Source organism: Manis pentadactyla, chromosome 4, assembly GCF_030020395.1.
Source record: "Manis pentadactyla isolate mManPen7 chromosome 4, mManPen7.hap1, whole genome shotgun sequence".
NCBI lineage: Eukaryota > Metazoa > Chordata > Mammalia > Pholidota > Manidae > Manis > Manis pentadactyla.
Window position 1 is genome coordinate 94,933,203 of NC_080022.1, and position 493,707 is coordinate 95,426,909.

General features: G+C 38.0%; 8 protein-coding genes and 1 pseudogene across 26 annotated transcripts; 5 read left to right on the forward strand and 4 right to left on the reverse strand.

The window, feature by feature from the left end:
- Positions 1-82,820: 82,820 nt before the first annotated feature.
- On the forward strand, positions 82,821-130,352 carry TSPAN2 (tetraspanin 2). 5 transcript variants are annotated; one of them, XM_036923347.2, is made up of 9 exons: positions 82,963-83,099; positions 83,244-83,422; positions 98,604-98,706; positions 109,439-109,536; positions 110,846-110,920; positions 112,190-112,288; positions 113,510-113,581; positions 126,865-126,948; positions 129,498-130,352. In XM_036923347.2, exons 3-9 carry the CDS (start codon positions 98,658-98,660, stop codon positions 129,561-129,563), a joined length of 543 nt encoding a protein of 180 aa, XP_036779242.1. In that variant the 5' UTR covers positions 82,963-83,099; positions 83,244-83,422; positions 98,604-98,657; the 3' UTR covers positions 129,564-130,352. The 5 variants fall into 5 exon arrangements, with proteins under 5 accessions (XP_036779241.1, XP_057356488.1, XP_036779242.1 ...); XM_036923346.2 differs by lacking the exon at positions 83,244-83,422 and having other exon boundaries at positions 82,821-82,968; XM_036923350.2 differs by lacking the exon at positions 83,244-83,422 and having other exon boundaries at positions 82,976-83,099.
- Positions 130,353-130,970: 618 nt separating this feature from the next.
- TSHB (thyroid stimulating hormone subunit beta) lies at positions 130,971-173,146 on the reverse strand. Of its 2 annotated transcripts, none has more exons than XM_036923352.2 (3): positions 173,072-173,146; positions 136,392-136,554; positions 130,971-135,950 (listed from the first exon to the last, which is right to left on the reverse strand). In XM_036923352.2, exons 2-3 carry the CDS (start codon positions 136,551-136,553, stop codon positions 135,687-135,689), a joined length of 426 nt encoding a protein of 141 aa, XP_036779247.1. In that variant the 5' UTR covers position 136,554; positions 173,072-173,146; the 3' UTR covers positions 130,971-135,686. The 2 variants fall into 2 exon arrangements, with proteins under 2 accessions (XP_036779247.1, XP_057356489.1); XM_057500506.1 differs by lacking the exon at positions 173,072-173,146 and adding an exon at positions 140,227-144,266.
- SYCP1 (synaptonemal complex protein 1) lies at positions 172,482-303,492 on the reverse strand. Of its 7 annotated transcripts, XM_057500504.1 has the most exons (33): positions 302,470-303,491; positions 301,842-301,973; positions 300,797-300,881; positions 300,574-300,617; positions 300,344-300,400; positions 299,063-299,227; positions 298,295-298,362; positions 294,584-294,657; positions 287,767-287,825; positions 286,471-286,540; positions 285,814-285,887; positions 283,278-283,386; positions 275,055-275,149; positions 274,385-274,569; positions 273,061-273,128; positions 253,683-253,744; positions 232,094-232,198; positions 231,174-231,277; positions 229,711-229,828; positions 228,855-228,925; positions 226,571-226,652; positions 223,824-223,886; positions 221,189-221,251; positions 220,973-221,035; positions 215,181-215,297; positions 214,491-214,601; positions 212,948-213,040; positions 212,279-212,353; positions 204,757-204,816; positions 202,424-202,597; positions 181,539-181,682; positions 173,072-173,161; positions 172,483-172,968 (listed from the first exon to the last, which is right to left on the reverse strand). In XM_057500504.1, exons 2-33 carry the CDS (start codon positions 301,947-301,949, stop codon positions 172,831-172,833), a joined length of 2,994 nt encoding a protein of 997 aa, XP_057356487.1. In that variant the 5' UTR covers positions 301,950-301,973; positions 302,470-303,491; the 3' UTR covers positions 172,483-172,830. The 7 variants fall into 7 exon arrangements, with proteins under 7 accessions (XP_057356485.1, XP_057356487.1, XP_057356481.1 ...); XM_057500498.1 differs by lacking the exons at positions 228,855-228,925; positions 229,711-229,828 and having other exon boundaries at positions 302,470-303,490; XM_057500499.1 differs by lacking the exons at positions 228,855-228,925; positions 229,711-229,828 and having other exon boundaries at positions 302,290-303,490.
- Positions 303,493-303,590: 98 nt separating this feature from the next.
- LOC118931166 (bile acid receptor-like) lies at positions 303,591-340,285 on the reverse strand. Of its 2 annotated transcripts, none has more exons than XM_036923356.2 (11): positions 340,051-340,285; positions 326,795-326,903; positions 324,871-325,233; positions 323,046-323,186; positions 309,269-309,408; positions 309,071-309,175; positions 308,839-308,938; positions 308,080-308,202; positions 307,565-307,687; positions 307,292-307,405; positions 303,591-305,230 (listed from the first exon to the last, which is right to left on the reverse strand). In XM_036923356.2, exons 2-11 carry the CDS (start codon positions 326,856-326,858, stop codon positions 304,983-304,985), a joined length of 1,521 nt encoding a protein of 506 aa, XP_036779251.1. In that variant the 5' UTR covers positions 326,859-326,903; positions 340,051-340,285; the 3' UTR covers positions 303,591-304,982. The 2 variants fall into 2 exon arrangements, with proteins under 2 accessions (XP_036779251.1, XP_036779252.1); XM_036923357.2 differs by having other exon boundaries at positions 303,592-304,917; positions 340,051-340,283.
- On the forward strand, positions 317,968-319,810 carry LOC118908912 (serine/arginine-rich splicing factor 10-like). Its single transcript, XM_036878935.2, has one exon. It carries the CDS (start codon positions 318,043-318,045, stop codon positions 318,592-318,594), a length of 552 nt encoding a protein of 183 aa, XP_036734830.2. The 5' UTR covers positions 317,968-318,042; the 3' UTR covers positions 318,595-319,810.
- A 62,047-nt stretch (positions 340,286-402,332) lies between the features above and the next one.
- Positions 402,333-414,638, reverse strand: LOC118931197 (microtubule-associated proteins 1A/1B light chain 3B-like; annotated as a pseudogene).
- Positions 414,639-414,674: 36 nt separating this feature from the next.
- SIKE1 (suppressor of IKBKE 1) lies at positions 414,675-423,891 on the forward strand. Of its 2 annotated transcripts, none has more exons than XM_057500507.1 (5): positions 414,675-414,916; positions 415,149-415,254; positions 416,471-416,613; positions 417,766-417,879; positions 422,587-423,891. In XM_057500507.1, exons 1-5 carry the CDS (start codon positions 414,758-414,760, stop codon positions 422,821-422,823), a joined length of 759 nt encoding a protein of 252 aa, XP_057356490.1. In that variant the 5' UTR covers positions 414,675-414,757; the 3' UTR covers positions 422,824-423,891. The 2 variants fall into 2 exon arrangements, with proteins under 2 accessions (XP_057356490.1, XP_036779253.1); XM_036923358.2 differs by having other exon boundaries at positions 414,676-414,916; positions 419,454-422,726.
- A 10,883-nt stretch (positions 423,892-434,774) lies between these two features.
- On the forward strand, positions 434,775-470,780 carry CSDE1 (cold shock domain containing E1). 4 transcript variants are annotated; one of them, XM_036923361.2, is made up of 22 exons: positions 434,804-434,907; positions 435,920-436,023; positions 442,468-442,855; positions 449,263-449,409; positions 451,073-451,271; positions 452,274-452,383; positions 452,784-452,876; positions 453,502-453,599; positions 455,736-455,817; positions 456,153-456,281; positions 456,398-456,523; positions 457,027-457,239; positions 458,869-459,009; positions 459,096-459,260; positions 461,882-461,989; positions 462,583-462,758; positions 463,352-463,464; positions 464,564-464,683; positions 467,051-467,229; positions 468,088-468,251; positions 469,009-469,141; positions 469,497-470,780. In XM_036923361.2, exons 4-22 carry the CDS (start codon positions 449,272-449,274, stop codon positions 469,542-469,544), a joined length of 2,535 nt encoding a protein of 844 aa, XP_036779256.1. In that variant the 5' UTR covers positions 434,804-434,907; positions 435,920-436,023; positions 442,468-442,855; positions 449,263-449,271; the 3' UTR covers positions 469,545-470,780. The 4 variants fall into 4 exon arrangements, with proteins under 4 accessions (XP_036779255.1, XP_036779256.1, XP_057356491.1 ...); XM_036923360.2 differs by lacking the exon at positions 435,920-436,023 and having other exon boundaries at positions 434,775-434,907; XM_057500508.1 differs by lacking the exon at positions 452,784-452,876 and having other exon boundaries at positions 434,806-434,907.
- A 118-nt stretch (positions 470,781-470,898) lies between these two features.
- On the forward strand, positions 470,899-480,397 carry NRAS (NRAS proto-oncogene, GTPase). Of its 3 annotated transcripts, XM_057500510.1 has the most exons (7): positions 470,899-471,035; positions 471,531-471,658; positions 473,678-473,856; positions 475,748-475,907; positions 476,351-476,474; positions 476,816-476,857; positions 476,966-480,397. In XM_057500510.1, exons 2-5 carry the CDS (start codon positions 471,548-471,550, stop codon positions 476,468-476,470), a joined length of 570 nt encoding a protein of 189 aa, XP_057356493.1. In that variant the 5' UTR covers positions 470,899-471,035; positions 471,531-471,547; the 3' UTR covers positions 476,471-476,474; positions 476,816-476,857; positions 476,966-480,397. The 3 variants fall into 3 exon arrangements, with proteins under 3 accessions (XP_057356493.1, XP_057356494.1, XP_057356496.1); XM_057500511.1 differs by lacking the exon at positions 476,816-476,857; XM_057500513.1 differs by lacking the exon at positions 476,816-476,857 and having other exon boundaries at positions 479,460-480,397.
- Positions 480,398-493,707: the final 13,310 nt, after the last annotated feature.

Genomic DNA, 493,707 nt, shown 5'->3' on the forward strand with positions numbered 1-493,707 from the left:
CACAGGGTGGCCTCTGCAGTTCCAACTTATGAACTGTGATTGATGGAAGCCCAACTACTCACTCACTGCACAGCCTGAAGGCTGGAGGCACCTGGGCGAGTGCGGTCAAAGCCTGTGACTCAGGAAAAGTGATGGAGGGTCTCCTTCATTGGTCTAGATCGCCACTGTCCAACAGAAATGTAAATTGAGCCACATATGTCGTTTTACATTTTCTAATGGCCACACTTTAAAAAGTAAAAAGAGAGGTGAAATTAATGTTGAGAATATATTTTGTTTAACCCAGTATAGCCAAAATATTATCATTTCAACATGTAATCAGCATAAAAGTTCATTGGGTTCTTTTGCATTCTATCTTTTCACACTAAGTCTTTGAAATCTGCTGTGTGTTTTACTTAGAGCACACCTCAATTCAGAGGCTGCAGTTCAAGTGCTCAGTAGCAATCAGCATGAACCAAGGGCTCACATATGTATTGTGGCTGCTGAATTGGACCACACAGGCCTTGCTGATGGAGGACACACACATGTGTGTACACAGTCATACCAGAGCAGCGCAAATGACAAGGGACTTTATCAAACCCCTGCAGCATCAGGACCAGCAGGGAGCATAAGCTACAGCCCTGCACCCAGGCATCTGGGTGCAGCACTGGGACAAGACAGAAGCCTGAGGGAAATGGATACCAGCCTGAACTCATCCCCACAGAGTGCAGACCAATGAGTGGAGTCAGCCCCTTGCTGGGGTAAGACAACATCTGGCTCGCTATCCTTTGAAATTCACCTTGCAAGAGTAGCAAGAGTAGCAAGAAAGAATACTGCCTTTAAGCAGCTGAGGCAAGAGGTCAGAGTTCTTTGAGAAATGAGTTTCATATGAGATTCTGGAGAGAGGGGAAAATTATCAAAAATTCATAAAGTTAACAATTTGTGTATTTAAATGGTGTCAAACCACAGGAGCCTAGAGTCCTAATACATTAATGAAAGCCTCAGTCCCAAGCTCATTGAAACTGAATTAAGTGCTGCTTGAAACAGATCCACAGAAGCAAGGGATAGCAGAGAAGATGTGTGTTTTTCAAAACTGAAGGACTTGGAGACTGCTGGAGGGATTGTGGTTTTTCCAGGAATGGGATGGATTGAAATGGATTTTAAAAAAAGGAAAGAAAACATTTCCAACTCCCCTTTGTAGCTCTGCCACACCAACCAAACATGCAAAGCAAAGGGAGGGTGACTTTTCTGCCACCGGAGAACGTGCTTCCCTCCCTGACAGGTACCTCTCAGTGCAGACATTCCCGGACCCTCCCCCTCTAGGGAGTGAACCGTATGGGCCAAGCTTCAGAACTACCTTGGGGAGTGTTCCTTGTTGCATTTGAGAGGTTGAGATGGGAGCCACATGGAAGGCAGATGGGGAAAACGTTCTGTAATAATCTATGTTTATAATTTCTGATAGAAGGATGGCAGAGTAGAGGATGGGATTCATCGAGTTCCAAATCCATTTCCTGGAGTTAAATTTAAAGAGAGATGTTCAGGGCAAAATCTCTAACAATGTGGGTACATCGTAACAAGTTACAAGTTTATTTCTACTGGTGTTTGTACAGTTTTTTAAATCTGTTGCTCGTTTCTCACATGTACTAGCCCAGGCCCGCCAAAGTTTACAGAAGTCTGAAAACTGCCTCCTGTGATATGTTCATATCAAATTCAGAAAATCTGATTTTCTAAGAGTTCATTTACAGGACAATGGTCCCCTTTTGCTGTGATGCCTTTATCATTTTTTTTTGTTATTGTTCAGATTTTAAGTGTTACCGTCTAAAAATCTTGTCCATTTTCAGTGATGTTAAATATCCATTCAATCATAGTATTTCCAGATTTCTTCCTGGACAACCAAAGCTTACAGTGTGTCTGTTCCCATTCCCTGGCGCATCCATGCAAGAAGACATTTTAAGGCCTGAGGAGTCTCTTCAAAGCCTCTTGTCTGAGCTGGCCACTCGCCTGGAGCCTCCTCTGAGTCACTGCTTCCCATTGTCTCTCTCAATTAGGATAGAATGTTTTACAGCTCTTGCTGGGAAGTAGGTTTTCTGGGCTCTCTAGCATGGCATTTAAGTTCAAGTCACATGCCTCAGGTAGGAAAGCTGTGAGGTAATGAGGAAAAACAGGTGAGCTGGAAAACTAGCTGTAAGAATGACTAAGAGTAATTGCTACCATCAGCCCAGCACCTCACAGTTTACGGAATGATTCTGTGCACAATACCTCACTTAACCTCACAATCACCCTGTGAGACAGATTTAACCTTCTTTTTATAATGAGGAAACTGAGGCTGCGTTGCTGGCACACCTCACCTCAGGTCACACATGGAGCCCAGGGTGGAGCTAGGAATTGGAGTGGCTCTTCAGACATGAAACCAGCCAGCCCCATGCACGTATCATTTTCTACAGACATCGGCAAATCATCCCAGATGGCAGAGATGTTTCTGTAGCCTCTCTCAGTGAGAACTTGAGTATGTGAGAAGTGCTTAATCACAAATGAACATGTCTCTTCTACCTAACACATTTCTAAGTCTCTTCCTTCTTTAAGTAAACAATTCCAATGTTCATCCAAAATGAATATAATGGAAGGAAAAACAGCACATTTCAACCCAATACTCACTGAGGGTCTATGTGAGAAAAAACATGATGCTTACTCTCAAGACACCCATGTTGTTTGAGTAGAAAAGTCACAGGTTGTTGAGAGGCAGGTATCAAGGGGCACCAACACAAGCGCTGTCACCATTGTCAAGGCGGGAGCCGCCCCTGGGCTGGGGAAGAGCCACGGACACTTGGTGCAGGAGGCTCGGGAGCAAGTCCCTGGCGGACTGGCCCCCAACCGCCCTAAAGACGAGGCAGCAGGAGGGCCTGTTAAAACCATGGATTCCTGGACTTCAATCCTGAATCATGATTTCCAAAGGAAGGAATGGAAAACTAAGCATTGCGCCTGCGCCCCAGGTAATCCTTTTCGTAAGGAAGGCTGGGAGCAGTGGGGAGCATGAGTCAGCTCCCGAGGCCCGGACAGTCAGCTGTGGAGAGTTTCTGTGTGCTGGGGGAGATGGGGGCCAAGGGCGGGACATGTGGTGAAAGAGACGAGGGCAGTCAGACTTACAAACTAACACAAACACCAAAAGGGGCCTGAATTCCAAAATAAGTGCAGGGACAGTAAGAAGTCAGCAAGCTGCAGAACAGATGGAGGGAAGGCTCAGGAAAGGGCTCCTGGCTCACATGTCCCCACCCTGGAAATGCCAGAGGACATACACGGCAGTGGGCAGTGAGGCAGGGCCCCAACTTCAGGGCATCACCTGCCGGGCAGCGCCCACCTGTGCCTGGGAACCACGCCAGTCCTTGTTCTGTTTTCAGCTGAGGGTCGGGCAAGGCAGCAAAGAGACCTGAGTTGCTAAATGAATTTACATTTTTACTCAATACCTGAACTCCTTTTTCTTTTTCACCCGGATGTTTCCAGGGTAATTTTGTCCTGAAGGAAGCCTCTAGCAGCCATGGTGCAAGTGGAAAGGTTCTGGGTTCAAACCCCAGTTCCACAAAAAACTCACCATACAAACCTATGCCTTTGGTCCTTCCTTTCTTCCTCAAGTAAGTGGTTACACCACCTCCCCTCACATCGTACTACTTACTACATGCCCAGCATTGTTCTCTATATTTTTTTTATTCCCACAACAACCATGTAAGGAGGGTTCTGTTATTGTCCCCAATGTACAGATCAGAAAATAAGTAGCTGACAGGGGCAAGGGTCAAACCCAGGAGTCTGGCTCCAGAGCCCGCACACTCAACACTGTCACTTACCTGCCCTCTAAGAATAGTATCTGGCCAGCACAGAAAGGACAGGTGTGTGTATATGTGACAGCGCCGGTGTGTATGGTGGAGGTAATCTACTTCAGTGAAATGAGAGACGTCATGGTGAACGGTAGGATGATAGATCTGACAGACAATGGTTCTGGGCTAGGGAGGGTTAGGAAGCCTTCATGAAGAAGCCCTCCACCTGACTGGGAGAAAGGGGATTTTCTGAAAATGCTTAGCACCCAGTGTATTCATTCATTCAGTTTAACAGTTGTTAAGTGAGTACCTGCTGCAGCCAGGCCCCACTGGGACACCAGAGAAACAGTGACGAGCACACAGACAACCTCCCTGCCTTCGCAGACCTTACAATCTAGCAGGGAAGATGGACAAAAATGAAAGCCAACAAATGAATGAAACCAGGAGAAAAGTGACAAGTTGCATGAGGGAAACATCTGGAGAATAACACTTGGGTGACTGTTTTAGCCAGGCGATAAGCCTGTCCAAAGAGAGATCATCTCAGCTGAGAGCTGAAAGAGCACGGTGGGTGCACGAAAGGAGAGCCAGTGCTCTTAGGGAGCAGAGGTTGAGGCAGAGGTGAAAGACGGCAAGGGCGGGACAGGCCGCGCCCCTCCAGGCCACCAGCAGGAGGCTGCCGTGCAGCATGGGGGAAGGCATTGACGGGCACCTCCAGTTTAGGTTTTAAGAAAAAATTCTCTGGCTGACTGTGAGAATAGCTTACAGGGACCCAATTAGGAGGGTGTTGCTCTGGTCCAGGCAGGAGAGGGTAGTGGCCCAACAGGTGGTGGCCATGGGAGTGGAGAGGAGCATGACCTCAAGTGTGTGTTAGAGGTAGAGTCGATAAGTGCCCATGACTTCCTTCCCACCACCATCAAAGCCCAAGATGCAGAGACAGCGGCAGGATTTAGACCTCAGGTGGACACTATTTGCCAAGCATAAAACCCAAGGAAGAGGACAAGAAAGACCATGGATTGCACAGCTTGTGCCAGTAGGAAGGGCAGATGGACACAAAGAGATGCTCTGTCTTGGGAGAAGTGGTTTCATGCTGCCCTCCAGGTATATAAAATTCTGAAAGGCCAAAGTGAGAGCCAGATTCTTTCAAATGCTTTCAAATGAACCCAAATTTAGGGCAATGATCCAACAGGAAAAACAGATGTTCTGTGGAGTGCCGACCCTATCCCCACATTTGGTGCTCACAGTCAGACAGAAAGCTGCCCGGACTGAGGGTGTCATGCTTGGAGACCCTGTAGTAGCACACAGACTCACAGGGCTTGGGTGAAGAGGTGGCCCACAGGGACAACTCAGCCCCTGAGAGCATGCACAAGGGACAAGCACTTGGGGTGCAGAGGGGGAAGGGAACCCAAGTCAGGGAACCCAGGGGGGCGTCTCAGTGTCTGTGGCCAGGGACCGATAGCCAGGGACAGGGTATGCTGGAAGTTGAGTTAAACTGCCGCTGGACTTAGACGTCTTAGTACATTATTTCATTTTTTTATATACTTTTTGCTTTAAATAAAACCAGTAGCATCCTAGTAAATTATTCTGCTAGCTTCCTAATCCTACTCCTACATTTATGTATTAAATACATGACTACTGACACACTATTCTAGACCAGGGCTTCTGCACCTTTAACATGCACATGCATCACCTGAGCATCTGGTTAAAGTGCAGATTCTGGTTCCACAAGTCTGGGGTCTATGTTTTTTATTAGTTCCCCTGTGATGATGATGCTGCTGGTCCTGGAGCCATACTTTGAGTGGGGAGACTCTAGACCAGTTACATGCTTCATTCTCCTGCCCTTTGGTCCATTTCTCACTCCACTTTGACTTTAAAATAAAATTCATTCACTATTTATTAGAGTACATGCTACATACAAAGCAATGGATTGGGTGTTCAGGGAGATACAGAAATAAATATGATACCATGTTCCCTTTTATCTGCAATCTGGCTGGGTGGAGAGATGAATACTAACAGAGAATATAAGGCCTGCCTTGGGCCAGGCCTCCTAGTACATTGGAATTATAACATATTGCCCACTTAACCCCCACTACATCCTGGAATAAGGATTATCTATCTTGCAGAGAAGGAAAACCAGGCTAGCAAAAGTGAAGCAGGTATTTCAAGCTTACACAGCCTCCAAAAAGTTAGATTTTTATTTAAACCTGGGTTTTTCTGGCCCTAAAGTTCAAACTCATTCCATTAAGCCATTCTGAGGACGTAGATCTATGTATAAATACCCCCAAACACTGGGCCTTATGTAATGTGTACAAGATGAAAAGTATACACAGCTTGTTGGAGGAGTTCAGCAGGAGGGGTGGTAGGTAACAGACACATGGAACTATAGTATACTTACTACATTTGATAGGTTAACTAGAAAATAGCAGCCACAAGGACTTTATGTTAAAAACATTTTTTTCATATTGCAGAAAAGAGACCAGTTTCTTTGTTTGTTCATAAATTCTCCTTTTATGGACTGCAGTTCCAAAATTTAGGAAGCCACTTACCCAGCCAAGAGAGGGTGGCATCTCAGGTTCATGGATCCAGATGGTAACAGACATTTTGTCTGCAAACACCCAGAATGAGGGCTTCCCATCCCAGGAGCAATCTTCTATTTCATATCTGCCTCAGTCTGAACAGAAAGCAGAGCTCAGCCTAGAAGTCCAGGATGAGAGCATGCTTATTATCTGGCATTATTTGGCCAAATCCACACCCCTGTCACAGTGAGGTTTTCTTCCATTTCACTTTTGGGAGCCCCTTGCTTTGAGTTTTGCCCTCCCGCTGACACACAGATGGCTCGCTCTCCACTCCTGCCAGCTACTGCCTGGACTGACCACTAACAAGAAGCCCCCGGGGCAGCATGTCTGGGATTCAGAAATGACTCCACTTTCTCTGCCGCTGAGTCATTGTTATTGGGACTTAGACAGGAAGACCAAAACTTAAGAAAGTGCCAGTCTCCGTCACCAGGGCCACTCCTTCCACTGCCACACTCAGGCCACCTGAGCCCAGTGTTCCACTTCAGATCTGGAACAGAAAGGACAAAGTGAGCTGAGACAGTCTGTCACTAAGCACCAAAATACCTGGACGTCAGCCCCCAACCCCGAGACCTATGAGAAGATTTTAGTCACATTCTCTATTTAACGCAGGCTTTCTATTTTCTGCATAGGACACAGTAAATTGAAACACATTATTTAGGGAAAGGTTCCCTCCAAACACTGCCAGACAGGCAACACTTCCCAAAAGCACAGACCTGTCCTATTTCTGATTCCATTCACTTCTGGAGACAGAAACTGCACCAGATCACGATGCAAAGTGCAGCTTGTATGGAGTGTTCCCACATGCTGGGTCCGCCTTGACCCCAAATAAGGGCCTCACGCAGACACCCAGGTGACAGCAGTGTCTTCTGTCATTAAGTAGACATGGGAGGGACCTGAAGGCACCAACATTTCTTTTGCCAAAAATCATGGAGACAGTTTCTGGAATCACTGAAATCCCATTTCTTTCCACCAGCCACTGACTACAGGGGCAGCATTCAGTGGCCAGGGATGACACTTTAATACAAACTAAGCCCCTTCCATAATGAAATGAGCTGGATTTAGGGGTGATTTGTTTAAAAGCCACATCATAAATCAGCTGTCAGTTCTTCTTTATCCCAGGCCTGGCAGGCTCACCTTTACATAGAATTAATCGCATCTGAAACTTGACCCCTTAGCCCCAGAGCCTGCTGGAAACAACATGTACTCAATGACTTCCAGTCAAAGCAGCAAGAACTTAAGTTGTTCCACATTTTTAATAAATGAGCCAGGAACCCATGGGGTGGCTCCCATTGACCTGGGTGCAGAGCATATTGATCAGATGAAGAGGATAGAGACAGGTTTGCAATGCTCAGACTGGGGAGAAGACTTACTAAGGTTGGCAGACCAAGCCCAGACAATACCAGTTCATGTACTTAAGTACAACCAAAAAGAGTGTCAGTTGAAGAAAAGCCCAGAAACATTACAGTAATTGCCAATAACAGCTCAGCTGGGTAGGGCTGAGGGGGTGAGTGAAGTGAGGAGAGAAGGGAGAGGCACATGGGACCACCTGCCAGGAAGGGTGGAGGGAGCTGAGGCTTTCTGTAAGGAGCTGAGCTGCAGGCCTCCTTCTGGCTTCTTGGTTCTCTGATGCTAAAAAGAAATCTGTTTACTCAGGAAAAAGTAGCTCTGGCTCTCTCTGGGAGAGGCCTGGGATGCTATAACTCAGCCTTGATGAGAAGCTCCTGGGAGCTCCTGGGAATTAGGCTCTCTCCTCAAGGAGTTCACCTTCCGTACTGGGACACAAACATGGAAACTGATCTGATGGTAAGAGGATGAACAACTACTCTAGGCCGGTACTAGTTCAGGCTCACAATAAGGAGAAGACATACAGCCCCCAGATGCACCCAGTCTAGTGGGGGAGACAGGTACGGAAGCAGAAAGAAGCCACTCAGTGTGATGAGGACCGTGAGAAGGAGTCACACATGCAGACGCCCATGGGAGGACCGCCCAGGATGGGCACTCAGGGACCTCTTTCCAGGGAGATGACGCTGCCCTAGGGCCTGAGGACCGGGTTGGGGAGCCAAGGAAGGGGACAGAGGGGAGGGGCGTGCAGTGCCGCATGGCAGGGTGGGTGGGAGGGGGGACGGGGGCCAGGTCATGTGAAAGCTCTGGAGTGAGAGTGGGCATAGCAGGCTGGGAGCCTGAGGGACACAGCAAGGCTCCAGTCTGAGGGGCCAGGCTGGGGCAGGTGAGGGATAAAGCCGGATAGCAGGCAGGGCCTCGGCATATGGCAAACAGCAGGCCTAAAGGAGGCATGACAGGAGGGCTCGAGGCGCACAGAGAGGGGAGAACCATGGAATTTGCTGAGGATGGCTGAAGGAGGCTTTGCAAAAACAAAGAAAAAAAAAAGGAGCCTCCTAAGGGGTGACTCGGCATTTACCAGAAGAAATGGGAAGACCACTGCGGGCAGAGGGAACAGAGTGGGCAAGGGCATTTTGGCACTTTGAAAATTAATCCTAGTTTCTTCCCCCCAGTCCCAGGTGGTGTCCGAGATGAACAACTCACCAGTTATCAAATTCTGTAGGGTCATATCAGGGTCAACAATATGAAGACTCCAGCTCCAGAAAATTAGAAGGAACTGGCAGTAAGTAATATTTGCCTCCATAGGCCAGACCCCTTTTGCCCAGGGACCCTCTTACTGAGAACCTACATTTCCAAAATCAGAAACAAAGCCCAGCCAATTGGAAAACTTCAGGAGAGAATTTCAGGGAAAAAGTTCGGGAAGAATCACCTCTTTGAGGAAGAAATTAATGCTCATGAAATCAAAAACTACCCTCAAAACAAGGACCCTCAGAAGTTATGCCAATTTAATAAGCAACATTTTCTACGTGCCAGGCATTGTGCTAAATGCACCATAAGTGTCATCTCATTTAATCCTCTGATCAGTCCAGGGAAGTGTAAGTGTTCCTATTACTCTACAATGAGAAAAGTAAAGTTTAATAAGTCTCAGGATGGTTGGTAAATGCCTGACACGGGAAGGATGAGGACAGTCTGGGCCGCATCCCCGCCACTTTGCCCTGCTGCTTCCTTCCCATGGACAGTCACAGCACACCAGGCCATCTCCCCGTCCTGCCGCCAGAGAAGACAGCAGAGACCAGCAAGACAAAGATTGTTTCACAAATGTGTTGTACCAACAACAGCCCTGTGGCACGTACCTGCAGGTAATGCCTTTTTCCCCTCTCAGGCAATAACTATCAGCCAGCTTCCCTCAACCTAATAAAGGTAAAGCTGCCTCTTCCACAAGGCATCAGGGCTGTCTCCCATGCAAGACCCTTTCATTCACCTTTCCTCGTGTGGTCCTCAACATGCCCATTTTACAGGAAGGGAAATCAAGATTCAGAGCTGTTGTTTTGTTTCCAAGGTCTCACTGCTACTGAAGTGCTCAAGCCAGAACTCCAACCAGGTTGTGTTTGACTTCAGGAACTAAGCTTTTCCATAACACCACCACATCATGACAGACTAAAAAGGATCCATGGATCATCCCAGCAAAAGATTCCTCGAGGCCAGAGAAAGCAAGCTGAAGACCCACTGGGCAAGACCTTTCACGAAGAAAACATGGGCTTTACAAAGATGCTGACATGTCTATTCTGGCAAACACAGGTTCTTCAGTAAAAGGAAAGAAAAAAGACAAAATGAAGTCAGCTATCAGTGCCAAAAGAGAAAGAGAGAAACCTCTGCAGATGAAAACAATGCCTGCTCCTCCAGCCAAACTGATGGTTAAACTTTCCACTCTCGGATGCCATTGTTGGAAAGGGACTCATAAGGCTGCAGATCTTCATAACAGAAGACAATGTAAATAAAGTATGAGGGAGGATGTGCCCCAGGGGGTCTGGGGGAAAGGAGCGGGACAGGTCTCTTGGGGAGGGGAGGCCTGCTGAAGGAGGAGGACATCTGTATAGGCTTGTACGGATGAAAGCTTCAGTGTATCTCATGCCCAAATGCACAGACTCCAGAGCTGCCTTTCATCTTGTCAGAGTGCTGAAAGCTGACGTCAGACAGAAAGCACTAGACAGCAAGGAGACCTGGGTTTAAGTCCCAGCCTCACCACCATTCCAGAAGTCACGAAAGTGCATCTGTCTCTTACTTTCTTTGTAACATGAAGAAACTGGACTAAGTGGTCTCTGACACCTCCTCTAGCTCAGAAGTATGTGTTCATGATGCAAGCACCTTTCTCTTCACATTCCTGACTGGCCCACAGAGGTAGGGCCAACCAGAGAGGGTAGCCTACCTCACTAGGACTGTGAGAAGAGGGTGCAGCCTGAAGGTGAGCTCTGTCCACACCACAGCCTTGCCCAACAGCACTCGACAGTCCTGTCACAAGCCCTCGCACCAGACTCGCCAACTCTGGAATCCCCACTCTCTTTGTATCTATACCCACCTACTGTCACCTACATCCTGTCCCTTTCTTCTACTACCCACCGGTGCCTGCTGGGCCAATAGGAGCAGGACATTCAGAGAAGCCAGAAGACGAATCTCAAGATGAAGGTGCACCTGAGAAGGCAGAGGATTCACCCTGGGGTTGAGACAACGTGGGTGGCCATCAAGAACAGCAGGCTCCGGGTGAATGAGGCCTGTGTCTTACAAGCTGTGTGGCCTGAGGGGCTCCAGTTCTCTGAGCCCAGGCTTTCTGACATGTAAAATAATGATGACGATGCGACTTATGGCAAACTGCCTGTCTCATAGAGTCGTGATTATCAAATTACATATAAAACCCTAAAGCTCAGTAAACGAACCAAGTGCTGCTCCCAGAGCAAGTTCTCCAGCCACGGTCGGGAGTCTAGGAGCAGGGCTAGAGGCTATTGTATGTGGGAAGCTCAGGACACACTCAACTGGCCCTTAGCCTACAGTCCAAACTGCTACACACTTGGAGGAAGGAGAAGAAATCACTGTCTTCAGGTGGCAGGAGATATGAAATAGGTACACAGGGAAGGAGCCAGCCACTCTGGCCAGACTAGGGAACCCGCCGGGCACCACCCAGAATCATGAGTCCATGGGGCCATCAGGAGAGAGGAATGTGAGAGGCATCTCTCCTGACTGGACCAACTTCTATGGAAAGTGAGACAGGACGGTCCCCAAGAGGAGACTGCAGCTTGCCTCTGGATCCTGAGCACAGATCATGGGGCCACACGCTGTGTACGCTTATGAAATATTTATTGACTGGATGAATGTTTAGAAATGGAGAGGCTGATGGAACAGAAATCCCAGTGGGCAAATGAAGTAGGGGACTGAGGATCTAATGCGGCTGGATTGGCCCCCAGATCAGGGCTGTCCTAGAGGTTGGGGTGACCTGGAGAACTAAGGATAGCACTTGGAAAAAGCAGACCAGAGAGATGGTCAGTCTGTGAGTCACCTGTCCTTCAAACCCAGGACCTGTCTGAGGAGGGAGCCGAGGAATATAAAACCGTGAGTCAGCGGGTTATCTCTGCCGCTACCTTCTGAGTCATGCCTGACCACCTGTGGGCATTCTGTGTCAGGGGTGGGGGAGGGTGTGCGGCTGTGTGTTTATATCTATACCCTCATTCAGCAGACACCACCAGCCAGGATGAGTCAAGGGTTTTGCTCACGTTTTATTTCAGCTATGTCACTGGGCTGTCCTGTCAGTGACTCACTGCTTACTTGCCCTCCCCCAGGAGAAATGCCTTCCAACAGAGCAGAAACTTGGTGTGCCTCACAGTGTGTCAGGGACCATGAGATTTGCTTATTAGCCAGGTTCTGTCTGTCTTCAGGAGCCACATGTTTCCAGCCTCTCTGTGAGCACCCCGTGAGATAATGCCCAGGCCTAAGACCGAGCCTGGCACCTTACCCCAAGCTCCACCAAGACCTCTCTCCCTCTCCTCCAAAAGCCCTCCAGTCTGCCCCTCTTTTCCCCTTACTGCTTCTCTATCAGCTTTTAGAGATGATTACAGAGACAGCAGCTCTCCAGATAGTAACGACACTTACCATGGTGAGCATTTAATGTGTATAATCAATGTATCACTAAGTGGTTCATCTGAAATCAATATAGTATTTCATACACACTACCTTGCAATTTAAAAAGTGTAAAAATAAATAAATAAATAAGGAAAAAGAAAAAGACAAGGCAGCTCCCTTCCTGGCTATTGCAATCTGTTATTAGAAAACTCCTGAGGCCCTAAAGCCTCCCCAGTTCCCCTCCCTGACCCTGCTTAAAGAATTTCTAGTAAATCATTCTTCTTGTCTCTGAAATCATTCCTGACACCAGATTAACCTTCCTCAGACGTAGATCAGTGCTCAACAACTCCCATCTCATGCAAAAAACAGTAAAAACATCTCAGCCAGCCCTGTATACCCAGTCTGTTGCCAGGCACATGTAGGGTGACAGGGAGGAGCTCCAGGCAGCCATGTTTGCACCACGTGGCCTTTGCTGTGGCTGAGTGTCCAGGGGTGAGTCCCTGACTTTACCTGGGCCAGTCTGATCTCTTGCTAGGAATCTGAGTCTGAATAGAGACTCAGAGTTTAGTCTGGACCAAAAGCTCAAAATATAAACACTCAGGAGAGGTGGGGGTCATTTTTCCCACGGTGTGACCAGAGAAGCTTAGACAGCAGGTCCACAGTGAGAGCGGGGTGAAGCAGACACCCAGGGGGGCCAGGATGGGAGGGCAGCATGGCCAGGGCCCCTCAGCCCCCAGCTCCCAGGGCCCAGGGAGACCCAAAAAGGACTTTCCCCACTTATAATACATAAACATGAAGGGCAGCAGATAAAATAGTTAAAAGTACACTTACAATAGAAAATTTAATTAGAAAAATATTTAAAATTACATCATATATAAAATATTTTATAAAATTTTTTCCACATGAAAGAAAGAGAGAGACAGAGAAAGAAAGAGACAAAGAGAAAGAGAGGAAGAGAGAGAGAGAGAAAAAGATAAAGGGAAAAGGAAGCTATTTCTAGTATAAGAAATCGTATGTTTTCCATTCTTCTCATAGATGATTATTCATGATCTAAAAATGATCTTCAAAGGGCTTATTTACAATTACACCATCACTTGCAAGTGGAAAGCCCTGTTTCCAGGAAGAATCACTTAATCTCTATTGAATGTATCTGCCTCCTTTTCCCTTTAATTTCTATCTAAATAACTCTAAAGAATCTCCAAAGGGCATTCATTAAAACTGTTTCAGGCGGGGCCTTAACCAAACATTACCCTATTGTTCAAAACAAAGTAATTGAGAGAGTTCCCTGTAATAGGAGAGCCTTTGAGTGGCCTCAAATACAAGGTTGCTCCCATGGAATCATTTCGATAAATCCTCTCATATATTCAGGCCTATCCATAACATCACCTTATTTAAACTTCACAAGTTAAATAGGTTGAGTATGATTATCTTCATTCTATAGATAGGGTGATGCTGGTGCTCATGGGTCAGAAAGGCTACCCAGTACACAGTAAAGCTAGTTTAGGAGTCAGGGTCTACTCTAGCTGGGAGGAGAAGAGGGCGGGCTCTGTATCTAAGTTTGGGGGGCCTTCTCTCACACCTCTAAATCAGGCCACCTGGGCAGTCACATGCTAACTTTATTGCTAGTCCTGAGCACATCACCTCACATGCAGAAGAAAGAAGATTGTTAGCAGACCTGATAAGTTGCCTTTAACTTGAATCAAACTATTCAACACTCAGTTGATGTAATTTTCCTAAGCACCTGGGCCAAGAGTCCTGCTTCGTTTTATCATTACAATGTCCAAAATCAGGTAGGCATGAACCACATGTGAAGAACAAACTTGAACTATCAGACAGGCTGGACATCTGGGCCTTAGGAAGGAGACGGGGGAGACAGTGTGGGGAGGGAGATGAATATGTAGCCTCCTGCCATAGCTTCTTGAGGAAAAGGCAGGAACTGGTAGGCACATTAACCTACTCAGTGCATTTAACTCTACCCGGGAAACTTAATAGCAGTTAATAATTTTTTCTTTAATTGAAATTTAAATTTTTACATAGGTATTTTATGCCTCAGAGCATGAGTGACCCCAAAACTGTTTTACTACAGACAAATAAGCTCCCAGCCATGGTGAGAAGCTCTCTCAAAGAATCCGTAGTTTCTCAATCTCTCTCTCTCTCAGTCTCTCTCTCTGTCTCCCTCTGTCTCTCTCACTTTTGGTTCCTAGACGTGGAATCCTAGAATGAAAGGGAAGTAGGGGAAGGCAAGAGAAGGGTAAGAGGGGAAAATGGGCATTCTTTGTAAAGTGCTTTTACAATAGCAATTTAAAAGCTAGCATTTATTGAGCATTTCCTATAGGCCAGTCATTGAGCTAGTGCTTTACGAAAGTTAACTCATGTAATTCTCACAGACAGCCTAAAAGATGGGTATTATCCTCACACATCCACAGAGGAAGAAGCTGGGGTCCAAGGTCACTCAGCTAGTAAGTTCAGAGTCACCAGGTTCAGAGCCTGGCCCTTAATCTCCAACACACTGACTGCAGAGCCTGTCTGGATGTTGGTACTCAGCTGAGCTGTGACCAAATCATCTGGCCTGCACCCACGAGCCAATCCAAAATCCAGGCCCGGTACTGGGGAAGTACTAAGAATCACTGTGATTCAAGATGAAGAGAAAGCACCATCCCCCGGGACTAGAGGTGTAAGGGTTCCAACTTTAAGCACTTGCCACCACCATTTTGATTCAGGCACTGAGTAGGCCAGCCTCCTCTGACCGGGGTCCTGGACTCTGAGTTCTCAGGAAGGTTCCAAAGGAAAAAGGAGCCGTCAACCAGGTGAGTTCTTCAAAAACCTTGGCCTAAACATAAATGGCTTAAATTGCTCTTGAAAGGTCAGAAACCAAAGAGGCAGGGCCCTCTCAACCTTCTGTTCCCAGAGGCCCCTTAATATCCCCAGAGGGACAAAAAGGAGCCACTGCACTGAAGCATCTTGTTTTGATTGCATTGGAAACCTCTCCAGTCACAGCACAGACCCCATGAAGACGGACAGGAGCATTCTGCACTCTGCAGGCCGGACGCCCAGAGCTGTAGGGAAAGCCTTCCTGCTCTCTGCACCCGAGGGTATGACAGCCAAGAATGCTTTCATAGTTGCGCTTTGCTGCTTGATTCCTTCTGGAATGCATGGACTTTGTCCCTTTGATCTTTAATATGGCTGCTCAGAGAGGCCAGGATCCCAGCATTTGCAGCTAGTTCTGTCTTCATTTTCTACCCATTTTCACTCCACCCCAAATCTTGGACACAGTTCTGCAACTCTGCGTTCAGAAGTCCCTCTTCCTTCCCTCTCATCTCACCCCACTCCTGAGAGCATGCCCTCAGCTCCCAACCCTTAGCCCCCTGCCTCCCTGCAAGGGGCGACCTTGCCACTATGAGCTTCCTCAGTTGAGCCGGAGTGAAGGGAAATGTGTTCCTCCTCTTCTCAAGACAACCTCCTCACTCTTTCCTGCACCCCACAAAACAAGGACCAAACATCTAGATGCTTAGAAGCAAGCATCTGGTTATAGGCTAGGGGTTTGGGGGTTGTTTTTTGCTTTCGTTCAGATGCTAGTGTTATACAGACCCTGCCCAGACATCCTGCAGCCACAAGTAGAAGCTGTGTTTTCTATTACAGTTCAGAGTAACCCATAACAACTAAAGAAGTGAGGTGCTGTTTGTCCTTTTCAGCACCATAGCGGCCCAAGAGCAGGACCTGGGGATCTTAATCTGCTCCAAGAAATATAGCTGCAGACATACTACTCTTTTTAAAGGAGCAAAAGAGTAGGGGGACAGGGAATAAAGACGTGAAAACAAGATTCTGGAGTCTGCTTACAGAGGGCTGAATGGTGGCCCCAGAGATACTGGGTCCTCATCTTGAACCTCTAACATTACCTTATTTGGAAAAAGTGTCTTTGCAAGTGTGAATAAATTAAAGATCTTGAGACAGAAATGACATCCTGGATTATCCAAGTGGGCCCCAAGTGCCACCACATCTATCCTTATAAAAAAGAGGCAGAGAGAGATGTGACACACACGGAGGAGGAAAAGTCCATGCGAAGGTGGAGGCAGAGTTCGGAATGATGCAGGGGCCGCCAGAAGCTGGGGAGGCAGGGACGGAGCCTCCAGATGGAGCACGGCCCTCTTAACTTGCTTTTAGGCTTCTGGCTTCTCCAACCATGAGAGAATAAGTTTCTGTAGTTTTAATCCACCAACTCTGTGGTAATTTGTTACAGCAATCATGGAATACTGATGCAGTGCTTATTTCCAAGAGCCACTGCAGACAAGCCGGGAAATGGGGGTGAAACAGGGAACAATTAGCACTAATAAACTGTAAGAGCTTCTACGTGTGGGAGGCCTCATCGGTGACTGCGGTTTCCATCTGTCCGGGGACATTCAGATTAAAGAGCTACTGCAGAGCAGAGGGGGAAAAACACCTTCAAAGAGGAGGAATCGGGGTGGGGAGGGGCTCTTAGTTGGGGTCCTGTCAATGGGCCAGCAGTGCTCAAGATCTGCTTTAACTCAGCCAGCCCTCCTCCCTGTGAGTTCCCAAGAGAGCTGGGAGGACAAGGAAAAATAGCAAATATAAAACCAACATGCCTCTGTCTACCCATCTGATTTGGTCTGGGCCTGAAACTCCGCTACAAAGCTTCCGGGTAAGCTGGGCTGACACAAGTCCCAGGCTAATGACTGAAGGATCTTACCACCTCCCTGCCAGCAATAGAAGACCAAATGGATGAGCTCCCACAGACTTGTGTGGGCTGGTCACATACCAGTCCATTGTCCTTCTAATCCTACTCCCTAGTAAGTATAGCTCTATGTCTTGGATTGTGACTAATCTAATTAACAATTTATCCTTCCTGTCAGACACAAGAAGGGAAGTGGGAATAGAACTAAGCTCCTCCCTCTCCTACAAATAGGAACAATTTGGGAACCACAACCTCCCCAAGACTCTTGATTACAATCTCCATTTGGGAACATAGATGATGCGAGTGAATCACACCTTCTGCACATTTCAGTTTCCTTCTCTCCTCTCCACCAGGCAAAAGAGACATTGAGCCAACTTTCCCTGGGTACAGCTGTGCACTGTTCTAGGCACTGGGGTAGAGCATTAACGAGACAAACATGGTCCCTGAAGGGCCCCCACCCATAAGATGGTGAACTTCCTGCTTCTCTTCCGGGTCCTCGATTCCCGCTGGCGCCACCTGAAGCCCAATCACCCCTCGCCCCCCTCCCAATCCCAGCACCTAGCCAATAGCCACCAGCCCCATAGAAGTGAGGCCTCAATCAGCTCATGCCCCTTCCTATATAACCCAGCACCTTTCCCTAATAAAGCGGAATTCTCCGGTGAATTGCTGCTGTGTGTCACTCCTTTCCTTTCAGTCCCTGCCTCCACAAAGGACCATAAATTCTCTCCTGGGCCCTACGAGGCCTTCACTCTGAAACTCAGTCCAAGGAAGGTCACCCCAAGCTTAGTCCCCCCCCCAGCCACACCTAGTACCCTGTAGTCACACTTCCCACCCAGGGCTTGTCTGAAACCTGAGAACTACAATTATTGAAAAACACATGTCTTAAGAGTATGAGAGTCAGATGAAATAAACTTCTTTGAAGAGAATGAAACACTGTAAAAATATAAGACATTTTTAATTGTAATCTATAATCAGTTTTAGGTCAGAGAATCAGAAAATTGTGCCACAGAGTTCAATACTTTGTGGTCTCACTGACTGCATTTGTTTTCATTTATGCCCTGGACTTAAACCTCAAACAGCAGATTAAGACCAACAGAAATCAGATGACTCCCATCTATTCTCTCTGAGGATCAGCCAATAGCAGTAGCTTCCTTTACAGAGGATGACATGTTATTTTTGAAACATGAAGAAAGAACAGAAAAAAGATATTTTGCAAGGGCCAGGAATATCTAAGTCCACAAATAAGCAAGCTACATATCTAGAGGTGAAGAAGGAGGGGGAGGAAGAGGGGCAGGAAGAGGAGATGAAGATGGAGGAGGAGGAGCAGAGGGAGGAGAAAGAGAATATTTCCAAATGTGCAAATGTTTGTCATGATGTAGAGACGCGAACTCTGTGAGTGACCATTAAAGAAGACTTTGCTCTTTATTTGATAACTATATCCATGAGCTAACACTAAAACTCAAGCTAATGGAAACCAAAACAATAATTCCAAAATGATGAAATTGGGTAATTAAGTCTAATTGTTTAATGCTTGTAAAAACAAGTCCGTTTTGACTAATTCCATGGGAAGTAGCACAGGCTTTCCCGTCCAGGATCTGTGGTTACCTGGTGGCACACATCCAGAACCAACTGTCTTTGTTCTCCTGTGTCTTCAGTCCCAGCTCATACACAGGAAATTTCCCACTAGACCACAACACATTAGGAGGAATAACTATTGTTTGGGTCAAGTTGAGTAGAAAGTGCACCACAATAGAAGAAACAATAATAGAGAGAAAAAGAGAAGGAAAGAAGAGGAAGTGACAAAAATAAAAACAGAGCAGGAACATGTAATTTGAAGAAGAAAGTGGGAACATGCCACTTCAAAGGTTTCGTTGAACTCAATGAACTGAAGACAAAGTCCAGTAAAATGTTTCCATTACCCTTGGCTTCAACTGGGCCAGTTGTGCTCTTATAGAGCAGCCCATCCAAGAGTTCACTTTGGTATTTCACAAACATTCACTCATTTGCTCCCGCATTCAACAATTACTTGTGAAATGTGCAGGGCCTTGGGCTTGGTCCGAGGAGGCAGAAAGGTGAGCATAAACCTGAGGGTAGAATCTGGTAGACACGAGACAAAACTGTAAAGGTGCACAATGCTAGTGTGACCTTTGCACAGGAAGAATAGAGCTTGGAGTGTGCATTTTTTAAAACAAACTTTTATAGTATTTTTTTTAGATTTACAGAAAAATTGTGAATAGAGCACAGAGTTCCCATACAACCCGCCTCCAAGTTTCCCATTTGTAACATCTACATTAGTGTGGCACATTTGTCACAATTAATGAACCAATACTGAGTAAGTATTGGTAACTAAAACTCATTCTTTATTCAGATTTCCTTAGGTTTTACCTAATGTCTTTGTACTGTCCCAGGACCCGTCTATGATACCACACTGCATTTAGTCACCACGTCTCCTTAAGCTCCTCACAACTACGACAGGTGAGCACATGCATTTTTATAGCAACTTTATTTTTTCTTCTACTGTCTCTCCATACAGGCTTATTGGACCAGTCATTTCTCTGTCTTTAGATGAAATTTGGAGCTGGTCCCAAAACTTTTTCAGTCTCATGTCTTTTTCAAACACAAAATTACTATGTCCACTATATTGTACTGACTGATCAAAATTGAGGGCAGGAGTCAGTAGAGGAATAAACAGAGAAGAAATAAGCAGAAAAGCTTGAGGACGCAGGAAAGTAAGAGTATGATGGAGGCCAAGAAGGAGAGCATCCTAAGAAAGGAGCAATCAGGTGCTGAAGACAGGAGGAGAAACGGATTCAGCCATCTGGAGTTCCTTTAGAACCTTCAGGAAAACCGTTGCATAGAGTGGTGACAGTGGGAGCCACAGTGGAATAGGGTAAGGAGGGAATATGTGGCCAGAAAACGAAGTCCACAAATACACACTTCTCTCCTGAGAAGAATGTAAATGTATGGGAAAAAATAGGTTGGCACCTTAAATGGGTAGCAGCAGGTTTGAGAGAAAAGGTTTGGGGTTGGGGTATATGGTAGCCAACTTCTAAAAGGTTCCTAAAAATCTGTCCCCCAACCCACAATATTCACATCCTTGTTTAATCCTTCCCCCTTGTGTGTGGGCAGGACTAATCACTCATTCATTACGAGAGAATACAGTAAATGTGATGGGAGGTCATGTCTGAGATTAGGATGTAAATGACGATGACTTTATCTTACTTGCGCACTGTCATTCTCTGGCTTTTCTTGGTTAGTTCATGCTGGTGAAGCAAGCTTCCATGCTGTGGGCTACCCTGTGGTGGAGCCCACATGGCAAGGAACTGAGGGTGGCCTCCAGCCAACAGCCAGCAAGACCAACAGGCCTCAGACCAACAGCAGTGGGGAACTGAGGACTGCTAAGAATCACACCAATACACTTGAAAGCAGATCCATCCCCGACGGAGCCTTGATATGGACAGCAGCCTCCGAAAACACTTGGCAGTATGTCAGACACCCTGAAGCAGAGGCCTCAGCTCAGCCATGTCCTGATTCCTGACCTACAGAAAACGGTGAGATGAGGAATGCTGTTTTAAGCCCCTGAATTTTGGGATAATTTGTTACACATCAATAGGTAGATAACACAGGATAGTTATTTTTGACGAGCGAGACCTGTCCATGATTCTAGTTTGAAAATGTATTGTCCTTAAGAATTATCTTGGAGTGTGCCAAAATGCATGCTCTGGACACCAGGCCTGAAGGGTTTTGTTTAGGCACTGGGGATACAGCACTAACTGGACTACACTCCAGGAAAAAAGAGACAAGAAATTGCATTTCTGAAATACTTTAAATGATTCTGATGCAGATGAGGGAGGAAAACTTGTGTCCAGTGAAAAGGAAATACCAAAAGATGCAACTCAGAGATGTGGGTGTTGAAGTCCTAGAGCAGACGGATGGGACAAGAACCCAGGGGCCATGGGGAAGCTGGCCTGGAAGTTTTGACTTCTTTCTCTGAAATAGCAGGGAAGAACAAAACCATGGGGAAAGATACATAGGAATCATGAAATAGGAAGAAGGAAAATCCTCGGTCCTCCCTGAAAGGAGGCTACGTACAAAGCCCTAGGGGGCAGCACTATTGTTCAAGATTTAAAGAGTAAAAAAAAGGATTTGGAAGAAACAGACTTCTTGAAGAAGCTTTGGTGAATCAGCAAGAATTTTTAAAATAATGGTTAAATGACTGAAAGAGCCAGAGAATGACTAATGAGCATAATTTGGAAGAGAATGAAGGCGCCCACTCTCCTCACCCTCTGCCCTCCTGTGCCGTTGGGAGTGGGAGAAGTCTCTATTGGAGAAAATTTCAGGGTCAGCATCTGGGAAAAAGGCAAGTTTCTGTTGTTGATAAGGAGGCATGTCGCATAAGGAAAGGTGAAGGAGTCTGTTCTCGACACAAGGGTCTTACTGGGCCCAGTGGGAGAGTCCCGTAGAGGGGAAGCAAAGCGTCCTGGTGGAGGTGGGCCTGAACTGGGTAGAGAGACAAGAGGGCAGGACTAGATCCCAGTGGGAAGGAGGCAGGGCCAGAGGGAGCTGAAAGTTGAGGATGTGATATAGATTCCTGATCTTTAATGGGAGGACAAAGCAGATACCAGTTAACTTCATTGAACAGACTAGCCCCCCAAAATTCAAGTTAAACACTGATCTGCCATCAACATCATCTACAGCTCCTCTAAGAGCAGGTCCAAAATGAGGTCTCACGGTGCAAGCTCCTACAGGGCTGCCTCTGAGAGCTGGTACTGAGTGAAGGTCAGGTCTCAGAAAACTTTAAAGTCCTATCATTGTCCTTTACTACTTCTCCACTCATCTATTTCAGGAGTTTGCCTTTGGCTAACTTGACATAGAGGAAAATTCCCCAGGCTAAGAGTTTGGAGACCTGGGTCCTTGTTCCAGCTCAACCCCAACACTATGTGACCTCAAAAAGCCATTAACTTCTCTGACACCATTTGTAAAGTGAGGGGGCTGAACCAGATGTTCCCTCAAATCCCTTCCAGCTCCAACATTCTAAAAGCCTGAAAACATGCAACCCTACACCACCAAGTCTAGGGATCATGTCATTCAGTTCTTTGGTATTTGGCTTCAAAAAAAGAAGGAAAGAATTCCAGCCCTTATCTGTAACCTTCTGGAGACTTCCTACCCATTGATAGGATTTCCCTGTGGGAAATGTTTTGAAATAGTGGACATTCCATGAAATGAAATTCTGGGGTTTAATATGCAATAAGGGCTGAACATTTTCTGAGTGATTTTTCCCAAATGTATGAGAAACCTTTATCCAATTGGATGTGGGGCAGATTCTTTTCTGAAGCATCCTGTTTGCATTCTCAAGGCAGGGTTTGGTAGGAAAAAGTGCTTAGGCCCAGATATCTTGCCACTTACTCATAAAGATGTTAGAGAAGATGCGCTGACAGCAACTGGTGAATCATGTCTAGGTCATTTCATGTCTAAGTTTTTAAACTATATCCAAGTATTGCCACACACACACACATCCGCATATACCTCACCACCAGAGCCCTGAGGTAGGTTGTGTAAGAACTTCAGGCACATGAGTGAAGTGAAAGTGGGACTTTCTCCTGGCTCCCAGCATCTCTGAGGAATACTCTCTCTCACCACCACTCACTTCCCTATGGGAATCCCTGATGTCATTTAGTCCTATCTTACATCTTGGAAACTCAGGATAACCTAACAGATGTCTCAATGTGCATGCCCAAACTTTACATGAAAGAGAAGGGATGAAAAACAGACATGGAAACTCCTTTTGATTTCCAAATGCAGGAATTCTGATCCCCCTGGCCAGGCACTTGAGGTCTCTGCTTACTTTTTCACTACATGTTGCCAGTAAAAATAAAAACCCTCTTAATAGTGGCACACTGTTTTAAATATTTCATATTTTCTTTTCAATCATTCAACAAATGTGTATTTAGCACTGTGCTAGGTGCTTGGAGGGAACTCAATATCTAAGCCATGAATTAACTACAATGCAAAGAAATAAATTCTATGAAGTGACATATCAACAGGGGGATGTAATTAATTCTGCCTTAGGGTAGGAAAGTTGAAGAAGATGAGTCTTAAATGATGCGTAAGAGTTTGAAGATGAGTAAGAGGTAGCCAGGTGATGATGAGATTTGAAGACCATTCAAGGCAAAAGGAACAGGGGAGAAAAAATTACAGAAATGTGAGACCACAAGGGTATTTGGTGATATGCCAGCAGTTTAATGTGGCTAAAGTCTAGGGTCCTAAATTGGAAAACAAAGGGATGGAGAGGTGGAGAAGCAGACTTGGGCCAGCTTGTGAAGGAATAGATTGAGGACAATGGTCTTCATTTTGTAGGCAACAAGAAGACAAAGATGATCGTGGTGATTATCAGATCTATATTTTAGAAAGGTAATTCTGATAGCAATGAAGACAATGAATCAAGAAGAGAAGAAAGGCAGAGAGAGGTCAAGATCTATTGTAATAGCTAGGAGAAGAAATTGATACATGTAAAACATAGCACATTTTACAGGCATTCTTTGTCTTTGTCTCCTTTCCCACCCCCCACATACAGATAAGACGTGGACAGGTACCATGTCTTGTTCATCTTTGTAGCCCAGCACAAAGCAGAATGACTGACCTAGTGTAGGCATGCAGTAAATGCCATTCATAGGTGAATGAATGAGGACTTCAGTAGGGCAGTAGCAATGGGGATGTAGAGAAAAGGGCATATTCAAGAACTATTTCCCGGGTTGAATTCTCAAGAATTTGGTCTGAGGAAAATGGAAAACTCCAAAGTTTCCATGCTAAGTAACTAATAAGGTTTTTAACTAAGACTTTTAAATATAGAAAATAAGGAGACCAAGCAGGTTGAGGAAAAAAGGTAACAAGTTGAGTCAGGAACATGTTGAGTTGGAGGTATCTGTGTGGCCAGTTGACAGCTGGAAATATGCATCAGGACCTCAGAAGAATTCACAGCTGATTGTTACTCATGACCATTCATAGATGCAGGTGAACCAAATTATTCAAAATCTGGCTTTTTTAACATGTGCTGAAAATCTTATTTCCAAAGAAAAAAGTAACCAAGGGAATGAAAACTGTCTTCAAGGATCCCTGCTTCATCACTCCAGAAACAAAACCAAAGATGAGAGAAAAAGCCAGGGATAATCTTCTGCTCTTTGATTTCTGAATTTGTCACAGTGAAGTCTTCATATCTTCAGAATCCCAATGGAAAGTTCCCATAAATGGTATTAGTTGTCCAAACATCTGTTAGGTGAATTACTGCAGAACAGAAAAACAATATTCTAGCAGAAAATCCTAAGATTCTTCTCTTTGTTTTCTTCTCACACACCACCGCTGAGAATTCTCAGGTAAGAGATGCTTTCTTAGAGCAATGGAACATAACGGGAAACTGAGGCTATATGGTATCTGGAAATCACAGTGGATTAAGAGTTAGGAAAACTGGTTTCAGTCTTTTCTCTACCACTAATTGGCCATGTGACCTTAGGCAAGTCAATTTGCTGTTCTGAATCACAGCTTCCTGTAGAATAAGGTCAGTCTAGATTTTCTGTGTGTGTGTGTGTGTGTGTGTGTGTGTGTGTGTGTTTCCTTAAACATTTAGCATTGGTATAGATTCTTCCATATGCGGTAATCATTAATCTTCATTATGTTACAGCAGAAATTTTAGCAACACTCTTTACTGCAGTAATGTGAAAGGTAGAAAATATATCTAACGTACTGGGTAATTTGGCCAAGAAGTTTTCCAGCCAGAGCACTGAAGATGCCACCTCCTTTCTCGTTCTTGCTTATATTAAAACTGTGAGAGGAGACAAATACGCTAAAGCAAGGAAGGACTGTTAAACCAAAAGAATATGGGGCTTGCTGGTTTTGAAGATTCTGAGGCTCCCCGGAAAGTAAACAATACTAAACTTAAGAAATTGCTCCCATGCAAAGACCAAATCCAGGAGACACTCTCAGGAAACAATGTTCTAAAGGTGAAGCCAAGGGTGTAATTATAAAACCCTTTGTTAAGACCTCAGAAAGTTAAAATGTGGCTCATCAGAGTACACTCAGTCAGACAAAATGCCCTCTAAGAGTTTATAAGTTTGCTTCACACACCTATAAATAAAATAATGGGGGTACTAAGAAGCTTTAGGGATTTTTCCCTCAGCTCTCTTAGCAGAAGCCCAATGCAGAAAGGATTTATCTCAAAGAGAATTGTAGGTATGAATATGTCTAATGGAGCAAGCCCCAGTGAGATTCAGAGGAGGGCTACAAAGTTTGAGAGAATTATATGACCAGAAATATCGCAGCTTAGACTGAAAGTGAGAGAAACAGGATAAAATGAAAAGAAGCCAATGAACCTCCTAACTTCTACCACGAAGAAGCAAACTGAGAAAACCACTCAGCTGCAAACACATGATACCTTTCATGAAAAAGGAGGGGTGATTCCAAAGGTGGGCTAAGATCCCAGAGGACAGAACAAAGAATTATGGAAAGTCATTTCCAGGCCGTGGTAGGACTGCATCTGAATCAAGGAACTTCCGACATTTGTCTGGCTGAATTTCAGGATTGCTATGAACCAGTGGCTCTTCTGTGACTCCGTTTCTCCCTTTTTGAGCAGGAATATCTGTATGGGTTACTTCCTGCCAATATCACACATTGTGCAGGCAGGAGACAGATAACTTGTTTCCTTAGTTCATATGTCTACAAATTGAAAGAAACTGTATTTATGGAGCTGTACTCAAGGATCTATACTGAGAACCTGGATCTGTTTTAGAAGATTAGACGCTGAACTTGGAGTTGATGCTGTAATGGGACAAAACTTTTTGGGCCTTGGAAGGGAATGAGTATATTTTCCATGAATAGGGCATATGAATTATCAAGGGCTAGAGGACAGACTGTGGTAGTAAGACTCCAAAATGTTCCTAAATTATTTGCACTTCCTGGTATTGACATCCTGTCCCTTTACACACTGTGCAAAGGTTTATCTGTATGACCAAGAGCCTATGGCAGAAGTGATAGTACACCACTTTTGAGATTAAGTTAAACTGAAACTTCTGTCTTGAACACTCTATCTCGCTCTCATATCATTCACTCCATCTGCCATGTCATGCATAACTTTGTAGAGGGGCCTGTGTGATAAAGAACTGAAGCCTCCTGCCAACAGCCACATGAGTGACTTTGGAAGATCATCTAGCCCCAGTTGAAACTATGGATGACTGCAGCTTTGGCCAACAGCTGACCACAACTCATGAGAGACTCTGAGCCAGAATTACCCAATTAAGTCATTCCTGGATGCCTGACCTTCAGAAACAGTGAAATTATAAAATGCTTCTTTTTTTAAGCTGCATTTATAATTTTGGGTTAATCTGCTACACAACAAAATAAGTAATGAATAAGGTCAATATATAAAAATCTGTTGTATTTCTATATTGTGGCAAAACAAATGGAAAATGAAATTCTAAAATATGATTTACAATAGCATCAAGAAACATAACTTGGGCAAATTGGAAGACATACAGATTATACATTGCTAAAAGAAAGTAATAAATATTTAATAAATGAGGGGATATACATATTCACAGTTGGGAAGACAGTATTAAGATGTCAATTTTTCTCAAGTTAATCTATATATTCAACAAATCTCAAACAAAATCCTTGAAGACATTTTGTAGAAATTGAAAAATTGATATGGAAACAAATAATAAAACATTTGAAGTGAATAAACCTGGAGAACTTGCTCTACCTGATTTCAAGACTTATTATAAAGCCTCTGTAATCAAGACCATGTGGTAGTGGCATAAACTGACAAATAGATCAAAAGAATAAACAGAGTCCAAAAGCAGACCCATACTATATGGTCTAATATTTTACCAAGGTGCCAAATCAGATGAATGGGAAGAGGAAAATCTTTTTTTTTAATGATGCTGTAAAAACTGCCTCATCAATGTTTGAGTAAAACCCTCCACCTATACATAAAAATTAATTATAGATGGATCATATACCTAAGTGTAAAATAAAGCTATAAAAATTTTGAAGAACAAGATAGGAAAAGATCTCTACAAGGTAGATAACAGTTTCTAAGGAGCTATAAATCAGTAACCCTAAAAGACAAAAATAATAGATGAATTTTAGGAAAATTTTTAACTTTTTTACTTGTCAAAAGTCACTACTAAGAAAATGAAAAATAAGATATAAACTGGAAGAAAATTTCCTAATGCATGTATCTGACAAAGGTCTTATATCAAGAATATATAAGAATTTATTTTCAACACACTTACAATTCAATAATAAAAGTATAATCGATTTTTCTTTAAATGAGCAAGAGACTTGATAAATGGTGATATATAAATTGGCCAGCAAGTTCATGAAAACATGCTCAAGATAATTAGTTATCAGAGAAATAAAACTAAAACCATAACAAAATACCAATACATCTGCTGGAATAATTAAAATTAAAAAGAATGGCAATACCAAATATTGGTGAGGATGTGTAGCAAGTGGAACTTCAAACATCACTGATGGGACTATCATATGTCACATCCTTGTTGGAACTAAATCTGATAGTTTCACATAAAGTTAAACATACACCTGTGCTATGATCCAGCCATTTCACTTCTAGGTGTTTCCCCAAGAGAAATCAAAACATATACTCACACAAAGACTTATAGAAGAATTTTCAGAACAGCTTTATTCATAATAGCCAAACAGTAGAAATAGCCCAAACTTTCATCAACAGAAAAATGGAAAACTGAATTGTGTTATATCCATTCAATTGACTGCTATTATGCAATATGTGAACTACTGGACATGCAACAATACAAGTGAGCCTGAAAATATATGCTGAGTTAAAAGAAGCCAGATACAATGGAATACATTCTCTGCTATATCCTGTGACATTTTGAACAGGCAAAACTAATCTATGGTGAAAGAAATCGGGACAATAGAATAGAGGTCACCTCTGGTGGGGAAGAGTGATTGACTCAAAAGGAGAAAGGGGATCATCAGGGGTGATGGAAATGATCTGTATCTTGGGATAGATGGGTGTACACAATTGTCAGAATTCATCTAACTGTACACTTAAGATCTATGCAATTTACTATTTATAAATTAAATCTCACCTTTAAAAGGGCGATGTCATTTATAGAACCATTAAAAATATCAGATACTTAGGAATCATTCTAATGAAAATATGTGAACCTTTCAAAGAGAAAAATACATAAATCATCACTGAGATAAAACAGAAGAACACCTAAATAAATGAAAGAGTAGTCTGTGTTCGTGGCTTAGAAGAACAAGTATTATAAAGTTATCAATTCTCTGTAACTGTACTATAAATTCAACACAGTTTCAGTAAAAATTCCAGTAGGCTTTTTTGGACAGAGGGTCAGGGTAAGTTTAATAAGCTAATTTAAAATATGTATGGGACCATGAAGGCCAAAGATAGCCTAGACACTCTTGACAAAGAAGTTTTTTTCCATATGTCAAACTTATCCTAAAACCACAAAAATTAAGAGAGTGTGCAAGGATAAACAGACCAATGGAATAAAATAGCAGTTTCAAAACTGCTACATGCATGACCATACATATATGGTCACAAAGATGGCACTGCAGAGAAATGGGAAAAGTATGATTAGTTTTTATAAGTAGTACTCAGTTGATTGGATATCCATATGAGAAAAAGAATAAACTGAACTCTTATCTCACACCATACACAAATGTCAATTCCAAGAGGAATGTAGCTTTAAATGTGAAAGGCAAAATAAAGATTATAGACATTAATATAGAGAATATTTTCACAGCTGTAAGGAAGGATACATTTCTTATATAGGAGGTAAAAGTGCATCAATTATAAACAAAAGGATTGATAAAATGGAACACATCAATATTAAGAATATTAAGGATATTAATGTTCACCAAAAGACACAATTAAGAGAGTGTGAAGGCAAATCACAAAATAGAAGAAGGTATTGGCAATTTATGTAATTGACAAATGGCTTGCATTCAGAAAATATAAAGAATTCCTATAAATTAATGAGAAAAATATATAAAACACAATAGAAAACTGTGAAAGAGATTTGAAAAGGCATTTTACAAAGGATAATACACAAATAGCCAGTAATAGGAAAAGTTGTTCAACCTCATTAGTCATCAAAAAAATGCAAAATAAAACCACAATAAGGTAGTTCTACATTTCCACCAGCATGGCTAAAATTTTTTGAACTAAAAATAATTACTGCTGGTAAGGATTTGGAGCAACAGAATTTCTCATACTGTTGGTGGTTGCATAAACTGGTACAGTTACTCTGGAAAACAGTTGAACATTCAGTATTAAAGATAAAGTACTCATATCCTGTAATCCAACAGAAATGCATGCATATGGGCATCAAGAAACATGGTCAAGAATATTCATAGCAACTTTCTTTGCAATAGCCAAAACTGAAAATAACCCAGATGTCCATCAGCAGTAAAAATGTATAAATAAATTATAGTGTATGTATACAATGTAACACCATACAGCAATAAAATTTATAAACTCCAGGAACATTTAACATGAATAAGCCACAGAAAACAGACACAAAAGAAAAATTACTATATAGTTCTAGTCAGACAACCTTCAAAACAGGCAAAACTGAACTATAGCATTAAAAGTCAAATAACAGTTAACTTTGAGGAAGTTGCTGGTGTGGAGACAGAAGACTGGGTGTGAAAGAAATGGTGACAGTGGAAGAGAGGATTCAGGATGGTGGCATGAGAGGTGAAACAGAGAACTCCTCCCAAAACCACATATAACATGAAAATATAGTTAATACAACAAATCCTTAAAAAAGCAACAGGAAAGAAGCCTGCACCAGACTGCATACAACTGGAGAACAGAGCAGAGCTCACAAAACAGGGTAATGTACCAAAACCTTGATCCAGTGGGACCCAAGCCCTTCCCCCACCCCAGGTCACTGGCGGAAAGAAGAGAAAGGGGCAGGGAGGGGGTGGAAGCCTAGGACTGCTGAACACCCAGCTCTGGAGATCTGCTTTGGGAGCACAAACCTACATTGCATGGTGCTCTGGAGATAAGTGGGGGTTGGAAAGCTAAAACAGGCAGAATACTTGGAGAGATTGAGATTGCAGCCATTTGTGGAGGAGAGGGATCCACATCCGGCTGCTCTGGGACAAAGGAAAGGAGGGCAGTCTGAGAGGCTTCCTAGAAGGTGAGAGGGCTGCTGAAGGGGTGGGGATTGCATGGAGCTTGCTGCGTGAGAGAAGGGATAGGAGGACAAGGTTGGCTTGACATGCTCTGCACAGCAGGTTGGGAACTTTGAGGAGATTCAGGCGCTCCATCTCTCTGGCTGGCTACTCAGCTCCGAGGCCCCCCACTGTGATATGCAGCCTGCTGTGTATTCCTTGTGGCCTGCCAGAACCGGCTCACAAACTGGCAGTCCCTGCCCTGGTGTCAGGCCAGGGATGCCCCACCTACAGCAGCTGCAGACGCAAAGCACAGAGACTTACACCTATGTGCTCAGCCCACTGGTTCTGACAGTAGAGACAGGCACTACAGCTGGGAAGCAGGAAACAGCACTTTCCTCCCCTGCCAGGCACCAGTGCTGCTCCCCTGCAACCCCTGACATCACTCCAGGGGCTGAGCAGCTCCAGAGACTAGAGCTTCTGGGCACTAGAGGGCACCACATACAAATATGAAATGTCAAAGGAACCTGGTTCAGACCAAAATCTCACAAACACCAGAAAAAGGCCCAAGTGAAACTGAACTCACCAATATTTCTGAAAGAGTTCAAAATAAAAATCATAAACATGCTCATGGAGGTACAGAAAAATATTCAAGAACTCAGAGACAAACTTAGGATGGAGATTCAATCATTAAGAAATTCCATATCTGAAATGCAACATACAATGGAGGGATTTAAAAGCAGATTCGATGTATTAGAAGAGACGGTAAATGGAATAGAAATTAGAGAAGAGTAATACAAAAAAAGCTGAGGTACAGAGAGAAAAAAGATCTCTAGGAATGAAAGAATATTGAGAGAACTGTGTGACCAATCCAAATGGAACAATATTCACATTATAGGGGTACCAGAAGAAGAAGAGAGAGAGAAAGGGATAGAAAGTGTCTTTGAGGAGGCAATTGCTGAAAAGTTCCCCAATCTGGGGAAGAAGATTCTCTCTCAGGCCATGGAGGTACACAGATCTCCCAACACAAGGGACCCAAGGAAGACAACACCAAGACTTATAATAATTAAAATGTCAAAGATCAAGGATAAGGACAGACCTTTAAAAGCAGCTAAAGAGAGAAAAAAGATCACCTAAAAAGGAAAACCCATCAGGCTATCATCAGACTTCTCAACAGAAATCTTACAGGCCAGAAGGGAGGGGCATGATGCATTTAATGCAATGAAACAGAAGGACTTCAAACCAAGAATACTCTATCCAGAAAGATGATCATTTAAATTTGAAGGAAGGATTAAACAATTTTCAGATAAGCAAAAGCTGAGAGAATTTACCTCCCACAAATCACCTCTACAGTGCATTTTGGAGGGACTGCTATAGATAGAAGTGCTCCTAAGGCTAAATAGCTGTCACCAGGGGAAATAAAACCACAGTAAAGAAAGTAGAACAATTAATTTAAGCAGATGCAAAATCAAATCAACTACTCCCAAAGTCAATCAAGGGATAGACAAAGAGTACAGAATATGATACCTAAGATATAAAGAATGGAGGAGGAAGAAAAAGTAGGAAAAAAAAAAAGAACCTTTAGGTTGTGTTTGTAATAGCATACTAAAGTGTATATCAATGATTCCTTAATAAAAAAATTTTCAAAATAAAAAATTAAATGGTGACAGTGTTCTTTTTTTTTAACCTGGGTCAGGGCTACACAGGTATTTGCTTTGTTATAATTCACTGAGCACATTTAGCTTGTGTGTGTGTGTGTGTGCATCTGTATGTGCTATGTTTCTTAATTTTAAAAAGTTAAAGATGAGCAAATTAATTAAAAGTGCCTATTTTGTAGTAAGCACTCAGAAAATAGTTCCCACCATTATCCTCTCAGCATCCCTCTCACCCCTGAGCACATACATCAGACTTTCTTCTCCCAAAGGGCTCGTCAAGGAAAATTGCAAGCTGTCACAGGCAAATGTTGACCGTCCTCTCCCTCTCCCTTTGGGACCAGATTATAGATAGGAAGGGACCCAGAAGTAGAGTCCTTCATTGCTCTGCCAGACCCAGACTAAGGCAAGACTCTTGTGATCTTCTCTCATGCCCTGCCTTCTGCTCCACCACTTTGTAAACTGGTGCAGCCAGTTTGGAGGATAATAGCACTGCTAGTGAAGTCAAAGGTGCATGTTTCCCATGCACAGTTCCACTTTAAAATATATTATTCAGAGCTGCTCTTGCACAGGCACAAAGGTGTTTAATGTAGCATTATATGTAACAGTAAAGAAAGAAAAAAGAGAAGGAAAGAAAAAAACCTAGAACAACCTAAATATCCATCAATATAGGCTTGGAAAAATAAGTGATGGAGGAGTCACACAATGAGTTGTTACAACGAATGAACTAGATCTAATTTGTTAACATGGACAAATCTCAAAAATACACAGATGCACAAAAAAACAAAAGTTGTAAAAGATACGCACTGAGGATGCCATTTAAATACATTTATGCATACAAGACAACATATGTTGCTTATGAATGTGTAACAAAATTATGGAGTGAAGACATGCTTCTGGAAAGTGGTTACTTATGAGAAGGGAGTGGAATGGGATTTGGGGGAGATATCTATAGCTGAATCTCTATATTTTATTTCCTGAAATAAGTACCTGAAACAAATACGGTGAAATATTAACAATCTCTTAAATCTGGTGGTGGGAACATCGGGTGTCTTCTACACTACTATTGTGCTTTTTTGTCTTTGAAATATTGTCCAGCAAAAAAAAATTATGGCTATGAATTACCTCCCTTAAAACATTCTCCAGGCTCTTGCCTCTCTTACAAAGGATAAATTGTCTAATCCTGCCAGATTTTCCTCCTTCTTTGAGATGCAAATGGAAATTTATGATTAAAAAAAAAAAGCTGTCCCTAGGGTCACCAGCTCTCCTACAGGCCGCCCCTGCACAGCAACCTCTGAGGGCGGCAGAGCCCAGCACCCGGCCCTGTGCCCCGGGAAGCTGCCCTTCAAGGGCAACAGGCTCCTTGCCTTCTGGCATCTGATGGAGTTTAGCAAATGGGAGGCAGATGCAGAGATGGCTGGACAGGAAGTTAGCAAGGAGTGGGTATTTGTCCCTGGGCTTCCTCCCTGCTGGCCTGCGGGTTAGAAATGGCTGCATTTCTCCACTCCCTCTAAATGCCAGCCTCCCCGGGTTTCCCTGGGACTCTCTGTGGGTTGCAGCCAGTCCCCTCTTCCAGCTGCTTCTTCAGGCCTAGGGGCGGGTAAGGTCTCCCTGCTGTCACTGGGCCCCGGTGCCTCAATGTCCCTTCTGGTTCCCCTCATTCTGACCCCATCTTTGTTGACAGCACCCTTGTCAAGCGTTCCTTAATTTCCCCACTAAGTGGCGCCATCTACTTCCTCCTGGTATCCTGACCTTGTGGAGCACAAGGGCAGAGCCTGGAGCACATGAAATGCCACTATAGGAGGCCAAGCAGTCAGAGAAAGCGGCAGAACAAAGCCCATCGCTGAGCAAAGCCTTGAAAGAGGAATAGAAGGTTGTCACCTGCTCAAGGGTTATGATGGGGGCATGTAGGGAGGTGACAAGAGGGGCAAGACTGAGGTAGCAGCTTCAACAAAGCCTTTTGTTTTAGGTTGACCAGATGAAATTGCCAGGTTTAGACCATTTTTTGACATACAAAAAAAAAAGACAATTTCATGTTTCAAGCTAATAATGACCTTAATGACGAGGAGGCCCACAGGGGCAGGAAGAATGAAAAATGGCCCTGTCACTACAGGGCAGATGTCAGGAAGGGTGGAGATAACATTAATCTGAAGAGGAGGAAAATCAGCTTTGCAGAGAGGGATGAAATGGGTTTTCTACATTTTATTTCTATTCAAACAGAACCACAGATCTCTTTCTGTTCTCCTTATATCTCAATCTGCAATCTAGTTCTTACAAAGCAGATAAACGCACACAGTTCTCCACAACTTGAGACATAGCATTTAGAGCGAGACAGATTCTTAACATTCTACCCTCTCATTTCCAATATTAAAAAGTAATGAGGCACAGGAGTTAAGAGTATTACCCACTTTCACACAACTATATGATCTTCCAATTGGATATCTTGATAACAGAAAACTTCTAGAAGGAATGAGCTTAAGAGGATTCCAATGACACAATTCTGTGGCGAGGGGTGAAGTTCACTACAAGGAAGAATCAAATCCTATTAGGCAAAGGAGTAAAAATTGCATGAGAAAGAGGAGGCTGAGCACAAATTGGCTTGACTGGAAGAGCAATGAATGCATATAGTGAATGATTTCCCTTTATTAATCTTATTCTTGGCCCCAAATTAATCTTTTCCTACACTTGTTAGGCTCACCAAATTTATTATCCTTTATAAGCCTTCCCAGGTTTTGGAGAATTGAAAGATGTATGATATGTTTTTCCTGAGATCATTCCCAGGCCCATAGTGCTATTCCTCAAAACTAATATTTTGGCATTCAATAAGCCAGGGAAATTAGGCCATGTACTTGACATTAGCCTATTTTTAAAGAAGCTAAGGAATATTTAAAGTTGGACTTGTTTTGATCTCATAATTTCTATCCTGACATTTGAATTAATATATACTCTGGAACCAGACTTTCAGAAGCCTGTGTTGGGAGGGTAGCCTCCTCACCTCCCACAGAGTTTGGTGAGCTTATCTAAGATCCCAAGCTCTATCTGATGGTCCAGGGTGGTGTCAGCCATGGGCCTTTTGAAGTGCTGCTCAGAAGATTATAAACAAAGAGTGGAGTGGAACTTTGGGCTTTGAGTAAAGCAAAAGGTGAACTTGCATGAACAGGGGATGGGGGTACAGGGGGCAGCTAAGTCCTGCTCCAGGCTGGGGAACATGCAGACACACTCATCTTGGTGGACAGCCACTGTCATCAGCATCATTCCGAGCTAGGGAGAACGGCGATGCAGATTGAAGTCCTCCAGGAGCACGTAACTCATGTGTCTCTGTCTGTTGGCTTAGCAGAAATTAGCAGGCCTGTAACAGTGTTTATTGTCTCAAGGACCCATATTTACAAATAAATTATGGAATTACTTATTTCAGAACTAAATTATCAATCATCAACCCAACTCTAAGCCCTTGGGCCAAGCTGGAAAATGACCAAAAGTCAACAAAACAATCAAAGAATTGTTGTCCCCTAGAAGGGATTTGGGGTGGTAACCTAGACAAAGGCCAAGAGGTAGCTAATGGGCTGCCCAATGTCCCATAACTACTAAGCACAGTATTGCATTGATCACAAGTCCCTCACCGACTGGCACTAACCCCTGACCTTCCCACAGTGATAGTCCACTGCCTCATACTGCCTGGAAAACTCTTCTCCATCCTCTTCTTCTACACAAACATTTTCCTCCCCTTTGATCAGTTATTTCTGTTTTATGCCTTTGTTGTCTTGAAAGAGATGTATGCATCTTAAAAGTATTTCAATCTGGTGTATTGAATGCTTCACTGGGGGTCTGTAAGCACTAGGCCTTGTGCACATACTCAGCACTCAGTTGATATGCAGTAACTGGACTATAACTGGCAGGTCGTTTGAGCAACGGCCCATGGGAGAAGAGTGAAAGGGGGGAAGGGTGATGGGAAATATGGCTGTGCTAGGGCACTAGTCATGACACAATACGGTCCTAGAAGAGGATGTGGTGGTAGTAACAGGAATGAAAATCATAGGGAAAAAATGTGGAATGCATTTCAGAGTAGAATTGAATGTCAGGAGGGGGGAAAAGAGAGCAATGATAAGAAAATTTTATTTTACATATTTCAAATGTGAGATACCAATTGGAGGAGTCCAACAAACAAGGTAAAATGCATAGGTGGGACTCAGGTGGGAGTCAAGATCAGACTCTGTAGAGAGGAGATGGTGTAGGTTGTGTAGGCAATTATTGTCTTTCTAGAAGGAAGCAACCTCTTTGCTAAAATTTTCCTACTACCTTGGGATATTTGGACTAGACCAAGGACTGGTAAAAATAGCAAAAACAGAAAAAGTGAACAGGACAAGACCAGAAGCCCACACAGGCCACCCCAGGGACAAGGCCAGCCCTTGCCCTTCTGCTAAGCTAGCATTCTTTCTATCCATCATTCCAAAGGCCCCTCCTGTTTTGCTAAGATGAGAAAAACTAGCTTACCTGCCTCTTCTCCCCAATTTGGGCGTATCAGTCATCCCTGTTTCTTCGTGGTGTACATGGGTGCTTAATGCTAATTGCTTTCTGATGGTACTGCCAGTTGCTGTGTCATCCATCTGAACATCTCCCCTCCATTGGTGCCCATTTTCCCATTGCTGCCCCCTCCTTCAACCCTCACTCTCAATACCCCTCCCCTCCAGGCCTCTCTGATCTACCTACCATACCCTTACAGGTTCCAGCAAAAACTTGAATTCTGTAAAACAAAATTTAAAAAATTGATCCATGTCACAAAGGGGAAGCCTGTTTAAAATAGACTTTGGCTTTGTATTCTGCGTATGTTAGAACTACTCGCAAAATGCTGAAAAGATCTCTACTTGATAAATCTCTAATGCCATCTCATTATAAACATTTGTAAAATTTCCACCAGAACATGCAACCGTGACTGGTGGCAATGGGGAATCAAAATAGAAGCAGAGAAATTGGATAAGAGCAGCAGACCACTAAGGCCACCCAGTGAGGAAGCCAAGCCACAGAGGAGCAGGGAAGTCCGGGGCAGAGCCCTCTGGGAAAACCTTCAGCTTCCGCTTTTCCAGAACAAAAATGTAGTCATACAGTGATTTACCTGATCATGAAATGGGTCCCCAGCTCAAATACTGGAAAGACAGGGGCTTCATACACTGCACCCCCAGAGCACCACCGTTTGCCACAAACAGCAGTGGGACTCACCATCCATAGCCTTCCAGAATACCCAAACCTGCAGTAATGTCACCACTCTTGTTCTATCACTGGTGCCAGAAAAGTGAGGGCCTTCTGAGGATGAACTTGAAATCTGAATCTCATGGCCCATGACTTGAGTAGGTTTCCTTGTGTGTGCTTAGCATTTCCCCTTGGAGCCATCACACCTTCTGTGTAAAAGGCTGAAATGAGCAATTTAAGCCATTTCAACCATTTTTGGCTTGGAGTTTACATGAAGATAAGGAAAAATTCCCTAAAGAACATTTCCTGCCATGCAGCTAACAATAGCATCTTGTCTCTTAAGGCAGCCCCTCTAGTGAGAGCCCAGGCCAGACCCCACCACACCCAGGAATGGGAACTGTGCTGACAAATGGTTCTCATCTGAACCCAATCAGTTTATAGGGCAGTATACAGAGCTACGAATGTCTTCCATATGGGCTCCATCTCTGGGACTGAGGCCTCAGCCCCAAACCAAAGTCAAATTACTACTATTGTTGTTATTTAACATTTGTTCTTTTTACAAGTGCAAACTAAAGCACAATCATTTTATTGGTACCCTGTCGCCTGGAGCCCAGCCCCTGTTTGCTGCAGAGACTAGCAGGAGAGGTGAGTTGGAAAAATACATTGGCATTGTTGTGGCCCATGAACCCATCCACCTATTCTTACCATCTAAAGGAAGGGATAGGCTGGAGGTCAACACAATACACTGTTAATAGAGTTGTCCTTGTGGTTAACAGCGCAGCAGAAGGGAGAGAGCTCTGAGCCTTCTGAACGCTGCGGGAATCAGTGGTGGTCAGGAGGCCCTAGTGAGGAATGATAACAGGAAGATGTACCAGAGCACTCTCATTCTAGCTGGAGGAAAATGTTTGCAAGTTGGGGGAAATGATGCTCTGTGAGTGTGTGCCTATCCCCACCTATTTCTAAAATTCCAGGCAAATAGCACCTTCTCCACCCCACCCTTCTCTAGCACACTCAGGTCGGGTTCATAAGCCCATCATTGCACTTAAGCATTCCAGTTTGGTAGGAGCCTAATCTAAAAGGACATGGGAGATTCATTTCATGCCTGTAAAATGGTAGGCAATGTCTTTCAGAGCTCAAAAGACTAGAGGCATACTTGGGGCTGAGCCATCCCCCCCACCACCTACATCCACCATTCATAAGGTGATGTGCCTCAGTACTAATCAGACTGATGTTTCAGTGGAGGCTACCACACTGGGGCATGCTTAGGGAGTGCAGTGCTCAAATCATGTATTAGCAGCTTTCCCAATGCACTGAAAAAATGTCAACAAATAGACTTTTCTCAATTGTAGACATTTCTCCCATAAATTTTTGTTTGGCCCTCAGTGCCTGTTACCACTTGCCTGTTAGCCAGAAGGAGCATAAGACAAAATGAATAAATGAGTAGAAACTATTAACAAACCTCAGGAACAAACATATAGGCATCCTTCAAAGGCTTGCTTCTTGTGGCCCAGGCTGTTCATGTTTGTGGGTTTAATCAGATCATTTGTTTGCTGCGGAAATCATTCCTTGCTCATTTGAGGGAATTCAATAGATCATATTTTATGGTATTTGTAAAAGCCTTCACAATTCTCAAGGCCCCTGCCTGGGTGGACTCTATGACTAGGCACTGTGAAAAGGGAATCTGAGCCAGGTCGGGTTCCCACCCCTGAGCAAGTTCTTAAATTGACCTGACCTCCCCAACCTCCAGTTTCTACATCAGTAAAATGAAAATAACAGTAAGCACTCCATGAAGGAGCATTCTGACAACTAAACATGATCATGTATGTAAAGTGCCTGGCATGAGGTGGGCACTCAGGACATAGTAGTGATTGTTATTTCCAGGGCTAAATGCACATACGCTTTAAACGTGCTTAGCTCAGTTCCTCACAGTTGCAAGGTGGCCCACAAATGCCTCACCTTTTCCTTCACCTGCAGTCACTCTCTGATTTCAGCCTCCCAGAGAGCTGTTACTCCACAACTGCTCTGCCCTAAGACCTCACTGAGCCCTAGGAATTGGCTTCTGCCCCTGCTTCACACCGCTTCGCTTCAAGGTCATGTGTTATCTCCTGCTCAGAGTCACCAGCTGACACCAGCCACAAACAGCCCCCAGGAAGCCCCTGGAAGCTGAGGTTCAGGCAAACACAAAGCCAGAGAGCAAGAAGGAATCTGCACCTGCAACCAAAGAGGGTCTCTCCTGCCCAAGTCAACCACTGCTGTTTCCTCAAAAGAGAGCCCAGAGCTCTCTACGTGTGGCCCACCCAGGCCCCAGGTTCACCCTCTCACAGCTTTGCCTGGACCAGGACCAGGAGTTTTAATCAGATGCAAAGCATTGTAAACGGTTCTCCTTTAAACAAAGAATGAGTTGTTTCTGTCAGAACCGCGAACCCCTTGGAGATGCACAACCTGGTCCCCCATCACGAGGTGATAATCAGTTGGCAGAAGAGCATGGATGTGAAAGAAAAGCTGGCTGGGCAGGAGTGTTGGCCCAGCCCCCTCCCCAAAGTCGTTCTATTTTTTTGGCTTCCTTAAGATGAATCTAATGATTTAAACAAGATTAAACAAGCATGGAATTTGAGAGGGAGAAGGAAGAAATTTTTTAAAAAGCAAGAGAATTTTTCTTCCCAAAAGACCCAAAACAAATCTTAACTGTAAGAACAGCTTTAGCTCTTAGTGGCTTAAAAAAAAAACCTTTCCAGGCTGAAAGTGTCCAAGGAAAATTAATTTCCTGGGGGTCAATGTAATACAGATGAACTATAAAGGAACAATGAGCCCAGACTCACCACCTCCACTTTGCTTTAGAAAAAAAAGCAGAGAAAGCTTTCCAGCCTTAGTGCACTTAGAGCACCGGCATCAGCCACTATAAAATAAGATGACCATGTGCTCTGTTAGAGCCCTGAAAGCCCACCACACACCCACACAGAAGGATGCAAGGTCAGACGCCTGGTTCATACATTCATCAATTTAGTCATTCAACAAACATTTTGTGGACATCTCCTTCATTCTGGGTACCATGTTAGGCATGCGAGCTACAACCAGGAACCAGAGCGCAATTATGCCTTCCTTCAAGGAGCTTGGAGACTCTTGGGGCAGGAGCCTTGCAAACCTGCCATACGAGATGTTTCGCAACCATGGAGGAAATACAATCGGTCCTGCCCAGAGGGGTCACTGAGGTAACAAACTGCATCAACTGTGAGGTGACATTCGCTCTGGACCTTTAAGAAGTAGGAGTGCTTTAAGAAGAGAATCAGGAGCTTTTAAGCAAGGCACAGAAGTGTCCCCAGGCATGCCGTGTGCTGGAGAGCCCCCTGGGAGGGAAAGGCAGCTGAGAAGACTGCCAAAGTATTATTTACCATTCTCCAGAGCGCCGACATTGCCCTGTGGGTACTGGAGTTTCTAATACAGAATGACGTCATGAAGAGAGCACTGGATCAGGAGCCAATAAACCAAGGGATCTGCCATTTCCTAGCTGCATGACCTTTTGCAAGGAGCTCATTCAGCACCTGTTTCCTTCTCTGTCAAGTGAGAGAATTGAGCCAAATGGTTTTTTTATTACAGGAGAGGCAAGAAAGACAATCTGAAGATACAAGCATGGTTTAGAAGCAGATTGAAAGGCTGTCTGCCGAGGAAGACCCCCCCATATGCCTGGGCCTTCCAATTAACTTCATCTGGATCACATACACCAGTATATGTGCATTCACATGAGTAGACATTCAGTATCGCCCCTCCAATCCATCCTCTCTTTGCTCACCAGAAGGTGCTTGGATTAAAATTCTTCTGGAATCCAAAGTTCCTATAGAACAAAGCTAAAGCAGCTTGGCATGGAGGAGGAAGACCTTCCTAACTCCGCAGTCTCCTATCACGAACTCCACCCAGGGCTTTGGCCATGCCACTGCCTCCCTGGCCCCAGCACCCCTAATGCACCATGTGACCTTACAGATTAGCTCTTTGGCCCCTGGGGCTTCTGCTTAGAATGGCCTTTGCCCTCTTGCTCCCTTGGTAAACCTCTGTTCACTCTTTAAATCTTGCTCAAAACTGACCTCCTCCACAAAGCTTTTCCTTATCTTCCATCATCCTCCTCATTCATATGTTTATCCATGACTGGGACACTTGATATATAGCCTTTGGCTTACCCATCTCTCCCAACACAAGATGAACTCCTCAAGACCAAGGACTGTGTCTCAGTGACACTTGCACCCCCAACTCCTAGGACTGTCCCTGAACATAGAATGCCTGTGGCAGGCATTTGCAGAGTTGACCACTTGCATTTTTATTTAACAGTTCTTATCATATGCACAGTAATACAGGATAACCCTTCAGTGGTTCTTTGGAACCAGGGCCCCCTAGAGCTAAATTAGCTGCCAGAAAAGAATTGTCCAACATTAGTTGGAGGTTCATCATCTCCATATATATCCTCAACTTTTCATCAACTCCACATCAAATTATGAGAGGAGAGGTGGGGGAGGAGGCCTCAAACTTGACTAAAAATTTGTCATCTTCAGGTTATAGATTCTCAGAATTGAAAGGAATCCTAGAAGCCATTGCAACCTTCCACCCAAGGCAGAACCCACTTTACACAGCACAGCCAACTGTTGCTCACCCAAACTCAGCAGGTCTCCGCACATCGTGAGGGAGAGGATCCTGTTCTTGATGGCTTATCAGAAAATCCTTCCTCATTTAACCCAGATAATCTTAGAGTTCCTTGTGCTCCTGTCTCAGTAACATCTCTTTCAGAGAATAGGTGGAGATGCAATTCAAAAATGTCCTGGAATCTCTCAAAGATTATTAAGAGGCAATAAAATAACAAACTACCAGCAATTTCTCACAATTCTTTCTCCATTTATCTCCTTTGATCTCCTACTCAGTGCAGAGACCCCAAAACCCCCTTTAACCATTCCCAACCAAACCTGCAAGTAGACTGCAGCCACTTTCCTCAGAGCCCCATCCTCACTTGCCCTCTGATTGTACAACTATCATGGATAATCTTGGCCTCTCTAGCTTTTTAATTTTCTGTTGTTTTCTCTCTTACTCCACTCCCAATCTCTGCACTACAAAAGAAGGCCCAGGAGCTTCCTTGGTATTGAAAACATTTCCTTTTTTATTCCTCTATTATATGTTGCTGGAAACAGAAGCATCCGTGTGACATGAAGTCACCACAGGCCCCCTACACCTTTTCTCCTCCAGTCTGCAGAGCCCTGACTTCATCTGACCCTCAGGGTACAGTTCCCAGAGCCTCCACCATACTGGTCACCCTCCTGCCATTATCCTTGCGTACTTCCCATTGTCTTTAGAAAGAGGTGTTCATAACTGAAGACAGTAATTCAAGCATGGTTTTTCAACACAGACAGCCCTCTGGAACTTTCCACAAAGAGAAACCTCATTAATGAAGCTAAAGAATGTATTACTTTCACAACAACACAAAAGTACGACCTTGTTCGAAACTGAACACTAACTTTCAAGGCAGCCGCTGCCCACCGTCCGTGAGGTGCGTTGTGAGTGATGCTCTGACGGATGTGAGCCTTCGCCCATCAGTGGGAGCTGAGCGCGCACAGGCAGGCCACGTGTGAAGGGACCTGAGGGGCTCTGAGGGCATCCCCAACCCTCAGACCAAAATATGCCCACCATCAAGACACATAGCATGTTCCTCAAAGGCATCAAAGGCAATTGTTAAGATGAAACTATGTCAATAGGAGGACAACACCCTCAGAAATTGTTATAATTAGTGTCTTAGCTCAAGTAATTTAAAACGTTATTGACTACCACGAAAGGAAGGAAGAAAGGTCTGAATTTGCCACCATTGAAAGTGGTGCACACTGGGGTTAGGGGGAATGTGCATATTATGCATAAGGCGAGGGAGGGGTAATGAGAGAAATAAAGGATACACATAATGGGACTGACAGGAGCCTTGCAGGGGATGGCTCGAGACAAAGGGCCTCTGGGCAGCACATCACCCAGCGCTTAGTCAGGCCCCTCCAGCTAACAGGAACGGCGCTCACGCGGAGAGCTTGTCCGAGGCAGAGCCATACTGTGCTCGGCCGCCAGTGAAGCACACAGCGAGAGTGCCCTCTAGCGGGAGGAACGGCGCGCACCACGCCTCCGGTCTGCGAAGAGCAGCATGGTTTCAAATGTTCTGTTACCTGTCGTCATTATTCAACCGACATATTCCCACTACGTGCTAAACACCATAATAGACGCTATGGAGACATGTGAGTAAGACTTGCTCACTCTCTCAAGACGGTTTCAGCCTGGTTGAGGAAACCGGGCGAATCTCAATAGATGTGCGTGTCAAGGGCACGTGGGTTCACAGAGGTGGAAGTGGTGGGTCAGGCAGGTCTTCCCGGGAGAGGGGACCCTGGAGCTGAGATGTTTGCGAGCAGTGGGAGACAGGCCCTCCAAACAGGGCCCTACAAATCAGAGGAGAGGTGTCCTAGTCCCATATGAGGACGAAAGAAGGTGCGGTTCATGGCCAGAGAGGAAGCTGGAGAGGGGTAAACTGGGTCAGCTCGTGGAGGGCTGGGCCTTCAGCCTCAAGGTGATAGAAGTCAGAGAGGCATAAATCAATATTACATATTTAAAAGGATTTCTCTGGTAAAGGGAGCAGAAGCGGGACTAAAAGCAAAAAACAGGGGCCTCAACTGAGGATCAAGACGGCAAGGAGGCAGAGATGTGAAGGGAAGAGGATCTACAGGCTTCGTTACAGATTGGGTGTGGAGGATTAGGAAGCAGAGGAGTCCAGACTAATTCCAAGCTCCTGGCTTGGGAGGACAGATTGATAGTAATGGCATTCATCAAACCAGAAATAAAGAGAAGGAGCAGATGAGCTCAATTCTGAGCATGTAAAATTGGTTGTACCTGAAGGACATCCAAGAAGAAATTCTGGGAGGTGGCAGATGGTCGGCTATTTAGCTCTGGGAACTGGTTTGGGGTTGGGAGTGATCTTTGGCATTGGAAGGGAAAATGTCTTTTAAGGTGCAAGGTCAATGTGAAGAGAGAAAGAGCAGAGGACAAACCCTTAGGGAAAGCTACTGCTTAAGGGACAGGTGGAAAAAGAGCTGCCCCCAGGCCCAGGAAGGCTAAGTGGAAAGACTGGGATGGAAGGAAAGCCAAAATAGAACTGAAAGCACAGAAGGAGAGCTTCAAGAAGGGGGTGATGCTGTTACAGATGCTCAGCCTTATGTTCTCCTCAACTTGGATTCTGACAATACCAGTCTTGTTTCCTTCTACCATTCAGCGTCCAGGACCACCCAGGTAAGTAATTCCTTAGGGAGTCTCAATGGTTCTCCATGATGAGCAGCAAGTAAATAAAAGCTCAGCTTCACTGATAAACCTCCAAGAGGAAAGAAGGTAGGCCAATTGGCCACGTTGCAACTAAATTCTCCTGGGATCTATGAATCATCCTGTGGATCACAGGACCTGAGTTATTTACTCTGCTCTCACCTCTACTTTATCCCTTCTTCTGATTTTCATCTAGCCCCAAGTCCAAGTTCTGAATCCAAATGAAGAAGCTGGGGACATCTTTATTGGATACAGTGTAAAGCAATCTCTTTATGAGTTTCCTCTGACACCTCACACCTGAAGTTTATCCCTCTCATATTTACTTCCTCACTCCCACAAAGTCCGTCCTTTCCACTCTCCCAACCTAGCTGTCCCTTGCCTTCCTCCCACTCTACCATCTACACACACACACACACACACACACACACACACACACACACACCTCTGGCCATACCAAGGTGTCAAAAGGCATGAACCACCCTAAAAGTAGCTCAGCACCTCAGCCTGCAGAAGTGACACTCATGCACCTGGAATGTCCCCTGGCCACCTCTTCCATAAGCCCATCCCTTCCTCCCGGCTACTTGCTGCTGAAAAACCCGCTTCCTCTGGAAGTTCTTCATAGATTAATCACGTAAAACCAATTTCCCCTGCCCAACCTTGCTTCAATTTGTACCTTAAAGCTGTTCCTACAGTTCCTACATCAATTATTCATTCATTGCTTTTTCTAACCTTTATGTATAACCGATGTCTATTCTCTACTGGCAAGTTTCATGACTTCCAGATGCCTTCCTGCGGCCACGTGTGTGTCCATGCTTATCTGTCAGCATTGCAGAGGGGTGGGTTCTCTGTGCAGTGCCAGAGAGGCATTAACGAGGAATTTCTGAAGGGGAAAGCAGTGATGATCACACTCAACAGGTATTTACTGAGCTGCTCCTATTTGCCAATCAGTGTGCTAATTTCTATGGGGTTTGGTTGTGAGGGAACAGTAAAGACTATAAGCACAGCCCTTGCAAGGAGAACATGATACCAATTCCTCCCTTAGCACCATAATTCACTTTATAAAGCTCTCTCGAATGTTGGCGTTTGGTCCCTGTCCCTTTAGGGTAAGCTGAATGCATGTCAATGCCCCCATTTTACAGATGAACAAACAGAGGCTCATCGATGTTCCTGGTTTGTCAACAGTCACACAGCGCAGGTGCCAGAGCAGGAACTCCTGACCCTGATACAGGGTTCAGGGCAGCAAAGGGAGCAACACAGCCCCAGCACAAATGCAAACCTCTTGAGGGCAAGAAATGAAACTATAGGTGATGGGCGCCGAAAGGATACTGACAGCGGACACATGTGAAAGGTATTCAAAGAATAAGGGTGAAGAAGAGTCAGCTTCTATGGCAGGTCTTGGGCAGACAAGGTTAACACCACGCAGAAATGGCCTCTGGGGACTGCTCCGGCTGCCTGCCCTTCTGGCCACACGTCCTCTGCTCTGGGCCCACAGCATGCTGCCCACGTCTGACACAGAGAAAAGCTTTAGTACTCTCCAATAAATCATTTTCTGGGCACAAATATTAGGAAATAGTTCGACTTTAAATGACGTCTACATCCTGAAGGAAACTAAAATTAGCAGTTTTCTACTGCCATGACCCATTAGCTCTTCCAACTGGACTATCCGGAGGAGAGGCGTTGCCTTCCTCGCTGATCAGGCCCACGTCCCATCACTTGGTACTCCTGCAGTCCTGCTGCTCCACACTCACAGAGCTTCTGTACTGCAACTGTCTGCAAATACATTTAACTAAGTTGCACATGTGTGTGCACATGAGGTAGGTGTGTGCATGCACATGCCAATGTTCTGCTGATCTGTATGCTCCAGGTCTAACTAAAAAGTTATTTAGGTTAATATATCTTTTGTTTGCATGAGACTGAAACTGGCAAATGTTTCCTCTTGTCAGGGGGGTTCCCTGACAGACACATGGATGCAGGAACCCAGGGAAGCCAGGCGACCTGGCACCAAGGGCGGGAGTAGCAACTGGAGGTTGATCCTGGATGCGCAGCAGCCCTGGGGTCCTCAGCTGTGGAGGGGGTTCGTACCTCTGACAGCTACCGTTCAACTATTTATGTGGTCTGGCTTCCTTCTGTGCCTTTCTCTCATTTCTCACCACTGAGTGGCTCTCTGATCTTCTCTGCTCTTTATAGCTTTCCCCCACCTCACAGCTTCTGCTCATCAGAGCACCTGCTCCTCTCAAATGCTGGTTTGCACGTGCCCAAGGCCAACCCCACTCCCATGCTGTGATGTTGCAGCCTCAGCTCCCACAGCTATCTCCTTCTCTCACCATTTCCAGTTCAGACCAGTTAGAGGGGAATCTCACTGGACTGGTTGGACTGGCTCAACCTTTCAAACAAGTCAAGTCACTAGGGGCCTACAGGTGAGCAACACTGAGTGCTGGTTCCTAACTGATCAGGGCCAGCCTTGTGCAAAAATGAAAGCCTTGGGCTATTCTCCAGAGAAAGGAGCTGCGTGGGAAGCTGGGCAGACAACACAGTGACTGCCATGCTCAGGGCACTCAGAGTCACCCCACCTGTCCTTTACACAGGTGGCCTGAGGCCAGGCCTTTTCTGCCTCACAGCTGGGACTCCGCAGCAGCCTCTCAGCTGAACCCCCGCTTCCCATACTGGGCTGGGAGTTACACCCTGGTTTTGCCGTGTGTTTTTTTCTCTCTCTCCGCCTTTAGATTATTCTCTGGTGTTTGCATTTGTCTACTTCGATCACCTAGTTGATTCATCAACCAGACTGCAAAATCCTTGAGGCCAGGGAGGATCTCACCTTGCCTCTATATGACAAAGCACTGAGGATAATATGCCACACAGGCCAGAGGCATGAATGAACAAACACATTAATTTATTTAGGGAGAAATATGACTGGCCAGCTAATTATCCCAGTCTAAAAGCAGTTAGCCCATAGATGCCTGGACAAATGGCCATGCTCTCTGCCTGGCCTCAGCACCCACTGCTCTGGCCACAGGTGATAGGGCACTGAGCTACCCTGGACACCAGGCCTGGGGGCATGGAGGAAAAGGCTTCCTTGTCTTTTATATTATGTTGCTTACAGCCTACATGGAAACTTAGCCATCTAATTTGGCTACTGGAACTCAAACCAGGTCCAGAAAAAAGGGGTTCGAGACATTAAGAAAAGACTTCTGGGAACAGGTTAGGAGAAGCCAAAGAGAAGGCCATCCTGGGAAGGCTTCAGCGTCATCCACAAGCTGGGTCTGCCTTCTAGGCCTGGTCCTTTCGCTGTCCCAGCTGCATGCCCATGGACAGTCTCTCATCAACTGCGGCTGTTCACCTCATTAGTCCCTCCTACCTTCCAGGTCAAGTCAAATGCAGTCATAGGAAGTCAAGGCAGATAACTGTGCCCAGTGAGGCCTGACTCCCTCAGGGCTCTGCCATCTAGGACACACTCACCCAGATGTACATGTCAGAAACAGACAGTGGGAAGAAATCAAAGCAAAATCCAAACACTAACATGTGTGCAATATGACGTATCAAATGAAGCTAAGTGGCTGTTTGTTTTAAAATACAGGATTTTTCACACTGGGAAGCTCATACCCTGAGCACACAGTTGACTTGAAATGAAGAGGGGGGATAACAGTAAGTCACCGTCCAAGTTCCAGGTGCCCCATGTGCAGTTTTCCATTTATTCCTCAGAGCAGCCTTGACATTATCTTTTTTGCAGGAAGGAAACCAAGTGTGTGGGGGAATTGAGGCTTAAACCCAGGTCTGTTGGACTCCAAAGCTAATACCTGTCCACTCCAACCGGTTTCCCCCTAGAACCTTAGGTCAGGAAGCTCAGAGATGGTCCAGGCCAGCAACCCTTCAGAGCAGTCTGTGAAAACCACAGCGGGTTTCTCTGGTGACGGGCAGCTCGCTGCATCCTGGAACAGCACAGACCATGCTCTTGGACACTTGGGCCATTAGAAAGGTGGCTGTCCCCCAGCACTGTGGAGGGGACATGCTCAGCCTGGAAAGTGACAGGCCACAGGCTTCCACCGCCCCTTGAAGAATGGGACACATGGCAGTCCCCAGAGAAACCTTAACAAACTGATTTTCTCAATTGTCACTCAGATACCAAAAGAACATAGTGTTTTATGAATATCCCTGTGTTTTAAAAAATAAGAACACCAGCAATATAAATGCTTAAACAAAAGCACATGGGGAAGTAGCGACCCAACACCACAGGACCTACTAATCTCACAAACAGCCAAAAGGAGTTTGGTGACTTGTTTATGTTCATAAACTGAGCTTCTGGCCCATTTTGAAGGCCCTAGAGCCAAACCCTGCTCTTGTCCCACATTTAATCAAGCACCCTGGGGTGGGAATGTGAGCCCAGTGGTGAGGATGGTGTAAAGTGGGAGCCCAGGAGGATGTTGGAAAAGCCAGACAAAGGAACTTCTAAGGGGCAGCTGGTGGCACTTCATGCAGGGGCCAAAGGACTCTTGATGCAGACGTGGCCCTGTATGTTGTGTGTTCCTGCTGTTTATAATCAGCAAATCCATTTTTGTGGGGTTGGCTTGTTTTTGCTCAGTGAACCAGCACCTCATGCTTTTCAAATATGTGGAAAATAATGCAAATGGCTTAACAATAACTGGGGTGACTTTTTCACCACAATTTCTGCTGAGATATTTGTAACCCACAGAGGATGGTCAGATAGGAATCAAGTGGGGGCCCGTCAGGACCACGCTGCAAGATGGCCCATCCCTTCCAAGAATCTGCAAGGCCCACTTGGGCCCCCAGCCTGCTCCCCTGGAGTGACCCAGGCACAGGAACTTTCCGTTAAGACAGAGCCTGACTCAACCTCTCCCAAGCAAACCAGACACCCAACTGCCAGCACAAGAGTTTCCATAATGAGAAGCTTCCAGGAAAGCCCCATAAAAGCTTTACTGTAAATTCAATAAACTAGATTTCAAACATGGTGGCTGGGCTGGGAAAGCCTGGAGCCGCACCGCCACCCTCCACCCCTCTCTGACATCTCTGCACACACAGAAGTTGGCCGTCCCAGCCCAGACAGAACTGTAGCCCCAGCCTCATCCCAGTGCCAGACCTCCCCGTTCCCCAAGTCAGCTTCGACATGCTCCCCCGACACCACCCTCACCACCAGCCCAGCTGAGGCCAAGCTGCAGAGGAGCCATGTCAGCAGAACCTCAGACACTCAGCCACCCTCAGGGTGTGAAAATCAAGCCCTCGGATGCTCTTGGGTCCAAGCATACCTGGGAACTTTAGCGACTTAGCCTCCTGACACTTGCCAGAGCCCCTCATCTGCCTTTTCCATGCCCTGTGCCATTGGCCCAATGAAGACCGTAAAGATCCCCAGCCATCTAAGACCATAAAAAGGAAATAGACCCCTGAATTGTTCAGTCTAGATTCAGAATCACCACAGTTCCCTGTCCTGGCCAAAAAAACTCACCCTGTCTCCCTGATCTTCACAGTCCTGCCCCCAACACTGAGACCTGATTTTCCTTCCCATGCAACTTTCCCCCATGCCTTTCACTCTTACCCAAACGCCAGCCTCACTCTGCCCTCCAAGGCTGGGCAGGGAATCAAAGATGCTTGCACAGAGTTTGATGTGGGCAAGCCAGCCTGGGCTCAGCGTGGAAATGCGGAGTTGCATTGGGATTCCAGATTCTGTGCTCGGCCCACTTCACCAGGGCAAGGAAGGTTATCAGGAAAGTCACGGGAGAGAATCCACACTGGGATCAGTGGCTGAATGGACTGGGAGAAGGGGACAGCTGCTTTGGCAGGGACTTGGAAATTTGGGTTTGGTCAGAAAGCATAGCCCTTCAAAACTTTGGAACGGGAAGGGGCACTGACCAGGGGTTATCCAACTCTACACTTGGATTGTGCAGATGAGGAAACTGAGGCAGAGAGGTGAAGTGATTTGCCCAAGGCCATGCATTCATCCTTTCCCACAATCAATAAGCCACCTATAAGCCAGGCACAGTGCCACAAAGATCGGGCTCCTGACTCCAGGACACTGACTCCCCAGCACTCCTGCTCTGGAGACCCACAGAGCATCTAAGACACAGGCTGTAGGGCAAGCCATGGTCTAGCAGTAAGGACACCAGATTCACAGAAGGTTGGGGTCGACATTGTCCTGGAAAGATGACTTCCCTCCCTGAACCCGGGTTTCCTTTTTTGTACAATGAGCCCTGTAATATCTACCTTCTATACCTCACTTCCTCATTTGCTCATATGAGATCATACATAAAACCATGAATCACTCTGTGAGTGGAAAGTGAGGGACAGCAGGTTAGTAGTAATAAAGTTACTAAGAAGTTAATAGATGTAATAGAGAGTCAGTTAGTGCTGGGAGGCTCGGGCAACCCCAGCATCCATGAGAAAATGAATGCGTGTTCCAGGTCCCCATGAGCACCTGTAGGGTCAGACCAGCGTCCTGACTCTCCCACCCACGGAACCACTGCCCTGTGAGGCCACCTGTCAGGAAGCTGAGACTTCTCAGGATGAGCCATGTCACAGATCCCTTCCCAGAGTGGGCAGAAAGTAAAAAGCATGCTCTACTGTGCCTTTCTCCCCTGGGCGACAGGGGTTCACATCCCTTCCCTGCCTCTTTGCAAGAGGACCACAGAATGTTCGGCTGCAATGTGGTCCCCGAGACTTCCTGCCCCCACTCTGTGCTGACACACACATTGTGGATATTTTCCACGTTTTCTTAAACAGCTTTATTGGGAAACTATTTTCCTCTAGCCCTGGACCAAAGACAAACAAGTCAGCGCTTGCAGTTGTGAGTCCAGAGGGCAGCCAGGCATTTGCCTGCAGGCTTGTGGGGCACCAGCACTGCCTGTACTTTTCCATGAATGGCAGGGTGGGGAAGGTTGGCCAGCAGGGCTGGCTTCCCTGGGAATGCTGCCTGGTGGCCTAGCAGCCCGGGTATTTTCCCAGTTGGCTTTGGGGAACTTACTTCAACTTGATCCAGCTGTGGTGCAGGCCCCAGTGGGTGTGAGGCTTCAACCCTGACAGTAGAATAGGAGGTGGTCCTGGCTCCCCCAAACCTGCTTCCTCTTTCTACTGGCTCTGCATGGAAGTTCTGTGCCTTAGGTTTCTGGTATTGGCTCTTGCCCTCCAAGCACCTACCCATATTTGTGTATCTTACATAACCCTGGCTTCAGGGCTGGTTGCCCTCACTTCCCCAAGTCAGATGGAGAATCCTTGACTCACCGTCTCCAACAAAAGCAGAATGATGAGAGAGTGTTTTGAGGGGACAGAGGCTGTATGAAGATGTTAAACACAAACAATTTGGGGTCTGACACACTTAAGTTCAACTAACTGGCTCTGCCATTTTCTAGCTGTTGTCACTTCTCTGAGCTTCAATCTCCTCCCCTCCCTGTAAAAGGACCAATAGGACTTACCTCAGAGAATTGTAAGTAAATTAAAATGATGGTCATAAAAAGTACTTTTTGCTGTACCTGATGCCAAATTGGGGGGTGTATACTAATTATGAACAGGTAGGGTAGGCTGAAGCATGCAACCAACCCAACTTCTCATGCCAGAATTATGATACGGGGGAGGCAGAAAGGAAGATGAGGAGGAGAGAGGCCAATGGGACAGCACAGAGGGCTAGTCTCTACACATTATGAGTTGCACAAGATAGCTGCTTTTTTGTGGCAAAGGCCTCCAGGGGAAGAAGAAGTGTTGGCTCCAGTCTGTTCCTTGGAGAACTCGGAGAAACTGATGTCTTCAGAGAGCTCATATGTGGCTCAAAAGCATCCTTCCAAAGTGACAACTAAACCTATGCCCCAGAAAGGACCCATCTTCCTGCTGCGCTAATTCCCTGGAACACAGAAGGCTTCTTTTATTTTATTTTATTTTTTTTTATTAAGGTATTATTGATATACACTCTTATGAAGGTTTCACATGAAAAAACAATGTGGTTACTACATTTACCCATATTATCAAGTCCCCACCCATACCCCAGTGCAGTCACTGTCCATCAGTGCAGTAAGATGCCACAGATTCACTATTTGCCTCACAGAAGGCTTCTTTCCAATCCTTCTCCCACCCCCTGATCCCCACTCCTCAAGTCTATTTCTTCTTGCAAAACCTTGGAACAAAACTACCATGTGACACTATATATTTTTTTTAAGTACTGGTTAACAAAACAATATTCTAGAACAATCATTCCAATTACACTATTACAAAGCTATATGCCAAGATCACTATATTCCAAGGTTAACAGTGATACCTATTGTCTGCAGGCAGCAGGATTAGAAGTGATTTTTATTTTCTGCTCCATGCTTCTCTGTGTTTTCTAAATGAACATGTAAGTTTTATACTCATAAAATGTAATTATTTTATTTTTAAAAATAAGTTCATCACAGGCTTTTTTATAAGCACATTAAATCATATACTATCCTGCTTAAATCCTTTTGATAGTTTCTCATGGCAGAGAGAATAGAATTCACACTCCTTGCCATGGCGTACAAGGTTGGACGTGACCCAGACCCTCTTCATGGCACCAGGGCCATCTCTTGCCATCCTTGTCCTCATCCTCCCATTCCAACCTCAATGGCCTCCTCCTGGCAGAGAATCACAGCTCTCCCATTTATTAGCTGGGTGACCTCGGAGAGCTCATTTAACCTTTCTATGCCTTGGTTTCCAATTCTGAAAGAAAAAAATAAAACATAATAAAGGATATAATACCTCACAGCATTGTGAGGATTGATTTTAAGAATGCCTGGCATTTAGTGAGCACCATGTTCTTGTTATTATCATCTTCTCCGCTGCAGCTGTGCACATGCCCTTCCCTCCGCCTGGAATGCACTCATTCCGTCTTCACCTGGCTGAGTTCTTCACCATCCTGGTCTTGGTTTACTTGCCTCTTCCTATGAGAGGCCTTACCAATCACCTACTCTCAACTCTGCCCACCTTGCTATGCCCTTTTCTTTCAGCACGCTTACCAGAATTTATAATTACATATTTATATGTTGGCCAATATAGGTTACTGCTTGCCTCTCACCAGATTATAAGCTTTCATGAGGGTTGGTATCAGGCAGGTTTGCCCACCTATGAATAACGGGGACTTAGAAAAGCCTAGCACACAGCAGGAACTCAGTAGATTCTAGCTGAAAGAATGAATGAGTGCATTCAGACTTCCCCGATGGGCTTCAAATGTTCACTTTTCTATTTAGAAACTCATCAGCATGTTGGTGTTCACTTTTAAATCTGCATGTTGAAACATGGTTATGGAAAGGCATTCTTCAGTCACGGTATGAGTTCTCTTTAACCTTGTGGTGGCAAGTGACAGAAACCCAGCTGAAACTAGGCCAGGCCAAAAGAGAAAGTTTTTGAAGGGATGCTGGGATCACGTTAAGCAAAGGAAGGTTGTACACCACACTGAGGAAGGGCAAGAGTAGCTGGACTGAAATGCCACCAGCTCATCACTCATGTTCTCCTTTCCTCTGCCTGCCATTTTGTTCTATTCTGCTGACCAGCCATGTCCTTAGTGGTTGTGTGGCAGCTGAGGGCCTCAGAGCCTCAAAGCCTTTGGTTCCTACTGATAGAGAAAGGCTGTATCTCTATTCTCTATTACAGCTTAGAAAAATTCTGAGGAATAACAGGCCTGACTTGGTCAGATGATCACCCTGGATCAGGGCTAGGGTGTTCTCTGATCAACCCAGGTGGGTCTGGTATGGACTTCCAGGTCAGCCAGCCCGATGAGGGGCCATGAAGCACACAGGGCCACCCAGAACCCCCTCCTGCTGGTATCTGGAAAAGGAAGAATAGCTATGAATCGAGCAGCCCTGTCTTGCCAATGGGTTTCAGTCCCAGGCAAGTTCACTATAGATTCAGTGAGACCAAAGAAATGACAGTAGAACATTCTCGGGGTGAAAGGGTTATACCCAACTTCATTTCCACAGTGGCAGGTCAATCACTAGAATCCTGTCCACTCAGAGCGAGTCTGCATGCAGCAAGCCGGTCTCTGCCTCTGTGCCTCTCTACCCCTGCAGCCATCTCAATCTCTGTCCTTGCGCTGCCACCACTCCAGCCTCTGCTCTGCTCTCCTGCAGCCTTGCAGCCCTGCCACCCTGTCGCCCAGAGCACTGGGTGGAGCTCTTTATATAGTGGCAATAACAACCTATTGCCCACACGTGTGTAGTGAGCTAGCCAAGAGGGCCAGGTGAGAACCCTGGCCCTCGAAACCTTCACTTTATCCACAAGCACTCTGGTAAATCTATTCACCAGAATCTATTCACAATGAGGCATTAATTTCTCTAAAGGAAGCCCTTATATCACAGGACTGCTCTAGGAAGTGGCTCTTGGTTGCCCCCAAAATGCCACTATCTGACTGACTAAAACTTAGACTATTCTTTTCCTCTTTTATGTATTTACCTTTCCCTTTTATATTCTCTACTTCTTATTTTTAATACAATAAATTATAATGAACATTGTAAGCCCACCCACAGTTGCCACATTGCACAACCCTGGGAATACCACACATTGTAATTTGTAATGCCTTCTGGAGTTGTTCAGTGTCCAGCCTGTGTGTCTGTACCAGATGACCCTGCTCACCATCCATCCCAAAAACTAGAACATTAAGCAAAACACAAACATGTGCTCCTTCCTCTCCCACCCTTCTGCCTCTTCTTTCCTAAAGTTAACCATAACCTTCTTTTGTAATATAGTTTAATATATGTTTGCTGTAACAGATTGTATTTTCCAAAGAAAACCTCAACAATATTTCTCACTTACAACCTCGTCCTACAAAATGACTTTGATACTTCTCCTGCCAAATTGGGAGGGCTGTGCCCTCTCTTTGAACCTGCAATCTTTGTGGCTGCCTCAATCAGTAGTGTATAATGGAAGTTACATAGATTTCCCAGGCTAAGACAAAAACTACTGTGCATTCCATCTTGCTTTCCTGGGATGACTGCTCTGGGGGAAGGATGCTGTCTAAGCAGTCTAGCTGCCTGAGGCAGCCATACTACAGGTAAGCCCAAATGAAGCCAAGCTGAGTGACCACATGGAGAGTTCTTAAAACCATGTGAAGAAAGTAAGATGCTCAGCTGCTTCAAATTCCTCCCATTCCTGCTCCAGCCACCCTGGCAACCGGAGGAGGGACCCTGAGCCGGAGCTGTCAAGCTGAGCCCTCTCTGAGTCCACGAGAGAGAGAAATGATTGTCATCGCTTTAAGGCACCAAGTTTGAGGGTAATTTGCTACACAGCAATAGATAACCAGAACAAAATGTGGTGCTTAGAAATGGTGTGCTACCTTACCAAAGACAAAAACATTTGGCGTTGGCTTTGTAACCAGGAGGTGGCCAGCAGTTGGAAGGACTTTGAAGAGAATGTTCACAGAAGCCTAATTACCTTGAGGATTCTGTCAGTGAGGATTTAAAGGAAAATATTATTGGAAGCTGGAGGAAAGAGCACTCTTTTTATGCCGTGGCAGAAACATTAGCAATACTCTCACCACCGGTAGCATGGAAACTAGGACATGTACCTAACTCTCACTTGATGACCCTAGATTTCCAGGCAGAATATTGACAGCGCCACCTGGCTGCTGCTGCTTCTACATCACACCTGAGAGGAGAGGAATGAACTAAGGGATGAACTATTAAATATAACAGAGCATTTGAAAATAAAACTTTCTCATTCTCAACCTCTCCAGAGTTGACAATTCTCATATTAAGAAATGCATCAGATCCAGATGGGGCTGTAAGATCCTTTGTTAAAACTGCAGGAAGATCGGAGATAGTGCCTCTAAACCCATTGTTCTCCACTGGGGGCTCTTTTGTCCCCCAGGGAACATGTGGCAATGTTCAGAGACATTTTCGGTTGTCACAACTGGGGAATGCTACTGGCGTCTAGCAGGCAAAGATATCACTAAACCTCCTGGGACACATAGGACAGCCCACAATGATAAAGAATTATTTAGCCCAAAGCATCAGTAAGTGCTAAGATTAAGAAACCCAGTTTTAGACAAACAAAAGGCCTTATAAGGGTATCTTTTTCATCCCACATACCTTTGCTCCACCCCCGCACATGCTGAACACTTTAGTAGGCACGGGAGATGTAAGAGTGAACATAAACAGTCCCTTCCCTCAGAAGACTCAGACTCTAGTTGGGTAAAAAAAGCTATAGGAGAAGAAAAGTAATATTGGTATAGTGATGATGGTTTGACCTCATCTATCTTGAAATGTGTTAAATTGTGCTGATGTGAAGATGAAAAAGGAAAAGCAGGTCACTTGACAGAATCAACCCAGACCATGAATTTATGTGATATGACAAGCACCAAACCTGGGTCACTACTCCTAGAGAAAATGACTTGCCTATACACTTCACATTTAACTTAGTGCATTCCAGTTTGAATTCATCCTGATTTCCTTTTTTATATAATTTGATTGAGATATAAGCTATATACCATGAAATCCACCCTTTTAAAGCACATAATTCAATGTTTTTTAATCTATTCATAAGGTTGTGCAACCATCACCACTATCTAATTTTGTCACATTTTCATTACCCCAAAATGAACCCCCATTCCCACCAGCAGTCATACCCAATCTCCCCCTCCCTCCAGCCCTGGCAACCACTAATCTACTTTCTGTCCCTATGCATTTGCCTATAGTGGACATTTCACATAAATGGAATCATACAATATGTGGGGTTTTTTTCATGACTGGCTTCTTTCACTTAACATAATGTTTTCTAGGTCTGTACATATTGCAGCATGTATCAGTACTTTATTCCTTTTTATTTGTTTAATAACGTTTCATTGTATGGATATGCTACATTTTATTTATCCATCCACCAGTTGATAGACATTTGTGTTGTTCCAATTTTAGGGCTACTATGAATAGTACTGTTATGAACATTCATATGCAAGTTTTTGTGTGGACATATATTTTCAGTTCTCTAGGATATATACCTGGGGGTGGAATTGATTAGTCATACAGTAACTTCCAAACTGTTTTCCAAAGTGGCTGCACCATTTTATGTTCCTAACAATGTATGAGGGTTCTAGTTTCTCCACATCCTCACCAGCACTTGTTATTGTCTGTCTTATTTTTAACCATTCTAGTGGGCATGAAATGGTATTGCATTGTACTGTGATTTACATATCCCTGATGACTAATGATTTTGAGCATCTTTTCATATGCATATTGGCCATCTACATTTATTCTTGGGAGAAATATATATTCAAATCTTTTGGCCATTTTTAAAAATGGGTTGTCTTTATATTGTTGAATTGTAGGTGTTCTTTACAATATAATTCAGACTTTTATCTTTTATCTTTATCTTGCCTAATTGTCCTGGCTAAAACCTCCAGTACAATATTAAATAGAAGTGGAAAGAGTGGAGATCATTGTCTTGTTTCTGATCCTAAGAGGAATGCTTTTAGTCTTTCACTATTAAGTATCATGTTAGCTGTGGTTTGTATTTTTTTTATCATGAAAAGGTGTTCAGTTTTGTGAAATGTTTTTCTATATCTATTAAGATGTTCATGTGATCTTTGCCCTTTAGTCTATTAATATGTTATACTACATTGATTAGTTTTCATATGTTGAAGCAACCTTGAATTCCTGGGATAAATCTACTTGGTCATGGTGTATAATCTTTTTTGTATGTTTCTAGGTTCTGTTTGCTAGGGTTTTGTTGAGTATTTTTGTACACATATATTCACAAAGGATTATTGGTCTGTTATTTCCTTTTCTGGTAATGCCTTTCTCTGGTTTTAATATCAGGGTAATACTGTCCTCATAATATGAGTTGGGTAATGTTCCTTTTTTTCCTTTCTTTTTAATAATTTGTAAAGTAGTAATATTAATTCTTCCTTAAATGTTAGTAGACTTCACCAGTTAAGCCATCTGGGTCTAGCATTTTCTTTGTGAGATGCTTTTAAACTACTAATTCACCTCTTACCTGTTAAAGACTTATTCAGATTTTATGTTTATTTTTTAGTCAGTTTCAGCATATTGTCTTTCTAGGAATTTTTCCATTTCATCTGTTATCTAATTTAATGGCAGACATCTGTTCACAGTATTCCATAATAATCCTTTTTATTTCTGTAAGATCAGTAGTGATGTCTCCTCTTTCATTTCTGACTTTAGAAATTTGAGTCTTATTTTTATTCCCTTATTGATCTATTAAAACAACCAACTTTGGATTTCATTGGTTTTCTCTGTTGTTCCATTCCCTATTTCATTTATTTCCACTTTAATATTTATTTTTTCATTCTTTCTGTCATCTTTGGGTTTAGATTGCTCTTCTTTTTCCAGTTTCTTTAGGTGGAAGTATACGTTACTGATCTGGGATCTTTATTCTTTTTAATATAATGTTTACAGCTAGAAATGTCCTTATAACTAGTGCTTTCACTGTAACTCATAAGTTTGGGTATGTTGTTTTCATTTCATTTATCTCAAAGCATTTTCTAATTTCTCTGTGATTTCTCCTTTGATCCATTGGTTATTTAATAGCGTGTTGTTTGATTTACATATATTTCTAAACTGCCCAAATTTGCTTTTGTTATTGACGTCTAATTTAATACCATGGTGATCAGGCAAAAATTTTATATTTCAATCTTACTGAGTTTTTTGAGGTTTGTTTTATGATCTATCACAGAGAATGTACCAGGCACACTGGAGAAGAATGTGTATTTCGATTTTGTTAGGTGAAATGTTCTATGGATGTCTGTCAGGTTAAGTTGGTTTATAGTCTTGCTCAAGTTTTCTTTTTCCTTGTAACTCTTCTGCCCAATTGTTGTATCCATTATTGAAAGTACAGTACTGAAGTCTCCAACTATTGTTGAGTTATTGATTTCTCCCTTTAATTTTTTCAGTTTTTCCTTCATGTAGATGAATATGTTTGTAATTGTTATCTTTTCATGATGGATTGATTCTTATATTATTATAAAATGTCTTCCTTTCTCTCTAGTAACAATTTTTTCTTAGTCTATTTTGTCTGATATTAGCATAGCTACTCCAGCTCTCTTTAGCTTACTGTTTGCATGGTATATTTTTTCCACCTTTTACTTTCAACCTCTTTGTGTCATTGAATCTAAAGTTTGTCTATTGTGGACAGTATGTACTTAGATCATGCTTTTTATCTATCTGTTAGCCTCTGCCTTTTGGTTAGAGAATCCATTTATGTTTAATGTAATTATTTATAAGGTAGAATTTACATGGGCCATTTTGCTGTTTTCTATGTTCTACATTTTTTGCCTCTATGACGGTGTCACTGCTGTCTTTTATATTTTATGAAAATATCAAATAGATATTTTCTAGTGTACTATTTTAATTCCCTTGTTTCCTTTACTATTTTTTAGTTATTTTATTAGTGGTTCCCTTGAAGATCATAATTACATCTTAAGTAAAACAATCTCATTGGCATTAATACCAACTTAATTTCAATAGTATAAAACTTTGTTCTAATAGAGTTTTATTCACTTCCACCTCCTTTGTGCTATTATTGCCATATAAATTACATCTTTATACATTGTAAACCCATCAAAACAATTTTATAATGATTATGTTTTTTATTTAAAATCAATAAGAGTTACAAAAATATAGTGTCTGTTATTTTTATCTATGTAGTTACATTTAACAATACTCTTTATTTCTTAATATGGATTCAAATTACTTCTGAGTTTCCTTTCATTTCAGCCTGAATGACTCCCTTTAGTATTTTCTCCTAATGAGAAAATTTTTTATTTTGTAATCTTAGAATGTCATTGTTTCTCCTTGATTTTTGAAGGACAGTAGGGAAAATGGAAGTTCCTATGGCCAGGACCCTCACCTGATCCTAATCTACTTGATGATATAATCAGCCTACTGCTAGGCTAATGCTTATACACCTGTTGGCAATAAGCCATTATTGCCTGTGTTGATATAAAGAGCTCCACCCAGTGCTTGGAGCAGAGCAGAGCCTGTAGAAGAGGCAGAGGCTGGAGTAGAAGCAAAGATGGAGACAGGCTTGCTTCATGCAGATGTGCCAGATGCAGATGTGATTCTAGCACTGTCTTGCCAATGAGTTTCAGCCCCAGGCAAGTTCACTATGGATTCAATGAGACTGAAAAATTATAATGGAACATTCTTGGGGTGAAAGGGTTTATAACGAACTTTATTCCTATGGTGACAGGTCAATCACTAGAATCCTGTCCACTCAGAGCAAGTCTGCATGCAGCAAGCCAGTCTCTGCCTCTGGGCCTCTCTGCTCCTGTAGCTGTCTCAGTCTCTGTCCTCAGTGCTGCCACCACTCCAGTCTCTGCTCTCCTGCAGCTGTGCAGCCATGACACTGTGTTGCCCAGAGCACTGGGTGGAGCTCTTTCATGGAGTCAATAATGATGTATTGCCCACACGTGTGTAGTGAGCTAGCCGACCAGGGCCAGGTGAGAATCCTGGCCATAGGAACCTTCACTTTATCCACAAGCACTAAACCTGCAATCATGAGAATAAAGCTTGGTATAAACCCTTTTACCCCTCAATGTTCTGTTGCTGTATTTTGGTCTCACCAAACCCAGAGTGAACTTGCCTAGAGCTAGGAACCCCCTCCAGCCTGCACCTACAATAGTTTTGCTCAATATGAAATTCTTGGTTAACACTCTTACTCTCTCAGTACTTTGGTATGTTATCTCACTGATTTCTGACCTCCAAGGTTTCTCATGTGAGGTCAGCAATTAATCTTTGTAAGTCCGGGGAGAGGAAATCCTGGGGCAAAATACCTCTAAAAACCAAAATCAGTCAAAGGGAGAAATAAAGTTTAAAACCCGTTTATTGCTTACAGACTGCAGTCCAGGACCGTCTCTCTCCTCTGCTCCAGAAGAAGCAAGCAAGCCCCTCCCCTTAACCTCTCAGGTTCAGACACGCCCTCGGTTGCCCAGGTAATTACCCATTGACATGGAGATGAACTTCTCTCCACCTTTGAGGATATGCAAATGATCAAAGCTGGGTGAGATATTCTGGAAATGTTACAATTTTACCTACAATCTTATTGAGGAACACTTGTAATGATGAGTTTTTCTCTTATTCTAACATTCTCTCTTATTCTGCTGGTGTCAATGATTGTGAGGTTGCTGTTTTCACAAATACTGTAATTCCAAGGCTGTTGAATTTCAAAGCTACCACAGAGCTTGGAATGAAATAGGGAAAGCTAAAACACCACAAAAGCGCACTGTAATTGCCAAGATGTCTTCTTGAATAAACACTCCTCTAATTGTCACAAGCTTTTTGTTAATTTCCAGAATTCTGTAAAACTGATTATAGCAATTTTTTCCAGTGTTCTAGTTCCTTTTGTAGAGCAGTTGGTTTTCAGAGGTTCCTACTCTGCCATTCCAAATGCTTCCTGCCTTATAAGGATTTTAAAGGTTAGATCTTGCAGATCCTCTCTGTTAAAGAATAGAGCTTCTTAAAAACTTTAAAGGCATTGCTCCACAATAATCTCACTGGGAACCCAAGGTAGAGTAGTCTTTATCTTGAAGATCACTGTGGATGTCACTTTTCATTAATGGAGTGGATTATAATTGATACATAAAAATCTCACAGTGATTTTAAAGGAGTATGCCAGTGTGGATTGAGAGGAATAGACACTACAAAATGAAGGGGCCTTCTACAAACTTACACAAGCAGAGGGTAGTCTTGGAAAATCAATCAGCTGTAAACATAAACTATTTTATATGTAAAAAGAAGAATGATTCAGAAAGTAAAACCAAAGTCCCAAGATCTCAGAGGAAAGAGCCAAGAGACACACAGAACAACTCTCAGAGAGTAGAACTGAGCCCTAATCATGGAATATGAGTCCACACAGATTTCAGAATTACTATAGATCATTGACTGCTAGATGCCTCCTATTTTCCTCTTTATGAACCGAAGAATCTAAGATTTATGCCTAAACCACCATTGTATGTTGGTTATGTGGGGAACAGAAAACTTATCTCTTTAGTTCACAGTCCTTCAGATCAAGAGCTATATACTCAAGTTGATCTTTGAGGACCATACCTGCATAGCCTCACTCACATTTGAGCCTGATTTAAATTATGAGATCCTGGACTTCAAGCTGATGCCATAAGACTGTAAGTCTTGGGGGAAGGGGTGAGTATATTTTGCATTTGAGAGGAATGTGAATTGTTGCAGCCAGAGGGTGGACTGTGGTAGATTGCATTTTTCAAAGAAAGTCACAATAGTATTTCCCATTCCACATGCTTTTCTTACAATGTTACCTTGATATTCTTCCCATTGAGTCGTGTTGTCTATGTCCTTTCCCCTTGAACCTAAGTGGACTTCTGTGTCTGCCTCCACCAATACAGTGAGACAGAACTGACACTGTAATTTTCAAGGTTAAATCATAAAAATTCCATGCACTGCTGCCTTTGCTCTTCAGAGGCACACTCTCTTGGAACCTAGACACCATTCCATGAGAAAGTACGAACTATTCCTCATGGAGAGACCACATGGAGAGGCCATATGTAGGTTTTCTGGCCAATAGCCCAACTGTGATCTTAGCCAAAAACCCGACATTAACCACAAACTATGTGACTCCAGACATCTCCAGATAATTCTGGACCCCAGCTCTGGAGTCAACCCCAATCTTCAAGTCTTCCCAGCTGAGTCCCCAGATATTGTGAAGAGTCATCCTTTCTATGACCTGTCCAAATTTCTGACCCACAAAAACCATAAAAGATGATAAAGTGATTCTCATTGTTTTAAGCCACTAAGATTAGGAATGACTTATTATATAGCAAAAGATAACTGGAACATATGCCTAGACAATATGGTTTAAAACGTATGTCTGGACACATCTGAGTTATTTATTTATTTGTTTGTTTTGCTCATATGAACATTCTTACACGTTTTCCCTAGTGCAATCTTAAAAAGTGCACTTTGTGTGTACTTAGATGCAGAATTGCTATTCAAATTTACGGGATAATGCAAAACAGTTTTTCAAAAAGGTTGTACTAAGTTACATTCAATCAACAAGGAATAAGAACCCTGTTGATTTATCACTTCAGGGCTCTTACATGGCTGCCTGGAGTGCTCTCCCCCAGGCATCTCATGTCCTTCAAATCTTTCTCAAATGTCACTTTCTCAATGATGTACACCCTGCCTTATTCCATTTAAACTGAAAATTATCCCACCATCACACTCAATTGTCCCTACCCACCTCTATATTTCCCTTCCTAGCATATTATATAACTTTCCAATTATTGCATTTATTGTTTATTGTCCATCTCCTCCCAGAAGAATATAAGCCACAAAAAAGAACTGGCATTTCTGTCTTTTTACTCACTGCTAAACCCTGAGAACCTAAAAGATCACCTAGTGCAAAGTAGGACTGGATGAATTTTTACTGAATAAATTAACAAATGTCTATATCCTTCCCAATTTCTTATATTAACAGACTCCATAATTTTTGCCAAACAGATAAATATATCAATATTGTCTTAATTTATTTTTCCTTGATAACTAAAAAAGTTGAATACTTCTTCATGTGCTTATTAGCTGTATGTATTTCTTCTTCTGTGAAACCCCTGTTTATGCCATGTATTCATTTTTCTATTAAGTTATTTGATCTTTTTATTGAATTGGAGGAGTTCTGTATGAATAATCTTGACACTGATCCTTTTCAAGTTATATGCATCTCAAATATCTTCTTCTAGTATGCAACTTGTCTTTGGATGTATAATAAACAGAAATTCTTTATTTTAATATAATCATGTTATGGTAAATTCTTTGTATGTCTTGTTTAAGAGCAAACTATTCTTTTCACAGCAGAGCGTGACTGCTGGGGGCCAGTCCTCTCTAAAACTTTAATTTTAACCAAAAACTTACTTTATTGACCACAGAGGGGTCCATGCATGAAATTCAAGGTATTACAGAGGACCTCTGGGCCCCACCAAAGAGACAAGCATACCCACCCCCAGACCCAAGCCTCTGCTCTTTTCCCAGCCTCTTCACCTTCTCCCCTCCAGCAACGTGATGAAAAACAACACCATTAATCACTCCCTAAGGATTGCCAGGTGGGCAAGAGGTGGGGGACAGTGGAAAAAAGCCCAAGGGAAGGGGCTGCAGTTTAGAAATACCACCCGACAGGAGCAGCCGTCCCCCTGTCAGAGGAAGTGGGCAAGTCCTGGCAGGATTCTAAGGGGCACTTAGGGATTTGACATGCAGCAAAAAGGATGATACAATGGGGGCTGGGGGTAATGTACTAAGGAGGTATCAGGCTCAAGTAGAAGAGGCCTTATTTTTAAAGAAAGAAATATCCTTTCAGAGGGACCCCATCAAGGCAGGGGATGGTGGGGTGACCTCTGAGAACCACATTGGTGTGATCTGCACATTGGCACAGGAACTGGAAATGAGGACATCAAAGCGCAAGGAAGGGAGAAGAGAAAGGGGTTGTTTGAACCAAAAGGCTATCTGTCAACAGTGTTCAGACCTTGACCTTGTCACACACTGATCACAGGCTTCCAGAGGGCCCTTCAGCTTCACAACCCAATGATAAAACATATTTTTCCTGTATGGAGGAGAAAAGAGGAAGTTCCAAAACATGATACCCGAAGACACCCCTGTCCTCCCTCCTAAGATTCGGCGGCTATCAGTGTACAGCTGCAGGGATTCTCGGAGTCCTGAGTAGCCCACTACCAGGTGAGTCACTGAATCTTATTTGAAGTGTTCAGACTTTGCCTCCAGTGAGTATTTGGCCTTGACACCTTCTGTCATCTCTGCTGAGGAAAGAAACAATAACCAGTTGTAGCTGCTGCAGCTCAGGGCTTAGGTGAACCTCCTGCCTTGAGTCACCCTCCTCTGTCCTCATCCTCCCTAGCACCACAGACAGCCAGCCTCATGCTGAGCACCGAGAGCTGACAGAGCCAGAAGATGCTGGTCAAATTATTTCCTCCCACCTACATAACAAAGGAATGAGCACCCTGTTTTGAGATGAAACACAAGCCAGGAAATTGAAAGGCCATCAGGCAGAGAACGAAGGCCAGGCCTGACCTTTATCCTACACTACATGCTGCAGGAAAGTATTAAATGAACTTCCGCATCCTGCGAAAGGCACCCAGAGGAAGCCCACGGTGTTCAGGGCCAATCCCCCAGCCCCACAGACCTCACCAGACCTCTGATGGTGGGAATTTCCCCTTCAGGTTTCCTTGCTGCTCACCTGCCCACCGCCATTTCAGGTAACCTCAAGCAGGCAGGATACATGTCAGCTTAGCCCTGATGGGCAACTCTTCAGGAAAGGGAGCCCCCACCAAAGCAGTTCACAGCTGCCAGCCCGCAGGCCCTGGCTCAAGACCCTGCGCACACAGCAGGGCTTACCCAGAGCATCTGAAGTGGGAGCACAAGAGGAGAGATTGAGTCCTGCCTTCAAAAACTCCTAGTCTTAAGGAAGAAATCATCAATTACAGTTCTCCTGATCTAAAGGGTGGGGCCCAGTCCCTGCTGTTGGGAAAGGAGCCTCCTGAGAAAGTTTCCTGAGCTCAGAGAGGCCCCTAATGGGGAAGCCCAGCATAGGGCTGCAGGATTTAGCAAATAAAAAACACAGGCATCCAGTTAAACTTCAATTTCATGTAAATAAGGAGTCTTCCTTTAGTATAAGCATTCTATGCAACATATGAGCCAAACTAAAAAATGATTCCTTGTCTATCTGAAATTTATATTGAACTGGATAGTTTGTGTTTTCTCTGGCAATCCTAGAACTGGACAAAAGCACAAGGCCCAAACCTAAGTCCACGTATGTGGCAACATGTGAGTAGGTAAAAATTAAAAAGTCACGGATTATAATCATAATGCTAAAGAGACAGGAAATAAAGGGTGGCTCAGAGGCAGCAGGGTGCTGCCAGATCTGTGGGCTGCCCGGGGATGCCCAGGTCCCCTGGAATGCCTCAGACTCTGACCCATCCTCACAGGCTGCTGCCAGCTGCTCCTCTGTGTGGTGGACAGTGAGGGAAGCAGAGAAGGGAGCCCAGGAGCTTGGCAGCCAGCTGCACCCACTAAGCCAGAGCTGAGGCAAAGCTAACTGGGAGGGAAAGGATCACAGGCAGGCCCAGGGGGAAGGCGGTGCCAAGATCTAGGGGAATGCGGACGGTGCCTAAGGGGCAGTGTGCGCTTTCAAAATGAAGAGTGATGAGACACCTTCTCTCTCGTCAGGAGAGAAACCTCCACAAGATCCCTGCTGCGAGTGAGGCTGGTGCCATGGGAACCGGAGAGCTGAGAGACTGAACACAGGAATGGCCCCTCCTAGAGCTGAAGGTCCAGGCAACTGAGGCCCAGAGCCAGGCAGCCCCCAGGCAGGCTTCCATCCCACACCCACGACTCCCTAGCACCCACTCCACGAGGCCCGCCCAGCGAGGCCAAAACACAGTTCACAAAGGCAAGGACTACTGCAACGTATCTAACCACTGTCCTCCATTAGACCCGTTCAGTCAGAGCACCTCCGTCACAGGGTGCGCAGGGGTTTCATCTTGTAAGAGTTGACCAAGATGCAACCTTCAGAAAGGCAGATTTTTAAGGGCAATTTCAGCAACCTCAGTTCCCACGGGTCTGAGGCCTGAGAATTGCCACTAACCAGATAACACACCGCAGGCTGCAGTTTTGGAACCAGCTCCTGGTCCTGGGTATCCTCCTGTGAGGAGGGCTGAGAACGTCTGAAGTCAGGATTCAGGGCAGCTGCCACCACAGCCGAGGTAACACCAGTGCTGCATGCTCCGAGGAGCTTTGAGGAGGATCTGGGGCAGCCTCGACAATGAGGGCCACTGCTACTTTACTATGGCCAAGCACTGTGTCCCAGGCAACATTAAGAACCTCACACACTGCCTCAGGTCATGCACAAATAGCCTGTTGGCGTGGTCACCGTTGACTCCATCTTACAGGTGTGGACCCAACAGCCACAGGCATCACCAACCCAGAGAGTTAACACTCGCAGGCAGAGGAGACCAGTGAGACAAAATGTCAGGCTTTGGAACTGCCCATCGGGATGAAATCCCTGATTGTTGGGGGAACAGTTTCAGGACAGTAGATGCTAAGGACAGGCTCCACTTGCTCGCAGAGCCGCTCTCCCACAGCAGAGGGCACCAGTGTCTGTGAAAAGGTGCTTGCTGCAGAAAATCTAGACGCAGCTGGTACAGAGGAATGCAGATGCCAAGAGGAAAAAGAAGTGGAAAGGCTCCCTCAGGCCCCATGGGCCACAGGAAAGTCAAAACAAAACAGCCTGTGACACAGGAAGCTCAGGCCCAGATTTAGCGAGAGTTACATCCTCAGTTCCTGAGCCTTCTAATCAGCTTCCCCAGAGCTCAGCGAACGTGCGTTGACGAAAACCAGCCTTGCCTTTAGAGCTCTTCTGTTTGCCCATCTCCTGTGCCAGGCCCTCAAGATAGCCACCACCCCTGCGGTTTCCCTTCCCCTCCGTGGAGCGTGTGTACTCAGAGCAAGTCCAAGTGCTCAGAACAGGGACATGCACCCGGGGAAGAAAATAAGTAGGGATCTGCAGCCTATAGACGGCTCCAGGAAAGGCTCTTCCCTCTCTGGTTCAGTTCCCCTCTGTCTTGTCAGTGGGTTTCAGCCCCAGGCAAGTTCACTGTGGATTTAGTGTGACCAAAGAAATGACAGTAGAATGTTCTTGGGGTGAAAGGGTTATACCCAGCTTTATTTCCATGGTGGCAGGTCAATCACTAAAATCTCCACTCAGAGCAAGTCTGCATTCAGCAAGCCAGTCTCTGCCTCTGGGCCTCTCTGCCCGCACAGCCATCCTCTGGGCCTCTGTCCTCTGTTCTGCTCTGCTGCAGCCTTGCAGCCGTTCCACCCTGTCACCCAGAGCACTGGGTGGAGCTCTTTATATAGAACCAATAGCAAGGTATTGCCCACTTGTGTAGTGAGCTAGCCAACCAGGGCCAGGTGAGAATCCCAGCCACAGGATCTCTCACTTTATCCACACCCTCCCAGTCATGGCTTCCCCTGCTCGCCATTATCTTTCAATAAGAAAGTTGTACAATTCTTCCAGTTTTCTTCTAGTTGTTGCATTATTGCGGTAGTAACAGTAGTGATGACCTGCTGCATCTTTCTACATCCTACCCAGCAGCCAAAGCCAGGTTCCCTGTCCAGCCTTCTGCTTCCTTGTCTGTGAGGCGATGACAGTGTGAACACTAAATGAAAGGAAGTATGTCAGCTGCCAACACAGTGCCCAGCACATGCGAGGCCCCCAGGAGAGCCCTGGGGTTGGCCACCTAAGGGAATTCTGCAGTGGGGACGGCCCTGTGGGTCCTGGCAGAGAGCCCTGTCCTTGGACTCAGTGAGCTCAGATCTGCATCCCAGCTGTCCGATTTGTAAGCCAGGTGAATTTGAAAAAGTTGCTTAACCTCTCCTAACCTCAGTTTTGTTCTCAAATGAGGAAAACTAACGTCCCTCCCATCATCTTGTGGGATTTTAATGAGATACATATGTGAAGCCCTTTGGCAGGTACTCAGTGGTAAGTGGTGGTACATCTTATTTCACTTTCTAAATGAAACAAGAGCAGGTAGATAAAGGCATTATAGTGTATGGAAAGTGCCCATAAAGACCAGATATAGTGCAGACCAGAAAAGTATATGCTAATGATAAATATTTCTAATACTATATTCATTTAGCAAGTTTCCCAAGTGTTTTGACATTCATTCTCCAGCCTTATCATCCCAGGTGTTATGTAGTGGAACAGCTAGTATCCTAATTTTAAAGATGAGGAAACTATGGTTCAGTGCGATTCACTGAGTTAGCTAATGCCCACTGGAAGCAGAACCAGGCATGCTGCCAGAATACTCTTCACACCCCTGGTTCCTGCCTTCAAGAATATAACAATCTCACCATGAAATGGGCCCCCATAGGAGAATATAATCAGGTGGTATAAGGTAAACATTGGGCAGGGATACGATATAACATCAGAAAAAGGAGAGCATGGGAAAGCCTGTTAGTGAAGACTATGTTTATGTGCTTGATTAAACCACTCCAGCGGTCGTTGCCCAGTGCAGACCACAGAAGGGAGCAGATGAAGCTCAGAAATCCTGATGGGAGGAAGACTGCAAGCACAGTTCATATCTCAGGGATTCTGACAAAGCCTGATTGCAAGCTTTTTTATATACGCATTCCACAAAAAGGTTTTGAACTCAGTGCTATGTAGATGCTAGAATGTAGTCTAGGACAAAAACACAGTTCCTATTCTCATGAACTTATTGGCTAGTGAAAGAGACAAACAATGATCAAATAAGCCATAAAAATATATAATTACAAATTGAGATAAGTGTTATGATGAGAAAATACCATGAGTGTTAAGAGAGCCCCTAAGTAATAAACCCAGCCATGGGTTGGAAGGGCATGGAAAGGCCAACTCCAAGAGCCACGCAAGCAGAGGACAGCATGTGTGACATCCCCACACCAGAATGCACAAAACGCTCAAGGAAGAGAAAGGAGAGTGAGGGGGAAGACACAGTGCTGGAGAAGGTGGGGCGGAGAGGCCACCAGGGCTGGAGGGCTGGCCTTGGTCTTCCTGGATGGAACTGTGACACCACTACAGAGCCACACAGGGGAGGAACTTGAAGAACCCTGAGAAAAGGGAGCATGGGGTGGCCTTTTTGGGGTTCTTTGATCATAAGCCACAGTAACAGTCTGAATACTTCAGAAAAAACTATTTTATTGGAAGCAGATGTTGTAACATCAGAAGAAAGGCCTTAAAAAGAATAGGAACAAAGCAAGTGCCACAGAGCCCGGCCAAGGGGATTAGCAGCATCAGGCCATCAAAAGGCATCTGCCACACCACTTTCCAGTACTTGTGTTACTCCTCAGGGATTCTGAGTCCCCAGAAGCAGGCTCTGATGGGCTCCCCCTGGGTCACATGCTCCTTCTCGGCCACAAGACAACATACCTGGACTGACAGCCTCAATAGGTAGAGGAGGCCTCCCCAAAGGAAAATCACAGAGTTTGGGGTGACATTTCCAAAGAAGTGGGAAGGGATTCTGGACACGCACACACAAAAATCAAGCACCTACTGCAGATTCTGAAAGGAAAGCTGGAGCATCATTAAGGACCAACTGAATTTTCCTGTGGTTTTGCCTAGGAAAACAATCTCAGGCAGTATCGTGTCAAGGGCATCAGCCATATAGGAGATTTGGGAGGCAGAAATAGAGAAAGAATCTACCTGATGGCACCTCATATCAAGTCACACGTCATGTAACCCTCCCCCAGGCATAATTCTCTGACTTATCTGTAGCATTCAGAGAGATGAGGTAACCTCTGAATGAATAAGCTGCCAAGCATAATGAGAAAGGCAGAGGAAACTGAGAAGGCATTTATTCCACCAGCAATCCTGTACACACACTCTCTTCCAGGGATGAAGGCTGACTCTGAAGTGCTCCCGGCTTTGGGAGAATAAAGCAAGGGCCAAGTGTTACTGTAGATGAGATTCTGGATGTGCGGAACAAAAGGCCAGAGAATAAGTCATTAAGTCGTGGGATCTGCTGACAGATTTGAAGGCTGGAAGTACTGAGACTGCCAGAGCCATTTCTCCTGCTCCTGAAGATCTATCCATTAGAGTAATAATACTGCAGTTTCCTTCCTGGATAGGTAAACTTTGCTCAAACTATGCTAATTCAATGCATAACTTCTCACAGGAAGAACATTTCAAATGTGGGTTGCAGTATCTTAAGAAATCCACAATGCTTCAAAGAAAGTATATATTGCAAAAGGACTGAAGACAAAAATTGCACAAGAGTTGGACACTGGGCTGGGCTGGGAAGCCTTTGCTTGCCTCTGTGCTATCTTGTTTCATTGGAATAGAGCTCAAGGTCCTTTGTGCCATGTCAAGCCTCTGAGAATCTTGTTTTCCCTGCCTTTTCATGGCAGACTCTTCCACTGCATTTAGAGGTAACTTTTTGGTGCAAAAGAGTGGCATTGATTCTAGGGAAAGGAGCTCGAGATGGAACAGTGATGTGTAATGTGTCAGATATTTGAACCACCGCTGCCCAAACCAAGAGAACTCTGCTTTGCAGAAAGGCGCCAGGAGAGATTGTGGCCACGTATGACAGTATGTGTCACTTCCATGTGAAGCAAGCTGATGGATTTACAATAAGAACTTGAACAAATGTAGGAATGTGTGAAGGAAAAGCAGCACAGGTTCCTTAAAGAAGAAAGTCATACTGTATTACAATAGCTTCCTTACTGGTCTCTCCAGCTCAGATCTTCTTCCAGTTTAATCCACTACACCAGCTCTCAGATTGCTCTTTCCACTGAAGCACCACACTAAACCCAGTGTGTCTACCCTTCTCCATCATTCTAAACTTAGCCTAATTTTAGTTATTGGCATATTTCCTTGATGATTTTTACCATCCAGTATTATTCCTGAATATTGATTGAAATGCCTCATTTTCTTTACTTTACCTCATTGTAAGCAATATTATCATTGTTTAAATATTTTCAATGTACATGAATATAAACACCTAACTGATAAATGTTAAAATGTCCATTGCACACCACCAAAAATCATCTCATGCATCCACACTGGCGCTGCATTTTGGGAAACAGGCTTCAAGGCCTGCCCTTGGCCCCTGCTAAGTGCCCTTCATACACCCTGAACTCAGGTCAAAGTAGATAATTCACACATACCACTCGCTCTCATGTTTCTCCCACATCAAATCTGCCTTTCAAATCAACTAATCACTTATGACCCAGCCCTCCAATGCCACCCCCTCCTGAAGCTTTCCCAGACTGCCCCCAGCCTGAAGGAAGCTCGCCTCCCTAAACACTCACCGCACTTGGAGCACTTGGGACTTCTCACCTAGGACTCGACATTGGCCTTCTACAAATACAAGCTGTTGGTAGACACTTTCTTCTCTTTCAGAACATCTACAGGCTTCCAGAGACCAAAGGTCATATCTGGTTGTTTTGCTCAATTAATGTTTGTTAAATGAACGTGTCCTCCATACTGTCCAGCACTCTTTCTGATAAACACAGATCTGATTCTCCTGCTCCCCACAAAATAAAGTTCCAATAACTTAGCAGACATAGAGACAAGGTCCTTCACAATTTGGTCCCAAATGCCATTTTATCCATCTTCCATCTTTCCACTCTTCTCCTAGCTACCCCTCAACACACACACCCAACTCCTAGGCAGTCCCCAAATAGGACAGGCTTTCTCTTGGGCTAGTTCCCTTCCAGCATCCCATTAAACACACTCCCCTCTCTGCCTGTCAAACTACAAGTCATTCCTTAAGTATTAGCTAAAATGACATCTCTCCTTGAAGCCTTTCCTAGCTCTCCTAGGTCGCTCCCTCACCCATATTCCCACATCATTTTATACATCTTTTATTGAAGTACTTGTCAATGATATCATAATTTCTTGTCTGAATGACTGTCACTTCCAGTAGCCCATACACTCCCCATGAGCAGATCTCTTAATTCAATATCCTCAGTGCCTAGCAGTGCCTGGCACATAGTAGGTATTCAATATTTGCACTGGTGGGTGACCAGTGCAGGGTTAAGAATGTAGGCTGTCTAGCCAGACCTCCAGATTTTGAAACCAGGTATTGTCACTGTTTATCTGGACAGGTCACTTAACTCCTCTGTGTCTCAGTTTCTTCACTTCTCAAGTGGTAATAACTCATAGGGCTGTTTTGAGGATTAAAGTAGTTAATAACTCTAATGAGCTTAGAATAGATCATTGAATGTTAAACTCTCAGTAAGGTTTATAATTTACATTATTCGCATCAAAAAGGTACTCATTTCTTTTGACCTTCTTTCATCTTTGGCCTATAATGACTCTTGTGATGGCCCAGGCAAAAGATAATGAGGTGGAGATGGAAAGAGTGGTGTGAAGAAGAGAAAGGTGATAGACATCAGACAGAATCCCCGTGCTTCGCAGTTGAAGGGAGGTGGTGCAGTGGGGGTAAAGAAAGAAAGTCAGGGACTATCCAACCCTTGTGTGGGAACTGGAGAGGTCACAGCAGGGACCAAGACCATGGCCAAAGCATGCTCCAAACTGCACCAGGAATTAAGGAGCTGCTGTAGCTGTGTTCAAAACTCAGGAGAGGGAACTGATTACCCAGGAGAGTGGGAGCAAGAACAAATGAAAAGAATTCAACCCTGGTCAAATATAAGGGACACTTTAAAACTATCAGGAGCTGAGATGGATGAACAACATCAAAAACTGACAGGTTGGGTCTCACTTACACAAGTGACCTGGAAATGGAGGGCCCAGTGAATTCTCCAAACTTTTAAATGACAGTGAATTGTTGAGCTGAACTCCTAAGAGGTCTTTGGAAGCTGGGTGAGGAAGAAGAAATACGGCTGGATGAGATTCAGTGTGAGTTCTTGAAAACAAACTCACTTGAAAACAAAGTATTTCGATAAACATGCCTAAGATGATGAGTTTCTATAAGTCGTAAGCACCATAATGAGAAATCTGGGCAGCTGGGACCTGGCCCTGCCTTTATACTACCAACCAGCCATATGAAATTCCTGGGCCTCGGTTTCCCTAGTTGTACCATGAGGAAATTAGAATGATTGATCTTTGGGGTCCCCTCCAGTCCTATGTTCTCCTTAAGAGGGTCTTAACAGGCTTTCCAGTTAGTATGCTCAAAGCTTATCCCTAAAGTTCACTAAATATCATAAGTGCAAGATAAGTGTCATTTTCCTCAGATTACCCCCATCAAACTTCTCCTTAATATTATTTTTAAACTGGTTAAGCTTCCATTCCATGTTTAATGGGAAAACCTGTGATTGACTAATTATCTAGGTACATGAATGTATTTTCTGTTTTCTTTGCTCTTCATTTCTTCAAGCATCCCTGACAGTCCACCTGGGATCATTTTCCTTCTGCCTGAAATACATTTTTTAGTATTTGCTTTAATATAGGTATTTTGGTGGCAAACACTGTTTTTACTGATCTGAAAATATTTTTTTACTTGTATTCTTCAAGGATATTTTTGCTGGGCACAAATTTCTAGAATGGCAGTTGTCATTTTTTTTTAAGGATATTGAAGATACCACTCCACACTCAGAGGGGAGCAAACAAGCAACTTTGTTCTTTCTCCACTCACCCAAGAAATTTTCTCTGCAGCCCTCATCTTCACCATTCCTGGATGAAATCTCCAGCAATTCCCACAGCTTTTCTGGTCCCTTTCAGTTAATAAGAATCCCAGTCCAGAATAATTCAAAGATCTAGATTCTCATTCCATTTAAGACTCCTCACAGTTCTCACCTTGGGCTTGTCTGAGGCTAAGAAGCCTGAGAGAGTAAGAGACTGTGGTAAGTTCCTCATTTCTATACTCCATGCTCTCCCCACTCATTAGCTGCTGTTTTAGGCCTCTCCAGAGTCAAGTACCCAAAGCAAGCAGAAGAAGATCTTACTTGACCTTTAAATGCATATACCCATGGTAATCATTTTCTCTCAAGGGTCACCTTGTACGGTCTCTGGTGCCTCTCCCCATCTTTAGATCTCTTGATTTGGGGATGCCCTTTACAGGCAGGTAATCATGACTCTCCCTCAAATCCCTTGCTTCCAACAGGCACCAAAAGGTGCTGGGAACACTTCTTGAACAGGTGTCCCAGGTCCCTCCAAAGGGCCCATGTCAGGTCCATAGAAAACTGTTGTGTCATTGACTTGCCATTCCCACTGTAGCCGTATCTGTACTCTGCTGTCAGGCAGGGATAGTAACAAACATGAGTCAAGTACCAATTCCCCTGTTCCCCAAACTCCAGGGGACTCATATCAAGCCCTCAAAGGGTTTTCCTGAAGCCTCTCTCAGCTGGCTTGAAGTTGGGGAAAGGAAGCATCCCCTCCCTCATCCCTGTCCCTGGTGGGATGAGACTGACCTCTATCTTCAATTTGTCACTTTACCCTTAGCCTTCTTGCACAAAACCAAGGTGATAGGGGTTGCCTTGGCTGGCAGAGCCAGATTTAGTGTGATCCCTTTGCAAGTCCTATGCAGACAGTGTAATGGTTAATTTTATGTGCCAACTTGACTGGGCCACAGAGTGCCTAGACATTTGGCCAAACACTATTCTGGGTGTGTCTGTGAGGGTGTTTTTAGATGAGGTTAACATTGAATTGGTAGACTGAATAAAGCAGATTGCCCTCCCTAAGGTTGGTGGGCCTCATCCAATCAGTAGAAGATCTGAAGGCCATTAAAAAGGCTGCATAAAAAGGACATCCTCCTACCTGCCTGCCTTGATCTGAGACATCGGTCTCTTTCTGCCTTCAGATTCCAATTGAAAAAGCAGCTCTTCTTGGAGGTCTCATTCTTTGCACATTCTTTGGGGTCTCTGTTGAAATTTAGAAACAAGAAAAGTCACATTAAAATTATGCCAGATTATTAGTCTGTAATTTTTTTAAGTCTTTCCTAATTCAGATGATTCAAATGGGGATCATCTCTTAAGACAACAAATATTCAGACTTAGAATTTAGACCTGAATGGGTTATGTTCCTCTCCTAACACCCAAACCTGTAAAAGTGAAAAAAATGAGTAAGTTATTCCCATAGAGTCCTCTGGGAACAATCAATTATCCATTGAGTTTGTTCCCCTCTCCTGTTTCCTAGTCACTTCTCTTGCTTCATACATGTCTGCACAAGCAGGTATACACTCCTTGCTCCCACCAGAAGCTGAAACACGATGAAAGGAAGCAATTGCTGCCTGAATGCTGCTAAGAAAACATTAAAAGAGGAGAGCCCAGCAACCTGTGACCATGGAGATGGTTTATAATCAGCAAACGAAGGCCCTCGCCTTCTTTCCTTCTCTGGGCATCCAAGAAATGGTTAGAAACCCCGAGCCCACAGACTATTTTCCAGCAACAACTGCGTAGCAACAGGCTTAATATGCTTTCAAACCCAGTGGTCAAAAAACTGCTCATGTCTCATCAAAACCAAAAGTTGCTTATCAAAACCAAACTTATGCAAGCAGGCACACCAGGTTTCTTTTTCCAGCAGTAGGGTAGACTTGATATCCTGAGCTACCTTCTCCTTTGAAACTAAAACACTGAATAAAATGTATAAGCATCTTTTTAAAAACACATTGCTTAGCTAGCACAAAAGGAAAAGAATACACAGAGGCCAAAATGAAACAGAAGCAAGAACCCAGGGAAGTAAGCAGGTGCCAAGGCCACCTTTCACCCTGAGTTTCTGTTTCAACAACTTCAAAGGATTGGGGTTCATGAAGTAAAGCCTGAAATCCCACTAAGCTAGGGAGTCCATTAGGAGACCCCACCCAAACCTGGTGCCCTCTCCAAAGGGCTACACTGTCAAAGTAGGAGCAGTCAGGAAATAAACCCATCATGTCAAAGGGGACAACAAGGAAATGTATGTTTTGATCTTGGGGTTGAGGGGGAATCTCCCCTGAGAACCCGTAAAGCCAGCCTTTAAAATTCTGTTGTCCTATTTAATACTCTGTGTAGTATTTGAGGTGATTTGCAGAAGTCAAAATAAATCCTCTCTAGAGAAACAAAAGTCCTCAACTGAGGTCTTAAAGAATTTCCACAATTTTCCAAAGAAAATGAGCAGCTTATAGTAAGAAAAAAAAACAGAGAGAGAAATCACACAATACTCAAGGCAACAAACAAGACACTAAAATCAACAGGCAGAAAATTCCCCAGGCAGCAAATCAGATCACAGAGAATTCAGATATTGAGCTGATTGATAAAGAATACAAAATTTTTCTACATCTCCATCCCTGCCTATTTTATCCTGTCTCCAAATGTAAATCCTCACCAGTGTTCTGGCTCTCAGCCCCTTTCTATCTCTTCAGAGACTCTGCTCTTCCTTTTCTTCTTCAGCCTTTTTTTCTCCACAGGTACCTCCCCCAAGGACTACAAACACGCCCAAATCTTCCCGTTAAGGAAGGGAGGAAAGAGAAAAGAAAACTTGCTTCCTATCTTGCTTCTCCATTCTTACAGCTAAGATTCTTGAAAGAGCAATTGCTGTGACCTCCCCACTACCCATTCACTCCTAAAGTGCAGCCTAGCTTCAACACACCTTCCCATCACTCTTCTGAAATAGCCCTTACCCAGGTCATCAGTGCCCTAAATTACCCTGTGACCAAAGCCAATGAACTATTATCTCACCTGTTATTACTGAGGTATGAGCACCATGGCCATTCCTTCCATTCAGAAACTTTTTCCACTGTCAGCCTCTGTGACATCAGCTTCTTCTGAGTTTTCTCTTACCTCTCTGGTCATTTCTTCCCAGTCTCTTTTGAGTATTATACACCCTCTGCTCACTTCTTAAAATGTTGTTGTCTAAAGTTTTTGTCCTCAACACTTTCACATTCTTCCTGGCCGTAGCATCCATTCTCATGTTTACACCAGCTCTGTATCTGTGGGGTGTGCATATCCTGGCAATGTAAAAAATCTTACCAGAGGGTACTCCGGCATGAATAGCTTTTGTTTTTTCCAACATGAATAGTTTTAAGAGAATCAGTTTCCAGATCCTCAGTCCCATGTGTAGTCCTTCCTAGAATCAATCAACCTGAGAGTGTGCTAGGATCAAGGTGTCTTCCTTCACAAGCTACCTCTCACTCATTCTAATTCTGATATGAGACATTTCTCCAGAGTTTACATAAAAGTCTCTGGGCCAGCAACTTGAAAAATTGCTGTGGGTGCTGAGACTACCTACAGTGACTATAATATGGGTAATAACTGCTCTTGTAAGAAAGGGTCCCAATGTTCTAATAAAATTGAAGAAAGTCCAAATGGAGTTGTCCACTGATTGCTCATTAGAAATGGTTTTTGATGCTAGATCAGTATGTGAGTTGGGGCATATAATTCAGAAGGGTTTTAAAGAATTGACTGGCATTGCTAGAAATACTTCTTCCATCCTCATCTACTTACTTGTCTAAATAAAGTTTCTCAGCATTAGTATCAAAGCAATGAAAAATGTTATGAGAATTTTTGCTGAGCCCTGTTGTTCTAGCAGTAAGGAATATTCATTTGTGGATGTCTGAACTAGTAGAAAAAAATCCCAATCCCACTAATGTATTTCCAGTAATATTTTACTGGAATAACTCTTGTATACTCTTATGTTTATAACATAAACTCTCATGTGTGATGACTGTTTATTTAAACTGCATTTGTTTTTTTAATCAATTGTGTACTAAGAATAATCTTACTGATAATTTAATTAACACTTAGAACCTTATGGTCTCAGGAGGAAATGTTTAATTTCTTTTAATAAACATACAGTGACATTTGTTCAGACAAGTATGAAAGGACATTTAAGAAAAATCTTTCAAGCATAAAAATGCATTGCTTTAGGATTACATTTCATGGAAAAAGCGGAATGGAATACAAATTCAAGGAGTAAAAGGAAAGACAAAACTGCCACCCTGTTCATGTATTTTTTAAATGGATGATGAATATATACAAAATCAAATAATTATATTGTACATCTGAAACTAACATAATCTATGTCAATTATAGTTCAATAAAAATTTTTAAATTGTTTCTCATCAATAAGAAGTATTTAAAAACAGAAGAGATCATCATCTCCAAGTCTTGATCAAAAATTTCATGTAGTCACTTCAAGCATTAAGCCTGGTTTTAAAAAAAAGATAATGGTAGGTAGCAGATCAGATTGGCACTTAGTTTCTATTGATGTATTCAAATGAGGGATGTGATCATTTTCTTTTAAAATGTCAATATCTAAAATACATCAGGAATGATTGATGTTTACAAATACTCTAACTTATAAAATAGATTTTTTTATGTCAACTTAAATACGTGGGAGGGTAAATTCCATTTACATGACATTATAGAACAGACAAAATTAATCTAGAGTTAAAAAAAAATCAGAACAGTGGTTGCCTCTAGAAGGGGTGGGAGTGTAGACTGACTAGGAAAGGGTACAAGAGAACTTTCTGTGGTGATAGGTTCTATGCCTTAACAGGGTTTGGGTTTAGAAAGGCAAAAGCATTTGTCAAAAATCATCAAACTCTACTTAAAATGTATACGTTTCATTGAGGTAAATATTATCTCAAAAAGAAAAACTAAATGAATATTTGAACTCTAGTTAATGTTATATGCATGCTGAAGAGTTTAGGGGTGAAATGTATTGATGTCTAAAATTTATTTGGAAATGCATAAAAAATAAATCCCTTCTAAATTATATGCCCCAACTCACATGACAAATGGACAGATGTAGACATAAGTAATGTAACTAAAGTAAAATGTCTTTTAAAGAGTACAATTTAGGTGGTGACTATATGGTGTTCACTGCTCAATTATTTTAACTTTTCTGTAGGTTTGAAAATATCCACAATAAAATATTGGGGAAAATGTAAAAAGAATTTTTTCATAATTCTTTTAGGGAATGTATAGGCAAAGGTTTGAAGACCACTGATTTCTATTATCACTGTTTGTGATGAATCTTTAACCTAAACTTACAGGCCAAATGTCTCTCCAGAATCTCAATCGTATTTCCATCTGTCTCCTGGACTTCTCCATCTGGATTTCCCAATAGGCCTCAAACTCAGTAGAATATGAATTTATTTTGTTAGATAGAAGTTAGAAGTATCATCAGTTACAAGTAACAGGATATAAGAATTTCTGTTAGAAGTATCTTTCTGAGTTAGAAGTACCATCAGTTACAAGTAACAGGATATAAGAATTAAAATAAGGGCTATTTTTCCTACATAACAAGAAATCTGGAGGTAGGTGACTGCTGGTGTTGGTTCACAAGTTCAACAATCTCCTGGCTGGCAGTTCTGCAATTCTCTTGGCTTTTCCTCATAGTCACAAAATGTACTACAGCTCTGAGCATCATGTCTGAGTTCAAGACAGGAGAAAAGAGATGGGAAAAATGCCAAATAAACCTTTTATCAAGACAATTTCAGATTTTCCAGAAACCTCCCAGCCGACTTCTATATAAATCCCATTAATCAGAACTGTACTATAGGCCATCCCTAGCTGCAAAGAAAATCGGAAAGCAAGTACTTAACTTTCTTATCCTCCAAGTTGAATGTAAGATTGAGTGACAGGTGAGACCATCTACAATATCTGTAACATTCTCTCCAAAATCTGCTCCACCTTCTACACCCCCTATCTCTGTTAATGGTTCCATGATATGCCTAGTTACTCAAGGAAGAAACCCAGCAGTCTTTCTTTCCTCTCCTTTCCCTTATATTCCTCATATCCACTGTCTTGCTCTTTTATCAGTCTTTGGATAGCTCTCACATCTGAGCCTATACCCACCGCCACACTCTTGGTTCAGGTGCTCATTTCTTACCTGAACCGCTATAACAGTCTCTTAATAAGTCTCAAGTCTTAACTTCAAACCATCCTCCATAAGTCCCCAGCTTGACCATTCTAAAAATAGAAATCTAACCGTCTTATCCCCTGCTTATGTCCTATGTCTTTGCATAACATCCAATGTAAAGTCTAACTTCCTTATTATGTCACTTAATGTGGCCCCCACTTGAAATTGTGTTATCAGTTAGGATGTCCTAGTCCTATCAAGAGTCAGCTCTCACAAGACATAACTTTATAGAGGGGAAGCTGGAGAAGTCTCTACTCAAAATCTAAATGTTATGCCAGGCAGGCAACCATCTGTCCCCAATCCATGTGTGCTAGAACTTGTAATGAAAAAACAAGACTTGTATGTTACAGTAAGGGCTCTGTTCCTAAAGAGTAGACAATATATCATGTCTAAATGTATTTTGTCGTAAAGACATAAAATTCAACAATATACAATTTAAAGTATATCATTTTTCATTCAGTTCAGGGATTTATCAAATGCCTTCTATGTAGTAGACACTACTCTTTAATTTAGTTCTTTTCCTTTATAATAGAACAAAGATGACAGGTATGAAACAATGTGTTTGACTGAAGCTGAAGATGTGCCTTTCTACATACCTAATGACTCATCCTTGTCTCTATCACACTGTTTGAAACCTATGCCTATTACCAGAATGGGCACGTTCATTTTTCTGTCCTCTACTCATTTTCATAAATAAAATTCACAAGATACTCAAATGACCAAAGACACAGATGTAGGCAAAGATGACTGGTTGACTGACAGAGGTGCAATATGACAATAGCTAACCCTTATATAGTACTTACTCTCTGCCAGGCACTGTCCTAGGCACTTTACAAATACTAACTCATCACACTTCATGACTCTTTGAAATGGATGGGTACTATTATCTCCACATTGCAGATGAGGAAACCGAGATCTCAGGATGGTTTTGCACTTTCATCAGCTGACTGAAAGCTGTGTCTTAGCACCTTCTGGACTTACCTCCCACTCTGTGGGCTAACAACAGCTCTCCCAGTTCCCCGGGAGGCCTTCCTCTCCAGCCCTGTGCTCTTGCAGCAGCTGCCCCATCTAAGACTGCTCTTCCTCCCTGCCCAGACTCATTCTTCAAGACCAGATCAGGCCTTCTCTCATCAGCAAAGCCTTGTCCGCCGTTGCTGTGAGGCCAGCAGTCCAGGCCAGCACCTTGCTCAACCTCCTCAACTTGCTATAATTATTTGCTTACCCATTTATCTCTACCACGAGAGATGGTGCGACTCGGTCTGGCTGTTTCCCCTCTGTTGAGTCTCTGGGGCTTGCTACTCTGCCTGGCCTACATTAGGCACGTAAAGTTTTGCTGAATTAAAGCATAGGCTCCCTGGATTTTACACTTTCTTGTCGCCCCCGTACTATCTGGCACCACATACTGTAGACATTTAGTCCATGGGAGTGGGAGCCTTGTTTCCCCTCCAGCAGCAGAACTTCATAAAACAAAGCAAAACAAAACCCGCCTCCTTTTCTCCCATCTCCACAACACAATTAATCCCTGAGGATTTGGATTCCTTTCCAAGCCCTCCTCCTATCAGTGGAACTCAGCATAACCAGGGAGTTTGACTCCCCCTCCGCCGGCCAGCTGGCCAAGCAGAGTAGGGTGGGGAGCAGCCTCGGTGCACAGGGCAGCCGCGTCCCGCGCCTTCTCCCAGCTCTTGCCTATTAAGGTAAGAATCTCCGGAGGAGCGCGGGAGGGGCCGAGGGAGGATCCCCGAGAAGCGGCCTCGGCGGCCAGTGCGCGCTCGCACCGCGGCGCGGGAACACCACGGCGCCGGACCAGATGCCCCGGGCCGGGTGCCCCGCTTCGGGTACTGCCAGCTTCAGGGCGGCCTCGGGTTCTACTTATCTCTTCCACCCGAGACCACCTTCCTAGGTTTCCATAGCCGCCAGGACCGCGTGTCCTTACTCCCAACCATTTTAGCAGGCCTCAAATGAGTCTCTGCACAGGGCGCTGATTAAATGGGTCTCGGGTCCCCAGTGGACACTCCTTCCTCCCAGATGCTGCGACAACCAACGGGAGCCGAGCGTCTGCGGGTCTGGTCGCCCCGCGCGGGGAGGGAAGGAGGCGGACCGCTGGATCTCCACCCTCTCCGCGCCCACTTCACTCGCCAGCCTCCGGATCGGGTCCTCTGGGCGCTCTCGCCCCCTGCCCGCTCCCACCCGGCCCCGCCCTTCGCCCCGCCCCTCCTGCCACGCCCACGGCCTTTCGCGCCCCGCCCCGCAGCCTCCCACCGCTCCCGGCGCTCTAAGCGCGGGCCTGGGGACTCGGGATCCCGCGCCGGGTCCGCAGCATGGGGCGCTTCCGCGGGGGTCTGCGGTGCATCAAGTACCTGCTGCTCGGCTTCAACCTGCTCTTCTGGGTGAGACCCGGAACCGAGAGGGCCGGGCTGGGGAGGGCCTGGGCGGGGGCGCAGGGCCGGGGGCTCCTGGTTGCTGACCGCTGCGGCGTCCCAGCCGCGCTCCAGAAGGCAGGGCGCTCACAAGGGTGGAGGTGAGAATAAGGCGGACAAAGAGGGAGGGGAGCGGTGGAGGGCGAGAGAACGGAGAGACTGAGAACGAGAAACGGTGGGAAGAGGGGAGACGCCGTGTGGCTCTTCCCTTTGAGGAACCCACCGCCTTGGTTTTCATCTCGCAGCGGGTGGTTCCAGGTGCGGGGACGCCAGACCCTTACGTCCTGAGGGCTCAGCTTCCCTGCAGCCTCCGCGCACACACCCCCTTCTTCGCTCTGCCTTTCCTCTGGAGCCTGGGCCTGGCAGGGCTCTGGGACAGAGACCCTGGCCGGGACTGCCGAGGGTGTTTCCCCAGCCGGAGTGGGTGGGTACACCACCACCCGGCTGTGATGGTTTGTTTAGGAAATTGGGGGCAGCAGGGAAAATGGCATGGGGGCGGGCGTGGTCGTCCTTTTCTGGGTATTAGGGGAGGGTACCAGCTGGATGGGAGGAGGTGACAGTGCTTTTCTCTGAAGGGGGTGGGCGGAAGCAAGTGGCTTCTGAGGGGCAACACCTCCCCACACACCCCAGCCCGCGGCCTCTGCTAAATACTGATGCTCCCAGAGATGATGATCTCATTGAACTTTGCATTGATCGAACATCCTGGGACTAGTGGTTCGCAGAGAGAGAGAGATCCATGACTCTTGTCTCCTATATTACTGGGACAAGGTTAGGACTACACCATCCCTAGGTCCCCGGATACCCTGTCTCAGGCCCTGGAGAAGTGTGAGACAAGGTCTGAAAATTGACTTGTCTGCACATTCCCTCTTGGGCTTTCTCAAGAGAATGTCAGCCAGCCCAATTGCTCAGACAGACGCTGACGGAAAATGTGGATCTTGCTTTGGGTGAAGAGATTCTTAGAGCTGGGAGGGAGCAGCATGGGCCTGGGTGCTTTGAAACTAGGATGAAGGAGGGTGGTGTTGTCCTTTGTGCTCTGAGGAGTTAGTCTTCCCCGGACTGCAGCTAATTAATTATTGAATGATGGGTTTCACTTGTCTCTGCCAATCCATTAGCCCAGATGCCTGGGTGGCTCCAGCAAACTCCCAGCTCTCAGGGGCCAAGTTGCCATCTTCAGCAGCCTATAGGACAGGAAGGTGTGAAGGGGGTACCCAGAAAGACAACCCCTGAATTTTAAAAATACATATGGTTTTTGTACACCTGGGCATTTACAGCCAGCATCCTATTGGGGGGACCATTTCTAAAGGCCCCAGAAAGACAACCCCTGAATTTTAAAAATACATATGGTTTTTGTACACCTGGGCATTTACAGCCAGCATCCTATTGGGGAGACCATTTCTAAAGGCCCCTGTACTGTGCTTTCTAATAATCTGACTTAATTTCAAAAGCTGCTAATTATAGATGTTATGCTGCAATGGCACCCTTCACTCTCACTGCTTAAAGATTCAAAAGTAGTTTTCTATCCATCTGAAAAGGAATCTGCGGCTGGGCTCAGTGCTTCTGTACTGCCTGGTATTGTGCCAGCCTTTCCAGGGAAGATAGCAGCATTTATTGAATGTTTTCAATGTCAGGGACGATGCTAAGCACATTGCATTCATTATTACACTTAATCTTCATAACAGTCCTGATGTGCAGACTGTTATCCCCATTTTTACAGATACAAAAACAGAGGCTCAAACAGGTTGACTTGCCCAAGATCACACAGCTAGTGAGGTGACAGAGATGGGACTCAGACTCAGCCTACATGCTTCTAGGTACTGTGGTACATTACACGTCTACCCAGTGGTTCTCAAAGTGAGGTTCCTGGGCCAGCAACCTCAGCATTTCCTGGGAACTTGTCAGAAATGCACATTCTCAGTCCCATTCCAGGCCTGCTGAGTCAGAAATTCTGGGGACCTACCCAGCAATCTATTTTAGCAAATCCTACTGGTAATTCTGATGCATACTCAAGTTTGAGAAACACTCCACTAGGCAATTATTAAACACATATTATAAAGATGACTTACAAATATACAAATATAATTTGTAAATATAAAATGCTGTTCCCTAAGCTGATGATCTTGTTGGAGAAATGAGTGCAATGCATACAGAACAACAACAAATAAGACAGCATATAACCAAGTGACAAACTTTACACTTCTGACCATAAACATAGTAAGAAGGGAAGTAGAAACAAAGCGGTATTTGAGTGTCTACCATGTGTGAGCCGCTGGGGTTAGATGTGAACTTTTTTATATATGATCTAATTAAGGAGTTGGGAGAAAGCTTCCCAGCAGTCATGAGGAGTCAGAACAGTTCTGGAAAGGGGGGTGTTTAAGCTGAACCTCAAAGGACTGGTAGAATGGAGGTGGACAAGGTGAGGGGGTGACCCACTGCCCACCTGCAGAGGCCCAGAACAAGGGCGTGATGAAGGGAGCAGAGATCCCAAGCAGGTGTCCCAAGCAAGTTACTCTTGCTTCCAGGCCTGTGTTTTATCATGGTACGACTGGAGTAATAGAGATGTTGAGAGGATTAAAAGGACCTTTTTAATATGTCCTTTTTTTATATGACCTCATCTTCCTATAAGCCTAGAACATAATAAGTGCTCAAAAAAGTTATTATTAAGTGCCTGGCTCATAGAAAGCATTCAAGCCCTCTTTCTTGAGTCCCTTAACATTGGGGAATAGAGTGGATGTTTGCCAAGAGACTTGCAGCTTGTCTTCATTTTTGGACAACTACACATTATCTTCTCAGTTTGTACTTGTGGGTCTTCCCCAGTATAACTTGGAATACTCTGAGAGCAGGAATTTTTCCCTGTTTCGTTCATATCTGTATCTCCAGTGCCTTGAACAGTGCCCAGCTCATAGGTGGCACTCAGTGAATACCTGTAGAATGAATTAATGAATCTGCAGGTCAGAGAACTTGGTCCAAATGGCCTTCCCTAATTGCACAGATAATCAGTTATCAACTTTATCAGGACAACTGAGCCTATCTCTGCCTACTCCTTACCTATTGACTTGTTCTTTGTTTGCACAGATTGAGCCCAGGAGAGGAATATCGGGCCTTCTTCTCTCCCAATTCCATGGCGGGTAGGGACCAAGGGTCTTGGAAACAGCAGCAGTTAGTTACAGGCAGCCTTCCTTCTACTTATACAACCAAAGGGAAAGGGACAAACTGAAAGAGGTTCCTAATGATTTAGGGGAAAGTGATTCTTTGGGATAAATTTTCTAGATATTTACCTTCACTGTAAGCCCCACCCTAGTTGTTTTTTCCCTTGTTGGAGGGGTTTGTGGGAAGTTGCAGGAGGCAGGGGACAGTTTTCCTGGAAGGATAGGCTTTAACAACTTGAAGTGTAATATTGACACACACCCTTAGATGCTTGCATGCCTGTCCTTCTGAGGTATACAGTCTCCCTCGGTGACAACACTTCCTTTCCTGTCAGGAACTCACCAGAAGGCAGACACAGAGGTGGGGGCTGGGTATGTTTTGTGATCTGCAATTTGACAAATCGATTTGCAACCTCGTTCTGGCAACTTAGTTTAAGTTTCCCTAGACTGTGCTTCTGATTTTATAAACATTCAGCTAGATCCTGCCAGAGCCGGCACAGCACTCCGTGGTCCAGGGCCGCTGACTAAATACACCACTGCATTTTAAAAACAAAAGTAAAGCCTGGCCGTGAACCCCACTAAATTAATTTTTGTTATCATGGTTGATGTCCAACACAAAACCCCTCCCGACATCTGTCATGTCTAAATCGGATACTACAATCAGATAGCACAGCATAGTCCCATGCTTTCACTGAAATCACCTTTACATTTTTTTCACTGTTGCATAGCAATAAAAACAAAACACCACAGTCCACCAAGCCACGTATGTTGATTTAAAGCAAAACCTGGACGCTGTTGATTCCTTGATTTGCCATTGCACACTCAGTGTGTTCCTATCATTGTGCTGCACTGAGCAGCTCAGTGTCACCGACCAACAGGAAGCAGGACTGTTCATTGTGGAAAGTCAGATGCCATATATGGCTTGTTTGAAGTTGCTTGCCTTTCCTTCTTGCCACTATTAATGCAGCTTTGGGTTTCAGTCAGTGATGCCTATCTAGTGCGTTTAGAAAAGACCATGTCCCACGACTTGAGAGTGAAAGAGGTTTTGCCTCATGAGCTTACGGAGTTGCCTTCTGCTCCTTCCCAAACTTATTTCAAATAGCTTCAGAGCTACCATCTACCAGAGGCTGATTTTGAAAAAATACCTGAAGAAAGTATTCTTTGGGGTCCACTCAAAAGCTAGACCACCCCAGAGGGCAGGTAGGAATTTCTTCAGACTTCTTGCAGACAGTGTTCATTTCTGACTCCCATCAAGGTGGGAAGAGAGCAGCAGTGGCCAGCCGCCCCTGCCGTGGATGAGAGGGGCATAGCATTGCTGGGGGTGAGGGGAGGGGGCAGGCAGTCTACGAGGGGGTCCAGAGGCTAGAAACGCAGCTCCAGGAGTCTGTTCCACCAGACCCCAGACAGGTCTAGGCAGCAGGGCAATTCAAATCCAGGAATTCAAAGCACGGAAGGCCAATACTGGCATCACACTGCCTGGGTTTGTTCCTGGCTATACTGTTTACTAACTAGGGAAACTTGGGCAAGTTGTTTAGTCTCTTTGAATCTGTTCTCATCTGTAAAATGAGCATAATCAAATACCAGTATCAGTCTATGATCTTTGTGTATATAAAACGAATTAATGTATATCTAAAGCGTTCATAAAGACAAAGAGAAGTGGGAAATGGGTGTCCTAGGCCCAACCAACCAAGCGAAGTGGCAGTCTTGTAGCCTATCAAAGGGCATGGAGTCAAAAGGAGAGATTCCTTCCTCTGCAGTCAATCAGTCAGGAAACATGTGCTGAACACCTACTATGTGCCTGAACCCCACCATGTGCTGAGCATTCACAGATGACTATGACAGTCAGTCCTTGCTATTGAGGCACTCATGCCTGTATTTAGTGGGCCGTTTTGCCTTTGATTGTACCTTATTCCCTCTCTAGTGTCTTGGCTCCGTGAGGGCAGGGTGTCATGCTGGAAGCCTCCTTCCCTCCCTCAGCACCTAGAGAGGTCCAGCCGTCAGTGCTATCACCCCAGCTAACAGCATTGTGTGTCCTGACCCTGGCACAGGAGCACTTTTTTTTGTTCCCTGCCCTGCCTCTGTGCTACCCAAGGGAAGCCAGTGGGTGGCAACAGTGAAACTTCTGTGATCTCTGCCTCTCAAACTTTCATGTGCATACAAATCATCTGGGGATCTTTTTCAGATATATATTCTAATTCACTGAGTCTGCGTTGCTAACAAGCCTCCCAGGTGGTGCAAACGCTGTCGGCCTAGGGAATCACATGGAGAACTTGGAGAACCGCTGGTTTAGATGTGGCCTGAAAAGGACAAAGACCCACTGGTAGTTCTCATTTCCCAGTGGGACAGGGAGCACCTTTTTTCCTGGCCTGCTCACCTGGCTTCCTTGTTGTAGCTCTCTTAATTCCAGTTACCATCTTATTGTTTTAAGACTCTTTTTTTTTACATTAAGACTTCATGGTTTTTAGAATTACAGACAGCCACCTGTCCATTGTCCATTACATTGCCTTGTGTTATTCTACATCTGTGCAGTATCTTTGGGTGTCCAACCATGTGTGACTTAAAAGAGAACATAACCCCCATCCCCTACCTTAGTATTAATGGTTAATATCCCAACAGAGCTGGTCTCCTAAAGCAAGTGATGCTATACTGACCCTGAGACAAATCATGTCCTGGTCGCTAAGGAATTACAAAAAAGGAATTGAGAAAGAGACCAATAAGATGAAATTGTCAAATGGGCTGAGTGCACATCTTACAGATGAGCAAGGGTTACCTTGGCCTGCCTTTTTCATCCTCTATGGATTTAATTGGGAACAAAAATAGTAATGCTAATTACCATTCATATGCTGTTTTAGTTTTCATAATGCTTTCACGTGCATTATCCCACTTGATCATGAATCACAACAATCCCATGAAATAATGTAATCCCCATTTTACAGAGGTGGAAGCTGAAAGTCATTCGTAATAGGCGGAATGTCTAATATCAAAGAGGGAGGAGCAAAGCCAGGATTCATATCCAGGTCTTCTGATTTTAAGCCCTGTTTTCTTTTCACTGTATTAACTTACTAGAGCATGTGAAATATAAGAGAAATGCTGCCAGCTTGGAAAATGTGAAATTGGTGACCAGGGAGATTATATCTACTGATGGGTTTAATCTTGATGCATTCCAGACACACAGGTGCAAGGAGATGCATAAAACACCCCAGTATATAGGAGAAGTTGGAGAGAGGTTGAGAACACTACCGATCAGTTTAAGGCAGAGGAAAAGCAAGATGGAAAATGAGAAAGGATATATATCAAGAGACAGTTTTTAAAGTTAATTTGTAGCAAAAACTTGGAAAATAGCAAGCGTGATGTAAATGTACACTGCCTTCCTAAGTATGTTTGTATATTAACTCCTTTAATCCTCACAGTGGCCCACTGAAACAGCAGCTGTTGTCACCCGTAGTTCTCCTGTGAGGAGACAGGTACAGAGCAGTTAGGAGACTGGCCTGGGGACTCTGAGCTAGCTGGTTGCAGAGCTGGGTTTCTGTGTGCAGCCCTGGAATCTATGCTCTAACCTCTCCAGGTCTGCTGACCAACAGGGAGAGAAGGTTCAAGGTGGGATGAACATGTGAATTAAGAAAAAGGAATTAAGGGAAAAAAACCCTTCACTCTCCAATATGGTGGCTATGCTGCTAATCACATGTGGCTATTACTTACTCTTAAGAGAGATTTAATATTCAGCTCCTAAGTCACTCCAGCCACATTTCAAGTGCTCAGTAACCACAGATGGCCAGTGGCTACAATATTGGACAACACAGAGAACATTTATGCTTACATTATTGCAGTAAGTTCTGTTCCTAGGACTTTCTGTCTACAGATAGCTCTAGCCAAAGAAGAGTTATTCTTTTGTAAATCATCTTTCCCTATTGGGTCTTTTAAGAACTAAAATAGAGAGGGAGAACGTAGTTTCTGGAAAGGGCACTGACATATCTAGTATAAAAGATTTTAAAAACTCAAGGGAATCCCAGCTGTCATGGAAAGAGTGTAGAGCTAAAATAAAAATGAGCAGGGGGGAGCAGCAGAGGACTAGGTTACTGGTGCCATGGGAGTGGTGTTCCCTACCTTGAGTAGGATTAAGTTTTCAGTTTGAATGTAACATTAGAGAGTCTCCCAGCATAATAACACTAAATGCCGGACACTCACTGTTCTAAGTATGAAATGTGAACCCATTCTTACTGTTACCTGCACTTTGTAGATGAGGAAGTTGTGGGTTAGGGAGGTCAAGTGACTTGCCTAATATCACAGACTAGTAAGTGGCAGAGCCCGATTCAAATCCAGGATGCCTACAACCCCAGTTTATCCGCTACAACTCCTGAACACCATAGTGCTATACATGCGGATGTTTTTGTTATTATCCTAAGTGCATTGTTATTCAGCCAGAATATTAAGAAGAGGTAAAATTTTCTAAAAGAGTGGTTGGCAAATGTCCCAAAGTGTGTGCCAAGCCCTGTCCTCCACACTGTAATGTCATTGGGAAAGAGTCGGCTGATAAACTGGGGCTAGGGAACTGGACAGGGATGGCAGCCCCCCAGGGGGGCAGGGACGAGTGCCTTGGAAGCTGCTGCCACTCATCTAGGAAGCCCACGTGGTCTCTGTCTTGCCAGTGGGTTTCAGCCCCAGACAAGTTCACTATGGATTCAATGAGACCAAAAAATGACAATGGAATGTTCTTGGGGTGAAAAGCATTTATACCCAACTTTATTCCCATGGTGGCAGGTCAGTCACTAGAATCCCATCTACTCAGAGCGAGTCCTCATGCAGCAAGCTGGTCTCTGCCTCTGGGCCTCTCTGGCCCTGCAGCCGTCTCAGTCTCTGTCCTCAGTGCTGCCACCACTCCAGTTCCTGCTCTCCTGCAGCCATGTAGCAGCCCAGAGCACTGGGCAGAGCTCTTTATATAGAGTCAATAACAATGTATTGCCCACACATGTACAGCAACCTTCACTTTATCCACAGTCTCCCTGAGGCTCCACTCGGCCTAGTCCCCTGTAAATGGCCCAGTGCTGCCTGCCTTCATGACCACAAATGGCTACTGGTAAAATTGTTAAGAGAACACCAAGCTAGACTTGTATGATTTCTATCTGATTCCATCCAAGATGACTTTATTTTTAAAAAAGGCATTTAGGCTTGTTCCAGTCTAACCTGAAGTCTACATGAAACATTTTTTTCTCCCATTGTTTCTCTGTAACAACTAAAATTGGGTGAAAATCATTATTAGTGATTGATATTTAGGAATCCCGTTTATCTCCTCAAGAGTAGTTCTCTCAAACTACCTTGAAAATTATTAGGCTGTAAAATAAATACTGTCTAATGTCCTTCCTATCTTTGCTGACATAAAGCTTGCTATACATGAGACGTCACAGTAGCCATTGTAGCACTCAAGGTAACTGTTTACTCAGAGAGCAGGCCTGGGGTAAGCGCCAGCTGGTTGCTGCAAGGAGGAAAGCAGAGAATGTAGAAAAGACCATTATTGTCCTCCTGGAAATCATCTGCCAGGTGAAGTAAGGCAGACAGGAATTTAACTCACTCTGGTGGACTGAATTTTAACTCACTCTGTGGACTAGACTTTAGTTCTGTATGTCTTGTATTTGGTCTTCACTTGATAAAGCCATCTGCTCACTGGAATCATTAGCCAGTCGGCTGTGACATTTGTTTCTCTGCCAAAGAAGACTATACAGCCATCATCTTTCCCCTAATTCTTGCTGAGCTTTCCTCTCCTGCTGCTTTTCCCTGTATTTCTTTAGAGAGATGGCATTATGTATGCCCACTCAATAAATACCACACACTTTCCATTCTGTATATTACATCTGCTTTGTCACTGCAGCAAGCTTTCTATCCCAGGTTAGTTTCTGGGCTTAGTGTCCCCCCACCACTTCTATACTGCCTCCCAGGATCGTTGGTCCACTCAAGTTAACTTTACAGCAATCTAAACAAACAGAAGAAGATCTGTCTGGGACAAATATATAGCCCAGTGTTCGTTCCAGAGATGACTAGAATACTGATTCTGTCATGGTTTTCATCTGTGCAAAGAATTAAGCATTGATTGATCTTAAAATATATCCTTACCTGAAGGAAGTCTTTCAGGAATTTCTTAGCATGAGCTTGTTCTTATGAAATCATTATGAGGAAAATAATAGGGGAAATCAGAAACATTGGTTCCTTTCCAAACTAACAGGCATCTCATCATACACTGCCATGGTCTTCCTTCCAACTCCACCACACCCGGTCCTGATGTCAAGGAAGGGCAGAGAGGTTCCTTGGAGGTGGCTTTGCATGGATGTCATGGCATTTGGCTCTTGTATTTCTTCTGACAAAATCTTTGATTTTGAGAAAGTGCCATCTGAATCCTTATTTTTCTTTCACTGCATAATAGGATGAAAATCTTGGGAGCTGGCTTTCCTCTGAGAAAATTAGTATCATCTTCCAGAGCAAATGCACTTCTGACTCTTACCCGCTGAAGGATGAAACTCCATTACTCTTATGGTCTTGTAATGTGATTTGCAATCATATCAAGAATTGTGAGTGCTCATTACGTGTTTCCATCTGGGATGAGAATTGCCACCAAGAGCAGATATTAGTTTAAAAGCTTTTAATGAAAACTCTAGGGTTGAAAGTGCCATTTCCAACTTTGTGTGACTTCAACCCAAAGAAAAGAACTGCAAATGAGTTGGTTTGTGTGAAAACATGGTATTCACTCTGGAGAAGAAAGAATGCAGAATTGATCTTGTTCACCTTTCATTCGAGTGTGGGGAGTGTGTGTGTGTGTGTGTGTGTGTGTGTGTGTATGTTGCTATCATTATATTAAGTGATCATATGCTCCTGCCTGTAAAAGGCATGTATATAGATTTATTTTTGTGTCCTTGCACAGTGCATAACATGTACTCCTGTAGGCTTTGAAAAACACGGAATGGATACTATGTGCACTAGCTTTGTTTTGTTTCTCTATGTGAAAGTGTTTTGCTGAGCATATTCAGCAGTGTTTACACAGTGCCTTCCCTGGTATCTGCAGTGTCTCCAGGTGCTGGTGGATTCGAAAATGCTATTTTGTGATGTATTCCTTGGAGGGCATTCACTCTGTCAGTCTGTCTTAGGCCAGGTTGTCTTAACAAATACCATAGACTGGGTGGCTAAAACAACAGGAATTTATTTCTTGCAGTTTTGGAGCCTGGAAAGACAAGAATAAGGTGTCAGCCAACTAAATTCCTGGTGAAAGCTTCCTTCCTGGCTTGAAGACAGCTGCCTTCTGTGTCCTCACATGGCAGAGAGATGGAGACAGAGAGCCCGAGCACTGTCAAAGGTCTCTTATGAGGGAATTCCATCATGAGGACCCCACTCTCATGACCTCATCTAAACCTAATCACCTCCCAAAGGCCCCACCTGCAAATACTATTCTGTTGGGGATTAGGGCTTCAGCGTGTGAGTGGGGTCGGGGCAGCACAGTTCCATCCAAAGCACAGCCTAAATGGTACCTTTGTGAAGGTCCTCCACTCTTTCACTCAACAACTGTCTGTTGGACACCTGCACAGCAAGGCAGAGGGGTAGGTGCTTGGGCACAGCAGCATAGACTCTGTCCCTGCCTTCACACAGCTCAGGTCTTAATTTTTTTTTTAATTACAGAATTATTTAAGTGTAAATGCTCTTACGAGACATGAAGGAAGGTACATACCTGGTCCAGGATAGACTTCCCAGAAGTAACGTCAGTGCTAACAGCTGGGTATCAGTGTGGGCTGGTGGGGGGCAGGGAAGCACCATCTAAGCTAAGGAAATAGCCAGAGCAGAGGGCCCCCAGTGGTAGAAGGACCTGAAACTGTGGCTAGAGTGTCTGAGGACAATGAACTTGCCTTCCATCTAGGTAAAAGCACATGTGCTATCTGAGAACTTCCCCAAGTGAGGTCTTTTACCCAAAAGGGGGGCTTTTGCTGGGGATATTCACCAGAGGCCAGAGTAGCATAGACTTGCTCTTTGTGATCTGGGTAAGCTAGCCTCCTGGGGGTGGGGTGGGGGTGAGGGGAAGCTGGCAGCCTCAAGGACCCGGGTCTGGGATTGAGTTTGGCCTTTTTGCACCTCAGAACATTGCTCTCCCTCTGACTTAATGCCTTCCGAAGAACTATGTTTGTGATTCATGAAACATTTTTTTAAGTGAAAAAAAGTTGTTCTCAAGATAGAACATTTAATCAGCAATTCCAAGAAAGTGGAAATAAATACAGTAAAATAAATCGAAACCATTAACAAGTTCTACTTGATGCCAGGTGACTTGTTCTACTGGTTGATAGCCCTCACTTAAAGGAGGGCTTTGTCCATACACTTTGTTTTACATGCTTTCTAATCAGATCTGCCATCCTCTCTTCTGCTACTTCAGTTTTGAAACACAAATTAAAGACATTCTCTAAAGACAGGCTTACCATTTGCAACTTTGTGTCCTGCAAACTCTCTGGAATATGGTTAAGTCCTGAAATGACGGGCCCATGCAAATGCATAATATAATTGTATCTGGTGATCCCTTATTTAATGACATGGATTTATATGTTATTAAATATATTTATAGTCTGTTCCTTTCACTGCTATCTTTTTTTTCCTATTTTGCTTCTCTCTTCTTTTTAAATAGTGGGCATACTTTTGCCCTCAAAGTCCTGTTTCATCACATTCCCAGAGTGCCTAATGCATAATTGGTACTCAGAAAATAAACGGCAAACAAAGAATGATATCTGGCATCTCCTGGTAGGCTGGTTCTATGATTGAATTCTTGCATGCAGGGTTAGTGTTCCTCCTGAACCACCCAGGGGGGACTCAGCTTCTCCGTGAGTCCTTGAGATACTCAAGGAGGAACTGGATCTTCCTTTTCTGTGAATCCTTGGCTCCTGGCTCACAATAGATGCTCAGTAAATGTTTATTAAATTATTAACATCAAAGCCCAATTCATGCTGTTGTATGAAAAAGCCCATTCCTGGAAAAACGATGATACTTCTAATGATAATTATTCCAAAAGCATGGGGATTGGTACTACTCCTGGGACCAGGGGAGCCATCTGCAGAGCTCTTAGTTGGTGGTGTGGTCCTCACAGTTCACCACCTCCACTCCCTAGTGTCCCTGATCTGGCCTTCAGCTGCTCGACTCTTTATCTCAGGCTCCTCACTGGCTGGCATCAGGCAGCATTGAAGTTCCTGATTGTTCCCATCAGAATGAATAGCTCCCATCTCCCCTTCCCTGTGGGCCCTGCGTGGTAGCAAGATAAGTAGAAGCTGTGAGCCACAGTCTGCCCCAGCTTGCCTTTCAAGTCCCAGACTCAAACAGCCTTCAGACCCTCCTCTCCCCAACACAGCGTTCCAGGTAAGGAAGCAAAGCCTGGTCCACACTGTCCCCTCTGCCTGGCTTTTGCCCCTCCCTCCAGCCCTTCCTTGCTCTTGACTCGTCAGTCATTCTTTGAGATGTAAATCACAACAGGATGTCGTCAACTGAACCCCAGCTGTCACACTTTGCCTTGATCCCTAGGCTTTGTGATGTTCCTTCGCTGAGCACACTTCCTGCATTATACTGCATCTGTTGGTTTACAGGTCATTTTCCATGTTAGACTGGGAGTTGTGTCTTTTTCATTCTTGTTTCCCTAAAGTGTGACACATGGACTGTCAATTCCCTGAAAGCCAGGGAGGAAGGGAAAAAGAGTGTGGGCACAAGAGAAGGAAAGGAACAAAAAAAGGCAGCATCTTGATCCTTATTCTGACTTGGGCTGAGGTGCAGTGTTTGTCTGAATGCAAAAGAGTGGCTGAGATTAAAAGGAGGCAGAAGAATGGGACCCTGGGGCTGTTTTGGTCTGGAAGGGTTAAAATTTAGGATTAGAAGGGCCTGAAGGCTTCCCCCAGTTTATTCATGTCTCTTCCCAGTAGGGAACAGTAAAGAGAGGTGGGATTTAATAGCACTAGACTTGCCCACTTTGTTCCTGACTGGACTGAAATTGGTGTGAACTTTTTTCCAAGCAATTTCTAGTGTGCGGTAGATCAAAGTCAGGGTGAACACAGGGTATTTCAAGAGCCTTACAGGAATTGAGTTAGAAGAACCAAAAGGCTATGTGGTCTCCGTTGATGCCACTTTCCAAAGTGGTGATCACTCGTCACAAGCCACCCCAGGCCTGACCAGGTCCTCACCCACAGTATTCCCAGCACAGCGAGTGGCTGCATGCTGGGAGGATTCCCTCCACACAGTGATGCCATTCAGCTAAGCCACAGTTTCCTTGACCCAGGAGGAAACCCGTGTGGTTTGAGTTTGGGGGGCATGGATGAGCAAGCTTGGATTTTTTTTCTCATTGCCCCCAGGGCTTTAAATTGCAACCTCTCTTTTAATTTTCCATTATGCATCAAACACATCTGTGCCACAAGTGGACAAATGTATTCCGTCTGGGAGGATGATCCCAGCCAGACAGCTATAAATTAGAGTTTGTGCACAGACATGCCAAAAATGTGGCTGCGTGGTAGGGTGTCCCTGACACCAGTCACCTCCTCCACAGTCGGCTCGGTGGCTGCAGACCTTGGCCTTATGCTTCTGTCAGTAGATATTGCTTTGTATTTGGAAACTGTCTTTCCACCTGGTTGCCACAGAGGCAGCGTGGGCAGGGTTGCCCGGGAGGCTTTGCTAGGCACCTCTGTCCGAGGCAGCTCTGGGGTGCTTCTAGGATCACGCTTTCCTAAGGGCAGCACCCTCTTTCCTTCATCAGAAACAGCAATGACCTCGAAGCCAGTTTCCTCCCAGACCAAACGATGGTGCAAGAAAATCGTCCCTGCTTTTTCAGATAAACTACTACATAATGCATTAAAAAAAAACATGTTTTTAAACTTTCAAGAATAATATGTGCTTAATGCAGAAAACTTAGAACATATAGTGAAAAGAAAAAGTCACTAATCCCAACCCTTCAAAGATAAATATTGCTAATGTGTTAGCATGACTTCTGTCAATATTTCTTCATGCTGTGTAAGCCTTTTGAAAAATGCAAAAATGTTTTAAGGCTGACTGAGCCCAATTGCTTTAACTGTCCCTCACATTATCCAATTAGTGCTTTCCTCTGAGTACTGGAAACGTTGAAGTTTTCCACATTAGAGGGTCCAGCTGGTAGAACTCTGTTCCTCTAACTCCTCCTCATTGAAGTCATGCTGCTCCTCTGAAGAAGCTGGCCAGAGGCATAGAGAGTGAAGGACAAGGTGCTCACATAGACCCAGCTAGGTAGTCCCAAGGGGTAGCACCAGGTTCTTTACCAATAGCCCCACAGATGAAGGATCCTGTATACAAAGGGCTCTGGTCTGACCATGACTTTGAAACCATTTTTCCTTATTAAACCTCTCCATCTCTGGCTGCAGCCTCTGTGCTCCTGTTGCCAGTATCTATGTCTGCTCTTCCCCGCTGGGGTCAGGGGCAGCCTCTGAACTGCTCATCTGATGAGAGGCGAGGGCATCCTAACACTAACTGGGCCGGTTGGCCGACCAGGAGGTTGTTTGCACCTCTCTGCATACTTTCCCACAGCGCCTTCGGCTCAGAAGGTGCCCAGTGAACATCTGTTGATTGACTGATAACAGTGAAATTCGAGAAGGGTGTTTGTAGAGAGGATTCCACGGCTGGACTGGCAGGTGGTCATGACAGTCCTTCAATGGCAGAAAGGCTTCCAGCTTTGTAGCCTTACAGAAGCCCTCAGAGCGGCCGAGAGGAAGCTGGCGATGACTCTACCAGCCGCCAGCCTGCCCCGCCTGCCTGTGCTGGTCAGTCAGCCTCTCCACGAGCCGCACGGCACACAGACCATGCTTTTTCAGAAAATTATTTTTTCCTTTCACACTTTCCATGGAAACTCAAAATAGCAACCAAAAAAAAAAAAAAAAATGGCCGAGCTCCCTCTCTGCCTGCAAAGCCATCCCCAGGCAGTGCTGTGACTGTGGTGGCTTGGAGGATAAAGAGTTCTAGACGCCTCCAAAACAGCTTTCCAGCTGGGTACTGTTCACTCATGAGGGTGGGAAGGATCTGTTTTCTTCCAATTCAGAAAGGTAAGTTTCCTCTCGGGTCTTGGAGTTCATCTTGCACTTGGTGACCCAGCAACTGAAACACAGTCCCCTCCCACTGTCATGTTGGTGAGGAGGTCCAAGCAAGGGGCAAGAAGGCAGGGGGCAGCTGCCTTCCAGGGGCACATTTCACATGTGCCCCATAACTGCAGGGTAGCCGGGCAGAATGGGAAAAACTTCATGTTAGAATCAGGAAGCCCCAGTTCTAACATCTGCCAAGGACAGGCAGGCTTTGAACACACCATTTCACTACCGGCATGAAACAGAGAGTCGGTGAGCTGTAAAGGGCTGCCCCCTTCCAGCCTGCATTCTGTGCCCACAGCCTGCTCCTGGGTTGTGCACACACTTCCCCCTTCCATCCGTTATAAAAGCAGTGTTGTTTGCCTTTCAGCTGGCAGGGTCAGCTGTCATCGCTTTTGGACTATGGTTTCGGTTTGGAGGCACCATGAAGGACCTTTCATCTGAGGACAAGTCCCCAGAGTATTTCTATATAGGTGAGTGACCTCAGCTTCCCTAAGCTTTAACTACTGTAGAACCTACACCTGGACTTCTGAGGGAGGGGAAGGGACAGAGGGAAAGAAAGAAGGCAAAACCTGGCCCCTGCGAACTCCACCTGGCCCTGGGGGTAGGAAAGTATGAGTCAAGGTGGGAGAGAGCCCTGCCGCCCCCCACCTGCCTGCCCCTCACATGGTCATCCCTCAGCTCTCTGAAATCATGGAAGATCAGTATGGAAAGATGGACCCATTGTACTTCTTTCAGCCACAGTCCATTTTCAAAGCATTGCAAACTCCCTTTTGCCCCTTGTGAATACCACAAAGTCCATATACCACACGTCAGTGATTCACCCGCCCATCAGGGGTAAGAGAGGCTCCTGCCAAGTCAGGCTTTTATTTTGTGAGGTTGTGTTTAAATTTTCTACAAGAGAAACCTAATTCTAAATGAAGAGACATGTCAAGGTTTAGAGGTACCAATCTTAGTCCCCCCCTGCAGTAGGGATGGCAGAGGGCAGGGCTGCCCTGGGGATGAGGCCTCCGTGGGGGAGGGTGACTGCCTCCCCGGCTGTAGGAGAGGCATGAGTGTGGGGCAGGGTGTAGCCTCCAGTTCTGAGACAATGCAGTCAGCTGGGGCCGAGCCTTCTTCCCCGGGATTTAGTTCCTCTCACCTACTTCTTCTGCAGCCCTTTCTCATTCTCCAGCCAAGTGCACCTAGACTTCAGATTTCGAAAAGCCCAAGACCACTGTCACTACAGGCAATAGCCCTATGTGGCTGGCAGCTTTAAGGTCCGTCCCAGTCACAGAGTGCTCCTCAGTTGCTTGGGGCTCTCTGTGCTCAGGGAGAAGCAGGATCTTATGCAGGTTAGTTGCTTCAAATCCCAAGAAGAGCAGAGCCTCTTTACTGGGAAGGAATCCAGAGTCCAGGCCCCACCCAGAGCCAGGGACATCCTCATGCAGGGCTGCTCACAGCTGTGTTACCTTCTCTTCCAAATGCCATCCCCACACTGCTCCTTCCTGGGAGGATCACAGCCATATCGGTGAGGATACTTTTAGAGGAAAGTAAAGAAAACCTTCTAAAAAATGGATAATAAGGACATTCCACATTTCATCAAATCACAGATGCAGTCTTTTGTAAAACACACAATTATTATAAGTTCCACTAAGAAAAGAAATGCTGCAAATTTAACTATGACATACCATAAAAAAAAGCATCCTAATCTCAGAAAAGTTACAAAGATATTATATGTCTCAAAGTTGATGAAATGTTGATGAAAGGTGAGGAATCTCCAGAATTAGTTCAGGGCTTGACAAAGTTATCAAGGACCCAGGTTTTTCCCATTTTTTTTACTTCCCTTCCTCAGAATAACCTCAGACATATCCCCTTATGATTATAGTATAGCTGCAAGTGGCTTCAAGCATCATATCCTCATACAACAACATCCAAAGAATAAACAATGTGGCCTTTTTCAAGAATGAATAAAACTTTGTCAGAAGTTTCCCACCTGACTTCCCCTTGCAGCTTACTGGCCAGAACTGCACTGTATGTTCACACCTAAACCAATCACAGCCAAGAACAGAATTACTATGACTAGCTCTCCTACTAATAAAGAATAACCCTGGCCCTGGAAGTTAGCCCAGGCTCCCCAGAGGCTCTCTGACACCTGGACAAAATTGTAGTTTTGTTACGAGAAAGAAGCAGAGAAACCTGCCATCATACTTAACACTGAAATGCTCTTTTCCACCCACACAGTTTCCAGGTGATACATACCCTTTTATCCAAAGCTAACACAAATTTAGCATTTTCTTCCTTGAGAAGCTCCTGGCTCTGAAAACCTAAGTAGCATTCTCCATCCCAGAGCAGACCTGAGTGTTCCAGGACAAAGCCTAGCCTATCCTTGTCCTGTCCCACCTCTTTTGCAGGCTGCAAACCCACCCCAGGGAATGCACGGGAATAGTCAAGGGAGGGTAGGAAAAGAAATGCATTGTCCTGTATTTGCTGATATTCCAGACACTGCTTATTTTGTAACTCTTCCCTGTAATTTCTAAATCCATTTCATGAAGTCACAAGGGGCACAACATTATGCCCACTAGCTTAACCACAGCAGAGGTTCAGTCCTGTATTAATGGGATCCTTGTCGCTCCAGACATATACAGTAATAAAAAGCAGATAACGATCATAATAACTGAAGTGCTAATAGGTGGTACAGACATAATCACAGAATTAAGAAGTGAGCAAGGACCCTGTGGGCTGGCGGGGCAAGCCTCAAGGTAGAGGGGTGCGTGGTTGGGGCCTTGGAGGGTGGGTAGGCTTCAGATAGACTGAGTTAAGGAGAGCCTTATTCATGACTGAATTAGCATTGGTAAATACATGGCAGGCAGGTACCATCCTCTCTCTTGTCTGTGGCAGTTATAGCTAATCATTCAGGACACTCTTAGGGGAGCCTTCTTAACCTCGCCCCTCCAACCATTCACAACTGATGCCCAGGGTGAACATGATTTTCTCTCCCTACTCTGAATTCAGTAATGACTTGATGTCCTGACATGAGGCCAGTCCCAGTAAAACAGTGGAAATCTTTTGCTCCTGAAATGTTATCCTGAAATTCAAGCAGGATAACATTCATTCTACTTTCCACATGCTATTGGTTTGCACTGGACTCCCATCTCATCTTCTCCAGGTGTGACTCTCAGGACATTCCATCTAAAGCTGCCTTTGTGACCTCAGGTGGGGAAGAATCCGACCTTAGTTAGAACCAAAACACAGGAAAACATCAACCAGTTCAGTTACAGTCAGACATTCTTCCTCCAAGTTGTTCAGCAATAACTAACTTCCTAAAACCCAGCCCCCCACCCTCTTTACCACCAAGTCTGAACAGTTTAAATTTCTATGTTATTTTTTAGCTTAAACTAGAAATTTTCAGCAATGGTAAAGAAAAATCAATTTAAAAAACCGTGAAGACTTGGAGTCTGTGAAGAACTCCCTTTCGATGATAACAAATAACTAAATATATAATAAACAGTGTTTAATTATTTCAATATTTAATTATAAATAATTAAATATCTAATAAGTACCTAAAAATCTCTTCATGGTTATTTTAATTTTTGGATTTCACCAAATACTTGGTTTTAGGCATAGTTGTGCATTTGAACAGGGGTGCCTGTATGCTTCCCCTTTTTTTGTAGGTTCCTTCATTTGGGAAAAAATATAATCTGTCCAGGGTACATCAGCCAGCATCTGTAGTCCTGGACTCTGTGGTCACACAAAAAAGTATGAGAATGCTGTGCTTGCCCCCATGTCACCTGCAATCTATTTGAAAAGACTCTGAGTTAACAGTCTGTTATAATAGAAAGTAGTGTGTAAGTAAGTGCCATCCAAGTAGTATTTGCAGTGGGTACATCAGGGGTCATTCTAAACTGATGAGAAAAGACGGATTTGAGTTAGGTTTGAAAGACCAGACTAATCAATGGAGAGAAGGCGGAATGGGGACTGTAAAGGTTGTAGGGCAAGACTACCCGACAGTGGTGAGCCAGGATGGACAGAGGACTCTTCTTGGAATGTGAAGGACTGGGGCATGTTGGAAAGGAGGAAGGATTGGGGAGAGGGGCAGGACAACTATAGAGGGCTTTGAAACTCAGTTAATCTGATAAGCAATAGTAGGCTAATGTATGGCTTGGGCAAGATTATTCTGGCAGCAGTCAAATGGGAGGGGAGTCACAGGACAGAAAAAAATATGCTAGATTATTGATAATGATAATGCTAGATTATACAATACACTAGACTTAAGGGCATAACGGTGGGTGCAGTAGGAAAAGGGACAGAAAGACAAGAAACATTAAACATTACTGAGCATTACTAAATATTATTAAATTCAGAGGCAAGCACAAAATGACAAAGGAGTTCAGTGATGGAGTCAAGCCTGAATAATTGATGATTTTCAGATGGAAACCTCAGTTGCAGAAGTAAGGGGTCCTGCTCAGTCAGAGAAAGGGGCAGGAATGTGGAACTGAGGAGGGAAGCCAGTCTGGGCCACAGCCTCTGTCTGCACTGACCCCAGAAATAAACCACTGATAGCAATTTCACAGGTGTAGATTTGGGTCCAACATAAGAAAACCTTTTTAATGATTAAATAAATCAAAGAAGCTGAGCAGACTTTCACAAAGTAAATTATCCTCTACATCAGTATTAACCACTAATGTGGCAAAAATCAGAATGGGGTGCTTATCAATTCAGGACATTCCTCTGTATAGTAGGAGGGTGAACTAGCTCTATACAAACATTCCTGATTCTCTGATTCTACTTTCTAATCTAAACTAAAACAATATGAACTCCCCAAGATGCAAGAAATGTCATAATCTTTCTGGGCATATCTGTCAGGACTCTTAATTGCAAATCACAGAAACTTGACTTGAACTATCTTGAGCAAAATAGAAATTTCTTGACTCACATAACTGAAAAGTTGAGGATTTAGTACTTGTGTCAGGGATATAAGTGATGTGATCCAAATCCTGTCTGGAGTATCTCTTACTCTGCTTTCCTTTGGCTCCATTTCTGGGCAGGTTTCCTCTAGACACAGAAAAGTGGCTGCCCGCAGCCACAGGGGCCATCTTCTGAGTAACCCTGGCAGCAGAAGTAACATGCCTCTTTGCTTCCAACAGATCCAGCCAAAGTCACTGTGGCCAGCTGCTCGGGCTCATTGGCTTCAGCCTGGGCTTCTCACCCATGTTAAAGCTTGAGGGGCGTGAGCACTCAGACCACAGGCACCCGGAGTGGAGGAGGGTCATTTCTCTGGGAGAGGAAGAGGAAGTGGATTCTGGGTAGGGAAACCAATGGTCCACACAACAGGGCCTGAGTCCTTGCTTGCTTGCGGCCCAGGGCCTGGATGTGGGTTTGCCACCCTTAGTTCTTCTTCCTGAGCCACAGCTCCCCAAGTCAGCCCCTGAGTAGCTGATGGTGAAGATGCTCATACTCTGGGCTCTAAATTTAGGAAGTAGGTTATTGTAGAATCTTAGCGCTAGACAGAATACAGAAACTAAGGACCAGAAGTGAAGCAGTGAGGCCGGCAGTTAGCCGTGCTTTTCCAGCTCTTCATGGCGGAGCTCAGCCCACAATCCAGGTCTGCTGACACCCACGCCTGTGCTCGCTCTGCTTCGCATGCTGCCTCTCTGGACAGAGCAACAAAAAAAAGAATTTGTGGAGTCATTTTCTCCACTGCAAGTATTTCTTACAATACAAATGGAAAGAGCAATATACATGTTCATAGAAATTGATATTTCTTTCCTCACTATATAATTTTATAGGAAATAGGAAATACTTGTAGAAATAGGAAAGATACCTGCACTCTAGCAATAACAGAAGAAGAAAAATACACCAGGATACCATTTATGGACTTGCATAGCTAACAATGTGAGGCAATAGGACTTTAAAAAAGAAGTAGGCCCAGGTTTTGGAAAACCTCACTTCATTCATGGGGTACCACACACAGATCTGTGTATTTTGTTTTCAGAATAGGTTCCAGAGCTATAGGCCCATTAAACTCATCACTCCTTTGCTAAAGGGCATTGGTGGATAGGCTTGACACATTCAAGTGACTCTTAAGAAAATACAGCCTCACAACCTGGAGTCCAGCCTCTGAGAGGGACCTCAGGAGGACACGTGGTCTGGCTCCCTGCTTCTGCACAGATGACTGCCACACTTTGCAGGAGAAATTCTTCCACCTTTGGGGGTGAGGGGATGGTGCTTTCCTTTCTGGGATCCCAGTTCTTTCTCCTGTGATAAAGATCTGCTTCACAGCCAGGGAACAGGGTGGAGAAGATCCAGCCATGAGGGGAGTTGGGAATGAGGAAGGGAGTGGGGGTGGTCAGGCTGAGTGCCTCCTGCTGCTGCCTCTCAAGGGCCTCTGAGGCCAGGCTGACACAGATCTGTGTCCACTGGTTGCCAATGTGGAGACAGGAGAGCCTGGCCAGGGTGGAGCTGGCAGCAGGAAAATCTTGGGTAACTTGGGTGTTTCCTAGACCATATCCACTTTAGTATCTTTCAGGGAATTCTTGGGAGAAGCCCTGTGTCTTCCACTGCCAACCAATCTGTCCCTCCAACTTCCAGCTGCGGTCTGTCTCTGGGGCTGCTCCTAAAGGAACAAACACCACAGGGGTCTTCTTTCCAGGTGCACTGAGTGGGAGCAACCCTCCTTGCCCTTGGAAGGCTGGACAGCTGGTGTGTGCTCGAGCGCATCGAGTCATGTCTGTGAGCGGAGGACATGAGCAGGTTTTCTCCGGGAAGGGGTTGCCCGCATAAACAGCAGCCGCTTGGCTCTTGAGGATCACAGACTGACTGTAGCTGCCTGTTGAATTCAGTCACAGAGCCTGGTTGTGATTGTGACTGGATACTGTGTCTCCTTACATTTTCCTAAATGTTCCAGAGCCAAATGTTGAAGGGCTGGCTAGCCTTTTTCAAAACTCTGATTCACTCCGGTAATATTGTTTTACTTCTTGGTTTTCAGTGTACCTGAGAGTCATGGTAGCTGCCAAACAGAGACGTGCTATAGCATTTCCACAACAAATTAGAGAAGATAATATTATTTCCATCTTACAGATAACAAAACTGAGGAATAAGAGGATTTACCTAAAACCATGGCTGGCAGGCCTAGATGTGTGGCTCCCAGCCCTATATAAACCCCTCAAGCACTTTTCTCAAGGAAGAAGACCCCTCCTGCCAATTACAAATTGCAAAATTAACAGACTTCTAACTAAGAGAGTCAGCCTTCTTCTGAGTGCCTACTGAAAGGGCAGCAGATGAGTTAGGGTGTGCACTTTTGAGTCGACCCCCTAGTTCAGTTTCAGTCTTAGGTAAATGATTTAATATCTCTGTGTCTCGTATTCCTCAGCAGTGCAGTATGAATACTGATTCCACATACCTCATAGGATTGATGTATAAGATGATTTAGCATAGGAATGTACTTAAGCCAGTACATGTTGTGTGGTGACTCTCAATAAATATTAACTGTTTTTCTTAATGTACTGAGGGCGTGCTAAAGAAGGAGTCAGCCTGCAGGAGGCATGATGACATGGGAGAGTATGAGAAGGAAGGGTAAAGAAGTGGCTTAGTGCCGTGTAGTCAGAATGAGAGAATGGTTGGTAGCACTGAGCCTTTGCAGGTGGCAGGATCCTGAGGTGATGCCGCCAAGGGCATAGCACAGAGCAGGCTGAGGCACCGGAAGTGGGGAATGGCTCCGGGACTAATACCTGTGAAGCGCTTAGAACCATATTCAGTCAGTAACTGATGACCATTGTTCCTGAGAGAGAAATGCAAGTCTTCACCTTCCCCACACACTAAGTCTCATCTAATATTTTTGATACCTATATAATTATATGCATTCCGGGCAAGCTGGGAAGGAGGGCATAGTTGCACAGAAGAAGAGAAAAATATCTTTAGATGAAAAATGGTCATTAGCCAGGTCTGTAAAACCGTCTGCTGCCAAAAAGCCACTAAAATTGGTGACATGCCATTATCCACTCCCTAAAAGGGGGGGCCATTTTTAAATGACTTGATGCAGACAAGGCTTTAGGAGATTGCTGTCTCTTTTCTGTGTTAACTAAATGATGCTTCTAGCTTAAAAAGAACAATTTGAAACCTAATAAACAAGTGGTGGAATTGTCAGGGAATTAGTGGTAACATGCTGCCCAGAGATCACTGGCATCAGAAGGCATGGCTATTAATGATGTAAATGCAACTTCAAAGTGTTTTCTCTTTTCAAGTCAAGGGAAACAGGACTTGGAAAACATGGTGGATTTGGGAAATAGGTAGTATACTTATCACACAAGAGGGCTGTGGGAGGAAGAGGGCTCTACAGAAACCATCTTCAATTAAAATGTGACTGCCAATTAGTTCATTCAACAGCTATTTTTAAGGCCCAAATCAGAAAAAGGATAAGGTATCCCTGAAAGCCATAGGTGGCCTTATGGTATGCAAAGTATTACAACTGCTTTGTGACTAAGTTCAGCAGGCCGTGGAATTGGTACACCTACCCGGTTCCTTCTGATTCTGCCTTCAGCTCCAACCAGCAGGCCCACTCGGCATTGGGCTGAGTCATGGTGCCCACACGCACACAGACTGAAGTTCACCGGGAAGAGAACGCAGGCACTGGAGCCACTGGGGCAGTTTCAGTGTATTTCCGCTGTGAGCTCTAGGATTCTAATAGCCTAAGAATGGAATACTGTACAAACAAACAAATTGTTATGGGGAGCTCATTATTCCAGAAGGACAAGCACTGTTGCCTGAAGGACTGTTTGCCATGCAGAGTAACTCTGTCCACCTGGGGTCCTTTGCCTCCATCCACCACACCCTGACCTCTTCAGGAGCACCCCCTCTTTTCTATACTCCAGACTGTCAGGAGCCCTTCCTCACGGTGTGCAGTTCCACCCTCATCTGCCTGACCCTGGGAGAGCCCAGCCCTGTGTGGCTGGCTTCATGGATGTTGAGTGAGAACTACTCCCAGCTTGTATCTTTAGAAACTCAAAGATGGGCAATGGCAGCCCATCGAGAACTTGATTTGATTTTATCTTTTATCATCCATTCATCCAACAAACAGTATTCAAGAATTCTGTCTGTGTTGGACATAGTCCAGGTAGGATGAATAAGGTTTGTTTGTGGACTTAACATCTACAGAGAGAGATAAATGTGAGAACCTGCAAAGGCACAAAATGGAAAAGAGCAGGCTGGGTCAGACCACAGTGAATTCCCATGTGGCCAGATTGTAGGATGGATAAGGATCCGGGGGGCCAGTCCCTAGGCTGTGTCTTCCAGCAGAACCTGTAGACTGTATCATGTAGCAGTGGGGAAGCAATGAGCATTTTAAGCAGGAAGTCAATACAATAAGATGTCCATTGGTGAGACATTCTGCGAGGAAGCTGAATAAGGTGTGGTGGCTGCTGTCCTGTAGCCTGTTTCACTAGGATGAGAACTGGGGCTCCCGGAGCTATCTTGCCTTTCTGACTCCCATTAGTAAAACAGAAATGTAACACTTGTCTTACCTAAGGGGGTTGTTTTGAGGAGCCAATGAGATCGTGGAAATGGAAGTTTGAAAAATAAAGAAAAATTTTAAAACCTTAAGTTTTTTAGGTAGCAGGGCCAACAATAGTATTATTTTTAATATGGTATCCTTATCATTTTTCTCATTACTGCATCCATTCCACATGAATTTATTCTTTTAAAGAAAAGGAAAAGGGAGGAAGTGGCAGACCCAGTATAGCAGGAAATAAATACCTGCCTCAGGGCTGCGGAATAGCAGGGCTTCCCCGTCCCTGAAAGGCCCTGAGACCAGCCTGGGTGGCGGGGGAAGCAGAGCAGGCTGGCCGGCAGCTCTGTCAGTGTCAGGGAACAGACAGATCTGCCTTCCCGCAGCACAGAGAGGGGCCCTCAGGCAGGCCAGGCTCAGGGCCTCCCCACCGAGGTGGGACGCCAGCTCTCCACCCTCTCCGCAAACAGGAGTGGTTTCCAGGTGACTCATGCGAATAGCATGCCAAAAAATAAAATAGAGGCGATTAGCACTATTCTAAGCAAGTGGAGTGCCAGGCTCCGCATTGTGTTCTAACTTATCTCAGGATCAGAAAAGGAAGTAAGAAAAGGCTTGGCCATATTTCTCTCAGAACAAGAACATTTCTGCCCTTTTCTTTCTGTGTGAGAACTGTTCTGTGACTTGACTCAGGTAGTAAGTGAAATTACCACCCAGGTTAAGCTGCTCTTACTGTGACAGGGCAATGGTGAGGAGCTGGCTTTGAAGGCAGATGGATATTTTTATCCCTGCTCGATGATCTTGGGCAACCTTTTGGGGCCCAGTTCCTCTGTCTAAAACATGGAGATAGTAATAGCACCAGCCTCATGAATATTAAATTCGTATATCTGAGCCACATGCTTAGAACAGTGCCTGGAGAATATAAACCCTTAATAAATATAGCTAATATTGTATTAATAATAACATTATTTAGTGTATAGTACTTTATCACCTCCCTTGATTGGCTACTATTTTCTTGTGATGTTACATTGTCCAGTGTATATGGTGCTGCCTCTGAAATTGGTAGGTCACACAAAACCCTACTGCCTTATCACTGTGTCCTCTGCTCTTCTCCTTAACTTAACGGCCCCTTTCTGCCCCACCCTTCCTCTGCTTCCCCATCTGTGCCTGGGAAGATTGTCAGCCCCTTTCCCTTCCAGACACTTTGCCCTCATATTTCAATAGATGCAGGCAGCCACTGATTCCAGAGAGCCATGAGAGCTCAAGGGGCTCCTAGGAAGGTGGGGTGTGTGCCCTGGTCTGGCACTGGCTCTGTACTCAATCTCATCAATTTTATGTGAATGGTAGTAATTGCCCACCTTACAGGGGTGGTGGAAATCTGAAAGGTAAGGTGCCTGCATATAGGAGGCATGTGGATGATTGAGAGTCCGAGCTGAGGGAGTTAGACAGACATGGTTTCAATCCTTGCTGGCCCTGTGACTGTGAGTGGTTCCCTTCACCTCTGTGCGCAGTGCTTGCCTTGTTCACCTGGGGTAACAGTATATCCTACCTCCTAGGATCCTGGTACAGGTTGTCAGGTGTCTGAAGCACTCAGCAAGCACTCATCAAGTGTTACCCCTGTTATTAACAGCTGAATGCTCTGCCTGTGGGAAACTTGGGGTGGCGCTGGTGCTCCGGAAGCGTGTGGCTCGGAGTGGTCAACATCTCCCCGGACCTCTTCCCCACAGGGCTCTATGTGCTGGTTGGAGCAGGGGCCCTGATGATGGCCGTGGGCTTCTTCGGGTGCTGCGGAGCAATGCGGGAATCACAGTGTGTGCTTGGATCTGTAAGTGGGGCGTAGGGGGAGGGAATCCGTCCGAAGGGAGCCAGAAGCCTGGCCTCCAGTGCCAGGTCCTCCTCAGGCCCACTGAGACTTGGTGCTCACTCCCTCTCTAAGTCTGGGTTTCTCCATTTCTTGCATAATAATAATATTATCTTTGTCCCTACCTCAGATGGAATGTATGAAAAAAATTGGGTCATTAGTGTGATGTTTTAGGAGGTAAACTGCATAATAATTGTGAGGGATAATTTTGATTGTTCTCTAAAATTTAATATTTCACAGAGTGTGAGACAGCTAAAAGATTCCTATAGCAGAGAAGTGCTGGCTGTTATCTACAAGAAAAGCATTGCTTTCCAGAGCAGTAACTTAACAAAACATCCCTCTTGTGGCTTCTTTTAACAAACAGCATCTATTTAAAAAAACACGAAAGAAAAAATTTCACTTAACTGTGCTGTACATGAATGCCAGTGCGACCTGAGGAAAACAAGAAGGAAGCAGAGGGGCAAGAAGACAGAAAACGGGGGGGTCAGGAACAGCAACTTTATTAGACAGCCCCTCCTTCCTCATTGCAAATTTGACTTTTTGACTGTGGCTGCTGCTTTCTGATCTCTTGCTATGCTATGTAAAGTTCTAACCCATTTCCTCAGTGCCATCCCCCGGCCCCCTGTTCTCTCATTCCCCCAGTTGCTGAACATCTGCCCCTCTGGTGCATCACTGAACTTGGTTTGATCTGAGCAGACCCAAGACCAGAACAGAAATCTGCCCAGCAGGGCAGCCCTACTGCCACTCCCACCCCCCAAGAGAAGCCTTTCCAGACTACACAGTGTCAAGGCACACCTTCCCCGAGCCCAGCACCGGCCACCCCACTCTCCATCTCCTGGCCTAAAGCTGTATCTTTATAGAACCTCTTTTGCTCATCAAATATTCATTGATCACATTGGTGTCCGACACCGTTCTAGGTGATGAGATTTCTATGTCACCATCTGAAATTATCTTTTTTATTGCTTTACTCATTTATCATATCTTCCCCTTCTCATAAGAGGCCATGACAGTAGAGACACTGGGATCTCATCTTATTCACACTGTATACCCAGCCCCATGGACAGTACCTGGTGCATGACAGATGCTCAATAAACAATGGCTGAATTAATGAGTGAATGAGCAAACTACAAGGGGACTGATGAGGCAAGGGCTTCCCACCAGATCAATTCAAGCTAACAGCCTTGCCTAGTGTTTTTCAAATGGAAGTAGAATCAGAGGCCAAATAAATTGAGAAGGTATTGAATTAATGCAGTTAGTATTTTCTCCCCTCTAGTTTTTCACCTGCCTGCTGGTGATATTTGCTGCTGAAGTAACCACTGGAGTATTTGCTTTTATAGGCAAGGATGTAGTAAGTAAAAATTACTTACAATTTCTTTTACTGATGGTTAAAGTGTTCTCTCTATGGCAAAGGACATGGGAATAGCCACAGTGACACTGCGATACCAGATAGCCCCACAGTTATCATTTGAACAGAACTTTTTAACCCAGAAGAATTATACGGAACTGAGCGTAAGTAGGAATGAGTGTGCATGCCTATACGTGCACACATTTTTCTCGGGAGATTGTTCAGGGCTTTCATTTAATTTATAAAAGGGGCCTATGATTTTCTTTTTTGAAAAGGATCTCCAGTTTAATATTATCCCATTTGAAATGGGGTAGGTTTGATTGAAGACATGAGAAAGGAGGAGGGGGAAGAACATACATTCTTACCTTGTTGGGCTGTCATTTGTCCTTAAGACTTGGCCTGAGCAGAGGCTATGTCATCATCACAGACTAAAGCCTGACCTGTGTGCTGAGAAGCCAGTTTATTTAGATCTGTGCTCAAACTGTAGTGTCCAAAATAGGTCATCAGGAGAACCCACAGAGAATGTGGCCTTTTTAGAAGGTTAAAACACACTGTGGCAGAGAGAGGAGTGAAAAAGAAAAGGAGGAAGAATGAAGTCTTAAGTTTACTATATTTCACATAAATTCATGTGCTGTCAATAATTGTGTCTATAAAGCTATTTTTAGATTTTTTAAAATGCTAAATGTGTAAAATAAGTAAATTTCAGCTCCTTTGGAATTTTTTCTAAAGAAGCTGGTAATATTTGTAGGTTAGAGGATTGGATCTTATGACTTTGGGAGAGCTGTATGGATTTGGATCATATGCCTTTATGCTAGAAAAAGCATTCTCTAAGTTTTATGATATTTGAATGCCAAAACAATTTGTTTTGGTTGTGAACACCTTTTAAACCATGTCATGAAGAGACTTGAGGACTTTTAATGAGTGGGGTAACAAGAATCCTGGCTGTGCCTCAGGATCACCTGGCTGAACCCAGGAGTCTGGGGTCCAGTTGATGCTGATGTCCATTCAGGTTTGAGAACTGCTATTCTAAGAAGTCTTTCTAGTCTATGAATATTTTTCTTCGTTAGTCTATCCTTATGTCTTTAAAAGTTATCTTAGAAACTGCAGAATCTATAATCTGTCCCATATATGCAGAATCATCTTAAAAGGCAGAAAAACATAGGGAAAGGCCATATTTTTGAAGGGTAAGGAAGAGGGGGTTTTCCTTAATGAAAGGAGAATATTTGAAACTTCCCATTCACTGCCCCCTTGGTTTTCCTGGTATTTTTTCAGGCTATACGACATGTTCAGACCATGTATGAAGAGGCATATAATGATTACCTTAGAGACAGAGAAAAGGGAAATGGGACTCTCAGTACCTTCCACTCAACAGTAAGTAACATTATTTCTTCCTTAAAATCCTATCTTCTAAAGATTACCCATGAGCCAGGTCTCTCTAATCACCTGAATTGAAAATAAGAATAAATCCAGCAAAGCCAGGAAGCAGTGCTGTATTTCAGCCTTCACTGGAGCCATAGTCTGCATTATGTGTAGAACTTGGAGGAGAAAGAGGCCTGACACACTGAGTTCGCAGGAGGCAATCAGGACATGGGTCTGAAAGAGACACAAAGACCACATACAAGAACACCAACAAAGCAGCCCAAACAAATACCACGTTCTCCCAAAGGGTGGGGCTGGGTGTAACAGAAACTACTGTGACCTTCAAGTCAGTAAAGGTCATTTCTAGCTGCAGCTCTACCACTGAACAGCTTTGTGACCTTGAGCAAATTCCTCACCTCCCTGAAACTCACTCAGCTCCCTGATTTATAAAATGAAAGAGCCTGTGAGGTAGCTACACACTCTCTTTCTGGAGAGACCTGTGGGAGTGTGCTGTCGGTGCTGTGCTGAGAGCTACATGCAGTTCACATGCGGTGAACATACAGTGTAGCCACAGGGAGGACATGGGCTGGAGCCATCCTGAGTTCTTAACCACTATGATACGGAGAAGTAGCTCTGAACTCCTGGGCCAGGTGTTTTCAGGTAACCCAGTTCTTGACTGCCACAGGAATGTCCTGAAAGGTGCCAGCCATTTATCCTGTTCAGCTTCAGCTGCCCCAAGGATGTCAGCAGCACACAGGTTCCTTTGTCTTTGAAGGGCCAGTCCTAAGGCAGGACTCTGGTCTTTTAGCCCCTGGGGTTTACTGTCACCAGTTCTCTCTATCCCAGACTGTCACAGTTAATGAGCCCTTCCTGAAGCTCATAAAACTTCAGCAGGCTAAATTAATCCCAGGCTGAAAGAATCTAAAGGCCCAACTCCTGCCTAAAAAACAGCAATTTACACAGACACTGTCAGTTTGCTTCTTGCCTTGTTTGGGTTGCCTTGAGTCACTTCCTATCATAAAACTGAGACAGCTTTAGAGAAGTCACATTCTTGTTTTGCTAGCACAATTATGTCACTCTTCGGTCTCTTTCCAGAAATGACAGTTTGGGCCGCAGTGACCAGGCCTCATAGCTGCCTCGCTGCCTCAGCACCCCCGGTCCTAACAGCTTGCCCAGATTTGCAGCTGCTGCTTCTCCCTCATGTGTCCTAAAAGCTCTTTTCTGACTCTCTAGTTTCAGTGCTGTGGAAAGGAAAGTTCTGAACTGGTCCAACCCACATGCCCAAAGGAGCTTCTAGGACACAAGGTAAGCTTCTCCACCAGGGTTCCTGTCCTACCTGAGCGTAAGGTGGTTTTTACCCTCGGGGGGAGGGTGTGATTCTAGGAGGCTCTCTCCTAGTAGCTTCTGTGCCTCAACTTTATTCTATGTAAAATAAGTGAAGCAATGCCAAGTCTCAGTCTCCTTGTACCCTGGCTGATGATGCAAAGGCTATGTCATTATTAAGCTCACTGGGGCCAGAGGTGTGCACCCTGAGAATGCTGCCACACACTTCTCCAGGGGAGCCACCCCAATAACGTTGCCTTATGCTTCTCCATGGAAGTCACAGCACTTGATAAACACTTCATGTATCTGCTGTGGGTCAGGCCAGGTTCTGAAACATCTGAGATAAAAAACTCATGGTCCCTTCCTTGGTGGCCTCACAGATTAGTCAAGGGAGGTGGTGCTATGCCTCAATTCTGTACAGGGTACAGTGAAGACACTGGGGTTAGGAAAGCTTCTCAAAGGACGGGATCCTTGAGCTGAGTCTTAACAAAAGAAGGTCATTCCAGGCCCAGAAAGCAGCAGGAACAGAGGCATGGCAGGCTGAAACTCCAGGACTGCAGGAGAAGAGGGAGTTCAGAGGGAATGCTAAGGGACGTTTTTGGAGAGGCAGGCAAAAGCATGGATTTACACCTGGAAGTTTGGGTTAGCCCTTGCTTTTAGGATCAAGATAATCAGTTTTGCATTATAGAAAGAATACTTAGACTGCTGGATGTGATGGATAGAAATAGGTTGGAGACTAATGGAGTTAGGCCACTTAGGTGGCACTTGTAAGATAGGATAAGGGGCTAAAGCAAGTTACAAAGAGTGGGGAGGGACAGGAAGCAACTGATTCAGAGATGTTCAGGGGTAGAACCAACATACCTGGAAGATGTTTTGGGTGTGAGTGGGGAATGAAAGGGAGAAAGCCTTAAGACTTCAAACATTGGCTCAGGCAGAGTGGGTGGGTAGTGGCTCCCCTTGCAGAGAGAAATGAATGAAGAGGAAGGAGCAGATCCTGGGGGCAGATGATGGCTTCAGTCTTGGTCAAGTTTGCCCTTTAGGTGCCCATGGGACTTACAGATAGTCTGAGCTGGAGACACATGTGTAGGGATCCCAGCATATTGATAGAAGCTGAAGCTGTAGGCATGGATGGGAATACCCAGGGAGAGTGTGTAGAATAAGGAAAGAGGTAGGCTGAAAATACTGTCATTTAAGGGGTAGGCTGAGGACAAGAAGCCAGAACAAAACTGTGAAAGAGGTGGTGCTTGAAGAAGAGTCCAAAGACAGTGGTGTCTGGGAAGCAAGGGAGGAGATAGTTTGTCCATAAAACCAAGTGCTGGGAAGAGGACAAGGAAATGAAGGCTCAGAATCGTTTGTTGGATTTGGTACTTAGGAGACCACTAATGGTATCTGCCATGCAGTGTCAGTGAAGCAGTTGGGCAAAGTGCAAGTACAATTATGGGAAATGAGGGAAATATGAGAGGGGGGACAATGATACCCATGTTTCTAGGCACTCAGCTGAGAGGATGGATGTGATTTTAGTCCCAGCTTGTGTCAGGAATCACCCATTGAATACTTTTTGAGTCCTTCTAAGTTGGGTGAAATGAGTAAGATGCAGCCACTGCCCTCAAACTGCTCACCATCTGGCTGGGGAGGCCAGCAGGGGAGCCGTGACCACCATGTGGCAGTACATGACTGAAGGCCACCAGAGAGGGAGCACAGCAGGCCCAGCCAGGGGCATGGCAACTGTGGGGTCACAGGAGGCTCCCTGATGTGATTCTTTGCATGAAATTTGAAGGATGAATAGCAGTTCGGAAAACTAACAAAAAGCATGGGTATTCCAAGTAGAGGGGATAGGACAAAGGCATGGATGCAAGAGAAAGTGTCCAGGAAATTGCCAGCAGTGGGGAGTGACTGGAAGCCCTAGTGCCCATGGAAATGAGTCCTTTGAAGAGGAGGGACCTGTTCTTGAAGGGTCTTGAATATTCTTGTGAAGCCTGAAGTTTAGACCTCACACCATGTGCTTACGAAAGCACTGAAAGTAGAATCTGGGATGGTATTTGAGTTTTCCTGAGTTTGCTGTAATGGCAGTATAGAGGACTGATTGGAAATGAATGAACTGAAGCAGAGGAGACCAGATGGGAAGGCTGCCATCCTCACTGACAGCCAAGAGATATTAACTAGTAACAGTTAATATCTCTTAAAAAGGTGGACTGAGGGGCAGGAATAAAGAGGAGGCCATTTAGAAAGTAAAATCTACAGAACCTGGTGACTGGTTAGGTATGAGGAAGAGAGAGGAATCCACTGCTGGGTTCCTGGCTTTACCATCTTGATAGATGATGGTATCATTTATTGAACTGAGGGACAGAGAAGAAGAAGCACATTTTGGAGAAAAGAAAGTGAATATTAACATGGTGATTTTGAGGAGCCAGTGGAACTTGCAAGTGAAACGTCCTATAGGCAGTTGGAAAATCTGGTTTGTGGCTCAGGAGAGAGGTTTGGGCATAAGTACTTTATGGAAATATTAAAGCTGTAGATATGAGATATGAATTTGATCCATTAGTTTTGGACAAAAGGACAACACGGATAGAGCTCTGGGGAAATACATTTGGGAATGGGCAGAGGAAGAGTTGCCAAATAAGAAAAGTAGGAAAAGTAGCCAGACACAAGTGAGGAGGCCCACAGCAGGGAGGAGGGCATGGTCACCAGGGCCAGGTGCTGCCGTTGAAATCAGCTCAACATTTGTTGACTACCTTCCTTATGCTGGCACTGCAGATACAAAGATGAATGACACAAACTCGTACTCTCAAGGGACTTGCAGTCTAATAAAAGAGATGGACACAGATAAGGTGCAGAATACAGATATGTACAGAGTGTGCAAGGTGCCATGACACCACAAGGGGGCACTTAGGTGAGGCCACAGGCTGGAAGGATTGGGAACCCTGCCTGGAGTAAAGATGTCTCAGCTGAGTCTTCAAATGTGAGAAGTAATTATGCAAGCTTTGGGCAGGAAAGGGTAGGACACCAGCCTACAGAGGGAAGAGCATAAGCAATGGCACAGAAGCAGAAAATGTGATAGTTTATATGGGGAACTGGAAGTCTAAGAAACTCCAATAAGATAGCTACTAAAGAGTTGACAGATTAAACATTTTAAAAAGTAATTGATGGAGTAGGGGATTAAAGATGGCAGCATGAGAGGTAAGACAGAGACATCCTTCTAAAACCACATATAATACGAAAATATAATTAATACAACTAATCCTGAAAGAGCAACAGTAAAGAAGACTGTGCCAGACTGCATAACCTGGTTCAAGCCAAAATCCCACAAACACCAGAAAAAGCATCAAGTGAGACTGAACTAATCAATCTTTCTGAAAGATATTTCAAAATAAAAATCATAAACATGCTCCTGGAGTTATAGAAAAATATTCAAGAACTCAGTAGCAAACTTAGATGTAAATCCAATCATTAAGGCACACAATGGAGGATTTTAAAAGCAGATTATATACGGTGGAGGAGATGATAAATGAAATAGAAATTAGAGAAGAGGAATACAAAGAAGCTGAGGCTCAGAGAGAAAAAAGGATCTCTAGGAATGAAAGAATATTGAGAGAACTGTGTGACCAATCCAAATGGAACAATATTTGCATTATACAGGTACCAGAAGAAGAAGAGAGAGAGAAAGGGATAGAAAGTGTCTTTGAGGAGGCAACTGCTGAAAAGTTTCCCAATCTGGGGAAGGAGATAGTCTCTCAGGCCATGGAGGTGCACAGATCTCCCAACACAAGCTTGGCCAATTTCACATATTAAAAAATGACATCTCTTTAATTTGCTTTATTATTTAACATTACTATTAAAGGGACCCAAGGAAGACAACACCAAGACATATAATAATTAAAATGGCAAAGATCAAGGATAAGGACAGGCTATTAAAAGCAGCCAGAGAGAGAAAAAAGATCACATACAAAGGAAAATACATCAGGCTATCATCAGACTTCTCAGCAGAAACCTTACAGGCCAGAAAGGAGTGGCATGATGGATTTAATGCAATGAAGTAGAAGGGCCTTGAACCAAGATTACTCTATCCAGCAAGATTATCATTTAAATTTGAAGGAGGGATTAAACAATTTCCAGATAAGCAAAAGCTGAGAGAATTCATCTCCCACAAACTGTCTCTACAGTGTATTTTGGAGGGACTACTATAGATGGAAGTGTTCCTAAGGCTAAATAGCTGTCACCAGGGGAAATAAAACCACAGTAAAGCAAGTAGAACAGTTAAATACTAAGTAAATGCAAAATTAAATCAACTGTCCCCCAAAGTCACTCAAGGGATAGACAAAGAATACAGAATATGATCCCTAATATATAAAAAATGGAGGAGGAAAAAAAAAAGAACCTTTAGATTGTGTTTGTAATAGCATACTAAGTGAGTTCAATAATACCTTAATAAAAAAAAAGTAACTGATGACTTGTTATTGGGGCAGAGGGCACTCGCATGCTGACTGAAAATGAGTAGTAAGGAGGGAGGGTGTCCTTTCAATTAGTTTGGCTTTGGACAAAGAACAGGAATAGAGAATCCAGAAAAGATGAAGTCTAAATTACCATTCAACACATAAAAAGTGTATACAGTTAATAGTAATGTTAAATAATAATAGCAAATTAAAGAGATGTCATTTTTTAATATATGAAATTGGCCAAGCTTTTTTTTTTCTTAGTAATATACAGTGTTGGCAAAAATGATATGAAATGAGCATTTTCAGAGAAATCAGTACAAGATTTTTAGAGATCAGTTTGACATCATAACACTAATGGATTAAGTATGTTCAAGCCCTTTGATCCAGAAATTCCACTTCTCAAATTTATTTTAAGGAAAGAAATCAGAAATGTGGACAGAGATTTTTGTGCAGTGGAATTTTTGCAGTGTTATTCATAAGAACAAAATATTGAATAGGCCATTAATATGTAAAGGATAGGTAATTATATGGATATATAATTATAAACTATGTACCATCATATGATGAAATGTTTTACAACCATTAAAAGTAACAATTTAAAAGTATTCTTAATGAAGGAGATATTTTTGTAGTTGTAATATTAAGTTTAAAAACCACAGTTGTATATAAAGAATGAACTGAGAGAGTATGTTTGCATTCAAGAATACAAACAATTTTAGTGATTATCTTTAGTGATAGGAATATAAATGTTCCCTATTTTCTTTTTTTTTAACATCTACAGTAGGCCCCCCTCCTATGAAGGAGCTACATTCCAGAACCCCCAGGGTATGCCTGAAACCATAGACAGTACCCAGTCCTGTATATGCTATGTTTTTTCCTGTACATACCTATGATAAAACCTAACTTGTAAATTAGGCACAGTAAGAGACAGAAATAATAACTAATAATAAAATAGAATAATTAAGACAATATATTGTAATAAAAGTTATGTGCATATGGTGTCTCTCTGAAAATACCTTCCTGTACTGTACTCACCCTTCTTGTGACGATGTGAAGTGAGGAAATATCTGTGTGGTGAAATGAAGTGAGGGGGATGACGTAGGCACTGTGATGTAACATTAGGCTACTACTGACCTTCTCACGAGAAGTCAGGAGGAGGATCATGAGCTTCTTCTGGACCACAGTTGTCCACAGTTAACTGAAACCACAGAAAGAAAACTGGATAAGGGGGACTACAGTATTTTCCAATTTCAACAAGAAGTACATATTCCTTTTATATTTGAGTAGCCAATATATGTTTTGTTAGTTTGTTTTTCACAAAAAGAAGCCAACTATAAAAGAAAGGAAGGGATATGGATGGAACTAGAAGAGGACAGTATTGAGGGGATTTTGTTTTGTTTTAGACTGAAGACTGTAAGCCTGGTGTTTTATGATGAGTGGAGGAGTTGTCAATAGAGAAGGAGAGATTGAATGCATAGGAAGCAAAAAAAGACAGCTGACAACACAGGCTTCCTGGGAGCTGAAAGGGAATGAGATCAGAGCCAGTAAAGGGGATAACTTTCACCGAGAAGGGTACTTTTTGGCTTTGGTGAGAGAGAAAGAAGAAAAAAGTGTGCTTGTCTTGCTCACTTTGCAGGCTCACTACCTACAGCACTGAATAATGGGGCATATAAGCTAATAGGTGAAAGAGAGGCAGGTTGGAAGAATTTCTATAGGTTGATTCCCATTTTCTGCAGTAAGTAAAAGAGTCAGTATTAGAGCAGTTCTCAAACTTCTACAAGAATGTATTGTAATTATTCAGCGGGGGTGGGTGGGTCTGTGTCGTTTTCTAAACTGTGAGCCCCCTGAGGGCAGAAGAAACTATGTCTTCTTATCTCTGTGTCCACCATACTATTCCAATAACTGATGCAAGATAGATGCTCAAGACATGTTTGCTGACAGAATGCAGTATGGTAGGAGACATGAGGATAGTGGTAAGGGTTTCCTTTATCTTTTGTGGGTATCTGAGGGGGCTGACCACAGACAAGTAAAAGGACCTGGGGCAGCCTAAAGACAAAATTAATTTGAGAACATACATCTATACTTAAGAGGACTTCAAATAGAAGCTGGAGAAATGAATTACATTATAATTGATCTGTTCTGCTCCCTGTCCAGTTTTCCCCATCCATAAAGTTACATTGAACCTGCCCTGCACAGGTCTCTGTGGGGCACAGATGAAAGGATAGGAACCCACCCAGGCCAGCCACCAGAGAAGAGAATAGTCCTCCAATTCCTAACATGCAGCTTCTTTCCTTTGTTTAATTGAATCTGTGCAGATGTTTTAGCTCCTTATTAGGTAATGCCTACCTTTTTGTGTGTGTGTGTCTGTGTGTGTGTGTATGTGTTTAATTTTTTTATTTTGTTATCATTAATCTACAATTACATGGAGAACATTATGTTTACTAGGCTCTCCCCTACCCCAAGTCCCCCCCCACAAACCCCATTACAGTCACTGTCCATCAGCATAGTAAGATGTTGTAGAATCACTACTTGTTTTCTCTGTGTTGCACAGCCCTCCCCTTTCCCCCACCCCCCACATTATACATGCTAATCATAATACCCCCTTTCTTCATCCCCACCCTTATCCCTCCCTACCCTCCCATTCTCTCCAGTCTCTTTCCCTTTGGTAACTGTTAGTCCATTCTTGGGTTCTGTGATTCTGCTGCTGTTTTGTTCTTTCAGTTTTTCCTTTGTTCTTATACTCCACAGATGAGTGAAATCATTTGGTATTTCTCTTTCTCCACTTGGCTTATTTCACTGAGCATAATACCCTCTAGCTCCATCCATGTTGTTGCTAATGGTAGGATCTGTTTTTTTCTTATGTCTGAGTAATATTCCATTGTGTATATGTACCACATCTTCTTTATCCATTCATCTACTGATGGATATTTAGGTTGCTTCCATATCTTGGTTAATGTAAATAGTGCAGCGATAAACATAGGGGTCCATCTGTCTTTTTCAAACACTGGAGTGCTGCATTCTTAGGGTAAATTCCTAGAAGTGGAATTCCTGGGTCAAATGGTATTTCTATTTTGAGCATTCTGAGGAACCTCCATACTGCTTCCCACAATGGTTGAACTAATTTACATTCCCATCAGCAGTGTAGGAGGGTTCCCCTTTCTCCACAACCTCGCCAACATTTGTTGTTATTTGTCTTTTGGATGGTAGCCATCCTTACTGGTGTGAGGTGATATCTCATTGTGGTTTTAATTTGCATTTCTCTGATAACTAGTGATGTGGAGCATCTTTTCATATGTCTGTTGGCCATCAGAGTTTCTTCTTTGGAGAACTGTCCATTCAGCTCCTCTGCCCATTTTTTAATTGGATTATTTGCTTTTTGTTTGTTGAGGTGCATGAGCTCTTTATATATTTTGGATGTCAAGCCTTTATCAGATCTGTCATTTATGAATATATTCTCCTATACTGTAGGGTACCTTTTTGTTCTATTGATGGTGTCCTTTGCTGTACAGAAGCTTTTCAGCTTGATATAGTCCCACTTGTTCATTTTTGATTTTGTTTTCCTTGCCCAGGGAGATATGTTCGTGAAGAAGTCACTAATGTTTATGTCCAAGAGATTTTTGCGTATGATTTTTTTAAGAGTTTTATAGTTTCATGACTTACATTCAGGTCTTTGATCCATTTCGAATTTACTTTTGTGTATGGGTTTAGACAGTGATCCAGTCTCATTCTCTTACATGTAGCTGTCCAGTTTTGCCAGCACCATCTGTTGAAGAGACTGTCATTTCCCCATTGTATGTCCATGGCTCCTTTATTGAATATTAATTGACCATATATGTTTGGGTTAATGTCTGGAGTCTCTAGTCTGTTCCACTGGTCTGTGGCTCTGTTCTTGTGCCAGTACCAAATTATCTTGATTACTATTCCTTTGTATTAGATTGCTTTGTATTAGATTTTGATTGCTTTGTAGTAGAGCTTGAAGTTGGGGAGTGAGATATGCCCCACTTTATTCTTCTTTCTCAGGATTGCTTTGGCTATTTGGGGTCTTTGGTGTTTCCATATGAATTTTTGAACTATTTGTTCCAGTTCGTTGAAGAATGTTGTTGGTAATTTGATAGGGATTGCATCAAATCTGTATATTGCTTTGGGCAGGATGGCCATTTTGACAATATTAATTCTTCCTAGCCATGAGCATGGGATGAGTTTCCATTTGTTAGTGTCCTCTTTAGTTTCTCTTAAGAGTGTCTTGTAGTTTTCAGGGTATAGGTCTTTCACTTATTTGGTTAGGTTTATTCCTAGGTATTTTATTCTTTTTGATGCAATTTTGAATGGAATTGTTTTCCTGATTTCTCTTTCTATTGATTCATTGTTCGTGTATAGGAAAGCCACAGATTTCTGTGTGTTAATTTTGTATCCTGCAACTTTGCTGTATTCCGATATCAGTTCTAGTAGTTTTGGAGTGGAGTCTTTAGGGTTTTATGTACAATATCATGTCATCTGCAAATAGTGACAGTTTAACGTCTTCCTTAACCAATCTGGATTCCTTGTATTTTTTTGTTTTGTCTAATTGCCATGGCTAGGACCTCCAATACTATGTTAAATAACAGTGGGGAGAGTGGGCATCCCTGTCTTGTTCCCGATCTCAGAGGAAAAGCTTTCAGCTTCTCGCTGTTCAGTTTGATGTTGGCTGTGGGTTTATCATATATGGCCTTTATTATGTTGAGGTACTTGCCCTCTATTCCCATTTTGCTGAGAGTTTTTATCATGAATGGATGTTGAATTTTGTTGAATGCTTTTTCAGCATCTATCGAGATGATCATGTGGTTTTTGTCTTTCTTTTTGTTTATGTGGTAGATGATGTTTATGGATTTTCGAATGTTGTACCATCCTTGCATCCCTGGGATGAATCCCACTTGGTCGTGGTGTATTGATCCTTTTGATATATTTTTGAATTCGGTTTGCTAATATTTTATTGAGTATTTTTGCATCTACGTTCATCAGGGATATTGTTCTGTAATTTTCTTTTTTGGTGGGGTCTTTGCCTGGTTTTGGTATTAGGGTGATGTTGGCTGCATAGAATGAGTTTGGGAGTATCCCCTCTTCTTCTATTTTTTGGAAAACTTTAAGGAGAATGGGTATTATATCTTCTCTGTATGTCTGATAATATTCTGAGGTAAATCCATCTGGCCTGGGGTTTTTTTTCTTGGGTAGTTTTTTGATTACCATTTCAAATTTCTTTGCTGGTAATTGGTTTGTTTAGATTTTGTGTTTCTTCCTTGGTCGGTCTTGGAAGGTTGTATTTTTCTAGGAAGTTGTCCGTTTCTTCTAGGTTTTCCAGCTTATTAGCATATAGGTTTTCATAGTAGTCTCTAATCATTCTTTGTATTTCTGATGGGCCAATAGTGATGTTTCCTTTCTCATTTCTGATTCTGTTGATGTGTGTTGATTCTCTTTTTCTCTTAATAAGTCTGGCTAGTGGCTTATCTATTTTGTTTATTTTCTCAAAGAACCAGCTCTTGGTTTCATTGATTTTTTTCTGTTGTTTTATTCTTCTCAATTTTGTTTATTTCTTCTCTGATCTTTATTACGTCCCTCCTTCTGCTGACTTTAGGCCTCATTTGTTCTTCTTGTTCCAATTTTGATAATTGTGATGTTAGACTATTCATTTGGGAGTGTTCGTCCTTCTTTAAATATTCATGGATTGCTATATACTTTCCTCTTAAGACTGCTTTCGCTGCATCCCACAGAAGCTGGGGCTTTATGTTGTTGTTGTCATTTATTTCCATATATTGCTGGATCTCCATTTTAATTTCATCGTTGACTTATTTACTATTTCGAAGCATGTTGTTAAGCCTCCATGTGTTTGTGAGCCTTTTTCCTTTCTTTGTACAATTTATTTCTAGTTTTATACCTTTGTGGTCTGAAAAGTTGGTTGGTAGAATTTGAATCTTTTTGAATTTGAATACTGAGGCTCTTTTTGGGGCCTAGTATGTGGTCTGTTCTAGAGAATGTTCCATGTGCACTTGAGAAGAATGTGTATCCTGTTGCTTTTGGGTGTAGAGTTCTATAGATGTCTATTAGGTCTATCTGTTCTAGTGTGTTGTTCAGTGACTCTGTGTCCTTACTTATTTTCTGTCTGGTGGATCTGTCCTTTGGAGTGAATGGTGTGTTGAAGTCTCCTAAAATGAATGCATTGCATTCTATTTCCTCCTTTAGTTCTGTTAGTATTTGTTTCACATATGCTGGTGCTCCTGTATTGGGTACATAGATATTTATAATGGTTATATCCTCTTGTTGGACTGAGCTGTTTATCATTATGTAATGTCCTTCATTATCTCTTGTTACTTTCTTTGTTTTGAAGTCTATTTTGTCTCATACGAGTACTGCAACACCTGCTTTTTTCTCCCTATTGTTTGCATGAAATATCTTTTTCCATCCCTTGATTTTTAATCTGTGCATGTCTTTGGGTTTGAGGTGAGTCTCTTGTAAGCAGCATATAGATGGGTCTTGTTTTTTTATCCATTCAATGACTCTTTGTCTTTTGATTGATGCATTCAGTCCATTTACATTTGGGGTGATTATCGATAGGTATGTACTTATTGCCATTTCAGGCTTTAGATTCGTGGTTACCAAAGGTTCCAGGTTACTTTCCTTACTATCTAAGAGTCTAACTTAACTCACTTAGTGTGCTGTTACAAACACAATCTAAAGGTTCTTTTCTATTTCTCCTCCTTTTTCTTCCTCCTTCATTCTTTATATATTAGGTATCAAATTCTGTACTTTTTGTCTATCCCTTGATTGACTTTGGGGATAGTCAATTTAATTTTGCATTTGCCTCACAATCAGCTGCTCCACCCTCCCTACCATGGTTTTACTACCTCTGGTGACAGCTGTGCAACCATAGGAACACTTCCATCTATAGCAGTCCCTCCAAAATAGACTGCAGAGATGGTTTGTGGGAGGTAAATTCTCTCAGCTTTTGCTCATCTGGAAATTGTTTAATCCCTCCTTCAAATTTAAATGATAATCTCACCAGATAAAGTAATCTTGGTTCCAGGCCCTTCTGCTTCATGGCATTTAATACATCATGCCACTCCCTTCTGGCCTGTAAGGTTTCTGCTGAGAAGTCTGAAGTTAGCCTGATGGGCTTTCCGTTGTATGTGATCTTATTTCTGTCTCTGGCTGCTTTTAACAGTCTGTCCTTATCCTTGATCTTTCCCATTTTAATTACTATGTGTCTTGGTGTTGTCTTCCTTGGGTCCCTTGTGTTGGGAGATCTGTGGATCTCCATGGCCTGAGAGACTGTGTCCTTCCCCAGACTGGGGAAGTTTTCAGCAACTACCTCCTCAAAGCCACTTTCTATCCCTTCCTCTCTCTCTTCTTCTTCTGGTATCCCTATAATGCGAATATTGTTCTGCTTGGATTGGTCACACAGTTCTCTCAATATTCTTTCATTTTTAGAGATCCTTTTTTCTCTCTGTGCCTCAGCTTCTTTGTATTCCTCTTCTCTAGTTTCTATTTCATTTATTGTCTCCTCCACCGTATCCAACCTGCTTTTAATACCCTCCATCGTGCTCTTCAACGATTGGATCTCTGACCTGAATTCATTCCTGAGTTCTTGGATGTCTTTCTGTACCTCCATTAGAATGTTGATGATTTTTATTTTGAACTCTCTTTCAGGAAGAGTTATGAGGTCCATATCATTTAAATCTTTCTCGGGAGTTGTATTAATAATTTTACTCTGGAAAAGGTGTCTTTGGTGTTTTATGGTGCCCTCTAGTATCCAGAAGCTCTATTCTGGAGCTGCTGAACCCCTGCAGCAATGTTGGGGGTCACAGGGGAGCGGTACTGGTACCTGGGGGTAGGAAAGAGCTGTTCCCCACCTCCTGGCTGCTGTGCCTGCCTCCACTGCCTGAGCCAGTGGGCCAAGCACACAGGTATAAGGTTTTGTCGCAGAGCAGCTGGATATGGATCCCTGCTTTGCACAAGCGGCTGGAATCCCAGTCTCCCCTGTATTAATCCCAGGAACTCTGCCTGTATTAAGTTTCCAACCCAGTAGTCATGCGAGTCTCATGAAAGCATCATGAAATGTAGGTTTGTGCTCCCAGCGCAGATCTCCAGAGCTAGGTATTCAGCAGTTCCAAGCCTTCCACTCCCTCCCTGCTCTGTTTGTCTTCCTCCCGCCGGTGAGCTGGGGTGGGGGAGGGGCTCGGGTCCTGCGGAGCCACAGTTCTGGTACGTTACCCCGATCTGTGAGGTCTGCTCTTTTCTCCAGGTGTGTGCAGTCTGACGCCATCTTCTTTCCTGTTGCTCTCTTAGGATTAGTTGCACCAATTAAATTTTCTAGTTGTATCCAGTTTTAGGAGGAAGCCTCTGTCTCTCCTCTCATGCTGCCATCTTTCAGTAATGCCTATCTTGCACAGCAAATTGGATCAACTTTTTAGAAAGTCTTTTAAGCTATTAATGATAATACAAAAGCAAGGGACTATTATTTGGGGGGGGGGGGTATTTTACTTTTTCTTATTTATTGAAAGTAAAAAAAAGGCCCTAAATTTTTAAATGCCTCAGATCCCATAATGGCTTCTTCTAGCCAGGTTTCAGGGCTCTGAAGCAGCCACTGACCTAAATATGAAAACTCCACCAAAAGGAAAGGATTTATATTCTTCCCCAAACTGTGTTTTTGCTTTAAGATTACCATAATTGATGCTGTCTAAGAGGACTGGTTTTAAATATGAGCAGAAGCTAACATGGATTCACTCTTACAGAATGATCTATAGAGAAGGAAAGGACATCTATCTTTAGTTGTTATTCCTGACTTCTTTTTTTCCAACACAGAATTGCATTGATGAAATTGAGACTATAATCAGTGATAAGCTCCAGCTCATTGGAATTGTCGGTATTGGAATTGCAGGTCTTACGGTGAGAAATTCCAGAACTTATCTTTTTTGCTTTCTGAGAAGCATTGAACTTTGCATCTTATTTCTCTTCAAATGTGATATGGCAGTATCTTAGGAGAGATTTATCATAAAACACAAAAACATTTGTTGACAGGACAGCATCTAAGAGCAAAGCTCATTAGATACTTCAACAGCTAAAATATGTTCTCTAAAATAGTACACAAAATTTCAACTCTAACCTAATTATGACCTTGAGTTTATCATCACAATAGCCTCCCATTTTAAGACCACCAAGCTTAAATTTGACAAGTGATTTTCAATTCTGGGTCTCTTCTTACTGTTAATGATTGAAAATAATCTATCAGGTTAATCTCTCTCACCTATGATTTGCAGAGGCAGTATAGTGTAGTGACTAATAGTGCAAGTTTCTGACACCACACTGTCTGGATTCAACTCCTCACTGCATTACTTAAAAGCCCTGGGATCTTGGGAATTTTCTTAATTTCTCTCTCCCTCAATTCCCTCATCTACTAAATGAGGATTTTAATGTACCAACCTCATAAGATTATTGTGAGAATAAATGGAATAACATATAACAATGTATTACTAGGAATTGTTACATATAAAGTATTTAGAACATAGCTCTCAATAAATGCTAGCTCTCTATATAATCTGAGTGTTCCCAATCCCAGAATCTAGCCAAAGAGAATAGCATGTGCAAAAGTGTAAAACATAGTGCATTCAGGCACCTGCAAGTGGCTCAGTACTTCTAAAGAAAAAAAGAAGAGTGTTCAAGAATTGATAGGGGCAGAAGGGTATGGTAGGAGTAGCAAGAGATAACACAGGAGAGAATGTGAGGGTCCACATCATTGAGGTCTTTGTGCCCTTTTGAGAGGCTGGACTTTCATTCTTAAGACAGAGGGGAGCCACCGAGGGTTGTTAGAAAGGCTCTCTGTGGTGCAGTGTGGGGTTAAAGTTGGTGGAGGGAAGCAAGAGTTGTCAAGTATACCAGTAAAGAGGTGATTTCCATTATCCAGAGGTTGAATGATAATAGCTAATGCTAAGATAATGATTACCTTTATCCCTCAGTGTACATTAATGTATGACCTAAGCTAAAGCAGGAGCAATGGGAATTACAGGGAAATCAATGAACTGGCAGTTGTCAGGGGACACACAAGCATCCTTCCTCTTTTCTGTATTCAGAACACAGAGGGGTGGGACAATGGGTGGAAATACTATGCTGAGGACCTCCCAAACCAGAGACATCTATCTCTCAGGCACTCCCCACTTGCTCTGGGGCTAGCCTGACTGCCATTCTGCAGCTTCCCAAGGATAATTCTGAGGCACATTGAAAACATTCTGCATAGTACAGGTATCAAATGGACCCTCCTAACAACTGCCTCATGACAATGGCAGGATGAAGCTGAAAAAGTCTTTCTGGGGGGATCCAATTAGAGAATGAGGTGGCATCCAACCTTACAATCATGGTAAAGGGGAATGCCCTCTGTTGGCCATCTTTAATCAGCACCCTAGAGTTACTTCTTTTCATTATTTTCTTCTTAAGGTAAAAGTTGCATACAGTGTAATCATGTAATCAGTTAACTATATGTCCATTAGGTGTCTCCCCTGCCACACACTGGTACTGAGTTCTGTCAGCCAGAAGCTTGGAGCTTGCTTCTGGCTCTTCCCTTATCTAAATCTATTCCTTCCCTTCCAAAATAACTGATTATACACTCCTTTTTCAATTTAGCACTTACAGATCCTAGTCTGATATAAGATGTCATTGAGGAGAGAACCAGAGAGTTGTAGTACCAATTTCTTTAAACAAACATTGACAGTAGTTTATAAACTTTTCACCCACAGATTGTATTCCACAGGCTGCAGAATTGTAGGGGAGAAGATTGAGGACAAAAAGGATCTTTTGGCATCCTCCTATTCAAACGATATAAGTGGCTATTGATTTTGCCAAGTATTTGGCTTCTCAGAGTATTCAAGAGGTAGAAGGCATCAGTAATACCATAGCTCAAACACCTCAATATGTGCTTTGGTAAAACTATTGATTTAAATAGTGAAGCATCATTTGTACTTAAAAATGGACCTGGAATTAGCAGATGCTCTGCTTTTTAATATGTTGTCAGTGTTGCAAAAATTCAAAGCTTTTCCAACAATAGAAAACTACTCGACCACAAGTGTATTTAAACAACTAGTGGTTATTAATTTATTTTTCAAAGTAAATAATATGTAAAATAGATCTAGGTTTAACCTGATATATAAAATTCTAAAACCAGTAGTAATTAGTCTTTCATAACTATTAAGAACTGTTCTATGAACTAGAAATAGAGTCCTTTTCTTGTTTTTCAGCATTAATAAAATAGGAATGCATTTTAAGCAGAGTAAGTCTTTAACCAGTACAGCCATAATTAAGTAGCATATATTAAAATGTTGTTTATAACCAATAATTATTGGTTATAATTACTTATTAAATTGAGTCAGATGCTCAGGCAGTTTGCTGACCTTCCTATCAGTATTTGTCATTTGAAAGTCATTAACAATTGGTTGTTTCTGTTTCAGGTCTTTGGCATGGTATTCAGCATGGTCCTTTGCTGTGCAATACGAAACTCACGAGATGTGATGTAAGCTGCTTCTACATGGAAATTACAGTCTAGAGCTTTCATACAGATATCTCAGGAGCTGTCTCCTGGCTCATTTTTAATATTCAAAGAACATTAGGAGGATCTAAAATAATTTGCTGTTAATTGTACATTTGCACATGTATGTGTGTTTGGCTCAGCACTGGTTTACTGCTTGAGTGAATACCTACGTATGTTGACTGAGAACATATTCATGTGTGATCTGTGTGTTTCTGGTATATGCATTATACATAATGAAATCTACTTGCTGGAAATTTCTGATTCTTGTTATGTCAGAGGAACAGTTTATTTAAATCTCAAAAAAAGATCCAAAACCTTTGATAAACTTTAAAAACTTGTCTATTCAGAAAAAGTGATAATGGGTCAGTTTCTCAGACTCTAGCCATAGAAAGTTAGATACAGAGGATTCAGGGATTTTTAGTTCGCAAAAGCAATAAGCTACAGGAATTGAGAGATCATGGTGCAGTGTTAAAATGGACTGCGTCTGAGTGGGGTGTAAGGATTTCCTGGGAGTATTTTTGTATACATACTCTCTCCAGAATACAGAAAACCACAGTTTTAGAACTAAACACATCTGTAAAACTAAATATAGCATGGAAAATCTAATTTGAACAAGTCATAGTTTCCTAGTATTTAAAAGCAAAAAACCTCTCTCTGGAAAGAGTGCTCAGACAATCATGCCCTATAAGAGTGAATGTTTTTAGGACTTAAAAAAAAAACTTTAAGCAAATTTAAGGAAATATTTTTGTTCTTATATAAAGACATTTAAATATTGCTTTATTGCTTTCCTTTTATGACTCTGCTCTGAACTACTGCAACCCTCACATCCACAAAAGGGCTTTTATCTGAAACTTTTCTGAATTTTATCTGAAATTTTGGGTTTCTCCAAAAATATAATGATAGAAAGACTAAAACAAGAGATCTGGCAGTTTCAAATTACTGGCACTGTATCTTTGAAATACCTCATAACTTGAGTTTACATATTTTCCTAATTTTTTATATTTTTCTTATTTATGCACCTAGAGCATTCGTCTTCATAGATTAAGAGCTTCAGTTTTCAGCACTTAAATAAAACAAATTCCTTCATAATTCATGAGCATTCTTGACCAAAATAAAGTATACACAGGAAAGCATCTTCTCTTAGTTATGAGCACAAAACAAAAACAAGCTAAAGAAACAAAAATACTTACATACAACAGAAATATGTTCATTCTTGCAGATTCCCCATAAAAAATAAAATCATGTTCTTTTATGGTCTTGATGTTTCATTTTAGGTATGTAAACCCAAATTCAGGATCTAAATTGACATATTTGTCAATTTTTAACAACTTGGTACATTTAGTAGGTCATGGTTTTCTTTTTTCATTACATTTTAGAAGGCCACACAAAAACAAAAGTATGGTGGGCTCTGGAAACCCCGAGTGAGTTTGTACACAGCTAAGAACACAAGTCTTTGGGTGTGCATTGAAGGAAAGTGTGCACTCCCCAGGAAGTCTTACAAAACATTTCGCTGAAAAGACTTACCCATTTGAAACAGTCTCACTCCTGCACAGAGCCACAGTTCTCCTTCTGCCCTACTTGCTTCAGCTGGCTTTGGAGAGAGCTTTTCTTTTTAAAAAAAAAAAAGCTAGATTGGAAATAAGCTAAAAATTTAATTTTACACAGCAACTTTACTGCATCTTTAGCTAATGAAAGATTATTTTAAGAAAGTCACTTCATGAAATAGTACCCCATGTACCCTGGTAGTTTGGAAATAAAACCTTTTAAGCAAAGAACAAACAGTCCATCTCGCTCAGTGGCTTTCGTTCATCTATCTGCCTGAAGACAGGAAACCAGCCCAAGTGCTTACTGAGGTTTCCTCTAGCTCAGACTCATCTCTGATGCAACAAAAGTGAGTTTTCATTCCATATCTGAATTAACAACCTTAAAGAAGACTACCATAGTTAAAACTGGAAGACTAGAGATCTGTTCCATATATGATTAATGTGCACCTTTGGAGAGTAAATATTTTCCAAAATTTGTGCTGAGTATAATTAGAGAATTCCACCTCTAAGTGAGGGTATATTTGTATATATCTTGAATATATGTATATATAACTTAAATGTATGTATATATGTATATGTATACACACACACACACACACATATATAAATCTTTGTTATGTCTGTTTACCTGAACTAATTTGATATCAGACTCAAATGTTTTCTAGAACACTGTATATATGTACCATATTTTCTTTACCATTCAGCCATTGGTGGACACTTAGGTTGTTTCCATATGTTGGCTATTGTAAATAATGCTGCAGTGAACAACATAGGGATGCATATATCTCTTCAAATTGGTGTTTCATTTTCTTCAGATAAATACCCAGGAGTGAAATTGCTGGATGATATGATAGTTCTGTATTTAATTTTTTGAGAAACCTCCATATTGTTTTTCATAGTGGCTGCACCAATTTACATTCCCACCAACAGTGTATGAGGATTCCCTTTTCTCCATATCTTCACCAACACTTGTTATTTTTTTGTCTTTTTGATAATAACCAGTCTGAAAGGTGTGGGGTGATGTCTCATTGTGAATTGCTTTTATTCCCCTTATGATTAGTAATCTTTTCAGTATATCTTCTTTAGAGAAATGTCTGTTTAGATTCTCTGCCCATTTTTTAATCAGATTGTTTGGTCTTTTGCTATTGAGTTTTATAAATTCTTTATATTTTGGGGATTGGGGATTGACCCCTTATCAGATAGATGATTTGCAAATATTTTCACCCATTCAGCAGGTTGCCTTTTCATTTTGTTGATGGTTTCCTTTGCTGTACAGAAGCTTTCTGGTTTGATGTAGTCCTACTTGTCTATTTTTGCTTTTGTTGTCTTTGTTTTTGGTGTCAAATCCAAAAAGTCATTGCCAAGACCATTATCAATGAACTGAATGTTTATGTTTTCATTAAGAGTTTTATGGTTTCAGGTCTTACATTCAAGTCTTTAATCCATTTTAAGTTTATTTTTGTAGATGGTGTAAGAAAGTGGCCAAGTTTCATTCTTTGACTTGACACCATTTACTGGAGAGACTGTCTTTTTCCCATTATATATACTTGCCTCCTTTGTCTTATACTAATTGACCATAAGTGTAGGTTTATTCTTGGTCTTTCTACTCTGTTCCATTGATCTGTGTCTGCTTTTTTGCCAGCACCATACTGTTTTGATTACTATAGGTTTATAATACAGTTTGATATGAGTAAGTGTGATGCTTCCACCTCTGTTCTTTTATTTTCAATATTGCTTTGGCTATTCAGGGTCTTTGTGGTTCCACACAAATTTTAGAATTGTTTGTTCTAGTTCTGTGCAAATGCTATTGGAACTTTGATAGGGATTGCATTAAATCTGTAGATTGGGATAGTATGGACATTTTAATAGTATTAATTCTTCCAATCCATAAGCATGGAATATCCCTCCATTTATTTGTGTCTTTTTCAGTTTCTTTCATCAATGTCTTATAGTTTTCAGTGTGTAAGTCTTTCATTTCTTTGTTAAATTTATTCCTAGGTATTTCCTTTGGTGCAGTGGTAAATGGGAGGGTTTTCTTAATTTCTCTTTCTGACTGTTTGTTATATGTGTATAGAAATGCAACAAATTTCTGTATATTGATTTTTGTATACTGCAATTTTACTGAATTATTTTACTCTAAGAGCTTTTGGTGGAGTCTTTGGGTGGAATATATAGTATCATGTTGTCTTCAAATAGCAAGTTTTACTTTTTCCTTTCCAATTTGGATGCCTTTTATTTCTTTTCTTACTCCTAAAGGGTCTGGCCATTAGAGAAGCAGAGATTGCGGCTGCACTGATCACAAATCCATTTAGTTACAAAAGAACTGGCAGACTATTTCATAGTCAAATAAGGAACAAGAGGGACTTTTTTTTAAAGCACTGAGTCTCAAACTTCCTCTGCCAAGAACTGACTCCTTGAAACTTAAGGTTGAATTTAAGACCACTATGGAAGATGTTCCAAAGTTTCTATCTTACTCTTATTACACAAACACTTTCCTTTTTTTAAGTTCTCTGTTCATTCTCCTTCTCTTAGAGAAATAAACCTCAAGAACACTGATACCCTCCAAACAGCATTTCCATATACCCAAGTTTCTGGATCCAGTTGAGGCAAATATTTGGTTATGCTCTAATAACCTAATCACTAAGCTCTCTCCTAAGGACTCTTTGTCTTGGACAACTCCACCTTCAAGAATAGTTTAATATAATTTATGTATATATTCCAAATGGATTGCCTTCAGAAGGAGGAAATAAGTCATCTCTGATGTATCTCTTCTAGGGTTCTGTGGCACGTGATGGTACAGGACCGTGACTTCCATGTCCAGGCCCAGCCTCCTCTCTGCAGGTTGCGGAAGCCAATTTAAGTAATGCTTTCTGAGCTGGACTATTTATAAGGGGCCTCCCTAAACCTCTCAGCCTTTTCAAAATTCAAGTCCTTGGAAAATATGTTTCAGATTCCATGAAAGGGATATGTGATTAATGCCAGTTAGGTCTGCACAACAGACTTTTTACTCATTACTCAAAAATGTATATTTGATATACAGCTTCTATAGGGGGTGTTATAAACCTGCAGCTTTAGGGTCCATGTTACCAAGTGATATGTGAACCCAAAGCCCCAGATTAATATTTGGAGACTATGCTAATACGAACTTCAGATTTTAAGGTAAGGAAAATGTGGTTTCCTGACTTTTTATATAAATGTATAACTATTCTCGCCCCATGGTCTTGGTACACTCCCTCTATGCCTCACCTTCCCCCGTATACTGTCAGCATATAAGCATTGACAGGATGCTCAGCTGAAGCAACAGTGACTGTGGAATACAGCAAAACCAACAGGCCCTGCTGACCTGTTTAGGAAGGCCCCTTATAAATAGTCCAGCTCAGAAAGCATTACTTAAATTGGCTTCCGCAACCTGCAGAGAGGAGGCTGGGCCTGGACATGGAAGTCACGGTCCTGTACCATCACGTGCCACAGAACCCTAGAGGAGATACATCAGAGATGACTTATTTCCTCCTTCTGAAGGCAATCCATTTGGATATAACTGATTTATATCCTGATGGTAGCAGTTTGGTTGGAAATAAATGGATAAATTCAGGATAAATTGTCTTTTTTAGGTCAAATCTGCAGAGCACTAGATCTGTCTCACTTCCCACATCTGTTGAAATCAAACTCTTGAAAGAGTGCCTAAGGAAGGAAAAGAAAAACAAACATCAACTAATCAAGCACATTTACTGGAAAACAATATCTCAATATTGGTGAAGTTTTAGATTAGAATTTAGGATGATTCTGTGCTATTAAACCCCTTAGCACTCTCCCCCGTCCCTAAAATCATAACCATACTAGATTTTCATGACATCAAAAGCCAAAAGAGCACAAGTTGCTTTTTGTACAAATGTTGGGAAATGTCTCCTATTACTTGAAAGACTACAAAGGATTTAGAGTTCTGCATGTAAAATGATCATGGCCTCTTTTCTAGGCTTTTGGGGTATAACTTTCCTAAGTCAGTTGGCCCATCAGAGTAATTAAAGGGAAAGATTATTAGAATAGACTATACTATTTACTGAGTTTTGGTGAAGTTTTATCCTGTACATTTGAATGGCTGGAATAAACTACTCTATGGCAGATTTCACATACTCTTTAATTTCTGCCTCCACTACGGTCCTGCTTCTAGCCTTTTGAAGGTAGGTATCTATAATACCCTGATGCCATATGCTTCTTCAGCTTCTGATCACCTTACTCTTCCCTTTTGGCTCTGTAACATTCCCACATTTATTTTCTATGTCAAGACAAACGTCATGGTCCTCTGTTAAGAGAGCTTACTCAAGGCTAGCTTTCGTTAGTATTTCATGTCCATATTCTCCATTTTACTTGCACTCTGCCCTTTCATGTGGAAAACATAAGAGCTCAAAAGGCTTTTCTCGCCTTTTCTTCTAAAGCTCTTATGCCTGTACTGATATGGGTTTGGATGAAATCATACTCAAAATGCACACAAGATATTGTGAAATATATTGATATTTTATTAGTTTTATTCCAGGTAAACACATTTAACTGAATTGCAAATTACATTGTTATTGAAGTTGGAGAGAAAATCCTACCACATAGGAATTCTGAGGTTTGATACAATAGTTTGTCTTGATGGCCTCATGTATGCAGTCACTATAGTCAGTATTGCATTTGCCACACTTACAGCTTACAGCTACAGGGTAGGAGAAATAAGGAGGAACATGAGGTGGGCATCCTGGTATTTCTACAGTCTTGTACATGAAGTCTCTATATGTACAAACATCCTGGGACAGAGCGTATTTGGGAAGAAACAGCTTGCCATTGATATCCTGAGGAAAGAACAAAAAAAGGAGCTTAATGTGACAGGACCTTACAAACATATAGGTAATGGAAACATACAAATTAATTCATTTATATTCTTCATCACAAATAGCACTGGAGGATTCCTTAGCCCCATTCACCAACACCAACTCAACATATCCACACTAAATCACATCAAGACAAAAGAGACAGTACCCCCCTTTTATTCTTGATCATGAAAATAGGATAGAGTTTCAATAATTTTTGGAAATAAAATTATAAAATTATCTGTATCCACTGTGTTAAGCAGATCCACATAATATTGCAACCTATTCACTGTACCCCTAAGAAGCCAATAATCATTAAATTTGGGAAATGAAGTGATTTATCTAATTTCCTTTCTAGAAAGAAATGAACCAAGTCTAGGTTTCCCTAATTTACTACTAAAGGAAGTGAGATTAACAACATACCCGTGTCATACAATATCCAGCACAGATGGTGGTGTTGATGGTTAGGCAATAAGCACATTCTTTCCTTTCAACATGCATCGTATATTCAGTTGGAATACAAAAAGACATTGCTTGCCCACATGCAAGGCCAAAAAGCATGGACATCAGGTAGATAGCAGTCATGCTAAATCAAAGATAATATTAAAGAATCTGTTACATGTATCCTTTATGACATTAAGAAAAGACATTTGGAAAGAGCTAAAAAATATAATATAAACATACATACATACATATATGTGTGTATAACTATATATATTTATTGAATGCCTACTTTGTCCTTAGCCGTATATTAGATGTTTTTACATAGTACTCTTAAAAACTTTCTTTATGCACTTATATGTGGCCATGATCCACATACTTCCTAATGTAAGAGCTCACATAGTGAAGGTCCTGCTTACAAATGCAACTTATCTCCACTGGGCAGTAAAATGGCAAGCCTGAAATACCACAACAGAAAAGTGGCAGAGACACATATGTCAACCAAATTTTAAACAATTCATTAAATGGAAACAATCCAAACACCTTTCTCTATGATTATGAGAAATCAGTTAACAGGCCTCAGTAACAGTTTCCCCAAAACTAGCTTTCTAAAAACTTTGGTACAATAGCTTAAAAGGCCAACAAGATGGTCATAATCAGAAAAGGCAAACAAAGAAAATGAATAATCAAACTTCAGTACCATCTCAATGCAAATAAATCTTGAATATAATTCTACCCATTGCCTGTCAAGGAAAACAAGGTGGAACTAGAGAAAATACAGAAGAGGTCAACTAAATTTACCACTGGTGTTAGGGGGCTAACCTGGAAATCTAGAAACCCACCCTCTCAATCCTTTGAATATTCCTTTAAGGTTGAAAGATCTAGAATTAGACAAATAAAAAAAATTATTTTACTCAGATAATGTATGGAACTCATCTTAAAAAGACTAAGGAGACAAAAAAAATATAGGTTGACACAATGCAAGTAATACAATCAAGAACAGATCCATTGTAGCTTAGCCAGGAAAGTAAAATAAATTTTGGTTGCATGGAAGTCCACTGTGTCTCAGACAGAAGTAAAATATGTATTTCTATAGAGTCTGTATGATGGAGAGTTTGTTCAGTATCAATTGGACATTGTAATGAGCTAGACAATGTTATAATTATTTCAACTGAGAGGGTGATCAAATTTCAGACTTTTGAATAGAAGTTGATCACTTCAAAGATTAAGATTTTTTCACCTTAACAAATATTGTACAGTTAGATAGGTATATCTGGATTTTTTTCCTTTTCAAGTACCACTGTCGGAAAAGAAAACACACTACTAAAAGTAGTATTGTTATCTTTTAGCACAAACTTGTTTGCTTATTATATAACCATCAAAAATATATCAAGATCTCAATCTGTCAATTACATCCTAATAACATCTTTAAGCTACCTACACTAAAACCTCTATAAACTGAAATGTCTTAGACTCTGCCTCAGTTAACCAGATTTTTGTCCTCATCAACTTGCAAGAAAACTGAAAACCACATTCAACAAACTACCAGGGATTTATTTTAGATGTGAACTTCCAGAGATTCTTGGTCATTCCAACCAGTCTCCTATTCCTGGAATAATTGCAGATAAATTAGATAAACATATACTGAGCATTTGAATCAGGCACAAGATGCAAAATGGATAAGCTATGGTCACTTTTCTCAAAGGCTGACAGTCTAGTGGAGGAGATAAATATGAACAGTATTAAATAAAACATATTGTTCTAAGTTGTCTGAAAGAGTCCAAATTATGACTGTGAAACCCACAATTATCAATTATTTCTCCCATATAGCAAGGAACTGAAATAACCCACTAAGAATGGTTTTCTGATAAACTCTTACATAAAATGTTTCATGTTCAAGTATTCCTTGGAGGTTTTTTTGGTATTTCAATTAGGGAGCAAAAATGTAATTCCTCACTATTTGAGTCTTGTTTACTCAGGTGCTACACAAATACATGAGATCCCTCTATGATACAAAGTTGGTTCCATTATTTCAGAGCCACAGAATTAGAGGATCCTTTGTAGGGTCTTAAAAGTATCCACTTAATAAATGATAAAAAAAAATACTCACCTGTCATGATCATATGGTTCTTGCCTTTCTAGCTAGCCAGCTACTAAGCTTTTCCATAGGAAATAATTAACTTCACATATTTTAACTTTTAGCTCTGTGTTTCTACATGCAATATTTGTGTGGTGACCTAGTGGTGAGAACATAGGTCCTGGAGTTAAGGAACAGAATTTTATTTCAGTATCTCCCATGGATCTATGAGAAATTAATTAAAATATTTAATCTACCTGGGCCTTATTTTTCCATCTGTGAAACAGACAAGTATGACTGACCTTTTTATAAATTGTAAGATGAAACAGTTTTGGAACTTTTACCCATTGTTGTCATATTCATTTTGGACATTATGTTTTTTGAAGTTCCTCTTACAAAACTCTTAACAAAAGGAAAAAGGGAAAGTACTAAATTATCAGCATTAAAATCTGTATAACTGTGTGGATGTAAAGAAAGTTAAGAATTGTTTTTCTCCTTTATTGCCAATAGTAAACATCACACATAGAATCTTTCTGGGCCTCAATTTCCTCATCTATAAAAGTAAGGCTTAGAAACAGAAAATGATACAGAAGTTCTTTTCAGCATGAATAGACTGTGATTCTATGTGACAACTTAGTGTCAGAATCTAGAATTCTGCTTCCAGATTTCATTACAATTATGTGTAACTGAGTAATTTAATATCTTTCTGCCTTTTTCTATGTGCTGCCTTCTAAAATCATAAAAAGAATAAAACAATACATGTGGGGCACACTTGGAATGCTACAGAAGAAAGACTATGTAACTATATAACACTATCTAAATCAGTGTTAATAACTCCCAATGTGATCTGCCACAGTTTCTCCTTTATTCTCCTAGATTCTCATCTCTGAAACTTAGTTTCCTCTTTAAAATCATCATAAATGATTTACTGAGCACCTAAACACAGAGGGCATGGTTTCAGATCCTTAATAATGAGCACCTTTTTCAGTGACATAACCATCTGTGATCTGTGTCTATACTTTCAACAGTTTTTCTTATTCCAAGATACATTCTTTCCTTTGCCCCTTACTCTACCTTTTCTTTTTTTGCTTTCACTACCAGCATTAATAATGAACATATGTCTATCTGCTCTGCTAATTCCTTTGCCAACCTTTTCTCTCCAAATCCCTTACTGCACTATGAAAAGAATCAATTGCTTACCCTATGAACTATCCAGGAACTTCACAAAAACAATATATTTTTCTAAAGAGCAAAATATACTATAAGGCATGTGTGAGTTGGACCCTATCCAAGAGGGAGTAGATATTAAATAATTAAAATTATACAGAGTAATTACCCCTGCAGGTACTCAAAAATGAATTTACTGCAAGTTTTCCCAGAAGTATATTATCAGCAAAGATAACCATTAGTAACTGACAGGATTTAATACACAGATTACTCAACTGATAAAGGATTTTAATCAAAATGTAAATAGGAAGAGAAAGCCTTCATACCAATCAGCCTTCATTAGGGAATTGACCAGCTGTTCCTTTAAGTCAATGGAATTTTTTCTTATGTATGTAGCTCACTCACCTTTACTTACCACTGAACAATTTTGAAGCAATAATTAGAATTTTGAGAGCCAATTGAAGCAAACTATTACTCAGCATTTGCCATCTTTAAATAAAGGATAAAATGGTGAAAATTTTTGAAAAACAAAATAACATTTCATTTCACAAAGCTTTAGGTGTTGACACCTACCTTACTTTGCATTGGTGAGCTGATGGTGTAATGACCCAAACTAAAAGCTCTTGGTTCATTTTATATCCTTCAGGGTAATTCCTCTCTGATCTTCTTGTTTATATAATTGCATTTGAATTACTGCCTTCTTATCTAGAAAACATCTATTGAAAATTCATACTGAACCCCAAATAAAATGTGTTTAGACAAACAATTTCAAAACATCTTCCTCTGGAAACTCTGGTATTATTGCAGCATAAATTTTCCTCTCCCCTATTTCAAAACAAAAGTATCCTTTTAAATATATATCCATTATTAATATTTATTAATGTTAATAAAGGATATACATAGAAGGTGAAATGAAAATACCCCTTAACACCATCTAAATAAATGTTAGGAATGAAAATTTATTTGGGGCTTCAATATCCCAAATTCTACCTACATGCTCATTTAGAGACATAGAAAATTAATGCTCATCTACAAAGCAAAGACAACTTCTTTATGGAAATCCGGGGCAGTTGGCATATATGTTACTGATTAAAACTTTAAAATATTTAATTAGTTCAAAATATTTTATTCCTTTTTCTTTGGATTTAAAAAAATAATAAAATTTACATGTGTGAAACAGTAATTTAAGTAAAGAGCCAAATCTGGCAGGATGTCAGACTGACTGAGATCAAATCCTAGCTCTGCTATTTACCAGCTATATGACATTAGTATAATTGAGCTCTCTTTACTTCAGTTTCTTCACCTACTTAAAGGTAATATCAGTGCTTATGCAAAGCACTTAACACAGTGTCTAGCATATAATAAGTGCTCAATAAATGATAGCTAAGTTATAATAATTCAACATTTATTTAATATTTAGTCACAGTGCCCAGTTAATAGTAGGCAGTCATTTTATTTGTTGAATATAAATGACTGAGCGAGTGCATAAATAATTATTGAATTTTTGGAACCAACATATATTTTTCTCCATCTCAATAGCTATAACAGTTTTACCCCTTTCAATCCACTTGTCTCACTATAAGAAAGGTAATATGCCAAAAGTTCAATGAGAATTTTCCATTGCTCTCAGAAAAAATATCATTTACAAGTCCATCAGTCTATTTTTCTCTCTCTAGTTTCATCTCTTATCATCTCTCACCTTCCCCTGATCTTCCTCATTCTTTCTCCACTTTCTGTTTTTCAGCCAAACTGAACTGTGTTCCTCAAACTAGTCACATGCTTTCTCGCCTCCAAGTTCTATCTTATTCCGTTCCTTCTGTCTGGAACATCTACCTGATCTACTCCATGCCTCCTATCACCTAACTCCTATTCATCCTTCATAATAACTGAGAAAGCATTCCTTCTGCAAAGCCTTCTCTGATTCCCTAAGTTCTTCCTCATAGTAGTTTTAAGAGAATTAAAGAAAATATACAGAACATCTGGCATATGGTAGATGCTGAATAAATCATAAATATTATTATAGATTATTGCATATCCCATTAGTTTCATTTATCTTAGTCTTTATTGTTAATGAAAGTTAGTGAAAAAAGTGAGATCTGGTACAGAGAGCCTCCCTGGAGGGGGGACGGAGAGGTCAAGACAGAATCTGGGATATATACAAGGAATAGCCATACCTGGGGCCTTCACATCTTGGAAATTTGCCCTACTATGTAGTAAGAAAAGAATTCTGAAAACAGGAAAAATGGAAATGAGGATACCAAACAGTCTCAGATGAATATGGGCAAGATGTTAAGACAAGAGTACAGTAACTGTGGGAATGTTAGATATTTGTTCCAAATGGAAAGAGTGCCTCTGTTGATTCAGAAACTCAGTTTCCTAGCAGATTTATACACATATTCCTGGGAAATATATGTATACATAATAGGTAACTGATATACATCTTGCCTATTAATAGAACTATAAAATTTTTCACACATTTAGGTAATGATTTTCTTTTCAAAGGGGCTCTCATGTATATGATCTCATATTGTTAAAAGAATCCAGGCATTTGAACTTTCACTTCTAACCTGGATTTACTCTCCCACCTAAAATAACTATAAACCAAACAAAATATATGAAACAATTGTTTCATACACATTGGATATTAGGCAAAAAAGTAAAATGACCCCAGAAAGATAGGAAACAAACAATGGAACTTCAGCTTACTGGAAAAAGCTTTTGGCCAATGGTACAGGGAGAGTATCAAGGCAGAAGCCAAAAGTGTCCCCAGATTAAGGAGATAGTCCTGGGAATCCATGGAGCCCACGGCATCTGGAATTCACAGGGTAGAGTATTGGTGAGGAGAGAACTGCACAGAGAGAGAATTCTGGAAATTTGTAGAGGATCTGAGTATTCAGCTGAAAATAGATAACCTCATGCATGTGAGGAAACTAGATGAGGATGGGGAAATAAATAACCTGAAAGGATTGAAGAGAATAGTCCTGGCACTCACACAAGGATTGACATAGTGCTTGTCTCAAACAGCAACCATGGAAAGTCTCCTAATTCACTGAAAATCAAGTAGTATACTTCGAAGGGTTTTGCCTCAATTGTGAGGAAAAATGAGACCTAACAAAGGTTAAAATAAGACCCAAAAGGATTAACTGTTTGCAAATAATATAATTGAGTCAAAGAACAAAGCTGAAAAATATTTGTAGATATACAACAATATCTGATACCAACAAAGTATAATCTACAGTATGTGGCATTCAATAAAAAATTACTAGATATTTAAAGAAGCAGGAAAACACAATTCATAATGAAGAGAAATTAGTTTAATCAATTGAAACTGATTCAGAAATGATACAGATAATAAAATTAGTAGACAAAGGACATCAAAACATGACACACAGGGAACACAATAATTTTTCAGTAGCTGGCCCCACATAAATACCTGAAAAAGAACTCAAAATAATTATTTTCAAGAAGCTCAACAAGATTCTAGGAAACATAGACAACTCAATGAACTCAAGGAAACAATAAAAAAGCAAGAAGTTCAACAAAGGGATAGAAATCATAAAAGAGAATCAAACAAATTCAGGAGCTAAAGAATATGTAAATCATAGTGTGTAAGTTAAAAGACAGAAATGTTGAAAATAACCATAGTTACTGGATACACAATATAAAAAGATGTAAATTGGGACACCAAAAATGTAAAATGGGGGTGCAAGTAAATGTGTGGAACTTTTTATGCAAATGAAGTAAAGTTGTTATCAGCTTAAAATAGACTCTTATAAATATGAGGTGTTTTATATAAATCTCATGTAATCACAAAAAGAAACCTATAATAGATATGCAAGTGATAAATAGAAAAGAAAATATACCACAATTTAAAAATAATCAATTCACAAAGACAGAAAGAAAAAAACTACAAAAAATCAGAAAACAACAAAACTGTAATAGTAAGTCCTTATGTACCCAATAATTACTTTAAATGTAAATGATTTAAATTCTCCAGTTGAGTAACTGGAAAAAAAAAGACTCAATGATATGCTGCCTACAAGAGACTCACTTAAGCTCCAAGGACATTCATAAGCTAAACATGAAGTGATGGAAAAAGATATTCCACACAAATGGAAACCAAAAGAGAGCAGAAATAATTGTATGCTCATATCAAACAAAATATACTTTAAGTATAAAACTGTATTAAGAGACAAAGAAGGTCTTTATATAATGACAAATCAACTCATCAAGAGGATGTAACAATTACAAATATATATGCATCCAATATCAGGGAACTTAAGTACATTAAACAATAATTCACATTTCTGAAAGTAGAAATAAACAGCAATGCAATAATAATAGAGGACTTAAATATCCCCACTCTAAACAATAGATCATCCAGACCAAAATCAATACAGAAATAATGGACTTGAACTATACTTTGGATCAAACAGACCTCACAGACACACACAGCACTACATCCAATGGCAGCCGAATACACTTTCTTCTCAAGCACAAGGGAAACATTCTCCAGGATAAATATGTTAGGGCACAAAACAGTTAACTAATTTAAGAAAACAATATCAAGCCTCTTTTCTATACACAGTGGTATGAAACTAGAAATCAATAATAGGAGAAAAGCTGGAAAATTCACAAATATGTAGAAATTAAACAACACAATCCTGAACCACTAATGGGTCAAAGAAGAAATGAAAACTATCTTGAAACAAATAAAAATGGAAACACAACATACCAAAACTTATAGGATATGACAAAAGCAGATCTAAGAGGAAAGTTTATAGTGATAAATGCCTACATTAAGAAAAATATATCAAATAACCTACAACTGAACCTTCAGGAACTAGAAAAAGAATAAGCTAGGCCCAAAGTTAGTAGAGGAAAGAAAATAATAAAGAATAGAGCATAAATAAGTGAAATAGAAACTAGAAATACAAATCAATGAAACTAAGAATCTGTTTTCTGAAATCATAAACAAAATTGGCAAACCCTTAGCTACACCAAGGAAAAAAGAGAAATGACTCAAATAAAACTATAAATGAAAGAGGAGACATTATAACTGATAACAAATATACAAAGGATCATAAGAGACTACTTTGAACAATCATGTACCAACAAATTAGAAGAACTGGATAAATTCTAATTTATCTAGTACCAGAAGAAATGGATAAATTCCTAGAAACATATGATCTAACAATCAGTAATTTAAAATCTCCCAATACTAAATGCCCAGGATCTGATGGCTTCACTGTCAAATCATACCAAACATTTCAATTATACCAAATATTAAATGATACCAATCTACCTCAAACTCTTCCCAAATAATTGAAGAGGAAAGAACACTTCTACATTCATTTTTTGAAGCCAGGGTTACCCCCCAAAAAAAGCCAAAAAAAAAGGACATGACAAGACAAGAAATATTTCTGATGAATACAGATGCAAAAATTCTCAACAAATTACTAGCAAACAAAATTCAAGAGCAAATTAAAATAATCAACTGGAATTTATCCTTGGGAAGTAAGGATAGTTCAACATATGCAATCAATATGATACACCACATTTACAAAATGAAAGATAAAAATTACATGATCATCTCAATAGAAGCAAAAAAGGCATTCAACAATATTCAACATCTTTTCATGATACACACTCTCAACAAATTAGGTATAAGAGTAATGTACTTCAACAAGATAAAAGCCATATATGACAAGCCTACAGCTAACATCATCCTAAATGGTTAAAAAGTTAAAGTCTTTCCTCTAAGATCAGGAACAAGAAGACATGGGTGTCCCCTCTTGCCACTTCAATCAACATAGTACTGGAAGTCCTAGCCACTGAAATTCAGCAAATCAGTGAAGTCATCCAAATCAAAATTAAGTTAGAAATCAATAATAAAAAGTTATTAAGAATACCCTCAAATATTTACAAATACAAGATAACCCATGGGTTGAAAACAAATTCACATGGAAAATTAGAAAGTATTTTAAATTGAATGAAAATTAATATTCAACATATAAAAATTTGGGATACATAACTAAAGCAGTATCCAAAGGGAAATTTATACCATTACGTGCCTCAGAAGAGAATGCCTTAGAACAGAATAAAGGTCTCAAATCAATGACCTCAACTTCCACTTTTAGAAACTAGAAGAACAGCAAAGTAAACCCAAAATAAGCAAAGGAAAGGAAATAGTGGTAAAAAAAAAAAAAGGGTGGGGGGAAGGTAGGAAAAAATCAATGGAGCCAAAAGCTAATTCTCTGAGAAGATTAATAAGATCAATAAGCCTCCGACCATACTAATAAAGAACAAGATAAGGCACATATTACTAAGATTGGGAATGAGAGAAGTAACATCACTACAGATCCTACAGATATTAAAAAGTAAGGGGGAGGCGGAAGATGGCGGCGTGAGTACAGCAGCGGAAATCTCCTCCCAAAACCACATATATCTATGAAAATATAACAAAGACAACCCTTCCTAGAATAAAGACCAGAGGACACAGGACAATATCCAGACCACATCCGCACCTGAGAGAACCCAGCACCTCGCGAAGGGGGTAAGATACAAGCCCCGGCCCAGCGGGAGCCGAGCGCCCATCACCCCAACTCGCGGTGGGAGGAGAATAGGCAGAGCAGGAGGGAGATGGAGCACAGGACTGCCGAACACCCAGCCCCAGCCATCCGGGCTAGAGTGCAGGGCCCTGGATACTAGGAAAACAGGGCAGCAATAACACTGAGCGGGCACCGGAGGCCGGGGGCCGGAGGACATAAGAAAAGCGAGCAACCAAATTTTTTTTTTGTTTTGGCGAGTGCTTTTTGGAAGTCTTAAAGGGATAGGGCCCCCAATATTAGGGAAACAGGGCAGCAAGAACAGTGAGCGGACACCAGTGGCCTGGCGCCGGAGGACAAAAGAAAAGCGAGTGACCTTTTTTTTTTTTTTTTGCTGTTTTGTTTTGGCGAGTGCTTTTTGGAAGCCTTAAAGGGATAGGGACACCAATACCAGGGAAACAGGGCAGCAAGAACGGTGAGCAGATGCCTGAGGCTGTCGCCGGAGAATAAAGAAAAACGAGTGGCCACCTTTTTTTTTTTAATTAAAAAAAATTTTTTTTTTTTAATTTTTTAATTTTTATTTTTTGTGGTCGTTTTGTTTTGGCGGGTGCTTTTTGGAAGTCTTAAAGGGGCAGGGCGGGACACTTAATCCAGAGGTATGGAATCCGGGGATCTCTGGGCACCCTAACCCCTGGGCTGCAGGGAGCAGGGAGGCCCCTTACAGAGATAAATAGCCTCCAGGCTGCTCCACCCTCCAACGCCACTCCACCACTTTGGAGCAGAGGCCCGAACCAGGTCACGCCCACAGCAACAGTGGAGATAAACTCCATAGCAGTCGGGCAGGAAGCAGAAACTCTGTCAGCGCGCAGCTGCCCAGCACAAGCCACTAGAGGTCGCTGTTCTCCCAGGAGAGGAGGGCAACAAACCAACAAGAAGGGAAGTTCTTCCAGCCGTCATTCGTCCCAGCTCTGCAAACTATTCCTATCACCATGAAAAGGCAAAGCTACAGGCAGACAAAGATCACAGAGACAACACCAGAGAAGGAGACAGACCTAGTCAGTCTCCCTGAAAAAGAATTCAAAATAAGAATCATAAACATGCTGACAGAGATGCAGAGAAATACGCAAGAGAAATGGGATAAAGTCCGGAAGGAGAGCACAGATGCCAGAAAGGAGATTGCAGAAATGAAACAAACTCTGGAAGGGTTTATAAGCAGAATGGATAGGATGCAAGAGACCATTTATGGAATTGAAACCAGAGAACAGGAACGCATAGAAGCTGACATAGAGAGAGATAAAAGGATCTCCAGGAATGAAACAATGTTAAGAGAACTGTGTGACCAATCAAAAAGGAACAATATCTGTTTTATAGGGGTTCCAGAAGAAGAAGAGAGAGGAAAAGAGATAGAAAGTATCTTAGAAGAAATAATTGCTGAAAGCTTCCCCAAACTGGGGGAGGAAATAATCGAACAGACCACAGAAATACAGAGAACCCCCAACAGAAAGGATCCAAGGAGGACAACACCAAGACACATAATAATTAAAATGGCAAAGATCAAGGACAAAGAAAGAGTTTTAAAGGCAGCTAGAGAGAAAAAGGTCACCTGTAAAGGAAAACCCATCAAGCTAACATCAGACTTCTCGACAGAAACCCTACAGGCCAGAAGAGAAAGGCATGATATATTTAATACAATGAAACAGAAGGGCCTTGAACTAAGGATACTGTATCCAGCACGACTATCATTCAAATATGACAGTGGGATTAAACAATTCCCAGACAAACAAAAGCTGAGGGAATTTGCTTCCCACAAACCACCTCTACAGAACATCTTACAGGGACTGCTCTAGATGGGAGCACTCCTAGAAAGAGCACAGCACAAAACACCCAACATAAGAAGAATCGAGGAGGAGGAATAAGAAGGGAGAAGAAAAGAATCTCCAGACAATGTATATAACAGCTCAATAAGCGAGCTAAGTTAGGCAGTAAGATTCTAAAGAGGCTAACCTTGAACCTTTGGTAACCACGAATTTAAAACCTGCAATGGCAAAAAGTACATATCTTTCAATACTCACCCTAAATGTTAATGGGCTGAATGCACCAATCAAAAGACATAGAGTAATAGAATGGATAAAAAAGCAAGACCCATCTATCTGCTGCTTACAAGAAACTCACCTCAAACCCAAAGACATGTACAGACTAAAAGTCAAGGGATGGAAAAACATATTTCAAGCTAACAACAGCGAGAAGAAAGCAGGGGTTGCAGTACTAATATCAGACAAAATAGACTTCAAAACAAAGACAGTAACAAGAGATAAAGAAGGACACTACATAATGATAAAGGGCTCAGTCCAACAAGAGGATATAACCATACTAAATACATATGCACCCAACACAGGAGCACCAGCATATGTGAAACAAATACTAACAGAACTAAAGGGGGAAATAGACTGCAATGCATTCATTCTAGGAGACTTCAACACACCACTCACCTCAAAGGATAGATCCACCGGGCAGAAAATAAGTAAGGACACGGAAGCACTGAACAACACAGTAGAGTAGATGGACCTAATAGACATCTATAGAACTCTACATCCAAAAGCAAAAGAATATACATTCTTCTCAAGTGCACATGGAACATTCTCCAGAATAGACCACATACTAGGCCACAAAAAAAGCCTCAAAAAATTCCAAAAGATTGAAATCCTACCAACCAACTTTTCAGACCACAAAGGCATAAAACTAGAAATAAACTGTACAAAGAAAGCAAAGAGGCTCACAAACACATGGAGGCTTAACAACACGCTCCTAAATAATCAATGGATCAATGACCAAATCAAAATGAAGATCCAGCAATATATGGAAACAAATGACAACAACAACACTAAGCCCCAACTTCTGTGGGACGCAGCAAAAGCAGTCTTAAGAGGAAAGTATATAGCAATCCAAGCATATTTTAAAAAGGAAGAACAATCCCAAGTGAATGGTCTAATGTCACAATTATCGAAATTGGAAAAAGATGAATAAATGAGGCCTAAGGTTAGCAGAAGGAGGGACATAATAAAGATCAGAGAAGAAATAAATAAAATTGAGAAGAATAAAACAATAGCAAAAATCAATGAAACCAAGAGCTGGTTCTTTGAGAAAATAAATAAAATAGATAAACCTCTAGCCAGACTTATTAAGAAGAAAAGAGAGTCAACACAAATCAACAGTATCAGAAACGAGAAAGGAAAAATCACGACGGACCCCACAGAAATACAAAGAATTATTAGAGAATACTATGAAAACCTATATGCTAACAAGCTGGGAAACCTAGGAGAAATGGACAACTTCCTAGAAAAATACAACCTGCCACGATTGACCCAGAAAGAAACAGAAAATCTAAACAGACCAATTACCAGCAACGAAATTGAAGCGGTAATCAAAAAACTACCAAAGAACAAAACCCTCGGGCCAGATGGATTTACCTCGGAATTTTATCAGACATACAGGGAAGAAAAAATACCCATTCTCCTTAGAGTTTTCCAAAAAATAGAGGAGGAGGGAATACTCCCAAACTCATTCTATGAAGCTAACATCACCCTAATACCAAAACCAGGCAAAGACCCCACCAAAAAAGAAAACTACAGACCAATATCCCTGATGAACGTAGATGCAAAAATACTCAACAAAATATTAGCAAACCGAATTCAAAAATACATCAAAAGGATCATACACCATGACCAAGTGGGATTCATCCCAGGGATGCAAGGATGGTACAACATTCGAAAGTCCATCAACATCATCCACCACATCAACAAAAAGAAAGACAAAAACCACATGATCATCTCCATAGATGCTGAAAAAGCATTTGACAAAGTTCAACATCCATTCATGATAAAAACTCTCAGCAAAATGGGAATAGAGGGCAAGTACCTCAACATAATAAAGGCCATCTTTGATAAACCCACAGCCAACATTATATTGAACAGCGAGAAGCTGAAAGCATTTCCTCTGAGATCGGGAACTAGACAGGGATGACCAATCTCTCCACTGTTATTTAACATAGTACTGGAGGTCCTAGCCACGGCAATCAGACAAAACAAAGAAATAAAAGGAATCCAGATTGGTAAAGAAGAAGTTAAACTGTCACTATTTGCAGATGACATGATACTGTACATAAAAAACCCTAAAGACTCCACCCCAAAACTACTAGAACTGATATCGGAATACAGCAAAGTTGCAAGATACAAAATCAACACACAGAAATCTGTGGCTTTCCTATACACTAACAATGAACCAACAGAAAGAGAAATCAGGAAAACAACTCCATTCACAATTGCATCAAAAAAAATAAAATACCTAGGAATAAACCTAACCAAAGAAGTGAAAGACTTATACTCTGAAAACTACAAGTCACTCTTAAGAGAAATTAAAGGGGACACTAACAGATGGAAACTCATCCCATGCTCATGGCTAGGAAGAATTAATATCGTTAAAATGGCCATCCTGCCCAAAGCAATATACAGATTTGATGCAATCCCTATGAAACTACCAGCAACATTCTTCAATGAACTGGAACAAATAATTCAAAAATTCATATGGAACCACCAAAGACCCCGAATAGCCAAAGCAATCCTGAGAAAGAAGAATAAAGTAGGGGCGATCTCACTCCCCAACTTCAAGCTCTACTATAAAGCCATAGTAATCAAGACAATTTGGTACTGGCACAAGAACAGAGCCACAGACCAATGGAACAGACTAGAGAATCCAGACATTAACCCAGACATATATGGTCAATTAATATTTGACAAAGGAGCCATGGACATACAATGGCGAAATGACAGTCTCTTCAACAGATGGTGCTGGCAAAACTGGACAGCTACATGTAGGAGAATGAAACTGGACCATTGTCTAACCCCTATACAAAAGTAAACTCAAAATGGATCAAAGACCTGAATGTAAGTCATGAAATCATTAAACTCTTGGAAGAAAACAGAGGCAAAAACCTCTTAGACATAAACATGAGTGACCTCTTCTTGAACATATCTCCCCGGGCAAGGAAAACAACAGCAAAAATGAATAAGTGGGACTATATTAAGCTGAAAAGCTTCTGTACAGCAAAAGACACCATCAATAGAACAAAAAGGAACCCTACAGTATGGGAGAATATATTTGAAAATGACACATCCGATAAAGGCTTGACGTCCAGAATATATAAAGAGCTCACACGCCTCAACAAACAAAAAACAAATAACCCAATTAAAAAATGGGCAGAGGAACTGAACAGACAGTTCTCCAAAAAAGAAATACAGATGGCCAACAGACACATGAAAAGATGCTCCACATCACTAATTATCAGAGAAATGCAAATTAAAACTACAATGAGGTATCACCTCACACCAGTAAGGATGGCTGCCATCCAAAAGACAAACAACAACAAATGTTGGCGAGGCTGTGGAGAAAGGAGAACCCTCCTACACTGCTGGTGGGAATGTAAGTTAGTTCAACCATTGTGGAAAGCAGTATGGAGGTACATCAAAATGCTCAAAACAGACCTACCATTTGACCCAGGAATTGCACTCCTAGGAATTTACCCTAAGAATGCAGCAATCAAGTATGAGAAAGATCAGTGCACCCCTATGTTTATCGCAGCACTATTTACAATAGCCAAGAATTGGAAGCAACCTAAATGTCCATCGATAGATGAATGGATAAAGAAGATGTGGTACATATACACAATGGAATACTACTCAGCCATAAGAAAAGGGAAAATCCTACCATTTGCAGCAACATGGATGGAGCTGGAGGGTATTATGCTCAGTGAAACAGCCAAGCGGAGAAAGAGAAATACCAAATGATTTCACTTATCTGTGGAATATAAGAACAAAGGAAAAACTGAAGGAACAAAACAGCAGCAGAATCACAGAACTCAAGAATGGACTAACAGGTACCAAAGGGAAAGGGACTGGGGAGGATGGGTGGGTAGGGAGGGATAAGGGGGGGAGAAGTAGGGGGTTATTAAGATTAGCATGCATGGGGGGGTAGGAGAAAAGGGAGGGCTGTACAACACAGAGAAGGCAAGTAGTGATTCTACAGCATTTTGCTATGCTGATGGACAGTGACTGTAAAAGGGTTTTTTATAGGGGGGACCTGGTATAGGGGAGAGCCTAGTAAACATAATATTCGTCATGTTAAGTGTAGATTAATGATACCAATAAAAGAAAAAAAAAGGGCAGTTCCTGTGTGGTAACCTCCAATGAGTTCTACACAAGAGTATAAAGGGCATATAAAAGTGTAGGCAAAGGGTCTGTTTGTGTTTCTACAGAGGATCAAAGCCTAATTGGGCTACCCCGAAAATGAACTAAGATACGATATGAAAAAGAACTTCCAACATCAGCAATCTCTGGAAGACTCATGCCAGAAGATGATCATCAAAAAACCCCAACAAAGATCCACGCACTGCTACAGGTGTAGATGCACTCATCCCAGCAGTTCCTGGACTTGCCATGGTAATGAGGAAGGAGATATCTAAGCTGGCCTGTGCATACAGTAAAACAACAAATTTAACTGGATCTATACTGTTGGAACTCAATCAAGAATTAGGAGAAGTGCAAATTGTAGCGCTCCAAAATCTTACAACTACAGACTATTTACAGTTAAAAGAACATAAGGGATGTGAACAGTCCCCAGGAATGGGTTGTTTTAATTTGTCTGATTTCTCTCAGACTGTTCAAGTTCAGTTGGACAATGTCCACCATATCATAGATAAGTTTTCACAAATGCCTAAGGTGCCTAACTGGTTTTCTTGGTTTCACTGGAGATGGCTGGTAATTACAGGTATGCTTTGGTTATGTAACTATACTCCTATTATGTTAATGTGTGTGCACAATTTAAGTAGTAGCTTAAAACCTATACATGCTGAAGTTACTCTACAAGAAGATATGTCAAAGAAATAATTAATCTTCCCATGTTTTCTGCTGCCTGCTACTTCTATAGCTTTTCTTCTTCCTACCTAATTACAACCCTTAAATAGAATTCGTGCCTCATATCAAATTTACCGAGTATCATAATTCTTCCATGTGGTAAAGATACCTCAAGACAAATGCTGGGCATAGAAGCTACAGGACATAAATATGCAAAGAAATAAAAAGCTAACCATTTCAAACAATAAGGCTTCTCTCTCACTTACCAACTTTACATTTCCCTGTATGGCCCCGGAAGATGACTGGTTAGCCAGAGACGGGTAAGATTCCTCAAGGGAGGAACAACCTAAGACAGGCACAGTCGCAGGGGGGTCATCAGGTGAGAAATTGGGGATCAACAGAGGTGAGGCTTAGAACCTCACCCCCCCTGTTCTGAGAGAAATCTTCTGCATACGTGGATGTTTTATTGCCCTTGTCTAGCTTGGATTAACACATAGTCTACAGGCACACACCTGATCATCTACATTTGCTCTCTTACAACACTAAACTATGTTTTCTACCTTTATCTTGTATCTACCTACCACTTCAGCATTTTATTAAAAATAATGATAGTAAAGAGAGAAATGTGGTATCCACATATAAATCAAGTATAAAAATCAAATGAGTATTCATATTTAAACTGACTGTTTATAGTTCATAATGCATGAGCAAAACCGAAGGTTTCTGTGATGGCTGCCCTTGTACTGTTCACCATGTAAGAACTTATTCACTATGTAAGAATTTGTTCTCCATGTAAGAACTTGTTTGTTATGCCTCAGAAGATTGGAGACTGACGAAAATTAGGCTTGGGGTGGATTAATGATTGTGCATTGAGCATTGACTCCCCTATACAGAATTTTATTGTTGTTAACAACTATTTGATCAATAAATATGAGAGATGCCCTCACAACAAAAAAAAGTACACACTTCCAATGGTAAAATAATAAGTAACCGGGATGTAATGAATATAGTCAAGATATTGTAACAGCTTGGTATGTTAATAGCTGGTACCTAGAATTGTCATGTATATAAATGTTGAATCACTATGTTGTACACCTGAAACTAATGTAATGTAATACTGTGTGTCAACTACCTTCAATAAAAAAATAATTATCTACAAAAAAAAAAAAAACTTAACAATTAAGAGTATTTTTAGGAATTGGTAAAACAAAATATATTGATCAAGAGGTATGTTTGTAACAATAGGATAACAAATATTTATGAAGTAATTATATTCAGTTGATATATTGAGATTTTGGTAATTTTAAATTAAGGTGCATATTTCGCAGTATGGCAAATGAACCCTGTTTTACTATTTTATTTTAACCAAAATGTAATTCTGCTGACACTGGTTACTAAAAACAAAATGATAACAATCTTACCATATCTGTTAGTGCCACTTTGACAGTATCTATGAAAACATGGAAGTGTTTAGACATGACATTTGTATTTCAGAATTTTTTTTCATACTGAATCTTAATAGAAAAGAGATGAATAAATTCACAATATTGACTTTATAAAAAAATAAATAAATAAATAAATAAAAATAAAAAGTAAGGGAGTATTATGAAGAATATTATGTCAAAAGATTCAATAATTTAGATGAAATGGACTGTCTACGAAAAACACAAATTACCAAAGCTCAGTCAAGAAGAAATAAATAACATTAATAGTCTTGTGTCTATTAAAAAATGAATTTGTAATTAAAAACATTCCCACAAATGCTATTCTAGGTCCATATGAATTCACTGGGGAAATTTACCAAGCTTTTTGATTTCCTCTACCAAATTTTTGAGAAAAAAAAATCAAATTACATAAATCAAGAAAGTAGCATAGGATGGAACATTTTCCAACTCATTTGATAAGGACTGCATTAGCAATCCTACAGAACTCATATTCTTCCAAAAAACATGAAGTGAGACTACTTCCCAATGCATTCTATGAAGTCAGCATTATCCTGACACCAAAGCTAGACAAACACATTACTAAGAAAACCTCAGAACAACAACCTTCATGAAATGAACACAGATGCTAAAAATTCTTCACAAAATTTTAGCAAATCAAATAAAATGATATATACAAAGGATAAAACATCATGACTCCAGGAATGCAAAGTTGTATTACAATCAATGTAATTCACTCTAAAACAGAGTAAACAATAAAACCCATATGATCATCTAAATGAAACACACACACACACAAAATCACTTGGCCAAATACAACATCCATTCCTGACAAAATTCACAACAAACTAGGAATAGAAGGAAACTTCCTTAACTTAATGAAGGGCATCAACAACAAAAATATGGCTAACATAATATTTATTGAAAGACAGATTGTTTTCCCTTGAAAATCTTGAAAAAAGGCAAGAATGTCTGTTCATACATCTATTTAACAGTGTACTAGAGGTTCTATCTAGTGCAGTAAGAAACAAAACGGGAATACAGATTAGAAAGGAAGGAATAAAACTTCTATTTACAAAAGCATGATTATCTATGTAGAAAATCTTATTGAATGTACAAAAAGCTTCCAAAACTAAGTTAATAAACGAGTTTAACAAAATATAGACACAAAAGTTGATTGTATTTCTATACATATATATATAGAGAGAGAGAGAGAGAAATTTTAAGACAATCAGATATTATTTTGTATACTTCAAAAGCTTCTGCCTGAGGGTCTGTCTTCCAACCAACCTGAGTCTAGGTGTTGACTGAGATCCTCCCATTGGGACAAAAACAGTGTTGGTGCACCTGCAACTACTGGAAGCAAATAAGAATAAAATAGATTGTTTGGACAATCACTAAAGTTTGTGAGAGAACAAAGAACTGGAGCAGGATTGAACAAAAAGATTTATCTCCCACTCCTTCAAGACTGGGAAAGTTGGATATCTTTTCTAATGCATTGAAACCAATACAGAGAGTCAGGAAAATGAAGAAATAAAGGAATGTGTTCCAAAAAGAATAATAACATAAAACATTATAAAAATACCTTAAAGAAACAGAGAAAGTAATTTATCTGATAGAGTTCAAAATAATATCATGAAGATGCTCACTGGGCTCAGAACAATGAATCCATGAACAAAGAGAGAATTTCAACAGAGATATAAAACATAAGAAAGTACCAAACAGAAGTCATGGAATTAAAGAATACAATAACTGAACTGAGAAATACAATAGAAGGATTCCAAAGCTGACTAGATGAAGTAAAAGAAAGGATCAGTGAACTTGAAGCAGGCAGTAGAACTCATCCAGTCAGAGAAACAGAAAGAGAAAACCGTGCCAAAGAGTGAAAGCTTAGGACTTGTGGGACAACATCAAGCAGATCAACACATTCACATTATAGGGGTCCCAGAAGGAGGAGAGAGAAGGAAGTAACTTGAAGAATTAACAGCTGAAAAACCCCCTAACCTGGGGAATAAAACAGATACCCAGATCCAGGATGCCTAGAGAGTTCCAAATTTAACAAACCCGCTAAAATTCATATGGAACCACAAAAGACCTCGAATAGCCAAAGCAATTCTGAGAAGGAAGAATAAAGCTGGGGCATTATGCACCCCCAACTTCAAGCTCTACTATAAAACCACAGTAATCAAGACAGTCTGGTACTGGCACAAGAACAGACCCACTAGAGAGCCCTGATACATGGTCAATTAATATATGGTAAAGGAGCCATGGATATACAATGGGGAAATGACAGGCTCTTCAACAGCTGGTGTTGGCAAAACTGGACAGCTACATGCAAGAGAATGAAACTGGATTATTGTTTAACCCCATACACAGAAGTAAACTCGAAATGGATTAAAGACTTGAATGTAAGTCATGAAACCATAAAACTCTTAGAACACAATATAGTCAAACATCTCCTGAATATAACCATGAGCAACTTCTTCCTGAACACATCTCCTTGAGCAAGGGAAACAAAAGCAAAAATGAACTCATGGGACTACATCAAACTAAAAAGTTTCTGTACGGCAAAGGACACCATCAACAGAGCAAAAAGGCATCCTACAGTATGGGAGAATATATTCATAAGTGACATATCTGACAAGGGGTTAACATCCAAAATATATAAAGAACTTACACACCTCAACATACAAAAAGAAAATAACCCAATTAACAAATGGGCAGAGGATATGAAGAGACAGTTCTCCAAAGAAGAAATTCAGATGGGCAACAGACACATAAAAAGATGCTCCACATCACTAATCATCAGGGAAATGCAAATTAAAACCACAATGAGATATCACCTCACACCAGTAAGGATGGCCAGCATCGAAAAGACTAAGAACAACAAATGCTGGTGAGGATGTGGAGAAAGAGGAACTCTCCTACACTGCTGGTGGGAATGTAAACTAGTCAACCATTATGGAAAGTAGTATGGAGGTTCCTCAAAAACTAAATATAGAAATACCACTTGACCTGAAAATTCCACTCCTTGGAATTTACCCAAAGAATACAAGTTCTCAGATTCAAAAAGACATATGCACTCCTATGTTTATTGCAGCACTTTTTACAATAGCCAAGATATGGAAGAAACCTAAGTGTCCATCAGTAGATGAATGGATAAAGAAAATGTAGTACATATACAAAATGGAATACTATTCAGCCATAAGAAAGAAACAAATCCTACCATTTGCAACAACATGGATAGAGCTGGAGGACATTATGTTCAGTGAAATAAGCCAGATGGAGAAAGACAAGTACCAAATGATTTCCCTCATTTGTGAAGTATAACAATTAAGCAAAACTGAAGGAACAAAATAGCAGCAGACTCAGAGACTCCAAGAATGAACTAGTGGTTACCAAAGGGGAGGGATGTAGGAGGGTGGGTGAGGAGGGAGGGAGGAATAAGGGTATTGAGGGGTATTATGTTTAGTACACATGGTGTGGGGGATCACGGGGAGAACACTAGCACAGAGAAGGCACGTAGTGGATCTGTTGCATCTTGCAATGATGGTCAATGACTGCACTGGGGTATGGGTGAGGACTTGATAATATGTGTAAATGTAGTAACCATATTGTTTTTTCATGTGAAACCTTCATAAGAGTGTATATCAATCATACCTTAATAAAAAATTTTAAAAAACATTAGAAAAACCCAAAGAGACTTTCAGCATGACAGACTCAGATATTATAGATATCACAGACTTCCACATTATAATTAAATTGTCAAAGGTTAAAGATAAGGGGATAATGTTAAAAGCAGCAAAAGACAAAGAACTTATATGCCAGAGAACCCCATAAGACTATCATATTTCTCAGCAGAAACTCTGCAGCCCAGAAAGTAGTGAGACAATATATTCAAAATGCTGGAAAAAATATCCTGCCAAACAAGAATACTCTATAAAGCAAGGTTGTCCTTTAGAACTGAAGCAGAGATTAAGAGTTTTCCAGACAAGCAAAAGCTAAAGTAGTTTATCAACACTACACCAACCTTTTAAGAAAATTTAAAGGAACTTCTCTGAGCTAAAATGAAAAGGGCATTAAGCACAACGAGGAAAATATACAAAAGTATGTACCTTACTGGTAAAGGTAAATATATAGTAATATTCAGAATGATCTAATGTTCTAAAAATGGTGGGTTAATCACCTATAAAGCCAGTATGAAGGATAAAAGACACGTGATAAAAATAAATATAATAATTTGTTGACTGATAAAGATGTACATTTGACATCAATATAAAACAGGCAGAATTGAAATGTACTTTATAAAGTGTTAAATTTAAGTTGTTATCAACATAAAGAGATGTATAAATGTTATTTTATGTAAGTTGCATGATAACCAAAAAATATATGTATAAACCTATAGTAGCTACACAAAAGATAAGAAAACAATATAACAAATCCACAGCTAACATCATACTCAGTGACAAAAAGCTGAAAGGTTTTCCTCTAAGTTCAAGAACAAAACAAGGATGTCCACTGTCACTACTTTTATTCAACATAGTACTGGAAGTCCTAGTCATGGCAATTACACAGGATAAAAAGATAAAAGGCATCCAAATTGGTAAGAAAGAAGTAAAATTATCACTATTTGTAGATGACATGGTAGTATATATAGAAAACCCTAAACATTCCACCAAAAACTTTTAGAACTAATAACCAAATTCAGCAAAGTTTCAGAATACAAAATTGATACACAGATCTGTGGCACTTCTGTATACTAGCAGAAAGAGAATCATGAAAGCAATTTCACTGGAATTCCATCAAAAGAATACAATACCTAGGAATAAAACTAACCAAGAAGGTGAAAGATCTTTACTCAGAAAACTATGACACACTCAGGAGATAAATTAAAGAAGATACCAAAAAATGAAAATCTATCCCATGCTCATGGATAGGAAGAATTAATATTGTCAAAATGGCCATCCTACCTAAACCAATTTACAGATTCAATGCAATACCTATCAAAATACCAATGGCATTTTTCTATGAACTAGAGCAAATAATTCTAATATTCATATGGAACCATAAACACAAAGCAATCATGAGAAAAAGAACAAACTTGGAGGGATTATACTCCCTGACTTCAAGCTACATTACAAAACTACAGTAATCAAACAGTTTGTTACCAGCACAAGAACAGATCCATAGATCAATGGAACAGAATAGAGCCAATATATAAACCCACACATATATGGTCAATTAATATATAATAAAGGAACCATGAATATACAATGGGGAAAAGACAGTCTCTTCAATAACTGGTATTGAGAAAACTACACAGCAACATGCAAGAGAATAAAACTGGATTATTATATAACTCCCTACACAAAAGTAAACTCAAAATGGATTAAAGATCTAAAAGGAAGACATGAAACCATAAAATTCTTAGAAGAAAACATAGGCAAAAATCTCTTGAACATAGGCATGAGCAATTTTTTTCTGCCCTTGGGCAAGGGAAGCAAAATAAAAAATGAACAAATGGGAGGATTAAAGATGGTTGTAAGAGGTGACACAGAAAATTCCTCCTAAAACCACATATAATATGAAAATATAATTAATACAACTAATCCTGAAAGGGCACAAGAAAGAAGGCTGTGCCAGACTGCATATACCTGGAGAAAAGAACAGACTTCACGGAACAGGGTAATGTACCAAAGCCATGACCCAGCGGGACCCAAGCCCTTCCCCCTCCCCACCTCACCAGCGGGAGGAAGAGAAACGGAGTGCGGAAGGAGTGGAGGCCTGGGGCTGCTGAACATCTAGCCCTGAAGATCTGCTATAGGAGCACAAACCTACATTGCATGGTGCTCTGGTGATTAGTGGGCTGGGAAAGCTAAGACAGGTGGAATACCTGGAGAGACTGAGATTCCAGCTACTTATGGAAAACAGGGATCTATATCCAGCTGCTCTGGGACAAAAGAAAGGCAGGCAGTCTGAGAGACTTCCTAACAGCAAGAGGGCTGCTAAAGGAGCAAGGATTGCACAGAGCTCCTTTAGGAGAAAGGACAGATAGACAAAATTGTCCAGGTGCACTCTGCCCAGCACTTTGGAAACTTTCAGGATCTTCAGGTACTCCATCCCCCTGGCTGGCTATGCAGCTCCAAGGCCCCCCACTGTGATATGAAGCCTGTTGCACCTTCCTCCCAGCTAGCCCACATCTGGCTCACAAACCAGCAACCCCTGCTCAGTGAAATAAGCCAGGCAGACAAAGACAAGTACCAAATGATTTCCCTCATTTGTGGAATATAACAATGAAGCAAAACTGAAGGAACAAAACAGCAACAGACTCCAAGAAGGGACTAGCAGTTACCAAAGGGGAGGGGTGGGGAATGGCGGGTGGGGAGGGAGGGAGAATGGGATTGAGAGGTATTGTGATTAGTACACATGGTGTGTGGGGGATCATGGGGAAGGCAGTGTAACACAGAGAAGACAAATAGTGACTCTGTGGCATCTTACTACACTGACTGGCAGTTACTGCAATGAGGTATGGGGGGGATGCAATAATATGGGTGAATGTAATAACCACAGTTTTTCATGTGAAACCTTCATAAGAGTGTATATCAATAATACCTCAATAAAAAAAATGAACAAATGGGACTGCATCAAACTAAAAAGCTTCTGTATAGCAAAGGACACCGTCAGCAGAATGAAAAGGCATCCTACAGTATGGGAGAATATATTCATAAATGATTTATCCAATATGGGGTTAACATCAAAAATATATAAAGTACTCATACAACTCAACACCAAAAAATAAATAAAAAAATAACCTGATTAAAAAATGGACAGAGGACCAGACAGACATTTTCCAAAGAATAAATACAGATAGTTAACAGGCCAATGAAAAGATGTTCCACATCATTAATCATCAGGGATCAAATCAAAACCACAGCGAGATATCACCTCACACCAGTTAGGATGGCCAACATCCAAAAGACAAGAAATAACAAGTGTTGGTGAGGATATGGAGAAAAGGCAATCATCCTACACTGTTGGTGAAAATGCAGCCACTATGGAGGTTCCTTTAAAAACTAAAAATAGAAATACCATATGACCCAGTAATTTCACTTCTGGGAATTTACCCAAACAAAATCCCTGATTCAAATATATACATGTACCCTTATGTTTACTGCTGCATTATTCACAGCAGCCAAGATAATAGAAGCAACCAAAGTGTCCATCAAGAGATGAATGGATAAAGTGGTACATATACACTATGCAATATTATTCAGCCACAAAAAAAAGAAAGAAATCCTGCCATTTGCAACAACATGGACCTAGAGGTATTATGCTAATTGAAATAAGCCAGGCAAAGAAAGCCAAATACCATATGATTTCACTTACTTGTGGAATCTAAAAACAAAACAATATGAAAACAGTAGACTCGTAGACACTAAGAAGTGACTGGTGGTTACCATGGGGGAGGAACTGGAGTTGGTGGGTAGCAAGGGTGAGAGGGATAAAAGGTCACAAAAACTCTCAATCATAATATGTTGGTCACAAAGATGGTAATACAGCATAGAGAATATAGCCATTGATTCTGTAACATCTTCCTAATTTGACAGCTAGTAACTTCACTAATGGGGGTGATGATTTAATAATGTGGGTAACTAGTGAACCACTGTGTTGTATACTTGAAACTAGTATAAGATTGTCTATCAACTATTCTCAATTAAAAAGTAAAAAAAGAAAAGCAATCTAAACTTACCACTATGAAAAATTATCAAATCACAAAGAGAGCAAAAGAGAAAGGAATAGAGAAATTACAAACTAGCCAGAAAAAAAATTAAGAAAATGGCAATAAGTACATGCCTATCAATAATTACTTCAAGTATAAGAGGTCTAAATTCTGCAATCAAAAGATATCATGTGGTTAAGTGAATGTACCAAATAAAAAACAGGACCCATCTATATGTTGCCTACAAGAGATTAGCTTCAGATACAAGAACAGATACAAACTGACAGTGAAGGGATGGAAAAAGAAATTCCATACAAATAGAAAACAAAGGAAAGCTGGCATAGCTATACTTATATTCAACAAAATAGACTTATTACAAAGACTATAATAAGAGATAAGATATCACTATATAATCATAAAGGGGTCAACCCAAAAGAGAATATAACATTTCTAAATATTTTTCACCCAGATTGGAATGCCTAAATATATTTCAAAAATTAATAGACCTATAGGAAGAAATAGAAAGCAATGCAATAATTATAGAGGTTTTAATACCCCAATTTCATCAGTTGATAGATTGTCCAGACAGAAAATCAATAAGGAAGCATTGGCTTTAAATGACACGTTAGACCAAATGGACTTTAACAGACATATACAGAATATTCCATCCAAAAGCAAGAGGATCCACATTCTTCTGGAGCATATATGGAACATTCTTCAGGATAGACCATATGTTAGGCCACAAAGCAAGTCTTAATAAATTAGGAAGACTGAAATCAAATGAAGGATCTTTTTCAACCACAATAATATGAGACTAAAAATCAATTACAGGAAGAAAACTGGGAAACTCACAATATGAGGAGATTAAACAACATGCTACTGAGTAAAAAAATGATCAGAGAAAAACCAAGAGAAATAAAAATGTATCTTGGGACCAATGAAACTGGAAATATAACACACTAAAACTTACGGGATGCAACAAAAGCAGTTGTAGAAGGGAAATTCACAGTAATAAATGCCTACATTAAGACACAAGAAAGATCTCAAGTAAAGAACCTAACTTTATACCTCAAGAACCTGAAAAATAACAAAGTTAGTAAAAGGAAGTAAATAACAAAGATCAGAATGCAAATAAATAAAATAGAGACTAAAAACACAATAGGAAACAAACATCTCAATTTTTTAAAAGATAAACAAAATTGGTAAATGGCTAGACTTACTGAGGAGAAAAGAAGACTCAATAAAATCAAAAATGAAAGAAAATACATTACACTGGATACCACAAAAATACAAAAGATCACAAGAGACTAATAGGAGCAATTAGCTCATTTGTTCATTATGAAGAGCTCTTTTACCAGATCTCAAATGGCTTCCTCATTATTTCAGATTAAAAATTACTTCTTCATAAAAGCCACCTTTGACCACCAAATCTAATGTAACACACCACCCCTGTCACTTTTTACCCCACTACTCATGCTTTCTTCATGGCATTTACAAGTTTCTGATATTATATCATTTGTTTACATGTTATTCTCTCTTTCTCCCCTTCGAACTAGAATGTAAGCACCATAAATGGAGAACTTATCTTTCTTGGTCATCACTGTACCCTTAAGAATTCAAACCAGTCTGTTACATATATTAGATGTTCAGTAAGTGCTTATTGAATTCATCAATAAGGATGCCATTCCCAGAGCTTAAAATTAAATACATAGAAAGTTTATTAACTGCTCTGATGTTCTATAGATAATTACCATCAAAGTCAGGCTAAAATCCAAACTTCATAATGTCCTTTTTATTGCGTTAAAATTTTAATTCATTTTCTTAAAAGAAAAAAAGATACCCATAATCTTCAATTAGCTAAACAGAGAAGTATCATTGGAATATGAATCAGACTTAATAATTTTTTTCTCCTCAGAGAATGGATACTTTTCTAGCTTGCAAGATGCTCTATGTTCATAAAATCCTAAAATTCTGTGCAACAGATGTCCTTTTAAAAATAAGTTTATCCCTCTGAAGTCTGAGTTATCTCTAAGAGTCACATTAGAATATTCTGCCATTTGAAACAAAATCTGTTTATTAAATCCCTTTTAATGCTTTTTCCTTAAACAAAATAGAGTTGGACCTAATGTGTATACTAATCATTTTATCTTGAAGCTCCCAAGTGAGAAGATAGAATTTAGTATGTATAAAAATTATGTCAATTTTTTCTCTATTTTGGTTACAGTTTAAAGCCCCTAATATGCCAGATTTATATGAATTTACACAAACTTTTTCCATCCATTTCAAAACATCTTTGAAATTAAGGTCATGTATAAATGTTAAGAGGAATTATTAGCATCTTCTGAATAAAATTTTGTAGTGATACAAGTCATATCAGTATTAAGTTTTTTTCCTGTATATAAAAACTTATTTTTCTATCCCTTACTCTGTTTTTGTTACTTTATATAACCTCTTGGTTGTTATATATTATTTGTGATGAATAATACAAGCAGTATTAACTGTACTCACAATAACACATGTAAGCACTTCTCAGCAACTAATCAACAATATTAATCAACAATATTGATTAACTTCTATTAACAAATTAACCTATTATAGCCAAGAAATAATAATGCAATTAACTTCTTTCACTTCATGAGTGTAAAAACAGTTGAAGTGGAAGAAACTAGATGCAAAAGATTACATACAGTATGATTCCATTTATTTGAAATATATAGAATGGGTAAATCCATAGAGATAGAAAGTTACTAGAGACTGGGAGGAGTAGGAAATGAGGAATAACAGCTTAATGGATATAAGGTTTCCTTTGGATGATGAAAATTATTTGACACTAAATAAAGGTAAGGCTTGCACAACACTGTAAATGTATTAAATGCCACAGAACTGTTCCCTTTAAAATGTTTAATTTTATTATGTGAATTTCACCTAACTTAATTGACAGCTTAAAGCAAAAATAATAACAATGTATTGTGGGGTTTATAACACCTGTAGAAGTAAATTGTATGTCAAGAATAGAATAAAGGACAGAAATGGGGAATGGAAATATATTTCTGTAAGGTTGCTATACTATATGTAAATTGCTATAATACTATCATAAGGTAAACTATGATAAGGTAAAGATATATATTACAAATCCTAGAGCAACCACAAAAAATAAAAGTATAGCTAAAAAACCAATAGTGTCAAAAGAATGAAAAAACACAGATTGGAAGACAATATTTGCAAAAGACACATCAGATAAAGGATTATCCAAAATATACAAAGAACTCTTAAAGCTTGACACTAAGAAAATTATTAACACAACCTGATTTTAAAATGGACAAAAGGCCTGAGTAGACACTTCACCAAAGAAGACATGCAGATGGCACATATGCATATAAAAAGATGCTCCATATCATATATCATCAGGGAATTGAAAATTAAAATGAGATGTCACTACACGCCTATTAAATGGTCAAAATCCAGAACACTGGTGATACCAAATGCTGACAAGAATGTGTAGCAACAACAATTCTCATTCATTGCTGTTGAGAATGCAAAATGGTACTGCCACTTTGGAAGACAATTTGACAATTTCTTACAAACCTCAACACACTTTTATCCAGCAATTGAACTCCTGGGTATTTACCAAAAGAAGTTGAAAGCTTATGTCTACATAAGAATTTGCACACAGTTGTTTATATCAGCTTAATTCAGAATTACCAAAAACTGGAAGCAACCAAGATATCCTTCAGGAGGTAAGAAAATAAAGAAACTATGGTATATTCAGACAATGGAGTATTAGTCAGTGCTAAAAAGAAATGAGCTGTCAAGCCATGAAACATATGTATGAACCCTAAATGCGTATTACTAAGTGAAAGAAGCCAATCTGAAAAGGCTACATACTTTATGATTCCAACCTTTTGACATTCTGGAAAAGGCAAAAACTATAAAGACATTAAAAAGTTTAGTGGTTATTCACCACAGTATTAGAAGTCCTAGCTGTAGCAACAGACAAGAAAAAGAAATAAAAGGCATCCAAATTAGAAAACAATTAAAACTTGCTGTTTGCAAATGACATGATACTATATAGAGAGAACCCAAAAGACCCCACCAAAAAACTATTCAAATTAACAAAGTCAATGAAGTTATAGGATATAAATCAATATTCAAAAATCAGTTGCATTTCTGTACACTAATAAAAAACTATTAGAAATAAAATTTTTAAACAATGCCATTTACAACTGCATCAAAAAAAAATACCTAAGAATAAATTTAACCGAAAATGAAAAATCTGTACTCTGAAAACTATAAGACACTGATGAAAGAAATTAAAACACACACAAATAAATGGAAAGATATGCCATACTCAGGGACTACAAGTATTAATATTGTAAAAATGTTCATACTACCCAAAGCAATCTACAGATTCAATGCACTCCCTTTCAAAATCCTAATAGCATTTTTCACAGAAAAAGAGCAAATAATCCAAAAATTTGTATGGAACCAAATAGCCCAAGCAATCCTGAGAAAGAAGGTAAGAGGTAGAAGCATCACAATTCTTGATTTCAAATGATATGACTAAGCTATAGTAATCAAAAGAGTATGGTATTGGCATAAAAACAGACACATAAGTCAATGAAACAGAATAGAAAGCCCAGAAATAAACCCATCTATATGTGGTCAATTAATTCATGACAAAGGAGTCAAGAGTATACAATGGGATAAGAACAATCTCTTCAACAAATGGTGTTGGGGAAACTAGACAGCCGTCTGCAGAAGAATGAAACTAGACCACTGTCTTATACCACACATAAAAATCATCTCAATATGGGTTAAAGACTTGTATGTAAGCCATGAAACCATAAAACTCCAAAAAAGAAAACATAAGCAGTAAACTTTTGGACATTGGTCCAAGCAATATTTGGGGGGACCTATTTCCTCAGGCAAGGAAACTAAAAATCTTTTCCACAGAAAAGGAAACCATCAACAAAAATGAAAAGGCAACCTACTGAATGGGAGAAGATATTTGCAAAACATCTGTTGAGGGGTTAATATCCAAAATATATGAAGAAGTCAAGCACCTTAGTAGCAAAAACACAATCTGACTTTAAAATAGGCAGAAGATATGAATAAACATTCTTCCAAAGATGACATGTAGATGGCAAACAGGTACATGTAAAGATGCTCAACATTACTAATCATCTTTCTAAGGGAAAGCAGATCAAAACCACAGTGAGTTAGATCACCTTACACCAGTCAGAATGGTTATTATAAAAAAGACAAGAAATAACAAGTGTTGGCGAAAAGCGAACACTTATAAACTGCTAATGATAATGTACAATGGTGCAGCCACTATGAAAAACAGTATAGAGGTTCCTGAAAATTTTTAAATAGAATTACCATATTATCCAGCAATTCTACTTCTGGGTATTTATCTGAAGAAAATGAAAACACTAACTTGAAAGCCAATGTGCACCGCTATGTTCACTACAGCGTTATTTACAACAGGCAAGAAATGAAAGCAATCAGAGAGTCCATTGATAGATGAACAGATAAAGATATTGTATATATACAATGGAATATTACTCAACCTAAAGAAATGAAATCCTGCCATTAGCAACAATATGGGTGGACCTAGAGGGAATTATGCAAAGTAAAATAAGTCAAAGACAAATACCATAAGATCTCACATGTGGAATCTAAAAAAAATTAAACAAATGAACAAATAAAACAGAAACAGACCCATAGATACAGAGCACATGATGGTTGCCAGAGAGGAGGTAGGTGATGGGATGGATGGGAGGGGATTAAAAGGTACAAGCTTCCAGCTATAAAATAAGATACAGGGATACAATGTACAGCATAGGGAATATGGTTAATAATATGTAATAATTTTGTATAGTGACAGAGAGTCTCATACTTTTAATCAAATACTCTGGCACAGAAGTAAATAATGCACATCACTTCTACCTAAAATCCATTGGCCAGAACTTATCACATCACCTCACCAAGGTGGAAGGGGAAGTATAACTCTCTCATGTGCCTGGAAGGAGAGAAGAATTGGATATAGGTTGATCATAAAAGTCTCTATCATACTCTAATTGAATTGGAAGTATACCATGTTGCAGAGAGATTTCCATGAGATACTGAGTAAAGCAAGACTCCAGAAAGTATATATATCACCTCATTTTTGTAAATTAATCATGACCAGAGAACCCTGTTGTGTACACATGCATGTGTGAAAATATAACTATAATTACATTACATCTACACATCTATCTGTCATGGAGAAGAATAGGGAAGGAGACACCCTAAATTCTTGTCAAGGATTAACTAGGAGGTGGGGTTTGGTGAAGGACAACCCTGATATGTATGGAGAGGAGAAGAAAGAGGGTGAAGGAAAAAGCAAAAGGGAAATATTAAGGACACTAAGATTTTGTATGATTATATTTATGTATTGATTAAATTATATATGCATATAGAAATTAAGTCATTTTTTAAACTATATTTTCCTTTTAATTTTTTTATAGGCCTCAAATTAGAGCTGTTGAAATTAAATAATCCTTTCAGTTCCCTTCAGCTCTAAACTCTATGATTCCATAACTTAAGTAATGTCAAGTCTTATCTGTCTCCTGTTTGTCATTTCCTATTTCTAACCCATAGTTGACCTGCCACTGATTAAAGTTCTTGATGTACTACTACAGCCTGTGGATTATTAATTATACTGATTCAGGTTGCTTAAAAATGATAAATAATTTATTTCTAACCTTTATATCAACCAAAGCAACTTGCTCTTTGACATCACTAATTTACATTTACATGAAGTAGGAGACAATTTTTACTGCTAAAGTGATAAAGTTACAGATATTTTTCTTAGGACAGGTATTAAATCTAATTTAAAAGGCTAAAACCTAAACTTTCAGTCCAAAATTTTACCCCCTCTCACCCGGATTTCAGTAGCTACAATAGCTTCAACTCAGTTCAATTTAACCTTTTATGTTCTTTCTAAAACAAGTCTTTTTCAACTGGAAGCCTGGATAATAAAGTTGGGAAATTTTATACTTTACATACTTTTATAAAATTTTAATTTTAAATACCATATTTTAAATAATAAAGTCTTGTTTTCCTTCCTTAAACTTTATTCTATTTTCCATGCTAAAAAAAGTCCAAGCTTTGCAACATAACAACATAACACCCTATATGAAGAGACCATGCATGGTCTGCCTCCTAACTACTCTTCACTTCGTCCCTTACCTTGCTATTTTTTCTGCGATGATTTTTTCTTTTTTCTTATACGCCTATAGCATTCCTGTTTATGTCCAAGACCTATATCTTCCAGGCCTTCTCTGAAGCCAAGACATTATCATTTATATCTATGTATCTTCTACACTCATATATAGTTGAATTACTTACATTATGTGATTTATTTTTTTACACATTTATACTTACTATTTGTACTGCAAGTCATTGAGAACAGATTGTGTGTACAGATAACCCCAAATCCAACGATTTATTTTATGCTTTCAGGTATTGCTGCTCAGGATGTGACACAGAACACTCGCTTCTTGAATCATTTTTGTTTCTCTAGGCTTCTGTGATCCCTTATACTTGATCTGTCTCTCTTTTTAGCCTTTGCAGCAACTCCTCTATTTCAAATAAGTTCCAGTATCCCAAAGCTCCGTACTAACTCCTTTCTCTTCTTTAACTACACACTCACTATGTGTAAAGAGTATGCATTCAGTCCTGTGCTTTAAATGGCTTCAAGGAGTGACTAACAAGCAGGGAAAGTTTCCTACCAATCTAAAAATGGGTTGTGACAAATACCTTCTTCCTATAATAACCTTAAAACTACACTCAACTTTTAAATAGACATTAATAATTGGGTAATTCACTTACAAAATTTTCACAATGATCAAATTATAAATTTGCCAATTGTTCATTAATACTAAATTATTTTTATGAGTTTGTTTTTTGGTTTCCATTTTTTATTGGCTAACCTTTTCTACAAATATAATTCCCCAACATACGGGAATTAGAATTCTACCACACCAAAACTGTTATTTATAAACAACTCTAGAACTGTTTTTATCCATTTTCAGTTGTTTTTATAAAGCCTTTTCACTTCCCTACTTCATTAAGTCTTTCACACCTACTCTTCTCTCCACAACCTCCAACACTTACTCGATCCTCATTCTCAATGAGTGATCTTAATTCTTCACTAGGAAAATTTAAGCTATGAAACCAAAACTTCTATCAACTCCCATCCACTTGCCATCATCTTGTGGCATATACTCTTCTTCTTCTCCTGTTACTGTGGTAGAACTCTCTATTCTCCTAGCTAAGACCCGGCACTTTAATTTCCCACTAGATTCCTGCCTGTTATAGTACATTCTACAAAAAAACTTCCCTTTGTCTCTTCCATAATTATCTTCCCCCTATCCTGAATCTTTTCCTATTTAAACATGCCATTAATTCTTTTAAAAAATAATATTCTCACCTGATTGGCCCCCCTGCGTCTAAGAACTTATTCACTATGTAAGAACTTGTTCACCATGTAAGAACTTGTTCATTATGCTTCAGAAGATTGGAGACTGTTGAGAATTAGGCTTGGGGTTGATTAATGATTGTGCATTGAGTCCCCTATACAGAATTTTATTGTTGTTAACAACCATTTGATCAATAAACATGAGAGATGCCCTCTCAAAAAATAATAATAATAATGTTCTCTTGGCCCACTTCCAGTTCTAGTAACTGCCTCACTTATCTTCTCTTTAAAGTATAGCTTCTTGAGTTTTTTACTCTTGATGGGGATAGCTATCTCCACCTTCTCTCCTCCCATTCTCTCCTTAACCACCCCCGCCAATCAAATCCACGTCACTGAAACTGCCATTGTTAAGATCAACAATGTCCACGTTAAAAACACATTTATCAATTTTGCTTTACCTCTAAGCATAACACAATTTATCACTCCCTTTTCTTTAAAATGCTTTCTTGCTTGACTTCACTATCACTCTAGCTAATCCTTTTGATGGTTCCTTCTTATCTCTCTGATCTCTTCTCTTTTCTAGGTATAGTCACTCCCATGATTGTACATGTTCTTACCCAGTCTGACAGCTTTAAATGCGCTGTTGACTCCCATATTTATTTCACTACCCTGGACCTGTCTCTAAGCCAACTTACCATCTCTATTTGGATTCTAATAGGAATTTCAAACCTATAACATGTCTGAAACTACATTGCTCAGCCAAAAAATGGAAGTTAGAATTTCTTTCCTATCACATCCCACATCTAATCTTCAAACTAGATTCAGAATTTGATCACTTTATTCCTTTGCTGCTCTCACTTTTGTTTAAGCTACTAGCATATCTCATGTTCATTATTAAAATAACGTCCTGTTTTTTCTATTTTAATCTTTCAATATCTGTTCTCAATATAGCAGCCAGAAAGATTCTTATGTTAAAACATGAGTCAGATTATGGCTCTTCCTTGCTCAAAAAAACTGTTAATTTCACATCTTTACACAGTGTAAAAGCCAAAGTTTTTACAGTGGCCTACAAATGCTACACAATCTTCCCACTCAAAGCCTGTTAAATATCAAAACTTTTCTACTTCTACTCTCCCATATGCTCACTACCCTCCAGTCACACTGGTCACCTCGCTGCTTCCCAAATACACTAGGCACATCCCAACCTCTGGGCTTTAGTACTTCATGCTCCTTTTGCCAGGAATGTTCTCCCCCAGATAGCCACAGGCTTATTTGCCAGATCTTCAAATGTCATTCATTGAGGGCCACCCTACATGAAACTTCAACCCCCTTCATATTGTCTATGCTCTTCCCTGTTTTATTTTTCCCTAGCAATTATCATTAACTAATATACTATATGTTTTGCTTATTTTCTTTATTGTCTTTTTCCCTCACTAAAATGCAAAGTCTAAAAGAACAGAGGATTTATTTTTCTGTTTTGTTCACTGTTATATTCCCCAGTATCTCAAACTGTGCTTGACTCTGAGTAGACATTTAATATTTGCTTAATTAAATGAAGCATTTTTAGGAAGTTATACTGGTATAGCCTTTTTTCCTGCAACTAAAAGCCATTTGTCAATTTTATAAACAGATAAATCAAAGATGCCTCCAAACTGTGGAATTTAACTAAAATGACCTCAAGATTTTGAAATGAATATTAGCAAAATTATCATGGTCAGCTGTTCAGATGACCTCACAGAATCAATCAGAAGCATTTTATTTGCATCCAAAATATTTTAATAGTATAAATAAAGAGTAAATCTCAATAATGTATTCTTAGTATTCAGTCGATAACTTCACAAATTTGAAAATTCAGCCAAACACTTTTCAGGAATCCAAGAAGTTAAAACAAAATATAATCCTCTAATTAAATGAATATAATTACAAATTTTCAGGTAAAATGTGGTTATTTCAGTTAGACCAAAATATAAAAGAAATAAATTATTTATGCAAATATCAAAAAAAGTCTCAATTACAGAAAAAGTTTGGCTCTTCCAAAAATAACAACTATAAATTTGATGTTATTAGGCTCCTTAATCACACTCATTTTCTGAAATTAAACAAATAGCTTTTCTGCTTCCTTTAGTTTTTTTTTCCTATCCTTTTTAGCAACTAGAGCCCAATAGTCCTCCCGCATTTTCCTCACAGCTCCAGACTTCAGAGTAGATCCAGGGGTTGTTAGAGATGAAGGGGTCTGAATACAAAATAAAATAAAATAAAATAATAGAATGTTTAATTAAAAGAATAATGAAGTCCAGCTTTTGAAATTTGCTTTCTGAAATAAAACGAAAAGCTACCTTTTTTGGTGTCCTGACACAAAGATGAGCAGTTGATGGATTATTCTTCTTATATAGCTTTGTCAGTGTCTCCTCCTCTGAAACCATGCTCTTAAAAGAAAAATATAAAAATATAATTTGGGGGTTGCCATCACTAATACTATATTAAAGGTTTTTCTACATATCACATATGAAGAGGAAAAATAAGAAGGAAGAAAGGAAGAGATAGGAGAAAGAAAGACTGAAGAAAGAAGACAGTGAAAAAAATAAATCCTCAATCTGCCAAATCCTTAATCTGCAAAACAAGAACCTAAATTGATTCTATTAACTATTTTACTGAGAGGCTGTGTGAAATATGTGTATGAATGGTGTTTTTCCACTGATTTCTCTTTCAGTTTCAGAGTCTTTACACTACCACTTTCCTCTTTCTTTCCCCCCCCACCCCAACTACTTACTCAAATTCACACTTAGGCTTTATAAATAAGCATTTATAATCCCATAAAAATTATAATGTTGTCAATGATCAATTTATGAGTATTATGATTCTCCCAAATAATAACAGCTAACACATATTTAGTACTTCATGTCAAGCACTGTTTTAAACATTTCACACATGTTCATTAGTTTTAATCCTCACAATTTTATGAAGTAGGTATATTATTATCCTCATTTTAAATGGTAAAGAACTGAGACACACAAATGTTAAGTAACTTGCCTAAAATTATATAGCTAGTTAGGAGGTGGAGCCAGGATTCAAATCCAGGTGGGCTGGTTCCTACCATTCTCTCAATGAATATGCTACACAAATTTAGTCATGTGAGTAGTCAGTTCACATTACTTTTCTGTTCATTAATGTCACATTTAAAAAACTTCAGAGACCTCATGGATGAAAATAAGCAAACAGATTTTCATGAATTCTAAGATTTCAGAATCATAAAGAGCTGCATTTTCAGATACACTCAGAGCCAGTGTGCACCAAGTGGCCATCTTAGAAAAGATAAATTATTTTAAACATCATATTGTAAGCTATCATTAAAATATTACTTAGCACACAGTAACTGATTATTCATTAATGACTGCCCATGTGATAAAACTAATAAATGAACCACATTTAAAACCTTCTCTCTCCTGATGACTCTGTAGCATTCATCTTTTCATGTGCTTATTGGTCTTTTATACACCTTCTTTGGGAAAATAAATGTCTATTCAAGTCCTTTACCTATTTTTGAATTGGGTTGTTTTTGTCATTGAGTTATGGGAGTTCTTATGTATTATGGTTATTAATCCCTTGTCACATATGTGATCTGCAAATATTTTCTCCCACTCTTTAGTTTTTCTTTTTCTTTTATTAAAAGTGTCCTGTGATGCACAAAGTTCTTAGTTCTGATGAAGTCCAACTTAACTGTATTTTCTTTTCTTGCCTGTGCTTTTGGTGTCATATCCAAGAGTTCTTGCCAAATTCAATAGTCATGATTTCCTTGATATTTTCATCTAAGAGTTGCATAGTTTTAGCCCTTAAGATTAGATCTTTGATCTTTTTTAAGTCAATCTTTATATACAGCGTAAAGTAAGAGTCCAACTTTATTCTTTTTCATGTGGATATCCAGTTGAAAACTGTCCTTTATCCATTGAATGGTCTTAGCACTCTTGTCAAAAATTGACTATATGTGAACTTATTTCTGGGCTCTGTAATCATGTCTATACATCTGTTCTTATTCCAACACTATACTGTTTTAATTGCTGCCTTTGTAGTAAGTTTCAAAGTCAAGAACTGTGAATTCTCAAATATCGTCCTTCTTTTCCAAGATTGTTTTAGCTATTTGAGGCATCATTTAATTCCTTATGAATTTGAGTATCAAACTTTCTACTTCTACCAAAAAAGGCTGTTGGAATTTTGGTAGATATCTTAATAAAGTCAAGTCTACTTATCCATGACCACAGAACTTTTTTATTATTCTTTAATTTCTTTCAGTAATGATTTATAATTGTCAGTGTATAAGTCTTTCACTTTCTTGGTTAGATTTGCTTTAATACTTTCAGATGCTATTGTAAATGAAATTATTTTCTTAATTTCCTTTTAGGATTGTTTATTGCTGATGAATAGATATATAATTGATTTTTATGTTTTGATCTTATACCCTTCAGTATTGCTGAATTCATTTAACTCTCGTGGCTTTCTTGGGATTCTGTGATTTTTCCACCTAGATAAAATCATGTCATCTGCAAATTAGAGATCATTTTACCTCTTCCATTTACATGTCTTTTATTTCCTTCCCTTCTTTTGTCCCTTCCTTCCTCCCTCCCTTCCTTAATTTTTTTATTTTTGTCTAATAGTCTAACTCTGGCTAAAACTTCTGGTACAATGTTGCCTAACAGAGGTGAAAGTGGACATCCTTGTCTCAATCTTAGGGAAAGCTTTCTAGTCTTTCATCATGGAGTATGACATTAGCTGTAGGTTTCCATAAATACCCTTTCTCATGTTGAGGATTTCCCCTTTATTAAAGTTTTTACAACCAAAGGATCCTGGATTTTGTCAAATGCCTTTTTTATATCGATTTGAGATGACCACGTAGGATATTTTTCATCCATTCTGTTAATGTGATATATAACATTGATTTTCTTATACCAAACCACCCTGGAATTTCTTGGATATATCCTACTTGGTCATGGTGAGCAATCCTTTTTTTGTGCTGTTGGATTTGATTTGCTATTATTTTGTTGATGATTTTTGCATCTACATTCATAAAGGATAATGGTATATAATTTCCTTTAATTTATCTGGTTTCAGTATCAAGGTAATGCTACAGCAAAGAATGAGTTACAAAGTGTTCTCTCTTCAACTTTTTGGAAGTTTCAGAAGGGTTAGTGTTAAGTCCTTAAATGTTTGATAGACTACATCAATGAAGCCATCTGATCCAGGACTTATTTTTCTTGGGAGGTTTTTGACTACTAATTTAAACTCTACTTCTTATAGGTCGGTTGAGGTTTTCTGTTTCTTCTTTAGTCACTTTAGGTAATGTGTGTTTCAAGGAATTTGCCTATTTGCCTATTTCTTCTAGGTTATGTAACCTACTGGCATGTAACTATTTGCAATATTTTCCTTTTATCTGTGAAAGGTTGGTTATAATGTCCTTTCATTTTCTTTAACTGAAGTATCATTGATATACAATCTTATGTTGGTTTCAAATACACAACACAGTGGTTCAATAGTTACCCACATTATTAAATTCTCAACCCCCTCTACTGTGGTTACTATCTAGCAACGTGAAAGATGTTACAAAATCATTGGCTATAATCTCCATGCAGTAATACCGTCATGACCAACTTATATTGTGATTGTGAATTATTGTGCCCTTTATCCCCCTCATCCTCTCCCCCACCTACTCCAACCCCTCTCCCTTGGTAACCACTAGTCACTTCTCAGTGTCTGAGTCAACTTCCGTTTTGTTCCTTCTATTTTGCTTTGTTTTTATATTCCACAAATAAATGAAGTCATAGGGTATTTGTCTTTCTCTGCCTGGTTTATTTCACTGAGCATAATACCCTCTAGATCCATCCATGTTGTTGCAAATGGCAGGATTTCTTTTCTTTTTATGGATGAGTAACATTCCATTGTGTATATGTACCTCATCTTCTTCATCCATTCATCTATTGACAATGTTCTCTCATTTTTATTTTAGTTATTTGTATCTTTTTGTCAGTCTAGCTAAAATTTGTCAATTTTGTTGACCTTTTCAAAGAAGCAAATTTTGTTTTCATTATTTTCTCTGTATTGCTTTCTATTTTCTAATTTAACTCCACTGTAATCTTTTTCCTTCCTACTGCTAGCTTTTGATTTAGTTTGCTCTTCTTTTCCTAGTTCTGTAATGTGTAGTTAGCTTATTGGTGTGCAATCTTTCTTTTGTAATGTAGAAATTTACAGTGATGCATTTCCCTCTGAGCAGTTTTTGCTCCCTCCTCCACACTCTATGTATATGTTATAATCTGCATTTCTTGTATATCCCTTGACTGATTTTGTGCATAGTTGTCTTTACTATTTTTTTAACTTCACATTTGCTTGGTAAGTATTTGGTCTCCTACATTTATTGTGGGTTTATTTTCACTGATCAAAATATTTATGGTTAAGAAAATTTCCATCTATAGAAGCTCCTTTAACATATCATTTAAGGCCAGTTTAGTAGTGGTGAATTCTTTTAACTTTCATTTTTCAGGAAAACTTTTCATCTCTCCAATTCTGAATGATAACCTTGCTGGTTAGAGGATTCTTTGTTGAACTTTCTTCACTTTCAATACATTAAATATTTCATGCCACTACCTTCTGGCTTGGATTTTCTGCTGAGAAATCTGCTAATAGCTTTATGAGGTTTCCCTTATAAGTAACTGTTTACCTCTCTGTTGCTGCCTTCAAGACTCTCTCATTATGTTTTAGTCTTTGTCATTTTAATTACTGTATGTCTTGGTGTTGTCTTGCTGGGGTTCCTTTTGTTAGGTACTCTCTGTGCTTCCAGGACCTGTGTGTCTATTTCCTTTCCCTGAAAACTTTGGTAAGTTTTCAGCAATTATTTCTTCAAAAAGACTCTCTACCCTTTTGTCTCTCTCTTCTCCTGGTATCTCTATTATGTGAATATTGTTTCATTTGGAATTGCTACACTGCTCTCTTAGCATCCTCTAATTCTTAGGAATTCCTTTCTCTCTGTTCCTCAACTTTGTGTTTTCCTGTTCTCTAATTTTCATCTCATTGTCTCCTTTACTTGTAACAATCTACTATTCATTCCCTCCATTATATTTTTGTTTCAGTTACTGTATTCTTCAGCTCTGAGTGGCTTTTTCAAATCTTTGTTGAAGTTCTCACTGAGATCATCAATTTTTCCACAGGTCAATGAGCATATTTATGACTGTTACTTTGAAATCTTTATCAAGGAGATTGTCTATCTGTTTCATTTACCCCTCATTCTGGTGTCTTATCCTGCAATTTTGTTTGGAACATATTCCTCTCCCTCTTCATTTTGTCAAGGTTTCTGTGTTTTTTCCTTTGTATTAGACAGATCAGCTATGCCTCCTGGTCTATAAATTAACAGATTTATAAAGAGGGCATCCTGGGGCACCCAGAAGCTCATGACTCTTTGTTCATCAGTGTCTAGTTCTCCTTTGCAATGGAGCCCATTGCTGTTGGTGTGCTGTGGATGGGGCTTCCTGTCTGTCTGCCAGGAGTGACTTTGTCAGCACAGTCCACTCTGTGCCCATTGTAAGCCATGGGTGGCAGCAGTTTCTCTGTGTGCTGCTGGAATCATTGTGGGCTGGGCCACACTTGGCCTGCCCTGCAGCAATGGTGGCATTCCTGGGTTGGCAAGGTGGGCATCACACGTATGCAGGGAAGTTCAATGTTGGGCTGGGCCACCATCAAGGGGTACAAGTTTTTGGAGCTGGCTTCTGCAGGTGCCTCTGCCATTCTGCTAAGTAAGAGACAGCTGGGAATACTTGGAAAGTATCCTTCTACCTGCCAGGCAGCAAAGTCTGACCACTTCTGGGCTGAGCAGGCCAGGCAAGTACATGCACAGGAAAGTGCTATGGGGCTAAGTTGCCAGCAAGAGGAATGGAGCATCGGGACAGTCTCCCATGAGCTACCAACCAGGGTGGAGGGAGGGCTGGGGAAGCATTGTCCACCTGCCATTTCTCCTATGGAAAGCTCCCTCCATCCCTGATCCCTCTGGTACACTTCCCACTGCTGGTACATCTTTCAAACTGCTACCTCCATGTTGATTCTCAGTGGGACCAATTATGGATAAAGTGATGATTCCTATGGCCAAGATTCTCACCTGGCCCTGGTTGGCTAGCTCACTACACATGTGTGGACAATACATTGTTACTGCCTCTATATAAAGAGCTCCACCCAGTGCTCTGGGAGACATGGCTGCAAGGCTGCAGGAGAGCAGAGATGAGACTGGAGTGGTGGCAGCACCAAGGACAGAGACTGAGACGGCTGCATGGGTAGAGGCCTAGAGGCAGAGACTGGCTTTCTGCATGCAGACTCGCTCTGAGTGGATGGGATTCTAGTGACTGACCTGCCACTGTGGGAGTAAAATTGGGTATAATAACCCTTTCAACCCCAAGAACATTCTACTGTCATTTCTTTGGTCACATTGAATCCATAGTGAACTTTCCCACAGATGAAATCCATTGGCAAGACACCAATGCAACATGCCTGTCCTCCACAACTGACAGAAGTCTCAGCCTCCCAGAGTGCTCCAAATTAATCACCAAAGCCCAGTGCAATGTGGACTTGTGTTCCCAGAGAAGATCTCCAGGGCCAGGTTTGCAGGATCCCTCCCTGCTCCATTCCTCTCCCTCCTGTTTGTGGGCTGGATGGGGGAAGGACTTGGATCCCAATCGATTGCCGCTCTGCCACTTTACCCTTCTCTGTATGGTCTTCTCTTCTTTATCAGGTGGAGATGTTACATTCTGCAGTCTTCAGGTCATTTTCAGGGTTAGTTGTATTTGCTTTCTTGGTGTGTGTGTAGGAGTAGGTTCCCACCTTGCCTTCCTACTCCACCATCTTTTTCCTCTGATCTCCTCCAGGTGTGGTTTTTTTGAATCCTCTGGAATAAACTTCAGCTGGTGAGGACTGAAATAATGGCAGTCAATCTCTGTGGCTCCAGCATTCAACAATCAGAACATCAAACCTTTATATTTGGAGACCGAAGTCCTTACTGCTTACCCTGACTTCAGCAAGACATAAGCATAGCTATTTGCCACAGGCATATGGGTTGGGTGATAGGTAGCTGCTACCATGCTTATGGCTGAACTTGACCAAAATTAACCATAATCTACCAGCCAAGTTTCCCCTTGGAAATTGAAAGCATTCAAATAATCTCCAGATTTCCAAAATAGTTACTTCAGTTTCTGAGAGCACAATTGGTATCTAGGTGGAGAAATGGATTCCTGACACTTTGTACTCACTCTAAACAATTCATTTTAAGTTTTTTTTACAATAATTTGAATGTTCACCAAAATTTAAATGCAACAGCTATGAAAATTTAAAAAAAAACTAGTAACTTCAAGTGGTAATTATAGCCGATAAAACCCACTGTGAAATGTCTTTTTAGACTAATTTGACCAATTCTGTGAAATTATAATACTGTAGTACATTTATTGTCTTGCAAAGTTATGATGTTCCTTTTAAAAATTAAATAAAATCATGAGTCATTCTGAATCTCAGATCAGCTAAGAAACAAGCCTAAATTCACATTGCTAGAAAAAAAGCAGGGATTCCAATTCTGGAAATGTACAATTCTAGACCTCATGTTCTTTCTACTAATTTTCATTACATTTTTATCTATCTGGATTTCAGTTTCAAGTGGCAGTTACTATGTATAATGACTTACATAGGCTGTGAAGCTAGACTGTGTTCAATTTTTGGCTCCACCTCTTACTAGCTATGTGATCTTGGGCAAACTATCTGTGTTATTCAGTTTGCTCATCTATAAAATGAGAATACCAATACTGACTATACTTTTAGAGCATGAGACTATTCTAATAAATAACCAAAGTAATCTATGTAAAGTCTTTACAACAGTGCCTGGTTCAAAGTTTTAATCACTTAAATGTTAGTCACTATCTGTAAAATAAACATAATACTAGAGTAGGTATTCTATAAGTTAATGTCAATAATTAGGGTTTTAAGATTTCAACTGTTCAATATTTCAGAACAAATGAAAACAGTGGAAAAGCTTGAAGGATCTCATAGTTATGAATGGGAATAATGAAACAAATGGCTTTAAGTAAAATTCTGTTATTAAGAATATTGCTCCATTTTGTATGATGAGATTTATCTGTTTTTAAATTAAATGAACCTAAGTAATTATTCTCAAAAAATTATTATTATGCTTTTAGAAAATACTATGGCCTTTGGAAAACACTGGTATGTGTGAATACCAGTGGTAATGAGTAATTAGTGATACCAACTGCTAGGGGAAATATCCTCCTTAAACATGCCATCTATAATACATTAACTCTTTAAGAACTAAAAAATATTGTGGTTGTCAACCTTGATATATATTTCAACCAATAAGTAGTATAAAATAAACTTGGGTAGTATGCAAAATCAAGAGGGACCCTAAATAACAAATTTGGCTGTGGCAAAATATAAAATACTCACCAACCTTTCTTTAAAGAAAAAAGGAAGAGGAAATGTGGTAAAAACTCCTTTATAACTCTCTTCTAGAAAATAAGATGGTTAATCATCTCATATGTCAACTATGTTAAAGCAAGTAATTCAAAATACCATGTTTTCTGAAATGTAGAGATTCTTTGAACCCTAATTTCTCTAAAAATGAAGCAAAAGCATAGGGCTCTGTGTTTAAGAAGAGTTCTATTCTATTTCAATATTGTAATAATAGATATTATGTGCACATATTATACACATATGTCAAGAAATAATGTAGACAAATAATGTAAACAAATAAATCCTGATTGTATCAAAGAATATTACCAGAAGATCAGTAGTTTCTGAACTATCCGAATTAATATCAAACTCAAAGACCATTTTTCTTTTTTTATTACTTTCTTCAATGGTTGTGTTCTTGTTTTCTCTTTGCTGAATTTTTAGTTTTGTTGGTGTCTTCACAGTATATACCTACCCAAAAGAAAAACAATTTGTTTTCCCATCAACTAAAACATATTTTATATATATATATATATATATGTATATACATATATATATGTATATATATATATGTATGTACATACATATACACACACACACACAAGGCAAGTTGACTCTTTAGCAATCAGTAACTCTCCATTATTATTGGCATGTATATGAAATGAAATTTGGATAAGAATTTAATTCAGACGTTTTCGCTATTAAAACTTTTATAATTTTCTTCAAAAAAATTGTGCAATAGTGGACTTTCTCTTTCCTTCCCTTCAACTGACTAAAGAAAATAATGGAGGGTTGTGGGGGGAGAAAAACAGAGAAATAGTCCAGCTTGAGCAGTCAGTAATCTTAAGAAAAGAAAAACTTTAAGTTTTCTAAGAATGATTAAGACCTAGAACTGGGTGATCTTTGCTTTGCTACAAACCTATTTATGAGAAAATAGGTTTGTTTATTTTGGGGGCATAAAACACTTCATATTAATCAATGTTTAGTGTTCCATATTGCCCTGCAAGTTTTATAATTTTTTTAAATGCATCTTTGAAAAGTTAGGTCAGTGACACCAACAAAATGGCAGAGTAAAGAGATCCCAAAATTTGCTTTTCAATAAAGCAATAAAAATACTGTTAAAAGTGCTCAAAATCAGCCTTTTCAGAACATTGGAAATTAAACAAAAAGTTTGCAATGACCTGGAAAGCTTTTTTTTTTAATGGCTGGATCTCTGTAAGAACAGCAAGCTTTGTGGTATCTTAACTTTTCTTTATCCCACTCTCTACCTCTGTTATCTTTAAAAAAAGAAACAGCCCATATTCTTGGTCCACTCTGCAGCCACTAAACAGAGCAGAATAGAACTAGGAGCTCTTTCAAATATTTATTGCCAAAGAGTTGTCATTATGCGACCTGTCTAGTGGCTCTCTGGAAGACCTCACTTAAAAGGCTATCTATATTTGACCTGACTCAGAGCTCACTCAGTACAAAGAGACTGCTCCTTGGTGTGTGGAACAGCAAGTAGCATTTGTCAAGTCAATTACAGGCCAGTGTTTTAACTTTGCAGCTCCATGACACAATGATTAATAGGTGTAGCAAATGAGAGACTAACCAGAAACTTTAAAAGGAAAGTTAGGAAGCAAGATGTCTATAGGAGCTTTGAAAAGCTCTGACATATTCCTAGAAATGTAGAAAGCCAGGCATAGGATTGTCAGTAAGCCCTGGAAAAACCTGAGAAGGCCCTAGCTCTTACCTCTGGCTGATCTTGAGGTTCTGAACAAGCAAGAATTAAAGGCTAAGGAAGAGTTATCAACTAGCTGAGTGTTGAAGGCATGCCTGTACACATACTTACAGTCTTTTGGTAAAGATTGGGAGATACTGGTTCAGGTAATTAAGGAAATTTCTGTTCAAACATTAGCTGAACTTTTAGCTAACCACGTAAACACTTCCATGCAGCTCAAAGAATACAAACTTTACAGAATTAGTTCAGAAAAGTCATTAAACAAACAATAACAACTATGACAGGCAGAAACAACAATAAACCCTGAAGTGAGGGGATCATCTGATTTCCAGAGCTGTCACATTATTTTTAGGGTGCCAAATTTCAAGAAAAATTTGTGAACCATACCAAGAAATAAGATATTATGGCCCTTACTCAGGGCAGTTGATTGGGGTGTGGGAGGTAATCAATAGAATTATTCCTAAGGAAGTCTAGTCATTGAGACTTCCCAGCCAAAGACCTTAAATTAACTATTCTAAATATGTTCAAAGAGCTAAAGAGCTAAACCATGTCTACAGGATTAAAAGAAAGTATGAAAACAATGTCTAAGTGAGAGGGGAAAAAAGATGGTGGAGTAGGAAGGCAAGGTGGAAACTTCCTCCCATGCACAGGCAGAGGGAAACCTTCCCAGCTTTCTCAGCCCAACTGGGGAGGCACCTGTGGGAAACAGCTCCAAACACTCCTTCCTCCTCACTGGAAGCCTGTGCCAGGGTAGTCCCCACCCTGCTGACCATGTAAACCCAGCAGTGCTGCCATCACTTCATGGCAGGTAGAGGGTGTCCATCCCACAACAATGCTCAGCTCACAAGGGCCAGCAGAAGTAAGCTGCCATCTGTAGCAGACTGAGATATACCACTACAAGCAGACAGACAGAAATAAGCCCTGCCCATAGCCCACCAATAGCAACTGGGGCTCCTCTGCAAAGGAGAATGAGGCATTGGAGAGTAAGGAGTCTTGAGTTTCTGGGCACCACAGGACGCCTTCTTCATAAAGCCATTACTGTCTAGACCAAGAAGCATAGTGGACCTATCTAAGACAAAGGTGAAAACACAAAAACCCTGACAAAATGAAGAGGCAAAGAAATATGTTCCAAATAAAAATACAGAATATGAAACCAGAAAGAGGGATGAATGACACAGATCATCAATCTTCTTGATAAAGACTTCAACATAACAGTCATAAATATGCTCACTTATCTGGGGAAAAGTATTGATGATTCAGGGAGGACTTCAACAAAGAGATAGAAGAGTTGAAAAAGAGCCACTCAGAGCTGAAAAATACAGTAACTGAAAAGAAACATATAATGGAGGGAATGACTAATAGATTGCTGCAAGTGGAGACAATCACTGAGATGGAAATTAAGGAATAGAAAAACAAAAAGCTGAGGAATAGAGAGAAAAAATAATCTCTAGAAGAAATGAGAGGATGCTAAGAAAGCAGGGTGACAACTCCAGAGGAAACAATATTCATATAATAGAGGTACCACAAGAGGAAGATAGAGACAAAGGGGTAGAAAGTCTCTTAGAAGATATAATTGCTGATAACTTACCCAATCTGAGAAAGAGAATAGAAACCAGGTCTAGAAACACAGAGAGCCCCTAACAAAAGCAATCCCAGGAGGACATCACAGCATATAATAATTAAAATGACAAAGATTAAAGATAAAAACAAGGTTTAAGAAAGCACCAGAGCAATAAAAAAAAAATCACCTATAAGGGAAAACCCATCAGGCTATCAGCAGATTTCTCAGCAACACTCTATGGCCAGAAGGGAATGGCATGAAATATTTAATGTATTGAAACAAAAGGACCTTCAACCAAGAATTCTACACCCAGCAAGATTGTCATTCAAATTTGAAGAAATTAAACATTTCCCAGATAAACAAAAACTGAAGGAAATTACCACCACTAAACAAGCATTACAGAATATGCTAAAGGGACTTCTGTAGATGGAAGAGTTATTAAGCCTAAAGAGTTTTCACAAGTGAAAATAATCCCAAAGTAGGGGTAGCAGGCCAATTACTTACCAAGGAAGTTTGAAATTAAAACAAAACAAACAAAAGTAGTAAAACCAACTATACACAAAATTAGTCAAGGGATACACAAGAAATACAGATTATGATATCTAATTCATAAAGTGGGGAGGAGAAAGAAGAATAAAAAAGAAATACTTTTAGATTGTGTTTGAAATACAGCAATCATCAACTTAATATAAACTGTTATATAGTTAGGAAACTATCCATGAACCTATGTTATCCTAAGCCTGAAGCCTATTAATAGATACACAAAAAAATTAAAAAAGAGAAATCCAATCACAACACTAAAGAAAAGCATGAAATAACAAGTAAAGTGTATAAGAGAGGAAGAAAGGAACAGAGAAGAATTACAAAAACCAGAAAACAATAAAATGCAATAGTACATACCTTTAATAATTGCCTTAAATATAAATGACTGAAAGCACCAATCAAGACACAGGGTGACAGAATGGATAAAGAAACAAGACCCACCTATATGCTGCTTATTAGAGACTCATTTCAGACCCAAAGACATACAAAGACTGAAAATGAAGGAATGAAAAAGATATTTCATGCAAGTAATAAGGAGAAAAAAGCGAGAGTAGCAGTACTTATATCTTATAGAAGACAAAACAGACTTCAAAACAAAGAAATAAGAGACAAAGAATAACATTACATAATGATAAAGGGATCAGTCAAACAAGAGTATTTATCAATTATAAACATCTATGCATCAAACATAGGACCACTTAAATATGTAAAACCAATACTAACAGAAGTAAAGGGGGTAATAGACTGCTACTTATTCATATTGGAGGACTTCAACATACCACTTACATCAATGGACAGGGCAACCAGACAGAAAATAAATAAGGAAACAGAGGTACTGAACAACATACTAGATTAGATGGACTTAGCAGGTATCTACAGAACATTCCACCCAAAAGCAGCAGGACACACAGCTCAAGTGTACACGAAACATTCTCCAGAATAGATCACATACTATGCCACAAAAAGAGCCTCAATAAATTCAAAAGTATTGAAATCGTATCAAGCAGCCTCTCAGACAAGAGTGGGATGAAACTAGAAATAAATTACACAATGGAAACAAAAAAAACCCACAAACACTAGGAGGCTAAACAACATGCCTCTAAATAATCAATGGAACAATGAACAAATCAAAACAGAAATCAAGCAATACATGGAAAGAAATGAAAACAAAAATACAACAGTCCAAAATTTTTGGGATGCTGCAAAAGAAGTTCTAAGAGGGAAGTATATAGCAAGCAATACAGGCCTACCTCATCTGAACTCACAACTAAAGAAATTAGAAAAAGAGGAACAAATGCAGCCCAAAATTAGTAGATGGAGGGGCATAATAAAGTTCGGAGCAGAAACAAATAAAATAGAGAAGGATAGAACAATAGAAAAAAAATCAATGAAACCAAGAGCTGGTTCCTTGAGAAGTGAAACAAGATAGACAAACCTCTAGCTAGGCTTATCAAGGAAAAAAAGAGAGAGGACAAATAAACAAAATCAGAAACTAAAAAGGAACAGTCATAACTGACACCACAGAAATACAAGTTATTATTAGAGAATTCTATGAAAAATTATATGCCAATAATTGGACAACCTAGAAGAAATGGACAAATTCCTAGAAAAGTACAACCTTCCATTGTTGACCCAGGAAAAAACAAAAAATCTGAATATACCAATTACCAGTAACAAAATTGAATTGCTAATCAGAAAAATCCAAACAAAAAAAGTCCTCAACCAGAGGGTTCACAGCTGAATTCTACCAAACATTTAAAGAACATAGGGCACCCATCCTTCCTAAAGTATTCCAAAAAGTAGAAAAGGAGGGAATACTTCCAAAAACATTCTGAGGCAAGAATCACTCTCATACCAAAACCAGAGAAAGAAATTACCAAAAAGAAAATTATAGACCAATATTCCTGATGAACATAGATGCAAAAATCCTAAACAAAATATTAGAAAACTGAATTCAAAAATACTTCAAAAGGATCATCTATCAAAAACAAGTGGGATTTATTCCACAGAGGCAAGGATTGTATAATATTCATAAATCAATATCATACACCATATTAACAAAAAGAAGGATAAAAACTACATGATCATCTCAATAGAATGTTAAAAAAGCATTTGACAAAATTCAACATCCATTAATGAAGAAAACTCTCAACAAAATGGGTACAGAGAATATGTCCCTCAACATAATAAATGTCATATACAGCAAACCCACAACTAAAATCATAATGGTGAAAAGTTTTCAGCTTTTCCTTTAAATTCAGGAACAAGACAAGGATGACCACTCTCACAACTTTTATTCAACATAATACTGGGAGTCCTAACCACAGCAATCAGACAAACTAAAAAGATAAAAGGCATCCAAATTGGTAAGGAAGAAGTAAAACTTTCACTGAAAAAAAGAGATAGCAGGAAAACAATTCCATTTACAACTGCATCAAAATGAATGAAATTCCTGGGAATAAGCCTAGCCAAGGATGTGAAAGACCTCTGCTCTACAAGACACTCATGAGAGAAATTAAAGAAAACACAAATAAATGGAAAACTATAACATGCTTATGGACAGGAATAATTAATATTGTCAAAATGGCCATCATGCCCAAATCAATTTACAGATTCAATGCAATCCCTATCAAAATATCAATGGCATTTTTCAATGAACAAGAGCAAATAATCCTAAACTTCATATGGAACCTCAAAAGACCCCAAATAGCCAAAGCAATCTTTGAAAGAAGAATAAAGATAGTGGTATTACACTCCCTGACTTCAAGCTATACTACAAAGCCACAGTAATCAAACAGTATGGTAGCACAAGAACAGATCCAAAGATCAATGAAACAGAATAGAGTCCCAGATATGAACCCCATATATATGGTCAGTTAATATACAACAAAGGAGTCATGAATATACAATAGGGAAAAGACAGCCTCTTCAATACTGGTGTTAGTAAAACCAGACAGCTACATGAAAGAGAATGAAACGGTATTACTGTCTAACTCCCTACACAAAAATAAACTTGAAATAGATTAAGGGCCCAAATGTATGACATGAAACTATAAAACTCTTAGAAGAAAACACAGGCAAAAATCTCTTGAACATAAGCATGAGAAATTGTTTTCTGGACACATCTCCTTGGGCAAGGGGAAAAAAATAAAAAATAAACAAGAGGGACTATATCAAACTAAAAAGCTTCTGTACATCAAAGGACACCATCAGCAGAACAAAAAGCATGGGAGAATATATTCATAAATGATTTATCCAATAAGGGGTTAACATCCAAAATATATATATAGAACTCATATGCCTAAACACCAAAAAAAAAAACCAAAACAAAACCAAAATAACCCAATTAAAAATAAGCAGAGAACCTGGACAGATATTTCTCCAAAGAAGAAATACAGGTGGCCAACAGGCAGATGAAAAAGCACTCCACATTGCTAATCATCAGGGAAATGCAAATCAAAACCACAATGAGGTATCATCTCACACCATTTAGAATGGCCACTATCCAAAAGACAAGCAATAACAAGTGTTGACAAGGATGTGGAGAAAAGGAAACCGTTGGTGGGAATATGAATGGGTGCAGCCACTGTGGAAAGCAGTATGGAGGTTCCTCAAAAAACTAAAAACAGAAGTACCATTTGACCCAGTAATTCCACTTCTAAGAATTTACCAAAATCCCTGATTCAAGAAGATATATGTCCCCCTATTTTTATTACCACATTATTTACAATAGCCAAGATATAGAAGCAACCAAAGCATCCATGAATAGATGAGTGGACAAAGAAGAAGTGGTACATATACATAATGGAATATTATTCTGCCATAAAAACTAAAGAAACCTTGCTATTTGCAACAATATGGATGGATCTAGAGGACATTATTCTAAGTGAAATAAGCCAGTAGAGAAAGACAAATACATGATTTCACTTATTTGTGGAATATAAAAACAAAACAAAATAGAATGAACAAAATAGCAGTAGACTCATAGACAGTGAGAAGTGACTGGTGGTTACAATGGGAAAGGGGCTATTAAGGGGCACAAAAATTCTCAGTCATAATATGTTGCTCATGGGATGGTAGTACAGAATGGAGAATATAGCCAATGCTTCTGTAACATCTTCCTATGTTGACAGTAACTGCGCTAGTGGGGTTGAAGGTTCCATAATATGGGCAACTGTTCAACCACTGAGTTGTATACTTGAAACCAATATTAGATTATATATCAACTCTACTTCAATAAAAAAAAGTCTAACCAAAAAAGAATATCAATAAAGAGAAATTAATTTTAAAAAGAACCAATTAGATTGTTATAGTTGGAAAATACATTAACTGAAATGAAAAATTCACTAAAGGGATTCAACATAAGTTTGAACAGGAGAAGAAAGAATCCATGAACCTGAAGATAGCTTAATTGATATTATGCAGTTTAAGGAATAGAAAGAATGAAGAGAAATGAAAGAACCTCAGATACCTGTGGGGCACCACCAAGTACACCAACATACTACATAATGGGTGTTTCACAATGACAGCAGAGAAAAAGAACAAATATTTGAAAAAATAATGGCTAAAAACCTACTAAATTCGATGAAAACATTAATCCACACATCCAAGAAGCTTAACAAACTTCAAGGAGGATAAACTCAAAGAGAACCACACCTAGACACATCGTAATCAAACTGTCACAAGGCAAAAAGAAATTTGAAAGTGGCAAGAAACAAGGCATTCATGACATACAAGGGGTCCTCAGTATTAACAGCTAATTTATCAGAAACCATGGGGTCCAAAATGCTATGGGTTGACATATCGAAAGTGTTTGAAGAAAAGGAACTATTACCAAATAATTTTATATTCAACAAAATCATTTTTTTAAATGAAGAATAAATTAATATATTCCTATTAAAACCTGAGAATTTGTCACTAGGAGACCTTCCCAACAAGAAATATTAAAGGCTGAGACTGCAAGGACACTAGACTGAAATCCACATGAACAAATAAGGAGCACCAGTAAAGGAAATTGCATAGGTAATTATAAAAGGTAATATAGATATATTTTTGTTTCTAATTCCTTTTTCCTATCTGATTTAAAATATCACACAGATAAAGCAATAATTGTAATACTATATCAATGGACTTAAAATGTATAAATTTGTGATTTATCTGACAATTATAGCAAAACAGAAAGAGGGAATGAAGTTAAACTGGGGCAAAGTTTTTGTACACTACTGAAATTATGTTGGTATTAATTCAAAATATTCATTTAAAAATTAAGGTGTTAATGTAATTCTCAGATAGTCACAAAGAAAATGGTTCAAAAGTATAACAATAAACAAGAAGATCAAAATGGTATACTAGAAAACACCTGTAAGTCAAAAGAAGGCCGAAGGCCTTAATGAAGACATACAAGAACAAAAAAAACAATGTAAGACAGAGAAAAACAAAGGACAAAATGATGAGTTTAAGTTTTACCTTATTAGTAGTTACATTAAGTCAAAGTTGACTAAACATTCCAAATAAAATCCAGAGATTGTCAGAATGAGTGATGATCCCATTATCCAACTATATGCTGTCCACAAAACATACACTATTATATTCAACACAAATAGGTTGAAAGGTCAAGGAAAAGATACACCATGCAAATAGTGAGCTGCAGTGGCTACCCTAAGATCAGACAAAAGTGAGCTGTAGTGGCTACCCTAATATCAGACAAAATACACGTTAAAAATGTTATTGGGAAAAAGGACATTTTATTAGGAGAAAAGGGTCAAGCCATCAAGAAAAGATAACAGTTATAAGTATATGCACCTAACAACATTGCCCCAAAATATATAAACCAAAAACTGGGAAAAATAGATAATTCAACAATAATAGTAGAAGACTTTCACACCCCCAAATTTCAGTAATGAAAAGAACTAGAAAGAACACAAGGAAATATAATACTTCAACAACACTATAAACCAACCAGATAAATATTGAGGAAATTCACAAATATGGAATACAACACACTCCTAAATTACTAATGAGTCAAAAAATAAATCACAAAGGAAATTACAAAGTACTTGGAGAAGAATGAAAAATACTTGTGAGATACAGTGAAATCAGTGATTAAAGAGTAATTTATAGCCATAAATATCTACATTAAAAAATTAAGGTCACCCCGAATAGCCAAAGAAATCCTGAGAAAGAAGAATAAAGTGGCAGGGATCTCACTCCCCAACTTCAAGCTCTATTACAAAGCCATAGTAATCAAGACAATTTGGTACTGGCACAAGAACAGAGCCACAGACCAGTGGAACAGATTAGAGACTCCAGACATTAACCCAAACATATATGGTCAATTAATATTCAATAAAGGAGCCATGGACATACAATGGGGAAGTGACAGTCTCTTCAACAGATGGTGCTGGCAGAACTGGACAGCTACATGTAAGAGAATGAAACTGGATCACTGTCTAACCCCATACACAAAAGTAAATTCAAAATGGATCAAAGACCTGAATGTAAGTCATGAAACCATAAAACTATTAGGAAAAAACATAGGCAAAAATCTCTTAGACATAAACATGAGTGACCTCTTCTTGAACATATCTCCCTGGGCAAGGAAAACAATAGCAAAAATGAACAAGTGGGACTATATTAAGCCGAAAAGCTTCTGTACAGCAAAAGACACCATCAATAGAACAAAAAGGAACCCTACAGTATGGGATAATATATTTGTAAATGACAGATCCGATAAAGGCTTGATGTCCAAAATAAATAAAGAGCTCACATGCCTCAACAAACAAAAAACAAATAACCCAATTAAAAAATGGGCAGAGGAACTGAAAAGACAGTTCTCCAAAAAAGAAACACAGATGGCCAACAGACACATGAAAAGATGCTCCACATCGCTAATTATCAGAGAAATGCAAATTAAAACTACAATGAGGTATCACCTCACACCAGTAAGGATGGCTACCATCCAAAAGACAAACAACAACAAATGTTGGCGAGGTTGCAGAGAAAGGGGAACCCTCCTACAATGCTGGTGGGAATGTAAATTAGTTCAACCATTGTGGAAAGCAATATGGAGGTTCCTCAAAATGCTCAAAATAGACTTACCATTTGACCCAGGAATTCCACTTCTAGGAATTTACCCTAAGGATGCAGCACTCCAGTTTGAAAAAGACAGATGCACCCCTATGTTTATCACAGCACTATTTACAATAGCCAAGAAATGGAAGCAACCTAAGTGTCCATCAGTAGATGAATGGATAAAGAAGATGTGGTACATATACACAATGGAATATTATTCAGCCATAAGAAGAAAACAAATCCTACCATTTGCAACAACATGGATGGAGCTAGAGGGTATTATGCCCAGTGAAATAAGCCAAGCGGAAAAAGACAAATACCAAATAATTTCACTCATCTGTGGAGTATAAGAACAAAAGAAAAACTGAAGGAACAAAACAGCAGCAGAATCACAGAACCCAAGAATGGACTAACAGTTACCAAAGGGAAAGAGATTGGGGAGAATGGGAGGGTAGGGAGGGATAAGGGTGTTGAAGAAGAAAGGGGGTATTATGATTAGCATGTATAATGTGGGAGGTGGGGGAAAGGGGAGGGCTTTGCAACACAGAGAAGACAAGTAGTGATTCTACAACATCTTACTAGGCTGATGGACAGTGACTATAATGGGGTTTTGGCGGGGGGGTACTTGGGGTAGGGGAAAGCCTTGTAAACATAATGTTCTTCATGTAATTGTAGATTAATGATAATAACAACAAAAAAAAGACATACGAAAACGCAAAGTATTGTCAAAGGGTAATGTCCAGAAAGTTAAAAACAACTGTCCTACACAAATCTAAAGCAAGTACATATCCAATGATGTATTAATAAGGGGACCATTAAAAAATAACTATTTCAAAGAGAATTCAAAAGACTGAATATACATGGACCTGGACATACATCTTTTATATCTTTACTGAATAAAATTCATTTACATTGCTACTGAAAAAGAAAAATTAAGGTCAAGGCTAGGGAGACATGACAATTAAATGCAATGTGGTACCCTGGATTAGATCCTGGGAGAGAGAGAGGACATTAACACTATGAAAATAGTTTAAGAAAAACAATGAAATCCAAATAAAATCTGAAGTTTAGTTAATAGTAATATACCAATATATGTTTGCTACTTTCAACAAATGTACATGGTAAAGTAAAATGTTAACAATGGAGAAAACCAGATGAGGGATATAAAGGAATTCTCTGTATTACCTCTGCAACTTTTCTGTAAATCTACAATGAATTCCTAAATAAAGTTTCTTTAAAAAAAAGCTAAGATTAACACACCCACTAGAATGACTAAAATCAAAAAGATGAAAAATACCATGTGATTGGTGCACATGATGTGTTTGGGGTCACTGGGAAGACAATGTAGCTCAGAAAAGACAAATAGGGACTCTATGGAATCTTACTACACTGATGGACAGTGACTGCAATAGTGTATGGGGGGGGACTCAATAATAAGGGTGAATGTAAATGTAATAACCACACAGCTTTTCTTGTGAAACCTTCATAAGAGTGTATATCAATGATACCTTAATTTAAAAAATTAAACAATGTAAAAAATAAAGATAAATACAAGTAAAAATAATCAGAGATTTAAAAAAGAAAAGAAAAATACCATGTGGTGACAAGGATGTGGAGCTACTATAACTTTCATTCACTGCTAGTCAGAATGTAAATTGGTGCAATCAATAAGAAAAAAAGACTGGCAGTGTAATACAATAAGAAATGCATATTTTGTCTTTGTCCCTGGTTCCTGACAAGGAATTTTTATAACTCTGTAATTTCCTGACTTATAGGAGCATCTTTTGTATAATATTTTATCTTTGTCACCAGTGACATGATAGGAGAATCATTTGCTATTCATAATGTGGTCCTGAGTTTATGCTAATTAAATAACTGGAGGTAGGGGGCTCCTAGATAGCTTCCACGTGGTGGCTGGATGCCAGAAAGACCAAGTCATGATTAGAAGTTTGGAGCCTTTCAGCCCCACCCCAATTTCCTTGGAGGAAAGAAGGGTTGAAGATTGAGTTAATCACCAATGGATAATGATTTAATCAATCATGTCAGGTAATGAGACCTCAATAAAAAACCCTAAATGATGGGTTTCAGAGTTTCCATGTTGGGGTTCAGACAGCTTCTAGGTTGGAGGTGCGGGGAGGGGGCACTCTCAGAGAGGGCATAGGAAGCTCCATGTCCTTTCTCCCCTAACTTGCCATGTGCTATGTGCACATTTGTCTGTTCTTGAGTAACATCTTTTATAATAAACCAGTGGTAAATAAAGAAATTTTTTGAGTTCTAAGAGTCATTCTAGCAAATTATCAAACCTGAGCAGAAGGTGGGAACCCCAAATTTATAGCCTGTTGGTCAGTAGTTCAAGTGGCAAGCAGGACTGTGACTGGTGTCTGAAGTGGAAGCAGTCTTGTGGGACTGAGCCCTTAACCTGTGGGGCCTTCATTTCCTGGTAGTTAGTGTCACAATTGAATCAAATTGTAGGATATCCAGTTCATGTCTGGAGAGTTGGAGAATTGGTTGGTGTGAGAAAAACACATATATTTTGTATCAGAGTAAAAACAGCTCAGGCCCTTAGGGTATGATTAAAGAGGGCGGCGTGAGAGGTGAGACAGAGAACTCCTTAAACTGTATATAATATGAAAATATAATTAATACAACTAATCCTGAAAGAGCAACAGGAAAGAGGGCTGCACCAGATTGCATACACCTGGTTAAAACAACAGACCTCACAGAACAGGGTAACATACCAAAGCCATGATCCAGTGGGACCCAAGCCCTTCCCCCAAACCCAGCTCACCAGTGGGAGGAAGAGAAATGGAGCAGGGAGGCAGTGGAGGCCAGGGACTGCTGAACACCTAGCCCTGGAGATATGCTCTGGGAGCAGGAACCTACATTACATGGTGCTCTGGTGATTAGTGGGGTTGGAAAGCTAAGACAGGAGGAATACCTGGAGAGACTGAGATTCCAGCTGCTTGTAGAAAACAGGGATCCATATCCGGCTGCTCTGGGTGGGCAATCTGAGAGACTTCCTAACAGGGAGAGGGCTGCTAAAGGGACAAAGACTAACAAAAGTGTCCAGGCACCCTCTGCCCAGCAGGTTGGGAACTTTCAGGATCTTCAGGCACTCCAAACCCCTGTTTGACTCTGCAGCTCCAAGGCCCCCCATCATGATACACAGGCTGCTGTGCCTTACTGCCGGAAAACCTGCACCTGGCTTGCAAACCAGCAACCCCTGCCCTGGCGTCAGGACAGACAGAGGGAAACCCCACCTATAGAAGCTACAAACGGAAGGCATAGAGGCTTACACCTGTGTGTTCAGCCCACTGGTTCTGGCAGTGGAGACAGGCATAGCAGCCAGGAAGCAAGAAACAGCTCTTTCCTCCTCCCGGGCACCAGCACCACTCCCCTGAGACCCCTGACATCTTTCCAGGGGCTGAGCAGCTCCAGAGAGTAAAGCTTCTGGACACTAGAGGGCACCACATACAAACATGAAAGGTCAAAGGAACCTGGTTCAAACAAGTATCTCTCAAACAACAGAAAACAGATCAAGTAAGAATGAACCAATCAATCTTCTTGAAAGAGATTTCAAAATAAAAAATCATAAACATGCTCCTGGGGGTACAGAAAAATATTCAAGGACTCAGGAATGAATCTACGGCAGAGATCCGATTGTTAAAGAACACAAAGGAGTGTTTTAAAACCAGATTAGATACAGTGGAAGAGATGGTAAATGAAATAGAAACTAGAGGAGAGGAATACAAAGAAGCTGAGACAGAGAGAAAAAAGGATCTTTAGGAATGAAAGAATATTGAGACAACTGTGTGACCAATCCAAACAGAACACTATATGTATTACAGGAGTACCAGAAGAAGAGAGAGAGAAAAAGGGATAGAAAGTGTCTCTGAGGACAAAATTGCTGAAAATTTCCCCAATCAGGAAGGAGATGATCTGTCAGGCCATGGAAGTGCACAGATCTCCCAATACAAGGGAACCAAGAAAGACAACACCAAGACAGTTAACAATTAAATGGCAAAGATTAAGGATAAGGACAGACTATTAAAAGCAACCAGAGAGAGAAAAAAGATCACATACAAAGGAAAAACCTATCAGGCTATGATCAGACTTCTCAGCAGAAATCTTACAGGACAAAAGGGAGTGACATGATATGCTTAATGCAATGAAGTAGAAGGGCATCAAACAAAGAATACATTATCCTACAAGATTATCATTTAAATATGGAGGAGAGATTAACCAATTTCCAGATAAGCAAAAGCTGAGAGAATTTACCAACCACAACCATCTCTACAGTGTATTTTGGAGGGACTGCTATAGACAGAAGTGTTCCTAAGGCTAAATAGCTGTCACCAGAAGTAATAAAACCACAGTAAAGAAAGTAGAACAGTTAAGTACTAGGCAAATGCAAAATTAAATTAATTACCCCCAAAGTCAGTCAAGGGATAGACAAAAAGTACAGAATATGATACCTAATATATAAAGAATGGAGGAGGAAGAAAAAGGAGGAGACAAAAAAAAACCTTTACATTGTGCTTGTAATAACATACTAAGTGAGTTAAGTTAGACCCTTGGATAGTAAGGAAATTACCCTTGAACCTTTGGTAACCATGAATCTAAAGCCTACAATGGCAAAATGCACATACCTATTGATACTCACCCAAAATGTAAATGGTCTTAATACACCAATCAAAAGATATAGTCACTGAATGGATAAAAAAACAAGACCCATCTTTATGCTGTCTACAAAAAACTCACTTCAAACCCAAAGAAATACACAGACTAAAAGTGAAGGGATGGAAAAAGATATTCCATGCAAACAATAGGGAAAAAAAGCAGGTGTTGCAATACTTGTATCAGACAAAATAGACTTTGAAACAAAGAAAGTCACAAGAGACAAAGAAGGACATTCCATAATGATAAAGGGGTCAGTCCAACAAGAGGATATAACCATTATAAATATCTATGCACCGAACACAGGAGCACCTACACATGTGAAACAAATACTAAGAATTAAAAGAGAAAATAGAATGCAATGCATTCATTTTAGGAGACTTAAACACACCAGTCACTCCAAAGGACAGATCAACCAGACAGAAAATAGGAAAGGACAGAAGCACTGAACACATTAGAACAGATAGATCTAACAGACATCTACAGAACTCTAAACCCAAAGCAGCAGGATACACATTCTTCTCATGTGTACATGGAACATTTTCCATATTAGACCACATACTAGGCAACAAGAAGAGCCTCAGTAAATTCAAAAAGAGTGAAATTGTACCAACCAACTACTCAGACCACAAAGGTATAAAACTTGAAATAAATTGAACAAAGGAAACAAAAAGGCTCACAAACACATGGAGGCTTAACAACATGCTCCTAAATAATCAATGGATCAATGACCAAATTAAAACAGAGATCAAGCAATATATGGGGACAAATGAAAATAACAGCACAATGTCACAACTTCTGTGGGACGCAGCAAAGGCAGTTCTAAGAGGAAAGTATATAGCAATCCAGGCCTACTTAAAGAAGGAAGAACAATCCCATATGAACAATCTAAACTCACAATTAATGAAACTAGAAAAGGAACAACAAATGAGGCGCAAAGTCAGTAGAAGGAGGGTCATAATAAAGATCAGAGCAGAAATAAATAAAATTGAGAAGAATAAAACAATAGAAAGAATCAATGAAAGCAGGCACTGGTTCTTTGAGAAAATAAAAAAAACAGATAAACCCAGAAAAAAAGAGAGTCTACACAAATAAACAGAATCAAAAATGAGAAAAGAAAAATCACTATGGACACCACAGAAATACAAAGAATTATTAGAGAATACTATAAAATTTTATAGGCTAACAAACTGGATAACCTAGAAGAAATGGACAACTTTCTAGAAAAATACAACCTTCCAAGGCTGATCCAGAAAGAAACAGAAAATATGAACAGACCAATTACTAGCAATGAAATTGAATTGATAATAAAAAAGCTATCTAAGAACAAAACTCCTGGACCAGATGGTTTCACTGCTGAATTTTATCAACCATTTAGTGAAGACCTAATACCCATCCTCCTTAAAGTTTTCCAAAAGTAGAAGAGAAGGGAATACTTCCAAACTCATTCTATGAGGCCAGGATCACTCTAATACCAAAACCAGGCAAAGACACCACAAGAAAAGAAAATTACACCCAATATCCCTGATAAACATAGATGCAAAAATACTCAACAAATTATTAGCAAACCAAATTAAAAAACACATCAAAAAGATCATCCATCATGATCAAGTAGGGTTTATTCCAGGGATGCAAGGACAGTACATTTCAAAAATCCATTAACATCATCCACCACATCAACAAAAAGGACAAAAACCACATGATCATCCTCATAGATTCTGAAAAAGCATTCAACAAAATTCAATATCCATTCATGATAAAAACTCTCAACAAAATGGATACAGAGGTCAAATACCTCAACATAATAAAGGCCATATATGACAAACCCACAGCCAATATTACACTTAACAGCAAGAAGCTAAAAGCTTTTCCTTTAAGATCAGGAACAAGATAAGGATGGCCACTCCCCACACTTTTATTCAACATAGTTCTGGAGGTCCTAGTCACAGCAATCAGAGAATACAAAGAAATGAAAGGCATCCAGATTGGAAAGGAAGAAGTTAAACTGTCCCTGTCTGCAGATGACTTGATATTGTACCGAAAAAACCCTAAAGAATCCACTTCAAAACTACTAGATCTAATATATGAATTCAGTAAAATTTCAGGATACAAAATTAATACACTAATCAAGAACTAGCAGAAAGATACACCAGGAAAACAATTCCATTCACAATTGCATCTAAAAGAATAAAATACCTAGGAGTAAACCTAACCAAGGAAGTGAAAGACCTATACTCTAAAAACTACAAGACACTCATGAGAAAAATTAAAGAAGAGACCAATAAATGGAAACACATCCCATGCTCATGGATAGGAAGAATTAATATTTTCAAAATGGCCATTCTGCCTAAAGCAATCTAGAGATTCAATGCAATCCCTATCAAAATACCAACAGCATTCTTCAACGAACTAAAGCAAATAGTTCTAAAATTCACATGGAACCACAAAAGACCCCAAATAGCCAAAACAATCCTGAGAAGGAAGAATAAAGCTGGGGGGATTATGCTTCCCAACTTCAAGCTCTACTACAAAGCCACAATAATCAAGAAAATTTGGTACTGGCACAAGAACAGAACCATAAACAATGGAACAGACTAGAGAGTCCACATACAAACCCAACCATACATGGTCAATTAATATATGAGAAAGGAGTCATGGACATACAATAGGGAAATGACAGCCTCTTCAACAACTGGTGTTGGCAAAACTAGACTGCTATATACAAGAAAATGAAACTAGATTATTGTTTAACCTCATACACAAAAGTAAACTCAAAATGGATCAAAGACCTGAATGTAAGTCGACAACAAAGGGAAAAATCTCCTGAATATAAACATGAAAAAGTTCTTCCTGAACGCATCTCCTCGAGCAAGGGAAACAAAAGCAAAAATGAACACATCACATTACATCAAACTAAAAAGCTTCTGTACAGCAAAGGAAACCATCAGTAGAACAAAAAGGCATCTTACCGTATGGGAGAATATATTGGTAAATGACATATCTGACAAGGGATTAACATACAAAATATATAAAGAACTCACATGCCTCAACACCCAAAAAGCAAATAACCCAACTGAAAAATGGGCAGAGTATATGAAGAGACAATTCTCCAAAGAAGAAATTCAGATGGCCAACAGGCACATGAAAAGATGCTCCACATCACTAATTACAGGGAAATGTAAATAAAAGCCACAGTGAGATATCAGCTCACACCAGTTAGAATAGCCAGTATCAAAAAGACTATGAACAACAAATGCTAGTGAGCATGCAGAGAAAGGGGAACCCTCCTACACTGCTGGTGGGAATGTAAGCTAGTTCAACCATTGTGGAAAGCAATATGGAGGTTCCTCAAAAAACTAAAAATACAAATACCATTTGACCTGGGAATTCCACTCCTAGGAATTTACCCAAAAAAAACAAGATCTCAGATTCAAAAAGACATATGCACTCCTATGTTTATTGCAGCACTTTTTACAATAGCCAAGATATGGACACAACCTAAGTGTCCATCAATAGATGAATGGATAAAGAAGATGTGGTATATATACACAATGGAATGCTATTCAGCCATAAGAAAGAAACAAATCCTACCATTTGCAACAACATAGATGGAGCTGGAGGACATTATGCTCAGTGAAATAAGCCAGGTGGACAAAGACAAGTACCAAATGATTTCCCTCATTTGTGGAGTACAACAATGAAGCAAAACTGAAGGAACAAAACAGCAACAGACTCACAGACTCCAAGAAGGGACTAGCGGTTATGAAAGGGGAGGGATGAGGGAGGGCGGGTGAGGAGAGAGGAAGAAGGGGATTGAGGGGTATTATGATTGGCACACATGGTGTGGTGGTGATCATGGGGAAGACAGTCTAGGACAGAGAAGACAAATACTGACTCTGTGGCATGTTACTATACTAATGGGCAGTAACTGCAATGAGGTATGGGGGGACACGATAATATGGGTGAATGTAATAAACACATTGTTTTCTCATGTCAAACCTTCATAAGAGTGTATATCAATAATACCTTAATCAAAAAAAAGATGGAACATATTATGCTAAACCTGTAACCCATCAGTTTCCCTCCTAGAGACATACCCAACCAAAATGTGTAAATATCAAGTACTAGAATTTTTATAGCAACACAATTCATGAAAGCCCACTCTGGAAACTACCCAAATTTCCATTAACTATACCATAGATAAATGCAATGGTACAGTCATACAGTGGAATATTATATAAAAGTAAAAATAAAGAATCTTCAACTTCAAGTAACAATATGGATGAATCCCACAAACACAGTATTAAGTAAAAAGAGTCAAAACAAAAATGATTATATTTAGAGAAAATGCAGGTACATCTAATACTAGAAGTTAGGACAGTTGTTGGCCTGAAGCTAGTGACTGAAAGGGGAAACAAGAAACTCTTCTGAGGTGACAGTAATATTCTGTGTTTTAATCTGAGTGCTGGTTGGAACATTACATTTAGTTTGTAAAGATTCATCATGTTACACAATTAAGATCTGTGCATTTTTCTTGCAAATATCTAAAGTACTTTTACATAAGGTCATTCTTTAATAAAGATTATTTCATATTCTAAGTAATACAGTAATAAATACAACAAAATAATTTCATATAAGTTTTGCCAGGTTATATAGTTTACTAATTTTCATAATTTTCACAAGGTAGGTAGTTTTGTATATGTAACAGGATGCAAGTGGAACTCTTCTCTTTTCTCTGGAATTGTCAACTGGGGCACAAAGCTATGTGGAAAAGTGCTGGTAACCCATATTCTAAAGAAAGCAACCTATGATTAAGGCCAGATCTTCCTTCAAGGCTAACTAAACAGTGGTTGAACTGGCCCTACAATCAATGACCAAACATCTCCTTTCCTCTCAGTTTTTAAGAGAAACTGGGAGGGAAAGGCATGAAATGACAGCTTAAAGTGGTAGAGACAGATTGAGATACTTTCCCCTCAACTCTCAAAACAAGTGAGGAGGTAACAACAGCCTTATAAAGACAAGGCATGCCTTCAAGAAGGGGAGATTGGCATCTAATTTGCTAGTTGGATATAAACCTAGACAGAAGATTTATTTATCTACCTTTATGTCTGACTGAGTAAACAGAAATTAGAAAGAGGCAGACAGCAGAGAAAAAGAGTTGGGGTAGGGATGTGGTCAGAAGTAGAGCATTCTGCACTGCCATTTAGCATAGAAAGGCTGAATGAATTCTCTGTGGATTAAGTGGACATATGGAAGACAGCTAGAATTGAACTACCTTGCTAATAGCACTTGCTGCACCAAGGGCTGACTGTTAAGTAAAGAACTCCAACAGCAAGATGATATGAAATAAACAGTAAAGGAAGGTAACTGGGGTAATACTGAAAAATGTCAAGTTGGAAGCCAATTTCCCACACCAAGGACCTATGCACTGGTGAATGCATGAAAGTTATCAAATCTGCCCAAGATATCATTAAGTTGTGGACAGTGATAGAAAAAAATGAAACCATTTCATGTTGGTATCACAAAACTTTTAGGAATCTGGTTTCTCTCTGTGTGTGGCATTAGATGTATGGTATATGATAACAGAATCTTCTTTTTTAATTAAAAGTTACTACTTTCTTAGAAATTTTGGCAACCAACCTTTGGTAATGGTGTAGATAAAGTACTTTTGGCAGATGTCTGCAGATAATCTCTTTTATCTTTGGATTTACCATGATCAGCTGATATGAAATTTTGAGATACATTTTGAGGAAGAGCTGCTTTAGAATCAAATTTCCAATACTGAGTTTCAGGTGTTTCCAATGTCTGTGTCTTCTACATTGAAAAAAAAAGTAAATAAAATCATTAAATGTCATTTTCATTAAAATGAAGCAACTAGTAAAAATAGCACTGGAATAAACCCGAATTTACCCCCAAATTTATTATTGATTAGATAACTTTTAATAAACTACACTTCTCTTCTTTTTCATTTTATTTTCCCATTTTAGATGAAAATGGTGTCTTTCCCTGTTTCTTCACAGAGATGTAAGATACAAGACATCTCAACTCTCTGTCTTACTAAAAGTTGAGGATTTTCTAAAGAAAAATATCTTATTAGTTCATTCTAATAGCCTACAAGCCAGAGGGCAATTTATACTCTTTCTATTCATTCTTTTATGCATTTGTATTTCTTCTCTCTCATCTATAAAATATCAGCCTTTTCCTATCTACCAGCCTCATCCTCCTCCAAAAATAATCATTATTATTATTTTTGAAGGACAAAAATTATGGAAGTATAGAACTAGAGAAATTTTCAGGAAAAAAAATGAGAAAATGGCTATTTGCCTCAATTCTGAAGATAAACAAATTGCAAATTTACTCTAAATATTTTATTTCAGCTCAACTTCTTCAGTTCTCTACCTTTATATACATAACTTTCCTTCAGCACCTGACCTATCTTTCTAGTGAAAGCTAGTAATAGTTGCTTTAGTAGAATTGCGCAAAAAAAACTATACTCCTCACTTTCTTTTTTACCACTTACTTTGGTCACCACCATCTCCATGAATATCATCATGGCAATCACTTACAAGAAAGAATGGAACACACACATACATACAAAATGGCTACTCTAAAAAGCCTGATATTTGAATCTGCAGTGGGTTTAAATTAGAAGGGTACAGGGTGCAGGATTAAGAGATGACCACATGTGCTATAAAAAACACTGGACTAGGAGTTAAGTAATATGCTCTTTTCTCTTAGATTTTTTACTGTCTTGCTGGGCAATTTTTAAGGAAATCTCCAGACTTAAATTTACCTATCTATATAATCAAGGAGCTAAGTGAAGTGATTTATAGGTTTCTTGCCCAGTTCTAGTGATCTCACTTTATAATCCTTCTTCCAGCAAGTACAGATTTGGGTAGTATTTTTTTCACAAAGTTGCATTTCTACATCATCTTTCCTAAATATTTCTACATCATAGTTGACAATACAATTTTGATGAAAGCAAAATCTTTCTGCTCTGTAGATTCATCAGGTGTCATCCTCAGCATCTCCAAAATGTTAACTGCTTTCATAGACAAAATTTTTCTCCTCCAAAAGGACTGAGAATGGCAAGTACACCACCTTGTGGCCATGTCAGGGGATTTAACATTTCCCTGATAGCCTAAAAGAAAAAGCACCCCTATTTTAGAATAATGAAATGGCCTTCTTCATAATGCACCATGGAAATGTATGGACTTTCCTACAAGTTTCTGAATGTTACATTTCCAGGGATGCTTCCTTAGGGGAAAAGTAGTGACTTAATGGAACTGGTGAATTTGGAAGGAAAAACTGGGCACATATAGTCCAGACCCTTCCTTATTTCTCCTCTTGGTTACCAGAGGAAGCACACATTCTCCTTTTCTCCCTCATGCCATACATTTCACAAGAGCATACCATCAAATGGATAGACTTGTCACAGTCTAGCTTTACTGGTGACAAAGTAGGTAAACTCTAATTTGGGATTTCAAGATTAGGAAATCCCCTTTCCTTCAAATATAAGCCACGTTCTCCAAATTAGTTGTTAACAATAATGATATTATTTTTAATTTCCTTGTCTTTCTCAATTGGTTCACATTTAAGTGAGGAAAGCAGGATGTCATTTATTTAGCCATCTCAAAACCTAAAATTAGACAATCAAAATATAAGCTTTAAAATTTTTTATGAAAATATTTTGCCTTTAACAAGAAATTTATCAAGAAACACAAAAGTACCTAATTTAAGCTAATAGTATAATAAAAATTATAGATAAAAATGTCCTCTAAATCTCCAAATAACAAATGCTTTGAAATTTTTAGCAATTGCTTTTGAAATAATAAATAGCAAGAAAGTTAGGATATGAAATTGTGTAATATATTTTAGATGTTCTTTTCCTATTTCTGAACAAATAATTTTCCAAGTAGATGTCAGAACATTGATTATAAAGAAATGCTATGAGAATTATGTATAATTCTTACCTTGTCTTCTTTTTCTTTGAGAGTAACTATAGTTTCTTTTGCCTCTCTTTTGAGAATCTCCTATTAAAAATGAGTATCAAGTACATATATTATTAAACATTCAAAACAGTCAAAAGTGAAAACTATTGTCAAAAATCAATATTACTAAAACAGCAATACACTCAGACACTGTGACTAGTGGTTATCAAGGGGGAGGGGTTGGGATGGTTGTGGGGGGGAGGGAAAGAGGGATAAAAGGAGCACAATAATTCTCAATCACAGTAAGTTGGTCACAGAACATGGTACAGCATGGAGAATATAATCAATGATTCTGTAACATCTTTCTACATTGACAGTAACCACACTAGAGGGGGTGAGGATTTAACAGTGTGCGTAACTGTTGAATCACTGTGCTGTACATTTGAAACCAACATAAGATTGTATATCAACTTTAATTTTAAAAAATCAATGCTCTTATTATTAAAACTTTTTCTACATAAGTATTAACGTGGAAAAAAGAGATTCTCAAGATAGCAGAGTGAGTAGGGTGGTGGAAATCTCCTCCCAAAACTATATTTTGAAAATACAGAAAAACCAACTATTCCTAAAGAGTGACCAGAAGATACAGTACACAAACCAGGCTACATCTATAACTGCGAGAACTCAACATCTCACGGAAAAGGGTTAAGATACAAAGCCGTGACCTGGTGGGTCCCGAGCACTCTGCACACCCCAGCTCACTAGCAGGAGGAAAAGTATCAGTGGAGAGGGAGTGGAAGCACAGGACTGCTAAAAAATCTGACCTGGGAGCACAGACACACATTGCATGGTGTACAAGATATTACAGGAATGGAAAGCAAAATCCAAGACTAAGACTATGAAAAGGTTCCCACAGCTGGCTGCCCTGGGAAAAAAGAAAAGCAGGCGTTTTGAAAGTCTTAAAGTTACAAGGGTTTATCAGGTGGACAAAATCTTCCTGGCACACTCAGCCCAGCACACTGGGAACTTGAAGGGACATAAGGTGCCCTAACCCCCTGGGTGTCAACACAGCTACGAAGCCCCTCATGGCGAGCCCCTCACCCTGCCATTCGCTTCCCCCCATGAGGGCACTGAAAGCATAACAGCTGAACTGCCATTGCCGTAGAACAGCCAGGGAGCAGCCCTGCCCACAGCAACCACACAGAGGCTTCTCGCTGCCCGCAGCTAACCAGCCCAGACCCAGTGGCTGCTGCCCCTATGGGTGGTTGACTGACACAGACAGAAGAGACCAGAGCAGAGTCCAGGAAGCACAAAGGGGCTCCATCCTTGCGGCAGAACATACGCTGCTCACTTGTGACACCAGCCAGTGCCCTAGGCCATCCCAGGGGCTGCCCTGCCCATGGCAACTCAGGGGATTAACTCAGAGGTTGCTCCCTGTATGCGGTTGACTGGCACAGGCAGCAGAGATGGGCAAGGCAACCGGCAAGTAGGAAGGGACTTTGTTCTCCCAGCTGAAACAAGCGCCACTCGCCGGCAACCACTCCCATTGCCATGAAAAGGCAGAAGAACCTTGTTCAATCCAAAATCCCTCAAACACTAGAGAGAGGGTATGGTGAGACTGAAATCACCAATCTTCCTGAAAAAGAATTCAAAATAAAAGTCAAAAGTATGCTGATGGAACTACAGAGAAATATTCAAGAGCTAAGGGATGAACTCTGGAGGGAGATGACAGAAATGAAACAAACAATGGAAGGATTTAAGAGCAGAATGGATGAGGTGGAAGAGACTGTTAATGGAACAGAATTCTGAGAACAGGAATACAGACAAGCTGAGGCAGAGAGAGATAAAAGGATCTCTAGGAATGAAAGAATATTGAGAGAACTCTGTGACCAATCCAAATGGAACAATATTTGCATTATAGGAGTATCAGAAGAAGAAGAAAGAGAATAAGGGATAAAAAGTGTCCTTGAAGAAATAATTGCTGAAAACTTCCCCAATCTGGGGAAGGAAATAGTCTCTCAGACCATGGAAGTCCACAGATCTCCCAACACAAGGGACCCAAGAAGGACACCACCAAGACATATAATAATTAAAATGACAAAGATCAAAGACAAGGACAGAGTATTAAAAGCAGCCAGAGAGAGAAATAAGATCACCTACAAATGAAAACCCATCAGGCTATCATCAGACTTCTCAGCAGAAACCTTACAGGCCAGAAGGGAATGGCATGATATATTCAATGCAATGAAAGAGAAAGGGCTGGGCTTGAACCAAGAATACAGTATCTAGCAAGATTATCATTTAAATTTGAAGGAATGATTAAACAATACCCAGGTAAGCAAAAGTTGAGGGAATTTACCTCCCACAAACCATCTCTACAGTGTATTTTAAAGGGACTGCTCTAGATGGAAGTATGCCTAAGGCTAAATAGCTGTCACGAGAGAAAATAAAACCACAGCAAAGAAAGCAGACCAACCAAATACTAACTAAATGCAAAATAAAATCAGCTCTCCACAAAATGAGTCAAGGGAAACACAAAGCATATAGAATAAAATACCTAACATATAAAGAGTGGAGAAGAAAGAAAAAGAAAGGTGAGAAATAAAGAATCATCAGACTCTGTTTATAATAGCATAATAAGTGAGTTAAGTGAGATAGTTAGATGGTAAAGAAGCTCCCCCTGAAACTTTGGTAATCATGAATCCAAAACCTACAATGGCAATAAGTACATATCTTTTGATAATCATCCTAAATGTAAGTGGACTGAAAGCACCAATCAAAAAACACAGAGTAATAGAATGGATAAAAAAGCAAGACCCATCGGTATGCTGCCTACAAGAGACTCACTTCAAATTCAAATGCATACACAGACTAAAAGTGAAGGGATGGAAAAAGATATTCCATGCAAACAATAGGAAAAAAAAGCAGGTGTTGCAGTACTAGTATCAACAAAATAGACTTCAAAACAAAGTCACAAGAGACAAATAAGGACATTCCATAATGATAAAGGGGTCAGTCCAACAAGAGGATACAACCATTATAAATATCTATGCACCGAATACAGGAGCACCAACACATGTGAAACAAATACTAAGAATCAAGGGAGGAAATAGAATGCAATGCATTCATTTTAGGAGACTCCTAAATAATCAATGGATCAATGACCAAATTAAAACAGAGATCAAGCAATATATGGGAACAAATGAAAATAACAGCACAATGCCACAACTTCTGTGGGATGCAGCAAAGGCAGTTCTAACAGGAAAGTATATAGCAATCCAGGCCTACTTAAAGAAGGAAGAACAATCCCATATGAACAATCTAAACTCACAATTAATGAAACTAGAAAAGGAACAACAAATGAGGCGCAAAGTCAGTAGAAGGAGGGGCATAATAAAGATCAGAGCAGAAATAAATAAAATTGAGAAGAATGAAACAATAGAAAGAATCAATGAAAGCAGGAGCTGGTTCTTAGAGAAAATAAACAAAATAGATAAAACCCTAGCCAGACCTATCAAGAAAAAAAAGAGTCTACACAAATAAACAGAATCAAAAATGAGAAAAGAAAAATCACTATGGACACCACAGAAATACAAATAATTATTAGAGAATACCATGAAAAATTATATGCTAACAAACAGTACTAGAAGAAATGGACAACTTTCTAGAAAAATACAACCTTCCAAGGCTGACCCAGAAACAGAAAATCTGAATAGACCAATTAATAGCAACGAAACTGAGTTGGTAATCAAAACACTACCTAAGAACAAAATCCCTGTCCCAGATGGCTTCACCAGTGAATTTTATCAAACACTTAGTGAAGACATAATACCCATTCTCCTTAAAGTTTTCCAAAAAGTAGAAGAGGAGGGAATACTTCCAAACTCATTCTATGAGACCAGAATCACTCTAATACCAAAACCAGGCAAAGACACCACAAGAAAAGAAAATTACACCTAATATCCCTGATGAACATAGATGCAAAAATACTCAACAAAATATTAGCAAACTGAATTAAAAAATACATCAAAAAGATTGTCCATCACCATCAGGTAGGATTTATTCCAGGGATGCAAGGATGGTACAACATTCAAAAATCCATCAACATCATCCACCACATCAACAAAAAGGATCACCTCCACAGATTCCAAAAAAGCATTCGACAAAATTCAACATCCATTCATGATAAAATCTCTCAACAAAATGGGTATAGAGGGCAAGTACCTCAACATAATAAAGGCCATATGTGACAAACCCACAGCCAACATCATACTTAATAGCGAGAAGCTAGAAGTCTTTCCTTTAAGATCGGGAACAAAACAAGGATGCCCACTCTCTCCACTTCTATTCAACATAGTTCTGGAGGTCCTAGCCACAGCAACCAGACAACACAAAGAAGTGAAAGGCATCCAGATTGGCAAGGAAGAAGTTAAACTCTCCCTGTTTCCAGATGACATGATACTGTACATAAAAAACCCTAAAGAATCCTCCCCAAAACTACTAGAACTAATATCTGAATTCAGCAAAGTTGCAGGATACAAAATTAAAACACAGAAATCTGTTGCATTCCTATACACTAACGATGAACTAACAGAAAGACAAATCAGGAAAACAATTCCATTCACAATTGCATCTAAGAGAATAAAACACCTAACCAAGGAATTGAAAAACCTGTACTCTGAAAACTACAAGACACGCTTAAGAGAAATTAAAGAGGACACTAATAAATGGAAAGTCATCCCATGCTCTTGGCTAGGAAGAATTAATATTGTCAAAATGGCCATCCTGCCTAAAGCAATCTAGAGATTCAATGCAATCCCTTTATCAAAATGCCAACAGCATTCTTTGACAAATTAGAGCAAATAGTTCTAAAATTCATATGGAACCACAAAAGACCCCAAATAGCCAAAGCAATCCTGAGAAGGAAGAAATAAGCTGGGGGGATCACGCTCCCAGACTTCAAGCTCTAATACAAAGCCACAGTAATCAAGAAAATTTGGTACTGGCACAAGAGCAGAACCATAGACCAATGGAACAGACTAGAGAGCCCAGATATAAGCCCAACTATATATGGTCAATTAATATATGATAAAGGAGCCATGGGCATACAATGGGGAAATGACAGCCTCTTCAACAACTGGTGTTGGCAAAACTGGACAGCAACATGCAAGATAATGATATTGGATTACTGTCTAAGCCCATACACAAAAGTAAACTTGAAATGGATCAAAGACCTGAATGTAAGTCATGAAACCATAAAACTCTTAGAAGACAACATAGGCAAAAATCTTCTGAATATAAACATGAGCAACTTTTTCCTTAGTACATCTTCTCAAGCAAAGGGAAAAAAACCAAAAATGAACACATGGGAGTATATCAAACTAAAAAGCTTCTGTACAGCAAAGGACACCATCAACAGAACAAAAAGACACCCTACAGTATGGGAGAATATATTGAATAATGGCATATCTGACAAGGGGTTAACATCCAAAATATATAAAGAACTCATGAACCTCAACAAACATAAAGCAAATAATCCAACTTAAAAAATGGGTGGAGGATATGAACAGACACTGCACCAAAGAAGAAATTCAGGTAGCCAACAGGCACATGAAAAGATGCTCCACATCACCAATTATCAGGGAAATTAAAACCACAATGAGATATCACCTCACACCAGTTAGGATGGCCAGCAGCGAAAAGACTAAGAACAAAAAATGCTGGCGAGAATGCGGAGAAAGAGGAACCCTCCTACACTGCTGGTGGGAATGTAAGCTAGTTCAACCATTGTGGAAAGCAATATGAGGTTCCTCAAAAACCTAAAAATAGAAATACCATTTGACCTGGGAATTCCACTCCTAGGAATTTACCCAAAGAATATAAGTTCTCAGATTCAAAAAGACATATGCACCCCTATGGTTATTGCAGCACTATTTACAATAGCCAAGATATGGAAGCAACCTAAGTGTCCATCATAGATGAATGGATAAAGAAAATGGGTACATATACACAATGTAATACTATTTAGCCATAAGAAAGAAACAAACTCTACCATTTACAACAACATGGATACAGCTGGAGGACATTATGCTCAGCGAAATAAGTTAGGCAGAGAAAGACAAATACCAAATGATTTCCCTCATTTGTGGAGTACAACAGTGAAGCAAAACTGAAGGAACAATACAGCAGCAGACTCACAGACTTCAAGAAGGGACTAGCGATTACCAAAGGGGAGGGGTGGGTGGGGTAGGGCAGGTGGGGAGGGAGGGAGAAGGGGATTGTGGGGTATAGTGATTGGTGCACATGTTGTGTGTGTGTGGTCACAGGGTAGACAATGTAGCTCAGAGAAGACAAATAAGGGATTCTGTGGCATCTTACTACACTGATGGACAGTGACTGCTATGGTGTATGGGGGGGGACTCAATAATAAAGGTGAATGTAATAACCACATTGTTTTTCTTGTGAAATTTTCATTAAGAGTGTATATAAATGATACCTTAATAAAAAAAAAAACAACATAACCCTAGCCCTTGAAGAGCCTAAAGTACAATACGGGCACAGGGTGACATAATTATTTTAATATAAGAACAGAGTGCTTGAAGTTTCTCAGTGTTATGACTCAACCACATTTCTAAGTCTTGTGGTATCACACAATTTTTCATATTGTGGTTTTTAGGTATATATCCTGGTATGTAACAATGGCAAAATGTAATTGTTAAATTTAGGTGTTCTATGATGTTCATACTTCTTTAAACTTATCCATGTATTTAAATTTTTTCGTAATAAAAAATTGAGGGTGAAGGAAAAAGAAAAACAGTGTCATGAGTTCACTTATATACAGAAAGCTTACGTTTGCAGCAAGATATGTGAGATTTTTCCGTAAGTGGAAAGAGTAAGAAAGGAATCAAATGCAGGAAACAAAGTAAACAAATGCATAGAGGCTTGAAATTGAAGGTCCATGTTATCTAGGTTGTTGCAGTGATTAAGAGAACAGGGTATGAACCACATAAAAAAGACCCAATATTTGAATTCTCAGCCATTCTTCTTTTTTATTATGTGATCTTGAAAAATAACCTAACCTCTGTAAAAAGGAAGGTAATAAGTATTGTGTACAGCATTACCGTAAGAATTAAATTAGATGTAAGTAGGGCACTCATTACAGTGACTATCAGAAAGCAGAAAATTATATGTCATTCTATTGTGTGAGTCAATTCACTTTGTAAACTGCAAAACACTATACGGCTTTTTTTTATGAAACATGATGAACAGTTAAAAAGCACATCTATATATATAAATATTTTATAATAAATGAGATAATATTCCTCAAATACTTCTATCTAAAAGCACTCTTACTCTTAAAATGTACCTATATTTATATGTGTTTCATATTTAAACAAGGGAATATGCTAAATTCTTCTGGGAAAAAAGTTAATAGGGGAAAAATACATTTTTTTAATCACTAGTTACCCAAATTTCTATTATTTTCTAATATAACATGTTTTTATAAACACAAAATTACACCTAAACCTAACTATAAGTTACTCTGTAATGCCATAAAACCTACTTTTTCTTTTCTTTCTATTTCAAGTTGTTTCTTAACAGATAAAAGTTCAGTTTTGAGATTGGATAATTCAGTCTCCTAAAGAAAAAGAAACAAAGTTTATAAGTGCACCCAAACAGTTCTCAAAATAATGAAAATGCCAAGTAGTGTTTCAAATAAATAAGTTTCATAGAAAAATAAACTAACTCATAAAATATATACACTTAAAAACCTACTGATATGAGGGCTTCTATTTTCATATACTAAATGAAATAAGTCAGAGAAAGGCAAATACCATATAATCTCATTTCTATGAGATTATAACCTGAAAACTAAGGAGCTCATTTTGGACAAATTTTCTAGTTTGCGCTAAAAAAATATGTATCACTGCATATCTCTCCTCTTGATCCTCCCCTAATCTATCTTACCCCTTCTCTCCCAGTCTCAGAGATCCAAACTTATTTGTAACTGGAGTTCATAATTTTTCATTTGAAAAAAAGAGGTCATTCCACCATTTCAAAAAATAAACTGGAAAAAACCTATAAAAGTATAAAAATGTATTAAGATCCCTTTCCAATCTAAGATTCTCTGATTCTACAGCTCAAAAATTATGGTTTTATTTAATATTACTCTTTACTACCAGCCATGCTGACATGAAAATTGGTTTTCACTGCTACTTGTTCTGTATCTCACCAAAGATGCTTTCATTGATGACTGTTCTTGTTCTTTGCTCTTATAAAGTCCTAATTCTGAGTCTCTTTCTTCAACAATTTTATCATACTGGTGCTATATTAATCAAAGAAAAAATTTTAGACATATTAGAACCCAACAGATTACTCTTATTGAAATACAGTTGAAATACAATATATTATTTTCAGATGTACAGTGTAGCAATTTGACCCTTATATATACATTATTAAATGCTCCCACAGTAAGTGTGGTTACCATCTGTCAACATACAAAGAAATCACAATATTATAGACTATATTCCAACTCTGTGCTTCCCGTCCCTATGAATGACTTATCTTATAATGGGAAGTTTATGCCTCTTTATTCACTTCACCTACTTCACCCATCCCCCTAACCCCTCAGCCCTATGGCAACCACTATGCCACTCTCTGAGTTTATGAGTCTATTTGTGTTGTTCACTTATTTTGTTTTAATAAGCCTGGTATCCTTATGCACTTAATATTTTCAGAAAATTATGCTTATGAATTCAAAGCACTTGAGCATTTAAGAAATTTTTTCAAGTCTTTAATTACAACATAAGCAATGAAACACAGATAACTGTCTTAGAAATAACCTACCCCAAGAACAAGAAATAATTCTTTTTAGTTGGAAACATTGAAATTTATCATTTTTTAAATGGGCTAGATACACCAGGACCTCTTAGAAAACTGGCTAATTCCAGATTTGGAGGGTGAGAAACACAAAATGAGTCTTGAGCATTTTGTCATAACAGAAAGCAAGAAAGCTATCAGAAACTATTAGGGTCAAGTCAAAAGGAGTTGCCAGTAAATTTGAAGAGGCTCCCACTAGCCAGAGATGTGACAATTTGAGTGTTAACAAGGATAAAAACTGTTTTGGATTGAGACATACCAAATATGCTTAAGGCTCTGAGTTCACAATATTATCTAAAATATTTTTTAAATGCTCATCAGTTACCTCATAATAATGTTATATCCCAGCAACAATTTTTAAAGGTGAATGAGTGCGTATAGCCCACCTCCTCTCCAAATCTTGAAGGGAATAAAGCTTAATTCCTTAACAGAATGATTACTTTAAAACAACAAAAAATAGAGCACACTTGCAAAGACAATGAACATTAAGTTTTTCATCTATTTATTTCATCAATAAAAATTTGTTTAGCCTAGCATTAGACACACACAGAGAATACAAACTTTTTATAAGATACACATCCTAGGTATGTACTTAAATATAAGGTAAAAAGTGTTGTAAGAGATTTCCGTGACATTTTAAAAAAAGAGTGATTACTTCCATCAATCATAGATGAAAAGAAGAGATTCTTCAAGGACATGACACCCAAGCTCAGCTTTGTGCAGTTAAGACTCAAACTTGGAGAAATGGGAGATCAAGGGTATTCTAGCTATACAAGTCATTGTTGCATAGATAATAATTTTCTCTGACAAGTCAGAATGCTATCTTGATTTCAACATTTTTCTGCATAAATACAGCTCCAATTAATAACTTCCATTACACAAAAAGAAAAAATTACCTTATGTTTTTCCATAAGTGCTACCATTTCAGCTATTTTATGTTGACATCGTATATCAATTTCTTTCTGTAATTTTACTGCTTCATCGGATATTACTTTTGCTTTCTCAACCTATCAAATAAATTTAAAGTTTCTTAAAATTAATGCATGAAAACTTGCTGCACTGATGGACAGTGACTGCAATGGGGTATGGGTGGGGACTTGATAATATGGGTAAATGTAGTAACCATATTGTTTTTTCATGTGAAACCTTCAGAAGAGTGTATATCAATCATACCATAATAAAAAAATTTTTTTTAAATTAATGCATGAAAAACATTTAATTTAAATGTAAAGACCTATGCTTCACTTATGTAAAATGTGGAAATCAAACACCAGGAAATTAGGAAAGCCAAGTAGAAATTGCATTACTGTTTTGGTTTATTTTAGGATGGTCTATCAAGTGAGATGACAGCAAAATACTTTGCTGATCATTTATTTTCTATAAAATAATTGTGTATTAAAGCTCAAATACTTAAATAACAAGGATACTTTTAGCTTCTATAAGAAACTAATTAACTATCCCTAATATAAGTGTATTAAATCTTTTTAAAAATCATAATTCAAAAATATTGTTTTTCTCTTAAAATGCTAACAAACAAATATAAAGTTTCAGCATAACAAATTCTCAAACACATTAGTCTTTCCTACCTCTTCCAAAAGATTTTCTTCTGATATCTTTTTGTCCTCAATTACTTTTTGATAGCTGTCAGTCATTTCTTTAAATTTTTGCTTGGCACCTTCTAGTTCTAATTCTAATTTACAGACCTTTGAGTAAAGAAAATAGCATGAACATTAGTAAATATTGTGGATTACTTGAAAATATTCTGTATCCATTTTGTGGTTTTTTGAATCTTAAAAAATTACTTTTCATGGAAGTTGTGGTTGGATTGTTTTCCTTGCATTTGTCACATGGTCAAAATGTGCTTTTTCATAAAATCTATAATCTCCTCTAAAATATGTGTTTGGTTGTTAGTAATATTTCAAAAGCAGCTCAATTTTTATTTTTAATGAACTTCTTAATATTTAAGTTGTTTAGTCTCAGAGTTTAATGTTTTATTACAATAAATAACTATTCCATTTACACAGAACACCCATGTGATTTCAAAGAAAAAACTTTCTTTTTAAAAACAGCTTTATGGAGGTACAGCTGATATACAAAAAACTATACATATTTAATGTGTGGTTACCAATTTGATGAGTTTGGACAGATTTATGTACCTGTGAAGCCATCACCACAATCAGGTAACAGCCATATCGACCTCCCAAAGTTTCCTTCTGTCCCTTTGCTTTTTTGTCATAAAAACACTTAACATAATAGCTACCCTCTTGACAAAATTTTAAGCACACAATACAGTATGTTGACCATAGGCAATTTGCAAATATCTTCTCCTCTTCTGGAGAGGTGTCCTTTCATGCCCTCAAAAAAAAATTCAGTGCAATTGCTACTACAACTGACTGCTTTTTATATGATACAGACAAAGCTGATTCTAAAAATAGATAAATGGACAAGCAGATTATTCTTGAGGACAAAATCCAGCTTCATGGGCATGAAAGCTGTATAGTCATACAATGCCCAACATTTAGTTCCTGCTCTGTTGTTCTCACCTTGAAATTGTGAATAACTTTTTTAACTAGGTGCCCACCATTTTACTTTGCAGTACATGAATGTGTTGTGTCCACCTTTTGGCTATCACAAATGCTGCACCTATGAACATGGATATACACGTATCTCTTTGAGATCCTGCTTCCAATTCTTTCAGGTATATACCCAGAAGCAGAATAACTGGATCATATAGTAATTCTATTTTTAATTTTTTGAGTAACCACCAGAATGCTTTTCATGGTGGTAGCACCATTTGACATTCCCAACTAACCGTAGACAAGGATTCCAATTTCTCTGCAACTTCACACGTTTGTTCTTTTTTTATATATATATAGTATAAAATATATAATGGGTGTGAGGTGACATCTCATTGTGGTTTTGATTTGCATTTTCTTAATGATTAGTGATGTGGAGCACCTTTTTATGTACTTATTGGCCACTTGTATATCTTCTTTGGAGAAATGTCTATCCAAGTCCTTCACCCATTTTTTAATCAACTTCTTTGTTGTTGTCTCTGCCCATTTTGAATTGGAATATTTATCTTTTGCTGTTTAGTTTTAACAGTTTTTAAATTCTGGATATATGTCATTTGTCAAATAAATGTTTCTAGATTATTTTAAATACTAGATCAGTATTTTCATCTTCTTTGTACTTTGTCTATTTTTGATAGCTTTTGATAAGCAGAACTTTCAGATTTTGATGAAGCCTAATTTATCATATTTTTTCATGAATATTGCTTTCTGTCCCTTGCCTAAGTAATCTTTGCCAACTTCCAAGCCATGAAGATAATCTCCAATGTTTTTTTCTAGAGGCTTCAGAGCTAAAGATTTTATGCCTTATAGCCCATTTAAAATTAATTTTTATACATGGTTTGAGATAAAAGTTGAAGTTTTCTCTTTTCCCATATGGATATATCCAGTTATTCTAGAATGTTTGTTAAAAAGACTTGCATTTCTCTCATTAAATTCTTTGGGCATCTTTGTTGGAAAATCAATACATTGTATATCAACTAGTCTATTTCTGAACTTCCTATTAGATTCCACGGATCTGTTTTTCTTAAATATAATAATATACTATCTAGATTGCTATAGCTTTACAGCAAAAGCTCAAATTAGGCAGCCTAAGTCCTCAGACTTAATTCATCTTTTTCAAAATTTTGGGGTCCTCTGAATGTTCATATACATTTTATCAGAGCTTGTCAAGGTAATATATAAGAAAAGACTGCTGGACTTATGATGGGGATTGACTGAATATCTTGGTCAATGTGAGGAAATCTGACATGTAAAAGATATTAAAGGCATCTAATCAATGAATATGATATATTTTTATTTACTTAAGTCTTCTTTAATTTGTCTCAGTAATGTTTGTACTTTATAGTGTACAAGTCTCCCAAATATTGTTAAATTTATCTGTTATATGGATTTTGATGCTATTTTAAGTAGTACTGTATTTTAAAATTCATTTTTCAGTTAGTAGCTGTCAATATACAGAAATACAAATAATTTTTTTTTGGTAGTTTACACTGTAGCCTGTGACTTTGCCAAGTTCACTTACTAGTGCACTAGTCACTTTGTACAAACATTATCATTTTCAATGTAGACAGTCATATCACTTAAGAAGAGACAGTTTTACATATTATTTTCCAATCTACATGCCTTTCATTTCCTTTTCTTTCCTTAATGTACTAGCTAGAACTCCAATACAATGTTGAATGAGGTAATAAGAGCATACATTGTTCTTGGTATTAAAGAGGAAGGATATGATTTTTCAACATTAAGTATGATTCTAGCCTAAGGTACTTTTTAGACTCTCTGTATCAGACTGAGGAAGTCTAGTTAATCAAAAATGTTTATCAAGAATGAATACTGAATTTTTGTCAAATGCTTTTTCTGTAGCCATTAAGATGAGCATATGATTTTTCTATTTTTATTATATGGCATATAGTAAATTACACTTACAGTTTCAAATTTTAAGCCAACCTTACATTCCTAAAATAAACCCCAACTTGTTCAATGTTACATGGTTTTTATATATCATTAAGTTAGATTTACTAATATTTTGTTAGGGATTTTTATATCTATATTTATAAGGATGTTGGTCTATAACTTTCTTGTCTTACAATGTCCTTGTTAAAAGTTGTTATCAAAAACCTAGTTGGGAATTGTTCCCCCTATCCTAATTTTGGAAGAGTTTGTGGAAGACTGGAATTACTTCTTCCTGAAGTGTTTTATTAGAATTTGTCAGTGAGACCTTCCAGATCTGGATTTTTCTCTAGAAGATTTCTGGTAACAAATTCAATTTCCCTGACAAAAAAATTCAGATTTTCTGTTCCATATTATTTTAGTTTTAGTAAGTTAGGTTTTCCAAGAAATTTGTCCGTTTCATCTGTTTCAAATTTATTGACATAAATTTGTCCATGACATTCCCTTCTTATCCTTTTAATATTCACAGTATGTATATTAAAATGTCCTATTTCACTCTCACCTATAATGAATTTTATTTTCTTTTTTTAATCAATCTTGATAGGGGCTTATCAATTTTATTAATATTTTCAAAGACAACTTTTTAGTTCATCAATTTTTTCTTCACCTTTTAATTTCTTTGATATTTTGTCTTTATTATTTTTTGTCTACTTTCTGTAAATTTAATTTGCTTCCCTTTTTCAGTTTCTAAATGAAGACCTAGATCATTTCTGCTTTTCAAAACACTGTTTACAAATTTATCTCCAAGAACTGCTTTAGTTGTATCCAACCACTTTTGATATGTTGTATTTCTATCATCATTCAGTTTAAAATAATATCTAATTTTCCATGTACTTCTTTGGCACCTGAATTATTTATTAGTGTGATGTTTAATTTCCAAATATTATAGCTTTTCTAAGTATTTTATGCTTATTTCTAATTTAATTTTATTGTAGTGAGAGTTTATATGCTGAAAAATTCCCATCTTTTTAAATGTATTTATATTTATGGCCCAGCATATGGTCTGTCTTGGCAAACATTCTATGTGTACTTCAAAAGATTGATACTTTTAGCTATAGTGTTTACAATTGTGAATTAAGTAAAGGTAGTTAGTAGTGTTGCTCAGATTTTCTATATTCTTACCAATTTTTTACTAGTTGTATCAACTGCTGAAAGAGGGATATTACAATCCCCAACTATGATTATAGAATTGTCATTTCTCATTTTAGATTTTTAAGTTTTTCCTTCATGTATTTTGAAACTCTGTTATTAAGTACAAACATATTCATAATTGTTTTATCTTCCTAGTGAATTGATGTCATTTTCCTTCAGTCTGAAAAAGTTCCTTTAGTACTTCTTTAGTATTTAGTACAGCTCTCAATGTCTTATTTTGTTGCATATAGAATTCCAATTTGACAGTTTATTTCTATCAGCATTTTACTCCTTTGTCATTTGGCCTTCATTGTCCTGATACAAGGTCAGCTGTCATTTATGTCATTGTTCCCACATATGCAATATGATATTTTTCACTAACTACTTTTAAAAATGTCTCTTTATCTTTGGGCCTACTACTCTAAGATATACCTGCCCAAAGATGGTTTTCTTTCTATTTTATTTTGCTTTGGATTTGCTAAAAGCCATGTATCTGCAAGTTTATGTTCTTTACTAAATGTGAGAAATTTTTTGGAAATTCTTCAAATAATTTTCCTTTAACCTATTCTCTCTTCTTCAGGGACTCCAAGTACACATTTAAAACCACTTGATATTGTTTCACAGGCTACTAAGGTACCATCTCTTTTTCTTTTTTTGAACCCTTTTCTGTGTTTCTCTGACTAGATAATTTCTATTGATCCAGCTTCAAAGTTCATTGACACTTGTTTCATCTATCTTCAATCTACTACTAGAACCACTGAAGTTTTACAATATTTTACTTTTCATTTCTAGAATTTCCATTTGATTCTTAGTTTCCATTTCTTCACTGAGATTCCCCATTTGTTATTTCATTATAATCATAATTTCCTTTCCATCTTTGAACATAGTTATAATAGCTGCATAAAAGATGTTACCTGCTAACTCCAACATCTGAGTCATTTTAGGGTGATTTTCTATTGACTTATTTTTATACTACTAACAGATACATGTTGTAGTTAGTCTAGAGCTACTACAAGTAATGCTGCAATTAATATTTTTGTACATTTCTCCTGATTCTACCTAGGTATAGAAGAGCTGAATTATAGATATACAAACCATCTGCTTTTCTACTTAATTCTAGCAGTTTATGAGAATTCTTATTTGTTTTCATTCTTATTCACAATATTTACATATTTTTAATTTCAAATAGTATTAAAGGTAGAAGATTTTTGCTTTCCTGAAAAAGTCATCTATTTAAAACACTGAGAACCACTGCTTTCCATTCAAGATTTAAAGACTATTTTTTGAATACTGTTGGTCACTGTTCAAGGAATTGGGAATAAGCTGAAAAACAAAATGGACCTAACAGTATAAGCTTGCATTCCAGAATTTTAATTTGTATTCTACTAAGTCAGTGGTTCTCAAACTCTTTGTAGAGCATAACCATATATGGAATTTTTAAAATGTAGATTCTAAGGCTCCATCCCAAACCTACTAAATTTCTATTTTCAGTATCTGTATGGATAAGGAATATAAATACACACATGCTTATACATTTTTAAGCTGCTCAGATGATTTTAACACAGCTAAATCACAGATATGCATGCTATTACAACTAAAAGGACTGATATCCACAATATCAAAAAATATTTGAAAATAACTGCTATAATATGAAGGATAAAAAAATTCCTAAATTCTCGTCTATTTACTAGTATTTTAACAACAAAAATAAAGATTCCAGTTACCTTTATCTCATAAAGATTCAGTTGCTTGCTTTCTGCTGTACCCTTCTTTTTTAAGGCCTTATTCTGTTAAAAGTTAAAAATAATTACATTTAGTACCAAAGTAATTCAGACTTGTACTACTAGTCTAAGCTGAAATTACAAAAGGAAATTTTTCTCTAAAATTGTACTGAAAAAATAGTTTTTTTTTAAGGTTTGATTTTGAGAATCTGTACATACCTCCTGCTGGAGTTCTTCTATACACTTGCTTTTATTTTCAATTTGTTTCTTTAAATTGTTACACTAAAAATTATATGAGAAATGATAGTTATTTTCTTTCAATATTCTACTCAAAATAAATAATTTTGAACAAAAATACTGCATAAAGTAACAGGTCACTTCAAAAGTCATGTTAAATATTTCCATTAATGTCAAAATTTTATGTACAAGTATAAAGATTATCTCAATACAAATTTGAAATTCTTTACTTCTTAATTACTCAAAGAATACATAAATTCAACCACTTAAGGAAAATGTGCCTCTTGCTCAGTCCTATACAGAAGGCTGAATTATACTGTTAATTGGACTTTGAAAAGAATACTCTGTTAAACATTTTTCTTGCAATACTCATGTGCAGCCATAGTGAGCTATTATTCTGAAACTGAGTAATACATGGTAATGCTACTTACAGATGACTTATTTAATCTAAATTTTAATGTGCTCCATTCCCACAGTCTACCTCAGAAAACCAGGAAGAAAAGCCAGAGAAAAAAGAAACATTTTACTGATTTAGAAGAGAAACATTTTACTGATTTAGACACCAACTTAACTAGCATAAACACATTCACCGATGAAAGTATTTGTGAATTCTATTTATTTAAAAAATCAAGGATATCCATTTTTTTACAGAAAAGCTACCTAGTCACTCTGAACAACCTTCCTGATAAAAATAATTTAAAAAGTAAGTGGTTAGAAAGTAAGGAATCTGTTTACTTGAAATTATGACTTTCAAGTGATAATAGTAGGTTTGGAGCTAGCACCAAAATGAGCATTTGGCCTAAGGATCTCTCTGAACTTACTCAGGATAAGGGAAATAGGAGCTAAAACTTAGAGCTCCTATAAGGAAGAGAATAGGGCTATAAGGAATCCAATACGATAACCATGTATAAAACCACAAACTCAAAGAACTACCTAACTCAGGGAAAGCATAAAGAAGAAATAAATCTGAAGAATACAGTAAGGAAATTTGTCTGGAACCTAGCACTGAGTGAAAGCTATAAAAATCCCTGAAAATTTGTAGCCATGAGATGGCCTTATATGGATTTATAGGCTGAATTCATGTTATCTCTATGATCTAGAAAAAAACGTAAATGAAGAATTTAATTTAAAATAGTTCTGCTTAGTGCTCCAAGAAAATCTTTTTGGGGGGATATCAACTTCAACACAAGCCTCAAAGAATTCCCACAGATAAAATCCCAAGGAATCATAAAAAACACAAAGAAATAAGGGCCAATGAGTAAAGGTCAACAGAAAGAAAAAAGAATAAAATCAGACCTGAAAAGATTTCAGAATTTGGAGTTATCAGACACAGAAGATCAAATAAAAATATTTAAAATATTTTTTAAATTAAAGACTTAAAACTGAACAAGAAACAAGAGACCATAAAAGGCAGTTGAGCAGATTTTTAAAAGAACTCATTAAAACTTGTGGTAATGAAAACTCTGAATACATTAAGTGAAGTTTCAAACTCAACAAAGCCAAGAAAACTGGTTAATTCTTGGCCTTACCAAATGAATGCTACACAAATTTAAAGAACAGCAGTTTGAAGTATCACCAAATTATAACTTTGCCCAACAGAACATGTTTCATGTATTTTTCCATTCTTCAGACCATCAAAACTTACTCTTTTGAGAGTTAATGTTGATGACCATACTTTTCTCCTACTCGGCTTTTCCTTAAAAGCATCTTTATAACTGGCATTACTACACAATCCAAAAACATGTAAATAATAATGGCATCAGAACTACCAATTCTGAATGTCACTTTTGACTGCCCCATCTCACTCTCCCTTCTTTCTGAATAAGCTAGTGAAAATTAAAGTAACTTAATTTTTCACTCCTTAAATTTAAAAAATCTCCAAACTTTAGGATAATTAAATATACCTGATAGAATTCCCAGAAATTCTTAAAAAGGTTTTAAACAGAGTTCATTTTTTTCTTTTATTGAAATATAGTTGATAGACATTATATTGGTTTCAAATATGCATCACAGTTCATTTATAAGTGAAATAATACATGTGCATTGAAATGAAGAATTTTATTCACTAGAATTCTAGGTAAAAGAAAATGCTGAGTATTAGAGGTCAGAACTTAAGAAAGTGTACTATGCTTTAAAGAAGACTACTCACTATTTAGAAAGTTAAGTTTAGGACAAGTGTGTGGTGAGGTGCAGAGAAGGGAGAAGTGAATTGAGATGCAGAGACAGGCAATAAAAAATGCTTCACATAAAGAGCAGAAATTTTTCTGCAGCTCCCTTGATTATAAGAATGGGAAAGATGCCTAAGGATGATTTTTTAAATCATCTTGCCACTCTAAAGGTACTTACAAGTGCAGCTGAGTATGAAATTTGGGTAAAGAGAGGAGATAGCTACAGAGTTTAATGAAACTTTGCTCTTTGAAACACTGTGCAAAACTCCTGAACCCAGAGGCTCTTCAAAGAAACCTGCAGTAAAAAACCTACTTAAATTTATCAAAACCTTTAAAGGAGAATTGAGAATTCTTTGTACAAGACAGTGTAAAGGCTGGCCCTAAAGAATCTAGTCATATATATATTGTTATAAAGTCTATATTCTCAAATATTTTTTGCAATTTCATACCTTGTTTTCTAGTACCTTCATTTGTTTATCTTTTTTTAAAACTTCACATTCAATGCTTCGAGCCTAAAAAATATTACTTGACATCAGATTAAAAATGTTAACAATTTCTATTTTCATCTATGAGTATCTTTTAGAAATGGAATTATAAAGGTTAGTCTTATTTCTACAATAAGTTTTGGTTCTCCCAGTTTATTTCAGTATCCCTTTTAAAAATAGAAATTGTCTTTGTGTTAATACGTATTTGTTAAGTTCATCATTCTTATCTTAGCCCACTATCACTTTGCAGTATTCTATCAACTTTCCCAGTTTATCTTGAATTTTTTAAATTGTTTTGCATATAAACATTAATAATATCTTTAGTATATCTTTCACAACCATTTGTTAATCTGAACATTATGACAACTCAATGATAGAGAAAGGATTGGTATTATCTCCATTTTAGAGATGAAAAAACAGGCGAAAATAGATTAATGAATGTCTAAACTAAGGTAGTAGATAGGAAAAAAAAGTGTAATTAATTTCCATTGTAGGCAAAATACCTGAGAAATATTTGCAACTTGGATTCTTTGGGGGAAACTGTTCCAATACGTAAATTGAAATCCAACCATGGAAAACTTAAAATACTAACAACTTGTCTAGTCTTCCATTTTTTTCCCTTAACTCATCACTATTATTTTATACACTGATAAAATTAATTTAAATTGTTAGCAAAGGATTTCTACTTTACATTAAGTATCAAATTCATGTTTTCCCCATCACAAATAAGATTAATGTTTAAAGCAGCCTCTAATATAAATTTCAAAGTAGTGAAATATATATCAAGTCTTTAGGAGAATAAATTCATGTTTTTCTGGTTGAATTTCACTAGTAAATATGAAACAAAAAGAAAAAACTAGCTCTTCGAGAGGAAAAAACTGTGGTAAAGTCTTAAAGAACGTTAGGAGGCCAGCTATTTACTTTTTTTAAAAATTCAAGTATACAATCTTATAATGGTTTCAAGTGTACAACACAGCGGTTCAACAGTTCCCCACATCCTTAGCCCAATTAATGCTGTTACTATCTCTCAACCTAGGAAGACATTACAGAATCATTGGCTATATTCTCCATGCCATACTACCATCTCTACTACTACTTAGTCATGTAGCCTTTTCAAAGATTTTTACTCTTTGGAGGCCCTATTTCCTAATTCATAAAATGAGGGCAAAATGACTTCCAGTTAAATAAGATAACATATAAACAATTTAGAATGTTCCTGGTCCACTGTAAACCTTTAAAAATATTAGCTCGTTTCATCCTTGGACTATTCCAATAGTCTTATAGCTTTCTTAAGTGTAAATATAAGTATGACATTCCTCAGGTCAAAAGTCTTCAATCACCTCAAACTCCTAAATATAGTTTATGAGGCCTTAAATGGTCTATGCTCATCTCACCTTACCTTCATTTCCTACCACCCCATCCTCATCTCTCCACTCCAGTCTCTCCCCACTCTCAACTTTCCCTACACTCTTCACTAATCCCACTATCTTAAACTCCACACTTCAGCAAAGATTAACTTTTCATAGATGTTTATTTAAACTTGTCAGCACCTCTCATACTTACAGGCTCTCTCATACTTTGTAGATAATATATGTGCATGTGTATGTTTGTGTGTGTTTATGACTTGGAATAGTCTTCTTTTCCCTGATAAACTTGTGTCTACCCCACTGCCTTCCACTAATTTCAATTAATCTAAGGTTTCAAGATGAATGCTGCTTTTTTCCAGAAAGCTTGTCCAGATGCAAGTTTGGATTACATGCCCCTTCTTTGGACTCCAAAAGCATTTATATGTGTTTTGGTCTGGCCACTATCCTTTCCTGCCAGATTCCTTTAGTGTAAATTCCACAGTAATCCTGCTCAGTCCACATAGTTTGATGGATCTGATCTGCCTCCACGAAAGGGCATGCAGCTCAGGCTTGGCCAGACATGCTCTATCCCCTAAGCATAATGACTGAGTTAGGATAAGTGAACTCTAATCAAGGCCAGAGTTCTCTAAGATTATTTTCAGAGCTTTCAAGACCATCTTTATAGCCTTCCAATTATTCCAGTGCCTTTCTCCTCTCCCCATTCCACTTAAAGATACCACTTTCCTAATAAAAACTTTTGGATCACCAATGCCCACCAAAACAAATGAAATCCAAACTCAGCACCCAGAACAGTGCCTAGTGCATAGTAAGTAGTCAATAATAGCTACTGAGTGAATGAAAAAAAAAAAAAAAAAAGAGTGAAGGCCTTCACAATCTAGCCTGATCTTTCCAATTTGGCACAATTTTCTCCCAGTTATACATATTATATACTATGAACATGTCACATACATTATACTATTCCTCTTTTGTGACATTCTCCCCTAAAAACCTACCTCCTATCTCAACTTGTTGAAATCATATCCACCAAAGTGCAACACAAACTTTTTACCAGTATATTTCATATTACTAAAGCATGAGCCTTTTATTTAGCCTAAAAATGTAAATCAACATTAAATATTGAGCATTTATGAAAGAAATTTAAAATTATGCCACTATTTTCTTCTATATATAAAGCATATTACAAGCAAAATAATCCAACTTTGCCTATAATCTTAGGTCAATGGCTTACTACAGTCCCTGGATCATTAGTTACTTATACAATAGTATACTTCACTTTATTTTTTTTAGACATGTGGTGTTGCTTTTATGATTTGAAATTTTGTGATACAATCAAATATAACATACATTTTCTTCACTCTCGTGCAATTTATATTTAACTTCATCTCCTGTCTGTTTTAGTTCTTCTCTTACAGATTCCAGTTCATTCCTTAAAAGAAATAGAAGAGTGACATTTTAATAAAGTTTCTATTTTCATTTTATTCCTTTTCTGGAATTTCTAAGATGGTAGACTACTTTTTTGGTGGTTTGTATTTTCATTTTGTTTGGTCATTTTTCATGCATTAATACCAATAGGCACACTTCCACTACTGCATTTAAATTAGTCTATACATTTATTTTGAAATTAACTGGATACTTGTTATTTTTCCATGAAAAAAAACTCCTAGAAGAAACATTTATTATTTAAGTCAAGATTTCACTTTGCTATTTTCTTGTGATAAATTAGTCATCATTCTAAGACATATAATTTCATACAAATAAATTAGGGACATAAATATAAATTATTTTAATGAAGAAATATATGACTAAGATATTTGCCTATGTATATATACTTATATATGTATAGAATAACCCTAGAAACATACACAAAAAAACGGTGATACCTCATGGGAGGGGAAACTGCATAGCAGAAGGCAAAGGGTAAGAAAGATAGTTTTCTTTCCCTATGTGCTCTTTTGTCCCTTTGAATTTTGTACCATATGTATGTATTATCCTTTCAAATTTTTTTAAATTCAAAATATGTCTGTTGCACATGAAAGCAATGATGCTTTCTCTCAGGTGGATATCTGAAGCTATTTTCATTGTAGTCTCTCATTTAATATGTTGCTAGGTCTAACCTGTATGTATGGAATACTATTCAGTTGTGTGAAATAACTAGCCCATTATATTTACTCTTTAACTGAATATTAAATTTTTAATTGATATATTCTTACTTTTCCTAAAAATATTTACATTTAGAGTTCTATAAGTAGCACTATATTCTGTAAGAGTAGGTAGATATACAAAAAGATATTATCTAAATAATTTAATTATTAATTATATAAATAACAAATATTTATTATTAACTAATTCCCTTAAATAAAAAGCAGCTTTCCCTAAAAACCATCTTTACTTTTAATCCCCAAAATGTACAGTGGTTTAATCACAGAAATTCAATCTACAAATAACAGCTACTTCTGAAGAAAAAAATTGAGGAAAAAGGACAAAAACAATTATTAGAAGTATAATAAAAGATGACTTTCCAAATCTAGAAAATAGTAACATTTATGTGCCAGGCACTGTGCTCAGCACTTCATTCACCTTGCCTCACATAGTCTTCAAGTAATTCTATGAGGGAGGGTATATTAGTTAGATCTAAAGGACATCTCAAATAATTTAAAACAGCAGTAAGTTTTAGTAACCATATTCTCTAGTCAAACATAAGAAATAAAAACTTAATACTTAAGACTATAGTACAAACAAGAGCCCCAAAATATTTACAAGTTGTTTAAATTACTTATTAATGGATTAAAAGAAACTTAAAATACAAAAACAAGATAAAATATTAATATATTTTTTAAAGCTTAAATAAATCAGTAAGAAAACAAGACCTCATTTCATTCATGGACAACAGGTATAAGCAATTTTAGAAAGAAATTCTAGCAAGCAAACAGAAAAATTCCAAACCTTACCCCCAAAATGAAAATTACAAATATAAGAACAATTAATGAAAATACCCCAAACCAATTAAAACATTTTGGATTTAGCATTTTCATACAATATTGATTGCATTCCATGATTTACAGCTGATATAACCTATTAGCAACCATTTGACTGTCAAGTTATTGAAATAATTGCTCCTGTGATTCAATAAATTCTACTGCTTGAAATATATCTTTTCAAATTCAAAATAAGGAAAAAACCTGTATATGCCAAGGTATTTGTTTACTAAAGCAATATTTATGATAGTAAAGTGCCAAGGTGTTTGTTTACTAAAGCATTATTTATGATAGTAAAAAACTAGAAAACACAAGTAACCAAAAATAAAAAAGTTTAAAATAATGTTATACCCACTTGATTGAAAAGTATACAGGCATTAAAACAGATAGTGAAAACACTAGAAACATGGGTAATGCTTAAAATAATATTAAATTTATTTCTCTTCTAATTTTTCTCATGATTAGCATACTTTCTTAATTATAATATTAGAAGTTAGGATGCTCTAAAATTAATTTATTTACCTTATTTCATTATTTCAACACTAATATTCACTTTATATTTTCAGCATGTTTCATCTAAATTAACTGTAACAAGTTAATAGAAATAGTAAAATCTTTTGCCAGAAAAAAAAAGACCAACTCATTAGTCTTGCCTTAATTGTGTTTCTGTTTCTTTCAGATTTTCTATTTGTTCCAACATCCTTTCTTCTTGCTTTTTGCTATTCTAAAGATATAATTGATGTTGTTTATATTATTGTTTCAACAAAAATAAAATTGAAATATTAAAACCTCTGTCATCATAAAATTCATTTAGTTATATATAAAACAAAAGAATGAGCTATTAAACTTGGATAGATTCACAGTACTTTTCCAGCCTTACATAAATCTCTATACAGTGGATAAGAAAACAAGTCTTACTTGCTATTTCCCAGTGACACTCTGAGCTTTGTATCTTTTGTTCATACTGCTGTAACATCAGGGAACACTATTCTACTCATTGTTACCTACTGAACTCATAATTATCCATCTTTTAAGACCAAAATCAATGCTATGTTCTCTGAAACCTTCTCTTCCACCAAGGCAGAAGTGATCCTGTGAACTCTGATAACACTTTATCCCAAAAACAACACAAAAGACATACTAGTTTGTTTAAATTATTTGATCATTCATTATTTTTCTACTGAGTCATAAGCTCCTAAAGAGGAAGCATATTTTATTCATAACTGTATCCTCTAGAGTCTATAATTTACTTAATAAATACATTGAATTAATACCTCATAAAAACCATGATGCTTGAAATTACATTAACTTTATCAATGGGTAGCCTCTATATTTTGTTGCTATTATTACCATCTAAGGTCAATATGCATATTTTTCATCTCAAACAAAGTATCAGCTCTATGATAATCAGAATTTTAAGGCTGAAAGAATCATTAAGTCATCTATTCTAACCCCCTAATTTTACAGGTAAAAAAACTAAGTCACTGATAACTTTCGATTTCAACTCACATTAATATCTTCTTGCTGTTTCTTGAGTTCTAGGACCCTATCACTTGTTTCTTGTTTCAATTGTTTCTTTTCCAGTGAAAGCCTGTTGCAGCTGGCAGTTAGTTCAGTATTTTTAAGCCTATGTTTTAAAAACATGTCATACCAAACTATTTACACATGAAGTTATATGATGCACAATAAAATTCAAAATAATCTTAGGAGAAAGGGAGGAAGGGCTGAGGATATAAATGATTAAGATTGGCAATTAATTTCTAAAGCTGATGAAGTACATCTTGTTTCTTTATATTAATTCTACTTTGTATATGTTTGAAATTTTTCTATAATAAGTTTTTCAAGAAGTTATATATTGTGGTTCAAATCTCCCCACCATATCCACCCATACTTTTCCACAAATTTTAAAGAGTATATTATTTTCTTCATGTAATTTTCTCTTCCTAGTACACTGTTTCTCAGAACCTGTTTTGAAACTTACGATTTGATTAAAGTAGTACATGAGGATGAACTATTTTTAATTAAAATATTTTCATTAAAATTAATAGACTAGATTTAACCTTTGTGCACAACACTTAAACTGCTCCGCACTGCGAGATTACTGCTGTTACTGGTTGCAGCCAGGATCAATTTTAAATGAAGGAAGGGGAGCGTGTGGCTGTATGGAATGACTTCAGGAGCACCTATTATATCCTCCAACTTACTGGTAGTAGAGATTTATCAAAGAGCAGATAAAAGTTTTCATTAAAAAACGAAAAGTTGAAAAAGCAAATATACTAAGGGTAATAAACTTACACTAAAATATACATAATTAATCAATCTATACATTAAAAGGGATTTTGGTTAATAGATGATTTTACCCAGAACCCCTAAAAAGTACTGCTGAAAAGGTATCAGAAACAGGGCATGGAAGCTGAAAAGGAAGAGAAAACATGCTGAGTAAATAGCTTATTTCTCACTGTTTATCTAGAGTTGAAAAGTAACAAAAAAGGAAAAATAATGCTGATGTAGATTCACTATTTACTTCTGAGTAATCATACAATAATTATTTCCTCCCACTTCCTCTTAACATTAAACTTAATCATTCAATTAAATATTTTATTTGGGCAATATAAGAAATTAATTTGTATTCTGTCATTTCATCAATACAAATCTATGAAATAGTTTAGCAAAATAACAAAAATACATGGTTAAAACTGCAAATGACTATTTTTATAAACAACTAAATATCTGTAAGAAAAGTATTATGTTGATCTTCTAATGCAGATCTCAACTTTGTGATGTACTCTTTCTACATCAATGATATAAACTTTCCTTAGCAATGAAACTGATAAATTATTTTCATCTTCAAATAGTAATAAAACACTTTAAAACCATTCAAATAAATGCTGAATATGATTTACTACTTTATTATTAACTACCACAAAGCTTAGGAACTGAATATATAATCTATTTATAGACAGAAAACATACTTCTCATTTTCAAGCTCAGTTTTCAGCTCTTTAACCTGTTTTGAATAATGTTGCTCACTTGTCCCAACGGCAGTTAATTGTATTTCTAAATCATGTACTTTTTTCTGGAAAATAAACATGTATAATCATAGCAAATGTTTTTACAATTTTCTCATTCAAAAAGCATAATCACTCTATGGAATCAAGTCATATATTTGCCAAGTATTTGCTAAAAGTATATCAAATTTTTTTAATTAAAGACTTAATGTCATAACCATTGTAATTTTTAAACAGTGAGCAATGACAAATACAACAGAAATTCCAAATTGATATTCTTAAGCTCAACCAATAAAATTTTATTTATATTTATAAAATATTTTTATCAATTTTACTCAACAAAGTAAATAATTTCAATTAAAAGATTATATTATTAAGGAGAAACACATTAATAAATGAAATAAGGTAGTATCTTAAAACCTAAGCTGTTTTTACTAGTACAAAAAGATAGTTACAAAGAAATATCATTATGGACTGAAAACATACTTCTAAAAAATAAGAGACATATTCTAAAATTATAACATGAGCACTATAAAAACTATTGTACACTAAGAACTTAATAAAGGCTAAACTTTAAATGTATAAATTAAGAAATACTCAAGATATCAAGAAATGTAATAGTTATAAACCATAGTATTACACATACCATTGATATCTTAAATATCAACCTTTTTCTCTCACATAATAATATGGAGGTGTTCTACAGAGACATATTTTAAATCAATCATCAGCATATTAACTGTAGTAAGAACACATACTTTTTTTTTAAAAGGAATTTTGTGAAGAAGTCTTTCACAAAGCTAATAGCTACACCATAATCTATTCTGTAAATCTGTACTCTAACAAAATGTTTGAAAAGAAAAATGTATAATTTTTAAACAAACCTCTCTAGTTTGGAGAAGACCAGTTAGTTCTTGTTCTGTTCCTTTTAATTCTTCAGCAATCTTCTCAAAATGCTTCTTTTCATCTAAAAGCTTTTGGTTTTCTGCCTATTTAAGAACATTAACAAATCATGACAGCCAAAGCATACATACACATATGCAAAAGTAACCAAACTGCTTAAACAGACTGATGGAATTACAAGTTTGTCTTTGGCTAAAATTTTTTAGAAAGAAAAAACAAGTCCTTATTAGGTAAATTTTAGAACTTAATATGACGACAAAGGATTTAATAGACAAAGCCATGGTATATTTTTATTTTAAAAAATCACACAAGATCATTGAATTCAAACCTTCATTATGCATAAATCACTCCAATTGAGTAGCATTTATTAGTCACTCACTGTTCTGTCCATCCTGTTTGTCCTTATATAACACTAATATATGCTTCCCTGTAACTTTCATGCAGTGTTCATTGTTTTTCCTTTCTTAATCACATAGAAGTCTAACACCCTTTCACATGATACCTGACAAATATTTGGAGCGATTAATCATCATTCTCTAACATTTCTTTCAACTGTTCTAAAATCTCTAATTCTCATTATCATTCTTCCTAAATTACTTCATTCCCTCAGGATGGGCTTACCTTTTTAGTATATTATTTTAAATAAGACATCAAGAATTGAAATTAATGTTCTAGACAACCAAGGGTCAGCAAACTACAGCCAACAGGTCAAATCCAGCAGCTGCCTCTTTTACATAAAGCATTATTATAATATAGCTGATCTATTTGTTTATGCATTATCTATGCCTGTTCTACCCTGTAACAGCAAGGTTAAATAGCTACAAAAGAGACCATATGGGTCACAAAGACCAAAAATTTACTATTGGCCCTTTACACGAAAGTTTTTTCAACCTCTGCTCTAAAAGAGTCCTGTACAATACAATTTTCTGCAATAGCAGGAATATTTTCCACACTGTTCAATATGGGAGCTATTGAGCACTTCAAATGTGGCTGGCTATTAGAGCTGAGGAACTGACTTTAATTTTGATTTATTTTACTTAATTTAAATTGTAATGCCACATTTCATTAGTGGCTTACCATACTGGACAGCATAGTTCTAAAAACTGAGCAAGACCAAGTAGAATGCAATCATTATTCTTTAGTTTTGGGTGCTTAATTTCTATTAATTTCTCCTATATTTCAACAGAGTATATGTTTATGAACTCAATGTTTCTTCTGTTTACTGAAACATGAGATCACAACAATTTTATTAAAGGCTTGTCAACAAAAGGTCCTATACTAATAATGATAAAAACTAATTATAGCTATAGAGTTTGAATTTTATCTACAGGCAATGTAGAGCTATTTAAAGTTTTGATACAGCAATATAACATGATTATATTTGGAATTTAAAACACTAACCCTTGAAAGCAATATTGTATAACAACCAAACATCAGTAAAAAATAAATAAATGTCACCTGCTAAAAAAATTAAATACTTTTATAAAAGCTAACTCTGGCAATAATGTGTAGGAAGACCCAATTAAAATACAGGCTACATAAAAAGATATGTACAGGGGGGAGAGGGGAAGATGGCGACATTAGTGGGGCAGCGGAAATCTCCTCCCAAAATCGTATATGTATTTTAAAATATAACAAATAAAAATACGCCTAACAGAGAAACCAGAGGATGCAGTACAGCAGCCAGGCTACATCTACACCTGTGAGAACTCAGCACCTCACGAAAGGGATAAGATACAAGCTCCGGCCCAGCAGGACCCAAGCACTTCCCCCACCCCAGCACACCAGCGGGAGGAAAGGAGTCAGAGCGGGGAGGGAGTGGAAGTGTAGGACTTCTAAATAATCAGCCCTAGTAATCCACACTGGGAGCACTGACACACATTGCATGGTGTGCTGGATATTAGGGAAACAGAAAAGTAAAATGTGCGAGCAGGTCCCTGCAGCCAGCTCTCCTGGGACAAAAGAAAATCGAATGCTTTTTCAAAGTCTTAAAGGGACAGGGGCTTCATAGCTGGACAGAACCGTCCCGGTAGACTCAACCCAGCAGGCTGGGAAACCCGGGTAAATTCAGGCACCCTAACCCCCTGGGAGGCAACGCAGCCCTGAAGCCCCTCACGGCGATAAACACCCTGCCGTTCATTCCCTTTCCTGGGCAGCCCACGCGCAGCCACCTAGGCCAATACCATGGGTCGCCACCAGTGTGCAGCTGCCCGGCACAGGCAGAGGCATGAAGGGGTGCCGTTCTCGCAGGTGAGCACATTGGGCACACCTGCCTCTCCCCACAGGGCTCTGGACTGCCACCCTTGACGCAGCTCAGGAAATTAATCTGGAGCCTGCTCCCAGTGTGCGTGGGTAACCGGCACAGGCAGAAGAGACAGGCAAGGTGACCAGCAAGCAGGAACAGACTTTGTTCTCCCAGATAACACACATGCTACCTGCCTACAACTACCTCCATCACCATGAAAAGGCAAAAGAATTTGGTCCAGTTTAGAATCACTCAGACAACCCCTGAGAGAGGACCGGGGAAGATAGATTTAACCAATCTTCCTGAAAAAGAATTCAAAATAAAGGTCATAATGATTCTGATGGACCTGCAGAGAAATATGCAAGAGCTAAAGGATCAAATTGGGAGGGAGAAGACAGAAATAAAACAATCTCTGCAAGGACTTAAGAGCAAACTGAATGAGGTGCAAGAGACCGTTAATGGAATAGAAATCAGAGAACAGGAATACAGAGAAGCTGAGGCAGAGAGAGATAAAATGATCTCCAGGAATGAAAGAACATTAAGAGAACTGTGTGACCAATACAAATGCAACAATATTCCCATTATAGGGGTACAAAAAGAAAAACAGACAGAAAAAGGAATAGAAAGTGTATGTGAAGAAATAATTGCTGAAAACTTCCATAAAGTGGGGGAGGAAATAGTCTCTCAGACCAAGGAAGCCCAGAGAACTCCCAAAACAAGGGACCTAAGGAGGACAACACTAAGACATATAATAATTAAAATGGCAAAGATCAAAGAGAAGGACAGAGTATTAAAGGCAGCCAGAGAAAGAAAAAAGGTCACCTACAAAGGAAAACCCATCAGGCTATCATCAGACTTCTCAACAGAAACCTTACAGGCCAGAAGAGAATGGCATGATATATTTAATGCGATGAAACAGAAGGGCCTTGAGCCTAGAATACTGTATCCAGCATGATTATCACTTAAATATGAAGGAGGGGTTAAACAATTCCCAGACAAGCAGAAGTTGAGAGAATTTGCCTCCCACAAACCACCTCTACAGGGTACTTTAAAGGGACTGCTCTAGATGGAAGCACTCCTAAGGCTAAATAGATGTCAACATAGAAAATAAATCACAGCAAAGAAAGCAGACCAACCAAATACTAACTAAGGGCAAAAAATAAAATCAACAATGCACAAAAGTAGTCAAAAGAAACACAAAAGAGTACAGATTAAAACACCTAACATATAAAGAATGGAGGAGGAGGAATAAGAAGGGAGAGAAATAAAGAATCATCAGACTGTGTTTATAATAGCTCAATAAGTGAGTTAAGTTAGACGATTAGATAGCAAAGAAGCTACCCTTGAAACTTTGGTAACCATGAATCTAAAGCCTGCAATGGCAATAAGTACATATCTTTCAATAATCACCCTAAATGTAAATGGACTGAATGCACCAATCAAAAGACACAGAGTAACAGAATGGATAAAAAAGCAAGACCCATCTATACGCTGCTTACAAGAGATTCACCTTAAACCCAAAGACACACACAGACTAAAAGTCAAGGGATGGAAAAAGATATTTCATGCAAATAGGGAGAAAAAAGCATGTGTTCCAGGACTTCTATGAGACAAAATAGACTTCAAAACAAAGAAAGTAACAAGAGACAAAGAAGGACATTCCATAATTATAAAGGGGTCAGTCCAACAAGAGGATATAACCATTATAAATATATATGCACCCAAAACAGGAGCACCAGCATATGTGAAACAAATACTAACAGAATTACAGGAGGAAACAGAATGCAATGCATTTGTTCTAGGACACTTCAGCATACCACTCAGTTCAAAGGACTGATCAACGAGGCAGAAAATAAGTAAGGACACAGAGGCACTGAACAACACACTAGAACACATGGACCTAATAGACATCTACAGAACTCTACACCCAAAAGCAGTAGGATACACATTCTTTTCAAGTGCACATGGAAGTGAGGCCACAAAAAGAGCCTCAGTAAATTCAAAAAGATTGAAATTCTATCAACCAACTTCTCAAACCACAAAGGTATAAAACTAGAAATAAATTGTACAAAGAAAAAAAAAAGACTCACAAATACATTGAGGCTTAACAACATGTTCCTAAATAATCAATGGATCAATAATGATCAAATTAAAATATAGATCAAGCAATACGTGGAGACAAATGACAACAACAGCACAAAGCCCCAACTTCTGTGGGATGCAGCAAAGGCAGTTCTAAGAGGAAAGTATATAGCAATCCAGGCCTATTTATAGAAGGAAGAACAAACCCAAATGAATAGTCTAAAGTCACAATTAATAAAATTGGAAAAAGAAGAACAAATGAGGCCCAAAGTCAGCAGAAGGAGGGAAATAATAAAAATCAGAGAAGAAATAAAATTAAGAAGAATAAAATGATAGAAAAAAATCAATGAAACCAAGAGATGGTTCTTTGAGAAAATAAACAAAATAGATAAGCCTCTAGCCAGACTTATTAAGAGAAAAAAAGAATCTACACACATAAACAGAATCAGAAATGAGATAGGAAAAATCACGACGGACCCCACAGAAATACAAAGAATTATTAGAGAATACTATGAGAATATATATGCTAACGAGCTGGAAAACCTAAAAGAAATGGACAACTTCCTAGAAAAACACAACCTTCCAAGACTGACCAAGGAAGAAACAGAAAATCTCAATAGAACAATTACCAGCAACAAAATTGAATGGGTAATCAAAAAACTACCCAAGAACAAAACCCCCAGGCTAGAAGGATTTACTGCTGAATTTTATCAGACATACAGAGAAGACATAATACCCATTCTCCTTAAAGTTTTCCAATAAATAGAAGAGGAGGGAATACTTCCAAATTCATTCTATGAAGCCAGCATCACTCTAGTACCAAAACGAGGCAAAGAGCCCACTAAAAAAGAAAATTACAGACCAATATACCTGATGAACACAGATGCAAAAATACTCAACAAAATATTAGCAAACTGAATTCAAAAATACATCAGGAAGATCATACACCATGATCAAGTGGGATTCATCTCAGGGATACAAGGATGGTACAACATTCAAAAACCCATCAACATCATCCACCACATCTAAAAAAGGACAAAAACCACATGATCATCTCCATAGATGCTGAAAAACCATTTGACAAAATTCAACATTCATTCATGATAAAAACTCTCAACAAAATGGGTACAGAGGGCAAGTACTTCAACATAATAAAGGCCATATATGACAAACCCACAGCCAACATCATACTTAACAGCGAGAAGCTGAAAGCCTTTCCTCTAAGATCAGAAACAAGACAGGGAGGCCCACTCTCCCCACTGTTATTCAACATAGTATTAGAGGTCCTAGCCACAGCAATCAGACAAAACAAAGAAATACAAGGCATCCAGATTGGTAAAGAAGAAGTCAAACTGTCCCTATAGGCAGATGGCATGATATTGTACATAAAAAAACTGTAAAGACTCCACTCCAAAACTACTAGAATAGAAATCTGAATCAGCAAAGTAGCAGGATAGAAAATTAATACACAAAAATCTATTGCTTTCCTATACACTTAACAATGAACTAGAGAAAGAGAAATCAGGAAAACAACTCCATTCACAATTGCATCAAAAATAATAAAATACCTAGGAATAAACCTAACCAAGGAAGTGAAAGACCTATACCCTGAAAACTACAAGACGTTCTTAAGAGAAATTAAAGAGGACACTAACAAATGGAGACTCAGCCCATGCTCTTAACTAGGAAGAATTAATATTGTCAAAATGGCCATCCTGCCTAAAGCAATCTAGAGATTCAATGCAATCCCTATCAAAATACCAACAGCATTCTATAACGAACTGGAACAAATAGTTTTAAAATTCATATGGATACACCAAAGACCCCGAATAGCCAAAGCAATCCTGAGAAGGAAGGATAAAGCAGGGGGGGATCTTGCTTTCCAACTTCAAGCTCTACTACAAAACAGAGCCACAGATGAGTGGAACATGATAGAGAGTCCAGATATTAACCCAAACATATATGGTCAATTAATATATGATAAAGGAGCCATGGACATACAATGGGGAAATAACAGCCTTTTCAACAGCTGGTGTTGGCAAAACTGGACAGCTACATGTAAGAGAATGAAAGTGAATCATTGTCTAATCCCATACACAAAAGTAAATTTGAAATGAATCAAAGACCTGAATCTAAGTTATGAAACCATAAAACTCTTAGAAAAAAACATAGGCAAAAATCTCTTAGACATAAACATGAGCAACTTCTTCATGAACATATCTCCCTGGGCAAGGAAAACAAAAGCAAAAATGAACAAGTGGGACTACATCAAGCTGAAAAGCTTCTGTACAGCAAAGGACACCACCAACAGAACAAAAAGGTACCCTACAGTATGGGAGAATATATTCATAAATGAGAGATCCGATAAAGGGTTGACATCCAAAATTTATAAAGAGCTCATGCACCTCAACAAACAAAAAGCAAATAATCCAATTAAAAAATGGGCAGAGGAGCTGAATAGACAGTTCTCTGAAGAAGAAATTCAGATGGCCAACAGACACATGAAAAGATTCTCCACATTGCTAATCATCAGAGAAATGCAAATTAAAACCACAATGAGGTATCACCTCACACCAGTAAGGATTGCTACCATCGAAAGACAAACAACAACAAATGTTGGCAAGGTTGTGGAGAAAGTGGAACCTTCCTACACTGCTGGTGGGCATGTAAATTAGTTCAACCATTGTGGAAAGCAGTATGGAGGTTCCTCAAGAAGCTCAAAATAGAAATAACATTTGACCCAGGATTCCACTTCTAGGAATTTACCCTAAGAGTGCACCAACCCCATTTGAAAAAGACAGATGCACCCCTATGTTTATTGCAGCACTATTTACAATAGCCAAGAAATGGAAGCAACCTAAGTGTCCATCAGTAGATGAATGGATAAAGAAGATGTGGTACATATACACAATGGAATATTATTCAGCCATAAGAAGAAAACAAATCCTACCATTTGCAACAACATGGATGGAGCTAGAGGGTATTACGCTCAGTGAAATAAGCCAGGTGGAGAAAGACAAGTACCAAATGATTTCACTCATATGTGAAATATAAAACAAAGAAAACACTGAAGCAACAAAACAGCAGCACAATCACAGAACCCAAGAATGGACTAACAGTTACCAAAGGGAAAGGGACTGGGGAGGTTGTCTAAGAAGGGAGGGATAAGTTGGGGGGAAAGAGAAAGGGAGCATAATGATTAGCATGTATAATGTGGGGGGCGGTGCAAGGGGAGGGCTGTGCAACACAGAGAAGACAAGCAGTGATTCTACAGCATCTTACTACGCTGATGGACAGTGACTATAATGGTGTTTGTGTGGGGGGGACTTGGTGATGGGTGGAGTCTAGTAAACATAATGTTCCTCATGTAATTGTAGATTAATGATACTAAAATAAAAAAATTAAAAAAACATTATCCTAAGTATAAAAAAAAAGAAAAGAAATATAGGCATACCTCATTTTATTACACTTCACTTTATTGCACTTTGCAGATACTGCATTTCTTACAAATACAAGGTTTGTGACAACCCTGCATCAAGCAGGGCTATCAGCAGTGTTTTTCCAACGTGTTTATTTTGTGCCCCTGTGTCACATTTTGGTAATTCTCATAATATTTCAAACTTTCATTATTATTGTATCTGTAATGGTGTTCTGTGAACAGTGATCTTTAATATTACTATTGTTATTGTTTAGGGAAGCATGAAATGCACCCATATAAGATAGCAAACTTAATCAATAAATGTGTGTTCTGACTACTCCACTGACCAGCCATCTTTCTCCCTCCCCTTTGGTGTCTGTATTCCCTAAGACACAATAATAATGAAATTAGGCCAATTAATAACCTTGCAATAGCCTCTAGTGACAAGTGAAAGGAAGACTTACACATCTCTCGTGTTAAATCCAAAGCTAGAAATGATTAAGCTTAATGAGGAAGACATCTCAAAAATTGAGACAGGCCAAAAGCTAGGTATCTTGCAACAAACAGCCAAATTGTGAATGCAAAGGAAAAGTTCTTGAAGGAAATTAAAAGTGTATTCCAGTGAACACACAAATGATACAAACTGATATAGACTTATTGCTGATGTGGAAAAAGTTCCAGTGGTCTGGACAGAAAATCAAACCGCCACAACAAAGCCTAGTTCAGAGCAAGGCTCTAACTCTCTTCAATTCTATGAAGGCTGAGAGAGGTGAGGAAGCTGCAGAAGAAAAGTCTGAAGTTAGCAGAGGTTGGTTCATAAGGTTTAAGAAAAGAAGCTGTCTCCATAACATAAAAGTGCAAGGTGAAGTAGGAAGACCTGATGTAAAAGCTGTACCAACTTATCCAGAAGATCTAGCTAAGATAATTTATGAAGGTAGCTACATTAAACAACATATTTGCAATGTAGACAAAACAGCTTTATATCAGAAGATGCCATCTAGGACTTTCATAGCTAGGGAAAAGTCAATGCTGACTTCAAAGGACAGGCTGACTCTCATGCTAAAGGGTCTAACACAGCTGGTGATTTTAACGTGAAACCAGGGCTTATTGACCATTCTGAAAATCCTATGGCCCTTAAGAATTTTGTTAAATCTACTCTGTGCTCTATAAATAGAACAAAGCCTAGATGATAGCACATCTGTTTGCAACACAGTTTACTGCATGTTTGAAGCCGACAGTGAGACCTACTTCTCAGAGAAAAAGATTTCTTTCAAAATATTACTGCTCATTGACAATGCACCAGGTAATCCAAGAGCTCCAATGGAGATGTACAGAGATACTTGTTGTTTCCATGCCTGCTAACACAACATCCATTCTGTTATGCAGCCAATGGATCAAAGAGTAATTTAGACTTTCAAGTCTTATGATTTAACAAACACATTTCATAAAGCTATAGATGCTAATTAACAGTGATTCCTCTAATGGACTAGGAAAATTCAACTGAAAACCTTCTGGAAAAGATTTACCATTCTAGATGCCATTCAGAAACATTCATGACTCATGGGAATAGGTCAAAATACCAACATTAACAGGATGTGGAAGAAGTTAATTCCAACCCTCACAGTTACTTTGAGGGGTTCAAGACCTCAATAGAGGAAGCAATCATTTTTTTCACAGAACTAGAAATATGCCTCTTCTGGATATTTATCCAAGGAAAACTAAAACACTAACTCAAAAAGATATATATGCCTCTATATTTACTGAAGCATTAGCCAAGATATGGAAGCAACCTAAGTGTCCATCAATAGATGAATGGATAAAGATGTGGTATATACATAATGGGGCACTATCATCCATAAAAAAGGATTAAATCTTGCCATTTGTGACAACATGGGTAGACCTATGCTAAGTGAATAAGAGAAAAACAAATACTATATGATTTCCCTTACATGTGGAATTTAAAAAACAAACAAAAACCCAGAAATAGACTCATAAATACAGAGAACAAAATGGTAGTCGCAACAGGGAACTGGAGTGGGAGTGATGAGCAAAATACGTGAAGGGGATAAAGAGGTACAAACTTCCAATTATAAAATAAATAAGTCACAGTGTACAGCATGGAGAATATAGTTGGTAATATGTAATAACTCTGTATGGTAACTACACTTACTGTGTATTTTGTATTGGCATTTGTAAGGTATATAAATGTTAAATCACTATGTTGCACACTTGAAACTAATATAGTATTGTGCTAACTATATTTCCATAAAAATATTTTAAAATTAAACAAACAAAAAGACTTCAGTGGAGGAAGTAACTGCAGATGTGGTGGAAACAGCAAGAGAGTCAGAATTAGAAGTGAAGCCTGAAGATTGGCTGAACTGCTGCAATCTCATGACAAAGTTTTTACAGATAAGGAGTTGCTTCTTACAGATGAGCAAAAAGGTGGTGTCTGGAGATGGAATCTACTCCTGGTGAAGATACTGTGAAGACTGCTGAAATTAACAAGGGATTTAGAATATTGTTACCTTAGTTGATAGAGCAATGGCAGAGTTTGAGAGGGCTGATTCAAATTTTGAAAGACGTTCTACTGTGGGTAAAGTGCTATCAAATGGCTTGGCATGCTACAGAGATACCATTAATGAAAGGAAGAGTCAACTGCTGCAGCAAACTTCACTGGTTTCTTATTTTAAGAAATTGCCACAACCACCCAAACCTTCAGCAATCACCACCCTAATAAGTCAGCAGCCGTCAACATTAAGACAAAAGATTAAAACTCACTGAAAGCCCAGATGATAGTTAACAATTTTTAGCAATAAAGTACTTTTAATTAAGTTATATAAATTGTTTTAAACATAATGCTACTGCATACTTAATAGGCTATATATAGTGTAAATATAACTTCTATATGACTGGAAAACCAAAAAATTCATTTGAGTCATTTTATTGCAATATTCACTTTATTGCAATGGTTTAGAACCAAACTCGCAATATCTCCAAGGTATGCCTGTATATGTATAGCTATAACATAACATGTATAGGACCCATATGCTGAAAACTACAAAATGCCAATAAAAGAATAAAGGAAGATCTATATAAATGGAGAGAGATACCACGTTCATGTACAGGGAGATGCAACATACAGTAATGATATTAATTCAATTTGATCTATAGATTTCACACAATTCTAATTAAAATTCTAATAAGATTTTCTTAGATATAGAAAAAGTGATGCTAATATTGATATGGAAAAATAAAGGCATTAAAATAATTAAAACAATTTTGAAAAAGAATAAAGCTGGAGGAATCACACTACCCAAATCTAACATAGTATAAAGCTACCGTAATCACCGATATATTGGTAAATGGACAGACAGACCAAGGAAACAGAAATAATCCAGAAATAGAAGCACACAAATACGTGTAACTGATTTTTTATAAATGTGCAAAACCAAGTTAATGGAAAAAAGGAGAGTCTTTTTAACAAATGGTAATATGCTACATTGATCCAAAGTATTTAAATATTAAATATCTCTCAAAATCATCCACTTTTCTCACTACCACGACCACCTCCCAACCTAAGTTATGCTCATTTCTTCTCCGCTACTGTGATTGACCGTTTACTCTAAACTGTTCTATCTTAATACACTGTTCTCCATACTACAAGCCAGTGGGCTTTTCAAAATGCAAATCTGCAAAGTCATTTCCTGCTGAAATCCTTTAGAGATTCCATTCCTCTTAAAATAAATACAAAATTATCTTGATACCATTTAAAAGGCCATGAATTGCCAGGATCCTACTACCTAATTCTCTAGCCTCATTTTGCACCACTCTCTTCCCTTCACTGCATGTTGTACTCAACCATACTCCTGTCCATCAAAAGACCTTTAAGACCTTTGCATAAAATATTTCCTCTACCTGATAAGATAAATCCCTTCCTTCTCTGGATTTCAGTTCAATCTTCATTTTTTCAAAAAAACCTCTCCTTGCCTCTAACTAGTTCAAATCCCTTTATTATAGACCTCATAGCACTGTGAACTAATCCTTTATTGCCCTTGTCACCACTGGAATATTACCTTTGACTGCTTGTATTTAAGTATGATTATTTCATGACTGTACCTCCATGAAAGAAGGATATGCATCCATTTGCTTCCCACTGTATCCCCAGAGTTTAGTATAATAGGAACTCAACAAATATTTATTAAATGAGCAAATGTATTATCTTTTTCATCCCTTTATAACTACTCTATGACATATGTATAATTTATTTTCCCCATTTCACACATGGAAAAATTGAGGCTTTGGGAGTTTAGGTAAATTTCTCTAGGTCATACAGCTAAGAAGTAAAGACCTGGATACCAATTGAAGCATTATGATCCTAAGGACCAAGATATTAATTATGTTCTATTGCTGTTCAAATACAACAAAACCCTAAACCAATCCTTGTTCATGTAGGTGTAAATCTTTATAGTAAAAATAATGCTTTAGTATTCATTCATTCAGGAAATATTTATAAAATGCTTACAAAGTGTCAGTCAGTATGCTACGTACTGGTGTTACAGGACATAGGTTCTTAATCCTTTTGGAGTGCACATTCATTCCACTATTTATTTATTGAGCACCTACTATGTGCCATCTACTGTGCTAGGTAAAAGGAGGTCGAAAGGGTGAATAAAGCTTTAAATAATTATACCAAAAATAATTTCACTTGTGATAAGTTCAGGGTTCTCTGGGAACAAGCTATACAGAGACCTAAACTAACTTAAAATATCAGGAGATATTTCCTAAAGAATTGATATTTAAGCTGAGACTTGATATATAAGTATACATTATCAAATCTGAAAGCAATACAAGCATTATTATTATTTACAAGAATCTGTACAAAAAGCAATTCAGTGGAGAAAGGATAAGCATTTGGAAATAACATTTCCAAGAGATGGAAGAATTAGGAGTTGCAAAATCACATAGACATGTAATAGTTTAAACCCAAAATCAAGTATCTATAGTCATAAACAATATTGTCTTTTATAGTAAGTATTGATAAACTACAGCCTCTAAGAATGAGCCTATAGTCTCCATTTGTAGGCCCTTGGTGTAAGAATGGTTTCTACATTTTTACAAAGTTGTTAAAAATAAAAGAACCCAGGGGAGGGGCAGAAGATGGCGGCGTGAGTAGAGCAGCGGAAATCTCCTCCCAAAACAACATATATCTATGAAAATATAACAAAGACAACCCTTCCTAGAATAAAGACCAGAGGACACAGGACAATATCCAGACCACATCCGCACCTGAGAGAACCCAGCGCCTCGCGAAGGGGGTAAGATACAAGCCCCGGCCCCGCGGGAGCCTAGCGCCCCTCCCCCCCAGCTCCCGGAGGGAGAAGAGCAGGCAGAGCAGGAGGGAGACGGAGCCCAGGACTGCCGAACACCCAGCCCCAGCCATCCGGGCCAGAGTGCAGGGTGCTCGATACTAGTAAAACAGGGCAGCAAGAACAGTGAGCAGGCACTGGAGGCTGGGCGACAGAGGGCATAAGAAAAGCGCGCGACCATTTTTTTTTGCTTTTTTGCTGTTTTGTTTTGGCGAGCGCTTTTTGGAAGTCTTAAAGGGATAGGGACCCCAATACTAGGGAAACAGGGCAGAAAGACCGGTGAGCAGAGGCCTGAGGCTGGCACCGCAGAATAAAGAAAAACGAATGACCACCTTTTTTTTTTTTTTTTAATTAAAAAAATTTTTTTTTCTTTTTTTTTGGGTGGGCGTTGTTTTGTTTTGGAGGGTGCTTTTTGGAAGTCTTAAAGGGGCAGGGCGGGACACTTAATCCAGAGGTAGGGAATCCGGGATCTCTGGGCACCCTAACCCCTGGGCTGCAGGGAGCAGGGAGGCCCCTTACGGAGATAAATAGCCTCCCAGCCGCTCCTGCTCCAACGCGACTCCACCATTTTGGAGTAGCTGCCCGAGCCAGGCCACGCCCACAGCAACAGCGAAGATTAACTCCACAGCAGCCGGGCAGGAAGCAGAAACCCTATCTGCGCGCAGCTGCGCAGCACAAGCCACTACAGGCCGCTGTTCTCCCAGGAGAGGAGGGCCACAAACCAACAAGAAAGGAAGTCCTTCCAGCCGTCACTCGTCCCAGTTCTGCCGACTATTCCTATCACCATGAAAAGGCAAAGCTACAGGCAGACAAAGATCACAGAGACAACACCAGAGAAGGAGACAGACCTAGCCAGTCTCCCTGAAAAAGAATTCAAAATAAGAATCATAAACATGCTGACAGAGATGCAGAGAAATACGCAAGAGAAATGGGATGAAGTCCGGAAGGAGATCACAGATGCCAGAAAGGATATCGCAGAAATGAAACAAACTCTGGAAGGGTTTATAAGCAGAATGGATAGAATGCAAGAGGCCATTGATGGAATTGAAATCAGAGAACAGGAACGCATAGAAGCTGACATAGAGAGAGACAAAAGGATATCCAGGAATGAAACAACATTAAGAGAACTGTGTGACCAATCCAAAAGGAACAATATCCGTATTATAGGGGTCCCAGAAGAAGAAGAGAGAGGAAAAGAGATGGAAAGTATCTTAGAAGAAATAATTGCTGAAAACTTCCCCACACTGGGGGAGGAAGTAATCGAACAGACCACGGAAATACACAGAACCCCCAACAGAAAGGATCCAAGAAGGGCAACACCAAGACACATAATAATTAAAATGGCAAAGATCAAGGACAAGGAAAGAGTGTTAAAGGCAGCTAGAGAGAAAAAGGTCACCTATAAAGGGAAACCCATCAGGCTAACGTCATATTTCTCAACAGAAACCCTACAGGCCAGAAGAGAATGTCATGATATATTTAATACAATGAAACAGAAGGGCCTTGAACCAAGGATACTGTATCCAGCACGACTATCATTCAAATATGACGGTGGGATTAAACAATTCCCAGACAAACAAAAGCTGAGGGAATTTGCTTTCCACAAACCACCTCTACAGAACATCTTACAGGAACTGCTCTAGATGGGAGCACTCCTAGAAAGAGCACAGCACAAAACACCCAACATATGAAGAATCGAGGAGGAGGAACAAGAAGGGAGAGAAGAAAAGAATCTCCAGATAGTGTATATAACAGCTCAATAAGCGAGCTAAGTTAGGCAGTAAGATACTAAAGAGGCTAACCTTGAACCTTTGGTAACCACGAATTTAAAGCCTGCAATGGCAATAAGTACATATCTTTCAATAGTCACCCTAAATGTTAATGGGTTGAATGCACCAATCAAAAGACACAGAGTAACAGAATGGATAAAAAAGCAAGACCCATCTATATGCTGCTTACAAGAAACTCACCTCAAACCCAAAGACATGTACAGACTAAAAGTCAAGGGATGGAAAAACATATTTCAAGCAAACAACAGTGAGAAGAAAGCAGGGGTTGCAGTACTAATATCAGATAAAATAGACTTCAAAACAAAGAAAGTAACAAGAGATAAAGAAGGACACTACATAATGATAAAGGGCTCAGTCAAACAAGAGGATATAACCATTCTAAATATATATGCACCCAACACAGGAGCACCAGCATATGTGAAACAAATACTAACAGAACTAAAGGGGGATATAGACTGCAATGCATTCATTCTAGGAGACTTCAACACACCACTCACCCCAAAGGATAGATCCACTGGGCAGAAAATAAGTAAGGACACGGAAGCACTGAACAACACAGTAGAGCAGATGGACCTAATAGACATCTATAGAACTCTACATCCAAAAGCAGCGGGATATACATTCTTCTCAAGTGCACATGGAACATTCTCCAGAATAGACCATATACTAGGACACAAAAAGAGCCTCAGAAAATTCCAAAAGATTGAAATCCTACCAACCAACTTTTCAGACCACAAAGGCATAAAACTAGAAATAAACTGTACAAAGAAAGCAAAGAGGCTCACAAACACATGGAGGCTTAACAACATGTTCCTAAATAATCAATGGATCAATGACCAAATCAAAATGGAGATCCAGCAATATATGGAAACAAATGACAACAACAACACTAAGCCCCAACTTCTGTGGAACACAGCAAAAGCAGTCTTAAGAGGAAAGTATATAGCAATCCAAGCATATTTTAAAAAGGAAGAGCAATCCCAAATGAATGGTCTAATGTCACAATTATCAAAATTGGAAAAAGAAGAACAGATGAGGCCTAAGGTCAGCAGAAGGAGGGACATAATAAAGATCAGAGAAGAAATAAATAAAATTGAGAAGAATAAAACAATAGCAAAAATCAATGAAACCAAGAGCTGGTTCTTCGAGAAAATAAACAAAATAGATAAGCCTCTAGCCAGACTTATTAAGAAGAAAAGAGAGTCAACACAAATCAACAGTATCAGAAACGAGAAAGGAAAAATCACGACGGACCCCACGGAAATGCAAAGAATTATTGGAGAATACTATGAAAACCTATATGCTAACAAGCTGGGACCCCTAGGAGAAATGGACAACTTCCTAGAAAAATATAACCTTCCAAGATTGACCCAGGAAGAAACAGAAAATCTAAACAGACCAATTAACAGCAACGAAATTGAAGCGGTAATCAAAAAACTACCAAAGAACAAAACCCCCGGGCCAGATGGATTTACCTCGGAATTTTATCAGACATACAGGGAAGACATAATACCCATTCTCCTTAAAGTTTTCCAAAAAATAGAGGAGATGGGGATACTCCCAAACTTATTCTATGAAGCTAACATCACCCTAATACCAAAACCAGGCAAAGACCCCACCAAAAAAGAAAACTACAGACCAATATCCCTGATGAACGTAGATGCAAAAATACTCAACAAAATATTAGCAAACCGAATTCAAAAATACATCAAAAGGATCATACACCATGACCAAGTGGGATTCATCCCAGGGATGCAAGGATGGTACAACATTCGAAAGTCCATCAACATCATCCACCACATCAACAAAAAGAAAGACAAAAACCACATGATCATCTCCATAGATGCTGAAAAAGCATTTGACAAAGTTCAACATCCATTCATGATAAAAACTCTCAGCAAAATGGGAATAGAGGGCAAGTACCTCAACATAATAAAGGCCATCTATGATAAACCGACAGCCAACATTATATTGAACAGTGAGAAGCTGAAAGCATTTCCTCTGAGATCGGGAACTAGACAGGGATGCCCACTCTCTCCACTGTTATTTAACATAGTTGGAGGTCCTAGTCACGGCAATCAGACAAAATAAAGAAATACAAGGAATCCAGATTGGTAAAGAAGAAGTTAAACTGTCACTATTTGCAGATGACATGATACTGTACATAAAAAACCCTAAAGACTCCACCCCAAAACTACTAGAACTGATATCGGAATACAGCAAAGTTGCAGGATACAAAATCAACACACAGAAATCTGTGGCTTTCCTATACACTAACAATGAACCAACAGAAAGAGAAATCAGGAAAACAACTCCATTCACAATTGCATCAAAAAAAATAAAATACCTAGGAATAAACCTAACCAAAGAAGTGAAAGACTTATACTCTGAAAACTACAAGTCACTCTTAAGAGAAATTAAAGGGGACACTAACAGATGGAAACTCATCCCATGCTCATGGCTAGGAAGAATTAATATCGTTAAAATGGCCATCCTGCCCAAAGCAATATACAGATTTGATGCAATCCCTATGAAACTACCAGCAACATTCTTCAATGAACTGGAAAAAATAATTCAAAAATTCATATGGAACCACCAAAGACCCCGAATAGCCAAAGCAATCCTGAGAAAGAAGAATAAAGTAGGGGGGATCTCACTCCCCAACTTCAAGCTCTACTATAAAGCCATAGTAATCAAGACAATTTGGTACTGGCACAAGAGCAGAGCCACAGACCAATGGAACAGACTAGAGAATCCAGACATTAACCCAGACATATATGGTCAATTAATATTTGATAAAGGAGCCATGGACATACAATGGCGAAATGACAGTCTCTTCAACAGATGGTGCTGGCAAAACTGGACAGCTACATGTAGGAGAATGAAACTGGACCATTGTCTAACCCCATATACAAAAGTAAACTCAAAATGGATCAAAGACCTGAATGTAAGCCATGAAACCATTAAACTCTTGGAAGAAAACATAGGTGAAAACCTCTTAGACATAAACATGAGTGACCTCTTCTTGAACATATCTCCCCGGGCAAGGAAAACAACAGCAAAAATGAGTAAGTGGGACTATATTAAGCTGAAAAGCTTCTGTACAGCAAAAGACACCATCAATAGAACAAGAAGGATCCCTACAGTATGGGAGAATATATTTGAAAATGACACATCCGATAAAGGCTTGACGTCCAGAATATATAAGGAGCTCACACGCCTCAACAAACAAAAAACAAATAACCCAATTAAAAAATGGGCAGAGGAACTGAACAGACAGTTCTCCAAAAAAGAAATACAGATGGCCAACAGACACATGAAAAGATGCTCCACATCGCTAATTATCAGAGAAATGCAAATTAAAACTACAATGAGGTATCACCTCACACCAGTAAGGATGGCTGCCATCCAAAAGACAAACAACAACAAATGTTGGCGAGGCTGTGGAGAAAGGGGAACCCTCCTACACTGCTGGTAGGAATGTAAACTAGTTCAACCATTGTGGAAAGCAGTATGGAGGTATATCAAAATGCTCAAAACAGACTTACCATTTGACCCAGGAATTGCACTCCTAGGAATTTACCCTAAGAACGCAGCAATCAAGTTTGAGAAAGACAGATGCACCCCTATGTTTATCGCAGCACTATTTACAATAGCCAAGAATTGGAAGCAACCTAAATGTCCATCGAGAGATGAATGGATGAAGAAGATGTGGTACATATACACAATGGAATACTACTCAGCCATAAGAAAAGGGCAAATCCAATCATTTGCAGCAACATGGATGGAGCTGGAGGGTATTATGCTCAGTGAAACAAGCCAAGCGGAGAAAGAGAAATACCAAATGATTTCACTTATCTGTGGAATATAAGAACAAAGGAAAAACTGAAGGAACAAAACAGCAGCAGAATCACAGAACTCAAGAATGGACTAACAGGTACCAAAGTGAAAGGGACTGGGGAGGACGGGTGGGTAGGGAGGGATAAGGGGGGGAGAAGTAGGGGGGTATTAAGATTAACATACATGGGGGGGTAGGAGAAAAGGGAGGGCTGTACAACACAGAGAAGGCAAGTAGTGATTCTACAACATTTTGCTATGCTGATGGACAGTGACTGTAAAGGGGTTTATAGGGGGGACCTGGTATAGGGGAGAGCCTAGTAAACATAATATTCGTCATGTAAGTGTAGATTAGTGATACCAAAAACAAAGCAAAAAAAAAAAAAAGGGCAGTTCCTGTGTGGTAACCTCCAACGAGTTCTACACAAGGGTATAAAGGGCATATAAAAGTGTAGGCAAAGGGTCTGTTTGTGTTTCTACAGAGGATCAAAGCCTAATTGGGCTACCCCGAAAATGAACTAAGATACGATATGAGAAAGAACTTCCAACATCTGCACTCTCTGGAAGACTCATGCCAGAAGATGATCATCAAAAAACCCCAACAAAGATCCACACACTGCTACAGCTATAGATGCACTCATCCCACCAGTTCCTGGACTTGCCATGGGAATGAGGAAGGAGATATCTAAGCTGGCCTGTGCATACAGTAAAACAACAAATTTGACTGGATCTATACTGTTGGAACTCAACCAAGAATTTGGAGAAGTGCAAATTGTAGCGCTCCAAAGTCTTACAACTACAGACTATTTACTGTTAAAAGAACATATGGCATGTGAACAGTCCCCAGGAATGGGTTGTTTTAATTTGTCTGATTTCTCTCAGACTGTTCAAGTTCAGTTGGACAATATCCACCATATCATAGATAAGTTTTCACAAATGCCTAAGGTGCCTTAATGGTTTTCTTGGTTTCACTGGAGATGGCTGGTAATTACAGATATGATTTGGTTATGTAACTATACTCCTATTATGTTAATGTGTGTGTGCAATTTAAGTAGTAGCTTAAAACCTATATATGCTGAAGTTACTCTACAAGAAGATATGTCAAAGAAATAATCAATCTTCCCATGTTTTCTTCCGTCTGCTACTTCTATAGCTTTTCTTCTTCCTTCCTAATTACAACCCTTAAATAGAATTCGTGCCTCATATCAAATTTACTGAGTATCATAACTCCTCCAAGTGGTAAAGATACCTCAAGACAAATGCTGGGCATAGAAGTCACAGGGCATAAACATGCAAAGAAGTAAAAAGCTAACCTTTTCAAACAATAAGGCTTCCCTCTCACTTACCAACTTCACATTTCCCTGTATGGCCCCGGAAGATGACTGGTTAGCCAGAGACGGGTAAGATTCCTCAAGGGAGGAACAACCTAAGACAGGCACAGTCGCAGGGGGGCCATCAGGTGAGAAATTGGGGATCAACAGAGGTGAGGCTTAGAACCTCACCCCCCCTGTTCTGAGAGAAATCTTCTGCATACGTGGATGTTTTATTGCCCTGGTCTAGCTTGGATTAACACATAGTCTACAGGCACACACCTGATCATCTACATTTGCTCTCTTACAACACTAAACTATGATTTCTACCTTTATCTTGTATCTACCTACCACTTCAGCATTTTATTAAAAATAATAATAATAAAGAGAGAAATGTGGTATCCACATATAAATCAAGTATAAAAACCAAATGAGTATTCATATTTGAACTGTTTAGAGTTCATAATGCATGAGCAAAACCGAAAGTTTCTGTGATGACTGCCCTTGTACTGTTCACTATGTAACTTATTCATTATGTAAGAATTTGTTCTACATGTAAGAACTTGTTTGTTATGCCTCAGAAGATTGGAGACTGACGAAAATTAGGCTTGGGGTGGATTAATGATTGTGCATTGAGCATTGACTCCCCTATACAGAACTTTATTGTCATTAACAACCATTTGATCAATAAATATGAGAGATGCCCTCACAAAAAAAAAAAAAAAGGACAGACTTCCAATGGTAAAATAAATAAGTAACCGGGATGTAATGTATAGCATAAGGAATATAGTCAAGATATTGTAACAGCTTGGTAGGGTGATAGCTGGAACCTAGAATTATGTATATAAATGTTCTACCACTGTGTTGTACACTTGAAACTAATGTAATGTAATACTGTGCGTCAACTACCCTTCAATAAAAAATAATTATTTAAAAAAAAAAATAAAAAAAAAATAAATAAATAAAAGAACCCAAAATGAGGAAAACAAGGAGGGGAGGGGAGGGTCATGGAAGGGAGAGGATGAGGGGAAAATTAACATTCTGTATATAGCCACAAAGCCTAAAATATTTACTATCTAGTCCTTTACAGAAAAGTTTGTCAACCAATAGTCTATACATTGTAATCAATTAAAATATAATGAAGCTTTATCTTAACAAATTCATTAAACATGAATCTACCTGAACCCAAAACACAGGTACTTAATATATATCATACAAATCTTTCTTGAAATTGTAGCTTTGTGGCTCAAAGGATTAAAGGTACATGCATATACGATCTTACTTAAATGTACTGTCAATACATGTTCAAACAATATGAACATCTTCACCAAGATAGTTATCAAGATATATAAAATTGGTACAGATAAAAATGTGGCTTTACTAAAAACCCAAATCTTTTTTATATTTTAACTTAAAAAACTAGCATAAAACAGCTGCATTGTAAGAATCTATGTCAGTGGATTCAATATTATTTTGTAAAGTAATTGCTATATGTTAGTAAGAGAAACTTTATACTTACCAAGATTTTTTTCAGTTCTTCAAGTTCTACTTCTTGGTTATTTTTAAGCTTAGTCATTTCTTCTAAAATAAGCAAAACAATATAAATGTGTTAAAAGATGGAATAAAAGAATAGGAAAGGAGAGATAAGAAATAATAATACCACCATTAAAAAAACCATAAAGCATAGAGAAAGTCAAAATGAAACTATGCTAAGTATTGAGGTTACAGGACAAACAGGACATAGGTTCTTAGCCCTTATAGGAACATATATTCATTCCACTATTGGAATAAATAATAATTGGTAAATATTGATAGTAATGTTTCTATAAAGTTAATTCCATAACCAAATGAGCCCAAAGTTCATCAAACAAAATAAGCAATGGATATATAAAAATATATATTTGAAATGAGGTCATTCAGCATGTGCCTTTACGTTCAATTCATCACTATCTAAACATGTGGCCTCTTAATCTTCACTCCAAACTTAAAAGGAGAAGTGATCTACTTTTGTCAAACTAATTCTGATCATTGTATTCTGGATCTCAACATTCCCACCTTCTCTGAGATTTTAGTTTCTATATTATCAAAATACACTGAGATTTTAGTTTCTATATTATCAAAATACAATGACCCCCTGTAGAGGAATCTTAAATTTCCTCTATCCCATCTAAACTTCTATTTGAGTATAAAATTGACCTTTCTGCCCTTTCATACTGTCAAATTTCTTACTTTAGTTTACAAATTCCTGTTATCCTGTTATCTAAACATTTATTAACCCCATGCAAAACTAATGCCTATCTCCATGACATTAATAAAATTATAATATCAAAGATCACCAATAACCATTATATAGTGCAACTCTTAGTCATTATCATTGTGGAGATTTCCAGAATTTGATACTATTAATCACCCTCTATTTCTCTCACTTTGATTTTCAAGACTGCATCATTTGGTTTCCTGTTTCCTCTCTAACTCCTGCTCGTATTTTCTTAGCTGATACTTTTCCTTCATGCCAGTGTAAAAAAAAATACTTTACAATGCCTTTCTATACTTCCATGAATTCAACATTAGACTAATGAATTTAATCTTTCCAGCTCAAACCTCCTGCTTTTTTCTCCTTTCTTACATTTTTAAACTGCTTACAAATTTCCCAAATGACATCTAGCTGCCACCTAAAATCTTATTATATCTGAAGTACTGTCTTTCCTCACTGTCTGGGTTATTAATTATTGGAGATATAATAGATTTACTGAAAATTTCCCAGTCTCTGTATATTAAAAACAAAAAATTTGTCATAATTTCCCACAGTCTTTAAGGAAAAATAAACAAAATATGAAATGCCAACATAGAGCCTGAAAGAAAAACCTATCACATGCAAGGCTTATTTAACCACAAAGTTCTGTTTTAGGTAAAAATAGTTAATTTTTGTAAACTCAAGGACTGGTTAAAGATAGTTGACTGAGCATGTCATTACTCTCTCTCATATCCTAAATCCCATAAGTTTTAAAGGCACAAAAAAGAAAAATATATATATTTATAGACAGACTATCATTAACAAACCAAATAGGAATGGTTTGAGAGGAAAATCCACATTAATTCAATGAAAGCTATGTGGAACAACCAGGCCAGGTGACCGTACTTCCCACCCAACAGCCCATATCAGGCTAAATAAAAGATTCTGGGAATTGTAGCCAAAGGGACATGACAGTGTCCAAACAGCTCATGATCTCTATACAAGATAAACATCATCTATATTCAAAAGACAAGCTACCAAGCCCGCCCTTCCTTATAACACCTTCTATCTCTCCCCCATAATCAGAAGAATCAGATTGTAACATACAGGTGGGTGAAGGTGGATTCTCAAAAACTTAGATGAGTTAAACAATCAAGAATCAACAATTAGTAAAGAAAAGCAAAACCATGAGAAGCACCAAATTCAATTTAAAAAGAACTAAAATAAAACCCAAGATATTATGCTCAGTGAAATAAACCAGGTGGAGAAAGACAAGTACCAAACGATTTCACTCATCTGTGGAGTCTGACAACAAAGCAAAATCTGAAGGAACAAAACAGCAGCAGACTCACAGAATCCAAGAATGGACTAACAGTTACCAAAGGGAAAGAGACTGGGAAGGATGGGAGTGAAAGGAGGGATAAGGGGATTAAGGGGCAATATGAGTAGCACACATAATGTGGGGGTGGGGGCCACAGGGAAAGCAGTATAGCACAGAGAAGACAAGTAGTAGCTCTATAGCATTCTACTATGCTGATGGATAGTGACTGTAATGGGCTATGTGGTGGGGACTTGATAATGGGGGGGATTCTAGTAACCACAATGTTGCTCATGTGAGTATATTAATGATACCATAATAATAAAAATAAATAAATAATAAAACCCAAGAATAAAGAACTAATATTAATAGAGCAAACAGAAATTGATATTTTGCTAAGTAATATATGTTCCAACAAGATACTATATCCCTGAAATAAACTTCTTAGAGTTCCTGGAAACTTAAAAATTGACAACATAGATTTTAGAAACGGCAAAACAGAAACATGGCTAAAGACTGAACTAAGAGAAGGGAGCCAAATAACTTTTTTCCCCAAATTCCACAGGAAAAAAAAACTAAATGAGTGTAAGAGAACATTTTTAAAACATAAAAGATAGAAGGGAGCCAAGATGGTGGCGTGAGTAGAGCAGCAGAAATCTAATCCCAAAACCACATATATCTATGAAAATATAACAAAGACAACTCTTCCTAGAATAAAGACCAGAGGACACAGGACAACATCCAGACCACATCCAAACCTGCGGGAACCCAGTGCCTCGTAAAGGGGGTAAGATACAAGCCCCGGCCCGGCGGGACCCAAGCGCCCGTCCCCCCAGCCCCCGGCGGGAGAAGAGTAGGCAGAGCAGGAGGGAGAGGGAACCCAGAACAGCTGAACACCCAGCCCCAGCCATCCGGACCAGAGGGCAGACACAGTGCATGCGCGGGGCCCTGGATACTAGGGAAACAGGGCAACAAGAACAGTGAGCAGGTACCGGAGGCCTGGCACCAGAAGACATAAGAAAAGCAAGCGGCAATTTTTTCTTTTTTTTTGTTTTGTTTTGTTTCATCGAGCGCTTTTTGGAAGTCTTAAAGGGATAGGGACCCCAATACTAGGGAAACAGGGCAGCAAGACTGGTGAGCAGATGCCTGAGGCTGACGCCGGAGTATAAAGAAAAACGAGCGGCCATTTTTTATTTATTTATTTATTTTTTCAATTTTTAAACTTTTTTTGGGGGGGTGGGTCATTGTTTTATTTTGGCGGGTGCTTTTTGGAAGTCTTAAAGGGGCAGGGCGGGACACTTAATCCAGAGGTAGGGAATCCAGATATCTCTGGGCACCCTAATCCCCGGGGCTGCAGGGAGCAGGGAGGCCCCTTACAGAGATAAATACCCTCCCAGCAGCTCCACCTCCAACGTGACTCCACCATTTTGGAGCAGCAGCCTGAGCCAGGCCACGCCCACAGTAACAGCGGAGATAAACTTCATAGCAGCCTGGCAGGAAGCAGAAGCCTGGTCTGCACACAGCTACCCAGCACAAGCCACTAGAGGCCGCTGTGCTCCCAGGAGAGGAGGACCACAAACCAACAAGAAGGGAAGTTCTTCCAGCCGTTACTCGTCCCAGCTCTGCAAACTATTCCGATCACCATGAAAAAGCAAAACTACAGGTAGACAAAGATCACAGAGACAACACCAGAGAAGGAGACAGACATAACCAGTCTTCCTGACAAAGAATTCAAAATAAAAATCATAAACATGCTGACAGAGATGGAGAGAAATACGCAAGAGATATGGAATGAAGTCCGGAAGGAGATCACAGATGCCAGAAAGGAGATTGCAGAAATGAAACAAACTCTGGAAGGGTTTATAAGCAGAATGGATAGGATGCAAGAGGCCAATGAAGGAATTGAAACCAGAGAACAGGAACGCATAGAAGCTGACATAGAGAGAGACAAAAGGATCTCCAGGAATGAAACAATATTAAGAGAACTGTGTGACCAATCCAAAAGGAACAATATCCGTATTATAGGGGTCCCAGAAGAAGAAGAGAGAGGAAAAGAGATGGAAAGTATCTTAGAAGAAATAATTGCTGAAAACTTCCCCACACTGGGGGAGGAAGTAATCGAACAGACCACGGAAATACACAGAACCCCCAACAGAAAGGATCCAAGAAGGGCAACACCAAGACACATAATAATTAAAATGGCAAAGATCAAGGACAAGGAAAGAGTGTTAAAGGCAGCTAGAGAGAAAAAGGTCACCTATAAAGGGAAACCCATCAGGCTAACGTCAAATTTCTCAACAGAAACCCTACAGGCCAGAAGAGAATGTCATGATATATTTAATACAATGAAACAGAAGGGCCTTGAACCAAGGATACTGTATCCAGCACGACTATCATTCAAATATGACGGTGGGATTAAACAATTCCCAGACAAACAAAAGCTGAGGGAATTTGCTTTCCACAAACCACCTCTACAGAACATCTTACAGGGACTGCTCTAGATGGGAGCACTCCTAGAAAGAGCACAGCACAAAACACCCAACATATGAAGAATCGAGGAGGAGGAACAAGAAGGGAGAGAAGAAAAGAATCTCCAGATAGTGTATATAACAGCTCAATAAGCGAGCTAAGTTAGGCAGTAAGATACTAAAGAGGCTAACCTTGAACCTCTGGTAACCACGAATTTAAAGCCTGCAATGGCAATAAGTACATATCTTTCAAGAGTCACCCTAAATGTTAATGGACTGAATGCACCAATCAAAAGACACAGAGTAATAGAATGGATAAAAAAGCAAGACCCATCTATATGCTGCTTACAAGAAACTCACCTCAAACCCAAAGACATGTACAGACTAAAACTCAAGTGATGGAAAAACATTTCAAGCAAACAACAGTGAGAAGAAAGCAGGGGTTGCAGTACTAATATCAGACAAAATAGACTTCAAAACAAAGACAGTAACAAGAGATAAAGAAGGACACTACATAATGATAAAGGGCTCAGTCCAACAAGAGGATATAACCATTCTAAATATATATGCACCCAACACAGGAGCACCAGCATATGTGAAACAAATACTAACAGATCTAAAGGGGGAAATAGACTGCAATGCATTCATTCTAGGAGACTTCAACACACCACTCACCCCAAAGGATAGATCCACCGGGAAGAAAATAAGTAAGGACACGGAAGCACTGAACAACACAGTAGAGCAGATGGACCTAATAGACATCTATAGAACTCTACATCCAAAAGCAACAGGATACACATTCTTCTCAAGTGCACATGGAACATTCTCCAGAATAGACCACATACTAGGCCACAAAAAGAGCCTCAGAAAATTCCAAAAGATTGAAATCCTACCAACCAACTTTTCAGACCACAAAGGCATAAAACTAGAAATAAACTGTACAAAGAAATCAAAAAGGCTCACAAACACATGGAGGCTTAACAACATGCTCCTAAATAATCAATGGATCAATGACCAAATCAAAATGGAGATCCAGCAATATATGGAAACAAATGACAACAACAACACTAAGCCCCAACTTCTGTGGGACACAGCAAAAGCAGTCCTAAGAGGAAAGTTTATAGCAATCCAAGCATATTTTAAAAAGGAAGAACAATCCCAAATGAATGGTCTAATGTCACAATTATCGAAATTGGAAAAAGAAGAACAAATGAGGTATAAGGTCAGCAAAAGGAGGGACATAATAAAGATCAGAGAAGAAATAAATAAAATTGAGAAGAATAAAACAATAGCAAAAATCAATGAAACCAAGAGCTGGTTCTTCGAGACAATAAATAAAATAGATAAGCCTCTAGCCAGACTTACTAAGAGGAAAAGAGAGTCAACACAAATCAACAGTATCAGAAACGAGAAAGGAAAAATCACGACGGACCCCACAGAAATACAAAGAATTATTAGAGAATACTATGAAAACCTATATGCTAACAAGCTGGGAAACCTAGGAGAAATGGACAACTTCCTAGAAAAATACAACCTTCCAAGAATGACCCAGAAAGAAAGAGAAAATCTAAACAGACCAATTAACAGCAACGAAATTGAAGCGGTAATCAAAAAACTACCAAAGAACAAAACCCCCGGGCCAGATGGATTTACCTCGGAATTTTATCAGACATACAGGGAAGACATAATACCCATTCTCCTTAAAGTTTTCCAAAAAATAGAGGAGATGGGGATACTCCCAAACTCATTCTATGAAGCTAACATTACCCTAATACCAAAACCAGGCAAAGACCCCACCAAAAAAGAAAACTACAGACCAATATCCCTGATGAACGTAGATGCAAAAATACTCAACAAAATATTAGCAAACCGAATTCAAAAATACATCAAAAGGATCATACACCATGACCAAGTGGGATTCATCCCAGGGATGCAAGGATGGTACAACATTCGAAAGTCCATCAACATCATCCACCACATCAACAAAAAGAAAGACAAAAACCACATGATCATCTCCATAGATGCTGAAAAAGCATTTGACAAAGTTCAACATCCATTCATGATAAAAACTCTCAGCAAAATGGGAATAGAGGGCAAGTACCTCAACATAATAAAGGCCATCTATGATAAACCCACAGCCAACATTATATTGAACAGCGAGAAGCTGAAAGCATTTCCTCTGAGATCGGGAACTAGACAGGGATGCCCACTCTCCCTACTGTTATTTAACATAGTACTGGAGGTCCTAGCCACAACAATCAGACAAAACAAAGAAATACAAGGAATCCAGATTGGTAAAGAAGAAGTTAAACTGTCACTATTTGCAGATGACATGATACTGTACATAAAAAACCCTAAAGACTCCACCCCAAAACTACTAGAACTGATATCGGAATACAGCAAAGGTGCAGGATACAAAATCAACACACAGAAATCTGTGGCTTTCCTATACACTAACAATGAACCAACAGAAAGAGAAATCAGGAAAACAACTCCATTCACAATTGCATCAAAAAAAATAAAATACCTAGGAATAAACCTAACCAAAGAAGTGAAAGACTTATACTCTGAAAACTACAAGTCACTCTTAAGAGAAATTAAAGGGGACACTAACAGATGGAAACTCATCCCATGCTCATGTCTAGGAAGAATTAATATTGTCAAAATGGCCATCCTGCCCAAAGCAATATACAGATTTGATGCAATCCCTATGAAACTACCAGCAACATTCTTCAATGAACTGGAACAAATAATTCAAAAATTCATATGGAACCACCAAAGACCCCGAATAGCCAAAGCAATCCTGAGAAAGAAGAATAAAGTAGGGGCGATCTCACTCCCCAACTTCAAGCTCTACTATAAAGCCATAGTAATCAAGACAATTTGGTACTGGCACAAGAACAGAGCCACAGACCAATGGAACAGACTAGAGAATCCAGACATTAACCCAGACATATATGGTCAATTAATATTTGATAAAGGAGCCATGGACATACAATGGCGAAATGACAGTCTCTTCAACAGATGGTGCTGGCAAAACTGGACAGCTACATGTAGGAGAATGAAACTGGACCATTGTCTAAACCCATATACAAAAGTAAACTCAAAATGGATCAAAGACCTGAATGTAAGTCATGAAACCATTAAACTCTTGGAAGAAAACATAGGCAAAAACCTCTTAGACATAAACATGAGTGACCTCTTCTTGAACATATCTCCCCGGGCAAGGAAAACAACAGCAAAAATGAATAAGTGGGACTATATTAAGCTGAAAAGCTTCTGTACAGCAAAAGACACCATCAATAGAACAAAAAGGAACCCTACAGTATGGGAGAATATATTTGAAAATGACAGATCCGATAAAGGCTTGACGTCCAGAATATATAAAGAGCTCACATGCCTCAACAAACAAAAAACAAATAACCCAATTAAAAAATGGGTAGAGGAACTGAACAGACAGTTCTCCAAAAAAGAAATACAGATGGTCAACAGACACATGAAAAGATGCTCCACATCGCTAATTATCAGAGAAATGCAAATTAAAACTACAATGAGGTATCACCTCACATCAGTAAGGATGGCTGCCATCCAAAAGACAAACAACAACAAATGTTGGCGAGGCTGTGGAGAAAGGGGAACCCTCCTACAATGCTGGTGGGAATGTAAGTTAGTTCAACCATTGTGGAAAGCAGTATGGAGGTACATCAAAATGCTCAAAACAGACTTACCATTTGACCCAGGAATTGCACTCCTAGGAATTTACCCTAAGAATGCAGCAATCAAGTTTGAGAAAAACCAATGCACCCCTATGTTTATCGCAGCACTATTTACAATAGCCAAGAATTGGAAGCAACCTAAATGTCCATCGAGAGATGAGTGGATGAAGAAGATGTGGTACATATACACAATGGAATACTACTCAGCCATAAGAAAAGGGAAAATCCTACCATTTGCAGCAACATGAATGGAGCTGGAGGGTATTATGCTCAGTGAAACAAGCCAAGCGGAGAAAGAGAAATACCAAATGATTTCACTCATCTGTGGAATATAAGAACAAAGGAAAAACTGAAGGAACAAAACAGCAACAGAATCACAGAACTCAAGAATGGACTAATAGGTCCAAAAGGGAAAGGGACTGAGGAGGATGGGTGGGTAGGGAGGGATAAGGGGGGAGGAGAAGAATGGGGGTATTAAGATTAGCATGTATGGGGGGTTGGGAGAAAGGGGAGGGCTGTACAACACAGAGAAGAAAAGTAGTGATTCTACAACATTTTGCTATGCTGATGGACAGTGACTGTAAAGGGGTTTATAGGGGGGACCTGGTGTAGGGGAGAGCCTAGTAAACATAATACTCATCATGTAAGTGTAGATTAATGATACAAAAAAAAAAAGGCAGTTCCTGTGTGGTGACCTCCAATGAGTTCTACACAAGGGTATAAAGAGCATATAAAAGTGTAGGCAAAGGGTCTGTTTGTGTTTCTACAGAGGATCAAAGCCTAATTTGGCTACCCCGAAAATGAACTAAGATACGATATGAGAAAGAACTTCCAACATCAGCACTCTCTGGAAGACTCATGCCAGAAGATGATCATCAAAAAACCCCAACAAAGATCCACGCACTGCTACAGGTGTAGATGCACTCATCCCAGCAGTTCCTGGACTTACCATGGGAATGAAGAAGGAGATATCTAAGCTGGCCTGTGCATACAGTAAACAACAAATTTGACTGGATCTATACTGTTGGAACTCAACCAAGAATTAGGAGAAGTGCAAATTGTAGCGCTCCAAAATCTTACAACTACAGACTATTTACTGTTAAAAGAACAAATGGAATGTGAGCAGTCCCCAGGAATGGGTTGTTTTAACTTGTCTGATTTCTCTCAGACTATTCAAGTTCAGTTGGACAATGTCCACCATACCATAGATAAGTTTTCACAAATGCCTAAGGTGCCTAACTAGTTTTCTTGGTTTCCCTGGAGATGGCTGGTAATTACAGGTATGCTTTGGTTATGTAACTATACTCGTATTATGTTAATGTGTGTGCGCAATTTAATTAGTAGTTTAAAACCTATACATGCTGAAGTTACTCTACAAGAAGATATGTCAAAGAAATAATCAATCTTCCCATGTTTTCTTCCGCCTGCTTCTTCTATAGCTTTTCTTCTTCTTCCTTCCTAATTACAACCCTTAAGTAGAATTCGTGCCTCATATCAAATTTACTGAGTATCATAATTCTTCCAAGTGGTAAAGATACCTCAAGACAAATGCTGGGCATAGAAGCTACAGGACATAAATATGCAAAGAAATAAAAAGCTAACCATTTCAAACAATAAGGCTTCTCTCTCACTTACCAACTTTACATTTCCCTGTATGGCCCTGGAAGATGACTGGTTAGCCAGAGACGGGTAAGATTCCTCAAGGGAGGAACAACCTAAGACAGGCACAGTCGCAGGGGGGTCATCAGGTGAGAAATTGGGGATCAACAGAGGTGAGGCTTAGAACCTCACCCCCCCCGTTCTGAGAGAAATCTTCTGCATACATGGATGTTTTATTGCCCTTGTCTAGCTTGGATTAACACATAGTCTACAAGCACACACTTGATCATCTACATTTGCTCTCTTACAACACTAAACTATGTTTTCTACCTTTATCTTGTATCTACCTACCACTTCAGCATTTTATTAAAAATAATAATAAAGAGAGAAATGTGGTATCCACATATAAATCAAGTATAAAAATCAAATGAGTATTCATATTTGAACTGTTTATAGTTCATAATGCATGAGCAAAACCGAAAGTTTCTGTGATGACTGCCCTTGTACTGTTCACCATGTAACTTATTCACTATGTAAGAATTTGTTCTCCATGTAAGAACTTGTTCGTTATGCCTCAGAAGATTGGAGACTGACGAAAATTAGGCTTGGGGTGGATTAATGATTGTGCATTGAGCACTGACTCCCCTATACAGAACTTTATTATCGTTAACAACCATTTGATCAATAAATATGAGAGATACCCTCACAAAAAAAAAAAAATACATAAAAGATAGATGCAGAATTTCCAAAACCTACTTATGTGAACTTACAGAGAGAGAACTGATGACAACAGAAAAGAAGAAATAAGAAAAGTTTTCAGAGCTAAAGACAATGTGTCCTCAGATTAACAGTCTCACCAAATACTAGCAGAATTATTATATGATCCATTTTTAAAAGATATTCTCTCATACCTGTACCACTCAAACAGCCTCCAATCTGATTTTTCCACTTCTACTCTTTCCTCCCTACCAGTACCCCTTACTTACCACAAAATTTACCTGCCATACTGAAGTTATAGTGATGCTTTAAAATCATAAACCAGATGGTGTCATTCTTCTAAAGTCCTTCAGTGGCTTTCCTTCCCATTAGAATAAAATCAAAATTCCTTTCCTTGGTCCTGATTTGGTCCTTATTGCCCCATACTCATTTCATTCCCCTTTCTACATCACTTCTTACACACAATCACAAAGGCCTTCATTCAGTCACTTGAATTACTCCTTCACACCTCATATCATTTCTACATGCTTTTCCTTCCGAATGAAAAACTCTCTTCAACTCACATGGTTTACCTAACTAAATCTCACTTGTCTCTTAGTTCTCAGCTGAACGCCATTCTGATCACCAAATCTAAATTAGGCCCTATAATATTCTTATATTGTATCATTTCATTTCCTTTTAGCAGTTACCCCAATTTGTAATTAAATATTTATATGTGAAGCAATAGAAAACACTAGAGGGAGAATCAGTTACATAACCAGGGTGAAAGCAGGCATGGATATAGTTACTGAAGAACGACTAAAGGATTAAAACCTGTTTAGCACAATATTAGACCTGAAGAAGCAAAACAAACTGTAATAAGTAAAGAAATGGAGAAAAATTATTTGACAAAGATTTTGTATTTACAGTTGACTTTAACTTATTTTTTAGGCACTACTTTAAGTGAGCAATGGAAAAGCACCTGATACTTAAGAGTCTGAATTTACACAATAAAATGGCTCTTAAACTTGCAACACAGAATAGTCAGGTTTGTATTTTTAAAGGGATACTTTAACATCAGTGCAGAGAATGAACAAAAGGTAGACAAGGATGGGAACAAAAAGATTGATTCTCAAAGCATTACAATTGTTTCTGGTCAGAGAAATCTGGTCTACAGCTAATCCCAAGATACACCAGGTACATCAGGCTGTATCTGAGCAGTGCATAGAAAAAAGTGGTCTTATAATGAGTTAATGATTGAGACTTCTGAGAGGGCAATGGAGACAGATGGAGGAATACTCTAACCAAAAAATATAATCAAGGAAGAATGCAAAGTGTAGTAAGAAAACAAAGCAATAAGAATGAGGGTTATTGCAGTAAGAAAGAAGGTGATGAAACAAAGGCAAAGCAAATAGAAGCCTAGTAAATACAACAAGAGATGAACAAAGATAAGACTAAATGAGGGTAATCTGAAGCATGTTTTGAAGACTAATCTACCAAATAGACAAACTGTGTTCCATTATGTTACTCACATGCATCCCTCCCTCTGCTAGGCTAAGAGAATGTGCCTGAAACTCTAAAAACCAGAAAACAGGAAATGAGGACCTGAACTGTTTAGGTCTGTGGAGATGAAGAAAAAGGAAATATTCAGATGATATTTAAGAGTTAGAAACTCTTAGATTTTATGAACTAGGTGTCAAGAATTACTGGATAACAGATTAGAAGTGAAAGGTAAAAGAGAAAGAACCCTACAGGATAATTTCCAAGAGTTTTGGTTTTGAGGACTGCACTATTAACCAAAGAAGGAAATAACTAATGCCAAGTACAGTTGAACCTTGAACAAATGCAGTGGGTTAGAGGCACTGACCCCCACACAATCAAAAATCTGTGTATGTGTTCTGACTTTCCAAAAACTTAACTATTAATAGCCTACTGTTGACCAGAAGCCATACTGTCAACATAAACAGCCAATTAAAACATATTTATCATAAGTATTATATACTATATTCTTACAATAAAGTAAGCTAGAGAAAAGAAAATGTTTTTCAAATTGTCACAGACTGACAGGGGCAGAGAAAAAGATGTCAGAGTAGGAAGGCAAGGTGGAAACCTCCTCCCAAATAAATACACATAAAAAGAAGAAAATACAGCAAATACAACTAAACCTGAAAACAACCTGAAGACTGCAGAACACACCACCTACACCTGGGGAAGAAGAGAAGCCCACACAGAAAAGGGTAAAAGTGGCAGATCCATGACAGAGCAGGACAAAAGCCCTCCCACCAACCCAGACCACAGTCAGGAGAAAGAGAAACAGGGTGGGAAGGAATAGGAAACCAGGAATACTGCACACCTGGCCCTGGAGATTTACTCTGGGAGCACAAGTCCACATTACAGTGGTTTCTGGTGATTAGCAGGGCTGGACACCAGGGATAGCTCAAACAATCTGGGAGGCTGAGACTCCAGCTGCTTGTGGAGGACAGGTACACTCCACCGGTCCAAAGACCCAAAGCAGAGGTGGCAATCTGAAAGACTTGCCAGCAGTGGGAGAGGTGCCAGAGCGTCAAAGGTTGGATGGAGCTCTTTCCTCAGGAGAAAGGGCAGGTGGACAATACCTCCCCAGCCCTCCCTTGGACCAACAGGTCAGGAACTCTTAGGAGCCCCAGATGATCCATCCCCCTCACTGCCAACACAGTCCCAGGCTCCTCCGTGCCCTCACTGCTGGAGACCCAACCCACTCGGCCCAGAACAAGCATCAGATTTTGCTGCCTGGCAGGCAGAGGGAGACTCTCCAAGCTTCTTCACCCATTTCAGTCCAACCAAGGAGATGCCTGAAGGAGTCAGCCCCAACAGTTCCTTTATCCCCATGGTGTCCAAGCCACATGATACAAGTCCAGCTCTGCCTCAGAGCCACACAACAAACCTGCCCACCCTATTAATCCTGAAGCCCTGCCACAGCTGCAAGGCAGGAGGAGGGTACACCACCTAATCACCCAAGCAGAGGCCTCTGCTTGGATCACAAAGGTGGCTGAAGTGAACTACTGAGGATTGCACATTCATACCGCTATCAGTGACAGAAAGAAAGGCAGCTCCATCCACTGCACACCAACAACAGCTGGGGCTCCCACAAAATAGAACCAGGCACTGAAGAGTAAAGAGTCTTGAGTTTGTAGGATCCACTGGATGTCTCCTTCATAAAGCTATTACTCTACAGGCCAGGAAGCATAGCAGATCTATCTAATACAAAGAAAGAAACAGAGGAACTCTGACAAAATGAGGAGGCAGAGGACTATGTTCCAAACAAAACTACAGGAAAAGACACCAGAAAGAGGGCTAAATTAAATAAAGATCACCAATCTTCTTGATAAAGATTTCAAAGCAAAAGTCATAAAATAACTTTTCTGATTTAAAGAAAAGTATTCAAGATCTCAGGGAGGACTTCAACAAAGACACAGAAGAGTTGAAAAAGAGCTACTAAGAGCTGAAGAATACAGTAACTAAAATGAAACATACAATGGAGGGATTTAAGAGTAGATTATTGCAAGAGGAGGAGACAGTCAATGAGTTGGAAATTAGAGAACACAACAAAGCTGAGGAACAGAGAGAAAGAAGGATCTCTAGGAATCAAAGAATGATATGAGAGGTGTGTGACCAATCCAAACAAAATAATACTTGCATAATAGGGATACCAGAAGAGAGACAAGGTATAGAAAATCTCTTTGAGGAAATAATTGTTGAAAACTTCCCCAATATGGGGAAGGAAATACACACTCAGGTCATGGAAACATAGAGAGCATCTAACAAAAGGAACCCAAGGAAGATAACACCAAGACATATACTAATTAAAACGGAAAAGATCAAGGGTAAGGAGAGAGTACTGAAAGCAGTCAAGAGAGAAAAAAAAAAGATTACTTACAAAGGAAGCTCCATTAGGCTATTAGCAGACTTCTCAGCAGAAACTTTATATGCCAGAAAAAGTATCATGAAATATTTAATGTACTGAAATAGAAGGACATCCAACAAAGAATCCTCTACCTACCAAGATTAACATTTAAATTTGAAGCAAGGATTAAACAATTTCCAGATAAACAAAAGTTGAAGGAATTCACCACCACTAAACCAGTCTTACAGTATATATTAATGAAACTTCTATAGATGGAAATGTTCCTCAGGCTGAATAGCTTTCACAATTGAAAATAAACCCAGAGTAAATGCATCTTACTACACTGATGGACAGTGACTTCAATTGGGTATTGGGGGGTACTTGATAATATGGGTGAATGTAGTAACCACAATGCTTTCCATGTGAAACCTTCATAAGAGTGTGTATCAATGATACCTTAATAAAAAGGAAAATCAAGCCACAGTAAATGTAGTAGACAAATTAATTGTACAAGTTAGGAATTAAAACAAAAGAAGCAAAGTCAACTATATACAAAATCAGTCAAGGGATACAGAAAAAGTGAAGATAATGACATCTAATACATAAAGTGTAGAGGAAGAAGAAAACAAACTACCTTTAGACCTTGTTTTAAATAGAGCAATCAGCAACTTAATATAGACTGTTATATAGTAAAGAAGCTATTCTTGAACCTTTGGTAACCACAAAACAAAGCCTACAACAGACACAAAAAAAATATTTTTAAGAAATCTAATCACAACACTAAAGAAAATCATCAAATAAAAAGAGAAGAGTATAAGAGAGGAAGAAAGGAACAGAGAGGAGCTATAAAAACAACCAGAAAACAATTAATAAATGGCAAAAAGTACAAATCAATAATTACCTTAAATGGAAATGGACTGAATTCACTAGTCAAACAACACAGAGTGACAGAATGGATAAAGAAACAAGACCCATGTGTATGCTGCCTATAACAGACTCATTTCAGACCCAAAGACACACACACTACAAGTAAAGGGATGGAAAAAGATATTTCATGCAAATAATAGCAAAAGTAATAGAAATAGAAAAAAGCAAAAGTAGCAATACTTTTATCATATAAAATAGATTTTAGAACAAAAAAAGTAACAAGAGACAAAGAAGGACATTACATAATGATAAAGGGATCAGTCCAACAAAAGGATATAACCATTATAAATATCTTTGCACCCAACATAGGAGCACCTAAATATGTAAAACAAATACTAAAAGAAATAAGTGAGGAAATAGATTGCAACACATTCATTGTAGGAGACTTTAACACACTACTCACATCAACAGACAAATCAACCTGACAGAAAATAAATAAGGAAACAGAGGCACTGAACAATACATTAGACCTGATGGACTTAACAGGTATCTACAGAACATTCCACCCAAAACAAGCAGGATACACATTTTCCTCAAGTATACATGGAATGTTCTCCAGAAAAGATCACATACTCGGCCACAAAAAGAGCCACAATAAGTTCAAAAAGAGTGAAACTGTATCAAGCAGATTCTCAGACAACAATGGTATGAAACTAGAAATAAGTTACACAAAGAAAACAAAAAGCCTACAAACACATGGAGACTTAAACAACATGCTTCCAAATAATCAATGGATCAATCAACAAATTAAAACACATATCAATGAACAAATTAAAACACATATCAAGCAATAAATACATGGAGACAGATAAAAACAAAAATTCAACAGCCCAAAATCTGTGGGATGCTTCAAAAGCAGTTCTAGGAGGAAAGTAAATAGCACACAGGCCTACCTCAGGAAAATAACAATCTCAAATAAACAGTCTAAATTCACATTTAAAGAAACTATAAAAAGAAGTGAATGAATCCCAAAGTTAAAAGGAGGGACATAATAAGATCAGAGCATAAAGAAGAGTAAAACAATAGGAAAAAAAATCAATGAAACCAAGAGCTGGTTCTCTAAGAAAATAAACAAAATAGATAAACCTGTAGCCAAAGATTTATCAAGAAAAAAAGAGAGTACAAAGATAAACAAAATCAGAAACAAAGAAGGAATAGTCACAATGGATACCACAGAAATACAAAGAATTATTAGAGAATACTATGAAAAATTATTTGCCAATGTTGGACAACCTAGAAGAAATGGACAAATTCCTAGAAAAATACAATCTTCCAAGACTGACCTAGGAAAAAACAGAAAATATGAACAGACCACTCACCAGCAATGAAATTGAATTGGTAATCAAAAAACTCCCAAAACACAAAATTCCAGAACCAGATGGCTTCACAATTAAATTCTAAAAAACATTTAAAGAAGAGCTAATACCCATCCTTCTTAACGTATTCCAGAAAATAGAAGAGGAGAGAATACTTCCAAACTTATTCTATGAGACCAGCATCACTATAATACCAAAACCAGACAAAGACAGTACAAAGAAAGAAAATTATAGACCCATATCCATTGATGAACATAGATGTAAAAATGCTCAACAAAATATTAGCAAACCACATTCAAAAATACATAAAAGGGATCATCCATCATGACCAAGTGGTATTTCTTCCAGGAATGCAAGAAATTCCATTTCATCCAGTAATTCCATAGCTAGGAATTTACCTGAAGAAAGCAAAATCCCTGATTTGAAAAGATATTTGCACCCCTATGTTTATCACCACACTACTTGCAATAGCCAAAATATGGAAGCAACCAAAGTATCCATCCACAGATGAGTGGATAAAGAACAGGTGGTACATATACACAATGGGTTATTATTCAGCCATAAAATGAAAATAAATCCTGCCATTTGCAACAACATGGATGGATCTAGGGGGTATTATGCTCAGTGAAATAAGCCAGGCAGATAAACACAAATACCATATGATTTCACTTATTTGTGGCATATAAAAACAAAGCAAAAAAAGAAGAAACAAAACAGCAGTGGAGTTAGAGACACTGAGAAGTGACTAGTGGTTACCAAAGGGAAAGGGCTGGTGCAACAGGGGGGGGAAGGGGATAAATGGGCACAAAAATTCTCAATCATCCTATAAGATAGTCACAGGGACAGAAGTACAACATGAAGAACATAGTCAATGACTCTGTAACTTCTTTCTACACTGATAGATAGTAACCACATTAGAGGCTTCAATAATATGGGTAACTGTTGAACCACTGTGCTGTACATTTGAAACCAACATAAGATTGTATATCAACAATATTTCAACAAAAACCTTAAAAATTTTTTCCAATATATTTGTTGAAAAAACTCCATGTATAAGTGGACCTATACAGTTCAAATCCATATTGATCAAGGCTCAATGGTATTAACATCACTGTTAATGCTATTCTTCTACACACAATGCTTTCCACACTCCATTAATTCTCTATACCTACCCAAAGCCTCTCTATATTTAAAATCTACCTAACCTATAAAGCCTTTCCAACTCTCCAGTCCACACTGCTACCTGCGGCTTCCTCTTATCATCAGCATTAACACAGTGGCATCAGTAAGAAATCTGTAAGTATTCACCCCCAAACAGATAAATATATACAAAATGCAAATACATATTTATATTTTATATAAATTGTAAAATACAAATATGTGTGTTACATTATTCATTACAAAACATTTGTAAAACATAAAAAATAGAAATAGAAGTTTTAGTATTTCCTCCCCTTATGCTAGTAGAATTCTTGCTCACACCCTCATTTTGGAAACTCTGCTGTAATGATTTTATGTGTTCAACCTTTCTTTCACAATAGAGATTTCTCAAGAGCATGGTATTTTACTTTTGTACATGTTCCCACAACACCCATCTAAAATAATGCTAAGAAATACACACAAAACTTTTTCACAGTTCTATAATTCCTTATCCAAACTTCTTTTAATATATTGCTCTATTGTGAGAAAAATCACATTATACATCTGATTTTTCACTATTAACAGCCACTTATTTTCAATATCAGACTGAACTGTTACAAATAAATACCCATCAAAGATATTTTAAAGACTAAGATTATTCTTTAGTCTACAACATTCAGTTGAATAATTCTAAAGAAAGTAGACATTGGCAGTGATTTAAAACAGTATGAATGCTCTTAAGGAAGATTTAAAAACTGGATGAAAAATGCATTTACAAACCATTTTAATATAAAATAATGCTAAAAAATAAAATTATTTACCATTGGATAGAAAAATTTTAGATGAGATTAGTCTAGTCTCTAGTGGAAAATTAAGTATTGCCAAAGGAAAGACATATAGGATTTAAGAAAACATCATAACAAGGCAAAATTACAATTTTTTATACAAGTATTCAAAGCTAATAATAAAGCTTACAGAAAGTTATGGAGATATTCTAGAAAAATAACTCCCAATTCATAAGTTATTTTAATTTATAAAAATAATTCATTTCACCAATTGGAAAAAGCATTTTTTTTATCTTTAAAATTCTCCACATCTATAGATATGAAGATTGTAAATATGAACCATAAAGTTATTGGAATTAGTTAACTAAAAGTTCATAAATTACAAAAAAAATGCAGAACTTCTCTTTTTGGCCTTGAAAGTTGCTGAATATTAACAATACCGTTTGATAAAAGAGGATTGCATTTTTTTAATAAATAGTTCATAATCCAACAAGACTAATCATGAAATTTCAAAATTCAGTTAAAATAACAGACATTTCCCACTAAGAATTATTAAAGGCTCTGAATCCTAAAATAAGGAAAGTAGACTACAAACATCTCTTAGGTTCCTAAACTTCTATGACAGCTATGAACTGCATAATGGAATAGAATAGTATTTCTTAAAGTTTAGATTTTCTATCTTGAAAAATAAAATTAAAAATTACCTAATAATCACTATTGGCAAATGATAGAGGAGAAACTGTATTTTATTCTGAAAGAGCATTTATGTTTTTGCAATTGGCTAATATCATGCACACATTATTCTCTAAATCTTACCCAGCTCACTTGATTTCTTTTGAAGCTCCATGGTAAGTATTTTCAATTGATCTTCAAGTTTTTCCAATCTTGTAAAATGTAATAGTTTAATATGTAATCTTTTAATCATAATTCATCTTGTAACTAAAATTGGTGCAATTTAGCAATGATACATCTTAGCAGATTCACTCATTCAATTATTAAACACCTTTTGCTTATATTTCAACATAAAATAACATTTCAAAATAAAATATTACTATTATAAATACACAGTGGTTTATTAATTGCATCTACACAAAATCTTAAAGCTTATGGTCACAATTTATGTCTTAGCTACTGATGGTAACCAAATTATTGCATCCTAGAACTTTCAAAGAGATTGAGTATGTAACTGCTATTATACTGAGTTCTGCTTTAGGTACAATATAAGTATGAAAACTGGTGCAATATGCTTAATTTTTCTGGCTTTCTGTTTCCTTGTCTATAAAACTGAGGTAATTAGAACAGACATCTAAAGACACTTTTAATTTTAAAATTTGAAAATCATCTAGATAGGTCAATCAAAAATATTTAAGATCAGCTGAGCTAGAAATATAGAAAAGCTAGTTTTTCTTCTTTCACCACACACAGTAGTAGAGAAGAAATACTGCTTGGCCCACGTGATATCTTCAGAGCAAAGCCTATTCCTCTCTTCATCCTACCAGACTTAATTAAACCCTAATGTTAGTGAGACAAAAATAATTGCCTAGGTCTCTTAACACAGCTTTATATGAGTATTTCCTTAATATAAAGTAGTGAAAAACAGACCAAGTTTTTCTACTCAAGTTTTAGACAAACTGCTATTTAGATAAAATGTGAATGAACAGTTTATTTTATATTTAATATTTATAGTTATAGTTAATAATATTCATTAACCCATTAACTTAATAAAAATGTTTGAGCACCTATTTTGTACCAGGTTAGTTGCTAATTTTATAAATCAGAAAAAAGATTACAGACTCTAGTAAAACAAGCACCAGCATAAGAGGTTATTTCTATGAAGCTAATAATAATCTGCAGTTTAATTAACTATGCCATAACACTGCATCAGCACTCATAAGCTTTTCTTTATAGCTTGACTCAATGGGAACATGCATGGGAACTATCCTAGAGAATACCTACTATCTTTTCCTAGGACATCTGCCTATCCAGTACAAACTTTTAAAATGTATTCCTACTTTATACACAAAAAAAGAGACTTGGTTACAGCTGTTATGGGAATTAAAGTCAGTTGACAATGAGTAGAAAATGACACTGAATATTAGAAGTAAATTGTTTAATTCAACTAAATAAGAAATTTTTTTACCTCTGCTGTTCTGTTGTCAATAATTCTTTCAAGTTGCATATAGTAGTTTTAAATTCAGTAACCATAAGTGAATGAGCAGACTTAGCTCTATTAAATTCTTCCATTTGAGCTTCTTTTTCTCCAGTAAGCTGATATATTTTTGTTGTTGCTATCTGTAAATCTTCCTCTAGAGCCTTTTGAGTATTCTAAATCAAATAAAATACAAAGCAAAAGCTATGTTCCAAGGGCCTTAAGAAAAATAGCTGAACTCATCTGCTTTTGTAGTTTGCTGCCCCTCCCTTCCTCCTTATCCTCTTACCTCTCTCCTTTGCCCCACCCTGACCAATCTGGAACTCACTACTCTTACTTCAATTCACCATTCCTCCAAAGCCCACCTACAGTCCCAACCTCCCCTAGCCATTCCAGCCCATCGTATTCTTTCAATTCTTAGAATTATTGTAGCAATTTTTACCTAAATCACTCTGTTGGTACCTAGCATGATCTTGTATATTAGTTATGTTTTATATGTTTTTAATCCAATATCTCTAATTAAACTATAAGCATTTTGCAAACTGGGATTGTATCTTCTTTATTTGAAACTCCATCCTTGTGCATAGTACTAGCATTCAATAAATATGTGTTGATTGACTGTGTGAGACTTATCACACATTAATCAGTTTTTAAATCATACCACACTTCTTTGCAAGGACATTTTAGTATCTTCTAGTTCTGATGTCAGATGATCCTGTTTCTCATTTGATTCTTTTAAGTTTTCATTCTGTAATTCTAAAAGAGAAAGTTGTAGATAGGCAGTACTTAATAGAATATACATACAAAGAAAACAAATTATTTGTAACAATTACTTTTTTTCAATACTCCAAAATGAAGGACAATTATGCAAATACAGATGTCACTGATACTGGCCATCATCAAGTTTTATTGACTTTTTAAGATGGTTATCTCCCAAGCACTCAAAGGTAAATATTTTTGGTGCTGCATTTTAATGAAAGCTAAACACTGGAAACAAAATGTAAATATCTGACAGGAGATAGACTAAATTATGGTGATACCTACATATAATGGTATATCATGTAGCCCCTATAAATGATGATACAGACTTTTTTTATTGATTACTAATTTGGATAGTCATAAAATATCATAGAATAAAAAGGGCAAGTTAATATAAATAATGCATGTGAAAGAATATACAGAAAATTAAAAGTAATTTATCTCCTAAAGGTGAAATTATTCATGATTTTATTTTCATTATTGCCTATCTTGATTTTTAAATTTTTCTAAAATACACATTTATTTAAATATTATAAAAAAGAGCTTTTGACTCCACTTAATAGCTAATATTTACTAAATACTAAGTGCTAGGTACTAGTCTATGCACTTCATGTGTGTGCATTCACTTTTAAACCTCATAAAAATGGTAGGGGAAAAAAGTTCATGCTCTTCCCTGGATTCAAATTATTCTGTTTCCTCTTACTAGCTCCCTAGCCTTGGGCATGACACTGAACCAGTCTTTCTCCACTTTTTACCATCTGGAAAATGAGAATGATAGTTATTTATATTTTGAAAGGTTGCTGTTAGGATGAAGTAAGATAATTTAACTTAAAATCTTTAATACAGTGTCTAGCATATAATCAGTAAATATTAAATACTATTATGATGATGATAATGTTGGTTAATGCTAGAAACTGTGCCTTGAAAGTCATGGTACTTAAAATATAATTGGGCAGGCAAACAAGCGCTAATGGACAATCACCAGAATTTCTGGGAATATCACAGAAAGGGCACCTAAGCCAAATAGGATCAGTAAGGGTAAGAGATAAGGGGGTACAGACATACAGAAAACTTAAAAGAAAATGACAGTTAAGACATTTGAAAGCCAGTAAGTAACTAGACTAATGAGAGTTGGGAAAGAAAAGAACACTACAGACAGGTGACACAGCATGAACAAAGGCAAAAATGGAAAAGATAGGATAACACATTCTGGGGTCTTAAGGAAATGTGTTTCAATAGCATGAAACTTAAAGTATGAGGGAGGAATTATAGCAGATACAATTGGCAAGATAATAAGGACAAGATCACAACAGGATTTATATGACTTGCTCAGAGATGTACACTTCCTAAATCATGAACACCATAAAAAACAGTGAAGGATGTTAAGCAACCGAATGATGTTCCAGGTATAAATTTTTTAAAATTCCATTCTGAAAATCTGTGTAGAAATGAAAGAGTTAGTGGTCCAACTCTAGGAAAAAATAAATAAAACAGTAAAGAAGGTCTGGTGAGAGCGAAATGATAATCAAAGACTGTGGTGTCCACTATGACACTATTTATTATAGACTGGTAATAATGACTCCTGGTTTCTCTGAGAAGCCATAATCACAAACCAGTCCTTCAGTAGGTGTGGAAACTGAACATATGCTCCCTGAATGTTCTAAAAAGCTCCAAGACAAAACTTAATTGGAGGTCTCCCTAAGATCCCCTAGGATCCCAGAAACACAAATACAAATTTTCCCTAAAAATATAGTTCCAATACAGGCCCTAAAGAATTTCCCCAGATGAAGTCACATGACCTCACAATCAAAAGTCACAAGGGCAAATAAAGCACCAGAGAAGAGTTGACAGAATAAACAAAAGGAAGACTTGGACTTAGAAAGATTTCAGATGTTAGGATTACTGGCTGTGGATATTAAAAAATAAGTATTGTATTATTTTTGAAAAACTAAAAGAAGAAAGGATGATGTCTATATAAATAAAGTTTCTAGAAATGATATATATAAAATTGAAACTGAATAGACTAATAAACACTGAGAAGTGACCACTGGTTCCTATGGGGGAGGGGGAGGGGTGGACGGGTTGGAGGGGTAACAGAAATTCTCAATCATAATATAAGTTGGTCACAGGATAGTAGTACAACATGGAGAATACAGCCAATAATTCTGTAACATCTTCTTATATTGACAGACAGTAACTGCACTAGTGGGGGGTGAGGATTTAATAATATGGGTAACTGCTGAACCACTGTGTTGTATATTTGAAACCAACATACCATTGTATATCAACTATGCTTCAATTTAAAAAAAGACAAACTACAGACCAGGTGACAATATATGCCACATATATAACCACATTTGTGACAAAGGACTATTATGTAGAAGAAAATTCAACAACAAAAAAGCAAAACAATCCAATTACAATACAGGCAAAAGACATGAAGAGATATTTCACTGAAGAAAATATTCAGATGGCAAATGAGCACTAAAAAGAAGTTCAAGATCATCAGCCATCAGGAAAATGCAAATTAAAACCAAAAGATATCTCTACACACCTATAAGAATACCTAAAATAAAAGTGACAGCATCAAATTCTCACAAGGATGCAGAGAAACAGAATGGCTCACATAGCCAGTAGGAGTATCAAATGATACCACCACTCTGAAAACTGTTTGACAGCATTTTTTGAAATGAAATACACAATTAACCATTAAACCCAGCAATTACACTCCTGGGTATTTATCCAAAAGGCCTGAAGTGTGAAATATATCTTCACAGTTATATTAATATCAGAAAAAAATATGTTAAATAGCATTATGAAGATGAGTAGAATCATGTCATAATGATAAAAGATTCAATTCACCAAGGATACATAATAAAATTTAAAAGTCTGTATGCACCTAACATAGTCTCTAAATAAGCACTAATCAAAAGAAACAAGAATAAACTTAAAAATCAGCAAGCAATAAGATTTTAATGTTGCCTTCAGTAATTGAGAGTCAGACAAAAATATCAACAAAAATTCAAAGAATTTGAGCAACATGATTAACAAACTTCTTTAGTACATATTTTTGGAATATTCTAGCCAACATCTATAGAAAATGCAATTAAGGTATAAATCTTCTTTAAATAACAATTAGAAAATTGCCATATGTTTGGAAAATAAGCACATTTCCAAATAACCTAATGGTCAAAGAATAAATCCCAAAGGAAATAAGAAAATACTTTAAACTGAACAATAAATAATATATATTAGAAGTGTAAAATACAGATAATGCAGTATTTAGAGAAAATATTGTAGACTTAAATGTATATATATATATTATGATAAGCATAAAATTAAACTAAAAATATATCTGAAGTTAGAAAAAGAACAGCAAAATAAATACAAAGTAGGTTGAAAGTAAGAAATGATAAGATTATAAATGTAATGAAATCAAATTAGAGTTACAAAACTGAAGCATTAAAAAGACAATAAGGGAAACCAGAAACAAACTTACACAGGAAAACTTAGAAAACTTACAGGAAAAGTAAAAACCCCTAGGAAAAAATTAAGGGAACAAAACTGATACCAGAAGATATAGAAAGCCTGTATGTTCCCAAACCACTTAAGAGGAATAAGTCAGAATTTTAAAAATCACCATCTCCCGAAATTAATTAGCAATAATAATAAATTTAGGAGCAGGTTACTTCACCAGTGAACTCCACCAAACATTCAAAGAAGAAATAATCTAAATTATACTTACCCTCTTCCAGAATATACCAGAGAGAAAACACTTCCAACTCATTATCTTTACTGGATAGTTGACATACAATATTATACTGGTTTCAAGTACACAACATAGTGATTCAATAGTAATCTACATTATTAAAGGCTCACGCCAAGTAGCGTAGTTACTATCCATCAACATAGAATGTTATTACAGAACTATTAGCTATATTCTCTATCCTCTACTTTCATCCCCATGACTGATTTATACAGAATTGCAATTTTGTACCTATTTATCCCCTTCACCTATCTCATCCATGCACTCCAAACCCTCCCCCATGGTAACCACCAGTTACTTCTCGGTGTCTCTATTTCTGCCAAACTCATTTTTGAAGCAAATATATACTTAATATTAAAAACTGATAAGGAAAGAAATATTATAAAACAACCTAACTTCTGAACATGGTTACATAAAAAGTCCTTAAAAAAAACCTTAATTAAACAATATGTAAAATTGAATGAAAATAATATATAAAAATAATAAAAGTAGATTTATAATCAGGGATAAAAAGTTGTCAAACATTAAAAAATTAGGTTTGGGGAACCCTCCTACACTGCTGGTGGGAATGTAAATTAGTTCAACCATTGTGGAAAGCAGTATGGAGGTTCCTCAAAAAACTCAAAATAGAAATACCATTTGACCTGGGAATTCCACTCCAAGGAATTTACCCTAAGAATGCAGCAGCCCAGTTTGAAAAAGACATATTCACCCCTATGTTTATCACAGCACTATTACAATAGCCAAGATATGGAAGCAACCTAAGTGTCCATCAGTAGATGAATGGATAAAGAAGATGTGGTACATATACACAATGGAATATTATTCAGCCATAAAAAGAAAGTCCTACCATTTGCAACAACATGGATGGAGCTAGAGGGTATTATGCTCAGTGAAATAAGCCAGGTGGAAAAAGACAAGTATCAAATGATTTCACTCACATGTGGAGTATAACAAAGAAAAAACTGAAGGAACAAAACAGCAGCAGACTCACAGAACCCAAGAATGGACTAACAGTTACCAAAAGGGAAAGGGACTGGGGAGGACGGGTGGGAAGAGAGGGACAAGGGGGAAAAAGGGGCATTACAGTTAGCAGACATGATGTAGGGGGTGGTACGAGGAGGGCTGTACAAAACAGAGAAGACAAATAGTGATTCTGTAGCATCTTACTATGCTGATGGACAGTGACTGTAATGGGGTATGTGGTGGGGACTTGATGGGGGGAGTCTAGTAACCATAATGTTGCTCATATAACTGTAGATTAATGATACCAAAAATTTTTTAAATATGTTTAACATTAGAAAATAATCACTAATAAATTAAAGGAGAAAATCATAAAATAATCTCAATATATGCCTAAAAAGGCATTTGATAAGTCAATATCCATTCTTTATCAAACTTGATGTATTAGAAATAGACAGTAATTCTCCTATGGAAAGCAGGGATGAAATAATAAATAATTGCATTCCCAGCAACTAGCTTTCTGCCTGGCTTTGAACAGAAGATTGATAAAAGTTGAATAGATAAAGGTATGAGTAATGGTTTGAAAGTGGCAATACAGAGCCATAAGAAAATTTCTAATTGCCTTCTAACTCTATTGTACATGGAATGTGGGACAATGTGCAGCTTCCATTCAAAAAGACAGCAAAGGTACAGGAGACTTCAAATTTGTTAAAGAGAGAAAGTAAAGAAAACTTGTATTAATAGGTTAAGAAAGAAAGAAATTTTATATACTACATAGAAAGAGGAGTGTTTCCAAAACACAGTTTGGAAAGAACCACAACAGGAGGTTAGGACAGGGAGAAAAACTAACATAAATGGGAGAATGAAAGAAACTAATGGGCTTTGATCAAGGGTAACTGATACGTGGCCTCATGGAAATACCCAAACTCTCTCCAAAGAAAATCCTATCTAAAAGTATAGTATTCTTAATATGCAAGAAAGAAAATTAAATATTCAGAATTTTCTAGACATCATCTAGAGCCTCTAATTTTTTCTTAAATCTTTGATAACAGATATTCTTAGCAAGCAAAAAGTATTGGCAAGTGACAAAAATTAGATAATACAAAGAAATATTAAAAAGAAAAGCAGAAATTAGTTGATCATGATTAATTTAAATGGATAGTTTTAGGCAGGCTGGAGTAGTTTGTAAAAGACCAACACTTGCTGAAACGAGAAAAGCAGAAACAAATCCAAACAAAAAGAACTAAAGCGGCTAAGATTCCTTAGAGAGAACTGTTGAGCAGTGAACTGACAAAAATGCAGCTGATATTTGCTGATTCTGGACATAAACAAGATGTCTAGATACTGGCTTGGCCACAGCAGAGGGCTGCTGGGTTTTTCTAGGACAGAAAAACAGCACAGTTTTAGGGGTCTCAAAGAGCCAGAGAAACAAACTTGGAAACTTGAAAAGCTCATATACTTGGCTAAATCTCTTCATTCAGCTCAGCCTCTAATTGGATTAAATTATCAGGCCACCACAGTCCCAATTTCTCCCTAGCAAATAAAAGACATCATCTAGAGCCTCTAATTTTTGTTATAACATCTAGAATTCAATCAAAAATTAGTCACCTAAAGATAAAAACAAATCACCAAGAAGAAATAGTGGTTTCTAAGAATAGAAATTAGTAGTGGTTACCAGGGGCTGTGGGTAGGAGGTAATGGGGAGTTATTGCTATGGTAATGGTTACAGTTTTTGTTTTGCAAGATGAAGAAAGTTCTGGAGATATGGTTGCAAAATAATGTGAATCTATCTAATGCCACTAAACCATATGTTTAAAAATGGTTAAGAGGGTAAATTTTATGTTATGTGTATTTTATCACAATTTTTTTAAAAAGAAGCAATAGAAACAAGCAACAAGTGAGCCAGATTTGAGTGAAAAGAGAATAGCTATAAAATATCAATGATTAATATATTCAAAAAAGATGAAAATGTCATTTTTAAAAAATGAGAGTTTAATCAGAGTTTAAATTTAAAAATAATGAAATATAAATTTCAGAAGGAAAAAAATAAGATAAATACAAAGTTAAGAATTCAATCAAGATGTTTAAAAGCAAGTTAGACATAGCAGAAGGCAGGATTATGTAACATGTCAATGGATGACTTCCAAACTGAAACAAAGAGAAACAGATGGCAGATACATACATATGGGAAACAACGAAAAGTAACTTAAACAAATACATTTCAGTGGTTACCAGTCTATAGAACCACATAGTTATTATCAATAAGCTGTTTCCAGTTTATATAACATTAAATATTCATTCACTCATTCTAACTATTTAACTCATATTATTTACATAGCAATACACTAGGCACTAGAGTTACAAAGCTAAAAACACAGTCCCTGCCCTCATGACACTCATAGTAGCAGCAGACAGATGAGTAATGTTTAGGCCATTTGTAGAATTTAGCCAACAGATTTGGAGTAGAGGTAGGAAGCTCATTTTGGATAAAGTAAGTAGCCAAAAGCATGACGGTGAAACAGGAAGAACTAAAATGTAGAGGAAGTTAAACAATTTCATGATATCTGTAGTATAGGATATAAAATGGCATAAGGTGAAATGAACAGGCACAGGTTTGCAGGAATTAGATAACTATTTTCCATACAGAGATGAAAGAATGTTTTTAAGAGAAAGGTAACAAAAGCCACAAGATCTCTATGAGGTTCTGAAAGGTGCATAGAGTTTCACAAAGTGTATTATGTCTTCCAAGTACCTTGCTACTTGAACAAGTTTTTAAATATTCAATAATAAGACAGTCTAACCATAATATGACATTCAAGACCCTTCATAATCTGATCCATTCTTTTCTAGTCTTATCTACTTAAGTTTCTCTAAGATACAGACACATCAATCAGTGTTGCAAATGTACTATTTCACGTTTTCATGACTTGCACAAGCCATTTCTTCTGCCTACACTCTCTCACCCAATTCACTCTCCAGTGAACCTTTAATCACCTGAGATCTAATTCAACAACTTTTCCCTGTGCCTCCATAGTGCTCCCAGAGCATTCATTCATGCATGAAAAAAAAATTATGGAATGAGTAATATGCACCAGGCAGTGTTCTGGGCACTTGAAATGTATAAATGAACAAGAAAAAGAGGAAGATCCCTGTTTTCATGGAGCACTTCACTGAAACTTTGAAGAAGGTGAGGCTATGTAAAAGGGAAAAGAGGAAATTATGTACTCTGAAAAAGCTAAGTGACTCTACTGTGTCTTCCTTGAACTAGTCCAGCCCAGGTTGTGAATTACAGCACTAGAAAGCATTACGACAAAATTATAATGAAAGCCAAAATTTAAAGCATAACAAAAGAAATACAGAAAACATATTGTTACATTTTCTTATATAAATTCTTACTTGTCTTTTCCTCTAATTGGTTAACTTTATCTCTGGATTCCTCTAGCAAAAATGTTAAATCTTTCATTTTATTTTCTTTCTCAGCACTTTGATTCAATAGCAGTGATACCTAAAATGACATGTTTATATATATTTACATTTATATTACATTATATATACTTACATTTATAATACATTATAGATATGAAAAATTAAATAAGACATCTTAGCATTTATCATCACCTATGATTATTTTAGGTATTTGTTTATATGTTTTTCAGCTGGTTGTGCCTGGCATTTAGTACATGCTTGCATAATAAACATTTATTGAATGAATGAACAAACTAACACAATATACCTGATACTGTAATATGCATTTTAAGTTATTACTTAGAAGATAATATAATGAAATCTACTGGTTCATTTATTCCATAAATATTATTAAGCTATTCCATTCCAAAAACCATAAAAAGGATTGAGTATACAAAGATAAGGGAACTCAGCTTCAAGACACTCATAGCCTAGACCAGGAGACAAACAAATATACTTTCATATTATTAGTAATAGGACAAAATGTTATAGGAATCAAGGAAGGAACACCTAAATCAGCCTCAGAGAATATCATAAAAAATTAATTTTTCTCAGATGCCTGAAGTGAGCCTTGATAGAAAAGTAGGACTTATTTATGCAAACACAGGAAAATGATCATTCTAAGTTCTATAAGAACACAAAGGATCAAGTCATGTTTCATCCAGAAAACTGAAAATATTCAGATGGCTAGAATATAGAGTCCATGTGAAGAAAAGGTGAAAGACAAACTCATAAAGATAAGCTGAAGACTTATAGATTCAAGATGGCAGAAAGACCTCTCTGCCCTATTTTTATCCATAAATCATCCAAAAAAATAACCAGGAAAACAACAAAGACAGACTTCATCTGCCATGAAACCATAAAACTTCTATAATCCAAATTGCCATAGTAAAGAAAGAAAGCAGCTGGAAGGAATGGAAAATGATTCAGCATAGAAAAGTAAGGTCAAACCTAAGAGCCTGCACACAGAAGATACTAAAGAGAAGCAACGTGGTTTGGAAGGGAATGGAGCCTTCTTTGACGGAATGGAACAGAATAGAACGTGGTGGAATGGGGTGGAATGTTGTGGAATGGGGTGGAATGTTTTGGAATGGAGTGGAATGGGGTGTAATGTGATGCAATAACAAGGCCAAAATAACCCCAGAGTGTTTCAAGAACTGGAGGCAACAGACATTGTGAAGGGTAGGTATGAAACAGGTAGGTGGGAGACTATCTGGAAGTCTGTGAAAAAGAGTAGCAAGACCTCTGTAAGTCCACTTAACTCTACTTTCCTGGACTCTACTCCCTGATAGCCAGTGTAATCAGAAACTAACCCTATTCCATCTTTGCAAGAGACTCATAGGCAAATGAAAACAATTTCTAAACCTGGGTATTCCAGGCAAAGGGATGGGTACAAGTGAAGGTTATAACTGAAAAGTCAGCATACAGAATGGTGAGATTCAGCCTGTTCTTTCTACTTTGACAACCCAGCTCCAAAATGTCAGTAGCCAAGTTTATATCTCTTAGCAGGAATTTGGAAAACTCAAAAAAAAAAATGACATTTAGGAGACCCCAGTAAAACACAAGTTGGCCACACCATCACTTTATAGGGAACCCCAACAATCTGGAAGTTCTCCCCACACATCCAGAATGCCAACAAGCTTTTCAGCACTCATTCTATTTTTGTGTTCTTTATAATAAAACACAATTTTAACTTTTAAAAAGACCTAAGCATTAACACATAAATTAGAATTTTATCATTTCGGCCAGAACCTAAAGAAAACTGCAAGTATATTGTCTGTACTTTCAATTATCTTTTGATACTATAGTTTAAGCAGCTATCCTTGTTATTTATCATTACAAGTTATCTTGAGGCAAATCAGAGAAGAAAAACTCTGGAAAAACAGGGAGAAATAGAAAAAAGAGGATTCCTTTCTATATATCACCTCCCATTTGAGAAGCTGAAGGCTTGAAATTGATAAGGGTGGTATAATAATAATAATAATCTGAAATCAACATTCTTATAAATGTCAAAGTTTACAAACTTGACATTTTTGTCTTCCATTATATGACATTAATATAAAGAAGCAAAAGAATATTTTAGTTCTCCTTTATTAGTGTCATAGATAGCATATTTCAAAATAAACTACAACATGTGGACTGAGTGGTCAATTTTTTGAGATTTTGGTCTGAACAGAAGTTTTCACAAAATAATATATTTTTGCTGCTATGTCCTATTACCCACTGAAATAAATATTATAGAGGATTCATTGATTTTTTTTAAAAGAGTTAGCACTCAGTGCATGCATATTTGAGTCAGTGGAAATTAATACTGCTAAGCAATAGGCTAAATATTTGGATATGCATAATATATTAAAAATTCTCTCAAAGCATCTGTCACCCAATCAGCAAATACAGGTTTCTTTTATAATTTTAAGTATTTCATGAATTAGCAAATACAAAAAATAGAGTTGATTTTTTAAAATACCTGCTTTTCCTTGTCATTTACTTCCTTCTTATAGTCTTCCTCTAGATGTTGTATTTTTTCATAATCTTCCTTTACTTTAAAAATAAAACAAATATACTTTAATATCTTAATATAATTTCATAACAAACAAAATTTAAGTTTGATATTTTATTTTACCTCTTTATCTAGATATTAAATCTCAAAGGTTTTTAATAAGCCAAAACTGATGTTTTATTGCTGCTAACTTTGTTTAGTAAAATAGTGAATTTAAATAATATCAGTTATAATTTAAATTCTATAATTTTTATAACAGCACATATATAAAAGTTTATTCTTTATAACACACTAATCTGAAATAACAGATTCTAAATATATATACTGTTGTTTTATCATGTACATTTGTAAGAAATATAAAAATAAGATAAAATCATACTTCTAAAAAGCTAAATACAAACCATAATAAATTTGATCTCATGGAAGATGTAGTCTTAAAGCCTAAAGAGTATTTTTAACATATATCAATTCTCTGCCACATTCCACAAGATTCTGAGGAGTTAGATTTAAAATACAAAGTTTTAAATAGTTGAGGCATCAAATTGAAGGTATGAAAACATTAACAGAATCTAATAAAAATATAAACAGCAGAATAATAATGTAAAAATTAAATAGTATCCCTACACTTAAAATGCATTTCCAGTCTGGAATTCTCAGCTTTCACACGAAGTTCCTCAAAAGCTATTATCATTTTCTGAAATATGAAGTTTAATTTTAAGAATCACTTTTTAAAGAGTCTTCTTCAAACAGGAAAATATTAACAAATTTGTATCATATAATCATTAGATTTAAAACCACACAATTTTGAAAAATGAAAACCCTACAACCTTTAACAATTAAATAATTTACTAAAAATATATTAAGAGTACCTGTTATGTGCACTTCCCAGAGGCTTAAAGGAATTGGAAAAATGCTATATATATAATGCCAACAGTAGCAAAACAATTGGTGGTCTAGTCATTTGCTTGACAGCCATATCAAAATCTATACTTTAATATTTATTTTTGCTTTTTTAATTTCTATCATCTTCACAAAGTGCAACTTCTGTGAGGTCTCTCCCCATAGATGTCCAAATTATACTTCCATCATCTGGCAGCATGAGTTCACTCAACATTCAACAAATCTTGATTTGTAAAGTAGGATGAATTCATTTATTTGTTCAGTAAATAGTTAGTGTTTATTATATGCCAGGCACTGTTTTAAGCACTTAAGACATAAATAAAATCCTTATCCTACTGGAACTAATTTATATTCCAGTGTAAGAAAGCATTTGTACATCAGATAAATATCATGTAGTTTCAAGTATGTTTCAGAAAAGTCAAGCAAGGTGAAGAGACAGAAAATAACTGAAGAGAAAGGTATTTTAGATAAGGTAGCAAGGAGAGAGTGATTAGAAAAGCAGAATGAAGTGTATGAGTTTGCATAAGATCTTGGACACACAAGTTCTAGACAAGGAATAAATTCAAAGAGCCAAGATCACAAAGAGTTTAGCAAACTTGAGAAATATAAAAAAGATAAAAAAACATAAAACACTAAAAACAGCATTTTTAAAAAAAGTGACTATCGCCAAGAAGCAAAGTGGAGAATGACTGATTATTGATTACCTTTGTTATGCATACCCTGATATAGGTTAGTAATACTTATTGTACGATTTTCATGTTAATGTTTACATGTTACAATATGCTAGCCTCTGACACAAAATTAAGTAAGTTAAATGGTATCACTGACATGTAATTCAAAAGCTAATTAAAAAAACATTAACAGTATAGAACCTTGGGAATTTTGTTGGGTATAATCAGATGTCAACAAACAAATAATGATCCCTTTAGCAAGAACAGTTGTCTGTATCTTCGTACCTATCATTTTACTTTACTTACCAATACCCTTGTTTAAAATATTCAGATTTTCACTACCATTTACCTCAATGTTATTATTTAGATCCGCATAAACTTGCCTAGTTTCCTCCCGTTCATATTCATCTGTTAATACAAAATATTTCAAAATTAAATTTTAAAACATAAATTATGATGTCAACAAAAGAATACTCGAAATACCTCAGGAAAACATCAAAATATTTAAAATTCTGTGTTGATACATCCTTTCAGTCTTTTAAAGTAGCATCAAAAGCAGTTTCATAAATAAGGCATGGTTGTACGTCACGGTATCAACCTCAAAAGCTTGGTACTATTCAATTATCTCTCATTTCCTTTTATACAATTACTATCAATGAATTTATTCAAACTCTGTAAAATACAGTTTTAGCCTTCACAATGGGAAGGGACTTACAACTATTCTATAAAGTATTTTTTCCTTTATTTATGATTCATGGGATACACATGAATGGTAAAACTCACTCTTTTCATCTCTTGCTCTATCTCTAAGGAGGCAGAAAGGAAGATAAACCTTAAGAAAGGAAGAGTAGGATAAGAAAAGGTATGACCCCAAAGAGAAGAGAAATCCTCTTTGAATCCTCTATGATCTTTTTTTTTTTTTTAGTTTTATACCTGAACAATGATTCCCTCTAGCTATATACACAAGCCTTCGATAAAGTCAGTAAAACAGTGTTGGTAGGTAGCACTGTGGGGAATTAAGGTACAAGGCAGTATAAGAAAGTGTGTCCCTTCACCATTCCCCCCAAATGATGCCAACATCATAGAAACCATGTTAAACTAAGGAGGGTATTACTCTCAGACTCTCAGTAACAAGCTGCAAATAAGAAAATAGCAGCTATGATAGACTCAAATGTCAATTAAGAGCCAAGTAACTAAAAAGAGGGTACATGACTGACTTTAGAAGAATACAAGTATCCTAAACCCCTCAAAAATACTGAAGAAAGCTCTAGACATATCATAGCACATGGAACAAGAGCTGAACTTTTATTTGAATATTAAAGAGCTGGGAAACTTAAAGAAATAGAAGCAGAACACATCAGTGTTTCAACAGAAAGACAGTTCATACTTCTCACTCCATCCATTCACTGTCTCATATTCACTTTTGTTGCAATTAGAAACAAAAGTTCTTTATTCCTCAGAAACTATTTGTGCCAAAGAATTGCATTCCATCACCAAAAATCTGCAATCTTCCCATTAGCACCACCACCAGAACTCCAAAATACCTTCCAGCCATTCTTCCAACAGGCAAGTACTGGAAATCAAATAAATAAAACTACAGAAAAGAAAATAAGCTTGTATAGATGTACTTTACAGTTGTCAGAAGGAAGTTGCTACAGATGACACAGAGAAGGTACTCTGGCAGCAGAGTGTTCTAAAGTGATGATATAATATTGTTAAAATATAAGCCTATCTTTTGGGGGCTTTTTCTTCATATTTATCTATCCATCAATCCATCTATCTATTTCCCCACCCCACTCCATCTTTTTCTTTTCCCTCCTTTCCCCCTCTCTCTGTGTCTTTTTCTCTTCTCTCTCTTCTACTCTCTTTCTCTCTCTCTCTCTCTCTCTCTCTCTCTCTCTCTCACACACACACACACACACACACACACACACACACACACACTTTGCCCCAATTTGGGCAACTAGATCTTGCAGAATTCATTGCTTTAAAGAGAAGATGATTCAACCCAAAGAAAAGAAAAAGTCTGAGTTTCAAAAAGCCCAGTGTTGAGACTAAGTGAATTATTCAAGGCATAAATAAGTAATAGATTTTAAAAACATGCAAGTCAGAACAAAGCTTCCCATCCTCTAGATCTAAGAAATATTTACTAGTTTGTGTGACAGAGGCTTTTAAAAGGGGAAGCTGAGAGAGCTTATGAAACTCCAACTAATACTTAAAAAGGGGTTGTATAGCCCTCTACAATCACCAGGCCAAGCCTCAGGATTGGGGCCTAAAGAAATCCCATATAGTTTGGACAAACCGAGAGCAGAAGAACTGTGCTTTTTTTTTCTTCAGTAGGACTCCAGGAAGATGACAAAACCTGAGAAGAAATGGCTGTGAACTGTATCTAGATAGATGCAGCCTTAAATAGCTTCAGTTTGTCCCAACACCCTGTGCAACCTAAGCATGATGGGATAAAGCACAGAGAACCAGCAGACCTGAATAGGCCCTGAGGACAGGTATGAGGGACAACTCAGCAGCAACTCATGTTGACCAATAATTTAAAACCAGTTGAAATGATGACAGTCTCAGTAGATAGATGATTGAGAAACAAATACCCTTCTCAACCACATGGTACTATATGGGTATCCCTAATTTAGATACAACCCCAGGAAAATGGGAAAAAATTCCAAAATTTACTGAGATTAAGTTTCTTCCATGCCAATAGAATCAAAGCTTTAAAATATTAAAAAACTAAGGTTATTTTAGTATTTGAAGATGTTAAAACTTTATGCATGCTTGAATTTGTTGACTATAATTATTCAGTCATATATTCTGCAAAATTTTTAAGAGTACCAAAAAACCAGGCAGAAGGAGCAGAAAGATGATGCAGCCATTATAAGCAGAGCTATGCAAGGCAAAAACTTTAGAAACTTCTCAGTGACATGCCACACAATTATATATATGAAAAGAGGATTCAACCAGTAAACCAAGGGAGTTAACAGGAGCAAAGACAGCTTAACACTTACTTTGTTTATTTAGTCTGGATAATTCTGGCCTTTTTCAATGATAAGGATAATTTAGTCTGGATAATTCTTACCTTTTTCATATGGTAAGAAAACCTATATGAGCTTTATGAAAAAACACTATCAAGCAAAGGAAGAGAACAACAAGAAAAGTATTCACAGGAACAACTTATCTTTGAAAATGAACTCCAGAGAATCCAGATGAAAACTTCAGAAAACTATTTGGTATTCTCAACAGAATCAAGAAAATATGGTCAATGAAAGAGGAAAATTCAGTAATAAAGAACAGGCCAAACAGAAATGCAAGAAATGGGATGAATTAAATAGAAAAATAAATGAGGAGGAAAGGGGCAATGGTTTAGATAATGAGAGACTGCAAGGGAACTATAGGTTAAAGGCATGACAGGATGGATTTGATCCTCCAAAAGTCAAACTGGAAATACAGGAAAGAAACTTAAATAAAAGGAAGGGAAAAAACAAATATTAAAACAGAGAAAATAACAGAGGGCCAATAAACAAGTAAGTATTTCCCAAACAGAAATCAGATAGAGTGGCCAAAGATATCATAAAGCTTTCTTGGGCCTAAAAAGACTTGTGTTCAGATTGAAATGGAGGTACTAAGAAACCTGTGAATTATGAGATCAAGAAATTACCAAAGTCCTGGCAAGGGGAAAAACATATACACATATATACACACACTACATATATAGTTACAGACATAGGCATAGATATATGGAACTGTGATTATCCTCATTTCACAGATAAGGAAAATGTAATACAGAAAAATTATGTTATTTGCCAGGATCCTAAAGCTAATGGTACATGATTAAAACACAGGTCTGCCAGGTAAAACCCAGTAGGGATAAATGCAAAAACGCTATTTGGATCCAAAAATCTAAATGGACATGCAAAGAGGGAAGTAAAAAAAAGTTTTTAATTCATATTGAATTCACGAAACCTATAATACAATGTGACCGTCAAATAAGCTGACTTTAGAGTTCATTAACAATACCTACAATTAGACAAGAAATAGTCCTTTACACAGTTCAATCTACATATTAAATTACCCCATACAGATCTAGACTCCTACATATAACAAAGATGTTTAACAGATCAACCAAAATAACAAAAGCACTAAAAGAATCTTGAAATGTCTAGGTTTAAGACAAGATTCAAAAGTGACAAGTAGCCATCTTTAGATATCTAAAGAGATAAAGAGATAGCACATAAAAAACTGGCTTAGGCTTTTTCTGTATGCCCTAAGGAGAAGTTACAATAAGAAGAAAGAAACTACATAGAGATTTCACTTCAATGTAGAAATAAGAGTTATCCTTAATTGACAATCTTGAGGTTAGTGAGTTTCCATCACTGACTATATTCAAATATATGAAAGACTACCATCTAGTTAGACATGCTATACAGGAAATTAAAGCAAAAGGAATGTAAGTAGACTGTAAAATCTTTATAGTCCTTTCCAACACTAAGTAACTTAAGTTAAAGGAAAAGGCTACAAAAATAGTTAATGCAGTACTTTGAATGGCAAACTGAAGAATTCCAATGTGATTCTGTGTTCAAAGACAGCCATTTAAAGACTTTTTAAGGTACATCTAAGAACAGATTTGTTCTTTATTCACTCATTTATTGCCTACTATCTTCAAAGACACTGTGCAAAATGTTAAATATATGAAGTCAAATAAGACATGATCCACTGCCCTCAATCTTAATGAGATGTCTAGCATGTTGTAAGCACTCAATAAATATTTGTTGAAGGAATTCATGATTACACGTTAAAGCACTATGTGAAAGAAAAGCAGCATCTAAATCATACTAGAAAATTAGGGAATATTTCCCAAGGGCAGTGATATTTATTGAGTTTTGAAGGATAAACAGGAGTTAACAAGATGAAGGAAGGAGGATCAGCCAATTAAAAAAACAATATATAAAAAAGCTCAGATTCATAATCTGCTTAGGGAAAAACAAGTAGTTCTCCATGAGCTAGCGTATGTGAGGCATGTGGGAAACATTTGACAAGGCGGAGGGAAGTGGCAAACACCATTCTATCATGAAAATTATGGAAAGCCACTCACAGATTTAGGCAGTAATGTGATTTGATCTATATTTTGGAAAAGCATCAAGGACTCTGCTGTTAATGGCTAAATGATTCAGACCACTCTCCCTGCTAAAAGCAATTAAAAATCTGGAGGATTTTTTTTAATTATGAAAAGAATCAAATATCTATAAAGATAATGATGAACTGTCAGGCCAAGAATAGGCTGAGGATTATAACTCCAAAAAGCTAAGCCAATTTCCAATGCAAGTCAAGATGGAGTTAAACCCACTACAGGCTTTTGCTTTCATTGATTACAACTAAAAACTCTGAATACATAAAACAACTACTTGAGGACTTTGAAGAGTAAGCAAAAGCAGGTAGATTGGGAAGGAAAGCACAATCTTGAAGAAGTAAGTCATGTGAAAGTAAGGTTCCTGTTTGTTTAGTTTTTTTCCTACCTTCTCTCCTAGCATTAACCAAAGTATAAGGTGCCAGCAGATCTGTAACAGTATAAACAGCAAAAGGATATCCTGACTTTTTTTTTCCTCTCTCAGTCTGGTCCCAAAAGTGGCCCCAATAATAGAGCTACAGCAGCCATAACAGCAAGGGAAGAGATAACCCTGAAACCCCTAGACAGGGAAAAGGGGCCCCTATGAGGCTGAGAGTGGGGCAGTAATCCTAGAGAGAGAGTTGGAGAAGCGGATTCCCTAATTATGTGTTTGAATTGACACAAGTCCCATGGGGAAAAGAGAGAATGTACAAGACAGACCCAAATCAAATATAGCAAAGGCTTTGAAAACTGAACTCCAATGTAAATCACTATCCAAGTCCCAGAACTAACCTTGAATGGAGTATACATGAAACAGACCCAGAGCAGCATAGCAGAAGCTATGAAGACTGAACTGACATTGGAACCCTAGCACACAAAAAGCAGGAAAGAACTTGTTATCTGAACCTGAATTGACTACTTGTTAAAAAGTAAACATTCTCCAGGAGATTGTAACAGGACTCAGAATATCCAAACATAGTATTCAAAATGCTCAGGATATAATCCAAAATTGCTCACCATTCAAAGAACTAGAAAAACTAAGCCAGGCCCCAAGCTCCGCTAAGATAGAAGCTCCTTTATTTGGGACCTTGCCCTATGCATCTCTTCATATTACTTTTAACTTGTATCCTTATGGTATCCTTTATTAAACTGGTAAACCTAAGTGCTTTCCTGAGTCTGTGAGCCACTCTAGCAAATTAATCAAACCTAAGGGGGAGGTCGTTGGAACCTCTCATCTGTAGCCAATTGGTCAGAGAAATAATGTAACTTACTCAAATTCTGCAAGGTCAAGCAGCTAGCAACTGTAAGTTTTGAGTACAGGCTGTTTATCCTTAAGCCAAACTTTAAAGCAATAAGCTGTATTAATAACAATTAAAATTTTTGGCTGAGAAAAATAGGGGCTATCCTGAAAAAGCAGGTGGGCAGTATTTTATAATAGATTATTAGCAGGAACAAAGTACAGCTAGTGTCAAATTAATAACTGAGAAGGGTAAAATCTATTATTTTTGAAAATCAGATTTTTATGTTTTTCATCAATAAAAAAATTCCTGCCCTATAAACCAAATATACACAAATAAAAACATGTGCTTTCATATATATGCTACACAACCTTATTAGAATGTTTTAAAAGAATGTTTCCTTAGGAGAAATTTGAGAATTCTATTTTGACTGGAATTAAATATTACATTGCTATTCTTAAGTACTATGCCTTTACTACAGCCCTCTACCAGTACTTTCTATTATGAAATATATAGATATCATATTCTTGATTCAATAAGAGGTTTGTCTCAAAATCACACTTTAACTAAAATGAGAACTATACATGCTAAGTATATATCTTTTGAATTATATTATCTTTCAAAAAGCTTTGAGCTTTCAAATTTCCAACATCTGAGAATCTAGTTACTACTTATATAATGAAATGGTATGAGGCACATACAACTTTTTCAAATCAAAATTTGTTCCAAAAACTGAAAAGACAATTTTTTCCCCTGTCCATCATTAAAATAATAAGCAATAATAAACTGATAAAATCACATAAAACAGGAAAGGTATTTACATTTTTTTGTTTTTTCAGCAGATTTGGCACAGGTTTCTTTGAGTAAATTACATAAATGTCTTGTAGAATTATTCCTGAAACAAAGAGAAGAGTTTAACTAAACATAATCTGATCTCAAAGCAAAATCACATATAAAAGTTATGAAACATAGTTGTAATTTTTTTTAATTCTTAAAACATTACAATATCTTGAATGTATCACATACAATTCATAAATTACTCTATGAAGAAAAATCCCAATAGCACTTTTCAATGAACTAGACCAAATAATTCTAAAATTCATATGGAACCATAAAAGACCCTGAATAGCCAAAGTATTCTTGAGAAAGAAGAACAGAGCTGGGGATATCATACTGCTTCAAGCTCTACTACAAAGCTATAATAATCAAAACAGAATGGTACTGGCACAAGAACAGACCCACAGATCAATGGAACAGAGAGCCCAGAAATAAACCCACATATACATGGTCAATTAATTTATGACAGACGAGCCATGAATATACAATGGGAAAAAGAAAATCTTTTCAATAAATGGTGTTGGGAAAACTGGACAGCTACACGCAAGAGAATGAAACTGGATTACTATCTAATTCCATATACAAAGTAAACTCAAAATAAATTAAAGACCTAAATATAAAACATGAAACCATAAAACTCCTAGAAGAAAACATAGGCAAAAATCTCTTCAGCTTAAGCATGAGTAATTTTTTTCTGGACACATTTTTCCAAGCAAGGGAAACAAAATCAAAAATAAGCAAGTGGGACTACATCAAACTAAAAAGCTTTTGTAAAGCAAAGGACACCATCAACAAAAAACAAAAAGGCAACCTACAGTATGGGAAAATACATTCATAAATGATTTATCCAATAAGGGGTTAACATCCAAAATATACAAAGAATTCATGTGCCTGATTAACAAATTACCTGACTAAAAAATGGGCAGAGGACCTGACTAGACAGTTTCCCAAAGAAGAAATACAGATGGCCAACAGGCACATGAAAAGATGCTCCACATCACTAATTATCAGGGAATTTCAAATAAAAACCACAATATGACCTCATACTAGTCAGAATAGCCACTATCCAAATGACAAGTGTTGGCGAGGAGAAAAGGGAACCCTCCTACACTGTTGGTGGGAATGTAAATTTATGCAGCCAAGGTGGAAAGCAATATGGAGGTTCTTCAAAAAACTAAAAAGAGAAATACCATTCAATCCAGTAATTCCACTTCCAGGAAATTACCTGAAGAAAACAAAATCCCTGATTTGAAAAAGCATATGCACCCCTATGTTTATCGCCACACTATTTACAATAGCCAAGGTATGGAAGCAACCAAAGTATCCATCAATAGATGAATGGATAAAGAAAACATGGTACACATACAGAATGGAACATTATTTGGCCATTTAAAAAAGGAACAAATGCTGCCATTTGTGACTATATGAAAGGACCTAGAGGATATTATGCTAAGTGAAATGAGCCAGGTGGAGAAAAACAAATACCACATGATTTCACCTATATGTGGGATCTAAAACCAAAGCAAAACTAAATGAACAAAGCAGCAGTAGACTCATAGACACTGAAAAGTGACTGGTGGTTACCATGGGGGAGGGGTTGGGGTGGGTAGGTAAAGGGGATAAAGAGGCACAAAAATCTCAATCTAAGTTAATCATGGGGATGAAAGTACAGCATAAAGAATATAGCTGATAGTTCTGTAACATCTTTCTGTGTTGACAGATAGTAACTACACTGGGGTGAGGATTTAATAATGTATGTAACTGTTGAGTCACTGTGTTGTACACTTGAAATTAATATTGTGTATCAACTACACTTCAATTTTTAAAAATCAAAAAAATCAAGAAAAAAATGTAGAAAAATAAGCAAAAAACAAAACAACAGTTCCTCCAGTATTATCTAAATTATATCAAAACTCTCTCCTGCTCAAAAATGCCAATGAGCCAAAGTGCTCATTCCTCTCAAACTCCTATTAGAGCCTAGACTATGGTTTTGAAATGCCCAAAGTCTATTTCAAGCTCAAAAATACATGAAATAATACTCTAAAAATCTACATCCCCTTAAGAAAGTCATAATCAGTGAACAGGCTGGTCCTAAGCAACTTTATACTAAATTTGTCATCCAATTATCAAGTTACTCTACCTTAAGTGTAACTTTGTTTCCTACCTTTATTTTGACAAAGCTCTTAACTAAATGCTAGGTTCACTCAGATGAAAACTAACAATTCAATATTTAAACCCAAACTGACACTCAACTGAAACAAGTCCTTAAAATAGAAGGAAATCACACCCAAAAATTAGGTCACTCCCCTCCACCTCAAAGAATGGCATAAATTTTATACTATACTATGTTGTACTGCAGTATACTATGTAACTAAACTAGTTATGGTATTCACAAAAACTATATGTTTATTAATGCAGGAAGCAGAAATTTAAGGAAAGCTCACAAGTTATCAAATACTAGTGTTAGTGCTCCAGTAGATTTCTCTTACACCATACTACAGGAACTCAATCACACTATCCACATAAAAATAACTAGTAAATACCAAACATACAGCAGGCACACACTGTTAGAACTTTCCTCTTCTTTCTCCCCCACCTGTAATAACCAAACCTCATTTAGGGAGGGAAAAAATTAAGGGTAACATTTAAATTTTATCTAGGAAGTCATAGGTTGTCTTTGAATTGGACTAAAAAAAAATCTGTCGTAATTTACTTATTAGCAACTTCACTGATAAAGTGATAGGTAGGGCTTCTGGAACCACGGTTAGCATGTTTTCCTTAAAACAAGTAGGAATAAACAAATTTTGTATTCTGTGTGGACCCATACATTATATTCCAACCATTAAATATCTGCTTAACAGATGAATTAAACATGTACATTTTTGTATTAAACTCTGCATGAAAGATATGATAAAGGTATAAAATAAGGCTTAGCTATTGCCTATATCAAAGGAAAGGAAAAGTCAAAGATGACGCTAAAGTTTTAAGCCAATGTTAATGGTAAAATCACTTGGACATTGGCAAAAACATGAATCTGAGAGTAGAAATTAGCTTGGAACTAAGTTGAGCCTTATTTCACAAATGCTGCACCTAAAACAACAGGCAAAAAGAAAGGGAGGCAAGACACATAGGCAATTGTACAGGATTATCATGTACTTTTTTTGTTGCCAACTAATAATTTCTCCTGATTTTTTTTTCATTACTCATTTGATTTTTATACTTGATTTATATGTGAATCCCACATTTCTCCCTTATTTTTTTTAAATAAAATGTTGAAATGGTAGGTAGATGCAAGATAAAGATAGAAAGCATAATTTAGTGCTGTAAGAGGGCAAGTGTAGATGATCAGATCTGTGCCTATAGACTAAGTATTAATCCAAGCTAGACAAGGGCAACAAAACATCCACGGATGCAGGGTATTTCTCTCAGAACAGGGGGGGTGAGGTTCTAAGCCTCACCTCTGTTGATCCCCAAAATTCTCACCTGTCTGATATTTTTAAAAGTGAGAAGTTACTAGGGTCAAATGCAAGAATGTAAAATATGTCTTCCTTTTTCCATAGCACCCACGTAGAATTCCATATATAAGATTAATATTACACAATAGAAAGTGCTCAATAATTTTTTGGAAATTATTTTAATGGTAAGTTAGGAAAAATAAATAAATCTGGAAACAAATTCATTAAATTATTACTTACTCTTTTATTAAATCTTTATTTTCTTGAATTCCTTCTTCTAATTTCAAACTTACTTTTTCATTTTCAAACTAATTTCCAAAACAAAAATAGTTGATCACATTATGCTTAGCAAAATCAACATGAGTATAATCATTAAGAAGCATTTCTTTGCTAACATGCTACGACAGTCTATAAAAATTCTTTGCACATAAAAAAAGAACTCATAGCTTATGGATTTCCCATAATATGGGTCTCACTTTCATCAACTGAAATCAAATTTGCTGAATCATTTTCAGAACGTATCCAACAATATTTTATTGCAATATTATCTTCCCTAAACATTTAAAATGATGTTTTATCTTTGTCCTAACCCAATGTTGCATTTTCTTGTCATTGTTTTCTCATTATGCCATAAAATTGAAGTCAGTTTCAAATTTCAAGTTTTATCTACAAATGCCATATTCCAGTATAAGACATTTATATCAAACAAAACATCATCAGTAATAGGAATTAATAAAAATACTATATTATAAATTAGAATCATTAATCTTTATCTAAAGTAATTTATTATTTCCCTAATCATTTGCATTAAGTTTTGTGCAGCTGGTTCTCTGTGCCCATCTTAAAGTTGAAATGCAACTAATACCAGTGAAACTTCAAAAAGTACTGTCCTTAAAATCGACATCATAGAAACAAGATAAACCCAACTTACTCTGAAATAATCCATTTTAAACAGCATTATGATTAAGATTTACTATACTATATTTTCAATTTAAATCTTGTTTATACCTGTAGTTCCTGAATGGCCTTCCGCTGTGCTTCTATTATCTTTCTATTTTCTTGCAATTTATTTTCTTTCTGCTTCAGTTCAGAGTCTACATCCACTTTCCACTTCTTGATCTTTTCAGCCTCCTTATATAGTTTTGAATATAGTCTGCTCATTGGCTCTGAATTCTATTAAAATAGGTTTTCAAACATGGTAAATTGTTCAAAATTTTAGTATTACCAAACTACAGCTGCCTATTGAAAATATTCATGAGTAATGGTATCTTAAGCGTTGAAATTAAATCTCTCCTCAGTTTATGTCCTAGTAGCATACTGAAAACTACAATAAGTTTTTTAAACTACTAAGGCAGTATTAGCTACTTCACTAATGTTACTCCTCACTTGCCTAAGTTATACCTTGCTGAATAATATCAAATAACTTCAAAATGTACCTAACCTGAAATTAGAAATATTTCAGTCAATGAGAACTCTGGCTCATTAAAAGCTAAAATAAATCACTCTACAAAAAATTTATACATTGTAACAGTAGTCTTGAAACATTTTTATTAATACAAATAGTTTGAGAGTTAACTCAATGACATGAAGTTTAAAATACAATGAAAAGAAAAATAACAGTGAACACAAGAGCTATCATTTAACCTGAGGTTTCACTTGGATTTTATTTTGGATTTCTTACATTATCCATTTCCATATTATAAGGTAAATGTCAGTTTGTGTTTTTTTTAAATCACACTGATTTCTACTTGCTGATTGATCTTTATTATCAAAATACGTAAGTTCCATATTTTTAAGTTCTCTGATACATAAACACAGCAAAAAGTATACAGCAATTTATCAGGCCATGGAATTTCTGTTTGTTTTAAAAATATAATGTGCTGTAAGAATGATACTTAAAACTAAAATAAAAAGTATATCATGTCCTACAAATTCCTTAGACAGTAAACCAAATAATCAGAACATTAATTAAAGGATTGTTCATAAATTACTGGATGATTCTCAGTTTTTTCACAGATTGTATCTATCTCCCCTTTTCTATTCTTGCTTTCTACGGTTTATAATTAAATTGCCTGTAAACAATGGATACTTTTATAGCCTAGGAAAATACAGAAGCCTAGTGTTTCAGCAGTTAAAAAGAAAACAAACAGGAAAAAAGGCTTTTAAAGATATAACGAAACATTAGCCAAATATTAATCCTTTTGAAGCCTCAAAAGAAAGATATATACAAATAATAATAAATGATACTACAATTACAAGAAATTTAATATGGATGGGAAATATTCCGACCTCACAATCAGATTCTCTTAGTCCTTCCTGGTAGTGACAGCTGTCAGAATTATCAACCTAAAAAATAAATAAATGTTTCCTGTAAGAAAATACTTCTGATCAGAGTTTCCAAATAGTAGCAATAAGATATTGGAAGACTAGTAATCCAGCAACTAAATAATTTTTTCTTTTTCAAGCAAGCAATTCAATACCTAAACCAATTATGTCAACATGTATTATACTTAACTTACCTGTTCGAGCATGGGCAAAAAGTTAACTTTTTGTAAAGCACGATCTGCAAGATAAAAGACAACTGGTATTAAATATGCCAAATCTTATTTTCTGTATTTAGTAATATTTAGCTTTAATATCAAGGCTTTCAATATAATACTTATGCTGTATTTCAATATCTAGCAATGTATATTTAAAAAATGTTTCTATGTAAGGTGATATATTGCTTTTCCAGTCTCCTACCTGAATCAATGTTTTCCCCATTTCTGGAGAGCTTAGTCATTGCAAATGGAAAACCAAAATTATCTTCAATGCATTTGTTGAAACTCTAGAAACACAAAGAGGTTCTTAAACATACTGTCCCATGTCACTCTGATAACTAGCAATGGAATATGTAATTATATATATTATTTATATGTTTAAAGTAGTGACTATAATTACAAATCCTTTAATGTACATACAGTGTTTAAGATACCAAATGCTTTTGCTATGTAAACAAAGCCAAAAACTTTAAGTATTTTCATTTACAAGATAAAACTAAAGTATAAATTACACAATAATGCTAAGTATTCAAGAATATTAGTAATTTTAAATAGTAGCATAGAGTATTAGTTTTCTTCAATTTCAGTACAATCTTTCCCTTGATAGAATTTTTCTACATCATGTAAAATTAAAATATTCATTGCTTCATTCCATCTCCAATATAGAGTTCCACTGAGAACTTTTTAAAGTAATTTAGTTTAAAAAAGCTGTTTCACGTGAGAAACTTGGTATAATTCCAATAAGAACTCTACTACATAAATGAGTTTTTCCTTTCTATCCTGTCAACGAGGAAACAGGCAAATGTTGAGCTCAATCACACATCAATTTTTACCAGTATGTCGACATATCTGTCCAAATTTTAACTTCTCTTGACCCTAATATTCTCCTAAATTTATATTCTACTATTTCATTGTATGTTTCTTATAAGTTGCTTCAAATCATTTAAGGAAAGAGGGAAGATTAAAATAAGCAGATCCCATTATGTATGCAGAGTTCTACATTTCTTCAAATGAATGATGCCAATACACATTAAGTATGCTCATTAATCACTCATAGCAAGGCTATTCAAGTCTTGGGTAAATCAGACCATATTTACGGGAAAAAAGTTACTCATAAAATATCACCATTTTGTATATTTTACAAATGTACAAATTTGTAGATTTGTACATTTGTATATTTTTAAGTACATTTTGCCTCATTCACCTAAAGTTAAGAATAGTCCATCATGATTCACATTCAAATTTACCTTCAATAAATTAGAATCTCCTCCCAAGGTCTGAGGTTTCACTGCAGACACCTGACTGCTACTTAATCTTGGTGGTACAAACAACTTAAAGGTCTTTTGCTTTTCCATTTCCTCTCTTCCAGTTGTAATTACCTACAGCCCGAGAAGGGGGGGTTAAAAAAAAGTGCTTTACATTGTTTCATTAACACATTATTTATTTTTAAAGGTGTTGCTTACTTAATAAATGACTATATAAAGGAACAGATGAACCTTTGCTACAATATAAGCCTTCAGCGTCACTTATCGCTGGGGTGATCAAAGTGAAAAACACCGGTATTTGTTCCCACCGTCCCCCCACCGCCACTCGTCACGCTAGAGACTAAGTATGTGAGAAACTCGGCGGAGTCCTCACTGCGACAGCCCGAGAAGAAAGCCCGTTACCCTCACCAGCCCAATTAAGTTCAATCACCTCGCCGGAAGAACTTAGGTCCTTGCATCTAAAACTAGGGAGGTGGCTGCCAAGAAGACGACTACGGAGGTGTCCGGGCGGCGTGGGGGCGGCTGGCTGGGTGAGGAAGGCACGGTGTCAAAACTTCGCCCCGCTCGGGTTCCGTCCTCAGGAAAGGAACTCACTGCCACCTGCGCTTACCTTTAAAGAACCAGCGGGAAACCGCGGACTCGGTGCCCACGCGAACTGTAACCTGCTCCTTATTAGAGAAACAGAAAGATTCAACCAGAGATTCTGCCCCCGAACATCGAACCTCGGGAGGAGCGGAAAATGGCTCCGCCTCAGGAACCCACAGGGAGGCGCGAGGCAAACCGCTGTTTAACGGCTAAATAACCGTCACTCAGCAGCATCTCTCGCGGGACGCCAAAGATCTACAACATCTCGCGAGATTTCCTTTTACGAAGGTTCCAGTTCTTTCCTAGCTTCTGTTTCTACTTAGCGTTGATGTTCTGTAAGCTTGTATTGTCAGAGAATGCAAGCAGAACTGTAAGGTTCTGTGATAGATTGGAGCCGAGACTTAAAACTCTATTTACCGCCTCCAAGGGTTCACGGTCTTAGGAAGGAAGGAAATGTGCAAATGAACAACCATAGACCCGTGTAGTCATTTAAATACAGTAATTTTCAAGGGGTCCTTAGGACGCAGGGAAAGGGGCCCGTACAGTGGTTTGCGGCATCAGGACAGGCTTCACAGATGTGGTACACTCCTGTTGGAGAACTGAAGAGTGAAGAGAGGAGTTGGAGAGGTAGTCAATGGGGAAGGAGTTATTCCTGGCTGAAGGAAGGAAGGAAAGGCCCTGGAGTTGTGAGAGTGATTAGTGCAAGAGTGAGTGCAAGAAGTGTGGTATAGGTGTGTGAGGACCAAGTGGGAAAATGGCAAGAAATGAGACAGGAGACTTAGCAAATATGAAGGCCTTGTGAAAGCTTTGTTTTTTTAGCCCTTATGGACGGGAATCTTGAAGTATTTTTACCAGAAAGGGAGGCAAGACCAACGTTAGAAGAAAATTGGTGATATGAAAAATGGTTCAGGCTTATGAAACTGGAGTAGGGAGACAGTTTTAATAGCCTGGATAAGGTATGAGGACCTGAGATATGACAGTGACCGTGGAGAAGAAAAGGAGATGTCAAATGTGAAAGATACTTAAGCAAGTAAAATTAATAGAATATTAATGACTTTTACTCAGTCTGAGATGATTGCCTGAGTTGAGGTCAAATGTGAAAGATACTTAAGCAAGTAAAATTAATAGAATATTAATGACTTTTACTCAGTCTGAGATGATTGCCTGAGTTGAGGCTTGGACCAGTAGATACAATAACTAGTGTAGTGCTAATGCTAAGTACCTGGGTATGAGCAGTAAAATAATATGTTCTGTTTTGGACATACTGACTTTGTTTTCTAACCTCTCCCAGTACTATAATAGAATTAAAGCTTTTCTAAATGATTTTAGTAATAATTTTAAATAACCAGTTTTGCTTTGTATATTTAATCTACAAGAAAAAAAATAATTTTTATTTTTTGAGCTCAGAATAATCTAGTGTAACTCCTTCATTATGCATTTTAAGAAAGCAGAGTATGTATACCATAAAGGAAATCAAATATTCACTCCAGAGATGATACCAAGAATATGCAAAAGATACCCTCTGGGGGCAATAATTAATAAAATTAAGATCATTTTCAAATTGAGGAAATAAATTCAATATTTCAATTTTTTTAAGTTTTTATAACTGAAAAATTCAACTGTGGTCTTTTTTTTTTTGTTTACTGAAAATCAAAATGCTCCTCCTACTGTTAAATTCACAGTATTTTATTTACTTACATCCAATCTTTCAAAACAATAATGCCACCATAGAATTTCTCACTTTCATGTTTTCATAAGAAATTTATTTTTTTGAAATTTAATGTACAGCCATCCTATCCTTACAAGTATTAAAATATTTGTGGAAATATTTCAGGTTTTAAGAACTTCATTTTTTACTACAAAAGGTATTTAGCAAAATGCCAAAATATGGTTTACCAGATCAGTAAATTGTGCTAAATTTCCCAATATATGTTAAAATATTCTAATAGCTTGTCATTTTAATTTTTTCCATATTTTGCCATTACAATTTTCTTAACTTGGGCTTATAAAAGATCTTTTTAAAAGACATTAAGAAAAGGTAACAAAGCTTTATTCCTTTGTAATAATTCATAAAATGTTATCTCAGGAATAGGGTTAAAATGTTAGTTCCTTATCCATCAATCTGGACTGATTAATGAAGTTTACAAACTGCCGTTATTCTGATTACAACTGTTTAGATAGTCTTTTTCATGGCTATAAGTAATGTATATTTTTTCATTAAATTTTCCAGTAAATGGGAAAAAATGTAGAGTTTCTTCAGGTAAAAACTCTATTTACCATTATTCCCTTTTAAAGAAACCATGCAGTAACAAAAAACATTACTTCTTTTGAGTTGAATCTTGTAAAGACTGCTAGATGTCCCTCTAATGGTAATCCTACATTCCACGCAATTTGATGAGCACTGATGGTGTCCATTTTTTGGTGACATATCGGTAACATAGCAATCCTGTTCATGTTTTTCAAATCAGTCATCCTATGATGATAGAGTAAACAATCTACATTTAGGAAGGTTAAGACAAACCACAACATTCTAAAATTTCAGCAATGTGAATACAAATTCCATTTCTCAGAGAATAAACTAGCCAGGTTGGGGTCCCTTGTTTTCCAAGTGCTAAGTATTTCTGAATGGTTGTGATTCAGTGTTCTCAGTTCAGTGAGCCTCCCTATGAGACGAGCAAAATGCTGTAGGTCTTCTGGATGATAAATTTTTGAATATTTGTACAAAATTTGTAAAACTGGTTCTTGTAAATTTTCCACATGTTGTTTATTTTTAAGGCATGAACGATCTGAAAAACATCATCGTATATATCTTAATGAATACTTGTAAGTGATGGAAGATACTGAATTAATTTAAAACAATACAATTTTTAAATAAAAATAACAAGGATTTACTGAACCCTTAATATATGCCAGATATTATGCTAAATAACTATTGCTGTGCAATGTCTTATTTAATCCTTGTAATACTTTATGGGGTAAGTTTTATTAACTACCACCATTTTTTAGGCAAGCTTCTCAAAACCTGGAGAAGTTAATTTCCACAAAGTTAAGTAGGAAGAAAAGCATCAGTAAGTAGTTATAAGAATAAGCGAAAGCTTACTTGAAACTCAAAAAGATTAATTTCCCAATGTCAACAGTAAGTAAAAGGCAAAGCTTCTTAAATACTTAGTTGTAAAATATGAGAGCCAACCAAGAACTTCTTAATGATTATGCAACATTCATTCATCCAGTCATTGTGCTGAAGATGCAGCAGTAACCATAACAGACAAAATTTCCTAACCTCATTGAGCTTATATTCTAGATCAGGGAGAAGTGGAAGAGGAAAGAGACATATACACATTTTTTAGAACAAGAATATAATGTGACAGTTGACAGTGTTATGAGTTATAGAGAGAAATAAACAGGGCACAGGATAAAAATTTGAAGTGGAAGGGCAGTAGCTATTTTTAAAATGGGAATCAGAGATAAGATGACATTTAGAGATATCTAAGATTGTAAAAGAGGGAGCCATGTAGCTATCTGGGGGAAGAGCTTTCCAAAGAGGAGATTTGTTGAGTACATTAGAATCTGTGGCAAGGAGTCTGTTTGAAATTTTCAAGGGGCATATGCATCAAAAGTAATGCAGCTGTAGTGGTAAGAGCAGAAGGTAGTGATGGAAAGAACTTTGGCCTTAATCTGTATAAAACAGGTAGCCATTTAAAGGGTTAGGAGCAGAGGAATGACATGATCTGGCTTTCTTTTTTCAAAGAGTAACTGGCTACTGCACAGAGAATAGACTCCAGGGAGGTAAAGGCAGAAATAAGAAACAAGTTAGAATAGTTTGGCTTAGGAGGGCAGGGACAGAGTCAGTGAGAAGTGGTTGCCCTCTGGATATATTTTGAGGCTAGCGCCAACAGGACATGTTGCATATTTGGTTATGGATATAAGAGAAGTGAAGGCTGACTTCACAGATTTTGGCTTATGCAATTTAAAGGATGGAGAAGTCATTTAGTATAGACAGAAGAATATAGGCAGACCTGGGGGACATCAGAAGTTCACCTTTGGGCATTTTAAATTTGATACGCATCCTAGACATCCAAGTTGAAAACTTGAGTAGGCTATTTAAAGGAGTTCAGGAGAACAGTGTGGTAAAATAAACTTAGGAGTTGTCAGCATATAGATGGCATTTAAAGCCATAAGCTAAAATGAAATCTCAAAGTTAGTGTAGAAGAAAAGAGAACTGAGCCCTGGGACACTACCATTTATCGATGTGGAAAATGAGGAAGAATTAACAAAGGAAATAGAGCAGCTACTGAGGAGGAAAATCCAGAGTGTGATGTCCAGGAAATCTAGTAGGAAAAAAAAATGTCAAGAAAGAGGAAGTGATCAACTGAAACCAAAGGATGAAAGTGTCCAGAGAAGAGACCTGCTCTGCCACATGCAGCTGATAGATCATCCATGATGAGGCGAGAGTTGACCACTGGAATCAGCTATGCCAAATTACTGAAGATCTTGACAAGTTACGGTGGAGCGGAAAGGAGGGCAAAATCTGACTGTGGTGGGTTCAGGAGTAAATGAGAGGAGAGAAATGAAGGCAGGAGTATAGGCAACTCTAAAAAAATTTTTTTTTCTGTAAAGTAGAACAGAGAAATGGGAGAACAACTGAAAGGGGTTTTGATGTCAAGAAGGCATTTTTTAAGATACAAGAAATTATAGTGTGTTCATAAGCTGAAAGGGGATGTTCATAGAGAAGGTAATTTTGATGAAGCAAAATTGGTATATTTAACTACAATGAATAATATAATAACCACAGACTTCATGATTTCATTGCCAAACTTAATCCAAATTTACTGCCTAATGGTTTTTACCTGAAAAAAACACAATTGTTGCTGCAAGCAGAGCATATTCAGTATTAGTTATATTAAGCTCACTCATTCTTCTGTAGAAGTAAAACAGTGTGGTAATAAATTCTTCAGCAATACCTGAAAAGATTAATATCAAATGTATTTTCATCAGAACATAGTGTGGAATCAAATATATTGTCATTATTACTTTTTCTCAAAACAATATAGGAAAATTAACATTATATCTGACCAATTTTTTCCATCCAATACAATATTTTGTATTATATGTGATATTACCAGTCAGTGTAGTAGGACAATCTTCATTACAAAATGTCTCCATAGAATACATGACACGTCTATCACCACTCTGATTGTGACAATTCAGTGAATGATCTAAATGATTTGATATTCTCTCAGTACCTAATAAAGGGAAAAATATGAAATGTAATTTTTTTGAAAATCTTTATTCAGATAGTAAGTTCAGTCTAATCTCTGTTTGACAGGAAATGTTCCCAACAAATAGTAGCTTTATAATTTTTATTACTGAAACATGAAGCTAGATAGTTCATATTTTATATAAAGATTGTGTAAAAGACCTAAAAATGTGTTGTCCATGATGTTATATAATAGAGAATGGCTTTCTTTAAAAGAAAAGCAAAATCTAAACCAATGAATTGGAAAAGCTATTGTGAAGTACCTGTTCCTACACTAACTAGTAAAATTAAAATATAGTTTTAAAAAACTCAGTGTTATAAAATTTGTTGCTAAATTTAATAGTAACCATTGACATTAAGTTGGTTGGCCTTTTTTACTTTCAGAAGCTGAGGAAAGACATTCTTTCTGACTGTAAAGTTGGGCCACGTGAAGGAACATAACTTCAGTTTTTGATCCCTTCCATAATGCAGTCTGATCCTCAGTAGTCAAACTTTCAAATCCTTTAAGAAAAGATCACATAATTGTTTAAAATCAATAATGAAAAGGTAATTTTCAAGTATAGGATTTAACACTTCTAATTATTCATTTAGTTATATATGAATCATAAATGTTTCCTTAGAAATCACATTACATTACTTCAAATCTGAATAAAATTCTTGTTTTCACAAGGTATTATATTGAAGCACTTTCATTAGAACTGGATAATAATACTTCCCTATGGCAGAAGCAAATTAAACAGAGCTGATTTAGCCTCAAAGGATTTATTTTTACAGCTAGTTATCTGTACATGTTAATAGATAGCTAAGTTTTGGCTAACCATTGCTTGGTTTTTTTCATCTTGTACAAGCAACTTTGTTTATCTAAAAACAAAAACATTTCCAAAAAATGAAAATAAAGTAAAACATACAACCAATCATATTGTCTTAACTCTAAATCTTTGAAATCATTTGAATATTTTTAAATGTATATATTTTCATCCATTTAATTGATCAAAGCAGGCAAAATAAACATATTTTTACATTTAGAAACATCCTTGGTGGAAAAGTAGGGGCTTTTTTCTCAAAAATAACCCACTTCCTTTAAAACAGGGAATTTATTAAATTACTTCAGATTTTTTCCAAAGGTAAAGTGGTTACCTGGAAGTCCCTTAGTAAAATCCATTAACCCCTGTATGTGTAGGACCACTGTCTCAGAGAGTTGCAAAAAGCTCAGTTCAGGATTTGCATATTCCTGCAGCTAACCAACAAAAAAAATAAAATTAATAGATTTTCTTTTATTTCAAATAACTGTTTAAATGTTTTATGTTAATGCTCTTATATTCTAACAATATTAATTATAAATTATTTCTTGCCAGTAATGAACACATACAAATTTCTTTGTTTCCGCTAAAGGAATTGTATATTTCTGATGAGCAGCCACAATATTATTAATAAACTGATATTCCTCTTGAGTTAATTCCATGCTCTTCTGGATCTATAAAAAAATATAGGGGAGAAAACTATAAAGCATACTTATTAAACAAAAACATCATTAAAGAAACAAGAAGTTTTATAAGGAGAGTCTTGCCACTTTTCCAGATCTAGTCGTAGATGATACAAGCTTGTGTACTCCTTCTACTTCCACTTTGATGTTAGACTGAAAATTATTCTTCTGCTTAAAGTTCTTTCGAAGTCTCTTTGATTTGCATTGAATTTCTGTAAGCAAACCTGTGACATTACAAAATTCATATTAAATATTTTGTGTATAGCAAATAACATTAAAGATTTAATGAAAATTGTCTTGTACACACATATGATCATAGACTTGTCTTTTTAGAAAGAGCCTTTCTTTTTTGGCAAGTATGTGCACAGCAATTAAATTTACAACATTACTTTCTCTTTTCTTCCACACTACCTCTCTGTTTAAAAGTACATACTCATCATAGACATGAATTAAAAATTAGTTTTGCATCTCCAAATTGTAAATTTAGACCTTTTTATATTACAGAAATGGCCACATTAATTATATCTTGGAATCCATGTAGAATATCAGTTGGTATAGTAGTTGAACTACCTTATTTATGGGATTTTTCCTTGATTTTTATATTATAACATCAAGAGAATAGCTTATGACTTTTAAAATGAACCAAGTCAATGTTTTTCCTTACAAGACAAGACAATGACATTTTGTTATGGCAGCCTGAACAGACTAATACAGAGATAAAGTAAAGGATTCAGTCTCGTTGGACATGATGACCTTTAGATTACTCCAACCCTGGGTAAAGCCACGAGGGTCATAAGCCAGGCATGGGGCTGTGAGAGGTGGAGGATATGCCTGGAGCCTTCGCGAGGAGGAGCAGGGGACGATCAGCGCAGAAAGCAGCAGAGCCTGCGGCACCGTGACGGCGGAGCCAAGATGGCAGCATGAGTAGAGCAGCAGAAATCTCCTCCCAAAACCATATATATTTTTGAAAATACAACAAATACAACTGTTCCTAAAAGAGAGACCAGAAGACACAGGACAACAGCCAGACTACATCTACACCTGCGAGAATCCAGCACCTCGCAAAGGGGCTTCCCAGCACAAGCTGCTAGAGGGCACTGATCTTCCAGGAGAGGAAGGCCACAAACCAGCAAGAAGTGAAGTTCTCCCAGCCGAAACACGTGCCAGCTCTGCACAACTACCTCTATCACCATGAAAAGGCAGACAAATTTGATACAGACCAAAATCACAGAGTCAACCCCTGAGAAGGAAATAGAACTAACCAATCTTCCTGAAAAAGAATTCAAAATAAAGGTCATAACCATGCTGACAGAGCTGCAGAGAAATATGCAAGAGCTAAGGGATGACATCCAGAAGGACATTACAGAAATGAAACAATCTCTGGAAGGATTTATAAGCAGAATGGATAAGATGCAAGAGGCCATTGATGGAATAGAAACCAGAGAACAGGAACACATAGAAGCTGATGCAGAAAGAGATAAAAGGATCTCCAAAAATGAAACAATATTAAGAGAACTGTGTGACCAATCCAAAAGGAACAATATCTGCATTATAGGGGTACCAGAAGAAGAAGACAGAGAAAAAGGAATAGAAAGTGTCTTTGAAGAAATAATACCTGAAAACTTCCCCAAACTGGGGGAGAAAATAATCGATCAGACCATGGAACTGTACAGAACTCCCAACAGAAAGGACCCAAGGCGGACAGCACCAAGAAACATAATAATTAAAATGGCAAAGACCAAGGACAAGGACAGAGTTTTAAAGGCAGCTAGAGAGAGGAAAAAAGTAACCTACAAAGGAAAACCCATAAGGCTATCATCAGACTTCCCAACAGAAACCTTACAGACCAGAAGAGAATGGCACGATATATTTAATGCAATGAAACAGAAGGGCCTTGAACCTAGAATACTGTGTCCAGCATGACTATCATTTAAATATGAAGGAAGGATTAAACAATTCCCAGACAAGTTGAAGTTGAGGGAATTTGCCTCCCACAAACCACCTCTACAGGGTATTTTAGAGGGACTGCTCTAGGTGGGAGCACTCCTAAGACTAAATAGATGTCACCAGAGAAAATAAAATCACAGCAAAGAAAGCAGACCAACCGAATACTAACTAAAGGCAAAAAGTAAAATCAACTACCCACAAAAGCAGTTAAAGGAAGCACAAAAGAGCACAGAATAAAACAACCAACATATAAAGAATGGAGGAGGAGGAGTAAGAAGGGAGAGAAATAAAGAATCACCAGACAGTGTTCATAACAGCTCAATAAGTGAGTTAAGTTAGACAGTAAGATACTAAAGAAGCTAACCTTGAACCTTTGATAACCACCAGTCTAAAGCTTGCAATGACAATAAGTACATATCTTTCAATAATCACCCCAAATGTAAATGGACTGAATGCACCAATCAAAAGACACAGAGTAATAGAATGGGTAAAAAAGCAAGACCCATCTATATGCTGCTTACAAGAGACTCACCTCAAACCCAAAGACATGCACAGAATAAAAGTCAAGGGATGGAAAAAGACATTTCATGCAAACAACAGGGAGAAAAAAAGCAGGTGTTGCAGTACTAATATCAGACAAAATAGACTTCAAAACAAAGAAAGTAACAAGAGATAAAGAAGGACATTACATAATGATAAAGGGCTCAGTCCAACAAGAGGATATAACTATTATAAATATATATGCATCCAACACAGGAGCACCAGCATATGTGAAACCAATACTAACAGAATTAAAGGAGGAAATAGAACAAAATGCATTCATTTTAGGAGACTTCAACATGCCACTCACTCCAAAGGATAGAACCACCGGATAGAAAATAAGTAAGGTCACGGAGGCACTGAACAACACACTAGAACAGATGGACCTAAAAGACATCTATAGAACTCTACATCCAAAAGCAACAGGATACACATTCGTCTCAAGTGCACATGGAACATTCTCCAGAATAGACCACATACTAGGCGACAAAAAGAACCTCAGTAAATTCCAAAAGATTGAAATTCTACCAACCAACTTTTCAGACCACAAAGGTATAAAACTAGAAATAAATTGTATAAAGAAAACAAAAAGGCTCACAAACACATGGAGGTTCAACAGCATGCTCCTAAATAATCAATGGATCAACGAACAAATTAAAATAGAGATCAAGAAATATATGGAAACAAATGACAACAATACAAAGCCCCAACTTCTGTGGGACGCAGGGAAAGCAGTTCTAAGAGGAAAGTATATAGCGATCCAGGCACACTTGAAGAAGGAAGAACAATCCCAAATGAATAGTCTTACATCACAATTACCGAAATTGGAAAAAGAAGAACAAATGAGGCCTAAAGTCAGCAGAAGGAGGGATATACTAAAGAGCAGAGAAGAAATAAACAAAATTGAGAAGAATAAAACAATAGAAAAAATCAATGAAACCAAGAGCTGGTTCTCTGAGAAAATAAACAAAATACATAAGCCTCTAGCCAGACTTGTTAAGAGAAAAAGAGAATCAACACACATCAACAGAATCAGAAACGAGAAAGCAAACATGATGACAGACTCCACAGAAATACAAAGAATTATTAGAGAATACTATGAAAACCTATATGCTAACAAGCTGGAAAAACTAAAAGAAATGGACAACTTCCTAGAAAAATACAGCCTTCCAAGACTGACCAAGGAAGAAACACAAAATTTAAACAAACCAATTACGAGCAAAGAAAATGAAGGAGTAATAAAAATACTACCCAAGAACAAAACCCTCAGGCCAGATGGATTTACCTCGGAATTTTATCAGACATACAGAGAAGACATAACACCCATTCTCCTTAAAATTTTCCAAAAAATAGAAGAGGAGGGAATACTCCCAAACTCATTCTATGAAGCAAACATCACCCTAATACCAAAACCAGGCAAAGACCCACCAAAAAAGAAAACTACAGACCAATATCCCTGATGAATGTAGATGCAAAATTACTCAACAAAATATTAGCAAACTGAATTCAAAAACATATCAAAAGGATCATACACCACAACCAAGTGGGATTCATCCCAGGGATGCAAGGATGGTACAACATTCAAAAATCCATCAACATCATTCACCACATCAACAAAATGAAGGACAAAAACCACATGATCATCTCCATAGATGCTGAAAAAGCATTCGACAAAATTCAACATCCATTCATGATAAAAACTCTCAGTAAAATGGGTATAGAGGGCAAGTACCTCAACATAATACAGGTCATATATGATAAACCCACAGCTAACTTCATACAGAAAAGCGAGAGGCTGAAAGCTTTTCCTCTGAGTTCAGGAACAAGACAGAGATGCCCACTCTCCCCACTGTTATTTAACATAGTACTGGAGGTCCTAGCCATGGCGATTACACAAAAGAAAGAAATACAAGGAATCCACATTGGTTAAGAAGAAGTTAAACTGTCACTATTTGCAGATGACATGATATTGTACATAAAAAACCCTAAAGACTCCACTCCAAAACTACTAGAATTGATATCGGAACACAGCAAAGTTGCAGGATACAAAATTAACACACAGAAATCTGTAGCTTTCCTATACACTAACAATGAACCAATAGAAAGAGAAATCAGGAAAACAATTCCATTCACAATTGCATCAAAAAGAATAAAATATCTAGGAATAAACCTAACCAAAGAAGTGAAAGACCTATACCCTGAAAATTATAAGACACACTTTTTTGTTTATTTTGGTATCATTAATCTACAATTACAGAAAGAACATTATGTTTACTAGGTTCCCCCTTCACCAAGTCCCCCCCACATACCCCTTCACAGTCACTGTCCATCTGCATAGTAAGATGTTATAAAATCACTACTTGTCTTCTCTGTGTTACGCAGCCCTCCCCATGCCCCCCACACACTATAAATGCTAATCGTAATGCCCTCTTTCTTTTTCCCCGCTCTTATCCCTCCCTTCCCACCCATTGTCCCCAGTCCCTTTCCCTTTGGTAACTATTAGTCCATTCTTGGGTTCTGTGCTTATGCTGCTGTTTTGTTCCTTCAGTTTTCCTTTGTTCTTATACTCCACATATGAGTGAAATCATTTGGTACTTGTCCTTCTCCACTTGCTTATTTCACTGAGCATAATACCTTCTAGCTCCATTCATGTTGTTGTGAATAGTAGGATCTGTTTTTTCTTATGGCTGCGTAATATTCCATTGTGTATATGTACCACATCTTCTTTATCTGTTCATCTACTGATAGACATTAAGGTTGCTTCCATATCTTGGCTATTGTAAACACTGCAGCAATAAACATAGGGGTGCATCTGTCTTTTTCAAACTGGAGTGCTGCATTCTTAGGGTAAATTCCTAGAGTGGAATTCCTGGGTCAAATGGTATTTCTATTTTGAGCATTCTGAGGAACCTCCATCCTGCTTTCCACAATGGTTGAACTAGTTTACATTCCCACCAGCAGTGTAGGAGGGTTCCCCTTTCTCCACATCCTCACCAATATTTGTTGTTGTTTGTCTTCTCAATGATGGCGATCCTTACTGGTGTGAGGTGATATCTCATTGTGGTTTTAATTTGCATTTCTCTGATGATTAGTGATGTGGAGCATCTTTTCATGTGCCTGCTGGCCATCAGGATTTCTTCTTTGGAGAACTGTCTATTCAGCTCCTCTGCCCATTTTTTAATTGGATTATTTGCCTTTTGTTTGTTGAGGTGTGTGAGCTCTTTATATATTTTGGATGTCAATCCTTTATCTGTCATTTATGAATATATTCTCCCATACTGTAGGGTACCTTTTTGTTCTATTGATGGTGTCCTTTGCTGTACAGAAACTTTTTAGCTTGATATAGTCCCACTTGTTCATTTTTGCCTTTCTTTCCCTTGCCCAGGGAGATATGTTCATGAAGAAGTCACTCATGTTTATGTCCATGAGATTTTTGCCTATGTTTTTTCCTAAGAGTTTTATGGTTCATGACTTGCATTCAGGTCTTTGATCCATTTGGAGTTTACTTTTGTGTATGGGGGGATCCAGTTTCATTCTCTTACATGTAGCTGTCCAGTTTTGCCAGCACCATCTGTTGAAGAGACTGTCATTTCCCTGTTGTATGTCCATGGCTCCTTTATCAAATATTAATTGGCCATATATGTTTGGGTCAATGTCTGGAGTCTCTATTCTGTTCCACTGGTCTGTGGCTCTATTCTTGTGCCAGTACCAAATTGTCTTGATTACTGTGGCTTTATAGTAGAGCTTGAATTTGGGGAGCGAGATCCCTCCCACTTTATTCTTCCTTCTCAGGATTGCATTGGCTATTCAGGGTCTTTGACGGTTCCATATGAATTTTTGAACTATTTGTTCCAGTTCATTGAAGAATGCTGTGGGTAATTTGATAGGGATTGCATCGAATCTGTATATTGCTTTGGGCAGGATGGCCATTTTGACGATATTAATTCTTCCTAGCCAAGAGCATGGGCTGAATTTCCATTTACTAGTGTCCTCTTTAATTTCTCTTAAGAGTGTCTTGTAGTTTTCAGGGTATAGGTCTTTCACTTCCTTGGTGAGGTTTATTCCTAGGTATTTTATTCTTTTTGATGCTAATGTGAATGGAATTGTTTTCCTGATTTCTCTTTCTATTAGTTCATTGTTAGTGTATAGGAAAGCTACAGATTTCTGTGTGTTAATTTTGTATCCTGCAACTTTGCTGAATTCCGATATTAGTTCTAGTAGTTTTGGAGTGGAGTCTTTAGGGTTTTTTATGTACAATATCATGTCATCTGCAAATAGTGACAGTTTGACTTCTTCTTTACCAATCTGGATTCCTTGTATTTCTTTGTTTTGTCTGATTGCCGTGGCTAGGACCTCCAGTACCACGTTGAATAACAGTAGGGAGAGTGGGCATCCCTGTCTTGTTCCCGATCTCAGAGGAAAAGCTTGCAGCCTTTCGCTGTTCAGTATGATGTTAGCTGTGGGTTTATCATATATGGGCTTTATTATGTCGAGGTACTTGCCCTCTATGCCCATTTTGTTGAGAGTTTTTATCATGAATGGATGTTGAATTTTGTCGAATGCTTTTTCAGCATCTATGGAAATGATCATGTGGTTTTTGTCTTTCTTTTTGTTGATGTGGTGAATGATGTTGATGGATTTTTGAATGTTGTACCATCCTTGCATCCCTGGGATGAATCCCACTTGGTTGTGGTGTATGATCCTTTTGATATGTTTTTGAATTCAGTTTGCTAATATTTTGTTGAGTATTTTTGCATCTATGTTCATTAGGGATATTGGTCTGTAGTTTTCTTTTTTGGTGGGTCTTTGCCTGGTTTTGGTATTAGGGTGATGTTTGCTTCATAGAATGAGTTTGGGAGTATTCCCTCCTCTTCTATTTTTTGGAAAACTTTAAGGAGAATGGGTGTTATGTCTTCTCTGTATGTCTGATAAAATTCCGAGGTAAATCCATCTGGCCTGAGGGTTTTGTTCTTGGGTAGTTTTTTGATTACTGATTCAATTTCGTTGCTGGTAATTGGTCTGTTTAGATTTTCTGTTTCTTTCTGGGTCAGTCTTGGAAGGTTGTATTTTTCTAGGAAGTTGTCCATTTCTTTTAGTTTTTCCAGCTTGTTAGCATATAGGTTTTCATAGTATTCTCTAATAATTCTTTGTATTTCTGTGGGGTCCTTCATGATTTTTCCTTTCTCCTTTCTAATTATGTTGATGTGTGTTGACTCTCTTTTTCTCTTAGTAAGTCTGGCTAGAGGCTTATCTATTTTGTTTATTTTCTTGAAGAACCAGCTTTTAGTTTCCTTGATTTTTTCTATTGTTTTATTCTTCTCAATTTTATTTATTTCTTCTCTGATCTTTATTATGTCCCTCCTTCTGCTGACCTTATGCCTCATTTGTTCTTCTTTTTCCAATTTCGATAATTGTGACATTAGACTATTCATTTGGGATTGTTCTTCCCTCTTTAAATATGCCTGGATTGCTGTATACTTTCCTCTTAAGACTGCTTTTGCTGCGTCCCATAGAAGTTGGGGCTTTGTGTTATTGTTGTCATTTGTTTCGATATATTGCTGGACCTCCATTTTAATTTGTTCTTTGATCCATTGATTATTTAGGAGCATGTTGTTATGCCTCCATGTGTTTGTGAGCCTTTTTGCTTTCTTTGTACAATTTATTTCTAGTTTTATACCTTTGTGGTCTGAAAAGTTGGCTGGTATATAAGACACTCTTAAAAGAAATTAAAGATGACACTAACAAATGGAAACACAGCCCATGCTCTTGGCTAGGAAGAATTAATATCATCAAAATAGCCATCCTGCCCAAAGCAATATACAGATTTTATGCAACGCCTATCAAATTACCAACAACATTCTTCAACGAACTGGAACAAATAGTTCAAAAATTCATATGGAAACACCAAAGACCCAAAATAGGCAAAGCAATCCTGAGGAGGAAGAATAAAGTGGTGGGGATCTTGCTCCCCAACTTCAAACTCTACTACAAAGCCACAGTAAGCAAGACAATTTGGTACTGGCACAAGAACAGAGCCACAGACCAGTGGAACAGAATGGAGACTCCAGACATTAACCCAAACATATATGGTCAGTTAATATACAATAAAGGAGCCATGGACATACAATGGGGAAATGACAGTCTCTGCAACAGATGGTGCTGGCAAAACTGGACAGCTACATGTAAGAGAATGAAACTGGATCACTATCTAACCCCATACACAAAAGTAAATTCGAAATGGATCAAAGACCTGAATGTAAGTCATAAAACCATAAAACTCTTAGAAAAAATGTGTGCCTGAGGACCCGCCGCCGGAGCTGTGGACGGTTTGGTGAGCCGTTAGTGCTTCTGCAGAGACTCACGCCGCCGTCATGTCTCGCTACCTGGGCCCCCCCAATACATCTCTGTTCGTAAGGAACGTGGCCGATGACACCAGGTCTGAAGATTTACGACGCGAATTTGGTCGTTATGGTCCTATAGTTGATGTGTATGTTCCACTTGATTTCTACACTCGCCGTCCAAGAGGATTTGCTTATGTTCAATTTGAGGATGTTCATGATGCCGAAGATGCTTTACATAATTTGGACAGAAAATGGATCTGTGGACGCCAAATTGAAATACAGTTTGCACAGGGGGATCGGAAGACTCCAAATCAAATGAAAGCCAAAGAAGGGAGGAATGTGTACAGTTCTTCACGCTATGATGATTATGACAGATACAGACGTTCTAGAAGCCGAAGTTATGAAAGAAGGAGATCAAGAAGACGGTCCTTTGATTACAACTACAGAAGATCTTACAGTCCTAGAAACAGTAGACCGACTGGAAGACCGCGGCGTAGCAGAAGCCATTCCGACAATGATAGACCAAACTGCAGCTGGAATACCCAGTACAGTTCTGCTTACTACACTTCAAGAAAGATCTGAGAAAGCGGAAAAAGAACCAAAGAAGGGCAGTTCAAGCGACCAAAGGGTGGGTGGAAGGTGCTGCAGTATGAATACTGTACGAATATTTTGACTCTGGTCTGAAAAGATAAAAGAATGTTATCGAAACTACATGGAATAATTGAAGTCCCTTCAAGTTTGAAAGTAAGCATTTTAGGACAAATAAAAGGAAATTCAACTTTGTACTTGTGAAAACTAATCCCTAAATCTGAATAGATTTATATTGATTCATGGGTAACAGGTCCATAATAAATCATTGGAAACTAGGATGTCTGAATATCAAGGAAGACAGCCATAGTCTTACAGTGCCTCTATTGGTCTGTCTCAAACTGAATTGGGTGAGAAAAGGTATGGTCCAGTATAAACTTTTTCTTGATATCTCTTAAAAGTTGGTTCCATTTTGCTATTGGCAAATCTTCCCTTTGTTTATTACAGTGCCAGTGTTTTCTGCTTAATGGTTTGCTTTGTTGGCATCTGAGTTTATTGTATGCCTTGTGCAGTTTACATCTTCCTTAACACTTTCCCAGGTAAATTCCAATTATAATACTTGACATCCAGTAAGAGGGTCCATCTCTTCTCACCTCTTTCCTAGTCAGTAGCAAACATTTACTGAGCCCTTAACTATGGGCAAAATTGGACTGGGTAAATTGGGGAGAAAATTAGATAAAATTCACTTAATGTCTACTGAGCACAATCTAGTGAATCATTACAGTATGGCCTCGTTTTGTTAGAGGTGTATTATTCGTAACTATTTTACACCATTCATATAATGTAATTATAAAGCCCAATACACTATATCAAAGATAATTTTGTGGTTATCTGCCATTTAAACATATCCAGTATTTGTTTGCATCTCAGTACAATGAAAAAAATGACTTGTTTAAATCTGTAATAAATGATTTATTGTGCAGTGGCTGTAATATACTAGTTATATTAAATTGTTAACTCTGCCTCCTCGAACACATACTAGGAAGTAATCCCCAAAATAAGCATTTAACTTTGTGTTAGATATAAAGGAGACTCTGGGTGCTATAATTAGATTCTTTTGAGGCAGACAGCTTGTTATCCCAACTGATTTAGTATGTTCTGTAATTGAGAAAATGTTCACCAAGTTATACTTTTTAGTGATTTACATGTACATTTTATAGGGGACATGTTCTGTGTATAGTGAATAAATAACTTTTATAGTATCACAAAATGTTTTGGATTCCTTAGTTCATTAGGTTATAAAGTATTTACCTGTACATTGATTCCATCACTCACATATTTTTGTCTTATTTCTGCCTTATATATAAAACTTCTAATTTAAGCATACTCATTTAAAAATACAGAAGTGTTTAAGCCTTTATAAAGATTTGAAATATAGAACATAACTAAGGGATATATAGAACAGATATTTTTGCCTGTTTTCATTTTTTTCAAATTTGCCCAAGATCACACAGTAAGTGGCAGATCCTAGAGTCCATGGTTCTTCATTTGATTCATCTATGTTACTGGTTGCTTTTTTTTTTTAATAGGGGAGTTTTTAACCTATCTAGAGTTCACTTAGAGGGAAGAGTAAATCAATTTGTAAAAATAGATTTAATTACAAAAAGCCTTTTGTTACTAATCCAAGTTCTCACACAGCTGTTGTGACTCACTCTTTCCAGCCTGGCTTTCTCAGTTTTCAACCTGTGTTGTATTCTGGCCATATTCTCGTTTACAAAAATCCTGAGATATTTTTAAATGGTGAGGCTGTGACTTGAGACAGTGTAGTGGTAGCCCAGAGTAATCCAATAGTGTTCTACTAAGACGTCTATCAAAAAATCCCAGGAGTAAACTGTTCTCATTGATACATTATGTATGCAACCTATTTGTCCTGAACTATTAAAATCTATTAAAGCAAAGCTAGTTACTGTGGAAAAGTTGCCTTGGCCGTGTCCTCCAAGGGTGTTGCTTATGTTTATTATGCTGGGTTTCTGTGTATTCCTAGCAGTTGTTTCATCCTTGTAATTAAAGTTGGGATTCTTATTTGGAATAAAAAGCAAAGCATGTACATGTTTTATTGATAATTAACAGAGTAGTTTGTAAAGAAATAAAAGGCCTTTGTCTTTTTTTGTAGATGACACCTTTGAATGCTAGACAGTGAAATAAACATCTCTGGTATTTTCGTTTTGTTTCAGTAATTTAGCTCTGCCTTAAGATTTCTGATTGGGTAGGCTCTTCTCATATGTGTAAGGTTTTAGAGATGTGCTTGTTTTACAAACTGCCTGTGAGAATGCAATTAAAGAAACAAAATTAAAAAAAAAAACTCTTAGAAAAAACATAGGCAAAAATCTCATGGACACAAACATGAGTGACTTCTTCATGAACATATTTCCCCTGGCAAGGAAAACAAAAGCAAAAATGTACAAGTGGGACTACATCAAGCTGAAAAGCTTCTGTACAGCAAAGGACACCATCAATAGAACAAAAAGGTACCCTACAGTATGGGAGAATATATTCATAAATGACAGATCCGATAAAGGGTTGACATCCGAAATATATAAAGAGCTCACGCACCTCAACAAACAAAAAGCAAATAATCCAATTAAACAATGGGGAGAGGAACTGAGCAGACAGTTCTCCAAAAAAAGAAATTCAGATGGCCAACAGACACATGAAAAGATGCTCCACATCGCTAATCATCAGAGAAATGCAAATTAAAACCACAATGAGATATCACTTCATACAAGTAAGGATGGCTACCATCCAAAAGATGAACAACAACAAATGTTGGCGAGGTTGCAGAGAAAGGGGAACCCTCCTACACTGCTGGTGGGAATGTAAATTAGTTCAACCATTGTGGAAAGCAGTATGAAGGTCCCTCAAAATGCTCAAAATAGACATACCATTTGACCCAGGATTCCACTTCTAGGAATTTACCCTAAGAGTGCACCAACCCCATTTGAAAAAGACAGATGCACCCCTATGTTTATCGCAGCACTATTTACAATAGCCAAGAAATGGAAGCAACCTATGTGTCCATCAGTAGATGAATGGGTAAAGAAGATGTGGTACATATACACAATGGAATATTATTCAGCCATAAGAAGAAAACAAATCCTACCATTTGCAACAACATGGATGGAGCTAGAGGGTATTATGCTCAGTGAAATAAGCCAGGCAGAAAGAGACAAGTACCAAGTGATTTTACTCACATGTGGAATATAAGAACAAAGCAAAAACTGAAGGAACAAAACAGCAGCAGACTCACAGAATCCAAGAATGGACTAACAGTTACCAAAGGGAAAGGGACTGGGGAGGATGGAAGGGAAGTGAGAAGTAAGGGCAGGGAAGAAGGAAGGGGGTATTATGATTAGCATGTACAATGTTGGGGGCGGTATGGGGAGGGTTGTGCAACACAGAAAAGACAAGTAGTGATTCTACAAAATCTTACTACACTGATGGACAGTGTCTGTAATGGGGTTTGTGGAGGGGACTTGGTGAGGGGGGACCCTAGCAAACATAGTGTTCATCATGTAATTGTAGATTAATGATAACAAAATAGAAAATAATAATAAAAAAAAGATTACTCCACCCCTGGAATTTTAAATAATAGGAACCTTTTTGATGAAAAGCTTAGACTGAAGAGTTTGCATTTTATTTCAATAGCAGTATAATATAAAGAGAATATTGCATTGTGTTTACTGAACAAGATTGTAACTTAATAAAAATCAAATGTTGTTATTATAGTATTTGAAGATAAATTAAAGAAAAAGAGAGAATGGAGAAATGACCATGAAACTAATATAATAGCACAAGTGCAAGATAGTAAGAGTTTGCACAAGACTAGACTAGATATGAAAAGACAACACTAATAGTACTCTAAAAAGAAAAGTAACTTTTAAATCACTGTAAGATTATGAGTACTGGGAAATAAGAGGATTTTAGGAAATAAAGCCAAATCTTAGTACTGTTGTGATGATCAAATGACATCATATAATTTATAAGGTAAAAACACAATGAACATCTAAGGAACTCAAAAAGCTTAGGGTACTCTTCTGCTTGTAGAGCTGGGTTTTGACATCTATGTGTTAATTGTTAGCAGGCTCTACACACCTAAGTATCATGTAGGCTATTAAAGATACAAGACTGAAGAAAGAGAACAACTAATTTAAAATTCTCCTCTCTTTAGATACATTATATAACTTTAGGCTAAGTAATTTGAAAATACAAAGATTTCCAATTCAGAAGAAAATATATTACCTAAATTAGAGCAGTATGCAAGGTTTATGGAAATAATTATCTCTGTTGGTAATTGGCCATCCTTATTTAGCAGTTGCTAGAGAAATAGTTTAAATCTGGACAAATAGGTTAACATTCAGAATGACAACTTGAGGAATGCATTAAATTCTCAGTAAGAAAAATTAAAATACCCCTCAAAAAAATATCACAACAGCACTTGCACTTACATTCTGCCAACATTCCTACTGCCTTACACTTTTTCAGTCTGCACTCTTGACATTTTCTACGCATATACATGTCCATTTCACAGTGGCCACCATTCTTGCAACTATACACTGCATTTTTGGTGATGCTTCGTCGAAAAAAACCTAATAATGAAAAAAATAGTGTTTAATTTTACTAGTGTATTTGGCTATTTTTATTAATATATACCTTCATATAGAGGTAAGTAATCAAGTTACCTAAGTTATTCCAATAAAATGTTTTTCCCCTCAATAAGCAGATATGGTTTAATATACAGTTACCTGGGTAATTATTTTAATTCTCTCATGATTAATATGTTCTATCCCAACGTTGTTCCTTTCAATAATCACATCTGGAAATCAAACTAAATAGCCCCATCACATTAAGACAACTCCCTATTTTGCTATCGTATAATGTCATCTAAAAGCATTGTTAAAACTACCTTATACAGAGTATCAAGATTCCATGAAGCATCTCTCAAGATTCCCTTGAAAGAATATGTGCTCATGTAAAATAAAACTGGGGAAACCTCTTCCTCTCTCCTCATATTTCCCTTAAAGGAGGAGACCGTCTTCCAAAATTTCTCTTCTGACCCTCTCCCTTTTTTAGCACTTCTCCGGATAAGAAAATACTGCTAGTTTATTTGGTCTGAGATATTGACTGGGCATGTTTTCTGCACATATATGTGTGTTTCCGGATGGTGGGACATCTGCATTTTCTCTTTCACTTCCTAAATCCATGCATAGCAGTTCCTCTCCCATTTCCTCTTTCATTTCCCATTCCTAAGTAGTAATCCTTGCTATCTTCCTCTTATTCCATTCCAAGCAGTAAAGTTGATAAGCTTAGTCAATGCCCTTCTTAGAGGCCTGTCATACCCTTTTTCTCCATGGATACACTTCAGAGTAGAAGTTTCATCATTTAGTTTCAACAAAGGGAGTAGAAAGCTCGGCTTAGGTTTTCCAGAACTCTGCCACATTCTTCAACTTAGTTTTTACAACAAGGCCCTGCATTTTATTGTGTGTATATATATATATGTGTGTGTGTGTGTGTATTTTTTTTAAGTCCCTGAATTTTAAAAGTAAGCAAACACTGGCCCAGTTATCATATTCATAAAGTTGGTACCCACTTCCCATGGTCTTCATTTGGCTATTTTGTGCAGGGTGAGTTGTGAGACTCTGACAGTAAAACTTCACCCTGAACTACTTAATAGGCATGTTTACCTAGTACTGTATTGGCCTAATCATTTCCAGGCTCTGTCCCAATACAGCATTTGTAAATAAAAACAGTGCAGAAGTTCTTCAAAACCTCAGAATGTCATGAAGGACTATTTCACTCTTTGAAAATCCCTTTGTCAATGATGATCTTCACTTGCAGACCTCACATTTGTTTTCAAAAATTCCAAAAAAATACACTTAGAATCTTAGAAGGTATTTAATCAAATTCCCTCTTAATGCATGAATTATATCAACCATATGAGAATATGAAATAATTAATATCCATGTCTTTTTAAAAGTTATTTTCTATTCCAACATGAGATTCATCTAGGATCATGGAAACCTACTATATAAATATTGAATATTACATTTAAGTGTAAAAGCTCTGATCAAAAATGAAAACTGAATCAAAACTTCATTACATCCCATTTTCATGTCCTTTTATGCCATAGACTGATCACCTTTATACATACCACTGGCTCTCCCTGGTTTTATTTTTCACACTTTAAAAAGTAAGAGTAGCCTTACAGGCCTAAAATTTCAGGACCCTTCAGTAAATACTAGAATTTCAATTTTGTTTTAATTTTGTCCTTACCTTTACAACCTTCGCAAGTAAGTGCATTATAATGATATCCTGATGCTTTATCACCACAAACTACACAGGGTTCTTCCTGTCCCTTAATTCGCATGGAAGAATGAGTTAGTCTGGACCTTTTTATTCCAGGGTATCCATCTTCAGCATCATGGGCACCCACATAAGTGGGTTTATTTAATTCACAGGAACCGAGTCCACACTCTCCACCACTGAACTGTGGATCTGAGCTATAGGTGCTGAAATGACTTTGTAGAGATTGAGACTGTAGAGCTGGAGGAAACTGGACAGTAGAATACTGGCAATAAGGTGATTCCTGAAAATCAGTTTCATGCAGCTGATAACTGACTTGTTCTGGCAAAATATCTAGTTTTTTAACATAAAAAAGAATAAATTGTTAAAAAGTCAAAATTTCATAATTTTTTTCAAATTTCAAAGAGTTTTAAACTCAACAGAGTTAGTTCAACATGCCAGGGACTTGCTGTCCAGCATGAGAGGCAAACAGTAAACTGAATTGTGATGCCTGGTAAGTGCTGCCATCCCTTGTTATGCAGAGGTTGCTCAGGAGCTGGGAGAAAAGGCAAGAGTTCCTAATGGCTTACATACCAATCCAGTCTTCCTCCTTAAATAGAAATTAATGTTTTCCAGAGTTTGGAATGAAAGGTGTTCCTCATCTTCTGCAATTCCCTTGTGGATGTAATTGTTTTCAATTCAATCAGGTGAGTAAAGAAATTTAATTAATTATCCCACCTCTCCCACTAAAACATAATTTTACCAGTTATCTGGTTACTTCAAGCAAAAAAAAATTTTGTTTAACTCCCCATTTAATATACCTTAACACCCTCTTTTACCATTTATAGACCTGATTAAAATCACTAGTTTCTTTTTTGTTTTGTTGTCTGGCAATTCTTACTTGCAGTTTTATGGGAATAAATTCATCTACCTCACAGGGTCACTGTAAGGATGAAATAAAATATGGTATGAAAAAGCACATATAAAACATAAAATGATAATGATATCATTATTATTATTATTATTATTATTATTATCTGAAGCTTCCAAACACCAGCTTACTTTCTGCTTTCAAAAGAATCACTAAATTAAAGTCCAGAAAATTGGCTCCAAAGGTCTTAGGAATGCTTAGTTGCTTTATAACTAACTAGTCATATTTGTACTTTCCTGGTGCTAAATCACCAAAAAAATTTTTACCCTCAAAATTCTACCAAGATTCGTAAATAGTTTAGTTTTTATTAATTCACATAAATCATTTGCAAATCATTATAGCAACCAATACAATGCTAAGTGTTGAGTAAATGCCAATGACACCCTGATATAAGAAGAGAAGTTATTGGTAAAAATTAAGTAGCTTTTTAAAAAAAAAGAGGGCCTTGTCATAAAGGCGTCAAAAGACTGAATACTGGATGACGTTCCATCGGCATGAAACTCAGAGTTCAAACTAAAAGAAAACTGCATTTAAAATTAAATTTATATTATAACCTTAGTTTTTTTGGTGAAAATTCCTATTGTCTCTTGCATTCTCTTTTCTATTTCTTTCCCTTTGATAAAAATCTTACATTAAGATTAAAATTTTGAGTATACTAAATAGCTACTCTGAGCTACATTTACTGACTTGCATGTGAACTAGTTCACCTAACCCCTAAAAGTAACTTCTAACTTGCATGTTAATTCCATTTTTAGAAATTTAATACAATTCTAGACTATTGTACTTTCCCTTCATTACATATGATTCTGGCTTACAACATTTTAGTATTACCGATTTTTTTAATTAATTATATTCCCATATAGGTAATAATTTAAAGTCTTTGATTCATTTGTTAATTTCTTTTCTTGAAAAGCCTCTGTAATTAACCATAATTTCCCCAAAGAAGTTTTATTAGCTATTATACTGTAGGTTTTTGTTACATACCATAGTACTGCACTGGTTCAGCAAGACAGTACCCATCAGACACAGTGACATAAGTATTTGCCATTATCTGGTCCAATTCTCACTTCATCAGTGAATGCCAACAGAGAACCTGAAGGAAACAAAAATGTTGTGGACTATTTGAAAGTCTGATTATCAAATCAGTATGATTTTGTATAATACTGTTTCTGAAAAATAAAGAATTTTGGCTGAATTTAGACATGAAACATTTATATTTATAGTTTAACTGGAAAATATTGATTATTTTTCATATTTCTACACACCGAATTATCTGCCAATTTCTTATGGCTCAGCTCTTTACAAAAAACTTAATAAATCTTGGAAATAATCATTGTGGCTCTTGAAAATGTACCTAGCTTTGGAGTTAGACTTCATACACTACCTTCACCACTTCTTCATGGGTTATTTATTAAACTGCCCTGAACCTTAGCTTCCTCATTTGTTGAAGAGAAATAAATAAAACCCTCCAAGCAAAATTTTTGGGAGAGTTTAATTACTATAAGTAAAATCCAGCACTGTTCTTGATTTAATAACTGATTCCCATAGTAGTTATTCTAATAGTTTCAAGATCTCAGTGTTCTAAATTTAGATGAATTATGATGAAAAATTAGAGATTTTCATGAATGAAATTAGAGAGTAAGAAAAGAATGGAGAACATGGCGGTGTGAGTAGGGCAGTGGGAATCTCCTCCCAAAAACATATATATTTTTGAAAATACAACAAATACAACTAATCCTAAAAGAGAGACCAGAAGACACAGGACAACAGCCTGACTACATCCACACGTGCGAGAGCCCAGAGCCTGGTGAAAGGGGTAAGATACAACCCCCAGCCCGGCGGGACCCGAGCACATCTCACCCCACCTCCTGGCAGGAGGGAGAGGGAGCCCAGGACTGCTAAACACCCAGCCCCAGCGACCCGCACCAGAGCACAGACACAGTGCATGCGTGGAGGGATGGAAACTAGGGAAACAGGGCAGCAAGACTTCTGAGGCGGGTGCCCTGGGAGAAAGAAAAGCCAGTGCTTTTTGAAAGTCTTAAAGGGACATGGATTTAACAGCTAGACGGAAACAACACAGGTCACAGCCCAGTGGCTGGAAATTACAGGGAAAACCAGGCTCACTAACCCCCTGGGCAACATTTCTGAGACCCCTCACGGAGGTAAACAGCCAAAAAGCCCCCCCCATCCATTACCCTTCCGGGCGCTGCAAAAACAGAGAAACAGCCTAAGGCAAAACACCCACAGAAACGAAAATTCCTACACTTCAGCCGGGCAAGACACAAAGACCCAGCCTACAAGCAATTTCCCAACACAAGCCACGAGGGGTCGCAGTTGTCCCAGTAAAGAAAGGCCAGTAGCAAGTGAAAAGTTTGGCCCTCCCAGCTGACAGTCAATAGCACCTGTCAACATGAAAAGGCAAAAAATATGATCCAGACAAGACTAACCCAGACAGCTTCGGCATCTGCTACATCTTCCCCTGAGAAGGAATCTGGGGAGATAGATTTAGCCAGTCTTCCTGAAAAAGAATTCAAAACAAAAGTCATAACCATGCTGATGGACTTGCAGAGAAATATGCAAGAACTAAGGAAGGAGAATTCAGAAATAAAACAAGCTCTGGAAGGACTTCAAAACAGAATGGACGAGATGCAAGAGACCATTAATGGACTAGAAAACAGAGAACAGGAACACAGAGAAGCTGATGCAGAGAGAGATAAAAGGATCTCCAGGAATGAAAGAATTTTAAGAAAGCTGAGTGACCAATAGAAACAGAACAATATACGCATTCTAGGGGTGCCAGAAGAAGAAGAGAGAGAAAAAGGGATAGAAAGTGCCTTTGAAGAAATAATTGCCGAAAACTTCCCCAAACTAGGGGAAGAAATGGCCTCTCAGACCACAGAGGTACACAGAACTCCCATGACAAGGGATCCAAGGAGGGCAACACCAAGACACATAATAATTAAAAGAGCAAAGATCAAAGACAAGGAAAAAGTATTAAAGGCAGCCAGAGAGAAAAAAAGGTTACCTACAAAGGAAAACCCATCAGGCTATCATTAGACTTCTCAACAGAAACCCTACAGGCCAGAAGAGAATGGCATGATATACTTAATGCAATGAAACAGAGGGGCCTTGAACCAAGACTACTGTATCCAGCACGGATATCATTTAAATATGAAGGAGGGATTAAACAATTCCCAGACAAGCAAAAGTTGAGGGAATTTGCCTCCCACAAACCACTTCTTCAGGGCATCCTACAGGGACTGCTCTAGATGGGAGCACTCCTAAAAAGAGCACAGAACAAAACACTCAATATATGAAGAAGGGAGGAGGAGGAATAAGAAGGGAGAGAAATAAAGAATCATCAGACCGTGTTTATGATAGCTCAACAAGTGAGTTAAGTTAGACAGTAAGATAGTAAAGAAGCTAACCCTGAACCTTTGGTAACCACAAACTTAAAGCCTGCAATGGCAATAAGTTCATACCTTTCAATAATCACCCTAAATGTAAATGGACTGAATGCACCAATCAAAAGACAGAGAGTAATAGAATGGATAAAAAAGCAAGATCCATCCATATGCTGCTTACAAGAGACTCACCTCAAACCTAAAGACATGCACAGACTTAAAGTCGAGGGTTGGAAAAAGATATTTCATGTAAACAACAAAGAGAAGAAAGCAGGTGTTGCAATTCTGGTATCAGACAAAACAGACTTCAAAATAAAGAAAGCAACAAAAGACAAAGAAGGACATTACATAATGATAAAGGGGTCAGTCCAACAAGAGGATATAACCATTATAAATATATATGCACCCAATACAGGAGAACCAACATACCTGAAACAAATATTAACAGAACTAAAGGAGGAAATAGAATGCAATGCATTCATTCTAGGAGACTTCAACACACCACATGCACTCCAAAGGACAGATCCACCAGACAGAAAATAAGTAAGGAAACAGAAGCACTAAACAGCACACTAGAACAGATGGACCTAATAGACATCTACAAAACTCTACATCCAAAAGCAACAGGATACACATTCTTCTCAAGTGCACATGGAACATTCTCCAGAATAGACCACATACTAGGACACAAAAAGAGCCTCAGTAAATTCCAAAAGATTGAAATCCTACCAACCAACTTTTCAGACCACAAAGGCATAAAACTAGAAATAAACTGTACAAAGAAAGCAAAGAGGCTCACAAACACATGGAGGCTTAACAACACGCTCCTAAATAATCAATGGATCAATGACCAAATCAAAATGGAGATAAAGCAATATATGGAAACAAATGACAACAACAACACTAAGCACCAAATTCTGTGGGACACAGCAAAAGCAGTCCTAAGAGGAAAGTTTATAGCAATCCAAGCATATTTTAAAAAGGAAGAATAATCCCAAATGAATGGTCTAATGTCACAATTATCGAAATTGGAAAAAGAAGAACAAATGAGGCATAAGGTCAGCAGAAGGAGGGACATAATAAAGATCAGAAAAGAAATAAATAAAATTGAGAAGAATAAAACAATAGCAAAAATCAATGAAACCAAGAGCTGGTTCTTCGAAAAAATAAACAAAATAGATAAGCCTCAAGCCAGACTTATTAAGAGGAAAAGAGAGTCAACACAAATCAACAGTATCAGAAACAAGAAAGGAAAAATCACGACGGACCCCACAGAAATACAAAGACTTATTAGAGAATACTATGAAAACCTATATGCTAACAAGCTGGGAAACCTAGGAGAAATGGACAACTTCATAGAAAAATACAACCTTCCAAGACTGACCCAGAAAGAAACAGAAAATCTAAACAGACCAATTACCAGCAACGAAATTGAAGCAGTAATCAAAAAACTACCCAAGAACAAAACTCCCGGGCCAGATGGATTTACCTTGGAATTTTATCAGACATACAGAGAAGACATAATACCCATTCTCCTTAAAGTTTTCCAAAAAATAGAAGAGGAGGGAATACTCCCAAACTCATTCTATGAAGCTAACATCACCCTAATACCAAAACCAGGCAAAGACCCCACCAAAAAAGAAAACTACAGACCAATATCCCTGATGAACGTAGATGCAAAAATACTCAACAAAATATTAGCAAACCGAATTCAAAAATACCTCAAAAGGATCATACACCATGACCAAGTGGGATTCATTTCAGGGATGCAAGGATGGTACAACATTCGAAAGACCATCAACATCATCCACCACATCAACAAAAAGAAAGACAAAAACCACATGATCATCTCTATAGATGCTGAAAAGCATTTGACAAAGTTCAACATCCATTCATGATAAAAACTCTCAGCAAAATGGGAATAGAGGGCAAGTACCTCAACATAATAAAGGCCATCTATGATAAACCCACAGCCAATATTATATTGAACAGGGGGAAGCTGAAAGCTTTTCCTCTGAGATCGGCAACTAGACAGGGATGCCCACTCTCCCTACTGTTATTTAACATAGTACTGGAGGTCCTAGCCACGGCAATCAGACAAAACAAAGAAATACAAGGAATCCAGAAAGGTAAAGAAGAAGTTAAACTGTCACTATTTGCAGATGACATGATACTGTACATAAAAAACCCTAAAGACTCCACCCCAAAACTACTAGAACTGATATCGGAATACAGCAAAGTTGCAGGATACAAAATCAACACACAGAAATCTGTGGCTTTCCTATACACTAACAATGAACCAACAGAAAGAGAAATCAGGAAAACAACTCCATTCACAATTGCATCAAAAAAAATAAAATACCTAGGAATAAACCTAACCAAAGAAGTGAAAGACTTATACTCTGAAAACTACAAGTCACTCTTAAGAGAAATTAAAGGGGACACTAACAGATGGAAACTCATCCCATGCTCGTGGCTAGGAAGAATTAATATCGTCAAAAGATGAAGAATTAATATCATCCTGCCCAAAGCAATATACAGATTTGATGCAATCCCTATGAAACTACCAGCAACATTCTTCAATGGCCTAGAACAAATAATTCAAAAATTCATATGGAACCACCAAAGACCCCGAATAGCCAAAGCAATCCTGAGAAAGAAGAATAAAGTAGGGGTGATCTCACTCCCCAACTTCAAGCTCTACTATAAAGCCATAGTAATCAAGACAATTTGGTACTGGCACAAGAACAGAGCCACAGACCAATGGAACAGACTAGAGAATCCAGACATTAACCCAGACATATATGGTCAATTAATATTTGATAAAGGAGCCATGGACATACAATGGCGAAATGACAGTCTCTTCAACAGATGGTGCTGGCAAAACTGGACAGCTACATGTAGGAGAATGAAACTGGACCATTGTCTAACCCCATATACAAAAGTAAACTCAAAATGGATCAAAGACCTGAATGTAAGTCATGAAACCATTAAACTCTTGGAAGAAAACATAGGCAAAAACCTCTTAGACATAAACATGAGTGACCTCTTCTTGAACATATCTCCCCGGGCAAGGAAAACAACAGCAAAAATGAACAAGTGGGACTATATTAAGCTGAAAAGCTTCTGTACAGCAAAAGACACCATCAATAGAACAAAAAGGAACCCTACAGTATGGGAGAATATATTTGAAAATGACAGATCCGATAAAGGCTTGACGTCCAGAATATATAAAGAGCTCACACACCTCAACAAACAAAAAACAAATAACCCAATTAAAAAATGGGCAGAGGAACTGAACAGACAGTTCTCCAAAAAAGAAATACAGATGGCCAACAGACACATGAAAAGATGCTCCACATCGCTAATTATCAGAGAAATGTAAATTAAAACTACAATGAGGTATCACCTCATACCAGTAAGGATGACTGCCAACCAAAAGACAAATAACAACAAATGTTGGCAAGGCTGTGGAGAAAGGGGAACCCTCCTACACTGCTGGTGGGAATGTAAATTAGTTCAACCATTGTGGAAAGCAGTATGGAGGTACATCAAAATGCTCAAAACAGACTTACCATTTGACCCAGGAATTGCACTCCTAGGAATTTACCCTAAGAATGCAGCAATCAAGTATGAGAAAGACCAATGCACCCCTATGTTTATTGCTGCAGTGTTTACAATAGCCAAGAATTGGAAGCAACCTAAATGTCCATCGAGAGATGAATGGATGAAGAAGATGTGGTACATATACACAATGGAATACTACTCAGCCATAAGAAAAGGGCAAATCCTACCATTTGCAGCAACATGGGTGGAGCTGGAGGGTATTATGCTCAGTGAAACAAGCCAAGCAGAGAAAGAGAAATACCAAATGATTTCACTCATCTGTGGAATATAAGAAGAAAGGAAAAACTGAAGGAAGAAAACAGCAGCAGAATCATAGAACTCAAGAATGGACTAACAGGCACCAAAGGGAAAGGGACTGGGGAGGATGGGTGGGTAGGGACAGATAAGGGGAGGGGAGAAAAAGGGGAGTATTAAGATTAGCATGCACGGGGGGCTGGGAGAAAGGGGAGAGCTGTACAACACAGAGAAGACAAGTAGTGATTCTACAACATTTTGCTACGCTGATGGACAGTGACTGTAAAGGGGTTTATAGGGGGGACCTGGTATAGGGGAGAGCCTAGTAAACAAAATATTCGTCATGTAAGTGTAGATTAATGATAAAAAAAAAAAAGCAGTTCCTGTGTGGTGACCTCCAATGAGTTCTACACAATGATATAAAGGGCATATAAAAGTGTAGGCAAAGGGTCTGTTTGTGTTTCTACAGGGGATCAAAGCCTAATTTGGCTACCCCGAAAATGAACTAAGATATGATATGAAAAAGAACTTCCAACATCAGCACTCTCTGGAAGACTCATGCCAGAAGATGATCATCAAAAAACCCCAGCAAAGGTCCACGCACTGCTACAGGTGTAGATGCACTCATCCCACCAGTTCCTGGACTTGCCATGGGAATGAAGAAGGAGATGTCTAAGCTAGCCTGTGCATATAGTAAAACAACAAATTTGACTGGATCTATATTGTCGGAACTCAACCAAGAATTAGGAGAACTGCAAATTGTAGCTCTCCAAAATCTTACAACTACAGACTATTTCCTCTTAAAAGAACATATGGGATGTGAACAGTCCCCAGGAATGGACTGTTTTAATTTGTCTGATTTCTCTCAGACTGTTCAAGTTCAGTTGGACAATATTCACCATATCATAGATAAGTTTTCACAAATGCCTAAGGTGCCTAACTGGTTTTCTTAGTTTCACTGGAGATGGCTGGTAATTACACGTATACCTTGGTTACGTAACTGTACTACTATTATGTTAATGTGTGTGCACAATTTAAGTAGTAGTTTAAAACCTATACATGCTGAAGTTACTCTACAAGAAGATATGTCAAAGAAATAATCAATCTTCCCATGTTTTCTGCCGCCTGCTACTTCTATAGCTTTTCTTCTTCCTTCCTAACTACAACCCTTAAATAGAATTCGTGCCTCATATCGAATCTACCAAGTATCATAATTCTTCCAAGTGGTAAAGACACCTCAAGACAAATGCTGGGCATAGAAGCCACAGGGCATAAATATGCAAAGAAGTAAAAAGCTAACCTTTTCAAACAATATTGCTTCTCTCTCACTTACCAACTTAACATTTCCCTGTATGGCCCCGGAAGATGACTGGTTAGCCAGAGACGGGTAAGATTCCTCAAGGGAGGAACAACCTAAGACAGGCACAGTCGCAGGGGGGCCATCAGGTGAGAAATTGGGGATCAACAGAGGTGAGGCTTAGAACCTCACCCCCCCTGTTCTGAGAGAAATCTTCTGCATACGTGGATGTTTTATTGCCCTGGTCTAGCTTGGATTAACACATAGTCTACAGGCACACACCTGATCATCTACATTTGCTCTCTTACAACACTAAACTATGTTTTCTACCTTTATCTTGTATCTACCTACCACTTCAGCATTTTATTAAAAATAATAATAATAAAGAGAGAAATGTGGTATCCACATATAAATCAAGTATAAAAATCAAATGAGTATTCATATTTGAACTGACTGTTTAGAGTTCATAATGCATGAGCAAAACCGAAAGTTTCTGTGATGACTGCCCTTGTACTGTTCACTATGTAACTTATTCATTATGTAAGAATTTGTTCTACATGTAAGAACTTGTTTGTTATGCCTCAGAAGATTGGAGACTGACAAAAATTAGGCTTGGGGTGGATTAATGATTGTGCATTGAGCATTGACTCCCCTATACAGAATTTTATTGTCGTTAACAACCATTTGATCAATAAATATGAGAGATGCCCTCACAAAAAAAAAAAAAAAAAAAAAGGGACAGACTTCCAATGGTAAAATAAATAAGTAACCGGGATGTAATGTATAGCATAAGGAATATAGTCAAGATATTGTAACAGCTTGGTAGGGTGATAGCTGGAACCTAGAATTATGTATATAAATGTTCTACCACTGTGTTGTACACTTGAAACTAATGTAATGTAATACTGTGCGTCAACTACCCTTCAATAAAAAATAATTATTTAAAAAAAAAAAATAACGCCCAAAGTAGAATAAAAGGATAAAATACTTTAAAAAAAAAAAAAAGCTAACCATTTCAAACAATAAGGCTTCTCTCTCACTTACCAACTTAACATTTCCCTGTATGGCCCCGGAAGATGACTGGTTAGCCAGAGACGGGTAAGATTCCTCAAGGGAGGAACAACCTAAGACAGGCACAGTCGCAGGGGGGCCATCAGGTGAGATAAAGGGGGATCAACAGAGGTGAGGCTTAGAACCTCACCCCCCCATTCTGAGAGAAATCTTCTGCATACGTGGATGTTTTATGGCCCTTGTCTAGCTTGGATTAACACATAGTCTACAGGCACACACCTGATCATCTACATTTGCTCTCTTACAACACTAAACTATGTTTTCTACCTTTATCTTGTATCTACCTACCACTTCAGCATTTTATTAAAAATAATAATAATAAAGAGAGAAATGTGGTATCCACATATAAATCAAGTATAAAAATCAAATGAGTATTCATATTTGAACTGTTTATAGTTCATAATGCATAAGCAAAACCGAAAGCTTCTGTTATGACTGCCCTTGTAATGTTCACCATGTAACTTACTCACTATGTAAGAATTTGTTCTCCATGTAAAAACTTGTTCGTTATGCTTCAGAAGATTGGAGACTGATGAAAATTAGGCTTGGGGTGGATTAATGATTGTGCATTGAGCATTGACTCCCCTATACAGAATTCTATTGTTGTTAACAACCATTTGATCAATAAATATGAGAGATGCCCTCACACACCCACACACACACACAAAATATATATATATATATATATATATATATATACACACTTCCAATTGTAAAATAAATAAGTAACCGGGATGTAATGTATAGCATAAGGAATATAGTCAAAATATTGTAACAACTTGGTATGGTGATAGCTGGTACCTAGAATTATCATGTATATAAATGTTGAATCACTGTGTTGTACACCTGAAACTAATGTAATACTGTGTGTCAACTACCCTTCAATAAAAAATAACTATCTAAAAAAAAAAAAGAAAAGAATGGCTTTCATAGAACTTAAAAAAAAACTTTCTAAGTCCTTTGTAAATATTTTTCATAGCTCTGTAATATGCTAAACATAAAACATTAATTCTGGTTCTTGACAAATGCAAATAACTATTGATTATTGAAAAAAGTGTTTAATTTTTATACTAAAGCTTAAAAAGCATAATTTGTTATGAGGAAAAATTATTGAAAATTTAAGAGTATCCTTTATGGGAAAACTATTTATTTTTGTTATTTCCTGTGAAAGAACTGCAAAAATAATGCATCTTTGAATAGAGTTAAACAGGAAATCACAGCATAAGAAATCAGAAGTTATCAGAAGAAAATAAAGGTCACTCTAGAATCCATCATCATATTTTATAGCTTTATCTTCTTTATTAGAAGATAATGTTTTCACCCTTAAAAAGAGCCAAAAAAGAAGAAAATGGATTCTAAATCATTTCCAAAGATATACATGACAAACTTCTGAGATTATATTGAAAAACTTTTTACTTTTATTTATTACTCATGTGTTGGATTCATGACTAAGGTTTCTTCGTATATTCATGTAGGTGATTTAAATAGCAATATCTCTGAAATTTGTCTCCTTGATCATCTAATAGGATCCAGTTTCCTTTAAAAGAACTTAAATTTTCCACTGTTCTGACAGCAGTTGTATGGGATGGAGCAGGTGAAGCAAAAGAGGTGCCCCCAGTTAAATTGCAATTTCAGTATGAAGTTTTCCTAAAAAAGTAAGGACTAAAATCAGTAAGATCAGTCCTTTACAGTATAATTTCTGTTCTCCTATATTACAACAAGTCAATTGGCTCTCCACATAAAAAGAATTCTAAATGCTATTGGCTTCATTTGTGTGATAACTTTTTAGCAAAAATCCTGTTTAGTTCTTTCCAAACTTCTCTTCAGAGTCTCAATTAGATTTTAGAAAATTAAAAATGAATGTGAGAACTTGATGTTGTTATTCACCCGTCTTTTAAAAGTGATGCATTTACCTTTAGGCTTCATATAATATTAAATACCTGAAGAAGATTGAAAATTAAAAAGTATTTGGTACTGCTTAGGTATAGACTTTGCTGAGTGAGAGTTCAATTGAGAAATAATATATATCAAACAAGAGGTAGCACATTAAAACAAAACTGTCAATATCCTGACAAAGAAACATATAAATACCTTACAATAATGCCACTGTAAGGGTTCATATCATAAGAAACAATATTTTAAAACCAAGTCCTTCCAATACTGATAAATAAGTGCCCAAAAATATTGTCTAATGCAAACCTTTTTTTGTTGTTGTTTTATTTATTTTTATTTTTTTTATACATTTTTAAAATTAAGGTATTATTGATATACACTCTTGTGAACGTTTCACATGAAAAACAATGTGGTTACTACATTCACCCATATTATTGTGTACCCCCATACCCTACTGCAGTCACTGTCCATCAGTGTAGTGAGATGCTACAGAGTCACTACTTGTCTTCTCTGTGCTATACTGTCTTCCCATGATGCCCCCATACCAGTGTACAAATCATAATACCTCTCAATCCCCTTCTCCCTTCCTCCCCACCAGCCCTCCCCTTTGGTAACCCTTAGTCCCTTCTTGGAGTCTCTGAGTCTGTTGCTGTTCCTTTGTTTTGTTCCTTCAGTTCTGCAAACCTATTTTTATCATATTATGAACTAGTTATATTCCAGGGCGTATATGGGACATACACATCAATAATCCTTTGATTTAAAATACTCCTTTTAAAACATGAAATATTTATCTCTTTTGTATGTTCATAGAAATAGTTGCATTATTTTCTATATAAAATTTTTTACTAAATTAAATTTTTCCACAGACTTTTAAATGTTTAATGGAAGTATTATAATATGTATGTGTAATAAAACAAAACTTTCAGAAATGAAGTGTTTAAAAAATTAGTTTTAAAATACTTAAGTAAATCATTAATAACATACAGAGAAGCATGTAATCAAAAACCTCCTATCCTTGTAAAGTAAAGAGAAAAGTTACAATGGGCCTGGAATGATTCCATTTGTTATCTTTCCTAGTAAATATTTATTTAAAATAAAAATAACTTAGTTAAGAGAGGAGCTTTTATCAAGAGGATCAATTTGGCACGGGCAAAGTCTATATTTTTTCCTTAACAAATATAACTTTATAAAAAAACTATTTTTCACAGATTATGATAGCTACTCTACTGAATAGATGCTTAATTGCATCACCTCTGCCTTAACTGTAATTTGTTCTTAGTAAATGTTAATATATCTAGAACTTTAACAGGAAAAACATTGACTCCTGAGAACTACATCTATATGGTAAATAATTTTACAGTTTTTACATTTTTACTCTTGCAATATATGCCACTTTAATCATGAATAATGTATTGCATGAAACTGATATAACTGAAAAGTAGATTGTTTCACAAGAAAAACATTTTAGTTTTCATAATACCCTCTATTAAAAAATGAACGCTGCTATATGAATATGCTATATGATCCATATTATAAAAAGGTTTTTCATAGCAGGGCTTCTTTGAGCCAAAATTCTCCGAGGTTACTGGAACCAAGAAAAATGAAAAGAATATATTTGAGTAACAATTCAAATTAAGGCTTTTTGATTCTTTTATAAGAATCTATCCTTTAACTTTAGAATACAGGGAGGATTTTATACTGTGAAGTCTTCACAGATAATTGCATGATACAGTTGTATTGAAATGTAATTTACATAACAAAATTCATTCTTTTAAGTTGTAAAATTTCAGTGTTTTTTAGAATATTCACAGAATGTGCAACTGTAACCACCATCTAATTTCAGAGCATTTTTATCACCCCAAAATGAAATCCCATACCCTTAAGCAGTCATTCCCCATTCCCTCATCCCCCAATCTCTGGCAACCACCAATTTCCTATTTCTGTGGATTTGCCTATTCTAGACATTTCACACAAATGTAATCATACAATTTTATATATAATTTTAAATGGAAGAAGTATTTAATTAATACTGTCAAGTAATTTTCACAACTTAGGAAAGATAGAAAAAATATTTAGAAAATTAATGTTTATGAAATTAATATTTTATATACTTCAGAGATATAGAAGTATATTTATGTCTATTTCCATAATAGGAAATAATTTTCATAATTATAACATCAAAACATTTTCAACAGAGGTGTAATTTCCTGAATATACCTTTATCAGAATATATTTCAAGTTGTTTTGAATTCTTAACCAATTGTTTAGTTATAAAAAATAAAGTACATTTTATCAATAAGCTCTTGATTTATAAACATGTTTCATTTTTAAACATAACTGTTAACATTACTGTGAATTGACTTAAGTTATTACATCAAATGTCAACTAAAATACAACTACATTAAAAAGTTGCATTGTCATTCTTTAGGAGAGAATCAAATTACTGTGTAATCTACTTTTCTTAATTAAATTTCTCTATTTTCAGGGGGAAGATGCTTTTTATAATTTAACTATCATATTAACAATAGTTGGGTTATTCAGTTTGGAAAAATTAAATAGATAATGGGAACTAAAGATCTCTAAAAATACCCTTTTTATTAACATCTTACAGTTTAATAATAGTTTAAATCACCAACAAAATTAACATTCATACTTAATTTGGACAGCATAAAATCATAAAAATGTTCTCATTTGAGAGAAGACAAAATACTCACAGTTAAATGATACTGCTAGAGATTGTTCTTTTCCTCACAGAATGAATATAAATACATTTAGCAATGACTTCAACTTCCCAGCTGGAGCAAACTGAGCCATTTCCCTATTTATCAAGGAATGGAGAGGCGGGCACTCTGCATACACTTAGGCTCCAGACACTCCACAGAGCAGTGTTTCAGCTCTATCTGAGACAAACTTCCCACACAATCCTCTCCTGGGTCAAAACAAGGGCAGTTACAAGCTGACATAAATCAAATAATAACCAGATCTTCAAGGATAGAGGCCTTTGGTCACAGTATCCCAGAATTCCTTTTGTTTACTTAATAAATATTTTGTTTTCCTGATTGAATTTGACATTCTCTCATTTTGGTTACAAAACATTGGTCTCTACAAACCACTAGGTGATAAATTCAGGAAAGAAAAAGCACTTATTAATTCAAACTAATATAGGTGCTGTAATAATTCAACTTGAAGTTTATCTTTGCAGTATCTACCCATAAAAGGAATTTTTAAGCCAATTAGAAGTGTGAATAATAATTCATAGACTGGTACAATGTTAAATGTGTACAAAACATTTAGTCTAGCCCTCTCATTTTTTGGCAAAGAAAAACTGCAACAATAATAGTCCTTGTTCAAGTTCTCATAGCTAGTTAGTAGCAGATGAAACTGAAAGTCCAAGCCACTGAACAGGATACATAAATAACTTCATTATGATTTTTATTTAATGTCACTTACACAAACAAAGTCTGTTGTATACCAGGCTCAAAGTCTCATGCCTTTAAGGCATTTCTGCAGAGACTTGCTTACAATTGTATTCCACCACTAAACTCTGTTACTCCTGGTCACACTTCCTCTGACCTGATGACTCACCTATTTCATGTAACTCTAGGCTCTGGTCTCTGTCCTGCCTAGTTCTACTTTCACATTAGCATGGCACAGCTTCAGTATACACCTCTACCTTTCCTGGATCTGATCTTAGACCAAATCCAGTTTCTGACTTTGCAACTACTGTACTGACGCTGAATTCTTCAAGGGTTCTCATCTACTACTGGGCCAAATTCATGATAAAATCTGCAAGCTTTGCCACATGGAGTTTTGTTTGCTTTTACAGATGTAGGACCCATTATTTAAAAATTTTTAATCAGTGACCCAAAGAATAACAATCACAGATTTAAAATTCATCTCAGTTGATTCTAAAGTATTCCAAAAACAGTCTCTAAATTATATCTTATAACAAGTGACACTTTACTAGCAAACTTACATTGAAAAGAAACAAAACAAACATATCACATTTGATATTTTTCAAAAACAATGCTTAACTTCTAAATACCAGGACCATTTGTTTCTTAAGGGAGCATATTTTTAAAAGAACTTCAGCTCTTTCGTGTTAGTGCACAAATGTCAGAGATAATTTGTAAATTATTCTTTATTATTTTTGTTTTTTTAAATGAGGTATAATTGACATGTAGTAATCCATTAATTTCAGGTGTACAGCACAATTATTTGATATTTGTATTTATTATAAAATGATATCAGTTTAAGTCTAATTAACATTGGTAACTATACATAGTTAAAAATAACTTTTCTTGTGATGAGAACTTTTAAGATCTACTCTCAGCAACTTTCAAATATGCAATACAGTATTATTGACTATAGTTGCTATACTGCACATTACATTCCCATGATTTATTTATTTTATAAATGGAAGCTTCTACTGTCTGAGCCCCTTTGCCCATTTCACCTGCCCCTCTACCCCCCAGCCTCTGGCAACCACCAATCTGTTCTCTATCTGTGAACTTGGTTTTTGGTGGGTTTTTTGTTTTAGATTCCACATGTAAGTGAGCTCATGTAGAATTTGTCTTTCTCTGTCTGCCTTATTTCACTTAGCATAATGTGCTCAACTCCCACGTATGTTGTTGCAAATGTCAAAATGTCATGCTTTCTAATAGCTAAATAACTATATATGTCATTTTACATATATGTATCACATTATCTTTAACATCCATCCATTGATGAACATGAACACTTAGATTATTTACTTATCTGGGCTATTATAGATAATGTGGCAGTGAATATAGGGGTGCCTAGGAAATGCAAATTAAAACCACAATGAGATACCACCTCACACCAGTTAGGATGGCTAACACTGAAAAGACTAGGAGCAACAAATGCTGGCGAGGATGCAGAGAAAGGGGAACCCTCCTACACTGCTGATGGGAATGTAAATTAATTCAACCATTGCGGAAAGCAATATGGATGTTCCTCAAAAAACTAAAAATAGAAATACCATTTGACCCAGGAATTCCACTACTAGGAATTTACCCAAAGAAAACTATTTCTCAGATTCAAAAAGACATATGCACCCTATGTTTATTACAGCACTATGTACAATAGCCAAGATATGGAAGCAACCTAAGTGTCCATCACTGGATGAATGGATAAAGAAGATGTGGTACATATACACAATGGAATATTATTCAGCCATAAGAAGAAAACAAATCCTACCGTTTGCAACAACATGGATGGAGCTAGAGGGTATTATGCTCAGTGAAATAAGACAGGTGGAGAAAGACAAGTAGCAAATGATTTCACTCATCTGTGGAATATAACAACAAAGCAAAACTGAAGGAACAAAACAGCAGCAGACTCACAGACTCCAAGAAGGGACTAGTGCAAAGGGAAGGGATGGGGGAGGGCAGGTGGGGTGGGAGGAGAAGAGGATTGAGGGGTATTATAATTGGCACACATGGTGTGCATGGTGATCATGGGGAAGACAGTGTAGCACAGTGAAGACAAATAATGACTCTGTGGCATCTTACTACGCTGGTGGACACTGACTGCAGTGGGATGTGGGGGGGACTTGATAATATGGGTGAATGTAGTAACCACAATGTTGATTATGTGAAACCTTCATAAGAGTATATATCAATGATACCTTAGTAAAAAAAATATACATAGGGGTGCCTATATTTTTTCAACTTAGTGTTTTCTTTTTCTTCAAATAAATACCCTCAAGTGGGATTGCTGAATCATATGTTTAATTTTTTGAAGAACCTCCATACCATTTTCCATAGTGATTATACCAATTTATATTCCCACCAACAGTGCACAAGGGTTCCTTTTCTCCACATCCTCACCAACACCAATTTCTTGTTTTTTCTGATGCTAGCTGTTCTAACAGGTGTGAGGTGCTATCTTATTGTGGTTTTGATTTGCATTTCCCTGATGATCTTTTCATGTACCTGCTGTCCATCTGTATATCTTCTTTGAAAAAAAATGTCTATTTTTTATCCTCTGCCATTTTTTAATTGGATTATTTGGGTTTTTGCTATTGAATATATGAGTTCTTTATATATTTTGGGTATTAACCCCTTATCAGATATATAATTTGCAATTATTTTCTCCATTCAGTAGGTTGCCTTTTCATTTTGTTGATGATTTCTTTTTAGTTTGATGTAGTCCTACTTGTTTGTTTTTGCTTTTGTTACCTTTGCTTTTAGTATCATATCCAAAAAATCATCGTCAAGACCAATGTCAAGTAGCTTACCACCAATGTTTTCTTCTAGGAGTTTTACAAATTATCTGTACCATTTAAATAATTCCCAATTTTAACCTTTATTTATAAACAGAATTATTAGTTTCTCTATTCAGATTTTATATCTTCAAATGCTCAGTGATCCAGACTTTTCATTAATTCATATCATCTTGATCACTCGCACCCTCAATCCCACACTGATCATATCTGAGATATTACAATACATTGACAGTTGGTTTCCTTATTTAGTTTTACAAAGAATAATTCATTCAGACTTTATGGTTAGAAAATTTTACATGTATTTCCCTGGTTTATAATGACACCCTAGACTTACTGTGATGTTAACACAGTACTAATTAATATTTTGAAATAAGGAAAGAAGAACATATATTTAAACTTTACACAGGCTACTGTCACCTAAGCATTCTATTTATTATCACATAGTTCAATAAGCATAAATAGTGAAATTTCTTGAAGTTTATTATTTTTATTCAGTCAATCAATACATGGCTAGCCTAGATATAGATAAATAGGATATGCTATTTAAAATAAATATTAACATTGTTACCTTATCAATACATGCCATTTAAAATAAATATTAGCATTGTTACCTTATCAGTAACAAGCACTCTAAAGAATTACAAGTCTAATTACAAGTCTAACCTACTTGTTTGCTGTAAAGTTCAGAGCCTCATTAGTGAAGCCTCTTGAGGTGACATCCAAGCCAAGATGTAAAGGATGATAAAAAGCAAATCGCAGGAAGAGCTGAGGGATCAATGTTTTAGTGGGAACAACCCACTATTGTATGTTGGCCTGTGTAACATTGAAAGAAGGCCGGGGTAGTGAATGGTGAGGGAAGACAAGATTTGGACAAGATGAAATACATTTTATTCTGGAGAGGAAATATAAACCAGATTGCAAGAGCCTTACAGAGAAGTCTGAATTTTATTCTGGGTATAAGAGGAAATCATCGAAGGATTCTAAGCAAAACATGTATAATCTTAAGTATATATTTTATTTTCTTAATTGGGATTTTTTATTAAGATCATTATAGATTCACTTACAGTTGTACGAAATAGTACAGAGAGGTATGTCTTCTGCTTAATCCAATTTTCCCCAACAGTAATATTTTGCAAAACTCTATAGTACACTACCATAACCAGGATATTGACATTTATACAAACCACCCATCTTATTCAGATTTCCCCAATTTTACTTATTCTCATTTTTGCATGACTATTAAATTCTACACAGTTGTATCACTAATAGGTTTATGTATCCATCATCACAGTCAAGACGTTGGATAGTTCCAACATCATCAGAATCCTTCCTGTCACACTGTTTTAACTACAACCACCTTCCTCTTTCCCTTTCCCCATTTCCAGTCTCTGGTGACCACTAATTTGTTCTCCATTTCTGAAATCTTGTCATTTCAAATGTGTAATAGATTTCACATTATTTTAGGTTGGTCCTTATTTTAACTCAACATGGTTCCTTGGAGATTGATCCAAGTTGTTGCATATATCAATAGTCCACTCATTTTTGTTGTTGAGTAATATTCTATGGTTATGGGTGTACCATAATTTAACCAGTTTAAGCACTTAATCACTGAGGGGGATATGGGTTGATTCCATTTTCTGGCTACTACAAATAAAGTTGCTATGAACATTCATTTACAGGTTTATGTGTGAACATACATTATTATTTCTCTGGGGTAAATGCCCAAGAGTATAATTACTGGGTTTTATGATGTTTGTATTTTGTCTTCTAAGAAACTGCCAAACTTCTCCAGAATGGCTGTACAATTTTACAATTCTACCTGCAATGTATGAATGATCCAGTTTCTCCGCATCTTTGCCAGAATGTGGTATTGTCACTATTTTTATTTTAGCCTTTCCAACAGATGTGTAATGATATCTCATGATTTTAATTTGCATTTCCCTGATGGCTAATCATATTTGATATCTTCTCATGTGCTTATTTGTCACCTGTATATCTCTTTGAAGAAATGTCTGCTCATGTCTTTTCCCCATTTTTTATTGAGTTATCTTTTCTCTGTTGAGTATTAAGGGTTCTTTATATATTCTAATATTAGTCTTTTGTTGCATATGTGGTTTGCAAATATTACTTCCCAATCTGTAGTATATATTGGCATCCTCCTCACAGGGTCTTTTGCAGAACAGAAGTTTTACTTCTTTTGATGAAGTATAATTTATCAATTTATCCTTTTATGGATTGCACTTTAAGTTTTAAGTCCAAAAACTCTTCATCTATCTCTAGATCCTGTTTTTTCTTTTCTAAAAGTTTTACATTTCAAGTCTCACATTTAAGTCTATGGCTGATTTTTAGTTAATACTTTTGTACGGTAGGAAGTTTAAATTATGGTTCATTTTTTTGTCTATGGATATTCAGTTACTCCAGCACCATTTGTTGAATAGGCGATCCCTCCTCTGTTGAATTACTTTTGCACCTTGTCAAAATTTGGTTTGCCATATTTCTGTGGGTCTATTTCTGGGTCTCTGTTCTATTAATTTATGTGTCTATCTCTCTAACATCACACCACACTAAGTTGATTGCAGTAGCTATCGAGAAATCCTTGATATTGCATGGAGGGATTCCTTCCACTTTGCCATTCTTTGTCAAGATTTTTTTAGTTATTTTAGACCTGGACCTTTTCAAATAAATTTCAAAATAGGCTTGTCTATTTCTACAAAAAAAACCTTACTGAGATTTTTATAAAAATTGTATTAAACCTATTGATAGTTTGAGAAGAATTGACATCTTTACTATGTTGAGTCTTTCAATCCATGAACATGGTATATCTCTCGATTTATTTAGGTCTTCTTTGATTTCTTTCATCATAATTTTCAGCATAAAAATCCTGTACATGCTTTGTTAAGATATTCCTAAGTATTTCATTTTCTTTGGAGTAATGTAAATGATATTGTTTTTAATTTCAGTTACTTCATGTTCATTGTTTGTATAGAAGTATACCTTGGAGATATTAAGGGTTCAGTTCCAGACCGCCTTGATAAAGTGAATATCACAATAAAGCAAGCCAAATGGATTTTTTGGTTTCCCCATGTATATAAACTTATTTTTTCACTATATTCTAGTCTAAAAAGTGTGCAATACCATTATGTCTTTAAAAAAATGTAATATACCTTAACTAAAAAACACTTTATTGCCAAAAAATGCTAAGTATCATCTGAGCTTTCAGAAGTCATAATCCTGATGACAGATCACTGTAATAAATATAATAGTAATGAAAAATTTGAAAATATTGTTAGAGTTTCCAAAATGGACATAGAGACATGAAGTGAACAAATGCTGGTGGAAAAATGGTGCCAATAGACTTGCTCAACAGAGAGTCACCATAAACCTTCAATTCATAAAAAACACAATATTTGTGAAGGGCAATAAAATGAGGTATGCATGTATAGAAATATGATCGCATTTTTTGTATTGATTTTGTATCCTGCAACCTTGCTAAATTCATTTACTAGTTCTAAGTTTATTTTGTTATTCTTGGAATTTTCTATGTAGACAATCATGTCATCTGCAAATAGAAATAGGTTTATTTCTTCCTTTTATTTCTTTTCCTTTTTTTTTCTTTTTTTTACCTTATTGTAATGGCTAGAACTTCTGACACTATGTTCAATAAGAGTGGTGAGAGCAGACACCCATACCTCATTCCCAATCTTAGGGAGAACGCATTTAGCTTTTCACCATTAAATGTGATGTTAACTGTATGATTTTTATAGATGCTTTTTATCAAGTTGAGATAATTCTCCTTTACTCCTAACTTGCCAAGTGAATTTTGTTTTTTAATAACTCTGGATACTGTATGGGGGATACATTGGAGGAGAACAAGAAAACAAGTGAGGTTACCAGTTAGGTGACTGTCACAGTACTCCAAGTGAACAATCGTGGTAGCCTATATAAGGATGACAGTAGTGATTTGGACTAGGAGAGAAGTGGGCAGATTCAAGATGGCTTGCTACAGACTCTGTAGGATTAGCTGATGGATTGGATGGTTAGAGTAAGAAACTGCATTTGGCTGCAAATAATAGAAAACTCTACAATAACTTAAGTAAAAGGTTTTCTCCCACATATAACAATAAGTCTGAATGTAAGCAGTCCAGAGCTAGTACAGTAGTTCTGCTGAGGTCATCAGCGTCTCAAGATACTTCTATTCCTTGCTTTCTCATCATTAGCATGTAGCTTGGAAACATATAGTCACAAGTTGGATGCTATACTTCCAAGTAGCACAGTTGAGGTCCAGTAAGGAAGATAGAGAAAAAAACTGCAAAGATTTCCTTTTAGTGAGTCTTTATGCAGAAAGTTGAGCACTTCTAGAAAGATTCTATATCACCTTGATCAAAACTATGTCACTGGCACTCAGCTGCAAGGGAGGCTAGGACATGAGTATTTCATTTTCTAGTCTCTATAGCAGAGAGAGGCAAGAGAAGTTTATTGCAATGGTTGTTAAGTGAACCAACTCAAAGTATATGCCACATTAGGGATGATGAAGAATAAGGAATCATGGTTGGCTCCCAGGTTTCTGACTGATGAATTATATTGCAGTTTATAAGATGCATAAGTGTGGAAAACAAATACAATTCTAATAGAAAATCAATATTTCAACTTTGCGCATGTTGAGATTAAAATGTTTATGAAACATCTAGAATATCAAGCAGATAATTAGATATATGAGGTTGGAATTTAGAGACATCAATGCTGGAGGTAATAATCTATAAGTTTTCAGGATATTGGTGGTATTTAAAGGCATCAATTAAAGTCAATATAAGATCCCCTAGAAAGAAAAAAGCAGTGGGATATGGAATAAGGAACTCCAATATAAGTGTTGGTTTAAGAAAAGTGAACTTGCAAAACAGACTTAGTAGTAAAAAGGTAAAAAACAAAAAAAAATAAAAAGCACCAAGAAATTAAGAGAGACATGTTTCATGGAGAAGGTGCTCAACAGTGTGGAAGTCTATTGAGAAGCTAAATAAGAGTAAAAAATAAAAAATTTCTATTGAATTCAGCAGCATGGAAGTTATTGATTATTGTATTACAGAGTCAAGAAACAAAAAAAAAATCCATTTAAATCCAAATCCAAATATCTTTTTTTTTTCTTCACACAGCAGAAAGTCTGAATGTCAGCAGCTAAAGGCACTAGTTGGCAACTGAATGTCGGAGCCTGCTTCTCTGTGATTCCCTTGAACTTTCTCTCATGACTGCAAGGTGTCATTGTTCTGGGCCTATGTATATATCAGGGAAAACAAAAACAAAGATGTAGAGCCAGGAACATATGTCCTTTCATCAAGACTAGAAAAACTTTCCAAGAACTGAGTCTCCAGAATTCTTTTGCATCCCATTAGTCAGAGCTATGCCACCCTGAACTGCAAAGGAAGTTCTGTGAAGGTGAGAGTTTAATTTTTCTAGCCTCTATAGTGAAGGTGGACAAAGGAAAAAGGGGTTAGGAATAGATGGTTTAAACCAAAAGTGATGACCTTAACAACAGCGTTAGTGGTGTGGTGACAATGAAACCAGATTACAGGGGATTAGAATGAATGGGAGGTGCAGTAGCAAAATAGAAGCATTTCCTATTCGTTTGGCTAGAAATTAAGCTGCAAAGAGGAGCAAAGAAGTAGGACGGTGTCTAGACTGGGTTGTAAGGTCCAGGGAGGTTTTTTGTTTTATTTTTGTTGTTGTTTTTAATGGGAAGCAGTACACCATGAATGTACATGATAGGAATAATCACAAGTGAAGAAGGGAGAGAGAGAGACTAATGGTACAGAGAGGCAAGGAAATGAAAAAAAAAGATTCCAAACACCTCAAGCCCATGGGTTCTGGCCTACTTGTGCTCTTCCTTTCCTGACCACCTGTCTATGGATTTTTCTCTTGCTTAGCCAGCCTCCAAAATGCACTAATTCCTCGTAATAAATCCCTTAAAAATCCCTGGTTCTGCTTCTCTGATTGAATCCTGACTGATATAAAATTTGATCCTTGAAAAAGGAAGAAAGTTATGCACTCATTTCTATGAAAGTAAGGAGGAAGTGACCAACCTGGAGAGATGAATTGAAGACTTCCAGAGTGAGATTCACTTAAACTGACTTGTGAAGAATTGTTAACAATTGAGAAGACAAGGCGGAAGTGGAAGCAGTGGTGAGCTACTAAGCCAGCTCACTGGAGAAAACAAACATAATTTGTAGTGTTTGATAATATCTCTGGTGTCTATACTCCCACCATGGCCAAATTCAAGCTACCAGTATATCACAGGACATGGAGTTATCCAAAACTGCACACAATTGGCTTTCAAAATCCGTATGAGTTCACACCACTAAGTGAAACGTGTAGGTGGAACAACATGTACTATAGAAAAATAAATATGAAACTTCTTTCTTCCACAGTACACTTCATCATGGAAAGAAGATCAGTGACCCCCTTCCCCACCCAGTTGTCATTGCAGGAGACATTTATAAAAGAGCAAAGCTTAGGAGCATAACTGCAGTTTTTGGCAGCATGCCAATAATGAACACCATAATGATTAATTCAACTAAAAAACTTCTAGACATTATCCTATAGAGGTAGATAATGTTATTTGCTGAGATATATGACAAGTAAATGCAGAGATGTGATTAAAACCCTACACAGCCTGAAGAGAATGCTTTTTCCACTACAGAATGCTTCCTCACTACCATATCCTATTGTAAGAACTAAACCAAGAGACCAGAACATGTAACACCTGGAAAATCCTTACACACCCCCATTATCTAGAATCAAATTTTTGAGAATCTCTGTAGTAAGATTAAAATACCCACTTGGTTTTCCAGTTATTTTAAAGCCAGTCTTTAACCCATACATCTATAGCTAATTTATTTCTTAATAAGGGTGAAAATTTGATAAGAAAGAAAATTTACCAATACTATTCAATGAGAAAGAATAGTCTCTTCAACAAATAGTGCTAGGTCAGCTAGATATTTGCATGCAAAAGTGTGAAGTTGGACGTCTACCTCACACCATATAAAAAATAATTCAAAAATGGGTCAATGCTAAATAGACATTTTTCCAAAGACATACAGATGGTCAATAGGCACATGAAAAGATGCTCCACATAGCTAAATTATCAGGGAAATGCACATCAAAACCTCAATGAGATATTACCTCACACCAGTCAAAATGGCCACTATCCAAAAGTCAAGAAATAACAAGTTGTTGGCAAGGTTGTGGAGGAAAGAGAATTTTTCACTGTTGGTGGGAATGTAAATTGGTGCAACCACTATCAAAAGCAGTATGGAAGTTCCTCAAAAAACTTAAAATAGAAATACCATATGACACAGTAATTCCACTTCTAGGAATTTACCTGAAGAAAACAAAATCCCTGATTCAAAAATACGTATGTACCCCCTATGAACCCCTATGCTTATTGTCACATTACTTACAATAGCCAAAACATGGAAGCAACCAAAGTGTCAATCAATAGATAAATGAATAAAAAGGCAACACATATATACAATGGAATATTATTATGCCATAAAAAAGAAAGAAGCCCTGCCATTTGTGACAACATGGATGGTCCTAAAGGGCATTGTACTAAGTAAAATAAACAAGACAGAAAAAGATAATACCATATGATCTCACTTATATGTGAAATACATAACAAAACAAAACAAAACAAAGAAAACAGCAGTAGACTCATAGACACCAAGAAATGACTGGTAGTTGCCATGAGGATGGGTTTGGGGTGGGTGGGTGAAATAGGTAAAGGGGATAAAGAAGCACAAAATCTCAATCATACTATAAATTAGTCATGAGGTTGGTAGTACAGCATAGATAATATAGTCAGTAGTTCTGTAACATCTTTCTATGTTGATAGTAACTACACTAGCTGGGGTGAGGATTTAATAATGTATATAACTATTAGATCACTGTGTTGTGTACTTGAAACCAATATAATATTATCAACTATACTTCAATTAAAAAAAATCTTTTTAAACTAACCATTAGGAGATTCCAGTTCTTCTCAACACCAGAAAAGACATATAACCCAATTAAAAACCTGCACAGATTTCTCCAAAGAAGAAATACAGTGGCCAACAGGCACATGAAAAAATGCTTCACATTGCTAATCATCAGGAAAATACAAATCAAAACCTCAGTGAGACATCACCTCATACCAGTCAGAATGGCCTCTATCTAAAAGACAAGAAATAATAAATGTTGGTAAGGATGCAGAGAAATGGGAACCCTCCTACACTGTTGGTGGGAATATCAGTTGGTGCAATCACTGTGGAAAGCAGTCTGGAAGATCCTCAAAAACTAAAAATAGAAATACCATTCAATCCAGTAATTCCACTTCTAGGAATTTACCTGAAGAAAACAAAATCCCTGATTTGAAAAGACATATGCACCCCTATGTTTATCACCACACTATTTACAATAGCCAAGATATGGAAGCAACCAAAGTGTCCATCAAAAGATAAATGGACAAAGAAGCGGTACAGATACACAATGGAATATTCAGCCATAATAAGAAAAGAAATCCTTCCATTTGCAACAACATGGATGGATCTAGAGGACATTATGCTCAGTAAAATAAGCCAGGCAGAGAAAGACAAATACCATATGATTTCATTTATTTGTGGCATATAAAAACAAAGCAAAATAGAAAGAACAAAACAGCAGTAGACTCATAGACACTGAGAAGTGACTAGTGGTTACCAAGGGGAAGGGTTGGGGCAGTTGTGAGGTGTGGGGAGGGGAATAAAGCACAATAATTCACAATCACAATGTAAGTTGGTCACAGGAATGTTAGTACACCATGGAGAATATAGTCAATGATTCTGTAACATCTTTCTGTGTTGATAAATAGTAACTGCACTGGAGGTGAGGATTTCATAATATGGGTAACTGTTGAACCACTTTGTGGTACATTTGAAACAAATATAAGATTGTATATCAATGATACTTCAAAAAAAAAAAGAGAGAGAGAGAGAGATTCCGGTTCAAGATGGCAATAGGAGGACCCTGGGCTCCCATCCTCTTACAGACACACCAAATCTGCAGCTACCTGGGGAGCAACTTCTCAAAAAAAAACCTGGTAACTATTTGAGCAATTCTTATGCACGTGGTGAAAGAGAGAAGGCACACATCGAACCAGGAAGAAAGGTTAAGTTATCTACTAAGAAGAAAGAATCATAATGCCACTAGACTAGTCATCTGTAAACAAACGAAACTAAACAACAATTGAGTCAGGAAAAAAGGATAGCATCTCAATAATGCCATATCCAGCCAAGTTATTATTCATCCAAATAAAGATATTCAATGACAGATGACAAAGCAGAGTCTTTCTACTAAACCCTCTGAGGAAAATACTTGGTAGTCTAGATAAAATATGAATGAACTCAAATTAAGAAGTCAATTCAGAGGAGCAGTAACAAGAATAGGAATAAGTGATGAGTGACAAGCCTTGCCATATGAACAGATTCATTCATTCATCCATACATTTGTGGGCCTAACACAACTCAACACAGTTCTTGACAGTGGGGATTCTGCAGTGAGTAAGAGACAAGAATTAAATCTTAAGGAATATAATCTGTCTGGGAATAAATAACATAATGTTAATTAAGGATGACTGAAACATATAATGATACTTAAATAAATACTAAAATATGCCCACAAAGCCTAAGAAAAGGAAGTGGGGAGGAATGAATGCATTCAGAAAGTCTCATGGGGAGAGAAATGGCAAAACGTGTTTTAATTGCAGATCTCAGCTGTGGTGAGTTAAGCCTAAAAATGGCCCACCAACATTTCTTGCCCTGATCCCCAGGACTGAGAATATGATAGGATATCATGTATGTGATTATGTTATCTTACATAAACGCATTTTGCAGAAGTAATAAAGGTTACCAATCAGTTGACTTTAAGTTAATCAAAAGGAAGATCATCAGGGTAGACCTAATTCTAATCACATGAGCTCTTTAAAAGCAGGGAGTTTTCTCTAGCTGGTGGCTGAAGAGGAAGTCAGATAGATTCAAAGCACAAGAAGGGTTTGATGCACTGCTGATGACTTTGAAGGTGGAAGGGAGAACCCGCAATAACTGAAGAGTAGCTTCTAGTTGCTGAAAGCAACTCCTGGCCAACAGCCAACACATATATGAAGACTTTAGTCCTATGTGTGCAGAGAACTGTATTCTACCAACAATGTGAATGGGACTGGTAATGAATTCTTCCCAAAGTCTCCAGATAAGAGCCCAGCATGTCCAACACTTTGATTTCCATCTGTGAACCTCTAAGCAGAGACTCCAGCTGCTCCACCTTCTGTACACAGAAGCTAATCAATTTGAGCTAATCAAGGGGTATTGTTTTACATTGCTATATTTGTGGTAATTTGTAATGCAGAAATACAAAACTAATACATCAGCTTCTGAAAGCATTAACTGATACTTGATTTTTATTACATACTTTGATGCTTTTGACTAATAATTTTATAACTTAAATTTAGTAACAGTTTGTAGTAAGCTAATAGCATCCATATAAACTGAAATAAATAATGAAGAAAATAGTGTATTTGGAAACGTTTTGTAGCCTTAGAGTGGTATACAATCTATAGAATTGTGTACACAGCTTCAGGAAATGCATACAGAGCATTACTTAGTTTATTGATTCAGTGTCAATACAAGTTAATGGAAAGTGGAACTAAGTGACTGTGAAGCTTTTTCACTGAAAATCTATATTTAACACAGAAAAATGTTATATGCCTTTTATAGAGATTTTCCTTGTTCATAAACTTTTCTTATGCTTTAAAAAAAGCTTAACCATTAAAATAAAACAAAAAAATGAAAAAGTATTAAAGTAATAAAAAGTGTTAGAGGCAGCAATGCCAGGGTCATCCATATTTATTTGACCATCTATCAGTGTGAATAGCCCTTGTAGAAATGAATGGTTTTATCAATATTCTCAGAGAAACATTTAGTATCATGTAAGATCTATTGCCGCCAACTTTGAAAGTTTGGTTTTCTTGCCCTGGGATACCACTTCTCTTAGAGTTCTGACACAGAGAATCAATCAAAAGCATATATTATCTAGAGCAGCTCTGTACATTAGAAAAAAGAAAAAGAAATTTGGTTGACTGACAGTGATTTGTTTGTAGCATTCCATGAAATGATGCAGAATTAACTAATGAATTAATAAAGACATTAGACCCATCATTTTTTACTTTTGGCTTAAGAGTAGTCCCTGAGGCACTAAAGGAACACCATCCATTAATGTGTAAGTAGGTTGAGGAAAAAAAGGAACATTCCCAAAGAGCTTAACTTACTCTCAAGGAGAATTTACTAACTCATTCATTCATTCATTCATTCATTCAGTTCTCTGTAATCTGTCCTTGCGTACTCTGTAATCTGTAAAGCACCTTTAGATGTACTTTAGTATTTAAAAAGCAGGACAATTGACTTGTCCATTTTTCTATGTGTTCTATTGATTCTTTTTTGGCGGTTGCAAACTCTTCAAGGATTTCATTCTTATAAGACATTTAGACAATCTGTTTTCACTCTCCAAACTTTCTGAAATTAATAAAAATAGTTTTAAAATGAAAATAAATCAGTCAATGACCCAAAGATAAAACTAAAATCATAAAACTCTTAGAACAAAACACAGGGATAAATTGTCATGATCTTGGATTTGGGAATGGTTTCTTAGATATGACATCAAAAGCATAAGGAACAAAGGAAAATATAAATAAATCGGACTTAATCAAAAAACTTGTGCTTCAAAGAACATTACCAAAAAGATTTTTAAAAATCTACAGATTGGGAGAAAATATTTGCATATCATCTATCTAGTATCCAGAATATATAAAGAACTCTTACAACTAAACAAAAAAAAAGCCAATTAAAAAATGGACAGAGGAGTTGAATAGACATTTCTCCAAAGAAAATATGTAAATAGCCAACAAACACATGAAAAGATGAACATCATTAGTCACTAGGGAAATGCAAATCAAAACCACAAGGAGGTACCACTTCACATTCCCTAGCTATAAACAAAAAAAAAACAGAAAATAAGTGTTGATGAGCATGTGGAGGAGTTGGAATCCTAGTACATTGCTGATGGGAATATAAAATGGTTCAGTGTTACAGTTTGGTGATTATGCAGAAACTTAAACATAGAATTACTATATGACCAAGCAATTCTACCCTATGAACATACCCAAAAGAACTGAAAACAGGTATTCAAATACATGTTTCTAGAGACGCTATTCACTTCAGCCAAAAGATGGAAACAATACAAATGTCCATCAACAGACAAATGAGTAAGCAAACTGTGGTGTAACCATATAATGATATATTATTAAACACCCAAAACAAATGAAGTACTGATGTATGCTACAGTGTGGGTGTCAAAAATATTAAGTAAAAGAATGTGGACACAAAAGGTCACATTTTGTGTGATTCCATTTATATGAAATATCCAGAATAGATCAATTCTTAGAGACAGAATATACATTGGTGTTGTCAGGAGTTGGAGGTGGGGTGAATGGGGAGTAATCGGGTGTAGGCTTTCCTTTTGGAATGATGAATTATTTTGAAACTAGATAGAGGTGGTAGCTGCACAACACTGTGAATGTACTAAATACCACTGAAATGTTCACTTTAAAAAGGCTAATTTTATTTTATATCAATCTCATCTCAATTTAAAAACATGAAAAGCAAGTCTCTATAGTTGGAGTTCATATTAAGCAACCAAAAAGAATGTCTGTTAAAGTTCTACTGATTTTCATTTTATGTTAAGATCAATTGAATTCTATTTTGTGTTTGGAGCTGTTTCATTGAGTTTGAAAACTAAGCTAGATGTGGCTTTAAATTCTGAACAAAACAGTAAGAAATAAAGTTACAAGATAGGTGGTTTGGCTGGTTTTTTTCTCAAGTGTTTTAAAACATTTTTGAGGTTTTCAGTAGTAAAGGAAATCATTTTTAGTACAGCTGGATCATTTCTACATAATTGGGCTTTTCATTCTTGATCTGGTTTTGAACTGTTTATTCCACTTGTAATTAACCATTATCAGCTTCATTTAATGAAACAGAAACCACCTCCTCTAATCATTTATAAAGTGCTTGTCAAACAAAATTTAAACAAAGAATAGGATCTGGGCAAAGTAACAGCTCTTCAAAATCTTCTGCAACTAATTATAAGAGTATTCTAGTTATTTTGTTGTTTTCTGTTTATTATGAAGGAATCCTGAAGACCTACAGCATTTCTCTTGGCATAGTTATCCAAATTTTTTTATACAAGAGTAATTATTTTATCTACTGATATGGAAAGCTGAATTTTCAGCTGCTTATTTATGTCTATAAATTATAAAATCAGATTCCCATTTAATCAAGCCACCCTAGAGACATTATTTTCTATCCTACCCAATTTTTAGATAAGTGAAAAAAAGAATAGGAGATAATTTAAGACATATTTCTTAGTTTAAGATATATTTATGAGATTGCAAAAGCAAAATTATCAGTTTGTGTATCCAAAAACAAAACTAGGTTTAAACATCCTAAAAGATTGCTCTACTAGGATTTAATGAAAATGCCACAAAGTTTTAAGTGATTTATAGGAGAATATGCTCCAGTGTTGTGATCTCTTCTTCTCTTTAGTCCCTTATAAAATCCCTTCATATTATATAAATTTGAAACTATTATTTAGAAATTACATTCTAAATATTTTAATTCAGATAATAAGGAATAAAGATGAGATGCAAACTTTATATAAATAAATAATGCTAATAGCTGATCATCAGTTGAGCATGTTCTTTGAGTTTATTTTCTAGTTCACAACTGCACGTATGTACTAAATACCACTGAAATGTTCACTTTAAAATGGCTAATTTTATTTTACATCAATCTCATCTCAATTTAAAAACATGAAAAGCAAGTCTCTATAGTTGGAGTTCATATTAAGCAACCAAAAAGAATGTTAAAGTTCTACTGATTTTCTGGCTAAGGGTCAACTATAGCTATGGAGCAAGAAAAGGCTCATAGGGTGATTCAATCGTCATCTGTTTTGATTTCTATTCATTAGACTCAGTCGGTGGCTATCTTCTTCACTATTGTGTTCCCATTGCCCATTATCAGGGTCTGGCTCATAATGAGTGCTCAGTATTTCTTTTATTAATGAATAAATGAATGAATGACTGCTATGCTAACCAACTGAGCTAACTATCCAGAGATTAAAAATAAATATGTAAGAAAGTAACAACTCTAGCAAAAGGAAAGTTAGAATACTCAATTAAGGATTTCATTATCTTATACTTTCTATATTGAATTTAAGATTTATTTATTCTCATTTTGTAGGGGGAAAACTGAACACTATTAGTTGACACTTAGTTTATGCATCTATTGGTACTTTATCTCCCTTGGCTGTAATTGTTTTCATTCACATTAATTGAACCAATTAATCATGTATACCTTGTAATCAGAGAACATGTTCATTTTTATTTCCTGGTGCTTAAAACTGCAACTTGCACATAGGAGATATTCAATAAATGCTTTTAAACCCAAAGTTTATGCTTTTTCTAAAATATTTTCCTTGTTTTATGTTGTCTTATACACTAATGTAGTACAGACCTTTCAGAATTCAGTAATCTGTGATAATGGCAGGGACATTTCTAAATATTTACAGCAATATATTTTTGAAATCTTATTGATTAGCACTGGTTTATAAAGAAATGTCTCCAAAAACATGGCCTCTAGTTAGCATTAAATAATATTTTATGAAGCTTCCTCATTCAGCTTTTACATTATACATTTTCTTACACCATATTAATACAAAAACCAATGAGGAAATTAAATCTTATAACAATTTCAATTTCAAGGGCAGGAAAATTTTCTAAAGTGTTCTAGTTACAGGTTTCCTACCTAGAGAATTTGGGAAATACTGACCAATATTTTTCCATAATACTAATGAAAATCGACGGGAAAAACAACTACTTTTTCTCCAAATTAGCAGAGGTATATGAGTACCTATTAACGGTCCTTATTATAAGACAAAGAAAAGTGCCTGGTTTAAATAGCCAGGTGAATCTCCTTTGCATGAATTAAAGAACTGAATAATATCAGAGAGAATTTTTGAGTCACTGTTTATGACACTCTTTACCTGGAAATTTGGCCATTGGTTTTAGACTGCCAGATGTTTTGCATAAATGTACCTTAACATATAGAATTAAATGCTCTAAGACTTTTTATCATTACAACTCCCCTTTTCTTATGAATATTATGTTTGGCATAATATTATGGAAATGCATGTGATTTGTGCTGTCAGTCTGTTTTGTGTAATGGGGCACTGGCTTGGGCTTGGGCTTTCATTGTAAGATTGTCTTGGACTCTCATTGAAGGATAAAAAATGGTTCACATTTTTAATGTAGTGTTTATGAGTACTTGGCACTTCTTTTTATATTAATGCCTGAGTTAGAATGGATATTTTTTAAGTTATCCATAAAAGAGAATAGTGGCTTTTTCTTCTTCTTTAACTAAATCAAGTAATTCTTTGTTAGCAGCTGTTCTGAGTCCTGCCAAAATGAACTTGTATCATTTTGACAAGATGCAGAAGTGGCACTAATAGTTATTAAAAGCATTAAAACATTAACCTTTAGCAACCTCATTTTTCACTTGGTACCCACGTTTAAGTATTTTATCAAGCTTAAGTTAAACACTAAAAACTAGAGGGATAACTGATCTTTTTCACTTCAGCCAAAAAGAATAAATGTGATACAAAGTAAAGGCATCAGAAGAAAGAGACAGTGTAAATGGTTGTTTTAGTGTTAATTAAGGTAATTCTGATCATTTATTACTGATGCAACTAAAGTGTCTGAGAGGGAATTGTTCTAGAAACATTCACTATAATCATTTAATCTTCAGAATTTCAAGATTTTATTATTGATAGTATCAGGACTTGATTTATTGAACATTACATGAGAATTCTAGGTTAAAGAATTTTCAAATCAGAATATTTTGGATAGCAGTGGCTCGAATCACAAATTTAATTCAATTTACAGCCATTCTCAGCACACCTCAATAGGAGGTTCTCTACAAATCTTGACTACCACAAACCTCTTGCCACCTGACTATAAATAAGAGTTCACTGGCTACTGGAGGAATGCAAGGATAAATACACATAATTCCTTTCTAGGTGGAGAGTAAGAAAATACTACACAGGGTAGAATGTGATAAGGGCTATGCAAATAGAATTATGAAGACATAACAAAGGAAGAAGAAGTCAACAATTAGCATAATCTGCAATAAGCATTTATATGTGACATTTTTTTGCTGACTTTTTTATTATTTATTTATTCATTATTATTTTATTACAATTTTTTATTAAGGTATTATTGATATACACTCTTATGAAGGTTTCACATGAAAAGCAATGTGGTTACTACATTCACCCTTATTATCAAGTCCCCCCCATACTTTATTGCAGTCACTGTGCATCAGTGTAGTAAGATGCCACAGAGTCACTACTTGTCTTCTCTGTGCTACACTGTCTTTCCCATGATGCCCCCACACCATGTGTACTAATCATAATACCTCTCAGCCCCTTCTCCCTCCCTCCCCACCTACCATCCCCCATCCCTCCCCTTTGGTAACCACTAGTCCCTTCTTGGAGTTTGTGAGTCTGCTGCTGTTCTGTTCTGTAGGTGATATTTATCATTCTTTCTAGCCACCTGGTGTCCGAAACTTTCCACTGTTTGTAAAATTCCCTCTCCTTAGGATTCTTGGTAAGGCAGAGCCCAACCCTGTTGTTGGGGGAGTGTTGAGTATTTTCCTCAATTCTTGTCCCCACTGCAACAAAGAATTGAAGGACAGTGACACAGTAATGAAGCAGAGTAAAAATTTTATTTAAAGTTACTTAAAGAGAGAAAAGTGCAGGCGACCTCAGGGAGGAGAGGTGCCCTGAAAGGTTTAAGCTTTATTTAAAGAGAGCAAGTGCACACTCTCTTTAAAGAGAAAGGGGAGTGTGAGTTACCTCATAGAAGAGGTGTGCTGAAAGGTTGAGATAAGGTTTTAAGGCTATACTCAATGCGACCTCAGAGAGAGGAGCGCATTGAAAGGTTTAGGGTCTGGGGTTTTATAGGTGGTTGAAGATTTTCAGGAATGTGACACAGGGCCAGGTGCAGACCGGTCAAATTGTCCCAGAATGTTCATCTTTGATAAGACATCAAGTTTCTTTTTTTTTTTTAACAACCCAAGAAATATACTGTACTGCTTTGATTCATTTCCAGGATATCAGCTTCTGTCTGGAAGCATATCAAACAAGACTGTCTGCCCTGCCTCCAAGGTGGGCTGAGCCACTGACCATTTGACTAAAATGCAATCTTAGCTTTAAGACAGAATTCTTCCTGAATAAGCTGGGCCTTTTAGCAGGTGCTAAAGTAAATCTTACAATGGTATGTTCTAATTGACACAGTGAAAACATAGGCTACGCTGAGATACTTTTCTTCATCTGGGGAGTATTCAAACTTCTAGGCCAAGTTACTCCTGGCCTTCTGAGCTTTCTATTTTTAATTGGTTAACTCCTTGAGTCCTTTCTAGTGGGTTTTACTGGCCTTATTCTCTTTCCACCCTGTTCATATCTGTTTTCCTGCCTAACACTATGGGAACTAAAAATGTGGCTTTCCCATCCTCCCTGGCATCTAGAATATGAGCCCATGACTTAGGTTCAGTTGATCAGACTTTACCCCCAACACCCAACTCAGCCCAGTAGCAAAGACCATCCAGAACTCTCTGTGGTAGTGACTGAAATTGCGAGTAAAGTTCCTGCGGCAACTGCAGCAGAGGTATTTGAAAACTGCAGAGGAAGCTGAAGCATCTAGTGATGAGAACAATAGTTGTAATGTCTTCAGTAGACAAATTCTGCAAAATGATCTTACACATCATTCCTATTTGCACCACTGTGAGCTTGATTCCCTAGTCTACATAGTGATGCCATAGGCAACCCTTAAAATTTGATCATTTATTCAAACCAACCAGAATTGTTCCTATAGTTAGCAACTAAGAACCTTGGTGGACACAGCACTTAATAAATGGTACCTGGCTTTTCAAATTCTGTCATATTTCCACCCACTGACCCAGGCCAGCTTATAAAGCAGGAACCTCTATCACATACAATGTAGTTATAGCAGTGGTCCCCAAGTCCAGCTAACTATCAAACACAAACTGAAGATCTTTCAAATTCAAGGTAATGCCCTGAGGGCATCATTTATTCATTCCACAATATGTACTGAGTACCTATTTTTCAGGTGCTGTGCAGCTGCTAGGACTCAATGGTAGCAAAAACAAACATTATCTCTACTCTCCTGGAGATTATTGTCTTGTGAGGAAATAAGAAGTCATCTCAAATCATGATGATGAATACACTGTAAATGAAATAAATGCTCTGAAAGAAGACAATTTTGTGACAACATGTAGTAAAGTAACCTAACCAAAACTGAGAGATTTCAGAAGGCTTCTCTGATGAAAGATATTGGAGTTGAGATCTGAATTATGAGAGACATTTGATTTAGGCCTTAAAGAATCTCAGACAAAGACACAAGAATGAAAGTATCAGATCAATGACCAGATTAAAGGAAATACCTCATCTCTTGGAACTATGAGAGGTTTGGAGACCAGTAGAGCAGTCACAATTTTTTAAGGTTCTTTTTTTTATATTGAGGTCTAATTGACGTGCAGCACTATACCAGTTTCAGGTGTACAGCATAACGATTAGATATATGTATACATTGCAGAACGGTCACCACCATCCATCATCATCCATCACCACACATGCTTAAATTGTTTTTCTTCTGATGAGAATCCTCAAGATCTCTCCTAGCAACATTCAAATATGCTATACAGAAACATTAACTGCAGTCACCATGCTGTGCATTACATCCCCAGGACTCATTTATTTTATAACTGTAAAGTTGTACCCTTCACCCACTTGGCCCACCCTTCCACCTCTGGCAACCATCAGTCCATTCTCCATAACCACAATTTTGTGTTTTGTCTTCTTTTTTAGATTCTACATACTAATGAGATCATATAAGATTTATCTTTCTCTGACTTATTTCATTTAACATAATGCCCTTAAGTTTCACCCATGTTGTTGGATAAATTGAGTATTTGTGAGACTCCCAAAGTTTTTTAGATACACTGACTAAAACCTACCAATAAGTGATGTTTTATTCAATTAGGTATTAAAACAAAATTTATCAAACCATATAATCTTAAATATATATTTCAGGTAGTCAATTCTTATAAAATGTTTATTATTTCCTACCTAACTTTATCAAAAGGTAAATGTGTCATATTTATGGTGATAAATTAAAGAAGACAACTTAAAAATGATAAGTAAGTCAATTTTTTCAAAACCGTAGAAAGTATACAAACACGAATGTGTAAATAAAGAGTTGGCATTGATCTTTGAGTGTTAACAGTGACCATATTTCATTTGGCAGGCACCATATTTTTTTAATTTTTTGAATCTGAATGTCTTCAAGAGGTAGAGTTGGAGGGCAGGCATGCTCTCTTGAATTCACCTTCACTACAGAATACTCCACTCCCTATTAATACCACTAAGCCCAATTAACTCACTTATGACTCCTGTATGGCCCCTCTTAGCCTTTGAGTTTACAGCTCCTAAAAGGGAACAGTATGTATTTGGAATAATACATACTCTTGTTCTAAGTTTTTGACAGACAGTGCATTTCTGCATATCTTGCAAGTGAGGCACTTCCCCTTGTTCATATAATCTTTTCAAAGATTTTGAATAGCAACCTTCAAGGATAAGTTAGTATCTCCCTCTAGACCAAAGGGAGACACACACCACCCATTATAAAATATTCGTGGTCCCTAAGCTCCAGGTTCCTCTCCTATCACAACAATGCATGTGCGGTGTCATCTGACTCTCTCTACAGCACCTTTTGGGAACTAAGAATTGGGGACCAGCTCAACGGTGCTGACACTCTGGCTATGCTATGCAGAGAGTAAATAACTGCCCTTTGTCTCTTATCCAGGAGTTTTGACCATGTGAGAACTTCCCACTAATTTTTCAGGTGGTTTTTTTCTGTAGCCTCAGGCAATTTCCTTACACACTTGAGCTGATCAATATTTGGCTAAAGAATTTAGAGGGCTCAACAAAGATCTAGGCGATGCTGCAGTTGTAGCTGCATTCATCCCACCAGTTCCTGGACTTGCCTTTGGAATGAAGAAGGAGATAAGTTGTAGCGCTCCAAAATCTTACGACTACAGACTATCTACTGTTAAAAGAACATATGGGATGAGAACAGTCCCCAGGAATGGGTTGTTTTAATTTGTCTGATTTCTCTCAGACTGTTCAAGTTCAGTTGGACAATATCCACCATATCATAGATAAGTTTTCACAAATGCCTAGGGTGCCTAACTGGTTTTCTTGGTTTCACTGGAGATGGCTGGTAATTACAGGTATGCTTTGGTTATGTAACTATACTCCTATTATGTTAATGTGTGTGCGCAATTTAAGTAGTAGCTTAAAACCTATACATGCTGAAGTTACTCTACAAGAAGATATGTCAAAGAAATAATCAATCTTCCCATGTTTTCTGCCGCCTGCTTCTTCTATAGCTTTTCTTCTTCTTCCTTCCTAATTACAACCCTTAAATAGAATTCGTGCCTCATATCCAATTTACTGAGTATCATAATTCTTCCAAGTGGTAAAGATACCTCAAGACAAATGCTGGGCATAAAGCTACAGGGAATAAATATGCAAAGAAATAAAAAGCTAACCATTTCAAACAATAAGGCTTCTCTCTCACTTACCAACTTTACATTTCCCTGTATGGCCCCGGAAGATGACTGGTTAGCCAGAGATGGGTAAGATTCCTCAAGGGAGGAACAACCTAAGACAGGCACAGTCGCAGGGGAGTCATCAGGTGAGAAATTGGGGATCAACAGAGGTGAGGCTTAGAACCTCACCCCCCCTGTTCTGAGAGAAATCTGCATATGTGGATGTTTTATTGCCCTTGTCTAGCTTGGATTAACACAGTCTACAGGCACACACCTGATCATCTACGTTTGCTCTCTTACAACACTAAACTATGTTTTCTACCTTTATCTTGTATCTACCTACCACTTCAGCATTTAATTAAAAATTATAATAATAAAGAGAGAAATGTGGTATCCACATATAAATCAAATATAAAAATCAAATGAGTATTCATATTTGAACTGACTGTTTATAGTTCATAATGCATGAGCAAAACCGAAGGTTTCTGTGATGGCTGCCCTTGTACTGTTCACCATGTAAGAACTTATTCACTAGGTAAGAATTTGTTCTCCATGTAAGAACTTGTTTGTTATGCCTCAGAAGATTGGAGACTGACGAAAATTAGGCTTGGGGCGGATTAATGATTGTGCATTGAGCATTGACTCCGCTATACAGAATTTTATTGTTGTTAACAACCATTTGATCAATAAATATGAGAGATGCCCTCACAAAAAAAAAAAAAAAAAAAGGTACACACTTCCAATGGTAAAATAATAAGTGACCGGGATGTAATGAATATAGTCAAGATACTGTAACAGCTTGGCATGGTGATAGCTGGTACCTAGCATTGTCATGTATATAAATGTTGGATCACTATGTTGTACACCTGAAACTAATGTAATGTAATACTGTATGTCAACTACCCTTCAATAAAAAATAATTATCTACAAAAAATAAATAAATAAATAAATAAATAAAAGAGACTACAACATAGGAAAAGACGGTTATTTAAAACAAAATTTCAGTTATCACTACCCTAGAATCTACTGGCAACATTTTACCCCAAAGCGTTCCCTACCCCCAGTAAGCTTTCTCCTTATCCTTCATTTGGCTAGTGTTGTAGAATGACTCCTCCCAAAGTTAGGAATCCCTCCAACACTACCTTTTCCTTACCAAGCCATAGGTGCTCACTCTTCCCCAGACCCAGCCAGAGAAAAGGCTGGCCTTCTCTACCTAGGAGCCACATTTCCTCCTTAAAGAAGTCTGATGGTAGGAACAAGCATTGTATTTAGGAAAGATCTATTTCCCACCATGCAAAATATGATACAGACACTGGCTGCAGGAAGCCAACCCATAATAGTTGACAGCACAATTTCTAGTCTGACCTTCGGCCTTAATCAGAACCATGTGTGGTTCACTGATTGTCCTGCCAGACATTTTCATGTCAGATCTAGTCCAGTTCCTTTTCGCACTTTCCTCTAGCTTACAGTGAAAAGAATTTCAGACCTTCATGTTCTTGTGATCTGTTCTCTCAATCTCTTTAAGCAAATATTTACACCAAGGACATTCATGTCCCAAAGAAAAATAGTGATTATTTTTGTCAGAGATCAGCCTTAGTCTAGAATGTGAAGAAAATAATTAACTATAGGCATCCAGTTCTATAAAAAAAAAAAGATAGATAGCTCCCCTCTGTTTAGGCCACCAATTATGCAATTTATCTTCTATGCAATTATACATAAAAAATGCACATAATTCATACTATAAAGTGTATTTATCATCTCACAATGAAGCATATTAGTTCGTTTTGTCTCACTGATTAAAGACTACCCCCAAAACAGTAGATAGTATTACTCATTACTCAACATCTCCAAGACTAAAAGGGATTAGCAAAATACTTAACTGAACAATTCCAAGCTTCATCTCACAATACAGATACAGCCTACTGTGCTTAAAATGGCATTCTTTCCAGCTCAGGTGATTTTTCCATATCTAGTTTGATCAGTTGTGGTCAGGGGGAATAATCATAAGAGTCCATTAATCCCTTATATAGTCTTCCAAAAATCTAAAAATCTCTGAAATTTTCAAGCTTTTCTCATAATTCATTTGGCAGCAAATCTGACTGCCTCCCATCATAAACAAATATTAACTCAAAATGGATGAGACCTAACTGTAAGTACTAAAACTACAAAACTCTTAGAAGTAAAAAGGAGTACATTTTTGTGACCCTGGATTATGCAATGGTTGCTTAGATGTAAAACCAAAGCAAAGCAAATGAATTAAAAATAGGAAATTTGGACTCTTTGAAAGTTAAAAACTTAGTGCTTCATAAAGTACCATCAAGAAAGTGAAAAAACAACCACAAAATGGGAGAAAATATTTACAAATCAAATAGTTCATAAAGAATTTGAATCTAGAATATACAAAGAATACTTACAACTGAGCAAAAAGACAAATAACCCAATTTCAAAATGATAAAAAGGGTCGTATAGACAATTCTCCAGAGAAGATATAGCAGTGGCCAATAAGCACATGAAAAGATGCTCAACATCATCAGTTATTAAGGAAAGGCAACTCAAAGCCACGATAACACTTCACATTCCTGAGGATGGCTCTCATAAAAATGATGGATAGCAAGTACTGACAAGAATGTGGAGAAACTGGAATTTTCATCTATTTCTGATGAGAATGTAAAATGATGCAGGTTTTGGAAAATAGTTGTCAAAAAACATTATTATTATTATATTCATAATAATAATAAATAGTTCTCAAAAATATAATAATAACTACATTTATAATAATGATAGTGTTAATAGAGTTACCTTATAACCAAGAAATTCCACTCCAAAGTACACACCCATGCAAATCAAAAACATGTTCACAAACAAAAAAATGTTCATAGCAACATTATTCATAACAGCCAAAAAGTAGACACAACCCAAATGTCCATCAATTAATGAATAAAAAGATAAAATGTAGTACATCCATACAATGGAACATTATTCAGTCATAAAAGGAATGAGGTTCTGATACATACTACAACGTAGATATTATGTTATTATGCTAAGAGAAAGGAGCCAGACACAAAAAAGTATATATTCCATAATTCTGTTTATATGAAATACCCAGAATAGGCAAATCCATAGAGACAGAAGATAAATTAGGGTTGCCAAAGACTGGGGTAAAATGAAATGGACAGTGACTGCTAATGGTTATGGGATTTTGTGTGGGGTATGACTGTTCTGAAACTAGATAGTAGTAATTAATGCATAACTTTGAAAATACACTAAATACCACTGAATTATATGCTTTAAATGGGTGAAATGTATCATATATAAATATCTCAATAAAGCTAGTATTAAAAAGTAACAAAACAAAACAAAAACACCTGACCTGAATATTTTTGGTAGCCTTAACAGAGGGAAGCTATATATAGTTTTTAATATCCATATTAAATGAATATTAGTTTATTTGCTGCAAAAATCTATGTTTAATTTTGAGTACTTCCCCAGACCCTGCCAGGGGTGTTGATACAATGTACAGTATATTAATCTTTTTACATTCTAAAATCTGAAACTTTCTGAATCTCACAGCACATTGTGCTCTAAGGTTTTGAACAAGGAATTATGAACTTGTATAATCAAAAGCTGACTTAGGGAAAGTGATCAATATCAGAAAAGAAAAGTTTGAGCTTGATAGATAATACTAAAGCTCTCTAGTGTATAAGGCATCATTTGGAAGAAATAAAAGAATCTAACAGGGTAATTATAAGGATTAAATATATTAATTTATATAAAGTCCACAGTACAGTGACTGGCACATAGCAAGTACTTTTTAACATCAGTATTGCTATTATTCTTGCTGATTCCATTAAAATCTCTTCTAGATGCAACCCTTTCCATTAGACCAGATGTTAGAGATGGTTACGGTACCATAGAACTCATATATCTTCTACTGTAAACTTTGGCTTTCCTTGTCAGGAGAAAGTGAGGAAAGGTCAGGATCTAGGGCTCCTATGGCACAGCAGAGAATGGTCAAAGGGAAAAAATGTACAAGATAGCAATAAGAAGTAAAATTCAATAGAGCTGATTTACTCTGTGGTTGTGAATGGGCCTAAAAAGTTATCTTCCAGATTTCAATAGGAACAAACTGTATAAATGTAGCAAGAAAAAAATTAGATTTCACTAGATTATCTCTCCTATGGGTCCCTGCCTGTTGTGTATGCTTAGCATCTTTCCTTTGCATACTGTAGATATCCTATAAGGTTGTGGTTCAGTGACATGGGAAATTATGGGAGAGCACTAATTGTGCTTTCTCAGGGAATCTATGTTGCTTTTGTCAAGTTATAGACAAATTTACATTTGCCAGTTCTGGCTACATTTATGATATGAAAGTTAAAACTTTAATAAAACAGCCCATCTTTTTTTAACTGAAGTATATATAGTTTGTATACAATGTTATATTGGTTTCAGATGAACAACTTAGTGATTCATCAATTATATACATTACTAAACGCTCACCAAGATAAGTGTAGTTACCATCTGTCATACCATAACTGTAGTTACCATAGTACAAAGGTACTATAATATTATTAATTGTACTCCCTATGCTATACTTCCACCCCTGTGACTAAATTATTTTATAACTTGAAATTTGTCCCTCTTTATTCCCTTCACCTATTTCACCGGTCCTCCCCTATCCCCCTGGTAACCAACCACCCAATCTCTGTTCTTATGAGTCTATTTTTGCTTTGTTTGTTGGTTGGTTGGTTTTGTTTATCAGATTCCATATGTAAGTGGAACTATATGATATTCATCTTCCTCTGACTGACTTATTTCAATTAGCATAATACCCTCTAGGGCCATCTGTCATCACAAATGGCAAGATTCCTTTTTTATGACTGAATGATATTTCATTGTATATATGTATCACATCTTATTTACCCATCTATTCTTTTGTGTGAAATTTTTTGTTTTTCTTATAATATGTTTTACTGAAGTATAATTGATATACACATTCATCTGTTGATGGACACTCAGGTTGCCTCCATATCTTACCTATTGTAAATAATGCTGCAATAAACATAGGGGTGCATATGTCTTTTTGGATTAACGATTTTTTTCTTCAAGTGGATTCCAAGAAGTGGAATTGCTAGGTCATATGTATTTCTATTTTTAGTTATTTGAGAAACCTCCATACTGATTTCCATAGTGGCTGCACAAATTTGCAGTCCCACCAGCAGTGTGCAAGGGTTCCTTTTACTCCACATCCTTGCCAACACTTGTTATTTCTTGTCTTGCTGTTACTAGCCATTCTGACTCATGTGAGGTGATACATTATTGTGGATTTGATTTACATTTCCTTGATAATTAGTGATGTTGAGCATATTCTCAGGTGTCTATTGGCCATCTGTATGTCTTCTTTAGAAAAATTTCTACTCAGGTCCTCTGCCCATTTTTAATCAACTCTTTGTTGCTTGGTGTTGTGTTGTATGAGTCCTTTATATTTTTTGGATATCAGCCCCTTATTGGATATATCATTTTCAGATATATTCTCCCATACAGTAGGTTGCCTTTTCAGTTTGTTCATGGTTTCCTTTGGTGTGCAGAAACTTTTTAGTTTGATGTTCATTTTTGTTTTTGTTTCCCTTGCCAGAGGAGACATATCCAGAAAAATAATTTCCAATGTTGATGTTCAAGTTGTCTATATTTCTTCTAGGAGTTTTCTAGTTTCAGGTCATATATTTAGGTATTTAATTCATTATTTGTTTGTTTTTCTGTGTGGTGTAGGACAACAACCCAGTATTATTCTTTTGCATGTAGCTGTCCACTTGTCCCAACATCATTTATTGAAGAGACTGTCTTTTCCCCATTTATACTCTTGCCCCCTTTGTAATATATTAATTGACCATATAGGTGTGGGTTTATTTCTGGGCTTTTTATTCTGTTCCGTTTGTCTATTTATCTATTCTTGTGCCAGCACCATTCTGTTTTGATTACTATAGTTTTGTAGTAGTTTGAAATCAGGAAGGGAGGTACTTCCAGCTTTGTTCTTCTTTCTGAAGATTGCTTTGGCTATGTGGGGTCTTTTTGTGATTCAATACAAATTTAAGGATTATTTTTTTAGTTCAGTGAAAAATGCCATTAGTATTTAGGTAGGGATTGCTTTGAATCTGTAGATTGCTTTGGGCAGTATGGACATTTTAACAGTATTAAATTCTTCCTATCCATGATCATGGAATAGCTTTCCATTTATTTGTGCATTCTTTAATTTCTTTTATCAGTGTTTTATAGTTTTCAGAGTACAGGTCTTTCACCTCCTTAGATTTATTCCTAGGTGTTTTATTCTTTTTAATGTAATTGTAAATAGAATTGTTTTCTTAATTTCTCTTTTTGCTATTTCATTGTTTGTATATTGAAGTGTAACAGATTTCTGTAAATTGATTTGGTATCCCTCAACTTTTCTGAATCCATTTATTAATTCTAATAGTTTTTTGGTGGAATCTTTGGAGTCTTCTATATATAGCAAGTATCATGTCATCATTAAATAATGACAGTTTTTCTTCTTCCTTATCAGTTTGGATGCCTTTTATCTCTTTTTCTAGTCTGATTGCTGTGGCTAGGACTTCTGGACTATGTTGAATAAAAGTAGTGAAAGTGAACATCCTTGTCTTGTTCCTGATCTTAGAGAAAATGCTTTCAGCTTTTCACCACTGAGTATATTAGCTGTGAATCTGTCATATATGGCCTTTATTATGTTGATATTTGTGCCCTCTATACCTATGTTGTTGAGTTTTTAATCATGAATGGATATTGAACTTTGACAAATGATTTTTCAGCATCTATAGAGATGATCATATAGTTTTGATCCTTCCTTTTGTTAATATGGTATATCATATTGATTGATGGATGGATATTGAACCATCCTTGCATCCCTGGGATAAATCCTATTTGATGGCAGTGAATGAACTTTTTAATATATTTTTTAATTCAGTTTGCTAATTTTCCGTTGAGGATTTTTGCATCTGTGTTCATCAGGGATATTGGTCTCAAATTTTCTTATTTTGTCTTTAATTTTCTTATTTGTCTGGTTTTGGTACCAGGGTGATGCTGGCCTCATAGTATGAAATTGGAAGCTTTTCTTCCTCCTCAGTCTTTTGGAATAGTTTGAGTAGGAGAAGTATCAATTCTTCTTTAAATATTTGGTAGAATTCACTTTGGAAACCATCTGATTCCAGATCCTTATTTGTTGGAAGTTTTTTAATAACCAATTCAATTTCCTTACTAATAATTTGTCTGTTCAAATTTTCTATTTCTTCCTGGTTCAGTCTCGCAAAATTGTGTTTCTAGGAATTCATCCACTTTTTCTAAGTTGTACAATTTGTTGACATGTAATTTTTATAATACTCTCTTATAATCATTTGTATTTCTGTGGTGTTGGTTGTAACATCTCCTCTTTCATTTGTGATTTTATTTATTTGAGTCCTCCCTCTTTTTTTCTTGAAGAGCCTAGCTAAAGGTTTGTCAATTTTATCTTTTCAAAGAACTAGCTCTTAGTTTCATTGATGTTTTGTTGGAGGTAATTTTTTTGTCTCTATTTCACTTATTTCCACTCTGATCTTTGTTATTTCCTTTCTTCTACTAACTTGGGGCTTTGTTCTTCTAGTTCCTTTAAGTATCATGTTAGATTGATTATTTGAGATATTTTTTGCTTCTTGAGGTAGGCCTGTATTGCTATAAACTTCCTGCATTCCAAAGATTTTGAACTATTGTATTTCTATTTTCATTATTCTCCAAGTATTTTTTAATTTCTTCTTTGATTTCTTTGATGATCCATTGGTTGTTCATCAGCATGCCATTTAGCTTCCTTGTATTTGTGCTTTTTCCAGGTTATTATAATTGATTTCCAGTTTCATACCATTGTGATTGGAAAAAAAACTTGATATGATTGGAATCTTGTTAAATTTACTGAGACTTGTTTGTAGCCTAATGTGACCTATTCTGGAGAATGTTCCATGTACACTTGAAAAGAATGTGTATACTACTGGTTGGGATGTAATGTTCTGTATAAATCTGTTACCTCAACTTGGTCTAATGTGTAATTCAAATCTACTGTTTACTTATTGTTTCTCTGTCTGGATCATCTATATCCATTGGGGTGTTAAAGTCCCCTACTTTTATCATGTTACTGTCAATCTTTCCCTTTATGTCTGTTATTTGTTCATATATTTAGTATTGAATGTGAAGATATTTATAATTATTATATCTTCTTGCTCAATTGTGCCCTTAATCATTATATGATGTCCTTCTTTGTCTGTTGTTACTCTATTTTGTCTGACATAAGTATTGCTACTCCAGCTTTCTTTTTCGTTCCTATTTGCATGCAATATCTTTTTCCATCCCTTCAGTTTTAATCTGTGTGTTTTTAGTTCTAAAGTGAGTCTCTTTAGACAGAAGATTGATAGGTCTTGTTTTATTATCCATTTAGTCATGCTGTGCCTTTTGATTGGATCATTTCATCCATTTACATTTAAAGTAATTATTGGTAGGTATGTAGTTTTGCCAATTTGTTAAAAAAGTCCTGGTTATTTTTGTTGTTCTTCTTTGATCCTCTTTTCCTCTCTTGCTCTCCCCTTGTGCATTATGACTTTCTTTAGTGTTATGCTTGGATTCCCATATCTTTTTTTGTGTGTGTACCCATTATAGGTTCTTGGCCTGTGGTATCATGGGGTTCTTATGTGACATCCTACATATATTGCAATCTATGGTGAGTTGATGGTCACTCAAATTCAAATGCACTACAATAACACTACATTTCTCACCCCCCCTTCTCCATACTTTATTTATATGATGCCTTTTTTTATAACTTTTTATCTAATGATTCCCTTAACTAATTTTCAGATGTAATTGATTATACTACTTTTGTCTTTTTGACCTTTATACTAATTTTTAAATAGTTGATCAACTACCTCTAGTATTGTTTGCTTTTACCAGTGGAATTTTTGCTTTCATTTTTTTTTTTTTTTTTTGCTTCTACTTAGGGTCTTTTCTTTTCCTCACTTCTACTTAGGGTCTTTTATTTTCCTCTTAAAGAAGACTCTTTAACATTTCTAATAAGGCCAGTTTAGTGGTGGTGAGCTCTTTTAACTTCTGTTTTTCTGTAAAACTCTTTATCTTCCCTTCCATTCTGAATGATAACCTTACTGGATAGAATATTCTTGTTGGAGATTTTTCTCTTTCAGCACTTTGAATACATCATGTTACTCCCTTCTGAACTATACAGTTTCTGCTGAAAAGATAAGCTAATAGCACTATGGGGTTTCCCTTGTCGGTAACTCATTGCTTTTCTCTTGATGCTTTTAAGATTCTCTCTTGTCTTTGATCTTTGACACTTTAATTATGATGTGTCTTAGTATGCACCTCCTTGGATTTATCCTGTTTTAGGCTGTCTCTGCTTCCCAGACCTGGATTTCTGTTTCTTTCTCTAAGTTAGGGAAGTTTTCAGCTATTATTTCTTCAAATAAGTTTTCTACTCCTTTCTCTCTCTCTTCTCCTTCTGGGACTCCTATGACGCAAATGTTTGCATGTTCAATATTGTTCCAGAGCTCCAAACCTATCATTTCTTTTTACTGTTTTTTCTTTCTGCTGTTCAGCTTGAGTGCTTTCCATTACGCTATCATCCAAATCATTGATCTGTTTTTGTGCATCCTCTAATCTGCTGTTGACGCCCTCTAATATATTTTTCTTTTCACTTATTGTATTCTTCATCTATGATTGGTTCTGTTTTATATTTTCTATCTCTTTGTAAAGGTTCTCAGTGAGTTCCTCCACTCTTCTCTCAAGTCTGGTGAGCAACTTTATCATCATTAATTTGAACCTTTATCCAGTTGATTGCTTAACTCTATTTCATTTAGCTCTTTTTCTGAAGTTTTTTCACGTTCTTTTGTTTTAAGCATATTCCTCTATCTCCTCATTGTGTTTGACTTTCTGTGTTCAGTTCTGTGAATTAGTAGAAAGGGCACCTCTCCCAGTCTTAAAGTATTGGATTTTTGTAAGGAATGCCCACTGGGTAGATTGCTTATACCTGGTGGTTTTGGCTGGTTGGCTGGAGGCCTAGTGAGCATGAGTGAGGGGTGTCCTGGTGTCAGAGCTCTCAAGGCATGGTTGGAGAAGGGTGGGGTCAGAATGGATACAAATAGGGCCCATACTGGTGGGGAGATAGCAGGTCCAGGTGCAATCTCCAGGAAAGCCCTGCCTGCATGTACTGGCTGTGTACCTGCAGTGCAGCAGCAGCTTAGGTACACTTGCCAGGGGTGGTTAGCAACTGGGTCCATACTTGCAGTGCAGCCACAGGCTCAGGCACAACTCCCAAGAAAGCTCTGCTTCTGCAGCTACTGACTGCACCCACAGTACAACAGTGGCCCAGGTGCACTCTCCAGGGGTGGGTGGTAACTGGCTTCACACCCACAGTGCAGTGGCTTACAAGCCCGCGTGCAGCCTCCAGGGAAGCCCCACCCCCACAGCTACTATCTGTGAGTCTGTGGTGCAACAGGTGCTGAGATGAGCAGTGCCAACTGGCTCTATAAATTGGGTTTTTTCACTTGTAGCCTAGATGCACTTCAAACACAGCTTTTTTCTATGCCCCAAGGAAGGGAATCTGTGTCTGGGTCCCTCAACATATCCCTTCCCCTCTGGGGGTGGGGTTCCCTCTATTACTATGTCCACTTTTGCTGCCATTTTTTATGTGATCTTTCTATCTCTAAGAGTGTAGAAGTGTTCACTCAGCCCTCAGTTCTTCCTTAAGATGAAGTTCTCTGCATGTAGGTGTCAATTTGGTGTGAAGGTAGGAGGAAGTGGGTTCAAGCTCTCTGTAAGCCACCATCTTCCCAGAAGTCAAAACTGCCCATCTTACCTGGTGCAGGCTAAGCATTCTCATTTTTTTCTGAATTATTCCAAGCCAAGGCCATTAGACCTCATCAGCTCAGCATGCCAGAGTTTTCTGATAGTCTTGAAGATGGCTTAACTATTTTATTCCCGGTTTCACAGCTTGCCTCAAACAATATTAGTTTCCTTGTGAAGGCATGATAGTGACTTGCAGAGTAGACCCTCAACATTTCTGAGTGACAAATCCTGGGACTATTATGATATTCCAAATTTGAAAAGATGACTACAGTATATAACTTACCACACAAAATGAGTTAAGAAACCACACAGACAAAAATAAAAATGGTGCCCATGCAGATGCTAAGTTGTTGCTTAAGTCAACTCACTAGCTAAGCAAAGATCCTGCACACTAGCTTGTAGTAGACATATTACCATATGTCATGAACCATCATAGTCACTTGAGAATACATAAAGATCATGAATGTTAAACCTGCAGATTCCAAGATCTACTGTAATGTGGCTCTCCATATGGTAGAAGGGGATCTGTCATTGTTGGATATATTTTTCCATAATGTAAAGATACACAGAGCCAGCCTGGGTCAGGATAGAGGTGATAAACCTTTTGAATTCTTGGGACTCAGTGCTCACATATTTAGGTTGACCTGTGTTACAAAAGGAACCACATGCAATCTTATCTATGTTTTATTAAATATTTAGGAGTCTTTGGAGCTGACTTATCATTCTACTTTGCCTCTTAACTCAAATTGGTACTCTTTACAACACAGGAATTAATATACCACTTAGCAGAAGGTTTCTGCTTAATATAACTCTATACCTTCATAACAAATATCACATTTAGAAACAACATCTCTGGTTTGTTTTCTTACCAATCAACTGATCTCTCTTTCCTTTCACTTTACAATTCCAGAAAAGAAGGAAGAGAATACTTTGGGGATGTCCAGTCTTGAGAGGCAGTAGAAGAGCACGTGGTCTTTCAGTGTGCATTGTGAGAAAAATCAGTTACAGGATCATGGGAAGACACAAAAACACACAGGTCTTGACTTTTCTTCTCTGAATTCCCAGGTTTAAGTCCAGAATAGAAGAACGACCTTCTTATTTGAGACTCCATGCAGATGTAAAGCACTCCATACCCCACTATTATTTTTTGTAGTAAAATTTGAACTCCTTGGGTCTATTCTATCACATAATTCTAACTAAAGAAATTTCAGAATCCAGCCTTCTAAATGCAAGTATTCTTGATTTTATAATACCAGCAAAATAGAATCTCAGAGCCAGCAATGATGTCAAACATCCTACATTGCACAAAACAGTCCCCCCAAAAGGAAGGGCTTATCCTGTCTACACTGTCAATGTGCTGAGGATGAAAATCCTTGCTTTAACGTCTAAAACTTATCATTATGACAAGGGGTATATGGGAACTCTCTGTATTTTCCCATCAATTTTGCTTTGAACTTAAAACTGCTCTAAAAAGTAAGGTTTGTTCATTTCTAAAAGTTATCTATATCTCTGGTTTGATTGTTTAACAGTAACACTATAATTGCCTTAATAACAATGTTATAATTGCCATTCATAACAGGTATTATAGAACTTTCTTTTCAAATCAAAATAGGACCATTGGCTCTTCCTTCTTTTCCCACATATAAAGATGGGGGGAAAAATAAACCCATGGCGTAGCTAGATTTCTTTTTTTTTTTTTTTTTTATTGAAGGGTAGTTGACAACAGCATTGCATTACATTAGTTTCAGGTGTACAACACAGCGACTCAACATTTATATACATGATATTTCTAGGTACCAGGTATCACCATACCAAGTTGTTACAATATTTTGACTATATTCCTTATGCTATACATTACATCCCGGTTACTTATTTATTTTACAATTGGAAGTGTGTTTATATATATATTGTGAGGGCATCTCTCATATTTATTGATCAAATAGTTGTTAACCACAACAAATCTCTGTATAGGGGGGTCAATACTCAATGCACAATCATTAATCCACCCCAAGCCCAATTTTCGTCAGTCTCCAATCTTCTGATGCATAACGAACAAATTCTTACATGGAGTACAAATTCTTACATAGTGAATAAGTTACATGGTGAACGGTGCAAGGGCAGTCATCACAGAAGCTTTCGGTTTTGTTCATGCATTATGAACTATACACAGTCAGTTCAAATATGAATATTCATTTGATTTTTAAACCTGATTTATATGTGGATACCACATTTCTCTATTATTATTATTTTTAATAAAATGCTGAAGTGGTAGGTAGATACGAGATAAAGGTAGAAAACAGAGTTTAGTGTTGTAAGAGAGCAAATGTAGATGATCAGGTGTGTGCCTGTAGACTATGTGTTAATCCGAGCTAGACGAGGGCAATAAACATCCATGTATGCAGAAGATTTCTCTCAGAACATGAGGGGGGAGGTTCTAAGCCTCACCTCTGCTGCTCCCCATTTTCTCACCAGATGGCCCCCTGCGACTGTGCCTGTCTTAGGTTGTTCCTCCCTTGAGGAATCTTACCCGTCTCTGGCTAACCAGTCATCTTCCGGGGCCATACAGGGAAATGTGAAGTTGGTAAGTGAGAGAGAAGCCTTATCGTTTGAAAAGGTTAGCTTTTTACTTCTTTGCATATTTATGCCCTGTGGCTTCTATGCCCAGCATTTGTCTTGAGGTGTCTTTACCACTTGGAAGAATTATGATACTCGGTAAATTCGACATGTGGCACGAGTTCTATTTAAAGGTTGTGATTAGGTAGGAAGAAGAAAAGCTATAGAAGTAGCAGGCAGAAGAAAACCTGGGAAGATTGATTATTTCTTTGACATATCTTCTTGTAGAGTAACTTCAGCATGGATAGGTTTTAAACGACTAATTAAATTGTGCACACACATTAACATAATAGGAATATAGTTACCTAACCAAAGCATACCTGTAATTACCAGCCATCTCCAGTGAAACCAAGAAAACCAGTTAGGCACCTTAGGCATTTGTGAAAACTTATCTATGATATGGTGGATATTGTCCGACTGAACTTAAACAGTCTGAGAGAATTCAGATAAACTAGAACACCCCATTCCTGGGGACTGTTCATATCCCATATGTTCTTTTAACGATAAATAGTCTGTTGTTGTAAGATTTTGGAGTGCTACAATTTGCACTTCTCCTAATTCTTGGTTGAGTTCCAACAGTATAGATCCAGTCCAATTTTTGTTTTACTGCATGCACAGGCCAGCTTAGATATCTCCTTCATCTTTCCCATGGCAAGTCCAGGAACTGGTGGGATGAGTGCATCTACACCTGTGACAGTGTGTGGATCTTTGTTGAAGTTTTTTGTTTTTTTTTTTTTTCTGATCATCTTCTGTCATGAGTCTTCCCAAGAGTGCTGATGTTGGAAGTTCTTTTTTATATCGTATCTTAGTTCATTTTCGGGGTAGCCAAATTAGGCTTTGATCCTCTGTATAAACACAAACAGACCCTTGCCTACACTTTTATATGTCCTTTATATCATTGTGTAGAACTCATTAGAGGTCACCACATAGGAACTGCATTTTTTTTTAATCATTAATCTACACTTACATGACGAATACTTTGTTTACTAGGCTCTCCCCTATACCAGGTCCCCCCTATATACTCCTTTACAGTCACTTTCCATCAGCGTAGCAACCTGTTGTACAATCACTACTTGTCTTCTCTGTGTTGTACAGCCCTCCCCTTTCTCCCACCCCGCTATGGATGCTAATCTTAATACCTCCCTACTTCTCCCCCCCTTATCCCTCCCTACCCACCCATCCTCCCCAGTCCCTTTCCCTTTGGTACCTGTTAGTCCATTCTTGAGTTCTGTGATTCTGGTGCTGTTTTGTTCCTTCAGTTTTTCCTTTGTTCTTATATTCCACAGATGAGTGAAATCATTTGGTATTTCTCTTTCTCTGCTCGGCTTGTTTTACTGAGCAAAATACCCTCCAGCTCCATCCATGTTGCTGCAAATGGTTGGATTTGCCCTTTTCTTATGGCTGAGTAGTATTCCATTGTGTATATGTACCACATCTTCTTTATCCATTCATCTATCGATGGACATTTAGGTTGCTTCCAATTCTTGGCTATTGTAAATAGTGCTGCCATAAACATAGGGGTGCACTGATCTTTCTCATACTTGATTGCTGCATTCTTAGGGTAAATTCCTAGGAGTGCAATTCCTGGGTCAAATGGTAAGTCTGTTTTGAGCATTTTGATGTACCTCCATACTGCTTTCCACAATGGTTGAACAAGTTTACATTCCCACCAGCAGTGTAGGAGGGTTCCCCTTTCTCCACAGCCTCGCCAACATTTGTTGTTGTTTGTCTTTTGGATGGCAGCCATCCTTACTGGTGTGAGGTGATACCTCATTGTAGTTTTAATTTGCATTTCTCTGATAATTAGCAATGTGGAGCATCTTTTCATGTGTCTGTTGGCCATCTGTATTTCTTTTTTGGAGAACCGTCTGTTCAGTTCCTTTGCCCATTTTTTAATTGGGTTATTTGTTTTTTGTTTGTTGAGGCGTGTGAGCTCTTTATATATTCTGGACGTCAAGCCTTTATCGGATGTGTCATTTTCAAAGATATTCTCCCATACTGTAGGGTTCCTTTTTGTTCTATTGATGGTGTCTTTTGCTGTACAGAAGCTTTTCAGCTTAATATAGTCCCACTTGTTCATTTTTGCTGTTGTTTTCCTTGCCCAGGGAGATATGTTCAAGAAGAGGTCACTCATGTTTATGTCTAAGAGGTTTGTGCCTATGTTTTCTTCCAAGAGTTTAATGGTTTCATGACTTACATTCAGGTCTTTGATCCATTTTGAGTTTACTTTTGTATATGGGGTTAGACGATGGTCCAGTTTCATTCTCCTACATGTAGCTGTCCAGTTTTGCCAGCACCATCTGTTGAAGAGACTGTCATTTCGCCATTGTATGTCCATGGCTCCTTTATCAAATATTAATTGACCATATATGTCTGAGTTAATGTCTGGATTGTCTAGTCTGTTCCATTGGTCTGTGGCTCTGTTCTTGTGCCAGTACCAAATTGTCTTGATTACTATGGCTTTATAGTAGAGCTTGAAGTTGGGGAGTGAGATCCCCCCTACTTTATTCTTCTTTCTCAGGATTGCTTTGGCTATTCGGGGTCTTTGGTGGTTCCATATGAATTTTTGAATTATTTGTTCCAGTTCATTGAAGAATGTTGCTGGTAGTTTCATAGGGATTGCATCAAATCTGTATATTGCTTTGGGCAGGATGGCCATTTTGACGGTATTAATTCTTCCTAGCCACGAGCATGGGATGAGTTTCCATCTGTTAGTGTCCCCTTTAATTTCTTTTAAGAGTGACTTGTAGTTTTCAGAATATAAGTCTTTCACTTCTTTGGTTAGGTTTATTCCTAGGTATTTTATTTTTTTTGATGCAATTGTGAATGGAGTTGTTTTCCTGATTTCTCTTTCTGTTGGTTCATTGTTGGTATATAGGAAAGCCACAGATTTCTGTGTGTTGATTTTGTATCCTGCAACTTTGCTGTATTCCGATATCAGTTCTAGTAGTTCTGGGGTGGAGTCTTTAGGGTTTTTTATGTACAGTATCATGTCATCTGCAAATAGTGACAGTTTGACTTCTTCTTTGCCAATCTGGATTCCTTGTATTTTTTTTGTTTTGTCTGATTGCCGTGGCTAGGACCTCTAGTACAATGTTAAATAACAGTGGGGAGAGTGGGCATCCCTGTCTAGTTCCCGATCTCAGCGGAAATGCTTTCAGCTTCTCGCTATTCAATATAATGTTGGCTGTGGGTTTTTCATAGATGGCCTTTATTATGTTGAGGTACTTGCCCTCTATTCCCATTTTGCTGAGAGTTTTTATCATGAATGGATGTTGAACTTTGTCAAATGCTTTTTCAGCATCTATGGAGATGATCATGTGATTTTTGTCTTTCTTTTTGTTGATGTGGTGAATGATATTGATGGACTTTCGAATGTTGTGCCATCCTTGCATCCCTGGGATGAATCCCACTTGGTCATGGTGTACGATGGTTTTGATGTATTTTTGAATTCGGTTTGCTAAAATTTTGTTGAGTATTTTTGCGTCTACGTTCATCAGGGATATTGGTCTGTAGTTTTCTTTTTTGGTGGTGTCTTTGCCTGGTTTTGGTATTAGGGTGATGTTAGCTTCATAGAATGAGTTTGGGAGTATCCCCTCCTCTTCTATTTCTTGGAAAACTTTAAGGAGTATGGGTATTATGTCTTCCCTGTATGTCTGATAAAATTCCGAGGTAAATCCATCTGGCCCGGGGGTTTTGTTCTTTGGTAGTTTTTTGATTACCGCTTCAATTTCGTTGCTGGTAATTGGTCTGTTTAGATTTTCTGTTTCTTTTTGGGTCAGTCTTGGAAGGTTGTATTTTTCTAGGAAGTTGTCCATTTCTCCTAGGTTTCCCAGCTTGTTAGCATATAGGTTTTCATAGTAGTCTCTAATAATTCTTTGTATTTCTGCGGGATCTGTTGTGATTTTTCCTTTCTCATTTCTGATACTGTTGATTTGTGTTGACTCTCTTTTCCTCTTAATAAGTCTGGCTAGAGGCTTATCTATTTTGTTTATTTTCTCGAAGAATCAGCTCTTGGTTTCATTGATTTTTGCTCTTGTTTTATTCTTCTCAATTTTATTTATTTCTTCTCTGATCTTTATTATGTCCCTCCTTCTGCTGACCTTAGGCCTCATTTGTTCTTCTTTTTCCAATTTTGATAGTTGTGACATCAGACCGTTCATTTGGGATTGCTCTTCCTTTTTTAAATATGCTTGGAGTGCTATATACTTTCCTCTTAAGACTGCTTTTGCTGCGTCCCACAGAAGTTGGGGCTTAGTGTTGTTGTTGTCATTTGTTTCCATATATTGCTGGATCTCCATTTTGATTTCGTCATTGATCCATTGATTATTTAGGAGCGTGTTGTTTAGCCTCCATGTGTTTGTGAGCCTTTTTGCTTTCTTTGAACAGTTTATTTCTAGTTTAATGCCTTTGTGGTCTGAAAAGTTGGTTGGTAGGATTTCAATATTTTGGAATTTACTGAGGCTCTTTTTGTGTCCTAGTATGTGGTCTATTCTGGAAAATGTTCCATGTGCACTTGAGAAGAACGTGTATCCTGTTGCTTTTGGATGTAGAGTTCTGTAGATGTCTATTAGGTCCATCTGTTCTAGTGTGTTGTTCAGTGCCTCTGTGTCCTTACTTATTTTCTGTCTGGTGGATCTGTCCTTTGGAGTGAGTGGTGTGTTGAAGTCTCCTAGAATGAATCCATTGCATTCTATTTCCTCCTTTAGTTCTGTTAATATTTGTTTCAGGTATGTTGGTGCTCCTGTATTGGGTGCATATATATTTATAATGGTTATATCCTCTTGATGGACTGAGCCCTTTATCATTATGTAATGTCCTTCTTTGTCTTTTGTTACTTTCTTTATTTTGAAGTCTGTTTTGTCTGATACCAGAATTGCAACACCTGCTTTCTTCTCTCTGTTGTTTGCTTGAAATATCTTTTTCCATCCCTTGACTTTAAGTCTGTGCGCGTCTTTGGGTTTGAGGTGAGTCTCTTGTAAGCAGCATATGGATGGATCTTGCTTTTTTATCCATTCTATTACTCTGTGTCTTTTGATTGGTGCATTCAGTCCATTTACATTTAGGGTGATTATTGAAAGGTATGAATTTATTGCCATTGCAGGCTTTAAGTTTGTGGTTACCAAAGGTTTAGGGTTAGCTTCTTTACTGTCTTACTGTCTAACTTAACTCGCTTGTTGAGCTACTGTAAACACAATCTGATGATTCTTTATTTCTCTCCCTTCTTATTCCTCCTCCTCCCTTCTTCATATGTTGGGTGTTTTGTTGTGTGCTCTTTTTAGGAGTGCTCCCATCTAGAGCAGTCCCTGTAGGATGCCCTGTAGAGGTGGTTTGTGGGAGGCAAATTCCCTCAACTTTTGCTTGTCTGGGAATTGTTTAATCCCTCCTTCATATTTAAATGATATTCGTGCCGGATACAGTAGTCTTGGTTCGAGGCCCTTCTGTTTCATTGCATTAAGTATATCATGCCATTCTCTTCTGGCCTGTAGGGTTTCTGTTGAGAAGTCTGATGATAGCCTGATGGGTTTTCCTTTGTAGGTAACCTTTTTTTTCTCTCTGGCTGCTTGTAATACTTTGTCCTTGTCTTTGATCTTTGCCATTTTAATTATTATGTGTATTGGTGTTGCCCTCCTTGGATCCCTTGTCATCGGAGTTCTGTGTACCTCTGTGGTCTGAGAGGCCATTTCTTCCCCTAGTTTGGGGAAATTTTCAGCAATTATTTCTTCAAAGACATTTTCTATCCCCTTTTCTCTCTCTACTTCTTCTGGAATGCCTATGATTCTTATATTATTCCTTTTAGATTGATCACTCAGCTCTCTTAAAATTCTTTCATTCCTGGAGATCCTTTTATCTCTCTCTGCATCAGCTTCTCTGCGTTCCTGTTCTCTGTTTTCTAGTCCATTAATGGTCTCTTGCATCTCGTCCATTCTGTTTTGAAGTCCTTCCAGAGCTTGTTTTATTTCTGAATTCTCCTTCCTTAGTTCTTGCATATTTCTCTGCAAGTCCATCAGCATGGTTATGACTTTTGTTTTGAATTCTTTTTCAGGTAGACTGGCTAAATCTATCTCCCCAGATTCCTTCTCAGGGGAAGATGTAGCAGATGCTGAAGCTGTCTGGGTTAGTCTTGTCTGGATCATATTTTTTTGCCTTTTCATGTTGACAGGTGCTCTTGACTGTCAGCTGGGAGGGCCAAAATTTTCACTTGCTACTGGCCTTTCTTTACTGGGGCAACTGCGACCCCTAGTGGCTTGTGTTGGGTAATTGCGTGTAGAGTGGGTCTTTGTGTCTTGCCTGGCCGGAAGGGAGAAATTTCCCTTTCTGTGGGCGGAATTTGTCTCAGGCTGCTTCTCTGCTTTCGCAGCGCCCGGTGGGGTAATGGATGGGGGGGCTGCTTGACTGTTTGCCTCCGTGAGGGGTCTCAGAGCTGTTGCCCAGGGGGTTAGCGCACCCAGTTTTCCCTGTAATTTCCAGCTGCTGTACTGTGACCTGGGTTGTTTCCGTCAAGCTGTTAAGTCCCTGTCCCTTTAAGACTTTCAAAAAGCCCCCGCTTTTCTTTGTCACAGGGGCATCAGCTTCAGCACCCGCTCAGAGGTCTTACTCCCTGTTCCCCCAGTATCCAGGGCCCCCTGGGCATGTACTGTGTCTGCGCTCTGGCCCGGATGGCCGGGTCTGGGTGTTCGGCAGTCCTGGGCTCCGTCTCCCTCCCGCTCTGCCTATTGTTCTCCCGCCGGGAGCTGGGGGGAGGGGCGCTCGGGTCCCGCCGGGCCGGGGCTTGTATCTTACCCCTTTCACCAGTCGCTGGGTTCTCGCTGGTGTAGCTGCAGTCTGGCCACTGTCCTGCATCTTCTGGTCTCTCTTTTAGGGCTAGTTGTGTTTGTTGTATTTTCAAAAGTATATATGTTTTTGGGAGGAGATTCCCACTGTCCTACTCACGCCGCCATGTTGGCTCCGCCCTAGATTTCTTTTTTAAATAAAGAGTTTGCTAATCTATGTTTCACTTTCATTAAAGAGGAAGTCTCCTTGTTGGCTGCCCCCAAAACAACCACTGCTAATGCTGTCACATAAAAGGAGAAAGATGATTATAGTCCAGAAGGGAGTGGCATGATATATTTAATGCAATGAAATACAGGGCCTCAAGCCAAGATTACTCTACCCAGTAAGATTATCATTCAAATTTGAAGGAGGGATTAAACAAATTCCAGATAAGCAAAAGTTCAGAGAATTTACCTCCCACAAACCATCTCTACAGTGTATTTTGGAGGGACTTCTATAGATGGAAGCATTCCTAAGACTCAATAGCTGTCACCAGAGGAAATAAAACCACAGTAAAGGAAGGAGAACAATTAATTACTAAACAGATGCAAAATCAAATCAACTACCCCAAAAATCAGTCAAGGTATACACAAACAGTACAGAATATGATATCTAATATATAAAGAATGGAGGAGGAAGAAAAAGGAGGTAATAAAATAACCTTTAGATTGTGTTTATAATAGCATAATAAGTGAGTTAAATTAGACTGTTAGATAGTAAGAAAGTTACCTTTGAAACTTTGGTACCCACAAATCTAAAGCCTGCAATGGCAAAAAGTATATACCTATCAATAATCACCCTAAACGTAAATGGTCTGGATGCACCAATCAAAAGACATAGGATCACTGAATGGATAAAAAAACAAGACCCATCTATATGCTGCCCACAAGAGACTCACTTCAAACCCAGAGACATAGACAGACTGAAAGTGCAAGGATGGAAAAAGATATTTCTTATAACTAATAGGGAGAAAAAAGCAGGCATTGCAGTACTTATTTTTTCAGGCAAAATAAACTTTAAAACAAAGAAAGTAACAAGAGACAATGAAAGACATTACATAACAATAAAGAGGTCAGTCCAACAAGAGGAAATAACCATTATAAATACCTATGCACCCAACACAGGAGCACCTACATATGTGAAACAAATACTAACAGAATTAAAGAGGGAAATAGAATGCAATGCATTCATTTGAGGAGACTTCAACACACCACTCTCTTGAGAAGACAGATCAACCAGGCAGAAAATAAGTAAGGAGACAAAGACATTGAACAACACATTAAAACATATGGACTTAACAGACATCTACAGAACTCTACACCCAAAAGCAGCAGAAAACACATTCTTCTCAAGTGCACATGGGACATTTTCAAGAATAGATCATATATTAGGCCACAAAAAGAGCCTCAGTAAATTCAAAAATATTGAAATTCTACCAACCAGCTTCTCAGACCACAAAGGTATGAAACTACAAATAAATTGTGCAAAGAAAGTGAAAAAGCCCACAAATACATGGAGGCTTAACAACATGCTCCTAAATAATAAATGGATCAATGACCAAATAAAAATAGAGATTCAGCAATATATGGAGACAAATGACAACAATAATTCAACACTGCAAAATTTATGGGATGCAGTGAAGGTTGTGCTAAGAGGGAAGTACACTGCAATACAGGCCTACATCAGGAAAGAGGAAAAATTCCATATCAACAGTCTAAACTCACAATTAATGACACTAAAAAAAGAACAAATGAGGCCCAAAGTCAGTAGAAGGCGGGACATAATAAAATTGAAGCAGAAATAAGTAAAATTGAGAAGAATAAAACAATTTTTAAAAAATCAATGAAAACAAGAGCTGTTACTTAGAGAAAATTAAGAAAATAGATAAACCCCTAGCCAGACTTATCAAGAAAAAAAGAGAGTCTGCACAGAAAAAATAATCAGAAATGAGAAATGAAAAATCACTATGGACACCATAGAAATGCAAAGAACTATTAGAGAATACTATGAAAAATTAAATGCTAACAACCTGGAAAACCTACAAGAAATGGACAACATTCTAGAAAAATACAACCTTCCAAGGCTGACCTAGGAACAAACAAAAATCTGGATGGAAAAATTACCAGCAACAAAACTGAACTGGTGATCAAAAAACTACCTAAGAACAAATCCCTGGACTAGATGGTTTCACTGCTGAATTTCATTAAATATTTAGTGAAGATCTAATACCCATCTTCCTTAAAGTTCTCCAAAAAGTAGAAGAGGAGGGAATACTCCCAAACTCATTATATGAGGCCAGCATCACTCTAATACCAAAACCAGGCAAAGACCCACAAAAAAAGAAAATTTCAGACCAGTATCCCTGATGAACATAGATGCAAAAATACTCAACAAAACATTAGCAAACCAAATTCAAAAATACATCAAAAAGATCACCCATCATGATCAAATAGGATTTATTGCAGGGATGCAGGGATGGTACAATATTAGAAAATCCATCAACATCATCCACCACATAAACGAAAAGAAGAACAAAAACCACATGATCATCTCCATAGATGCTGAAAAAGCATTTGACAAAATTCAATATCCATTCATGATAAAAACTCTCAACAAAATGGGAATAGAGGACAAGCACCTCAAAATAATAAAGGCCATATATGACAAACCCACAGCCAACATCATACTTAACAGCAAAAAGCTGAAAGCTTTTCCTTTAAGATAAGGAACAAGACAAGGGTGCCCACTCTCTCCACTTTTATTCAACATAGTTCTGGAGGTCCTCACCACAGCAATCAGACAACCCAAAGAAATAAGAGACATCCAGATTGGTAAGGAAGAAGTTAAACTGTCACTGCTTGAAGATGACATGATATTGTACATGAAAAACCCTAAAGAATCCACTCTAAAACTGCTAAATCTAATATCTGAATTCAGCAATGTTGCAGGATACAAAATTAATACACAGAAATCTGTTGCGTTCCTATACACTAACAATGAACAAGCAGAAAGAGAAATCAGGAAAACAATTCCATTCACAATTGCATCAGAAAGAATAAAATACTTAGGAATAAACCTATGAAGGAAGTGAAAAACCTATACCCTGAAAGCTACAAGACACTCATGAGATAAATTAAAGGAGATACCAATAAATGGAAATACATACTGTGCTCATGAATAGGAAGAATTAATATTGCCAAATGGCCATCCTGCCCAAAGCAATATACAGATTCAATGCAATCCCTATCAAAAAACCAACAGCATTCTTCAATGAATTAGAACAAATAGTTCTAAAATTTATATGGAACCACAAAAGACCCCAAATAGCCAAAGCAATCCTGAGAAGGAAGAATAAAGCAGGGTGGATCTCACTTCCCAACTTCAAGCTCTACTACAAAGCCACAGTAATATAGACAATTTGGTACTGGCACAAGAACAGACCCATAGACCAGTGGAACAGAATAGAGAGTCCAGATATTAATGCAACCATACATGATCAATTAACATATGATAAAGGAGCCATGGATATACAATGGGGAAATGAGAGCCTCTTCAACAGCTGGTGTTGGCAAAACTGGACAGCTACGTGTAAGAGAATGAAAGTGGATTACTGTCTAACTCCATACACAAAAGTAAACTTGAAATGGATCAAAGACCTGAATGTAAGTCATGAAACCATAAAACTCTTAGAAGAAAACATAGGCAAAACTCTCTTGAATATAAACGTGAGCAACTTCTTCATGATCATATCTCCATGGGCAAGGAAAACAAAAGCAAAAATAAACAAGTGGGACTATATCAAACTAAAAAGCTTCTGTACCACAAAGGACACCATCAGTAGAACAAAAGGCATCCACAGTATGAGAAAATATATTCATAAATGACATCTCCAATAAGTGGTTCACAGCCAAATTATATAAAGAGCTCACACACCTCAACAAACAAAAAGCGAATAAGCCAATTAAAAAATGGGCAGAGGCCTCTTACAGCACTAAATTACGTGTTCTACCTTTATCTTGCATCTACCTACCACTTCAGCATTTTATTTTTTAAAAAAATAATAATAATAAGGGAGAAATGTGGGATTCACATATAAATCAAGTATAAAAATCAAACGAATAATCATATCTGATTTGATTGTTTATAGTTCATGATGCGTGATCAAAACCGAAAGTTTCTGTGATATGACTGCCCTTGCACTGTTCACCATGTAAGAACTTACTCACTATGTAAGAACTTGTTCACCTTGTAATAACTTCTTCATTATGCCTCAGAAGATTGGAGATTGTTGAGAGTTAGGCTTGGGGTTGATTAATAACTGTGCATTGAGTCCCCTATACAGAATTTTATTGTTGTTAACAATCATTTGATCAATAAATATGAGAGATGCCCTCTCAAAAAAAAATGGGCAGAGGAGCTGAACAGACACTTCTCTAAAGAAGAAATTCAGATGCCCAAGACGCACATGAATAGATGCTCCACATCGCTAATCATCAGGGAAATGCAAATGAAAACCACTACAAGATATCATCTCACACCAGTTAGGATGGCCAACATCAAAAACTCTAGGAACAACAAATGCTGGCAAGGATGCAGAGAAAGGGTAACCCTCCTGTGCTGCTGGTGAGAATGTAAACTAGTTCAACCATTGTGGAAAGCAATATGGAGGTTCCTCAAAAAACTAAAAATAGAAATATCATTTGACCTTGGAATTCCACTCCTAGAAATTTACCCAAAGAATGTAATTTCTCAGATTCAAAAAGACATATGCACCCCGATGTTTATTGCAGCACTGTTTACAATAGCTAAGATATGGAAGCAACCCAAGTGTCCATCAGTAGATGAATGGATAAAGAAAATGTAGTACATATACAAAATGGAATACTATTCGGCCATAAGAAAGAAACAAATCCTACCATTTGCAACAGCATGGATGGAGCTAGAGGGTATTATGCTCAGTGAAATAAGTCAAGCAGAGAAAGACAAATATCAAATGATTTCTCTCATTTGTGGAGTATAAAAACAAAGCAAAACTGAAGGAACAAAATAGCAGCAGACTCATAGACTCCAAGAAGGGACTAGTGGTTACCAAAGGAGAGGAGTGGGGGAGAGTTGGTGGGGAGGGAAGGAGAAGGGCATTTTGCTTTGTTCACATGGTGTGGGGGGGATCATGGGGGAGACAGTGTAGCACGGAGAAGGCAAGTAGTGACTCTGTGGCATCTTACTATGTTGATGGACAGTGACTGCAATGAGTTCTTGGCAGGGGCTCTATAACATGGGTGAATGTAGCAACCACATTGTTTTTCTTGTGAAACCTTCACAAGAAATGTTACCTTAATATAAAAATGAGAAAGGTCATTACAGCATGGAAGACTCCCAGAAATTCCCCCAGGCCTCTAAGGAGATGAGAGTAGTGGCAGAGACTTTGGCTACGGAGCTTACCAAAGAAGTTCAGTGCAACATCAGGAGGTACTAAAGTGGCCATGTAGCTAAGGACTCCAGGAAGCACTGTCTCATCCAGGGACCAAATTAGAGGTAAGCCCTAGGCAGATACTAGATCTCTAAACCCCTCCCACCATCCCATATGGTCAGCGTGGACTACCAGGTCCTGACTGAGCCTAGAGCATGTCGACCAGACATACCATGGGATGGAACCAGAGCAACCACACTCCACAGGCTGGGGTGTGGGGAGTGGGGGGGAGGCACTCTTTGCCCCAACACCGAACACCCATACTTCATCATATATGAAGTGAGGAAAGGGTGAGGGAATCTGAAAGACTGAATCACACAGAAGAATCTGATTTATCTACAAAACCTGTTAAATTACTAACCTATGCTGAGTCTATTAGACTCAACTAAAAGCTAAGCAAGAGGTTCCCCCTGCCCCATATCACCTAACAAGGTGGATATGAGGTCTCACAAGAAATTGCAGATTGTAGAAAATAAGCTACAGCTTATCCTTCTGTGTAATAAAATTGTGACTGCTGCACACAATTTTATGTACTGATAAAAATGTGTCAGCATACTTGTGAAAGATTTGGAGCACATTAGATGAGATCCACTGGGTTGTGGTCCCACACTGACTCCACCATTGTTAATAGGATTTTGAGACTGCACTTACCTGCCCTCCCACTCTGCCCAGTGAGCAGCTTTAGCATACAGAGTCTAATCCACAGGAAGGATTTGGGGATTCATGACTAGGACCACCCATTTTTGCTGTCTCCCCCAATATTTTGATAATACCAAAAATGCCTTTTTCTTAGATTCCCTTTTATTAATTTGAAGATTAGATTCTTTGTTTACTTAAGAAATCCACCAGTTGTAGCTTTTGTTTATTTATTTTTAATCTCTATAAATAAAAAAAGAGAGAGAGCAGTGCCAATGATGTTCTTCCAATTTCACTTTTTAAAAAAAGCCTATATATGTGTATCAGTTTCCTTCTCTATGCTATTACAACACATAACACTGGATGGCTTAAAACATCAGAAATTTTTTCTCTCACATTTGTGGAGACCAGAAGTCTGAAATCAAGGTGTCAGCAGGGTTGACGCCCTTTGGAGGCACTGAGAGAATTGTTGCGTGTCTCTGTCCCAGCTTCTGGTGGCTGTAGGCAATCCTCGGCATGCCTTGGCTTGTAGAACTCCAATATCTGCTTCCATATTCACATGAATTTCTTCCCTGTGGGTCTCTGTGTCTCCTTTTCCATCTCTTTTACGGACACCTGTCACGGGATTTAGGGTTTACCCTAATCCAGAATGACCTCAACTCAAGATCTTTTCCTTAATTACAAATACAAAGATCCTTTTTCAAATAAGGTCACATTCACGAGCACCAGGAGCTAGAGCTTGGACATATCTTTTTGGGAGACACAATTTAACCTACTATAAAGTGTATTTAAACCTTTTAGAAAGTGGGAATATCAGTTTAAATATTATTGCCAGTACAATAAATTACTAAGACAACCAATCAGAATTACATACTTTTTAGATGTTAAAAGTTACTTTCATGGGACGCAGCAATAAATCTCTGAAATCAGGGTGTCTCTTAATTAACATAAATGAGGAGAGTTTTATGATACAAACTAGTATCTTCTTTTTGCTTTCTGGCAGAAGACTAAACATTTTTCCTTATCTTGTTGAGATTTATTTTACCATAATTATGAGGGTCTGTGATTTTTCAAGGCCAAGTCCTAGAAAACCATTAGTTAACAGCAACAGGAAAAAATCACTCTGAGAGCTCAAGGTTTACCACATAGAGAATGACAAAGAAGCAAAACAGGGTACTTAATAAATACAACATGGGACATAGAATGCTTTAAATCTATGCTTCTTAATCATAGATTCTAAGTATCTGTAAAGACTTGCATTTTGAATTACTATAGAATTTTTCCAGAGGTATTAAAGGGGTGGTATCAACAAAGTATGATTTTAATGTGTAAACAATTACTCAAGGGAGCTGTGACAATGCTAGTGGCCAGGCACCATCAAGTATCTCTCCCCTTGCTTCCGTTGTGGACCACTGGGACCACCATCTGCTCCCAGAGTCCATATTCCCACACCTCAGGCATGGTTTCTCAGGTTCAGGGACAGAAATAAGACTGTTCTTCTGTCTCCATAGTATGACTACAGCAGTAGGCATGGTACTAGAAAAGGTATTTCCAGTAAAATGTTAAAGTCTCTCCATTACTAGAGTTCATGTAAGTGTGGCAGTAACACTGCCCTATGGGTCAGGTTTGGCATTTGGATCATTGGAGGGTCACTGGGATAAGGTATATACTCTGAGAGAGGCAGAAATGGAATTGTTGATAGGGCAGTCAGAGATGAGAATAAAGTTGGAGGGACCCAAAATCACTTCCTAGCCCAAAGAGTAAGAGTGGAATAAAGAGGGAAAGGGGCCAACATATAGGAGCCAGAAAGAAATTAGATCAGAATGGAAATAAGTCAGAACAAGCAAAAGAGATCTTGGGAAATTTGTGTAATTTCCACAGAAAACACTAAAGGTGCCTGAGCTTATCTTACTGGTTAATTGATGGGTGGAATGCAGAAGTACTAGGATGGTTTGAAGATTAGAACTCCCTTCAACTCCATGTTCCCCTATCTAGAATCCATATTTGGACCTATTCTTTATATTTTCCTTCCAATGAAGGATAATGAAATGCCTCTTATTCTATTCAAGTCTAGCATCTTCATTTGTGTTATTAACCCTATGCCCATCATCCCAATCAATATTCAGCAAAGATTTCTTTGACAGTTTTTAATTGTGTACTTCAGTTCATTTAAAAAAATGTGTTTCCAAGATCCTATAAAGTTACTACTCACTAATATGGGATATAAGTCACCCTCTCAGCATTGTATTTTGTTTTTTGAAAAAGCAGAATTTCTTATAGGAATCTTCCTTTATCACACAGCATTTACAAGAATGTCAAATATAATTATGTTTATGATCTAAAAAAGGGTGATTAAGAATTTACATATGATTGGGGCGGAGCCAAGATGGCAGCATGAGTAGAGCAGCAGAAATCTCCTCCCAAAACCACATATATTTTTGAAAATACAACAAAGACAACTCTTCCTAAAAGAGAGACCAGAAGACATAAGACAACAGCTAGACCACATCCACACCTGTGAGAACCCAGCGCCTTGCGAAGGGGGTAGGATACAAGCCGCGGCCCGGCAGGACCCAAGCGCCCCTCACCCCAGCTCCCGGCAGGAGGAGAGGAGTCAGAGCTGGGAGGGAGAGGGAGCCCAGGACTGCTAAATAGCCAGCCCTAGCCATCCGCATCGAACCACAGACACAGTATATGCGTGCAGTGCTGAAAACTAGGGAAACAGGATGGACAGTAAGACCCGCAGCCGGCACCCCAGAGACAAAGAAAAGCAAGTGCTTTTTGGAGGTCTTAAAGGGACAGGGACCCCACCACCAGATGGAAGCATCCCAGGACACTTAGCCCAGCAGCAGGGAACTCCGGGCACCCTAAACCCCTGGATAGTAGGGCAATTCAGAGGACCCTCATGGAGATAAACAGCATCCTCACCGTTTCCCCTCTGACGTGGCTCCACCATATCAGAGCAGCAGCCTGAGGCAGGCCACGCCCACAGCAACTGCGTAGATAAACTCCACAGCGGCCGGGCAAGAATCAGAAGCCCCATCTGCACACAGCTGCCCAGCACAATCTACTAGAGGTCGCTGTTCTCCCAGGAGAGGAAGGCCACAAACCAACAAGAAGGGACATTCTCCCAGCCATCAGTCGTGCCAGCTCTGCAAACTATCTTTATCGCCATGAAAAGGCAAAATTTGAGGCAAAGATCATGGAGACAACACCTGAGAAGGAGACAGACCTAACCAGTCTTCCTGAAAAATAACTCAAAATAAAAATCATAAACATGCTGACGGAGATCCAGAGAAATATACAAGAGCTAAGGGATGAAGTCCGGAGGGAGATTACAGACGTCCGGAGTGTGATTACAGAAGTGAAACAAACCCTGGAAGGATTTATAAGCAGAATGGATAAGATGCAAGAGGCCATTGATGGAATAGAAACCAGAGAACAGGAATGCTTAGAAGCTGACTCAGAGAGAGATAAAAGGAACTCCAGGAATGAAACAGTATTAAGAGAACTGTGTGACCAATCCAAAAGGAACAATATCTGCATTATAGGGGTACCAGATGAAGAAGAGAGAGAATAAGGGATAGAAAATATCTTTGAAGAAATAATTGCTGAAAACTTCCCCAAACAGGGGGAAGAAATAATCGATCAGACCACAGAAGTACACAGAACTCCCAACAGAAAGGACCCAAAGAGGACAACACCAAGACACATAGTATTTAAAATGGCAAATATCAAGGACAAGGAAAGAGTTTTAAGGACAGCTAGAGAGAAGAAAAAGGTCACCTATAAAGGAAAACCTATCAGGCTATCATCAGACTTCTCAACAGAAACCTTACAGGCCAGAAGAGAATGGCATGATATATTTAATGCAATGAAATAGAAGGGCCTTGAACCAAGAATACTGTATCCAGCATGATTATCATTTAAATATGAAGGAGGGATTAAACAATTCCCAGACAAACAAAAGTTGATGGAATTTGCCTCCCACAAACCACCTCTACAGGGTATTTTAGAGGGACTATTCTAGACAGGAGCACTCCTAAGACTAAACAGATGTCACCAGAGAAAATAAAATCACAGCAAAGAAAGCAGACCAACGAAATACTAATTAAAGGCAAAAAATAAAATCAACTACCCACTAAAAGCAGTTAAAGGAAACACAAAAGAGCACAGAATAAAACAACCAACATATAAAGAATGGAGGAGGAGGAGGAATAAGAAGGGAGAGAAGAAAAGAATCTCCAGACAGTACATATAACAGCTCAATAAGTGAGCTAAGTTAGGCAGTAAGATACTAAAGAAGCTAACCTTGAACTTTTGGTAACCACGAATCTAAAGCCTGCAATGGCAATAAGTACATATCTTTCCATAGTAACTCTAAATGTAAATGGACTGAATCCACCTATCAAAAGACACAGAGTAATAGAATGGATAAAAAAGCAAGATGCATCTATATGCTGCTTACAAGAAACTCACCTCAAACCCAAAGACATGAACAGACTAAAAGTCAAGAGATGGAAAAACATATTTCATGCAAACAACAGAGAGAAGAAAGCAAGGGTTGCAGTAGTAGTATCAGACAAAATAGACTTCAAAACAAAGAAAGTAACAAGAGATAAAGGACATTACATAATGATAAAGGGCTCAGTCCAACAAGAGGATATAACCATTACGAATGTATATGCACCCAACACAGAAGCACCAGCATATGTGAAACAAATACTAACAGAACTAAAGGGGAAAATAGAATGCAATGCATTCATTTTAGGAGACTTCAACATGCCACTCACCCCAAGGGATAGATCCACTGGACAGAAAATAATTAAGGACATGGAGGCACTGAACAACACACTAGAACAGATGGACCTAATAGACATCTATAGAACTCTACATCCAAAAGCAACAGGATACACATTCTTCTCAAGTGCACATGGAACATTCTCCAGAATAGACCACATACTAGGTCACAAAAAGAGCCTCAGTAAATTCCAAAAGATTGAAATTCTACCAACCAACTTTTCAGACCACAAAGGTATAAAACCAAAAATAAATTCTACAAAGAAAACAAAAAGGCTCACAAACACATGGAGGCTTAACAAGATGCTCCTAAATAATCAATGGATCAACGAACAAATTAAAATAGAGATCAAGGAATATATGGAAACAAATGACAACAAGAACACAAAGCCCCAAGTTCTGTGGGACGCAGCAAAAGCAGTCTGCAGTCTTAAGAGGAAAGTATATAGCAATCCAGGCACACTTAAAGAAGGAAGAACAATCCCAAATGAATAGTCTAACATCACAATTATCGAAACTGGACAAAGAAGAACAAATGAAGCCTAAAGTCAGCAGAAGGAGGGAAATAATAAAGATCAGAGAAGAAATAAACAAAATTGAGAAGTGGAAGAGAATAGAGACTCCAGACATTAACCCAAACATATATGGTCAATTAATATACAATAAAGGAGCCATGGACATACAATGGGGAAATGACAGTCTCTTCAACAGACGGTGCTGGCAAAACTGGACAGCTACATGTAAGAGAATAAAATTGGACCAATGTCTAACCCCATACACAAAAGTAAATTCAAAATGGATCAAAGACCTGAATATAAGTCATGAAACCATAAAACTCTTAGAAAAAAACATAGCCAAAAATCTCTTGGACATAAACATTAGTGACTTCTTCATGAACATATCTCCCTGGGCAAGAAAAACAAAAGCAAAAATGAACAAGTGGGACTATATCAAGCTGAAAAGCTTCTGTACAGCAAAAGACACCATCAATAGAACAAAAAGGTACCCTACAGTATGGGAGAATATATTTGTAAATGACAGATCCGATAAAGGCTTGACATCCAAAATATATAAAGAGCCCACACACCTCAACAAAGAAAAAGCAAATAATTCAATTAAAAAATGGGCAGAGGAACTGAACAGACAGTTCTCCAAAAAAGAAATTCGGATGGCCAACAGACACATGAAAAGATGCTCCACATTGCTAGTTATCAGAGAAATGCAAATTAAAACCATAATGAGAAATCACCTCACACCAGTAAGAATGGCTACCATCCAAAAGACAAACAACAACAAATGTTGGCGAGGTTGTGGAGAAAGGGGAACCCTCCTACCCTGCTGGTGGGAATGTAAATTAGTTCAACCATTGTGGAAAGCAGTATGGAGGTTCCTCAAAATGCTCAAAATAGACTTACCATTTGACCCAGGAATTCCACTCTAGGAATTTACCCTAAGAATGCAGCACTCCAGTTTGAAAAAGACAGATGCACCCCTATGTTTATCGCAGCACTATTTACAATAGCCAAGAAATGGAAGCAACCTAAGTGTCCATCAGTAGATGAATGGATAAAAAAGATGTGGTATATATACACAATGGAATATTATTCAGCCATAAGAAAAAACAAATTCTACCATGTGCAACAACATGGATGGAGCTAGAGGGTATTATGCTCAGTGAAATAAGCCAAGCAGAGAAAGAGAAATACCAAATGATTTCACTCATCTGTGAAGTATAAGAACAAAGGAAAAACTGAAGTAACAAAACAGCAGCAGAATCACAGAACCCAAGAAGGGACTAACAGGTAAAAAAAGGGAAAGAGACTGGGGCGAATGGGAGGGTAGGGAAAGATAAGGGTGGAGAAGAAGAAAGGGGGTATTATGATTAGCATGTATAATGTAGGGGGTGGGGGAAAGGGGAGGGCTGTGCAACACAGAGAAGACAAGTAGTGATTCTACGACATTTTGCTATGCTGATGAACAGTGACTGTAATGGGGTTTGGGGGACTTGGTGAAGGGGAGAGCCTAGTAAACATAATATTTTTCATGTAATTGTAGATTAATGATAACAAAAAAAAGGGTGGGGGATTACTCCCTGATAGGATAAAATTAACTGCAAATCAATTATTAATGCATGCTTTACATATCCTTAATTTTGATTTTTTAAAGGGTGTCGGATGATCAGCTATGTAAGTACATTTTTCTGATAATATTTCTTTCTCTTAAAAAAAAAAAGCAGTTCCTGTGTGGTGGTCTCCAATAGGTTCTTCACAATGGTATAAAGGTCATATCAAAATGTGGCCAAAGGGTTTGTTTGTGTTTATACAGAGGATCGAAGCCTAATTTGGCTACCCAGAAAACGAATTAAGAAACGACATGAAGAAGAACTTCCAACATCAACATTCTCTGGAAGAGTCATTCCAGAAGATGATCATCAAAAAACTTCAACAAAGATCCTGGTGCTGTTGCAGTTGTAGCTGCATTCATCCCACCGGTTCCTGGACTTGCCATTGGAATGAAGAAGGAGATATCTAAGCTGGCCCGTGCATACAGTAAAACAACAAATTTGACTGGATCTATACTGTCGGAACTCAACCAAGAATTAGGAGAAGTGCAAGTTGCAGTGCTCCAAAATCTTGCGACTATAGACTATCTACTGTTAAAAGAACATATGGGATGTGAACAGTTCCCAGGAATGTGTTGTTTTAATTTGTCTGATTTTTCTCAAACTATTCAAATTCAGTTAGACAATATCCATCATATCATTGATAAGTTTTCACCAATGCCTAGGGTACCTAACTGGTTTTCTTGGTTTCACTGGAGATGGCTGTTAATTGTAGGTCTGCTTTGGTTATGTAGCTGTATTCCTATTATGTTAATGTGTGCATGCAATTTAATTAGTAATTTAAAACCTATACATGCTTATGTTACACTACAAGAAGATATGTCAAAGAAATAATCAATCTTCCCATGTTTTCTTCCATCTGCTACTTCTATAACTTCTCTTCTTCCTTCCTAATTACAACCCCTAAGTAGAATTCGTGCCTCATATTGAAATTACCGAGTATCATAATTCTTCCAAGTGGTAAAGATACCTCAAGACAAATGCTGGGCATAGAAGCCACAGGGCATAAATCTGCAAAAAAGTAAAAAGCTAACCTTTTCAAACAATATTGCTTCTCTCTCACTTGCCAACTTTACATTTCCCTGTATGGCCCCGGAAGACAGCTGGTTAGCCAGAGATGGGTAAGATTCCTCAAGGGAGGAACAACCTAAGACAGGCACAGTCACAGGGGGCCATCAGGTGAGAAATTGGGGATCAACAGAGGTGAGGCTTAGAACCTCACCCCCCCTGTTTTGAGAGAAATCTTCTGCATCTGTAGATGTTTTGTTGCCCTTGTCTATGTTGGATTAATACTTAGTCTATAGGAACAGACCTGATAATCTACATTTGCCCTCTTACAGCACTAAATTATGTTTTCTACCTTTACCTTGCATCTACCTACCACTTCAGCATTTTATTTAAAATAATAATAATAATAATAAGGGAGAAATGTGGGATTCACATATAAATCAAGTATAAAAATCAAATGAATAATTGTATCTGACTTGATTGTTTGTAGTTCATGATGAGTGATCAAAACTGAAAGTTTCTGTGATATGACTGCCCTTGCACTGTTCACCATGTAAGAACTTATTCACCATGTAAGAACTTGTTCACCATGTAAGAACTTGTTCGTTATGCTTCAGAAGATTGGAGACTGTTGAGAATTAGGCTTGGGGTTGATTAATGATTGTGCATTGAGTCCTCTATACAGAATTTTATTGTGTTAACAACCATTTGATCAATAAATATGAGAGATGCCCTCTCAAAGAAAAATAATTTACATAAGTAACAATATACATATTGAAAGTTAACCATATGGACAGATGTATGCAACAAGGCAGAGTAGTTGAAGGGAGTTGGGGGTCAAGAATTCATGTGCAGTAATACTGCTTTTCTCCCCTGCATTATAGTAACTTCCACTGACAGATACAGGTATTTCACACACATCTAAATATATAAGTATAAATCATGACCTGGCACATGTACAGTATAACATGGTGATCTTTCTGTGATACTCACACAAAAATGGTAAATAGTGAACCCCATGAAGGTAGGAGGAAGCACTGGTTCTTGATTCTAGTTGGACATGGAAGATGTTTAACTTTTAACATTAATATTGTCAGGCAGCTGAGTCTGGGGAGTTTACTTCCTGCACACTAAGTGAAACCTCAACCTGGACAGAGTGAGGGTGGGTGGCAGGGGCGGTTCTTGACAGTGAACAAGAAAGAATTCTTGAACAGGTCAGACAAGTGTAGGTAAGGAAGGAATCATTAAAGAGAGACTATTAGTGAATGACAGCAGCTGTGCAGGCAATAGGAAGAACAGAGGGAGGGAAGAGAAGCCCATTGAACTCCTGCTCAGCATAGGGAAAATCTCTTGTCAACTCCCAAAGCCAGCGTCACCTGGTACCAAGTGTCCACTTGAATCTGCACAGTGTGAGAACTAAACCCTTAACCCCCCCAGGATTTGGGGGAGCCACAGAGCACTGGATGGAGTGAGATTATGTTCTGAGAACATCCCAAAGCAAAGAAAGGAGATTTTCAGGCAGGCTACTAAGGAACATAATCATATAGCTGCAATCCTGTCCAGGTCACCCAGGTGACAGAAATTTGCAAGCCCAAATTAGAGATCTCAGTAGGCCCTCCCTACTTGTGTGGAGTAGAACAGAGAGAGTGAAGACTTGTGCTTAAGTCTGGAAAATAGAATGAAATAGCCAAATAACAAAAACACCACTGGAAGAGTGCAGACACAATAAGCGGTAAGTTGAGCACTGAGAAGTCTTTATTTAAGGCAAAAAGTACACACTCAAAGAAAGGGGGGCATGGGCAAAAGCTGGGGACTCTGTCTTTTAAGGCTTTCAAGAATAGGGCAAGGGTAGGGTGGGGGGCCACAGGCCTGACATGTGATCTCATGATGTCTATCTCCTGTAAGAGACATTGTATCATCACCCTTAGTCTGTTCTCTGGAAATTCTGTAAGATAAACTTAACCCAAGGAGTTTATTGATTCTGTTCTACTCCAATATAGTCGATACCCACAAGCAATGGGAATATATCATTTAGGACTGCTTGCCCTGCTTTACGATAGGGTCTGTTATTGTCTAATTACCACAAATTATGTTTGAAATCTACCTCCTAACTGGTTTTTAAAATGGAATCTTAGCCTTTAGATGGAGTCCCTTCTGTTCTTACTCTACATTTGTATCTTAGCATTTTTCATTATAGGCAGGAAAAATTAATCGTGATGCTTATTGCATGTCTCTGCCCTACCTCAGCGCATATGTCTCCTTTTGCTGTTTTCTTCACAATTGACCTGCATTTAGACTGGGGAATTTTGATGGTCATTTGATCTACCAGTGATAACTGGAATACTCTTATGTGATAATTTTTTTAATGACATATTTTAAACACACACTTAACACAGAACATAGATCATCTATAGATTCAAGCCAAAAGGTAAAGAAACTGCATCTGAACTTTAATGCTCATAGTCTCAGTATTCTGTAATTTCTGCCAAGTGAAACTAATAAAACTGCTTATTTATTATAGTTTGAGCTGTCAGATCAGAAAATACCCAAAACAGAGAAATGTCACTCTTCTTCTCTGGGCCTTTTAAAGAACTAAGTCAAAGGATGAATTGTTCAAGCTTCCTATTGAGCAGGGTTGTTTTTCTATGTGTAACTGTCTAGAGAACAAACCAAATAAGAACTCCTTAACACTACAAGAGCACTGACTTGGTGTATACTTATTAGGAATCAGGTACCTGGAAGAACAGTTCAGTTTCCTCATACACCCTATGAGTCTGGGGAGAGGAAATCCCGGGGCAAAATACCTCTAAAAACCGAAATCAGTCAAAGGGAGAAATAAAATTTAAAACCGTTTATTGCTTACAAACTGCAGTCCAGTACCATCTCTCTCTCCCCTGCTCTGGAGGAAGCAAGTAAGCAAGTAAGCCAGCCCCTCCCTTTAAACTCTCAGGTTCAGACACGCCCTCCATTGCCCAGGTAATTACCCAGTGATGTAGAGATGAACTTCTCTCCACCCCTGAGGATATGCAAATGCACTAAAGCCAAGCAAGATACTCTGGAAATGTTACAATTTTATCCATACACCCCCATTTACCCTGCTTTTTAACCAACTGTTACAAGAAATATTTGCAGGGTTGTGGAGGAGCTACGCTTGTCAATTTATGCCTAAAAATCGTCTTTTGGAGATTTCTCTACTGAGTAGAAACCCTACTGTAAAACCTTGACAGATTCTGAGAAACTAGAGACTTAATGTCTCTCTCAATGCTCAAATAGCAAGTTTCTATTGGGGAAGGAGCATTAAAATAACTTGAAGGTCTATTTTATTGACAACTTAGAATGCAAAGTATTTAATTTTTAAATTTATAAATTTAAAAACAAGATAGCCTAGGCTAACTAATCAAGTTTTCCAAAGCTGAGTGTGCCCATTTGGAGCTCAGCTTTTCTGCTTGAAGTACAAAAACAACTTCCTAAAACTCCTAGGCAGTAACACTAATATTTAGATTATCTGTGATCAAATGAACTGATAAATCTCAGTTGTTAACACCCCTTTTTTTCCCCATTGGTAAAAGTTTTTTTTTTAATTCTAGAACAGATGCATTTTTCTAATCTTACACTGAGAATTTCATTCCAAATATCTCCTGAGAGGCATATACCATATACAGGAATCCACCTTAATCCTTCTCACTTTCATATACTTTAGAAATAAGCTTGAAAACACTCACCATGCTGTGTCCACTCACTAACAGGAAGACTTGATTAGTGGTAAGCTATAAGTACCTTCAAACCTTGATGAGTTCACTAGTGTTGACATGTTGAGGTACAAGGAATTTGGCTTTATACAGAACAAGAAGCTGCTGTAGTAATCCAAACAATTTGATACTAGCACAAGAACAAACCCATAAATCAATGGAGCAGAACAGAGAGCCCAGATATGAACCCACACATATATGGCCAATTAATATATGATAAAGGAGCCATGGATATACAATGGGGAAAAGACAGCCTCTTCAACAACTGGTGTTGGGAAAACTGGACAGCTACATGTGAGAGAATAAAACTGGATTACTGTCTAACTCCATACACAAAAATAAATATGAAATGGATCAAAGACCTGAATGTAAGTCATGAAACCATAAAACTCATAGAAGAAAACATAGGCAAAAATCTCTTGAATGTAAACATGAGCAACTTTTTCCTGAACTCATCTCCTTGGGCAAAGGAAATGAAATAAAAAATGAACAAATGAGACAACATTAAACTAAAAAGCTTTGGTATAGCAAAGGGCACCATCAACAGAAAAAAAAGGCATCCTACAGTATGGGGAAATATATTCTTCCTCATTTATCCAATAAAGGGTTAACATCTAAAATATATAAAGAACTCACATGCCTCAACACCTAAAAAACAAATAATTCGATTTAAAAAATGGGTGGAGGATCTGAACAGACACTTCTCCAAAGAAGAAATTCAGACAGCCAACAGGCACATGAAAAGATGCTCCACATCACTAATCATCAGGGAAATGAAATTTAAAAGCACAATGAGATATCACCTCATACCAGTTAGGATGGCCAACATCCAAAATGCAAGGAACAAAAAATGTTGGTGAGGATGCAGAGCAAGGGGAACCCTCCAACATTGTTGGTGGAAATGTAAATTAGTTCAACCATTGTGGAAAACAATCTGGATGTTCCTCAAAAAACTAAAAATGGAAATATCATTTGACCCAGGATTTCCACTCATAGGAATTTAGCCAAAGAAAACAAGATCCCTGATTCAAAAAGACATATGCACCTGTATGTTTATCATAGCACTATTTACAATAGCCAAGATATGTAAGCAACCTAATTGTCCATCAAAAGATGAATGGATAAAGATGTGGTATATATACACAATGGAATATTGTTCTGCTGTAAAAAGAAAACAAATCCTACCATTTGCAACATGAATGGAGCTAGAGGGTATTATGTTCAGTGAAATAAGCCAGGTGGAAAAAGACAAGTACCAAATGATTCACTTATTTGTGGAATATAACAACAAAGCAAAACTGAGGGAACAAAGCAGCAGCAGAGAGTGGTTACCAAAGGGAAGGGATTGGGGCAGGCGGATGGGGTGGGAGGGAAAGGGGATTAAGGGGCATTATAATTAACAATCACAATATAGGTAGGTCACGGGGAAGGCTGTACAGCACAGAGAAGACAAGTAATGACTTTAGCATCTTACTACACTGATAGACAGTGACTGCAATGTGGTGGGGGGTGGTGAGGACTTGATAGTATGGGTGAATGTTGAAACCACAATGTTGTTCATGTGACCCCTTCATAAGATTGTATAGCAATAATACTTTAATAAAAAAAAGAACAGGAATCTGCTTCTCACCCTTGCATCATTATATTATCACCAGGACTTTGGTAGGATGTTGCTCTTGGATAACTTGGACATCTTCTATTCTTCAAAGGTGAAGCATGGCTTGAAGGTCTTCTCATGGGGTCTAGAGCAGGAGGCTGGGCAAGGATGGTGAAACAGAGGGTCCTGGCTGCTCCCGACTGAGGTTGCAGCAGCTCTGACTGTAATGATAATGACTTTAGTAAAGATTTATTAAATAGCTACTACTTCCCTTCTCCTCCTGGTTCTTCCTCATTTAAATGTCCTCCTACTCTCTTCAATCTCTTTGTCTATTGGATACTTATCTTATAAAGCTAATAAATATGCTCAAGACTTGTTCATGAAAACAAAAGCAAAAACAGAAACAAAAAACCCTCCCTTATTTCTGCATTTCCTTTTAACAACTACGAGATGGTCAAGGCTCAGTCAAGGGTTGGCTTTTACTGCTTGCATTTGGCTTAAAAAGAGAGGTACAAAGAAATTTGGGGTGATCAAGAGACAAAGGTTCAGTTTGCCAATGATAAGGGCCCAGTCTGGATGGGGGAAAAAAGATTAGAGCACAAGAAAATAATCTAATGGGTAGGGAGAATACAGTTATGTTCAGAAATCAAATAGATGGATGACATCAGAGAGACAGTGGCGGGTGGAAGGGTTCCAAGAACTAGGTAGATTGAAACAAAAGTGTCAAACAAATAATTGGATGTAAAACTTAACATTTCTGAAGAGGAACAATTCCTGGTGAGTGATCAAGGGTATGGCCATGGGTAGTCAAAATAAATTGAATGTTTCTAGATCTTAGAAGGCCAAGGAAAGATAGAATTGTCCACACGGACATGAATGTCACCCAAGATGAGAGCAAAGTATAAAGTAACTGAAACAACTATAAGCCAACTCCTCAAATCTTCTAAGAATAAAGGATACAGTAATTTTCAGCAATAAAAAAGAATAGAAGGTGGGGAGTCTCAAGATGGTGCAGTAGGAAGGCCAGACAGAAACTTCCTCCCACACACACGAAAGGAAGCAGCTACAGCAAATACAACTAAACCTGAAAAAGAAATGAAGACTTCAGAACACAGAATCTACACCTGGGGAAGAGAAGACTACATAGAAAAGGGTAAAGGGGAAGAGCCACAACAAAGTGGGACCCCAGCCCTTCCCCCATCCCAGCCCACCATCCCAGCCCAGGTGGGAGAAAGAGGAGAGAAGCAGGGAGGGAATAGTTGCCCAGGAACTCTGCACACCTGGTCCTGGAGATCTGCTCCAGAAACGTAAGTCTGCATTGCACTGGGTTCTGGTGATTAGTGTGACTAGACACCAGGGACAATTGGAAAACTCTGTGAGGCTGACATACCAGCCACCTATGGAGGACAGGCACTCTCCACTGGCTCTGTCAAGACCTAACACAGAGGCTGCAGTTTGAAAGACTTGACAGTACTGAGAGGGGAGCCAGAGGGGTTGGATGGAGCTATCTCTGAAGGAGAAAGGCACATGGATGACACTTGCTCAGCCCTCCCTTGGCCCAGTGGGTGGAGCACTCTCAGAAACCCCAGGTGCTCTATTCCCCTTGCTGGTGGCTTAGCCCCAAGTCACCTCCAGGCTCGCCACTGAAGCACCAGCCCATTCAGCCCAGCAGTGTCAGACTTTGCTGCCTGGCAGGCACAGAGAGACTCTCCCAGCTTTCAAAGCCCTGTTTCATCCCAACTTGGGAGACTTCTGCAGAGGACAATTCCAAAAGCTCCTTCCTCCCCACGGATGGCCAAGCCAGGTAGTGCACACTTCACTGCTACTAAGGAGCACACAAGGAACCTATTGCTGCAGCAAGTGTGCACTGCCCTGGCATGACTAGCTGCCTCTGCCACTGGCAAGATCAGTCACTGAGAAAATCACTACTACCACTTGACCTTGTGTCCACACTCCCTCCCCACCATGCATGTTGTGCCACATCTGTGAACCCATGTGCCCTTCCAGCATGCCATTCACTGCCACCACTGCATGCCCCCCCCACCACTGCAGCACACCCTATTTCAGTGTCTAGGCATCCAGGTGCCCTCCCACAGCACAACTTGCCACTGATGCCAAGCACCCCTGTGCCCCACAACTGGGCACCTGTCACCACCCTGAGCCATATGCACCCTGCCATTGTGCAACTTTCTCTGAGACTGCCCCGTCCACCCCATTAACCCAGCAGCCCCACCATCACTGCAGGGCAAGCAAAGGTTGGCCTGCACACAATGATCCCAGCAGGACCACTGCTCTGATCACATAGGCCCTGCTGAAGCAAACCACTGACCTCATCAGACGATAAACTACTGCCAGCAGACAAAAAAGCAGCACTGCCCATTGTTCACCAACAGCAACTGGAGCTCCACAGCTAAGGAAAACCAGAAACTGGAGAGAAAGGACTCTTGGGATTTTGGGCAACACAGGATGTATTCTTCATAAAGCCATTACTCTGAAGACCAAAAAGCACAGCAGATCTATCTAATGCAAAGGAAGAAACACAGAAACCCTGACAAAATGAGGAGGTAGAAGAATATATTCCAAACAAAACCACAGGATAAGGCACCAGAAAGAGGGCTGAATGAAACAAAGAATTTTCTTGATAAGTATTTCAAAGCAAAAGTCATAAATATGCTCACAGATCTGCAGAAATGTATTAAAGATCTCAGGGAGGATTTCAACAAAGAGATACAAGAGCTGCATAATACAGTAACTGAAATGAAACACAAAATGGGTGGAATGAATAATAGATTCCTGCAAGTAGAGGAGACAATCAACAAGATGGAAATTAGAGAACAGGAACACAATGAAGCTAAGGAACAAAGAGAAGAAAGAATCTCTAAGGATGAAATAATGATGAAAGCTTTATGACCAATCCAAATGAAGCAATATTCTCATACTAGGGATAGCAGAAGGAAAAGAAAGACATAAAGGGATAGAAAGTCTCTCTGAGGAAACAATTCTGGGAGACTTCCCCAGGATGGGGAAGGAAATGGACACTCATGTCATGGAAGCTTAGAGAACCCCTAACAAAAGGAACACCAGGAAGACAACACCAAAACGTATAATAATTAAAATGGCAAAGATTAAGGATAAGGAGAGAGTATTGAAAGCAGCCAGAGAGAGAGAAAAAATTACTTATAAGGGAAACCTTATCAGGTTATCAGCAGGCTTCTCAGCAGAAACTTTACAGGCCAGAAGGGTGTGGCATGAAATATTTAATGTACTGAAACAAAAGGGACATCAACCAAGAATCCTCCACTTGGCAAGATTCTCATTTAAATTTGAAGCAGAGATTAAACAATTTCCAGGTAAATGATGGCTCAAACTGTATTACAAGGTATGTTAAAGGGACTGCTGTATATGGACCTGTTTCTAAGGCTCAATAGTTTTCACTAGCTAAACTAAATCCACAGTAAAGGTAATAGACCAATTAATTACCAAGCAGGTTAGAAATTAAAACAAAAGTAACAAATCCATCTATACACAAAAACAATCAAGGGATACACAAAAAGTGCATATTATGACATCTAATACATAAAGTGTGGAGGAGGAGGAAGAAAAAAAGTGCTTTTAGATTGTGCTTGAAATAGAGTAATCAGCAACTTAATATAGACTGTTATACAGTCAGGATGCTATCCTTGAACATTTGGTAACCAGAAATCTAAAGCCTATAATATATACAAAAAAAATTTTTAAAGAGAAATCCAGCCACAACATTAAAGAAAACCATCAAATGACAAGAGAAGAGTTTAAGAGAGGAGGAAATGAACAAAGAGGAGCTACAAAAACAATCAGAAGACAATTAATAAAATAGCAATAAGTATATACCTATCAATAATTACCTTAAATGTAAATGGACTGAATGTAGCAATCAAAAGACATAGAGTGGCAGAATGGATAAACAAGATCCATCTATATGTTTCCTACAACAGACTCATTTCAGAACCAAAGACATACACAGACTAAAAATTAAGGGATGGAAGAAGATATTTCATGCAAATAATAGGGAGAAAAAAAGCAGGAGTAGCACTACTTATATCAGATAAAATATATTTCAAAACAAAGAAAGTAACAAGAGACAAAGAAGGACATTACATAATGATAAAAGGGTAAGTCCAAGAAGAAGATATAACCATTATAAATATCTATGCACCCAACATAGGTACACCTAAATATCTACAACAAATACTAAGAGAATTAAAGGGTGAAATACATTCCAACATATTCATTGTAGGAGACTTTAACACACCCTTTTCATCAATAGATCAACAAGACAGAAAATATATAAGGAAACAGAGGCACTAAACAATGCATTAGGTCAAATGGACTTAACAGACATCTATAAAATATTCTACCCAAAAGTATCAGGATACACATTTTAATCAAAAGTACATGGAAAATTCTCCAGAATAGATCACATACTCAGCCACAAAAAGAGCCTCAATAAATTCAAAAAGATTGAAATTGTATCAATCAGCTTCTTAGACCAAATGGTGTAAAACTAGAAGTAAATTACATGAAGAAAACAAAGCTGCCTGCAAATACATGGAGGTTAAACAACATGCGTCTAAATAATCAATGGATCAATTGCCAAATTAAAACAGAAATAAAGCAATACATGGAAAAAATGAAAACAAAAATAACAGCCCAATATTTGTGGGACACAGCAAAGGCAGTTCTAGAGGGAAGTCCATAGCAAAACAGGTCTAGTTCAAGAAACAAGAACAACCCCAAATAATCTAAATTCACAATTAAAGAAATTAGGAAAGGTAACAAATGAAACCCAAAGTTAGAAAGAGAGACATAAGAAAGATGAGTGCAGAAATAAACAATATAGAGAAGAATGAAACAATAGAAAATATTAATGTATCTAAAAGGTGTTTCTTTGAGAAAATAAATAAAATAAAATAGATCCCCCTAGCCAGACTTATCAAGAAAAAAAGAGAGTATACAGATAAACAAAATCAGAAACAAAGAAGAAATAGTCACATGGATACCACAGAAATACAAAGAATTATTAGAGAATACTATGAAAAATTATATGCCAAGAAATTGGACAACCTAAAAGGAATGGACAAATTCATAGAAAAATACAACCTGCCAAGACTGATCCAGGAAGAAACAGAAAATCTGAACAGACCAATTACCAGCAACAAAGTCGAACTGGTAATCAAAAAACTCCCAAAACACAAAACTCCAGAACTAGATGGCTTTACAGCTGAATTCTACCAAATATTTAAAGAAGAGCTAATACCCATCCTTCTTCAAGTATTCCAAAAAGTAGAAGAAGAGGGAATAATTCCAAACTCATTCTATGAGGCCAGCATCACTCTAATACCAAAACCAGGCAAAGATACTACAAAAAAATAAAATAAGAGAACAATATCCCTGATAAACGTAGATGCAAAAATCCTCAACAAAATATTAGCAAAGCGAATTAAAAAATATATCAAAAAGATCACCCATCATGACCAAGTGGGATTTATTCCAGGGATGCATGGATGGTATAATATTTATAAATCATTGAATATCATACATCACATCAACAAAAAGGACAAAAATCACATGATCATCTCCATAGATGCTGAAAAAGCATTTGACAAAATTCAACATTGATTCATGATAAAAACTCTCAACAAAATGGACATATAGAGTATATACCTCAACATAATAAAAGCCATATATGATAAGACCACAGCTAATATCATACTTAAAGGTGAAAAGCTGTAAACTTTTCCTCTAAGATCAGGAACAAGACAAGGATGTCCATTCTCACCACTTTTATTTAACATAGTTCTGGATGTCCTAGCCATGGCAATCAGACAACACAAAGAGATAAAAGGCCTCAGATTGGTAAGGAAGAAGTTAAACTACCACTATTTGCATATGACATGATATTATACACAGAAAACCCTAAAGAATCCAACAAAAAACCTCTTAGAACTAATAACTGGATTCAGCAAAGTTGCAGCATATAAAATTAAAACACAGAAATGTATTATATTCCTATATACTAGCAATGAACTAGCTGAAAGGGAAAACAAGAAAACAATTCCATTTACAATTGCATCAAGAATAAAATACCTAGGAATAAACCTAACCAAGGAAGTGAAAAGTTATATTTTGAAAACTCTGACACTCATGAGAGAAATTGAAGAAGACACAAAAAGTGGAAATCTATCCTTTGCTCATGGATAGGAAGAATTAATATTGTCAAATGGCCATCCTGCCCAAAGCAATTTACAGATTCAATGCAATCACTATCAAAATTCTAACAGCAATTTTTGGTGAACTACAGCAAATAGTTCTAAAATTTATATGGAACCATAAAAGACACTGACGAGCCAAAGCAATCCTGAGAAAAGAAGAACAAAGCTGGGAGGACCACACTCCCTGACTTCAAGCTATACTACAAAGTTACAGTAATCAAAATAATATGGTACTGGCCCAAGATCAGACCCATGAATCAGTGAAACAGTATAGAGAGCCCACACAGATATAAACCCACACAAATATGGTCAATTAATATATGATAAAAATGCCATGAATATACAATGGAAAAAAGACATTCTTCAATAACTGGTGTTGGGAAAACTGGACAGTTACATAAAAGAGAATGAAATTGGATTGTTCTCTAATTCCGTATACAAAAGTACATTCAAAATGGACCAAAGATCTGAATGTACAACATGAAACCATAAACTCTTATATGAAAACATGTGCAAAAATCTCTTGAAAATAAATATGAGATGTTTTTTCCTGGACACATCTCAGGTAAGAGAAACAAAATTAAAAATGAACAAGTGGGACTACATCAAACTAAAAAGCTTCTGTACAGAAAATGACACCATCAGCAGATCAAAAAGGCAACCTATAGTATGGGAGAATTTACTCATAAATGATCTGATAAGGGGTTAACATCCAAAATATATAAAGAGGTTATAATCCTCAAAACCCAAAAAACAAATAACTGATTAAATGATGGGTGGAGAACCTGAACAGACATTTCTCCAAAGAAGCCAACAGGCACATGAAAAGATGCTACATGAAAAGACTGCTAATCATCAGGGAAATGCAAATGGAAAACACAATGCGATATCACCTTTCAACAGTCAGAATGGCCACTATCCAAAAGATAAGAAATAACAAGTGTTGGCAAGGATGTGGAGAAAAGGGATTCCTCCTATTCAGTTGGTGGGAATGTCAATTGGGGTAGCCACTGTGGAAAGCAGTTTGGAGGTTCCTCAAAAGACTAAAAATAGAAATATCATTCAATCCAGCAATTCCACTTTTACCTGAAGAATTTACCTGAAGAAAACAAAATCCCTGATCCGAAAAGATATATGCACCTGTGGCTCCAGGAGGAAGGCAGTTCCCTGTCCAGGTCAAGTTCCCTATGAATCCAATGAGACTGAAGGAAGACAACAGAAAGGGTAGGTTTGGGATTAAAGGTTTATTTCTCACAGCTCAGTTTCTCTCCTGGTGGACCCTGCTGCTCAGCACTCTCTTTCTCCCAGCAGGCTCTCAAGTCCTCCCTTTCCAGCCATGGCACACTCTCCTTCCCCCTGCCCCTTCTGGGAGGGACTCCCTGGGTGGGTCCCTGGTGACTGGCAGGTGCTTGACCAATGATGTATCAGGAACAGAGGGCAGGAGAGAATGGCTGCTACACTTCATCCCTTACCCGGGACTGGCAATCCTATGACAGTGGCTCTGCCGCAGTAAACATCACACGGATGTGCAAATAGGCCCTTATATGCATATCACTATCAAGGCCAGGTGGGGATTCTGGCTGAAAACTTCCATTTACTCAACAGCAACCCTATGTTTATTGCTGCATTATTTACAATAGCCAAGATATGGAAGCAACCTAAGTGTCCATCAATAGATGAATGGATAAAGGAGATGTGGAACATATACATAATGGAATATTATCAAGCCATAAAAAGAAAAAATCCTGCCATTTGCAACAACATGGATGGATCTAGAGGGCATTATGCTCAATGAAATAAGTCACACAGAGAAAGATAAATACCATATTATTTCCCTTATTTGTGGAATACAGAAACAAAGCAAAAAAAAAGGAAGGAAACAGCCGTAGACTCACAGACACTGAAAAGGTACTGGTGGTTACCATGGAGGAGAGGTTGGGGTGGGTGGGAGGGGAGGGTGAGGGGGATAAAGTGGCACAAAATTTCTCAATTATAATGTAGCTTGGTCAGCCAGTGGTTCTGCAACATCTTTCTATGTTGACAGATAGTAGCTGTACTGGTCAGGAGGATGAAGATTTAATAATATGGGTAACTGTTGAACCACTGTGTTGTATACTTGAAACCAGTGTAAGATTGTATATCACTACTTCAGTAAAAAATAATTTTTTTTATAAAAAGGATAGAAGATTCTTCCACTGGATGATAGAAAAGTTCAAATAAAGTAGAGGTTTTACACAAGCAAGAAAAAGTAATGGTTTGGCGGTGTCACTGGGGAGTTAAACTAGTCTAGTTCTCAGCCCTAATGTGGATAGGCATAGAAGAATAATTAGTCACATTTAAAAGAGCAGCAGGCTTTGTCGGGTCTGTGAGAGATAGCTATTAGAGGAGGAGAAGACTTGAGGTAGAGAGAAGACCAGTCGGGAGACTATTGCTTTATCTGGGTGAGGAAGGATGATAGCCCAACCTACCCCCCAGTAGCAGTGAGAATACAAAGAAGAAAATGTTCCCTAAAAATATAAAAGAGATAGATTGCTTTGGTAACAGTGTGAAGAATATGTAGGAAGAATAAAGGATGACTTCCAGAATTCTGTTTTGGGCAAATTGGTGTATGAACGTACTCCTTAATGAAGTAGGAGGAGGAATAGATTTAGAATCAAAGATAGTGACACTAGTTTTACAATATGGTGAATCTGTGGCTCTTGTAGGTTTTCCTATAGAAACATCCTATGAGCAGCCAAATACAAACATTCTAGGCTCATCAAGGAGCTTTGGACTACAGAGATAGAGTTGAGGTCATCATTCCTGATTGGAAATCAAACACAAATAAGCAAAAAAGATCCCTTAGGGTGGGTGTTTTGCTCAGTCTTCATGAATGGCTGAAACCTCTTTACTCTGTGGCTGGGCATTAATTTTTTTTTCTTGTTGGTCTGATTTGTCATTTCTGTCGAACAAAATGAACCCCCATCTCCCTCTTGACAATTATGGAATGTCTCAGTTGTGCTAACTGCTTGGAGTATGGAGGTAAAAAGCCCATTTCTCTCCCACCTGCTCTCCGACCTCTCACTGCCACTCTGACACTCTTGCACCTTCATCAGGCTCCTAATCCTGCCAGTACCTTCAATTATTTACAAGAGTATGACAAAGTAAGCCTGACAAGGTAACTCTTACAAATCAATATAAAATATAGCACAAAAGTCGTCACTGTTCTGGTTAAATCTATTTTTAATTTTTCACTTTTTATCTGAATTAAAATATTAAAAAATAGGCAAGCAAAACATAACAATGACCTATCACGGGCTCATTTAGAGGGCTACCAAAAAAAAAAACAGGAATTAGCAAGTTTTGGCAAGAATAGGAAGAAACTGGAATAGGAAGAATATGGATCTTGGATATTGGATGTATCATTCGTAAACAGTAATATTTCAAAAGTTCTTGCAAAACTGCCTAACTTCACAAAAATGCACATCTTATATGCACTGTTGCAGAAAATGTAAATTGGTGCAGCCATTAGGGAAAACAGTATGGTCCTTAAAAAATTTAAAATAGAATTACTTATGATCCAGCAATTCCACTTGTAGGTATATACCAAACAGAATTTGAAGCAGAGACTCAAATAGGCATTTGTAAAACCATTTTCATAGCAATATTATTCACAATAGTCAAAGGTGGGAGCAACCCACATGTCCATCAATGGATGAATAGATAAGCAAATGTGAATGTTAACCAGCCTTCAAAAGGAAATTCATATAAGCATGGCTGAACCTTGAGGACATTATGTTAAGTGAAATAAGCTAGTTGTAAAACGACAACTATGATTTATATGATTCCACTTATATGATTCCACTTAACCTGAGTACCTAAAGTAGTCAAATTCGTAGAGAAAAAGTAGACTAGTGGTTGCCAGGGGCTGGGAGAAGAGCTTAATAGAGAATGAATATTTAATGTGCACAGTTTCCGTTTTGCAAGACTTGGAAGAGTGTCCCGGAGGTGGATAGTGGGGATGGTTGTGCAACCATGCGAATGCACTTAATACTATTGAACCGTACATTTAAAAATGGTTAAGTTGGTAATTTTAACAATTTCTTAAGCTAATTTTTTTTAAGATGACTGTATAAGAATCTACATCAATCAAAACCAGTAGGGAAAGGAGAAGCTCGAACCCGCCCAGCCATAATTCGGCACGACCACCATGCTGTGGGAACAGGAAACCAAGCGGTGGCAACCGCATTCTTTGAGCTCTGCGCGAGGAGAGGATCACTGGGAAGCCGCAGGTTCCAGGTGGTCACCTCGAACTAGGCTGCCACTGCGCAGGCGCATGCCGCGGCGTCTTTGGCGCCTTTTTAACGTAACGGGGAAGTGACGTACGTAACTTTGGGACGGGTTCCGGGAAGATTCATATAGGTGGATAGTGCTGGCGCTGTAGTTCTGCGGTCGGTATGAGCTGCACCATCGAGAAGATTCTCACAGACGCTAAGACGTTGCTGGAGAGGCTGCGCGAGCACGATGCAGCCGCGGAGTCGCTGGTAGATCAGTCAGCGGCTCTGCACCGGCGGGTGGCCGCTATGCGGGAGGCGGGGACAGCACTTCCGGACCAGGTCAGGCAGAGGGTAGGGGTCTGTGCCCTCAAGTTCTGTGTCCTGGAAGGGTGGTGGGAGAGGTGAATTGGGCACTCGGCCTGGAATTTATTCCTGGTCTCAGAGGGTGACAGTGAGACCTTTCTGGGGGTGTCGGGGCTGAGAGTGCTGCCCTGCAGCTCTTTGACTCCTGCTTCAGTTGTATCTGCGGCTGTTTCTGTTTACGCCGTGCTGAGTCTCTCTGTTTGTCCAGTGTCAAGAGGATGCATCCGATATAAAGGACATGTCCAAATACAAACCTCACATTCTGCTGTCCCAAGAAAATACACAGATTAGAGACTTGCAGCAGGAAAACAGAGGTTAGTCAGGCCTTTTTGTGTAGTTGTTTTTTCATATCCAGTAATTTTTCAAAGATTTCTTACAAAACTGGCTAACCGTTCACAAAAGTGCATGTCTTATATATATTTCTAGATTAACACTTTTAATTAATAAAGTTATCCTGTGCTGGCCTAGTAACAGTAAAGTTTGTTACATTACCCTTTTCAAGGGCAACTGACCAATGTTATATTTATAGGCAGCTTATCAAAGAGGTGCTTAGTAGAGTTCAGCTATTGTACGACTTCGGTATTTTCCAGGTTGAAGCTTTAATAATGAAAGAATTAATATCCTCAAGGGCTTAACATTTAATATTTAATACTGAAATAAACACTAAAGTTAAGATTGAAGGGTTTTTCAGAATGAACAAAACAGCAGTAGAGTCATAGACACTGAGAAGTGACTAGTAGTTACTAAAGGGGAGGGGTTGGGATGGGTTGGCAGGGAAGGATGAGGGGGATAAAGGGGCACAATAATAGGCAATCACAATATAAGTTGGTCACATGACAGTAGTACAGCGTGTAGAATATAGTCATTGATTCTGTAACATCTTTCCATGTTGGTAGCAATCACACTAGAAGGGGTGAGGATTTAATAATATGGGTGATTGTTGAACCACTGTGTTGTACATTTGAAACCAATATAAGATCATATATCATGATACTTCAATTAAAAAAAAGATTGAAGGGTAATTTTATGTTCTTGTGCAGTGTGGAAGAACTGAATTTTGTCCTCGGGCTATATATTCTTAGGTTTACTGAATACATCATTAATGATAGTAAAATGAATAGTTATTTGTGTATAAGTTTACAGAGAGTTTTTACATATATCATCCCATTGTATTCTCTTATTTCCATTTTAAGGTAGACAAGCTGGGTACTTACTACATGCAGATAAGAAATAAGCCCAGAGAGGTTAAATGGTTTGCTTGAGAGTATTAAATTAGTAACTCATAGAACTGAACTCAAATGAAGGTCTTCTGAGTATGTATTCCGTGTTGTTTTACCAGACTATGCTGCCTCAACCTAGAAAGTTCTTTTTCACATAGACCTTAACTGTTGAATTTTGTGGACTTAAACCCTGATTTACAACTTGGGATTCACAGCATCTCATTGTGTGTCATAAAATTCCAACTATTGAGAGCTTGGCTTTGGGAGCTATCTGTAGACATCAGTGCCAAGTTATTTTGTTTTTTGATAGAGCTATGGGTTTCCTTGGAAGAACACCAGGATGCTTTGGAACTCATCATGAGCAAGTACCGAAAACAGATGTTACAACTGATGGTTGCTAAAAAAGCAGTGGATGCTGAACCAGTCCTGAAAGCTCACCAGTCTCACTCTGCAGTAAGAAACTTCGATGAATAAATTCTAAATGAACTGAATTGGAATCTTGAAATTGTTTTAGAGTGTCTGCTTGTTTTTGAGGAAAAGCTGGTTTTCCTTTCATTTGCTTTTGATTTTGTTACAGCTTTGTAAAGATATAAATAGAAAAGAGGGGGTAAGGGGCTGCTTAAGTCCTTTTATTTCAATGGGACTAAAGTTCCTCCCTCTGTCCTTCACCACGATCTCTTTTCATTATGTTAATGAATGCTTAGTTCTTCCACCAAACATAATGCCAGTTAGTGTTGAAGGTGCTCAATAAATAGTTAGTTATTGTACATTTCCCTAAACTGTAAGCTCCTTGATTGTAGGGAGCATGAGTCCATTTTTTATCCCTAAAATAGTACCTGGTACATAGCAGTCAGTAAACCTTTACTGAACTGAACTATGTAGCATCATATTATGTTGTTAGGAGAAATATGGTATTTTTAAAAGCATATGGCATACTTTCTACACTTTGGTTGCTTATGATTTAATTTGGGAGACCTAATAATTGTGCTTATGTTTATAGAGTGCTTCATCGTTGTCATTCTACATTCACACATAGTATATCATTTAATTCTGGATTCACAAATTGGTGCCTCACTCTTTGCTATATGGAATTTGAAAGATAATTATCTTAAATTCCATTGAAAGGATTTTACTAAGATAACAAAATTCTTAGGGAACAGGGTTATTTTAAATACATGAAAGGCTTTTCATCTGAAACAGAAAAATAAACTTTTATTTTCTATAGTCTGGAGGAGAAAACTTGAACCTTGAAGGAGTCAAGAGTTTAGCTCATATGAAAAACTTGCTAAGAGGTATATCCAAAGATAGAATAAGATAACCTTGGTATGTGGTTAGCTTCCTGCCAATAAAAGTATTCAAATTTGTTCAACACCCAGTGGGTGGTTAGACTAGAATTGATGTTTCAAAAACAAATTATTTGGAAATACTATGAGATAACTTTACTCTGCTTTACCTCTGAGGACTAAGATTATAGTGAAACTCCTGTGTAAACCTCTGTAACATAGATTAAGTAAACGTTTTGACATCATAATGCACATGTTCTCATGAACTTCATACCTGTAGAAAGTTTATTTTTTCACCTTTTTTTCCTTAATATCTTCACAGGAAATTGAGAGTCAGATTGACAGAATCTGTGAAATGGGAGAAGTCATGAGGAAAGCCGTTCAGGTGGACGATGACCAATTTTGTAAGATTCAGGAAAAACTGGCCCAATTAGAGGTAAATTGCTGTTTTAGGTTCACAATATTTTAGGAAGTTTTCATAGACTCTGGAAGACATGCCATTGCTATCCCATCACTTCAGTGTCCTGATGTTTTCTGTGTGCTCATAATTTACAGTTAAAACTTGTTCATACCCTTTTCAAGAAAGGAAATAGCAGCAGCAAACAATGAAAATGCCAACTATGTATTAGCTAGGAATTGAGAAATTACCAAATTGAGAGGATAGAGAGGATGGAAGAGGCAGGTTACATGTGAGCTAAAAATCCCTTACCTGCGTTAAAGGAAGTCAAATAGATGTCTAAAACTCATGATCAAGAACTAGAAGTACAGGCATATTATTTAGAATTATGGAAGGAAATACCAAAAGAAATAGATCAAAGTATTAAAAGTGGCTGCCTTTGGAGAACAAAGCCAAGGAACTGGAGTTTATTTTATAAGCCTGTAGTCTTAATTATTTTAAAACTATTTGCACTTGATATTTTGATTAAAATAGGAATAATTTACAAATAAAGGCTTGGGGTATTAGTGTGCTCATAAAGTTGTTAAGGGAAAACGTTATAATAAATGGTTTGAATGCTCCTTATTACAGGATGCTGTCATGGGCCCTTTTAGAAATACCAGAGAGAAAAAGATGGGGTCCCTGTTCAGTCTAGTGAAAGGAATAACATTAGTGCTTATATTAAGAGAGATATAAAGTACTAAGGGAAGCATTTTTTATGGTAGAAAATTTAGTGGCCATGGGGTCTGACTCTTGGTGAAACCTGACAATGCTATGGTTTACCAGAATTTCTTGCAGAGAGACTAATGGTGAAGAGTGAAGCTGCCCTATCTGGAAATCAAAGGGAGTGACAAAATCACAAGAGGAATTAGGAGTTAGTTAAAATGATAGAACAACCTTGTCTACACTATCCCTGATTTACCTTACTATGGAAACAGCTCTAAAAAAATGTGGGACAAATTTTACTTAATATGGAGATGTAGAAAAACAGGCATCACATTGAGACCCCAGCAATACCACATCTGAGTGGTCTGAGTTTGAACAAGTTTTTAGACTTCTGTGAGCCACAGTGTCCTCATCTTAAAGTGAATATGGATATAGGCAATGGTACCTATCCTACAGATTGAGAATAATGGAAGATACCCACATGGTGTCTGGCTGTGTACCCAGTAAGTACTTTCTTCTCCTTTCCTTCCTTTCTCCAAAACTATAGGGCATCTAGGAGAGAAGGCTGAGCAGAGTGAAACTACTGTCAAGAATTTAAAAGATAAACAGTAGTAAAGTGTGGAAACTATGAAGAGTATAACAAGCAGTAAATTCCTCAGGTGGAGAGGGACCTTGTTTTTTTCTTTGTAGTCCTAACACATGGCATATAGAAATTACTCAGTAAATGTTTGTTACATGAGTAAATAAGTAATGTTTTAGGGAGTTTGAAGTTCTGTTCTTTTGTTGCATTAAAGCTTTTAAAACTAAAATAATATGCTTTCTGTTCCAGGCCCAAAACAATGCTTTCTGATGTGGTTTGTCAGTCAAATACCTGAAATAAACATACACCTTTTTTTTCTTTTTCCCAGCTTGAAAATAAGGAACTTCGAGAATTATTGTCCATCAGCACTGAGTCTCTTCCGGTCAGAAAGGAAAACTCAATGGACACTGCTTCCCAAGCCATTAAATAACTGAGCTACTGAATGACAGCTGGAGATTATCAAGGAAGGAAGTTGTTATCTTTCTATTCAAATATTGTCCATTCAGACTTGATTTAGTGTTAATTAAAGGTATCAGGTGGCAGTTATAATCCTAAGTCAGAATTAGCTGTCCAGGAAACAGTTCTGGGGTGTGTTAGTGAGAATACACAGAAATTTTACCATTCCTTTCTCTAAGAGAGTACTTTTAAATTTTCATTTCTGGTACCTCAGTTTATATAAACTGTGTTTTCAGTTCATTTCTGTTTTTTTACATCTCTGAAACTTAAAGCATTTTATTATAAATCAACAGTTTTATATAGGATTGTAAATTGAAATTCTAAAAATTTTTTAAAGCAGTTAGCTTTTTAAATCTATTTGGCATAAACCTGGGTGTTTTTTCCATTTGATAAAAATGATACTATTCTCCAGAACTAGAATGGCAGATTCTCTGGTTCATAATGTAATTCACCTTTATGAAGTTTTAAGTCTCTCTGGTGCTAAGAGTTGGCACTTTGTGCCTCATGTCTTTAGTCTTAATTTGAGAGAACCTACTGATAGTCCTCAGTAGGTTCTAGTGGTAGTATAGACTTTGTATTGTTCAAAGAATGCTGAGAAATTTGTCCTGCATACGTGCACACACACACACATGCACTCTTAGTTCAAATGCTGGAAGTAGCTTTTATTTATTATATTTGGTATTGGTAGTTAATTTTTCAATTTTGTTCAACTAGGAAATCTGTAACCTGGGTAGAAGTGTAAAGAACATACAATAGGTTTATTTACATCATAATTCTTAGGTACTACATTGTTTAATTTATATGTAACTGCTGTTTTATGGTTAAGAACTGTCAGTTAGATGTCTTTCATTACTAGTACTAGTAGTTGGCTTTTTATATCCATTTTTCACAAGGAAGCAAAGTTTTTTATCACCTCAAGAGAGTAGTTACACTCTTAGTGCTGTGTAGACAGCAAAACAATGTTGAGATTCAAATATGAGTAGTCAAGTAGGCTCACCCATTAACTCATTCCCATTTACTAGCATTTCAAATTTGCAAATTATTTCATGTTTTACTGTCAATTTAGGTTTACCCCCAAATAATTTAAGTAATGCTAAATCTGTCTATATTTTACAATAGCACTGAGCACCATACTGCATGGGAGAGACTCAGTGTTAAAACAGTTTTGTTAGTGCTTTGTGTGGCATAAAATTTCTTGGTACTGCCACGAAGAATTAACTCCAGTTAAAACAACAATCTCTCTAGGATGTCCTAAAAGCATCTGATCCCAGTGATGCTAATGGAGTTTGCTGACAGGTGTGGGCTTTAATGAACAGATATATATCATTTTAGAATTTGTGAAAATTTCTTCTCAAAGTCCTGCATCACTTTAAAAGAGTAGGCATTTTTATCTTGTTTCCCAACAAGCTAACTTTTAGTCTTTGCCTTGAAGTATATGCCGTAAGTGCCCCTGTATGTCCCACAATTCATTCAGGAGACATTTGTCAGTTGCCATGGCCACTTTTCAGTGAAAGTGATAATGTAGTCAAATGGCCCATTAAAGTATAATATGGTGTCCTTTTATCTGTCTTACGTTCCTTTAGAATTGCTTTACAAAATTCTTTGTATCTCAGATATCAGGATAAATCTCTGTTAACTTTTACCCCCTAGCAAATCAAAAGCTTAAAGTATAAGTCTAAAGAGCTGTCAGTGTCCTACATAATACATGTTCTGGCTACAGTTACTGCTATGAAGATACTGTATAGCTAGAAAGTCGAAGTAGGGAAGGAATGTTCTTTGATTTGAGTGGATAGTAAAGTCTGTTGCAGTGGATGGAAGAATTTGACTTAATTGCAAAATCTTAGTGCAAATGTGTCTTTTCTAATAAAAACCTCATTTTGAGAAAATCAGCTAATTTTAACTCCATAATGAGTCTATAAAGAAGTGCAGAGTTTGTTTTTCACATACCCAGGAACATGTCAAGTAGACAGGGATTTTCTTAACTATTTTGTAATTAGCACAATGTAGTCAGCAGTATAACTTTACAAATATTGGCTTATGAAATGGTTTTCAAGATTTCCTCCTGATTAGAAATCATAAATTACATGATTACAAATCAAAATTATAAAATTAAAACTGAATTTGGAAATATCTTGAAAAATGCTTAAAAACTATTGATATTTACCTTTATTATCTTGACATATTAGTATTGTATGCATTATTTGAGTCAGACATTGAAAGTCTATTTCAGTGTTTCTCAGAATGTGTTTCAGTGACTTACAAAATAGAAATTTGGGGATGGGATCAAGCAATTTGTGTTTTAATCTCAGATATGTTCTAAGGACACTAGTTTGAGAGTGTCTAGTCTGTTATATACTTCATCTGGAGTTATGAATAGAAAAAAGGGAGGGAGGGATGTTGACATTGCTCTCAAAGAAAAAAAATCTGGGAGAGACAAACAAGTATATATATATATAATTACAAAGCAGTGTGATAAATCCAATATAAGACTGTATAGGATGCATAGGAGGGACTTTTTAAACCTCAGAATCCAATAGAGACAACAAATGGGTAGGTGAACAAAAGCTTGGTGCTTTCTAATTATAGAATCTCATTTCAGCTGTACCTCATTTTGTCAGATATTCAGGCACAAGGAGGTTGTGTATTTGTGCACAAACTGGAAATAAGATTGAAACCCAGAGAGACTCTTAAACATATTCTTAACCATCAAATTAAGATGCTTTAATGCCAAATACTGTTGAAAGTGATTTTTGATTAGCAAATCTATTTTTACTAATAATGCAAAAGAAGAAAATATTGTGAATTCAATTAAGTGGAATGTTAACTAATGAAACATAATTATCATCTGTTTTCTAGAATGGTGTAGCTGAGCATATGTGGCATGCAACTAAAAGGAATAATGCCTAATCAGTGGCCCTTACTAAATGCAGGAAAGAGTGCAGTTCTGTCTTTCAAATCTGCCTCCTTAGCATGTTTTCCATCCTTCTTGCTTTTCTTGTTTGCAGGAGTATTGCTGCTGTGCCAAATGTCATGTCCATGTTGAAGGCAGGTCTGTGCCAGCTCTAACTATACTTCTTTATGAGGATTTTCATTCCCAGAAATTTCAGATGAGTTTCCCCTGTTTATTTGCCTGGCCTGTTAAATGCTTACTTCCAGCTGCAAAGGAGGCTGGCTGTATAGCTGCCCCAAATAAAATCAGTATTCTATTAGTAAAGAGAATTGAGAAGGCACCTAAAGTCTGACACAGATCCTTTTACATTGAATAATTTTTAACAGGCTTTAGCTGAAGGACTGTGTTGATGTTGAATAGCCAGGATAATGGGCTGTAGCAGACATGTCATTTCTTTTTTGGCTGCCCAATCCTAACTCCTACATTTAGGGAACCCCTCACCTAATGAGGCAGAACCTTCCTCTCTCCTGAAAAATTTGAAAGTGTCAGATGTATGTTTTCCCAGCCTCTTTTGCAGCTAGGGAAGATACATCTGCTTTAAACATTAGTCATTCAAAGAAGCAAGAATGATGCAGAATTCTTTGACTAAAGTGGTGACCTACAACCTGCTACTGCATCCAGCTCCACGAAGGAACAGCAGAAGTGCTTTAGTGACAACATTCAGTATCCATTGTCAGCAAAGCTGGTGTAAGCAGCAGAGTTTCTGCCCAACGGTGGACACACTGAGATCTTCACTGAAGCAGCTACCTGAAGTGATTAGAGGCTGTGTAGCCTCTAATTCTGGTTTTCTGGCTATCCTGGAGATCCTGATGATTACTTATTAGCCTTTTAATAAACCACTTTTTGTCAGAATTAACTTGAATTGCCTATAGTTAAGAACCTTGACTGATAAAGTAAGCATAGTTTAAAAAACAACCATGCAAATAGAATTTTTTCAGTACTTTATGCATAATTTACACTTTATTATATGACATGAAAAGATGTGACATTGCAAATTATCAACCATAATAATTCATCATGTAATCTAAGAATTAGAACATTACCTATTTTCCATTTATCTGAGCTCCTGTCCTGTCCCAACTCCCTCCCCTTTTTTAATAATTTTATCCCATGTCAAAGAGCTAAAATATGTATGTATCCCTAAGGTGATGTATTTTTTAGTTTTGTTCCTTTTTGAGCTCTACAAAAATAGTATCATACTTTGTCATCTATGGGTATTTGATTTTTTCACTCAACACATTTCTAAGATATATTTTTGTTGTATATAGCCATTATTTTCATGTATAGTATTTCATTGTGTGACTATCCGATTTATTGTTAAGGGATACATATATAGTAATAAAATTAAACATTTTTAAAATCCTTGCTAATATCAGACATCCTTATTTTTAATTCTTAATCTACCTCATTTATATTAGACACATTTCATGATAAGCAGTCATATTTCATATTTTGCAGTTATTTCACTTTCAGTTGTCTCATCACATCTTTCAGAGTGAACTAAAGAGTATTATCCACTAATATTCATAGTGGGAAGCAGATACCACTCTCCAAGAATGCTAAAGAGCGGGCAGAACATTCAGAGCTTCAATGAACTGCAATTCACTTGGCATTTCATCTGACCTAGGAGTTGTGAGGAGTTGGTTGAAGTGGGTTTCCATATGTCATTGAACCTAAGATTCATTTTTATTTCATATTTTAATATCTCTAAAACTGGAATATAGCTTACACATGTAGGGGTTGTGGTGTGGTAGATCCTAAGCATAGGTATAATTGGTTTGCATTCCTGGTGGCATGGCCAGACAAAGGCAAGGTCTTGCTGTTTCATTAATAAACTATTTAAGGGCCATTTGAGAAAGGAATAGGGGATTAGCTGTTTTCCCTGAACTCTCCATTAACACCTTGTATAAACACTTGGGGTATGGCTATATGTGTTTTTTATTGCTGTATAACAAACTGCCATAAAGTTAGCAGTTTAAAGCAACATCCATTTATTGTCATATTTCTGAACAAGTCCATGCAAGGCTCAACTGGGTCCTCAGGATCTCACAAGGCTAAAATTGGTGTCAATCAAGGATAGCATCTCATCTGAGTCTCTGGTTCCTCTCCCAAGGTCATATGGTTATTGGCAAAATCCATTTCCTTGCAGATATTAAGGTCCTAGGCCTTCAAGGCCTGTCTTAAGGGCCAATAAGAGATCATCTGACTTCCTTTGTCTCCTACCTTTATAAGATCTCACCTGATTAGGTTAGGCCCAACCAAAATAATCTCCCTCTTTATTAACCCAACTGATTAGAGATCTTAATTACATCCACAATAATCCCTTCTGCTATAAAGGAGACATGAGTGATACCCTTTAATACACACAGGTCCAGCCCATACTCAAGAGGATTATACAATGCATGTACAACAGGTGGTAGGAATCTTGGTTGCCTTAGAATTCCTGCTGCAATGGCTTTTAGCAGCTTGGAATAAAATTCTGGAGACAGCAATGAGGTGCTCTTAGGAAATAATGCATTAGTCAGTGGCCAAGAATAAGCCTGTGTGGAAAAACCTGCACATCTATCTATAAGCCAAAAAGAGATCTCAACAAGACCCACCAATGCATGCTAAAATTAGTGGACTAAAGTTAAAGCAGAAAAGAAATTTGCATAATCTGTGTGAAGTTTCCTAGAGTTGTCATAACAAATTACCACAAACTGGATGGCTTAAAACCCATTTTCTCACCGTTCTAGAAGCCAAAAATCTGAATCAAGGTGTGGCAAGGTTGGTTCATGCAGAAGGTTTGAGGGAGAGCGTTCCATGCCCATCTTCTAACTGCTGGCACTGCTTGATATTCTTAGACTCTAGATGCATTGCTGCAATCTGCCTCAGTCATCACATGATGTTCTTCCTGTATGTTTCTGTGTACAGGTTTCCCTCTTAAAACACTAGTTGTTGGATTAGGGTTTACCCTAATTCAGTATGACTTCATTTTAACTTGATTATATCTGCAAAGATCCTATTTCTAAGTAAGGTCACATTCTGAGGTTCTGGATAGACTTGAAGTTTGAGAGGATATTCAGTCAATTATGGTCCCAAAGCATATCCAAATATTTAACAATTATTAAAGGAAAAATAGTAATTTGCTATGGAGAATCCTGGCAGAGACCATTTCAGCCAATTAATTGGGAACAAGACAAGGACGCCCACTCTCTCCACTTCTATTCAACACAGTTCTTGAGGTCCTAGCCACAGCAATCAAATAACACAAAGAAATACAAGGCATCCAGATTGGTAAAGAAGTTAAACTGTCACTGCTTACAGATGACATGATATATATGTAAAAAATCCTAAAGACTCCACTCCAAAACTACTAGATCTAATATCTTAATTCAGCAAAGTTGTGGGATACAAAAAAATTAGTACGCAGAAATCTGTTGCATTCCTATACACAATGATGAACAAGCAGAAAGAGAAATAAGGAAAACAATTCCATTCACAATTGCATCAAAAAGAATAAAATACCTAGGAATAAACCTAACCAAGGAAGTGAAAGGCCTATACCCTGAAAACTACAAGACACTCTTAAGAGAAATTAAAGAGGACACTAATAAATGGAAATTCACCCCATGCTCATGGCTAGGAAGAATTAATATTGTCAAAATGGCCATCCTGCCTAAAGCAATATACAGATTCAATGCAGTCTCTATCAAAATACCGACAGCATTCTTCAATGAACTAGAGCAAATAGTTCTAAAATTCATATGGAATGTCAAAAGACCCCAAATAGCCAAAGCAATCCTGAGGAGGAAGAATAAAGCAGAGGGAATTACGCTCCCTGACTTCAAGCTCTACTACAAAGCCACAGTAATCAAGACAATTGGTACTGGCACAAGAACAGACCCATAGACCAGTGGAACAGACTAGAGAGCCCAGATATAAACCCAATGGTCAATTATATATGATAAAGGAGCCATGGACCTACAATGGGGAAATGACAGCCTCTTCAACAGCTGGTGTTGGCAAAACTGGACAGTTACATGTAAGAGAATAAAACTGGATTCTTGTCTAATCCCATACACAAAAGTAAACTCAAAATGAATCAAAGACCTCAATGTAAGTCATGAAACCATAAAACTCTTAGAAAAAATCATAGGCAAAAAATCTCTTGGACATAAACATGAGAGACTTCTTCATGAACATATCTCTCTGGGCAAGGGAAACAAAAGCAAAAATGAACAAGTGGGACTATATCAAACTAAAAAGCTTCTGTACAGCAAAGGACACCATCAGTAGAACAAAAAGACATCCTACTGTATGGGAGAATATATTCATAAATGACATATCCGATGAGGGGTTGACATCCAAATTATATAAAGAGCTCACACACCTCAACAAAAAAAAAGCAAATAAGTCAATTAAAAAATAGGCAGAGGAGTTGAACAGACACTTCTCCAAAGAAGAAATTCATATGGGCAACAGGCACATGAAAAGATGCTCCACATTGCTAATCATCAGAGAAATGCAAATTAAAACCACATTAAGATATCACCTCACACCAATTAGGATGGCCAACATCCAAAAGACAAATGACAACAAATGTTGGCAAGGTTGTGGAGAAAGGGGAACCCTCCTGCACTGCTGGTGGGAATGTAAATTAGTTCAACCATTGGGAAAGCAGTATGGAGGTTCCTCAAAAAACTCAAAATTGAAATACCATTTGACCCGGGAGTTCCACTCCTAGGAATTTACCCTAAGAATGCAGCAGCCCAGTTTGAAAAAGACATATGTACCCCTATGTTTATCACAGCACTATTTACAATAGCCAAGAAATGGAAGCAACCTAAGTGTCCATCAGTAGATGAATGGATAAAGAAGATGTGGTACATATACACAATGGAATATTATTCAGCCATAAGAAGAAAACAAACCCTGCCATTTGCAACAACATGGATGGAGCTAGAGGGTATTATGCTCAGTGAAATAAGCCAGGTGGAGAAAGACAAGTATCAAATGATTTACTCATCTGTGGAGTATAAGAACAAAGAAAAAACTGAAGGAACAAAACAGCAGCAGACTCACAGAACCCAAGAATGGACTAACAGTTACCAAAGGGAAAGGGACTGGGGAGGAAGGGTGGGAAGGGAGGGATAAGGGGGAAAGGGGGTATTGCAATTAGCACACATAATGTAGTTGGGGGGGGACACAGGAAAGGCAGTATGTACAATGAAGACAAGTAATGATTCTATAGCATCTTACTATGCTGATGGACAGTGACTGTAAGGGGGTATATGGGGCAGACTTGGTAATAGGGCAGTCTAGTAACCCTAATGTTGTTCAAGTAATTGTACATTAACGATACCAAAATTTAAAAAAAACGAAAAGAACAGAAATTGTGATATATGCTACAACACAGAAAAACCTTGAAAATATGGCTAAGGGAAAGAAGCCAGTAATAAAAGACCACATCTTACATGATTCCGGTTATATGAAATGTCCAGATAGAGAAACTACAGTAACAAAAAGTAGACTAGTGATTGCCAGGGACTATGGGAGTAGGAGAGAAATGGGGAGTGGCTGTAAAGAATACAGGGTTTCTTTTGGAAGTAATGAAAATATTTTTAAAGTGTAGTGATAGTTGCATAACTGTGAATAGACTAAAAAAACATTAAATAGTATGCCTTAAGTGTGTAAATTGAAAAAAAATAATAATAATAACTAATGTTCCAAAGCATCCAGGTCATAAAAGACAAGGAGACTGAGAAACTCAGAGAATGGAGTAGACAGAACAACTAAATGAAAGTGGGATTCTGGATCTGATTCTGGAAAAGAAAATGGATATTAGAAAAAACAAACCTGGTGAAATACAATTACTTTTGTATTTAACATTGTGTCAAAGTTACCTAGTTTTGGAAATTGTTCTATGGTTAGGTAAGCTAACATATTGGGAAAGTGAGTAAAGGGTTTATGAGAATGTCTGTGCTATTTTTCTTATTCTTTGTAAGTATAAAATTATTTCAAAACAAATATGCATCACCCTGATTAGTAATAAGGCTAAGCATAATTTCAAAAAAAATTTTTTTTTTGCCTGTACAGGTTTTTTAAAGTAGTTATTCAAGTCATTCCTCCAGTTTTCCTTGACTTTTGTTTACTGGTATGTATTAATTTAGTATATATTCATAATACATGGTCAATATTATGTGTTGCAAATATTTTCCTAGTCTGTTGGTTTATTATATTTTTTATGCTATGTATTGAGGAATGGAATTTTTAAAATATGGTCAAATTTATTATTACAAAGAAAGATATTCAGGAGAGTTGGACATTGTGGAGAAGTTTTAGAAACACGTTAACCAATTTATGTATTTTTTACTTCATATATACATGAGAGTGATACATGATGAAAAAAATCTAGGTCAAAATAAGTTTTAAAAAGCTCTTTTAATAAATATAAAATGAAAATTCTAGGTAATAAATGTAATACAATATAGTGAAAATTGCACATTTCTTCATGCTAGTGCATAAATAATGGTGTATCATAACCAATACTGCCTGAGATTTAGTTAAATAAGTGTAATTCTTCAATAAATACTTAATAAGTACTTACTGTCACATCAGTCACTCTCCTAGGTTTATGGGATACAATGATGAACCAAAGAGCAGCTTACTCTGTTATTCAGGAAGAGCAGTAAACAAATTCAGACATGTGTTGATTTTTGGACAGCAATATATACTATGAAGACAATAAAACAAGCTATTTATATGGAAAGTGATGGTGATAGTGGGTACTTTTACTTTAGAAAAGATCCTTGTGAGGCTGTAACCTTTGAGTTGAAAGATGAATAATGAAAAAGTGCCACATGGGTGATGATATGAGGAAAAAGCATTTCAGGCAGAGGCAAATGCATTTACTTGTATTTACTTGCTTCCAGGGTTCTGAAGTAGGAACAAACTGGGAATGTTGGAGGAAACAAAACAGCAGTGGACTGAACCATGGTGAACCAGGGATAGAGACTTAGTGGGGGCTAGGTCATTTAGGACCTGTAGGCCATGATAAAAGAGTTTGGTTTTCATTCTAAGTGCACTTGGTTTCCATCAGGATCCAATTTAAGTTTTATTAAAAATATTCTTTTGCTTCACCCTTCCCTCTGGTTGATTCCCAGAGTTAAAATGTTATTGGTGATAACTCTTGACACAGCAGTTTAGCATGTCTGCATAATTCTCCCATTAAGTCCAATGTTGACAACTGAAAGAGAAGCATTATACAAAGCTTTTGCATTGTTCATATTTAAATTCTAATCTTCTATTACATATTTTTTATTCTTATTATATTATTATTTATACAATGCATTCTAACTGGGCTCTTGCTAATAAATAAAAAGTTTTAGATTGAAGCATTCTAGGAACTCTAAATTCTTTTTCTGTTCTGAATTCTTGAACGTGGATCACTTTACCATTCACTATTACCATAATTTTATAAAAGAAGTTCTGTTTAACATCCCTAAATAGGAAGGACATAATGTCAAAATAAAAACAGTTCTTAACAAGAAATAACATTCTGGCGAGATGCAGAGAAAAGAGAACCCTCCTACATTGTTGGTGGGAATGTAAATTGGTTCAATCGCTGTAGAAAGCAATGTGAAGGTTCCTCAACAAACTAAAAATAGAAATACCATTCGACCCAGTAATTCCACTCCTAGGAATTTACTGGAGGAAAACCAGATCCCTGATTTGAAAAGACATATGCACCCCTATGTTTATCACTGTACTATTTATAATAACCAAGATATGGAAGCAACCTAAATGTCCATCAACAGATGAATGGATAAAGAAGTGGTACATATTCACAATGGAATATTATTCAGTCATAAAAAGAAAAGAAATCCTGCCATTTGCAACAACATGGATGGATCTAGAGGATATTATGCTCATTGATATGTCAGGCAGAGAAAGACAAATGCCAAATGATTTCACTCATTGTAGAGTATTAAAACAAAGAGAAACAGAAGGAACAAAAAAAGCAGATTCATAGACACTGAGAAGGGACTAGTGGTTACCAAAGGGGAAGTGTTGGGGAAGGAGAAGGGATTAAGGGGTAGTCTAATTGGCAATCACAACATAGGTAAGTCATTGGGACAGTAGTACAGCACAGAGAATACAATTAATGACTCTATTAACATCTTACTAGGTTAATAGACAGTGACCACAATATAGGGGGTGAAGTTTTGATAATATGGGTGAATGCTGAGCCACTGTTTTGTGTATGTGAAACCATCATAAGATTGTATATCAATGATACTTTAATTTCTTTTAAAAGTCCTTAAAGTCTTGAATAAATTTAGCCTTGTTTTTTAAAATATGTCTACATTGACCTAATTTTTTCTCATCTCACAGAGAACTGACAAAAATCTCATCTGTCACTGCCCAAGAAAACCTTATAAATGAGTAAAGGATGCTTTTGATTCTCAGACTTCAGAGCTATGTGCTTATTAATAAATATAAAGGAAAAAAACACAACTGTAACCAATTTCATTGTGTAATTTTCTCAGAGAAGAAAAAGTGTGATAATCAAAAATAATATATGCAATTTTTTGTTCTCATGATTATTTCTTAATAGACAAAATATCTTCTACAAATCTGTGACTACCGTGTTGTATGGGAGATGGTTTCCCAAGTGACTCCACAAGTACCTGCTTTAATTAACTTTGGTTTAAAAAAATAACATAAAAAGGATAACAGTTTTCAGTTTTTTATTTGACTTCAAAATTATTCTGAAAAAAATATTGCTTTAAAATGTAGTGATCTTCTAAAAATGGAACCTATCTCTAATTATGGGTAGTACTTATACAAAGAACAACTCATTTAAACTAGTGATTTAATCAAATTACTCCCTGTATACTTTCTTTCATGCATTGGAAGCTAAAATGTATGTGTTGCCAGGCAGCTGCATTTGGAGATGTGTCTCCCTGTGCACTAGGTGAAACCTCAGCCTGCATGAGGGAGGGTTTTTCATTCTGATGTAGAAAGAATTCACCAGCAGGTCCAATGAGTGTACGTATGGAAGGGATTCATTAAAGCGAGAGTAGTAGTCAATGGCAGCAGCCATGCAGGCAGTAGAGAGCAAGGAAGAACAGAGGGAAGAAAGGAAAGTTCACTGAACTCCTGCTCAGCATGGGGTAGATCCCTTGCCAACTCCCAAAGCCAGGGGCACCTGGTATCCAGCATCTGCTTGAATCTGAACAGTGTGGGACTTAAGCCCATATTGCCTCAGAATTTGGGGGAGCTACAAAGCACTGGATGGAGTGAGATTCTGTTCTGAGAACTTCCCAAAGCAAAGAAAGAAGATTTTCAGCCAGGCTACTAGAGAGCATGATCATAAAGTGGCAGTGCCATCCTGGTCACCCAGACAATGGGAACTAGCAAGCCCAAATAAGAGACCTTAGAAGCCCTTCCCTACTCATCTGAAGTAGAACAAAGAGAGTGAAGACCTGTGCTTAAGTCTAGAAAACTGAATGAAATAGCCAAGTAACAAAGACCCTTACCACTGGGAAAAGGTAAAAGACGGTTGGAAGAGAGCAGAGACAAAATGCAGTAAGTTGAACAGCAAGAAGGCTTTATTTAAGGCAAAGTACACACTCAAAGGAAGGGATGTGCGGGCAGACTCAGAGAGGAGGTGCACTTTAAGGCTTAGGATTCCTGTCTTTTAAGGATTTCAAGAATGGGGCAAAGGGCCAGTGGGTCACAGGCTTGACATGTGGTCTGTCTGTGGTGGGAGATATTATGTCATTATCCATAGTTAGTCCTCTAGATATTCTGTAAGATAAACTTAACACAAGGAATTTATTGATCCTATTCTTCTCCAAGATAGTGGTTACCCTCAAGCAGTGGGAACATATTTAGGACTGCTTGCCCTGCCTTAATATAGGGTCCGTTGTTGGCTACTTACCATAAAGTATGTTAAGAATATACCTCCTGACTCCCAGCTTTTTAAAATGGAATCTTAGCCTTAAGATGGAGTTCCTTTGTTCTTACTATACTATTTATATCTTGGCATTTTTCATGATAGGCAAGAAAAATTAATCCTGATGCTTGTCTCATGTCCCTTCTCTATCTCATATGATTCTGGGTTTATACATATTTGCATTTTGTGTTAAATGCAAATTGATACTAAATTTTTATGGATCAAAGAGGAATTTAAAATCAATTAAGACATTCAAAATGATGATGAAGTGGTTACATGTTTAAAGAAAGTCCTTAGAAGCTATATGTAATGGTAGCAAATCAAGACATTCTTTCTTATTAAAAGGAATTTTATTTATAGAATTCAGTGAGACTATTATTTTTTACATTTCCCATGCTGTGATATTTGAGAATGTGTGCTCTTAGACCTAATCCTACTTTTAGCCCAGCTTCACATGACCTGTTTCTAGTGCAAGAGCCCAAGGCAGTTTCTCTGTATCACTGTATTAGAATACTCAGACCAAATACATTGCTAGAAAAGACAGATATCAATTTAAGAATTGGACAAAGGAAACAGCTGGTTTGATGTTTACAGTCTGTACTTCCCCAAACAGAACATTCCAGTTTCTAACAACTTCTGCACAGCTATTCAGTGTTATTCATTTAACAAGCTTTTGAGAGTTGTCTTTGCTAGGTACTGTCAGGAACCAGGAAGCAAAGATGAATTTCACAGGCCCTGTCCTAAAGTATCACTAGCTAGTATAAACTAATAATTACGATACAGCAAACTATGAACACATTGAAAATGAAGCAAGTATCTGTAAGAAAGCATGGGAAGGCATCAAAGAGAATAAAGAGGCAGCTTGGAGGACTGGACCTAATAGCAACAGAGGCGGAGAGAAAAATCTGTGAACATCAGAAGTAGGATATTGCCTCCTCTTAGAATTCAAGATGGTGTGGTCAGAATTGGAGGTTACATACTCTCTTAATACCTTTCCTTCATTGTACTTATTTCAATGTGTATGTTTAGATTTGTTTTGTGATTATTGAATGATGCTAGACTGAAAATTCCTTAAGGATAGAGCCATGTTTGTTTGTCTTTACTACTGTATACACCCCAGAGATGACCAAGAGGTGCATGCATAGTAAGTACGTGTTAAAAGCAAAAATCAAGTGAGCAGGAGAGTTCTCAGGAACATGACAGGTCATTTTTTTACACAATACTGTCAAGTGAAAGAGCAACAGAATCTGGGAAAAGTATTCCTCTCACCAGAGAATAATCACTGAACTTTTCTTGGCCAGAATTAACCATTTTCCTCCTTCCTTCTTGTTAGGAAAGAGTATAAAACCTAAATGTGATTTATTCCCACTAGGATGTTTAAACATTTTAACAGTAAGGTATTAACAAAGGGTCACGTGGTGGAAGCTGCTTGGGCTGAGAGTGGGGGTGGGAAAATTGATAAGGGCCTGGCTATACCTGTTTGAGTTTTTTTAAACCTACCAATAAGAATAAGACAAATGTAAAGGAAAGATATAACGGGCTTAGGCGACGTCCGGGGAAGACTGTGAACCCTGTAGTACTCAGCCAATGAAGAACCAGGGGAGGGACTCGCGCACTAGGAGATAAATCATTGGCGCCAAACTCCCCAGGTGTGCTTGCCCACCAGACACCCCATCTTGTAAGGCCGTCATTAAAGCCTCGCTCCACTGTTCTCTTTGTCTCCGTGTCCACTTATAGAATTTAGACCAGTGAGTGTGTTTCTCACATTCTTAACCCCCTTGGATGAATCATCCATTCACCCTGATTTCAACCTTTTGGTTAGTACTTCAGCCTCTAGAAAGGTCGGTTGAGTGAGTGGGTGAGTGAATTGTGTGTGTTAGTGTGCGCGCGTTAATGATTCTGCTGTCTTGCTTACTCCTGCCCGTAAGTCGCAAGCAGTTGTTTCTGGGAGACAAAGGTCTCGCTTAAGCCTTCCAAATTACCTTTACTAAGAACGGAGCTTCTGGATTATCGCTGGGAAAAGTGAAATCCTTTACATGACATTCCTGGATATGTCTTCCCAATCGTTCGCCTTCAAGGTTCAGCCTGGTCTTGCTGCGTAAAGCATACAGGTTTGCAAAGATCAGACTCCTAAAGTCATTGGCCATCCCGCCCCTTGCATCCCAGAGGAGTCAGTAAACATCCAGATTGCTTCCTGCAGTTCAGGGGGAAGCAACCTAGGGTAACGTAGCCACCACGTTAATTGTGGTTAAGCGCAACATACTGGTTGGCGTCATTCGTCCTTGCGCGCAAGCGTATTAGGAGTACCCACCCACCTGCCTCCAGTGCACGCGCTCGGAGCCCGGGACTCTCGCGAGAGAAGCGAGATTTATTCCTACGTACCGGGCCGTGCTGCTTATGGCGGCGCTGGAGAGGGGGCGCTGAGCTGTTGGGGTGAGTACGACCTCTGGGTCCAATTGTGGGTAGCAAGAAACCAGGCTAAGGGCATATGAGAAGGCAAGGACTAATGAGAGAGTCTTCTGAGTCAAGGTGGGCACTCACAGAGCTTCAGGTAGGGGAGGTCTCACCCTGAGTCCCTACCTCGGGCTTTCCCACCTGTCCCCTGTTCAGCTGTCCAGGCCTCACGTCAGGCCGCAGAGCCGGAGCGAACCGTTGAAGCTAGGCGTAGGTCCGTAGTGGTGGCGGTAGTGACTAAAGTGGGGGGAGGGAGCGAAAATGGAGGCTCCGACCGCAGCCAAGATGGAGGCAGGGGTGCGGGGCTCGGGCGCGGAGACTGTTGGGAGTTGTAGTTTGGCCTCTTCCTCCTCTGCGGCTTGGCGAGGCAATCGGGAACTACAAATCCCGGCGGGCGGGGCGAGGGGGGGTGGTGGCGCGGTCCTTTGTGTGAAGCTGGAAGAGCCCGAGGCAGAGGAGCGGGGCCTACTCTGACTCTGGACCCTATAGTTTTCTGGCCGTCACCTCTTTGGGGCACTGACTACCAATACCAGAGCGCAGTGCGGCAGTGGCGCCTCCTTTGTGTATGGACTGAGACCCCGCTGCATCTGAGTGCCTAGAGACATCTTTCCTTGGCCAGTTCCGACACAGTAGTGCGGCCGAATTTTCATCCTTAAGTCACCTAGAGTTGTCTCTGGTCTCAACACCCAGCCTTCCCCTCTTCGCCTCCCCTTCGTCTTAGAAAGGGAACTAGCCTCTGATCTTAGACCCTGGGCTCTCACCTCTATATCCTGGGGTTAGGGCGTGCTCAGTGGAGTCCTCCTAACCACCTTCTCTGGCTTATATGGTGCGAGAGCCTGACCTACACTGCATTGAGCGGCTTGGCTTCGTCATTTTATGAAGAGTAGATTTGCAGATGGTCGAAGACACTTTCCAGGGTTTTACTATCCGATGTTTTATCAATACGAAGTCTCTAGTGCCACGGTTCTTTTGCATTAAGGTTTTCCTTCAGAAACACCCAGATGGCTCCTCTATTGCTTGACAACACAAGTGAGGCAGGGAATGCTCCCTAAAACAGCCTTCAGTCAAACACAAATATGAACGTTGTTGTATGAGGTAATTTCCTTTTTTTGCACCTAAAATAAGTGAAAGAATGTTGTCCTCTAAAGAGCTGGAAGATGGGGAAAGGGGAGGGAGGACACTCAAAAGCAGTGTGGTAGTTAAATGTTTCCTTTGAGTTAGCTTTTTATCAGGATGGTAGCTCCCCTCCAGACCTGTAGATATATAAAATGCGGGCACCAAATTATAGCCCACTAATACAATTTATTCTATGTCAAAACGCTGAGTAGTTCTCATTTTGAGCTATTAGAAGGCAAGCATTGTCAATACTACATTGAGGGCCAGTATAATACCTTAATGTCCTTTTAGTACTAACCAATAACGGTATTCTAGATGTGTGTAGGTACAGGAGTTATATACTTGAATAAGCATATACCTGAGTCATAAAATCTAGATGAATATTCAGTCTTGTTTCTTTTTTTGCTTCCTTTAGCCCTAGGCCCAAAATAAAAGAGATGGTAGTGGTTAGAGTGATTTTGCAGCTGCTCTGGATGTTTACCCTCGAGATGAGTATTTATAGCAGCTGAGTTGAAAAGTAAAGTATTCCAGGCACAGAAGATAGGTTTTCTTTTTTTGTAATTAAGTTCTGACTTAACAAGTCTGACCTTTAGACTCTGGTTGAAAATTCTGGTAAGTTCCTAGCAAATCAAAAATGAGAGCATGAATATTTGCCATATAGTCCTGCTTTATCCCACTCTAGTTTTCCCTTCCCTCCATGTAAAGTCATCCAGCAGGGCCTTCTGACATTTCAGAAAATCTTTTCTTCTCTGATAAAAATACGCATAACATAAAATTTACCATTGCAGCCTTTTTTTAAATGTATGTTTCAGTGGTATTCACACCTTTGTGAAGACCCGTAGTTTTGACAAGATAGTTGAAACATGCAAATACTTGAACAGATTTTTAAGGAGTTGAATTTTAGAACTGTATTACAAAACAAAAACCTTGATCTTGTTAAATAAGATTGGCCTGCTTAGTGCTTAGCTTTGTCTTTTCAAAAAACAAGGGGAAACTTCTTCGAGATGTTTGACGCAAACTGTCCTATGGGAAGCTGTAAAACTTAGGGGATTTTCATAATATAGCCAGAAGAATTATAACTTTTTAAAGAAGCAATAGAATGTCTTCGTGAAACTGCTGTGGTGAGAGTGACTTGATTTCTTGAATACTGTCACTTCTTGTTAAATCCTTTTTTGCCAAATCAGGATTTTACAAATTCCTTTCTGTTGACATTAGAATGTTTTCCATTTGCATGTGTGAATATCTAGATAAAAAAGCAATACACATTTTTGTTCACTTCATACTGCCAAGCCTGAGGAGTAGTTTCTATTGTACTACATTTTTATTAGGGCTGTTAAACTGAATATTGTATTCTAGGCAGTATTCTGTTCAGAAGTATTGAATGGTAATTTTATTTTCAGAGCATTTTTATATTTAATAAGCCTTTTTATGCTGAAGTAAAACATTTGTGTGTAGTTGAAAGTAACATGATCAGCAGTGTCTTCACAGTGAGCATGTAGGTTGTCCACTGGTTTGCAACTTCTAGCCATTACATAACCAGTTTAGTGTTTGCCCTTCTAAAATATAATGAGTATAAGCTCCTGCTATGGTCAGGTTTGCTTGATACTGCCTCCTTTTATCAATCAAAGACTTTGCCCAAAAGCCTTACATTAATGGTTGATCTATTGGACTTTCCAGTGCCTTTTTCCCTCGTCTGTCTATACCTGCTCTGACCAATACAATAACCACTAGACGTGTGTGGCTGTTGTGCACTTGAACTGTGTGCGGTCCTGAATTGAAATGTGCTGTAAAAGTAAACATTGGATTTTGAGGAATGTAAAAACTTGATTTTTTAAGATCGAGCTCATGTAGACGATTTATTTGGTTAGATAAGGTACTTAATTAAAATTAGTTTCCCCATTTCCTTCAGCTAGATTACTAAATTACTGATCATTAAAAAATATTAAATTACATATGTGGCTTGTCTTATATTTCTGTTGGGCAGTGCTGGTCTACACTACTTTCTGATACTATGTCTAGAGCATTTCTTCTTCCCACATTGGCATTTGCCCTCTTTCAAAGTATTAGTGTATATACAAGTAGTGAAGTGATAGATAATGTCAAATTTATCTTAGTAGATGTTCCAGTAACCACCTGGCATTATTATTATTACTAAACATATACAAAAAAATTCTAGAGTAAAAATTAATTAAAACTTGTTAAGCACCTGAGTTATACAGGTTATAGCAGAATTGATAAATTTATCTTAATGCATCAAGAAATACGAACTGGCAAGTTAGGGCAAGAATGTTGTTCATACAAATCAACAATAAACCTTTTTAGTCCTGTGCTCCAATTTAGTTCTTTATTCTTCTCAAAGGAAGAAGGTACTCCCTAAAGAAAGTGGGTTAGGTGGGGAGATACTTGGAGACCGATTAGCCCTTCATTAACATTTTCTCCAAATGAGTGCTGTACAGAATTTGAAAATAACTTGTCAAATGATAAGCTGGGTTACATGGTATATTTTAGATGGATTACTGACTACATTAATGTATTAGGTCAACGTATTTAGTGCCTCCTATGTGCCTGACTTCCGCTATGCCTTTGATAAGGCAGCGAAGGGAGTTGGGGAGAATAACAAAATAGGTGATGGTATTTTTAAGACAAGTGAAATAGGGGATAATGATTTGGATTATCAGTTGAGGTAAGGGAATTAGCTTTAACTCCTAAAACAATGTGACATAATAGTTAATAATTAGCTAATGGTGATAGCGTTTCCATACAAGCAAATGACAAAGTTAATTACTAGCATCAGAGAGACCCTCAGATCGCTTGTAAATTATTCCTTAGTTTTTTTTTAGTTGGTATTTCATGTGACTAAGAAAAGTATCTAGCTTTGGCGGTGGAGGGGGATGGACTTAATGATTAGAGGGTGGGTAAGGCAAAAGCTGCCAATACTACCCATTAATGTTAATAATTTTGACATGAGTAGATAGCCAGTTTTAAATGTGTGAATACCTTTTAAGTTTTCAGTAAGTGTTAATTTGATTGAAGAACATTTGGTTGTTAACCATAGAAATCTCACAACTGTGAAGGTATTAATGAATCAAATTTCAGCTGCTCTCAATTATTCATGATAGTTGGGCTTGTTTGAGCTTAAATAGATCCTAATGGGCTTCATTAGTTCCCAAGATTGTCTCTGCAATGCTCCAGAATTTTAGATTTCTGGAAGTCTCTTGACTTCTGTGTTACTAAGTGATAAACCTGACAGTTCTTAACATAAGAAGGCACTCTAGACTGGGTTAATCCAATTCAAGATTTTCAAGATAAATTCTCTTGATTTTTTTCCCCCTATAATACACAGAGCCTTGTCCTCAGCAGTTTAATGATATTCTCGCCTATTTTATCAGATAGCAATTTTGAAGTCTTTGGGTTCATAAGGTATTAAAGTTAAACCAGTATACCAAGTCTATTTTTAAAGAAAGAGATGATTTGTTGATTGGATAATTAAGACTTATACAGTTAACCGAAACAAAATTTTTTAAAGTTGGTAGAACTGTCTACACTTGAGTCATGGTGTCCTTTGCCTATTATGGATTAATTGCCTTTTTGCTCTATCAGTTTCTACTGTGGTTTAGCAGTACTGGGTTAGGCACTAAAGGGGGCTGTAATAAAGAAATAGACTTGAATTTATCTCTGAGATATTTGAAATATAATTGGAGGAACAAGATTCATAAACATTAAGTGTGAAGTGTAAAATAAAAGTGTAAACAAATTGTAAAACGAGGCAGTGGGAGTTACTGCCTCGTATAAGTGGGAATTAAGGTAATCTGTGCTGGAATGGTCAAAAAAGGCTTGTCACCTTGAAGATGGTGCATTTAGATTCTTTGTGGGAAGACCCATATGCAGAAAGACTAGAATTCAGAAATACCCCCCAAGAGTTGTGTTTATGGATTAAGGAGGAAAATGGACCTAAGAGAAGAACTGGAGAGCAGTAGAAGGTAAAGATGGAAAAGTAGAATAGGGACACCTTGAACCGTGGTTCTTAAATCCTAGGTGCAAGTCGGAAACACTTTGGAAGAGGAGAGAGAAAATACACCAGCAACTACGACCTAAGCCTAGTGAAATTAATTAGAATCTGAAGGTGTGGGATCAAGGCTTTTTTTTTTTTAAGTTGCTCTAGTGGTTGGGTTGTGTGTGCAGTCAGAATTAAGATTCTCCCATCTAAGAGTGCTAGAAAAATGACTGAAGATTTTAGACTAGGAAATAATATGAAATTGGAGTTTTAGGTAGATCAGTCAGGCAAATATTATATGACAGAAAATGGAAAAGGTTGACTGACACTGGAAGTTTGCCAGTGTGCAAGAACCTGTACTGAAATGTGTCATTTAGAACAAAAGATAACCTTGAAGGAAATAAGACTTGCAGCATTGAATGTGAGGGTGGATAGGGAGGAATCAAAGATCATTACCAAAGTGGTCATACTTAAGGCCATTAAGGCACGCTTTGTGTGGGGACTGGGCATAGGGATGTTTTTTTTTTATTAAGCTGTCGATATATACTCTTAACAAAGGCTTCACAAGAAAAACAATGTAGTTGCTACATTCACCCATATTATCGACTCCCCCCCATACCCCACTGCAGTCACTGCCCATCAGTGTACAAGATGCCACATAGTCCCTACTTGTCTTCTCTGTGCTACATTGTCTTCCCCATGATCCCCCCACACCATGTGGACTAACCATAATACCCCTCCATTCACTTCTCCCTCACTCCCCACCCACTCTCCCCCACCCCTCCCCTTTGGTAACCGCTAGTCCCTTCTTGGAGTCTCTGAGTCTGCTGCTATTTTGTTCCTTCAATTTTGCTTCGTTGTTATACTCCACAAATGAGGGAAATCATTTGGTGTTTGTCTTTCTCTGCCTGACTTATTTCACTGAGCATAATCTCTAGCTCCATCCATGGGCATAGGCATTTTTTAAAGCTTCCCAACTGGTTTGAAAACTGTTGGTGTAAGAATTATCTAGTCTAGGTAATGGGTAAATGACCTAAATAAAACTGAAAGATGGGACGAATGTAATGTTTCATATTTGAAATAAGATAATAAAGTCATGGAATGTAACATACAGCCACAAAAAAAAAAAGGCCACAGGTCAGCTATTACCTATTTTTCATTTTTCATATTAGAAATTGAAACTTAGGTAGAATAACTTGTTTATGGCTTTTACTAGTAAGTATCAGTGATTAAATTGAACTCTCCTACTCTAACCTATTTCACCAGCTCTGACCTCTCACCGTATAGCTGTTCTTATTTCTGATGTTTTTCACATATACTATTCCTCTCTTTAATACCTAAAACCAAATCCACCTTTTTCTTCTCCCCATATAAATCATTTTAACTAACAGCACCATTTTAGTTAACACTTCAGGCAGTGCTAAATAATTTTTAAAGCTAATGTAAAACACAATTCTGTGGTTTTATTTACAAATGTATTTCTTGTCCCATCTCTTGTTTTTATTGTCTATAAAAGAGAACAACAGTTTTTATAGAAAAAGGAACAACATCTCAAATGAGATTTCTCTTTTCCCTCACTACGCCATCTCCCACACAATGTCATGACTTAAAACCCTTTCATCAAAAACATTTCCTGGTATATCAAGTAGAGATACTTCATAATCTAGCTCCACTACACCTGTCACACTGCCTGTCCCATTTCACTTTAACCCAGGCCTGTGTTCTAGCCAGGCTAGTCTACTGCCTCTCTGAAACAAGTCGTACTTATTACCACAGTCATCATGCAGTAAGCTTCCCTTGAGGCCAGGCATGGAAAATTATATACATGGTCCCTGCTTTCAAGGAACTTAGACCCTAGTGGCATACTGTGGTTGGCTTATGTTGTTATTTCATGCCTAGAATAATAAGTTGTTCTCTTCCCCTTAAAAATCTGCCTCTTCTAATTAAGCTCAAATTCCATCTCTGTGCTCACCATGTTGTTTCGATGCACATATACAGTGTTGAATAAGCAATAAGTAGTATTGTGACATAGTAGATACCCAGATGTTTGTTAAGCAAATTAATTTTGGTGTTTTGTTCTATATTCTGAATTTTGTCCATCTGTAACTCTTACCTTCTCATAAAGAGTGTAAACTCCCTGTTGGCAGGAACTTCTTTCATATTTTCCACAATAGCTAACACAGTGCTAGGTATTTATAAAATGCTTGTACTAAATTGAATATTATGCTATGTAATTTAGAGCTTATTGGGGGAGGGGATTGTCAGTAAGGACTGGATGTAATTTCCTAATTTGAGCATATGATACCAAAGGAGGTAATCCGTTAGCACTTGAGAGATTAACATCAAATGAGTATGCTTCCTCTGTCCACCCTCTGTCACTAATTCTTTTATGTAAGTTATACTTAATGTCTTCCATTTTTTATCTTTAGTATGAAGTGTAACAGAACAGACTTTACCACCTGAAACTGCTGCTTCAAGTTCAGATCAGGCAAGGAACAAACCTCGAAACAACCAACAAGACCAAAGAAGAGTACACCTAAATTGAAGACACAACACTTGATCTGAAACAAGAAGTTTGTGCCTACTCAACAGCTTTGAAAGAGCACTTCCCAACGCTGCTAGTAGTCTTTGTTTTCTTCAGTGCTGTACTGTGAGATTGCCCGGTGCAGCAGCAGTTGTATTCTTTATTAGCTTGATAGATCATTTTCTCTCGCTCTTTTTTTTTAATACTAGCAACTTTCATCCTTTGAAACGTGTGCTGTAAAAGAAGAATCAGCAAATACTACTGAAAGTGCAATATTTGATTATCACTGCGAGGTAGGTTTGTAGTTCCTGTTGGCAAGAATCACTTTATAATTCTGGGTTTCCTATTTATTTGGTCAAATTCTTAATCTGTTCTCTTCCACAGGTATTCAGAAAACACTTTACGTCCTCAACTCTTTAGTCTGAAAATACCAAGTTTTATTTATTGTCTCTTGTTATATGAACACGTTATTTATGGTCAGAACTATGGGATTTTTCACACAAGATTATATTTACATGCAGATCTCTAATTTATTCGTCTCAGAAAAACTGTACTGTTTAGAAGTTAGGGTTTCAGGTAGGAATCCCCTTTGCAGTCTTTGGTGGCAGGGGGTTGTGGGGGGTGTCTGTAACCTAGGGTAAAGAAAGCCTACAGAGAAGGGGAGAAGTATATTGTAAAGAGAGAGACAAGTCTTCTGGTAGAGGTGTAGGGGTAACAAAATAAGCAGATTGAGGGAGATGAGAAAGCACATGGTATATTGAGTAAGTCCATTATGAACAGAGTAGAGAACAGTCTTGTGGGATGGAGAGAGTTAACTGTAAAGGGAGGCTTGCTGGAGGCAGGTTCTGAGGGTCCACTGTATTTGACTTCTGTAGGAAAGTTGTCAGGTGTTTATAAGCAAGAGCTTAATGGATTTTGTGTTTCAAAACTGAGGTGGCTTTATTGCTTCAGATTTTAAAATTATATATTCAGAAGTATGTCTTTGAAAGACAGCTGGTGCCACTTTTAGAGATAGGCTGAGGATGGGAAGACCTGTTAGGAGCAATGGATAAAGTGTAAGGAAGATGGAAGTTAGGGTATAAGCTGAGAAAGATGTAGGCACTAGGTGTTTTAATGGTAGAAGTCTTAGGACTTGGTGACCAACTGAATGTGAGGGAACTGAACTTAATTTGCTTAACTATCCAGTTTTCCAAGCTAGAAACCTTTGTTCATAGGAATAGGGAAGTTAAGGTGGGTACTTGATGAAATAAAATATATTGTGGAAATCTGGGGTGTGGATTGATAGTGATCCGGAGAAAAGTTGAGACAGTAGGCCAGTATGGAATGTTAATAAACTGGTAATTTTGGTCAGGTGGGATTACGAAGGGCAATTCCTTTTTAATCTTGAGGTCTAGATTTTTCTAAAATGGATAGAAGTAAAGGCTTGGAATTCAGAAGAAGTCTATTTATAGGTAAGGAAGAAGCACCAAAGAAGAGAATGTTCAAATAAATAGAGGTAGTTGGGAAAGAATGCCAAGGAATACAATTTGAAGAAGTTGGTGCCTTATTTAAAATGCTGTGGCGATCAAATAGAACAAAGAATGAAAATAGGCCATTCCTGGATTGTTGTGATATAAAAGCTTCATCATCATTTCAAGAAGCACTCTAGCTAGGCCTTTATTTCCACAATTTATCTAAAGGTTGATGGGTCTTACTCTGGAGTAGAATTTATTCTTCAACTGAGAACTACCAGTATTAACAACTTATTTAAATTATGTGTTCCATAAATAGACACTCAGTTGCTCATTTTAAGGTTACTGTACCATTTGCTTTTTCTGTTTGTTTCCTACCTCCATATCTGATCTTTTAAAGATAATTTGTTGTCAACTGTAGGTAAGATGATACAAATTCAAACTGTACAATTCTGTCTGTACTATTCAAAAGGGTGGAATATTAGACACTAGAGCTTCTACTTTGTTTCACTGACATTAATTGTAGAAATGGATATAAAGTAGAAGTGTTTTTTGTTTAGCCTAATCTTTATCATCTGAATATCGGTTTTTGCTGCGTGACCTTTTTTAATATATAAATAAATACACCTGTATGCATGCATAGCTGTCACAAATTAAGTTACATACATTAATTCATGTATTTACAACAGATAAATAATAATTGGGTGGGATGGGGGATATTGATGGTAAAACGTGCTGTTTGTACATCTGTGAATTACTCAGGTTAAAAGGGGCACAGCTAAGGAAATAGATTTGGTAGTGCAGTAGAACCCCAGATTTTAAAAGAGACTTTAGTTAAAATGGTAAAAGTAGTACACACTTAGGAAGGAATAAATATGGATGAGTGGGATAGCCCTAAAAAATCCTGGCCATGGGTGATTTGGTGTTTTGGTTAAGACAGTCTAAAGGTGACAAAAGGAAAGCAAAATTAGGAACATCAGAAGAATGAAAGCCCCAGATGAATGAGAAGATAACAGGGTAATTTACTTAAGGGTGTGTTAGTGTTAATAGATACCAGTGACCAGGAACTAGTAAATGTCTTGATTGGTTTTTTTCCCAAAATCAGGTGTGGAAAAATTGGAGCTTGCTCTCTATCCCTAGCAAAAATCCAGGACCAAACAAATGAAAAATAAGGTTTTTCAGTAAGGCATCTAACGGAATTATTTTATAATAACGTAATGGTCAATATGGAGAAATGTAGGTTGGGTAATAGTACATGAAAAGGTACTGGTCTGATTTTTTAGAGAGTTCTCCAGGTGTATGCTGCCAGATTCTATCCTTGCCTTGCTTTTTAAAAAGACCTAGTAAGTTATGTGATTACTTGTGTGCTAAGCACTATTCTGGGCTTTTTATATGAAGCAACTAATTTAATCATCACAGTATCACTGTGAAGTAGATACTAAGGAAGGGCATAGAATACCTAAAAGATAGATTACGAAGCCTAATAATTTAAAATTATCCCTATAACTTTAGGTTAACCAACAAAGGATATTGAAAAGTGTTAATTAGTTTTTTCTGTAGGAACAAATAAATGATCAATTACCAGAAGGAAAAGACCTGATTTTACTAATTAATTTGTTAAGAAATGATCTGGAGGTTTTTTTGTTATACAGAGTTTCTGAAACTAGTCGAGAGAATCAAGACATAATCACTCATTACTCTATTTATATTGGTCAGGGTACAATAAAAATAATGGTTAAATGCACTCGAATGACTGATTGGTACATTTCCAGAAGATGACAGTATACAAAATAGTTGCACTCAGAAAATGGATTGGAACAGTGGAAGTTAAGGGAAGGTATGTTTAGAATAATAACAGTACAGTCATTTTCTAAAACTGTCTATCATCATGAAGTAGGCTACGTTTTCTAAATTAATTTTTCTATGTCAGAAGCCAGGCAGACTAAGTTAAAATAAGGGAGGGGTAAGGACAAAGGGGTTACAAAAGAAATTAAGCACAGAATTTTTATTTATTTTTTTTACAAGAGGATTTGGAAATTCCATAGGCCCTCATATTACATTTGAGGAAACAATCCCAGACAGCTCTAAGTATGAGAAGCAGAATTAAAAACCAGTCTTTTGATTCTGATTCTCTGTTCTTAAGGAGGTTAAGTTGATTTGGATTAAAAGTTAAGTTTAAATTTGACCTGAGATTCTTTGCAATTCTTCTTTTTTAGAAGGGGGGTTAATTTTGCTAATGACTTCCCAATTTTAAAAATAAGGAAAGTGTAGAAAGTCTAAGCTTGATGAAGATGAAGTTGGTGGTTTTTTTGTGTTCACTAAAATATGAATAGAACTTAGAACAGTGCTGATGCATTTGTAGGCTCTCAAATTCTGATACAAGGTTTGTTGAAGGTAGTGATTAAGAATGTGAGCCATGCACTAGGTATGAGATTGTTTCCATTTACCATTTTTTTTAGCACTGTGCCCTTAGGACACTTCCTAAGGGTTTTCTCATCTGTGAGCATTAAATTAGACTTTGCCGATCTTCCCTTTTTAAAATACAATTGAAATCATAGTATATAAATATCTTTCTTATTAGTCATTTCTTATTACAGCATAAGCGTTTTTTGCACATCCTTTCTAAAGACTACATAGTGTTTATATAAATTACTATGACTTCTTGAACCAGTGTTAGGCTTTAGATTGTTTCTAGGAATTTGTTATTAAAACATTTCATTGAACCTGTTTGTGCACTAAGCCTTGTCCACATTTCACATTTCCCAGGACAGGATTCCTGCTGTGGAATTAAGGGAAGTACCTTCATATTTTGATACCTGTTATCTAAACTGAAATTCATTAAGGTTGCTCCAGTTTGCCACCATAAAACTATATGAGCATTTTGTTCTTAGTCATTTTCTCAATATTTTTCAATCTTTTATTTTTCGTAGTTAAATAATTCATCTACATTTTTGATTGCCAAAATTGAAGTTTTTCATATGTTTTGTGTTTAATGAATTAGCTTTAAGACTAATTTGTCTTACTGTCTTTGAGTAATTCAGCAAGCAAGTGCCTGCTATGCCGTAGGCACCATTTGTCTAGACACTGTTGATTTAGCATTGAACACAAGGTTCCTGCCCTCATGAAACTTACATTCTAGTACTAGTTTAATGTATATTGATTTTGCTTAGTCTTCAATAATAACACTGATAATTTTATTTGCATCTGTTTCCTTAGGTTTGAGTATAAAAGCTTGTATTTTTTATATAACCAAATATTGATCCTTTTGCAGTTTTTTTCCTTTTTATTTCCTATTTTATTTATTCCTATTTATTCCTAGAATGTCCCGATCCAAAAATTTTATTAATACTGTATGTGCATTTTTGCCTAATATTTGTTTAGGCATTTAATTCTCTCTGGAATCTTAAGTTTATTTCCCCCCCATTTAAAAAAATATATTTACATAGTGGTCCTTTCCTTCCATCTCCCCCTCCCACCTTTTTTTCCTGGTGGTATCTTTATATCTTAATTTTTTGTAAACAAGCATCCATTGAGCTGTCTACCTTTTCTATTTTTATGTAACTGGTGGTTTTTTTTATGAATTTCCATTTTGTTTAATGGTACTTCTTGAAAGTTTTGGTGGTGCTGGCCTAAAAAAATTGACAATGCCACAGAAATGCAGTTTAGCCAAATTATTAGGAACTCTCTGAAGGGAAAGGTATTAACATTTCTTACCTAACGTCCCTTGAGTGGTGTATTTTTTTTGCCTTTTAAAAAAAACCCAAAATGGATAGAGGCTAAAGAAGTCAGGAAAGATGCTAGAAGGGAAAAAGCTCTTTTTCAATTATCTTTTGACAAGAACATAGAGGTGAGGTGAGACTTGAGCCTAATACCCTTGTTTGGGAACTATTTAGAATCTTAAAAGGAAATGAAATAGCTGTAATCCCTTCTGATTTGGTTCATTTTCCCTTAGGGTAAGAAAAACCATCTTAACCTCTTGCCCTGCAGGTATGTGTGGTGAGACTGGAGACTTGAGACTAGTTTTGCAGCTTCCTGGCCTTTGTTTTCCAGATCATATTATTGTATTCTTTTTTGTGTGGTAATAAGAACTATAGTCCATACATTGAAGAAACACAACTTGAAAGTCACGATCTGAGTCATTTATCTTCAATAGTGGCCTTCAAATTAATGTGATCATACTGTTGTAAAAGCATGTACGGTCAGTATATACTTGTGTATACATTTATAAATTGCACGATTATATTACTGTATTTGTGTTGTAAAACATGGTACAAAGAGGGCAGAGATGAAATAAACAGTATTATTTAAATGTTTACCTGTTAATGCAAAAGTCACTAGAAAAATGATGCTTAATTTCTAAGTGTTTAAAAACTTCATACTATCATGGATCGATATTTGAGGAACAATGTACATATGTGTTTTATTGTTACTAGTACAACTTGGTCTTAAAAATTTGGCAGACTTATCAGATCTCATTAAGTGGCCATTTATTTCATGTCATGGTCAAAGAACTACAACTATGATTACAAGCGTCAGCTCGCAAACTTTTATTAGCATTATTTTCTCTAAGATTCTTCTGTAGGAGTTTTCTTCAACCACTTGTCTATTTGTGAGGGCAGTTTAGATAGCTAAATTTGTCTGCTTAATTGGACAGATATAAACTGTAATAAGCTAAAAGCAAATGAGTGAGTGCTTCATGTCTACCTCATGTGGAGTTTCTCCACTCCTCCCTCAGAATTCCTTAACGTATGTGATGTGTGATGTGAACTGACATAACTCAGCAAGGCCTCTCCTGTAAATATATAATAAATATTTCTAAAAACTAATTTTTGTCTTTTGGGGAAAAATATATAGTTCTAATGTTTTCTTCCCATGCTCCATTGGGTCACCGTCTTTATACCCTACTTTAGAGAGACAAGTGATTGAGAATATTGGATTCTTTGTAAAGTTGTAGGACATTGAGAAGAAATTGGGTTGCATTATCTCTAGCAGTCACCAGAAAGTCCTTCTGGCATTTTTAAAGTTGTAATTATTATGGATTATGGATTGTATTAAGGCTTTAAAAAATACATTTCAGTTTGACCTTTTTAATGTTAATACTTTATTTCACCAACAGAAATCTGATTAAATGAATTATAATTTGCTAAAGTAACCTAATGGGGAATCTATAAAGATAAGGTGGTTGACTGTCAAATGTGTGTTAAATTGTTACTGATCATAGTTATAAACATTATGCTATGTTACCACAGCTGTTTGAGATGGAGAACGTTTTTACTGTGTCATCAGATCCTCATCCCCCTCCTGCAGCCCCTCCTTCACTTTCTTTACCTTTATCTTCATCTTCTACCTCATCTGGGACTAAAAAACAAAAGAGGACCCCCATGTATCAGAGATCTGTAAGTCAGGGAAGCAGTCATCCCAGCTTGTTTGGCTTTGTGTTAGAGCATGACTTAGGAGGACCGCTCAGTTTGATTGTAATACCCTGAAAATTCACTTTCTAACTTCTAATCATTTCCTTCCTCTTAAATCTTAGAAGTTTAGTAGTTTAGGGCCTTGCTACTCAGAATTGTGTCCAAGAATCAAAAGCATTGGTATCACCTTGGAGCTTGTTAGAGTGAAGATTCTCAACTCTGTGTCCCCACTGAATCAGATTTTGTATTTTAACCAGACTGCTAGGTAAACTTAAATTAGAGAAACAGTAGGTTAGAGCCCAGATTGTAGGGGTAGGCCTTCTTGGTTTTAATCCTCTGCCATTTGACTTTGGCAAGCCATTTAATCTCTATTTCTTCATTGGTAACATGGGGATAATAGTACGTTTTGTAGGCTTTTGTAAAAATTAAATGAGTTACTATATGTCAAACACAGTAGTCTAACATGAAAGAACTAGAACTTCACTACCTATAGATTTGTTGGCTTTGATTTGCATGATTTGGCCATCCTATGCACACTGTTTAAGTACTTGGGTTTATCTTTCTGGAATTTCAGTCATTCTTTTCTTATCATAATAAAAAATATTTTTAATAGTGCCCATATTGCATTTAAATAAAAATACTTATAAATCAAATTTCAATGGAAGTCTCTAAAACTAGTTGTAAAGATGTAAATATGTTGCTGCCATAGTAAATCAATTATAGGCCTAACCTTTGCTCATTTTTATCCTATTGTATGCTTCACTTAAACTAATAAAATAATTTGTTTTTATGGTTTTACTCAAGAAAAAAGGAAATATCCAATATGATATTGAACAGGTTCCATTGCATTGCATTTAAGTAGCTCCTCTTCACTAAATGTTCACTAAAGAATGCTTTATCTGATCATAGAAACAAATGACAACAGTTTTTAGAGATTTCATCAATGTCTGAAGCATGTGAAAAGATTTACTTAAATGTACTTGTGAAATGATTAAACATTGTTAGAATTGATGAGCTTTTGTGATTTTGGAGTTTTGTCTCAGAAAATGCTTATTTTCTAACTCATTATTTTGGGTTGTCTTCCATTATTAAAACCTAAGCATGCATTATTCTTGGTATTTTCTATTTTGAAATAAGTACAATATATAGAAAGTTTCTTTTACTGTTTTAACCTCTACTGAAAAAATTGCCTTTAAGATGCATGGCTTACCAAATAATATTAACGATTGCTTAAATTTAAAAATAGGTGTTAATAAATTTCGTAAAGAGGAGTCCTGATTTGGGTGCCATCTCTTGACTTGTTAACCTTTGTACTGAAATTGTTTTAGTAATTTAAAGTTAACAGAAAGGCAGTTTTTAGTTTTGTGGTTGCTTTACCTTTAACACTAAACTCCAGAAATTCTATTTGTCTGGTAAGTGAAAATTCTACCATAAATTGGGGCAGTTCCCCACATGAATTCAATTTGCTCTGAAGTGTTTTATTAGCTAAATTAACATTTTGATAATAAAAGCCCATGATCTTCTCTTTACCTATTTTACCTTCATTTTCTTTGCCTTTCTTTGTTAAAGATTTAGTTAATCAGACTTACTATACTGTGGGGATATTGTACGGATCTGTATATATTGAGTTGTTTTCTTTTTAAAACAGATGAGCTTTGATCCAAACCTTCTTCATAACAATGGACACAATGGGTACCCCAATGGTACTTCAGCATCACTGCGTGAAACGGGGGTTATTGAAAAACTGCTAACCTCTTACGGATTTATTCAGTGTTCAGAACGTCAAGCTAGACTATTCTTCCACTGTTCACAGTATAATGGCAACCTGCAGGACTTAAAAGTAGGAGGTAATCTGTCAGTTCTCCTTTTTAAAAATAAAAAACAATGAAATTTCTTTTGCATATCAACTTGCTCTTGAGTTTTGGCCCTTAAATTGTACCAATTACTGAAGTATGTTTATATGAACTAGCAGAATCCTGATTTCTTTTGGGGTAGTCTATTTGAATGATGAAAGACTAATTGGCTAAAAAATATTTTGGGATATTTTTTAAATAGTTACTTGGATGACTTAATTGTTAGTCTCCCTAATGACAATTTAGCTGTATATTCGATTTTAAGTCACTATTTAACTTTGAAAATGTTAGTTTTGATTTTTACCAAGTATTATTTTTGGTAGTACCTAAAAAAAAAAAAAATCTTTTCCAATGTCACCACTTGGACTATTTGGAAAATCATCTGGGCTAACACCATATAAGTCACTTTTAAATGTGACAAATGCATGGCTTATTAAAGGACTGAAGTTATAAGGTCTCAATGTGTCTGAAAAGTATCTTTGAGAAAAGTCAGAATAATAGTTAATGTGAGTATTTAGCATACCAAATATTCTGAACCCTACAAAAGCATTATTTTGGTTAATCCTCATTTCACAGATGAGGAAACTGAGGTAGGTGGAGGTGAAAAAAAAAACTTGTCAAAAGTCATGGTTATGTTACTTCATTTGCAGTATGTGTGAATGACATGGTAACTTAGAGGACATTAAGACTAAGAGATGGCTACCTTAGTCTGAAGCGGTGACTCTGAAACATTAACATGTATCAGAATTAACTGGAAGGTTTATTGAAATACAAGTTGCTGTACCTGATGCCCAGAGTTTGTCTTTGAGTAGGTCTGGAGTGGAGTCCGGGAATTTGGTTTCTACTAAGCTCCCAGGTGGTGCTGCTGCTGGTCCAAGAACCACACTTTGAGAGTCAGTGGTCTAAGGCATTTCAAATGCTACATTAAATTTAGCTTCAAGTGAGGTACCATTTTGCCAAAATTAGTCCAGAAACACAGCACTTCCTTTATTTTAGATGATGTTGAATTTGAAGTATCATCTGACCGGCGGACTGGGAAACCCATTGCTGTTAAACTGGTGAAGATAAAACCAGAAATCCTCCCTGAGGAACGAATCAATGGACAAGTTAGTGACTTTGATGTTTTGTGTTTTCTTAGGGCCCTGCATTTGCATATCTTTCACTTTAGAAAAGGAAGATTTCCCCCATCTCCTCAGTTTGCACGCAAGAGAGCTATAACATATAAAGATTACTATTTTAAAATTATATCAGAAGCACTGGCATTTCTTGACCTGAAATAAAAATACGGTCAAGACTCGATTTGGGTTTTTATGTATAACCCTAAGTCTATACTTACAGTCAGTTTATGTACTGTAAGTTTGAAACATGGCAGCATGACATCCTCTTGTGGATCATATTAAATGCATCCCTATGTATAGTATAGAGGATATTAAAATTCAGTTTATATTGCACAGTGCTGCTCCTGAAATGATTAGCAATGGAAATTTTTTTTTTTTTGACTGGTAGGTTGTGTGCGCTGTTCCTCACAACTTAGAGAGTAAATCTCCAGCTGCCCCGGGTCAGAGTCCAACAGGGAGTGTATGCTACGAACGTAATGGGGTAAACTTGTGTATTTTTCTTAAACCTTTGCCTGATCCACCATGTGATCTATAAGCGTACTTTACAATTCAAAGTAGAAAACATAAGCTGCAGTTGGTAAAATCAGTTTTAAATTTGGTTTCTAAGAGACTTTGAGTGCAGCTTAATCAAAAATTTTTTTAAAATCCACAAAACTTCCAAATGTCTTAGCTTGCCCAAAAGTGTGACCTTAGTTAGAACATTAAGGAAAAATGCTCCTTATACTCACTTTTTTGGGGGTTGAGGAGGGGATCTTTTTTTCTGGTTCCTTTTAAGCACTAACTTCAGCTTTTTTGTTTGGAATGCCTTATATAAAAATTGTGTTTTTTTTTGAAATGTAACTACAGTTTCTGGGCAAATGCTTCCAAGTGTATAAGCTTTTTTGAAGTTGGATTGCTGCTCAGCTGTGGACTCGCAGAAGTCATCAGCATCATGGAGGGGAAGTGTGTGTTTATAAATGAATAAAGCAATGTACTTCTCATAAAGCATTTAATTTTAAGAACTTTAGCTTAAAATGCCAATTTAAGAGAGATTTAACAAAACGAATCACAGTATACAGTGAATGTGCATCCTGCCAATATAGTGATAATAACTTATTAATTCACAGGAAGTGTTTTATCTGACTTACACCCCTGAAGATGTAGAAGGGAATGTTCAGCTGGAAACTGGAGATAAAATAAACTTTGTAATTGATAACAATAAACAGTAAGTTCTTTTTTCCCACCTACATAATCTTTTTTTGTTTTTTACATAAGAAATGTGAAGCAAGTTAAAAACCTGGCTTGTAAATCTGGATAATTTTCATGATCTTTTAAACTTGCATTCATCAACTAAGCATTTGAGGGTCTGTTCTATGACAGGCACTGTGCAGAGTATCTATCAGAAATAGGAAGATAATTAAAACATGGTCAGAGCTTTCAAAGAGATGTACTAGAGGTCAGTGAAAGTTTTGCAAAAGCAGCAGTACTTGAAGTAAGTTTTTAGGGATTCTGGGAGTCATTTTTGGGGAAATGGCCAAAAGTTTGAATTGATTCTTAGGAAGATGAAGTCTGAACTTCCCACAGTCATTGGAATCTTTGAAGGGTTTTAAATGGAACAGTATAACTGTTCTGGACCATAGGAAGTGGTGGAGATGATAGACTTTTTAGAGAGTAGGGATGCTTTCTACTAGAGGCAGTGATAGAAGTACTAATATGAAAGATGAGGCCTAATGTACATTGGCCAGGGGTGGTTGGGTGGAGAAGTCAAGTCACATTGAGAAGGTAAAATCAAGTTTTATAATTGATCAGAAAGAGGTGTGTATTGGAATTAAGGAAAAGGAAGTCCCAAAATGCCATGTTTCTGGCTTGGGCTGCTAGGCATATGATGGTACCATTAATTGGACTAAGGAGATAGAGCAGAAAATATTAAGGGTAGAAGAAGAAGAATTCTGGCATTTTGAATTTGAGGTGTCTGTGGGTATTTCTCAGTGAAGTTACTGTTGCATGTGGAAGTCTGAGGCAGCTATTAAGGGCAGGAGATAGAGCTATCAAATTTATTAGCATTTAGTAGTTAAGGAAAGTAGTTAAAACTCGGGAATAACTATTTTTATACCATTACAGAAGGAAGTTAAAAATAGGAAGTTGGAGAAAGTGCTAGTAATGCACTTTGCAGTAGCATAAGGAAAGAAAAGTTCCAAGAGCATATGCAGAATTATTAGCCTTTACTTCTAGAAGGAATCATATTGAGTTGTGGATGTGGATGTTACTAATTCCAGTCTGAAAGCCTATTTAATCTCAAGTAGGAAATTATGAGATAGGGCTTGAGTTTGAGGGTTGAAGCCAATGAAAGGGCTTTATAAAGTAGTTCTTACATGATCCAAGTGCTTGTACTAAATCCTTCGTCTATAGTTACTAATCCTCAGAACAGCCTAACCTGTAAAAAGAGGTTATATTATCATAAAGCAATTTGTCTGAAGTTATGCAGCTTTTAAATAGATACTTAAATCACAATCTAGCTCTAATGCCTTTTCACTGTAGTAAATTGCAAAGGCAAGTAGGATTTTTCCAGTGTCTTAGTTAATCTGTTAAATTTTTTTAATAAAAAGCACAATTGGGTTACAATTTGTCGAAGAACTAAGGGACACAATTGCTTGGTCTGCACCTCTTCTTAAAAACTATACCAGCAAATACTGCATGTTACACAGTCTGTGCTATCTTTAAAATGAAATCAAATTTACTTTCCTGTTACTCAAAGATGGAGACAGTATAGCAACATGTGGTATCTCTACCTAATTTCAGTGAAGGTGAAGGTCTTTATTTTTAAAAGAATGTCATCACTTTCCTATTATCACTGCATTTACTCAGCTTTCTTTTATGGCTATTTAATCAGAAATAATGGTTGGAATAGCTAAATTCATCACGCATTGTAAACAGGGACCATATCTTATTAATCTCTCTATCCGCAGTACCTTTGTGTGCCGCACATAAGACTTCAGGTGTTCAATGCATGACCTTCCTGAAACTTGAGTATTCGCCAACTTTAGTTGCATACAGTTTGCAGCCTTATTTCTTCTGTTGAATAGAAAAGCATAGGGTAGACATGGTGTTTATTTAACAGTTCAAGAAAAAAATGATGTGTGCCCAATTAAGAAGGCTAGGGAGTTGGAGCAAAAGTCCTTTGTGTGTGAAGCCATATGAAAAGAATTGGGTCATAAACCTTAACATTTGCTCTTAATGATGGCATTGAATTCTTCAGGCCTCAGAAAACTGTTGTTCCTCTAGACTCATCATATCTAACCAAGTCAATGCATTTTATATCCTTCTTTGATCTCCCCATCCCCACCCAATTATTCCTTTCTAGTACTGGTGCTGTAAGTGCTCGTAACATAATGCTGTTGAAAAAGAAACAAGCCCGCTGTCAGGGAGTAGTTTGTGCCATGAAGGTAAGTATCATCAAATTTGAGAAAATTTGAGTTTTTTCTTTGACTACTTTATGTCTTTTATACTTCAAACCCAAGCCTTTTGTTTCTACTCTGTGTCTTTACAAATATTTCACTGTTAACCTCAAAATAATCTCTTAAAATTCCTTGGTTGTTACTCATTTATTCTGTTCTTTAAAATGGGCCATTTAATTGATAATATTGAACTACACCAAATACATTGTTTCCATTCTAGTATAATTTATGAAAGGCTTATTGATTATACATTATACTCATAAATATTTACATTGAGTAGTACATAATGTTCTTGTTACTTCTTGGTTTTTGTTTGTTTTTAGGAGGCATTTGGCTTTATTGAAAGAGGAGATGTTGTAAAAGAGATATTCTTTCACTATAGTGAATTTAAGGGTGACTTAGAGACTTTACAGCCTGGAGATGATGTGGAATTCACAATCAAAGACAGAAATGTAAGATAGTTAACTAAATCTTTGGCCTTCTTTTAAGATCAGTAGTGAATTACATTTTTAGGGAATACAAAATTACGTGGTTTCCACCCCCACCCCCACACTCCCTCCTGATTTAGGGTAAAGAAGTTGCAACAGATGTGAGACTATTGCCTCAAGGAACAGTTATTTTTGAAGACATCAGCATTGAACATTTTGAAGGAACTGTAACCAAAGTTATCCCAAAAGTACCCAGTAAAAACCAGGTAAACAATCTTTTTCAATAGAGTCTTCTTTTGCCTCATCAGTATAGAATAATATGGTATATGGACATTTCATTCCATTCATTAATGTAATTGATAGCGGGACAATTAAATATTTCTGGAATATGTTAATTAAATGAGAAATCATTGATGTCCATGAATATGGGTCTTTTGGTTTTGTTCTATTGAATGATAAAAAGAAAGGGGGGAAAAAGAAGAAATGATGGTTAATTTGGGAAAAAACAATTTCAGTGGGCATTTGTATCCATCCATCCACCCCCACCATTTGTTTTGTGTGGGAGGATCTTAATTTAGTGTTGTGATTTTATGGTTGTATCATGTAACCACAGAACACAAAGCTTTCAGATTGGTCTTACGTTGTGAACCTTTTTTCCCTTTAGGGAACTATTATAAATAACGTGGGTTTGGTACATGTTCTTCTTGTTTGACTTAGAACTAGAAAGGATGACACATCTCCAGCTAAAATAGCTTTTCCTTCTCATCAGAACGACCCATTACCAGGACGCATCAAAGTTGACTTTGTGATCCCTAAAGAACTTCCCTTTGGAGACAAAGATACAAAATCCAAGGTGACCCTACTAGAGGGTGACCATGTCAGGTTTAATATTTCAACAGACCGACGTGACAAATTAGAACGAGCAACCAACATAGAAGTTCTATCAAATACATTTCAGTTTACTAGTGAAGCCAGAGAAATGGTAAGTGTTGGATAGTCTTAGGTATGTATCCAATATTGGGGGAGTGGGGGGACAGTGTTATATTTTAGTTCATAGTACTATATTTAGAATTTTTTAAGTTAGTGATGATGTTGGGCAATACCTTGTTAAAGTGATTAAGAACATAAGACATCTGAGACAGTCTGGGTTTGACATTTAGCTCTGCCAGTTATCTTTAAGTAGATGTGAAAAAGTTTTAGAATGAAAGCCTGGAAGGATGAGTCCTGAGGTCTTTAGTCAGTGATTGTTCCTTAAATATGAAGAGTGAGAATATTCAAGCCCATCATTGTCAAAGTAGATTTTCCCAAATTATTTCATAGATGTTTACTAAATACTAACTCAAAGTTAAGTAGGTTTTGTTTCTTTTGCCGTTACAGCAGGACTTTGCAAATTCTTCTTGCTGGTTTTATGTCTAGGAGTGACATATACCAGAATTGTCTTCCAAACATGTTCTACAAGCTCAGTTTTCATGAACTAATTTTCTCAGATGTGTTACAATTTAATTCTGTTTGGGTGATAATATCTTTACAGTATTTCTCAGAATTGTTACCAGTGGAATTAGCTACTTTAAATGAAAATTTAAGCTTCTTGTGGCTTTTTTTTAACCTTTACCTTTGGCGAACTGATCTTGTTTGACGCTTGCAGTGTGCTTTTAACTTGAAAATTTTGAGACCCCAATGTGTCATTAAAAAAAGCAACTCAAGTAGGATATCTTTTGCTTTAATATGGAGTGCATTGTTGAGTAGCTTGGCTGCCATCAGGATTTTAGTAATATTAAATGTCAGAATATTCAGACTGCATTCAAAATTGGTTATAGAATAATCATTTTTGTATTATGTAAATAAGCAATATGTAAGTCATTGGTAGGTTGATGATAATTGTGTTTTAGTAGATGTTTCTGTACCTGCCAGTTACTCTGGATATAATGCCCTGTGAGCTCCGATAACTTAGTAAGAAGGAAAAAAAAAAGATGAGCAAAGAATTTCCTGTATTTTACTCTAAGACCGAAATTTAAGTCCTTCCTGCGCCTAAACTCAAGTAAAACTTTTGAAGTAGAGACTAGAGAGCTGCCTTTGGGTGACTTGAATTATTTGACATACTGATATGTAGACTGTTTTAATTCCTGGAAGTTATGTTGTCATAAAGCTTGGGCCTTGTTTAAAATCCTGGTTCCTGCCACTTACCAGCTGTGTGCTTTGTACAAATTGCTTTACCTCTCTCGGCCTCAATTTCCTCATCTTAAACAAAACTGGATAATACTACCCATCCTCATCTTAAACAAAACTGGATAATACTACCCAGTTCACAGAATTCAGAATGAAGTGGAATACATTGTGTGCATGTGTTTACATTCAGGTATAACTTTTATGCACTAGGGCATATTGGGTAAAGAGCATCTGGGGAGTATCAGACAATTGCTTAGAGGTTAATTTACTAAGAAAGCAATGAATTTGTATTTAAATGGAAAAATTAAAATGTGGATACAGAATGTGGGTCTCGGTCATTAATACAGAGAATTCCTAACGAATTTAACTTGGCGATGCTTCCAGACTTAAATATTGTTGCTTTGACAAGCTTTCACAGCTAGTGAAAATATTATTTGGGTTTCAGGGTGTAATTGCCGCCATGAGAGATGGTTTTGGTTTCATCAAGTGTGTGGATCGTGATGCTCGTATGTTCTTCCACTTCAGTGAAATTCTGGATGGGAACCAGCTCCATATTGCAGATGAAGTAGAGTTTACTGTGGTTCCTGTGAGTAGTTTTCTGAGAAAAGCATGGGGTGTTTTCTTGATGCTCTCTTAACTCAGTTTAAAGTTACTTTTGTTTATCATTTGTAGGATATGCTCTCTGCCCAAAGAAATCATGCTATTAGGATTAAAAAACTTCCCAAGGGCACAGTTTCATTCCATTCCCATTCAGATCATCGTTTTCTGGGCACTGTAGAAAAAGAAGCCACTTTTTCCAATCTTAAAACCACTAGCCCAAATAAAGGCAAAGAAAAGGTAAGCTTCACATGATCAAAATGATTTCTGTTGCTCTTTATTCCTGTTCTGCTTGAAGGCAACCACTGTCCACATAGTGATAGAGTGTTGTCTCTTTCAGAATTCCCTGCAATATTAACAGTGAACTAATGTAAATCAAGGTGGTTTAGCCTCTGCATTACTGACATTTTGGGCTGGGTGATTGTTTAGGAGAGCCGAGAGGGTAGCTGTTGTGTGTATTGTGGGGTATTTAGCAGCATCCCTGGCCTTTACCCATTAGAGTCCAATGTGTGACAGCCAGATGTTTCCAGATGCTGCCAGATATCCCCCAGATCACCCCCAACTGAGAACTGCTCATCTAAAATGATAGTACTTCTAGGCAGTTTAAGACTTTGAAATCTGGATATACTCAGTTCACATATTTGAACTCCATTTAATGAAAAGTCCATTGTATAGGAAATACAAAGATGTCTAAGATGGCTTTTTCTGTCAAGTAAATAACAAATTGAGAGTTGCATAGAAACAAATTCATTAAGAATATAATGTTGCCATAAAGGTCAGTGAGAGAGTTCTAGTGAAAATCAGTCCTAAACCGGCAGTATCTGGGATGGTTTCACTAAGACAGTAACATTTAATAGGTGAAGATAAGTAGGGGAGAGAAGGACATCTCACAGAGGAGAGGTAGGTGAGAAAAACAATTAGTGTTTGTTTAGAAAGCATAGTTTGACAGGAAAATGGGGTTTCTTTTTCTTTGGTGGGGATGCGTTGGGGAAATAAGGAAAAATCAGGATGCAGCTAGATTGAGAAGATGTTGATTGCTGGTCTAAGGAGACCTTGTTCTATACTCAGAAAAATATTTTTTTGTTGGAGAGTGACATCAAGTGTGTACTTCAGGAAGATAGTGCCAATAATATGAACCCTAAATGTGGGTGGAGAAAAAGAAAATATGAAGACACTGGTGAGGAAATTAATAGTTTCAGATAGTCCTTGAACTAGGGACAGAGGTAATGGGTATAGACATAAGAAAGTAATGTAATTTTAGAAGTGTAACTACTTAGTAACCTGGAAGAGCAGGGATAGCATCTTATTACCACTTGCTTTGCAGCTTGGGAAATCACTTTGCTTCTGAGCTTTAGTTTATAAACTTAAAAAATGATTGTCTTCTGTTTTGTTTCAAAAGCCCTCACAGTGCCTGGGCCCTAGTAGGAATTTAAGAAGCGAGAGATGTGCTATTAACAATAAAAGGAAAATTCACTGGGACTTATTCCTAAAGACTTTTAGCTCTTGAAATCAATGTCCTGCTTCCCAAATGTCTGTGGCAGAACTGTCTTGATCAAGACAGCCTTTGTGTGAGACTACCTGCTCTTTCATTATTTTTCTCTAGGCCAACGCTGTATCCTATCCTATAATTCTGTGAATGTGCTTATTAAAGTGTTTTACACTTAACCTGTTTATGAATCTATTAGACCAGGCTCTTGTGAGCAAAGATTGTCTTATCTATAATATCCTTAGTATATAATATTGTCAGATATTGACTGGATATTGAGGTTAATGGGTAGAAAGAGTTGAGAGGAAAACTGAATGCTAAGATTTTGGTTGACTTCCAAAAGAGTTGATGCCATTGGAGTCAGACCTGAATTCACTAGGATGAATCACTCTTTACTTAAACAAATCCTTAGCACCATTTTGTGCTGGCTGTAAAGTTGGTCAAGTTTATTGTAACATCTAAGATGTTCCTAACTTGTAAAATGAGGAGAGTAGCTGTGGAGATGTTTTCGTCGTACTTCAATTTGATAATACAAAGTGCCTAACGTAATTTCTAGTACATTGTAAATGTTCGTTAAATACTATATAGCAGTTACAGGAGGAGTATAAATGATAGAGGAGTAGAAATTAATTGGTTTTGAATATTAATAGTTGGTAATGAGTTCTGGAGTTTAGGAAAGGAGTCAGAGCTAGATGAGGGGTTATGGGCATTAATTCCCATAGAAATAATAGTTGAAATCATAGAAACAGTATAAATTATGTAGTTGCTGTACAGTGTAATTGTGTGGTTCTATATGATGTACCTGAAATTTCTTAAGGTCTTTTGAAGAACTAATCTCATATTGAGTGATTTAAATGTTCTTGTGGAAGCACTGGTGTATCATAACTTAATCACCTACTTGCATATCAAATGCTTTGAATCCTGCCAGATCAATACCAGATTAAATTCTCATGCATTGGTAAATACATTGATTAACATTGTGAGCAAAAACACTTTGAGGTACTGTGACAAATTCAAAGTAGGTGATAACAGAAACTTCTTGCTGTACAGAATTTCCACCTGGTTGAAAATACATGCCTAGTCTGATTTCCAATTGGCTATGAGAAACATAAAATGGGTGTGTTGTGAATATTCATTAAGCCTCCCCTTAGCAGCAAAAACTAGATTCTTAAGACTTAAAAGACCCAGTTATAGCAGATTAAATCATGGGTTAAATCCAAACCACCTTTTTATTCATTAAAAAATCTGTTATTGTTACAGAACACGGGAATAGGAAGTTTCTACCACTGTGCCAATTCTTTGACCCAAGGGTCTTCGAAAACCATAGTTAACTCACTGCTTTTTTGTTCTTGATTCTTGGTGTCTCTTCCTTTAGGAGGCTGAGGATGGTATTATTACTTATGATGATTGTGGAGTAAAGCTGACTATTGCTTTTCAAGCCAAGGATGTAGAAGGATCTACTTCTCCTCAAATAGGAGACAAGGCAAGATAATTCTGCTTATTTGAGAAGGGCATAGTTAAAGGTTGTCATCTTAATCATAAATTCTGCAAAATGGTTGATTGATGAAGTTTTGCTTAAAAAGTTTACTGCTTATGAGTTAAATATATGAACATCTTCCTATTTAAAAGCGTCTTACTCAGAACAGGGTCTAGCATGCTCTTTGTTAATGCTTTTTGAGTCAGTAAGCATTAGATAAGCTATGCCTAAATCACTTAGTTTAGATAAAATTAATAATATTGGTTAGAAAGATAAAACAGTCACTGAAACATTTTCAGAGTAAAAACACCAAAGATTTTTACATTGCTGTTCATTTTTGTCATACATAGTATCTTTGTTTTTCTGATAGCCCTCCTTTTGGATCTATAAAGAGCACGCAGTGGGGAACAAAACTTAATCCTTTGTGAAAAAAAGTGGAATGAAACACAGAAGTGTTAGTTTTGGTGAAAACCTGTTCCATCAAAATATTTACAAAGGACATTTAGAGTGGAAAGCATAGTCTGAGGGAGTTGTGGGTCAGAGTTAATGAACTTGTGTGGAAATAACATGGTATTAATGAACATACTTACTTTTTACAGGTTGAATTTAGTATTAGTGACAAACAAAGGCCTGGGCAGCAGATTGCAACTTGTGTGCGACTTCTAGGTCGTAATTGCAACTCCAAGAGGCTCTTGGGTTATGTGGCGACTCTGAAGGATAATTTTGGATTTATTGAAACAGCTAATCATGATAAGGAAATCTTTTTCCATTACAGGTGAGGAATACCTTTTAGAAACTTAGAGCTTAACTGCTCACTCTTTGGTTTTGGAGTTAAAAACATTTAGTATTGTTGATCGGTTATATATTTTCTTATCCCAACTTTCATACTGGTAAAATTACGGCACAGTATAAACTAAAATTAATCATCTGCTTCTATGTAGAGAACGTGTGGCCAAGTGATACGGAAAGGCCTGTGCTTGCTTTGAACATTGGATAGGAAATGTTCTGCTTCCGTGAAAGAATATCATTTTATATGTTACACCAGAGAATTGTAAATTTGATTTGGTATTACAATACAGCATAGTGTTTAAGAGCATGGGCTCTTAGAACTGGACAGTTTAGGTTTAATATTATTTATGTAACTTATATCAAATAAAATTAATCTCCTGATAGCTGTTTCATTATCTTAAAGCTGGGGCTGATGGTACCTCTTTATAGTGTATTTCTGAGGATTAAGTCAGTACATACAATATGCTTAAAACAGTGTCCAGCCTAAATAAGTAAGCACATCATGAATGTTATTACAGAAGAATACGTGCTACTATTGATGTTTATGGTAACTGCAAATGTCATTTCCTTTCCCCCTAGTGAGTTCTCTGGTGATGTTGATAGCCTGGAACTGGGGGACATGGTCGAGTACAGCTTGTCCAAAGGCAAAGGCAACAAAGTCAGTGCAGAAAAAGTGAACAAAACACACTCCGGTAATGAACTGCGACTTCTACTTATTCAGCGTATGCTTTGGGAGGGAGATGAGGGATAGGGTGAGAAAGGGAGCAGAAACACAATTGTTCTAGGTCAGTGGTCCTCTAGGTGTGATCCCCCATATCCTAAGTCACCTCGCCACTTGTTAGAAAAAAAGTTCTCTGGCTCCACCCAAGACCGCCTCAAAGTCTGGGATGGGCCGTCTGTTTTAACAAATCTTTCATGTGATTCTGATGTACACTGATGTTTGAGAACCACTGTTCTAAATGTTTAAAGTCATTTGCTTTAAGTTTACTTTTTAATTCTATACATTTCTTTCTTTAAAAAACAAAACAGCAAAACCCAAGATAAAAGTCTCCTTGGGGATGGTGAGAGGAATGCCTTCCCCATCATATCTTAATTTAAAATGTTTTGGAGAAGAGTGAGTTTAAAGGGGAAAAATAATGGGAACTTAAAATCATTGCTGTTTAGGATCTCCAACTTTTAAAAGAACTGCACCTTGCATTTGGCTTTCATCTAAACTCCCCAAGTAACACAATCTCTTTATGAGACCAGAGAAATGACACCTAACTATGTTCATTTCAATTCAGTAAATATCCTAAGTGCATTCTGTGTTTCAGATACTGGGGGGCACAGCAGTGAAGAAATCAGATAAATAAATCCCTGCCCTCATTCAGTTCATTTTTTTAGTGGAAAGTACAGGCAGACAGGATGAGCAAAATATTGTATGTAGTATGTTTAGAAAAATAGTAATAACATTATTAAGATGAAGGGAAATACACAAGTATTGGGGTTGCAATTTTAGAGACCAGAGAAGTTCTCGCTAAAAAGATGGTATTTGGTCACCAGGCAAAGGTGAGCGATCAAGACATGTTTTAAATATAAATATTTGGTAATTCCTTAAGCAAATTAACTTTATTTTAATGATAGTTTAGAAGTATTTCAATAGGATGCAACCAGCCATCATCCTATTTACACTAACATAGGATTAATGTTAACATTTATTCTGTTAGCATTTGTTTTGATGATTTTTACTTTTTTCCTGTAGGATAGAGTTTAAAGAAAAGTGTTGAGAGGTGTGTATCTTTTGTTTTGTAGTGAATGGCATAACTGAGGAAGCTGATCCCACTATCTACTCTGGTAAAGTCATTCGTCCCTTGAGGAGTGTTGATCCAACACAAACTGAATACCAAGGAATGATTGAGATTGTGGAGGAAGGTAGGAACACCCCTATCACATTGTTTGAAATCTGCCTTACCTTAAGATGAGTACTTAAAAGATTAAAAAATCTGATGGTATTTGTTCCAGTTGTTTTCAGATTCCTTAAAAAATGATTTTCCCCCATCCTTGGTTTTTATATGACTGATGGGTGAGCAGCTAACAACAAAATCTCAGCTACAAATAGTATGTGTGTGTGATTAAATATTCACAATTGGCTGGGTTTAAGTGCAGCCTACAATTTTCCTCTATTATTCACTATGTATTATCAATATTAACAAATTTCTAAGTATTTGATTCTATAATAAACATTTAGCTTCTTGTAAATGTTTACAATGTGTCTTAATAGCCATGGGGATCCTACTGTTAACCTCTAGTCAAGGCTCCCTTTATTTTTCATTTTCTGCTTTTTTCCCCATCTTTAATAACTTCCTGAGTTCTGGTGCTGTGCCACTCCTTATCCCCAAAAGGTACCACCAGGAAGACCAACTTTGTGTGTAAAATAAGTTTGTAATAGCAATGATAGTAGGAAACATTGGATGATTAGTATAACTCAATTAATTACTCTAATGATGGAGTTGATAGGATTTGAAATTCCAACAAAAGATGATAGGTTGGCTCTCAAAGAGAATAAACTTCTGTCATCCAGAAATCTTAGAACATAAAGAGGGAAAGCGCAGGTCATTTGAGAGAAGGAAATGAACCTTGATAACACGTTCTTTTAACCACATGAGGTTCTTAGAAATTTGTTTTACACAGAACCATTATCCTCCCACACGCATTCACACACACACCCTCCAAAGATGAATTGATTTTATAGCAAATCCAGTCTTTTAATGCCCTGATGACACTATACTCCTAAATGAGCAACTAGCTTTAACTTACCGAGATAATGGTAAATTGCCCTTCTTCCTCTGTAATGTGCCACTTTTACTTCCTCTCACATGTGCAACCCCCAATCCACTTACTCATAAAAACTGGGTATAGCATATAGTCCAAAGCATGGATTTTGTGGAAAAGGAAACTTTTCTGCAATCTCTAAGACTAGAGTTTTCTGGGACTTAGGTCACATTTTCCTGTTTGGTGGTGAGAACATCTCCTTTATTTAGGACCACAACTGTAACTTAATAAGACCATGGTATTTGGAGTCAGGTAGACCTAGATCTGAACACCAACTCTTTCACTTCCTGGCAGTATAACCTTGGACAAATTACTTAAATCTTCTCTAGCTTAGTCTTCATCTTTAAAAGTACAATAGTATCTCCAACCTCAAAAGGTTCTATGAAGATTAAGTATGAATCATCAGTATAATTGTAACTACCTCTATATAGGCTTCTATAATACAATAAATGGTAGTTACTAGTATCACTGCATCAGACCAGCTGCTTCTAGTCCTTTTGCACGACTTGATGTGTTTGAAATCTATCCTCTTAAGTTTTGGTTCCTGTATGTTTGACAAGAAAATCTTCACTTAACCCCTATAATCATCAAGAGAATGGTTGAACACTCTGAAGCTTCTCCTTCCATGTGATGTTTTTCTCCTCTTCCCCACTTCCGTTAATGCAGTGGATTAACCATCTAAGTGAACTAGATAAGCAACTAAACTCTTTTGTCCAGTTTTTATCCATAGCCTACAGCCAACTTTTTACTCAAGAGTAGAACTCAGCAAATACGGTGACTTGGTTTTGTAAATAAAGTTTTCTTGAGACACAGCCATGACCATTCGTTTACATATTGTCTTTGATTGTTTTCTCACTACAACAGCACAGTTGAGTTGGTGTTGATAGAGACCAGTGACAGACATACAAGCCTAAAATATTTACATCTGGTCCTTTAAGAAAGGTGATTTAGAAGAAAGGTGCCTATTACTTTGAAGGAGCCCCCATCAGAGCATCATTTTAAGAAAGGAGGTCGAATGCCAAAGAAATTTATCTACATAGATTTTGCTGATACCTGGCTGATTTAATGTCCAGTTGGGTTGGGGTCAGAAATATTTCTGACTGACTGTCTCATATTGTGAACTTGGGAGATAATAATCCAGTGAGTCATATTAGCAACACGTAGTGCTTTAAAAACCCACATATTAGGTAGTGGGATTGTGAGTAATAGTGTTATTTTTAATTTCATAAATGTGGTTTAAAACTGCACATTGGCAGCTAGTAAGGTAATAATGAGCTACAAGTTCTCATTTGCTTTCATTGTAGTATTTAGCACTTAGGATTTCATTAAAGCTTTTAAAGTAGAACGTCTCAAGTACTAAAGATCTTTTTAGGGGACACAATGCATTGTTAGCAACTTAGAAACTTATTAAGCAGAGGGCTTTGTGAAATACTAGCTTTCGGACTCAGAACCCTTTTCTCTTTACAGGGGATATGAAAGGTGAAGTCTATCCATTTGGCATAGTTGGGATGGCCAACAAAGGGGATTGCCTGCAGAAAGGGGAGAGTGTCAAGTTCCAGTTGTGTGTCCTGGGGCAAAATGCACAGACTATGGCCTACAACATTACACCCCTGCGTAGGGCCACAGTGGAGTGTGTGAAAGATCAGGTGAGTAAGTGGTAGTGTCTGGATCTGAATTTGATCTTTTTATGAGTTGGTAACCAAATAGTAACCAAAACCTTAAAATTATTTCAGCCAAGGGGGAACTACCACCACAACTACCAAATGTTATTTATTTTTTCTTTACCCTTTTTTCAGCGACTTAAGGTAGTTTATAAAAATATGAAGAAAACCACATGAAAAGAAGTGACAGTATTAGCAAAAAAAAAAAAGTATTGGTAACTAACATTATATGGTGAGCAGATAATAAGTATGGAGTAAGATTTCCCAAAGAGAAAGACCATGAGGTTTTGTGTATTTATTTAGCTCAGAGCTGCTTTTGTAGACCACATAGAACGAAATCACATAGAAGTGTTCATAAAATAAGCTTAGGGCAAACACAACTATTCCTGGTACAAAGGTCTCCAGGAACTCCTTGTGCATTCTCAGGACATTTTTCAGTATCAGTGTATTATTTTGTATAGTTGTTTCTTATAATACCATAAGCCAACTTAATTGTAGAAGGGTCAAAACAACTATATATATAAATAACAGCTCCCTGATGATTTTGTTTAATTAAAAAATATGGTTCATGTAATACATGAAAGACACAAGATAGCCTTTATCAGTTGTGACAGAGTGAATGATAGTGATTTCAAAGATGTATCTCTTCCCTGACAAGTTTTGCAGACTCCTGCTGTTAGTTGATAGAACTGAAACATCAGCATTAATGCCATGTTTTGTAAATTCCCTTCTGGTTATGGTCAGGCATTGTGCTTCATTGAAAGTGAGGTGCTTTTATCCTCTGTGTGTGATAGGTCCTCTCTTAAGCTATTGTTTTTTTGTTGTTCTTTTTTTCAATTTCAGTTTGGCTTCATTAATTATGAAGTAGGAGATAGCAAGAAGCTCTTTTTCCATGTGAAAGAAGTTCAGGATGGCATTGAGCTACAGGCAGGAGATGAGGTGGAATTCTCTGTGATTCTTAATCAGCGTACTGGCAAGTGCAGTGCTTGTAATGTTTGGCGAGTCTGGTGAGTTTTTGCTGTTGGGTTAGTAACCTCCCTGTTCTGTCTCTTCTGTAATCTCTGCTTCATCACATCACATTTCTTCACTTTCTATTGCTGCATTTTTTTAAATCCTCTTCTACCACTTGTTTTTTTTTTTCTTCATACGTGATATATATCCCTTTTACCTCTGGTTCTTCACTGTCCAAACTAAGCCTCATTAATGCTAGGCTAATGAAACATCATTGGGTACTTACTATAAAATCTTAAATATGAAAACATTGTGTAGTACTTGTTTTTAAAGTATTCTTACTTAGTTCTAACATTAAGCCATTTCTAGGTTATATGCTGTTTCAAATTCTAACTTTATAATTTTATTGATTCTGGATCTGTGTTTTGTTTTGTTTTTAATCAGTAACATTGTTATCTGGAGAGGAGCTGGTAGTCAGGAAATAACTGTATTTCATTTAATTTTTCTAAGGTTTTTCACAACTGCTACTTTGTTTTAGATATCTGTGGACCTGGCTTTTTTGATTGTAGACCAGCCTAGGAATGACCCTCACCAAAATGCTGCTTCTAGTTTCTATGCAGTCTAAACCTTGAGTTGGGAGTAAAACATAAACTTGTCTGTCCTGTCTTGCTAGTTGGCTGGCTAGATGAGACAAGAGTCCCTTCTTCATTAGACTTAGTCATTTGGGTAGTTAGGTAAAAAACACACTCTTGCAAGTTCTTGGTTTTTTCCCACCAAAGTGTTGCTTGCTTTCACATCTTGATTTTGTTTCAGCGAGGGCCCCAAGGCTGTTGCAGCTCCGCGACCTGATAGGTTGGTCAATCGCTTAAAGAACATTACCCTGGATGACGCCAGTGCTCCTCGCCTAATGGTTCTTCGTCAGCCAAGGGGACCAGATAACTCAATGGTATGAGGGCGCAGAATAGAAGGTTTGGGGGAGGGGTGGTAGATGACAGACCAACATACTGCTTGAGGTACTGTGTCAACATAGCTCAGAGAGCTTAATAAAGCAAGGAGCTACCGTGTTGGTTATAACTAGTTAGGACTCCTGGATATTGATTCAAACCCTAACATAATGGTTGCTTACAGTAAGAAACACATTTCTTTGTTTTCCTGATACTTTGAACATAGATCTGGAGGGCTTACTGTAGATTTCCTCCTCTGAGAAAGAATTGGTGGTGGTGAAGATGATTTAAAAGGAATTGTTAATGTACTGATTGATATGCACCCAACTCATTAAGTGCAATTCTGTTTCTTCACAGGGATTTGGTGCAGAAAGAAAGATCCGTCAAGCTGGTGTCATTGACTAACCACATCCACAAAGCACATCATTAATCCACTATGATCAAGATGGGGGGATTCTGGTGAAGGGTTCTAAATATCTCCCTCTTCATCCCTCCCAAAATCTGGAATACTTAGTCTATTGAGCTATTACACCAGTTTTAACACCTTCCTCGTGTTATGTTTAAAAATAAATAAATTTAAAAAAGAAACATTTTAAAATTATGCACAGTTGCAACCTGGAAAACTTAAGGTGGCGCCTTATAGTATCAATTTTAGGAGCTTTATTTGGTGCATCTAATGCAACTGGTAATTGCGAGATCCACTTCGCCTGTGTAAGTGAGAAATATAGATTTACCTTGTTGGCCCTATGAAATTCTGCACTTGATATTTAGTATATACTCTACCTTCATTACTTCTGGCAAAATGTTCTGCCTTAACACTCAGTTGCATTATTTTTTCTTTCCTGTTCATTATGCTTTAATTCTGAGGACCATATGAGGGTAGACTATATTAAAATCATAAAAAATCTGTATAGGCAAACCATTTCCTTAAGTTGATGGCCAAATGTTAAAATGTTATTTTTCATATCATTTATAATCCTGTCACAGTCCACTTAACGAAGTTTGGTTAGATTTAAATGAAAATTATCTTCCAGAGTAGTTTTTCTTCCTGGGACGGGGGTGGGGGGCTGTAACTTTACTACAATTAGTATGTATGGTGCAGAATTTCATGCAAATGAGGTGTGCCAGCAGTGTGATAATTTAATCGTATTTAAACAAAAAGGGATGAATGCACAAACTTGCTGCTGCTTAGATCACTGCAGCTTCTAGGACCCAGTTTCTTTTACTGATTTCAAAACAAAACAAAAAAAATAAAAAAGTTGTGCCTGAAATGAATCTTGTTTTTTTTATAAGCCGCCTGGTTCCTGTGTCCTGTAAAATACAGGCACTTGACCCTTGGTGTAGATTTTGTTCGACTTTTTATCACGGTAACGGATTGGTCTGATTTCTTGACCCGTATCTTGAATTGGCCCCATACAAGGTCACTGGCCAGCAGACTGAAGGTTTTGTCTGAAATGACAAGGGTCAGCTCAGGGGATGTCGGGGAGGGTGCTTTTATCTTCCCCGTTGTCATTTGAGGTTTTGATCTCTGGGTGAAGAGGCCATTTATCTTTGTAAACAAAACATTTTTGCTTTCTCCAGTTTTCTGTTAATGGCGAAAGATTGGAAGCGAATAAAGTTTTACTGATTTTTGAGACACTAGCACCTAGCGCTTTCATTTTTGAAGCGTCTGCGTGGGAGGGGCGGGTCTGGGTGCGGCCAGCCGCGTGACTCGGGTTGGAGGCCCATGTGGCCGGGGCGGGGACTCGGGCGCCTGAGGCGCCGACTGATTACGTAGCGGGCGGGGCCGGAAGTGCCGCTCCCTTGTTGGGGGTGTTCATGGCGGTTCCGGGGTCTCCAACATTGTTCCTGGTTGTAGTCCTAAATCCGTTCGAAGCGGAGGCTCCGGAGTTTGAGGTAAGGCTAAGGCATGTGTAGCATTCGGCTTTAGAGCCAACGGGCGTCTCGTTGCCCGCAATCGAGCGGAATCTGTGGGCTGGAAACAAAGGCCCTGGGCGGGGGGGGGTTCCTTCGTTTTGAGTTCTCCGGGTGAGATTTTTGAAGACAGGCCGGGGAGTAAAAAGAGGACAGCCTGGAGGCCGCACAGCAGAGCTGCAACTTGCGGAAAGAGTGGGAAATGGGATTTCTTTTACCTTAGGCTGAGGGCGGGGCCCAAGGATTGAAAAATACAGAGGACAAGGATGGGGGTAGCTGGAAGACTATAATCCAGAATTCTGAGGCCCACAGTAACCTGCCAAGTGTTCTTGCACTCCTGAATCACTTTGAGAACTCAGTGGAGGGTCACGTGTATGGAATACTTCTCAAACTCCGGTTTTAGTTATTGATAATAGAAAGCTTTGAAATACTGTAGATGTGGCTCGCCAAATAACACTAATTGCTGCTATCCCGCAGGTTCTTGCTGGTGTGAAATGACTGAGTACAAACTGGTGGTGGTTGGAGCAGGTGGTGTTGGAAAAAGCGCACTGACAATCCAGCTAATCCAGAACCACTTTGTAGATGAATATGATCCCACCATAGAGGTGAGGCCCCGTAGGAGTCCGCAGACCCTACCTCTCCATTTCAATTTATTCCTACCCTTTCCCATGCCCTTTAGGTATTTTAGCTAAAAGTGATGGGAAGAGAAAGTAAAAAGGGTACTGTGTTCAGTAATATGATAAGCAAAGCTTCCCATGTTTGTAAAAAATAGAGCTCATTTTTTATTAGCTGCTGAAGATTTTCTGAAAAGTTCACAAATTTTAACAGTTCTATAAACTGTTTCTTTGTGTATGACAGCTCTATTAGAAACAGGCTGTAGAGGGAGAGCAACTGAATGATAGTGAGTGGAGATTATGGATCCAGAGATCTGGGTGTTCTGCAATTTTAATTTCTTAGCGAGTTGAAGCAGTTGAGACTGGGTTGGAATAGAAAAAACAGGAGATTTTGAGTGCCTAGGATTTCTGTCCTTGTTTGCAATTTATTCAGTTAGGTGACATTAAGAAAAATCACTTAATTTCTCAGAGCCTCGTTTTCCTCATCCATTAAATTACCATAAACTTGTCCTCCCTACCACACAGGGATGTTGTGGAAAAAGAAACTGTGTGTTTAAATATTTTGTGAATGGTAAAACATTACATAAATAGTACGTATTTAAAGATTCTAATGTTTTCGTAGGAGTTCATATTATAGATTGGCTTCAATAAATGGCATCTAAAGTCCTTTTAAAGTTTTTGTAATTTTATTCGATTTAGAAATGTCTAACTCTAGAGATTATTTTAATCCACACCTTGGTCTTCCTATCACCCATTCACTGAGGATTTAATGCAAGCTAACTAACACAGCCATTATTAAAAATTCATCATTAATCCTTGGCAAAGTCTTTATTTTAGGCTTAACAGCTTTTGTATTAAAAGTTAGAACCTTTTAATATTTTTTGGTTTTATTTATTGGGTAATATACATACAGTAACATACATAAATCTTCTATCTGCAGCTCAGTGACTATTTAAATTTGTGTACACTTACATAACCACCACTCAGGTAAAAATGTAGACCATTTCCAATGTCCCAGAGTTCTCCCAGGCCACTTTCCAGTCAGTAAATTCCTGCCAGGAAGTAACCTTAACCTTTTCTGACTTATATCGTCATAACTTAGTTTGACTGAAACCCACTTTATAATACTAATTTTGTTCATTTCCTCAGAGTATTCATGCACTTAACCATATTTCATGCTTCAAGGAAGGTCTGGTAATGTGAATTCTGTGAGTTCATTTGAAAGTATATTACAGTCCCAACATGAAGTGAGTTACAGATGAACTGATCAATGGGTTGGAAACTCACTGGCTTGCATTCTCTCTTTACTTTGTGTGAAGAGGTTATTTCTTTGGACCAAATTCCCAGAACATAAGTATTAAAAAAATGTTTGCCTTATAAGCCACATTGGAAGGTTTTTTAAAAAATATGATCTGTGCATGTCTGTCTTCCTGAGGAATTAATTGCAACTGCACCTTATTTGAAACCTTGAGGAATTTAATTCAGGAATATTTCCTAAAGGTACTATCTGTCATGATGAGCAAATTATTTTGGTATTATAATCTTGTCTGAAATAAAAACTATTTGTGTATTTAATCGTAAACACAAATGACAGTGTATCCAGGAACCCAGTTATAATTGGTAGAGGTATGTTTAGAATTTTAGATGTACCATGAACAATAAGAAAAGTCCAGTTCACACCTTAGTAAAATAACACTGTGAACCTTACCTCTAGTCTTACTGCAGTAGAGCTGTCTTTTGAATTACCACAGTTTTTTTCATCTTTTCCAGGAACAAGTGGCCACATTTTCCTTTCTGCAGGCATACAGGATTTGGTCCTTTTTTCCCAAGGTGACATTATGTACTTTTTGCTTGGGATTATATATTAGCAGTTTGAGGGACAAACCAGAGAGACAACAGTGGACTTGGTTAGGAGCTTATTTAACCTTGGCAACAGCATTGCATTCCCTGTGGTTTTTAATAAAAATGGAATCTCCCTCTCTCCCCACCTCCCACCCTCCACACCTCCAGGATTCTTACCGAAAACAGGTCGTTATAGATGGTGAAACCTGTCTGTTGGACATACTGGATACAGCTGGACAAGAGGAGTACAGTGCCATGAGAGACCAATACATGAGGACAGGCGAAGGCTTCCTCTGTGTATTTGCTATCAATAATAGCAAATCATTTGCAGATATTAACCTTTACAGGTACTAGGAGCGTTCTTTTTTCTGGAAGGACTATCTTAAATATGTTCTGAAGCTTTGTTGAAGGGTAAGGATGCCAAAGTTAGGAAGCTAACAGCTTTTCAATTAGGAGGAGAGTTTTTTTAGGTTATTTGAGAATCTGGGCTTACAACTGAAACATAATACTAGCATTTTTCTTATATAAAATACTGTCGCTAGAATGTGTGATGTTACATAAATGAAGCTTGCTTATGAGAGTGATTCAGAACTAAAGGTGTTAGGAGAGATAACAAAGGAATTTCAGAAAGAAAAACACCTCTGGGAAACATTCTTCAGTAAGTAATGGAGAGGATGATAGGAAGAAAGAAATTGGGGGTAGATAAAATGAAAGCAGAGCAAAGGAGCACAGAGATGGTCTTTCTCCATAAAACTGTAGTTTCAAAGCTCAACTGGACCAAAAAAAATTCTAGTTCAACATTCGTATTTTACAGAATCAAAAAAGTTCAAAAGGTGATTTGTTAAGTTTTCAGAGTCATTGTTAGGAGTAGCAGAGCCAAGACCAGAAACTCAGGGCTCTATTTTTTTAGCTCTGTGTTCTTAAAGCAGAGTAATATAATGGTTAAAAATGTAGACTCTGCCTATGTTGAAACTTGGCTCTGTCATCTATTAGCAATGGGACTGTGGGGCAGACTGCTAAGTCTCTGTGCCTCAGTTTCCTTATCTGTAATATGGAGAGACCAGTACCTTCTGAGAGCTGTGAAAATTAATATGTAAATCGCTCCTAACAGTGCCTAGCACATAGTAAATACTACCCAAATGTTCTGCCTACAGCTTTGAATCCTGGCTTAGGCCTCCATCTGTGTGAAGATTTGCTTATAGAAAGAAACTAGTCCAAAACTAAATTCATTGGTTTTTTTTCTCCTAAACCTGTTCTACTTTCCATTTTCTTTCTGGGAATAATAGCAGTATTTAAAATCCCCAGCACTTGGCAAGCACCTAGTAAATATTTACTGAATCTCCGAAAGTCGTTTTTCTTCTTTCTGTCCCTTAACATAGGCTACTGCCATTACACCAAAGTACAGGTCTGCAGATGGCATTTTCTGATACATGATTGTGTGTGTAATCCAAGGGTAGAGTCTAGAGCAGTGTTGTGCAGTACGGTAGCTACAAACCATATGTGGTTTATTTAAATTAATAAATGTTCCTTGGCTACATTAGCAACTGGCATTTCAAGTGCTCAATAAGTATATGTGACTCGTAGATACAGTTGGACAGCGCAAATACAGAACATTTTCACCACTGAAAAGTTCTCTTGGACAGTGTTGGTCAAGAGAATCTAGGCCATAGTTTCAAGCTGCTGCTGGTATGTGTTAGGTGTCACTGAGAGGAGTGCTGTCCATTGGGAGTTCCAGCTCTTTTAGTCCCCCTTTAATAAGAACAGTTCTGGTGTTTTTTATGTTGTTGGACCTCTGGCTCTAATTTTGTCTGAAAAAAAAATATTGGGACATTGCCCATCTAGAGAAGTGTTTAGACTATCTTTCATTAAATACTTTCACCTTCAAGGAAACCTCAAAACATTATTTAGAGGCAGTGAGCTTTACTTTTTATATTTCAGACCTTAATCTAGAGTATGATTTTGTGTTGCCAATTAAATGCAGAGCCAAGCTCTTTGGAGAGTCAAGAAGCCTAACAAAGGCATGTGTCAAGATAAAATAGCCATGCATTTCCACTAGAAGGTGAACTGGTACTTAGCCTCCTGGTGGCTGCTGCATCAAGTCTAAACCAGTCTCCTTAGTATGCAAGGTTTTCTATAAAGTAGTAGGGAAAAAAAGTGAAACTCAATACTAGAAGCTAATAGGGTTAGAGAAAATTTGCCGAATTTGCTTATTCTTATGGTCACATTTCCTTTTTTCAGGGAACAGATTAAACGAGTAAAAGATTCAGATGATGTACCTATGGTGCTAGTAGGAAACAAGTGTGATTTGCCAACAAGGACAGTTGACACAAAACAAGCCCATGAACTGGCCAAGAGTTATGGGATTCCATTCATTGAAACCTCAGCCAAGACCAGACAGGTATGTATAATACAGCTTTTAGCATCTGGCAAGGGTTTGTTTAATGCAGAAACGTTTCATTGGTTGGCTCTGCTAGCGAAATATTACTAAAATGAAGACCCTTGATTAAAGATATTTAAAAACAATCCTTTCTCCATCAACACCAGCCACTGTTTAGGGCTTAAGCTCTCCTGAGTAGCATCTTTAGATCTGGTCATTTTCTATGTCCCACAGCATCTGTTTTCCTTTTTTAAATGTTACTTTTGCAAAATGTGCCATTTGTGTATCAGCCTGTTAATGTGATTCAATAGGAATGCTAAATTTAGTGTCATCTTCCTAAATCACCCTATTTTGTCAGTTAATAATTAGAATATTAAGTCCACATAAAAAAGTACAAATGAGAGAGAGCTTACAACTTGAACAGTGTCTATTAAGTGGTCCTTATCATTTTCTTTCTTCTGTAGGGTGTTGAAGATGCCTTTTACACACTGGTAAGAGAAATCCGTCAGTACCGAATGAAGAAACTCAACAGCAGTGATGATGGGACTCAAGGTTGTATGGGGTTGCCATGTGTGGTGATGTAACAAGGTGAGCATGTGTTCTCTTGACATAATAATAAAACTTTTCTTTTGCATCAGGCAGTTTGGAGGAGTGTTGCTATTATATTTTCTGTGATGTTGCTCATTTAACTGAGTTTCTTCTCATTATACCTATAAAATATTTCCTTATGATACCCTTTCTGAAAGTAGTGACATCTAAACTATTAAAGCATTTATTTTACAGACATCATTACATTTTCAGTAACAGAAATTAGAAGGTATTATTTATGAAGTGTACGCATACCATATTCTTGGCACTGACCAGGAGTTTGAAGCATCACTCCATCAAGACTGGATGATAATGACATGGTGTGTGTTCTTTTCTTGTAGATATTTTTAAAGTTCTAGCATCATAAAAGAGCCACTGTTAAGGTAGGACATGTTTGGAAATGAATACATTATCATTCACCTTGATTTCTTGGCCTTGTTTTTCTTATACTCTCTACGTTACCACTTATACAAATTCTGTCTTTATTTTAGCTGCACTGACATCTGGTCCTGACTTCCCTGGAGGAGACATAGTCCTATTGCTATCTTCAGTCCCATCAAGAAGTTCCTGCTCCTTCCCCGACTCTCAGTAGATCAGTACAATATTCTCTATTTGAGAAGTTCTCAGAATAACTACCTCCTCACTTGGTTGTCCGACCAGAGACATGAACCTCTTGTTACTCCGCAGTATTTTTCCATCCTGGTTCCCCACAAACACACACACAAACACCACCACCACCCTCCCAGGTTTTTCATCTGAACAGCAATTCATGCTCTGAAACGGAACCAAACTGTAGAGAACAATGTCTCGAGCACTAAAGTAGCAGCTGCTGGTGATTTTATTCTTTTTACTGTTGAGTTTGGAACTATGTTGGTGTTTGAAAAATGTCATAAAATACTGGTTTGCTGAAAATATAGTCAATATTGCTGTTTGGCTGGTTTGTAATGTCACCAGCTTTATTCTATGAACTGGTATCTGCTCTGTATTCAGAAATACAAAAGTGAATACTGACTTTTGAGTATCCTGGTCTTCTCGACATTCATGTAATTAAACCTAACTTTCACAGTGAAGTGCCTTTTTCCCAGAAGTGGTGTATAGACTTCCTTTAGAATGCTTCAGTGAAATAGATGTCTCAAAACCATTATACATGAAAATGAATGTCTGTGATACATCTATGACCTACCCGCCTTTGAGGGAAGGATACACTGATAGGATAGCAGATGCCATCTCTTACATGCATGAAGTTGGTTTTCCAGAGACCAAGTTTTGGGCCCTTCCAAAAGAAAGATGAAACTGGAACCAATAAAGAATAATTTCAGTTGACTTTTACCTAATCTCCACTTCTTTTTTTTGGTAGGTTACTACCTACAAAATGTATGTAATTTGTTTCTTCTAGCTTACTGGTTATCTAATATTCAGTGAACTTCCATTTATATTTTAATTTAGGTCAAATCAGAAAACTCTCCTTTTGCAGGTGTTCAAATTATAAAAATTTGATGCAGTTTTAATAGTTATGATCAGTGATTTTCAAGCCTTAAATACATTAACAGACACATTGTCACTGCATATCATGGTATCTTAATGATATATATAATTGCCCTTCCCCTTTTCACCCTACCCTGTGTCCCTCACTTCACAGCAACTGTGGCTTGATTAATTATTTCAGTCGAGTAAAGCCACAGGTGAAAACTTGAGCAAGTCAGTTGGCATCACAGAGAGAAATTCTTCCACATTTGCTCATTTCACCAGTAACTCGAGCTAGTATCTTTGCCAGATGCATGCTGGTAGTTTTGCAAGGAAAGAAGAGGTCAGTCAGCACAAATCCTTTGCCATGGGAAAACTTGCTATCCTGAGAGAGTCAGCTTAGAAGTCTTTATACATAAAGTATCTAGATGTCTTAGCCCTGTGGAAAGTCTAAGCCAATATTTTTTCTCATTGTGTTTTTGAAAATGAGGATGCCTCAGATCATTTAAAAAATTTCTTTATCCATAATGTTCTTTGAAAGGTTTAAAACAAGTTGTTGATTAATTAGGCTATGGATACCAGATAAAAAGCTGATGAGTTTATTCAGAACAAGTAGCCTTTGAATTGAAATTGCTGTTTGAGAAGGGAATGGAAAATAGAATTAATTGTTAATTATGAGGGTTTGTAGTCTTGACTTTTTACTTGCAGATAAAATCGTAGTAATTCTAATGAGAAAATGACTTGGATAACTTAATAAAAGACTAGTTCCAAAATGGCCTCTTTCTGGTTTTCAGTGTATAGATACTTACTGAGGACCTCCAACTTCTGATACGAATTTTCATTTATTGATCAAACTCCACATTCCCTTGAAGTAAATTCAGAAGAAGGGAAGAAACATAGACTGTGCCCAGAGAATAGTAAGCCCAGAGCGTTGTGCTCCTTAGTGTTAATTCTGAGAGCTTTCACAGTACTGTTAATGCCTGGAAACAGAAACTCTCTGCTGCCTTGTCTCTGCTCCCTGCTCCTTTGGGAGCATTGCTCAGTAATTTTCTTGAGGCTGCAGTGAGGCCTGTCATCTCACTTGTGGTCATTGTCTTCCGCCTCTTATCTGTGTGACTGACAGTGTAACTTTTTAAAATTTCTAATTAGGAAAAAAGAGACTCATTTTAGGCTCTTGTACCCATAGCCATTGTATGTATGTATGTACCATATAGTTTTCTTAAGTATGTACTAAGCACAGAAGTATGTAAATGGGGCCAAAATTCAGACTTGGAAATGTTCTTTTAATAGGTTCTTAAGAAGTTACACTTAGTTTGAATTTTGGCACAATAGAGAGACAAACTGGTAGTTAAAGGCTAAATAACTTCACATAATGTGGTAATAAGATGTGGCTTTTAGAATATGTTTGTGGTTGCTGAAAACAATTCTAAGTTTACCTCAGAATTTGAAAGTCCATCCCAAGTTAAGTGCCTGGACAGCTGTCATAAATTGCATACCACTTTGTTTGTTTGTTTCTTAAAGTTTGCACATTCAAGAGTGAAAATGTCTGTCTAAAGGCTACCATGCCTGATCTATAAATGAACCTGTTAAATGCTGTATTTGCTCCAACAGCTTACTATAGAATGTTACTTGGTAATCCAATATCATACTTAGTACAGTTTTCACCTTAGGAGTGTAATAGATAAAAATCTCCGCAATATGTATGTTAGTGGGCCCCAGGTTTAGTCCTTCATCATCTTTTAAACTGCTGTGAATTTTTTGTCTTGACTTGAAAGCAAGGATAGAGAAACACTTTAAAGAGATATTTTGGTTTTTTTCCATTCCAGAATTTGTGAGCATAATTGTATTTTGTTCTACACTTACTATCATGAACTCTTAAGCTGGCAGCTATGACCACGAGCCAAAAAATGGTGCATTCTACTTCTTGTAATTCATCTCTGCTAATAAATTATAAGAAGCGGGATAATTAATTAGGGAAAATATTTGAGTGGTTTCTATAAACAAGAGACTCTAATAATTGTGTATTACTTTTCATTTTTGCTGTTTCTTTAGGCAGTCTATGTGCCACAAAATTATTTTAAGGTGTTTCCTATAAGAATTGTTGTAAAAGCATTCTTGTTAATCAGAGTAATTGTAGATATGTTTCAAAATACAACTGGTGATTTTTAAAGGCCTGAGTACTGACCTTCAAAGCAACTGTATGAATTCTATTCTGTAGGAAAGGAAGAGTCTCAATGGAAGTTGTATGACTTTTATGTTTCTGTGCCACCAAATATAGGTAAAAATATCAGTTGTGCAATTCTGCTGTCTAAACAGGAACTATTGGCCTTCTTGGCCCTAAATGAATGGGCTTGTCTTTTAGGTTAACTATTTTACTGTAAATTAATGCATCCTAATTTTTTAAAATTTGGTTGAATATTTTTCTTGTTAAATGTTTAAAAAATAAAAACTGGAAGTTCTTTGCTTTGTCAAAATTATTTTTTCCATCGAAGTGCCTTTGTTGCAAGGTAGTATTTATTTCATGTTTGAGTATGACATTTGGACAATGTTGGAAGCTCATTTTATCTCAGTATAAAGTATGTCAAAATCTGCTTTTTAGCTAGTGCCTTGGGGGTGATTGATAGCCATGGTCCATTGTACATGTCAGATTCACACACAGTATTATGAAGTGCTTAAAACTACCATTAGAAACCTGCTGTCCTGCCTTCGCATTACTTCACAGTCTACCAGTCTTGGTATGGTTGAAAGAGCATTGGTCTAGGAGCCAGAAGACATGAGTTCCAACTGTAGTATTACTACTCTGACCCATAGTTTCCTCATTCACAAAATAGGAAAGTTGAATTAGGCTTTGTCAAGTTTTCCCGGCCCTAATTAAGGAGATAGAGTTGTAAAAGAATGGTTTCAAACCTAGGCTTTTCCTCCTAATACTGGAATACTGTGATTATGAGGACCTGGGCTTATTTTACCGAAGACTTTAAAAAAATTTTTTTTTCTTAAAAGAGGGGGCAGAGAGGGAGTCGTTAATATTCAGCTGAATAAAACTTGAGGAAACCAAATTTAAGTGACAAAATACTGTTTCTAGATAGGACTCTAGAAAGAGTATATTTTAGATTGTAAAATGTATGTGGTTCCAAAAGAAACAGAATTAGGGGCTTGTATATCTAAAACATTTCCCCTTTAAGTGGGTCACCTGTGCTGCCTCATATCAGGTAATTCCTGCTGATATTTGAGCCCCTAGTAACAGGAAAGAAGGAAAAGATGTCTTGATTCTGATGATAGCTGCTATTCTGCTTAGCCAAATGTAGGTGCAGAGTGACAATGAAAAAGTAGTTAAAGAAGCTTGTTTACTTGAAATATGAGGAGACCGACTATGCACCTGTGTTCAGGGTTTCCGTTTTCATAGCAAGCAATATTCAAGGTCCTAAAGGCCAACATAGTTGCATGAGTTATTTGATATCCATAAATACATATAAAGGTCCAAGAGGCCATGCTAGTGGTCATTTTGCAAAATTACTTAAGAGAGATTTCAGAGAATGTCCAGCTCCATGACTTAAGAGCATAGGGAGAATCAATGTCCTATATCCGAGTGGGAAGAGTGGTCTTATAATGCTTTAAAAATACCTCTGGGCAATGAAATGTGGTCTTATACCTTCATTTTTATAAAGTGAAACTCTAGGGACATATAAAACACAGATGACAGATACCCTTTGGAATGCTAAAATGAGCATTAAAAGGTTCAGATTCGTGAATTGAAAGTAGACTACATAAACTGATAATTTCTTGCCTGGAGACTTTGTGTTCATGATGTACTTCACACTTGCACCAAAATAAGCTTATATTAACCTACTGGTGGGGATGGGGGTAAGGGGTGCCTTTTTTTTTTTTTTTTTTTGTAGATAATTATTTTTTATTGAAGGGTAGTTGACACACAGTATTACATTACATTAGTTTCAGGTGTACAACACAGTGATTCAACATTTATATACATGATAATTCTAGGTACCAGCTATCACCATACCAAGTTGTTACCATATTTTGACTATATTCCTTATGCTATACATTACATCCCGGTTACTTATTTATTTTACAATTGGAAGTGTGTACTTTTTTGTTGTTGATATTGTGAGGGCATCTCTCATATTTATTGATCAAATGGTTGTTAACAACAATAAAATTCTGTATAGGGGAGTCAATGCTCAATGCACAATCATTAATCCACCCCAAGCCTAATTTTCATCAGTCTCCACACTTCTGAAGCATAATGAACAAGTTCTTACATGCAGAACAAATTCTTACATATTGAATAAGTTACATGGTGAGCAGTACAAGGGCAGTCATCACAGAAACTTTTGGTTTTGCTCATGCATTATGAACTATAAACAGTTCAAATATGAATACTCATTTGATTTTTACACTTGATTTATATGTGGATACCACATTTCTCTCTTTATTATTATTATTTTTAATAAAATGCTGAAGTGGTAGGTAGATACAAGATAAAGGTAGAAAACATAGTTTAGTGTTGTAAGAGAGCAAATGTAGATGATCAGGTGTGTGCCTGTAGACTATGTGTTAATCCAAGCTAGACAAGGGCAATAAAACATCCACGTATGCAGAAGATTTCTCTCAGAACGGGGGGGTGAGGGTCTAAGCCTCACCTCTGTTGATCCCCAATTTCTCACCTGATGGCCCCCCTGCGACTGTGCCTGTCTTAGGTTGTTCCTCCCTTGAGGAATCTTACCCGTCTCTGGCTAACCAGTCATCTTCCGGGGCCATACAGAGAAATGTGAAGTTGGTAAGTGAGAGGGAAGCCTTATTGTTTGAAAAGGTTAGCTTTTTACTTCTTTGCATATTTATGCCCTGTGACTTCTATGCCCAGCATTTGTCTTGAGGTGTCTTTACCACTTGGAAGAATTATGATACTCGGTAAATTTGATATGAGGCACGAATTCTATTTAAGGGTTGTAATTAGGAAGGAAGAAGAAAAGCTATAGAAGTAACAGGCGGAAGAAAACATGGGAAGATTGATTATTTCTTTGACATATCTTCTTGTAGAGTAACTTCAGCATGTATAGGTTTTAAGCTACTACTTAAATTGTGCACACACATTAACATAATAGGAGTATAGTTACATAACCAAAGCATATCTGTAATTACCAGCCATCTCCAGTGAAACCAAGAAAACCAGTTAGGCACCTTAGGCATTTGTGAAAACTTATCTATGATATGGTGGATAATGTCCAACTGAACTTGAACAGTCTGAGAGAAATCAGACAAATTAAAACAACCCATTCCTGGGGAATGTTCACATCCCTTATGTTCTTTTAACAGTAAATAGTCTGTAGTTGTAAGATTTTGGAGTGCTACAATTTGCACTTCTCCTAATTCTTGATTGAGTTCCAACAGTATAGATCCAGTCAAATTTGTTGTTTTACTGTATGCACAGGCCCGCTTAGATATCTCCTTCCTCATTCCCATGGCAAGTCCAGGAACTGGTGGGATGAGTGCATCTACAGCTGTAGCAGTGCGTGGATCTTTGTTGGGGTTTTTTGATGATCATCTTCTGGCATGAGTCTTCCAGAGAGTGCAGATGTTGGAAGTTCTTTTTCATATCGTATCTTAGTTCATTTTCGGGGTAGCCCAATTAGGCTTTGATCCTCTGTAGAAACACAAACAGACCCTTTGCCTACACTTTTATATGCCCTTTATACCCTTGTGTAGAACTCAATGGAGGTCTCCACACAGGAACTGCCTATTTTTTTTTTGGTGTCATTAATCTACATTTACATGACGAATATTATGTTTACTAGGCTCTCCCCTATACCAGGTCCCCCCTATAAACCCCTTTACAGTCACTGTCCATCAGCATAGCAAATGTTGTAGAATCACTACTTGACTTCTCTGTGTTGTACAGCCTTCCCCTTTCTCCCACCCCCCCATGCATGCTAATCTTAATACCCCCCTTCTTCTCCCCCCCTTATCCCTCCCTACCCACCCATCCTCCCCAGTCCCTTTCCCTTTGGTACCTGTTAGTCCATTCTTGAGTTCTGTGATTCTGCTGCTGTTTTGTTCCTTCAGTTTTTCCTTTGTTCTTATATTCCACAGATGAGTGAAATCATTTGGTATTTCTCTTTCTCCGCTTGGCTCGTTTCACTGAGCATAATACCCTCCAGCTCCATCCATGTTGCTGCAAATGGTAGGATTTGCCCTTTTCTTATGGCTGAGTAGTATTCCATTGTGTATATGTACCACATCTTCTTCATCCATTCATCTATCGATGGACATTTAGGTTGCTTCCAATTCTTGGCTATTGTAAACACTGCAGCAATAAACATAGGGGTGCATTGGTCTTTCTCATACTTGATTGCTGTATTCTTAGGGTAAATTCCTAGGAGTGCAATTTCTGGGTCAAATGGTAAATCTGTTTTGAGCATTTTGATGTACCTCCATACTGCTTTCCACAATGGTTGAACTAATTTACATTCCCACCAGCAGTGTAGGAGGGTTCCCCTTTCTCAACAACCTCGCCAACATTTGTTGTTGTTTGTCTTTTGGATGGCAGCCATCCTTACTGGTGTGAGGTGATACCTCATTGTAGTTTTAATTTGCATTTCTCTGATAATTAGCGATGTGGAGCATCTTTTCATGTGTCTGTTGGCCATCTGTATTTCTGTTTTGGAGAACTGTCTGTTCAGTTCCTCTGCCCATTTTTTAATTGGGTTATTTGTTTTTTGTTTGTTGAGGCATGTGAGCTCTTTATATATTCTGGACGTCAAGCCTTTATCGGATGTGTCATTTTCAAATATATTCTCCCATACTGTAGGGATCCTTTTTGTTCTATTGATGGTGTCTTTTGCTGTACAGAAGCTTTTCAGCTTAATATAGTCCCACTTATTCATTTTTGCTGTTGTTTTCCTTGCCCGGGGAGATATGTTCAAGAAGAGGTCACTCATGTTTATGTCTAAGAGGTTTGTGCCTATGTTTTCTTCCAAGAGTTTAATGGTTTCATGACTTACATTCAGGTCTTTGATCCATTTTGAGTTTACTTTTGTATATGGGGTTAGACAATGGTCCAGTTTCATTCTCCTACATGTAGCTGTCCAGTTTTGCCAGCACCATCTGTTGAAGAGACTGTCATTTCACCATTGTATGTCCATGGCTCCTTTATCAAATATTAATTGACCATATATGTCTGGGTTAATGTCTGGATTCTCTAGTCTGTTCCATTGGTCTGTGGCTCTGTTCTTGTGCCAGTACCAAATTGTCTTGATTACTATGGCTTTATAGTAGAGCTTGAAGTTGGGGAGTGAGATCCCCCCTACTTTATTCTTCTTTCTCAGGATTGCTTTGCCTATTCGGGGTCTTTGGTGTTTCCATATGAATTTTTGAATTATTTGTTCTAGTTCATTGAAGAATGTTGCTGGTAGTTTCATAGGGATTGAATCAAATCTGTATATTGCTTTGGGCAGGATGATATTAATTCTTCATCTTTTGACGATATTAATTCTTCCTAGCCACGAGCATGGGATGAGTTTCCATCTGTTAGTGTCCCCTTTAGTTTCTCTTAAGAGTGACTTGTAGTTTTCAGAGTATAAGTCTTTCACTTCTTTGGTTAGGTTTATTCCTAGGTATTTTATTTTTTTTGATGCAATTGTGAATGGAGTTGTTTTCCTGATTTCTCTTTCTGTTGGTTCGTTGTTAGTGCATAGGAAAGCCACAGATTTCTGTGTGTTGATTTTGTATCCTGCAACTTTGCTGTATTCCAATATCAGTTCTAGTAGTTTTGGGGTGGAGTCTTTAGGGTTTTTTATGTACAGTATCATGTCATCTGCAAATAGTGACAGTTTAACTTCTTCTTTACCAATCTGGATTCCTTGTATGTTTATGTTTTGTCTGATTGCTGTGGCTAGGACCTCCAGTACTATGTTAAATAACAGTGGAGAGAGTGGGCATCTCTGTCTAGTTCCCGATCTCAGAGGAAAAGCTTTCAGCTTCTCGCTGTTCAGTATAATGTCGGCTGTGGGTTTATCATCAATGGCCTTTATTATGTTGAGGTACTTGCCCTCTATTCCCATTTTGCTGAGAGTTTTTATCATGAATGGATGTGGAACTTTGTCAAATGCTTTTTCAGCATCTATGGAGATGATCATGTGGTTTTTGTCTTTCTTTTTGTTGATGTGGTGGATGATGTTGATGGATTTTCGAATGTTGTACCATCCTTGCATCCCTGGGATGAATCCCACTTGGTCATGGTGTATGATCCTTTTGATGTATTTTTCAATTCGGTTTGCTAATATTTTGTTCAGTATTTTTGCATCTACGTTCATCAGGGATATTGGTCTGTAGTTTTCTTTTTTGGTGGGGTCTTTGCCTGGTTTTGGTATTAGGGTGATGTTAGCTTCATAGAATGACTTTGGGAGTATCCCCTCCTCCTCTATTTTTTGGAAAACTTTAAGGAGAATGGGTATTATGTCTTCCCTGTATGTCTGATAAAATTCCAAGGTAAATCCATCTGGCCTGGGGGTTTTGTTCTTTGGTAGTTTTTTGATTACCGCTTCAATTTCGTTGCTGGTTATTGGTCTGTTTAGATTTTCTGTTTCTTTCTGGGTCAGTCTTGGAAGGTTGTATTTTTCTAGGAAGTTGTTCATTTCTCCTAGGTTTCCCAGCTTGTTAGCATATAGGTTTTCATAGTATTCTCTAATAATTCTTTGTATTTCTGTGGGGTCCGTCGTGATTTTTCCTTTCTCGTTTCTGATACTGTTGATTTGTGTTGACTCTCTTTTCCTCTTAATAAGTCTGGCTAGAGGCTTATCTATTTTGTTTATTTTCTCGAAGAACCAGCTCTTGGTTTCATTGATTTTTGCTATTGTTTTATTCTTCTCAATTTTATTTATTTCTTCTCTGATCTTTATTATGTCCCTCCTTCTGCTGACCTTAGGCCTCATTTGTTCTTCTTTTTCCAATTTCGATAATTGTGACATTAGACCATTCATTTGGGATTGTTCTTCCTTTTTTAAATATGCTTGGATTGCTATATACTTTCCTCTTAAGACTGCTTTTGCTGTGTTCCACAGAAGTTGGGGCTTAGTGTTGTTGTTGTCATTTGTTTCCATATATTGCTTTATCTCCATTTTGATTTGGTCATTGATCCATTGATTATTTAGGAGCATGTTGTTAAGCCTCCCTGTGTTTGTGAGCCTTTTTGCTTTCTTTGTACAGTTTATTTCTAGTTTTATGCCTTTGTGGTCTGAAAAGTTGGTTGGTAGGATTTCAGTCTTTTGGAATTTACTGAGGCTCTTTTTGTGGCCTAATATGTGGTCTATTCTGGAGAATGTTCCATGTGCACTTGAGAAGAATGTATATTCTGTTGCTTTTGGATGTAGAGTTCTATAGATGTCTATTAGGTCCATCTGCTCTACTGTGTTGTTCAGTGCTTCCGTGTCCTTACTTATTTTCTGCCCGGTGGATCTATCCTTTGGGGTGAGTGGTGTCTTGAAGTCTCCTAGAATGAATGCATTGCAGTCTATTTCCCCCTTTAGTTCTGTTAGTATTTGTTTCACATATGCTGGGGCTCCTGTGTTGGGTGCATATGTATTTAGAATGGTTATATCCTCTTGTTGGACTGAGCCCTTTATCATTATGTAGTGTCCTTCTTTATCTCTTGTTACTTTCTTTGTTTTGAAGTCTATTTTGTCTGATATTAGTACTGCAACCCCTGCTTTCTTCTCGCTGTTGTTTGCCTGAAATATGTTTTTCCATCCCTGGACTTTTAGTCTGTACATGTCTTTGGGTTTGAGGTGAGTTTCTTGTAAGCAGCATATAGATGGGTCTTGCTTTTTAATCCATTCTATTACTCTGTGTCTTTTGATTGGTGCATTCAGTCCATTAACATTTAGGGTGACTATTGAAAGATATGTACTTATTGCCATTGCAGGCTTTAAATTCGTGGTTACCACAGTTTCAAGGTTAGCCTCTTTAGTATCTTACTGCCTAACTTAGCTCGCTTATTGAGCTGTTATATACACTGTCTGGAGATTCTTTTCTTCTCTCCCTTCGTATTCCTCCTCCTTGATTCTTCCTATGTTGGGTGTTTTGTGCTGTGCTCTTTCTAGGAGTGCTCCCATCTAGAGCAGTCCCTGTAAGATGTCCTGTAGAGGTGGTTTGTGGGAAGCAAATTCCCTCAGCTTTTATTGTCTGGGAATTGTTTAATCCCACCATCATATTTGAATGATAGTCTTGCTGGATACAGTGTCCTTGGTTCAAGGCCCTTCTGTTTCATTGCATTATGTATATCATGCCATTCTCTTCTGGCCTGTAGGGTTTCTGTTGAGAAGTCTGATGTTAGCCTGATGGGTTTTCCTTTATAGGTGACCTTTTTCTCTCTAGCTGCCTTTAAAACTCTTTCCTTGTCCTTGATCTTTGCCATTTTAATTATTATGTGTCTTGGTGTTGTCCTCCTTGGATCCTTTCTGTTCTTTCTGTTGGGTTTCTGTGTATTTCCGTGGTCTGTTCGATTATTTCTTCCCCCAGTTTGGGGAAGTTTTCAGCAATTATTTCTTCCAAGATACTTTCCATCGCTTTTCCTCTCTCTTCTTCTTCTGGGACCCCTATAATACGGATATTGTTCCTTTTGGATTGGTCACACAGTTCTCTTAACATTGTTTCATACCTGGAGATCCTTTTATCTCTCTCTATGTCAGCTTCTATGCATTCCTGTTCTCTGGTTTCAATTCCATCATTGGCCTCTTGCATCCTATCCATTCTGCTTATAAACCCTTCCAGAGTTTGTTTCATTTCTGTAATCTCCTTTCTGGCATCTGTGATCTCTCTCCTGACTTCATCCCATATCTCTTGCGTATTTCTCTGCATCTCTGTCAGCATGTTTATGATTCTTATTTTGAATTCTTTTTCAGGAAGACTGGTTAGGTCTGTCTCCTTCTCTGGTGTTGTCTCTGTGATCTTTGTCTGCCTGTAGTTTTGCCTTTTCATGGTGATAGGAATAGTCTGCAGAACTGGGACGAGTGAAGGCTGGAAGAACTTCCCTTCTTGTTGGTTTGTGGCCCTCCTCTCCTGGGAGAACAGCGGCCTCTAGCGGCTTGTGCTGCGCAGCTGCGCGCAGACAGGGCTTCTGCTTCCTGCCTGGCTGCTATGGAGTTTATCTCCGCTGTTGCTGTGGGCGTGGCCTGGCTCGGGCAGCTGCTCCAAAATGGTGGATTCCCGTTGGAGGAGGAGTGGCCTGGAGGCTATTTATCTCTGTAAGGGGCCTCCGAGCTCCCTGCAGCCCAGGGGATTAGGGTGCCCAGAGATCCCCGGATTCTCTACCTCTGGATTAAGTGTCCCGCCCTGCCCCTTTAAGACTTCCAAAAAGCACCTGCCAAAACAAAACAATGACCATAAAAAAATAAAAAATTTGTAAAATTAAAAAAATAAAAAATGGCCGCTCGTTTTTCTTTATTCTCCGGCGCCAGCCTCAGGCATCTGCTCACCGGCCTTGCTGCCCTGTTTCCCTAGTATTGGGGTCCCTATCCCTTTAAGACTTCCAAAAAGCGCTCGCTAAAACAAAACAGAAAAAAAAAAAAGCCCGCTCGCTTTTCTTATGTCCTCCGGCACCCGGCCTCCGGTACCTGCTCACTGTTCTTGCTGCCCTGTTTCCCTAGTATCCAGGGCCCCCTGCGCATGCACTGTGTCTGCGCTCTGGCCCGGATGGCTGGGGCTGGGTGTTCGGCAGTCCTGGGCTCCGTCTCCCTCCTGCTCTGCCTGCTCTTCTCCCGCCGGGGGCTGGGGGGGAGGGGCGCTCGGGTCCCGCCGGGCTGGCGCTTGTATCTTACTCCCTTTACGAGGCACTGGGTTCTCGCAGGTGGGGATGTGGTCTGGATGGCGTCCTGTGTCTCCTGGTCTTTATTCTAGGAAGAGTTGTCTTTGTTATATTTTCATAGATATATGTGGTTTTGGGAGGAGATTTCCGCTGCTCTACTCACGCCGCCATCTTGGCTCGCTCTCCAGGGGTGCCTTTTTTTTAACTTCAAAAATGAACTTAATCTCTTCTCAAAACTAGTATAAAACAGTTTATCATCAATTTTTGTAGGAGCTGTGTAGAGAAAAGGGGATCACAGGCTATATTGGGGGTTAAAGTGATACTAGTTTCTAAAGATAGAGGCAGCTTCATGCCTAAGGAGGATGTGGTTGGAACTGAGTAGTTGCCTACTAGAGCCCGTATGTACAGGAGTCTGAAATACTATCTAAGTTGGAAAAGCAATCTTCTGGAATGGCTGCTGTGGAAGTGATGAAATTGGGACTATTCACACTTTTCTGTAGGAACTTGAAATGATGTATGATATAAGTCTGAGAGAAAACTTACATAGTATTTTAAAGCATCTTAGTATAAATTCTCCACATCTACAGCTGAGACCAACATTCCTGATGTTTTTTTTTAAGTCAATGGAATGAAGTTTAAAGACATCTTGAAAGATAAATATAAATGTATGCTTGTTTTGCCTATGATTTTCATATTTAATATTAAAGTCTTAAATGAAACTAGCAAGGCATGTAAACTAAAGTTACCAAGGGTTGTGCCCCTGTCACCCCATCATTTTGTAGCTGGTATGACATTTCCTCTCAGAGAACCACATTTGGATCCCATTGTGAGGCATGGCCACATGCCCTAACAAATTGTTTATTTCTTTGGCTCAGTCAATTTTCCTTAGACTTTCCTTCCTAATTCTTTGAGCAGGTTTTTATGGAACACCTAGTAGGTACCTAGGCACTCTACTGCTCGGCATACAGCAGTGAACCAGATGGACATTGGTTCCTTACATCTTTTATTCTGTGGTGGAAAGATCTCAAACAATTTCTCAGCTGCAGTTTGGCCATTGGTTCCTAGGAGGACATTCTTTAGCACATAACTTGCCTAGCCTCAGTGGTGTAACCACCACCATCCTGACACTGCCCAGGGTCACCTCATTCCTAATTTGTCTGAGAATGAATTCAGGGCTACCCAAGATGCACCAGAACCTGTCTCATGCCTCATTGCCACTTGGGCCTCTCCTTTTCAAGTCAAAGTTCTGTAGAAATGGAAACTATTTATATATTGCTTTACAATTTCAAAATGCTCTTGCATACCTCATCACATTTAATCCTCCACAGCAGCCATGTGAAACAGGAATGGTCTCCATTTTACTGATGAGAAAAAACTGAATACCCTGAAAATGGATAGATTTATTTCAAATTTGAACCCAGGTCTCCTGATTTGAGATCCTGTGCTCTTTTTGATAGTTTTCAAACCATGCTGCTCAAAGGACTCCTGAAAAAGCCTGAGTGGGTGGGGCTCCACCCTTCCTCCTTGTCCCCTGTTCAAGAAGCAGCTCTAATTTCATCTGTTATTCGTTTTAAGCTTCCATTTAAGATTTAGTTGGAAGATTTCACAAGCAGAAGTTCAAAAAGCACTTAACTTCACTGATCTATTTCACCCATCTGTCAAGCTGGGAATCACTAGGTCTAATCTTCATGTCTAGTCTAGAGCCTAATACCTTCTAGACATGATCATTGCACAACTAAGCAATAGTGAGGCAGAATGTGACATGGTGTCGAGCCCCCACTCTGGAGTCAGAATCTGTGGGCTTAAATACCACCTCCACTACTTACTTACTATCTGAGACTTTGGACGAGTCAACCTCCCTGTTCTTCAATTCCTTCAACTGTCAAATGAAGGTTGTAATAGCTTCACAAAAGACTATTGTGAAATTTAAATGAATATGTGTTTAAAAAAAAAAGAACAATGCCTAGCACTGTTTACTATTGCACAGACCCCATAGCATGCCTCCCTCTCTTTCTAACAGAACATAGTACACTGTTGAAGTTGGATTGTTTTGTTGAAAACAAATTGCTGAATTTCGGTTCCATTCAAGAGACAGGAAATAAAGTCAGTTTTCTCGTGGAAAAGGATGAGTCTTTCAGATTTGACTTCTTTATTTTTAGGCATGCATGGGAAATTATTACTAATAGGAAAAATGATGCTGAGTCCAGTAAAATACCATAAATTAACAGGTTCATTTATGTTCCAAACTAAAACTCATTCCCTTAGGAATAAGGTACCTTTTATAACACCTCCAACAGGGTAATCAAAAGAAGTCCATAATTGCTGCTGGCAAAAGGGCTGTGTTCCCAAACCAGAAGTTGTAATCAACTCTGAACTGCTCCCACTGAAGCAGTGTAACAAAAGATTAAGCTGATCCTGAAAATTTACTGATGGCAACTCTGAGCCCCATAGAACACTCTGATATCTCTGAACCCTCAGTGACCGAGGGTGTGGGGTGGGGTGGAGAGCCAGAGGGTGGGAACTCCCAGCAGCCTTCACAGGGGAGAGGGAGAACTTGTTAAGCAGAGTAAAAGGAGGGCTTTCTAGGCAAAGCCAGACAGCAGTGATCTCTTTTCTACAGCTCCTTTCTGGTAAATGTCATCTCTTTCCTAGACAGTCCCAGGTTACAGATATCTCTTAACTCAATGAAATACAAGAAATCTCCCCCTTTAAAAAAAAGTTTTTGCAAATTTGTTATTTGGGACTCAAATTCCTTTAGAATAATGTTCTAAATGTGCTTAGGTTAGATTATTCTATGCCTACATCTTTTTAATAGGCTTTTTCACGTAATAAAACTTTTGGGGTTTTTAAAATTTTTTATTGAGGCATAGACAATAAAATACACAAATCTTAGTGTACAGCTTGAAGCATTTTGACAGGTATTTAACCATCAAGATATCACATTCTTACTAATTTTTTCCCCTTCACCTATCTCACCCCCATCACACCCCTATGACAACCACCACTCTTTTCTCTGTGTTTATGAGTCTATTTCTGTTTTGTTTGTTCATTTATGTTGTTTTTTAGATTCCATATGTAAGTGAAATCATATGGGTTTGTCTTTCTCTGACTTGCTTTACTCAGCATAACACACTATAAGTCCATCCATGTTGTCACAAATGTCAAGGTCTCAGCTTTTTATGGCTGCAAAGGAATATGGTAATATTCCTTTGTGTATATGTGCCACATCTTTATCCACTTATCTATCAGTGAACACTTAGGTTGCTGCCATATCTTCGCTATTATAAATAGCTCTGCAATAACACAGGAGTGCATATGCATATCTTTTCAAATTAATGATTTTGTTTTTTTCGAATTCCCAGAAATGGAACACTGCGTTGTATGGTATTTCTATTTTTACTTTTTTGAGAGTCCTCCATATTGCTTTCTATAATGGTTGCACCAATTTACAGTCCCCCAGTTCCCTTGGCCCTAGTTCCCTATAGCTATCGTTCTAGCATTTCCCCTTCCACTCTCTGACAACATAATTAAGAAAGAAGCATCTCCACTTTCTCACTTCCTGTCCGCTCTCAACTCAAAACCATCAAGCCTCCACTCCCATGACTCCTCTAAATCTCCTCCAACAGTGTCATGGCCAGAGGTGGGAGAAGAGGCTCTTGGACCTGCTTTGAGTTGCTGGCTGACAGCTTTCAGTTGCCACACCTTTCCATCTGCAGTCCTGAAGCCATGCTCAGTAACCACCCTCCCCATCCCACAGTCAATGACTGAACAGTGTGAGGGTAGTAGTGTTGGGCCAATTCCACTCTATGCAGGACTCCTCTAATGGGCAGTCCTTGCAGGGAACTCCCCACTCGCCTGGCCAAGACTTAAGCTGCAATCTGAGGCTCTTCCTGCTTGGTCCTCCTTCCTTTCCTCTCTCCTCTGGTAAGCCTCAGATCTGCATCACATCGTCGT

Excerpts from the sequence above, each read along its gene's own strand:
- TSPAN2 (XM_036923346.2), top strand. The coding sequence starts at position 82,900 with ATGGGGCGCTTCCGCGGGGGTCTGCGGTGCATCAAGTACCTGCTGCTC. Across the intron at positions 82,969-98,603 it reads GCTTCAACCTGCTCTTCTGG|CTGGCAGGGTCAGCTGTCAT; the intron begins GTGAGACCCGGA and ends TTTGCCTTTCAG. Across the intron at positions 109,537-110,845 it reads CACAGTGTGTGCTTGGATCT|TTTTTCACCTGCCTGCTGGT; the intron begins GTAAGTGGGGCG and ends TCTCCCCTCTAG.
- TSHB (XM_057500506.1), bottom strand. The coding sequence starts at position 140,285 with ATGAACCAAGAGCTTTTAGTTTGGGTCATTACACCATCAGCTCACCAA. Across the intron at positions 136,555-140,226 it reads GCTCACCAATGCAAAGTAAG|CATGACTGCTATCTACCTGA; the intron begins GTAGGTGTCAAC and ends TCTTTGATTTAG. Across the intron at positions 135,951-136,391 it reads CTGGATATTGTATGACACGG|GATATCAATGGCAAGCTGTT; the intron begins GTATGTTGTTAA and ends TTCTTTCCTCAG.
- SYCP1 (XM_057500504.1), bottom strand. The coding sequence starts at position 301,949 with ATGGAAAAGCAAAAGACCTTTAAGTTGTTTGTACCACCAAGATTAAGT. Across the intron at positions 253,745-273,060 it reads AAAGAAATCAAGTGAGCTGG|AAGAAATGACTAAGCTTAAA; the intron begins GTAAGATTTAGA and ends TGCTTATTTTAG. Across the intron at positions 204,817-212,278 it reads AAATAGAAAGAAAAGAAAAA|GAGATTCTCAAAAGAGAGGC; the intron begins GTAGGTTTTATG and ends CATTTTTAATAG.
- LOC118908912 (XM_036878935.2), top strand. The coding sequence starts at position 318,043 with ATGTCTCGCTACCTGGGCCCCCCCAATACATCTCTGTTCGTAAGGAAC.
- LOC118931166 (XM_036923356.2), bottom strand. The coding sequence starts at position 326,858 with ATGGCAAATACTTATGTCACTGTGTCTGATGGGTACTGTCTTGCTGAA. Across the intron at positions 308,203-308,838 it reads TTTTACTAAGGGACTTCCAG|GATTTGAAAGTTTGACTACT; the intron begins GTAACCACTTTA and ends CTTTTCTTAAAG. Across the intron at positions 305,231-307,291 it reads AACAATTGTGTTTTTTTCAG|ATCGTTCATGCCTTAAAAAT; the intron begins GTAAAAACCATT and ends GATGTTTTTCAG.
- SIKE1 (XM_057500507.1), top strand. The coding sequence starts at position 414,758 with ATGAGCTGCACCATCGAGAAGATTCTCACAGACGCTAAGACGTTGCTG. Across the intron at positions 414,917-415,148 it reads GGACAGCACTTCCGGACCAG|TGTCAAGAGGATGCATCCGA; the intron begins GTCAGGCAGAGG and ends CTGTTTGTCCAG. Across the intron at positions 415,255-416,470 it reads CTTGCAGCAGGAAAACAGAG|AGCTATGGGTTTCCTTGGAA; the intron begins GTTAGTCAGGCC and ends GTTTTTTGATAG.
- CSDE1 (XM_036923360.2), top strand. The coding sequence starts at position 449,272 with ATGGAGAACGTTTTTACTGTGTCATCAGATCCTCATCCCCCTCCTGCA. Across the intron at positions 452,877-453,501 it reads TATGCTACGAACGTAATGGG|GAAGTGTTTTATCTGACTTA; the intron begins GTAAACTTGTGT and ends ATTAATTCACAG. Across the intron at positions 461,990-462,582 it reads CTCCTCAAATAGGAGACAAG|GTTGAATTTAGTATTAGTGA; the intron begins GCAAGATAATTC and ends TACTTTTTACAG.
- NRAS (XM_057500510.1), top strand. The coding sequence starts at position 471,548 with ATGACTGAGTACAAACTGGTGGTGGTTGGAGCAGGTGGTGTTGGAAAA. Across the intron at positions 471,659-473,677 it reads AATATGATCCCACCATAGAG|GATTCTTACCGAAAACAGGT; the intron begins GTGAGGCCCCGT and ends CCACACCTCCAG. Across the intron at positions 475,908-476,350 it reads CCTCAGCCAAGACCAGACAG|GGTGTTGAAGATGCCTTTTA; the intron begins GTATGTATAATA and ends TTTCTTCTGTAG.